We start from the raw sequence: 505071 nt of genomic DNA, 5'->3' as shown, positions 1-505071 counted from the left end.
TGTTGGGCCACATGCAGTACAAAGCTGCCAGGACATTACATGAGGTGAAGGGCTGAAACAAGGGATTCATGTAGCTCTTTTTGCTCTCTGTTCCCCTGGATTGGTTGGAGACAAAATTAAATTAGATTCTCATTATCACAAAACTTTGAAAAACCCTGGAAGTTTGTCTACACCTGTCACATAGCTAAACTAACGCAGGGGGTAATGTCATCTGCAAGACTGGGGAAGCGGAGATGTATAAGAGATGTGGAGCATCTTGTTAGGATATTTGAAATTCACCAAATGGCAAAGATCCTGTTACAGTAGTTTGTCTCTCCTACAGCCGAGACACTTGATCTGTTAAGTCACGGAAATCACAAACCCTGCAGTTGCAGTGCATTGGGAGGATTGTATTAAACTCAGTCAGCAATTACTGGTAATATTGGATAAAAATCTTTACTCTGAAAGTAAGCTTTAAAAGGTCAGAAAGCAATCGCTGTCACTGATGGTTGCTGGAGTGGCTGTAAGCCTGATTGCACAGCAACAGAGGAGAAATGCAGATGCATAAGTTGAATGCAAACCCTAAAATGCTATTTCTGTCATGGTTTTATTGGCAAAATTATAGACACAGCACACATCAGCTTTCACAACACTTGCTAGCCTTAATAAATTTACCTTTATTCTTTCCCAAATTTCCTCTGCATTGTTGTTCTGTGAATGCTCATTAGCAGCGAGCACAGAAATGCCAAATGAAACAGGGAAAGTGGGATCTGTGCCAAGGAGTCAGTGGGAGATTCAGACAAGTTTTCAAGTCCCTTTGCATTAGTCACAGAAAATTAATACCCAGCCTAAAGCTGCATTGCCAGATTAGAGCTGGAGCTGGGCATTGTGGCACCTTCCACTGCAGTGAGATGTGGAAAGGCAATGTCTGGAGACCAGTTTGGGTGTTTGGGATTTGCACCCCGACTGGTGCTAGAAGCTGCCAGCTTACACCGGTGCTGGCAGCCCCCAGCTCCCTCACACCCACAAACTCCACAGCAAAGGCATTTCCTGGAGCCACTTCTCCATCCTGAGGGCACTCCCTGCTTGGACACATCTGCCATTCTCTTCCAAGGGAGCCTCCAGTCCCCCTCATCAAAACAATCAGTGTAACAGGTTTTGGCTCTCCCTTGCCTGCTTTCAGAATCCTTATTTTCTGCAGCTCATTCACAGGCAGCAGGCAGCAGAGTTAATCCCATTCCACTTTTAAGGAGGTGCAGGTAAACTTTGTTAGATTCTCGTGTAGGTGCTCTCATATAGAACTGGAAAGGTCTTAGAGTGATTCAGTGCTCAGATGCCAAATATTAAGGTAAGACTTTATTGCATGCCAGCTCCTGCATAAATATCATTGTGTGCTTTCTGCCCTAGCAGTGCTGTAGCTTGAATGATTTCACAGTTGCTGTATATTAAGAATCATTGACAATTAGTGCAGGTCCCTCATACATAATAATTTGTGATCTAAGAGCTTGCTGCCTCTACCACACCACTTAGTTTATATCACTTTGAAAATAATTTCTGCTTAATTGAGTTAAGGTCAACTCTTATGGAGAGTTTTGGCACAGTGACTAAGTGCAGTTCAGCTTATTTATCCTTAACTCATATTTTAACATTCCTGAGTGCTAATGTACAAGAAGCAGATTTTCCACAGAGTTAACAAGTAAATAGGAATATCCTGAGCAATGCAGCCATTTAGCTTCACTCTACTTTGTGATGCCAATCCTCTGACAATGTCCAAACTCTCTGAAACTAAAATGGTTTCCTCTTCCTGTGAAATTGACTTCTTATTGTAAAATCATTCAATAAGTTGCTTCTAATAGTGGCTTTACAAATGTCTCATGTGCTGCCTGAATGGCTTTAATTTGCCTAATAAAAGGACAATTTTTAGTTAATCAAAGTCTTCTCAGTGGATTCTGAAGTAACAGTTGGCTTGCTGACAGGTAAAATTAATTAGACTTTATTTTTTCTTTTTTTTTTTCTCCTACTAAAAGAGTAAAGTAATCTCTTGCACATTTGTGACAGAAGCCACCAGGAGACATCTTCAGCACTTACTTTCTGAAATGCTATAATATCAAACTTTGTCAAAAAAAAAAAAAAAAGTCATTAGTACCACAATGTGTGTACAGATATCTTTGCCATTAAACAGATTTTAAACAAAAAGAGTTTCCAGCCATAAAGCTGGTGCTCCTTCTGTGTTTCATCTTAGTCTTAAAAACCATCACAACCTACATGGCCATAGGAAGGGCTGGCAGGCCATGTTACTGTCATCTTCCCACAGCACCATGCCTGCCTTGCACAAACTTGCAAGCACTCTTTTCTTCATTAAAATAATAATAATAATAATAATAATAATAATAATAATAATAATAATGATGATGATTATGATGCAGGGATCACTGCATGTGTCTGAAGTGGGCATCAACACAGTACATCTGCAGTACCAGAACCCAAATGCCACAAATTTCTGAGTAGCCCTCATTCCTGCAGCATCCAAGCAAGGCTCAATATCTCTGCGGAACAAGCTGGGGCTTGCAGCAAAGTGCAACCTCTCAGACAAAACCCCAGCTGATTAATGTAACCACCGATGCTCTACGGAAAGATGAGACAATTCCTGTATTGAACCAAATATAAAGCAAGCCAGCATCGAAGGTGACCTTCAGCTGTGGAAGAGCAGAAGTTGCAGAGCGGCATACGGCACATCAAAACATTAAATACACAGTGCTGCCTCTCAGCTCTCTTCCCTCCAGGCACCGGCACAGGTCAGCCCAAATCTCTCTCATTGCCCCGTGACCCTCAAGCTGCCCACAGCCCTCACACAGCCTCAGGCACCCTTTCTGCCACCACAGGACCAGCCCCTTGTGGGGCCAGAAGCCCCTTCTCTCCTGTCTTGCTCTCCCTACCCCTGTTGCTCACCAGCCGTGGGCACCTGCACCCCTATCACCCTGCACAATCACACAGGTAGCGCTGCTCCAAGCCAGCTGCTCATGGTTCATTACTACTGACACATGAGGGATGGGTACCAGGGGGTTGGGAATGCGTGCCCTACCTCCCCACATGAAATAGTGCTCATCCTGTGGCACAGATCACAAGTCCCTTTGTATTATGACAAAGCCTCCCAAGCTGAAACATTGAATCACAGAATGGTTTGGGTTGGAAGGGACCTCAAAGAACATTCAGTTCCAACCCCCTGCCATGGGCAGGGACACCTCCCACCAGACCAGGTTGCCCAAAGCCCCATTAAGCCTAGCCTTGAGCACCTCCAAGGATGGGGCATCCACAGCTTCTCTGGGCAATCTGTTCCAGGGCCTCACCACCCTCTGAGTGAAGAATTTCCTCCTAACATCTAATCTAAATCTCCCCTCTTTTAATTTAAAACCATTTTCCCTTGTCCTATCATTATCTGCCTGAGTAAAAGTGTTTCTTTAGGCATTTTTTATCATCTGTCCAAAGTGAAATAGGAAATGGTCAAATGAGCTCTAGAAGCTTCTTGTTAGTAAGTGCAACTCGCAACTAAATATAATTCAATGTAAGAAACAATTCCTAAGGCCAACATAAAATGTATAAACTGAAAGTAACTTTTTAGAGGTATCTGTACATATCTGCTGTGGCTTTCTAATGAGGTTTGTCTACTGTGGCTATCTATACGTCTACTTGTCATTCCTTACTAAGAGCTTTTGGACTGACCAATTTTTTCTGACCAATTTCAAGGAGGTTTGACAGAGCATCAGGAGAATCAAGTGTGTTCAGTTTGAGTATGATTCATGGAAAGAGGAAATGAAGCAGAGAAAGGACTGCCATGCAAGCTGAACCAGTGTCCGCATGGTGGCTCAACCTCAGGACACAAATCTGCAGGGAATCAAAGCGTAAGACTGGCTCCACTGCTCACTGAGCTGCTCCACCACCACCCTGAAATCCATCAAAAACATCTGCTGGAAGCTTCGCTGTAAATGGAGCAGGCACCTTGGTTCCTGAGCCAAACAATTTGTGGGCAGCTAGCAAATCAGATATAAATCCTAATGTGATGGTCAGTCAGCTCCTATGTTTTTATTCACATATGCAATGAATAATACTTACCCTATAAGTGAAAGGGAAAAACAAGCCAGGTTCCATAGCACTGCCAGAGTTCATCATACCAACAGTGACCTCAACAAGTGTTAGATCAATTCATTTAAAACATTAATTTTCAGCTTAAAAAACAAACCAAATAATGTGGAACATTGAAGTCACTTCAGCATCTTAAGAGGACTTGTCCTGAAAAGTGTAAGCACTGCAAAACAGGAGTCAATAACAACTTATTTGATGGCATTTTAACATGTGACATGAATGTTCATGGAAAGAGCCTACTGCATCCTCTGTGCCTTCACCTCCCTGCCTGTCATTCACTGAGCTTCAAAACACAGTGGAGTTGATCTCTTCTGGTAGGGTATCCACATGATTGTAAAAGAAAATTGTATTTGTACCAATAGCTTATTAGCTTTCTCATTAGGGCTTACTATTTTCAGCCATTAGTTACCATTTGAATGGACTTGTATGTTGTGTTATGGAGGGAGGCTGGAAGCATGCCATATGTGCAAGTACAAATGCATACTTCAAGATTTATTCTAGCTGTGATTAAACTGATAACAACCATCTAAACAGAGACTATTGTGATAAGAAGGGGACACTGTTCACTGTCAGAGAAAATCCACTCTTCTGTCATCTGATGCCTTTCTTTATCTAATTAACATCTTTTAAAATTTCGCATTTTGCTCTTAATAGTGGCAGGAGAAGTGTAATTACGCTTGTGAGAAGCAGCCATTGTTTCCGCTCTCTCATTCCTTTTCCCATTCCTTCCTATGGTAAATTTTTAAAATAAAGAAAACAGTCTTTATGGCAGCAAAATTAATTTCCTTCTTCCTAAATGCAGCTTCTTTTACACTTTGTGAAATGGCCACCAGCAAAGAGTGACACTGGGTCTGGGGTCTGCCTGTGGGGCAGCCCTCAAACCACCCACACCCACCAGCCTCACCAGAGGGATTTGTCAACAGGGTAAATTATCCCAGATCTGAACTGGGACCTATCTCTGCCCTACTGGGCTGCATCTAGGAAAGAAGGTTGTGATCTGTGCCCTTGCAATGCCTGGGGTACCTGGTTATGGGGGGCCCTCAGCAAACCGCTGGGGTTTACAGCAGTTTACAGTTCCTGGGATGGTCTCTGCTACCCCGGTGGAAAAAGACACACTCTGTGTGATTTCCCAAACCAGGAAAGCATAGGATGCCTTACAAGCAAAGAGGCAGGGGCACACATCCAAGTGCATCTGCCAAGCCTGAGTACATGATCTTGACTCAGAGGAATACCCTGGATAACAGAAAATTTTTCAATTCTCCCCATTCCCTTGAGTACCAGCACAAAAGAAACAGTAAAATTGTTGTGCAGTTAACACAAAAACTCACAGCTGAAAGACCAAGAGTTTGGCTGACTATACAGAAACACATTAACCAGCATACCGCCCTCCAGAAACATGCAGAACACTTTCCCCTTCCCACCCCAAACACAGAAATTGCTCCCCATAAAATGCCTTTTAATCCACAAAGGTCAGGGGAATAAAGAACAGCCCAGTTTTGCCCCCCACCTCAGTTCCCAGCAGAGATAAGGGAAGCTTGATCAGGTCAAAGGAAATTGGAGGTCAGTAAGTGCAGTGAAATAACAGGGTTTCACCTGACAGTTGCTGTATCTGAAAACTGTCCTTTCCACTTAAAACGTCTGATCGTTAATGTACCTGTATTATTGATTGCAAAGGACATCTGAATATGCTTGTGTATCATTAGGCAGTTCTAAAGATTTTGCTGGGGTCTGGTGTGTGTACGATGATCAAAAGAGACACCCCCAATTAGTATTGAAATTCAGCCAGGATTGCTCATCTTATCAAAAATTTAAACCGAGACAAAATTTGACTTTGTCACTACATTAGTCTAAAATGCTGTCAGCGCCTTTTGCTTTGTGCCAACCCTTCCCTCACCCCTCCAAATCCATTCTCCTTACTGCACTTTTAGCAGATGGATGTTCTGGTCTGCAGCTTCAAAAGTTACAGCACCTAGGTGGAAACAAGTACTTTGTAGTTTGTCATGCTGGAGGGGACTTTTGGCCCTTTCCGAGAAGAAAGACTTTCCTACAGCCCTGTAAAAAATTAGATGTGTACTAGAACATGAGTTAGCCTGGAGTCGTCTTCTCTGCCTGCTCTTTCAAGAACTGTATCTAGCTTGATTTTCTTCACCCAATTGCTCTTGAAAACCTCCTCTGCACCACTTCACGTGATGCTGTGGCTGTCCCCTGTGACCCTCTGCTGGTGCCAATGGCCCCAGAGGGACACAAGGAGCAGACCTACAGCTTGCTCACACCACGAATCTACTGCACAGACAGAGGGCGGCTACCAAATTAATCATCATTACTCACTGACAAAAGTGCTCCTCTTCCCCTTCATCTGCGACAATGCTGATGTCCCAGGGAATGCAAAGGGTTTGCTTTCTCCCACCACCAAAATCCCTCTCCATCATGGGGGCAGGAGTAAATCACCGACCCTGCCCTTCCCAGGAGCAAGGAGCTCATGAAGCCTCTCTGTGCCCTTCGGCTGGGCAAGGATGGAGCAAGCTGGGCTTGGAGCAGCTCTGGGAAGGGACAGCGCATGTGAGAAAGGGGGGAGAGTAGCAGCGGGTGCTTGGAGTCCAATCACCTTTCATCGTTTCGCGAGTCAGAAACAAGATACCTCTAAGAGGTCATGTGCCCTGAGTGATTTACAAACACGATGGCCCTATGGGAAGCCGCAGGAGGTTTTCTTTTCAGCAGAAGCACCGCTTTTTATTGATATTTTGTCCAACATCCAGGCTTAGAGATTGCCCATCACATATAAGGAAGAGTGTCGAAGCACTTAAAATATATTAAAACAGTTTCAAAACCCACACGGCTGGAGGGAGCCTCCAACCACCCAGCAGAAATGTAGGATTTAGCACTTTCTGTAGCACTCTGAAAACCTCTCCACAGCAATAAGTGGAGCCTTGGATCCTGAGCCTAACACTCACACTCGATAAGGAAAAAAAGCCTCCTTTTCTGAGCCAGGCCAATTTACTACAGGGATGGGGAAGATGGCACAGTGCGTGTGGCTGTGTGTGTATCCTCATTCCCCTCACAAGTGAAAAATGCGGAAAGCAGCAGCAGCCTTCTGCTCTGTGTTGGATGAGGATGCTAGCAGGGCAGTCTTACACAACATGGTAAATAAAGCGTACACATTTCCTGATATATCTCTGTCTGGCAGAGGCTAACAATATAATGCTTGTAGAAACAAGGAGAGGTTTTTGCTTGCAGGAGCGTACGGCAGACTCACGTTCCAGGTGTTGGATGTCCACCTAAAGGGGACTTTAAAGGTAGCACAATCAGAGAGGAAGAGAAAGCTGTCAGATACTTAGATAACAATAACCAAAAATAAAAATAAAAATGGAAAGAAAGCGAGGCACTGAGCACACAGGAACAGGGCTGAATGTCTTTGCAGTTCTTACCTCCAATTATGGATGACACTGAATCATTTAAAGGGATATTGTAAATTCAAATGCAGGGCTTTAAATAATTTATAGTTAGAATTTAAGTCCCCTGAACAGTCTATCCCTACATTGGTTTGGCTTCTTTCATCTGCTTATTATATTTCACACCTCTCCTATAGCACAATCTGAATTTAAAGAGGCTAGAGATTTTCTTTGGTGGAAAATGCAGGGAACATTTTGCACACAAAAATGGCTTCTTGTCAGAGGAAGCTCTTAAAACTTTGCAGCAGGCTCAGTACCTCCTGGGACTGAAGGCCACTCCGTGGTGTGAAGGACTCTCAGCTCTTGGCTGAAGGAGGAAAACATGCAGGATCCTTGTGTGCCAGTCCCATTGCACAGGCAAAACACTGCTAGACAAATCTGCGATGCTGCAACAGCATCTCATGCTTGGACCATCAAAACTGATTCACGTGCTCTATGACTAATGAGGTAGGTCTACACAGCATCCTAGGTAGAAAAAACAGAAGGGCAGTAGAGGTGGGAAGGAGGCAGAGTTGCTGGGAGAGGATGCTGATGGCATCCACCTTTTGGCCACAGCCATGGCTCAGAGATGTCTGGGGAGCTGGAGTCTGGGAATGGGAGCTCACCAGTGCCCTGTTTGCCACTTCTGCAAGGTGACCAGGCCTTTTGCTTTTGTTTCTAAGTGGTCTGTGCTGGCAAGCACCATCAGCCTTCTCAGGCACCCAGCACACATTGATGCCTTCACAGGGTAAATACCCCAGTGTGGTGGGCTCCCCACTGCTCTCAGACTGTGGAGGGGGTTACAAAGACTGGCCCAACTGGGAATGGCCCACTTCTGTGTGTCTGCCTCCTCCAGGCTCTCTCTTTGTATACACATAAGAAAACCACTAAAAAAGTGACTTTCTATTTTTTGGGAGTACCACCATTTGGTACTGTGAGTTCATGGCTCACGGCCAAGGCTGGCTCATGCAACCACAGCATGGGTGGCAAAGATAAGAGGCAGCAGGGTCTGCACCAGGGTGCTGCAGACATTTGGGGTCAATACAGTGCCATGTAACACAGCAGCTCCTGGTCTGCCACAGAGTACCATGGAATCAGTTCTTATTCTGAGCCCCAAAACACAGACGTGAACTCAAGATATAAATTTGCATCTTCCCTCTATTTCCCCTGCCCTGAGCTAAGACCCGAAGGTACTTCTGGCATTGCAGAAGATCTCAGACAGCATCATTTTAATCTGATGGCATTTCTATTTCCTTCTATAGCTGGACTGTGCTTGGTGTTCCCTCTTTCTCCCACAACTAAAATAAAGACACTGCAGCTGTTTTGACAAATTTCATTTTGAAAATCCAAATGGTTGTGAGCACATTACAGAAAACACTTTAAGGGACTGTGGCTCTTCAATTATTTACAACAATATTATACTCCCAGATTTGCCTCAGCATAAATAGTATCAAACAGGAGCAGAAAGGGAATAAAACATTGGAGCCTATTTTTAAGACACCCAACATGCCGTGCAGCTCTACACCTGCCCCTGAGGGCTGCTCCTCACAGTCACCGCTGCAGCAGAAGGTGCCAGGGGCAAGAGAAACGTCACCCAAGGTCCTTAGAAATTATTGCCGGCAATATCACATCTATTGCTTGTTTCACTTAATGAAAACTCTGAATGCTTTTTACTTCATGGCTAATTTCTAGTCTGGAAAGCCTGGCATGGCTGGCACTGATGCAAATGTCACTTGTCCCATTAGGGCACAGATGAATTTCAAGGTGGTCAGTGGGAGAGCAGATGGCCTCTCTGAGCCCTGAGCGTGCAGCCTCCCTGTTCCCAGTTCAGACATTCTCCCCGACTTGTTACTTGGCTGTTTCATTTTTCATGTATCCAAAACAGCCATCAGTGGGGATTTAGGAGCACTTTGTTGCATAAAGCACACACTGAACTGGTATTTAGAGTATTTAGCAGTTGACTAGTGAGTCAACCCCAGAGTCTGGATAATAGATCTGCTCTTGCCTGCATGTATTACAGTGTTAGGAGACCCAAGAAGAAACTCAAACCTCCCTCCACTGCTGGGAGACCCACCACTCACTGCTAGGAGCACTGTGGCTTTGAGCAATTTACTGCAGGTAAGACTGCAGCAGTGGGGAAGCAGACTGAATTGTACTCTCTCCTTTGAGACTTATTCTACAAAAGTAAATGTCAGTCCAGAAGTATAATAATGTTCTCTATCCCAGAAAGCCAGTTTATACTGACACAGGGAGTACCTTGCCTTTATAGGTCCCCTGCTGGGATGGTTCCTGCCTTCTTCAGACACAGCCACAGTCCTGCACTGCCTCTAAGGAAGCAGAAGTGGCTTCATCCCTCTCACTGACACTGTCCAGGAATGCAGGTGATCTCTTTCAGATGGTTTAGGGGAAGATATTCACAAGTGAAAGGAGCAAAATTTACCTTATTTCACCTTAGGCATCTGAAAATATCCCCTTGCTTAGGAATATGGCCGAGTTGTAGTATTTTCATAAAATGGTCATGGCAACAAAGGAAAGCTAAGCACAGCTCAGGGGGATATGTTCATATCCTTAATTTGGCTTCCAAGAGCAATTCCATGTGAACTCATGGGACTGCTCATATAAACAGAGTTACAAAGATATGCAGGCTTTTGTGGAACTGGGTTGGTCTGTATTCCCGTGATTCTTCACAATCCTACCTCTTTGCCTGATCAGCGATCTTTGGAAATCTCTCCTGCAGCTGCATTTGTAAGCAGGAGTGTGGTGCACAACGGAGTCATGCAGTCTGTCCGTGTGTGCTGATGAGCCATATGCTCACAGCCACTCATCAAAAAATTATATGCAAGTCTCATTATCTTAAACCCAGGTGACAGTTAAAGAAAAGAAAGGTAAATAAAGAAAGGAGGGAAAAGCAAAAATACAAACCAGACAGTTTGGCTATTATTGTGAGCCTTTACAAAAATACATCAGAAAAAAAAAATCCAGTTAATTATTCCTTTTATATTTGAAACATTAAAAAACAAATGGAAGGAAGGAAGGAAGGAAGGAAGGAAGGAAGGAAGGAAGGAAGGAAGGAAGGAAGGAAGGAAGGAAGGAAGGAAGGAAGGAAGGGAAGGAAGGAAGGAAGGAAGGAAGGAAGGAAGGAAAGAAAGAAAGAAAGAAAGAAAGAAAGAAAGAAAGAAAGAAAGAAAGAAAGAAAGAAAGAAAGAAAGAAAGAAAGAAAGAAAGAAAGAAAGAAAGAAAGAAAGAAAGAAGGAAAGAAAGAAAGAAAAGAGGAAAGGAAGGGAGAGAAGCTTCCGTCTCAAAGGCTTTTAAAATGCTTCACCTGCCCTGAGCATACTCTCGTATGCTCTCCCCTTCCTACAGCTTGGGGAAATAAAAAGCCTTGAAGAACAGCTAGAAGCAGACTCTCTGTTGCTCAGACACTCTCCTACTCAGGGGCCTCTGCTGATTGCAAACAACCTGTGCAGCACAGGTAGGAGAATTCCTGGGGGAAGCAATATTCCTACCCTTTCTGTAGCCTGATCCTACCCTTTCCCAACCAGATCCATCACCTGACAGACTGAAAACCATGAGCACACAATTTGCTGTGCACTTAGGGACACCTGCCATACATTCCTTTTCCCCTGCTTCTATATTCACTAAAAGCACAAAGAGAGAAGCCAAAGCGAGGTTTCATTCTCACCAAAGCTGGAGCACAAGTGAGGGAGCAGTATCAACAGAAGTAATGCAGTGGGCTATCGTACAGAGATCACCCATTAGCCACAGGCAATACCAGCCTAAATGAGTTGGTGGTCTCACATCATGTCCTTTCCAACCTCAGAGACCCCTGAGAAAGAGAAAGTCACATAAGGAAATAAAGACTGCATATTAAATTCTACATGATATTTACATATTCCTCCTAATTTACATATTAGGAAACATTCAAACATAAGGGAAAGGAGACAAGAATGGCAAATAATAAATCAATCTATATGCATTGGATATTTCTTTTTAATTTTAATAAAAATAATGTTTAATAAAAATAATATTTGTGCCTGTGCATGCGGTCTTCAGAAGAACAAAACTGAAATTACAATATCCACTATCTTCTTTCTCATCTATGTTTCCATTATCTTTTGTGGGTAGAAAAAGATTGTGAACAAGAAAAGGAGACAAAAGGTGTCATGTATCAGGTACATCAGCATAACTTTGCTAGTTTTCATAGTATGTAACAAGGTAGAAAAAAATATAAAAAGAAACCTTATCTTTTCTCACAGATAAAGAATGAAATATCTTTGTAATTAGTCGAATTGGTTTTTAAAACTGTCTTTTCTAGAACAGAAGTCAAATGAGAAATGTTTCTAAAGAAGTTGTTTGCATGCAGTGCAAGGCTTTTCAAAGGATGTTCAGGCTCTCGAAGGTCACCACAAACTTAATGAGCTTTTCATTCACAGATGGCCTTCAAAAATATATTTTAATTGATGTAAGAAACTTAAACAAGAAGTTGTTTTGTTCCTGGCTTTTTAAGAGAGGGATGCTACAACAACTTTTTGTTCTTTTTACATTGGATGGATAAATACGTGTGAGATGGCGCATGCTAGAGCTCAGGACCATCAGCGTGTGATGTTCCCCGAGGCACCAGCACAGGGCCCACCTGCAGCGGGCAGGCAGTGGTCTCACGGGGATGAGAGCTGCAGGGCACTGTGCATGTAGCCAGGTATTCCTGGGGGCACAGTGCCTCCTGCAGGAGGGACTCTGGGATCCGTGCCATTCTCACTGGTTGGCAGGCTCCCCTGGATGTCACTTTTTGGTCAGGTACCTACTGACTGCAAGCGTGTGTAGTTACTAAAAAAGGGTCACCAGGGCAATGGTAAACTCTAATACCTGTCCAGAAGACTTCAGTGCAGCTCCTGCAGTGCACAGGATCACATTTCTAACCCTTTTAGCCCAGTCAGTAAAAGGAGAAAATTGGTCAAGGCTTAATGAATTTATTTCTTTTAGTGCTTGAATTGCAATGCTGGACTTGAGATTCCCCCAAGATAAGTACTGTACAACAGTAAGAGGTAGCCAATAGCCACAAAAGACTGCACTCTGGATAGATGGGAGCTGGAAAGAAAAATGACATAGGGAAAGAAAAAATGAATTGTCCAGAAAATTATCTAAAATTGTCCAAAGACAAGCAATAGCAAGTGAGCAAGTCAGCATCCCATGGACAGAGCTGGATTTTACTTTTCTGTCAGAAACATACTTCCAATTTTGGTAATTTATATCACTTTACTTCCAACTTCAAAAGATACCTCTATATAAAAGCAAAAAATACTCCTTCTTGAAATATTTTCTGAGTTCCACATTGTTTCTGGTAAGAGAAGCTGAATTCAAACAAGCCAGGAATCAATGAGTAATTGTTAGTATTGTTGCTTTTATTATTAACATAACTGCACTTCAGCTCCCCACAACTTTCACATACATCTGTAATGAAGCTGAGCTTTTATTTCTTTCATAGATCTATGTGGGTGAAATTATATCAGGTCTCATTACTGCTTTTTATTCCTTCCCTAGCTTTGACTCTTGTTAGCTGGAGAAGAGGAAAGAGAAAATGCTGTTGACTTTCATCATTGAAACAACACCTGTCAGTAAGCACAGGCTGACAGTGAAAGTGGTGACCCCTGCAGCTCCAGGGATGTTGCTTTTCCCTTCCCCTCTGTCAGGTCTATCCCCCACGTGGGCACTGAGTCTGTAAGGTGGCTGTGCTGGCAGAGAGGAAGATTTGCACAGAGAAATCCTGTCTTTTCCCTGTCCTTTATGCCAAAAGAGTCATGGCATATGGTCACCACATGGTCACTGTGGTGTGCCTCTGACTCCCCTGCAAAGTCAGTGAAATGAGGATAACTGCATGCCCTCCTGTCAGCTCAGTGCCTCCCACCAAGAGGATACCAACACAATTTGGGTCTGAAAGATTTCTAGGAAACCTAACCATACCTATTCTGTAAAACAGTGGCCTCTTGGCAAGACATTGCCTCATTAGATTGGCTTTTTTTTTTTTCTTATCTTTGAAAAATAGAGAGCCCCTTCTTGTGCTGAATGGTAACAAGACAGCAACAGATGAGATTACACTGTGATGTCCATCAACACACCTAATTTTATGTACCTCTTTGTACACCAGTCATAAATGTGACATTTTCTTCAGAATGAGGTGGTTGTTCCAGAGTTTATCAGGCACCTGCTCTTCACACAATTATGTATTTTGCTGCTGAGACAATAATTCTGCCACATACAAGGCTGACTCCAAGTGAGTGAAGAGGAGAGTAATCTGTAAACAATAAAATTATTGTTTTCATAATAGCACCCTTACTAAGGACAGATTTGGCTACCTTATTCATTTGGAGTAATCTTTTCCTCTTCTCAGTGGCTGCGTGAGTGCAGCTGCTGGAAGGTGGGCAGAATTTGGCAGGTGGAAAACAACTCTCTTTTCTCCTCTAAGCCTTCTCCTCCTCCAAGCCAAAGAGAAGTATTTGGAGCTGGAGGCCTAAACAAAGTTTTCTCAGAGAGCTGTTTTATCAGGCATCACAGGTTCTTTCAAGCAGTTCATCAGTTCATGATGAAATGATCTCAAAGATGAGGTGAGCAGAACAAGTCAGTCTGATCAACAGAAAATAAAGAGATGCAAAAAAGGAGGTAATAAACACATTTCATCTTCTAATTAATCTATCAAAAGCTCTATATTCCTTTTAGTCTAAAATAAAAGAGAAATTAATAAGTTTTTTTTTTTCAAAGAGTAGTTGTATGATTGTTGTACTTTTAATGACATTGATTTTTAACCTTTCCTTATGAAAGGGATTTTTAAAACCCTGTATGTAAGGAACACTTATTAAAAAGCTTTTTTTTTTTTTTTTTTTTTTTTTTTGTAACATTCATATGTGTGAAAGGCAGACAAATTAGTACTAAAGTGTTGAACAAACCTTAAAACACATTGCATCTGACAGTGCTAATAAAAAGATGGAGGACACAGCTGTTTAACCCACAATTTCCCAAACTGTTTGTCTCCTCGTATATGCATCTGACTTTGTTGTAGCAGAATAGATATTAAAAGTACCTAAACCATGTTGTACTCTGGATATATTATACAAATAATACAATAATAAAAAGTATTAAATTTAAAAAGTAAACCCACACAGACGTGCTAGTTGTCCTGATCCACGGCCCACCCACCCCTTGGGGTTGAAGAAGGGACCCTTTCATACAAACTATTTGCTCTTCTGTTTGCTCTCTCCTCTGCACACACAATGTTTTGGTCCTCTGGTCAAGCAACAGGAAACCCCAGCCTGGATAGGATTGCTAAATGTTTTGGCAATGTAAAAAAAAAAAAAAAAAAAAAAAAAACTAATAACACAGCTTGTTCTCATACAATGAGTGCACAGAAATTCAGAGAGACATTGCTGTGGAACACTGTTTGATTGGACTGTAAGATCTCATTGCATCTTGGAAACAGCACAATCAATAAGAGCTACACTGCTTAAAAATGGAAGTCATTTAGAAACAATAACAGCTGACAAAAACAATTTAACCCACTGCTGTGCTAAAGGCCCTGCTGCTACTTTGCATCCTGCATCAGGTGAACTTTTTCGTTTTGGCTCAGCTCTGTCAAACCCAATAATAACAGGTACCCCGCGCTGTGAAGAGGGCTGCAAACCTGCACTGTACATTAAATATAAGGATTTAAATTTAAATAACTCTATTTTCAAGACATAACAACAACAGTTATTACTGTCAGCAACATAAAAAGAATGAATCTGAAGCCTGTTCCCAAGTCAAACTGGACTCTTTATGTGAAAGCCAAGATGTTATTAAAAGGGTAGCTGTTATTAAGTAGACAGCTAATCAATCAGCCACCAAGACACTCAGCTTCACACTGAATCTGGTGCCATGTGTAAGACACGCTGAGATCCTTGACTGGAATGAGATGTAATAGAAATGCAAGAAATGATTGTGGGCAATCACACTGCAGAGACGAAGTGCCAAGGAAATGTCAATAGTAGTCAAATGGTAATTTTTCTGATTACTACATATGGTCCAGGCTCTCCCTCTCTCAGGGCTGATGCAAGGTTTTACATCAACTGTTTCAGACAGCTAAGTCACAATCCATGACTGGGTTAAAAAGCACATACTGGAGTCTCAGCTCACACCTTGGTAGTGTTGTCTTCAGTGGAACATAATCACATCCCTAGTTTTACAGATGTGTTTTGGTAGCCTCCTGATGGGAATGTGCTGTTAATGAGGCTTATTACAGTAATTTGTATTGGAATAGCTTACAGGCCAGTGGCCCAGTGTGTTTGGCACTGTGCAAAAATTGGAACACAAGTTTCTCTACTCTTTAAATTCTACAAAGTACAAGAGAGAGAAACAACTTACTGATGGGGGGAAAAAGATGGGAAGTAGAGAAGAAGCAGCAGGAACATACACAGCAGCATTATGGTGAGAAAACAATGAGGTAATCAGTGGTCACAGCACATGGAGAGTTGGTTTGGTTTCATCTCATCTCATTTTAGGTCTTACAGTGTAAATTTGTGTGAGTTGGTAGCCCAGCACTCACTACATCTGACCCATTTATCTGACTTGCCATTTAATGCTAAAGACAAACCATACTGTAACATAACTCATCTCCAAGCAATGCAATGGAGCACAGTGACTGACTGACTCAGATGCAGCCATTGTATCAAGCCACTGCCCATAACAATCCATAAAAGAGTAAGGATGAGTAATTATGATGATAATACTGCCCCCCCCCAAAAAAAAAAAAAAAAAAAAAATTAGGTGAATGGATGACATCTACAGTATGAAATTAAGAAAAGAAGTCTGGAATTCTAGTTCAGAGAGAAGGAAATACATTGAGATCAGACAGATATGTTTGCATGTCAGTAATGTGAAGAAGGGAGCTCCTGTTCTCTCTGAATGAATTAAAGAATGTCCATAGGGGAAGACTGAGAGAAAGTTGACACCTGTAGATTTTTCCTTAATTTTTCACTTATGTTATATTGTAAGCTTTATAACCCTTCAGGTCCAAGCTGATGCTGAGGCCTTAACTCTTCCTCTATTTGCAAGATTCAGTTGCAAGTTAGACAGGAGCTCCTGGGAAACCATGGGGCTTGGTCAGAGAGTGTTACTGCAGTCTTCTTGACACCATAGGTGAAAAATTTGGTCTAGGGTATGTGTTGCTGCTGACCACATGTTTACCAACTGACTCTGTACATGTACGCATTAGTGCATATGTGTGCATATGATCCACATCTGAAAGCGACATTTTTAAATTTTTTTATCAGTCAGGGGGCATTCATTTCTCCTAACCATGTCCTCTTCCTACTCTTCCAACACATAGACCTTCTCACTCCTTGACACTGTCTTGGCTGGACAAGGGTGCCCAGTTCCAGCTTGACTACCAGTATCCTCCAAGAGTGGCCAGTGTCATGACCCAAAGAAAAGACAGAATCATAGAATATATGTTGGAAGGGACCCAGAAGGATCATTTAGCCCAGCTCATGGCTTCACACACACAATTTCTGACTTTTGCTTGCTTTCTGGGCTGTGCTCCACCAAGCAGCCTATAACTTAAAGGTCTGGAACCTGCTTTTGCCAGGTACTGCAAAAAGGAAAATCATAAAGCTAGGCCTTAGGTTCAAAAGTTTTCATAATAAAACAGAGCAAATGGAAACACAGACAAGAATTGACAACTGTAACAGTCTCACACTCTCATTATGATTGTTTTGCACTTTCCTTTGTACCCTTAGTCTACCAAGACATTGCTGAAGAAGGCATTAGTTTTGCTATGAAGAATGATTTTTTTTCTAAAGCACAGAGAAAATTATGTCACATGCTTTAAAAAAAATAATAATGCAATTAATAATGCAATATTCAGTAAGCCACACTACAAATAGGTTTATAAAACATCAACAATTTCTAACTAATTGCCAACTGCACCCGTGCAAATGAAATGCTGGTAGAAACAGCTATGTTCTATTGTTCTCTAGATGCATTCCCTGTTTTGGATAATCTTTCATAGTGCTGCAAAAGGGGTTTCGTATTCATTAGCTGGCTCTTGTTGGTTGGGAGCCATTGATTTACTAAATATCTTGCTTATTAGTGTGGAGGCATAGAACAGAAGGCAATACTTCACGACTGCATTTTAATAAACAACGTTGAATATTTTTAGTAAGTAGCTGGCAGGAGGTAGGCTACCAGTTTGTTTGTTGTTGTGTTTTTTTTGTTGTTGTTGTTGTTTTTTTATGAAATGATTCAGTTGATAGATTCTGATGTTTCCTTTAAGTTGACTGTGTCCTTTTCTGTCATCTTCCTACAAATGCAGCTCTGCCAACCATTCAGGCCAAGAATCTTGTTTGTGATAGCTTAGTAGATTAAATACTCGGTTGAGATCCCAACAGATAACATGGCACCCATTACTGACTCATTTTATAACCTTGAGCTAATCGTGTAATCTACTCTTGTAGGAAGTGTGCAAAATCGATCCACTGTAAGCACATACTGCATTTTGAAGAAGCATTAATTGAATAAGTAACACCTTTTGCTGTTGGGCAGTGGCTGGGGACAAGAATCAGCTTTAAAGTTAATGTACCAACTACCTCAAATCCCAAACAGTGTGAAGATCACCATCTTTGAGCATCTCTAATGAGCCATGCTTCACTCTAAAGCTTAGAGCTTATAAAAAAGGGGTGTTATTTATGAGAAAAACAACAGAACTTCAGTTTGAGGAATTAGAGAAATATATCAAAACAATAAGCAGAACACTCACCCCTGACAATTTTGGCCATAACTAGCCAATACTATTCTTCATTCATCAGTATAAACATCAGAATACCAGCTGTGTATTTAAAGTGTCTCTTCTTTCTTCTGACAATAAATCCTGCCCCTGTCAGGAGACTACACATTTCTACACCCTCCTCTTATATGGGAGAGGCATACTACATATCTATGCTACTCCAGCCCCACCTTAACATCCCTGCCAGATTTCAGCATGTTCAGGATTTTGCCCCAGGATGTGTATGTACATCTGTGTATGTGGCAGAAGGCATAGGAAAGGGATTATTTTTCACAATTGACAGCATGAGGGATTTGAGCACTGATGTCAGAAACAGTGCGTCTCCTCGCCAAAGTAAAATGAAATCTGCTCTAAAAAAGCAGTGGAATGGCAGAGACTGTCTCAAACGCATGCTTTGAGACCATCACTAAGGTCACACAATAAGCAGTGCTCAACAGAAAGGAACCGTGCTTTTTCTTATTAGTCCAACCAGTGATCAGAGAAACACAGCTACATTCTGAGACTAATCACTAACCTTTTAGTCATCCCTGTCTTTTCTACACATCACAAGATGAAAAAGAACGAAAGATAGGCTCACTTACAACTCTTGCCATTATGATTCTTAAACATAAAATGGATTTTAGGAGAGAATGAGACATGGGAAAGGCAAAATGGGATTTGAACATGAGAGAGTTTTCTCCATGTGCAGCCAAATTAATCCTGATCTTCAGGACATTCCTCATTCACAGTACCTGGGGACAACTGGAGGGCTTCATGGACTCCACAGCTTTTTTCGATTGCACCCTAAATGCCCAGGTTACAATCAGAATTTCCTGAAATCTGAATCGGCTTTGTCTAGAAAATGTTACAATACAGTGAGCACTGTCAGGTTATTTCTGCCCGCACTTATGATTTGCTCCAATACGCTTGATTTGATTTTAAATTTATTCTTTTTTTTCTGACGTGAAAAGATTGCTGAGATTTCAACACTATTGTGACTTTGCGCTGCCAAGCATTCCTGGATTATGACAACATTTGCTATACTTTGCTAACCTTTATGTTAGTGGATGGGAAGCAGGAAATTAAAATAATTGATAAGCTTTCCCTGTTTGATCCAAACAAAGCACAAGGCATTAAAATATGTGTTTCAAAACCAGAAAATGTAACATGCGTTATCCACAGTTTTTACTGTATTACTGAGAAATAAGCGGTCATAATTTTTAAATAAGGTTTTTAATCTCAAAGTGACCATATGGTCCATTTGCAAGCATAAACAAAAGACTACAAAAACACACACAGAGATATATCACAAAGCTCAGTCAAACAATAGAGACAGCTCTTGTGGCACCCTGTGCTAACCAAACTAAAGACATCCCCAGATGTGCCTGTGTGGATTTCCAGGGAGAACTCACAGTGCAAATGAGAGCTGGGCCAAGAAACTGTCTTGGCAGCCCTAATCTTGTCTCCAAATAAAATCAATTGTGAGATGAACTGTAGCAATCCAAAGGTATCCAATCTGCCCAGATTGCTATACACCGGGCAAGCATCACATCCAAAACTTTGCCTCCACTGATAGCCAGCACATGTTCCAAGGATCTTTCCAAAGGATGGAGTGTGAAAGCTGTGCGACTAATCTCAATAGCAGCTACTGCTGGGGAAGCCACTGGTCCAGAATAATCTGCAGTAAGCCTTGGCACACGTAGCAAGTCACCAGGAGGTGCCAGCCTCCACGACAGTTCTGCTCCACAGCACTGCTCCAAGCGGACGCTCACAGATTTTGAGGAACATGCTGTTCTTTCCTCCATGACTCTGCATGTTCCCAACCTATTTGTATGCCTTTGAAATGCATGTATTGCCTTCTCAAGGCTGTGGTTATTAAATGCTGGTGTTTGCTACTATTTTTCTCTCCAGAGGATGGGTAAGAAACAGAAATTAAATTGCTATATTAGCACAGAAACAGGAGAAGCTACAACAGGTTCCCCAAAAGACAGATGATTCATATATTTCATAAAAATTGTACCATAAATGTTAGCTATCATTCTGAGATAACATTATTGTTGTAGGCATTGTTGTACTTAAGTACTTCATTTATCTAAATTGAAGCTTTACACTTCTGCTCACTCTGCAGGTCTCAGCCCTGATATGATGGAGCTACTCTAGTAATGCATTACAGTGTCGAACCAACTCACATTTTGTATTTTTAACAAATGAAGGGCAAAATAACAACAAAAAAAAAAAAAAATCAAAGAAAGGAACTGATATCATCTGAAGTTGCAAGTAAGTAGCAGCTTAGCTCCTCTACTATTTTGAGGATGGTGTCAGAGTTCCTTCCGAAGTGTGGACTAATATTTTGGAAGGCAAGTTATGATTTTGAGAATCTCTATTCTCAGATGAGCACGATGATATTCTTTACACAGGACTGATGTTTAAAAAAAGGGTACTCAGCACTTCTGACAAATGGGCCAGTGCAGGTCTTTCATTTAGATATTCTAAAACTAGAGCATGAAGAACCACTTGTTTCTTTTGTAAAATTTGCAATTTTTTAATGTCATTTTTAAAGCAGAATATTTTACCCCATCATTTTTTTTTTTGATTTCCATTGAAGTGAAATCATGATTTTTTTTTTCTAGAAATTGAGTTCATACTTATTGTTATGATTTAATGTCATTATTGAAAACCTGTAAAAGCTGAGATAAAAGATGCATCTTTTATGAAATCCATTATTTCCACAAAATAAACACCATTAACTTCTTCTAGTATTTCTCTGGCACTACATATTCAATGGCTTCCCAATCACAGCACATTTCCCTTTGTCATTTTGGGGAGTTTGCCTTGTCATCCCAGTGCAATTAGTGTATCTTTTAATTTACCCGTCTTCCTCATGAATAGGGTTGGCTTTTCCTTCCCCTCTAATGGGTACCTGCCCACTTTAAGAGCGATGGGAACCCAGTCAGCATCTGTGGGAAGATCCTTTCCTTCTCTAACCACTTGTCCCCTCAGTCTGCTCATATAAGACTTGTGAAGGTGGTACTCTCTCTTTGATAGACTGAAGCTCTAACATCAACCTGCTTGAGCCCTAGGGTTGAGTCTGCATCATTCTTAAAGTGCAAACAAGGAGTAGGAACATGGGATTACTCATCTCACAATTCAGGTACCAGGCAGGCAGCTAAAACTAGATTCAGGAAATCAAACATTTTTAGTGAACACCCACGTGTACAAATGTATTTGGCAATGGTAAGAAGTCACCTATTCACTTATTCCAAGAACAGTCCATCCAAATAAAAACTGTGTTTCTTGGTTGTTGAGAATTTATCTATAAAGCACTGACTTTTGAAATGTGAAAAAGAATCAAACAGACTACAAAGGAAACAAAATACCCTCTCTTTCTAAAAAACAGAAGTATTATCTTAATTTAATGGTGAAAAAACTTTCTAGTTTTTATTTTCCAGTTGTTTGTTCTCTCAGGTATAGGAAATATATAAATAAGGAGGAATGACAACAAGATGCAAAAGGCATAGGAAGTTATGTAAATATGTCTAAAACAAAGAGCTTCTGTTGCCTTGAGACATGTCAGAGTGCATACATTAACTTAATTTAACTTACAAATACAACTGTCTTTCTTGCAGGTATGATAAACTTGAGTCAATGCTTCATTTCATTTTATATAAACTCAAGTATGCCACGACAATATTTGAAGCATTCAAATATAAAAGTCCAGAGATCTCAAGGCAGGAGCCTCTCTGAAGCACCTTAGGAGAAAACAAACAAACAAATCAAACACATTCATGTGGTGCTGAGAGCAATTTTGCAGTAAGAGGAAGGTCACTCCCAAGCCCACTGCCACAATACTTAAAGTAAGGGCAAAGTGGGCATCAAATAGCTGTACCCTCTTTCCCTTTCAGTTGTAGTTTTGGTTCGTGACTTTGGTTCTGACTTTTCACGTAACAGACCAATCAACTCCCATTTTTCAAATAATTTCTTGGGGTCTTGAATATCTTGTGTTGATAGATCACTTTCAAGTAAGACTGTTGGAGTTTGTCTCTTTTTACTGCATTTGTTTTTACTGGAAAGTAGAACCCCATAACTGCCATTAGGGCAAAATTTTTCCCACAGTGTTTTGTGAAACAAAAAATTATTGGGAAGTTGTTACTTCAACAGTGATGACCCTTTCTGATGCACCTCTACATTCAGCAATGTTTCCAAAAGCAAATGTCTAAAGATCAAGCCCATGGATGCCAGGCTGCTCGTTCTTCTGGCAACGTTTATGCTGCTTGTGTGCAACTGCAGAGCCCCAGCTGGGAGTATCACTGAAGGAAGCACAGACAGTGATTCCTCCCACGTTTAAATTCCTTGCAAATTTGGACCACTTACCCTTTGCAATCTTCAGATTTGTCTTAGATCAAACCAATGAACCAAATTTAAAAAAAAAAATCAAGCACACAAAACTGTATTTATATCGTTATTTTAGGAACATTCCTGTGGTGGCATTCAAGATTGCTCTAGCTTACTCAGCTGAGTCACTCAATGTATTTGTGATACCAAACAAGCATTATACCCTCAAATATAGCACTTGAAACTGAAAATGAAGCTTGAAAAGATTTGAGCTTAGAAATAAATACGTTTTCAAAGATAAAATTACTTCTCTTCCAGTTATCTAGCACTTCTTGGAGACCTCATCCTTAGAGTTCAGAACCAGAAATATCAAAATACCTCATGCTCAGAACGCTTCAGCACAGCTGGAGATCATCTAGCTAATAAAACAAAGATACTCTCCAAAATTCCTAGACTGAAGATAAATACTTCTGTGACCCTGAGCTTTCAGACACTGACAGAGTCAGAAACCTTTTGCAAAATTTCCCTTCCTCCCAGGTTTCAGCTGAAGAAAGGACAAAGCCATCGTCGTTTGCTGGAGTTTCTGCAGTGGGATGAATAACCACTCCTCAGTTGAGCTGACTCCACATTTGCTCTCAGTTCTCAGCAGGCGTGAGGTAAGAAATTTTAGGTTGTGTTTCAGTGAATGAAGCTTAACAAGGGAAAGTGGAAGACCAATAATTTATGGAGCGGAAAATGGTGGTAATTAACAAGCATGATAATTATCACCATCTAGCTATTTTGACAGGACATCTGGGACTACACTTAATCCAAAAGAGAGGTGGTAGAAGCATGCCAGAGAGCCTTTATGCCGCTGAAACCAAATGATGAGGATGACTGCATTCTCATCTTACAATTTCTTCTACAAACTTTTCATGCTACCATTCTGATAACCCAAGAAACTTGCAAGAAGTTTTGGCAAGAAGAATAGATAATTCTTCTGAAACAAGAAGAGCATATGCTTCTACATCAGGGTGCTTGCCATTGTGACTCTAAAAATACAGAGAGCTGTATTATTATTTTTTTTTTTTTAGACTGAGATCAATTAAAATAGTCATGCACTTAGACTGAAAGATAGCCAGGAACTTAATAAATAAATAAAAATAAATTTTAAAAAAGCCCTGTAGCAACATGATACAGTAGTTATGGCAAGACGATCATGTTGGCATGAATGCATCATTTAAAAACAGTGCAACATGTCTCTGAAGAATATAGATTAACTGAGATTTATTATGCACTCACTGCTCACTACCCCCAACTGCTATTTTAGAAGAAAAAGCCAATATGTTGAGAAAACATTTTAGAAAGCATGAAGAACATTTCAAAGTTCCAGTAAAATAATTGGAACCTTCTAAAGTTTGCTTAATTATGCATTTCAGTTAACCCCTAAGTCAGTGATTTAAAATTTGGACTGAATATCTGAGAAAAGCCTAGCATTTGACTGGAAATAAGATTTATTTTTTTCCCCATAGTAAGCATTTGAATTAAGTATTTTTGTTTTATGGGAAGACTCCGATATGTTATAAAACTACGTTGACCTGCCAAGTTAAGACACTTTAATTAAATTTAAAGCAGGCAGACTTGCTACAATCACCAGAGAAAAACAAAATATGAAAAATGAAGCTGCAACAGAGAAATCGTCCTCGAGTCATTTTATCAAACCAGTGATTTTGAAGTCTATTAACAACCATAGGCCCAAAAGGGATGTGAAATTGTTCAGACTGACAGATCCAGAAGACCTTTGTCACTAGAGGAGAAACTAAAAGTTCAACAGCAGATCGGCCATTATACTGAAAAACCATATTGACTACAGTCAGCCACTGGACAAGCCTTTTCTATAATATGTTATGGAAATAAAAACATTCCAAAATGTAGAATAAAATGTTTATGAGATGTTTGCAGGAATAAGGTTCAGCATGCGGCAGAAGTAAGCCTCACCAAGTAGATACACAGTCTACTTTTATGATATGAAAATAAAAATTTTAAGGATCAAAATGTCGGTTTAAGATGCTAAATTACACTTTCCCATTTTGGGAACCTTAATCCTTCATGGATTTAAGCCAATAGCAAGTGTGAGAAGAAAGGTGAACACAAGGCTCTCCAGACCAAGCCACCAGACTTCCTTTCCCCTCCACAAGCTGCTTTCACTGCTCTGCAGATGACCCATTATTTATTTGTAAAGATGTTTTCATTCTTTGAACAACATTGCTTTGACTGTTTGTCAGTTACAACAAAAACGAGTCCTTCCTAATTAACTGTCCAATTTCATATGGCAGCTCTGGTGATTGCCCATAGCCAGACATTATCTTGCATTAAAATGCATGCCGTAGGCCCTTACCAACTGAAGTCTTTATAGGATGATGATGACCTCAGGGTATGAACAGCTTCACTTAGCAGCCTTTCTTCAGTATTTCCACCAAAATATTTTCCAAGTTTCTGATACCTGCACCTGTCTTTACAGATACACTGGTGAACATGGAAGCACATAAAACTTGACAAGATTTCTCTTAAAACAAACACACACATACACGTTATTCCACCAGAGCAGCAAACAAAGACATACAGAAAAGCAGATAAAGTAGCATCTGAATCACTGCCTCCATATTTCTACCACTTTTCTTGGAGTTGTTCAGTGTCTACAGAGACTCCAATATTTTTCTGAAGTTTCATCTCTTCTTGTCCCTGCAACTTACTTGTGTCTCTCTTTTTTTTCTGGCTAGCAAAGAAGGATTACGTATTAAATAAATAAATGACATTATTTTAAAACTACCATTCTCCTTCATCAAGCAGAACACTTTGATAGCCAAAACTCTGGTCATCTATTTCTTGGCTACCTGCTCATCTGATATAGTATTATTTGCTTGTCCTTTATCCAAGAACAACAAACCCATACAGTTTTGTAGCCCTCTGTTAAACTCAACAGTTTTCCCAACCTGCCTTAGGTGTGCCAAATCAAAACAAGCTGGTTGTGTTGCATACATGAAAGCATACATCAGATGTGGGCAGAGATAAATTCAGTCTCACACCAACCTGTCACATCACTGGCAGATGGAAAGTCAACAAGTTTTACAGCAAAATAATTTTGTCAGAGCTTTTAGTAAAGGGAAAGTCATTGGCAAAACAAAACACCAGCCAAACCTTATTATTTTAAAATACATGCAATGACAAAACCAGGAATAACAGATGCAAAGAGTTTTGCTTTATTTTCAAGAGAGAATAAAAACAAAATACTGAAATCTATATGCAGTGAAACAAAATGGTTACGGATGCCTCTCCCTCAGGTATGTGAGACCAAAGACTACTGTTAAAAAATGATATAAACTGTTTGCCCCCAGTTACACGATGTGAAGCACTATTATGTAAGATTGTTCTTGCCTCCTGGTGAAATCAGTGTCTATGGACTTGTGTGAATACATTTACATTTTTAGCGTTCCCTTAATCCACAAAAGAATCTGATAGTTATCAAAGTTGCATCTTGCCCTTGAATGTTTTTGTGTGTGTGTGTGTTCTGGTTTATTTTGTGGTTTATCTGTTGTCCCTGCTTTCTTTGTAATCTCTTGATACCATCTGTGAATTCAACTGATGTGCAAGTTTTCTTCTGTTATTATTTTAGGTCATTTACAGAGAAGCGAGTATTAGTCTCAACATTAAATCCTAGTGAGCTCTGCTTCAATATTTTACCACTCAATTGTTTCCGTTTCTTATTGTTCAGCCAGTTTTGTATTAAAATCACGATTCATATTTTTTGTTGTTGTTGTTGGTTGGTTGTTTTTTTTTTTTTTTTTCTTGTTTAAAAAATGTTTGAATTAGATTTCCTCGATGAAATCCCTCAATTTTATTTTATTTTTCAGAAATCTAGCTATGTTTAGTCCTTTATCTACTGCAATTACAAATGAATCAAAGAAAGCAATCAAGCGTGTCTGGCTTCCCTTAGACCCATGTGGCCTGCAGCATCTGTAGTTAAACTCATATGTAACTGCTCACACAATTATGTTAGTACTTACTGTACAGGCAGAATATATATTATATACTTCTATACATACCATTGTTCTGCACATACTGTAGGGATGCTGGGATATGGAATTTGTCCACAGCATAACAAAAGTTTACTTCTGACTGACTATAATGACACTTGCTTACTCTTGCATATTTGAAGATACAAATGTTGAGGGTTTTTACTATTCCTTTAATTCCTATTTCTTATCTCTCAATCCATGTTAAATGGAAAAAGAACTCTCTCGATATTTATGTTTGCTTATAAATCTTTTCTTAATACGAGGGTTCAAAAACGAGGGGTAACAAATTCTAGAATATATATATATATATATGTTTCTAGCCAAACTTTAAGCATTAATTTAAGAAGAATTCCAGTATTTTTAAGTACCACATAAAGAGGTCTGATGCTGGTCAGATACAATTTATTCCTCTCAAATATCACTTCATTACTATAACACGGTTTCCACCACGAAGCATGGAGAACAAAAAGTGCTGGACTATCCAAGATCAACTGGACTCCTTACTGCTCTTGATCTTGTGCCTTGTTCAGTGTTATCAATACAGGACAGTACAGATTTGTTCTACTCTAACCACTTGATGATCTATATTAACCCCAGTATTTAGGGCAGCATGCACGTCTTTCTACTTCTATATGGCTTTAGCACTCATGCAGACGTACTTACATTTTTCAAGCTATTTATCAGAGACAAAGGTGCTGACTTCACTTTGTTCTAGCACATTATAGCTAAAGCACAATAAAAGTCACAAAATGACTGGAAAAATACCTAACATAACCCTGCATTCAAGAAAATGGTGTTGTCAGACTGGGGAAGATAAAAGTTTTAGAAAATATTTTGACTGATTTGCTCTTCTGCTTTCATGTCTGCCACTCATAGCTCCACAAGACTTGTCAAATTCATTTTCCTAAGTGGAAGATGTGAATTTTCTTTCTGTTTTGCTCGAGACAAAAATCAAGGAAGAAGGAGGCATCCACAAGAGTGTTCTGTGGTCTTTCCATACCCTAAATATTTCTCCCACTGCACTTGGAAGTACAATTAAGAAGTCTTCATTCAGAGTTTGAATCTTTAATCATGGTTTTCCTAATAAAATCCTCTCTGGTTTGAACTTTACATTAGTTCTTTTCAAGTGAACCCCAGACTGATTACTTAACAGACAGCGTTATCTAATTAATTATTTAGAGAAACAACTACCAAATTACACACAGAGATTGAACAACATATGGCAATTCAGTTTTAATCCCCTACTTCAGAGTCTAAAGGTGGGGAGCTACGCTCTTCTTTTAACAGCACCATACAGATCGTGCTGCCACCTCATACAGCAGATGTTCTCCCAAATCCAGATGACCTCCATACATCTGCTCCAACCTCAGCCATCCTGTGAAATTCAAACACAGCCCCCCAGTAAAACGGCTCCACTGGCCACTGCCCCACAGGCACTTCCCTCGCAGTCAGGCAGAGATACACATCAGCAGCCTCTCAGCCAGTTGGTCTGTGTGCTGCTCCCCAAGGGTGTCATTAACTACTGAAGTCCCCATAGGTGACATCCTAGGCAACCTGCTCTTGAGTAGTAGTCCCTGCTTGAGTAGGGCGGGTTGGACCAGATGACCTCCAGATGTCCCTTCCAACATCAGTTGTGCTGTGATTCCATTGCAGGAGGCAAAGCCACAATATGAATTTTGCTCCTTGCTTTTCGTTTGTTTCCAACCACATATTGCATACTCATTAACCTGTTATTTGCTTATTGTCTCCTTCCAGTTAACTTTTGCTCTTCACATGTCCTGTGCAATTTTTTTTATTTTTTCTTCAAGCATCCATCTTTTGTGTCACTGTTTTCTGAATGCTCTTGTAATGTAAGTAGGTAGTGTAGTAGCATAGTATTTTATAATGGGCTCAGAACAAGGGTGACATATTTACAAAAATCCTCTAAATAAAGGAGAGCAAAAGTATTAACTAAAATTTCTAGAATGCCCCAAATTAGTTTCAATGTACACAGACAGTACAGGGAGGGATCATCTCACCTAAGTGTATGTACACGTAAGAGTGTTGAGGTCTTTGCTCTAAAATCTCTAAGCAGCAATGGCAAAGTTGAAGCTCAATAGCCTCTTTTACACACCCAATATACCAAGATCAATCACACCATAAAAGTACTACTTCTTCCCAAAGACTATGAAGTACCACTTTAGTCCACTCAGGAAGCTCACAATATGGGCTCGGTATTCCTCATGTAATTTACTGCAGTATCTCCTAGCAGGCTGGTGACAAAGAAAAAAAATAAACGAACCCAAGAGCTACAGGGAGAATTAGAAGAAGCATGAGGAGATATTTTTCAATAAGGGAAAGGCTTTATTCTCCGGGGGGGGAAAGCCTCCACCTTCCAGGTCTGTGGCTCTCAGTCATTTCTGCACAGTAAGACCGTGTTAGAAGCTGTGTGGAGGGTGGCCTCACACACCATGGTCTGTTGAGTGCAGAGTAAAGCATCGCTGTCAGGGTGAGTACATATCAAATGCAGATCTCTGAAGAAACGTAGGCATCTACAACCGTACAGATTGCCATACTTTACTTGGAAAGTGAAAGGTTTGATGGATTGCTCCCTTTAGCTTGCACAGATCTGACCTCAGCATACATTGCTTGAGACACCCACTGTCTTTGACAGATATGGGCCTAGGGGAGGAGCGACAATGTGTTGTCTCTTGTGCTGCAACCAGACAGACAAATAATTTAACAACACGCAGGTTTAACAACACAAACAAGCTATTATTCTTGCACATACAGCACAGAAGCTGAGGAATTCACATCTCGCTTCCCGTTTTCTTCCGATGCACGACTCCATCAGCTTCATCATCATGCACGGGGCAGTTCTGTTACTATGGTAAGCAATTTATCTCTCACTTTATTAATAGTCATTCCAAACAAGTAAAAAAAATTGAATCTACAAATTTAGATTTATGCCTTTGGCAAAGACAGACTGTTTGTTAGATTAGCAGATATAACCGCCCTACCCAGAAAACCTTGCTATCTCAGGCTTGTGTTATGCTCTCACAGATGTTCACAAATAAATTCAGCCTCTGATTATTTTCAGATTAATGGCATCCTGCTCTATTAGAGCACTGCCAAATCATCATTTTATTGCCAGTCTTGCAAGGTTTTGTGCCTTTTTTTTTTTTTCCCTCCCTAGAACTCCCAACTCTAAAAGATGTGATTAACCAGAAAACTCAGTTTTCCTTTCTAAAGTCTCGAGCAATTCTTGTTGCAAGCTTGACTCACATTACCCTAGGGGCTCAAAGAACAGGAGACAATCTTCACATTTTCTTAATCACTCTCAAGACTTTTAGCGGTCTGACTCATGATTTTAATGCCTACAGTTGGCAATACCGCATATACATTACATGTGTCATATAATCCATCTGCCAGTAAGCAAAATCTTTACGAAATGTCCAATTAGCTACTACTCATAGTGTTTCTAATAGATTTCTTTTTAGAAAAACACATAAATCTGATGCCAAAGAAGTTATATCACTGCACGAGTCACAGCAACAGAAAAATTCCTCATTATTCTGACTAAAAACAATTAGTAAAATCTACCTCCTACTCAGTCATGCAAGTGAAACCTAAACACAACCGAACTACTTCGGATCTCTTAAGTCAGCAGCCTACAAAACAGAAGGCTGTAAGAGTGAGAAGTCTCGCTAAATATCAGCTATGCTTCCATCCTCTTTATCCCTACCATTAAAATACAAGGCGCAACGTGCGAAGGTTTGTTCCACTTGAAGCGTCTCCCACAGCACGTTCCCTGACGCCCCCAGCCCAGCAGCTGAACACCGTGAGCACCTCCTGCTCAGGCTGAAGACGTTGCCAAGAGCTACAGGTTGCCTTGGCTCTTCCCCCCAGGCAGCCACCTTTGCCAGGTCAGCCACGTGGCAGCAGATTTGTCATACGCTGCATTTCTAAGAAGCCCCTGTAAAGAGAACAAAAAAGCAGAATGTCTCTTCCCTTCGTAACACAGGATGGTAACGTTTCATGTGTTTAAAACTGATGGCAAAATTTGATGTTTTGATTACTCGTGCTGACATTTAATCAATTTTACACTTTGGAGAAAGGCCCTAATCTACTGTACTTGCCATCAACTGACCGAGACAAATCAGAGCCACATTTAAAATAGAAAACACTCATACACTAGAACTACTTTCAACTATATTAAAATTATCCTAAAAAGCATAACTGTATATTCACACCATACAATTTACCTCGCTAATTTTAGCTTTACTTTTGAACCTACCAATAAAATCCAAATTATATTTAAAACATATTTGATGATTATACCTTAAAAAGAATCAGAAACGTCTAGATATTTAAGAAAACTATTTGCACCTTGCTTAGCCTGAGTCAGAACCATTCCCATCCCCTCCATGAATCTCATAAGCACGGTTTTGTTATTTTTTAGAGTATTACAAAAGCATAAGGAAAGAAGAAAGGAGTAAAGTCAAAAAGCACTTGGGAGATGTCTTTATTTCAAGAAGTTTAAGGATTAATAAATTAAAATACTAGATTTGTAATTATTAATAATTATAATTAAACACTACAAAACCTTTAATAAATTAAACATCTACTCAACATTCACAGATATTAGAGGCACAAGTACACTACTGCTTTGATGGAAGTGTCTGCTGCTCACTTTGCCAGAAACACAACCCATTCATCTATTTCTTGCTATACAGATGTTTCATAAACTTTGTTCTCCAGCATTGCAATGAAATATCCACATATTGTACGACTCAGAGCTTTAATTCCTGGGTTGTTTTCCCCAGATCCAGTATCTTGCATTAGAAAGTTATTCTCAAATCAAAACCTTCAGTCATTTCTAGCATCAAAATGGCAGAGAACTTACCCCACTCCTCAGCAGATACTTTTAAAGGCCTGCATTCATGGCAAGATTTATCCATTTGCATCTCATGAATTTGTTCATTTCCCTTTTAATGATGTTATCCACTTCACATGATGCGATCAACCAGCTGACATCCAGGAGGAACAACATGCACTTTTTTGTTTTTTGAAAACAGATTTCTCCTTTTCATCTTTGGATATGTGTTTATACTCCACTGATTTTATTCAGCTTGCAATAATCCTTAGCCTTAATGCAAAAAAGTCAGCTGCTATATGAATTAGAAAGGCGAAAATACATAATGCATGCAATAGAGAGGATGCATTGAGTTAGATCTTAGTAAGCATCTACATCTGCCACATATTAGCAATTGCATTGCTAATAGCATTTTCCCAAGGCAATATATATTCCAAACTTTTTTTTTTAAGCACCAAAATTGAAATATAAACTGCATTGGTAGTGTTTCTATAGTATACTTCTCTATCTGTTTTAGTACCTGTATTCACTAATTTCATACAGAAGAATGGTGGAGCCATACCAGAAGTTGACAATCCCTCCAAATTCATCGTGTCATAAACAAGTGGGAAAAAATGACTGTGTAAACAGATCCAGACTGTGCTGATTATGGTCAAACACATCGAGAAAGTAACATACTATCAAGAACCATTGTTCCAAGGAAGCTCATTACACTGAGACGCATTTACATAGAAAAATAAGTAATTAACTCAGCTTGTCAACGCAATTAATTGCGACCACCTCACACCACAAAAGAGACTTTACAGTACACAGGAACACCGCACAAAAATACACTTCGTGATGCATTTGGGCTAAGCATACTTACACATCGTGACTATCTGACATTTTCCCATCGAATTTAGAAAGTACGATTTATGTACTCAAGTGAAAGCTTGCCATTTAGCTCTGCTAATAGGTCAAGGAGTTAAAAGTGATCAAACACACGAGGCCAGAAGTTAAGTTCCAGGCAGCTGCCCAAGTTTTGTGCGGCTAACTACCACAATAAAGGTTTGACTTGAGACTAAGCTAACGATAAATGCACATTGCTGCCTTTCCCCCACCTTGAAAAGCTGGTGTTTCCACTCCTGTGCACATGCTTTTGAGAATGCATTTATGACTTTAGAGGACATTTATGACTCCAAAGAAACAACAGATATTTTTTCAAGAACTTCGTATCTTACGCATCCATATATATTTTAACTCCAATTACCAGGTCCCTGGTGCATTTCCTAAATACATTGATAACGCTTACGATTCAGACATGAAAAAAAACAGTAATGGCTTTTTATTTCCAATCAGCTTTCTACTTCCTCTTGTGACTGCGGACACTCTCTTCAACATAACGAAGAGCAAGGTTGTGTGCTGCAGCACTGCATGACAAGTTCACACCAAACATTCAGGACTCGAGGAAATAGCCACAAGTTGCACCTGGGGAGATTTAGATTAGATATCAGGAAAAATTTTTTCTCTCAAAGAGTGGTCAGGCACTGGAATGGCCTGCCCAGGGAGGTGGTGGAGTCACCATCTCTGGCAGTGTTCAAAAAGCGCTTGGACAAGGTGCTATGAGGTATGATTTAGTAGCTTAGTGGTGATAGGAGGGCAGTTGGACTAGATTATCTTGTAGCTCCTTTCCAACCTCTATGATTCTATTTCAGACAGAACAGCTGAGCACACACATGCCATTAGCCCACCCCAAATGCAGAGTGAAACCCTAACATCTGCTTAAGCTTTCTTCCAGAACGGGACATAAAGCAAGCTTTAAAATAGCACTTGGTCACAAGGGCCTTGGTCGCCTTGGCAGAATAGGACGCTAGGCAAAAGCCTGAGCTTTGGAGCAGAGCTGTCTATTCCATAGAGTTTGAAAAACACAGCACTGTAGCACCAAGATGAAAGGCACTGCAGCAACTCTAAATTGTGAACATGAAAGAACGTTTTTTGTTTTTGTTTTTTTTTTTGAAGGACAATTGGATGAAAATAAAATCTAAAATTAGGAATAAGCACAAAAAAAAAATAAAGTTATATTCTGATAAGTTTTTTGGCAATCTGAAAAGACTTTCTGTATTTCATTTCATACTTCTGTGACCCAGCATCAAGTTACCCAGACACCCTGATGCCAACTAAGTCAGACCAAGTACTGGAATTAGTATTCGTGCAGACCAAGCACCTCAGGTACTTACACAGGCAATGTGCTTCTAGGTGCCACATCAGCTGCATTACCTGCTTTTGTTCCTAGGGTGTTATTATTCTATTCTTCCCCCAGGAACAGTCAGCTAGCTGCACTCACAGCCCTACGCCATATTTCAAGTTGATGCAGCCTACTCTTGAAGGCAAGTGCAAGGGCTTGCCTTCACTGAAGAGATTTACCAGTGGAATTATGCCCTGTAATTACACTGCTGTAACTTCCTTGAATTACACAAGCAAAATATCCTATCTGGAACCAGGGCACGTGAGTTAAGCAAAACAGCTACAGCAGTGTAAACCATTGCAGTTCGTCAACCTGCTTTCTCAGCTCAGCTCCTGAAGCTGCTCCTGAGACTGCCACTGAAGCCTGCTGGCAGACTTGCTCAAGTGAACCCTCCCGAGCCTGCTTCAGTCAGGTTCTCACATTTCTTCAGCACACTTAAGCCATTTTGACTGAATCGGGTTAGAAAGCATTGATATGAGTAGCTCTACGAGCAGAGAACACTGAATGGCAAACAGCTAAGTGCAAAAACCTCTTTCATCTGTTCAGATGGATATGAATCCCATCAAAAAAAAATCCGATCAATCAAGGACATTCAAAGAGGTAGAGAAGAACACCAGCAGTACAGCTATACTATGAAGCTTCCCCATGACACTTAAGACTTCGGATGCTTCAACATCAATTTTATGGGGATACTTGCAAGTTTCTATATAATTGAAGACTAACAAAAACTACCTTCTTTCCCAATCTGATTCAAATTTTTGCAAGTGTCTTTCACTGCCTCCAGCTTAAGAACAGGTATAAAAATAAGAAATAAGTGAAAGAACAGTAACAATTGAGAAGGGGGCTGTCAAAGATGCATATTATTGTAATTGAATATATTAACCTAAACTTGTTTTTAAATTCAGAGATACTGTCCTGGGAGGTCAGGACAACTGAAAGTGGGAAGAAGTGCAAAAGGGTGCTACTTTTAAGCAAAAAATGGCTGTTATGAGAGCAAACCAATTTGTAGAAACATATCCAGTAGCAGCTCCAAGAGAATTTTACCATAAAGTTTGTTTTACCATAAAGTTTGTTCACAACAAGAATACGCTAACTAGACCTTCAGGATTTTCTGCCCCCCTCAAGTCTTTCGATCGTCATCATGGGCTATACCAATGAGTCCATCATAACAGTACTAGTAACCACTGCATGCAGAAGCCGTCTTTCTAACAGTTAAACATAGTCACACAATTACATTTAAACTCTTCGTAACTTGCCTTGTACTCAGATACCAACAGTGGAACAAAAATACATTTGCCATATTATACACACTGACATTCCTGCAACAGAACAGATTAAGGATGCAGTTTCAGGCAGTATTCCAAGACTGATGTCTTATTAGATTGTCACTGGTATTTTGTTGAATCATCTTTATAAAAGACTGAGGTCTAAGCCTGGAATTAAACATTTTCAAGAAGTGATTTTGATATACTCTGACTCTGCTAGATTCAAAACTTCTGAAATTTGAGAAAGACTAAAGCCTACAAATTTTTCTGGTACTACAAATATGCAATTAAAAAGGAGTACTACTAAACACTAATCTTTAGAAATAACAATCACCAGATCTGCTTGCATCCATGCCAAACATTTGTTTAGCAACCATTACGTTCAACATACTCTTTACATAAGCTCTTCTAAAGTGCAGAGCCTAAATTGCTAAAACTGAAGTAATCCCTAGCTTCTCAGTTCAAAAGCTTTAATGTACACCCTGAAAAGCAAGTGAAATTGAGTGTCAACAGCAGGTTTCAGATTTGCTTTGACCTCTTAGACTACGTTTGCCATTTACATTTCAAAAGATGATTCCTCACAACTGCTGGTTTCTGCAAATCAAGAAGGAATATTTTGTCTTTGACATTATAATAAGTGTTCTAAAACAAGTCTTCTGAACAAGGAAGAATAACAGTGATTAACACACTGGTCTATGAGCTTAGAGTCCAGTTTTCTGGCCAGTGCCTGACTTGACAAAGAAGAAAATGCTGAAACCAGAATCCTGTGTTGTGGACAAGGTATTGATAACATTCAAGACAAGGTTATTTCAATTAAGTTCTACTGAATGTGTTGTCAGAATGATAGGAAATTGGTTCTGGGTCAATTCTTCTTTAACACTTTAGTTATGGAAATAATGCCTCCTTAGACAGTTTCAAAGTCTGTAGAAGAAAAGTCAGTGATACAGAAAGGGCTTCCCCCTCCCTGTTGTCAATACTCCCACCTCATTCTATGCATAATCTCAAAATTATTAACCAAGCCCAAACAAGACATTTTAGACAGTCAAAACCACACATTTAAACAGCAGCCACTGTATACTTTATTAAGAAAAGAAGTGTTTGCCAGTTAAACTGCCATCACTTTATTGACTTCTCCACTTACTTGTAGAAAATCTGTTCTTTCATAATGGCCCTGGAATCATTTATAGCCAGGTAAATGTTGAAGCACTGGCAAGGGTCTCCTTGGAACTGTGACAGCCTTACCATGGCAAGAATTAGAAATATCTTTGCAAAACGCAAAGTAAGCAACACATCTTTCATTCAAGCAAAGTCATTCTTGAGACAGATGTCACACAAGCCAAACAGCAGAAAAAAATCCTTTAACTTAAGCAATCTTTTCTATTGTGACAGTTTCACAAAACGAAGTGCAATTTGTAAGATAAAAATCCATAAGATAGCAGTTATGCATTCTCTTCACGTAACTGTGTAGCCAAGTCTTACTACTCAGGCTGGGGAGGGTGGAGCTAAAATGAAACAGCATGATGTTCTATCTTCATGAAAATGTCCTGTTGCTAATGCATCTGCTTTTGCCTCCCTTCTTTTTTAGCAGTTCTATGCAGTCCTATGCATTAGAAGTCAGAGTTGGGCTTCTTGGTTCGTTGGGAGTTGGGTTTATATTCAGTCCTCTAAGCAATTCAGAAGACAGTCTATACACATCTGAAAATAAGTTCCTCGTTTAAGTAATCCAACTATCAGAGAAGATATCCCCCTATTACTTCACCTCTGAAAGTTGTTTCAATTCTTTTTTTCCCATCTTCATCTTGTAGCCACGTGGCAGAACAGCATTGTCATGGGCTACATATAGTAGTATTTAATCTTTACTAATAGCTTCAGTAGATTGCCCGGGGATTTTTAGTACTGTAGTAGGCTTCACATGCAGCTACATAAGCAGATTCTGGGAAGAAATCATCATGGTATTCTGCTAAAAACCTAAGAAAGTACACACAAAAGGAGAACATGAAACATATAAGAGAAGCAATTTTCAAATCAATTTTTAAGCTCAGCAAAACCATAAACTGCAAATTACACATTATTAGTTTGAAATCTGTCATACAAAAAGGGTTGTCCTATATCTATTTATTTACAAGTTTTGCAGAGTGAGAAATCATTCTCAAATCCAAGTGAATGAAAAAATTTTGGTCAAGCTCCATAAAGGAAACCCATACTTTGTATTCTTTTCTGAGCATAGCTTTTAAGAATTGTGAGACAAAAAAGTGGGAAGATGATTCTGCAACAGTTCTGTCAGTCACCTGTTCAACATAGTATTCTCAGTTACTTCAAAAAGACGTGAATTTCAGTTATCACTACATCATTATATTATGCAAATGGCCATTAACTATTAAGCCAAACCATACCTTTTACGGTAAGTAGAACTACGATTTGTTCTTCCACATGTGCATGTAGGGTCTCCATCCTTCTAGTGTGTCTGATTTAAATGATCTCTCAAACAAATAGTACCTTGTGTAAATCCAGTTCCCTCATTTCAAATTTCTCCAACCTGCCCTTCAAACATTATTCCCACAGCAACACACAATATTTTAACACGTTCTGTTCTTCTAAGATACAACTCCTTCTCTGGTTAAGTATAGAAAATGAAAAACACTGTTGCTACTAACAGCAGCAGAACAGCTGAAATGACTATAACCACCCTATACAGAGATGTGCTATATAAGTGGGGGTGAAAGGCCAAAACAGCACCGAAACCCTGAAGTACCTGATCAAACTTGACTTCAGGAAAAGAGAGACCTTCAAAAATACCTGGATATTAAAGATCAGCTTCAGTAAAAATAGGAAAGTGTTAGCTACATGTTCTCTGAGTTAGTGTAGGACACAATGGAAACAGGGAACAATGTAATCTCCAAAATCTGCTTTCTTTCAAGAACCACTGGCTGGGGAGGTAGCTTACCCATCAGAAGCTAAAAATCCTAGCTTTGCATAACCAGCTCTGGACCTAAGTCCAAATTAAAAAACAACTGTAAAGGTGAGTACAATTAAAACCAGTGTTTCTCCAACCTCATTTGCTGTTAAGACTGTCTAAACTAGGCATGCCTTTTGATCTTCAGGAAACCACAGCATCAAAGAACACTGACAAGACTCTCTATAAAAAGGCAAGCAAAATTTAAAGCAGAAATAAATTAATTGTGGAGAACTCATACAGAAAGCAGAAAAAGTGATCAACTCCAATAAACACACACCCCAGTCCTTGTACTTAAACACGGCCATCAAACAACTGCAAAAGCAGAGGGACACCTGATTATATCCTACTAATTCTAGGTAAAATAATGAGAAACACAAGCTTTTTAGAACAAGGCAATTATTTGATGTGCCACCTTTTGTTAAGAAAGCACTTTGTCAACGCCCCCCATACTTGTTTGCTTCCTAAGAGTTCCATAATTAACTCCACAGAGGGACCTAGGCTGGTTTCTGATGTGAAACATTTCAGGCTTAAAGACATGCAAGTATATTGATTGTCCAGCAGTTCATTTCCAGAAGATCAAATGGCAGCCTGTTTTTGTTTTTTAACCATCACCCAAGGAATTAATCAGAAAAGGCTCCATTACATGACCCATAACAGCATCTAACCAAGAACCTGATTTCTGGCAATATTCAGTTGGTGTAGGTACTGCCAAAGAGGGAGAAAGATCTCTCTTGTACCTAAAACAAGGATTCAACTCCCTCTGCCACAAACTGACACCACATAGACTATCATAATAAACGAGTAAGAGCTAAGTTAAAGTTACACACAATCTTCATTCATGCGATCCTACATGTGTTAAATAGTTCGGCATTTTTAAGCATTCATACTGTGCTAGTTTCTCATTGGTTCCAATAGCAGCTTTGACTTTATTTTAATAGCACATGCAAAAAGGATTACATAATTCAGTTTGGGGAGATCATTTTGAAAAAAAAAATACACAAGATATTCTGCTAAACCAAAAAAATATCTTTAATATTACAGCAGTGTTACAGCTGCATTATTCTAACTTCCTATTCACAGAAGTAAAGGCATTAAATAGATGAAAAAGCAGCAATGAAGTATTTTTCCCCTGAAGGAACAAGAGAGAGTCAACCAACGCAGTGAATGAACTAAGCACTGAATCAAAAATTGTTAAACTTTGGCAAGACAGTAGGCCAGAAAAAAATAATAACTTTACGCTTTCCTGGAACTTAAAAAATAAAAAACAAATGTAGATTAGAGCCAGCAATATTTGATTAACACACTGAAGCGTACTAAGCGATTTTCTAACCCAAGTCATTCAAAGCATTTACCACCTTCTCTTCCAGGCTTACCAGGCCATAAATTGCTCTAATACTTGGTAAAAAGGATTCTTTCATGAGATGCAGAGGTATTCCTTAGAAAGCGATCCATAAACACACAAAAACAATTCACACAATCAGATCCTCCTTCTAATCACAGAAGCACATTGTTGGTTGTTTGCACCACACAAACACACATTCCTTACTCTAGGAAAACAACCAAGCTGGTGGCTTTCTATTGGTGAAGTGACTGATGACCAATCAACGTCATCTACCTGGATCTGTAACGTGGTCCCACACGAACATAGTCGTCTCCAAATTGGAGAGAGATGGATTTGATGGGTGGACTATGCAGTGGATAAGAGACTTGCAACCCTCACGCCATTTCAAGTGCAAGGTGCTGCACCTGGGCCAAGGCAATCCCAAACAGCAGTACAGACCAGGTGAAGAACTCACGGAGACCAGCCCTGCAGAGGAAGGCTTGGGAGTTCTTGTGGATGAAAACCTTGGCATGAGCTGCCAGAGTGTGATTACAGCCCAGGAGACCAAATGTGTCCTGGGCTGCACTAAAAGAGGAGTGGCCAGCAGGGCAAGGGAGGGGATTGTTCCCCTCTGCTCTGCCCTTGTGAGGCCCCTCTTGGAGTGCTGTGTCCAGGTCTGGGGCTCCCAGCACAAAAAAGATGTGGGGCTGTTAGAGCGGGTGCAGAGGAGGGCCACAAAGATAATCAAGAGGCTGGAGCACCTCTCCTATGAAGACAGGCTGAGAGAGCTGGGGTGTTCAGCCTACAGAAGAGAAAGCTCCAGGGTGACCTCACTGCAACCTTTCAGTATTTGAAGGGAACTTATTAAAAAAAAAAAAAAAAAAAAAGATGGAAAGAAACTCTTTGCTCAATCAGATATGGACAGGACAAGAGGGAATGGCTTTCAACTAAAAGAGCAGAGATTTAGACTAGAAATTAGGAGGAAATTCTTCACTCAGAGGGGGGTGAGGTGCTGGAACAGGTTGTTCAGAGAAGCTGTGGATGCCCCATCCCTAGGATGTTCAAGGCCAGATTGGGATGGAGCCTTGGGCAACCTGATCTAGTGGGTGGCATTCCTACGCAGGGGACTGGAACTAGGTGATCCCTGAGGTCCCTTCCAACCCCAACCATTCTGTGAGTACTACAAAAGGGTACTGAAATTACAGTAATTTAGGAGTTCATAAAATACTCGATTCATTAACTGCTGTGATCTCTGATTGTAACTAGCTACAAATCACTTCCTAGTTTTTTGGGGGGTTGAGTTGAAGCAAGTGTGATAAGGCTTGAATCTAACTTTTAACATACTGAGACTGCACAAGACTAAGATAAGCAACAAATGGAACTGAATTATTAATTCTTCATTAACACACGTTCTGACTTTGAGAGAGAAGCAATGACTGCAAACTACCAAGGCTGATCAAATTTCTGGTGTCATTGTGCAATGTTCTCTAAAACATAATACCAGAAAGTGCTAGATTTTATGAGGGACTACTTTAAGTGTAGGTAATGGGAAACAGGTTCATTCTCTCAAAAAAAAATTACTGATATTTGCTTAAGATCAGTCATACATGGCAGCTTGGTGCAAGATAAAGGTGAGAGGTTTTAGCTGAGATGCTTGTGGCATACCTACAACTCAAGGAAAGAAAAAAAAAAAAGCAGGCAGAACACACGCAGTCTAATGATGTATACCTCACTGTTCTTAATATAATAGCTGTGAAAAGCAAAATACCCCAGGGCTAGCAGATACAAATTACTTTCTGTAGAGAAATGGTACAAAACAGGCAAGAGAACACAAGGTCAGCTTCTGTCCCTATCCCTTGACTACCTGCATAAAAAAAGCAGTCAAAAAAGCCCTTCTGAAGCTGCTTTCTATTCATGCTGCATCACAGCGCAGAAAGCTGGCACAGAAATATTAGGAGTCTCAAAACTCTTAACTACTGGATATTTCATTAATGCCTTGCTCTTGAAAAAGCTGAAACAGCACAAAGATCAATTACACTGGCACCTGCAAGCCGCAAGCCAAGATTTCAAAACAGAGGGAGCTATACCAACTTAGCAAGCAGTCAATGTTCTGGTACAGATCTGAACACACACTACTATTTAGCTATTCAGAAATTGTTTATTTGTCCCTTTACAAATCTGACAAAAAATTCAGTCACCAGTTGCATCATTATTGCCTTTTATGTTTATATACTTTTTAAAGAGCTTGTATGCTTACACCTGAGCAGTGAAACTGCTTACTAGTGACAGTTTGGAAACACACAGTGCACACAAGCTTCCTCGTATTTAAGACCACATGCTTTTCTCTTGACAAGCATCCACAGTTAACCCTCATGCTCAGGACACAGAGGGAACATGGCATAGTGCTGCTATGCCCCTCTCTACCACAGATTCCTAGAAAAGGAACACTTCAGAAAGGACTTGAGGAGATGGAGGTAAGAAAAAGAGGCACACAGGCAACCTTATGTTCTGGACTTCAAATGCAGCAGTGTACACATAGCAAGCTTACCTCAGGTGACTCTAAAGCAAAAACGCCTCACAAATGTACTGCCATCTGGGCTGTGAGTTATGCAGACAGAACCACCACAAAAAGATATAGAACTAGCATCATCCACATTAAATAGCCACTTGGCATGTATGTCAGGAACGATTCTCAGCAAGGTCACTGAATTAATATGAGTTTTAAGAGCATCATCTGGTAGCAAAAACGTCCTTCTCTTGGCAACCTCAATATAACTTACTGCTTCAAGTTTCTGCATGAAGAAAATGACTTCTGGATATCAGCTGTCACCCCATGAACAAACTAAGGAACTGCCTGAAAAGTATGAACATCCTCAGGAAAGGAAAACCTTAAAGGACAACCTCAGCTGTAAAGGTATGATGTACACATACATGACACACAACACAGAGCTGAAAGGAAGTATTTTCAAGAAGGTAACATCTTGCACACTTTTCTACAGCTCTGGCTTTTAGAAGGTAAGCAGAAGCTCCAATAAGGAGTCTGAGCTAGATACTGTTTGAAAGACAACTGAAAGGCAATTGTAATGATCTATCCAAATGAATTTGCTGAAAGAGCATGATGGGTCCTAAAACTGAGTCACCTCTTCAAAAGAAATGTCATTTTCAGATTACAAAACCTATCTCCTCTCCATGACTACTACTGAAAGGCAGGATTTTAAGCCTAAAGGCTTACTTTCAAAGGTGTATGCCACCACCTGTCTCCCTACCCCCTCCAACTGCTAGGCATATCTCCATCTGGAAGGCTGCTCAGGCAAGTTTTGGATGTTAATTCTGACATCCAGTGTTTCAGAAAACCATCGGGTTTGTTTTGTTGACTGGAGTCTTGTCACTCATCCACATACAATATTCCTTTTTTTTCTTCCGTTCTCAGGAAGTCGCAAATAACCTTTCATTAATTGCACATTAGCACAGACTAGTGGTCATAATTCACCACTGCAATTAAGTGTAAGATCACTATACTCAAAAAACGTTTAGATATCAACACCAGAGATCTACTTTCTAAGGTTACTTCAAACAACTTGCAATCTTTCTAACACATTTTATCACTGCAGTCCTCTATAATTTGGTCAGTTTTTGATTTGGCTCCCTCCTCATAAAATACTCAATACTGAAGGTACTTTATCCATGGAACAGATTTGCACAATAGGTAAAAGCTGTAAAGCATCAGAAATAAAAATGAAAGCTGAAATGAAAGAGTCAACTTACAAGATACACTGAGTTTGAAAGATCAGTGGATTTCAACAAAACCAAAGTATTTAACTATTAAGGATGTACTTTTCAATCATCTAAAAAAATACATATTAGTCTCACCTTGACAACTACATTAGAAATGTTAAAAGCATTTTAAGAATGTAATTGTTCATTTACTCCTTGTTCTTTATTTCAGGAAACTAGAAATATCTATGCCTTTCCAAACCCTTAGCTACATTGCCTGATATTACCTCAAAGAAAATTGGTCTTGCTGTTCTACAAAGAATAGACAAGTTACATTCTCCTAGCTTCTAAGCACATACCGTTGGTCAATAGTCCCGAGACGACAGTTTTCCAAGTCAAGGCTGTATTCGAATCAATGGAAAGAGGAAAGCAAGAAGTGGCATATTCTTGCCTGTTGTTACTCATCACTTAAGCAGCTCCCGAAGGCATGCTAGGCACCTCAAAATAAGGATAGGCCATACATAATACAGTACCTATAATGCTTTTTTAAAAACATGGCTGAAACTATGGAATTGGTTAAGAGGCAATGCTTTTATCTCAAAAATTAAGATCTTGCAGGAAGATTTAACCAGGTACCCTTTGCTAGGGAAATTACCGGTTAGTAGGCACCAATTATTGTGCCAGCTTCCACTGTTTGTTCCTGAAGCCTAAATTGAAAGTAGAAGTGAAATTTCCTGAAACCAACTGGTAAGTCAGTTGCTAAACTCTATTTCAGACTAGTGTTCTTCTGCAGATATTATGAATTATTTCAGGACTACACAGTTTGACATGAAGACTAAGAGGTTTTCACTTAATTTGAAAAACTAGTTTTCCTTCTGCAAACTGTGCAAATTCCGCAATTGAGAAATAAATGTTCATGTTCTCCATGAAGAAGTTTTTGATTATGTATGCTTGTAGAATGCTGCACAAAGGGTACAGCTTCTATTTAATATGAAACTCAAAGATATATTTAATACATTCCTTTAAAAAAAAAAAAAGCTGTCTGGAAAACTGAGATCAATCTTGTCTAGCAGCAATTTGAGGCATGACTGGAAAATATTACCCATGTAGCATTTCAAAGTGAATTTAATACATCTATCAAGTACTGAGTAAACTCAATAAAACAAGCTTCCAGACAAAATGGTATATTAAACAAGTCTCAGTTTCTAAGCCCGCAACAGATTAATAGTGTAAATGTTAAATGAAACTGTAAATTTCAGCCATATAATCATAATTCAAAATTCAAAATTAAATCAGTAGCTATGCCAAAACTAAATCAAGTTGTGTATCATATTAAAGTTTTAAAAGTGAATAAACTACTTTTGTCAGAGTACTCTACCTAGAACTCAAAGATGGTTCAGGAATAGTTTTATTAATTTTAACAGACAGGTTCAATCCCTCTTCTGCTATAAGAAAAATAAATAAAAGCAGAGTGCTTCAGCTTGTCACTTCAGAGCAATTCACCATAAGAAATTAGGTAGCCTGAAGTAAACTATCTAATGCATACAGACTGTGTAAAATAGTTCTTAGGTTTCAAAAAGTAATCCAGAACAGAACTGATACAAAATACTCTTAATAAACATCAATTTATCCTTTCATTCCCAAAAAGGAAAAAGACAGAATGTGAAATTTGAGGGAAAAAAAATTTACAAGATACCACCCTCAGCCTCAAGTTTTCACTTGTGATGAGAAACAGGTAATGCATAAGTATTTCTGCTATAAAAGTCTGAATGAGTTTCCAGAAGATTTAGTTATTTGAGCACTTTCAGACAGATATGGGACAGAAAAACAAATGCCCAAATGAAATACATTCTAAAGCACCACAAAAACATGTAAAAAAAATAATTTACCTACATAAGATTGAATGCTTCCTACAGCTTCCTACTGTAATTTGCAATTTCTTTCACGAAATGTTCTGAATTTGACAATTTCTGATAAAGCTACAGAAATAATAATTATAGGAAAACAAGAAGAGCATCAGCAAAACATCCATTACATTGGCCTTAGAAAGCACGATGAAAACATATATAACCTCAAATATTTTGTTGTACCAGATAATAGCCACACTATGCTTGCTTGGGGAGGAGCTGTAGGGGGGCCATTTTGGTTTAGTTGTAGTCTGGTCTTAAGCAATGAATGCCCCACAGTACTAGAGCACAATTTCAGTTAAATGCTTTCCAAAAAGGAATCCAGCTTGTGTACTGAGACCACTCTGCAATGCAACATAAGGCATAGCAAGCAGAACTACTGGGAGTTTTGCTTCAAAAGCAGTCTTACCTAACCTAAAAATGCTAATGTGGAAACACCATTTTTTTTTCCACATTTATAGGTAATTAGGCATTTCAACAAAATGGTCACATAGAAGAATAAAACACATATGGACACCAACCCCTATGATCCTGTTATTCCGTGACACTACTAATAGAAATTTTAGTTTAATCACTACCCTACTTGGACACAGTTGTTTCCTCCCTTCATCCCCATTCCACCTCAGCTTATCCATATAATGGTTATAAAGAAAACACATTTAAGACATTAAAGAGTTAAGATCTGCTCTGATACAACAGAATCAGAACAGGAGGATGTCTGAAAAACTGATTTGATCCACAGCAAGTTAGACATCCTAAACCATATTCACTTCAAGCAAAAATACCTAGTACCTGCTTTCCAAAAGTGCTAATGCTGTCCCACTTAGTATAAAAACATTTTGAATACTAGTAAGGATCTGACAGAATAGAAATATAAGAACAAATCGGTAAAACTTTAAAATGAAGTCATTCAGAAGCAAATGTCTGTATTGTAGAAATTTTGACATTTGAGATATCTTTAATTTTCAATACGCAATTAAAATAAAAGCACTTTAAAGTTTTTGTATGGACAATCAGCCCTCCTTGATCTAATAAAACTTTTGATATGCTAATAAAATATTAGATTACTTTTCAGTATGTAGCCGTTTTGAGGTATCTGACCAAGGTTAAGTTAGAAGTTCCACATTTGTTGGAACCATTTTGTGTTTAACATTTACAACACTTTTTTTTTTTTTTTTTTTTTTTTTTTTTACAAGTTTTGTCTTTTTTTTTTTTGCTGTGTTGATGCTGCAGTATGCAGTGCCACATTAGACATATGAACTACAATTACAGTGCAGAGATACTAACTAGAGTACTGACAAAGCGGATCATGATACAGATATGACTGTACTATCTCCAGCTGTAGAGCTACTGTGGTTAGAAGAGTTTAGGTACCCCTACAAGCCACTGCACTGCGTAACAGAGAAACCCTTTGGTTTAAAAGCTGGACTAGGGCAGCCTTTTCTGGAGAAAAAAAACACATGCAGCAACCACCACCACACTACCATCATGTGTAACAGGTTTTAAAACACAAGGTTTTCTCCCTGCTAACAGTGATGCAACACCAAAACACTCAGGTTATGCTCTTAAGAACAATGCAGGGTTTGAATTTCTTCATAAAACATGCTTCTTAGCATTCTCAGCAAAATCAGACTTGTCACTCTATACTTTCTATCACACAAGCTTTTCTACTTCAGTTTTCTACCAATGTTTAGTAAAGTTTTAAGTAGAGAGTTTGGATCCCCTTCAATTTGAATTCCAGAAGTAAAAATTTAATTTTATCATACTCATTTCTGTAACCACAAGAATATCTTCTAAAAATCCCTTATAATTCCAGAGCACTTAAATCTACATAACAATGCAATCACTACTGTGGTAGATTGTGTCGCATTACCTCAGAAACATTTCGAAGTGTTTTACTAAAGCCTTTAGGTTTTTTTCAGGAAAGCACATCTTCCCGAGTATTTCTGGTAGCTTTACTGTAAAAGAGAAAAATAATGTTTACAAATTTTACCTGCTATAAAGAAAAGAAGAAAGCAAGAATATCTTTTCACTGCAGCCTCCATTACTCTTTACAAGATGCTCAGTGATTTTCCAGAAACATTACTATAACAAGCAAGCTCATAAATTGAATGTTGCCTGCTTTAATAATGTTTGATAGTGTAGCGGAAGCAACGCTTATTTACAGGTTTTTGTTTCTGTAAATCAAATAAAAGATAACCGAATTTATGAACAACCTTTTAAGAATTTTAAAGAGATTACAGAGTACATTTCTCCAAAAATAAAGCTGTGATAAAGCAAATACAAAATCACATTGATACTGCCACTGAAAACAAATCAGACATTTTGATTCCAGAGCAGTTTACCAAACATCCGTAGCAAATGTTGAGATCCATAGATATATGATGGAGGTGGTGGTTGATCACTTGGTGGATAATTCTCTGGCATCAGTTTCCAGGACAAAACCTGAACATTAAAAAAAAAAAATGAAAATACTGGTTATGAAATCAGTATAGCATCATAATTAATTCAGTCTATACAGAACTTCAAAATATTAGATGAAATAAATAATCTAAACACCTTTTCTCGTGTAGGCCTACTCTGAGGGCCACAATATCTTTAACCATTGAAAGGACAATAGCATGAAGTTCTCTTACCTCATTCAATTCATTGTTTCTTCTTCCTTCAAAGCCAGTAAATACCGCACTCCCCTCTTTGCTAGGAGTTAAAGTTATAGGTGAAGATGATCCACTATGGACAGGGGTTTCTTCAAAAACAGAAGGAAAAAAAAATTATTAAATAATCTGTTTTGTGGAAATACAAGATACTAAAAGGCAACTAAGGCCTGCTGATAAAACATTTAAAGTCTTAAAATACTGTAATTCAGTAAATGCTATTCTAAAGTAGACTGACAGATATCCTGTGAGTAGACTCAAGTAGCTCCTTGAATTCCATTGGGAAATACAGCAAAGTATTGTATTTCTCCCTCTGGTATACAACTTCAGAGAGAAATAATTGATACGATAAGTAATGAATTCCCACTTTGATCATTCAGTTCCCAGTCCATACCACATTAAGAAAAAGCTTGTTTAGAGTAACAACTTTAATAGCAAAACCTACTTTTTTCCAGGTGCAAGAAGAGCTTTGGCATGGAAGCTGGGGTGTCAAGATGCCGCCGCTTCGGCTGTGGGGAAGCACTGCTTTCTGACAACCTGTCACAGTTAGAGGTATGGCGTGTAGAACGTCTCAGGGACTGCAGAATTTCAGGTTCAGCTTTTCGCCTTTTTGGTGTGGCTGGCTCCCCTGCTGGAGGCTGGCTGTCTGTTGACTGAGGTGTTGGTGGGTTCAGTAGAGGAGGACTTGGGGAAAGCTCCTCCTGATTTCTAGGAAGTAAAGGCAGCTTGACATAAATGAAGAGGTCAGATGTTCTTTCCTTAAAACAGCAAGTTTCACAAATCCTCTTAAATTCTTACACAATTTAGTATTCCCTTAAGAACAAGCAAAGTCATGCAACCTTCTTTTAAGTGTTGTTTTCTCTAAGAACATTCATTTGCAAATGTAAAGGTTAGTGAACATAAACTTACATTTTGATGCAATTTTATTTCACAAAGTTGCAGAACAGCTCCACACCAGTCAGCAGAAACACCTCTTTGGAGTTAATCAGATTGAAATTCAGAAATCATATTCTGAATTCAGGCAAGCAGTTCACACAGAAGTCGAATGTTTTATCAAAACAATTTTTAAGTCAAAGCATACAAGAAGCCACAGTATTCTAAACGTATAACCACTTACTATTGCATTTTCCTCAGATAAGCAGTATTAGACTATACCCAACCTACCTGTTAGTATTTGTTGAGTTTTCTTTGATTGGAAGAAAGAATTTTGATGAAGTCACCTTCTTAAACTGAGCTTGCTCATAAGGATAGAGCAAAATTAATGGAAGTGTGAAGTCAAAGGTTATTCTCAGCCCATCAACCATCTCTTTACATAGCTCAACACTACAGGGAAAGAAAGATTATGAATTTCAATTTTCAATTTCATTTGCATGCCAAAATGTTCAGTGTAGTTTTTAGGAAATTCCCCTTAAATACAGATCACTAACATCTTAACTATGATACATTCATTTATTCGCTATGTAATAATCCCTTAAAAGCATACTTGAAAAGACAGTGATTCCAGTTTGTAACTTCATTCATACAAGTCCAAACTTTAGACAGTCTGTATAATTTTGAGTTCATTAAGCAATCGTTCTATTACTATTTACTGGATTAATAAAACCCACTTTACAGTAAAGTCAGTCAGATGTTTTCCACATAAGCAGTGTTTTTTTTCCCCAAGTTCACTGTGCTCAACTAGAAGAGTCAGCTGTCAGAAAAATGCTTAGGATTTAGTAGACTGAGTGTCTGAGCAAAAGCCATATGCAGAATTTGACCTATAGCAGCTAACTAAGATACAGTTAAGGCTGTGCTTAAAACATACCCAGGGAATCAACAGAAATGGATACATTTATATTGGAGATCAGCTTCCAGTGCCCTGCTCCTGCTAACCGAAGCACTGCATTTAGAGACTACTAGGAATTTCTGGTTTAGGCTTATATAAAACATTCACAGTGCTAGGTGCTGGGCAGATGCAGTGGTACAAGAAACTAGAAATGGGTGCAGTCCACCTCCAACACCTCTAACCTCTATGAAGGTAATCACTTTTCAGGTCTCAAGTGCATACATGTGTATGGCAGCATCAAATAATGTTATCAAAGCCACACACATTATGAAGCCTATACCCCCCCGTTACACCCTCTTATTTTTATTTTATTTTATTTTATTTTATTTTTTTAAGGCAAAAGAAAACACTATATTGGGTCAGGGTAGCACCATGCGCATAAATTCCATCACATTTTAAAAGGTCAGTTACCTTCTATGCAGAAAGGGCAACACAATAAAGTTGTCAGCTCAATCTCTCCTACTTAATGGATCACTGAAATTACAACCATTTTCCCTATTAAAGCATCTTCTTTATTGAGGAAGTCGCAAAAGCATACACCTTTAAAAATCATCACATACACACAACCTTTTGGTCATGTTTCTCATGTCTCGTCTAACTTCTCATCTGGGAGATTAATTGCACTTTCCTTCTTTCTAATATAATCTGTTAAGTAATGAATGACATCCATATAAAGTGAAACACTCACTTCGGGCAAAATACTGCAGGGAATGGCATAATTATGCAGTGCTGAAATAAATCTTGATTTTATGTTCTATTTTTGGAAATTTAAATAAAATGAAAAATTTCACCCCAGTATAGACTTACGTAAAAGAACAATGTCAACTAACATTGAGAACCTTTACCACAAAAAACACCATACAACACCCCCCACAACACTACAAATATGCCAGGTCAACATTGCATTTGTACCTTGGTAGGAGACTATACAGCTCAGCTAAGAAAACATACTAAGATTTAATCAATTTTAATAAACAGGATTGGTGCTACTACACAGTGAGTTTCCTTGCATTTTGACTCTAGGATTTAAGATATGTCATTAAAATAAATCACCTCCATTTGGAGTTCTCTACTATGTTTGCATAAAACATTTATAAAATTTGAACCTGTTCAGTTTTATTTCAACAGGGAATTCTTATATCAGATATTCTCCCACTGCTCAAAAAAAAAAAAAAAAATCAAAAAGGGATATTACAAAAGGGGATATTGATGCTTTTGTATCAGGACTCCTTCACTGATAAACAAATTGTCAATGCTACTGTTCTTTAGATATTCATCAAATATTTTAATCCCAATGAAGGGACATACATGACAGTATAAACTCACAAAAATGAACAGCCTTCAGACTGAGCATGCAATGCAAGTTCATTCTTCTTGTGACAACAGCACTGGGCTAAAGATTACTTACTTCTTCTCTGGTGGCACATAATGAATATTCATATTAGCATGTGGAGTCATCTGATGATGTCGAGACCTTTCATTGGCTGAAAAAGCAGCATTAATAGCAAAATGTTTCACATATGACTCCAGGATGGTTATTATATTTGTCTGGCAAGGAAGCTTCACCAGCTGAAAAAATAAAAATAAACTGATGTCTTATAGAAATAATTAGTAAATGTAACAATCTAAAACAGGAGTTAATGAGTTTAATGAAGCATGAAGTTACTTCAGGAGTTACCCATTTCAACCTGTAAACTACATTTTTGATCAATCCATTATAAATATTTGGAGAAAACGAGGTAAACAAGTGTACTCTATTTAATTTTCAGCTTTAAAGAGCAACTTACACTCCAAAACACAACCAGGTACTGCAATGTTACAACCTTAAATACAATAACTCACTGCTTTAGCTATAGAGAAGGCTGCTCCTCAAAACTTTTTATTCTTCCTTATGTTGTCTAAACTAACCCTTGCAATAAAGCTCAGAACAGGGGTTGTTGTATGCAAGAAGTATTTTTGAACCACCCCACGCATATTCATTTCATACCCGTTTTCTTCTATTAATATAGTAACAGTCTTCCTCAAGCTTCTTTTTCAAGACTTCAGGAATTTCAATGTTTATTGCTCTTTCTTCCATGTCCCTTTTTGTATGAGTGTCTTGATCTTCTTTCTACAACAGACCAGTGCAAGAAATTATATATTGCTTGTGTTATTAAGAAGAAATACAATAACCAGGATACAATATAAAAATGAAGTTTTGTTATGCAAAAATAAGAGCATTTTAATTAAAGTATTATTTTTGTATGTACAGTACAATATAAAAATATTATTTTTGTATGTACAGTATCTATTTAAGTGTATACTAGTCTTACTGTAATGTAAGCAATTTAACAATACTGTTTTCATGTCATCTACAAATTCAGTTTTTAAAATTTGTTTTTAATTTAGCATTCACTTAAGCATTTAATAGAAAAGAACAAACAGGAACTTGTTAGGTTTTGCTACTTCAGATCACCTCCATTGTACTAGTTTGATTCTACAGACCTTCAGAACAACTATTTACCCTGTACTTTTTGTTAACGTAGAGAAAGATGTTTTTTTTTTTTTCCTTGAAGTCAGCCTTCTACATTTAAGACCAGAGTTGATAGGCCCATCTCACAGTAAAATACAAAAACCATAAAGACCCTACTGCTATGTCCAACCTGAGTAGACCAGTAAGATTTTATAGCACCTATACACATGGGTAACCTAGTTTGCTAAGTTTTCTTCACATAAGCCTTACATGTCAACAGACAGGAAAAGAAGCAAATGTGTATTGTTTGATTAATGACTTATTCTTGTAGAATTTTGGTATTTTCTTTAACTTTCAAGAACTCAACTACAGTAGGCACTGGGAGTGAGAAAATATACATTTTAATTCTGGCTAAATAAGCAACTGTGGCCTATATTTACTCTATTTAAACTTTTCCAGTGTTTTATATACTGATTTTTAAATTCTATTAACTTAAGGAAGCCATGAATATACCATTTCTGTCCTATCTTCTATGTCACTGTCTTCACTTTTTATTTCTTCATCTGTTCCTTCATCACTGTCATCAGAAGAACTACTTATAGCTGTGTAAAAGAGATTTCAGATATTTATCTCACACTATCACATTGCACAGAGGTTCAGGCCAAACAATTTCAGGCCTAAATTAAAAAAAATAACAACTCGTTATATGTAATTCGACTAGAATTATTCATTCTTATTAAACACATAAGTAGTATTTACAGCACAGTATCAACTTTTTGAATACGGAAGACAGTAAGTTTAAAGGAAGTATTCTAGTATCTCTTCAATTGATGTACACTCACAGATAATTTCTATTTTTATTGTACTTTAGTACTGAACAAGGGGTTAATGCATTAACTATTCAATTGAGAGCTCTGGATATGTGCAGCAACTGTTACACTCCATACATCAGTTAAGTGCAAAAGGTCCTGCTAGCTTTCAAGCTACAAAGAGAAGTGCCATGAAATCAAAAGAGGTGGTTTAAGAGTGAAATAGGTCAGTCAGACTGGGAGGGGAAAAAAATCCCCCCAACAGATATATAGAAACATTAGAAAGGAAAGCAGCTTGTTTGCTAACACCAAACAAGGAAACTGCGGGCTTCTTGCACCTAGTACTACTACAGTAAACAAAGCAGCACTGAACTCTGGTATCACGAAGTGACATGAGGAAAAGCCTCTAGAAAACCAATTAAAAAGAAAAAAGCAATAGATTAAGAGATACTTAACATGAAACATTACACTCATTCTTCACACAACTGCTTTGGTATAGTTTCAATCAGGCCATGACACTCATGTCATCCTACCAGCACGTTAAGCACTCACTGTACCCCTAGCACAAAGTTAAAGCATCACACCAGTTACTAAAGAACGAAAACAAGCTCACAGTTTTCGCTACTCTCGTCATTTTCCTCAGCAGGAAGGCTTTTTAATACAGAGTCAACACCAGGCAATCTGCAACGTCTCTTCTTTCTTCCTTTTCTTCTCCTATAGAGGATAAAATGGTTCACTTAAACTTGGCTGATTTCATTTAATTTGTTTATCCTACCTAATGACATTACATAGAAATGCACAGGAAATGTATGTTTGGGTTATTTCCATTAATTAACATTGAAATAATTTGGATAATGTTTATTTTAGAGTGGATACCTTAATGTCTGCACATTACCTCATATTTGTGTTCCCAGGCAGATCCTCAAGCCATGTCCAACCTATATTAGGTTATTGCCTTTGGCTGAAAAATACCTCAGGCTTTCCTAAATTATTGTTCAAGTACATTTCTTTTGGAAGATGTAAGTTAAGCCTGTACACAGGCATTTCACAGCAACACTTCTGAGTAACATACAGTTACTAAATGTGTTAGCCATTTAGAGTGTTGTTTAATGATAATGCGTCTACCTTAGTATGGATGTACTGACTGTATTAAGTATTTACCACCAACAGTGTGAACTTAGAGACCAAACTCACTTGTAGACACCTAAATGTAGCTGTTTGAATATGAATCTCTTATTTATCTTGAGACCAAAAAGATTTCTTACATGCGAGCCACAGCCTTCCGCGCCAATTTACGTTGTAATCTGCGATTTTCGTCCGTATCACGAAGAACATGATCCTCAGCTGCCCATCTATCCCAGCTAAGGATTGGTAAAAGGAGAAACATTAATGGCTCAAAATACATTCCATTCATGATTATTACCGAATTAATATACATTAAACCTAAAACATCGTATTTCAATAACATTCAGATCAACTTTGAGTTGCATGCTTCTGTATTCACATGGCTTCAACTCTCACGTTGCTCTTTAAATGCTCTCAAACCTTGACATAACACGACAGCATTTGTAGCACCAACGCATGCTATAAATCATAGTCAGAGACTGCACTCATGTACTGACCTTGATAAGCAAACAGTCTAGGCCTAGATCTAACAATACACAAAATCCTTTTTTTAATGAAAAACCTAGGTGCCACAGGTACATGCCAAAGACAGATATCCCATAAAATTTAAACTCAAGACCATCAGACTGATCCATTGATATTTATAGATATAAGGCAATGAAACATGAGAAAGCGTATTAAAGGCATTCACAAACCAAACATACTCACATTAAGTCCTTTGATATTCTGGGTAACATCTTTCTTTGCAAAATAAAATGGAAGAAATGGAAGAACTAAAATTGTGCATATGGGTTCTTACCTTCTATTCCAACCATTAAAATGGATCAGATATTCTGGAATCTTTCTGCCTTTCTCATCTTTTCCGACAATAATATCAACAATCTGAAACAAACAGTGAATAGCATGTATTAAAAGGCTTGACAAAAAGTGAACTTTCTAGCGTTTAGGGATTTATGCACATAGAAAAAAAAAAGTGTTAATTTACATAAATTAAATACACCTAGAATGTTGCCATTAAGTATTTATACGAGCAGAAGATATGGATTATACTCAAGGTGAGAAAACAAGCTTTTTTCCAGAGCTCTTCTCAAACAAAGGACTGCCGTCTTTATTGTGTCCTCAATACATTCAAAACAAAGATGCAAAACAATACAGTATCACAATAGGAATGTGCAGATACGGTCATGTGGGCAAATAACGTTTTCTCCTGAGTGCTCTCTCTTCAGGTCCTCAAAGCAGGAGAAAACAGTGCTATATGTAAATCTCAAACACTGTTCTCTTGAACGCATCATCCAGCCAACAAATATTAAAATGTCTTGTAAATATCTGAGCCTTTGTTTCTTCTTCTATCACCCCTGTAACATTGTCCTCTTTAGCACATGCACAAAGAAGTTTATTTTGACCAAATCATGATGAGGGTAAGCGGAACCAAAAACCACCGCTCTTGCTAATGGCATTTTCTGATCAACTGTTTGTGCAGGAGCTCTTCCTTGATCATTTTCCAAGTGAAAAAAAAATGCAGATGCACTACTCTTGCTCTCCCTCTTCCCAGGAAAGAGATTCAACATTTAAGAAAATGCATGAAGACCTAGTCTGAAAGTGCCTGCACCTCAAAAGAAAAAGGTATTTCGCAATGGATCATTAAGAAGACCATCAGGACCGGTAAAAACAAAGCTATCAGTGGGTGCACCGCTTATCTCCAGGCACAGCCAGCAGCTAGGCCACGGGAACGTTTAACCTGAGAGCCGACAACTTGAGAATTGTTGAGCCAGATGGGGCCGAGGGCAGCTTTGCTGGAGCTCCGTATATTTAAAAGCAAAGAAAAGGCACTAATGATTTGGGGCCAGCCAAAGCATAGGCCTGCATGTGGAAACAAAAGGGCAGTTGGAAATATCGCAGGAAGGCGGAGACCCTGATCAAACGTGTTTAAAAAATAAATAAATAAATAAATATGTACGTCACTAAAACAAATTGAAGCAGAAGTATGACTTCGGACTGGAACCCAGTCGAAATCTATGTTTTTGTCCCTCAGAGGAGCGAAAACGCGACCCAAACCAGCCAACAGCGCCGTGTTTACAGGCTCCGCACGGATCCCTTCGGCGTGTCAGAGCGAGCCCGCGTCCCCGCGGCACCCAACGCCGCACAAGGCTCCCGCCAGCGCTGTTACCGGGCACAGCAGGCCGGCAGGAGGCAGCGCCCGCAGAAAAGCGTCGCCAGGGGACAAGGCCCGGCGGCGGACAGGGCAGCAGCACCCGCCCACCCACCGCCCGCGGGGCCGGGCGGCGCCTCCCTGTGCCAGCGGGCGGCGGCCGCTCCCTTCCTTCCCCTCACCCCGCACCGGTGGCGGTGGTGGCGGCGGGGCCGCCAGGTCAACCCCCTCCCTTCCCTCCCGCTCCTCCCCCGGCCCCCGAGCGGGCGCGCACCCGGCACGGCGCGGCGGCGGGGGAGCGTTAACGGCCGCCAACGGCCCCGCCTCCCCGCGGCGGGGGCGGGGGCAGCAGGGAGGGAGGGTAGGAGGGCGCGGCGCGGCGGGGTCACCTTGGCATCATAGAGCACTTTGGCCTTGGTGGGGTCGGGCTCGAAGCAGAGAACTCTCTCCCCCCGGTGGAACTTAAATTTCATTCCCCGCGAGGTCATTTGTTCATCATGGCGCAAAGGAGCGGCGCCCCGCCCCGCCCGGCGGGGAGGTGCCGCTGACGGGACCGCCTCTGCCTCTGCCTCTGCCTCTGCCTCCCCCTCTCCTCCCTTCCCTCCCCTCAGGCGCTGGCCGTGGCCCCGAGCCCGGCTCCCTCAAGCAAGCAGCCGCCCCTCAGCCTTCCTGCGAGAAAACATAAACAAATAGGATCGGGGGCTAGGAGCTCGGTTCGCCAGAGCTCGGTTTAATCTTTTCAATGTTCAATTTCAAATTGACGGAGTCTCGAGCAGGACGCAAATCGTGAAAATAAAATCAATTCACGTTTTTTCCAGCTCACCGACGTCCTGCTGATCGATGCTTGGAAGGGTCTGGGGCTCAGGCAGGAGAGCTGTGTAATTTCCCACACAGTGTTGCTCGATGCTCCCTCAGGCCCTTGCAGCTTTGACGCTAATTCTGCATTTCTGATTTACGCGAGGCCACAGCAGAGCCAGGAGACCCAGCTAACGCAGCCTTCGTGGGAAGACCGATTAATTTGTGATCGTTTAGCATTTCTGAAGCTCCTTTTCTGTAAAAGCCGATCAGAAGGAGCATGACTCTAAACAGAGAAAGATCTGTCCCACTGAGCATATGCTAGTCCAACCACTCACTGGCTAGCACTAGTGCAACAGAGATTTAAATCCTCTTTTCTTCCAGTGCCTGAGGCTGATAACAAAGCTGGGGGCTGGCAGAAATGCCAACGGGGAGCAGCTAGTGTATTACCAGCCAGTTTCCAAAGGAAAAGGGTGATAGAGGATATCCATAACGAGATGCTGTGAGGATTACTGCTCCCTCATGGAAGCAGTGCTAAATTTCTTACGATTCAAAATTTAGATATTTTCCACACTGGGGAAAAAAAATAGGAACTTGTTGGTAAGATAGAGTGGAGTGAAAGGAGTGCAAAGAAATTCAGGGAGTATTCTTGAAAGTGCTCAGAGTTCACTGCTGCTCAGGTTAAGAAACAGGCTGCAAAAATGTGTGGACGCAATGTCAGTTGCAGAAAGTATTATCGAACTTCCTTTAAAAAATAAAAAATAAAAAAAAAGGAAATGGTGCTGAGTATCTGTAGAACAGTTGCTTTCTTAAAAGAAGCAAGAGCAGCAGAAGAAAGAGAAAACAAACTTCTGCTTGTGTCCTGGCCTCCAAGCTGGTCTGCCAGTTGACAGAACTCACACAAGGGGATCGATCCTTCAACCATTTCTGCCCAAAACAGCCTTATACATTTCTATGCTGTCTCCTAGATTCCCCCTTTCCCTGGCTCCCCACTGATCTGTTTCCAGAGTCTGCTTCTCGTTCATCTCATCATAGCCTCTCCTCATTTGCCCTAGCCCAATTTAATGGCTTTCACCCAGGCAACTTTTCCTTTTGACTCACATTTCTTCTCGTTCAGGTTTCCTCAGAGATAAATGGCATCTGCCCATATCTCCCTACGCCACCTGACCGTGCATCACCCCTGCCAGCAGATCTCTCCAGACCTTTCCAGATCTGTCACCGGCGCTACTGCAGGATTTTTAAAAACCTGGACACGGGGTGCACTTAACAAAAACCCATCCAGAGGGAGCTCCGAGAGCAGAAAGGTAGGCACGTTTGAGAAACATCGGCTCTGTGATGGTGTTACGCAGGAAATGCCTAGATCTAGCAGAGCATTAAATACAAACAAAACGTCAGTTTTCAAAGGTACCAAGTTCTGCACAGGCGTGGAGTGAGCAGTGGAAAATAAATAATAAAAAAATAAAAATAGTGGTAGTCACCACTGAAAACAGGAAAATAGGCTCTGTGCACATGCATATACATATGTCTGTGATGAGTCTGTCATTCGGCGCATTCCCAGGATCTCTGGCAGGGAAGAAACGCGGCTTTACAGCCCCGCCGGGACACGGCGCAGCCTGGCAGAGGAGCCCCTCGCCCTCCCTCTGGGCAGCGCTGCCCAAGGGCGCCCCGCGGCTCACGCAGGGTTCGCTGCTGACGCGCTTGGGCTGGGAGCACGCAGCCCACACGGCTCCGACTGCAACAGCGCAACCGCCGCTGCTCCTCCCGCCGCCGCACAAGATGGCGGCGGGCGCACGGCATGCTGGGAGATGTAGTCCGGACCGGGGGAGACCTGTGGCCGCCGCGGCAGGAGTGGGGGCTGCCAGAGAGTTTGGGAAGAAGAGTTTCCAGCGAGGGTCTTAAACACCAGTTCCCATTTCTTTATGAACTCACCTACACTGCGCGCTAAAATCAGCGATCATCACTCACAGGATGGCAGCTGTTGGTTTTTAGCCATACGAATGATCACATGCTTCTCATTTGTTTTCGCTGTGACAGGATGTACAACTGTACTTTATTCATTATCTTTTCTAATTAGGCATCTGGTTTTACTGCTATTTGTTTCCACACCTGCAGGGGAAAATAAAAAATAAAAAATAAATAAATAAAGTGACTGTTTTAGAACACCTCTTAAATATCTATCTGTGCTTGTGTCCTTGGAATCACAGAGATTGATTTGCGGTCAGTCAGTATTAAAAGATTAAAATATTCCACCAAGCTCATTTGGGTTTCCACTAAAGAATTTTCAGAGAGCCTGCTGTTCAAGCCAACTGTTTAAACAGTATACTGAAGGTCTTGTATACCTAGAACACAAATTGCAAAAATGAATTTCCAGAAGGAACAGTAGAGACACACACACTTTGCTTATAGTTAATAGTAAATTATGCAGTAATTGTAGGTTGGTGTAAATCACATTAAACTGTGGGATAGAGCTCTAAGAAACAATATGACTGACTCTCAAACACCAACAGACCATCAAGCAAAATACACATATTTGCAAGGTATATATTGGCTCAGTGATTCACTACATATTTCATCAGTGTTTTCTTCTTGTCTGGAGGAAAGAGTACTACATAAGACATGAGTAAGCCCTATGAATACAATTACATCTTGAAAGAAGTCTAGGGGAAGCCTTTCCAGCAAAATCTTTGCTGAAAAGGATGCCTAAAGCAGTTATCAAAAACACAGCCTTCTGCTGTGTTTGAGATGTTGTGTGTAATAAACAAACAGCTTTGCCTCCAAGGGGAACCAGTTTCATCAACAGCTTCTCCTAATGTGAGCAAACTGCATTTTCCTATATATTGGGTAAATGCTTGGAACAAGAATAGGCAAGTAGAAGTCTGTCACGTATGGATATCCCTGAGTTTCATTATTTTGCCTGGGATTGATGTTAGGTTGGCAGGTGCGTAGTTACCTAGGTCATTCTGGTTGGTCCACTACTTGACCCACATGCAGTTCAGGGCAGTGGAGGTGGGTGGTGTACCTAACAGTGAACTCCAGCATCTACAGTGTTAGTATGCTTCTTATAAATGCTGGTGAAACATCAGCTCCTTTACACTTGAGCACTGATTTTTTTTAAAAAAATATATATTTTTTTTTAAATAAAAAATAAAAACTATGAGTTTTTCTTTAAAGCTCCTCCGCTGTTCTTTCAGGCCAGGAAACTGCAGGCAGAAATTTTTAAGTGTTCTAAGAGTGTTTTGGCTGCATGATTCTCTCATCACATTGCTTAGACTGAAATCCCTTAAGATTGAGTAATTTTTTTCCTATACCTTCATTTAACAGGGGACATCGGCAGAGTTTGTTTGTTTGAAAGCAGAATTATTTGTTTTGGGGTTGACCAAGGGAAGAGAATACATTGTTTTTGGCGGAGTGACATTCCTCCTTTTTGCCCACTCAGTCTTTCGCATGTAATTACGACAACTGGTTTTAGTATTAGCATCATATAAGTTTTCCCATTAATATTACAGGGCACTCAAAGGACATCTGCAGCATGCAGAGGAAGCAGTTAGAATCAAAGCACAGTTCATGAGAAAAAGACCAACCTACACGCTTCAAAAGTTTCTTATTGCATAGAAATCTTGCAGGACTGTGTTGCACAGAGGATATGTTATCTGCACCTTGATGAAGTAATAGCCCAGTTGTGCTCTCCTTGAAGTTAATAAAAATTAACTTGAACGCCAACATTACGCTATCCCAGATTCTTGATATAATCCTCAAAAAAGCTCCAGTGGTAAATGTTTAATAAAGGGAACACAAGTATTCAGGATCTCTGTGAACTAAGTGCTTCATTTCATCAAGGCAACCCCTGTTCCTTTCAAATCTCCTGAAGTTAAGTCCTGGTAGTTAGTCTCATTTCAGCTGTTTACATTGGCTTTGTAAACCTTCAGCCTAAATAGAGAAAAAGAAGGAAAATTTCTTCCCATGAAACAGCTCTGGAGAGGAATCCTAACATCAGTTAAATGAAGCGTACTTCCTGCTTCAACATAATTCAATTGTGAGGTATTAAAAACACACACACACACACAAAAAAAAAAAAAAAAAAAAAAAAAAAACCAACTAATTTACTGTGAAGCTACAGGCATCTCTGGCAAAGGGTTTTGCTTCTGTAAGCTACCAATGGGGCAGTTATCATTACCTATGAAGGATATCCCTCCTGATGTTCTCGTTTGGTATCTGTTTCAAAGTGAGAAGTTTCAGCCAAAACTGTTGGTTGCTTCCAGGGACAGAGCTCACATTTGTTCTGCTGAAGGGAAGCCAAACAAAACCAGTCTTTGTCAGTTCTGATGCCCTCATGTTAGAGCGAGGATTTCAGCAGGATGGTGGGCTTAGCATCATAAATTTGCCGTCTGCCATCCCTGTGAAGCCAAAGGGGCTGTGTTTGTAACACTGAATAAAGCCAGGAAAGGACTGTCCTCCGGCCAGGTGCCAGAACCAGGCCACATCCACATTACAAAGTTTCCCTCCTGTGGTCTGAAGAAGTAATTATTATTTTGTTTGTGCTATTGTATTGGCTGTTTCTTTTAAGTTCTTGCAATAAATGCTTAACAGAGTCATGTTTTTTTAGTACAAAGCTGAGAATATTCACGATGTGCCCTAGGAGCGTGGGGGTGGCAAAAAACAGATAGGGCAAGGGAGAGGGAAGGGAGGGAGGCTTCTGTGGCTCTTCCCTGATTCATGGTGCCTGCTGGACTGGGCCACAGCATATGCCCTCTCCTGATCAGGGTACTGTCTGGGACAGGGCTAGCTGACATGAGTTGAAAACCTTTCCAGGACACATGCTTACAATTAAGCATAATGGGCAATTAGCAGCCCAGTGCTTAAGCTCATTTTCAGACCATGCTTTTTCTAGTGTTGTAGACATGGCTTCAGAGACCTTTGGGCAAAAAACATTATACTGCATGTGATCAGTGGAGACTTCTTTAATTTTAGATGGTCTCTGACCGGGGTTCCATAAAGTAGCTTAAGAAGTTTCTGGTTTGGGCTCTTTTTTCCCCTTACCACTGCCAGCTGACTAGAGGGAATGGCCTCAAGTTGCACCATGAGAGGTTCAGGTTGGCGATCAGGAGACATTTCTTCTCAGAAAGAGCAGTCAGGCACTGGGATGGGTTGCCCAGGGAGGTGGTGGGTCACCGTCCCTGGTGGTGTTCAAGGAAAGTTTGGATGCGGTGCTTAGGGACATGGTGTTGTGGGTGATATTGGGGGGTGGGGTGATTGGACCAGGTGATCTTGGAGGGCTCTTCCAAGCTTAATGATTCTGTGATTTTATGGTTCTATGAAAATAAAGACACTAGCAAGCCAAATGTTTGAACTATAGAAGTATAGTCTTAAGCAGAAAAAAATTAGGGCAGCTTATGCTCAGGTGCAGTGGTTTTGTAAGTAAGAGCAGACTATCCCAAGACCAATTTGCCTGCCTTACACCAGTCCACAACTGCAGCTACTTTAGCATCCTTCTGGTTTAAGCAGACCATGCAGCAGTTGTGGAGTGTGAAGTCGTGAAGGCACAGAGGCGTGAAGCCTGCAGGCATCAAGGCAGCAGGCTGTACAGTCCTTTGGCCTTCAGTTTTCTGATTTGCCCTCTGATGGCCCAAGACTCTTACGAAACTGCGAGCACACTTTTTCTGAGACAAGCTTGACCACAGTAGCAGAGTGGGGTCAATGAGGCTACAGAAGGAACTGGGAAAAAAAAAAAAAAAAAAAGTGAAATATTCATAATAGAAAGTAACTAAATGGCTGTTCACTGAGTCTTTACACATGTGCAGCCCTGCCCAGATAGGATAAATAAATGGAAAGCATACAAAATTTTGCTGTTTTCCTGTAGGAGTCTGTCATTATTTTGCATGACTATGGAGGGCAAATATTACAGGGGAAGAAAGAGAAATAAGGTATTTATACATACCACATACCATGGAAATGAGTTGTCAGTATACAGTATAAAATGCAGTCTTTCTGGGTGGTAGTATCGTGCATGTTTTGCTTGGGGAAAAAAAAAAAAAAAAAAGCTTTCTTGGAACGTGAGCCTGCATTACTCCTGGCCTTCACACTGAGGCATCATAAATAATGCAGAGAGCTGCTGCCCTGAAGTCAGGAGCTTGGAACGGAAAAAGAAAATATGACTCCTATGGCTGCCTCGGTGTCCAGAGGAGTGCTGAGCAAAGCAGTGTGTACGAGGGCATGTGCGGTTCGAGTGGGGAGGGAACAACTCAGGTCACTGCAGGAGAGCTAGGTGGATTAGCATCTTGTAGCAGAGTCGAGCAGCTCGCTGAAACTGAAGTCCAAAGCAGTACTTTCTGGATCTATGGAGCTCAGCAGGGCCATGGGCCAGGGAGCATCCCAAGCTGTTGGAGTGGGTTGCCCAGGGTGTGAAGGGACTGCCTTAGGACTCAGCCTTACCCATTCTCCAGCACCACCAACAAAGAAGAATGATTGTTTGTCACTTGATTATTTTTTTTTTATTTCACTCTGTGGGTATTGATGCTTGCAGAGAGGCAGTCCCTTGATGTGGTCTGCAGAAAAGTCTTGAGTTCAACCAGCTGCAAAGACGAAGGTGACATCCTTGACATTTGGAGGGGACCTTGGCATGCACAAATGGCTCTTGTTTTCCTCTTTCCTGTGAGTTCTGCAACCCCAGCAAGCCTTCTTTTCCCTATTCCCCCATTTCCTATTTAACATTTTTGACACTTTGCCATCTTGCATTGCATCTTTTTTTTTTTTTTTTTTTTTTTTTTTTTTTTTTTTTTTTGTCACCCACAATCGTTTGTTTTTCCTCAGGCCTTTTTCCCACCCACCTCCCAGTTTTGTGGGGTAGGGAGAGATGACATTTTGTTTTATAAATAAGTGGGCTGGTGTCCTTCCCTGTCATGGCAAATCAGTGAGAAATTGTGCATCTGCATTTTCACCTAAGCTGCTTCTTGCTCTGCTTTCCAAATAAGAAGCTTGAGAGCATTGCTCTGAGGCTTTCTAGCAGTGCTCATAAAAGACTTCCAACAACACAAACTCGATGTAAGATACTTCCACCCTGCCTGTGCCACAGTTTCTAGTTTCCCCTCATAGCCTTCAACTCCCCACACCTCCTGTTTCCTTTCTTGGAGCACAAGTTCTTAGAAATACTCTTTGGATGTTTTTTTGCATGACTCAGATAGGGGCAAGGGGAAGCCCATGCACAGGGTCAAGATTTTTCCTCATGTAGCTGTAAGAGTATAAATTGGCAATTCATTAAAGTGTCTGATACTAAAATTTGACCCTGTGCACTTGTTCAAAGAGTGCAGTATGCTAGGCAAACTGCACTTTTCCTCTTGAACTATGAAATTTTGTTTTGCAAAGACAGGCATGTCCTTACACTGCCAAACAAACTACGTATCTTTAGTTTATATGCTGATGTAGTAAAATCCTTCCTTTCATAAGTCCATTCTTTTTCTAAGCTCTGTTCTTTGTGGTTATCTGATTTCAGCGTAGAAAGGGGGAGAGAGACATTCAAAAAATCTGTTTTAAAAATACTTCAGATAACAAGATACAACATGCCTTTTTATTCTGTAAGGTCATGCAGGCAACACCTGCTGTTCCTCCCTTCGCTTCTGTACCTGTACATTGAATGAGTCAGCCAAAGCGAAGTGCCAAATATCAAGAAACAGAGTGCCACTGAAAATGATTCAGCATTCTCTAAAGGTTTAGCTTTCTCTAGTGCAACAAGATCTTGACTATGCAATTTACGGTATATCAATGCAAAAAAAAGCTAGCAAGGTAACCTATGGGAAACACAAATTCCAAGACCTAGAATAATATAGAATACACTCCTTGGGGCATTCTTAAAAGTTTTCCATTTTACTTGAAAATGGTATTTTTTTTTTTTTTTAATTATTTCTGAAGAAATTGACATGGAAAAAATCCATACTGAAGATGTTATTTCTTAACTTAATCTACTTTTATTCTTTTAATTAAAGAAGTAACAGCATAGGTAACGCTGGTTTTAAAGTTTTAAATTCACACTTCCATGTGTTAATAATTTTTCCTGTAGCTTGTTATTTTTCATCTTTTATTTGACCCATAGGCTTTTAAGATACTTTTTTTTTTTTTTTTTCATCACTCACAAAGGTCTTTTAGGCATCTCCTGAGTTATTTAGATCCTGAACAAAAACTTCTGTAGTTAAAGCATTTTGAGGACGTGAGTTTTCTTTTCCTGCTTGCTTGGATAACCCCAAAATAACTTTAGTTTGAACCTTGGCATGTAGTTACTTTGGAACAGAATGTAATTTTTCCAAGTGCTCAGAAAAAAAAAAATAATAAAAATCTCTCTCAAACAATAAAGCCCTCCACTCTGTTCCCCACACAATGCATATTTGCTAAGGAGTCTGGTAGTTTGGGGTGGCAGTCCTGGCTTCATGGGAAATAACCAGGAACGGCCTTTGTTGTCCTCAGAGCAAGGATCTGACTAATGGGTTTTGGAAAAATAAGTGTAGGAAGGGGTGGAGCTCTGGGAGCAGTTACATGTCTTCCCACATTATATTCTGCTCGTCCCAAATTGGTGGATTAAGCTGAGACAAATTGCTGTGGGCAGACAATCTGTATCCCTGCTTATGAATACAAAATGTGGGATATTTGGCATGAGGTAGAGGTTAGAGGTGAGCTTATGAGTCAAGGACCACGAGTGGTGAGCAGCAGATGGTGTGGGAAAGAATTCGCAGATCCATGCAGATCTCTGTGCAGTGAGGAACTCCACCCGTCAGCCCTTCTTTTACTTCCAAGACGTGAGTGGTTTGGAAACCAGTTCAGAAACATAGTGCACATGTTCCCCATCCCTTCTGCCCACTCAGTCCATCCTAATTAAGTTATAAGGAAGGCTAGGCAAACCAATCTGAAAGTGGGAGTGAAAAAATAAAGCTTTTATTTTTCCCACACCCTCATTGTCATAGACTTTCTCCCATTTCCCACATCCAGTGCTTCTGGTGTCCTTCAGGCTTCTGTGAATGTTTGACTGTGTCTAACAGTACTACTGTGGAAACACTGAAGTGATCAGGAATGACTTTGCAGGATGGTGGCTGGGGCATGCTCTCGGGAGGTAGGACCTGGATCTAAACCTGCCCTGGTCAATGTTTAATTAATCACAAGGAATGAAAAGTGTCAAGAGAAAAAAAACTTATTCTAACCAAGTCTAGCAGCCTGTGGCTGCAGCATTTCTTCAGCTTTGGAGAGAGATCAGTTTAGATTTCTAACGTAGAGAAAATACCACAGCCCCAGACTATCCCATCTTAAGGGAGCGCTGTTCAATGAACTAGGAGTAAGACCTCTTACTCTGATAGTTCTGTGATTTTTTTTTCCAATCAAACCTGCCTAATGACTTAATATTTAAATTAATTTCAATACAGAAAAAAAAATAGTTTCCCGATTAATTGTATTTTTTTGTTTGTTTGTTTTCTTCTTTTTTGTGCAATTCCAGGTCTAAGCTTTGCTATTATTTTAATATAATAGCAAAGTGCTTTTTAATATAATAGCAAAGTGCTTCCCACCGTGCTTTTTTAATAAAAGTCAGGGGACTGTATACACTTAATTAAAAATACACAACCACCACCACCAATTTCATCTTTTCTATTACTCAGGCTGCTATCATTGTTACACAGCGAATTAAAATTGTCTTTTCATATTCTGTCAAGCCTTGAGTTATTCCTTTCTCAGTGTATTTATTTTGTGCTAAATGAGTGTATCTTTGTTCCTTCTTGTCTCTTCTGCCTTCTGTTATTAGCGTGCCCTTGACTAACCAGCCTTTCCCAGGGAAGAATGGTTCATCTAAAGAATGCACAGTGCAATTTGTTTACCATTTGCAAATACAACTGTCAAATGTAATACGCCTCAAAAGAAAGCAGAAAAGCTTCCCTGCTGGTGGGTTCGTCTATGTTCTTTGGTTGTTTTGCTGGAGGCCCAAAAAGTCATCAAAATACATAAGCCCATGTATGAAATTCCCTATTTTGTTGGAAATGAAGCACAAACTAAACTCAGTTCCTCTTCAGCAAAGTATATTGAGAAGTGGTGAAATATTAGTATCTATTTAAATGTCAGTTTTATACTGTGCCTAAATCTAAAAGATTAAGACAAAATCGTCTTTTAGAAAGAGAAAACTTCTTAGCTGTTCTTCTTGTCATTATATTTGTGTGTATAATTTAGGGGAATTTAGAGGCAATCTGGGAAATGCATATGCCCTGGTTAATCTAGATTTACAGGAACACTTTGATGTAGTTCCATTTAAACTAGTTAAACTAAAGGCAGCAGGGGATCCTGCTTCAACCATGGGAAAGAATAAAAATCTTGGCTATAAGACAAAACAAAATACGGAGGGGAAAAATGGATTTTCACCTAATATGGAGAAAAAGGAAGCACTGAATGATTTTCCTGTAAACCCTGTTGTTACTACCTGTCTTTTTAATAACGTTTAGATCTTGAGAGACACAAGCAAGTTACAGTCATTAAATTCGGATTGATTTAGAGCCCCTTGTTGTTGCAGGGAAGTGAACGGGTCAGCATAAGCTGCCACTGTCAGGCCTGTAAAATTTTGAGGCAATGTTACTTTACATTATGTCTTTTATCTGTAGGTAAGGCTTTCCCTCTTGACTTTAAAATGGTGCAGATACTTAAATGCCCAACTTAAATGCCCCAAATGCTATTGTGGGCCTGGAGCATGTTCTACTGTGGGACCCTCCTCACCTGGGCCAAGGTGGGCCTGGGCCTCTTCACCACCCTGGGCCTCTTGGCTCAATCTGCTTCAGCTCAAGCAGAGGCACGGGACCCTTATGGGTTCTGGGAAGAAGCATCTGTGAAAGGGACTGTGGCTGTGTGTCTGAGAAGCTGTAACACCCAGCTTGTGTGTCTGACACTGCATCACCATGGCTGCTGTAGGAATTAAGGGACTCAGGGATTGACGCAGACCTAAACAGAAACTGAGGAAAATAATGGAGGCTGTAGGGCCACCAGTGTGACAACACTGAAGGCACCTGCTTTATCACATCCAAAACCAGGAGATGAACATCATCCCTAAATACTCCGTGGTTCCTCCTGGGAGCCTCAGGGCCTCCCACTGGTTTGCAGGGCAGCAGAATAGAAATGGGGATGATGCCCATACTGTAGGGGACAGGGTAGTGATGGTGATGTGGAAGGTTGTTGGTGTTCTGCTGCCTTCAGGCACAGGCAGACACCTAGGGTTCAGAACAAACAACCACGTTAACAGGCCCAGAAAGCAGCTTGATAGGTCTTTTTCTCATTTTGTCTGTCTGTTTGTTTTGTGGGTGCTAGATCTTGGGTGCTTTGCCAAGAGGAAATCTGGTGTCACATGCCACACCTTGTGCTGTCCCATCAGCCTGCCTGTGTGATTCAGTCTGTCCCACTTTGGTGTAGTCCAGGCACAGGCACACAAATCTACACCTTCCTCACCTGCCCCACTGTACTGGCCGTGTCTGGCACCTTCAGCAATTCATCACCCACCTCACATGGCAGAAATTTAACAAAAAATGCAGACACAAAATAAGCAGTAATTTTTTTTGGTTAGGTGCATGAGTCTGCATTAGTTTTCTTAATTCCTGGTTCCAAAAACAATTTGCTGTAGTGAAGTGAAACTGGAAAGGGCCCAATTGTTCTCTCTGGCAAGTAATTATCAGACCTTCTTTGATCCATATACAGTGTGCTGTGTTTATAAAACTGAACTGAAGGTATTCAAGGTATCAGCCCCTGACATCTACCATGGTCCTGCATAGGTTACTTTTGCCTGTGCAGAACTTCAGGTACGCATGGGTACCCTGTGCTTTAACAGTGTTAAGGCACACTGGTCGAGTTACCCCTGGACTTGGGTAAGACACAGTTTCACCAGGAATTAAGGGACAAATTAAAGTCTTAATTTAGTCAATCATGAAGAGCTTATCCCTTCTATAAAGCTGTGTTTAACAGATGCTTTATTAATTAAAGGGGAAAAGGGGAAGTACAGTGGATCAGTAGCCACTGTGGGGGGAACCTAAGGCCAGGGTGGAACTCGTAGACAGTGTACTCAGGACTGGGAAAAATGTGGAAATCTTTGATGGTAACTGAATTTGACAGCTTGTTAGAAAGACAAAAAGAGGAATAGACAAGACATCAGATGCCAAGTATATAAGATGTGTTGTGTTTGTTTTCCTGACATGTGTCAGGAAAAAATTACTAAAGGTGTCTGGCCTTCTAGTGCCCAGAGGAGTACAGGTCCTGACTCCTGGTCCAGGTCTGTTCTTGTGATGCCTGACATCTCAGTACCTAGAGGTCATGGGGCGTTTGTAGGACTCTTCATCAGGCATCGAACACAGGCTGCCCTGGCAGCTGGCGACAAAACCTGCAAATTCAGGAGAGCTAGAGTTGGCTGGAATCTCTTTGGTGGGCAATAGGGACTAAAATGGATCTTGGGGTCTTCTCAGATTGTGAGGAGAGCTGGAAAAGGCTGAATAACCTATGAAGTGGATCGTTTCCAATTGCCTTGAAGATTGGTCTTTTCGATACTGGCATTAGACAGGCAGAATGCTGGGATTATAGAGATGCTAGCTGGAGTAAGTGGCTCATTCCTATCCCATATTTATACAGTATTTGGCATCCAAAGGATGACATTTTTCACTTAGGTTCCTGTGTAAACTAAATCACTTTACATGACACTGCTGTTTTCATATTTCTACTTAATTTATTTATTGAAGCCAAATGTTTATATCAGACTACTTGTGTAAAGTCCAAACTTCTTCTGATCATGTATACTAAGCTGTTAAGCAGAATAGCCTTGGCTATTGAAAGCAGCATAAATTTATATCTTGTGCATATCTGAGAATGCCAAGGACTAGAAAAAAGTCCTGAGAAATTGTTAAAATACCTTTTGAAAAGGAGATATGAGAAAACTGACTTACACCTATAGAGCATAACACAGAGAGGGCATGATTTATAAGAAAACTTGGTGTTTTTATAAAGCATAAACTCAAAAATGAAGACTGAAGGACGTTTTACTGATGAAGCCCCAGAAAGACTAACAGATGGGAAAAGATATGGGTTACTTAAAGGCTGAGAAATGAACAGAAATGCTATCAGACTCCAACGATATTTCAGTGTATAAACAAATCTAATCCTTCCATCACAATCACATTGCATCATTCTAATGCTAAACATGGTCAGAGGTAAGAAAAAGGCTTCATCTGATTATATCTCCCATCTCCCACATTCCAGTGATAACATTTAAGTGAAAGAATGTGAATGTGTGAACAAGAGAAGAATAAAATTCATCCTATTCACAATTTAAAAGAGGCTATGATTGGTTATGGGAAAATTTATTGACCATTTCCTGCAAAACAAACTTTCCAGGGAGTTCTGAAGCCTATTCACCTGCCCAGAAGTAACCCATTGAGAGTCTGGGTTTGGGACATCCTCTCTTCCTCAGGATTTCTTTTCTGTTCAAGAACATTTAAGTATCTATTAAGTATTTCTGTTCAAGAACATTTAAGTATGATATCTGCGAGGCTTAAATCACTGCCACCGATTTCTTCTTGTTCTGATATCAAACGAGTGTGGAAGTTAATCAAACTTTTTGTAACATACTAATTATCTCTCTCAATTAACAGCGCTGAATACAGCCAGAAATATCATTTTGAAAGTATTCAGCCTCAGCCCAACACGGATCTGTGTAGCTTCAGGTGTCATTTAAGCATGCGATAATATTCCCAGGAACCCTTTACAGAACCATTTACAGATGATGTTGCTGAGAAGAGGACAGCATTTTTCAACTAGGTGATTTCTGGTGCAAGTGATTTGCAAAGGCATCCTTGATCCCTTTTCATGGAGGCATTTGCAAAAATTCTTCCTGGTACTTGACTTCTGTTAAAGAGCCAAGCAAGGGAATGAATAGCACTTCGTATTTTAACAACAGAACACTCTTCCAGAACATGCCCTTTTCATATTTTCAGGTACTAAGTGCAACTCTGGTACTGCTGAGAACCTCTGGACCTGTCGGTGCATGAACCTCTTGAGAAACTGTGCTACCCAGATCGTGCAAACATGTAGTAACACCAGTGCTTGGGTATCAACGTACAGAAAGGTCCATCTTGCTTCATATTTCCACCCAAGGGTGGAAAGATTTCCTTCTGACCTGGGATGATTTCTGGGGTATTAGCTAAACATTCCCAGGTTTGTGGACAAAGAGAAATCTGTAACGGATTACTGCCACTTTTGTGCAACTTTTTAGTTAATTACTTAATTCTGAGTACACAAGGCGTTCCCCTGGCCACGTGTATGTTTTCAGAGGAGACTTACGCTATGTGCCTGTGCTTGTAAGATTGAAAATTTGTACAAAATAGCTTGTTATATTACGTGCTTAGGCTGTGGTTTGACAAGACAATTTAGGGTGTCTCATACCATATCTAACAGGCACAGATTACAAAGTGCTAGACAAACTCACTCTGCTGGTTGATACTGGTTCAAAATATGTAAGTGGGAGGTATGTCTTGTCCTAGAGACTTGCACAGTCTGTCTGAATTGTTATTACATAAGCTATAGATAAGGTATTATATAAAGCATCGTAACACTTTATTTTGGCTGAGGTATTGTTTATCCTCCTGCAGCTGGCATAAAAACTACATACATAACATATGTAGCACTCTGAGTCAGAATAATGCAGAGGTGTTCACATCTAGCAGCATCAGATCCGTACTTCCAGGTGATCCCGTAGTATGGACTCTGTATTTATTACCATGCCTAATATTGCTTTTACAGGAGTACCTAATCTAAAAATCAGCAAAACTCCCAGTGCAGTCAGTGGGCTTTGGATCAATTTTGTCTCTCATTTGCTTTGCTTTCCCCAGGTTGACAGAGATGGGCTAGCGTAACTGGTTTTAAAAGAAAACTTAATTTCTTAAGAAAACTGCTTTAACTTAATCTCATTCTGGAAAACGTTGTAATAGTGACTTTCCCACAAATAAAGTGTAGTACATTAGCTTTTAAGAAAAAAATAATGATTGTATTTAACAATGCCATATTGTAACTAAGTTTTAAACTGATGTATCTCTGTTTTTTTTTTAGCAAGAATTCTTATGAGCGGTTATTCTTTTGTTTGTGCTTACCGTGGGAAGAGCAGGGAAGGAACATGCAGTGTGGTGTGGTGTGGTGTGGTACCTGGTATGAGATCAGTCCCTGGCTTGAAGATGATCCCAGCCTCCCAAAACAAGGGAGTGTTTCGATCTGCTTTTGTTTTTCATCTGGCTGGATTACAGTGACATGTTAGCTCACCCTGCTGCTGTTTTTTCTTCCTGGTAGCAAACCTGAATGCACACATAATTCTCTTGACAACGATCCTGTTCCTGAACTCATCCACAATAAAGCATGCAACTGAAGGGAAAGACAAAAGCTTCTCACGAAGCTGTCTCAGACCTTGTTTGAAGCATGTTTTGGTTCTTGAGGTACGTTTCTCTAAGATGTCTTTCAGAAGGTGGGCACCTGCCTTATCAAGATGGCCCTGGAGGCTGGGAGGTTTCGTGTCGCAGGTGCAACAGCATTGCCTCACCTTTCCAGATAATCATTCTCCTGCCTGCACACATGCTGCTGGCAGCAGACCTGTGACACAAGATGTGTTGGAATCACAAAAAAGGCTGGAGGTATCTGTGGGGATGGTTGATGTTGGGAAAGCACCAAGCAGGTGCCTGCAGCACCGTGTATGGGTGCTCCTTCTCTGTGACTCAGTGCAGCCCCTGAGCCCTGCATTACTAGATGGCAAATGGGAGTGGAGGTGGAACAAGCTGGTTTGTGCTTTTGCAGTCCTACATGTATATCTGCTCCTGCAATGAGGCCATAGCACACATTGTGAATTCCTATGTGCTAGAACATAAATTAATAACTAATAACTAAGAATAACTAATAACTAAGCAGGAACCGTTGTACTGAGGTGACAAGGACTGAGGACTAGCTGGATCAGCCAGGTTAATGCCAACATTTATTTTTCCTCTGTATAGGCCATGCCGCAGTAGCACAGAGCTACTTGGAGTTCAGCATTTCTTCAAGTCACTCTTAGACAGTGTTTTTATTACACTGTGCTTGGTGAACATGCATTTTGGGGGGGGCAGCAGTAGTTGGAAGCGAACTTGAGAGCAACAGCAAAACAGCACTCATCTCCTGGGGAGAGACACTGCATCTAATGGACATCCAGGCATGTGAAACAAAAAGGGGATTTACAACTTGCCCAAGAGAGATTATGACAACAGAGCAAAAGCAACAGGTTCAAGGAAGAGCTCTGGTTTGGTTTCTTGACCACAGGGGCCATGGAGCCATGGCCTGAGGGCTGGAAAGTCAAAGGATAAAGTTAAACCAGATTAGGTAGTATTACAGCCATATGGGACTCACTGTAAAAGGAGATTACTGAACGATGGTAGTACTGATTAACAAAAGCTGTGTGCAAAACTGTGTGTAATTTCTTAGAATCATAAAATCACAGAATGGTTTGGGTTGGAATGGGCCTTAAAGACCTTCTTGTTCCAACCCCCTGCCATGGGCGGGGACACCTCCCACCAGACCAGGCTGCCCAAAGCCCCATCCAGCCTCGCCTCAAACACCTCCAGGGATGGGACAGCCACAGCTTCTCTGGGCAACTTGTGTCAGGGTCTCACCACCCTGAGTGAAGGATTTCTTCTGAATATCTAATCTAAATCTACCCTCTTTTAGTTTAAAGACATTCCCCCTTGTCCTATCACTACCCTCCCTGACAAAGAGTCCCTCCCCAGCTTTCCTGCAGGCCCCGTTTAGGCACTGGAAGGCCATTGTAAGGTCTCCCCAGATCCTTCCCTTCTCCAGGCTGAACAACCCCAACTCCCTGAGTTCATAGGAGAGGTGCTCCAGCCCTCTGATCATCCTCGTGGCCCTCCTCTGGACCCACTCTAATAGGTTGATGTCTTTCTTGTGCTGGGGGCCTCAGAGCTGAACACAGCACTCCAGGTGGGGTCTCACAAGAGCAGAGCAGGGGGGAACAATCACCTCTGTCTGCCTGCTGGCCATGCTTCTTTAGAGGCAGGCCAGGATTTGCTTCATCTGCCCTCCTTAGTCCCACAGTGCATCATCTTACCTTTGATATTTCCAGTAGGCCAGGAGTATTTTCACATTTTCTTTGCTGGCTCGAGCCATGGTATTCATGACAGATCCATTTATTTATTTATGAAAAAAAAAAAATCTCCACCCACCCAACCTGTTATTAACTGGGCCCTAAGCTGCTTAGTTAGGCGTGCCAGTGAGTAGAAAGGAAAACACAGCAGCAGCAGAAGCAGGAAGGAGCCTCTTAGTTTGAGGGTGAGCTGGGATAGCAGCCCTGGAGTAGAGCAGAGGTGGGTGGCAGGACTGTGGGGTCGGGTCCGGGATGGGGGCATGGGGAGCACAGTACAGCGGGGCTGAGCATGAGGGACAACAGAGGAAGAGGACAAACTCATCACATTCCAATGTACAAGGAGAAAAGAGAAAGTACAGAGTGGGAATATACAGAGCTGTGGGCACAGGGAGAAAAGGAGAGGATGCTGAAATGGGGAGCTGGGGTGCAGCACGGCTGTGGTGCATGGGGAGAGGCAGCACTTGCAGGACACCGAGCGCATGCTACGGGCTGCAGCCATAAAGCAAGGGAGAAGCATTCGCAGGGGTGTTTTGTTTAGACTGAGCTGAGCTGACTCATAGCAAGAGGAATTTTTAAAAACTAAAGCAACAATAAACAGCAGAGGAGGAAAGAAACAAACAGGGTAGGAACTACATGTAAAAGACAGAAAGCTCACAAGAAACTTCAGAAGACGAATGCTTCAGATTTAACAACCGATTCTGTACTGTAGGCCTGTACTGACAAGGAGCATATGGTGTCCTGGAAAGGTGCCTTCTCTAATGTCGTGTCTCCCTTAACAGATAGAAACAGTGCTGGGTCTATTAACCCCCTCCAACTCTGCCTAATAATGTTTCATTTAATCTGGAAAAAATAAATAATAATAATAATAATAATAATAATAATAATAATAAAAGCAAAATTTAAGAAGAACAGAAATTCAGCTCAAGCAGACCAAGCATGTTTGTTTCTTTTCAACTTTTGGTTTGCTACAAAGAGATGAAAAATCAGTTTGAGACTCAGCCCAAGCAGCTACAGGTACCCTGCACGCTGTAAGCGTCCACCCTTCCCCAGGGCACACTGTGGCACATCTCCTTGCATGGGGCAGAGCAGGCGCTCGCACAACTCCTGACTGTCACAGCCTGCAAGAGTGCCCCAGGCCTTATTTGCACTGCTTAGCCAGGGATTTGCTTGGCACATCCCAGAGACTGACAGAGTGGCTTCGTGCCAATGTGCTGCTCCAAGGCTGGCCCAAGGGCTGCTCCCAGTCACGCTGGATGGCCGTAGGGACCCCGGTGCCAAGTGACATATTTCAGCGGTGTGCTAACTGCGAGCTCTCGCCTTCAGCAGGCACTTCGCACCGATGGCAGGAGGCCAGGCATTGGGCCAGCTCTGCTGACTCATGTGAGCCAGGCAGCCTCCCTCACCGGTGAAATCCTCGTCTGACCTGTGAGCATCGCTAAGGGGGATGGATCCTAAATGTCTCCACTTCATTTTTACAGTATTAATTGGTATCTTACCAGTTATCGATGGGTGCATAAGGTTGAAACCAAACAGCAGAGCTGGCACGTTTGTAAGGTTTCAATTTAAGAGCAAAATCAATATCTAAATGTAATGGGAATAAGAAGGATTAGAATTAACAATATATAGAATTAACCATTTCAATCTATTGTCCATTGCTTGGCCAGGACTTGCTAACAATATTTAGTGGGGTTGGGCATACAGGCAGTTATTGGAAAAAATGGGCAGATTGTTCTCTATTGATTTAAGATGTCAAACAACAACACATGCATGAAAAGAAATACACTTGGATTCTGCTTTCCACTTCAGACAGCTACTAACTCACCATTTCCATTCCAAATGTTTATTTATTTTGTTTATCTCTTCCCATCTTTTTCCCAGGACACATGGTTGTTCTCGGAATGAATTCACCCCCTTAAAACTGCAATATGTCAGTGCTCATTTCTCCAGCCAGAAGGACAAGATGTGTAATAATTTCTGCATTATGAAAACATACCATCTACTAAATGTTTCTAAAAATCGAAGCATTCATTTGTTATCCGCTCTGTATTCTGCTGGGAGATCTAAAAGCAATAAATGAAAAGACTGTTAGTGCCTCAGGAGGATAATGAGAACTTCTATTGCCTAGGAAAGAAAAGTTTATAGTGAAGCTTAGTGGATGCCAACTCTGTGCAGGTGAAGATGCATTCTGTTTAAAAACATGACATATTTTTCTGACAGTGGGAAATATTCCTGGGATACAGAATGATGCGCACCGAGAGAGCAATTGGAAAACACTATGTCTTACAAACTGCTTGTGGTCTATTTTTCTGTCCTCACTCCATGTACCTAGATTGGTCCAGATGTCCTGAGTTTGCAGGGCTGAAGCTGTCGAGATATCAGCTGCCCCCATGAAGTTCAGACTGGGGCCACTGCTGCAGCTTGTCCGTGCAGCACCTCTGCAGCTACCAGCAGCGCAGCACGCGAGGTGGCTGGCTGTCTTGCAGACAGATTCCCTCTTTGCCTGAGGAACGGGAAAAGCCTGGGGACTCCAGGAGACATTTCTCAACTGCATAGCTGCAAATGTATTTTCAAATGAAACAGACACACATGGACATTTATTCATTTATTTATGCTTAGACCATTAGCATACATCTAAGGCTTGAAAGTGAAATTAGCTTTTTATTTTTTTTTTAAATGTACTTATGTAAGCTTAGCTTTATATATTGGGGGAAAAGAGGAATAAATGTAGACAAGCATGTTAAATTTAGCCACACACAGGTCTGACCACTGCTGCTGTTAGGACTGGTGTGACTTGGATCCAATGCTCCTGCATGCCCAAGCTGCTTTATGAGTCAAGTCCTGGCTCTAGCTCATGCCAGAGGTGCACATCTGCCTTGTCCAAAAGGGACAGACAAGCAGCTGCTATCCTGGTGCATGCTGCTGTCTTGCTAGGGGCAGTTTGTAGCAAATTGATACTGCAAGTCCTACAGGATTTGGACTCGCCAGACCTACACAGCCAGGATGCTGCCAGGACTCTGTGGTGCCTAATCCTGAAATTAGCTCCACTGCCTCTGCACAGCACATCTCCCTTCCCCTGTGCTGAGAGTGAAGCTGCATGGATCTCTCCATCCCCACGCTATGGTCTGGCACATGCCACGGGGTCAGCTTTCTTTGCTTGGCTTCTTGGCTGCACTTGCTGGGATTCTTCAGGTGCTTTTTCTTCATGGTGGTATTGGGAAAGCTTAGTATTATTCTTCTTCCAAGTCCGGATCAGATAATTTCACTGCAACATTACCAAGGCACAATACAGCCTAGCTACTCCAAATGCCTCTTGAGAGGCATCGTGAGACATTTGGTGCAATTTGTATCCTGGGAAGAGTCAGGACATTGTCCGACAAAAGAATCCAACCATCTGGAATCACTTGTATGAGAGACCCTCATTTCTAAATCCCTAAGCACTAGATCCCACAGTCTGTGCACACCCAAAAAATCCCATTAATATTGGCCAGAGAAATGGCTGCAAACAATCATGAAATGAGAATTTCTTCATGTTAAAGACAGATGAAATTCCAAGTTTAAAGTGGCAATCAAGCTTTTAAATTGCTTCTTTCAGCTGTGGTTTTGTAAGAAGTAGAAAATAATTGCACAAGCACTGGTTAATTTAGAAAAGCCTATTCTGAGGGGAGATTTTGCAAAATGTTAGGAATAATATAAGAGCCATTTTTAAATTGTGCCAGAAAAACTCCAAGTTAACAAAAAAGGTCTGGCTCCAAGCTGGACCACCAAAATAGAAACTAAAGACAGTGCTACGGATTGGTTCATGTCAGTTTGGCTACCTTGTAAATGGAGTGAGGAATAGCTTAAAGTTTCTGATATAAAAATGTTTTGAAAAATCCCACTTGCATTGTAGGCTATCGCTGTTAATGGAGAAGCCAAGACTCATTTTTTGTTAGCACACACACCTTTATGCATTAAAAGGCTGCACGTAATTATGGCAAGACAGCCATGATGTGCTTCCAAGGCCTTGAAGTAAAATGAAAAATTTCTGTGCAAATTCCAAGATTTCTAGATTCATCTATTCTTCTTTCAGATATTAAAAAGGAGTAAAAGTATCTTCAGGTAAAGTAATTTAGACATCTTTTGTCCCATGGAAATTGCTGTTTTCAAACAAATAATAAAAAAAAAGCAACAACAAAAAACAAGCAACCAAACAACCTTTCTCACACTGCAGTTTGTTAAAATAAACCTTCAGCAATGAAAACACTCCACTGGAAATACTTTTTAAAGTAAATAAACATACACAGGTGTGATGCTGAACATACGGGGCCCATCTGTTGAGAGAGCTTGGGATAATTATTACCTAATCGCTGGAGGAGCAGCGTCACTTTAAACAAAATGGGTTTAGACGTATTTTTTGGCAGAATGCTGAAGCCAAGGTCACGTGGCAAAGCTTTGTTTCAGGAACACGATAAGCAGAAGCTCATACTGTAAAGAACAGCACACTGTCTCGGAGGACAAGAGACCTAAGAGGAACAAAACAAGCTAGAGGATACGGAGGTTGAGCTTCACATACACGCTAGCTAGCAAAAGGATTTCGAGATGAACAGCAGATTAAAACAGAACAACAGTAGATAAAATCAAGCATAAATAAAAGCGAAGTAGCACACACGGAAGGGAGACCGTGAGTATGGCTCAGAGGGCTCTGAACAATTTCTACTCAGGGCACCGCCACTGCCTGCCTCCTGGGAACTTCTGCTCCAAAACAATCCCAACCCAACCCGACCACAGACGAAATTCCAGGACAAAGACTGGAGTAGAAACCGCAGCAGGAAATACAGTGAAGAGCTATTTACACGGCACACTTGACAATTTGCCCCGTGTAAAACATCTTTATCATCTCTGAGCTGCGTCTCAGTGTCGATCACCTTAAGCACGACATGCAGCAAAAGCTGACAGACTCTGCCGTGTCCTCACTGCCTGAAAAAGGCACCTGAGCAAGGAGTAGGCCGATTTCCTGCAGGTTAACATTGACTGTGTTTTCTCAGGCATGTTCTGCAGTCACAATCTGTAAAACCAAACCTTCCTAGGCATCAACAAAATTCCTGCTACTGCCACCGGCTCCCGGAGCATGGCCAGCTCAGGCGGCCTCCCTACAGCCATGGCCCCACATCACCCTGCCGGTCTCCAGCCGTGGTCGACTGCCCACAGCCCACAGCACAACTCCCAGCTGCTCTGCCCAGGTACCCACAGGGAACAGCAAACAGACAACTCTCTGCTCTCAAATCCTCAACAGCAGGCACCACAAAGTGCCAAGAAGGAAAAGCAAGAAATCTACAGCCATCCCCAAACCTCTTCTCTAGAGGGCTGTGTGGCCTACTAGCGCGTGGTGTGTGCACACATTGGCATGCCTGTTTCCTGCTTCCCCAAATTCTTACATCACAGTGAAAGTCATCTAACTAAACATTAAGACAGGTCTCCTGTCCTCAGCTGTCTAAAATGGCTTTTCTTCACTGGCCTACCAGGTACTTCTAGCTCTTTGACACTCTGGTCCGGCCTATTTTCACACAGTACAGCTACAAGGGGAGGATCAGGTAAACTCAAGCCTATGAAATTTCCTGTATAGCTCTAGCCTGTGTGGTGATATCTGAAATCACTCTCCTTTTAACAATGACATTTCTCATACAGGAAAAAAATAAACAGAAAAAGAGGTCCTTTGAATAGGTTCATTAAATTAATGCAATTGCTGGAAACCCATGGTGGATTTCCACAGGCATTAAAACAGCAATAACAGAAGTTCATTGGATTACCAGTAGTTTTGAGCAGAACACACTAATGAGCGAAGCTGTCGAGAGCTAACACTTCAGTGCTTTCAAGGTCTTGTTTGACCAGGCTCAACATTTGCAACTTTATTTTTAAAAGGCTCACTACATCAAACAGGCACATGTGCTCAAGGTAACAGCCTGAACTCAAAGAAGTCCCTTCTGCATTCTGAAGAAGAGGTAAAATACATTTTACTACCCTGTGGTTTACAAGGTTAAGCCACCAAGTCATGCATCTCACCGGGACACATTTTGTCAAAGTTTTCTCCTTCTACCACAGCTACATCATCCCACGCCAGTTTGTGCTGACACACAGGGTGTATTGTCACAAACTGCAAGGCAACACAAGCCGTAGCAATAAGCACATTTATCTTGTCTGGGCCTCCACATATGTGAGATACAAACCAAACTATAAGCAATATTTCCTGTGGTAAGCTTAGTAGCATTCACTGCACTTCCCTTACAACAGTGAGGAGACATCTCTACCAATGCTCTACACCTTACTCTTTGTTGGATCCAATAAGTCCCTCTCCCAGCAGCTTCACAGAACAAGGTCTCAAGACTGGAGCTGCAGAAATACTGAGGTGGGGAGGTGGGGGGAACAAAAGAGATGAGTTTCTTGGTTTCCATGCTCTGTGGAATTTGCTCATTTCTATGGGCTGGAGAGATTAAGAGAAGCAAAAAAATACCGTGCATCTCTAAGCCCAACAAATCCACTGGGGCTCCAGCAGGGCACCATGTGGCCCAAGGTCTCGTTCTCAGCTTCTTAACTTGGGGAACAACTCCGTATTAGCACATCCCTCACATGAGAAGTGGGCAAAGGATGTTCTTATCCAATCCTCTCCCTTCTGAAGGGGAGCAACTGAGATTGCATATACCTCTGTGCAATACAGAGCCACAAGCAACTTGCCTCGCTCTCACCAGTGCAACAGTGTTGTAACATGCTAAAAGTTTGCTTTCAGTGTTTTCAGCACTGATAAAAGAATACATGTTTTTAAATGCCTGTTAAAGCCACAAAATATTTTAAGTATGTTTAATACACTGGTAAATGTACCATTCTCTACCTTGCTTACAGATTCATTTCAATTCCTGTTCATTTGCATGCAATCAAAATGTTTAAAATAAAAAATGCATGTTTTCAGAAATGATGCATACCAGTTACCCACCCACTCTCCTCTCCCAAAACCATTTGCAACTGTAGCTTATACGTTATTGTTATTTGTTGCACATTGCAGTCATACAAGCCAAGCACTTTCTCTTTTTTTTCCCTAAAGTATGCTAAGAGGCAACACAAAGAGCGATCTTCCAAGCTCCCTGCTTGAGCTCCACAACCAGTTCCTTGAAGTGCCCTCATGCTTAGTGGGTTGGCATCACCGACAGCCTGTTCACCTCCACTTGCAGGCCAGGGCTCCTTTTACTGCTCATGTATTGGCCTGCAAGGCATATTTGCCTTCTGGTACTAAACCTCCTCAAGGTACTCTACAGATAGCTTTTCCACCGGCCTATACCATAATTAAGCGGTGTGGCTGAATCTGCTTATCCTGAATGGGGAAGCAGAGAACAGATTGGGCCCCTGAAGTCACATTTTTTTCCCTTCAATACCACCAAATGCATTGTGCTTCTACAGGAAAATCTCTGTTCTTGGAGGTATAAGGAGTTTTGCATTTCTTTTAGCAATCCAATTTAATAGACTGTTATCCTGGTGGATACCTGATAACAGAGCCACTCATCTGGCTTGGGAGACTGCCGGTGAGGGAGAGAGAAAGAAAAATGACAAGAAAATGACACAGAAAGAAGGAAAATGAAATGCTTCTCTCAATCCAGATCACTTTGAGAGGCCTATTGCTTCAAATCTCTTTCTCATTACCTGCATAGACACGCCAAGTGCAGCAAGATACACACCTGTACTCCCTGAGCAGAACCCCCAACCTTAAACTGACTTTTATTTCATTTCCAGGAACTCAGGACTGCAAATGTTTCTAACCCCAGAACCTCCGGTAAGTAGTTGTACAAACCTCATTCCCCAGCTTTAAGGGCAAAAACCTCTTTTTGCTTCGCACTGTATGGAAGAGATGTATGTGCTAGGGAACCATTTGCGGGTACTAGCAGTATTCCTTCCTTCCGACCATCAGCATGAGTGATGTTGGATGGTCACGTAGCGGGGAAAGAAAAACAACAGAGGAGCTACAGTGGAAAATAATGGCCAGAAAGTCGAAGGGGAGAGTGACAGTCTCAGCATGGCAGGTTAAAATTCTGGGTCTGCATTACACATTTCAAGGAGCTGTCTTGCCCCATGTATAGAGGAAAACACATATTGTCTTGCAGCTTACTGATGACAGCCCCGTCACTTACAACCAGCACACCCAGCCCTTTAACTGTGGTTGCCTTTGAAGAGCAAGCCACTCACAATAACGGGTTAAGCCTTCATATGCAAATAAACTTATCAGTCTATCCCAAACACTGCATTATTTATGGACGCTATGAACCACATAACCGAGGCAGAAGGTGCTTGTAATACCTAAAGCAAATGTAAACCATATTTCTGTTTTTAAACAGCCATTTCTGACTTTAGATCATTAAGACTGTCATTTTAAGTGGTGAGTGACATTTCTGGCATCCACTGACGAAGGTGCAAATTGCACTAAATGCAATTTGAGTTTTAGACTCTGCACAGAATCTACAGAATTAAGCTAAATACTGACAGAGTTAAGTGGAAAGGATTTTATTGGCTACAAATGTTCACAATTTAAAAAAAAAATCAAAGAAAAATGATTTTGTTTGGATGTAAACATTCCCTGCTGCCCTGGAAATACTAACACAGAAACACTGCACTGAGATGCTGGGAAGAAGAAAATGTTCTCTAAAGTAAAGAAAGAACAACCACCACCAAAAAAGGTAAAAGTACTTCTTGAAATATTTCAAGTTTATGAATATTATAAAGATATGGTGTGTATTTCTACTTCTTAAATCTCATATGGCATATAGCTGATTGACCAGTGAACTGCCATAATACGAAGATGCCAACTGGTTTTGGTGAGAATTCCCAGTCATAAAAACCTGAACAAACAGTAAGTGTGCTTGGACAAGATTACATGCATAAAAATGTACGTGCTGTATCAGGCTGGACTAACACATACTGAACCCTGGAATAGCATGATAGTCAAACCTGAGGGCCAAAATGAGAGGGGAAGAAGTAAGATCTAGCTTTGTAAAATTTCTCAGCAAGTTTTCAGGGACAAAAAGTCTGTAAGAATTGCCAAAAGCTCTCCCTTAGACACTGTCAGTTGTTGCAGCCCCGACTAAGCAGATGGCCCCAAAAAAGTTTGATAACTTCACTAGGCAACACATCCACAAACACTCAGGCTGTTAGTACTGCCTCACATCCCTCTTCTCACTGGTTACAACAGTCTCTGGGCTTTTGGTTTTGATTTTACTGTGAGAGTTGTCAGAGGGACCTGTAGCCAGCTGCGCTGGTTTCTCAAAAACACGTGAACCTTGCAGGCAGCCTGGAAGTCTCCCACATGCACTCCATTCAGACAGTTAGATTCAAGCTAATTTAGATGCTTGCAAAACTTCATGCTAGACTACAGTAACTTGGCAAAACGACGCACACGAGTGTGAAAGGCTCTGTGCATGCAGACACTGCCTGATCCTAAGGCTAAGAACACATTTGCTATGTTCACCAGATTTTTATAAAAGAGAAAGCCACAGCTGATGGGGTAACAGGAGAAAGAGCGAGACGGGAAAGCAACAGTTGAGGCTTAAATTGAAAGTCACATTGAAAAACTGACAGGATCTCATCAGAGCTCAGAAGTAGTAATTTTGCTCAACTGCTCACAAGCAAAATGTGCTATCAATCATCTCACTTTTAAGATCCATCATTACACCAGTAAAAGGGCAGAAGAGTAGTAAAAGGCTCATTTTTCAGGCTCATTTCTCCAAGTATCTCAAAGCTAACAGCTGCACACAGGTGGAAGTTTGAAACACCACTGATCTGGCTCTAGCTTTGCTGAAGCTTGACTCTTTCCAGCCGTGTCAGTTTGCCCAGCTTTACGCAGTGTTGTCTCACTCCTTCCCAAGTTGCAAGACATTTTGGGCTGTCAAATCACTGCACTGCTTTTTTTGCCCTTTGTAACAAGACCATGTATCAATCCAGCCTATAAAAAGCACACCTGTGAAAACAGGTACCCATCTTGCTGGAAATCTTACAAATAAACTTATCTGCAATTACCCCAGAAGTACGTGCCAGAATTCTAGTCAACTAAAAGAAAACTAGTTTTCTGTAACATGCTGGTCCTCCCAAAGAAATCAGTTGCCACACATTTTAGAAGTATTCCCACCCAGAAATTCCATCAGTCTTCCACTGTCACTGCAATTTTGTACAAACGCTTGAGGTGCTTGAGAGGAACTGTGGATGCCCCATCCCTGGAGTTGTTCAAGGCCTGGATGCGGCCTCGGCCAACCTATCTAGAGGGAGGCATCCCTGCCCATGGCAGGGGGGTTGGAGTTAGATGATCTCGAAGGTCCAACCCAAGCCATTCTGTGATTTTATAATTTATTTTGAGCAAAGCATAAGAAATACAGAAACATTGAAGAGAGAACATCTTCCCATCCTATCTAAGTAATGGGACTTACAAAAACAGTATTATAAAACGTGTATTCGTGATTTCTGCTGCAGATCACAGTTAGTGTACGGGTAATAAAATCATGATTCATTTCTCCTCCAAGCCTCTCACCTACTGCATGCAGTATCTTCACTCGTCACTCAGTTAAATGGTTATCTTCAACATCTGCTTTCAGACAGCAGACATCAGCGCCTCCATGCTGTCTGACGTATCCTGTAAGTGACAGCAAGCTTCGCCTGCAATCACCAGAAGAAATCTACTCATGAATCAATGATGAACAGAAGATCCGTGGTCCTGCGCCACCCCTTCAGCACAGCCAGCACGCTGACTCAACAAGGACACGACAACCTCAGGAGCTGTAAGGGCAGGATTCACTCAGTGCCAATGCCATACGCACATCCATGCAGTAGTGAGTTGCTGGGAACCGAAGAAACCTGTTGAAGCCAAATACTTCTAATGAGAAACTAAGGGAGAAGGAATTTTCATGCAGAAGCTTACAGCACAGCAATGAGCAGGGCAGCACATGTGCAAAAATTAACACCAGAGCAAGCACATGCAGTACAATTACAGGGGGCTCAAAGACAGTGATGAAGGCCAAGTTTATGGAGGATTAAAACAAGGTGGGGGGTGTTGCAGGGAGATCCCACATGTCTGAAAAACACCACTGCTAATACTTTGCATGGCAAGTACCCTTAAAAGCAGGCAGCAATTTTAAAGCAGCCACTAACACTGGAGAGCAAGGCAGAGCCCTGACAACATCTCCAGCACACAGAAGACAGGGTGGTCCGGTCCAGCATCAGTGGCAACCAGGAAACTGGGAGGTGACAGAGTGCCAGGAAGGGCACCAGACTGTAGGAAGACTGGAGAGAGTAACAGACAAAACCAACAAATTCTTGGCAGAAGGACTCAGCAACAAGCACTAGGAAGTGCTTTAGACTCCAGCTGGGTATGCTGCTCCCAAGCAGGACAGGAAAAACACGACTGTCGCTGCTTTGCTGCTCTGAGTCAGGAGGTTAAGACGCACGCTTGTGCAACTCATCACTGGGACAGAAGGGACCAATGTCTGCTCATCCTTCCTTGCTTCTCCTGCCACCCAGTGCCCTTCCGCCCCCGCTTGCTCCCCAGATCCTGCCACTATTACTGAACTTCCTCAGAAGATGCCTGCAGCGATTAGCATGTAGCAACGATGGTGAAGAGATGTAGCACAGACTAGTGAGTAACAAAACTCAGATTTCCTGGGAAAACAGGACAAGGGTGAAATGATGCAAGTGATCTGCTGACTGAGCTAAAGCACCTTCTCAAAAATTAAAGACTTTTACAGTCTGTAATTATATCTGTAAGATTGTTTCATATTCTACTGTATAGAACACAAATTTCAGCACTCAGTGGACCAGATTCCCATTCTAATACCACTAAAATACTGGTATTCCAATACAGCAGCTGTTACATTTTCAGATAGACTACGGCCTGATTCCTACCGTTGCCTCAACAACTGGCAAATAAAACTACAACAACTACAGTTAGAACATTATCAAGTCTTTATAAAACAAAACATGGCAAGCCAACTTCAAAGGCCAATTTGTTTCTTGTCAATAGTTAAGATTCTGTTGTGCTTTCTTAAGTGGAAAACCAAAAATTCTGTAAAAGGTCAGGTGATGGAAACCGTGATTGCAAAAGGGGAAGTGATGATATAAGAGCAAGGGGGGAAAAAAAGACTAAGATTAAGAACAGTATTTAAATATAAAAATTTATTTAGGTGAAGTCACAAACATTTGTTTTAAATCAATTTACAAACACTTCATGTTATGCATATTACTGAAACTATCAAGGAAAGGTAAAGGAGAGCAGATAACGGCAGTTTTTTTTTTTTTTTCCTGAAACAACTAAAGGCATACCCTTACCATCATGCGCCTTACTGGATCATAATATTACCTTGATCATACTCCCTAGTATGCAAGGGGAAAGGAAAAGAAAACAAAATACTGAGATGTAAAATAATTTAACCATGAACCAGTGAATATGATTTTCATGAACGCCAGACCACAAGAGTGAAGTCTGATGCTCAGGATCCTAAGCATTCTATGAGGATAAAAATAGAATAATAATTTAGGTCAATTGTTCTATCTGATCAAGAATTTTGTAATGCACAATTGGGCTATAAATTACTTCTGGCAATGACAGCAACAGTTAATCCATTTCTCAGAGATGAAAGAAGAGGCGGTATTGAGCCTCACAGAATTATTTTGTCAACAACCTGGGTTATACCAAATGTAGGATACTGTTTCAAGTCAAATATACATTTATGTTGCAGATATTCTCAATGAAATGGTAAAATTAACAGCTGTAACAAGACAAGTTATGATTTATTTTTTAAGCAAATATAGTACACAGATTATTTTACTTTTTTTTTTTTTTCTTTTCTTTTTGAAGTGTCCGGTTGTGATCTGCAAAGATCCAGGATTGCACACAGGTTTGCTCAAATGAGAAGGGTTAATCTGCGCATTAAATTGGCTTATATTTTCAATGTAGTATTTTAGGGCAGGGTTCTCCTCCGGGAGACTGTTCCTGACCTCATTCAACCAATGTTCAATTTATTCACCTTCCTGAATCTTTGCCCTCTTTGGATAGTCTGTGACAAGTGCTGCGCTGCAGGAATTCCTGTTTTCCAGCAAACTGGCTTGCTCTGCAGGTTTGTAGTCCATTGTTACAATTGCTGATTGGGTAAAATGAATTTCCTACGTCTTCTCTAGCACAGCTTGCAACGCAACAGAAGCAGAGGTAAAAGAATGCACTAGAATACCAGAGCTCCACTTAAACACCAACGGAGTCAGGCTGTTGGCACCAATAAGAAATTCTGTATTTAACAAATCTGTAAATATTTAAAATCCAAAGTTAGTCAGTTTTATACATAAACTCACCCACTTAGTCTGACTGCCATTCCAACTGGCCTTCTGTTTTCATGGAGTCTGAAATAAAAAAAAAATAAACTGAGAATTGTCCAAAGTTAACTCACATACAGGAACGAATCTCAGCTATGCCAGTTACTGCATTCAAACAAAGCTAGGGTTTCTCACTTCCCTAAGCTAAAGCAAGCTTATACCTCTCTACTGTCTCCGCAGAAAGGAGGGTTAGCCTCAAACACGTCCCTTTGTTGCCTTTGTTTTTACTGGTTAACCTTCTGTGCAGAACTGGAGAGATACAGGCACTGCAACAAACTGACATGTACGAATCTACTGAAAGGGGAAATGAAATAGTCAGGCTGCCCAATGCTGTCCTCTGAAATGAAAACAAACATCATTTCAAGCAAACAATCTGGGAGAAAAGGTCTCTGTAAAACTTCTCAATAGTACGAAGGTGAAAAAGCTCAGGTTCTGGTCAAAGCCTGTTGTCTATCAAGGCCTATTCTCTCCCATTTGAATTCTCTATTTTTTTTTGCCCAAATGCAAAGCCACAACCTTTTACTTCTCTGAAGCAGTTTTACAGTTGGAGCTTGTCAGGAGCTGAGACTGGGTGAGGGGGAAACCCTCAGGTCAACACTTCCCTGCTGCTGCCTTGCCAATGATAAGCTCATGCTTTATCCTAAGCGTCATCTACATTTAACAGCTGCTCACATGATTGTTTCAGTTAAGGATGTTCTTCTTCCTTGAGCAGTTATAAATTAGTATGTGCTACCAATTAAGGAGTGCTCTAATAACAGACAGGTAGCTGAATCCACACTTAATGGTTATACAGCTTTTACTTCCCATCACGCTGTTATTAGCACTGCAGTTTCTATGTTCAAACAAACCATTAAGCTAATTTGGGCGTTTTATAAACTATTTAGCTAAAATAAACACGTTGAATTTTTCTTTCCACAGCTTCTGATTGGTTCTTCAGATGAGAGGAAAAGTCAATGTCAGTACTAAAATCAGCTGGAAAATTTCCACACAATCAAAGGGGATCGAGACCTCTGGTGTCTAAGCAGCCAGCAGTCCACAGCTCTGCACTGTCACAACAGTTATCATGAAAGTTACAAGTCTGGGTAACGTTACAGGCTGAAGATCCGTCTCGGATGAGATGAAATATATGAGATATTTTCCATCTGGTGCTCACATAAGATCTGTAGTAAAATAAAAACTGAGCTGCTGTTCTTGAGAATGGAGAAATCTAAACAGAGATATCAGAACAAGTTACGTAAATCTAAAACATCAACCACAGAAAGCACCAAGGCCACACAGCTGGCACTGGGACCTACTACAGTACTTGTTCCTTACACTGTCTTTGTTTCCATTCTTTGTCTGCAGGTTGACCCAGAGATTCTGATAGGTAGAGAAATCAGGGTTTGGTGATGCACCGAATACTTGGGGATCCCCTGAAAAAGGTCCTCCCTTTCCAGGTCAGACTAAGAGTCCAACAGTTTAGCCACTCCTCTCTGCTGAAGGTAACTGAGAAGTGCAATGTCTGATGACAGCTAGCAAAACCCCTTCAGGAATGGAAAGATTCTTCCTATGGTCCTACTTTTTTTTTTTTTTTTAAAGAAATAAATATGGACAATGTAACAGAACCCTTTAACCACCGTTCAGCTGGCATGAAACTCAACATTTAGTACCCAGCATTTTCTGCTCTGGGGATCTGACAGATTACAGCCACCAGTATTAAAAACAAAACCCCCAAAAAATAAAACAAACAAAACCCAGTACAACCCTAAATATAGACAGGCAGCTGTCTTTGTACCACTGGAGCTTGCTGTCACAGCTCAAGCAGTGGAAATAGTACATTTGCCTGTGTACGTTCGAGGTTATGCCAACTCAGTGACACTTGATGTCTGTAATAAAAGCAAATCCTTAATGTGAACAAAATCTTCCCTGCCTCCCCTAATCATATTCATCCTGCAAAACAGGCCAGAACTCGTGAATTAAATCTACTGAGGCCCAAAATAAATTAAATCTCCAAATCACAGTAAGCTTGCAAGCCGCGGCTGTTCAAATTGAAGTTTGTCATTACTTACATCAATTTTCCTGGCCTCCCACACAGCCTGCAACTACCCAGTGTTCCTACAGCAACAGCAGAGTCTGTACTCTGTGTCCTGGTACAGCTGACAAAGTTAATTTAAAATCTAAAAGTTAAATCTTTTAGAGACAACACAAAGTAAAAGAAATGCCCTTCTTCTGATAGCTTTAGAGAAACACAATCTATCCTCAGGGATACACTGCATCCTCAGGAGGCAATTACTGGGGTTCCTAACTCCCGATATCTGGAGCAACAGACATTACACAAGCAACTGTTTGCCCAGGGAGCATTTTTCCCCAGCAATCCAGCAATTCCCCAGCACACCTCCCACAGCAGCTGGCTGGGCACCTTGTGTGGCCCAAGCAGGTGTGGCCCATGCCTTGCAAACTGATGCTTGGTGGGCACGAGCTCAGTGTTGGAGCCGTGAAGTGGGAGCCAGCAGACATCCCAATTGCCCATCCACTTTCCTTGCCCCTTCTCCTCTTCCCCTCGGCAGGGGCACCACTGGGGCCACGGGATCGCACCGCCGCGGCCTCCGGCCTGTCACACCTGGCTTTTCTCCTCCTGCTTGGGGCTCTGGGACGACGACGAGGATGGTGGCGGCGGCGGTGGCGGCGCGGCCTGCGGCTCGCTCTCGGCACGGTGGTGCCTGCTGACGAGCGACTTGAGGGGCGCCATCCACTTCATCCAGAGGTCCAGGTCGACGTCACCCCAGGGCAGGTTGGGGTCCTTGGCCGCCCGCCGCCGAAAGTCCTCGTCGTAGCTCATCCACGAGGTGCCCCCGTAGGTGGCGTGCAGCTTGCGGATGGTGTCCAGGTACTTGAACATGGCCCCGCAGCGCGCCGGGTGCTTCTCGCACACCACGCTGGCGTACACCAGGAAGGCGGAGACCCACTGGTCCAGCGTGTCCCCCGGCCGCGGGCCGTGCTCGGGGGCCAGCTCTGTGTGGAGCAAGGAAAACAGGTCAATGAACTCCCCCCGCCAGATGCGCTCCTTGGTGGCCTTGGCCAGCTGGTAGCCCAGGGGCCGCCGCAGCCCCACGTAGGGGGTGGCCGCCGCCTCCGCCGCCGGGGCCGGGGCTGGAGCTGGGGCCGGGGCCGGAGCTGGGGCCGGGGCCGGGGCCGGGGCCGGGGCCGCTGCCGGGGCCGCCTCGCCCTGCGCCGCCGCCGCCGCCGCCGCCGGGCCCCCGGCCGCGCCGCTCGCCGCCGCCTCGGCGCAGGGGCTGGCGGCCGCCGCGGCCGCCCCGAGCGCCGCCTGCCGCTCCAGCCAGCGCGGGTTCACGTACACCGTCCGCAGCCGCGGCGCGGCCCCGGCCCCGGCCCCGGCCCCAGCCCCGGCCGCGGCCGCCCTCGCCGCGCCGTCGGCGCCGGGCTGCAGGCGCAGCAGGGCCAGGGCGGCGGCGGGCGCGCAGGCGGGCAGGTCGCTGCCCTCCCGCCGCGGGGCCGGCTGCGCCGCCGGCGGCACCGGCAGCAGCGCGGGCGCCGCCCAGGGCGGGGAGCCGCCCCTAGGCCCCGCCGCCGCCGCCAGCGCCTCTAGGCCCGGGAGGCCGAGCCGCGAGCCGGGCGCCACGGCGCCGAGCACCCATCGGGTCTCGGCCACCCCGCCGCGGTCCCGGGGGCTCCGCGACCTCCCCTCCTCGCGGCGGCCGGCGAGCGCCGTGCCCAGCGGCAGGGGGGCCGCGGTTCCGGCCCGGCGCCGACGGCGGCTCCGCCGCCTCCCACGTGGCATCGGCGCGGAGGCTCCGGGCAGGGCCGCGGCGGGGGCGGGGGCTGCGCCCGGCGGGGCGGGGACGGGGCGGGGACGGGGATGGGGACGGGCGGCGGAGGGGGACGGGGAGCGGGGCGGCCCGGAGCCGGCCCCGGGGCCTCCGGGCATATATATATATATATATATCTATATGTGTATATCTATCTATATATAAAAATAAAATAACCCGCTGATCACCGTCACGGGCAAAACGGACTTCTGTTGGGGAAGGTTAACTGAACGTGCCGCCAATTAATAGTGCAGCAGGGCAACGAGAACTCACACCCAAATCACCTTCTCCAAATCCACCCTCTTCTATGTCCCCCTCCCCCGAGCAGCACAGGGGAACAGGGAATGGGGGCTGCGGTCAGTCCCTGAGACTTCACCTCCAGCACTCCGTCACAGTCGCTCTGCCCCTGCTCCATGTGGGGTCCCTCCCACGCAATGCCATCCTTCCTGAACTGAAACTGCAAGGGGTGCCCACAGGCAGCAGCTCTCCAAGCACTGCTCCCACACGGCTCCGTACCACGGGGTCCATCCATCCCCCAGGAGCAAACTGCTCCAGCACGGGTCCCCCACGGGTGGGCGGCAGCTCCCCCCAGGCCCCCTGCTCCTGCGTGGGCTCCTCTCCACGGGCTGCAGCTCCGGCCCGGGGCCTGCTCCTGCGGGGGCTCTCCATGGGCCGCAGCCTCCTCCAGGCCACATCCACCTGCTCCACCGGGGGCTCCCCCACCCATGGGGGGGCTGCAGCGTGGAGATCTGCTCCATGTGGGACCCATGGGCTGCAGGGGGACAGCCTGCTCCACCAGGGGCCTCTCCACAGGCCGCAGGGGAACTGCTGCTGCCTGCCTGGAGCACCTCCTGTCCTCCTGCTGCACTGACCTGGGGGCTGCAGGGCTGCTTCTCTCACATGTTCTCACTCTCCTGAGGTGTCTTACTGAGGGTGTCTCAGTGACTGACCTGCAGAGTCCTGTGCCAGGGAAGAAATAGGAGAACATGATGATTTTAATGGGAGACATAGCCCTACAGGCAATTTCCTTTCTAGTTATGTCAAAGCACGTGTTGTTAGCATGGCACAGCCATACACGTCTTACCAAGGTCACTAGCAAAACACACAGTGGCCACTGCAGAGACAGGACCAGGCTGTAGTTGGTTACCGTCCTTGTAAAGGTCAAACACAAGGAGAGCCAAAGCTGCTGACTGGGTGCTGGCTTCTTGCAAGGACTTAAATCAAACTTCAACTCCGTCTGCTTCTGTAAACACTTTTGAAGACCTCTCCTCTGGAAGAGTAGCTTTGAATGTGATGCTAAAATGCGCATAGATCAGTTACACTGTAGTGTAGCCTTAAGTTCTGTAAATAACAACTCTTCTGTCTTCACATGAAAACTAGAAGAGTTTTAGAGGAGCTAAACTTTAGACATGCCTTTTTGTCAAACATCAAATCCCAGGAACTAAAGTTTTAAGAATTCTCTTGTAAGAAAAATAATAAGGTTAAAAAACAACTTCACTTTTTTATGCCTATAAGTTTTGAAGAAATAATGAGTAGCAAAATGCTCCAATTTTCTAATTCATCTTTATTTTTAGAGATTTTGTTCAGAAGTCGAAACAGAATGCAGTCTTCCTTAGTTACTGAGATGAATACATTTGTATTTTGATAAACAGTTATTTTTAAAAGTGCTACCAAAACATGTGTAATGATAATGAGATTTACACATTCTGATTTTAAGTTCTGTCCAGAATCTCCTTCTAATTCCAGATTACTTCCCGTGGAAGTAGTTGTGTCACCACCCCTAGCTGTATTTAAAAGATGTGTAGGTATAGATGTGGTGCTTTGGGACATAGTTTAGCGGTAGACTTGGCAGTGCTAGGTTAACCATTGGACTTAATGATGTCAGAGGCCTTTTCCAACCTAAATGATTATGTAATTATATGATTAAAAACACTGGAGACTGTACAGTAACATAATTCCTCTAAGGCCTGTCCATGCAGCAAGCTTGCTAGTAAAACAGGTGATACACATCTTTAGAAAATCTCTAAAAAATTTTAAAAGTTTTTTTTTTTTTTTTCTTTAATCCAAAATTCAGGCTCAGTTTGAAACCATAGTGTTATTCAAGTTGGAAGGGACCTCAGGTTGTCACTGGTCCCACTTCCTGCTCAAAGCAGGGTCCAAACTGAATTCAGACAAGGGTGGTCAGTGCCTTTTCCAGGCGGGTCTCGAAAACCACCAGTGATGGGGATTCCACAACCTCTCAGTGACCTGATCCAGTACTTAATAACTCTCAGTGTTGTTTTTTGTTTGTTTGTTTGTTTTCACTGTTGATCCAGCCCTGTTTCATTTTATGACCCCCACCTGTTATCCTCTCGCTCTGTACATCAGTGCAGAGCCTAGCTCTACTTTCTTGATAATCCAAGAAGAGACTCTGAGGCGCATTCTGGAAGGCTGCTATTGGGTTCCCCAAGCTGAACTAGTTCGGCTTTTCCAGCATCTCCCCAGCAGTCAAATTCTCCAACTCCCAGCTGTCCTGGTGGGCCACCTCAGGATTTGCTGAAGTTTATTGGCATCCTCCTTGTATCAGGAGCACCCAAACTAGACATGGTCTGCTGAATGCTGTGTAAAAGGCAGCAATGACTTCCCTTGCTCTACTGACTGTGGTTCTGTTGATGCAGCCCAGGATGCTGTCAGCCTTCTTCATGTCCAGGGCTCACTACTGGCTGATGTTTGGCCTATTGGCCACCAGGCACCTGGGTCTATCCCAGCAGAGCTGCACCCTGGCCTGTCAGTGCCTAGCCCATAAAAACACGGGGTTAGCCCGCACCAAGTGCCTACTTGGTGACTTTCACAAGAAAGCCCGCACCAAGTGCCTCTGTCCTTGCTGACTTTCACAAGATTGCTGTTTTAGCCTTGTCTAAGTCCATCTGAATGGCAGTCCTGTTGGCTATATGCCCTGATTCAATGTTGTCCATGTACTGGATGAGAGTGCACTCTCTCTCCTCCAGGCTATTGATACAGATATTAAACAGGACAGGTCCCAAGACAGGCTTTTGAAGATCTACACTTTAGCTCCAAGGTAGAGTATAAACCACTCATAAATATGATCCAAACATTTTTTTTCTCTTATCTAATTGTTCCAACAAGGAAGCTGTGGGAGGTCACCAGTCTGTGGCCTCTTGGATTGTCCTTGCTCTTTTTCAACATGGGTGCAATACTTAGCTTTTTCTCACCACTGGGTACCTCTCCAAATCTCCATGACCTTTCAAAGATGATAACAAGTGGTCTTGCAATGACATCAGCCAGCTCTCTGAGCACCCTCAGATGCATCCCAGCAGGGCCCCCAGACTTGCATGGGCTGGGGTTCCTCAAGAGATCCCTGACTCAGTTCTTTTCTGCTTCTTCCAGATCCTCTTCTCTGTGAGGCACAAAGGGCTATAAGACTTTGCTGGGGAAAATCAAGGCAAAGAAGGGATGAAATACTTCAGCCTTGGCTGTGTCAGTTGTCAGTAGGTCACCTGTTCCTTTTCAGCAGAGGTCTTACCTCTTCCTCTTTATTCTTTCAGTGATACTGTAAAGAAAAGAAGCTGCTCTGCTTGCCCTTGACATCCTCTGCCAGTTCCAACAACTGCAGAGCTTTGGCTTCCCAAACAACCATGCCCATATGCCTGGGGAATGTTTCTGTATTCTTACTCTGTGTACTGAATATTTTTCAGAATAAAACTGATGACTTGGAAAGTCGTAATTACGAAATGCATTCATCCCTCAAAATGTTTATGAATTCTTATTGCATTATTAATCCATATTACTACTGCTGCCTTTCATAAATACAGACTTGAAAAGCTGAAGAGAGATTTCAAATTCTGGTAAGTCAGCAGACTACTGCATAAAGGCAGTGAGAGGCAGCGAGACAGAACAAGGAATAAACTTTCTCACTGGATTTAAGCTTTCACTGAAAAAAATATGGGAATGCAAACTGTTAGCAAAGCCTTTCTGGCTCCAGAAGTCAGCCCACGCCATTATCTACTCACAGCTCCATGAAAGACTGTAAAATTTCTTGGTATCTACTGCAACCTTGTGAGGAGCAGCTGCAGCTTCGCTGGTATAGCTTCAGAAGGGAAGGGCTGATGACCAATATGGGATCGACCAGTATTGTCTCACCATTTCTCAGCATACATGGCCACACAGCTGATGTCTTTCATATGGTGATTAGAGCTAGGGTCTGGGGACTAGGACAGTCTTTTTGTCTGGAGTTTGTATGGTGCCTGGTGCCCAGCTGTGGAGCCCAGCTGCATGGGTGGTGCTGCCAGACCTCACAATAATGCAGTTTATAGTGATAATCATAGAATCAGAATGATTCAGGCTGGAAAAGACCTGTAAGATCATCTAGTTCAGCCTTTAACCTAGCATTGAAGTACACCACTAAACCGTGCTACCAAGTTCTACATCTCCACGTTTCTTGAAGACCTCCAGGGATGGTAAACAGCAACGTTAAAAAATATTTAGTGTTGATATTGCTGTTGCCTCAGAAAGATACAGATGACAGCAAAGATGGGTAGTAAAATTGCATACATGAAGCTTTGAATCTCCATGCATATGTTGGCTCTAGTAACTGAATGTCAGCTGTGATTCTTCGGGTCTCTGTCTCTTGAAACATCCTCAGTTCTTTTTTTGTGAGAGCTCTCATTTTTTTGTTTGTTTGTTTTTGTGAGAGCTCTCATGGAGAAAACCAGCTGGGTAATAACAGTACCTGGGCTGAGATAGTGGAAATGAGATTGGTTTGCACCCACTTAAGTTGGAGTGGGTACTTGTAAGCTGGCTGATGCTAGTAACATTGCATTTGTCTGATTGCTTCTGTCTCCTTTCACAGGTTGTATGTGTGTTTTGCAAGGATCCAAGTTTGCACTTGGAGTTTTGCTCACTGGAAACTGGTTGTGTCCCAAAGTCTCAGCTCTTCAAAATAAGCAATGCGTCTTACTGAAGATGGCAGGAAACATTTCCAGCGCATTTGGGGGGTGGGCATGGTTATTATATCTGCTACTCATACTCCTCACAGCTCTGAATTTCTCCCTCTGCCGGCTTCCTCACATCTTCCTGGCCCTGTATGTTCCACAGATACATTTGTAGAGGAGAAAAGTTAATGCCTGGAGCCACATATCTGTAAAGCTGTATTGTGGATGTGCCTTTCTCAACCACATTGCTAGCATGGGCACAGGGGGTGTAGAAACAAACTTGGATCATTGCTTCATGCTTCAGACCTTTTTAGTCTCAGGCATGAGACCCTATTGAAGGCATTAATGAGGAGGGAAAATGAAGCTTTAAACAAAAACAGCTGCAACCTTAGCTGTGGAGGATCTAGCAGAGTTTGGAATTAAGCAATAGACTGGTTTATTAAAATAAGGGGGAAAAGTTCCTTTCCAGAAAAAAAAAATTACTGAGAGCTCCCTCTCATATGGAAACATCACACAAAACCTGAACACCCACCTCCCTTTAGAGGTGGATGGGCTGGCACGCTGCTGGTGGTCAAGAACTGTAAGTAATGCCACTCCGGAAAGAACAGCCTGCTCCCTCTGTTGATGAAACTAGAAAATGCTGCCGCGGAGCGCTTACCTGCACAGGCTCCAGGATGAGCCAGGGTTGGAGGAGAAAGTGCAGCATGAGCGGGAGATAACTCGAGTGCCGTGCTCAAGGGCTTTTTTCAAACCATCCCATCTTTTTCTAAGGAATTTTAAGAGCTCCCCGCAATAATTGTGGGGGGACTGTGGAGATGGTGGTTTCTCGGGTCAGAGGAAGGAAGCTTAAGCCCCAAAGAACCAGTAGTCTGCTGGTGATTTCACCTGGTGCAAGGAGATTTAAAACTTTCACTAGAACTCTTAGCTAGCCTTCCCCTACATGTCTTCTATTCCCCCCATAAATTAAGTATAGGTCTGGAAGCAAAACAGGATTCTTGTCTGTGTATTTTTCTTTTCACCCTCCAAAATTTAAGGGTTGTGCTCCTCACTGACAACAGAGCAGCAGGTCTGAACTCACCCATGAAGCTAACGGCTAAGTGCAGCTTAATAAAGCTGAAGCACTAATTAAATGATGGCATGGGGCCTCCAGAAAGAGCCCTACAACCGACGCTGTTATTTCCAGTGGGGGGAGGGCTTTACATTCCCGGCTGGGGCTGGGGGCAGGAGTCAGATCCTGTGGTGAGGGACCGCTTCCTCCGCTCCAGGTGGGCAGGGGCTGGCTGGCTGCCACCCGGCCGGGGCTGTGCAGTGTTCTTCCTTTGCCGATGCTCTGCTCCCACGCTTCCTCGTGTTTTTGACTCTCCTACGCTCGCCCCTTTCTCCTGATAAAGGTTTCCTTGTCTGCACTTGGGGAGCGAGCAGAGAAAGTCTCTAGAATGGATCATCTGGTGACACGAACGTCCACATCCCTTTGTGTGGAGTTGTTCAACTCGGGCTGTCAGAAGCGGCCGAGTGCATGCTCAAAACGCGTGTTGGCTGCGGCGGAGATGGACAGACCACCTCAGGCTGGCAGAGGATGGAAAGCACAGGCCTGAAGGTGCTGGCTGGCCGAGGCCTGCTGCTGGCAGCCCCACAGATGTGTGCCAGAGGCTGGCAGCGCTCTGCAGCCCACACCATGCCGGCCATGGGGGTCCTCTGGAGAACACCGGGTGGGAGAAGAGGGGGACCCTGGCCACCTGCCCTGCAGGGTCCCACCCTCCAGCACAGGCTGCAGGATGGACCTGCGTCCCTGCTCGTGGCATGGGGCACACTGGGGCTTTCCCAGGACCCGAGGGAACCCCCAAAAAGCCCCGGAAGCCCCTTGGGACACGGTCCCTGCCCCGAACGCCACCGGGCAGCGCCAGGACGGCCGCGGGGAGCAGCTCCCGGCCGGGGCCGCCGCCGCCCCGACGACGTCCCCGGGAGCTGCCCGGCACGGCTCAGCTCGGCCCGGCACGGCTCGGCTCGCCCCGGGAGGGGTCCCATCGGTCCCGGTCGCCCGTGGACCCGTGGGTCCGTGTGCGGCGAGCTGCCCGGTGCGCATCGCGGCCGCGGGGGGAGTGCCTCTGGCAGGCTGCGGCGCGCTGAGATAAAAGCTCGGCGGCTGCCTCCTTCCCTCCCCTTTTCTCTCGCAACTTTTTTTTTTTTTTTTTTTTCCCTTTTCCCTCCCTCCCCTCCCAGCAAAGTGACCGCGGCGGCAGCAGCCCCAAGCGGGACGCGGGCCGCCGCCATGAGCCCCCCGGTGCCGCCGTCGAGCCGCGCCGCCGGGGGCTGAGCCCGGGCGCTGGGCGGGGGGCACGGGGCTGGGGGGGGGGGGCCGCGGCCGGGACCGGAGACCGGGAGAGAGCCGGGACCCCCCCGGCCACCCCCCCGGGGCCAGCGGCCGCCGCGATGTCGGCGCAGAGCCTGCTGAGCAGCGTCTTCTCCTGCTCCTCCCCGGCCGCCCCCGCCGCCAGGAGCCTCTCCAAGCGGAGGCTCCGCCAGACGCGCAGCCTCGACCCCGCCATCATCGGCGGCGGCCGGGACGAGGGCGAGGGCCGGGGGCGGGCGGCCGGCAGCCCCCCGGGGGAGCGCCGCGGTGCCCGGGGCGCCCCTCCGCCGCCCCGCGGCTTCTCGTCGTCCACCCCCAGCACCCCGCTGGAGCGCTCGCCGCCGGGCAGCGGCCTCTTCGAGCCGGACAGCCCCCGGGGCAAGCGCAGCCCCGGCCGGGAGCTGCCCTTCCTGGCGCGCACGCCGTCGGCCAACAGCATCTTCTCGTCGCCCCGCCGCTGGCTGCAGCAGAGGAAGGGGCAGCCCTCGCCGCCCGGGCCGCGCCCCGCCGCCTACGTCGTGTGGAGATCCGAGGTAGGGTCGCCGGCATCCGCGATCCCCCCGTCGGGGCCGGGGGAAGGCTGCGGGCACGGCCCCAGCCGCTGTCACGCCTCGCAACCTCCCCTTCCCACCTCGCAACCTCCCCGCCTTCACACCTCGGCCACCTGCCCTCGGCGAGGCTCCTCGCAAGCCCGGCGAGGTGTTTTTAAGAGATGTTGCTCAGAGTTAGCCGGGATTCATCGCCGTGCTTGACTCTGGAGTTAGTTAAAAGTTTGTGATTTCAGAGAGGCTTTGTGGGACACCTGCGGTGTCAGTGATAAGAAGCCATGAGATGGTGCCTAATGGCTTTGGTCTTGAGATGCTCATGGTCGTTAAGGCTGAGACGGCAGCTTATCCACGTAGGGTTTGATGAGGAACCTCCAAAAGTGTAAGCCACGTAAGATTTGCTGGGCAGGGTTTCCTGATGCCAAGGCTCTGAGCACCATCTCAAGTCTGCAAGTGGAAGTGAGTCTCTACACTGACTCCATGTGAAGGTGTCAGATGCTCAGGGCACGTAAGGGTTAGCTTTCCTGGCATTTTCCACAGGTCTATGTGTTGTCACTCCACGTAGCATCACACACCTTCAAAAATACGTTTTTTCCCTCTAATTTGGTGTGTATCTAGCACATTTAAACAGTCGAATTTGAGGGGAGTTACATTGCTGATAATGTGATTGCGTTACATCGCGATGTAATTTGTAGCTTAATGTGAATGCAGGGCAGTTCGATGGGATGTTACAGTTTGGTTCTCTGAGAAACTGCTTTTTGCTCACATGGACCTGGGAAAGTGTCTTTCATCCCTTTAACAAATGGATGCTCACAGTAATGAAGAGTGGTGTTGTATTTTGAGGGCATCTGTCATACTGGAAAGGCCTAATTTTTATAGTAACCGGTACCTATGTGTAAGTGCAGTTAAAAAAAATGGCCTTTATGTCAGATGAAAAATGCAGGCAGTTCTGCCGTAGGAGAACAGTTCTGAGCCCTGTGCAGTGAGGAGCAGCGAGTGCTCGTGCTCGTGCTGAGTCCCTGTGTCCGTGCTGGCTGTGAGACCCGTGCCCTGCAGGAGCATCTCTGTTGTAGCCATCGGCCCGGCCATGGTGGCATTGGATGTCCTTGTGGGACCTCGTGCCTGTCGGGTGTTGAGTTTCTGCTTTTGAATGGTTATGCAAGTATTAGTTTGATCATAACTCTTAGCAACACCAGGTGTAAGTGATTTTAATCTCTATTTGAAAAGAAACTTCACCTAAACTTTTTGACTGCTTTGACTCTCTCATTGTTGGCTTGCATCCTAATGTTGGCCGTTCAATTTGGTTTCATTGTACAGTGGCATTGTTCATAAAGGATTTAGTTGATCCTCTTTAGACTTCACTAAAAAAGGACCTGCTCAGTTTTCTGGAAGTAAAATGTTCTCTGTTTCTGGGGCTTCACCCTCACTGTGGCAAAGCAAGTGTGCTTGGGAAGGTGAAAATTTTAAAGATTGTAAAGGTTTTACTGGGTGAAAAGGAGATAATTACTTATAATATTGTAACTTTAAAAGGTCTAATTATTCAAATTGTTGCATCCTCGGTAGGGTTAGTAGTTCAGGTTTCCTGGAGCTTGAGAAATGAAGCACAGCATGGCAATGATGATACTCAGCTGCAGAAGATAACTGTACAGAAGACAGCAAGCCAAAAAGGAACATGGAAGTTTTTGGTCTGAGAACTTAAAAAATCCCATCCTATTAGCTAGGGAATAAAAGAGGTATTCATTACAAAACCTGTTTTTGCTACCTGCTTTCCAACATCACCAGTATAATTGTACTTTTTGGGAAAACATTTCCTTAAAGCCACTGTGCAAGCAACAATTCTTTTCTTCCCGCTACCTTAATCTCTAAGGTAGTAAAGAGAAGTACGAATGTAATGGAGATTTTATCTTCAGAACCCACCAAAACAATAAGTTTTGAGCAGGTCATCCTTCACCCACATCTGTGCTGTGATATATCAGATGACGTGGTGGGGATGCAGCTTGCAGCAATGGTTTCTGTGCGAGAGCCCTCAGCACAGCCCCTCTGCTCAGCACGTATTACCAGCTGGTCAGGGGATCCTGCGTACGAGGCCAAAACGGCTGCAATAGCATTGATGAGATGCCAAGAGAAGGATGGATTGTTTGTTTTACCTTTTTTATTTTAGTCATTTGATTTCAGTATTTTATACCCTTTCTGCTGGCTGAGAAATGGAAAGGTTACTGCTCGGGTTAAGTGGCTGGGCATAAGTGACTTTTAATGAGTTGTCAGAAAGCACTGAAGATTTCAGCAGGTCACACCTAGAGGCTTTCCACGAAGAAAGGTATTAAGCTCAAATTCTCCATCCACAGATGTTTGGATGTGAAGCATCATGTGACAGAGACGTCTCTAACTCGCTGGTTATCTGTCTCTTCTTTATCAGCATTTAATTTTATTCTCAAGAACACTTTATGGTTGTAAAGAATATTTTTAGTGGACTTTACTTCACTAACAGGAATTCTTTCCCTGTTCTATTATCTGCTCATGCATAAGCTGCTTAAAAAGAAAACTGTTCCTGGTGATCTCAGAGATGACAATTTCCAGTGGTTTCAGTAAATCATAAGGCAAAGCTGTGGGGGATTTCTAACAGAAGGAAAGAAGCATTTATCCTCAATTCCTATCAGATTTCAGCTGTCTTTTTAAGTCCTATTATTTTTTTCACTTACAAAATTAAGTCTATTAAGATTATTATGCCTTTTTTTTTTTTTTTTTAAATATGGCTATGTGACTAGATATCATGGAAAAAGGTAGTAAAAATATGAAGAGATATCTTAAAGCCTTGATTCTGCCAACATTTAATTGTATATCTATGCTTGACTATGTGGGTAGTCCTATACAAGTTAAGGACACAGGTGTGAGGGGGTTATGTTCACCAGGTGAGAAGTCCAGGAGGGCTGGATATTGATAGATCTGGGTGAAGTTTTGAGTGTGTTACGTGTTCTGCTTATTTTTCTAAATGAAAGGGGAAGAGAAGATGGGAATGGAAAGCCACAACATGTGTATAGGAAATACAGCAAATTATGTAAATATATCTGAGTAATCTCTTTGTTATGGACATGAAACTGTTGGAAAGTGTCCAGAGGAGGGCTACGAAGATGGTGAAAGGCCTTGAGGGGAAGACGTATGAGGAACGGCTGAGGTCACTGGGCCTGTTCAGCCTGGAGAAGAGGAGGCTGAGGGGAGACCTCATCACAGTCTACAACTTCCTCGTAAGGGGTTGTCAAGAGGCAGGAGACCTTTTCTCCATTAACACTAGTGACAGGACCCGCGGGAACGGGGTTAAGCTGAGGCAGGGGAAATTTAGGCTGGACGTCAGGAGGGGGTTCTTCACAGAGAGGGTGGTTGCACACTGGAACAGGCTCCCCAGGGAAGTGGTCACTGCACCGAGCCTGTCTGAATTTAAGAAGAGATTGGACTGTGAACTTAGGCACATGGTCTGAACTTTTGGGTAGACCTGTGCGGTGTCAAGAGTTGGACTTGATGATCCTTAAGGGTCCCTTCCAACTCAGGATATTCTATGATTCTATGATTCTATGATTCTATGATTATGATAAACCAAATCTACACTTAGCTTATATGGCCTGATTATTTTGCTGTCATACTCTGGGTGTTACTGAATGATGAAACATTAGCATCTCCAGCTTTTGTGGGGTTTACTGCTTTTAAAGGAATGGCAGCATGAAATCAGAAGCCTTCTGCTGGCTTGCCAGGCTGCTGGGAGGCAGGAGGACCTGCCACAAGGAGGGGAGAAGTTGCGAGCCTCCCTGGTGGTGTCTCCGGGCCAACTGCAGGGGTATTGGTGTTACTTGCCAGCAAAACTGGAACAGCAGCTAAGGCTTGCCTATTTTATAACTTCTGGTCGAGCGTTATGGAGTGGGAATTTAGAGCATGGCTGTCAGAAGTAGTGAATGCTCACAAAACCACTTTCAGCTAATTGTTGCTTTGGGAGGTCAGCTCCCTTAAATTCACTTGATATTGAGAGAAAGTTTAAATCCATTGGGAAGGCAGATACTCAGATTCTCTATCTTCTCACTTACCAAAGTTTCCCCCAAGCATCATGGCTTTTTGCAAACTAATTCTAAACCCATTTTCCAAGTTACTACAAGTGGCTAGCTTAGTTCTTTTCCTTTGCTTCTTTCTGCTTTTTCACATCCAGCACTTGCATCTAAACTCTGCTGGTGGAAGGATATACATGAAAAATGCTTTTGCAGAGAAAGTGCAAAGCAAAATTCCTCAGAGAGTCTTGAGCTCACTACTCAAGCTGACAAATCAAGAGGTCATGTTCTCATACGGGTGTATATCTTTGGGTGCTTCCAGTGAATATTTTTCTTTGAAGGCAGTGGGGCAAGTTGTTTTGCAGAAAGAAAGGACTGATTGCATCATCAAGGATGAAGGAAGAGAACCCATTCGTTGTAAATTCAGAGGAAGGAGAGCTTTTATGTATCTTTCCTTCCCCTTTCAAGTCATGAGCAATGGTTTGGATCTATTCTGAAATATCTAGACTGCCTACAGCAACGAGAGAAAGAAGTCAGTCTTCTACTGTTCGTTAGGAGGCATGAACATGAAATAGAAGTATGTATGCTGCATCACTTTCAAAATATCTAAGATGAGCTCTGTAAGCCAAGGCATCTGTGTTCACAAGGCATTGATTGCACTTACTGTGACGTTGAAGTCACAGCGTGGTTGTCAAACCAGGGGTTAAGCCGAGCCCTTGCAGGTGTAAAAGCCAAGCGGATGGGGATACTGCTGCTTGGAACTGGGGATAAGGCTCTGCCTCTGAAGGCTGCAGTAGTTCACATTGTCTAGAGGTCAGCATGCCCCGATAAACTAATTTAACAATATGCATAGAAATATTTTAGTGGAACACCTCCTCAACATTTAGTCTCTTGTGACAACTCATATTTATTGCTGTCCAGTTGCCATAGTCTTACAGGCTTTACCTTCAGCATGCTGTTGGTCTCATGCTTTTGACTTTATTGTTTATGCATTTGCCTGTGTGTATTGTGTGGCTTGTTTTGGTGAAATGCTCCAGAATCATTTCCCCATCAGTTGGAAGTTTTGTTTGTCATAAAATCACAGAATCACAGAAAGGTTTGGGTTGGAAGGGTCCTTCAAGACCACCCAGTTCCAACCCCCCTGCCATGGGCAGGGACACCTCCCAGCAGACCAGGTTGCCCAAAGCCCCATCCAACCTGGCCTTGAGCACCTCCAGGGATGGGGCACCCACAGCTTCTCTGGGCAGCCTGTGCCAGGGCCTCACCACCCTCTGAGTAAAGAATTTCCTCCTAACATCTAATCTAAGTCTCCCTTCTTTTAGTTTAAAGCCATTCTCCCTTGTCCTATCACTACCCTCCCTGACAAAGAGTCCCTCCCCGGCTTTCCTGTAGGCGCCCTTTAGGCACTGGAAGACCACTGTAAGGTCTCTCCAGAGCCTTCTCTTCTCCAGGCTAAACAACCCCAGCTCCCTCAGATGTGTCCCCTGAGAGGTGAAGGAGAAGTGCTTCAGCCCTATGACCATCCTTGTGGCCCTTCTCTGGACCCGCTCTAACACGTCTTGTGCTGGGGGCCCCAGAGCTGAAGGCAGGGCTCCAGGTGGGGTCTCAAAAGGGCAGAACAGAGGGGAAGAATCACCCCCTTGACCTGCTGGCCATGCTGCTTTAGATGCAGCCTAGGATACGGTTGTCCTTGGAAAGCAATCCCAGGCAATGTATTAAATTGCTATCATCACTGGTTGATCTTTTTGCCCTAATAATCTCCAAACAGTGATGTGTAGCTGAAGTAAAGGACAGCTCAGTGTTTCATATACGTAGCCTTAGACACCTTCCTACCTGATTCAGATGCTTTTCTATATGGATGGATAAGAGGTTTCAGCTAATCCCTGTGCAGAGCCCCCATTAACTGTCCAGGGAGCAAAATGGGGATCTGGCATTTTGAAAGGACTTTTTGACACCTTGTTTTATTGGTTTTCCTTCAAACATTTAAAAACCCAGACAGTCCCCCACTCACAAAACTGGTAACTTGGATTTTTCCTTTGGTGTGTCTGTTGGGGAGGGATGGGTTCTTTAATGACTTATGTGAGAACTGTATTTTGAAGGGCTTTTTTTTTCTTAAAGTAAAAAATTTCATGTTCTGACATTTGCCACTGAACTCTTTGCTTTGTTTTTCTTCCATAAGACACCCTAAAACATTAAATGCACAGATTAGTTTCAGCCTGAGTCCCTCCCATTCAGTGTTGTCAGAGTTTTACAGCTGTAAAACTCAGTGGGCAGACATATTGTGGGTCTCGTATGAAGAAGAATGCCATTCAAAGTAACTAAATATATTCAACATTTTTGAATTGGCAAATGCACTCTTTCCATTCCTGACTAAATTACGTCTGAGGACATTTGGTGAAAATGTGGGAACTGACAGCTAGGACAGATGGAATTGCGGCAATGATAGAAATGAGACTGAAAAGTAATTTTGAGCAGTCTCTAAAATATCAACAACCCAGACCACTGTCTGGCTTCGTGATGGAGTTGCTGTGCAGTGGCAGTTTGCAGGCGCAGAGCTTTGCAGCAGTCGTTCTTCACTCCTCTGTGGTGTTGTGGCGGGATAAGGATGGAGGTGTCAAGCATGTGGTTTTCTCCTTCCAGATGTAAATATTGTAATGGAAACCAGCAGGGAAGTCTGAGCCAGTAGGGCTGAACTCTCGTGCAGAAGGAACTAGATCCTGTCAGCGTTGTAGCCACAGTATAGACACATAAATGTAAACAGGTAATGAAAATTCAGACTATAACATCAATTCTATCTTATTAAATATGATGGTGCTCCTATTTGATTTTCTGGGTTTGTGGCATAGTGTTTGAGAGCATGAGGGTCACTGGAATTAAGCCGATGTTCCTGAAAGTAGCTTTGTACATCCTGGGCTCCCCTGGTTTCTAACTGAACCAGGTGGCTGGGTGGTGGAAGAAGAGGCCATTCTGCTTCTGGAAAATTAAAGGGGGGGGGGGGGGGGGGGGCATATATGAGGCAAGGGCAAGATTCAGACTTCATTGGAAACTGATCCTGAGATTCACTGTCCAATTTTGCAAAGTATTCAGCACTTGGACTTCAGTCAAGTGTGTGCTTTACTTTAGATGAGTAAATGATACTAATCAATACAGTATCAGGTGGGAATCAAAGGCTTTAATTACCATTCAGTCATAGGAATTTTACTTGTTTCACCTCTCTTTTAAACTTTCCTGTCTATTGTTTTGTACATATTTTTAAGCTGTGTCTGTTCAAAATAATTTCTATTGTTTTTATCTATTCTCACTCTGTAGGAATAATACAAGTATCTATGGAAATGTGTTCCCAGGCTTTTTGATTGCGTTTCGGCTTCTCCTAGATGTGCACAGATTGGCTGTTTCAAGTTCCATGTCTGTTCTACTATGTTTGTCAGCAAGGAGATATTAAATCCTTGGGAGGGTTAAGAGTGTTTTTGAAGGATTTGATGAGCTTCCAGTTCTTGATGCTCATCACATCGTTGTTCTGGAACCAGATGTGGGGTACCACATGTCCTTGCTTTAGGAGCTAAGCAAGTTAGGTGCTGTGTCTTTGGACCGTAAATACAAACTCCAGTTACCCACTATGAAGCTGCCATCCCTGGGTCATCATCCTCAAAGTCCTGGCAATGGGAACAGCTTGCATCAACCTCTCAAAGCATGAAATCAGAACTGGATTTTCTGCACCTTTCTACTTGCTTCTGTTCCCTCTGTATCCTCGCAAAGCAACAATTTGTGTTATTCTTCTACGAGGGTTTTTTGACAGTTTAAGGTCAAAAAGAGACTTTTGAGCATTGAACATAGCAAGGTTATGCGACAGCCTCAGTCCCCTGCAGAAACTCTCCTTGCAATGTGGGCACTGAGCACCTGAAGCTGACTTGGATACATCTTGTATTTCTTTTTTGTCCCAGACTCATTTATGATTTCTTGTTCTGTGTGCACTGACCTATTCAGATTGGCTTTACCTTCTATCCATGTCTCGCTGTCCTCGTTATGTGTCTTTTATTTTGTTTTCGTCACCCGAAGTCTGTATGAAAAAAAAAAAAAAAAAAAGCTGTTTTCCTGTAGCTCTAGCATATTATTTGGATTGGCCAAGTCAAACGTTAACAAGTCCTTATGTTCTCATAAATGGTTTGCCTCATAAATGCGTAAAATGGTTTTCAGCAAAGTACAAATACTTTGATAACCAGTGAAAGATTCAGATTATAGTGGATAATTTGAGAATGCACACTGCAAATACGCAAACTCATTTTTTATAATGCGATAAAAAATTATTTTTGCACAGAGTCATTCTTCTCCAAAGGACTGGCTTCCTGGATTTGATTTTCAATGAAGGACTGTGCCTCCAGTGAATATCTATAACTGATTTTTTGAGACAAAGACTAATATAACCTTTCCCTTTCTATTTTCAGGCTTTATATGCTTTATCCCTTTGTTTTCTGCCACTGTTGTATTATGGCAAGATGGTTTTTGAGTACCGTCTTTTTCTTTTTTTCTCTCTGAAGGGTAATTTCAGTTGAGTTGCACCCTACTGAGAGTAATTTGGTGGGAAACCAGTTGGCAGTATTCTGTTAAGTTTTCATTTGCCTCTCTCTAAAAGTCTAAAAATATTCCTCCTACAGGAAATGTTTTTCATTCTGTTATGTCTTTTGCTTCCCGTAGGAGGTATTACTTTTAATTTATTGAATAAACCTTTCTGAATTTTATTCCCATAAGACTTTAGGCACAATAGAGCCTTTGGGTAAGCTGTCCAAGAGATCTCACCATCTTCTGTTTTTAGAAGATAGGCTATCGTTTCTTTATACAGTGATATCAAGCTCTGGGAAAAGCTAACACTTATGTGAAATGGGAGATTTTGATGCTAAAGAATGCAGTAACTTCTCAAATTTTATTGTGTTGATCATGCATATCGTGTTTGTCCTTTCTTAAATCATAAAGTAATGCCAGTTTTCTTTTCCGTTCCCTTGATTTTAAGAGGTTTCATAACAATATTTTGATTTCAATCTCATTACCATGATTCCTTTTCTAAGTGTATGTGTATATGGGAAGGCTAGATCCTCGTAACATCCTGCTTGGAAGTCAACTTTGTTTAGCTGTTAATTTAATGTGGATGACAGGGCAGAGACTGTTATTTAAAAGGGGCGGAGAGGGGGAAAGGACTGGGACAGATTACATTTTCATGGTCCAAAATTAGACCCTATCTTCTCTACCCTAAATGAGAACAATATGCTTGAGTTTTCTTGTGGCTATTTCATAACATTCCTGCTGACAAACTCTGGTGTGCCTTTTGCTCGTTGCTTCACTACTGTTTCCCAAGCATGTGTTCGTGTGTCTGCATCTCCTGACAGCTCTTGCGGCAGTACATATGGGGGCATGGCTCTTACTATAAGCAAAGTGGGCTGCGCCAGACAGTGGGTACCAAACCATAGCCATCTGGGAGAATGAGGGCGGCCAAATTACATAAATAAACACAATTAGGAGTTTGCTTTTCTCAGGAATAGTGTTCCTTACTTCTGCATTCATTGAGTGAATAGGGTGTAATTAGCAGTCAACCTGCGTGGAGAGTTGTAAAGCAACTTTAAATAAAATAATTAGCAAGATTTATGTTTATACATGCATATATTTGAAAATTATGTGGTTCACTGTATAAAATGTAGGCTTCTTCCTCCTTTTTTCCACTTGCAGTCTCAGGCCTCAGATAAAGACTTTTGTTTTATAATCCTCTCCTCGACAGAGGCAGAATGGATGTGAGAGATGAGCATATTTTTGTCTTTGTTGGTGTGAACTATGTAACAGAGCTTCCCCCTTGTATTTTAGCCCAAGTGCAGCTGAACTGCAAGATCTAACATGGGTCAGATGAAGACCATCCAGGTAAGTTAGTGAGCACAAGGAAAAAGAAATGAAAAAAATCCCCACCAATCCACCTTCTCAAATGCAAGCGTTTTGCAGAGATGTCTCTAGCAGGACTTCATCAGGGATTTGGTGTGATCTTGACTGGTGGGAAAGTTTCTGTACTGACTGCCAGGCACCTTTGCTGCCATCTCATTTAACCAAGCTTGCCTGCATATACCAGCATTGGGACGCCTAGGGCTCACCAGGTGTGTGACTTCTGGACAGTGTGTCACCTGGACAGACCTGCTCTGAAGTGGAGCTCCATCCATTTTTGTGGGTTATTTCACTTTGGATTTAAAAATACTGAAATTTTGGCAAGTGTGCTCATGACAGGCCATATGATGTGCTGCCTAAAACATTTCAGTTGAATGCATTTAGTAAAATTCTGGTACAGCAGCACCCCTGTCAACTTAACTTTCCTAGCTTTCCTTTTTATCATCTTCCTGAATGTAAAAATAATCCGGGAGAGAAACATCAGAAGAACGAAAAAAACTGAAGAGCTCTGTGAGGAGGAAAGGAAATCTCCTGCTGAGTTTTGGACTGGCGATTCCACCAGACACAAAGGGAAGTAGGTGTGGCAGCAGGACGATACGTGCCTTGCCTATATTGTCCTGCACAGCAACAGCTGAACCTGATCCTGAGCTAACAACTTAGGAGCTTAATGGCACACTTATGTAACTGGGATCAGTCAAAGCTAAACTGGAGTAGGCAGATGGGGCCACACAGCCCAGAAAAAGCTAGTACCAAATTGGCTTGCTGAACTAAATGCTTCCATGGTGCTATTTAAAAGGAGCACAGGACAGTTTGCTGCTGTTTACGATGCAGCGGTGGGCTTTTTTGAGCTTCTGGAGCATGTTGGTCTACATCTGATCTCCTCTGTCTCCTCTCCTTGTCCTTGGGAAACGATTTTGGCAAGCCTGCATTGAGCTGGCAGAGGTTTTGTGAAGCAGGTGTGCCTTCTGAGATCGGGTATGAAATTGGGCTGACAGAAGGAACTCGTCCAGACTAAAACATAGCCTCAATGGCTCGGAGTCGTGACATTTTCCCGTCTCCATGAGTACTTTTTTCCTTCAATGGACAAGAAAGCGAGAAGAGAAAAATGGGGACTGTGGATTACGGCCACGTGGCTGAAATAGAAGGAAATAAGGATGTCGACAAGAATGAAACAGCATAGGAAACAAACAGCTAAGTAAAACAACATTAAGACTGGCAAACGGGGTTGCCACGGAAGTGCCACTGCAGCAGGGAAGAGCAGAGCTCCGGCTCCCACCTGTCTGCACCTCCCTGCATGAAGTTCTGGCCTGAGGCTACCCCATTCCACATTTTGCTGTGCTGAGGTGTCCCCAGGGCACAAGTATACCTGCTGGGTGGCCTGGACATCAGGGAGCTCCTGCCCACTGGAGGGATGAGAGGTGGGTGTTTGGCCCTGTGGTGCTCAGTCCTGGCTGGCTGCCACCTTGTGTTGCACTCTGTATGGTTCTCACCATTGTCTGTAGGGGCAAGATGTTTGGGACCTCCCAAGTCACTTTGGAAGATGGACCTCAAGCTCCTAGATTGTTTAGATAGCTTTTGAAATCTTATTCTAGGTCTTTTATGTCCTTACTTTTTTGCTATATTAGTCAGAACTAACTAACTAACTAACTTCCTTCCTTCCTTCCTTCCTTCCTTCCTTCCTTCCTTCCTTCCTTCCTGAAAATGTTGTTACTGATGAGGTCTTCCACACAACCAAATACCATTTTTTATCAGTAAAGGGGTCTTGTGCCTTGCCCATATATCTTTTGAGCTGTTTCTGATTTTGCTAGTGCTTTCAACTTGTCTCTGAAATATTATTCATGTTTTCTTTGTGCTGGCTTTGTGGTGGTTACTGTGTGTTTTAGCACAACTTGCAACATTGTTTTTGCTTTCTACTATCATTTGTTATTTTCAGCTTGTGACAGAGGATCTCCTTGAGTTTTAGAAATGGCTTGAGATGGTACCAATGCATTATTAAGGTCCAAATGTATGTGCTTTGTTTCTTTAGTCCAGTAGCATCCTGCTTATACATTCTGACAGTAAATGGAAATTCTGATTGCCATAGATCTGGTTTAGTTGACGAGATTAAAAAGAGAAGATCTGCCGTTCTTCTGTAAGTTGTTCTGTTCTGGGATAGCTCATGTAGAGGATGCGCTCTGTGAGTTGTGCGGTATTTTTCAAATTGCGCTTCCTCCCCAGCAGTCTTTTGAAAACAAAGCTCCCTGGTGTTTAGGTACTGGATTTGAAGGCTTTGTTGTTGGAGCTCTCTGGCAAACTGGCTGGAAGCTGGATATTGTTTTGCTTTCTATGGAGGAAATCCTTCCTGTACCCCCAAGACTGTAGAAGGATGCAGCGGCAGCAGAGCCAGCAAGGTGCCATTAGAGAAGCGGTCAGAGATAAGGGCGGTGATGCTCCATGATAGACATTGCCAGCACCCCACAAGTGTGGAAGAGTAGTGTAGAAGACTGGTAGCAGGGAGCTGCTTGGTGTGTTCCTTGGGGCCAGCGATAAAGGGCCAGGGGAGCAAGGGAAGAGGGCTCCTTCCAGGGCTGAGGCTAGGGATGATGGTGCAGCAGAGGCAACTGCTCAGCTGCAAAGGACACAGAACAAGCAGCATGCAGGGAGAGTAATGGGACCTCCCGTCAAGTCCAAAGGTTAATATTTTGAGAAGCCCTGCTGGGAAGGGCAGGACAGATTTGGGAAGGAAGGACTGGGATGGCTGAAAGAGATCCAGTGACCATTGAGCACAGATGGAGATGTAAACGAGAGAGCTGCTGTGTTGATCCACTCCGTTTGGGCTCAGAGTACCATGTAGGTTGTGGGATAAGTGCCTTGCTGCAGCTCATCTTATTAGCAGCCTTTATTTTGTGCAGTGGTGAAGTGCTCTAATTTGCTTTACAAACCTTAACGAAGCCTGAAATTGAACCTCTGAGGAGGGAATTTGTGAATTGCATCTTTACATTATGGTACCTTCGGTGAGGGGTGGTTGCCCAGGAGAGCAGGACTGCATGTAGCTAATGGGAGGAAGGGGAAGAGTTTAGAAACATGATAAAGAAAATGGAAACCAAGATGCTCTGGGATGGTTAGTGTTATGAACTGCAGGGGAATTAGCTAATTTTTGTGACAAGATGTTTTGCCTGTAAAATATACATGTAATACTTCTGTTTTTCTTTCTTTGTAGACTAACAAACAAGGTTTGATATGTTATTCTTTGCATGGAAAACGTTCTTTATTTCTGGATCATTTTCTTTCATGAGGATTGCCACATGGAAAAAATGCCAGTTTAACCTTTTCACAACCATCAAAATAAATCCAAGTTACTAAAAAGTAACCAAGTCCAAGTTTCTAAAAAGCTGCATGTTGGTTACACAAAATTTCAATGTACAATGCCCAGGAAAAGAAAAAACACATACAATTTTACCTTTTCTTACAAAGGTAAAGTATTATTGAGAGGTACATCTCTCAGAAGCAAGTCACCATTTTATTGTCCATCTCTTCCTTCGTTCTGCCAGGAAACATCTCCTGGCTACGAGATGTGGTTTCCTGAAAACCAGACTCTCCAAAGCAGGGTGGGTAAAATCCACAGTGGGCAAAGCTGAGGCTCCTCAGACATGTGTTTGAATTCTCAGCGCGGTGAGTCAGTGGAACATTGCTTTGTACTCCAGCACAACCACATCTGTGACCGCACTGAACAGGCACTGATGGCACTAGGTGTCCTCACCAAACTCACCCAGGTGCTGTTCACCGAAGAAGGCAGCCTGCAAGCAGTTGTGAGATCAAATAGTTGGAGGTCGGTTGCCTCCAGAGAGAACTGGAGGGCTGTGCCTTTACTTCAGGGTGGGGAATTGGTGATTTATGTATTCTTTGCTCAACTGGCACAACATCAATGTGTAGAAAAGGATTTAACATACCGAATTTAGAAGAAATGAATAAATATTCTTTTATTTCTTTTCCCATGTTTTGTATTAGGATAACTCTGGAAATATTCTGTGTCTGGTTTTGCTTTTGTTCTTCCCAGCTTTTTAGGAAATATTTGAACTAAAAGAATTGAGTCAGTGTTCAATACCATTGAGAGAGAACTGAATTTTCCCAGCTTGGAAAAGGATCAGCTGCAGATTTTACTGCAGGGAGTAAGAAAGCTTTTGTCTGTTTCTTCTTCCTCCCCTGGTGTTATGGGTCGGGGATGCCTCTGCCTCTGTAAGCATATGTTTTATTTACAGTATGTATAGTTTACATGCTTCTTGGAGCATCTTTTGTCTTCCTCCCAAAGAGCAGTGGTTGGCAGGTGACAGCTCGGTCATTGGGATCTGTATCAGGTTGCTGCATCAGCAAGGGGCAAGGCTCAAAAAATCAAAGCTGCAGATGAGCCTGTGGATTTGACAGCTAATCCAGGCAGGAGCATGGGAAGTGTCTGTGGTGAAGACTAGGTCTCTGTGCCACATGGCCCTGCTGAGTAGGGCAGTGGGGTTGGCGTGATTTGGTGAGTGCTGCTGGGTGTTTCCCTGATGGGGAGAGAGGATGTGGCATTAGTTATTTCTGGCAACTGCACAGCCCACAGAAATTATATTTAGCTGTTAGATAACTGGTTTAAACTGGGATTATGCCCAAATTAGAGAAGAGAAGGTAAAGCTGAGTGATTAGAGTATCTGTTTTTTCTTCCCTGACTGTAGTGGGTTTAGGGACAGAAATGGGCATCTGACAGCATGAAAAGCCTTACAGAATCTGGGGAGGGCATGGAATTTGTGTGGGCATCCCTGTACTGCTGCTGGCCTCGCATCACAGATGTGATTTTAACATTACCGTAGTGTTGTGGCACCCTATTTAAGGGCCAGAACACATGCAAATTGTTGTATAAACACAAAATACTTTTTTTTTTTTTTCTTCTTTCCAGGAATTCTGAAGAAGAAATAACAGAAAGACACAGTCATACCAGGAACTATATACAGACTTTGTTGTGATATTTAGTGCCCTCAGAAAACTAATGTTTTGCCCTTACTGAGTTGTAGAGAGTCTTAAGCCATGGGGATAGTAGGTTAGTGATACAGATCTTTAGGGGGTATTTATTCAAAATATGAGGGGAGGAATGACGTTCCCAGGGCACAGAACCAGGTAGGGGAGACTTGACATGGTGGAATGAATTACTGAGGTTGATAAGGAGGATGAGACTAGTTAGGGAGGGGATATGTTTAATGTTTGATGTAATAACTGGCTGAGATTCAGTGGAAAGTTATGTAGAAAAAGGTGACATTGCCAAAGCCAAGCAGTCTTTGCAGATCATTCTGGATGGATGTAAGTACAGCAGTGTTGTGTTGGAAAGGTGAGGAACGACAGTGCCACAGCCCTTGAGAGGATAGAATCTGAATATGATTTCTAGCTGGGTTTTGTATTTAAAAGACAGTAGGTTGGTGATTTGAATACCTTGAATATCTTCAAGTATCTTTCTTTTTCTAGCTCTTTGCTAGGGGCAGGGGACAGGAGGACTACTGCATATGCTGGCCTGTGTTGTCTTCCAGCCTCCCTATCCTCCAGAGGTGTGGATTTTCCCTTGTCCCCGAGGGTATGTCTAGAGTCCCAGCACACTGTGGTGTGAAGACCTCTTGTCCGAGCAGTGAAGTTGATGGGGCACAGAGCAGGCTGCTGCAAAGCACCTGCTTACATCCCAAAGTAGGGCAGCCACAGTCCCGTAGTAACTGAGCCAAGAAACCTGATGACACAAAGTAATGCCTTGAGGAGAGGGTGCCTGGCACTGGGGAGCTGTCTGAATACTAAATGGAAAGTAAATCAATTTAAGCATCAGTCTCCTTTTGTCTCTGCAGTATTGATTGTTTCACTAGCACTTGCTAAACCTCACTGGGGTGATGGATCATGCTTACACAGTACCAGGAGTCTGACACCCTTTACAAGTGAGATTACCTGGGGATGAAGCATGAGGACATTGAGTACAGAAGTTGCAACTCTAGGCAGCAACACCATTTTTATTTTTATTTTTATTTTTATTTTTATTTTTATTTTTATTTTTATTTTTATTTTTATTTTTATTTTTATTTTTATTTTTATTTTTATTTTTATTTTTATTTTTATTTTTATTTTTATTTTAAGAGCAGCAAAAGGATAGTCATGATGATCACTGCCAATAGGCTCAGTAATTCCTTTTGTATGAAAGCTATTCGTCTTATTCCAGGCACTTTTTGCAGTTTTCTTTGCACGTTAAATGTCTTAATGGAGAGCTGGCATCTTGCTGTGAATTATTAACAATTACCTAACAGGTGTTTACATATGTTTGCCTTGAAACGTAGCTCTGTAATGCCATCTGAAAACACTGTGTTTTTGGGCCTGTGATTTAACAAAGGTGCAGGTCAGGTGGGACAAGGTGGCTCCCACTTATTTACGCATGGCAGCCGTGCTGAGCCTCCTCCAGTGTTGCCAAACAGACACGCCTGAGTTTCTTCCCTGTTTGTTACTTAACTAATTTACCAGCAAGGCTGAGATACCTGCGGTAACTGTAAAACCTCTCCCCTAAATGGTTTCTTTGTAATTCCTCTGCCAGAAGAGCTCAGCAGCCTTCAGCCGGGTGCCGGAGAGCATCACGGCCTGCAGCCCCGCTCATGCCTGAGCCTGGAGCAGGACGGCGGCAGCCTGGTAACACGGACCACGGCATGGCTGTCATTGTCTTCAGCCCCTGTCAAGGAGAGGGGCACCCAAAATATGGCGCTTTCTTTTGGATGGGTATCCTTGTGTACTCAGCTTGGTACCTTTCTGGAGACAGACTGTATAATCGTTAATAATTTCCGACAAGCAAGTTGCTAGTTATTACAGCCAAGGTTGCGTTATGCAGCTCTTGATCTTGATCCTGCTGCCCTCCGTAACTGCATCGTCCTTCCCCTTCCAAGGACTCCTTCTGTGAGAATTTGCTTTGATGGAAGGCAGGCTTATTTCAGTCATATATGTTCTTTTGCAGCAGCCATCTTTTAGTACTGGGAGAAAGAGAGTAAAAAGCAAAACACAACAAAAGCAGTAGAAGCTGAAGATCCATTCTCCATTTAAGAAGCTGAATACCTCACTTGGAAATGCAAGTACAGAGTGGTGACTTTAATTACAGGTGACTTTATCACACAAGAAGATTAATTAGATTGTACCTTTTGCCCTGGAAAATGGTTGTTTCTGTGTCTTGATTTGATGAGTGTGTGAGAAGCTGAGAGTGGGATAGCCAACCTCTCACTCAGGGTCCCATACTGTAGCCCTGCTGCGGCACCGATGGCTTTTGCAGCAGTCCTTGCCCTGGTAGTTAGCCATTACCAAGAGGGGTCTAATGATTTACCTTTACCTGAACAAACACCTCATAAAGAATCAAGTGGCAGATGCAGTCACTTCTACTGTGACAGCTGGAAATTTGTGGCACTGGAGGGGAGCACATCTCTCCGCACAGCAGTTGCAGCTCTGAGCTCCCAGATGTGTTGGTCACCCAATGGTCTCTTGAGGTCCCTTCCAACCCCTGCAATTCTGACATGGGACTGCTTTGCAGTGCTGGTGGCACTGCCAGGGCAGCTGCGTGCTCGTGGCCATGCAGGGACTTCTGTGGCCCCTTCTCTCAGATGTGCATGATCCCATACACAGGAACAATGCCGCACCTCACTGAGTATTTAACCTGTAAGGTTTTAGATCTTTCCTTCATCTGAAATGGCAGTAAATCAAGGTGAATCTTAGAATTGTCCAAACCATGTATTTCATCTCAATTGATGACTCTCTTTACTTGAAAAAATAATTTCAGTTTTCACAGAATACAGTTGGCTCTCCTTAAAGGGCATGTATATCAACTTTCTGTTGGTTTTTGATCCTGAGAGGAAGGCTCCAAATCTGCTCATAGACATAGTGGAAAAGAACTATTCAAGTGAAGAATTAATTAATATTTATGCTGCTTCTATCTTACTAGAATGTGCCAGACTTTAAAGTGCCATGCCATGATTTATTTTGCAAGAATGCAAGACACTATTGTGTAGGAGAAATATTTCTAGCCCCTAAAAACAGAGACATTTGTAGCAAGTTCTGCTATTTAAAAATCCACAGCCAATGACTAGACCACCTAACATGAAGCTTTGTCAAGCAGAATGCTGATATTGATGTATTGATATTGATGGTTTCTTTATCAAAGATGGTTTTATTTAAAATGTGTCCTAACATCTTATGGAATCAATTAGATATTACTTTGCAAATGGTATGGTGTTTCAACAGATGTGTAAACACCATGCTCTTCCTACCAGGAAAAGGTCACAGATATGTCAGTCTTAAAACTCAGGCTGGTCATGAAGAAAATACTGTCTTTTACACTGAAATAATAGAGGGTACCCTGGTTCTTATTTTGGGAATGACGCAATATAATTTTTCATCAGCGGCAATCACAACACATGGTTCATTTCTAATATACATGTTTACTTTAATAACATGAAAACTAATATTCAATCAAAAAAACTTATAGTGCAGTGCTGTCAGTCAGGACTTTGCTGTGGTCTCCATTTGACAATATTTATTTCTGTCTCTGATTGGGATTTGTTTTTTTCGGTCAATTTGCCTTCCCGTAGTAGGGAGGACGGTATTTATTAGATCTTACTATGTCTAATCTAACACGAACACCTGCTGGGAAGCTATAATACAATGTCAACTGTGGCAGTGAGATAGGGGCCCCATTTGTTTTTGCTTGACACTGTTTCATATTTACTGTATTTCTTTAAAAATCTTTTTGGAAATTTTTGTTTGGTGTGAATATTTTTCTGAGCTTCCCCGTCAGTCATTGCTATGTTTTACTTCCACATACAAGGCATTGTGTAACTCCAGTATGTCCCTGTACAATTCTCTTGATAATCTTATGTGTAAGACACTTTGCTTCCTTCCAGACTTCCTATGGGCACAGTCTTAATTATGACACTTCTATCACTTCATTGTTCTTCTTTGTTCTTTAGATGACTCAACACTGAGCGGCTTAACCAGATCATCCCAGAACTACTCATTCATATTATGAGAGGAATAAAGATAATTCATTTAGAAAGTGTGTTGATTCTGCAACATAAATGTTCTGAATGAGAGAGAAGTGCAAAGCATGTATGATTATTATATATCTATTATGCTGTTTGCATCCACCAAATTAACAGATGAATGCAGCTATAATGTAGCATTCAGGACTAATCATTTTAAATCATTTTTATATGGGGTTTGGAATTTCTTTGCTTAGATGCCCACACCTTGGAAGCTGACAGGTGTTGTCATTCATGTTAGAAGTAGCATTCAACAGGATATGAATTATTTTGTCTTTATGTGTAATGGTAGTATTACATTCTGTCATCCTCTGCTTCTGAAAGGCTAAAAACCAGATAAAATTGTTTTTAAAAGCATCTGTGCTATGTGTAGCTGAATGACAGAATGAATCAGTGACCTGAGAATCCATAGTGTAGCACAAATGCACATGAATTTATCTCTAAGTTTGGTGCATTTATTTGGAAGCTATATAATCAGATCTATGTGGATGCATGGTTTGAAGCGTCCCTTGAATTGAAGGACATCACTCATTTTGATGTTTTGCTATAAATATAATTTCATTTACATTTGATGCTGACATCAGAAACAAACGTGCAGCTAAAAAGATAAGATTTAAAAGAACTACCCCAATGCAACATTGTGATTTTTTTTGCATATGCATATGTTCCCATATAGTTTCGTGCATGAATAATTTGTGTATGTTCCAAATGAAGGACAAAATGTTTCCCACATTTGACTTTGGCAGGCAGAATGGTACGTGTGAAAGTGGAACAAAAATAAAGATTCATTATTGGCCTCACATCTGAGGAAGCTCTAGAGCATAATATTTTCCTCCAAAGTTGTCTTTAAACTTGTGTTTAGTAAATTAGCTTCAGATCTTCCCATCCAGCACTGTTCTAGCATATGAAAAAGAGCTTTGGCCACCATTTGCTCTTCTCCAAATACTGACCAGCAAACTGCAACGTGTCCATGGTGCGTCTTGACATAATTTATGGACAGGGCTATGCTGCGGAGCTAATCCTGCAGAAATGTTCATATATTTAGAGTTAGAAAAAATCAACACGTAGAGCATCATGCTAGAAAAATTCTGGTTGACTGTGTAATGACTGCTTCCCACTTGAGTTTAGAGTCAAAGTTATACAAGCAACTTTATCATCAAAAATTTGGAGTTTTGAGTATTTATGTTCGTGTTTTTTTTTTTTTTTTTTTTTTTTTTTTTTTAAGGTGGCCTGTCATATGGGATTGTGGTTATAAACTGCCAAAATGCTAAGGCCAAAAGAGAAGGCTTCTGTTTTTTTCTGCTTTTTTTTTGTTTTAGTTGGTCCATCCACATACTAAAATTCTGGGAATGCTCAGAATATAAGTTACTTCAGTATAGTTCTATACATGTGTTGAAATGTGGGGTTGTTGTAGTTGATTTTTTTTTCTGTTGTTTTGTTTGGCTTTGTCAATGACAAGTTGCAAATGGAATAATTGAAATTCTGTCCCCTTCAGCAGAACCTGCGCAAACATGGGCCCTCACAAGGCCATTAGTTTTAATCTAAAAAAATGTTCAGTCTACATTTAATGTCTTCTGTGTATCTCATTTCCATGGTGTTCGGATTATTGGCGTCAACTCCAGTGAGATAATTCAAAATGCCTTGTGCTTCCCTAGCTAATTACAACAGTAGGTGAGGTGTATTTGGCTCTTCCCCATCCACAGTTTTCCTGGGGTCCCCAGATGGATTTTAGAGCCTTGTCTATCTTTGTGAAAATGCTTTCACCCATGACTCTAAAGAATGGTTTTTGCATCTTTGGTGTAATATAACTCTGGGTTGAAAATAGCTCTCTGGAGTGATGAATGGACCACCAGAAAAAAACACTAGCTGACAGATTTGAGGCCTCTCAGCAAAAATTTTCTTGTCTGTAATGAGTATGTAAACATCCAAACTTTGCTTCATCGTGTTGCTAAAATACACATGGCTGCGGGCACGTGCTGTGAGTATTCAGACAAGCAAAATTCCCTTTAGCCATGGAAAAGAGAAGAAAAGAGGTCACCGGGAAAATTGCCAAGCCTATATAATTTATCTGGAAAATACAAAGGTGTGAATAGCAGCCAACATTTCAGTGAGAGTAAATTACAGTAAACCAGAGAGAACTAAGGCATTCTGTTGTGGTTTGTGCTTGGATGCTTTCGGCATTCGAAAGTTTGTTGTTTATTTGGGGGAAATTCTCTAGGTGCTGTGGATGTCCTACGTTGTCTGTAGCTTCTTGTGTGAGTCTTCAATTATATTTTTCTTAGTAGCCCTTTAAATCTGTGTTTGGGTCTTCAGTTCAGACTTGTTAAGTAAAGTGATTTTAATCCCTGATTTTAAACCTGTACTTAATTAGTAAGCAAGGCACTTGATTGTTTTGGTTATTATTTCATTGTTAGGGAGATCAATTTGTATTGATTGATAGCTATTTCATGTGTTGAGTGTCAATGGCAGTATAATCTTTAATTTGATGCTTCTTTTACGATTCAGACTGACAAACTGCATACACACTCTCTGCTAGAGATGGTGAGTGATGTGTTTGTTTAGCATGTGGTCATATTTTACTTGTGGTGATGTCTTTTTGGAATTCAGTTCAAGATGCAGAATTCTCATCAGTGTTATAAAGTTGCTTAAACAACACCGCATTACATGTATGAGAAGCACCGAAAAGTGAGTGAAACCATGTTTTGCTCTTAAAACGAAGGGAATTATCAGACAATCAATTAGCGCAGTATGTGCATTAAAATTAATTTGGATCAGGAGTTTGCCTTTGGAAACAACTCTGTTGATGGTCTGCACTTGCTGAGCTTCACTTCACATCCTGGAGCAGTCTTGGAGCACGTGAACTGAATTTATTTCAGATGAAATTGAATGGCAAAATGTGCTGCTGCGTGTTCAGCCTGCATTAGGTATGCTGGAGGTTTTAAAAGGCAAGCTGTGTTTTGCATCTACAGCTAAGGGAATGATTAACTTGTTAGAAATCCTGAACACTGCCTTTAGGTAGGACTGTGTAGGTGTCTGATTGGACTGTCGTTACCACTTTTGGTTTGTAGAGCTATGAGGTATCAGCCTCTTCTGCCAAGTTTTTATGGATTTGGAGGAAAAAGGGTCTTTCTTCCAGTCAGTTCCTCAGCCTTTAAATGAACTGGTTCTTGCTCTGGGCCAAACTGAAAAAAATATTCTTTATTATCAGCAAAATAGCTTGTAGTCAAGCAAGCCACTTTGGTGGTTTATCACTGTGATACATCCTACAGGTCCTTAAGCAGTTAATTCTCCTGTTTAGTGGTTCAACTTTCTTGTAAACTTAATCAGCAGATGTCTAGTGGTTAATTTTAATTCCAGTTCTTTTAATACAGTGTGAAACCTTACATTGTAATAAATAAGATTTTTCACATTTGGATAGATCTGTTTAGAAATAAAATAAGTAGAAGTTGTAGTTATCTGTATTGTCAGTCACGCCAACATATTTAAGAACTCTTGCATGCATATCTGGCCCTCTATTTCTGTTTCTCATCTTCAGCTATCAACAGTATGTTTCTGGAAAGAGTAAGTATGTCTGTTACTTTGCTAACATCCTTTTGCTATAAAGATGTAATGCAGAAGACGTACAGAAATCATGCAGCTTTGTGTTTCCTTGCCCAACCTGGCGGCTGGCCTTGGGCTGGGGAGTGCATGGCTCACTGCTGTGTCCCCAAAATAAAGCAAAGGAACTGTGCAGCTGGGAAGCTGGGAAGCCTTAGCTGCTCCTGAAACATTGCCTGTGGCTCACTGCCTGTTCTCAGTGTGTTTCTGAAATTGGTATTGCGGGCTAGCTGGGACTGGAGGGGAAAGGGGGGCTCTGCCTTGGGTTTGTGGCTTAATCCTGTGCACCTTAGAGTGTAAGACCCAGGTTAGAGCTAGCCAAGAAGGCAGCACGGACACAACTTCTAAGTATCCTGTGCAATTGCACTCTGCATGTGCAGGACGATGCACGTCAATGGACGTGATGTTCCTGTGCTCACCTAGCAAGAGGTCCTGAAAATGAAGGAAAAATTTTCCTTGTTGCTTTTGCACTGTCTATGGCCAAGGTAAGCACTGATACTGAAAAATAAAAAAGTTTTTTTTTTTCTTTTTTCTTTTTTAAAGTAGAATCTTAGCACAGTTTGTGCTTTGAGCTATTAAGGAAAGAGTACTCATTTTAGTATTTCATCTTTTAGATAATGATTGTACTTGAACAATGTGTTAAGCATCTCAGCCCTTCTGAGCAGGCAGCATTGTAAACTCTTGGTTATTTTGTAATGTAGCGTGGTCCCCAGTTTGGCTACAGCAGCACAATTTCACAGTATGTGCCTGCAGTTTTATATCCATTTTCGACAAAGTTTTTCTTTGGCATATTACGTGCTGTCATTTGATACTACAATTTTATATTCTTCCCTTCCCCTTCTTCTCCTGCTGTGGTTGTGATATCTGTCAAAGTTGTACTGCTGCTTGCAGTTACCTGCCTTTTTCACAACTCTTCTTCAGCATGGTGTATAAAACGTACAACTTCCAGACTCTTGCATTTTGCCTGCAGTACATTAATCTCTACATTCCCTTCCCAGGGAGGTCGTGGAGGATCAGACCTCAGAGGTCTCATGGAATTTTCTTTAACAGAGTCCAAGGTCGTGAGGCTGAATGCATTGTTTGAATATTCATCCAGCAGGACCTTTGGATATGCAGCAACTGAACTCAGCGGAGCACTGCTGCTTACAGCAGTCATGATCGGTCTTTGTTTATTTAACCCAGGCTGTACTTTAAAGAGGTTTTGGTTACAGGCATATTTTGAGTCCTATACAGATGGCAGCAGCACTGACCTCCTTATATTATCTCTGAGTATCTTTATTGCTGCTGAGCAAAAAGGGAGGCTCTATTCTTTTCACATAGTTGTATAATTAATGAGTTATTCTAATGGCTTTCAGATCTTATTATTTGGAGAAATTTTGTGTGAAGTTACACAAGGTCAGCATTTGAAAAAAAAGTGAGACTACATTTTATAGTTTAGGGAATAAGATGCATTCTTTACCAGTTCTGGTAGAATTTCAGTTTAGATAAAAGCGTCTCTAGTTCTTTGGATTTCACAGAGTTCTCTCCCAGATGTGCAGGGCTAAAAACTGCTTTCCAGATTCTTCTGTTAGACAACTCAAGGACCTGCCAGCACATGAACTTTGCCAAGCTTCAAACAAGTGATTCTGATAATGCTGCGGACAGTTTCCCCATGGCTATTTTGATCCTTGTGACAGAAAGGAAAATGGTAAAAATCATGTGTTTCCACTTAATTGCTTCTGAGAAGATGTGAACAGTTATAAAAGCTAGTTCTCCAGTATTCACAGCAAAGGAGGAAAAAGAAGCAATAAAAAAATGGGGTGGAGTATTCGAGGCACAGGGTTAGGAAAGCTTCATCCTAAGACCCTGAATGGATTCTGGTGTGGAAGTTGGGGTCCATCTAATAGGAGGTAGGAAAGTGAAGCTTCGATATCTCCACAGAGATTTATTAAAGATGTCTTCCTACCTTTCATACACATTAAAACGTTGTTTCTTGAAAAACTTGACATACGTGGAAGAAATCTGCCAGATCTGCAGTGTTTGGCACTGCAGTCTCTCAGGGGCTTTTGAGTAGCAGATGCTCAGAGCGGGCTTGGTGCATGTCTGTTGGTCTGTGGGTGCAGGGTCTTTGGGTGTAAAGCTGGGATGCTTTGGGATGTCAGACAAATAAGTAGGGTGTGGTGGCTCACTTGAGGTCATGTTGTCCTTCAGCTTGCCTGGCTGGAGCAGCTGCCATCCCAGCATCTCATGGGCTGGTGTGGCATTGCTCCAGCGGCCAGCAGACCTGTATTTTGTTACATCTCCATTGGCCAGTTTATTTTTTAGTATTGCCCTCTTAACAGGACTCCTTCTGCCTGAAAGGTATAGGATTATTCCCAGAGCAGCCCAGCCAGCAGCGCAGAGCAGGCGTTAATCTCCAGTGAAGGGGAGATGACAGGCTGCCAGGGGCAGAGCAGGGGTAACAGCCTCTGCAGCCGGCACAGCTGGCGCTGCAGAATGACAAGTGGCCAAGTGCTTCGGCATCAGAAAGGCATTTAATGCCCACTGTGCTCTTATTTCATGTTGTCGTCTTAAGGGATGAAACTCATGGTAATGCTGCTCAGCCTCGCAATATCCGTAAATTCTGCACGGAATGCAAAAGCAATTCGCAGTGTTTAGTTTCACTGTGTAGCAATAGTTGGAATATAACTGAAGGCTCCACTGCAGCCATTTGAGGAACTCTGACTGGTTATGGTAAAAAACACTGAGAAATGCAGCACTTGACTGTCACTAAGAGGTAACGCAGGTGACTTGAGAAGTTCCACACCAGTCAGACTTTGTGCCATGTAGTTTGTCATTCTGCCTCCAGCTGTGGCTAATGCTAAACGCTGCAGAAGAAGATGAAAAAATCATAAAGGGAGCATGTGCGTCTGTGTGAGTACAATTAAAGAAGAAATTAGCATGCAGTAACTTCAAGGAGAACTCTCCAGCAAGCAGAAAATCACAGTTCTGCCCATGTGCTTTGTCCCAAGGCACATATGTGTTGCCTTACAGGGCGTAGTTTGTCTCCTTCAGAGTGTGCAGCATAAATGATGCAACCACGATTCTAGATACTCAGCTAGCTGTGACACACGGCCCTGAGAAATGCTCATTATTCTTTGGCTTCGCTGTTCTTTTTACTTTTTATTTATTCAAACAGATTACATTCCCATTTGGATGGGATTAGCTGTGGTTAGAAAGCATTGCTGCGGTTTGTCCTGTGAAAATGAGTGGAGTATTAAGCTGCGAGATGTCTGTTTCATGACCTGAAACATTGGATAGAGCATGCAAGAGAGTCAGCATTTGTATCTAACTAGATTTCCTGTCCTATAAAGACATGAGGCACGTTTGGGGACTTCTCATGAACTTACTGCTCCTTTTCTCTGGGGAAAACACAGAATTTAGGGGTTTATTCAAAGCTTTTCTAGGAAACAGATGTGTTTATTTCTCCCTTGCTATTGAGCTTCTGATTAGCATTAATGAATGTATCCAAAACAGGCTAAAACAGTAGTGCCCAGCATTTTGCTGTGGCCTGCCTGCGCTCTGTGTCCCCGTTGCGCTCCCATCCTGTGCCCAAGGAAACACACGCACGGTTGTTTTTTCAGAAGCCAGCAGAGTGACTCGGACTTCAAACTGCTCAACTTTGCATTTTTCAGGATTTAAAATCACCAAATAAGTGCAGTAGAAGTGATTTGCATTTAATGCTTATTTGTGCCATTTAGGATGGCGAATCAGAAATTCCTCAGAGCGATCAGATTATGCACTTGGGGCTCCAAGTTCATTTTCCAAAATGTGAAACGGGGCATGTAAGCCACTGTCAATAGTTATGTTGCTGCTATGAACATGAAGTATTTTTCCTAATTTCATTTAACAGCTTTATTTTGGATACAAGTAATTCTGTTAGTGTTGGAAACCCATGCACAGAAACACGGCTCTGATGTTTAAGAATTGTGACTTTAATCGACTAGCCCTGGCTCTGTGAAAGCAGAGGGCAATGTAAACAAGAAAACACAAACCATAAATGGTGAAAAGCTAACTTCTGAATTTTTACCTCCTGAGCTACACTACCGAAATTTTGTACTGGGAACCAACCTCAGCGTGAATACACACACATTTATTTTAGTAGAAAACGCATTTCTTTCCCTCCGTGGCAGATAGCTGTTAAAACGTTGTGTAGCCGCTTTATGCTATGTATGCATTTCTTAGCACATATTAAATTGTTCCCTGGCTCAAACTGACGAGAAATAAAAATCTGCCTATATTCAGATGGAGAGAGTTAAGGAGTAGAGCAGAAACCAAACTAACCCCTGAGACAAGCTTCTTCTGGCTCATTCACCCCCTGGCAATTACCGTTCCACCTCCCGGGGTGTGACCTGTGCCCACCTCTGGCCTCTTCCTTGCCAAGGAGGAGCAGCTCTACTGCAGGTGGCACCTGGGAGCATCAGGCAGGAGAGCAGCATACTGAATTATATATATATATATATATTCTTTTTTATATGTAACTAGCACAGAATTCAGCAGCAGGCACATGGAAGTGCTGGTCTGGTGTCTGTGCTTTGTATTTCTCTGCACCCCTGCCTTCCTGTCAGTGGCAGAATATCCTTCGCTACCTTCAGGATCTTGCTTGTGACTGAGACTGCTCCCATTAGCTCTGTCCCTCTGGTCACGTAGTTACTGCTCTACTAATGAAAGCCACTTTGCACGGTCCTCCAGGCCTGACATAAGGGAGAGATGCTGGCTTCAGTGAACTTTGTGTCAAACCCTTTCTCAGGAGCTGGATGCACACCAAAGAACCCATTCCCACAAGAAAGGAGCGTGATCTCAGCATTCTCTGTCTTCTGAGAGGGCTCTTGCTCCCATGGTATAGTTTATTTCATCCATGAATCAGTGGTAAACACAGAATGAAAGCTTACTACTTTTTCAAGCTGGACCTACAGAGGAGAATTTGTTCTTTTTGCTATTTTGAGGCTTTCTATTTTTGTACTGCAAGCAAAAGAGCTACCTAAGTATTTAACAAGAACCTCTGATAGCTAAGCATGGTTGACTGTCAGGACTTAGGGACTGGAGATTGTTTCCTCGTCTTGATTTTTCCAAGACTTTTCCCACCCCTTTTGAGCCAGTAATAAATTGTCCCTGATTTGTCTTGCCTATAATGTGCCTTCATTTTATTCCACAGCTGAAGCGATTCTCCTGAGAGAACAGGAAACAGTTTTCTCAAACTTGTGTTTGTAGCATTCTGTTGATAAGGATGGACTTCTGAACTCTTCCTGGTTATCTATATATAGATGTTCTAACAACTGGAATTAGATAAAACTTGTCCGTGTTTTATCCATCTGTTACTCCTTGACAACATTCAGATACAACATGACCAAGGTGGTAAAACTGATTTTTATGAGAATTCAGCACTGAAAGAAGACTTTGTTCACTTTGAGATGCTAAAATAGGGGACTTTAAGCAATTTAGATGTGCAAAATGGGTAGCTTTTTGGATTGCAAATTGCTACATAAAGGCATTTGAAGCCTCCTATACTGATCAGGATTCCTCAGCTGGATCCAGGAATATCATGCAGAGCTGCAGAAAGCCCTGTATGGTTGCTTACTATCTGGCAACACAGTCTTCAGCAGGGCTCTTTGATCCATTCCAAGAACACTTCACATTTTAAGCTACACTCACGTCTTTTAAAATACACTCTGAAGATATGTTAACGTTTTGAGAGAGTCAGCAGGGTTCCGAGGTGCAGAATATAATAGCCAGGTAGAGCTGAGGCTGCCGCCTGATAGGCACACACACAATACTATGTATATATTGTATATAAGAGCATTGCTGGCCACACTGATCAATGCAGACCGAGGACACACAGCACTCCCACAAAGATGACCTTACAGCCCGTGGCAGATTGCTGGGAGGCTTTCGTGAAGTCTTTGAGCTGTTCAGTGGGAAACAAAGAGAGCGGCCAGTTCACCCTGGAAAGATGGATTCGGTACCCTGGAAAGAAGGAGGCCTTGGTGTGTGTCATATTACTCTGAGTCAGCTTTATCACTGGGAAGATTTAATGATAAAAGCATGTTTCCTAAAAACACAGATTTACAGGAATGGAATGAAGTCGCTAAAAAAGTTAAAATCACAAAAACATATCACTAAGGGCACACTTAGAGCAAATTCTTCTTTCCTGCTCCAGCATTTCAGGTAGCTTTTAAGGCAAATTAGTTCTTTTACAGCCTGTTCTGTAAATTTGTTAGGCAGAAATGATGAATTACAGGGGTCTGGCTGCTGGGTGGTTACTGGAGTTTGGTGGCTTTGGGTGTTCCCCTCCATTGCTGGCTCAGGAGGGAACCTGCCTCTCTCCTGCTGCCCCTGTCCCTGTTCCCCATGGTGGGCCATGGGCAGCCCATAGTGGTGCTGGGCCAAAGTCACGCCGTGGCCCGATGAGCTTCTCCACATACCACTGCTTTTAAACACCCTGCACCCTCAGGCACTAAGCTACTTTTGTCAGGTGTTGGTGCTCTTAGCATGACATGCAACTTTTATGCAAGTTTTGTGTAATGAAAAATAAGAATAGATTATTTTTCCCTGTGCTCGTTGTACTTGAGAACTTGTGCAGAGAAACTAACACAGATACATAAAAACAAACAAAAAAAAAAGGAACAGAGCACCTGGATGCTGTGATCTTTTACTACTTAATAGGCTTAGGGGAACATCTAGGACCCTGCCAGAGTCTGGTTTCTTACTGAGTTTGTTTAATTTTGCTGCACTGGAAGTGGTCTCTTATGGAATTAAAATATTTGAGAGGGAAAGCTTCAAGAAAGAGCATTAAGCTTATTAGAAATTTGGAGTTTATGATCTATTTTTAGAACGTGGAAGTATTCAACACTTGGTTCAAATTAAAGCACAAGCCCGTAGGCTGAATCTGTGACTTAAAATGGAGGAAAGGATAAAAGGTAGAGTAGCTTTCAGATGCTAAATGCTCTTTTTGCAATTAGGGGGAAATTAGGAAAGCCTTCTGTCCAAAATGAGCTGAAATTAGTTGGCCCAAGGTGTCCTTTTCAGTTCATTGCACCCGTTGGTTATGCTGTACGATGAAACAGCTCTGAGCCAGAACTGGGGGGATAAAGTCACCAGAAAGGCGTGCTGGTTCATGCTGAGTAAGGTTGTCCTGAGCTGGGAGCTGTTGAGCCATGTGAATGAAAAATATCAACATTTAGCCTAAAACAGTGAACTAGTCTTGAAATTAGAAGAGTTTTCATTGCATAATGACCATAGTGCTTGCTGATACGCAAAATCCCAACCATCTGTTGCACCAGCATGAACTGTAGTTCTCATATTTGACCCACCTAAATACTTCCTGCAAACAAAATGTGTGAGACCAGGATTGGTTGCTTGATTCATGGTAGCTGCCAATGCACACGATCTTGCTCCATGGAAGTAAAACAATTCAGGTGGCTTATTGCACCTGGTGGCTCCTGGTATAGGTCAGTGTTAGCTGAAAACAATGTACTGGCACCAGAAGAGTCACTGCTGGAGAAAGGAGAATCAGTCTCATGGCTTGAGTGCTTGTTTGGCTGGCTTATTCTCCTTTTTTTTTTTTTTTTTTTTTTTTTTGTCTTTATCTTTGAGAACCATTTTATATGGATCTCAGCTGAACTGTCAAAAGCTCTCATATCCTTGGAGAGACTGTCAGCTCTATTCAGTTTTGTTTTTTTACAATGCAAGATTTCCCAGCGACTTGTGCATTGATATCATTTCTTGAAAACCCTGTAAGGATTTATTTATTTTCTACCACAGAAAACACTGGATTGAAATGAAGAAGCTTTTTTTAAAGGACAGGTATTGATTTTGTTCCTATCGATAGATGGGCTTTTTTGAGTTGGGAATCGATAGTTACATAAGGACCTTTTGAAAGTTTCTGGGATGTTACACCAGCTGCAGAGCAATTAACCATTTCAAGCAGCAGTACTTGCTTAATCTGCTTTGGTGGCATCTAGAGAGGCATATGGATGTTCTCCTGGGCAACGATGAGGCTCCACGGATCTTTCAAATCTGGTGGGACTCCAAAAACGAGTAAAAATTCTGTTTTGTAAATTAAGATCAGAAACTATTATTAGCTTTTGTTTGTAGCTCAAGCATGATGTCATATTTGGCAGAGCACTCCAGTAAAACTCCCAGCTCAGGGCTCAGATCTGTTCTTTCTCAACTGGGTGTCTTCGATGTCTGCTCTTGAGGCTGCCTGTCCCTCCTAACGAGGGATGGCTCTTGCGATACCGGCTTTTTAAGGGCTGGCTCAGTGTTATCGCCCTCATGGGAAGAGGGATGGGAGGCCTTTCTTGGAGCTGGTCATGACCGCCTGATTTCCAGCCACCTTATCTGTACATAAAGCTGAATTAAACAGCTTTAACTTTTTATGCTGGCATAAAGTCCTCTAAGGCCATTCCAGCTAGACAGTCATGGGCTTTGTGGGAGAGGCACACAGCACTTGCTCCGGCATTTTTTGACTTTTATTCCCATCCTTCTATTTATACTTCTAAATAACCATAATAATTTAGGGTTAAAAAGGAATTGAGGAAGTATAATATCCCAACAAAAACATATGTTTGGAACCGTAAAGCACTGCAGGAAACGATGTTCTTCCAAGTTTCACAAAGTTACAGTACGTTAACTGCTCTTTATTTAAAGTCCTTTCCAGTCTTGGCTTTTTGTGCAATTAGGGCAGGAGTTGCTGAATTTTGGAGTAACTGCATCGAGTAAAAACAACTATAATTGTGGAGGAATAATTTGATCTTTAATAAATCTTCTTTTCAGGTATTCGAAGTTTTCCTGAATATTTATTCGAATAAAGTTTGAAAGCTTTCTCCTGCATATTGTGATTACCTACATATAATTTACTATTGCTACAATCAAATATAAATAAAATCTATTCATTGGAAATACAAGTATAAGGAAAGGGGAATATCATATTTCATACAGTTAGGAAAGCATCCTTTCAAACCAGAGACATCAATTCCTGAGGGCAATCGTACAAGTTTAAAAAATTATTTCCCTTGTTTCTGAGTACATTGGCCAAATATGCATAAATATTTATCAAGAATACCATAAGATTTGCAGCTAAAGGTAAAATGCATATTCCTGTCAGGTGACTTTTTTTTTTTTTTTTAAACGTTCTGTTCGCTTGCTGAAACATCTTCCTTATCCTTTGTAGAAAAATCTTCTTCCCAATATGGAGTTTTATTCCCTTTCAAGGTTGAAAACGATGCAGTAGCCTGAGGGGCAGAACAGCCAATATACAATACTGTAATAATGGCAGATTTAAAGCCTGGTAACTTGAAAATTGGTAGGACTGTAAAAGAAAGGCACATAGTACTAGAATGCAAGCATTTCCCCATTCCCAAGGGAATGTACGAGGTGTTTATAGATGATATATCTCGAGAGATGGCATATCACACCATTATTGTATAATGCAGTGCAGAAGAAATATTAAAGAGGTAGATACTGAACACATAAATAGAAGGTAAATATTACAGAAAGGTAATTTATACTTACAAGAGTCTAATCTCTACTGTGAAGATATATTTCATGAACAAAGATGGGTAGATTAAAGGCAAATGAACAGCAAATGCAGCCTGATAAATTGTCCCCTTACCTTCATTATAGGAGTGAAGGGCCAGGTTATTGTCAATACAAAGGAAATATGGCAGATATTGTTCTCTCACACCTGAGACGGCTCCTGCAACACCAAGCCAGACATCCCTCACACATGGTCTGCGGTATTTCCATTTTGAGGAGCACTGTGCCGAGAACATGGACCAAAGCTTTGGGGCAGCAGAGGTTAAGTGTGGACTTCTTGCTAGTGCCCGCTACAGATCAGGTATTCTCCTCACTGGAGATCTGCCGACAGGTTGATCCAAAACTTCCCTGCAGAGTGTGTCTTACAGAAAACACAGAACAGCCTAGTTTTGTGGAAGGTTATTACTGATACTCACTTAAGATAAACAACATCATTCCTTTGTGCTTTTGCAACTCGTAAGTAATGACATGATGTTGGACTGCTCTGTTTTAAGCATTTAGACCATAATGGCAGTGCATTTTTGTGTAAGCAATATTTTGTATGAATTTGTCATAACTCTAGCAGGTGTCTTAAAGTCAGTAACACTTCCAAAACATTTTTGCCCTTGTTAGGAATCATTACTGTATTGTAATGTGCCATAAATAGTGGAAGTGAAGCAAATGTTTGTCTCCTGAGTGCTTGTAAAATTATTGCCTAGAATATTCAATTTTTTTCTGGGAAATCATCCTTATGTGACCGATCTCTTTTGTTATGTTTTATACTTTTTTGTATAAAACATGGAGCGGAGCACATGGTTAACTCTTTCTGTCACATCTAATCTGATATTAAAATGACCAGTTTTCAGGGTTGTGCAGAAAAGAACTGCACACAAAGTTATTCCATTCCCATTTTCAGCATCCAAAACTTGAGCTTGGATGGTAAGCATCTTGCAATGTTGCAAGGAAAGGGATCAAAACAAAGTGACACCAAGACAGCTAACAAATGTCACCACCTCACGTACACAAATATCTTTTGTAAATAAATAGGCTGTTTTAAAGAGTACACTGGTTGTTACTTTTAAAAAAGTTTTCCAATGAAAACTTTTATAGCTACATGCTAGGAGAGGTGAAGTATGTTCTCTGTAAAATTGTAATCATGCTAACATGGTGTTTTAGAGATGTCATTCCAAATACAACAGCTGTTTTTTGTGTAGATGGTCTTGGTTTCTAAATAATGTGGATGCTTACAGCAGAGGAATGAAACTTGAAAATTGTAATATAAATATTTTTAATCTCAGAAGCTTGCTGTCCTGCTAATATGCATACATATGTGTGTGTGTTTTTTTATATATGTGTATATATATATATGAATTTCTGAATGTGCTCTTAAGTGCTACAGGCTGATGTTACCTGAGACTTCGTAGGAGTGAGACAGAGGAGCTGACAGCTTTCTGAGCATGTTCAGTGCTCTGCTCCATATCTTCCCAGATGAGAAGGCACCAGGATTAAGTTTGCTCTGCCTGTTGCAGAGGGCTAAAAACCTAAACAGGCAGCGAAGGGAAAAAGTGAAAGCACTGAAGTACACTAGTATAATGGTTCATGTAACTTTCTGCAGTAATTAATCTGTCCTCCAGGGATCCATCACTTTTCTGAATATTAAATAAACCCTGACATTTACAGTTATGTTAAGAGACTGTTTGTCTTATGACCCCGAAATAATTTTTTGTGGTTCTCTGACAAAATAGGCAATAAGGGAATCAAGAAATTATGTTCTAGATCTTTGCTTTCTGTGTAATCACATTGCTCTTCATAATATCTGGAAGCAGCTTTGTGTGTTACTGACAAATGCTTAGTTCAAACTAATTGTGAACATAAGTAGACTTTAGAGAATATTACCAGCTTTCAAAACTTCCTCCATGCCCCAGCTTTAACACCCACACAAGGTGTTCAGTGAAATTTGCTGTCTGAGCAAAATGTGCAGGTGTAGCTTAGGGACATGGCTTGATGGTGGGCTTGGCAGTGCTAGGTTAAAGGTTAGACTAGATGATCTCAGAGGTCTTTTCTAACCTAAGTGATTATGTAATTCTGTAATTATTGCATCATGTAGAAAGCACATTTGACTTCTTAAAATCCAGAGTGGATTTAACTGAACTTGAGATTTCTTTGGTTACTTGAATGGTGGAGGAAGCCTTTAGTGGTTATTGCATTATGGATGCCAGGGAACAATGTTGGTATTTACATTAGATGAGAACAGATAATTTGATGAAATCCAAATCCCATTGCCACCCAACTCTCACCATGTTTGCTAAATCTTAGCACTTACCCAAGTGTTATAATTCTGCTGCTCTGCATCCTTCAGCATTGAAATTGGGATGGCAGGAAATCCAGCACTGTTATTTTCGTTCATTGCACAGATTTTATATTTCAGAAATAAATATAGTTATTTTTACAAAAGGGCAACAATGCATGTGAACATAACATAGAAAAATCACAGTGGAGACATCCAATCCTTATACATTAAATAATCTGCTTTACAAATTAAAAGAGTCACGCCAATTCCCATCCTATCTGGGACATTTGCAAAGAGACTTTTGAATACTAAAGTCTGTTTTGACACAGACTGGCAACAGTCAGCAGTATACATACATATGTACTTTTACTTTTTTTCAAATGTAGATGCATGAACAAAATTTCCTTGCATGTTCTTCAGATTCACTTCTGGATTATTCCAAAATAAAGTAATTGACCTTACGATGACAGCAGAACGTGATGATCCCAGCTGACCTTCTGTGAGGTCAACTGTATCAACCCCAACATCTTATAGCTAAAATAAAACAATCTGTGATTTATTTATTTTTTTAACTACAAAATGATGTACTTTAAAAGCAAATGAGCAATTACACTAATTTTTATTAGATATGTGGGCTCTAGGTCTCAGATATATAACCTGTTTGAAAATTTGTTCCCTTTTATTCCCTTGGCTTCCTATATTTCATCCTGAATAAAAAACGTTATTATGGACTGGATGAAACCTTACCAAATGTTTGATTATACCAGTCTTCTCTTATTCAGAGAAAATGTGAGAAGGGCATTATCAGGCTGAAAGCCTGAGAGCCTCAACTCCCCCAAATCCTGTCCTTTGGCTCGTGTGGAGGTTTAGCTTTGAGGCAGAGGAGGTGTCCCCTGTAATCTGAAAACTATTCCTGGGACAGGAAGGTGGTACGTTGATAAAACTGGTGGTCAAGAGAAGAGCATTAGGAAATCAGCACAAAATCAGAACAAGTACTGGGAACAAAATCTGTGGAGAAAAAGCATGGCAGAGGGGGTGCAGATTGTTGGCAGGATAGGGCTGGGAAACTGTTACCAAAGAAACTATCTTTTCTTTGATTGTACTGTGCAGCAGGGAAAAGGACGTTGCATGCTTTTTGTAAGAGAGTTGGGTTTTATCAGAGAAATACGTGACTCCATTGTGTTTTCTTTTTCTGACAGAAGTAATTTGCAGAAGCAGAATTTTGGCTCTGTGGGTCAGAAATGAATAAATGCTTATATGCATGCCTGTGAGCACACGTTTAATTTACGTTTGTGACAAGACAAATTAACTAAACAGAATAAGTAGTGAAGGTCAAAATCTAATAAGTTTATCTGTTTCAGCATAACATACTTCATGTCAGTGCTAAAATGGTAAAGCACAGCTAGGCATCTAAGCCAATACACATAAAAATGTAATGAATACATTTTGTACTGATTGGCCAAGTTCATCTTGCTCAAACTCCCTTGACTCCTAAAATAACTATTGACCTAGTTCTCAAACTGTACAGGATCAGGTAATATCTTAATTCTGATTTCTTTTGTTCAAGCTTCAGAGCTCTATCACTTGTAGCTGGCAAATACGCACTGGCAGGGAGCAGTGCCATAGCGAAATACTGCAGACCGAGGAAAATCACCTGCTTGTCCTGGGATTAGTTCCATCTCTGTCTGCCGGAAACGTCAGGCTGGTCTTTCAGCCTCACAATTGGATGCAGATGTTTCTGAAGTGAGAGCAATTTACCTATAGGACATAGGGATGAGGCAGCAAGAAGTGACACTTGTATTTTGCATATGACTTCTTGTAGCAGAACATAGGGCTGTTTAATTTATTTTATTTTTTTTTTTGCTTTTCTCTAAAGGCAGACCCAAAATCTGGTAAATATTAGAAGAAGATTGCTCATGTACTGGAAGAGATTCAGGACAGCTGTTTATTTTTGGCCGATTCAATTTTTAAATAAATACTCCTAACAAAATAATAGAAAAATATATGTAGCATATTGTACCTTTGTTTGGCATTTATGGTACAGTGCTCTATGTTCTCATTAAAGTTATCACCCTAATTTTTATATAGCAGTTGGGCATCTGGTCAAAACAATGTGCACTCACCAATAGCTAGGGCTGTGCCAGGAATGCTCAAGCAGTGTGTTTATTACATTGGCTTTCCTTATTGCCCTTGCTTCACTGCATTTTTTTATTTTATTATTTTTTTGTTGTTGTTGCTGGGCATCAGTTTCGTTAGCAATGAGTCCAGTATTTGAGTGCAGTTACTGGATTACTTCTTTCCCTCTTATTCCCCCCCCAAGTCCTTTCTGTGCAGTCTTCTGATATTTGTATTGAAACGGGACTGCAGTAATTTTTCCAGTGTGGTCTACTGAAATGGGAAATTGAGCAGATTGGTGCTTTTCCATTTTTAGTCTTTACATCCTGTTGGATCAAAGATGAGAGAACAAAAGCACCAGCAGATCAGCTCATAATAAAGATGGCCCTCACAACAGAAAGCTCCCTGAAGATCAGAGGTAGTGGTGTTTAACCTGTTGCCATCTCTAAATCTCTTCCCTGTTTCATCAGACTGCTACCAATAGCCAATCTGTTCTGTCCTTTGTGCTAGATGCTTTTTATTCCCTCTGCTGACAACCATTTCCTACCCTTCATGGGTATAAGGGGGTTTATGGGCCCTGCCCTGTCACCTTGCCTCCCCTTTGAACCTGAATCTATGGATGAAATCTGGACCTTCTTGTAGACCTCATTCCTTGCATATTTGTTTAATTCCATGCTGAATCGACTGTCTTCCTGCTCCAGGATTTGCTTAATGTTACTACATTTTCTTTCTATTATTTAAAGTTGCAAAAAAACTATTTCCTGTTTCCTGGTAATTCCTTAATTTAGTACTTTTTAATGTATCTGTCCATGTTTCTTTCCTGTGTATATAATATCAAATAGAGAAGAAAATCCAGGATGGTATAAAGAAGAGCTTTATCAGCATTAGCTTGGGGATAGCTCTGTTATTTCTGGGCAAAGGCCACCAATGAGTTATTTAAGACATGATGAAGGAAGGGGAGACTATTGTTGGATACTTCTCTATCATGCATAACCCACATAAATCACTGCGTAAAAGTGGAGGAATACTTTAAAGAATTTTGAAGTCTTGTGTGGCTAGAATGGATCTAAAATAATGATGATGGTTTATTAGAAAACTTGATGGATAGAACAAGTTTTTCAGAGCAGTTTAGGCATGGTGAATTCTTAACAATGCAAGGCAAGACCTGATGGATGCTTGACTAGATGAAATTGTTGGCTGACTCCTTTAAGCACCACATCTCCATCTCTGGTGCCATTTGTCTGCCATGGAGCCAGATCTCTCAGGCCTGAGGTGGGACGTGCCCTCAGATCAGGGTTTTCTGGCCCTTTTCTCATCTGTCTTCTCGTTTCCCACCCTAGTCTCAGCACCTTTAATGCATCCTGATGAGGCACACTGTCATTGCATCTATAGCAGCAGTGTTTATGTTGCTGAGGAGACGCAAGAGGAATGAAAAAGCTTACGTATTTTTGGCAGAGCAACATTTCTAAGCCAGGGATGATTTATAACTTCCTTTATGTGGGTCCAGTTTGGTCAAGAAACCAAATAAGTGCATTTGAAGCAAGCAGGCAAGCCCCACAAAGTACAGGTGAGCAAAAATCACACATGATTTTTGTCACCTCTGACTGGAACTCTTCATATTGGTCAACCTGGATGACCAGCGTGCCTTGTCCCTTTGCTCCAGGGTCCCCAGCAGCTGTGAACACCCCAAACACATTGTGTCTGCCTGGAAGGCCACTCTTTCCCAAGATTAGATTATTTATCTTGGTTGAAGTTAAGCTTGGAAAACTTGTCCATCAGCATAAAGGACCTTTCAGTCCCATGGGGATGCCAGCAGTCAGACTTAATTTTGTGATGACCTCGTTCATAAGGGAGCAGTTGCTCACAGTGTCTTCCTGCTTTTCACAGCACTGAGTCTGGTTTGTCTGGTGCCTCCAACCATAAAATCTTTATTCCGTGAGGTGGAGGAAAATAACATCTTCCTGTGAGACACTTATTTAAAGTATGTAGCTCATCTGAAGCTCCCTGGTGATCTGGAATGTTGAAAGAAAATCTGATGGAGAGATTAATTCTGTTTTTTTGGGATGGGATATATTTGACCATAATTGTGACCTGATCCTTAAAAAGAGAAAAAGCTGGGCACAGAGAGGAAAACAATTTTGACTTTTAATGTTTAATTTTACACTGCTGATAGTGGGTGTTGGTAATATCTGGCACTTTAGATCTTGATCTCTTAGTTGTAGACCTAGGTCTCTTAGTTCTTGGGGTCATACCAGGTACTTCTGTGCAAACACAGTTCAGTAGCTGTCAAAGATGCTCATAGATTTCTAGGCATTGTAGAAAAAGAAATTAAAAAAAAAAAAAATCCTGAAATGGAGCTTGATCTACCTTTGCCTCCTTTTCTTTGGTTTGCCCAGGGGAGCAGTCTCAGGGCCCACAGGCTGGATTCATTTTAGGGGAAGCTCTCTGAGAAGACACACTTCAGAAGCACTTGTGGCAACTGGGGAAGAACTGGGGACCTGGTGCTGGGCCAGGCTACCCCTTTGGCCTGTTATGGTTGTGTGAAGGATACCACGATCTTATATGAATGAGCGCACCTCTGTCCTGGAGACTGGCTTCACTGATATTAAGGAAGGTTTGGGAATGGGATCCCCTGGCCAGGCTGTGCTCTGACTATCTGTCCTTGAAATATTCCCTCTGTAACCTTTTCATCTCAGAGGGCTTCTTCTGCCTCCTGGTGATGCTCTGTCTTAATTTGATTTACATAACATAATGTGAATAATGACATAGGTAATTGCAGCCATCTGCTTGTAAACCCTAACAGTTTTTTCTACCACACCTCGCAACAGCAGCTGAAATCTGGCTACCCGAAACCTGTCCAACAGCAAGCACCTAGCTCAGATCCTCTGAAAAACTCTCTAGCAGCCCCCACCTCTCCCCACCAGCTCCACATCTGCTACTTACGCTCCTGCCTTCTGGTGATCTGCTCACATCAGTCTGAACTAGCCTGGGGTGGATGGAGCCTATACACCACATGTTTTCTGGGGCACAACTTCATCCAAAATGCCCTAATGGCAATCCTTGGGGACAGTATTTAATGGGAGCACTTCTAGTTGCCTGCCATTTCTTGATGCAGGACAGCCATTCAGTTTTAGCCACCTTTTTGGTGCAATGCCCAAAACACCAGCCGTGGGGCTGAAGGATGGTGTTGGCAGCAGTGAGTGTGGAGGAGGATGGGTGCAGGTGCTCAGGATATTCTGGGGAGCCCTGATTGCTCCGGTAATCACAGAAGCAGTGGACATTTTAAAAGAGCATGCTGGGCAGAAATAGAGGAAGACTTAAGAGAGGATTTTAGCTGCATGCTTCTAACTTAGACAGTCATTCTTTCTCCTCCAGGTATCCTAACAAATTACCTTCAGTGGCCCTGCCTACATGAGCGGTGAGGTTTCTGCAGGTTCTGGTCCTATTTTCTCCAGGCCATATGCTCTGCTACACCAGTACATCGAACCTGTTTTTTCATACATATATATGTTTTTAATTTCCAGATGAGTGTCAAAGATTAGCAGCTAATATGTGTATGTCTGTGAAGAAGGAATGATGCCAGCTGGGTGGTGAGCTGCCACTTCACTTCTCTCTCTCTCTCACTTCTTCTCTCTCCCATCACTTTTCTCCTTTACGTTCAGGATTTGGCTGTCATCCCTGGAGCCAGCTGATGTCAGACTGTGGAAGATCTTCTTCTGATGCCAGCGGCAGCATCTGGATGCCCGGCACAACTCTTTGAACTGTTGTCTTGATTTCTAATGTGGTCAGCATGTGGCTGGAATTTTTTATCTTCCCTGGATGCCTTTTCTCTTTGGCTCACCTTGAATTATTTGGAATTTATTTTTCCATCCCATGGGGGAAACAAGACTCTTTGCAGTTGCTTCTCAGTACTTGTATGGAGGCTATTTGCAGCTCGAATAGGGAGAATTCCTTTCTGCCTTTGTATGTGGATATATTTCTTGGAGGAGACTGCACTCTAAAGCTTGCTGTCACCCTGAAGTTGCTGCACACTCGCTGAGCATATGCTGGGACTATGAGTGCAAATGGAAGAGTGTTTGCAGAGCTGGTTGCAAACTTCTTTACAGTATATTTTCTACCAAAAATTACTTAATATATTAAGCTTCAGCAGGGATCTTTCTTGGGTGTAAGGTAGAACTCCTGCCTGCAAGCATAGATATGAAAGCAAAAAAAGCAAAAAAATGAATAGCTAGTAATGCACCTCTCCCTGCCTTCACCTGGGTGTGAGGGAGACAGGTAAAGGTTCCTTCTCTGCCCATTTTAGTGCTGTGACAACCTGTCTGCAGGGCTGGGGTGTCTCCCATTGCAGCCTTTTACTCAGCCAGCTGAAGAACTGAAGCTGAGGCCAGGGCTTCCCTGGAATCAAGGGGTGAGTCTGGGAGAATAGGAGGAAGTTTCTGTCCCCAGAATGTTAGAAAGAACTGCACTTTGTCACGTTGTGGGGCAAAACTAGGTATCAATGATACATTTCCTATTACATGGTCTTGACTGTGGTCCAGGCCATACCTAACTGCTCATCCTCTTTCCAGACTTGCTTACTCTTTTGCAGTGTGTGGGTCCTAGACGTCTGGGGTGCAGGTTTCATCATCCTAGAAATATGCCTCGACTGCCCCTTGCTGTGTCCAGACGATTCTTCTTCACCTGGCAGTAGTTTCCTCAGGCTGCCAGCACACCCCACAGCATGAGAAGCCAGAGGATTCCTACCAAATTAGGAGTTGGGGTTGCTGAGTAGGTCAGCAAAGATACTGTGGAAATGTAAAAGACAGCTTTCAGATCCACCAGCTGCTCCGAGGAAGCCTGAAGTAGTTTCGGGAGCAGCAGCTATTTTCAGGGATGCAATAAAAGTGAGCACATATTTTGGTGTTGGCCAGGGCTTCCTTTACTTAGGGCTTGGTAATCATCACTTTTGGCCTCATGGGATAACTTTGAGAGGAGAAACTGCATTTCATTGTGCTTATAAAGTGGTCCCCAAGAGCATCACCAGGAGAGTCCTCCTTGGGAGAGCACAAGGCAACGTGTGGGCACTTGTGGGTCAGCCCCTGCCCAGGTCGCCTGCTGCCCTGCTGTGCTGGCTGCCAGGGAGGAAGAGAGGTGTCTCAGCCTCCTTGAATTCCTGCTTCTTTATGGACGTGGCCAAAAGAGCCATGTGGAGCCATTCTTGCCCAGAATAGCCTTTTGCAGAGGATGGCTTTGCTGGCCTGCCACCCTGAGCTGATCATGGCAGAAGAAGGAAAGGAAAAGTGGAGTTGCCCTGCCTGCCCATGGCTGTGCTCCTGGCCGCTGGGGGGAAGAAGTGGGAGACAGCTGGGCCTTTCCATCTGATTGTGGGGTACAGGGCAAAATAAAGCAGAAGTCTTGTTGGACAGGTATTTGTTACAGCTCTGATCTCTTTAACACAACAGGCTTTATTTGTCTTTTTAACCAAAAAGTTTAAGATGCCATTAGTGCTAATAGTAGGTCAGCAGTGCAATCCTTAGGACTTTCTGTGTTTTTTCCTACCTGCACCAGCTTGATATTTCCCCTGCTTGGCAGATAAATAAACTCAAATAATACGGGAAGATGTGACTACAGTTACACATGGTGCTTGGCAAGGACTTTTTGTCCTGTACGTTAGCCACATATTTATCCCTCTGCTATTTATACCATCAGTTTTTCATTTCCTCTCTTTTTTTCTTTATTCCAATTTCCCTTCTTTTTTCTTCATTATCTTTGTCTTTGCCCAGCCTTGTTTCTCCTTGTAGCTCAGTGGCTCCTGTCGTTCACTTTATCTCTCTCCCTTAGTGTCCATGAGAGAGGAGAGCATGCACATGCCACCCATACAAACATCTCCCAAACACACATGCGCATCGAGAGCTGTGCCCACTTGTGCACATGCCCAAGTATGTCCCTGGTTGGTTTTACACTTGTAATTTAACCTTAGCTAACTAGCTTTTGTTAAACCCACAGTTGTCAAACAGGCCATAGGCAAGAACCACAAACCATATGTTTCTTCTGCGTTACCACATGCAGTGACCAGCTGAGCTGTCCTGAGGGCATCGTAAAAATAATACGCATATGTCCCTGGTGAAGCTGTGACAAGGTATGACATTTACTAGAAGGTGGTCTTTGGATTTGTAGTTTCAGCTGAACATACTGCATAAAAATCTGCGTATCTGTTCTACACAATTCAAATATCATTATAAAAGGCTTTTTTTTTTTTTTTTTTTTTTAGCAGGGGAAGTGTAGTTTGTGAGGAATTTGTACTACATAGCTCGTAACTTAAAGTCAGGGTATCCTAAACATTTAGCTGTGTTCTAATTCGAGCTCCATCCTAGAAAATACACACTTAGACAGAGAAGGGGGATTTAGACTACTGGATTTTATCCAGAGTTCAGTCCAATGACACTCTAAACGCGGGCAGAAAGTAGTATTTTCAATCCTTTTCCTCTCTTTTTAGCAGGCTCAGAAAATACAGCAGGTTCTCCCTTATTTCTGTGGACAACTAGCTTTGCACAACAGTGAAGTGGCTGTGCTGAAGATGCATAGCCAATGTAAAAAACCCTTAATTTATAAACTGTTGACATTGGAGAATGTCCTTCTCCAAAACTGTGTTGCTATTTTTAGCTTTGTTAGCGTTGGTATATAGAGTATGACAAAAGAGGACTGAATGTTAGCAACAATCTCAGGCTGCTGCAATCAGTGGTAACTCCTACCTGAAACATCCTTAAAAACACACTATTCGGGGATTTAGTAACACATTAATAGAGGTGTGTTAAGGAACAGTATGCCCCACTGTGATTTTTCCCGAGAAGGGGGATCAGACTGGAACAAACAACAGACTGAGCTGTTCTAACCTTATCATGTGGGATTTAGCAAGTGTAGTCAGGATGAGTTGCAGGAAACACAGTATGTTGAACATCGTTGTAGCTTTGTGCAGGGCTAGACCACCTGCAGCACGCTTTTCTCTTTTTAAGCAGGTTGCCATTACAGGATTTTTTTTTTCTCCTACTAAATTCAAAGGCCATCACTGTAATCGGGAACACTCTTAACACCAAGCCTATTTATTGGAGTCGATAGAAGCAGCCTGTTTTCTGCTCAAAATATGCTATAGACTGCTGCAATTTGATTTGCTTTGCAGAGTGGAATGTTGGACTAAAAGAAAACAGCTTTACCTTCACAAGACACTCCATCCCCATTTGAGATGCTGCCAAGGGGGCTGCTGTTTGCTGATAAAATCTGGTCCTGATGGTCAGATCCAAGTGCTGTGGCCACAGGCAACAAAGTACTCATCCACTGCTGACCCGTCTGCTCTTTCAGATTTTGCAGGTTAGCTTGGTGCCAACAAGTTCTTTTGTGAGTCAGATATTGCTCTGGCCTTCTTCAGCCTGCATAAAAATGTAAGGATTTGGCTCACTTAAGAAAAATGTAACTGTGTGTCTGTTCCTAAGGTGGATAAAATTTCTAATGCTGGCTTATCTAGCAGTGCGCAGGTTGGTGTCATGGAGCATGGAGCTACAACCAAAGGCTCTTCCTGGGTATATTTGATAGTCCTTTTCATGACGGGATCATACTGCAAAGTAGATTTTCATTGGTGAATTTTAAGGTATATCTGTTAGTGCCTGTAGTGTTCGCACTTGTGCTTTAAGCTGGCAGGCAGCTAAGCACCACACAGCCATTCACTTACTCAGTGGGATGGGGGAGAGAATCAAAAAAAAGGTGAAATTCATGGCTTGAGATAAAGGCAATTTAATAGGACAGAAAAGAAAGGGAAATTATGGAATACACAAGTGATACAGAGCTGCTCACCACCAGCTGACTGATGCCCAGCCAGTCTCTGAGCAGAGGTCCCCCAGCAGCCAGCTCCCCCCAGTTTTACATGTATTGTTCTACACATGCCACATGGCATGGGACACCCATTTGGCCAGCCTGGGACAGCTGTCCTGGTTCTGTCCCCTCCCCAGCCTCCTCGCTGGTAGGGCAGCACGAGAAGCTGAAAAGTCCTTGGCTCTGTGAAAGCACTGCTCTGCAACAACTAAAACATCAGTGTGTTATCAGCATTATTTTTCTCCTAAATCAAAAACATAGCACCATACCAGCCTCTATCAAGAAAATTAACTCTATCTCAGCCGAAACAGGGATAACACTTCTCTGAGCTACTGAACATGCAGGCTTAGGCAGGCAGCACTGCATCTCTGAGACTTCAGCCATAAGAGCCAGCATCTTTGCCTCTGCTTGGCCTGGGAAGTGTTGACTTTTCATGCCACGTGAGCTGACTGCATGCTGCGCTTCTGTGTGTGACAGATACTATCAGCTACCATAAACTGAATTTAAGTGTCTAACAGAAAATACTGATGACCTTAGTGTATCGTCTCACTTTATTGCAAGTGAGAAATGGAAAAGTAATATGTTTCCTTCATAATAATTTAGGCATACTTTTTGTACCACCGTGTTACTACTTGCTCATGAATAAGATGAGAACACTAGCAGTTTTTAAAATACTTGTCTTGCTTTATCACTTTAGCCCAAATTAGAGAACTGACCAATATTGTATTTTAAACTCCAACATTTTAGCTTTCACTAGTGCTGTGTAATTGAGCTATCTGCCAGTCTACCTCATTTTATTTCCTTCATAATTTTGCCAGTGTTTCTACAGAAGCAGCACAAAAAATTCCTTTTCCCTACTGTGATAAAGATTTATCATCTCATGATGATTTAGTTTTTCTTTCTGTTTCCACTGTCATGGTAAAGCAATGATTGATGAAAATCGAGTCCTTCTCTACCAGTGAAAAATGTTTTAGTTGACAAAAAGAATCAGTCCTGAAAAAGAAGACAGCTCTGCCTTAACATCTGTTTCTTTGAGGGAAGGAATAATTTCATTTGGGATGGAAAATATGTATTTATGGATATGAAATTGTTCTTTTGTGGTGCTTTGGTGCATTTCCTACATTCCAGCGCTGGATTTTATGTTAGTAAAAGCAGTTTAATGCCATAAAAGATCTGCTTTTGCTGGTTGGTGGATGATGTATTTCATACCCTCAAGAGTTTCTCCCTAGTATATTGCCACACGAATCCTTTTGTTAATTGTCTAAAATGGATGGAGAGAATATTGCTTTAAGCATTACATTCAAGGAGATAAGCTCTGGAAGGGTGAAATGGTCAGATAATGTTTGTCTGGGCTGTGGGAAGTTCTGACAAGCAATTTCAGAGACTTTTGTTGGAGTTATTGAATTGTAACAGCCACAAACCAATCTTCTCAAGAGTAGAGATGTCCAGGAAACTAGCTGAGGACTAATTTGGAGAGGAGAAGACTGTTTGTGGTTGGACCACCGTGGACACTTGAGAGCACTGGTAATTGCACATGGCAAGTTTGGTGGACATAATCTTCACAGAATTTACTGGCAGCATTGCCATGGGCCTAAGCATGTGTTTCTGCCCAAGGGTTTGCTCCCTCTGTGAGATAGGTGTTGGTCAGAACAGGCTGGATAATGAAACAGGGGCATAAAATCAGACACTGCCACCTGTTTGCCTGGTGAGCTACCAGCTTACACCTAGTGTCCTGTTGGGAGCAGGACAACTGGACAAAACCTGGAGTGTTTTGTCATGAGTGATGGTTCTGAGGACTGATCTCTTTTGGGTGGCGTTTTGCAATCCATAAGAAAAAAACAGCCTCAGATTAATATGGCAGATGAATGTATTTTCAGGCCCTATGCGGTAGCTGGGCCTGGCTTTGTTGAGGAATCATGGCCACGGCTGGTATACGTGTTGGGCCTGTGAGGGCTGCGGAGCAGAGGAGCCATGTTGGCAGCTCCAGTGATGGGCTTTAAGACCTTCAGGTGAAGCATGTAACCCTTCCAGGAGCTGTCCATTATCTGTGGGAGAATGAAATGCATGTGTTTATTTAGAAGACCTGGCTGCTCAATTTTTAATGCATTGACCTTTTTTCTACTTTCTGCTTTTACCATTCATCTAATAATAGTTTTCTGGGTGGTAAAGCCTGTCAAAGTAACTCTCAAGCTGTGAGAATTACCAATAATGTGGCAGCCAGGGAGGGATTTATGGTATTCTTATTGAAATTATTGTAGCTGAAATGCAGCAAACTCTGGACATAAGCAGATGAACAGAAAAGGAAAATTTATTACATTTGGCTGCATTTGTTGTTGTAGTGAGTGGGTGTGAGAGAAATATTTTCATGATTAGGCTCAGATTTGGGGCACAGCATTAGATCAGATGGTTAGTAATAATGTCTATCTTGTTGCTTACAAGACTACAATTGACTACAATTAATAACTTGTTCCAGAGCACAAAACCCCATTGTTTCCACTTCCATTTTGTTTGAAGACCTCGCTTCACCGCAATCATGTCACTTGTGGCAGACCTTCAAGAAGGAGCTGGGACCATGTTTCCATGCTCTCTGGGTCTCCTCTGTGGAAACCTTCTGAAGTATTTAGGCCCTTTGGATGGTGAAAGTTGACATGAAGGCATTATGTTACAGGAAGGAAAACGTGGCTCTGTTTTGCTTTGGTGTGATACTCCGGGATTCACCAAGAATCCCATCTATTTTCAGGTGGAGGTTGTGACACTTCTTGTATGCAAAAGGAGAAAATCCTCTGCTAAGCAAAGTGAGAAAATCCTCCCTGAGGGAAAAAGCCTGAGGGAAGCTCTAATGATGTAGTAGGCTCTAGTAGACTTTTTTTTTTTTTCTTTTTTTTGCTCTGCATTTTTTTTTCACAGAGATTAGTGAAACAAAAATACATTTATAAGAAGATAACTGTGGGATTTTGTAGCATTCTCCTGTAAAGCTCAGGAAGATGGTAATACTATGCAGCACACATATATCATCCACTGCTGAAATGACTGAAAAAAATCTCGGTATTACTGGAATGATAGAAACTTAATGCCCTGACTCTATCAAGTGAAGCTATGTGGAGAAAGACTATTCAAGAGATTATGGGAATTCATCAAGCACAAACAGCTGTGACGTCTGTCTTAGATTTTGAGATTAATGGAATTTTTGTAATACAGAACATTTTAATTGCTTAATTTAAATGTCGGTGTGTTTCTATCAGCAAGTTGACTTTTTGCACTGGTGTCACAGTGTTGGAAAACACTGCATCATATATGGAAGTAGAAGCTCCCCATGCACTTCCTCTATAAAATGCCCTTGAAGGACTAGAACATTTCAGTTGTTTATCACATAAAACAGCAGTATGACAGGCTGGCTAAATACAGTAAAACAAGAGAAGAAAAATGTGGGTCCATAGCTTTCATTTTTCGGAATTACATAACTGCTTCATAAAACTAATCTCTTTAAAGACAGAGGATCAAATTCTCATCTCTCAATTTAGCTGGAGTCACCCCAGCAAATTTGGAATGCCTCAGTCCCTCAAACCCTTCATCTTTGCGTAAGCCTACATAGCATGAGCCACCTGCTCTCATGGAAGCTGTTGGGCTGTGGGGATAGGAATGGTGAACAGGACTGCCTCCTCCAGAAGAGCCTCACTGAAACTCCCTGAAAGGAAGAAGTGCTGAGTGGCTGTCGCACACTGTGAGCCCAGCTGGTGGGTGAAGCAGGCAGAAAGACCACAAAAACTGCCAGAGTAGCAAAAACAATTGGGATCAAAGTGAATCAACTTACCTGTCTTGTTAGATCCACTTTTCTTTTTAATTTTATTGTTTTTATCCATTCCCTCATTTAATTGGATATATATTATAAATTATACATTGCAACATATATGTGTCCCAGCAGTGAACCTCATAAAATATTTATATCAAGCTGAACAGAGTAACTATTGCAGATTGCATCAATTTTGACTAAACTACATGGCAAAATATTTGATAAGGAAATCGTATGTGTTGATAAGCAGCATCAGCAACAAACAAAACCAAGAAGTGAATAGATAATGTGAACCACAGACATCAGAAAGGAAGATCTCTCCTCCAGCAGAACCACTGTACCTGCTTTGTCCTTGACCTCTTTCCACAGGGATGACCAGCACTTGTCTTGCAAGCAAGATGCACAGGCACTGAGGAAACTGGGCACCCAGTACAAAACCCACCAAAAATCACCTCCATCTGCAAGCAGCCTTGATTGTGCTTGCAGAGTGCAGGATCAAGGTGCTTGTGCTCATCATCCCTTTAAAACCCTTTTCTGAATAACATTTGTGTGGTGCTGGAGCAGGAGGGAGGTGGCACCTGGCACAGCTGGACCAGGTGCTGTGAGGTGCTTGGCTCTAGTTCATGAGATGTGACACATCAGAAAAGCTCTGGGCATGACTTCAGTCTGGTGCCAGTTAGACACATTGGCCAATTGACTTGCCTAATCTCAGTCTGACTGCCATCTAGCTTGCCTGATAGTTTGCTCTGTGATGTGCTTGTAAATTACTCTCAACTAATCAGCTAATTCCATCCTAAACGTGACCCTTTTCCTTGGATAGAGAGACCCTGATAAGCTTGTATAAGAAGTTTATTTTACTGGAGTGGTATTGATCTGCCTCATCCTCCTTAGGTGACATCCTTGAAACATACTTTTCTTTCAAAGGAAGGAAGCAAGCAGTGTTATTTTAAATTTTGCCCAAGCTCATCATGCTTTTTATGAGCATGTGGGTCATCTGCACTGTAATTACTTTATTCCAGTAATATTCCTTTTGTTATGTGCAGATGAATTTTTATAATGGAATTGATTTTCACATAGCTTTTAGTAATGCTCTTTTATGAAATTTCTACCTGCATTGAAGTCAAATTATGTAAATCTTATTACAGTATTCCTATAAATGACTTATTAACTGAAGAAAATTTACAATGGAAAAATATTTTACTATTGGAACTTTTCTCAGCAGGAAGTTTTCAATAATATTTTTCTTGCCCCACAAAATAGCAGCACTGAACACTGATTCTTGAGGCTTTTTTCTGTTTGTGCTAATGCTGAAAATATATTTAAGGTCATGGAAGCCATTATCACTGGCTGTTTTAAAACATATCAAAAAATGAACCAGATTTTCTAATTTCAGATAGATTTTTCTCTTCATTTGGCTACCCCAGTGTTGATTTTGCATCTTCTGTTACTACTAAAGAAAAAATACAAACTTCTGCTGCCACTCTTGATAAAAATAGCTGCTTTTGAGATATGAAAAAAAAATCTTTGCTTCATTTCACTGATGTGTATTACAGCTGTTTGCTTTGTAACTTGCCCTTGATTCAGTACAGTAACTTCAATGTGATTATTAATTAGATAGTAAGACTTGACTAAAAAAGTGTCCTTGAAATAGAGCTTATAGTAAACAACATATTTTTCCATTCCTTATCTATGTAATAACAATGCCTTGAAAAAACACCAGTGGTTTTCTAGGCTTGTTACAGCATTTCAGCTTTCATCTATTTTGCAAATCAAGACAAAGTGGGTTTTAATGTAGGCTCAGCAGTGTGCTCTTTGTGGGCTACCGCTGGGGAAAAAACATAGCCAGCTCCATCCAGTGTGGAGCCACCCTTGCTCTGCACATTTGGGGTGCTTTAGGGTTTACTGGAACACATGCTGATTGCAGTGCAATCTTCTATAGGGGGAGTAAATTAATCAGTAAAGAGAAGATGCAACACTGAAGTCAAGGCTGAATCAAATGTACAGGGATTACACTGCTAACCTGCATAACTTATGTGGTTAATATACCATCAGCCAGACCTATGGAGCTTTTTGAAAGTCTTGGTAATGTTGCTGCATTGTCATCCTTTCACCTGATATTTGATTGCAACTTTGAGATTGCAGTTCAGTTGCAGCTGGAGAATCCAACAAACTGGATTTTGTCTGTTGCTTCTGTTCTTCAGGCCATGATTCAGCAATTGCCCTACTCCCCAGGCCACTGGTATATGAAGTAGTTTCTCCAAATACATATTTTAACTTCTTTCCCACTTCCGAATGACTGTACCAGGGGAAATAGCAATTGTTGTTACTGACCTCCCTTTAGTAGTTAAAAATTCTTTCCAGTTTACTCTTGATTTTTTTTTTTTTTTAAAAAGTACTTTTTCAGTGGAAATTAAAATGTATCTCTTACATTTCTGTTCTTAAATTACTGATAATACGTATCTTAATTAGTTTCTTAACATAATTTTAATTCTAGTTTTACATAGCATTTAGCTATAAAACTTACTGTGTCATCTTCCAGAAATAGTACAGGTTTAGGCAATTCAAACATATTAATAGCTTTTATTGTGTCATGGAAAAAGGAGAAGAAAGCAACAAATATGAATGTGCCTGAGTCACTCTGACTGTATTTTCTATCCTATGGAATATCCTTTTAATTGAAAAGGAAAAAAAAAAATTAAAAATCCCAGCCCCTGTGAAGCAACTCTTTTTCTTTCAAGCTTCCTGTCTAGACTTCTAGTCAGAAAAAACCTCCAGGAACTGCTTCTTCTGCCGCTGTCTCCAGCACAGGAGCCCTCTTGCTGGGGCCGCATGGGATGTGTGGTCTGTCCAGTGCATCCAGGAGCCTGTCCTTTCTGTACTTAAGGACTCCTTGGAGACATCACTGCTTTAAAGCACAAGTCCACAGGATCCCAGGGGAAAAGAGATGGTTTCCTATCTCTGAAGATGACACTATAGCGTTTACGTGGCTGAAGAAGAAAAGTAGGAGGCTGCAGTTGGTCTTATTGAAGGCGCTGAAATGGTATGTGGGTTCCTCATAGCCTCTGTGTAAGGATCCCCAAAGGGCCTTACGTTATGCTGGTGGGTGGTTTTGGTTTTGGTAGCCAGCTCTCTTGCAGCACCACTCAGCCCCACTTCATAGCAGCTCGTGCCCCACGCGGGCTGGGCTGGTGCCTGCTCCAGCAGATGGCTGGGTCTGGCGCAAGGGAATGCAGAGCTGGCAAGAGGCATGCTGTGCCGCTAGCTAGGGAGAGCTGTGTGAACTTCGTGGCGTGGTGAGCAGGATGTATGCTAGAAGGGCTGTTATCTTGCAAGTGAAGGAAGACCCGGGAAAGCCAAAAGGCTTGGAGCAGGGGTTGCAGCTCCTGCCAGTGCTTCCAGATTGTTTAGCTCTCCCGTATCTGATGATCACTGTTTAAACAGTGAGGGTCAGGGCAGAGTACTGGCAAAACCCGTAAATAACATGTATCCTCACCTTTGAAAGAACTCATCCATTCATTTTACATTTTAATTTCCTTTGTACGTGTACTTCAGGAAATACCAAAAATTACTACTGTCATTCTCTGCTGCATGGAGATTGTTCCCGGGACCACCATCTAACCCTGGGAGTCCTTGCTTGTTTGAGCTCCTCTACTGATCTGTAGCCTCAGACCTAACTGGAAACATGACCCTGGTCCCTCTGCAGCTCCTGAGGGAGGCTGTGGCATTTGGCATTGTCAGGGAGGTGCAGATGCTCCCCCAGCTCTCTTCTGGGCAGCCTGAGGTACGCTTGAGAGCAACTTTGGATTTGCAGGCAACATTAGTGCATAGGGAGGCTGAGGTTTTCATTTCTGATTTTGTGGAACTCAGCCAACTTGTGTGGATGTTGCTGGGTTGTTCTGACACCGTGGCAGAGCAAGAAAGCACAAGAAAGTTGATTTCATTTTTCCCATGCCCAAGCGCTGGGAACAAAATATCCAAAGTTTGCAGTAGTCGGAATAGGGCAGGCTTTTATACATTTCAGATGTGCGACTCAGACACCATGTCAGGCGACAACGTGCAGCGTGGTTTCATCCAGATGTAAGACTATTGGGTCTGGAGGGGAGCAGGCAGGGCTCCTGCTTCTCAGGCCAGCCAGTTTCTTGCATCCCCAAACAGATTTTAGGGTGTATTAGCCTGTGTTGTAATAGTTTGGTATTTCATTAATTCTTTGCAGACACAGCATGAAGGAACACTATGCTTGTATGGTACTCAGGCAGGATGTGGCAGGAGGTGCGGTGTTTATGGAGGCCATACCCGTGCCGGAGCCCTAGGAAGAAGCCGTAACAAATCAGACAATGGGCAGATGTTTAAAGAAGTTAATTTGTAAGTTGAGATCTGAGACAGCTCAGGGAGGCCAAACAGGTAGGAAATAATTAGGCGTTCCTGAGCCCCTTGGGATAACCACAGAACAGAAGACAGGAGAGAAAGAGAGCTAAAAAAAAAAAAAAAAAAAAAAAAAAAAAAAGAGAGCTAAAAAAAAAAAAAAAAGGTTATTGGAGTGCTATGAGGAAATGAAAAAGCCCAACGGGGAGAAAGTGAGCTCGTGTCCAAATGTGTGTATGCAATGATTTTTTCCTTCATGTGTTTTGCTCCAGATCATTTATTTGTGCACCATGTTCTTGTCCTTAATAGCCTATCATACTTTTGGAAGGGGATGAAGGGGGAATTGGTCAGCAACAGCTGACAGTTGTTTTTAAACTCTAGTTGAGCTCACATGTGACAGGGCACACTGGAAATTAGAGGCTGTTGAGAAGGGGAGGATTATAACTGTGTCCTGGTGTAGAGCATTAATGCTGAGCCAGATGACTATGAAGTTTGCAGATTTGGTGGTTATGGTATTAAAGTATTCCAGGCTTGAATTTCCTATCAAGACCAACTGTAGATGAAAATTCTTCCAGATGTCTTGTAAAATGCGAATTTGTTACTTTTCATAATAATGCTGTTGTAGTGAGATCACAGAAAATCATGTCAAAGCTAGAGATTCAGGAAAAAATGGCTTTCAAGCAGACTTCTAACTGAGAGAAACTGCATGCTCTTGTCGCTCTTGTGTGTGGCTCCCATTGTAGCAGTATCTTGCATAAGTCTTGCACAAACTTGTTTCATTTTGTTCTAAAGCATTTATTTTCCCCCAAGTTCCTTTTGGCTATTTTCACATCGGGCTTTGCTTCTGACTGGAGGCTGCTACAGCCCAAGTCCTGTTGCAACAGCGTTTGCCATGGAGATGTATTTCTAGGAATCTGGAGGCCTCCTGACTCCAGAAGGCTGCAGGATACAGAAAAGGCAAAATGTTTAGTCCTGCTTAATACAGTTGTGTGTCGGGAATGTCTGTATTTGGCCCAACATCCTATGCCATGCTATGTTGCCTTTCTTTACATTTCTGAAGAAGGAAGCACTGGGTTTGTCCACTGGTTCCTGGGAGCTGGCCAAATCAGGAGGCAGTGTTACAGGTGGGATGGAGGCAAAGGGAGAAGCCTTCCTTGGTAAGGCCGGGTAATCCATACAGTTCATTTTCTGAAAATACGTGTCCCAAAGAGAAGGGCAACAGAAAGAAGGCTGAGAAGTGTTTATAGGAAAAGGGCTAAATTGGAGAGTCTCGCTTTTTTGAAAGCTGAAGGATATTGAGGTTGCAAGCTCGCACATGATCCCAGGGAGGACTTAAGATGTTGTTTTTCCTACTTGTGAGGTCTTGAATGGTCATTATGAAGAGGAAATATAAAATTCTTCAGTTTAAAAAAAAAAGAAAAAAAAGTAATTCTGGGTCTTCCTGGGAAGTTGATCTAATTATTTTAGTGGGTCCTAATTGGAAGCACTGGAAGTGCTGCAGAGAAGGACATAAGAGCTCACACAGCTGCCTAAAGCCTGAACTGTATGTATTATTTCAGACTGAAGTGGAATGAGGTCCAGCAATTTCCAGAGTTGTCTTCACTTCCTGAGTGAGACAGGGGCTTGGAACAGTGCCCTGATTTAGCTTGGGGTGGGAAACCTTGTCTGTCTACATGGTGGACGTGGTGGTTTCCTCTTGTCCTCCAGCATGTTCATTGGGTACTGATTGTGCAGATGGAAATATGGGCAGTGTGCTTGTAGCTGCACCGTGCTGTGTTTTTTGTTTTGTTATATTTTTACTTTGTATTTTTACTTTTTATTTTTATTTTCATTTTTATTTTTTTTTTTCATCAGGAATGTGATGGGCACCAGCAGAGGTCTGGACGAGGGAAGCCAGGCTGGTCCCAGCTTGCTGCACCAGAGCATGGTGTGTGGCTGCCCCAAGGAAACTGGTGCCCCGTGCTGCTGGGATGTGTGTGTGTGCTGCCAGGAAGTATGTGATGCAGGGATGCGTATACACTGCTGTCAGCATGTCCCAGCAGGGCTGGACCCGGCCACTGTAGGGGCAGGTCCCAGAGGGGCATCCTGCACAGTTGGGGATGAGTATTGTGGAGCTACTGACATGTAGTCTTGCTGCCTGTCTGTGGTGCTTCCTCCTTCCCATCCCTTGTACGTAAAACGCAGCCACAGCTGCTGAACGGTGCCCCAGTAGGCTTCATCTCCGACTTTGTGCTTTTCAGATGCGTAATTACATTTTTCAAATGGTGGTGGGATGTTTGCTGTTTCCTCCACTGTGCAGCCCAGCTTTTCTCTACACTGTTGTTGAAGGTGTGGGTTTTGGGCCAGGCAGCACAGTTCGTAATTTCCCATCTCCTGTGGCTTTTCTTTAACTTCAGGCATTTTATCTTGTAGGACATTGAGGTCGGCATTACTATTATTAGAACATTTTCCAAACTCTCATTTAATTGTCTGTCAAAATTCGACAAATAAAGGATATATAATGAGTCAATGTGGCCATCTCAAGAGCCTTGGCAATTGGGCAGCAGCTCAGTATAATCAGACAGGAATTCAAGAAAATGCTACCCATCTTCATAGATGTATTTCCAGATAATGTTTCAAAAAAAGTGTTTTTTCCCTCATGTATTTCTTTATTTTTTATTTGTTTAATTTTTGTTTTGTTTTGTTTTAGTTTCAGGTCCAGGAGTTTTCTGAGTTGAAATCTGCTCAAAATCCATAAAAATACTTGCAAACACATGTAATGAACTTGTCTCTGCTTTCAGTCTTCCATTTTGTTTATATTTCGTAATTATTTGTGGTCCAGCTGTTACTGTCCTGTATAAATAAGAAACCAGTGAAATATTATGGAGTTTCTCATCAGATACCCTCCAGAATGTGTTTGGTTATTCTTGCCCGTGCCATCTGGTTTTAAGAAGAAGGGCTTGGATTAATCAACTGTAACAACTGGTTTAGCAATATTATATTTTCTAAATAGATTGGTATGATAAGTATGATTATATTTGGCATTGAAAGCTGGTAGATCTTATTCCTGTGTACATAGTAAATTTTTTTTTTCAAGGGGGAGCAATATTTTTCCTCTGAAGAATGTCACTGTCACTGGATAAATGGACAGCAGAGGTAAACTGTGTTTCAGCAAGCCTTATAAAAATCACAGACTCCCTGTCAAGGGGATTCCTTGCAATTCCTGAAAGAGTTTCTAAAGCAGACATAATTTAAGTCCTATACCATAAAATTAGACTACAAATTATCACATAATTGTTTCCATATCTTTAAAGATTTTAGTTGGACATTGCCCTTTCCCAGTATTTCATGTTTTATTATTGCTTCCCCTTAGCTTTCAAAGATGATGTTAATTTATTTACACTCTTCCTAAACTCAGCTTGAAGCATATCAGACCCATATGTAAGCTAATAATTCTAAATATGGGCCTTGTAGATCTGAATGCCTGTTTCTCTTTTTACATTCTCATGTGAGCCCACACTGAGAATTTTGCGTGATATTAAAGAAAATAAGTAGTTCACTAAGAAGTAGCTCATTTGTGATAGAGAATTTGGTTGAACGTGAAATAAAAATGATGTATGCCTTCAATGAATAATTCCAGCTGGAAAAACAATGAGACATATTATTGAAAAGTTAAAGCATTTAACACCTTAGAAATTTATTTTATTTTATTTTATTTTATTTTATTTTATTTTATTTTATTTTATTTTATTTTATTTATTTTATTTTTGTGCTGCAAAATAACACTCAACACTGAATATAAACATGCTTTCATGAAAAAAAAAAAAAAAAAAAAGTAGCAATCTAACCTCCTAGAGGACAGAATAGGATCTATGAATTGATGAATTATTTGTTTTAATTTACAGTAACACTGATGCTGGGCATTCATTTCAGGGAGAAAACCCTGTTTCCATACAACAAAATTGCATTCTCTACACCTTTTTGGTTTTCACATTGATTTAGAAAAATCAGTTTATGGCATGGTACAACAGTATATGTTGACTCTCAGTGCCACAGGGTAACAGAATCGTATTATTCTTACCACTGTAAGTAAATCATATGTATGTGAACACAAGCTGGTTTCATGTGCTGAATACTTAGGCTTTTCTATTGTTCCATGCAACAGAGTCTGTTTCTCCTATGAGTTAGGACACAACCCCCCAGAGGCTTGTTTGCATCCAAAGAGACATAAAGAGACACTTCTGCTTCTTGTGGGCACGTCTGTAAGACCTGATAGTGATGGAATACACATTTTTTTTATACATCCACTATACATTCTAGGTATTTACACTGCTGTTCCTGCTTGTGATTTCCAGGGACTGTAGAGGCTTGTGAGGTTGTTTTGATTTGTAAACACAATTGAAAGTTTGAATATAATATTACATCAGATATTGAGATTATTATGGAAACAAGTGTGTTTAAATTTGGAGAAATACATGTATGCTAAGAGAGATTACGATCTGACAGAATTTTATAGTATAATACTCATTATTATGGTTAGTTCTGGTGCCATTTCAGATGTGAAGTACACCATAAATATATTGTCAGCTGGGACTGTTTTTGGGTTTGAGGTCCTGTTCGAATCTAGTCAGGGTGTGGTAGTTTTACTGTACACGTAAGATGGAAAGCATATGTGTTCAGACTGCAGTGATCTGCAAAAAATGACTCCTTGCAATCAGAACGGCTTCACGTATGCACTGTTTTGCAGGATAACCTCCACGTACTGAAATATGGAAGTGCTGGGAAAAATGTGTTTACACAGAACAGAAATAGAAAAGTCATGTATTCATAGCTTCTGCTGGAAAAAGAAAACAAACCATTTTTATACTGGTGAAAGGACTAACTCATATGGTTCACATTTTGGAGGGAAAGGAACCAGATAACAAACAGTAATTCCTGTTTTAAATCTCATTGCATTCAAAGTGCACCCGGGTTAATTTTCAGTGAACTTTAACACACAGTGTCAGCATGATTTTTTTTTTTAAGGAAGAGAAAACGTGGCCCTCATCTTACCACAGCAAATCACCGTACTATATATGCATAAGCCCTCCTCCCACATACATAGATAGATATACATACTTAACCTCACAAAATATTGGAAATCCCATCAAATTTAATGCTGCTGACTGCTGAGGTAGCCTAGAAATAGAATTTTTCTGATATTTCATTATTTGAGAAACAGTATTTGATTATTCAAAATTTGCCTGCAGACTCCTACTAAAAGTGAACATGGGAACATAAGAGAGAATAAGCAACTGCTTCTCACTTACTATTTCCTCCTTTGAGTGCTTTATTTTGCAATGTTAACTTCCCCTAATTTTTTTTATTTTATTTTTTTAAGGCAGAAATAAAACCATGTTTTAAAACAAATTATTTAATCCACATGGAAAGATTTAACTTAAATCCAAGTGATAAAATTCAGAGCCTCTGTACTATGTTTTAATGCTTTGGTATTTCCGACAAACTGTGAAGAAATGAAACTCCTGCCTTTTCATGTTGCACATTATTAAAAGCTTTCGCATGTTATAATTGCTCAGTCAGTATTTTGAAAACAGCAAATCACACGCAGTACAAAGAGGAAGGTTTTCACCTTTTTCCTTTTCTCTTTCTTGCTAGGGCTTTTCAAAGATAGAACAGCCAAAATCAGCTTGCAAGAGGGGTCATATTTATCTTCAGATCAGCCATTTCTGAGACACGACCAACTGTTCCCCCTCTCCAGACTCAAAGGCAGCCATGCTGGGGCAAACTGAAGCAGCCATTTCTTGGCCTAAGGTTTCCTTTTGCTCATGACAACTCGCCTCTGGGTGATGGGGGTTTCTTGGTGACGTTTCTGTCTCAGCCACAGCACGGTTGGTCTGCTTGTGTCCCTGCCAGCCCCTGCCCAGGGCACCACGGCTCTTGGATGGAAGAAGTGGCAATTGATGGTGCTCAGCTGGTCGCTTCTCTGGGCGTTGTTGCACTAAGCTGTTGGTGAGATCACTTTTTCTGTGCATAAATCACAGAATCACAGAATCATCTAGGTTGGAAGAGACCTCCAAGATCACCGAGTCCAACCTCTAACCTCTGACACTAACCTCTAACACTAACCTCTAACACTATCAACCTCTAACACTACCAAGTCCTCCACTAAACTGTATCACTAAGCTCTACATCTAAATGTCTTTTAAAGACCTCCAGGGATGGTGACTCCACTACTATCCTGGGCAGCCCATTCCAATGCCTAACAACCCTTTCAGTAAAGAATTTCTTTCTAATATCCGACCTAAATATCGCATATCCTGGTGCAATTTTAGCCCATTCCCCCTCGTCCTATCACCAGGCACGTGGGAGACCAATCCCCACCATACAAGGGAAACCAGCTAAAAAATAAAAATGCAAGTTGTGTTTCTCCATAGGAGCCTGCATGCAGGAAAAAAAAAAAAAAAAGAAAAAAGGAGCTTTTCAAAGTTATTCATTCCCTCCTTTTCCCTAGGCTCCTGCATGTATGAATTTGCATGTTAATTTTCTACTTTGTCACTGATTATACTCTATTTTTTGTTCCTACTTGTCTTTTTAATGTCAGTTCTTGCCCTTAAGCATGACTGACAGATGATAATTCATTTTCAAAGAGAAGTTCTCTTTGCTGTCCAGAAAGGAAGTCTGGTGGACATGCAGTGCGGGAGGTTTCATGGGTGAATAGTTGTGATGATCCTCACATCTCTGGCAATCTTTAGAGCAAATTGAATGTTTCTTGAAGATGGTGCTATTTTTGTTTAGTGTCAGGGATCTGCCAGTTAACACCATGCTCTGTTTAGTAACTCAGAGCCTGTTGTCTTTCCCTCTCTCTACAAAAGCAACTTCCCTTCTGTCTCTTTCCACCATTACTACTGTCTCTGTGATGGAAACGAACTTCAGAGAGCCTGCGAACGCTAAATAGATGAACATGTATACCACCCAGAGAGAAAACACAGAGCAAGCAGCCTGTTTCTTCTGTCCTGATGGCGTCTGGAGGTGGAGGAGAAAGGCTAGCAGCACCAACAGCTCCACACACCACCTCTGCGCCTCTCGCCAGGGAAGCAGCCTCTTCCACCTCTGCAGGTGCTCATTCAGCCACTAATGACACCTCAGTGTGTTTATGGGGCTGGAACAGGCTGGAACAGGAATTAATGTATGGGTACAGGAACAGGAGATGTTAATGAGGCTGCAGGCTTGCTGCCTGAGTGTAAAACATGACCCACGGGTCTCTGCCGGGCCTCCGGCCCACGCTTAGCACCAGCAGGCCCTAACACATGCCCAAGGCGGTGTTTTGTGTGTTGTGACCTGCTCTAGGGAAAAAGTGAAAACATCTCGACTCCAGCACCTTCTGCAGTAAAATGTTTAAACCTCTGAAGACATTCTTCACATCAGTCAAGACATGAAGTCATTCTTCAAGTCATTCAGCCACTATTTCCTGGGTAGAGAAGCGTGCCTGCCTGGTGTCGCACATTGACTCCCATTATCAGCTGCGTGGCACTGAAGTCAGTGGCATGTCAGAAGATGACGCTTTTCTGCTACATCTTTGTGGGATTCAGGCTGTCTCTGGACCACTGAGCTGCGTGTAGGCCAGCTTCCTCACCCAGAGACATGTGCGCCACACATGTCCTCATGGTTGGCAAGGCAGGCCCATGTGGCAGAAAGTGCTGCAGTGTTACCAGCCCAGATTAGTATTGTTCTTCTGTAAAAACCGACTGCCTTGACATTAGGGGCTGTAGTTGAGTACAGATGCCTGCACTGTGTTACACTCCGTCTCCAGATGTGCTGTGTTGTAATGACACTCTAAATGGCAATATTTTACATTGGAATAAGGTTGCAGAAAGATGTTTTTTAAAGGGTGTTTCAAGTTCTGAAGGCAGTGCTCCCATAGGACGAATTTTAAGTAATTCTTACAGTAGCATATATCAAGTTTAAAATAGAAATCAGTGGGGCTCCTTATGCTGTCATGAGATCTGGAGCCTGCTTTTCAGTCTCCCATGTGCACAGCTGGCCCGCCAGCCTCGGAGCTGCCAAGGGAGTGAGAGCTGCTGGGGAAACAGGCTGGGTTCTTCTGGGTGTGGGTTTGTCTCTGTCTGTGTCTGCGTCTGTGTGTCTGTGTGTGGTTTAAGCACCCTGACCATTATTTCAATCTTGCAGCTCTTCTTGGACAGTTTTATTTATTAAAAAAAAAAATTGTTTGTTGTTTTCGTATCTACATATGGGTTAGCAAAATGCAGTTGAAAGCACAGCTAAGAATAAACAGTGCCATTGCTTTGTTGTGCTGTTCCTCTTTTCGCTCTGTTTCTCTGGCAGTGTTCAAAGACTGCAACACTCTAGGTATCCCGCATTGTAGTTTCTTCCCCGCTAAGCGAAAGAGTTAAGTTTAGGGCTAGGTTATGTTTGTGGGCTGTGCAAAGTACCTGCAATGCCCTTGTGAAATTGGCCAACAGGGTTAATGTTGCCTGCATACCACAGTGACGGATGTGCCAGAATAACCTGGCCAGACACACTTGTGTGCCAGGGGCACCTGCCCTTGCAGTTAGACTTCATGAAGATGGGCAACTTGTTTTATGGTGCATTTATTCAGTTGCTTTTTCATCATCAATGACTGCTTTAGTTTCCTCTTTGAAGTTTTATAAAGTCCTGTGAAGGAGGCAAGTTAGGGAAATATGGCTTGATCCAGGGGAAAGATGTTGAACAGATGATTGACATTACTGAACCATGGCATTGCCCATGTCTACCGCTTCCTGCTTTCTTGTGCTCGAGCAGTGACAAATTCAGACAGACACCATCCAGTCCTCTGTGGTATTTCAGTGTTGCTGTGATCCTGCTGCATCCATTCCCTGAGTGGTTTTTCAAAACTGCTTCAAGCTCATGTTTCTATAGGTGTGTCCCAGCACTCTGTTCACTTTTCTGCTGTTGTGCATACTGAACGGTGACCTTCACACTGTCATGCATCATTTTCATTGCACTAAGTGCACCAAAGCGAAGCCATTTACTTTCGCATTCAGGTTTTCCCAAATGTGCTGTTTATGAGAAAAATAAACAGCTCCACAACTGAGAAAAAAAGATAATAATTTTCATCCACATTGAACAACACAATGCTATTTGTTATTTAAATACAATTTTTGACTACTGTCTTAACACAACATAATAGCAAACATCTGAGGAAATAGTACATTGATCAGAAAGTATTCAGGCAGTACATCAGTCAGTCTGCCAGTCTGTATTTATAGTTTCTAGGTTTGGCTAATAAAGACTTATTATTGCTTTAGCATTTACACTGAAATTATTGCTTTGTCACATTAATGTATTCCATACTGCTTTCATGGTATATATTAGCCATATTTAAATCTGTATATAGCTTATTTTTGCTTAGTTTTGTTCTCTGTGTGCAAACTTTCTCTTTTCCAAGCCGGACAAAACCAGGGGCTCCACATGCCTTGGCGGATTCTGTGAGAATTCTCTCCTTATCGCTCTGCAAGAGAAAGCTTTGGGACTTTAATTTATTCATAAATATTTCAAAGGTCTTTGCTCTCCTCATTATCATTTTTGGTTTACACAGATAAAATGTCGATGGTTAAACATTTTGTTTCTGCAAGAACACGGCTCATTTGAAAACCCTCTGGAGAGGGTTTAGCTTCCCATCGGCGTGGAAATGGCTGCCGGCTCCTGGCAGCCCCCAGGGCCATGGGGCGCTACCTTGGCCAGGGGTGTGGCTACAAGTAAAAGCCCCCAAATGGGTGATCAGAGTGAAGAAGGAAAAAATATTTGGGTTCTTGGATTGTCTTCCCTCCTCAGCATCATCCTCCATCCCAGCTGCTGATGGGGTAGGTGAGCAGAGTGTCCTGCAGGTCCTGGCCCCATGGCCTGCCTGGCATGAGTACAGTGAGGGACAGATTAGTGGGTCGAATGGATATGTGCTGGCCTCACTTTGTGGTTTTCCCTCCCTAGACACTGCTCTGTAGGCTTCTGCTGGGACTTCACAGAATTTGTGGAGCACTTCCTCTGTAGCACCTCTCTTCTGTCAGATTTGGCTGATGATAGCCAGATGCTGTCAGGCAGGAAGAAGCGAGGTAGCCTTGTTTCCTTAGAAAGTGGGCCTAAAAAGGGAAAAAAAATGTCTTGAGCCCCCTTTTCCCAGTCTTTTGCATGAAACTTTCCTTACTTAGAGCTGTAAATACCTCAGGGCCAAGAGCTCTCCATGTGTGAAAAGCTGAGAAGCATCTGGGGTTGCTGTCACATCAGTGGTGCTAGCAACACTGGCAACAGCTATGCGAATAGTAGGCCAGGTTGATTTTCTGTAGGATGGTTTTAAAGACAAACTGATAGCTAGTAGTGTTGGAGTTTAGAAGTTTTTGTGACATTGATGGATTAAAACATTTAAAATAGCCATTCCAGCTGGTTAAATGGAGTTTTTTTTTTAAGCCAGCAGGAAAGACCTAGCAGCAAACACTGGCCAACACAATCTGTGCCAGTACTGCACAAGTTTCGTAGCAAGTTTTACTATAGAATAACACTCATGCTTTCCTTTTTTAAACCTTTAAATATTGTTCACTTTCAAGCATGCCAGTGTGCTTGAAAGTGAACAATTTTGATGAAAATCTATATAGAAAGATTTTTTTTTCCAATTGCTTTTCAATTCTTGGCGCAGCCTGTGAAGGAAGTGAAACCAATCATGTTTGTTTGATTTGGGGAGGGAGCAGAGGTGGAAGAGAAAGCTTGGGTCATAAGTAGTATGTTTTGCCATGTAAATCATTCAGGATTTTGTTGCTTGAAAATGAAGCATTCCTGATGTTATTCTAAACAGAGTATTTTAAACACACCCTGTGGTAGGCACAAATGGATGTATTTATGTGCATCTATCAAACATATGTATTATGTGACCTCGCATCAGGAGAAGACTTTGTTGCTTCTTTGTGCTGAAGGAAAGATTTTTTGGAACCGCAACCTAAAAATTGTCAAGTGCTAAAGATCTGAATGCAATTCTGTGGTTTTGTTCACAGAACTTATTTTTAGATTGGCCTGTCTTTGCCTCACTGAAGAAATAAATCACAAATCATTTATGAACAGCAGATAATGAACTGCAAAACTTCAGGCTGCATGCCCTTATCACAGGCTGGTGGACTTCTCCTGGAAGCGTTATGAGCTGATTTCCACTGATGAGAGAAGTTGGCTTCAATTGCAAATGCATTGGACTCAACTTCACTCACAGACTCTCCCTTTTTTTTTTTTTTTTTTTTTTTTCCTTTGCCTTTTCAAGTATTTCTTCTTTATTATGTTTTCATTTTTGGGGGTAGGCGAAGAGGCTTGGGTACCTCTCCATTCCTATAGAGTTGGACCTGGAGCTGTGTAAAGCAGATGTCACTGGTACTGGCAGCATCAGCCTTGTGCAAGTTGGGGGGTTGTGCTGAGGTCCAGAGAGACGATGTGGAGATGGGACCTCCTCTGCTGGAAGAAGGCCTTTCCACATGAGGGGCTACACTGTCTCCTCTCATCCACCTTCATTGCCACCTGTTGTAAAGTTACAAGGACTCTGCTTAATTTCCTGTTATTGTTTTTTTGTTTGTTTCTTTTTCCCCAAATTACTAAAAATATGTTTTGGAGTATTTAGGTTCGTCAGCAGTGCACTTACTGAGGGAGGTGCCCCAAACACACCCTGTCTGGTGTCCCCAGCCAGGTGTCCCTGCCAGCGGCACAAGGCATGAGGGACGTGAGGGGCTCTGCCTTTCCTCGGGTGCACAGAAGGTTATTCCCTGTTTCTAGCAGCTGGGAGCTTATCAGAAACTAGATACAACAGTTGCCTCAGTTTGTCCGTGTCTCTTTCTGGATCCTGTTTTCAAACTGGGAGGAGTCATTAAACCATAAGTTTAACCTCAAAATTAAGTTATACAATGAAAAAAAACAACAAACCACCATTTCCCCCCATCTCCCCATCTTCCTCCCCCTCCACTGATTATCCTCATTAAGGGATGTCACTTTATTGTGACTGTACTGTAAATCAAGTAACATCCAGGACAATCACAGAATGGATCCAGTTAATAAGCAGGCATTTGCCATTGCTAGGCTGGCTTTTGCATGCTTTGTAAATTTTACCGAATATATTCAGCAACTCCAATTGTTTCTGCTAAGTACCATTGGCAGTCCTTGTACGTGTAGCTGCGCTTTTTAAAAAATATTTTAGCATTCTAGCTCACACTGGCAGCAGTACAATTTGGTAGTATTGAATGTGAGACTGTGATGTTTGTCAGCATTTCAAGAAATTCATCAAAAATTCCTGTGGGGTCAAGTCCTCCAAAATATGACAATGAATCCTGGGTGATAATTAACAAATATATTTATTTTCAGGCTTACTGAGAAGCTTAATTTCAAATTTATTTTTTTATTTTTTTTATTTTTTTATTTTTTTTATTTTTTTAAAGTCTTTGAAGTATTTTTGCACCTTTGCAAAGAACATTTTTGAAACTAAAGCGTGGTGAAATGGAAAAGCTCACCATTTTATTTGGAAAAATCTGCAGCCCATCAGCTTTGTTGAAACTGCTTGTGTATTGACACAAGTATTTGAGTGGTACAACAACAGAGGAGCAAAGCATTTTGATGTCCTGACTACATTTGTGTGCACATCACATGCACCAGAAGGTCTTGATGGAGTAGTTGGCCCTTGGTGTCCCTGAGCCTGGCTACACCAGTGGAAAGGTCCAGTCCTGGGGGCCCCCAGGTGTGCAGCTGCTGCCTCAGGGGTGCTGAGGGGTGGAGAAGGCCCCAGGCAACAGGGGGGGCCACAAGGACGCCCCCACAAGGATGGGATTGCATGGAGAGTGACACTGCTGCTACGTGTGACTTGGACGAGTGGCATGGGTCCTCCCAAACAAGCCCAGTTGAGAATTAAAGATAGCCTTGGCATCCTTGGCACCAGGTGAATCTGTTGGATGCCAAGAAGGTTTCCTGGGGAGAAACGTCCTGACCCAGGGTGAGTATTTTGGCAAATGCTGTGAACATGGTATGACCAGGGTGAGGACTAAAGTCCAGCAAAGCGAGCAAGAGCCAAGGCTGCTTGCTGATGCTCTCTGGAAATGGCAGCATGGCAACTGCTCAGTTTCCTGTACAGCTGTCCATTTCACTTATTGGATTTTTTTTTTTTTTTTAATTCCTCAGATTGCTTCCTTTGCTGTCTTAATCACGCTGAAAAAGGTCATTTTGAATGTTGTTTTAAAAAGAATTTAATCTGACACAGGCCAGGACTGAGTAAATAAAATTTCTTTTTGAAAATGGCTGCTAATGCTGTTTCCTGTTGGCTTCATTTTATCCCCTATTACTTACCATTAGAAAACACAGCATACGATGCATTTCCTAGAGAATCCAACTAACGTGTTTGCTTTGTTATTCATCATTATATGCAAATCTCTTTATTGTTTTACTCCGCATGCTTGCTTTCTTTGAAAGCTACCACTGGCACTGCATCACTCTGACACCCTCCTGTAGCTCATACTTACTTACACAGGCTTGTGCCAGTAGGTGCCATGCAGAGATGGCACTTCGAGGAGATGACCTGCAGGTCAGCTGGGGGGTTATGTTAAACCTGGGTATCCATAAATCTTAGCTTAGAGTTTAATTGTTAACAGCAGCACCGGCGCCCAGTTAATGGGCTCAGCAGCACACCAGCAGAGCAAGCTGCAGTGAATTTTGCCTTCCAGATAGACCAGGAGCAGCAGCAGCAGTACTTGCCCCTTGGAGGAAGCCTATCCATTAGGATGCCAGGACTTCCCTTCCCTTTTATTTATTTATTTATTTATTTATTTATTTATTTATTTAGCAGCTTCAAAATTCAAAGATGATTATAGGTAAACTTTAATTCATAAGGTATTTCCCTACCAGCTGCTGTTTGCTGAAAGGGTGCAGGCTTAAACCTGCCATGGGTGGCTTTTTGTTCCGACTCCGTGTTGTTGCCATTTGTTCTTAAAATGTCCTTTCCAGTTTGCTAGAGAAAAATGCATATTCAACTACTGGGAACTCAAATTCATTTCATGGGTGAACCTGGCATCAAGAGGGACAATTGGGGTGCATAGGTCATTTGAGATGACCCAGGCTGTCCCACTTGTTGCCAGTCCCACCAGGACAGGTATAGCACGCGTGTCATTCTGTTAGCTCCCTGGTAAACCTCAGATATCCTAAAGTGCATTTAACATATGACTAGATGGTTATGCTTAGAACCCTGTTTTCCTCCCAGAGTCTATGCACATTCCCTGATGAGCTGAGTGCTTCGGTGCCTCTTTTTTCCCTCTGAGATCACCCAGTTACTAGGGAGGAAGAAGACAGATGTAATAGGCTTATTCTAGAAAACTTAGGTTATTGATTGCAAAATCAGAAGCATACTCACTACACAAGTAAATAGAATTCAGTTCTGGGTGTTATTTGACTGTGAAGATAATCTGCAATTGCTAGAGGACTGCACCACTTCATCCCAGAGACCTTTGTGAAACTACCACATCTCTGTTCTTTTGGTAAAGATGCCAGCTCCTTCCCAGAGATACTTTACTTAACTCTGGATCAGGATGAAAGCAGCTTCTCATCACATGTCTTTTCCTGCCTACTCGTGGATTCATGGTCCCTGTTGCTTGGAGCTGGTTCCAGAGCCACAAGACAATATAGGTAACACCACCTGTCTTTGCTCTCTTGAAGCAGTATCTGTCCTTAGGAAGTGCTCTGAATTCATATTTCCATTGCATTCTTTATTATATTCTTTCAAGCTGGAGGATATATTGCAAGTCACAGGATCTTCATGATGGCAAAATTTTATGTATTTTTTTTATCATGAGGATAATTTGTAGTGCATACTATGTATCAGGCGTCTATTTAAAAGAACATTTCAGACCTGTGACATTTATTAAAGGCTCTCTATATTCCCTCACTTGTCCCTGTGAGCTTTCATCAGTTTGGGAATGCTGGATATCATAAAGGATCTCACAAAGCAATTGAAGAAACTTGGTTGTATGTAAATAGCCTCTTCCTTTGCACATTTTTAATGTTGTGTCTGACTTGCTGCGTAGTGAGTGCCATGGGCAAGGACAACTGCTTGGGCTTCAGTCTACAGTGAAGATGGCAGACTTCTCTTAGTCTTAAGAACACTTAGGAAAAACTGCCATATCTGTGACATTCCCTGATTCAAGATTGTCCGCTTTAGGTTATACCTTCAGTATAAGTAATACGTAGGTCTGAGGCCCTGCTTTCTGTGAAAAAAGCTTTGCATTGCCTGTATTAAAGTTAAAAATACCTATTGATACCTACTGATAGCTATTGATATTCCACTATATTGATAAGACACTGCAGGGGAGATTCTCCTGATAAACAGAGATGTGGGTTGATGTGCAGAAAGCACACTTACATGGGCTTCAGGGGGAGTGGTGCACCCCAGATCAGGCCCAGCAGGTGGGGGACAGTCCTGTGGGGCGGATGAGGAGGTTGGTGTGGATGGGCTGAGTCACAGGTCTCCTGCCTGGCCCCCTGCACCATCCTCCCGCTGGACACAGAGTGATTTTAGCTGCAAAGCACTGTTTTTGTCTGGTAAGGGGAGCGCTTGCAAGGAAGGTGGATCAAAGGACCTTAGTAGCTCCAGATGAATTGCCACACACCTCGTTAATCAGCTAATAAAATGCAATGAATATCCTGCACTTGGAAAGCCAACTGAGAGGCCTCGCAGTTCTTTATGCCGTGAATTTCCCACTTCGTCCTCATTTAACCTTGATGTGCAGTGTTTTTTATTTTTTTTTGTTATATTATTTACGGAAACAAATCTTACTGTAATCCTTTCTTCTTCAGCAGTTGGTAGCATCCTCAGAAATAACAATCAAGTGCAAATCAAAAAACAGAGACACGTATATTTTTGGAGTTTATTTTACAAACCTGTTTGTAATGGCCAAAGAAAAAACACAATTAATAAGGAAGCAGGGAGTGGAAGCAGCGTTCTTTTATCTGAATATTTGTTTTGGCAGTGATCTGGAGTTCTCTGAAACACTGGCTTAATTGTCTCTTGAGTTTGCCAACTGTAATTTTCTCTCCTATTATTAGAAATAAGGGCATTTTTTGGTTCACTTGAAGAGATTTATTTTCGTAGCAAATGCATTATGTGGATACTGTTAATGTAAAAATCCAACATGTTTCTGTTAACATCCTGCATATAAATATATTTTATGGATCCAAGCCCTGAGATTTAACTCCTAAGGAACATTAATGCATCCTGAGCCAGACCATTTGTGAGGGGCTGTTTCCTGCCAAGAGATCCCCTCTGCGGACCCATACATAGCCCTGCAAGCATCTAGGGTTTTAAAGGGAGGGAAGTGTATTCAAACCCTTCTGAGCCTTCAGAGCATGAAAACTTCCCTCTGGTGGAGGAAGAGTTATGTCTCGTACACGGGTAACCTGTGTATCAAACCATAAGCTCCTGACTGGAAGTGTGTGACTGCTTGGTCTTAATTTCTCAGCAGCCCTGGGCACTTTATAGTTATGTATTAGACTCTTAAAAGCAAAATCTGAAAGCAAGAAAGGGAACCATTTTTAAAATTTTTATTTTATTTTATTTTATTTTATTATTTTTTTTTTTTTTTACATTTGATACGGAACCGATTGAGTTTCTCTTCTTGTTTTCTCTTGGGTAGCTGTCACAGAACTTTTTCCATAATGGAATATTCAGACTACTGCAGATATTAAGAGTATAACCAATTAAGACTAAAACACCATCTATTGCCTGAGTTGTGATAAAATTATGAATGCTGGCAAGATGATTTCCTTTGCAGAAAGATTATCTGGGAGTAATATCTCTGATGATGATTGTCAGCGTGATGTGAATGAGTGCAGAAGGTGAAATAAGAAATCCAGAGCGTCTGCCAGAGAGGACAGCTCTGCTGTGTAACTTTGAATCTTGGGAAGCTGAAGGAGTCGTTTGAACAGACAGACTTAGCAAAGTATTTTTGCTAGTGCATAAATATTCACAAATATTTCATGACAAATACTTCATGAACAAATGAAGTAACGTCCACGGGTGCTTTACCCAGACTTTCCCGAGATTCTTCAAAAAAGAAGACTTCCCCTGGACCTCAGGACACGTTCTGCTTTTGACTGACATGCTTCAGTGTCTGAGGGCTATTTCTTACAATTGTTCCATGTCATCAGAAAAGAAAACATTCAATTTTATAATGGGGGAGAGAATGCAGTCTTTAAAACCACCTTTCAGCTTACACTGTTTGTTTTTCTGGCAGTTACCTATGACCATTTTGCTTTAACAATTTCAGCATGTTCCCCTTTCTTGTTCCTTCCATCTTTTCCTGTATTGTTTCTTGCTTAGAAGCAAGATTTAAGCCCTCAGTGTTGTTGTTGTTATTTTTTCCACATTGAGGCATTTGCCAGACTGAACTTAGAGTAGCTGGTATCTTTTGCAAGACTAGCAATCTCCCTAAAAATAGACTATGAATCAAATTAGCATTTAGCAGCTTTTGTCATTATCTGGTTGGTGTAAGTTTCAAACAGCTCTTTGTAATGAGATTTCTGTATTTATAGTCATCTTGCTAACTGAAAATGTTCCTAGGGACTTTGTAATTTTATGCTTTGTAACATTACACTCTCTTTCTTAATAGCGAAGGACAAATTTTGTTAAGCTGCAGTTAAATTTTGTAGTATGTATCAGTAAAACAGTGGCGGAAGAGAAATAAATTACGTGACCATTATAGCTTTTAAATGTAGCATTTACTGCCCAGAAAAGCAATTAAAACTTAATGAAACTATGAGTTTGGGAGTATTGCAATGGATAGGTTGGATGTGAGTTGCATTATTGTATTGCTACTGCTTAGTAGTTTACTGTGTTTGAGTAAACCAGCTGTCTGTAACACTCTGTGCACATGTTCCTCGCCTATGGCAAATGCAAAGTAATTCAATTTAGTTTAGATTGCAGTGAAAGTACAATAACTCAAGTCATATTACTTTGCATTTATCTAGGTCTAAAAATATGTATGAAGAGGTTACCACAGCTGGCACACAGTGGCTTGTTAACTCTTGTTAAACAATAAACCATGAGCCTGAGCCCTTAATTCTGCCTCAGAAGGGAATCCCTAAAAAATTATCTAAAACTTTAAATATCATAAAATCCCTGGTCATTTTATTTCATCTTAGCAGGGAGTACAATAATACCTTCCATATAACCTGAAAGTAGTTTTTGTGGACTTTAACATTCTTTGTGGATCCGCATAAACCATCAAAAATGTACTTTCAGTTTATGCAGTGCTTTGAATCCAGCCATTGCAAATTTTCATTAAGAACAGAACCTGGAAATAGGTTCCCAAAAAAAAAAAAATAGGTTGCCAAAAAAAAAAAATAGGTTGCCAAAAAAAAAAAAAGTGGTTTCTGTCATCCTGAAACTATTTGGAAATTTGGGATGATTTCCTGACTAGGTTTGGATGGAAAAAGCTTTCAGGCTAAAGTGGTAATTGTTATGCTTTGACCAATTACCTTGTCATTAGGGTGCTCACAGATGATAATGGAGGATGGGCTTAAGGCCAAGAGGACTTGAAGCCCCATCAATCATCTCTTGAGAGAGTAATGCAATCTGCAAAATAAAGGATTTGGGGGGCTATCTCACTCCTTATCTCTCCTTTTGATTATATCCCATTAAAATAATGAAATAAAATACTTAAATATTCGCTGAGCCAGAGAAATAAAGGGCGAGAGTGCCAGCGTGCTAGTGCTTAGGGCACTTGCCTGGGATCCAGACCTGGTTCAGATGGTTCTTTGTGGTGTAGAGCAGCTGGCAGTTTGTGACAGCATAGCACCTTATACTGCCACGGCTGCTGCTCTGTTCCCTGGGCTTTCTGAAAACAAGTCCAGGGCACAGCCATTTCAGTGCAAATGCAACATTTAGTTCTTCTTGCAGTAAAACTATGGGTTGCTTTCCTTTTTAGCTTCAGTGAGAAAAGTTTGAAGATTTTATTAATCTATTTTTAGTTATTTATTTATCTAGTTATATTATTTATCTATTTTTTTTTTCAGTGTAACTTTCATTTTCCTCCTGATAAATCACTAAGGTAAAAAAACAAGTAAGCAGTTATTCACAAATAAGCAATTCAGATCCGTTATGACACTCAAATAGGTATCCTCAGATGGGATTTATTCTGTGCAGTTTTGACTCAAGTGAGGCTGTTTTGTTCATCTGAACTGTGTGGCGAGCTTTCCAACTCTCACGTGCCACCCTTTGCTGCTCAGCCTGGCTAAAGAGGCTTTTTACACTGCGTAGCAAACCTGGCATTGTGATAAGCTTTTGAGATGTAATTATGAAATCAATTTTAAAGAGTTGTGTTAATACAGCTGAAATTTTTATGGCAAAATGGATACAGTCTTATCTGTCCATTTAATACCTCTGATAAGATTATAGCGGGTGCTGCAAACTGACTCTGCTCTGTCTGTCTACTGACTGAACCCACTGCTGTGATCACATTTTCATAGAATCATAGAATCATTAGGGTTGGAAAAGACCTCCAAGATCATCTGGTCCAACCACTAATATCACACACTAAACCATGTCCCTAAGCACCAGGTCCAACCTTTCCTTGAACACCCCCAGGGACAGTGACTTCGCCACTTCCCTGGGCAACCCATTCCAATGCCTGACTGCTCTTTCTGAGAAAAAATGCCTCCTAATTTCCAACCTGAAAACCCACAACCATTTTGCATGTAATTGGAGAGATCTCTGGTAGATATTGATTTTTTAACTTCTCTGAAAAACAAAACAAAACAAACATAATAAGCTCATTTGCTAGAAGCTGGAAAACTTTATACTAGAGGCAGGGAGCAAATTTTCTGTGAGGATGTACAAATTTTTGTATCCCATGAAAGTATGTGGTGGGATTCCTGTAACTTGATGTGTTTAAAGTAAGGTTGGCTTTCTAGCTGCCATATATTTGAATTCTTTTTTTTTTTTTTTTTTTTTTTTTTTTTAGCACTTCCTTTCTCTTCCTTTCTTTTAATTGCTATGAAAAGTTAAAATACATAATTTCAAGGGAAATGATGTTTTAACCATGTTTTATTTTGATTAAATTAAACCAGTTTAATACAATCATGTCATACTAATTTTTAAGTTTTTACTTAATTACTGTATAATTGTGGAGCATTATTATTTATCAGAAAATCTCTTTCTAGTGGAGAAGCTTTCCAATGGAAATATGTTATCCGCTCATGAAAACCCATAGCCCAGAAATAGGGTAGATGAATGTTGTGAAACTATTAGAATTCAAAACCTCTGATTTTTTTTTTCAAATAATTTATTTTTGTAGAACTAAGTTTGCAAAGTTCGAGTTCCAGAAGGATACAATGATTTTCATTGTTCACTGTTGGTATATGGCATTATAAGAATGCATGACATTTTAAAGAGAACAACAGCTTCCTTTTAAAACTAGCATTTAGTTCAGGAGTAACACTGCCCAGTGAAAGATCACAAGAACAGTAGCAAGGCGCATACTAATACTGGCTTGAATTTATAGACTGTATATTCTGTCCTCCTTCCTAGTAAAGGCAGGGGGGACTGAGAAGAGGTATCAGTTGTGCTGTAATTCTTGTAGACTCTGAGAGTACAACCCACCACAGACATTTTGTTTAAAAAAAAAGAATATCCCACTAAGGTCAGGGGATATTTGAGCAACCTGTAGCAGCTCATGCCCATGCCTGTCACTAGCATGAAGCGTGGCTCTCTGGCAGAGACATGTCCACATGTAGGACAGAGGCTTGTGTTTAAAAGCACACGTGAGCGTCCTGTGGTGGTGAAGCCCTTAGGAGAAAGGAGGCAAGGGAAAGGCTTTTCAGCTTCATTTTTTTTTGTGTCATACAGTATATATGTTTCTGTGTTGTGCTGTTTCCCAGTCCCAGGTTTTGCTTTTATTTTTGTCTGTGCTAGCAAAGGGGGAGATGTTAGAGCCATTCCGGGAGCAGTGCTTCAGCTGGGGGAGCATCACAGCCTGGGGAAACAACGGAGAAATCTGTTCATGTCTGTCAAAAACAAAAACACCTTGGGAAATAATGAAGTGCATATTTTAAAGCATCATTCAGGTTAAACATCACCTTTTTCCCAGCCTGCGTGGTATCTGAACCATCTTTAGTTTTGTCCTTTCTTGGAGAAAAAAATGTGACGCTGCCTCTTACCATGTGTTATATGGGGGAGAATGAGTTTTGTGTGGTGGCAGGGAAGCAGTCACCTTGTCCAGCCATGCTCCGAGATGCCCCCTCCAGGGAAAAGGAGGCATCAGGGACCCTTGCAGTTACCGAGAACCTTCTGATGAATGCTGCAGGGCACTTTCTGATGAATGCTGCAGGGCACTGGGAAAAGTTAGCAAGAAAATGGTGGTATTTTTCAGGAAAAATGAGACTTCTGTGAGCTTTTCCATTTACCAAACCTATGCTTCAGGGCTGATGCAACTCATCTTTTGGAGGCTTTGTTCTGTTGTTTTTTTCCGTGTGGTGTGAAAATAGCTAATCCAGCTCTGGTGATCACAACTTAGTTCCATTATGGACGCCAGGTGTCTAGCTTTCCAGCAACCCGAGCTGCAAAAGTTCATGGTGTTTTTTTTTGTTGTTGTTGCTGGTTTTTGTTTATTTGTTTGTTTTGTTTTGATTTGTTGTTTGTTTGTTTGCTTTCTCTCTATTTGCAGACCAGCATAGCAAAGACAGTAGGGCAAAAGTAGGGAAAGTAGGAAAGAGCCCTGCGTGGTCAGTTTGGGGAGGGCAATTTTGGCAGGGCTGCAGAATCAGGGGAAGGTTGCAGAGCACCAAGGTGCGGTGTGGTCTGTACCTCATTGGTGAGGGGGTTACAAGTATCTAAATTCTGCAGATAGGGCAAGTAGCTCAATTTGTAGTATTATGCCCGGAAAAATCACCTTAGAGTGCGTCAGCTAATGTGTCCAGTGCAATCCCAGAGAGCAAGGACATGATGAGCTTAGTGGGATGAAAAGAAGAGCCACAGCTCAGCTGCAAACTAGAGACAACTTTGGTGGGCTGGGATTCAGTTTGGTCTTGGGGAAGGTCTCTCCCTCCCATTTTTTTTTTTATAACTTGCATGTTTTGGAGTTTGGCTTTTGTAAATGCCACCACGAAAGCCCAACTCTACAAGCCTATGTGTTACTAAAAGAGGTACCAGCCTTCAGTATGTCAGAAGGTTTCTGTGACAGAGGGAGAACAGAAGGAGGATCTCCCAGCCAGCACTGGGACCTGAAAAAAAACCCACAGGCTACACCTTTGACAGGAGTTGCTGTGGCAGAGCTGTCCTTTCACCCTCTACATCGACTTTCCAGCTGGAAATGATGCTGACCACAAAACACATCTGGGCATGGCAAAAGTTGGACTTCCCTCTGCAAGCAAACAAGCAGCATCGCTGTGCAGAAGGCTCTGCATCTGCTGCTGTTCCAGATGTTGACACAGCTCTTGGGGCCGGCAGCGACGTGTGCGGGTGAGGCCATCCCGTGCTGAGCGAGCCCTTTGAACACAGGTTCCTCTGCAGCAGAGCACACTCCGAGGTGCCTTTCCTGCACAGCCAGGGCTGGTATCAATTAAATGATTTTGCTGAGCATTTAAAGCAGTTAAAAATAAATGAGCTGTAAAAATAATAAATGCAATTACAAAAGGACACAATTACAAAGACCTTCCCTCACCTTGTTCCTTTCCTGTTCAAGGACTAGTGGGTTATCTGTTTTGATGGGATGGAAGTAAAGTAAGGACAAGGAACAAATGAAATGAGTTTCTCCTGAGTTCAAGACTTGAAGAAACCTAAACATCTTAGACCATCCTCTTTTCCAGTGTCTTTCTTTGCAGAAAAACACCAGAACTATTTAAAAAGGTGCTGTCAACAACAAGGAGCAGAGCAAGGGAAATTTCTTGTGACATATTTTTCATCAGAAAATGTTTCTGCTTTTTCAAAATGTCTGCAGAGTTGAAGATCTTTTTTCATTTTTTTAGGAAGTTACTTCTTACTGGCCTTACAAGTGGTTTTGTCTCTATTTCAGTTTTGCTTTGTTTCATTACCCTTCTGTCCCAAATTTCTTGGTAAATTTAGGGCTTTTGCATTTTCCTCTCTGTATGTATGTGTGTGTGTGAATATGCATGTGTGTGTATGTGTATATGTATTTCAGCTAGATATTATGTTTTGTCAACTCTTAAATTAAGTTTGTAGTGTCTTTGTGCTCATAGAAATATGGGACTAAGCATTGCTGTTTTAAATGGGGCATTATACAATTTTGCTCACTCTAATTCAATTACTGAAATCCTCTCTGGAACTAAGCCAGCTGTGGAGCACATGTACCAAGAACCTCAGGTAGATGTGTGTACATGACAGTCTTACCATCGGTTTTGAAGGAAAAAGCTAGGAATACGAATAAATACTTGCCTACCTGATCAGAGCCATTCACTAAAAGTAAATGACAGCTCTGGATTTCTTGAGACTTCTAACTGCTTAGGCCATCATTTTTATCCTGAGAATTAAAAGCTAAAATTATGCAAAGCTTCTCACTTGCAGCTTTTAAACAGCAGAGCTGTTTAAAGATCAGTATGATACAGTGCCTCTCTTCAGATTCACTGCCCAGAGTTGCCCGTGTTGCTGCCCCAGGAAGCAGATGCTGGTTCAACCCATGCCTGCTGTGTCTGCAGCATCGAGTCCATGGCCACCAGCTCGTCTCAGGCCTGGGCACCGTGTGGAGTGGAGCAGTACTAGGAAGGATCCAGCGGGTCCAGAGGAGAGCCATGAAAATGGCCAGAGGGCTGGAACGCCCCTCCTGTGGAGACAGGCTCAGGGAGCTGGGGCTGCTCAGCCTGGAGAAGAGAAGGCTCTGGGGAGACCTCATTGCAGCCTTGTACACAAAGGGGGCTTGTAAGGAAGATGGAGAAGGACTTAGATCAGATCTTAGGAGTAAATTCTTTACTGTGAGGGTGGTGAGGCACTGGCACAGACTGCCCGGAGAAGCTGTGGATGCCCCATCCCTGGAGGTGTTCAAGGCCAGGCTGGATGGGGCTTTGGGCAGCCTGGTCTGGTGGGAGGTGTCCCTGCCCATGGCACAGGGTTGGAACTGAATGGTCTTGAAGGTCCCATCCAACCCAAACCATTCTGTGATTCTGTGAGACCTCAGACAGGAAAATTGTTAGCGGACTGTCAGTATCAGTCTTACAAATGGTAATGTTTATGATTTTAGTGCAGTATAGCGGCAATAAATGCTGCAAAGTTAAATAAAACTAATCCTTCCAAGTGTTAGATTTGCATTGGGAGAACTCTAGACTTAGCACCCTTCTTCATATTTTGATACAGATTTTTTTATTTTTTTTTCTCTTGGGTTCAGAAGAATTATGTTATACTGAGCATGACAGAAGAAAAGCCTGGGCAGGCTCTCTGAAGAGTGCCAGAGGAAACTTCACAACGCTGCAGAGACTGCTAAAACAGGTTGAATTACAGTTGCAAGCAGTTCCAGTCCATGGGTAGTGTGTGAATTTTGTCTTGAGCAATAAGCTCAAGTCTCCTGTAGAGGAAGGAATGCGATGCTTTCAGGTGGACCTCTAATGTGAAGTCTGACCTCACTGTGATAAACCCACAAGGATCCTGCTTCAGGGAGGTACTTACTTCAGTAGACTTTCATAACTTGCTGCAACACAATAATGAGGAAACATTTTCTTTGACTTGAACATCAGCATAGAGGATTGTAGGGAGATTACCTCACCTTGATCAATACCTAGAGTATTTCTGTATATCGAGATATATGACTTTAATGCATATTACACTGTTATAAGGTTGTTAAGACACTTGCCAAATGTTGAATGCATTAGGAAAAGGGTCTTGTATCTTGTATTATGCTGTAATATTACTTGTTAAGAATGGAAAAATATGTTCTTGCTAACACACTTGTAGATTAGCCATGGCAATTTGCTACAAAAAAATAAAAAAATTTAAAAAAAAATTGCGTTTTTTTTGCATAATGATGCAGAATCCTGCACTGATTCTTGTTAAAAAGGCACCCTACAGCTTCACCTTCTTATGCCTTATGAACTTTCCTCCATTTGTAGTTACAGCAGTGTCACCTGTATAGGATAATAGAAAATAATCTTGCTTTGCATTGTTTCATACATTAAATAGCAGAAGTTACTGAGAAGGTTCAGAATTTGGCTAGCAATGACATTAAAATTCAGCCTTTTTACTTCCCACATGCTCTTGATAACCAAGGTGAGTCACTGGTCTCAGTTTTATTACATCCCATTTATGGATCCCATCAACACTAATGTTGAACATGAGGATAAACTTGATGTGTCATCTTATTAGTGCTTATAAATTTTAAATGACTATCATCAACTTGCTGAAGCACACAATAAAATAATTCTCATGTGCATAACTTTTTAATAACAGGAAGAAGGAAGGATGAGCTTGAGTTTAGCTGTTATGTATTGCTGAATGCTTTGCTTTAGCTGCTTGCAGTTGCAGAGGCCCTTTGTTTAATTCTATAGTAGCCGTGAAAACTTCTGAGTGCTGCATCTTTATTTATTTATTTGTTTGTTTGTTTATTTATTTATTTCCCCAAAGGACAGAGGGGTCCTGTTTTAGCAGCATATAACACATTCCTTTAGGATTCTGTGCTCATAAAGATGCTGAACAATCTTAGATCAGTATCTCTCTTTAAAGATTACAAATTTGTATTAAAGACTTTTTGTATTAAAAATAAATAAATAATGGAAATATTCCACTGCAGTTAAAGATAACTGAAATCAGTGAAAGTCTTGAGATGGAAAAAAAATTGAGTGTCCAGATAAGCTTTTCTGGCTAAAATGCATTAAGAGCAAACCAGATAAATTGAAGTTTTCACCACCCAGATGCAGAAAGGACCAGAGCACATTTATTATTGGTAAAGGAAGCATAGCACATTAATAATAGTCATTTCTGGTCCTGTAAGAGCAACTGAAGTCAAGAAAGCTTTCACGGAAGTGATAGATATTTAGAATCTATGAAATAAGCTTTTTTCATTATAGGGTTCATGTGCCAGATCATCACACTGATCTGATCTTTGTCTTATAGAGCAGGGACTGTCTTCTCCCTTAACACTTGTTAAATACTGTTCAGGATTCATTTTAATTATTTTATTATTAATTTATTTATTTTTGGTAGGGGGGCAGGAACAGATATCTTTGACATCAAAGCTTCTGCTGTTTGTTGCTGCCAACCTGCAGAGGTCACCTTCCACTGAGGACAGGTTGGCAATAGTTCTCCCCTTAATTCTGAAGCTCTTTGAGAAGTCCTGAAAATCTAAGTGCAGACCTTTTCAGTCAGCTTGAAGCCAAATAATCACTCGCCTGACAGGACAAATTCCAGGAGAGGGAGGCTAGAAAGTGAAGGTTAGTGACAACTGCTCAGTGATACTTGTAGCAACCTCTTTTGCAGTGCAGATGTAGAACTGGATAGAGAACAGGAAAATACTCTGTGGAAGCATTTGCACATTAAAAAAAAAAAATTAAAAAAATTAAAATAAAAATCACACTTTTAGACTTTTAAGCCAAATGAACCTTGTGATTTGAGTATTTTTGACCAACTCATGCAGATATGGAGAAATCTGCTGTCAACAATAGCCTGTGTTTATACCTTGCATCCTCAGGATTTCATCCAGCATCTGTGCTCAACTCTCTTTCCGTTAACAGGCTCAATTTTTTGTTCCCAAGAGAGTTTATTATCACTGTGTCTCCAGAATTGAATAGTGATTTTTTTTTATTTTTTTTAAGAGCTGGTTAATCTTAGGTATCACTATAAAGCTACTTCGCCAGTTAAAATTACCCACTAACACTTGGTGTTTGAGCATATTGCTGAAGCAGGGCAGTCAAAGTCAAAGCTGCATGCTGCGTCAGAGGCGACATACATATTAATGTTGGATGCAGCCTCTCCTTATTCTTGCCTGCGCTGGCATAGTGGAGGTGAAAAGAAGGGCAGCAGAGAGGTCTGCTTATAAGGACTTGGAGCGTGTCTTCAGCTTAAGATTTCTCTGCCAGCAGCTTGCCTGAAGGATCTTCCCAGGTAGGTGGCACTGAGGATGGTGCTGGATGGGGTCAGCACCTGTTGGTGTGGCCTTGCCTTTGTCAGTCTCTTCAGGGGGAATTCCTCATGCACTTGTGCTTCCCCAGGAATAGCTTAATGGAACGGGGAAATATCTGTCTGCCTTCCTAGTGGTGGCAGCCTTTTGGGCACAGATGTATGGAAATGCAGTTCTCCATGCTCTGATTCTGCAGTGAGCCAAGCTTGTTGGCTGTGATCAGTGCGTCTCTGCCTGGCTGGGACTCTCAGCTTTGCAGTGACATGCAGGAGGTTCTTGCTGATGTGTTTATTGGATTCTGGTTGCAGTCTATTTCTGAAAACCAAAATCTTTATATTGTCTCTTGCATTTTATATGTTGTGGTTCAACTCCATTTCACTGATACTCGTTAACTTCAATATCTTTACATCACATGCTCTTAAATCACCTCTCCTGCCTCTGGTCCCTTCACTTTTCAGACACGTAGTATTAGAAATCCCTAAAATATCATCAAAATATTTTAGGGGGTTCTTTTATGTTAACAGAGTTTGGGTCAACTGCAGTAATAAGTAACCGTCTGATTAAAGTGAATTCATCTTTCCCTGCATATTCATATTCTCTTCATAAGAATGACCTTTCTAAATTCTCTATATAAAATGCACAGCTTGAAGTTAAGAACTGGCAAGAACTTTGGCCTCAGACATTATGGGAAAATGCTGATCCTCCCAGGGAGATGCTGATGTTACATTTTATTCTTCTGCTTCCCTTTTTTTCCTGTCATGTGAGAAATCCTGTTTGTACTGAACTTAAAATCCCTTTCAGCTTCCAACAGAAACTTAATGATGTTGATTTGTTTGGCTTCTCAGGCCGTTTTTAGGAAAACAAAATATTTGGACCCAGGTAACAGATAAGCAGTAACCCTCTGTTTTTAAAACACCGCATATTCAGGATGGGGTAATGGGGCAATTCTAAGACCTTTGGCAGGACAGAGGTGATAAGAGCTTTTTTTAAATGGCATGTGCTAATATTTTCCCATAGCTACTTGTAACAGTAAGGACAATCGAGCCTTGTGCTTGTCTTAAATTTCGAATTGTTTTCATTGCTGTCCAGCGGGAGGGAGATGCATCGCAGTTTTCTGGATTGTATCAGGGTAGGTACTGGCGTTTTCACAGCTGAACTGAGCTGCCCTGGAGTGAGTTGTAGTAGAGTAAGAAAGAAGTCAGGCTGCAGAGCTTGTCTCCTTGCCAGTTTTTGTGTTTACTTTTCATTATGATTAAATGCCTGCAAAAATAAGTTGGTGATTGAATCCAGTCCTTAATGTGAAGGGACAAAATGGAACTGGGAGTAGGAAATGTCACGCCTGAATCCCTTAGCCATTAAATATCAAAGCTTTTGGTGGTGTCCCCTGCTGAACCCTTTCTCCTCACTGGAGGCCTGTGTCTTTGAGATAAGGTTTTAGGGAGTAACCCGCTTGGAGGGTCAGAGCAAAATCTTTGGTTTCCATGGAAGAAGGCAAAGTGTTCTGCCACATGGGAGGGGACAGTCAATGTTTGGGCTCTTGTTGGGAATGAAGTGCTAATTTTAGCAGTGTCAGACCAAAACAGGACCGCTCTTCTGTCATGGGTTGGAGATGGCTACCGTGGTGGTGTGTCTGCTTCTCCGGTCCCAGCAGAATGTACTGGCTTCATTGCAGGACCTGTCATCCAAATATCACAGAATCACAGAATTGTAGGGGTTGGAAGGGACCTCGAAAGATCATCGGGTCAGACCCCCCTGCCAAAGCAGGTTCCTTAGAGCAGGCTGCCCAGGTAGGCGTCCAGACAGGCCTGAAATATCTCCAGAGAAGGAGACTCCACAATCTCCCGGGGCAGCCTGTTTCAGTGCTCTGTCACTCTCACTGTGAAGAAATTATTTTGCGTGTTGGTGTGGAACTTCCTGTGCTTTATCTTGTGGCCATTACCCCTTGTCCTGTCCCCACAAACCACTGAAAAGAGGTTGGCCAAATCCCTCTGTCTCCCACACCTCAGGTATTTATACACATTGATGAGATCCCCTCTCAGTCTTCTTTTCTTCAGGCTGAAGAGACCCAGATCTCTCAGCCTTTCTTCGTAAGGAAGATGCTCCAGGTCCCGTATCATCTTTGTGGCCCTCCGCTGGACTCTTTCCAGGAAATCCCTGCCTTTTTTTGTACCGGGGAGCCCAGAACTGGACACAGTACTCCAGGTGAGGCCTGACCAGGGCAGAGTAGAGGGGGAGGATCACCTCCCTTGACCTGCTGGCCACATTCCTTTTAATGCACGCCAGGATCCCATTGGCCCTCTTGGCCATGAGGGCACACTGCTGGCTCATGCTGGCTCATGGTCAACCTGTTGTCCACCAGGACTCCAGGTCCTTCTCCTCAGAGCTCCTCTCTGGCAGGTCATCCCTCAGCCTGTACTGATACATGCGGTTGTTCCTTCCCAGGTGCAGGACTCTACACTTGCTCTTGTTAAACCTCATTTGGTTTCTTCCTGCCCATCTCTCCAGCCGGTCCAGGTCTCACTGAATGGCAGCACAGCCTTCTGGCGTGTCAGCCACTTTTCCCAGCTTTATGTCTTCAGCATACTTGCTGAGGGCAGACGCTATTCCCTCATCAAGGTCATCGATGAAGATGTTGAACAAGACTGGACCCAGCACCGACCCCTGGGGAACACCGCTAGTCACAGGTCTCCAGCAGGACTCTGCGCCACCGATCACCACCCTCTGAGCTTGGCCAGTCTGCCAGTTCTCAACCCACCTTACTGTCCACTCCTCTATCCCACACTTTCTCAGCTTTGCTATCAGGATGTCATGGGAGACATTATCGAAAGCCTTGCTAAAGTCAAGGTAGATGGCATCCACTGCTCTCCCCTCATCTACCCACCTGGTGATGCCATCATAGAAGGCAATGACATTGGTCGAGCACAACTTCCCCTTGGTGAATCCATGCTGACTACAAATATGCCCCTCTGAAAACAGCTCATCCCTGGGGCTCGATCTGTATCATGCTCTGTTGCTACCCTTCTTGTCTCAAGCCCTTTCCCTATTCCTTGTGGTAGGCAAGGGTAGGTTCATCTAGTCTAACTCCAAATGTTTCAATGTCTATGTCTATGTGGGAATTATCCACCCTGATGCCTCTTTGCTGTCAGCCCAATGGAGAGAACAAGAATTTCATCTACCTGTTAAAGGATGAAACAAGTAGTACCCTGGAAATACCATTTTTGCCATAAAACACATCTACATCACCAGCTCAGGCTTCCTAAGGTCAGTCCTACCCATGTGTTATTCCCATGAGCCAACCTCTTAAAAATGGCACTAAATCCAAATGAATGGTTTGGGCTTGGCTTTTTCGTTTGGATATGTGTTTCAGTAATACTTTGTGTAAATAACACATATCTCCCATTTGATAATTCCTAGTACTAGATTTTCTGAAGTGGATGGATGTGATAAAGGCCCACTGCCTAAAATATGCCAGGAAGCCCCCGTACTTTCTGTAATTCCTAGGAAAGGGCTTATGGTTTCCATTTCAGGGACTGTCTTTAGCTGCCTTGTAGTCTAGGAAAAGATCACACTTTGCCTTCAAGTAGGCAAGTATTATGGTTCTGCTTTAGTCTTTAATTCAGAAATCTATTGTGCCTTTTTGTTGCCCTAACTGAGGATGTACTTCTAAGTAAATTAGAAGCTCTGTATAGATGCTATCAGTGACACTGATATTAAAGACCTAATTACAGATCTGTGAGATCTGTTTTGGCTGTCACTTGTTCAGCAGCCCACATCCCATCATCACCTGTTACAGTGTCTGTGCTTTTGGCCACAACATGGGTTGTGCTGCCAATCTGTTTTTCCCATGAAGGAATTTAATCCGTAGTCCCAGATCTTTATAAAGGGACATGAGTTGTGGTGCTATCCTCTGGTTTTGTCTGGGGCTATATCCCCAGAAGCATCAGGACACCTGGCAGGAAAGGAGTTAATGCATTAGAAAGGCATCGCTGCAGACTGCTGGTGGTTTGGGGGGTGGGGGTAGGGGGTGTTTGTTTTTTTCCTTTAATCTTTGGTATTGCACAAAACTCTTTCCTTGATTTAGAAACTTTAAGCTAGTCCCCTGGCTTTGGGATAATAAAACAAACTCTTCCTGTAGAGTGGCAAAAATAAATAAAGCATGTCCCTTGCTTTTGGAATATGTGCAGAACAGTCACTTTTCTTCAAGAAAATATCAACACATCTAGTCCACAGTCTGGCCAGGATTAATACTAATAATCCATTTCACCTCTGGCAGGGTTGTGCTGTGGTCTTTGTATTTAGGCCTGGTGCTTTAAAACTTCTCCACGCTGCTCCAGAGAGACACTGGTCCTTTTTTTCTGGTGACTGTTGTGGTGATACTTATCTGGTGATACTTGTCTGGTTTTCTCAGGGATCCCACTCTGAGGGTCCTTTTCCCAGGTAGAGCCCAGTAGGAAGCTGGTGCAAAGGCAAGGCACCAACGTCTTTTCCTCTTTTCAGGAAAAAAAGATAGGACCCTGAATCTATCTTGGTGTTTGGCAGTGGTGCTTCAGCTCCACTAGAAACAACATTCAATGAGCACAGAATGATGGGGAAGCACGAACACTACAACAACACCATTATCTTTGAGGAACCTTTGAGGAGCTTTCTCTGTAACAAATTTTCTTAAAACAAACAAAAACCAAACCCCAACCAACCAACCAGAAAAAAAGGGGGTATCAGGTCCCTGTCCTTGCATTTTTAGGAAGCAAAAAATTGTGTGGCTTAAGAGCAGCTCTTTCATCATTTTATAACTTAGAAGTTCGGTCACTTAGTAGAAGAACTTCTGCATTATTAAACAGATATTGATGTTAATGATGGCAGGATGCTGGCAAGAAAATTACCAAACGTTAAACTCGTGGGCTAAATGTGATTAAATCTCCTTGATCCATGGAGGAAGTCTAGTTTAGATTGCTGCTAAGTACTTTTACTCATTAGTATGGAAGTAGATCTTTCGTGTGTATGTGTGGGTGTTTTTGTTAAATTGAGACACAGAAAGGATAAGAGAGGGACACAGCTGGATTTTTTCCAGCCTTAGACTCACCCTTTTCTTTTTGCAGACATTATGGATGAGACTTGAAAGCACACATTTATCATATAATCAGAGTGGAAAATAATTCAAGACCTCTTGCTATCACCCCTTTTCTTTACCATGTTAATTTCCAGAATCTATTCTCAAGAATATCTGATGCTAATATTAACTCTGAGTTCTGATGACAAACAAGTCAGCGCTAAAATTGTACTCTTTGTTGCAGATTTCTGGTACCCCTTATGTTTACAGGTGAGCTATCATGACAGTCTCTAAGTTTCTGAAACCAAGGAAAACTTTTTCTCGCACAGAATTTATCACATTTTAAAATCTCACAGCTTCCACTGCCGTCAAGAAGAGAGAGAGGAAGCTTGAATGTAAACACTGATTTGCTCATGGAAAATATAAAAGCATGTGAGGTCATTTGGGAGAAGAATTATCTCCAAAATGATCTCATACTAGAAGGACCCGTTTATTAAGTTCAAGCTTGGTTTCATGCTGGAAACATTGCATAAGAAACAGATGCACTTTTTTAGCAGATTATCTATCATAGTTTCCATAGTGCGTATGATTCCAGTGGGAACTGTGAGCCAAACATCAAAGGATAAATTGCTTAAGAGTTTATTGCCCCCATAAATCTTCTTTGAATATGAGATGTGTATACCAAAGAACCATTAGCTGTTGTGGTGATGAGTAGTTTCTCCCTGGTGTGAGGGTCCCAGAGTTTTATTTGGGGCATGGACTGTGCCTGTAAGGGTTGGCCTCCAAGTGGTCTGTTTCTTCCAAAAAGGTCCCCTCTTCGGTTAGTTGATGTGACATCTCTCACCCCATTCTTGTAAGAATCAAATGCCATGCTTAGAGGCAATGTGGTGCACTGCATCTTTAAGCATTTAATCTCTTTAACCTTACCACAAGCTGGCTTTTTGTGTTATTTTCAAAATACCTATGGAGTTTGCATAGGAATAGGAAGTCTTCAAAGGAGTGCTCTCTTCAGCAAACGCTGGACAGGGTAGCTCCTGGCTAAAACAGCATCATTTGGATTTATTGCAGTCATTCTGCCCAGAGAGGGGGAAGCCACAATGGTCCATCGTATTTGATGGAAAGTATCTTGTCTGCAACCTAATCTGAAACCTTGAGGTCTTGTTTTGCATGCTGACAAGACCAGGGTTTTGCTAGATGAGGGGACCATTGTTTCTCTCAGATCAGTACATCCTGTCCTATGAAGACAGTCTGATTCCTATGAAGACAGGCTGAGGGAGTTGGGGTTGTTCAGCCTTGACAAGAGAAGGCTCCAGGGAGACCTTACAGTGGCCTGCCAGTACCTAAAAGGGGTCTGCAGGAAAGCTGGGGAGGGTCTCTGTCAGGGAGTGCAGTGATAGGACAAGGGGTAATGGCTTTAAAATAAAAGAGGCTAGATTTAGATTAGATATAAGGAAGATATTCTTTACTGTGAGGGTGGTGAGGCACTGGCACAGGTTGCCCAGAGAAGCTGTGGATGCCCTATCTCTGGAGGTGTTCAAGGCCGGAACAGATGGGGCTTTGGGCAACCTGGTCTGGTGGGAGGTGTCCCTGCCCATGGCAGGGAGGTTAGACCTAGATGGTCTTGAAGGTCCCCTCCAACTGAAACCATTCCATAATTGTATGTTTCTGTGATTCTAACAAAGGATTTTGTAAGTAATTTCATCTGTGGCGTCCATAGCAAATGTATCTGTAGGGGACTTACTGTTCAGAGAACAAGGTGCAGCACCATATCTACTACTCAGTGGAGGCAGGCAGGAACATAAAATACCTCTAATATGTTCTTAAGACTTCAGTTTCTGGTGCTGATCAATGAAACATTTTAATTGGCTTGTCTGAACAGCATAAACGTATTTCTGAGTATTTGCAACCTCCAAGAGCAACTCTGTAGTAAAACACAAATGTGATGGGAGATTGAATCAGGTCGTTACATCAGCACTGCTGAGTGCTTTGTTTCAAATAGCTGTTGAGGTTGTTCCCAGGTAAAGTATGGTTTCCTGCATTCCTGCTGCAGTCTCACGTGGCTTCAGAAGGTAACTGAGGAGGGAAGGTGGCTTCAACTATATAGGCTAAGCTAAGAGGTCCATTAGCCCAAGAAACTCAAGCAGAATCTGATTTTGGCCGTCTTACTTGTTAGTTAAAGGTTGTATTTGAGGTGAGATCATAAGACCTTCCTCTATGCAATGGTCTTCCATCGATGTGTCCACATTTGGGATGACTGTGAAAGCAGAAAATATTTAACGAAATGAGTGAGGGAGAAGGTGAACTGCAGTAAGAAAAGGGAGTCAATGAATATACTGCTAGTCAGAGCAAGATATTTATATATGCTCTTGCTGTTCAGAACAGAGGTACTAAATTTTAGATATCTAAGAAGAAAACTTCCAATGTTACAGGTCAAAAGACATGATAAGGAAGTTTGCTATATATAGATAACATTAGCAGGTAACATTGAGCAGTTCTACCTTAATTTAGAAAAGTGCAAAGAGGAAAATCTTGCTTTGAAAGAACTGCAAAATGCATCTTTATAAATGATGACCAGAACTGGTGTTTGAGTAGGAAATGAACATTTTCTTGAAACAGAGATACTTTATAAGATAAAAGCTTCATAAAAAGGGCATTTTGTGCTGAAGAATTGCAGATCTCTGGGGTACTTCTCCATGTTTTGTTATCTGTTTCACAAAATGACAAGCTGATGGGGTTGAAAAGTCAAGACTGTTTATATAGATAGAGTCCTTGAAAATCATCACAGGTGGGTAATTTCTAAAAATAGCATTGCAAGGCACTGAAATGCTACATCACTTCAACAAAAAGAGGCTTGAAAAAGGAAAGATGATTCTTAAAGTCATTGCAGACTCATCCTTTATAATGCCTGAATCTTTGAGAGATGTACTTCATTTTTAAGTAATAATATCCTAAAATGATTGTTATTTACAAAGGATCCTGCTGGTGATGGACAGACTATGAGTGCTCTCACTGTCTTCATTCTCTGGGTCAGACCTTTGTAAATCCAGAGTCTCCAGCCGCTGTAATTTTTCTTAGCACATGATATGACCTAATGCTTGTTTTCTGCCCCCCAGACAGTTGGCTCCTATGTGAGCTGTCAGAGAAAATCCTTTTGGAGTCTGAAGCAATTTGCTTTTCATACAGCTGTGTTTCAAAGCCGTCCTCCTGTTGGGACCCTTTGGGTAGGACACTGGCTTTGGTATGTGTATAGGGGGACATACTTTTTGGAGAGATTGTAGCCTGAGCAGCACAGAAGATCAGATTGATTTGGCCATTGGCACAGGGTGTCCCTCCAGCACACCCAGTGGATTTACGCACTGACCCACGTTGCTGTTCCCTGCTGGTGTGCTGGCTGTGGGCTGCTGTAGGTGCAGGATGTGGGAGCTGGGAGCTTTTCCTGCTGCTGGAGAATGCCACAGAAATGCTTCTTCTGCCTTCGCTTGAGATTCGGCTTCTCCACGTGATTTTTTCTCACTTAGAAAATGAGGACATCATTAGCCAGAAAGGTGAGAGAGGTCAGCTGCCATCCTGAATGAATACTGCTGCTTTATGCTTTCTATCAGAGATGTTCAGAAGTTACTTGTGGGGCAAAAGATGTTCTGAGGGTAAAAGAGCCAATATTAATACTAATTTCTCCTTTGCTTTTGGAATTCTGGTGGTGGGGCACAGTCTTATTTTCTGGACTGTGTCCGAGCAGGGTAAGAGGGCAGAAAGCTGATTACATGGGTCTTGAAGGAAAAATGTTTGTATGTGTTTTGGTGGAGGAACTGGCACTATTTCAAACTGAGGAGAAATGCTGTAGTCAAATAATGAACTTTTTGAGGGTTGAGGGGGTTAGAAGCAAGTAGTGAGTTTTCTACAAAGAACAGGAAAAGGAAGAACAAAATGACCTTTAAAGAAATTTGTAAAACTCAGAGAAAACAAACAATATATAAAAAAAAAAAAAAAAAGTCCAGCTTAGTAAAACAAGTGAATGCATTTGCTCTGCAGTGGTGGCAGACCACAGAATCAAAATGATCAAATGAAAAATGTTTTTCAGCTTTCAGTGACGTCCATTGAGGGAAAGAGAACTAATGGAAATGAGGCTTGGAAGAGGAAAATAGCACAACAACAGGAGGGCAGCTCAACTGAGTGACTCAGAGGGTGTTTCTCTGATTATTACCTTGTTCTTTTATAGTACATGGAGCTGTAGATCTGGCAAAAAGGATTTTTAATGAAATTCAAGACAGTCAAATTAGTGAATATCCCTAAAACAACACAAGGCAGGAAATGTAGCACCCAAATTTGATAACAGTTAGAACAATATGGTCTAGGCAATATGGATTCATCAGCTGAGTTTCTGTATGATCGAAAGACTTTGAACTTGTACTGAAGGAAAGACGAATTAAAAACATAGAAGGAGATGGAAAATAATCTAATGCTTTTATTTGAAAAGAGCTAATTTTCTACAAAGGGGAAAATGAATAGATTTAGTCTTTATTTCCATATTGCCTTGAAAATCCTAGGAACTGTAGGAGGTTGTTATGCTGTATCTCCATAACCACAGTAGGCTGCATGTCTGTCTGTACAGGCATTAATGGGAATTATATGCTGGGCAAGAGGTCAATCTTATATACTAAGCCAGGCGTCTGTCATGGTCCAAAATTAATTAACATTTTTTATTAATGACTTGGAAAGTGGAGTAGAGACTAAGTTTATTCACTGTGCAGCCATTGCCAAAATGAGATAGGAATAGCTTTGTAAACATTGAAGGATGGGATTAAAATTAATTTGTTTTGAACAGATAGGTCTGAAATAAGATATAAGTCAAGTGCAAAATACTGTATTTGGTTATCAGCTAATCCCCATGATAGGGGTAGGTTGTTATACAGCAGTTCTGCAGAGGAAGATGGAGTGATTATTTTTTCACTCGGATTTAATCCTTGATTCAGTGTTTCGTGTGTTATATGGGAAGCAAACACCATACCAGTGTGTATAAACAGGGGTGCTGCATACGAGACTTGCAAAGTACTCGCCTGCTCTACTTAGCTCTGTGGAGTCTTTAGGAAAAGCACTGTGTCCGTTTTTGGGCAATTCAGGAAAACATCAACAATGATCAACCAGAAGTTCACAGACTGCAATGTATAAAAAAAAATGTCTGAAAGAACTGGGATTGTTTAATTTACAGAAAAGAAGATGCAGGAGAGATGCTCCAAATTTGTTAAGTATGTCCACAAGCAAAGAGTTAATATAATACTCTGTGTTCACAGCAAAGACTGAAAAAAAAAAAAAAAAAAAAAAAAGAGTGAAAAGGAGACAGGTTACACATCAGGATTTCTTTGACAATAAAGATAATGAAGCAGTGAAGTAGATTGCCTAGTCTGTATTTACCTTCCAGGGACAGCAATCTCTCAGCTTTGTTAAGTAGCCATCCCTGGAAGAGCACAGCTGTCGCTGATCCTGGCTGTCAGGATTTTCTGCCTGTGCCTTGTGTGATTTGTAAGCTCTGCTACAGCTGGGCACAAGGGCTCACACATTGGATAAGGAATGAGTGGAGAAAGTGGCTGTGAGTTGTTCTGGAAGGAGGAATAGCATGGAGATGGAGAATTGCTGGAGAGTCTGGTAGTGATGTATTTTGCTACTAAGTGGGATACATCTCCTGTATATTCTAACTGACCCAAAAAGATGTGATGGAATTTGCTATAAACTGTCGGGAGAAAGAATCAAAAAAATGTATGGAGTCCTCTGTTGCCTGTCTACTTTACATACAAGATGCTCAGAAAATACAGTGATTAATAGCAATGCAAATTCTCTGGTGTGTACACAGCCCATGTATCTGGAGACGCAAGGGGACTGCAGGATTATTTGCAAATCCCTCATGTGAGGAAAAAGGCAACTCTGACTGGACTGAGTGCTTCTTAAATCCAGCCTTTCTTGGAGATGACAAGAAGTATGCTTCTTGGACAAAACCGCGCAGTTGCAACTGCAGATGAATTACTTCAACAAGACGTTTTCTTTCCTGCTAGCTAATTCGTACATCATGTGGCCCATGGAGCTGAAAATTGCTCATTCTGTACACTCATTAAAATAACGAGCAACATCTTTGCAAGCGTGGTGGGTAGAGTTGTTCGCTTCGGTGTGATGAGGAGCTTGCTCTGGCAGCCGTGGTGCAGCGCAGCCTGGCCGTGGGGTCTAGCCCATGCTGATGGGAGGAAGACGTGGGGAGGAAAAACCTTGGCATTGACTGTTAGGCATAGGGACCAGTCCTTCAGCTGGCATTGCTTCTTTGTTGTGGTTGTCTGACGTGGTAAGAAGCAGGAAGATGTATGTTGGCCAAACAAACACCTAAATATGTGGACAGAAATGAACCTATGCACTTAGAAAGTACCTTCATATGGTCTGATGGAAAACCCAGTTAAGTTACAGAGGCTCATTTGGCATACATAGCTGACATTTACCCTTTTCCACCTGTTCTCTTTTTCCAGGTCTCTAAAATAAGCTTTTTTAAATGGACTGCAAAAAGTGTGTATGTCCAGAACAATTCGATTTTCCTTCCTTCATTTCTCTCTTTCTCTTTTTGCTTTAGTCTGTATTACTTGATAATGCTGCGTTAAGATAGGACCGGATGAATGGTTAAATCAGCAAAGCCAAGAAGTGGTAGCTTTAGGTGGGAGGGGGTGAATGAACTACTGCAAATATAGTAGAAGGGTAAACTGGATTTGGCAATAATAGAGAAATTTCTGTATCCTTATGATCACTTTTGAATAACCATTAGTCACATTACGAAAATAACTTTGTCCTGGTGGCATAAGGAAAAACTGTAACTCGCTGGTATTGAAAGAAACTTCATTATTAAAGAAATTTCATTCCTCCTATTTCAGCCTCCTCTTAGAGGACAAAGACCACAACTTATAGAAAGTAGTCCACAGTAGAATAGAAAAAATATCCCTAAGTCTGTGCAAATGACAAAAATAAGTTTGATGTGGCTGCTAAATGGCAATGAAAGGAGAAGAAATGATTTTACTCTTGCTTCTGTGGCGAGGCTTTAAATACAAGTGTGGGGGAAAGACAAATTTGTGTCCTTGATCAAGTTCTTCCCTGAAATGTATGCGCTTGTAGAGAGAATACCAGAGTGCAGGAAGCCGTGGGTAGACAGCTTCGTACCATGAACTCATTCTGCAGAGAAAACTCTCTTTTTCTAAATGTTTACATTCATTCAGCAGTGTAGAAATCCACTGTGCATTGTGTCTTGAGCTAACATGTGCACATGCATACGGCAGCATGTGGGCAGCCCTGCACTTCATGCATGCGGATGGGGGGCCGGGCAGGAATGTGCGGCTACACATCATTGTGTGGGAGCCAGCTTGGGCACACTCAGGCCTGTCGGTCTCAGCTAGAAACTCTTTCAAATGTTTTTTTTCTGGAGTAAATGCACAAGAAACAAGGTACTATGCAACATAAGAAGCACTAGCCAAAGGAAGGAAGGAGGGATGGAGATTTTACTCTCATTACTTGAAGAGGGCACTACTGAAGACATGGTATGGTTGCTACCCCAAGGATATTTTATTTTGGGCAGGGAGGGAAATAGGGAAGTTTGGGCTTTGTTTTTGTTTTCTAGAAAGCTCAGTCTGGGCAGACTCCTCGGTGCAAATATACTCGTGGTTGTGAAGACAATTAAGCCCAGTGTAAGACCTGAAGCAAAAAGCAAAAATAACACAATGGAACTTTGCAATAAAATACTTGTGATATGACCGAAGTGCAAGTTTCTTTCCTATCATAAGTGTGTGCGAGGTCTTCAAGGATGAAAGCCTGATGTGAGTTAGGTCTACTATGTGCACATGAAGACATGTTTAAGGGATTAACGTTTCTGGGTGAAAGGAGTGGAGAAAGACAGAGTGATGGCATTGAGAAAGATGGGATAACAAAAGAAACAGAAAGGGGTCATGACCTAAGCATTATGATCAAACGGAGTTAATCAGAACTCATGTCAGTGAGTTATCTAACCCTCTACCTGTGAATATTTATATATATGTTAATGCATGATGATTCTAGATTCACTTTATTTCTTATCTCCCACTTTTTAACATTCTAAAGGGTGAAAAAAGAGAGACTGTTGAATATCACTTCTGTTCCCTGCACATTTCCTAGTGGTGATGAGTTGCTGTCTGAACTGTGACAGCAAGTATTTCTCACCATCTGTGTGGGCATACCAACTACATCCTTTCAGTCAACTGAAATATAACTTGGGCTTGTGTCTTCTTTCCTCACTCCCTGCACTTTGGCTTTGCTGGAAGGAAATGGGGAGATTCATGGTACATGGTACTTGGTACATGGATGGGAAAGGAAGTCGCAATTTGGTGGTGGGATTAGTGGGATGGTCTGCAGAGCCCAGGTGTCCTGTTAGTGTGCAGCAAAGACCAAGTAACTTCTCCCTCTCCTGCATCCTCTCTCTCTCTCTCTCTCTTTCATTTTTTTTTTATTTGTTTGTTTGTTTGTTTGTTTTCCTGGTGACACTTCATTTAGGTAGTAAGCATTTGTTTCACTTCATTGGGACTGCTTGGGGGTTTGAACACCCTAATATTTACTAGAGCTCAAATGTTCTTTCAGACCTAGAAGTTATTTTATACCTAATTTTATTCTGTATTTCCCTCTGCTTCAAAGATAGCGATCATGTGCTTTTAATACATTAATGTTTCTTTAATACTTACTCTTTGCAAAGATTCAGCATTGCCAAAATCAATAGTTTGAATTAAATTAAGCTGTAAACTAGTAATTTTACAACAGTCTTCATTCTGACACTATCAGAGGAGACGATTATCTAGCAAAAAAAGTGGCAGTTTTGCATGTCAGCAGATTTGTTTGGATTTTTGTGTCGGGAAACAAGTTTAATTCTATAGATTCTGATCGATAAAGTATGTGAGACGTTTACTTCAGTGACAATTTTCATGTAGACCAATGCTGCAGCTCTAGGTAGTAATGCCACCCAGTGGAGGAGTGGTGAATGTGAAGCTAACAACAAAAAAAAAAAATAGTAAAGTAAAAACACTAATTTTTCTGAAGAAATTAAGATTTTACTAATTTTCCTTATTTAGTAATTGTCTTTCTGTTTTCTTATTTAAAAAAAAACAGTATCTGAAATTTTATTGTTTTCTTCTCAAGTCATTTTGCTCTCTTGCTGTTAATAAACTAATAGCTGTATATTAATATCACATAAAAATTTTACAGACAATGCAGTTCATATCATGTATGAGATTCCATGATTTCAAACATAATTTTATCTTTGGATAGAGTAACAATTAATGCATCTCAATCTTTTATGAATCAGATGTTTGAAAAAAAAAATAAGAGCAATCAAAATGTTTTTTCTTATATTGAAATGTTCTTAATATACTTAATAATTCCTGATATGCAAAAGAGAAAATGAGTTGTGTTGAAAATTTAAAATTCAATTTTACTATTAATGATATATTTTTCCCAGGAGAAAAAGCTCAGTTCACAAGTTCCTATGTACTTAAACTCCAGAAAATAATGTTTTCTGGAGGAAAACTAGAAAAACGTGAGTTTTTTTTTTTTTTTTTCCTGGTGAGTTCTAAATGCACATTTTTGGGATCTTGAGATCTAATCAGTAGTGAATTTGTCCTGAAATCACTGATAAAATATAATTATGAATTTACAGTCAGATATGTTTCTTTAGGAACAGTCACATAGTAGACCACCCGCCCTGAAATTCTTGGGAAGCTCTTGGGTTAACATCGTTAACAAGGGAAGAATTTTGGCAAGTTGCATATTTCTTTGAATATATTTGTGCTGGTATTTCAGCCTACAGAGATGCGCATCACACTGCTTGTTACCTGCTAACTTGGTGTTACTTGAGCATTACTGGGATAGTACTGAGCATTATTTGGCATTGCAAAGGCTGCTCAGGCTGCTGGGGCATGGTGGGGTTTGCTGTGTGCTGGTTGCTGGAGGCAATGAAGGCACCTGAGAAGGAGCATGGGTGTGTGGAAGGAAGCACCTGGATTTAATAACTTCAGTTCATCCTTCACCATTTCCTCTGTCTGTAATGGTCTGGTTGGATTGTACCAGCTGGGTGGGAACTGAAGCAGAGCAATGACTGGTGCTCCAATTTCGATGTCGAAATGCTGCTTGTGCCCACTGTCAGGTCTCATGGTGAGAGTTTGTTAGATCTGCTCACGAGCTGCTGAAAAACAAGTTAATTTCTCAAGTAATTGATTGCTTGGCAGGTGGAAAGAGATCAAATTACTTGCACTTACGTTACTTGGCAATCTTACTGTTTCTGTTGTGTTGCGAGGGCGACAGCATCCATCATGGTTCACAGCCACACTGCGGTTAGTCACAGGCTGGCCTGCATCAATGCTGCCCAGATTTTGGGCAGCAAAAAAAAAAAGAAAAAAAAAAAAAAAGAAAAAAAAAGAAAAAAAGAAAACTAAATCCTCCCAGGCAAGCTGAAGCCTTTGCCACCCCAGCCAACTGATGCTGAAGGGCCACTACTTGATGCCTGTGCATATTGGACTTATTTGGAGCTATAGCTGCAGGCATGTGAAATACCACCTGACAGTGTATGAGTGTTTCGCCAAGTCCCTCTGCTACAGTTTGGATTTTCCCATCGCTGTTTTCCCCTGCCTCCAGTTTGATGTCTTCATCCCCACCCAAGGTCTGCAGTCCCACCTGGCGTGGGTGGTGGGGAACAGTTTGGGGACATTGAGAGGCTGCCCCACCATGGGCAGCAGGAACAAGAATGGATAGAAGAAAGCCAGCATAGGCTTCAGTGGATCTCCTTGCTTTGTAGCTGCTGTTTCAGCTAGAAAACCTGTTTGTGACCAAAACCTCAGCCCAACGATTTTTTGGGGGGTCCGCTAATCAAAAGATTTTTCATCTTTTTTGAGCTCCTCGTGTTCCATTCCTTTTTAAAAAAAAAAAAAAAACAAAAAACAAAAAAAAAAAAAACAAAAAACAAAAAACAAAACAAAACAAAACAAAAAAAAAAACCAAAAAATCAAAAAACACAGATAAATCATTATATGTTGTATTTTACATATAGGAATAGGGAGAGAAGTGATTGATTGGGAGTTAGAAAAGTACACTGTTTTCCTGAGCAGGTTGTCAGGCCTCCATACTGATTGCTTTTTGTGGTAGAAGAATGACTAATATATATATATTTTTGAAATGATTCATTTAAAAGAGCTCTGCTGGGTGATTTTCTTTATTTCCTGTGTGTTCGTACATGGCATTTCGTTGTGACTCTGAAAGGAACAGCAAGACATGATTAGAGCATGTACTGATGGAGATGTATTGATGTTAAACAAGCAAAAAGCTGAGGTCTGTGAGTCAGGAAGTGAGTCTTTTGCAGCCTGTTTGCTGCAAAACATGCAGCATCAGTTTTGAAACGTTTGTTTCATCAGTGTGGAAGCTGGATTCCTCAGAAAGTCAATGATATACGTATTAACCTTACCAGTCTCAGATTAATAGAGTATGTGTATGCAGCTACGTAAAATAAAAGGAAACGTCATTCTTGTTTGTTTATGTACAAGTATATACAAGTTTATGCGTATTTAACCATAGCAGAGCTACCCTGGTTGCTGCACGGGACATCTGTGATGCAACAAGTGTCAGTGATTCACTGATACAGAACATGAGGACGCGTGTGATGACTCATTTCTTCCCTCCCGCTTTCTTATTCCACTAATCTGAAGAAAAGCTTAACAACTTGTACCAGAATTTAATGAACCATAAATACAAGCCCTAACAGTATGACAGTGAGATGTATTTGATTGTGGATTGTTTCCCGTAAAATTCCTTTAAGAGAAATAAGATTACATTTATTTTCCTCCAGATAAAGAAGAATGAACTAGACAAAACACTGGAGAATTGCTGCAGAGATGAAGAATTCAGCAGTGTCAATTTCTGATACCCAACTACAGCAAAGCTTGATAGTTTTGGGGAAAAAGATAAATGGAAAATGAAAAGAAAGCTGTGCTCTTCAAAACTTTGAAAAAAAAAAAAAGCCTTCTAAAATTTCTCCCATTTACAAACAGAAATTTTCACTTGACCACTTCTGACTTTTCCCACAAATCTGGAAATAAATAAAAAAATAAATTTGGAGAAAAAAAAAAAAAAGTAAAAATATCGGATTTTTTCCTCTGAGAAGGAAAAAGCTGGGCACCTGCTGCGCTGGTTAATATGGTATCTGCTTTAGTAAAAGGTTTAGACGGACTAGTGCCTCTATAAAGGTTTAGATTTTTCTGTTGGATTTTTCCCTTCCCCTTTGGTGTCTCTGACTCAAAATGATTGATTTTTGCTTAGCTTGCCATTTGATGTCAGTTGTGATTCAGCTTTTCAGGAGGGAAGAACTGTATTTCAAAGACCACACGAGGGAGTTCTGTGCTGTGTATCTATCTGCAGGCAGATCTCTTGCTAATATGGGACACTTCAGCTTCATGGTTTTACCTTGTAGAAGGCAAACACTTTCTTCAGCAGTTCTCAACTTTTTCCAGACCGAAGGAGTCTCTCATTAGCTCAAGGCTGTTTTCAGTGGATACTATTTGGAATTTATTGCTTAATAATGGCAGATGCTGAGTTCTGGCACACAGGCATCCCACCCTGTGCCCCGTACACCCTTGAAGTGTGTGTGTTGTGGGAAGGCAAGTGAGGAGAAAGCAGGTGTGGTTGTTTTATTTACTTTCTGCTTTCCTCTTTTCCCACCTGTGTAAGTGCAAGTGTGGTTAGATCTTACCTGAAAAGAGCCATTATATCACACTAACTCTAGTTCATGTTACAGTGTCTTCTCTGTCAGAAGTGTTTGACAAACCCTGTTTATTTGGCATTTTAGATTTCTGTCAGTAATCTCAGAGTATCACCCTATCTGCTTTACAGGAGATGCTTTGCTTTAAGGCTTGCATATACAAATTCCTTGCAGGTGCATGGATAGGCAGCTGCTGCACACTGCTAGGGATCCTCTGAAGGCCCGTACTATTCAAGCGTTAAAATGAGTTCTCTGGGGTGGATGCTGCCAGAGCTAGACTTTCAGCAATTCATCCACTACCTACTGTTCCCTTGAGGAACTGGAGCCTATTTTTTTTGGAGGAAATAATACCACACATTTAAAGAGCAATTTGAAGAGCCCTGCAGAGAGCATGGCAGTCACTTACCGGTCACTCCAGAGAGGAAAATTACATGTTTGAGAGGATGTTACAGGAGACTTGCAAGGAGTAACCCACTGTTTGGGGAGCAATGTCATCTCTCCCTGAAGTGTGATTCAACAGGCGTATTTCAGCTACTTTTCCTAGCTACAGATGGCTTAGCACTATGCTGGGTAGAGCAAAGTACATCTATAGTATGTCTTTAAGCCCCCTACTGCCAGCTTTTCCCATTTTCCCAAGTGGCATCTATGCCAAAGATGGAAATATTTTATATGTATATATATATATAATTTCCCCTACAGTATCTCGTCTGTGCATTCACTCCTCTTTCATGAAACTCCAGAGGTCGTAATTCAAAGGCTGCAAGGAGTTGAAAACACTGACATGTTTAAGGCAGTACGATGTGTGGTGATCGTACAGAGCTCTGTCAGCTAGCCAACGCACTTTAGTTTGGTCAGTGAGAGTAATTGAAAAAGAGTTAAGGTGAAGAAAGCATGCTGTCTGACGAGAGAAGTAAATGATCAAGCAACCCCCTCAGCACTCCCTAAATAGCTTCAAATAGTTCCAGGAAACCTTTGTTTCATCCGAACGGAGAGATGTGAAATTAGACTTGAGAAGAATTAGCTTCTTGGAGCAGTCTCAGTGGAGCAAACGATAGAATGTGTTTTTGTATGGTGATAGGATTAAAACATACAAGGAACGCAGCTGCTGGGTCGCACCTCTCATTATAAGAGCACTACACTCCGGTGCCCTGTAAAACATGGTAAACACTCCACATTGGAATATCCATTGCAGTCAGCCAACGTGCAGATTGTTTCCACCATACGCAGCCCCAGAGGAGATAGTCTTCCATGCTGTGACTTGCATCTCTTCTTCCGAAGTTTAAAAATTTCCATTTTTTTATGGAGCGAATGCTTGTGTTTTGTGGAATTGGCAAGTGCGTTTTTAGCTATATGCCCAAACAACTTTTTATAGTTTTGGTCAATCTGCAAATGACAATATGCCAGCTTTCTCCATTTCTTACAGCTCACTTACCCTTTTCCATTTTTCTTTTTTTCTCCACCCCCACAAAATATTTCCTCTCTTACAAAGTGTTTCCTAGCCACAACCACCCTTGCCATTCAAGTGGCAATACTAACTTGGGGGTTGAACCAGATGATTTTTAATGTCCCTTCCAACCCAAACCATTCAGTGATGCTAATGTATCAATAACCTCTGTGCTTGACAAATTGCACATTTTCCTCCCAGAGCTAGCCTCTATAACTGCCCAAAATTTCTGGAGCCTTTTCAGTTTCTGCTCACACATATTGTCCAGGATTTTGTTTGTTAGATGTTGGGCAAATTGCTGCAGACACTTCCCCTCTAAGAAACAGAAAGGTGGGAAGCATGGCTCTGCCATCTATCTAACTGATGATCTTCCCAAACCACACAGATATACAACTTCTCTGGATTCAGTGACATCTTTCCATTAGCCAAGCTTTCAGCAGAAGGCACCATAACTTGGAAGGCTGAGTGTTAAGTTAGGCCTCTGGGTACAACAAGGATTTTAACCTTCTGCCAAGCTTTTCCACAAGATACAGCAGTTACTGCCTTGTAACAAGTCAAATACACCTGACAGTGCTGCTGATGAATTTATCAATACAACCTGAGGAGCTGCTGGCTGCAAGGATAAATCCCTTGCAGCTGGGGCTTGCATGGTACTTCTTGTGCTGAGTGGTGCTCCCAGCTTAGATTTCTGTCACAGATCATTGTTTTGAGTACCAGGACAACTTGTAGGAATATTGTCTTTGTCATCCTCCAGTGCTGCTGTTTCTGCTGCTTTTCACAGTTTTCCATCACTGTGCAATCCTGCTGGTCACTCTACTGAGTTAAGGGCCACCTTAGCCATGTTTTGCCACAGTCCTGGGTGGGTTCCTCCTTCTGGTTGTCACAAATCATATCACAGCAGTAGCAACATTCCCAAGAAATGCTGCATGTGTGTCCATATAGCTATGGAAATTTTTGAATGAATCTTATAATGATACCTGATAAGGATATAATGAATGTTGCTTTACAGTAATTTCTGTTTATTTCCGCCGTTTCCAGGAGGATGTCTTTGTCTTACATTGGGTAAGATATTGGGTTAAAAATACTGTTCTGATGCTACCTGGGAGGTGCGGGAATATTGGGCAGAAGAATTTATTGTGAATGAAAAAAGAATGCTGTTTTTGTTGTTGTTGTGTGAGTTCTTTTGGCATACACAATTCAATTCCTGCAGGATATTAGAAGGTCAGGAGTTTAAATAAGTTAAAAAAAAAAAAAAAAAAGATTAGATTAAAACCAAAATGCTTTCAATGTAGTTTGTGAAAGTCCTTACACTTTGCATTGCTGGAACTGAGTGGGAAAGCCAGAGAAAGGAGAACATCATCATTCCCCATTGCTTATGTGATCTTGTTGAACGTGTAGTACTTAGGGAGAGGACCTGCGACACACCAGTTCTCAGAGAGGTCTGTTCATAGGATAACAAAGTTAATTTTTAATGCTGTGGTCCTCCTAAAGGTGTCTTTAGGTTTTCAGGTATTGGTGCATTTACGTGCCCTCCTCAACTCCACAGCTACTCCAAAAGAGTTTTAGCACAGAAAAAAATGTAGAGATTTCTGACACATTGGGGGATGAGTTGCTTTTCTACAGGGAAAATCTGGAAAATTGATTAAAAATGGAAACTACTTTTAAATTTCATTGTAAATGTGCAAATAGTTGTCCATGATTGCTCGCTTCTCATAGTACTGAGTCTATCAGTACTGTTGTTTCATACCTCTGTCCTTATGAGCACATTAGGCATCAACATGACATCAGTATCTTGGAAACACCCAGAGATGTGTATGTAGGTCTCGTGTTAGAAGTGAAAGGAAAATTGTTTTATACTTAAGCATTATGACAATCGTCTTTATTGTTTTGGGGAAATGTTAGCTAAAACTCATCCAGATGTCGTTAAGCACTTCCTTTCCTTGAGTTCTTTTAAGTTAGCTGATCATACTTTCTTCTATTCAGTTGGGCATGAAATATTATGAAAACACCATTTTCCTTTTCAGGAAAGTGAATAAAGAATGGGAAATAATTGGTTTTGTATGTAACCGTGACATTTGGTTTTCTCATGGTATGGTTAAGGGTTCTCAGAAGGAAATATAAGATATAAAGGAGCATAACAGGACGGCACAGACATGATGATTTCTTAGTTCTGGGGAGAGCAGTAAGCCTGAAATTTTTTTAGAAAAAATTGACCAAAAATGGATTTTTATACACTAATGACCAGTGACAGTTATAGTTTGAATTTGATTTACTGGGAGGCCTGCACCTAGAAATCCAATACTTGTATACTGCAGTATCAGATACACTTACAATCATACCACGGAGATTGGTTAACGGAATTTTCTTCCCAGCACTGAGTTGAAGGCAGGAATGGTCTTCAATAAATGTAAGAATAAGGCTCAATCCTATCAGTGACTTGCAACAGAAGCTCTAGAATGCTTTTGCTCATAAATATTGTATACTTTGTTGCATTGTGATGAGGGTTAGTTTTGGAAATACCTTATAATCTTTGGAGAAGTATTAATTTACATATATATATATAGTTATTGAATAATGATAAAAAAAAAAAAGAGAGTAACTCCATTGTACAAAGCATGACAAAGTCTTCACGTGCAATTTTGGCCAACCATATGCAAGTACAATGACCTAGGGCTGGAGTAGGTCCAAGTAAGCACTGCTAAAATCAGGGAGGAGGAAGATCAAAAGATTGTAGATTGCTTAGGCTCACAAAAGAAGGACATTGAGAAGGCGGTAGGATTATCCTTTCTTAGAAGAGACCAAATACTAGGGATGAAATGGGAGAGCACAGCTATTTAAGCTGAAGATTTAAAAGGCTATAATGTGTCACTGCATAACCTTAGGACAGAAATTAGGAGATGGTTTCCAGCCATGGAAGCAGCAAAACTCTGAAACTTTTCAGAATGAAAATAATGGGAGTAAATGCAGCAGGTTTAATAAGGGACTTGTCTGGCAAGAAAGCTTATGACTGTGACCACCAAATATTGCAGTAGTTGGCAATGCCCAGGACACAGTTCTGAGCTGCCTTCTAGTTCCTGTGCTGCAGGTTTTGCACCTACAGTCAAAGCCTGTTTTACTTTCAGGCATACTTTCTTTTTATTTCCATATGACAGCAGAAATAGCTACCCAGAAGAGCTACCAGCCACAAACATCATGCACCCAAAATATGTGCTTTAAGCTAGCTGAAAGGATTTCCAGATCTGTGATGTTACTTCAGAGGCTGGAACATCATCATAGCATGCTCAGTAGCAGCACCTCCAGGTGCAAGATCCTGCTTTTGAGTGTCTTGACCATGAAATATGATTGTATAGAGGGCAGAGACAGCTGACTGTGTGGCAGGCTTAAGGACATGGCTTGCAAGATCCTTGAGCAGATGATTACTGAAGCATTGAACTCTGCTTTAGAATAGTGCTCTTCCAAAGTGACTATGTATGTGGTCAGTGTGCTTTCAGAGGCGTGAAGAAGGAGCAACTTACCTAAGGAAGGCGTTGAGTCTGGCTCACATCAACTTGGAGAAAAATGGTGTGTAGAGTTACCTGGCAATGTCAAGAATGGTATAAAATCAACAAACGATTATTCTGTTGTCTTTTTTTTTTTTTTTTTTTTTTTTTTTTTCCCCACAGCTTCCTCTTCTTCATTTTTGACTCCGATTCTTGAAAAATACTTGTGTAGGAAGTTAATGGTTTTGGTAGAAAGGTAGTGCATTATTGTGACTGTGAAATACTGTTTTCAGACGATTAACTAACACTGAACAAAGAAACAAAAGAGGCAAGTGAACAACACATCAAATGTAGCCCTAGAGAGCGTCAGAGATTGTAAGAAGGCTCTCACAAACCAGTCTCCATGGTACACCGTGTACATTTTCATGGCCTTGTTTATACAAAGAAGAATTGAGTAGGCAGCTTAGCTGTTCTCCTTCCTCTCTCTAGGCAGTCTTACATTAGAGGATTTTAATAATGCAATTACCATTGTAGCTGTTTAGCACACCTACAGATTACCTTGCATTCCCCCACCTCTTCCCTAACAGAGGAGGTGCAAAGCAGAGTGATGCTTGAGCAGATGAGGGACTGCTGTTCAAAGATTTTCCCTTCTTCCTGCTCCTCACAGCAAGAATAAGCCTGGCTCCATTTTAGGGGAGAGGAGCTGCTTGAAGGAGAGGAAGAGGAATGGCAAGGCTGTTTGCAGAATAGGCATGGTCTTGCAGGAGAGACAAAGGCAGTCCCAGGAAAGCAGTGGGAGTGGAAAGGCCTCCTCACCCTCACTGCTCCCACTGACTCCTCTTGATTGTGCTTTCCAACAGGCATTCAAGTGACCCCAGGGTGGACAGAGGGGGTAAGTGATGTAGCTGAACTTAGCCATCCTCCTTCTGTATGGCTTGATGGCACTTCTGCATATGTTAGGGGGAGAGTTGTGACAGGCCAGCGCACTGACTGGCACATTGTGTTTCACCACCTGTAGCTGAGGGTCAGCCTGAGAATGTGCCAGGTCTTCCCAGCAGCTCTGGGTTGCCCCATTCCTTCATCCACTGTCATGGTCCACCCAGCAAGAAACAGTAGGTACTGGTTAGACCCAAACTTGAATATGGATGGCTTTTAAAATACCTATCTGTTTGGGAAAGGGGAAAAGGTTGTTACAGGACTGCTGAAAGTACAAATCAACAGCATGTCACACAGATGTGGCAGCATTTCAGTGTGGGATTGTCACCACAGGCTGGACAGCTATTGCAACTGCGGTCTTGTCAAGCTGGTGGGACCAAAGACAGATGTGAAGGTAAAGCCCTTCTTCCACAGAAATGAGGGAATATGTATCAAAGGCTGTGCCAGGAATGAGTAAAGATGCCTAATCCAAAAGCCTTCAAGTGTTTGGGAGAAGGGTCACGTGAATCTGAAAGCTGGTGGCACATATCCTGCCTATGGGAGTCACACTTGCTGAGACGTGTTTACATAGATGACAGTTGTTTGTCCAGATGGCACTCACAGAGCTTTGCTCACCATTTCCTTGTTACAGTGAAAGCACTGCACATGGATCACATTCAGGAAGTTGGCCCTCTTTATTTCTAAAGAGCCCAAATGTTTACGTTTTCTTTCTGGGTGAAAGAAAACCAGGTGAAATTGCATGAAAGACCATCTATCAAGAGGAATTAAATGAGATGACTCATCAGTCTCCTGCTGATGGAGAGGACAGCTCTGTGGTTAAGCACTGAGGCTGAGGCCAGCTCTGTGCTCCAGACTTGTGCCAACACAGCTGGGTCACAGCTGCGGTGTGAGGACGTGCACGCATCGATATGCATGGCTTTGCTGGGCAGAAGCACCTCCTGTGTAGGTAGTTCTTCTGGCAAAGCTGTGTGTAGTGTGCTACTTGTTTCTCTGGTGGTGGATGTTTCAGGTGCATAAAAACGAAGTGCTGCAGGAATTGGGGTGTCCCAGCCAGAGGCAGGTTTAACAGATTAACAGATCAACTTTCCTATGTAAGATGCTTGGAAGCCTCAGGGCAGGGAGGTTTAGAAATCTGACTTGGTAGATTCCACATGTATTCATGAGTAAGTTGTAGCAGAGCAGTCAAGTGTATACGATAGCTTTCCCATTAGCTTGCTCTTACACACCCCTGAACCCCTGATACTCCATTGCTGCATAAGTGGGCTGCAGCACTCATGAACTCTGTCAATGCAAAATTACATTTGTTTTCAAGTGTCTGGAGTCATTAAAGAGTAGTCATAGGTGATTCTGTTTGCCCAGCTTGAAGAACCTTAACAAATATTTTGATTGGTTCATGTTTCCCAGACAAGGTGGTCTGCAGCAATTCACCCTGTTAAAAGTCCTTTCAGGTTTTCAATTTTCAACATCTGCTTTAGGCCAGCAATCTGAAGACAGAAAGCACTATAAAAATGCCAACACTTTTGATGTTGTTGACTACTGGACTGGATACACTAGGGTTTATATGCTGTGGCAGGTGAAGCAGAATTATCATTTTATAGTGTTAAACCATGGCTCTTTTGAATGTGGTTATTCTGTATGTCTCCTTCTTCCTGCCTCCAACAAAAATATTGTAAAGTGTGGTTTGTGAGGGCAGGGAAGACTAAAATTGCTATGAATGTGTTTTCACACTGTTTGAAAGAGAATTGGCTTGAAGACTTAAGCCACAGAACAGTTGATTGCCAAATGCTGGTTAAAGTGCTGTAGGTTTAGTGTTAGGGGAATGCATCTTTGAAATACTTTTGTGAGGTAAAGGAGAATGCAAGATGATGGTAAAGACCACTGTGAATTCAAAACTGAACGAACTTAGGAAACCAAATTTTAAATCAAGAAATTATATGTAGTATTAAAGTTAAACACATGGCAGAGAAATGCTATGTGTTAATAATGTACTGAAAAATGTTTTGCCTGTGAATCGGAAAGGTATGGGACAAACCAAAATATAAATATAATATATTGGTTTAAAATAATGACCAACATAATAGTAGGTTTATATATATATATATATATTTTTTTCCCCCTGATTTCAACTGTTTGGGCTTTTTTGTTTGTTTGTTTGTTTGTTTTTGGTATTACTTGTTTTCTAATTCCTTCTGGAATACATGTAAGAGTATTCCATTTTTCTGCTTGTACATTTAAGAAAATGCCTCTGAAATGCATTGGATGCACCCTACAAATTGTTGTAAAATGCCTAACACTTCTCACCATCAGTTCCTTACTTACTGCACCTCTTTCCTCAAATATTTCCTCTATTTCTTTTCTTGCTACTGTCTTCCCACAGTAACATGTAGTTTCCATCCCTGAGTCCTCTCTCTCCTGTCTCATGCTGCCTTGTTGTCGAGGGGTCTGCACAGCTCCCCATTTGGTTGCAGTGTGAAATGAAGGGTAAGACTTCCTCCAGAGATCTCTCTCCAGCTAAATTCACAGCATGTTGCTCATCATCTCCTCTAGCTTTAGGACAAGAAGGCTGTCGTATTTTGCTTCCACCAGCTGGGCAAGCAGAGATGTCACAAAAAATAAGCGTACAGATGGAAAACAGTCCAGTTTCAGCTGCGCTGTTTCCCAGTAGATCAACAGGGGTATTCTGACTAAGCTAAAATATTGCGTGGTCATGATTCTCTCATGAGATTTACCATCATGCATAAAATTATAGGCCTTACATAAATACAGTGAATAATATCTTTTTTGAGCCTACCATAACGACAAAATAGTTGTGGCTAATAAGTACCAGGATGCTTAATAAATTATAGTAGAGCTTAAAAATAATACCCTTTGCATTCCAGTAACAATCTTAAGTACTGTTAGAAAAGATTGTGAATTATAAAACTTATTTATTTATTTATTTATTTATTTATTTATTTATTTATTTATTTATTTTGTTAATCTGATCTTTAATTCACTCAGGAAGCATCCTTTCTGCTTCAAAATCACTGGGAGTCCCATACTTATTTTGCATCTTCTTGTGTCATAGCTACTGCATTTTGGCCAAGGAGGACCAGCTTCTGAGTTCATAATTATACCTCTTTATGCAGTAAGAGGTATGAGAAAGGGGGACTAGTGAATTAATGTGGGCAGTCTTAACACTTCTGGAAAAAAAAAAAAAATTCTTATTAGGTGACAGGCCATCCTGATGACATTATCTCTCACTACTCAAGCACTGGATGTTCTTCCATGTTTCATTGTTCCATAACCTTTTTGTGTGGAAGAGTAGCATTAAATGGTTCCTAGTGGAGTTAATAAAACAAAATGTGGAGCTGAAGAGCTTGGCTCCAATATGGTCTTTCCTAATCACAGAATCATCTAGGTTGGAAGAGGCCTCCAAGATCACCGGAACTAAGGGAACAAGTCCAGTAGTGAACTGTGAAGGATGCGCTGTTTAGAACAGTAATACTCTCTCCAGGACTGGGAACTCTAAACTGATTTTTTTTTTTGGATACTCATGAAGACAAACGTGTACATTACTGGAAAGGAGGCCTTTAAACATGATTTTTTTTTTTCCAGTTTAGATAAACCACACATCACTGCCCAAAGACTGTATAACAATTTTCTGTTTTCACTGCTCTATTTCTTCTTAAGGCTTTTTTGTTGCAATTAGGAGTTTGCAATCTTTGCTTGCTTGTCTCCTTTCTCCTTGATCACAAGTACTTCCAAAGGAGTTGAAACAAGCTAATTTAGGTCCTGGTCTTTCATGCATTTATGTACCCCTAAATTTAATGCATGTGGATAATTGCAGTGAGATCAATTTAAATTAGCTCTGTATTTAGAAGTCAACATATGCATGTATACATTTCTTGGAAAAATTGTTGGATAACATTTCTGAATACAATAGTTGTGCATGCCAAAAAGTTTTTTGTTTGTTTGTTTGAAATATACAATGGAAAATGACAGCTACAGTATAACCTCCAGTTGGAGTTCAGTGTGCTCCAATAGTTTTCTGGTTGTTGTTCTCAAGCAGACTTAATGATAGTTGAAAGCATATCGGTATGAAAATGGCACTGAATTGATAGCACTTATCATAGTCATTTTCTGGAAACAGTTTCTTCCAATTTCTTGCCAGAGATTAGGATCATATGAGGAAAGGAGAGTTATTACTCTGCTTGTCAAATTCACACAGAAATGCACTTGCCATGATGCAACAGTGAATTACTTTTAAGCTTGGCACAAGTGAATAAAACAAAGGCTCAGGGAAAGCAGCATTTTAAATGTGAGCATATGTGGGACCACAAAAATCTTTAACTGAGGACTGATCTTGGCTCACAGTGTTATTAAGTGTGTCAGATGGACAGTGCTCACCTCTGCCAGAAGGGCAGTCTCACTCTTTCCTCACTTGATCCTCCTTCCCTGACCTAGTTGCATTGTCTTCAGTATATACAACATAATAATATATATATTGATAAATATATATATATATATATCTAACCTGATTTATTCCTCTAGCATTTTCGAAAGCAGCAGGTGGAAGAAATAGACTTGACTAGAAAATTGTTATTTTGCCTGTGAGGAATTTCATTTGTCTCAGGCCATGACATGAAATTGTAGTATTCAAGCTTGTTCTACTTACAAGCTAGAGTGAGTAGCTGTCTCTGGATGAGGCACAAGTATTTCTCATAAGTGGGTGCTTCTGCTAATTGTTTTACTTACAGGGTTTATGCTATCTGATATAGTCTTAGTTTTAGGATGTTTGTAATGCAACTGCCATTTTCCCATCAGTCAATCTTGTCCGCATTAGACAAACATGAAACTTTGCGTCAGGTAGAATTGAGTGGCTAGATTTAACACCAGAAGCTGAATGTTAATAATTGTGTCTGCCATGCCCTACAGGATTTGGCATTTAGTAAGTCAACAGTGAACCTCACAGAAAACCATTTCTAAATGTACAAATAATAAAAAATCAAATGAAACTTATAAAAATGTCAGGGGCAGACATTCCCTCAGGTAAAAATATGGTGATATCAAAGTAATTGATGATGCAAAAAAGCAAAACATCTTCAAAGAGGTTCAGACCCTTTGCTTTTCACACATCATCGACCTTGGTGTCTCCAAGGGGTGTTTGTATCATGACTTTCAGATAACAATAACTTTTTAGTCCACTGCTATTAATATAACATGACACAGATGCTTTTAATTAATTTAGTTCTGAAGGGAGCCTGTAGACTGTGTTTGCACCACGATGATCAAAATGGTGTAGTGTCCCTGCTACCCTGCAGGTGAATGTTATGGTGCCATTACATTAACTGGCCTGATATTTTGAGCTTGGTTTTTTTTTTTTTTTTTTTTTTTTTCCCCCTCCCCCCCCCAGGTTAGTTTGCAGCAAGTAATTTCCTTTATTACACAGCACAGTCATATGATTTTTAGCATTGCATTGAGGTAGAGACTGGGAATGTGAAGACAGAAGTGTTGGAAAGGTGTGACCATCACATTAGGATACTTTAGTTATGCTAGAATGGTCTTAAATCAGGTAAACATCTTCATTACTATCTGGCATAGCTGTGGCTCTCAGTGGAGAACAGGCAAACCTGTGCACAGATGTATCCTTTCCTGTATTCCAGCAGACATGCCTGTGTAGGCAACATCTTGTGAGGGGATTGCATTTTGTACACTGATCTCATACTACTCTGGGAAGGCAAAGTGCTTGAGAATTACTGTCTCCAAGTATGCAGTTGGAGAGGTGAAACAACAGAGTGCTAAGAGCACTCAGTGATATGCTTCTGGTGACTGCTCTCCTAGCAGTGCATTCCTGGCATATAATTTCTGTTGCATGATTTGCCAAAGGACTTGCCAGTAGCATTTTAGTTGGCAGGACAGTTAGCAAAGGGTTAACGAAGCATCAAAGCTCGTGCTTTAAGCAGCCAAGAGAGGAACCTTTCTCCTGTGTTCCTCATATGCCCTCACTGTTTTCACTCCACTTCTAAGCACTGGAGTTGGCAGATGAACTTGGGGACTTAATAGCAATAGGGAAAGAACAGTGAAGTATGTTAGTTAGCTTAAATCACAGTGCTGCAAACAACATTATTATTATTCCCAGTATCATCTTGTGTTGAAGAATGACTGAGCCCTTGGTCACTGCTAGTTCTGTCTCCCTTTTTGCAGATGTCTGAGTTTTCTGTGATCTCTATTTCAGATTTGTATTTTGGCATGTGAGGCATTCCTGGACACCAGAGATCAGGCAGGAATACATCTGCAACAAGGATCGAGTAATGGTGTTGGAGATCACATGGCAGATGAGGGCAGGGAATGCTCACCCATATTCAAGGAAGGACTTCTCAAGGGCTTCACTAGCAACATGCATCCCTGTTTCAGCACAGCAGCATGGTCTCTGCACTGGGAGGAGTTGCCTAGTGCTATTTGCTTTCAGCCATATGCACCAAGCACTGGAGCTGACATGTGCCATAGTAGGATTACACTGTGTTGCTCATGCATGAAATACAGTCACAGGGGTGAGGGAGAAGGACATCAAAATGAAATGTAAATATTGTGTTCAGTGGTCCATATCCATCATTATGTGCCAGCATCAGCCAGTGGCAGGATTTCAAAGTCTGATGGCAGTAGTGGAGAAATATCTGGTTATTTGAGTGTGTTGAGGAGCCAATTCTAAAACAGCAGTAGAATGTAGCTCCCGTTCAGTTACCAGGAGGTGGTGCGACATGCTCTTTGGAGAATGGAGGCAATATGGTTGTTTATATTCTGGGGGTGGACTCTGAGCCTAGTAAAACAATGGATAAAAGTAAACAGAGTTCTGCATGTTTGCCCTTGCTGCTGTAGAACAGGCACTGATGCCATCATTTCCTTGTAATTTTACAAGTTTCATTTCATATTAATTATTAATTTTGCCATAAATCTACCAAAACTATCACCAAAAACACTGTTGTTTCCCCCTTGAATCATCAGCTTTTAAACTTTTTCTCTTTAATAATCTGATACCTTTCTTCTTCAGTATATTCATCTATTCTGGACTGTACTTTTCAGGAAACATCTCATTCCAAATTCCTTTTTTTTTTTTTTTTTTTTGAACATTCTTGTTGCAAATGTGCTATGATATAAATGCAATTGCATGAGCAAATGCTTATTTTTTCATTGCTAAACTACTTCAGGATTTTGGTAGGTTGCTTTCTCAGCCAGATGCTTGCAAACTGATGAACCATTCTTTCTGGAGAATGGTTAGGATGTTGAGGCTCACCTTTTAGGACAACACTCACTCAAGTGAACAGTTGTTCCTGAGTGTTAATACTCAGCAGCAGGGGAAAAAGCAGGGTAAGGATGCCTTCAACAAGGCAGCAAGCACTTGCTTGGGAGGAGAAACCTAATTTCTAGTGCCAGGTTTGTTCCTGTGTCTTCTCAATGACTTTTTGGTACAAAATCTGGTGGCAGTCTGAGCCTCCTTGTCTCAATATTGCCTCTATACTGTATTCCCTTACATCATAGTTGTTTAGTCTCTCCATTTGTTGGATTTAGTTGCCTGTGGTACACACTCACTGTCATAACTTTGTTTTCCAAACCTCATGTTCTTACCAACCCTATGTTTTTGTTTAAGGAGAAAAAAAAAAAAAAAAAGAATCAGTCGTTTGCCCTTAAATGAAGGACTTTCCAGGAGCTCATTTAGCATAGAGAACATCAGTATTAATTACCACTGATCTCTTGGATAAGAGCATTTAGCCATTAGCTGGATAGGAGTTTACTTGTGTGGCTGTTGGCATCTTGCCTTACAACTTCTGTTTTCAAAGAGATAATATTTTTTATGCAGTGTTGGGAATTTCATATTTCCGATAAACTTGCAAAGATGGAGAAACTACGTTAACAAGGCAGAGGTTCATAGCAAAGAATACATGACACAAATGACAGCACCATTGCTTAGTTTTATGTGGTGGTGCTTTAATGTCTCTGTGGTTGTCCTGGCACATTGCTAATAAGCAGTGAGCATTTATTGGTGTTTAGAAGTCAATCCCTTCCTTTCTCTGGTCTGCAGGTGGTTTCAGTCTTTTGCAGCATTTTGGATACTTGGAAACAAGCATGTCTATAGATTTAGACTGCCAGGAACCAAGCTTCAAAAGTCTAAAAATACAGATGTATCCAGAAGTTGAAATTCCTTTTTTTTTTTTTTTTTTTTTTTCTTCTAAACGAATAACCTCGGATGAAAATCTCAGCTATTTTGTAGGATTTCATCATCCACCAGTCTTTGAAAATAAATTGTCATAAAACCGGGATTTTATTAAACCTAATCAGGACTGAGGCATGTAGAAACAGAAAAGTAAATCTTGCATAAAATTGGAAGTTGATTACATTTATTTGACATTCTCATCAGTCTTGAGTTCTCTTTACATTTTTTAAATTAGTTAAGCTTGCTTTAATTTCACTTCATTGGTTTCTCTGTTACTGCTCGTTAGCTGGACTATGATGCAATAATATTTTTATTTCACTTTGTTTAAGCTTATCTTTCAACTGGAGTTCTTTTGCGCCTTACTGTTATGGACAAAGTGCTGAAATTTGAACTTTAAATACCATGAAGCACAAGTCTGAAAGTTACCAGTACATCTCCCTACCAGGATATTTTCCAGCTGAAATCATTCTTGGCGGAGCTGGATGGTCTAGAACATAAAAGATGCTATGTTGTATAAAACAAAACTGGTTTCTATACAGCAGCATCTTCTTCTTCTTTTTTTTTTTTTTTCTTCAGTTGTCCCCAGTGTAAATTAGAGAAACTTAATTGAGATCAGCTTTTACTTAGAAATCATTTACCATGGTAAATTATAATATGTAGATTATAAATATTTACACACATTTAGTATTTATTATGTTTATACCAAAATAAAGCCAATGAATTAATAGCAAAAATTAATTAATTGGTAGGGAAACCTAATGAAAGATAAATGAGGCAAGTTCAGGGACCAGCAGCTCAGCTTTTTTGGGAATATTTTGCGTTTTGTAGTCTGGGATGGAGTTAGTTGAAAGCAAAATAAAGGTGGTGACCTCCCCATTTGATTGACCCAGGTGATTTTCTCTTACTTTAGAGGAGCATGATTCATTTCAGAAGATAAACAGGTTTGCATATGAGCAGGATTTACAGTATTGAATATTATTTGGACATGGGTTTGGAAATACTTTAAAAGGAGCTTCCTGATTATGTGTCAAGAATGAACACTAAGTACATAAACATGACCTCCTCCACCTTCGCCCTTTTTTGTGATAACAATAAAGCTCTTTCAACAATGTGTGCTGAGAGATTATTGCACTTCTTAGATATCTTGAGTCATTGAACCAAATATGTAGAATAAGTGATATGGCAAGACTACCTAATGTTGCTGACAGCATTCACCCTTTTGTCACAAGAAATCTTTAGAAGGAAGCATACACATTAAAAATGCTAGCATATCTTATTTAAAGGGACGTTGTATGAGAAGAACTCGCTATCGGCTGTGAACTGATTGCCTAGCATAGTTGTGTGCTTTTAAAGTTCTCTGAAGAAGCAGGAAATATTTTCATTCCTAATATAGATTTTTTCATTCTGAAGGTTCAAAGGTTTCAGTCTCCCAGAGCATTTTAATATTTTTGTTGCAGGATCTTAGACAACACAAGGCCATGTGCAAGGAAGTTCTGTCCCTGTATTGCAGCTCTTTCCCACAGGTAATGAATTACTGATGGCGCTCATTATCTCTGAACTGTTAGGAAACCAACTAGTGTATCTGGGTGAGATTATTCAGATTCACTAATGATAAATTCAAGGAATTCAGAAATTTTCTTCTTAAGTATAATCATGTTATTAACTATTATTTCAATCTCTGCAGTTTTTTCAGTTTTGTGAGGCATTGAGAAGCATGAAGTACCAAAAAAGCGGTAACAAACACCATGATATTTTTTTTCAGCAATCTTATTCTCTATGATTTACAACCCAAGTTTTTTAAGATTTATGCAAGTATCTAAGGATGCTTGCTTTCAACTGGTTTCACTGAAGACTCATGTTTTTCTTATTGCCACATACAAAATGAAAAATGCATTCCTCTGACAAAATAATAAAAAATAAATAAAAAACAATTATGTAGTACATACCTTTGTTAGAATTAGATGCAAGAGTTAAATGGATTTATAAGTAAAGCTCATCCAAGATATCTTTCCAGTCTTTCTCCTAAGGAAATAATAGCTACATTTATAAACATCCTAACCCAGATCCTTCAGTGGACATCCCTTTCTTCATTTCACTGGCAAAACTTTGGCCATTGCCCAGAGTAGGCACAGCAGATTTGGATGCTGCTGCTTAACCACTCCTTCTCCTGCCACACCATTTGAGCAGAGGCATATCCCATTTTGTTGTTATTATTACAGGGAGAAGGGACAAGAGGCAGAAGGACAAGACTGTTAGCTGGGGATAGGAGCACCCAAATGTGATCTGAGATCACAGGCTCTATCTGCACACACACATAAAATAGATACATGTCCTGTGTTTAAATATGGTTTTAAATTGGTTTTGTAGACAGCTCAACTGGATGAGGGGGTATTCTTATTTCAGGTAAACTTTAAACTTCTTTGCTTGCATTGGCACTGGTATTCAAGGTAAACTAGTTGAGAAAGGCAAACCACTTTTTGAAGAAAAATGAAGCAATAGTTTTCCATCTGTGTGAATTCTTTGTATCAGACATGTTAGCTCAAGCAGGAGCTGGTGCTAGCAGTGATGGGCTGAATAGGAGAGCACTACTTTTGGAGGCACTTCAGCATTAGCTTTAACTTGGAGTTACATCCTCAGCTGCTCAGCTTCAATTATTCACTGTCTTCTGAGGTAGGTAGATCAGCTTAAAATACAAGGTTTAGTATGTTGCAAAACATGTTCTGGCAAACCCTGCTCCCGCAGCATTTTAAGAAGTTACTGGTCCCTCCCTCCCACCCCACTCCACCTCCCAGCTGGAGATGGATGCTCTCACTGCAGCATGAGCAGAAGAAAGCTCAGTCAGTTGGGTAGAAACTTTCAAGTGTTGGCATAAAAATACCAATTTAAGCTCAGAAGCTAGCACTTCCAAATCGGTTTGGCACAAGTGTTCCTATAATGGAAATAACCACAGATGAGGTTAAAGCTATGCTCATACCACTTTCTGTGCTCAAACTGGGAGGAGGTGAGCATAGAGGGAAAAGGAAACCAAGTAGTTCCCACTGGAGGACAGATTGGTTAGTAGAGACTTTGTTATGGCTTCGGTTGGAAGATGACTTAATTAAATATTTGCTTGAACTTTTCCTTGAATAGGGTATTTTTTCTATATAGTTCTTTAATTGGCCTCAGTGTTTTATTAAATAGAGACTTGTTGTATAAAACAAGCTGGATTAGAAGAAAAAATCTGAGATGAGTAAGGAATTGGCTAATGGGGATATGACAATAATTAGTGCTGAAAGAGGAAGTATTAGGTGGAGGGAAATTACTAGTGAAATTCCTCTTGGTCTTGGGACCAATTTAGTAAAGTACACATTTGGAATACGAGAAGAACCGTACTAATGAAATATGCTGATGACTCAAAGCTTAGAGTTGTAATCAACAAAAAGGGGGATTAAGATATTCCTTTCTTAAGGGGAAGGAAAGACCAGATTATTTTGTGAATCAGACAAATGGAAGTGGTGTGATAGGAGAAACAGGATGCCTCTCTAAGGAGGTGAGATTCAGTTTGGTTGTTTGGTTTAGAATAAAACAAAGCCTGGGATGATTTGATTGCTACCTGAGGATATATGTTTCCAAAAGCTTAAGACTGTTTCAGTTAAAGGATGGTATTAGCATATGAACAGATGACCTGAAGGAGTGCATGCTTAGACTTGAAATTAGAAAAAACAACAACAACAAAAAAAGACGCTAACCATGAGGAGAACAAAATTCTGCAACACCTCCTCAGTAAGAGAAGTTGGAACTCTTACCTAGCACTGCATGTGCACTTAGATAACTTACAGAAGGTTTTGTAGGATGTGGATGTTTATGACAGTTGGAGACTGGGCTCGAGATGCAGAATTCAACATTCTTTTTCCTGGCTAGGAAAATCTGGAAAAAATACCATTGACGTTATCATAAGTTCTGTTCATAAGCTACTCAAGCTGCTTGTTTCAGAGAGTGATCTTCCCTCTTACTTCTGGTAATTTCATTAGGTTGCTAACAAAGCTGACGTTCGTTTATCATTGGCTTTCAAAATCCACAGCCCACTGCTCTGAGCTGCGAAAGGTCACACCTCTCTCAGCTGTTGTCTCAGGTTGTTGGCAGTGCTAGATCAAACACCCTGCCACTGATACACGGTGAGTCACTGCTTTACAAGTGCTCTTTGCAGTTCAAAGAGCTAGGGATTTACCAAAGTTTCTATCAATAATCATGTACTTACGAGATAAAGATTCCCATTGCAGGAAGGTGGCTGAGCATTGTGAACTAACCGTGTGGCCACCTGGGCTCGGCAGGAGCAGGGTGACATTGTCCCACTTGAGACGTGCTGACCCCACTTCTGTAGGGGTCAGCACGTCTCATCAAAGAGAGGTCTTCGATGCAGCCAGGTGCTGCCGATTGCAATGACAGTAGAGAACAGGCAGTTAAAATGGCATGTGCATTAGGTCAAATTGCATTTAGATCAGTCAAACAATGTGTTTGTTCTGCATGATTCCTGAGGCTGCTCATCAGAGAAATTGCAAGTCCCTGGGTCTACCTGGGAGCACAATTGCTTCAGGAGGGGATAACAGAGTTTTGCTTATTTAGGAGAGGTTTCTATTAGTCTTCTGAATTGACCTTTACAATTTAATGGCAAAATCATGTGATCCCTTTAGCTGCAGATGTAACCATATTTCTGGGAACTCTGTTGAGTCGCTGGCTTCCTGTGTGGTCCTTACCTGACCATTCTGTGTGTGTGTCACTCCTGATGCCTAGCAAAAAATATCTACAAGGGTGAGGTTAGTGTTTTGTTTTCCCCCCAAGTCTTTCCAGTATTTTGAGTAGAAGCTCTGACAGTATTTTCATTGTAAAGATATTCCCCTTGACTTTCCCTTTTGACAATCATTTCCCCGCACCTCATGCAGGTAATTTCAAAAAGATTTTGCATGCTCTGATAACTGCACACTCTCACCTGTGCTGAGCAATGTCTCTGTGTGTGCATACTGTACTTGTATATGCCCACAGTAAGAGAGATTTTGGTCAGAGAAATCTTATATATTGGGATGTATTTCTGTTGTAATTCTTGATGGAGGTGAAGCCTGCTTTTCCCCCTACCCATCCAGTACAGTAGGTGAGCTATGAACAAGGCAGGCTGCTTGATATGCTGAGTGACAGCTATCCAGAAAGGTGTCTTGACAGCCTATTATTTCTCAAAAAAAGTCTATTCAGAGGAATATGTCACATTTTCAGCCTTTCACTCCATTTTAAAATGGAAAAAAAGATAGAAACACTGACTTTCCCACAAGATGGATGTTTACAGTTTATGCACGCCTCTAATTCCTGGGAGTTTTGTAAGAAATATAACATGAACGTTAAGTACTGTATTAGAAAAGTTTTGTTGACTGAAGAAAGTGAAACATTTTTAATACTTAAACAGCTCTGTTACCGACTGTCTATCCAGCTCTGTATCTGAATGCCTATCCATCCACCTGAATGATGATGTTGAAATTACACACAGTGATGAGCTTAAATGACAATAAATAAAATGAAGTACCTTTCAAGTGGTTTAATTAAATGGACAATTATTTCTCTTTTTTGTAATTGATTTGGAACTCTAAATTAATGAATTTTCAAATTAAATTGCCTGCAGAAAGGAAGAACTATCATGTTGACAAATTTGATAATTTTTGTTAGAAGTCTATATTTAAGATAATTTCTTATGGGATGGCATTTAAACAAACAAACAAACAAAAAAACACCACACACACACAAAAAAAACAAACAAACAAACAAAAAACATTGATTTTCAAGCTGTTTTGTTTCTTGTGTTACTGTGGCTACCTGCAGACCTGAGCAAGGCCTAATTCAGACATTCCTACTGATGCTCAAGATCGTTCTACTTCTAGTTTTCTGTAGGTGTGTACTGTTTCTTGCCTGGGAATTTTGTTAGAGTAACAGTTGTGGATTTTATTTATTCATTTATTTGTAATTCTTTAAAGTGTGTCACAGCCTGAACTGAACTGTCACATGATTGTGTAGCACCCTATTCAGTTAAATCTATTGCTTCCCTTGAGCCTTTGTGACTGCACCACAGTTGTGGGGAGATGAAGATAAACTCCATGTATACACTTTGTTCACTGACTCACTGACAGCTTCATATACTGGTGGCTTTACAAAGTTTTTAGATCTACTACTCCAGAACTTGCTGGGCAAGGCCACATAGGCCCAGTGGGTCTGATGCTTACAGGAAATGCATCTGCTCTAAGCAGTGAGTATACACATAGATCTAGAAAATCCTGGATTGGGCAATAACTTTCTTTATGATTGTTTTGTGGTAGCAGTGGACTAATTTTGGGTAGGACTGTGTTTTGCAGTGAGATGTTCTTGGAAACTCTTAAAACATTCTCAGGAACTTCACCACGTGGTTGTTATATTGGATAAGTTGCATTATCAAGGTAAAACCAAAATGTTGTATCCAGTCTGTTACTAAAGCAGTCATCAGTCAGGTTTGGCATGCACTTCCAGGTGCATAATAATCATTACTGTTGCCCCTTCATCTGGGCTATTAAGGAACAGTGATCTTACTCATTCCCCCCTCTGATGTGTTAAGTAAATGAAACAGCAGCAAAGTGTACACAGAAGGGGAAATATAAGCTAAGATGACTTTAATTTCAGCATTTTAGCAGTCATCACTGACATCAGCACTGCTGTAGTGTTTTTTGTGTATGTGCACATGATGTAGCAATCCTAGTGATTAGTGGGTTATTAGCAATGAAGGATTTTGCTTCAAATGCTCCCATGAGCATAGGTGTGAATGTATCTCTGCTCAAAGCAAAGAAAGAAAGGCTCTGATGAGGCTGACTGAGCTTTGCCATGCAACCTTAACAGCTGTTTTATAGCTTGTAACTTCATTAAGTTGCTCTGAATTTCTCAGTTTTTCCTCTGTAGCTTGTAAGCCCTTCTGATAATCGACAGTTTGTAATGCTCTCTTGGAATAACTGGAATCATCTGGCTGTAGAAATGGACTTACTTGCTGTGGGATAGGCAGAGAGACTCTGTTGCAACAGAACTGTGTAGGACCCAGTTCACCATGACCTTGGCGCTGCTCAGCAGTGCTCTGTGCTGCTGGTATATGAATGATTAATTAATGCTTATTAAAAAAAAAAAAAAAAAAAAAAAAAGGCATGCATTGTAAGAAACAGCCCTGAAGTTGTTGTTACAGCTTCACAAAGCCACCAAGTATGAAGTTTATTCTGCATGCAGATAGGTGCCTGAAACATCACGGCAGCTGTCACTCTTCATTCCTGCTCTGACAGCTTTATGTTCAAGATCTGCGTGAAGGGGAGGAAGATTAAAGGAAGATTACAGGGAGTTTGGGGATCCATGACTGGCTTACTGTGAGGAGGAACACAGGATTAGACCAGATCTATCCAGCAGCACAGAGAGACCCTATGGTGCTGTCAGACCTCTTGGCAGGCAGGTGTGGGTTAATGCTTTGTACTGTACCCATATGGCCAGTGACAGATCTTGGCGCTAACCCTAAAGCATTAGATGGAATATTGCTTCCATTTTTTTAATTATAGTTTATGTTAACACTGCATACATGTGTTGTGTGCCCAGTCTTCTTTCTTATTTTATTGTTTGACTTAACAGGTTAGTATGGAAATGGGCTATAGAGTCTAGGTAATTAGGTACAGCATTTTTCTTTCCAATTCACACATTTAATTTTGTAATCCAATGCAGCTCAGAGAAAAAACAAACAAACAAACAAACAAAAAAAACCATATACAGTTATTGCAATTCTAACAATGACACCAAGATCCTATACAATACTTTACCCCTGAGCACCTCTGTATGAAATAATGTTGCAGCATTGAACCAACAATATAGCAAAATTCAATGAAACACCTTAGGGACCTTGCTTATTTCAAAATGAATCCAGTTTCACTTACTCTCCCTGTCACACTCACTAGCACCAAGGTTCAGGTAGTCCATCTAGCATTGAGGCATGAAGATGTGTGCATCCAGGTGGCCTGTCCAGGTCTCCTTGCTATGACACACAGGTCTCCTGAGTTCTTCATAGTCTGGTGACCACAGCTGGTTTTGGTAATTTCTTATATGTTATGGGACATAGGACATGGTTGCACTTCTCCAGATGCTGTTGCATGACTAGAGGGTCTGTGAAACATGACATGAAACTGATTCTTTTTCCTCAAAAAAAGGATTAGGTTCCCTTATGCACAGTGTGGCATCTGGAGAGCTTATTCATAGTGCACAAAACTAATCTGCATTTCTTTTAGCATATATAACAGCTACGCGCGTACCTTATACCTGGAGAACAACATCTGGATGATGCCCAATGAAACAAAGCCTAGCTAATGCAGTGGAGCTCTGTCAGAGGGGAAAGTAATTGTAGTGTAAAACAAAACTGTCATACCCACATACTCACAAGCACGAAAACCATGCCTGTTTTTTTTTTTTTTGGCACTCAGTTACCAGTCCAAGTGATCTGGCGAGGATTACGAATGTTAAGGGATATAGGTAAATCCTCATCACCTGTCTTGGGTCCTCTACATTTGTGACCATCCTCTGCTTTTGGATATGTTGTTTGTAAGCTGACAGGTCTTGTGGGCTTCCCTCTCTCCATCCTACCCCACCTCCATGAGTCATCAGTAGCTCTGTGGAGGTACTCACTGTCTTTTGTCTCCACTGTGTGGGTGTCTTATATCTGCAGCTCTGGTCTGTCACCCCACTCAGTGGCCTCAAGGGCACTATTTGCTTGAAAGAGGGCAGCCAAAACCATGATAGAAGCTGCTTAAAGGGTAAAAGTTTGGTCATTTAATGGTTCTCTATTTGTAATTATGTATACATAATTTACATAATTTTTAGTAATACCTAGAAATACCAATTAAATATTCTTTGAAATGGTAGGACTAATAGTGCCTTAATGAGGTCCAGATATTATTTACCTTGTTTTATAGAAAAGGAAGCGAAATCATTATCCCTAATTAGGGGTAGGGCTCTGACAGGTTTCATACACATTTTTTATGAGAAGCAGCCTAACAGGACACCTGAAAATAGAGTGGGGGTTTCTTGCTCAAGAAATAGCATCACAAACATAATGGAAACATTTGTAATGTCTCTTACTTCAGTGGGATTAGGGAGTCAAGTATTGCTTGCATATTTTAGTCATGTTAACAGGCCAAAAATTGTAGACTAATGGGTAGAAATATCTCATGACTTTACATCAAAGGGGTTAAACGGAAAAAATATTTTTCTTAAGGTAAAAACAAAACTGGTAGTTAATTAAATGATTAGAAGAATTATTAAAAAATTCTTTTTTTTTTTTTTTTTTTTTTTGTGTGTGTGTGTGAAACATATATAGTGAAAACATTTCTGATTCTTAGTCTCAAATTCACTACACCAAAGTGCATGTTGGTATTATAATAAAGCTTTTTTTCAATCAGGAAATAACACATTTGCAGTGCGCATCCATCCTGGGATGCAGCTCTGGAGAAACATGCTGGGTACTGTAACTTATACACAGGTCCCCAGGAAGCACAGAGGTAATTTCAAGTCATCCTTGACCATTTAACCTCCTTTCTCTGGTGGCAGCTTTGGGTCGTTCTGCAGTATTTATTATTTTCTCTTGGTCAAGTGGTTGATTTCTGTTTGTAGAAATACATTTTATGGTGCAACACGGAATTGCACTGAAAAAGCCTAGGCCAAAGTCACAGTGTGGTTTTAAAACTAAGCACTCTGAAGCTGGGCAGCTGATGATGTTACTGCCCACAGCCAAATCCAGAGAGTCCTCTTGAAATGCACTCGCAGCCTTATGCCTGGTTCCCCCGGTACCTGTTTTTACTGGACATTACAGATTTAGAAAATGTATTTTGAGTGTTGCCACAGCTGGTGGGATTGCACGAATATCTAAGTTCTAGAAACAGCCACATCTGTCCAGAAACAGAGCTTGCAGGTCAGGCCTCAGATCGTATCTTTCCAATTGTAGTTTGGAGCAGTGGTGTGCTGTGTGAGTGCTTTCAGTATTTTTTTCCTAAGCACTGAGTGCACAGTGTTTTTGAGACAATTATGACTGTGTTATCGCTATGGAAATGTCAGACTGATAGCTAACTGCAATGTTTAGAGAGTAAAGAGCTATTTCAATTTGCTAATGATAAAGCTATCACTTTCCCTGAAGAGAGAGAGTCGTGTCCTCTGTGAAAGCACAGGTGCTGGTTCCTCTGACCCCTTTCTCCTCAGCATCCCGATTTAGTCCTCTCCTGCCTCTGATCACAAGGACCCAGTTTCACACCACTTCATCCATTGCATCCTGTGAATAGCAGTTCACCTTTGGGGGCCAGGTCCCTCTGTGAGCCCACACAGTGATGTCAGGAACTCATTTGGACTTTCCACTGGGCATTAAGTTGCTGAGGCTGCTCCTGGGCTTGCTTTCAGCTGTGTTTATTAGCAGATACTTTTGGATTTCTTTTTAAAGAGCAACAAAATATGACACAATGGTCAACTGTAAACTTGTACAATATCCTTAACAAACTGTGGTTACGCTGTGATCTTTGGAGAAATTCACTGTAAATCCTCTCACTTTGTGCAAGGCCTTTTCTTTCTGTGCATGTGGATGTCACTGGGATAGACACAGCCTGTCCCCAGGTTACCTTCTGTGCACCCCTGCACCTGCTCCTCTAGGTCAGAGTCACTAGGCAGGGGGAACAGAACATTATTGGCAGGGTCTGAAATGTTTTAGTTAAATTCTCTCTGCTGGTTGTTGGCTGAATGTGGATCAAAGTCGTGTTTTGAAAAGATTGGAAAAATCTCTGCCCTCTGACTGTTCCTAGGGGGCGAAGTTAAATCTACTTAACCTCTGTGTAGGACTTTCTGTGGAAGATTCACTGATCTGACTGATTCACTGTGATCTGATTGATGTGCTTTACAGGTATAACTTTAGCTAATGTTAGCCTGTATTTATGAAGCAATTGAAAGTGGTATGTGTTTGTTGAAGTAACCAGCACAAATCTCCTCCCGAGGAATCAAGTGTACTGAGCAAAAGCTTCATATGACAGGCCAAGTATGTAGTCCGGATCCCAAGACTGTGCAGTATTAGAAATCCTCCTTTTCGTTTTGTTAGGTTTCCAATTTTTGTTTAGTCAGTGTGAATTTGGAAACCACTGCAGGAGAGCTAGTGGAACAAGAAGGCAATATGGTGAGCTGCTCAGCAAAAACCACTGCTCTGGAAACTTTTTTCCACTGCATCTCTAAGCACTGCTTGCTTTGGAAAGGTAGCTGTGTACAAATTATGTTTTCCTGCTTAGCAGTTCTGCTTTCTGTGTGTTGTGCTTACTCGTGGCAATTTTGCAATGATTACCTCTTGCCTGCTTTAAGCTCCAAAGCACGTCCTTGCTGCTGTTACATCTCTTTGTCCATGGACCCAGCAGAGCCACCGGGATGTGTGCTGCACTGTCAGGCATGCTCAGCAGAGCTCAGCTCTGAGTTTTAAGTGCAGAGATATTGGAGGATGCTCTCCTTTCAGGGAATATGCAGCCCCAGAAGATGGAGTGGCAGCAAAACATGGCTTGAGAAGAAAAAAGCCTATAGTTTCCAATCCCAGGTTTAATTTGGGAGCTGGCAGTTAACGAAAGCACCCATTAGCTTGGAAACTGAACAAATGTGCTATGATAATTAGTGAGAAACAAAGAATATGGGGCCCCTGGATACCATTTTAATTAAAATTATTTTTCAGAGGAGAACAGCACTTTAAAAGCATGCTATCTTGGCAGCCCGGAGAGGGGTATTAGCAGCAATATGAACTGGAAACTCTGACAGTCACCTTTGGAGAAAGAACAGCTCAAATTGGTGGGCACAGTCAGATATGCCCTTTCCAGACCCATTTGGAGCTGTAATGAAGTTACATCCCTGCTACTGGAAGCTACTGATTTCTCAGTTGAGTAATTGAATATGCAAGCACTTATACTTCACTGTGATAAAATGGGGTTGCTTAAATCGCCCCGCTGAGGGGGTGGTGATTTCCGACTGAGGTATGGTAGCTAGTAGCTGTGGTCAGTAGCTGTTAAACAGCTTTCACTTGATTGCTTATAATTGCCTAATTATAGTTTGAGTATATTAAAAAAATATACTTCTACTTAAACTAGCATTTACTCATGTTAGAGTTGGGTCTGCTGCTTTCTGAAATAAGCAACTTTTTTTTTTTTTTTTTTAAATAACAAAGAATTGCTTGCCTTTTATTCTCAAACACTGCTGTTTCTATAAATTGCTATATTGAACATGAAGGAAGAGCAAAACCTACTAAAATGTAGAAAATACTGGTGATCAGAATCAAGATCCTAGGGCAGTTTCCCTTTCATTTATTTCATCAAAAAATTGGCAAGTGTATCAAAGAAACTATTTATCTTTGTTGTTTGTAATTCCAAGGGCCCCCTTGTCTACTCCTCCAGACTTTTTTCTTCATTTTTGCTGTCAGTCACCAGGGCTGTGGCTTTATGAGCCTCTGCCGGCTGCCTAGTCACTGGCGTTGTTTTGCTTCTCCTTTCTGGGGGCCCCTGACTCCTGAGCCTCCAGCTTTGAAGTGGCAGTGCTGGTAGGAAGCCTCAACTTAAACATCATCAGTTTTGTCCTGTCTTTGTCCACAGCCGCCCTGACAGCTCAGAGGCTTCTCTTCTTATTCACTATGTACTGACCTGCCCAAAGACACAGATGTTGGGATTATGCCAGCATTGGTAAAATTAATACATGCGTGTTTATCCAATGCAATTTGGTTATACTTTAAAAATAGCGACTGCTTTCCCAGTGTCCTCAAGACTGTTGATACTGTGGAAAGTGACAGATACGCCATGGATAGCTGCTAAGAATTAGACTGTCAGAAAGCCCCACGAATGTATAAAACCTGTCATTTGTGTACTTCATATCCATCACCTTTTGTTAGCCCAAGGCTTAGGTTATGCAGTGATACCTTTCCAAGAATATCCATACGTACATACTTACGTATATAAACCCATCCTTTTGACTCACAGTGTGCGCTGAGATGACAACAGCTATGAGGGTTTGGAAACCACAAAAGCCATAGCATTCAGCTCTTTCGTAATCACGAATTCAATACAAATACACAAATACCCAGGTCTGTTTAGGTCAGTATTTTACCTCTGTGATAAAAAGAGGAAGGTGGAGATTGCCCCGGTGCTGCATCTGCTGAATACAACATATACATTTCTATGCTGCATTCCACAATGCATATGCTTCAAGTAATGTTTGTCAAACAGGGTAGTAATCTAGGGAAAATTACCATTTTCTGAGGATTTAACAGATGTGACATTTGTTAATATGCAATGAGCAATGATGGCATAGCAAATACAGTTCAATGCAAAACTGAGTGAATCACTGTAACCACTAATGGGTTTCCTAGGAATCTCCTGCATGCCTGATAAGAACCTTTCTTTTATTAGTTTGAGACCATCAGAACGGTTTATGTGCCCTCTGGGGGTTATTAACATATGCCAAGAACGTTAAGATAATATCAGGAACACAGAATGAGAAATAATAAGTTAGGGATTGAAATGTACTGACCTCAGGGGAACTTGTGGACTGGTGATTGGATAGAGTGGTAAACCAAATATTACTGGGGATTTTCCTTCCAGCTAAGCCATAGGTGGCTTTATGGCCAAGATCCCCATTTAACATCCCTGTGCATGAGTATAAAATGAAAGTATTCGTGTTTGCCTATCTTCAACATGTGCCAAATCTCTGCTAGTGAAAGGCTCAGGGCTGTTACAAGGAAAGATATTGAAGATATGTAAGGCTTATAATATCTTAGACACAAATATCTCCACACACAAACACCAGGCATGGGGTTGACCCACTTTTCCGAAGGAAGCAGTGCTTGCTTTCTTTTCCACTTTTTTTTTTTTTTTAATCACATCCCTTCTTTCATTCAGAAAGATTTTTCCTTACCAGAAGAGAGCTTTTATAAAATGAGTGTTTATGAATGATTGTCTTAAATAATATTTATTCCATTCCACCAACCTCAAAGTAAAATGAGGATCTGAGGATCTGGCAGAAAAACCTGTGGTTATTTCTTCAGTCTATGTCATTCACTTGGACTACCGGATTTTTGCAGTAGGGAATAACCCTGACTGTGTGTACACCAGGTATCTTAATTGAATTCTTCATGTGGTACTTTAGGATAGTAACCATGTGGAAGATGAAAACAAAGGGATTACAGGAGGAGAGGGGTTTGAGGGTTGATGTCATATCTATTCACATACATAAAACGAACATTACTGCTCATTTCTGGGGGCTATTTTTACAGGTAAATCATGGGCTGTATGCAAGCAAATTGGGTAGTAATGTTTCTAACAACAACAAAAGAAGTGAGTGCAGATGTGGTGTACCTGCAGTGGATTGATACTCGTCAGCTTCCTTTAGACTATACCAGAAGAAAGCCATCTGTGAAGAGCAGTTAAGAAAACGGAGTAATTTGAATACATAGAAATAATAATAATAGCAATAATAACAATAATAAAGACTAATCTCTTTGCACTTGAAGATTTTTGTTTATTCATTTATTTTTAACAAGGACAATGGAAACATTTAGTGAAAGAGCATAGTATTAGCATAATTGTAAGTGTAATGACTGGGATAGGTTAGTTACATGGTTGTTACTAAATTCATGTTTAAGAGCTTGTTTTATCAATTAGCTGTGAGAAAACAGTGAAGGGAAGGAAATCATGTCTGGACCTTCTTCTGAAGGTGGGTGTCTGGGTTTTCCTTCTATGCATGAAGCCCAAAGTTTGTATTCTTACAACTGTCATTTAAGAGAGAGAAAAAATAAAATAATCCATGGAGTTTTGGAAGCCACTACAAAACAACAACAACAACAAAAAAAGAATTTAAAATGTCCTTTTTCTGGTATGCTTGAGCACGGAAAATGTGGAAGTGAGACCCATTTTTGCTACCACATTGACATCAAAAGTAACCCAGTGTTTCAATAAGAGATCACAAGAGTAAGAAATTGTTGTTAGAGAGGCCAGACATAGTTCTTGAGCAGAACTTGGGATGCTTTCAAAATTCTCATTTGAAAGCTGAGTGTTGATTTACTCTTATGCTGTCCCAACAGAAAGCACAACAAACCTCCAAACGCACTAACCAGCTGAAAAATGAGAACATATATTTATTCTGTAGATATGCCTTCTTAATTCCCTCATTTGTTATTCCCTGACGTTATAACAGCAGTGCTATTTCTGACCTGAATTTTTGGGATATGCTGTTAAAGCTAGTATGACAGAGTTCAGCTAAGCATATATGAATGCCTAATAGAAGTGAAGAGCTAAATAATCTTTATTTAACTATCTGTCACCTCTACAAATCAGAATATTTATTTGCCAAGCTTTTTATTTCAGCAGGAATTCAAAGCTTTTAGAAAGGGGTATGTTGTTAGCCAAATAAAGTATGGGGTTAGCTAAGCCGAGATGCCTTCACAGCTGTTGTTTCCTCTCCTGGTCCCTAACAGTGTCCACCTGGTGCTGAAAACCAGAGCTTTTAGTTTCTGAGTTGTATTTTTGCTCCTCTCTACTCTACCCGGTCAGTTTAGAAATGTAATTTAATGTGATGAGTCACAAGCTCAGTTTTATCACATGAAGATCAGGCGAAAACAGCCATCAGTTGCGCCAAGGAATTTTGTCCCACTCATCTCTCCAGCTCCCTAGCTTGTTTCCCCCTTTCTGTCAGAGTAAATCAACTTACACAGGAGATCTGGAAGAAACCTTTGGGCATGACTGTAATTCATGTGTTCTCTTCAGAATAGGCCTGCTTGGTGCCAGTGGTTAAATAAATTTGCAGATGCTTGCTCTGGTGCTGCTGTTTAACAACACCTGAGTGGCAGCGGCTTGAGCAGCATTCCTGAGCTGGGAGCGAGGCCTTTCCAGAGGCTCTTCTGCTGTAAATCTCCTGCTGGGCAAGAAGCGTGGTCCTGCTCCCTGTCAAAGAGAGGGTCCCAAAGCTTTATTGCAGGTGGCCCTGCGGAGAGAAGGTTTTGGTATATACTGTTGGGAGTCAGCGTGATAAAAATAGCAAAGTGGGGGCATTATGGAATGCCTGTGGGACTTGCAGACATCTTGTTTTCATTACACATTCCAGAAACACAAATTAATAACTGTTTTGGTTTAGTTTGGTTTGGTTTTGCATTGCTTAAGAGGCAAATGATACAACCTTTCTCCACAATTGTAAATCTTCAAGCGTAGCCTAGGTTGCACAAGCTAAATGGCCTTCTTAAGGTCTGTGTCCTTGACAATGTACTTGCAGTGCTATTGTTGATTTATGCTCTTGTGTTTGTCCTGTTTTACAAATGCAAATATTGCCTCAGGTATTTAAAAAACAGATCCCTGTTATGTGTAAAAAAAAAATAAAAATAAAAAAAAATAAATCTGAATACTCCCTTACCCCTTTAATTATACAGAATAAATCCTCTAAAATAGTTTCAGCTTGAACAGAGCAGCAAATAATAAATCAATCACGTACACAGTTGTATATCTAGCAAAGAATTTTTTAGTTGAGTAAATATATCCATAACATTTTTACAGATCATTGCCACAACAAACCTCTCACATGTACTCTGACTCTACTGTCTCCAGCTTCCCACAAATTTTAATACAACATTAAATAGTCTTGAGCTAAAGACCAGAATTCTGTGTATCTGGGAAATGACACTGAAAAAATTAATGGACACCAAAAAAGGGTTCACCAGAGCATGTGAGTCTGATTGCAAGTCCCTGGTTTCTGGAAGGTGTCTAGCATGGGACAGGTTCCTAAGCAGGAGCACACAGTAACATCGATCTCCCCTGGCACACCAAGTGGTTAGCGCAAACAAGTGCCGTATTGTCCGGATGCAATGATGGAGGAGGTATTCAAGCCACATAACAGACTGCCTGGATGCCTTTCAATTGCTGCAATTAAGATGAACAAGCCAAATCAACATAACATATTGTATGGAGATGGCTGTCGTGCCTCTCCGAAAATAAGATCTGTAGCTTTTAAGTATAAATTATTCTGTGCAATGTGAATTGTACATGCCAGGTCTTATTAAAAGGCACAGCCTGAAAGCACAACAGCAGGAGAGAAATGAGAATGTCCTCATTCATCTTAGCTTTGAAGTCTAAACAACAATTTAAATATCTATTACTGATTTGTTGCAGAAACATAGGAACATCCAGCAAATTGTTTTGTTCTACTGTAGCTAGAAATGCTGATATTTGCCCCGTTGACTGATTGTTCCATGTGTGCATAAATCTATGTCAGGGGTATGTGTGAAAAATAATAACAAAGCCATAAAATAAATCTAGCGCAACACTGATCATGTTCTGTTTCACTTTTCATGAGTTTGCTACCTAAATATTTCACCTTTAAAGTTTGCTTAAAAAAAAAAAAAAGCCACATATATCATTTTTATGTAAAAAAATACATTCTCTAATTATCTTTAGCACCCCTGAGTTCTCCCTCCTCTTTATGTCACAGCTATCTGAACAAGGATGTAGGTGCTGTGTTTGTATCATCTAGGAAATGGGGAGCAGAGATGATGTTGCCCATGTTACCTGCAGATGCAGCTTGGGTATGGTGCTTTGGGATAAGGCTGGGCTGCCTTGACAGTGCAGGCTAGGATTTCTACACCATCTGCCATTGCATCATATAAATGTACCTGCTTGGATCTGCCCTGGTTTGTGTGCAAACACTGTGTTGTGCAGCAGCTCACAGGTGAGGGAGGTAGATGGAGAGGAATCCCTTGGCCTCCTACATAGTTTGATCCTTTGCTCCTTGTCTTCATTCCTCCTCTTCCATGTTGACACATACAGAAGTGAGGAAAAAAAAAAAAAGGCAAATGATGGAATGGAACAGGACAAGTTATCTATACTACTTCAGTTTCTCCCACCTCCTGTGACTGGTGAACACAGGACTAGTGAGGTGAGGAGAAAGGGTGATGGGGAGGAGGCATTTTTCCCCACCCCTTCCTTTTTACTGCTCCATTTTTGCTTTTCATAGCGGGAAGGCAGCCCTGGAGGGAGATGCTTGTGGCATGCAAGGGGCTGCCAGGACACTTGACCAGCTCTCAGCCTGCCAGCTGAAAATATTTGCTGTGTTTAGTGCCTCGTCAGACATGGTGCTTTGGGCCCCTTTCAGCAGTGGTGGGGTGCAGGTGTGTGTGTAGAGGGCCTGCCACATTCTGGTGACACCTCTGGTGTCAGCGTGCTGCAGGCATCCTCCCCAGTGCCAGGGATGGGATGCCTGCATCCCGCTAACAAAAGCTAGGGGCCCTTCAGGAATTCCTGTATAAAAAGCAGATACCTACAGCTGGTAGCTCATGAGTCTAAATTAACTCTGGCAAGATGCTATTGTTATGAGAGTCATTCTCCTGGAGGCAGACAGGGGTGGCTCTTCTAGAAAGAAGCCCAGCTTGAGCTGTGGTGCTGTGACCCGGTGCCAGCCCTGTCTGATAAACAGATCAGCTCCTGACAAGGGAATGGAAGAGGGAGCATGTTTTGAGTCACAGACTAGTTTTAACAAAATGCACCTTTTCTTCATACTCCTACTCTTTGTACTCTCTGTACCATGGTATTGTCATTATATGGAATGGGATTTTTGACCTATTAAATGATACGCTTGCCATTTCTGTACTCAACGGAAAGGAACAAATGAAGTGAATGTGACCACAGCTTCTGTGCAGCTGAGGCTGAATGTGATGTGGTTAGGAGGCTTTGGTATCTGTGCCCGGAAAGAACAAAATTTAGCAAAGCGTTTTAGGGTGTTAGTGCAAATCTGCAGTTACAGTACAGCATTCTTCAAGTCAGACTCTTGAAAAATCAATAGCAAGGTATGTACTCATTTTTTACAGAGAAGGTTACAATTTTCTTACAGCAACAAAATTAGCATTAAGAGCTGGCTTCATGCAGACATTTATATTCTAGCATGAGTCATGAACTTGAAAAGGAGTCTGCCTAGGTAATTAATTTTCTCTGCGTTATTGCAGATCTTGTTATTTGCTCGTGTATTTTCTTAAAGGATCCATTTGAAATTTAATCATAAGATTTTTGGATGATTTTAATTTTAGTGGTACTCTTATACACAGCTTCCAGTACAGGAGGTGGTGGAAATTCAGTTTTAAATTCATGAGTCTTAAGCTTTAAGTAATTGTCTATGATTTTGTGTCGTGCTGTCACACAACCCATGTGTGTGGTCTTTTGCCAGTTGTTCCCTTCTTCAGCTGCCATCTTTGAAGTGGATCTAATTATATTCATTATGTAAATGTCCTCGGAGTTTAAAGTGTTTGCGAAGAATCTCAATTTATTGACGATGGAGATTCTCGGGGTAGTGATGTTAAGCATCTTGTGTCGCAAGGTACCTTTGAAATGCCCTTATGTTCATGTGGAGAAAGCTGAGTCATTTACCTCATTCTTCTCAGCCTGTGGCAGTGAGCAAAACAACTGATATTAGCACTAACTCTCATAGCAACCACGCACTTGCTTCAGACCGATTTCCCTCTAGAAATCTCAGCTAGGGACACTCCTTAAAGTGCTGGGAGATGGCCCAAGTCTAAGACAGCACTGCAGAGCCCTTTCCTTTCCACCCTCATTATTGCGTCTCTTGCGGATACTGACGTGTAAGTGAGATGAGGTTCGAGACATGGGCAGAATTAATTGGACCTCATAAGTGCCACCTCATCAGGCAGTCTCCTGATGTGTTGAAGGTCAGCTGCATGCTGCTGGCACACTGCTACATAAACAGGATCAGTGCACAAGGCAAATGCTAGTCTGCATCCCTGCAAATCTCTCTTTTTCACCTGTATTTTGATGCAGCCTAGATAGCCACCTAATTGTGCTGGCATCAAGCTTCTGAAAGCTTTCAGTGGCACTGCCTTACGACTACAGGTGCAAGACCTCATTCATAAATAGGTAGCAGATTCAGAAATGTTCTCTGTGCTGCTGAACGCGTTGCTGATGTATTTAACATGTTGAACCTCAAGAGTACAATACTGAATTTTGGGGATATAAGAAACACAGCACGCTAGATTTATTGATTCTAGTGCAAATGGCAATGCCAGGGAATAAAAATAAAAAAACACCTGGAATAAAAATCCTTATATTAGCACATCCAACCTTACCAAAATATATGCTTTAGGTCCTAAGAGTTGCTGACAGGAGGATATTATCATTTAAAATATTTCTAATGCTTGGATGCATTTTTAATTACATATTTTGGATACAAAGCATTTCTCTTTGGGGGAAAAAAGGTTGTGGGTTTTGTTGTTAATGTGTTTTTAGCTTACTGATCTCTGGAGTAAGCAATTGGTTGGGATCTGTAGATAGATGCATTTTAAAATTGTGATTAATACAATTTACAAATGTTACTGTGAGAGTCAGTTTGGAACAGCCTGAATACTTAATGTCATAAGAAACCGTGATCAGTTGCATGAAAATGTAATGTTTTTCTCAACTTGGTGCCATCTAATCTTTTCCTTCAGGAAAAAACAAAACAAAACAAAACAAAACAAAAAAAACACAGGTAGTTTTTGTATGATTCTCTGGCAGTAAGAAGAAATCAAACTAATCACACTTTTTGCTTTCTGTTGGATTTGGTCCTGCCAAGCCCCATGTCACACAAAGGAAAGAAAAACAAATTGTTTTGGGAGAGATTTCTGGAAAAGTCTAATAGACAGAAGTGTTGGATCTGCGTCAAAAGTCAGCAGTACTTCTGCTTCTGTACGGGGCATGTGCTTCTCCCACCTGACCTTGGTTTGGGATAGTACTTAGAGAACACACCTCCTCTATTTCACTGTGTATTGTGGACATCAAAAGCACAGGAGTCCTCTAGCTCCCTGGCAAGCACGCCAAAAACAAATTTGCTTTCCAGTCATGTATGCTTCCGAAGGCATTGCTGCTGTAAAAAGGCTCCTGGGAGAGTGGTCTTGGTGTGTCAAGGAGCACCATCTTGTGAGTAATCTGCTCAGAAAAGGCCTGGAAAAAAACTATCCCAGCCAATATATGGCTCAGATAGCAAAGTATGCAGGAAAATAAACTCTATAATCTGTTTCTACTACTGATTGATAGCTGCTCAGTATGTATCTTGATTTTGACCTGTTCATTGGGTTTACCATGTTCCATTCTTGAAACCCCATTTTTTCAACATCTTCTTTCTTCATCTGAAAAGTAATAGGTATGAAAAGAGAAGTTCCTTACTTTCATGGTTGTCTAGTTTTTGAACAAATGCAGACCTGAGAAACCATTCAGTGAATCTTCCTGAGTAAAAGGTGCAGTTCCCAAGTTATGCCTGGCCTCACCTGAGTTTTCTGTTGAGCCTCCTCACAGGCATAACATAAGACTATGAGCTCTGTCCTCTCCATGCTATCTTAAATACTGGATAAACATGTAGGAAAACAGCAGAACAGTTAATGTTCCCAGCACTGTGTTGCCAGAAGGTTGACTTCGATAAAGTCCACCTCTGTTCTTCCACCAGTACTCCTGTGAGGAAAATGTTTTGTGGTCTCTATGTGCAAAGGCTAAATGCTGAACTGGAGGATCTGCTTGCAATCGCAAATCCTCGTTCATCTCAGAAATGAAACTGGCAGCATTGTGTGTTTCTTTTCTTTTCCTTTAAGGGTGGAGCCTCTTTTTCCAAAGCCAAGGATGAAAACAGGCATGTGCTGAATGCTGAGAAAAAATCCCGCTGTTTAAAACAATGCTTAAACGTTCTTTCAGGACAGAAGAAATGAACTGTACTTTGTTAAAACATCTTAAATCTGGTGGGAGTATAGTCTCAGATTCCTGGCAAACGTGTTTCTCTCCCAAGCTATCATTTTTAGAGGCTCACCCTTTTTCTGAAATACTTTCTAGGATAGACACTAATTCCTCTTCTGACTTCTATTTATCTGTCTCACTTATTTGTTTTTTTTCTTTTGCTCTGGAGGAAGGGAGTGTCCATTGATTGCTTTTTCAGTAAACTATAAGTTTATGGTGTTTGTGCAGCACCTGGCAGAGAGAGATCTTAGTTCACTTCTAGGACTCTCCGATATTGCTAACGTACTGCTAACGAAATCACGCTAGTCTGGGAGTGTTGCCAGCGCAGTAAGTTCAGGGTGGCTGCTGGCCATGCATTTTCAGGTCTCTCAGACATCCAGGCAACTTGGCTTTTTTAATTTTAAAACCCTTCTCTGTCAAAAGGCGGGAGGAGGAGGTGTGGAGAGGGAAGAGCGATGATCCCATCCCATGTGAGGACTGGGATGAGGTGGGAGTGGGCTGTAGGGAAGCACCACGTATGGATGCTGTTTTCTGGGGGAACCAGCATCTGTACGGAGATCTCCCACCACATTTGTGCTCACAGTCCCTTTTACCTCAAACAAAATTGATGTTCAGGAAGCTGTACCTTTGTATACAGCCACTGCTATGTCAGCTTCCTTGGTAAATTGGTTTGGGATGGCTTGAATATGAAAAATGTGGAGAGAATTCCTTTTATTATATTGTATTTTAGGGCAAGCCAGAGTGATTTCCAAATGTAGTCAGGCAGTTTTTAAACTTACCAGTTTAAAAAAAAAAAAGTCATTTTCAGCTTTGAGGGGAAAATTGCGTTACCCTGTCTCCTTTCTATTTATTATATGTACGTACATATGGAAATGGTTGGCTTCTGTGATAAAAAGATTTTGTTTGTTCAGCACACTTTGGTGTCTAACCAACACCTTTTATTTTAACAACTGAGTCACTCTAAGAAGTGCAACGAAGTTTTAGTCATTTTTGATCAGCTATACAAATTACAGTCTCAGTTATTCACACTGTAGAAAGACAAGCTGTTGTCCTACCTCCCAAATGTGTCTAGAACCATTCATGGCATCTGTTTGGCACGAAGAAGTTTTGTCTGAGGAGCAGTTTTGAAATATCTGAGCCTTTTGCATCTGAGCATTTTTTTTTCTCTGGTAGCAGCAGTTTATACCACAGCTCCAAAGCATATCCATCCTTCTCAGTGAGTACTAGCTAGAGAATAAAGAGTAAATATTTCAGTTTAATACTGGTTTGCTGAGTGACATTTGATGCACTGATGAATGGAGAGGACAGAAATAAAATGTAGTGAATGATGTGGCCAAGGTTTGGTTAACTCTGAGTTAGATCTTGGGTTGTTTGGTCTCATTTCTCAACTCTGCACTTCTCTTCTTTGCAAACTATATTAAAATACTTTCACCTTTCTGTGCTTGCTTTCTCCTCAGAAGGCTGCGTGAAGAACTCTGCATGATGCCAAAAGCAATATTAGTTTTTGGAATCAGCTGTCAGGATGTGCTGAAAGTTGTGTAATCAGCACCTTACCTCTCAGAAAGACTGGGTGCTTTCCTCTTGTACATCTCACAGATGTGCAGGGCCTGGGAAAGTTGTTTTTTTCAGAAACTCAAGAGACCTGACTAGAAAATTATATGGTCTGGAAATATATCAAAAGTTTCTCCACCCTGGGTTCAAAGCTAGGCCCATCTTGACATTGTGTAAACTCACCAGAGGCTTTCTCCAGGCTACAACAATATTTTGGGGAAGAAGAAAATGAGTGGAATGAAACTTTAAAAAATCACAACTAGAAGAATAGAATAGAAAATGCTAATTAAGCTTGTGATTCCTGTTAAAACATAAGACAAAAGCAGTAATAGTACAGCGATAAGCACAGAAAAAGGCATGTGTGCACACAGGGGAGTTAGATGTTGAGAATACTCTGTAGTCCAAAGGAGAGCTGTGATTCATAATTGGGGTTCCTATGGAATTCGACTTGATGTGTTTAATCCTTAGCTTCAAAACCACGTTCCTTCCACGTGCATTCAGAAAACCTCTTGCTGTGAGGTAGTCATGTTTTCACCTGCACTTGGTGAATCGAAACATCAGTGATTGACCATGATGTCCTGCCCGAAATTGTCTGGTGGTGCAATTTCAATTTACTTTGAAATATGGGGCAGAAACTGTGGTGGTCCAGAAGTTGCTTCAGATCTTGTTCAGCTTTCCTTGCTGAAGGTGCTGCACCCTGCATCTATCAGCAAGTGGACGGAGGATGTCAGTGCCCATTTCATCACCTTGATGCCTGTGAACTGGAGCTCTGATGCTTGGAGATGTGGTTACTTCTCAGATGGTTTAAATAATATTTGGTTTTAGATAGTTTAGATATTTATGAAGCATCCTGAAGTTCACATAAGACAGGTCATTCAGGACTATGCATATGTAAGCAACTTGTCTCTCCTTTTGAGCAGCTGCCTAAGCAAGTTTTGTCATTAAACGTTGTATTTTTTGGACAGCAGCTCCACAGCACAAGGGTTTGGCAGCAGCACTGGATTAACAAGTTCCTGCCCCTGGCACTGCCCACAGCTGCAGAATCAGGGCATTTAGGGTGGTATACTTGTGGTGTAGAAATGGGATTGCTTTGCCCTACCTTGGGCATCCTTAACCCTGGTATTGCCACTAGCCCACCAGCCCTACCAATTGCCGAAGACATTTTACAGGGTGAGAAAGGTAACAGTCTAATTCCTAAGCTGCCAAACATTGACTTGCGAAGAGCTTTTTGTTCAGTGAAGAAGCCTCTTCCCATTGTGTGGTCATGCAGAAAACACTGGTGGGGTGAGGGTGGTCATCCACTCTCCTGTGTGAATAGCCTGGGGCTTGGTGGGACAAGCAAGGAATGAGTGCTGGTGTTTAGGGACACCCAGCTGCAACCATTCCCTGCTCCAGCCCTGGAGCACAGATCATGCCAATGTTTGCACAGTGTTTTCATGAGGAAAAGCAGTGTATTGCTTGTTATTCATAATAACAAACTCCTGAGTCTCCAGATAAGCAAAACACTTTAAAATAAGCTAGACCTGAAGATTTGGACTTGAGCATCCTGAGGGGAAAAGCAGAGCTATTCAGATGATGTGATAAGAGGAAATACCAGCATGTATTTCTGCTGAGATCTCTTCTTCATAAACAGCTAAGCAAACAACCCAGGGAGCTGCTGGCCAGTTAGTCTCACTTCAATATCTGCCATAAAAAAAAAAGCAAATAAAGAGATTATTCTGTAAATGTTCAAATGATAACAGGTTGATATACTGTGGGGAACGTTGATTTTCAGAAGACAGAGCAAGCTTTGTGAAGCTTTTGTATTGCTGAAACAATCTTAATAAGGTAGATGATATGAAATTCAGGGCTGATATCAAATTGAAAGTGAGTTTGGGAATTAATGAAGCCATTTATGCAAGTACCTTTCTTATCAAAGGTAAATCTGTATTTTGCTTTCATGAATAATCTGGAATTTTAAATGAGATGATTATTGCAATTTGTGGAAGGTTGTAGCTTTGGAGCACTGAACCGGCCAAGGGACATGGAGAGTTCTAGCAAAGTGTACAATTTCCAAGAGGAAATACAATGTCATAAAGTTATGGCAGTGATACAGAGGAAAAAAATCCTAAGCCAAACTATTATCAGTCAAAACCCAGAGAAAAAAATGCTTATATAGTAACAGTAGGGATCAGGATCTGGGCGTTAATAGATAACAAGTTAAACACACCACAGTGTAATTTGCTGAAATTCAAAGACTGGGCAAGGTTCCTAATGTTTCTGCTACTTTTGATCCAGGATTACCTCAAGTTCTTCCCTATTGGGGCTTAGTTTTGTATTCTCCTCTGTCTTTTACATAAAGCTTGCAGAATCATAAATCAGAGTTTAAAGATAGTGTATGTTAAAGTAATTTCATGTTTTTGTTTAAAGCTGTATGCAGTAGGGGATTTTGTGTGTGTATGCGTGTGCCTTAGACATAAGTTTGGATTCTTACAGGTCACGGCGATGGTTCTGCATTTATTCTTTGTATTCCTTTAAAGTCCTCAGAGTGATGATTTCTTGCTGAACAACATAGGCAAGACCAAGAATACTCTATGGAAAAATAATAATAATTAAAAAAAAAAAAAAAAAAGAACAAATCCAAAGATTGTTCATTGGACAAAGGACATAGATAGCCCAAAAAGTTATGAAAATGACATTTAGGCTTAAGGCCAGTTTTAATGAGAGGGTAGGTAGAGATGGAAATACACAGTGTAGAGGAGGGCCAGGAATACTTTGAAAATAGTTTAAAAGATAACATTGGTACTTCTGGTATATTGGTAGTAACAGGGAGGAAAAAAAAAAAAAAAAAAAAAAAAAAGAATTACTTCAAGTGACCAATGACCAAAGAAATAAGCCAACAAAAAAGGGTAAATCAAACTATGTTTTAGGGAAAATATGTAAGACCGGGCAGAAAAAAGGAAGGATTTACATCACTCCTGGAGTTTGTTGTGCTCAAAAATGAGCTTAGCACTCAGGGTGGGTCTGGTGAAACTGGCTGCTATGGAAAAATTGGGCTTTATTACAACACAGCATTGTCCCAGTATATAGTTGCCTTCCTCAAAAAACAAACAAACAACAAATATCTATCTATCTATATCTATATCTATATCTATATCTATTTATATATTTAAATATATATATTATATATTTAAATATATATATTTATATATATATATTTATATCTATATATATAATATATAGATATTATTTATATATATATTTATATCTATCTATCTATATATATATATAATATATATATTTAAATATATAGATATAGATATAGATATCTCCTGACAAATACATATTATATATAAATATAAATATCATAATATAAATAATAATTATTACATATTATAAATATATATTCCGTATATAATAATATAATATAATATAAATAATTAATAATATATAATATATTATAAATATATATGCTTATATATAAATATATATTATATATAGAATATATATATGTAATATATATATATTTGTCAGGAGTTTTCATTATATTAAGAAAATTACTAAATGCTGAGAGTTTCTACTGATAATTGACATTAGGGGCAGAAAGAAATGCAAAATTTTGGGTGAAAGTGAAGAATTTTCCAAGCAGCTCCATGCCTTGTTTCACTCAGGTGAGTGAAATGTGCCTGTGTGTGAGTGAGGAGCATGGCTGAGGTGGAGATCACAGCAGTGCCATCAGCCCACAGATCCAACACACAGGCAGGCAGGATTCACCTGCCCTGCCATGGCTGCCTTGAGTGGTTAGGACTGAGCAGAGGTGTCTGAGTGATTCAGGTTTCAGCCAGTCATTCTGTAAAGTTGCTTTTTCACCCTCTGAGCGTTCATCATCCTCATGGCAGGGACAAAGAGCAAAGCTAAAGCCTGCCCAGCCATGGCAGCAGGAGGGAACAGAACAACTAGCCCTCCTCCTTGCTTTTCCTCCAAAAAGTGCCTTTCTTCCTTCCAGCTCCAACGTGCCTAAAGCTCTCCTAAATCACTCCCAGCAGAAAAGGGAAACTTCTGCCTTTTTCTGTCTTTCCCTTCACCTCACTGCTGTGGGCTCTTGGGAAGGGTGGAGGAAAAATGTGTCAGTGGAAAATATGGGATAAAGCTGCGATGTGCACTGCATGGCTTTTCTGAATCTGTAGCATTTAGGCAGAGCAAAAATAGCTTTAAAGAGGAACAGGCCGACTAGTTCAGGCCCAGGCCTTCAGCAGACTGAGTGACTGCATGACTTACAAGCTCTGCAATGCGATGGGTTAAGGAAATGCCCTTTTGCTTCTGGAGGCTTCAAGTCCAAATGCAGCTTAAAGTGAAACAAGTCTGAATAATCAAGATGTGGTGCTTCATTCTAAAATCACCAAACCATTAGGCTTCCTTCCAGGTCCATGCTCACAAAAGGCATCGGGGGGCCTGCTCCTGGAGGGCGAGCAATGGTTCCCCCGAGAACTTGGCCTGGGCAGGCGAGGGAGCAGAGCAGGTGGTGACAGTGCCGGTATGCGGGGACTGCCAGCAGTCTCCCCAGAGGGACTGGATGAGGGTTTTGCTTTGTTTTAGCCTTTCGAAGCAGTGAGCTTTTCTTGAGAGAGCCTATCTGTCTCTTGGCTAAATATAGGGCTGCCTTTCTCCTTCCCTCTTGATACATGCACTGTGTCGGCTGCGGGTGCCAAATCTGTGGCAGGGCCTGTGCCTTGTTTTCCTCCTGACCCTGTCACAGTGTCACCGTGCATGGTGCTCCCTGGAGGGAAGGTGTCCTGGGGAGGCCAGGGTCGGGGCTTTGCAGGGACTTGGGGCACCTGGTGATGCTTTGGGAGGGTGGAGGTGTCAAGTGGTGCTTCACCATGCCTTGCCTCTCCTTGTCATGGGTAAATTTGAACAAAACTTAGAGGAGCCATCTTGCAGGGGTTCTTCTCTCAGCGGTTTTCTGCCCACTAGGGACCATGTTTCCTGTTCATGCATTGAACATGTCTTTCTGAGATAGGTCCATGCTAATCACCTGGCCCCAAGTTCAGGAAGCATCCCTCTTCAAAAGGACTCTTGAGCACCTCGTTTAAGTTGCAGATGTATTATTTACAATGTTCTAGTTCCTAGAGCTAAATTCAGGTTAATCCTCTGTTAAATTGGGGCTCTGGTGAACAGCAGTACCGAGACCTGCGATTACATCCCTTCTGTCTCAGTGGCACCTAAAAGCCTCCTCTGCAAAGAAACTGTATCTGTCAAAATCTGAGTCTTCACACAAAAGTTTAAGCTAGTAGATTGGGTGGAGTTTAAATCAAATAATTAAAAACATTGTCTCTTAAATATTTATTTCTATTTATTTTTGAGTAAAAAATGACATCTCTACTTATTTCATTTTTTCTCTTTGGCCCAAAAGCAGATGTCTTATCAGTCAACGTATTTTTCCTTCTCTGTACTTCTGTTTGAAAGCATTCTGCTTCATAGATGTCTTTTTTCCTCCCCTTTTCAATCTTCATTTTGTGAGCAAATGTTTCTAGAGGAGTTCAGAATCTGTAGACGTTTGCTAGTGATGATAATGCTAATGATAGCACTGTGTTTTCCTTCCTTCGAGGGTCTCACTGGTTATAGATAAGGTGGCAAACTCCTGGGAGATAACATGTATAGCGAATATAAGCAGTCACATACTGGATGAGATCAAGAGGATCCCCAACACTGTAATGCTGTTTTCTGTGCTAGGCAGGAACAGTCATTAAAGAAACAGTAGAAGAATTAAGTGTGAGATCCACGTTATGTTTTCCCATTCCTGCTGGTTAGTGATTTAAAGTCTTCTTGAACTTGACAATAGCTGAAGCAATTTTGTTTGATAGCCAGTGATGTCTGGGAACTTGTCTGTTTGTTTTTTTGAACCTATTTTCACTCCTGGCTGTCACAGCTGTGACAGGGAATTCCACAGTGGAGTTATTTGCTGCACAGAAAAGCACTTGCTAGTGCTGATAGGAGCTGTCCTCTTGTGCAAAGGAAAAACAACAACTTATATAGCCTCTTTTAGGAGTCACAAGGTCTGAATGTACAGGGTTTTAGGAGGATGAATTGAGTTGCACAAGGCATTTAATTTATTCAGTTTAATTGTAGGCAGCTTTTGAGAGGCATCCCGCAATCAACAATTCCTCCCACTTCCCCTGCATCAGGTATAACTGCTGAGTGACCTCAGGGTGAGTAGATCTGAAAGAAAATTGATTCAACTTTTAATTTTCTACTATTTTGATAATTGATTCACTATTAATTTTCCTTCCAATTATCAGCTTTACCACACAGTCACTGAAACAGGAGCATGTGGATGGACATGAGGGCAGCAGAGGGATGCAGAACCACTCCTTTTGGTGGCATCTCACCGCTGGATGTGTTAAGCATACCGTGAGTCTGCACAGGTTCTCAGCAGCAGCAGTATTTGAGAAGTGTAGAGCAGCAGGGCAGTGTATGGCATGTGCTGTTTGTCCAACTTATCGCATAGTTACAATAGGTTTTCAGGGCTTGCTCATTAAGTGAGAAACTTGTTTGTTTTCTGTAATCCACTAAGATAAATTCAATCCTGGGTGACATGGGGACAATAGCCACCTGACTTTGAATAGAACATAGTTTATCAACTGCACTGAGAACAACAGGCTTGTCTCTATTGTGCTTGTGTAGGAGGAGCCTCGTAAATGTAGTTATCCAATGTGTTTCCCTGACCTCACTTGGAAAAATATCCCACCAACTATGCTACAAATGGTAGCTACATTTTTCCTCCCCTCTATCATTGCTCTCCAGATCTTAAATCTAGATTTTCCATTACAACATGAGGCTTCAATGCACTGCTGTTTTATATAATGCACTGTGCTTATCCGCATATTGGCAGCGTCTTTATGTTCCAGTGCCGTAGGAAAGAAGTAAAAATTCACTTGCAGACAAAGTGACAGCTTCTGTCAAATTTACTTAGGTATTTGGATTTAACTTCTGAATTTAAATTAAAAGAAAACTGTTTCAGTCTATTTCCTTTCCTTTGTAGATATATCATATTATTTAATTAAAACACTACCAATTTTGCCATCATGATAATGCTCATTTAGTAATATTAAAAACTAAAAGTGACAGTTAAAACACAAAAAGATCTTGAGTCAGCTAAAAAAGCCCCAAAGCTCAGACCTTACAGAACCTTAAAAGCAGCTTCTAATAGAGGTTTCTCTTATATATAGTCACAAAATTTGCTCTGATTTTTTAAAATGGAGGGGAACGGCTGAGTCTCTCTTTCCCCACTTAAAAAGGCTGCAAAGCTTAGTTAAGAAAATAAATAGAAAAGACTTTGAGTAATGTGTGTGCTCCTAAGGAATGCTACGGTCCAGCTGCAGTCGAGGCTGAGGACATCAGTGGCTCTAGCTGTTTGTTTGCTGTACACACAGAGTCCTCTCCTCCCTTCTGCTGAGAGTCCCCCTGTATTTGTTTTGGTTGGATTCCCACGGAAGATTGTAAGGTGGAGGTCTGCGTGTCTTGACAGCTCTCAAGCAGCGGAACTGCTATGTTCTTGTGGCATGTTGTGATGCCCACCATCAAGTGGACACCATGTTTTCTGCCCTGGTACCTCCTGCAGCATTTGGTATGCTACAGCAACAGGGGATTACACCCTTCACAATACAGAGTGAAACACTTTGCTCTTTGGATGGTATTTAAGAGGTGAACCCAGAAGAATTGATAAACAGTGGGAAAGGGAAGGCAAAATGGAAACTTTTCTTGCATGAAGTTCTGCCAAAGCTTTCCAACAAGTTGAAATAATGTTTCTGAGAGATGGCTTCTCCATCCAAGACCCTTAGCTGGACCTGAGATCATCCTAGAGGCAGCAGATAGGTAGAACTTGGAGAACTCGGAGGTCTGTAGCCTTCTCTGCCCTTGGTTCAGGAGTAGTTTTCCACCAAAGAGCAGGACGAATCTTAGAGTTACCATTCCCAGGGGTTACCTCTGGATTCACCACACTGCCATAATGCTTTGTAAACAATCACAGAAAGAAAAAAAAATCAAATTGACTTAGATTTAGACAGAGATTGAAGTATGTACCGAGCTTCAAGAGGGCAAACAGTTTTTGGATTACAAATATACTCAAAGTTATGTGAGTACTTAGCTGCCACCTTGAATCACAGCCATTGTCAGCAGCCTATGATTAAATACTCTGTGAGTATGAGAGAGGTTTCTATTGCACTTTGGAGGTTTTACAATTATTTTGAACTAAAGTAAGACAATACCAAGCACATTCATTCACAATTTGGTAGGATACTACACCAGTCTAGGATCATCTCTTTTGTCACAATAATCCATATGGTAGACAGACATATACAGGCATCATCTTCTGGATCCCTCTAGGCTGATGGAACGGGTCATAGCAACCATCTGTTGATGACTGCATCATTGTGCTGGTAGGTCTCAGACGTACCAACAGAGCAGGGTGTGTGAATGCTGGCTGCTTATGTTTCAAGCAAGACATCAAACAAATCTGCAACTAAAGCCAACTTCCCCAGTGTAAACCATTCAAACTGGCCAAGATGCTTTTGTTTAAAATGAAATAAGGGGCAGCGCAAACATTTTTTTTTCAATGGACCCATGGGATCCGTAACTTCTGTTAGGACAGTGATGATTCACCCACGATCACAAGCGAACTGCTTGTGCTGGTACAGCTGGATCCAGCAGAGGAGCCTGTCATGGGCAGATAGTTTTCAGCTATGACTTTGTTGATTCATGTCCGTTGTTGGAGTGCTCATCTGTAGAACAACACTGAGGCCTGGGCACCAACAGCAGCAGCAAAATACTGCTGCCTGCCTCCTCACAAGTACCAGCAAAAAGTGAAAACCTACCTTTCCATCTCAGAAAACCTTCCTGGGTCTCTCCTCACAAACATTGCTGTGTTTGTCTTTGGAGTCTTGTGGGCTTGTAGCCAATCTCTTCAGTCCTCATGGGGCAGTTCAAGTGCCATTGTTTCATGGTACGGCTGGCAGTGAAGTTGTGCTATCACAACTGGTTGGCATCCTTGGCTGTGAGCAGAGCTAAACCAGCAGGGATTGCTCAGGTGGTGGTCAGCTGGGTCCCCCCACTGTCTGCAGTGTAGGGGTGTCTCACAGAGAAGCAGCGGGAGCTCCTGGCATTGCCACTTCATCCCCAAGGCATGCCACCTCAGGTTTCATGGCTCTGGGTCACATGAAGGTGTTCATTTCCAGTTAATGTTCAAGAAATCTGATCATCCCTACTGTATTGCCATATCCATTTCTTCTTCCTTATTTGCCTGTGCTATGTTTTTTTCACACTCTCTGTCATAGGAAGATTTCTTTCCCATTTATGGGTTCACATCTTTGTTGTAATATACAGCAAATTTAGTAACAAATCTTTACCTGTAGTAGGTATACTGTATCATCATTAAATGGAAAAAATTGCTTTGCAAATTTCGTCTTAGACACCAATGCTATCTAAGGTGGAGAGGTGGAGGGAAAATGGAGAGATGATATAGATGAAAATGAGGTAGTGTCATTTTCCCATCTTGCTACCAGGCATGTATGTACCTAAAGGGGAAGGTACAGATCCTTTGATTTCTGGCTTTCATAAGTACATAAGTCTAAGTTTTATGGGTAAATTTTTGTACGACATTTCATTGAAATGTCATCAGTAAATGGAAATCTTAAATGAAGAAGCATTCAGTGGGCTATTGAGTTTACAATGGACATCTTTACAATGGACATCCTGAATATTTTGGAACCCTGTTATTACAGCTACAGTGATAATTCTTATAAAGCTATTGTAGATGGTCATAGCAATTTTGAATGGAAAAAGAAATAAAATGTATCCAATCAATCCCTTTAATTGCATCCACACCAGGACTTCAGCTACAGGAGTGAAAACTCATGTTTCTAAGAGGACTTTGCAATACAGGTCCAACCTTATGTGAGTCTTAGATTAAAGCAGGTATGTAGGAAAGGGAAGGCATGAGGGCTACTGGTGGGGAAGAAGGGGAATGAAATACCTGAACCCTGTGTTTCCTTTCCTCCAGCTGTGCCATCCAGCTGTTTCTAGCTCAGAGAACAGAGAGTATTTGAAGCAGAGCATGGTAAAAGAAATGTAAGAGTTAAAGCGGCAGGGGCAGTGTAGGTCTGTGGAAGGAAAAATGCTTCCCAAAATGGATCAAAAACAACAAATACAAAATGTACTGAATGAACTTTTGTCTTTACTTAAGATTAGCTTAATTTTTTCTAGAAGAGAAAAAAACACTTTCTCTAACAACGCGAACCCTGTGTGTATTTACCTGGGGCTTATAGAAATAGCTCATATGACAAGTCTGGCTCCATAAACTCCACCTAAGAAGCCTGGATCAGCAAAATTCAATCTGGAAGCTGTCTATAAATGTATGAAACCTGTCTGAGGTTTCCAAGTTAACTAGTAAAGTTATCTTTTGTTTGTAAAAAGATATAACATTTTTATAAATTAATACTGAAAACCGTGGAAATCAATTTTCAGTTTTAGCTGAAATCAGTTTGGTGCTTTAGCTAACTTCTGTTTTAATTTTGCTGATAAAGAAACACTAGCTCGAGACTGATCACATAAAGAGAGGTCTATTTGGTAATAAGTTTAATTACTTTTTGGAGATATTTTTGTCTCTTTTTGCTCACTGGAGACTTTCAGCAGTTTCATGCTTTGAATAAGTCCTAAGGAAGAAGTTAAAGCCAGCAGTCAGCTGCTCTAAGGCTGATCAAATAGTGCTTTTCTGCATGTTTTACTAAGAGATGAACAAGTGATCCCATTTACAGAGCATACTACATGTTGACAGAGCACATTACTTCATTTTGCCGTATTGGCAATTTGAGATCTTAACAAAACAATGCTGAGGTTGCTCTCATTCTGCATTGCTATCCTTGGAATGCCTCTTGGATTTTCATTAACTCTGTCACTGCAAGATACCACAGATGGAGGCAGACTTTATGGGGGGAGTAATAAACATCAGAGACCAGAGAGTTGTAAACAGCTTAAATTCTCTGTCCTATGTGGATGAATTCCTTTTTCTTAGGACTCTGTGGCGTTTTCAACTTCTGTAGCTACTTGGTCTAGCTGGAGGTGAAGGGGTGGGTACTCACAAGAGTTCTGATACCTCCCAGCTGCCATGTGGGTTGAAGTGGTCTTAAACTCCTGCAGCCAGCATCAATACAAAGAGTAAGTCTCAAGATTCAGCCTGACACTTGGCTCATGGCTTTCTGGCTCTGCTCAGGGACACAAATCACATGCAGAGCCACTTACACGATTTCTGTTCCCTTGAACTTTTCTATCAAGGCAGAAGGGAGACAAGGGGAAAAAAGAGCACAGCTCTGATTCACTGCTGCATTACTCCAGCTTTCCCCTGTGTCAGCTTCGTCTTCATCAGTATTACAATAGATTCAAGATAAAGTAAAGCTGCAGTGGATCAGCAGGAAGCCTTCCAAGGCTTTCCAAGAGGGAGTTCCACCAGGACAGTTAAAGCAGACCAAGTCACCGGAGAAGAATTTAACTACAAAGGAGCTAGGCGTCCTGGCTGCCCAATGACAGCAGGCTCGTGTGGGATTCCTTAGGAATAGCTGTGGTGCTTTCAATTCATAGTTTACCTTTTTCCAAAACAATTGCTTGAGAACAGGCCAGCTCTTTTATACAACCCAGCGTTTCCCAAGCTATTTCGCCCAGGGGAGTCTTCCCCTCCCAGATTAGCAGAAAGTGTCATTGCTCAGTGCTGCGGCTATGCTACCTGCAGACCCAGGAGCCTGCAGGCTGTGTCCTGTTTTCACCTTCCTCCCATCCCTGCAAAGGGAAAAACCCCAGTTTGGGATATACAAGAATAACTACATCCAAGCCAGGAGGGATTCAGTGTTCTTACAGCAGTAAAGGATCACGCAGTTTAAAACAGTACGGCTCTGGAAGTAAAGAAACTGTGCTTAGATGATGGTGTATTTCTTATATGAATCATGCTTTCGTGTTTCTGTTCGCTTTTAAAAATCACTTTCTCAACAGTGTGTGCGCTCAGGGTTCTAGTTTCCAGGTAACAGTGAGAATCAGACACCCAAGTCCTTGGTGATTTAGCCTTTCACTGAATACAAATGGGAGGCAGTTGTTAGCACTAAGGTACTGTAACACCTCAGTTTGCATAGCTTTTGGCCTGAGTTTTAATTCCTGGGAATGCCATGCCATAGTGTTCACGTCTGATGCAATGGCCATCACAACTGATGCAGGAGAGAGTAGAACTGCAATAAATGCACCTTCTGCAGCGTATTTACTGCTCTGTGTTTTCAGCAATGTGCACTGCACAGTACTGGATTGGTACATGAGTTCTCTAGGGTAGGGAATTAATCCCTTTTCCCTGGCCATGTAAGAGGGGCCTTCTTGCAAGCATCTCTTCCCCAAGCTCCAACCCACATGCATTTTGGTTTGCATTTTGGGAACACATGGCCATTGAAACAAGCTACCCAGTCGCTGAAGAAAAGGTATTTAAGGTAGTCATTCTTTACCTTGGGTAGCTCAGAGACCTGTTGTAGGGGTCTGCACATGCACATACCTATAGTGGTAGCTTGTAGAAGGCACGTGTAGTCTGCCAATGTAGTTGTGTCTAGAATTTTATTCAAGGGATCAAACGTGGGGTCTGCTTTAGAATGACACGCCTCTAGCTCTTTTAACTCTCCTGTCTATATAGACTAAGCCTTTAGTGACTGTAAGGGGACCAAGGCAACTAATTCATGCATAGACACCTATATATAGGTATCTGAATCTGAAGGTGAATCCCAGCTGGGACCCTTATACATTTGTTTTGTTTTGTTTGCTTGTTTGTGTTTTGTTTGTTTGCTTGTTCTTTTTTTTTTTTTTTTTCTTTTTTTTTTTTTTGTTTTGTTTTTCTTACCTGCTTTACAGGGTTTTTACAGTGAGGGTAAGAGCCACCCAAAGTGTTTAAGATTCTGTGTTTTCCCATCTGTCCTTGGAGTGCTGAAGTCAGTTCCCTCACGTTCTCTCTCACTTGTCATGGCAGGTCAGGGGAATGCCTGAATCATTAGGTGATTGAAGCTTCTTACCAGAAGGTAAATCTGCTTTGATGCTTCTGCAGCTGCAAGGTAAAAACAAGGATGGACTTATAGCCAGGAAGAACGATGCTCAATTAAAACTACTTGCTGATTGAAGTCCTAAGAAATCAATATATTGAAATTGCAACCATACCTGTTCTTCAGAGCAAAACTAGACAGTGAATGTGATTGCTAGAGCACATGATAAAATTATTCATTGTTGATGTGGTGGACAACCATATATACGAGTGCAAAAGACTTCACGAGGAGCTCACAGTGTGAGGCTATTGCATGTGATTCCATTTCATAAATACAAAAGAGCAGATGTTTCAAAAGCCATTAATTGCAATAATGGATAGAAATTTGCTGCAGTGGAAAGAGACTATTTGCTGGCCTTCAAATATTTCATTTGTAACTCCTTGAATCCACTTCTCATGAATCCGAGAAAACTGACCCTGTGTTACAAGCAGGCTGAGCAGTGTCTCTGGGTTTACGACTGTGAGAAAATCCTTCTGGGCTGTCCCACAGCAGAAGGCCTGGGGCTGACTCGGGGTGCATATCTTTGGATAAGTCTGTCCGGTGATCTAGACCAAGACCCAGTGATCCCCAAAATCGCATTTTCCCATTCCTAATGCAGGCTGCCTGGTATTACTCCGCTCCAGGCTCCCGGACTGTAGGTCAGGCTGTGGGACAGGCTGCCTGCCAGGGCTTGGCACGGCCAGAGATGGCCCTGCCGTGCTGTGTGCCAGTGCCAAGACCTCAGGGCTTCACCGGGCTGTGGCATGTCCTAATTCCTCAGTGGTTCCCAGGCTGGCTCGCTGGCTTCCCAGGCTCCCTGCCCTGGCACTGGGATGTCCTGGGGTGCGTCCCGGGGGCTGTCACTCCAGAGTGGTTTGTGTGGCAGCTCCCTAAGGGCTCATAGAAAAGCGGGGGGTTTCTCAGGCTCAGTGAGAACAGCTGCAGTGGTAGTACCCAAGCAGAGTACTTCGCGATTTGTCATTTTCTGGCTCAAAAAAAGCGTAAGAATTTACGCAGTTCACAAGAAATTTTAAGATGTTGGCTTTAGTCTCAATCAGATGAAAGTCAGATTTTGAAAAGCAACGTTCCTTATCAGCTGGAAAATTAGCTCCTTCAGCCAGCTCCTGTGAATGCTATGAATAATACCCTGCCTATGATTTACAGCTGAAATCCAGAACTCAAAGACGCCAAGTCCATCTGCTTACATGATCCCCAAATTATTGACTATTGCAAAAACTTGACATTTGTAACCACTTCACATATAGCCTGAAACCTATTAAACAATGACTTCATTTGAAGAGGTTTGTTAACATTATGAATGTTATTGTTGTTGGTCACAAGAGGTTTGGTCTTATTTCAATCTTGAAATAATTACTTTTACACAGTAAAAGTGATTTATGAATTATGACATTAAAACAAACCGTACAGTAGTTGCGTTACTTCTTGGGAAAGTTTGTTCTCTAATTATTACTCTGCACGCCAAATGGATTTTACCAATACTGTAATGTCCACAAAATAATACTGAGTAAACTTTAGGTGTGTGAAAGAACCGTTCCCCTTCCCAAACTCCTGTTAAATATCCATATGGCAAATTTAGCTAGAAGCCCATGCTTCTGTCATTTGCTGATAAGCATTTCTATTTCTAGTCAGAGAGCTAATCATGTATCTGAAGCCGATTTGTTTCAAGTTAGTGTTTTCTATTTTTCTTGTGTAGCTGCAATTTCTGCAAAAGTCGTATGTAATGGAACAAAATTGTGCTTTTCTCCCTCTGCAGTTCTCAAAACACATTTTAGGTAGAAGGGTAATTGAGAGTGAGTGCTCAGCCCAGTGGTGCAGTTTATGGTGAATGTGAGTCGCAAGGAGATAAACAAGGAAGGAAACACATGGAGATCTGCCCACTTTCAGCAAGCAGAGAAATCTCCCAGCTTGCTGTTTTACCAGATGTGTATCATCTACAGAGGTGAGACTTTACTGAGATTTTTGGTTTGTATGTTTAAGGTCTGTAAGCTGTTTTGAAGTTCTAAACCGGGGAGTCACATTTGCTTCCATTTAGCATTTTGTCCTGCCATCCCTCCCCCCTTTATTTTTTTCACCATATTCCTGTCTGCCTTTTTAGCTTGTTCCATAATCAGGGAAAACCAAGAAATAAAAAAATATTAGGTCTGAAACTCTGTCATTAATCTTCACATGAAGCAGTGAGTGGTCCCATTTATTTAAATTGCAGCCTTTGAGGGAAGAAAAAAAGATGATGGAGGGATAACTGTTAGTTTCTTCTGCAGCTTTAAAAACTGAATGAATTACAGCAACCTGCTGAGAGTAAATTCTAATCTTTGTTGAAAAACTATTTTATGCTATGTGATAGGGTCATAGATTTGATTTACAAGTTGCTAGTTTGGAGTTTTAATTTAAAGATGTTATCATGAATTTTCACTGACGCTAGAGGTGGAGAACAATGTGCAAACATAAGGAATGTAATTTATCCTTCTTCTGAGATGTGAATCTTAGATTAAATCTCTCTGCCAAACTGCTGGTAACTGATGGTGCAGTGATGTGCAGTATCACATACGAAATATCCTTCTGTGACTTAGAAATTAAAGAGTAGAGTGAATTATTAGATGAAAAAATTATGAATGTAGCAACTAGAATGAAATGCCTGAGTGAAATTCTGGTGGCAGTGCCATCAGTGCTAACTGATAGTGTCCTGGATAGCACACTTCTGTCAGGGAAAGGATTTTGCTTGGGATTTCTTGGTGAGTTGTCCATCTCTTATGCTGAACGCTTACCAGAAAATTTGTTTCTGATCCTGCGGCAAGTTATTTTGAGTGTCACCCTCCCCGGGGGCTGTTCTGTGCATTGCTGCTGCTGCTTCCCAGAAGGTGCCATCGGGCGACTGTAGCAGCTTCAAGAACAGAGTGTGGGGAAGCATGGAGGGAGGGCAGGGTCTTCCTAAAACACTTAGTGTTGCCATTCCTAAAAAAAATGCTGCTCCTGCCCCTCTGCACAGCACAGCCTGCAGGTTTGAATTAGCAATCTGGAGCCTGGTTTCCTCTCTCGGGCTTTACAGACTCGGAGAGTGCAGGAGCATGATGTGGGTGTGCACAGGGTACAGTTCCTCTCTGCTTGTACCACCTGGTGCAAGCACAAGCTGAGGGTTTGTGTTTGGGGAACACAAGCTGCTTTGTATCGACTCCCTAGGAATAAAGCTCCAGCTTCCTCTCTGCTGGTACGAGCAACACTTGGACAACTGTAGGACTTAGGAACTCTAACGGTGTCATGCTCTTCTAGGGCATTAGATCTCATATAACAGGGTTTCAGACATCTAGAAAATTACAGTGATTGAGTTCTTTTTAAATAGGATTTCCTTTGTCTAAGAAGATACATGTCACCGCTGTGAAAAAGCATCTAGAGTGAGATGGTACTTCATTCTTCCCAGACATTAAGTACTGTTTCCCCTGGCTCTGTTACAAACTGGTGAGAAACTATCAACATATTTTGATAGGTAGCAAATAAGTACTTTTTCAAAACAACAAAAAAAGTTAGTTCTGAACAATGGATTTCTGCAGTGTATTGTCTCTAAATTTTGATTCCTTAGTCTCTAGTTTTTGTTAATGGATGATTATGCATTTGATTTACTTGTCTGTCATCCTTCCTCTCTCTTCTTTTTGGGAAATAGACTTAGACTGTAACTGACCGAAAGAATATTTGGCCAGAATAAGGGAAGTGCTAATTCCCTAAGGAAGAAGTGTGCTGCCAGTATCACTCTTGGCGCTTGCTCAGCAGCCACAGAGGCAAGTCTTTTCCAGATTTGGAGCTAGTTCTGTGTGGAAACTGCATTCACATGCTATTAGAAAGGTCAAACAGAACAAGACCTTTATGCATGTTTGAAGCTTTCTCACCTGAAGAAGTGGACTGTTTTTTCACCAGGTAAGTGCTGTCACCCCTGCTTTCTGGAATAAAAACAATCAAGGTGGTGAGACTGTTAAGACCTTTTCTGAAAGCCCCAAGCGAGATTTAAGGGCTGACCCCATCCCTTGCGTGGGCTTCCTCTCACTGGATGCCTGAAGGGCAAACATCTGCACTACTTGTCATGGGCTCCCAGCCGAGTGCAGCAGGCGCTTCTAGGGAGCAATTTATCAGATCAGTTTTCGATGCCTGCTTGGAATGATGTAAACTGTCCATCAGATGTCTCTGCTTCTTCCCATGGAGTAGGAAAGACTTGGGTGATAACTTGAGGTGCACACTGTAGATGTTTAAATACAGGTGAGACGAATCCATTTCTGCCGTAAGGACTAAGCTGGCTTCCTTCCTGTAACAGGGTGGATTTGGAAACTTTTCCGTACCTCATCTGATGTGACATCAGACAGCTTGAGTCATTAGTTCCAGGAGTCCTTTTGGAGAAGTCACTTCTTCTCAGTTTCATTCTTGTGTGCTGTCTGACACTGTACAGCTGGTTTATTTTGTTTTAGAGCAAGTAGAGTGGAGAAAGCACTTGGTCTGCAGAGCAATACTGAAAAAACAAAAATTGGCATCATCAGTGATCAGCACACCAATATTCAATTACCTACTCATTTACCAGATGGAAGCAACTAAATTGTATTTGAAACACTGTACATGTATATTCGTCTTTTTCTGTTGTCAACAATAAGTGATAAATAGGAAAGAAAGAGTGAAGTTTTTACTGTAATCTAGGTGTAAAGCATACACTATAGGTTCTTAAAGCAGTGTAAGAAACATCCACAGTGTAGTCATGGAAAACTAATGGGGAAAGAAAAAAAAAACAGTAGCACAGTATCACAGTATTTCATACAATAGAAAAAGATTTAAAATTATTTACTATTTTTTTTCTGGCTTATATATTTTTTTCTTGATTGAGTATCCTTGGAGTGAGTGTACAGGAATATGTTTTATAAAGACCTATTAAGAGAAGCTGAACTGGAAAGTTTACACTTTCCAAAGTGAGTTGCATGCATTCATTGGGTACCCATTATCAGAGGAGGAAGGCAGTTTGGAAGGAACACCGGGGATGGACTATATACCAGTGTGAAAAAGGAAGGAATGTGAAAAGGGAAAAGTTAGCTCAAACTGCTGTGAAAGATCAGCGTGTTAATCCTAGTAACTAAATGGCTTAAAATGGGGACAGATGATAGCAAGCTGCCGAGTAGCACAGCACAGCTTGTTACTCCTCATTGCAGATCAGGGCTGCGCTCTAAATCCTGTGAAATTTGAAGTCAGGTAGACTCCTTGGCCATGATAAATACAATATAAGCTAACTTGATACTCACCACCACATCTTGCTTTGAAAATACAGGAAGATTTTGTTTTAAGGTCTGGCCTTTGAAAACACCTTCTGCAATTAGCTTTAAAATTTGTTACTAGCTGCAGAAGAATGTTGAACTGCGCTTTTACATTTCTGATACCTGCAATATACCAAATCCTATATGATACTCTGAATGGAAATACTTAAGAAATCATTTTCTCCCTGTTTTTTTGTATTGTGGTAACAGAAAGCCTACATCTCGTAAACTCGCACCTTTCTGGGTTGACAGCCCTCTGTGGAACTGCTAAGTTCTGTCCCACAACTCTTTGCTTGTCATTGTATGAAGTTCTACTTATTTCTTCTGTTTGCATACTTGTTATTTTCAGTCCTAGCTACGCTGCTGTAAAAGCCTGTCAGAGTTGAAAATGCACTTCCATGCACACTCCTCTTCTGCTCCCAGTATCCTGCTCCCAATGAGACAAGCTCGTGCTTTCCTTTGTGCCAGCTCTGGCTCTCATCTCCTCCCTCGGTGAGCTGATTCAGCCTGCTGCACGGGAGGAACGTGCAGTTTGCAGCATTAGTTTGCAACGAGCCCTGAAGCTGAGGGAGGGGAGGCAGTGGCAGGACACAGCCGGGTGTGGGGGGATGGAGAGGGTCACGGAGCCAGGCTCTCCTTCCTGGTGACAGTAAATTGCCTGGGCAGACGAGTTCAGCCTGCAAAACCTCTCCTCTAGTTGGCCTCTTCTGGGACAGTCTTAATTTTCCTGCTGTTAGTTTTTTTACCTTTTCCTAAACTGCACTGTTTCTTCTAAATTCTGCATCTCTGCCTTTGCTAGTATTTTATTTTATTTTATTTTATTTTATTTTATTTTATTTTATTTTATTTTATTTTATTTTATTTTATTTTATTTTATTTTATTTTATTTTATTTATTTTATTTTATTTTTATTTTTATTTTTTTTCTTCTATACCTGCTAGTCATGGATTTCTGGTCTCTTCTCCATATGCTATTATTATTATTATTTTTTTTTTTTTTTTCACTTTGGGGTGTTTATTGAAATATATCCCCCGTGTTTTAATCCTAACATTTTCTGATGTTTAGCATTTCCTTTTGTGTTGACCATTGTCGGGAGGTATGGCTAAAAAGGTGGTGATGCTATAGAGCTTGAGGGTAGAAAAACTATTTGCCTCTCCCTAACCTTGTTCGTCTGCTTTCTGCTGCTTCCTGTGGATAAATGCCATGGCTGCAGAGCAGAGCGAAAAGAACACTAGGAGTCAGAGCATAGGGCGTGTGTCAGGATGAAACCATCTCCCCGAAATAAATAAAAAGCAGAACTTCAGAAGGGGAAAGCAAACTCTCAGCTCTTTTTTTTTTTTTTCTTTTTCTTTTTTTTTTTTTTTTTTGCCTGCCTGCTTGGAGATCCTGTTGATTTGAAATGTTCGATATGTGACATTTATTTCTGTTGGGTACTGCTTTCTGATGCATTCCCTGCAATTGTTCAAATACCTACCCAGCCTCATTTTCCTGGAAGGGCAGTAGCACAGCTTGAGAGACAAAAATGGATTTTATGGGTAAACGCAGATACTCTGTGCTTTGCCTGAGTCAAAGTTAGCTGAGAATTACCTCCCTAACTATGGGAACCCTTAAGGATGTTTTCCTCTGCAATAGGAATTAAAATCCATAGAAGATCCATAACTGGAAGTACATAATCAGTAGAGCACAGAAACGTTGGCTCAGCTGATCTGTGTTTTGTCCAGTGTGTATTCTGAGCTGTTTTGCTAAAATATTCACTCACAAACTTTTTTGTTTGTTTGTTTTTGTTTTCCTCAAGAATGATATTACTTTTGTTTATAGGTACTGCAATGCACTGGTAATGTTTGCCTAGATGATAAGTCAAACCCAGTAAAGCTTGTTAATTTCACATACATCATTTCTTTAGGGAAGAACTCACGGTAACTGGGGGAGTTACTGGTAAAACAAATTTCTGCAAAGTGTTAGAAAAACCGGTTCAAAAGATGGAAGAGGCCTCAGGAAAGTATCTAGCCCATCTCTTAGGATGGGTCTTCCTGCTTTGGTCACTTCTGAGTGAGTTTTTTAACGCTGCCATTGCTGGAGATGCCACAGCCTCCCGAGGCGAGCAGGGCAGAACACGATTTGTACCGTGTACAGGACTGGGTTCCCCTTCCCCAGTCGGTGCAAACACACGCGTGTAAACGGACGAACGCACCACGAAACAGGGCTCCGCTTTTCAAGGCAGGGTGGTGAGCCAGCCCTCCCCAGCCACACCTCACAGCATACATCTAGAGGGAGGGCGGGCAGCCCACACCACACCACCCCACAGACACCACCAGCCGGCAGCGTTATCCCCAGCCCTCGGGGTGAGCCCGGCCGCCCGCCGGGACGCTTTGGGGCGGGTGGCGGCGGGGCAGCCCCGCAGGTGCGGCCGGGCGGGGCGGCGGGAGGGCCGAAAGCACCGCTCCTCCTCCTCCTCCTCTTCCTCCTCCTCCTCAACCTCCTCCTCCTCCGAGGGGCTGCCGGCTCCCGCGGCGGGGCGGAGCGGGGCGGGCGCTGCCGGAGCCCCGAGGGGAGCGGAGCGGAGCCCCGAGGACAGAGCAGCCCCCCCCGGGTCGTCCCCATCGCCCCCCGGCCCCATGGGGGACTCGGTGTTCGGCGAGAAGCCGGCGCTGCGCTACGCGGTGAGTGCCGGGCAGGGGGGATTTGGGGAGGATTGGGGGGTTTGTAGGGGGGCTGGAGGCTGCTGGCCCCTGCGCGGAGCGGAGCTTCTCGCCCCCCTGGTGTGGGGGATCCGGGGGGGTCCGGGGTGCGAGCAGCCGGTGCTGTTATTTCCTTCGCTGGGGCTTGTGCTGCTGAGAAGCCACTTCCTTTCTGCTGGCCTTATTAGGAGCATTTTCTCGGTTGCTCGGGCAGAGGGGGGAGGAAAAAAAAAAAAAGGCAAAAAGAAAGCTGCCTGCAAACACCCGTCTGCCTCCTCTGCCCGCCTCGTGAATACCCGGCGGCGGCGGCGGGCAAAGGCGTGCGGGCTGTGCGGCCACCCCGCTGCTCGCCCCGGGGCGTGTGGCGAGTGCCTGGGGGGGCCGGGGAGCCCCCAGCAGCCCCCCGTCGGGTCCCGGCTTCTCCGGGTCGCCCCGAGCACTGTGCTCCCCTGGTGCCCTAAACGGGGCTCTCCCCTTGACTCTGTCGTCCCTTAAACCTCGTGTCTGCAGCCCAGTCCTAGCGGGTTGTGGGTTTTCTGCCTTTTTTTTTCGTTTTTGTAACGTCTTGCTTTTGGGATGCCGGCACACCCGCACATCGCTCAGCCCCCCGGGTAGCGCTGCAGCTCCCAGAGGTGGCGGTGGGCTGTCCAAGGCGGTCATCTGCAGGCAAATAACTTTTGCATCCCGTGTGAGTAGCGGCAGTGATTTTGCTGGGAAACTCCTTATCCAATTATTAGGAATCTTCTTGTAGGAGCGTAACGGCCCCGTTTGTATTTAGGCACGTGGTAAACCCGTAACAGCCCCGTCATATGCTAGCTCTGAAACTTTTATTGCTTCCTGTGGATGCGCTTGTTCCTCTACCGTCATCTGCTAGCTGCAAATGCATCGTTGCTGCTGGCCGTTGGGTATCAGTCCCTTTTCTTGCCAGCAGTCATGCAAAGCAAGAAGCAGGATGGCTAGCTGCCTCGGGTGACTGTCACCAGCATTGCAAAAAGCACTGCTGTACAGCAATCCAAGAACATTTCCTATTACAGCAGGAAAATGCTCCTAAGAACCCTTTGAATATTTTAAACTACTACTATTTTACAATCAAGTATGTTTACTTTTTAAAAATATGCTAATATTTTAATAATAACATGATTCATAGCACTTAAGAGGACAGCGAATTTTGCAGGCGATGTTACTGCTTTGTTTAGAGAGCACGGACCTAGATGCTATGCATAATCCACACACGTGTTTGGTGTTGTCTGTGAGCAGCCTAATTGAAATCAACTGCCTGTTGACCTGAAGATAAGCTAAGAATTTAGAGCTTTGTTGGATTGAGGCCTTTGTAATTGCTGCTTAACTGTAACTTACTGCCGTTCTTGTTAACTTTGGGTAATTACACGGTCTAGCTGCAAATCACGTTCTTGGATTGTTTTGATAACTGTGAAATAAAAATTATGCAGTGTTATAGTATTTAATAGCAATTAATTTATTGACAGAACAAATTATAGTGATTAATGTGGAGGGCTGTTCTGCTTTTTAGGACTGATAATTAAAATTTCATGATTTCCATAAAGGTATGTAAAGAAGCATCTGCCTTAGTATTTCAGTTCTATGTAGTATTTTTATGAATGCTTGTAGAAAGTTTAAATAATATCTCACTCTTGCTGTATGTTGCCTACATAAGCCATACTTGATAGTTTTTAGGCCCGGATTCGTTCTACCTCCTGATTAATCATCCACTGTTCTCTGCTGAATTCAGTCTGATTTTTTTTATCGGAATTGTGATATCTGACTGATATTAAGATCTCCAAATGTTCTGGGAACATTTTTCAACTGACTTCATGAAGCGAAGAGTGATGGCCACCTTCCTGACACGAGATGCCTTCCTATTAGTTTCTAAATTCATATTTTTTTTCTTTAGTCTTAGAAGCGGCTACAGGGAAAACTGCTTTGCATATTTTGGCTAAAACATCAGAAAGCAATATTATACTTAGAGAGATCCGCTGGTAATTCAAAATGTAGTTTTTCACACAAGTGACTAAAAATAGCACTGGGGTTGCACAAGAAACCTCTTGGTGGGCCGAAGCAGGAAGCTTCAAGAATGGTCTAGTTTGGATATAGCTACCTGAATCTTGATATAGCATCTTTTAATCATGTTTTGTCTTCCAGTATTTACCAGAAGGGATTTCCCTCAAGGGAGGGGATGTTTGCTCTGGCAGGGGAACTCTGTCCATCTTTCGCCAGAGAAGAAAGGGGAGAGGAGCAGGGCTTTGGAGTGACTGCTGTGTCCCACAGGGTATGGCAGGGCTTCATCTGGAGTCGAGGCAAGGCTCGACCTTGGAGAGGGAGACCAGGACTTCTGCCAGCTCGAGCTCTGCCACTTGCTGGAGAGAGGGGACATCTGGGTCCCTGAAGGGCATGAGTATGAGGTGGCTTAAGGTCACCTCCATGGATGTCATCCCATAGAGTGCTTTGGGAAGAGAAGAATTTTTCCCTGCCTTTGGTAGTATTCAGGGTATTGGCTTGTCTCATTGTGTGCAGTTGTCCCTTTGCTGGTAAGCTGGGCAGATATCCTGCTTGTTTTTACCACCTGAAATCTCTCAGTCTGGATGGAAGGATGCAGAAAACAGAAGAAACAAGTTTGCAATGGCAACTATGACAGCGGTGAAACACAGAATGCTTTCTGGAGCATAGAGGAGAGTAAAAAGAAGGTAATAGACGTGTTCCTCCCATAGTCTAGTTGTAGTGATGGTGGTAGTTATTTATAACAAAATTAGTTTACAAAATAATTCTAAGTTCAATACTGAGATTGACAGTGATGCTTTGAAACCATGAGCTAGAACTGGAGAGCTCCCTTTGTGAGGAGGACCCGAGTGCTGACATCCTCCTGTGGATTTGGTTGCTTTTTGCAAAAATCTGCTTTAAAAGAGTTGCTTGCCTTTCTGATTTCAAGACACGTTGCCTGATGACTTGAGCTTTCAGCCACTCCGATTTTAACACCAATTATGTGCCACAAGCAAACCACATTTATTACAGCGGTGACAGTAAATCCTTCAAGAAGTTAATCTTGCAGGACTAATTACATCAACTTCTTTATTTTTCTTTAAAGCAACATACTCAGCTGCCCCAAGGCTGAATGAAACTTGCCAGGATCACTTGTCTGGCCTGATCCTGGCCTGTCCTTTTGCTTGGGTCCTTGGGGATCTGGCTTGAGACTGCACAAGTTGTCCTCATGGTTGCAGACTGTTCCCAGCTGTTTTCTTTCTTTGGAGCATCCCGGATTCTCTCCCACCACTGGCGTTACGAGAAGAAGCTGGGTGGCCCTTCCAGAAAAGGGCTGCTGTGAGCGGGATCCCATCACCAGAGCCATTTGCCTGATTCCCTCTGTTCCCCACAGGTCCCCCAAGGGAAGCTGTGCAAGAACAAGCAGGCCAGGAGGCCAACAGTGCCTGTGCAGGCCAACTGCTCCGTACTCATGTGGTTGGTCTTGGTGAGGCTGTGGGACTCGGCCTGTGCTCGACATCAAAGTAGGACCCATCAAACTTGAAATGAGTCTGGTGGGCAAGAACCCACCAGAAGCTAAATGTCTCTGCTTCGTAGGAGGCAGCTGCATTATTTTCTAATACTCAAGTACTCAAAGGCAGTGGTAACTGGTTCAAAAAAAAAATAAAAATTAAATTGCTCTGTAGGTGTTTTTCAAATTAGGGAACTGTGAAGAATGCTTCCATCTTGACCAGATAAGCAAGTTAAAGAAGAGGCAGTTTGCAGGAGAGGAATGATTAAATGTTCAAATTTCTGGCATCCCACTCTCAGATTTAATTTGTCAGGGACTGATACTGACTATGTTTGTGTGGGGCTTTTTGCTGGAGAAATATTATTTGTGATCACTGTCGAGCCTAATCCTTTGCTCTTCAGTTGGGTGAAATTCTCATTGACAGTGATGATTCACGTAAAAGTGTAAGCATTTGTAAGTGCTTTATTGCTAATCTTTAAAGAACATATATAAACATAGGAAACGAGTGCTATTTGTCGCTCAGCAGAGAACACCAAGGCCAAGCTTTGACTGGGATTGATGGACTCTGAAGTACCTCCAGCCAGCTTCTATAAACCGTGCAAAGTGGAGAGAGTTAACACCAAGCAGTCGGGATGAGAGGAGAAGACACAGAACTTCCTAAAAGCCTGTGATGCACATAAGAGCTCTAAAAAGTAAACTTCAATTCAGGTTCTGATACAGTATATGTATTTTTACAGTTTTTGAACTCTTAATGTATTCCCAGGGCTCTCCGTGCATACTTGTATATAAATTGCCTTTCTGTTGTGTATGTGGGTGAACAGATGGGGACCAATGCAGGTTGCATTTGCCAAGCTGTTAGGCATTAGGTCAGATGCAGAGCTGTGCTGATGTGGCCCTGTTAGTCTGTCCCCACGTACAGGGGACAGAGGTGTCCTGAAGCACAGAGAAAGTGTCTGTCCCTAGTACTGCAGACAGTGAAGCTGCCCTTTCATTTGATTTCTCTGCCTGTTCTTATCGAGTATCATCCATCACTGCAGCACAGTTACAGATCTTGCAATAGCACTTACAAAGATGCTGTTTAATAGAAGTATGTGAGACTTGAGCTTTGGGGTTTTTATTCAGAGGCGCAGGGTCCTTTGGCTTTGATATGGCTGTGCACTTCCCTGGTGTAATTTACACCAATTACACCTCTCTCCAAGGGGATATAACCAACCAGTAGTAGTCCTTCAGAAAGCTGCATGAATGAGATTTCATCCTCATGACACCGAGGGAGTCTGTGAGAGCAGCAAGGTCACCTGTGGCCAAACCCAGCAACTTGTGCCATTGTGGAAGGAGGGACAGCCGTGCAGATGAAGTGCAAGAGGACGACTGAGAATTTCAGTCTCTGTCATGTCCTTTTTTGGTGATTTTGAACGGGGCACTTTTACATGGTAAGGCTTCTCTTCCTAAAAGAGCTGGTGTGTGGAAACTCGTGCTTATCTTTAGGAGACACTCAGATGTGAAGGTGGTCTGATACAGAACTACCCTTAAAGTAAAAACTTTAGACTCTGAGGGGTCGATATTTCCCTCCCAGACTGGTGTTTTGTATTTCAGTTCTTTTTCCCAGAACCTTTAGGAAATTTACACATGGCTTTTTACATTTCTTTCAGCCCAAAGAGTGAAACTGTATAAATGGAAGATGACTGAGGTCACACTTTTTTTTTTTAATAGTTGGTTTTCCTTTTATTTATCTTCTTTTGTCCATCAGTTACTTCTTATACCCTATTGTCTTTGTATAGCACTGTGAAGAAGGAGGGGACTTGCTAATAATGTTCATCTCCAGTGACATAAAAATAGTAAAGTATTTGTGACAGCCACAGCTCTTCATAACATCATTTATTTAGAATGTAAATTTCAAAAAATATGTATAACCTAAGAAACAACCTGTTTCATGGAGTCTTTTGGACACCTTTGAGCTTCTTTTCCTCATGTTCCAGTTACTTCTGTTCCTCACTGAATTGTCGAGCTGTGAGGGTACTGGCCTCTGCTCTCATTCTAAGGTGATGATGACTGCTTCTGCAGTAGTAATGCAGCTGAACTCACACTGGCTTGGAAAAGAGATATTCAGAGTTTGAATTTCATACTATTACTGCCTGTTTATGATATTTGAGAATGCAAAAAGCCATTTCACTCCATGAAGTGAAATGTCTTTTTCTTGTCTCGGGAATAAAGGAGGTGTGCATGCATTGTATTACTCACAAAAAGAACCTGAAAACCTTTCTGCAGCAAGCCCTAGCTGATGAGGCTACGTGGTTCACATTTACTTTCTCTAAGGGGGTGTCAAATCTGAATGCTCCCTTGGGAGATGCCTGGGTCTTGTCGGGAATGGCTGACTCAAAAAGAAAAATAAGTCATGTTTTTCTTTCTAATGATTACTATCTGAGACGTTATTGACAGTGCACAGTTGAAAGGATTTCCTGAATATATCCCCTACTAAATCAAAAAGTGTTAGGAACTGCTAATGAGAAATCGAGTATTACAATGGTATTTAAATAGACTGCAGTACAGTGTTCAGTTGCTGAAGGCAACATAAGTAAAGTTTGGGTCTGTCCAGGTGATAGTGACCTCAGGTATATGGGGAGAGCAAGTGCTAATTATAACTACCAGCACAATGGTCTGCTTTTATTTCGTAGTTGACTGCTTTACATTTTTGAAGCAGTTGAACGAATCTTTGAAAGTGATGCTGTAATCTGTTTGGTATTTCATCAGTTAGTTACTTTTAAATAACATTCTATTTTTTTTTGCATATTGATTTTCCTGAATCTGATTATCAATCATCTTTGCTGTGCTGCCATGAAGGTAGATGATCGTGTGATTTTTATGACAGTATTGTAGAGTGGATTTCCCCTGGATTATAGCCAGTCTTTAGTGTCTGTTTACTGTATGTGAACAGTATTTTATTTTTCTTATATTTTTTAAAAAATATTTTTTATATCAAGTATCCTGCAGGGCTGAGAATGCCAATAGGCACAGATCTGTAGCATCCAAACTTTGGCCTGAGTGTCTGTATCTCCTGAAACTTACAGTTAATTTTTTTCTTGGTGCTGATAAGTGTATAATATTTGCAAAGATTTACATATTTAGAAAGATTTGTGTTGTCTAGGTTGTCAGATTTGATTTAGAGGCATAAATTAGGTGGCATTTAATGTTGATTATTTTCTCCCTTTACCCAACAGTTTGTAAGAGCTCCTGTTACACTCATCTGTACATGACTTGGCATACAGATGCAGTATCATTGCAGGCTGAAATTCTTCTCATTTGAGTCGATTATGGTATTTTTTCCAGTCTGATCCTATTAATAAAAATCCTGAGCCTTGCAAAGCACTTTGGTGTTTTAACACAAGCTGTGGAAAAGCATCTGAGGATGATTGCTTGATAGACGGATATTAAGCCTGCTTAAAAACTTGAAAATATCTTTAAGCAGTCCGGGTGGGGTCTTGAATGAACAGGGTACATAGTGCTGTCTGTGAGAACGAAGACAAAGCGAACTCCAGCTTGTGCAGGAGGGAAACCGTGGGTACTAGCAGCCCAGTCCTTGCCTTGCTGAAATGTGTCATGGGTCCTGAACCAGATGTTGGTCCTGAACCAGAAGCCACACCCGCTGCTTCCCTTGGCAAATTGTCTTGCATTCCAGTGACCCTCTGGGTAAAACATCCTTTTATTGGTCCTCTGCCCTTAGATGTTTCCTTTTTTCCTCTGCACTAAGCTGTTCATATCATTTCAGTCTGTCGTTTATATTTGCATACCATGATTATGTATCACTTTAATGTCAGCTGCACATACTGTGTTTTGGAAATAGTCCCCATCCCTGGGAAATATATATATATATTAATGTTTTAGCGCAGAGCATGGTACTGAGGAACTTGTGGCAGAATGCAGGAGATGTTGATCTGCGAGCAGAGATCTCTCTGAGCGATTGGGAACCCCACGATGAGCTGGCCACTTCCTCTCCCAGACGCCTGTTGGAGTGCTTGCCTTGGGTGTGCTTTCAGCCTCGTGTATGTGCCCTGTTCCAGCATCTGAGCACACGTGGATGAATGGGTGCAAACAGGTGGTTGACTCGGTTTCTTACTGTGGGATGGAGGTCTCCTGGGGTGCAGCAGCTGGATTCCATACTTCCTTCCGCTAGGAGCTCAGGAAGAAGAGATACTCTTCCTAGCTGGGCCCCCAACACTCAGTGTGGAGCTGCGTGGATGCTGCCTGCCAGGGTAACTGCTGGAGGGGCAGCAGAGGCTGCAGCACAGCCCCATGTGATGGCTGGGAATCGCCCCACTCGCTGCCAGGGATCACAGAATCACAGAGTTGTCTAGGCTGGAAGAGACCTCAAGATCATCGAGTCCAACCTCTGACCTAACACTAACAAGTCCTCCACTAAGCCACATCACTAAGTTCAACATCTAAATGTCTTTTGAAGACCTCCAGGGATGGTGACTCCACCACTTCCCTGGGCAGCCCATTCCAATGCTTCACAACCCACTCAGTAAAGAAGTTCTTCCTAATATCCAACCTAAAACACCCCTGGTGCAACCAAGTATAGAAGCCTGAGCTACCCAGGAGCAAACAGCAACAGATTTCACCTGCTGCCATGCAGGGTCATGTGGCCCCATGAGTCATTATAAATGTGTATGCAGTTTTTCTGCATGTCCTTGTCCTGAAGTGTATTCAAGAGGTCTGATTTTAAATACACATAAATCTGAAATTCAGGCTGCAAGCACAGGAAAACAGACTGAGATGCAAAGCTGACAACTTGATTGCCACCTTTCCTACCTTCTTGCAGAATGTATCTGTGTTTTAGTCATCGTTTTCCACACGTGATCACACAGTCCGTGTGAAGCAGTATCAAATTCTGTGTTTATGGGGAATTTAAGATGATAAAAATGTTGCAATGAGGAGAGTTAATCTCCATCAGAATCACAGAAGAGAAAAAGGCTAAAGAAAAGCAAACTATGCAGTCCTCTGTAACTGCATATTAGCTTGTCAAATGCTTTTGTTACTGAATTTACCAAGAAGAGTGTGAGTTGGTTACGTTTACTTACAGAAAAGGTGCTGTTATCCTTTCTGATTGCTGATCAGATGGCAATTACTTTCTGGCTGATTATTTTCTTGGGGGAAATTTTCCCTGTTGTGAGTTTACTAAGGGCAAATAATCATCCAAGTAAAGGTGGTTCATGGCATCGGAAGTGGTCCTTGCAATATTCTAATTATCTGATGGCTCTGTGATCTTTTGAAAGCCTTCCTTGATAGGGGAAATTTGGGAATCTCCATTTATTGAGTCTTTTTGCACAAACCTGGAGACTGGTGCTTGTGATGAACAGAACCATATACTGCGCTTCTGGAGAGGACTATAGTAGCTATCTAGTAGCTATAGGACTATATAGTAGCTGGAGGGTATTTAAATCCTTCAGTGCTGGGATGGTACTTCTGATTATAAATTAAAGATGTCACAGTGTACCTGATAGACTGTAAATGAGACTGAGCTGGTGTCAAGACTGCAGCCCTTCCTGCATGGGGTTGAACTTGGGCCATTCCCATACTGCGTCACACCATTTTGCATCAGTTTTCATTTATGCGTTGCCATTAGGCCTTCAAATGATCTAATTATGTATTTGTATTGGTGCAGGCTTTCTCAAGTCCAGGTGTGCAGGACCCATCTTTGTTACTTTAAATATGGCACAGCGGTGTTCAAACGTGTTCTTCTGTAAAGTGATGGCATAAAATGGCACTTGGTATTCTCAATTTTATTTTCAGTGGCTCCTAGGTCTGCACAGCTGGATTTCAAAAGAGGCCTTTTCCAGTATCTGGTCCTGTAAATTTAGCCAGCCAAAGCCCGAGGCTGTGTTCCTTTTGCCAGTACAAAATACCCGGTAATTGTAACTGCAGAGAAATTCTTGCATATGTTGTTGCAACTCCTTTTTCTCTCTGCAGGGCTGAAAAAGGTAAAGGGCAATATTTCTCTTCATAGAGTAAATAGAGAGTAATTGAAATAAACACAGAGAGAACATCTGATGAGTAGCAAGCATTTTTTTTGTTTTCTGTCCCTATGCGTAACCCCAAAGTGTTTGACAAGAAATAATACTGCCAGGAAGCCCTTGCAGTTTATCTCTGTCTGTAAATATGGTACCTTTTACCTTAATCCATATGTAACATTAAGCAGAGTTTACATATATCTTTCTTTTGGCCTATTTTGTGCCAGTTGTTTAAATCATTGTAGAATTCATGCCTGAAAAAGGAATTCCATCTGCAGAAACATCGTTGAATTCCTTTCCTTTAGTAACATCTTTCTGAGGATGGCTTTTTGTTTATAGCTTTTTTTTTTTTTTTTTTAAAGGTCTCTTCAGTTCTCTCTAGCAAGAAAATGAGAAAATGAACCATTGTGAAATATAGATCTGTTGTAGGCCATCCACAGCCATTTCATAAAAACTGTGCGGAACACATCATCAGCCCAACCGATCCTATGTTATTTCTGATGAAGTATTTTACTTTTCATCAGTTTTCTAGTCTGCACTACATCTTCATTAAAATAAATACAGCACAATAATTATTTACTTTGTGAGGTTTTGAAAATTATAGCATGCATTTTGCCAAAAGAACTTTTTTTTTTTTGCTGGTGTTATTTTGCAAGTTGGGGCTCTGTTTTGAACCCTTCAAATTCACTGGTGATGGATGGCTTCAGCTGCAAAGATGTAGAAGAGTGATTCCCTCTCCCTGCCTTTTCCTTTTTTCCCTTGCCTTGTATGGATTGGCATTGCATGGTGTTGATCACTCTCATGTGAGTGAGATGTTTGGTGTTTGATCTGCCACTGTTCTTTTCCTCAGGGCACCAGGCTGGTCTGTGTCAAGTTTTCCTGTTACAAGGATTAATGTGTTGTTTACAGTTTATATTATAAATGCTCTGATTGAAATTTTCTCAAATGCTGTAAGTTTGCTCATAGTACACTGGAGTAAAACACGCTTCATCTTTAGTGGGAGCAGATTTAAGTCATTGCTTCTGAAAATCCAGGCATTCACGTGGCTGTTTAACAAGGGCGAGAATGGTTTCAGTATTTTTAGGATTACTCATGTGGTCTTTGTTTAAAGTAGGTTTTCATTCATTTCCTCTTTCCATTTCCATTTATATGTGTTCTCTCTAATGTTGCATCATTCTCTCCTGTGTGCCCCTGTGTGCACCCCCAGCTCCAGTACAAGAAGTCGGATGTGGTATATCTTCCACGCAGACATCTGAATCATCTGCTAGAAGTTATTGGGTTAACTTGTACTGCTGTACTGCTGAGGTTTGTTTTAGATTTTGTGCAGTCAGGTCAATTTTGAATCTTTTTTTTTTTTTTTTTTTTTGTGAGGGTGATGGGAGGCAACGTTTTTGCAAGCATCTCAGCCAGTAACTTATGTCTTGATGAAAACTCAAATTGTAAAGTTATTAGTCTTTTTTTCCTACCTTAGAGTGCCTTTTACACTGTTATGTCCCATATAATTATTACAACTGAAAAATGTGTTTTTATCAAATGCCTTTTATCTATATGTTTTAGAATAATTCAGTAATCCTCTTAGGATGCATTTTTTTGATCATGTTTCCCTTCTTGATTGTATTTAAACAGTATGTCCTATAAGTTTCCTTTAAAATCATTGACAATCTATATTGCAAAACTGGAGTTATTTTTGTATGAACTGATACCTTGGTGTATTATATACTACAGAGAACAGCATTAAAGTGTGTTGTGTTACTTGTTTTAAAAAGCAAATCAATACTTTCAGGTAGTCAGCGCGCAGGTGGAGTTGAACACTAGAGCAAACTGTTGATCTGAAACATACCCTGTCATTTTAGAGCTATTTTGGTTAACTAAAAATCAGAAACAATGTGTCCTGCTTAACCAAGCAGATAAGTTTCTCAGAGTAACCTTTATGCTGCCCCTCCTCCTTTTTTTTTTTTTTTTTTTTTTTTTTCCGAGCACATCATTTCCATGGTTTTTAATAAAAACCAAACTTATGATCTGTTGAAGCAGAACTTGTACTTAGCTTTCTTTGTAGTGCTTAATGTGTTTTGGTACATTCAGAGGTAACAGCATTGGAAGTGTGTATGTCCTTGGTTCTAGCAAGTCATCTTGTTTTGGTGACTCATCTTGCTGTTTTCTGTCGTGAAACTTTCTTTTTCAGCTAGTGGTAATACTATTCACATTTCTGTTAAATGAGTAGGATTGATGGTGATCTATTAAGCACGCAAAAGCAAGGGACAGAAGAGGAGGTCACATTAATTCCATTAACTGCAGGTACTTATCCCAGAATAATGAGGAATTAATGTCTTGCTATTCGTACTCGCTTTCTGATTCCACCTGAACTCGCCTCTAGCTATCTTTGTGGATCCATTTTAAAGTACGTGTGAGTGCAACTTAAGCAGGGTGACCAGAGGAAGGCAACAACAAATACTGTGACTCATCACAGTATGTTTTTAGGTATTTAGACAAATGTTGAACTGCAAAGAGCGATTTCTCAACTGGGCTCCAAATAAGCAGATAAGAAACAGCCATTTTTGATCGTGTTGATCAGACAAAGTTAATTTTATGCAAGCTTTCTCTTTACGTCCTCAGAGTGTCTCTGGTTGAAGCAAAAGTAGGAAAACAAATGTCTGTTTTTGCCTGTCACCCTGTTACAGTTATGCAAGCTGCTGCAGGACCACCAGCTAATGCCTTAGAGCTCATTGTAGAGAAATTGTGCTGAGACAAAAAAAAAAAAAAAAAAAAAAAAGGCTGAAGGAGATCCATTCCACTTATAAGTAGTTGGTGAATCCAGAGTCCTTTCAACAGACGTCTCAACTAATGACCAGGGGCTTTGTTTTCATTAGTCCTGGAGGCTGCTAGCTCCCAGCTTCAGCTGCAGCTTTGTTCCCTCAATGTAACTGAAGAGCAGCGCTCAGAGATTGAGTTAGAAATTCACATAAATCTTCCTGGCCTATAAACAAGCCTGCTGACGCAGCCACGTGAGTGAAGGCCAAGCCAGAAGGCAGACCTACCTTCCCACTGCCTTAGCCAGGAGCTGTGCTTGGAAGAAGAAATTGATTTAGGAAAAGAGAATCTCATAATCACAAGTGTCTCTGTCTTATGTCTTTTGTGTGTGTGTGTGTGTATATATACACATATATATTACAACGTATTGGTTACATATTTGTGTGCATTTTAGTACTGTGTTTGCATATGCTGTTCTGTTATTTCTCCATTGGTAGTGTTTCACTTGAGGTTGTCAACAAGATGACCAGGCACCCCATTCTTGTTGGTCTTTAAATGTCAGCGGCATAGCCACCACTTAGGACAGAGGGGGGATCAATCACGTGTTTTTCTCTTGAGAATGTAACAGAAAGCTTGTCTCTTTTGCTAGAAGATACTTAAGTTAACTTGCTGAAATCGCATTTGGCTATCTGTTTGGAAACTTTCTCTTTATGAGTGGGGATTTCTTGTGTTTTGTAAACATGAGAGCTCCTTGCTGCATTCTAATGCAAGGTTGGATTCCCTGACATAGTGGTGACTTCTGTCTGTGGCAGAATTTTCAGTGTTAACTGGCAGCTCACCTGCGAGTCTTGGCCAATTCCATCCCTAAAATACTGTTCCTTAAAACACTTCTCTTTTTAGTGGTAACTTTTGTCTTTCAATAAAAATGATGAAAATTTGGACTTTTGATAGCAGGATAAGTAGTTGCATGAGTTCTGTGAATGAAAAATATACCTTTGTGGATTAAAAAAAATCAAAAGCTAAGATATAAGTATAAATAAAGCAAGTAACTTATGGTAATAGCATTGACGCACTTTTGCTCACAGCTATGCTTGCAGAAGGATGCCCCTTTTACAGCATGTAGGCTGGATCTGATGCATGAAAATGATTTATCCAGAAGGTTTCAGGTCCTGTAATTATTTTGACAGCCTGTTTTCTAGTGTCTTCTTCTAATGCTTTTGTGCCTCTTCCCTGTTACAAGACCAAAACTCTGCCTGCCACTTGATGTTGTGATGGGGAGAGCCAGCCACGATTCTACAGGCTGCTTCTTAGGCCCCATGTTTTTATATGTATTGGGAGTGTTTGGTGGTTTCTGGCTCACAAACAGTTCTCATTGGGTTATACCCTCATAAATGTATGTAAGTTACTTCTTAAATGACCACAGAAACATGTACTTCCAATCTTAATAACTTGAGCATCAAGGGTAACAGTACAGGAGTAGGGAAGAGAATAGCTTTTTCTTGCGTTTCTTTTAACGTTTGCATGTCACCCATTGCTTCGGTGCACATCTTCCTCCTGTTTGCAGCAGACTTGCATTCTTTTTAGTGCTCGCACTTTGCTCTATTTCCTGGAGACTTAGGCTGTTTAGCACTGCGGAGGGACCAGAGGAAATGATCTCTTGGCTGAGTCTATTAATTATTGCTCCCCTGAGAATCTGGTTCGTCCTCAGAAAGGATGGCAATAGCAAACAGTAAAAGGGCTCTGGAAGCAAGTGAGTGCAATTATTACTCATGTTTGGCAAGTTAGAGGCCTGATCCTTTTCCCAAAGGTTTCAAAGAAGCCTATTCATTCTGTTTTGATGTAATAGTGTCTTATATAAAGAGCATTGGTCTTTGAGGCTGAAATTCTTCGTATTTACTCAAAGCCTGAAAGTGATTTCTATGGAAGGAAAATATTTGGAAAGTTTAGCAAAATTACATTTGACCAATATCTAGGAATGTGAGACTGGGGGGAGGGGACTCCTGGGCCATGGATTTCTGCCCCTTACTGATGCAAAGAGCAGTGCATAATCCCTTAAATAAACATGTTGAGCTCTGCCTCAGAAGTAGCTTGTCTTCAATGTACTCCTTCCAGAACTCCATGACTGATAGTTATCTTTTCTATCAGCCTGAATATATTCTTGGGGCAACATGATCTTTTAGCTTAAGCTACACTTTTGCTGCCCTGATGTTTAACTCAAGTTTTCCCGCATCAATTTGTTTTGGCTGAGGACATGAAGCTTGCTCTTTGCCACGATGGACATCTTTATTCTGTGCCTCTGCCTCCTTCCTGTGGCTTTATTCAGGTGTGGGCTTCACGTGCCGTGGAAACAAATGACTGCCTGGGAGAGCAGGGTGGCGGGAGCTTGTATCGTGGCCTGAAGTCAATGAAGAGATGTCCTCAGTCCCACTCTCTCCCTGACCTAGCTATAAATGGAGCCTAAGCCTAGCAGGAAAAACGAAAGGAAAAGGGCGAAGTGTTGATCAGAGAGAATGATGGGTGCTGCAGAGGAGACCCTGCTGCTGTTATGTCTGCAGGGAGCTGCAGCCTGAGCACCCTCCTGCCCCGCAGCACCTCCCTGCCCCTGCACCAGTCCCACTGGCAGGGGCCAGAGGCTGTGAAACTCCTGGCGTGAGCAGCTTGTATACAGGAAATAACGCAAACTTCAGTCCTCTCCCTAATTCATGTGCTTCACTGGTGCTATGCCTTCTGTTTTGTCACACTTGATAAAAGGAAAAAAATTAGGATTAAAGAGGCACAGAACAGTACATTCTATTTAAAGAAAATCTGTTGCAAACTGAGTTAATTCAAAAATTGCATACATTATCCATTTGTATTGGCTTTATTGCTCTCTTACATGGCTGCAGTTGAGACTTTAAATCATTATCTTTGTGCTATGCCATTGCCCTTCGTGCTGTGTGCACTCACTGGGGATATGTTGCATTTTCTGTGGGAAATGGAATTTATACTTGTAAAATTTTAAGGATGCTGTTACGTTAAGTAAAAGGTTGTTTTGCTGGTGGTTTTCACATTTCATGAATCTGAATGGGGAAGAAGAGGAACAGATCTTTGTATGCCTCATTGTTGAAAGTGTAAGTGTTCCGGCTCTCTCCTACATCTTTTTCCCCAAGGCTTTAAAGTTTTAGGAGCACTTAGCAAAATGTTCAAAGGAAATGAATGGCAATATGGTTTTAAGTAGAGCATAAGGCATTTTGAAATAGTGACTCATGCGAAGTGTTAATAAATATAACTGTACTGAGATTCCTTACAACTGCGTTTGTTACACTACAAAGGTAAGAGGTGCTTCTGAAATGCCAAAGAAAGATTAAGACTTCAGACTTTGTCCATCTGTATGTATCTGTCTTCAGTAGATAAGAATCATCTGTTTGATTATTATAATTATCTGACAATCTTGTCAGGGAGATTCACAAACTGAAGAAGTCTGTGAAAGGCTTGGTGAAGTTGCTGAAGTTTTCAAGTTTTCTGTCATTAGGGAGTATTCTAAAAATGGATTCTGAATGAGTTCTGCATGACCTAAAACAACAATTTTCACTGTGCTTCCCAACTTGTTCACAAGGTAACCAAATGGCATGGAGGTGGTGAGATTACGCCACTTCCCAGGGGCCTGGAAGTAGATCATGTGGAGAAAAGACCCGTGTACTCTCTAGTGTTCTACATTATAATTCCAGGACAGGTTTAATTTTTAGGTAGTCCTGTGTGGTGCCAATTGGTTTGATGATCCTTGTTGGGTCCCTTCCAACTCATGATATTCTGTGATAGTAAGGTATCAGGTGCAGTGGGATGGCGTTGAAGTCCTAATGCCAAGTTCAGACTTGGCATTAGAACATAGAACTAGGGAAGGAAATACTACTGGGAGATGCATGTTGATGGGAAACTTTTATTTCTTGGAGAAGATACTATTAATAATGGTAGATATTTCTGGATGTAATAGTCTACATATTTCTTCCCCTAATAGTTATTGAATGGAAAGATTACTCTGTTTCAGGCTTAGCTTTTGTATGTAGGAGTGACCTTGTAGAAGAGCTGTCTGTAAAAACAGTTCTGGAATAAATGTTCACCATTTAATTCATTTCAAATTGAAGAGTGAACAAAACTCTTAGCAGAAGTTAAGGGAATAATTAATTAAATTAGCTAAGCTAAAGAGGTAAGGGAGTGAAACATGGGGGAGAGTTTAATAAATAAATAAAGCAAAGTCCCCAAACTGTCTGAACCATACAGAAAATGTCTTATTGGAGATGTAAATGTAGGATTAACCCTTTAAGAATAAAGGGTAAGTAGAGATGCTGCAAAACAAGTTCTGGCTTGAAGGTTAAAGGCTTCTGTAACAGTTATCAAAAGTCGGGCTGAGTTCTTTACAGAGGAAACTGATACAAATAAAAGAGGCTCCTCATATTTAAAAATAAAATAAAGTAAGCAAAGACTGAAATGAAGTCACAGTGCTATGAAGGTGTAGACATGTTTTCTACCTCCACTCTCAATACAAGTAGTTACGTTGGAGGTGCTATATTAAAACCAAGATCACTTGTATAAGTTAGTGCCTGGAAAAATAGAATCTCTGATTTATAATAAAACTTAAGTGTATGATCTTCCTTGATCTTGAGAACTATGATATCCATCCCTACATCACCATAGAATACCATGAAGTCAGAAGTTCTGTGTATGAATTCTTTCCCTTGAGTATATTGATTATTCTTGTAAAATATATTATTTATTTCTGAAAATATTGTTTGGCTGTGTCATTATACATCATCTCAAAATACAGTAAGGGGCTGACACACAACTTAAAATCTAATCTCAATGCTGTTTGATAGATCAGTCGCTGTTTGATATGCTCACATATGACTGAAGAATACCAAATACAATTCTTAGTGTTGAGAAGAAGCAAAGTGTGTCTCAGGCATCTGTAGATCGTTCTGACATCAGTTGTGTGAAAGGCTTTTGAAGAAGAAAGTTGTTATTAAAGAAAATGAATAATGAAGAATGGAAGACGAGAGAAAAATGAAGCACGATTTTACCATGGCCATGTAGTACCAGAATGGTTGATGGTTGTATTTAATGGTTGTTGCATTTCTCAGAAGTGTGTGTATTTTGTTCTTTTCTCAACACAGGCCTTGGAGGATAAATCAGGTGTCAGATTTTCAGTAGAGGAAAGGAAATGTTTATACCATTGCTTAGGGCACTGCTACAGTGTCATGGGGGATCTGAGAACGTTTCTAAAGCCCCATGTTCAGAAAGATAAATTCATGTCTGGAGGAACTGTAAGAAAACATTTACAGAAATAGGGGTACTATGATCTTGAGGACTGGAAAGGAATAACTTCGTTTAGCCTAGCAAAAGGAAAGATGAGGAGGGTGTGATTATTGCCAGTGAGCACATCAAGGAAGTAAACAGAAAAGAAAGAAAAAGAAAGAACTCTTTTTTTTTTTTTTTTCAGTCAAAGCAAGCAATGGCAATGAATGAATCATAAACTAGGCATAGATACGTTCAGGGTAGAAGTTAGGAGGCTTCTGCTCTGGAAGCAGGCTAGCCTTCTGGATAGCCTCTCTGTCAGACTGTGCTCCTTGTCCTGTTCTGCATGAGTCGTTCTCATATTCTCTCATCACAAGTGTTGTCTGTAATAAAAAAAAAAAAAAAAAAAAAAAATATGTATTCCAGCCAAAATTGGTGGGGTTCACAAAAAGCATTGGTTTTCACAGAATAATTTTAGATTTAAAAGACTTGCACTGTGGTTTCTGCATGTAAGGACTATTAGCATTGTGTATATCTATCTGTTCAAAGGCTCCTATTTCTCTCTGAGTAAATAAAAAAAAAAAATAGAGCCTCATGTATCCATGGAGACAAAATGTGCTGGAGGACATAAAAACTGGAGAAAAAAATATATTTTAATCTCTGTATTTTTCTATTGAGTAGAATGTATTTACAATGTGTGCAGATCACTTTGAGACGTAAAATCCTATGTAGCAATTGGTCTCCTGGGCTTTAAAGTATATCAGTGTTATGAGGGCAGGAAATGTGGAACTTAAGCAAACAAAGTTTTGTAGTTAAGTGCATTAAATAAAATGAATGAGCTTTAGTGTCACTGGGACAAAAAATAGCTTGTAGTTTTAGTGTAATCACTAGTCCAATTCTATTTTCCCCACATTTTTTTTTTCCCCCATGCACCATTTATAAAGCACTTTTAAAAAAAATATAAGTTTCTGCGGAGTGGAAGAAATGTCCCCCCAGTCATCCCTTCCCCTCTAGTGAGGAGTGGGATGGGATTTTGTCCCCATGTGTATGAGTGCAGAACGTAGTTTGATTCTCATACAGGGACAGAGAAGAGCCCTGGGAAGTGCTAGCAACCCAGTCCAGCAAATCTGAGTGTGTTTTTTTTTTTTTTTTTTTTTAAAGGCAGAAGCTATGCAGCCTTAAAAGGACTTGTTTAAATTTTTGTGTGTGTGTGCTGAATATGTCAAGTTTGTAAGGAGCTAGTGATTCTTGCATCCTTTTAAAGTGAAAATTATAGAATACTTCACATAATGCTTCTCACCAAAATGCGGATTCTCTCACTTGCTGCAAGCAATATCATAAAACTGAATTTAGTGAGAAAGAGCATGTGGACTGTTTTCATAATTTGGCACTTAAAAATGGATTGGGAGATCAGGAACTGCTGGCTTCTAACAACCTTGACATAGTGCATTCAGAAGGAACCCCCTCACCCTGCAAACCCAAACAAGTCCTTTTAAGGCTATATATGAGAAGCATAGCTCATAGCTAAGGATATAGGTGCTGTATAAGTCATTAAATAAGTGAATTAAATGATAGGTGAAGCACTGGAGTGAAAAAGAAACCAGAAATGGCAGCAGAAGTGCAATGCTCCATGGAAATTAGCCAGAGTTTTGATGAATTTCACAGCTTCTTTGCCTTAAAATTGGTTCAAAATGTTGGGGAGTATGTCGTGTAATCCTATTGTACAGCCATAGGCGAGCCAGGCTGTCAGAGAAGGATCTGAAGAGGGTTTTAAAAACACTCAATTATTGGCTTCCAAATCATGCCTCACTTCCCTTCCAGCAGGCACTGCGCTTGGCTGGCTGGCACTGGGGCCAGCACTAGTCCTGATCCATGGATGGTATAAAATGTGTGTTGGGTTGATGGACAAGAGTTGTGTGGCTTTGTGAACTGATACAACAGTCTTGTTTTCTTTTTTTTTTTTTTTTCCTATTCTAAACTTTATTAATTTAGGCTTTATTGTGGTTTTACTGCAGTATCACTTAAATTAGCAAAACATTAGTATCTCTTAATGCATCTTCTCATCTGTGAAACTCCTCTGGAATGGCCTTGGCTTAGCTGAGGCTGCTTTGCAGCAGAGGTATCAGTCTGTGAGCTGTGATCTGGCTATGAGTGAATGTAATGCAGTAAATTCTATCCTGATAAAATTTTTGGCATTGCTCCTGTTACATGTGGAACTTTTAAAACATACTTGGTTTCTGTGTGGCTCGGAGTGTATGTCTGTCTGCAAAGCTCTGATCCTAATCCCTTTAACACAAATGGGAGTTGTTTCTTCTCTCACTGGCATCAGCTGAAGAAGTCTTCAGATTTTTTTACCCTCTCTCCAGACATTGCTGGGCTGTCAGATGCTTCAGCACCACTTAAGCATTCTCAGGTGTCTCTCATTTGACCTCTGGGAATGGCTTTATTGCTAGACTTTGAATGCTGTCTGACTGTGCATTGACTTCATTTGTAACCATCATGACACAGAGGGTAGGACAACCTTAGCTATTTTATAGGACTCCACAGTGTTTTATTAGTAACAGTTATTAACATGACACCACTGTGCAGACAGTACAGGCTGCAACTAAATCCAGCTTTGGATAAATGCTTTCCAAACTTGAGTTCATCTTCTTTACCTCTGTTACAAAGGCTGTTTGAAGACACAGATTCATGCCATCTTCTCATGTTGTCCTCTCTTTGACAATGAATAAGCCTCCTTTAACTCAACAGGTGATGCTGTTCTGGCATGAGTGAAAGTATCATACGACATGAAGTTGAGTAGACAGTTCATAATTTCAGCAAATTTAAAAGCCTTTCTGCAGAATAATGTAGTCAGGAGACCTTGAGTTGTAATTAAAACTTTCATACAAATGTATCCTGGTAAGAAGGCAAGGCCAGAGACTTGATTATGGCAGTGCTGTTCCCAGTTGAGTTTTGGGGTTAGGTAGATGCCAATATTTGTGGGTTTCAAATGGGGTTGCCCCTCAACTGCAAAGGAAAATTGCCACTCTACTCTGGAGGAATTTTGAGGCAGTGAGATTAGCATAAGCTACTCATAGAAAGCAATGGTCTTGGTTATCTTTATTGTTTTGTGATTTCAGAAAATGTCAGTTTTTATTTTGAGAACTGCTTTCTTTGATTTGCAGTAAAAGACCAGAACTGATTCCTTGGATTCCTTCCCTAGCCACAGTTTCAGGCAACTTCACATTCAGATGTGAATTAAAATTCTTTTGAGTCAGCCCCAACATTGGCATAAAATAGTAAAATAAAACCTAAATTTGATGGACTTATTTTAAATTGAAATTAGCTTATTAATTTCGTGGATAGTTTGCTAATGAGTTACTCAGGCAAATGTTTTTATTACATTCCTTTTTCTTTTTTTTTTTTTTGGTACCCTAAAGGAGATCTCTTGCTTTTGGCAGTGGTTTTCATTGGCCACATTTAGATGAAGTATGAGCTTGCAGCCAGCACACTTTAAGTTGCATAACAAAAAAGTGTGTGCTATCAGTTTGCATTATAAATAAATTTGTTTCCATAATAACTTTGAATATTCTATTGGGTATAGTTTTTATCTTGATAGGTACTTTTTATTTCAACAATGTTCTAATTAGCATGCTAATACCCTCTAAAATCCAAGAATGGTGGTACAGGCTTAGGGAAAATAGCATGATATACTAATTTGTGTTCTAAATGATATTTTGCCACTTAGATTTTTTCTCAGCAGGATGGTAAGCTACTGTAGATAAAAGTTGCTGTTTATCTGACAGCAGAAGTTTTATGGTTTTAAAATAGTTTTTCCTTCCTCTGGAAAGGGTGGAGAATGAAAGTAATAACTTACTCAAGTCTACTGATAAGCTTCAATGAATGGCACTATCATCTTAATAATCACATTTCTTTATGTGCATTCCTGCCAGTTTTAAATGTACTGTCTAATATGACTTATACCAGAAAAACATTGGGAGATAACTCTTTTTAAAATTTATTTATTTTATTTATTTTTTTAAGGCACCTCTGGAGATTGCATAGTCCAGTCTCCTGTTCAGAGCAGGGTAAGATGCAGCAGGTTGCTGAGTGCTGTTTCTGGTTGGGTTTTGGATATCTCCAGTGGTGGAAACTCCATAGTCCTTCTGGGCAACCTGTTCCAGTGTTTGATAACCCTCAGTTAAAAATAAATAAATAAATCTTTAAGTGAAATTTCAGGTGTTTCAGTCTGTGCCCATTGCCTCTTGTCTTGTCACTGGACACCAGTGAGAAGAGTTTGGTTCTATCTGTACTTCCCTGCACCAGATATTTCTGCATGTTGATAATATCCACTGAGCCTTCTCTTCCCCCCGTCTCTCAGCCTGTCCTTGTATGAGATACTTCAGTCCCTTAATCATCTTCATGGCCCTTTGCCAGACTAGTTCTGGTCTCTCTTGTATAGGGGAGCCCATAACTGGCCCCATCACAACAGATGTGTCTCACCCAGGCTGAGTAGAGGGGAAGGACTTTTGTGTGAAGGTCCTAAGGACAGCATAGGCAATCTGCATAACCTATTAATTTATGTACCATTTGGCATCTGTGGCTGGCTTGTAGGCCTCGTGTTGATTGACTGATGTAACTGCAGCGATCTGCTAGAAAGTATAGGGGGCTTCATTCCCAGGGTTGAAGTTGGTACAGTGGACTGAGTTTGTGCACGTGATGTGGATAAGAATAAGCCTTGTCCTGAACTGAGCTGTCGTTATCCTGGCTGGATTCACACCTTACCAGATAGCAAAAAGTGAGCTGGTATCCAAACTGTTTAAACACAGATAATGAGTCTCACTATAAAAATTCAATGTATGGGTTTATAGGTGCAAGTGTGTTCTCTTGAAAGTGTGGATCTTTCACTCGTAATAAGGAAACAGAAAAAAATAATTATAAAATCTTGCTTGTAAAACAACAAAACTGAGTAAGATTTGGGAGCAGACTCAATAGCTGTATCTACTCCTAGCTCCCTTTTTAAATTGTGCTAGATTTCAGCCCAACACACTGTGTTTCATGTTATGAAATAAAGGAAGCTGAAAAACTTTATGCGTGTTTCAAGGCCAAAGAATCCTGTATGCAGACGTAAATGACATCTTGTGAAATCTTTATCAAACCGGATTAATGTTCTGAAACAAAAGCAAGGAAATCAAAGGTTGTTTCCAACATTTTCTTTGCAAGTTTCCATCACAAAACTATCACGAGACTATCAAAATAATACTCCTGTTATTTCAGTCAGTGCTTTTCTTCTTCTCAAAGGAAAACTTATATTATCCATATAATGCTAATATATTAAATAATGAATTGGTTTAATAAGTGGATGCTAAAAGTACTGAAGCCTTGAAACTCAAGCTTGAAGTGAAAGTAAGATGTCAAGAAAAATTCAATCATTTTTTTTTCAGTCGCACAACCTTTTATCAATTATTAAAACAGCTAATATTACTACACTATTTGGAGCCTAAGTAAGTAAATACACAAGTCCTGTGTATTTTTTTTTCCCTTCTAATTTGCTTCCAGCAGATACTTTTATCTCATAGCAGCACTTAAACAGCGTTTAAAAGATTTATTCATTTTTAGGCTTATAACGGTACTGTAGTCCTGAAAAATGCATGTTGTCCTGAGTTTGGTCAATGCAAAGACCCAAACAATTTCTTGTTCTGCTTCAAATGTTCAACAGAATAGTGAGGAGTTAAACTTGACTCTTGCTATTTGTCAATAGGTGGACAAACACAGTAGCAACTGGATAAGGAATTGAAAAAAGAAATTCCTGAGTTTATGCACTTAAAAGTTATTAAATATTTATAATTCTGGAAACTAACAGATTTAACTCCACATGCTTTTTGGACCAAAATGAGATTTGTAAAGTGTTTATATTGGTAGTAAGACCACAAGGAAAACTGGTAGTGTCTTCTAACCACAGACTACTGTGATGAGTTATGTGTCCCTCAAGTAGCTGGGATAAAAACCAATTGGACCAACCACTGCCATTCAGTGAAAGGGAAGAAGGAGCAGAGTGTTGAGCTTTTCAGCAGAAAGGGGGAAAGAGTCTTTTTTCTTCCTTTTTTTTCCCCCTCTCATCTTGGATGATGATCCTCTCTGTTTTTTAGGCTGAGGTGCTTTATCATCTCTTTGTAGCCCTGTTCTGGGCTGTGAATGTATGCCTTTGGAAATGCACAAGAGAAAGGAATGTGTCAGTGCTGCATATGCTGATGTAGAAATGATTAATGATTTAGGGGACTCTGTTTCCCAACAGTGGCAGTGTCTCCTTAGGCTGAACAGTATTAGGCTTATGTAACGTTCACGAAGTTGTTGGACTGAACTCCTAGCACTCATTAGTCCTCTACAGAGGAGTCTGTATGAGAACTGGACTAAGCTAAGTACCTGTGTTTGAAGCCTGGTCATATATAGATACATGAAATGAGATAAGGACATTTTGGAAGAGAATAATTTCATTCTTGTTCCCCTTTTAAAATTTCTGTTCCTACTGTAAGGTTTTCCCTATTGCTGTCCAGTGTGTGAGGGAGGGTTGTTTTTGATGAGCAGGCTTCACATTTCTTGTTACTTTTAAAATATTAGGTCCTTGGATACCTCACTTTACTCCTCTTTTACAGTCTTCTGGCCCCTTACCTCTTCTGGAGTTCAGGACAGCTCTTGACATCTCTGGCTCCTTGCAAGATCCCTTGGAAGAGCACAGAGATGTTCTTCATACTTAAGCCTCAGTAGCTTAAATATTTACTTAGCATTTGTCTGCGTTTGTTTCTGTCACTTAGTGCTCACCGAATGTGCAGAATACCTTTCAGGAAGTTGTCTTCACTCATAGGATGGAGAACTCTGCTCATGTGGTTCTCTCTACACATTAACCTGATCTCTTATTTAATCTTAAGAGCTAGTACTTAATGATGATCTTTCCACTTGGGAAAGAAGGAGTTTCTAGTCAGCTATCAGTAGTTAGCCTTGTCGCATTGTTAATGTTTGGGGAGGCTTTAGTATTTTGCTATATAATTAAATGTTCACTACTAAATGCAAGTATCCTGCTGTATATGCAGAAGTTCACTGAGGCTGATTTGTTGCAGTACTGCTGCCCTTTTTGAATTTGCAATGAGGAGGATCCATGGCCTGTCCCTTGTGGCACTGCTGCCTGGAGCCAGTGGCTGTGTTCTAGAGCCCACCTTTTCACCAGAAGAATGAAATTGATATTAATGGTGACCTATCAACTCCACAATTGTCTCCCTACAGAAGACTTTATAACTCTCTTTTCCCAGCTGTTCCCTCAGTGTCTCAGTCAAGGTGACCAAGGCTGATTTGCCACAGGCACAAAAGCCTCTTTACTCTGGCAAAGTATGTGATTATTCTTACGTTGGATGTATTTATAACTAACAGGACTGGACTCAATGTATCAGTATGTGAAAGAAAGGCTATTCTAATATATGTCAATTAAATCATCTAGATGGCAGGAGCTGCTACTTTTTTTTTTTTTTTTTTTTAAATCAAGATGCTTGTTTAAGAATTGCTTCTTCCCTGGTAATGTTGAGAATTATGTGATAAATGCACAAATACATGCCACTCTACTTGCATATTGCTTGCCCATGATAAGGATTGCAGGAGTAATTTCTTGATGATAAATTTTTGAGGCTGGACCCAGCACAGTAGGAGCCCATTGTGAGTGTACTATGGCAATATACATTTTTTGTTAGGGTAACAAACTGCAGGGTTGTTCTGAAAAGGAAGAATTTTTTCTGTTTTTGACGTATTTGTGACCCTGGGTACAGAGATTATCTTAAATGACGATAGAGACTATCACTATGTGTGATGTATTTTCTGTCAGGCAGTATTACAATATCTGCTTCTGACTCTCCATTGCTCACAATATTCTTAGAAGCTGCAAAACAACTTTACCTATCTCACACATCCATGGTTTCTATAGTAAAGTTGTTCGAGCCCACCCTTTGTCCACTTTACATGGGACTTTGAGAAGATACCACTGAGAACAGTCATGTCAGGAAAGAAAATGAGTTCAGATCTTAGAACAACTTATCTGAAGGATCGTTGCTGTACTGAGTTTTTATGTGTAATAAGAAATGTTTCTGTGCATATTGACCTGGCTGAGCACCATGGCAGTGTCCAGCAAGAATTTGCCTGGGGTGAGCTGCATGTGCCTGACCTGCCTGTGGGCCAGGAAGATTATTTTCCCTCAGTAGGAAGAGGAGGCTGTGTGACAGCTCAGTGTCTCACAAAAGAGAAACTCATGCAGGAAGTGTGCATGGGCTCCCAAGATATGTAGGGCTGTTGATGTAATTGGTTTATGCTGAGAGAAAAACTTTTATTAGAGTGTAGTAGGACAGTAAACCACAATCAAAACAGTTACATTTGTACACAATGTTAAGAAGCTCATTTAATCCTCAGGCAAGTTTCAGAGGTCAGGTCCTTTCATCCCATTCCTTTGTGTTGGCAGAGGCCCAGCACCAAGAGTAAGCTCTGTCCTCGCTGTTTAATCCTCCTCCAGACAGCCTCCCAAACCAGAAGTTGTTCTGTATTAGCCTTATTATCTCCGTGGGCCTGGTGAATGCACACACAGGGAAGCTATGTGGATTGGGTTTAGTGCTGGAAATATGCATTGCTTAACCATCTTGCAGAGGAACTGTTGATGACCCATTCCACAGTCTCCTCCCACCTGGCCCGATGTGAAAGCTAGGGCATGCAGTCTGCTACACTTGGCAAGATGTGAGGGGAGATGTTTTAGAAGAGGCAGTCAGGGGCATCCTACAAAAGCAAGAGGCTAGAGGGCTGTTTTCCTGGTGTTCTGGATTTAAAGGAAAGATGAGACTTGGTAGGTGGAGAAAATGGCAGCTTGTGGTACATAAGGGCAAATGGGAAGTGGGGACTGAGCTGAGAGACAAGAGGGAGAAGGACTCAGTCTGAAAGCTGTTTCTCTTGCTAAAAAGAAATTCAGCCGACTTCCTTTGATACTGGTTGAGGAGAGCTGAGAGATGACCACAAGCTTATTTAGGCCAGCAGTGTCAGAAGTGCTTTGTAAATTGTTTGTCTTCTGCCTGACTTTAAAGATGTTCTCCATGCTTGTTGCTCAGCGACTTGAGAAATGAGAGAACAATTGTGAAAATTTGGCTACATATTAGTCATGGAGTTTTCATGGACAGAGAAGAAGAAAGCATTTACTTTAATAAAATTTGCCTCTCTTCAGAAGAACTTTAATTACGATCATGCACCCAACTGCCCAGTTATGTTCCTTGTGAATGCGACATTCAAAATATTTACTTGAGCTGCTACCTCGGAATTTTCTCATGGACCTTCTGGACTATGGGGACTAGCAGCTGCTGTGGTATCTGAGGGCGAAGTCATCTCTCTGGCAGGTGGAGTGGTTGTGGGGAGTCTTCATGTTGTCCTGAACTTTGTGTTCCAAGGAGTTTATTTAACTCTTGTCAATTATTTATGATAGTCAAGCCAGCTGTTATTGTAATGTTAATGTTAAGTCACATTACTCTGTGTGTACAGCTGAAAAGATACCAAGAAGTGTGCAGATTGAAAAGGTAAAGATTTATTCAAAGAAAAGACACTACTTTAATTTCCCAGAATACACACAGAGGGATAGCGTTTTTTTTTGTTTTTTTTTTTTTTTAACTGACATGCCGTATAACTTCTGAAGCCTTAAATTAAGGGAGAACCCCAGGAGAAAAGGGATTAAACTTTTAGTTGCTCTGAACTACTTACAGTGCATCTCTGTTACATTGTTTATAATGAGACAAAATTATTTAATTTTTAGTCTCCTTCATTTTTTTTAAAAAAGCTATCAGACAAAGATTGCACAAGGTTTAAAAAACAAAAAAAAAAAAAACAAACACAAGGCTCTTTGAGAGGTTTTGTGGACTCTGTCTCAGAAGATTTTGTTATGTAATATCATGGATATGTTCTCCTGCATTTTCCATTACATATAATGTAAAAATTGTGGTTATCACTTACCATATCATTCCTTTATGTTTCTCTGGCTATGTAAAGCAGCTAAGGGTGATAGAAAATTTGACTATGAAGATCCCTGGTATGTAAGTGACAGTGAGAAAAACTGCTTTTCCTGAAGAATTTACATTTTTGAAATGTGAGAAAGTTGCAGTGAAACAAACCCAAATGTTAGTTTGCTGCAAATCAGCTATTAAGTAGTTACCATCCATTAGAAATACTCTTCCTCCATGATATGTGAAAAATCAAGGGTGAACTGTTTCATATTCACTGTGGGGTTGCAGTGTGAACATAAGCTTCTCAGCTGCGGTCTTACCGCAGAGCTTACCCTGTGGCAATGCTGCAGTAGCTGTCCTGTCTACACTTATTTCAAGCTAAGAAGAAATCAGACAACAATTAATGAATGCTATTTTGTAAGAAGAGTAGAATTGGGGAAAGCAATGTACTTGGGGGGTTAGTTGAGAGGTTAATGTATGTGATTTCAAAGTTGTTATTCTTTTCTGTTAATATATTGCTAGAATCTAGTATGAGTGTAGAGGAGGTGAGGAATAAAAAGGAATGCATGTCAGAGAGAATCAAGAAGACTAAGAGGAAGAAATGAGGAGAGTATAGAGCCCATCCATGCAGATTAGGTGGATGAGAAGAGAAGTTTTTCAAGGAATGGGACAAGATCAACGAGGAGCAGGTCAGATGATGCCCGAGAAGATCCCTGAATAAGCAGTGGAGCAAATGGGTCATGTTTTCATAGATGACCATGAGATTTTGTAGATCAAGGAGTCTATCTTGATTGAATGGAAAAAGTGCATAATGGTTCGTTATGGTGATAAAGGTTGTGGCTTATATTGTGCATCTTTATCTACTGTGGAAGTAGTTACATAAGCGGTTTTGGACTATCAGCATTAAAGATTAAGATAAAATTCTGTGGGACTGAACTCAGTGTGTGTAGTACCACAGACTTCACTAGAGTATTTGTAGTCTTAAGTTTTCAGTATCTTGCTAACCAAACCTATAGAATGAAATATACCTAAAAACCTCTTTTAAAAAGCTTTGCTGTAATATCTGCAGCCTTATAAGGATTGCTTATGTGACATTTAAAATTAGAAACATTCTAGTTTATTGTTTAAAATATGGATCCAAAAAATAACAATTGTTAACTTTCTGTAAAGAATTATGACAAATCTTAATTTTCAATTGTCTGAACTCACCATACATGGGACTTCTTTAAGCTAAGGTGGACTCTCCCATCCCAAGGGTAATGTAACGTATAAGGAGAATTGGATATTCTTCCTTTTCTTTTACTGTCTGGCTTTTTGTAGCACACTACTTCACTTTTCAGTAGTTTGTTTCCTTTTTTCTAACTGAGTGAAGAATGTCTGGCATCAGTTTATTTTCTTCAGTTATTAAAGATCAACAGCCTTCTTTATTATTGTTTTGCTAGATGATGCATGCAAGTGACTTTGAGAGGTGATAAGGCTGGGATTCTCTAAATCATTAGAACAGCAGTCACTTCAAGCTAAACAAAGAGCTACCATTTCTGCCCTCCTGGGTGAAGGTTAGCTAAGTTTAAGAATCCTGTTGCTGGATATTTTCTTCCATTAATAGTGAAGCTGTCAGATGTTAGTGAAATGAGTACATATCTTTATGAATCCTTCCTCAAGTTCACATCAATGTGCCATATATTTATGAGTAGTGCTTATATTAGTACATATTCATATTAGCTTGTATGCAGAGTGAAAGAAAAAAATGCAGACAAAATGAATTGATGTGGATACCTATGTGGCCCTTTATTTTTTTTTTTTTTTTTTTTTTGTGGAGTTACTGAGCACCAGGTAATAGGAGGGAAATGAAGTTATTGGAGTTCATAACTTTGTTAGAAGAACATGAGAGAAACCTTCCTGGGCTGTATTCTCTCTTGAAATAGCTACAGTAGTCTTTTATATATTTTTTGTAATAGACATGTTTTACAAAGGCATTCATTTTTAAAATATTCTTGGAAACTCATCAGTCCAATTAAGATAGTTAATATATTATTCTTTCTCCTTACACTCTTTCATCCCGTTTTCTTGGTAATCTTTTGACAGGTTAAGATAAGCACTTAGCTAGTGTTTATTAAAAAAAAAAAAAAAAAAAAGTAAAACTTTTATTTTTTTTCATATAAGTGTCTGTATTTTCCAGACAAGTTGCTTTTTTTAAAGTTATTTTACTTGTTTTCTTTGAAAGCTTCTAATAGGTCATGGCTTGGAGACACTTTATCCTTGTCTGTGCCAAATTCAACAGCAATCAAAAAGAAAAAACGGAGACATGATTAAGGATTTTGTAAGCCACAGTGAGATACTGGAGATTGATGGGAAAATTTGTTAATAAATGAAATTCCATCTGTTTGTATCACTTACCGTTGTGGTAAGTGGAAAAACTTGTTTATTTGAAATTGCAAAGTATTGCATATTCTATGGTAGTGTTCTTTTAACTTATTTTTCCTCTACTTTTTTTTTTTTTATATTGCAGCTTTTCAGCTGAACTGTGAAGTGGGGTGAGTGATGTAATATGCAAGATATGGAGAGAGAAGGAAAACACTTAAGAGAATATTTTATATCTTTGTACAACACTTCTGTTCCAGTTGAAAATAGTAAAACATTTAATAAAGAAAAGTGGAAGAAAGTTGGAAATAAGTTAATAGGGGGACTTGACTTTAAAAACTTGAAATATTTGCACTTAAGAATTTATCTTCCTTGGTTGCCAATACAATTATATTCAATAATTCCAGTCCTTTCTGAATACATTATGTTGTGAAAAAGCAATTAGTTGAAAGACCTAAACTGGTACAGAAAAGCTATTCAGCTTAAACTGGTAAGTGTCATCCACACATACAGTGAAAAAGCACATTTGAATTGTAAATGGTTCCCATGTGTATAAATAAAAAGAGGAAAAATTGCTCTTAATTCAAATTTCATGTCACATTAATAAAAAATAAAAAATAAAAAATCAGCTGAGTAACTGCATTGGGAAGTACTTTTAAGATGAATAAATTGCAATCTGTTGCTTACCATAAGTGTTCTGTTTTATTTAATTGTTTCATTTTGATTCCTTTTTATTTTAGTGAGTGGTTAAGGTTAGGTGGTGTTTTTTTTTTTTTTTTTTTTTTTTTAAAAAAAAAAAAAAAAGAAACCTGCATTGTGGTTAAGGGTTTTTTAACTTGCTTTGTGGTTTTTATTACTGGCATTTTTGGATCTTCTGCTGTCCCTTATGAGTTTTATGAAGACGCTAAATGCTATGTCAGTGCTTAGTTGCTTGCCTTGAAACCTTCTGAAGTCTACTGTGGAATGAATCCGTGACTGTGAATAAACCAGCCATCCTCAGATGTTTGTCATGGGTTTAGGATGCATCCCAGTGGTTTGGGCAGACTCCACCTGTTTCTGATGTCCCACTTGTCTCAGCAGCACTCACACTGTTGCTCCCACCCTTCTGGAGGTACAGCAGGTAAACTTCATGGGAGAAGGGCACTCAGGTTTCTCCTCATCCTTCTGGTCCAGAAGGTCAGGAGCTATTTGGTACTGTCATGGGGCAGGACTAGGAGCTCGTGGCTGTATAGGAGTTACAGCGGCAGCTGGGAGAGCAGGGTGGGATGTTGTGCATGACCGTGATGCTGAGGAGCACCTTGCCTCCTGGGCAAGCACCCTGAGCACATAGCGCTCTGCAGCCAGCCTCCTGCTTGCTTGCCCAAATTTCGCAATTTCCGTCTTGGCGCTTGTATCCTGATAAGGGCCACAGGCAGAGAGCTGGCATGATACGAGCGTCTTCTCAACGATTTTAGTCATTTAGCTCTGTGAAATAACGTGGGTTAGGACACTCACAGCTGATGGCTTTCACAATCATCAGCGTGCTGAGCAAGCAGCTGCTGAAACCAGCCAGCAAGCACCAGCAGCAGATGTAACTCCCCTGATTTCTTGTACTTCCCGGTGGGATGCCGTAGGTTCGCTTGCGAAAGTTGAGTACTTAAGAGTGAAACACCAGAACTGTCTGTCCTTTTTGAAAACCTGACACTTGAAAGTTATTTTTTCCCAGTTGCTGAATATGTTGGCTTTTACTGAAGTTAATGAGTATTGCATGCACTCAGGTTTCCTAAAAGAATTGCACTTTAATTTAAAAAGAAGCTGCTTGGCTTGGACACAAGCAGCTATCAAAGTTCACTTGCTGCAGGTGGCTTTCTGAGCTTGCTTTCTCCTCCAGCTTACCCAGGTATTTCCTACACTTCATTGTTGAATGGATTTTTTTTATGCTTGTCACCACATTAAGTATGCATATCTTAAGTGTATTAACATGTATTGCTATGGAAATACTAGTTTTTCTCTTAAATTGCTGCTGCTCATGGTTCTAAGATGCTTTTATGAAGGATTACTATAATAAATAAGTCACTAGGAAATTGTTTATGAATGCTCTGACTTATGCTAATTAAATATGTGAAGGTTAGTTTCCATTTTATTTGTAAATGGAAACTATTTTTCTTTGCCATTGGAGACTGAGCAGCCGAAGGAACTGCGAACAGACTCCTTGGGATGAAAGTAGTAAAAACAGTGCTGCTTGGGCTTTTCTCCATGGTTCCGTGTGGGAAACATGACGTCCTTCTCATCAGATAGTGGGAATGTTTTCTTCTGCCGGTCTGAGTCACTTGCAGGGAATGTCAAGATTAATGCACGAGATGGATTTTCTCACTGCTTTCCTTTCTATTGCAAAAATGGAAATTTGCTTGCCTTTGAACTCTTCTCTTGTTTCCAGCAAAACTTTAGGTACCCAGAGCATTTTGCCTCAGATTCAAACCCATTTGGTGCATTGCTTTCAGACTTGGCTTTTTTAGAACACAGCAATTAATCTCTCTCTGTTTGCTTTGGTGCATTTGGAGAACTGCTACAATATACAGGAAAACATTCTGTTCTCACAGAGCTGTGAATAGGTATGTTTAATTTGTCAGAGATCCATGGACATACGGTATCGATGTAATTCAGTTTTGTTCATCTTCAGAATAATATTAATTATCTGTAATATGTAACAACAGCTGTTCTGAAATGACATTTATATTTAATGCTGGATGATCTGTACAGATTACACCTACTTTCTTCTTTCCTAGTTAAACATTAAGGATTGTTGAAATAATTATTCATAACTATTAAAATTAAAGAAAGGGGGGGGAAAGGGAGGAAAAGGATGCCTTCTCAGGTTAGTCCTGGTAAGCACCAGTGTCTCCAGCTTGAATCTTTTCAAAGGCTCAGTGCTGGCAGCAGGCCAGTTTTTGATGCACTTGATTTCTCTGTGATCCCACTGAATTTGAGCTAAAAGACTGAAGACCCTTCCTGAAAGGAATAACTAGCTGTTGAGATACCTTTAGTAAAATCAGTAAGACAGAAATGAGTAACTGTTCCTATGGTCAATATGCCTTCTTTTATATCTTCTTAAGATAAGATTTAGCACACATCATTCAAAGCATAAGCAACGGGGGTACTGGGGGCTTTTCTTCTGTAGCCTGCAGGGAGCAGTCAGAGCATCCCTCCCATGCTGTGCCTGAAGGAGCAGAGTGCCAGGCATCTTTCTTTGCACATTGGTCCAGGCCCTAGCAGTGGCAGTTCTGTCCTGCTAAAACCATCCCTGCCGCTTACAAGGATACGAGGGAAGTGCTTGGATTTCCTCCTAACCTTACCATACCCACACTCTTTCTCTCAAAGAGGGAGAGAAAGTGGTGCTCAGGTGACAACGCTGACACTGGCCCAACCGTGTTTGCATTTGAATAATAGGAAATCCGTCCAGTAAAGCTAGTAGGAAGAAACAGATGTTACAAATAAGTACGCACAGAACTTGTGCATGTAGCAGGTAGCGCTGGTGTGCATCATGTGGCTGTGTGCCTGCTAATGCCTGCTGATTGCGTTCTCCTCGATTCTCATGTAGGTGGAGAAGCAATTATTCCAATCAAGGATATCAGGAATTAATAAAGATAATTTCCATTTTAGATTTGGTTATTTTCTCAGAGATGCTTATTTGCTGTGAACTCATGTAAAATTCTACTCCATTGCTGTCACTGAACTGTCACTGAAATTTCCACCGTTTTCTTTTTAAACTAAAGATAGAAGTTGGATCAGGGTTCCTGTAATGTTAAGGAACAGAGATGATTTTAGAGCAAATGTCCCATTCTGGGGATGATTTTTCATTTGTGATGAGCAGATCATGAGGGGAAAAAACAAGTAACATCAAAACTCTTGAAAGTATGTAATGTCATTGAATCAGTGAGAAGGTCTAATTAGTAATTGAAAAGATAATTAAAATTTGACATGCTTCTAAGTTTTGTGTGTTATGTTCTTTTTTTCAATAGTACCTTTTTTTTTTTTTTTTTAATTATTCATTACTCTTTGTGCTCTCTTTGACTCCCCCCACCCCTTCTGCCTGCCTTCATCTGATCACTCATTTCAGCACATCTCATTTTCTGATGCCTTGAGTTTTTGTTGTTGCCTGTTTCTTTCTCTGGTCTCTTTGTTTACATTTTCTTCTTTTTCTTCATAGCCATTGTACTCTGACTTTGCTTTCCTACCCAATATCATATTGGGTACTCATTAGCTGCCTGTGAATTGTTCCTTTCAGGCTTCAGCACACACTTCTACGGTTCTTCATGATCCTTCTTTTGCTTCTTTCATGTTTTACTAGAACCAAGACTGGTCATTATTCCTATTTATCAACATAATTTTCTGAGACTCTGCTATAGTTAAGCAGACACAAAGCCAAGCATATGTTTCAGTGTGCATAACAAGGACAAAAATGAATTATAAATGTGAAAGATAGAATCTTACTGAATTTGCCAACATTTCTCTTGTCTCTGAGTCAATTTGAGTTTTCTATTTAGATGACCTTGTTATTCCTGATTATTTGTATTCGTGTTTAGATCATCCCTTTCTGGTTTTGCTCATATTAATACGTTACCAATTTTATTTGTTCTCTGAGTGATGAGAAAGTCTTTTTAGCCTAAATGGGAGGGAAATTAGTCTCTGTAGGACTAATAGAAAAGATCTGAAGTAACATACAACTTCAGACAAGCCAACATATTAGATTAAGTTCAGGAGGAAACAGAGTGAACCACAAACTGCAAAGGGCTTCCTGAGCATTTGAGTCCTTCTTCAAAGGCATCTGTTTTATTTATAACGTGCATTACCTAAGTATGAGTCTAAGCAAACAAGGAAAAGGAATCAGAGTCACAGGAGTATAGAAACATACTTGCAATCTAGCATGAAAACCTTCACACAGATTTCAACCCATGTCATAAAAGTTGCTGTAAGACATTTGGAGAAGACAAAGGAAAAAGCCCTGAGTTTTGAATTGTGCACTCGGTCAGTGAGTGGGCTCCACAAGAGGTTGGTGATGGACTTCTACTCCTGCCTCTGCAAGTGGTTCCCTTTTGACCTTTGGGACTAAATTGTAATAGGGAGGGAGGCATCAAACTGCAAAGCCATAACAGCCTTTTCAAATACTTGGCATTTTCTGGAGGGCAATATGTAGCCTTGACTATGTGCCTAACCTCAGAGTGCAATGGAAAGGAAGAAGCAGGGGCCTGCCAGCATGCCAGCCAGAGCCACTTGAGACCCAGAAAACTCAGGTTCACCATTCTCCAGTGCGACCTGGCAGGCTCTTCAAACTCCAGTTTCTTGGAAAAGCTACAAGACACTAGATTAAAAAACACTCTGAGACAGGAGACCTCCTCATCTGTCTTAAACCTACACAAACACACCCCAAATGTATTCCTACATCAGTTGTGGCCATCAGGCTCTTCTATAAAGGAGAGGCCTATTTCCATGTTCCTGAATTACAGCATACATACCTCTCTATCCTGTAAGCATATGGCCTTTTGGAAACCCTGTGTAGGCTTAAGTGGCCTGAATATAAAAGCCTATAATCAGCCCCTTTTAGGCATTTAACCAAAACTCTTTGCCTTTGCCTTCCCATGTGCAAATTGGAGCAATTGCTGAGAGCTAGGGACTTCACAGGAACATGGCTAGATTCCCTCTGCTCTCCGTAGATTCAATATGCTACATATGTTGCCACAAACTAGTCATAGCTGGTTTGTCTTAACTAGTCACATCTCAAATGTTGCAATTCCCATTTGATTTCTAATATTTAGCACAGAAAAGAGCAGAGAAGTTCATTTTTAAAATAAAATCAAGCCTATTCATTCTTTATGCTCTCAAATTGAGCAAGAAGGTTTACCTTCTTCTGATTTTCTTTTTACAGGATCTGCTTTAACAACCACACTGATATTTCTTCGTCTAAACTTTTTTCACACCATTAATGTGACTTTTTCGAGGTCTTGCATCCTTTTATTCATTGAATTATGGCAACATGGCATTAAGCCCATCAATAGCAATTACCCCTCTATTACCAGTCTTCCTTGTTTTTTACTATGCAAAATCTTTATCCAAAGAAAGTATACTTATTCTTCAGTGAAAACAGCAACTCCAGCACTTTCTATGGCGTGCTTAATTTTAAATATGTAAAACAAAAAACAAAAACTAATTACTGCAGAAAAAGTCAAGTGACCAAAAATCAGAATGTGTTTGTGGCTTTACTAAGTAGTGATTGCACCTGCAAAATAAATACCTTCAAGAACAATATGAGAAAATAGATAAGTGTGAAGGTAAAACAAATGACTATGGTATTGCACCTGCTAACTATCTACTGAAGTGTTGATGTGAGCTTCCTGTAGACAAGGTTGTCTTCCCGTGTATATACAACAGGGAGAGAAGCTTATGGGGTGCTGCTTCCTCTACTAGGGTGCTGTATCAACCACATCCTACTGAGTATCTTCCACTTGTTCACTTTTTTCATTTATTTTTGTTGTTGTTTGTTAGTTTTTTTCTTACCTATTTAATTTGTCTTACTGACTAGGGACCGTTTAAATGTGGCATCAAAGTCATTTTGGGGATTCAGCTTTCTGGATTATCATCTTGAATGATGTAAAGGCAGAGCCAAGTTTCTCAGCAGTGTGTATTGGTTTTGGGTACCTCAATTTTGGGATGACCAACTGAGGCCACTGTTTGTGGTTTGGTTTGGTTTTGAGGGATGGGACCTCATCAGCAACCCAGCTCAAAGAGCTTCACCAAGTGGATGTTTGTAAGACAATTTTGAGGCAGAATATTTATATGAAAATACATATTTCATGTCAGCTGCCATAGAGAGCAAGATTATTATTTTGCTCATTCGTGGAGTCTTACTTACTGTTAAGATTTGGGAAGAGGACCACCAGAAGCAGCTCACGCTGTGTCTCCAAAGCGGCAAGCTCTTTTGTTGAATGAGGAACTAGAGCAGTCTGATGTTTTGAAGTCACATAAGCATTTCCTTTAGAGACGTAGAAATGCATTAAGTATAGCAAACAGCAATTTTGTCCAGGTCTCTGATACTAAAACACTTACACAGAAGGAAATTTGACTGTTCTGCTCTTATGTTTGCGAAACTGAAGTAGGATGCATTTAAGTGTTTTTATTATTTATAATGGTATTTTTTTCTGGGTTGTGTAAACTAATAGTAAGGAACTAAATTTACATCCACAGCCATTTTTCCGTGTTACACATTGCTGCATATTAAAGCTATTTGTCAGATGAGTGTTGATTTGAACAGGCTAAGTCTCTTACTCAGAGTAGCCCTGCTTATGCTAAAGCTGTGCCTTAACTTCAGGAAACATGCTATAATTAAATGTCAATAGAAATCATTAACTCAGCAGTAGCTCAAGTGCTGTATTGCAGTGAGACCTTGGTTTCTTCTATGCTGAGATTTGAGCTAGTTCAAGCAATGCTAAACTTATCCTGAATTTACAAGAATGTGACAGATCATAATCTAATTGTTGTGCATTGGAATACTACCTTGAAAAATAAGAATATTGTTCACTTGTTTATAATTATGCTGTTTTTATAGCTAATAGAATATGCTTCATGTGTAGTTCTGAGTGTAGTCCTGTGAGAGCTAGAAGGTTAATATCAGGTGAAGTTAAAAACATCAGCAAAAACAGCAGAAAGGCAAAAGTATGTGTCCAGTTTATGAAGAATGTACATTATTGCATGCATAGTACAAATGGGAAAAATCCCTGTTTTGTAGATTCAATAGGGTGTGTATATTCCCCAAATTACTTTTTTTTTCTCTTAGTAAGAAAACAAATCCTCTCATTCTCAAGCTACATTTCAAGAGACAATAGTAAAATCATTTTATTTTTCCCCTTTTCTTTAATCCTCTTATCCTCAACATTTAACTGTAGGAATAATCTTGAATCTAAACAGTACCCTTTAAAGTTTTGTACTTGGATTTAGTATTATTGAATTACAAAAAATAATGCATGGTATTCCCAGTCAGTAACAAACAGAAGCTGCCGTATTTCAAGCTGCAGTGTAACTTGTTTGCTGAAGATTCTGTTACGCATCTGCTTGGTTAGTCAATAAGGATATTTATTCTAATGCATAAAACAGGTGGTAAGTGAAGTAAGCATCTTATATAGAAAATCTTTGCATTGTTATTTATTTCAGAATAACGGGAGCTGCATGTTACTCACTGTTTGTTCTTCTGAAAGATTCAGAACCACTCTCTAAGAGTTCAATACTAGAAACAATAAATTCATATTCATCAGCTCCATTGTGCAAAATTGTACAGATATGGCAGTTAAAATAATATGATAGTGCTGAGCAATTTGCTTCTAATTTGCTTAACTGAGAACGGGATTCAGTCTTCATGTTCTGAGTGCCTTTCAATCTGGTGTATATATGATTAATGTTGGTGAGTCACTTTTGATGGGAATTTTCTCTTTCCTAACACGACGAGATAGGGAGATTTTTCTGCCCCTCCCACCACCAGTTTAAAAGCACTGTGAAAGACAGAAGGAGGTAATTCTTCAGTTTTTCAGGGTTGAACCCTGTTAGAGGAAGTGAGGAGATAACCAATTCATTGGCAATTGCTGCGTGAATACCTGCAAACCAACTAGGACAGCTGAGACTGGGATAGAAGTGTAAGTAATTTATTATTCACTTGGGAAACCAACCATTCTCACTGCTTATTTAAAATCTGAATTTAGCGGGGAAGACTAGTTCAGAAGAGGAAGAAGATTCGGGAAGGAAATAATCTTGAGTGTGCAGGAAGGCAAGTGATTCCTGTATGGATATGTTGTTAGAATTAGTGGAGTTCTGGAGACCTGTTTATCCTTGTAAGAAGCTAGATGGGGGGAGTGTAATGCTTTATGTACATAGGTTAGCTCAAAAACTTGCTATAACTGAGTCTGAAGTAATGCACCCATGTCTATGTAACTTTGCCAGTAATTTAGAAAATGTTTTTCCTAATGCAGAATGAAACATACATATACAGAGAATATAACAGGTAGTTTGATTATAATCAGAGATTATAAGATTTATCTTCCTTAAAATCCATCCAATGGAGCAGAATGGCTTAGAAAATATTTCTTTGGTGTTATGAAAGTATCATCTAAAACTGACCAAAAGTATTCAGGAAGTCCAAAGGGCTTCAGTTCACGTGTATCTGGAGGCCAGGTATTCTGGGCACATAAACGTGCGGTAAATTCTCAGTGGTGTTTTACAGTGTTTAAACAGGCTGCTGAGCTAGTAACCACTGATTTGACAAGGCTATAAGCACCTTGCTGGCTTCTGTTTTAGAAAGCCGTGCTATACCTCTGTGTGCAGCTTTAGACTCACCTAAAATCTAAAAAGTCTGCCCCACATCACTTCTGACACTGAGTGTGGACCTCCTGAGTTAATAACTGGGTGCTTTGCATTTTTGAGTTTCTGGGTTCATATCACCTGCAGCTTGAAGAATAGGATAGGGCAAGAGAAGTTGAGGCTATCCTCTGGTAACGTAGGCAACAGTATCAGATGACTTTTTTTCATTACTGTGGTGATATTCACTATGAATAACATTTCAGGCTATTCAGTGACATCTAGTTGTGTATCTTCTGTCTAATACCTTTTTGACTGGATGGTATTTCAAAACTGACTCAGCAGAAAGCATATGAGTGAACATTGGGTATCATGACACTACTGGTAATGGTGCTTCTGCTTTGGCTTTATGTTACTGTTAGAGATGTATGAGTGATTCATTGTATTATGGAGAAAAAGGACATTCAATTTGTATTACTGCCAGGTTGGGGAAAAAAAAAAAAAATAAAGAAAAAAAGGTGTTATCTAAAGTACAGAGTGCCAGCACTTGAAAAGGTGACTTCCATGGAAAGAATAAAAATTTGGGGATGGTTCTGTAATTTATTAATAAGAGATTTACTTCATCCCTCCTGCCTCTGCTCTTCACAGCTCTTTAGAGCTCTGTTTGTTTTTCAGAAGTACAACAGCATGTTCACTGTGGCTGAAAAAGTATGTTTCCTGCCTGGGTTAGAGCAGAAAAAGAATGAAAGCCTTGGTACTGTACAGCTACTGTGCTGATTTGAACACCAAGGGAGAAAAATATTTAGGTCAAAAGATTTTTATAACCTACTTGTTAGTTGTAATGTTTGTTTTCAATAGTCTCTGTCGTCATTTTTTTTTTATTTCCTGAAGACATTTATAGCTTCACAGGTTACTTAGCCTTGTTGGTTTTCAGAATACATTTCTTACTGAAAGTCCCATACTGCAGGCAGAAGATGTCCAGGTCAGATTCCTGGCTGCCACTGAATGCACACTAAATACTAAGCACACATGCTGGTCAGTGCTTGCATTTATCCATTGAGCAAGCAGAAACCGCCAGCAACCCTGCAAAGAATTGCAAAACGTTCTGTAAGGCTGCCATTGCCAAATTCATACAGTACAAACAGCATGGCTCTTTGAATAGCTTTTTGAAAGGCAAGACCAGAGAAAAGGTTAGGAGTGGGTAAAGAAAAACAGAGCTGTGTATGTGTGGGCAAGGAACAGAGAGGGTTTTTCTCCAGTGCTCTGGTTTGCCTCTTCCCCTCTTCTGCATTGTCCTTTCCCCATTTCCCATGGCTGTCCCTGTTGCACAGGGTTCAAAGTGCCCCTTCTGCTGCTTGCTTTGGCATGCTGCAGATCAGTGCATGGATCAGGAGGGATCAGCTGGCAATGCCACCAGGGACTGGCCATTGGTGGACTAGATTTGCACCACGGGCTACCTACGGTATTTGAATCTATAAATCTCATTGTGTGGGCTGCTGAGGCCATCCAGCTGCTCCCTAATGGCTTCTTAAGCTCGAGACCCTCACTGTGCCTGCTTGCATTTGTTCTAGCAGGCATGTGGAAAAATACACTGCTTTTTCATGACGTACTCTGAGTGTAACACCTACAAATGACAGTGACAGCTACTTTCTGAATACCCTGAGTGGAACATAATGTTTTTGTTATTCTTCTGAAAAGTAATCGGAAAAATGACTTAGTACATTGCCTCCTCCGAATTCCCATTTTTCTGTAGAGTAGTTTGAGGCTGTGCATGGATGCCTTTGTTTTTATAGTTTACCTTTTCAAATCGTTATATCATCTGAAAACACAAAAGAAATTTCTCTGCTTTTTTTTTTTTTATATTGTTCTAACAACTAGATGATGAGAGAAATTACCAAAAGGAGGCTGAATAGCAGATCCTGTTAGACCCAACTCTGTTTTCATGAGGGCTGTTATTTCCCATGTGATGCTGAATAGGCATGAAGAGCTTTTTTAGCATTCACCATCTTTGTCGAGTTCCAATTTGTTGAATGGGCAGCTCTCCTACTGGTATTTCAAAATACTTTGTGAATTTGTGCCTGACGGAGTGATGTGGCTCTAGCATAGATCCCAGTGGGAAGAGATGAGGAAAGGAATCTATAAATTACCACTAAGTTGTAGTCACTTCTGTCAGATTTCTTAAAGCCAGACATTACTTTATGTGATCTTGTGAAGATACAAGTGGCTTCAGCTGATGGCGTGTAGGAGGCTTACTGAGGGGCTCAGAAATACCCAGGGAACTGAAGAAAGGCAGCCACAGCTGTGGTAAACAATGGCTGCTTTAAGATGCTTGCATGAAACTAACTACAGATCAAGGCAACCAGATAGGTGAAACAGAGTTTTTCAGCCTGGAGAAGAGAAGGCTCCAGGGAGACCTTTCAGTACCTAAAGGGGCCTACAGGAAAGCTGAGGAGGGACTCTGTCAGGGAGTGTAGGACAAGGGGGAATGGCTTTAAACTAGAAGAGGGTTGGTTTAGATTAGATATTAGGAAGAAATCCTTTACTCAGAGGGTGGTGAGGCACCAGCACCAGTTGCCCAGAGAAGCTGTGGATACCCTATCCCTGGAGGTGTTCAAGGCCAGGTTGGATGGGAATTGGACAACCTGGTCTGATAGGAGGTGTCCCTGCCTAGGGCAAAGGGGTTGAAAGTCTTTAAGGCTTTAAGGACTTTAAGGCCCCTTCCAACCCAAACCATTCTATGACTTTATGAGAAAATAGTGACATTTTGGGTTTTGGTATGTCTATGCTGTCCGTAGAGTTCCACTTATGAATCTTTGAAAATAGATTACGCTTTATAGTAAATGGTCAGTGTACAACAATTAAAGATAACTAAGTGATGCCATCTGCTGTCTCATAATCTTATTTAATACTACTTTTCATGACAGAATTGTTACCGCAAGAAGAAATGGAAACAGCCTAGGCTGATTAAAATGCCAGAACTGTGACAGTATCTGATCTGTATCAAAGTTATACAGTATAAACATTGGTTGTGATTAAATACAGTGGGCTATAGCATGTCATAAGGAAACACAGTGCTAGGGTCAATCCAAAATAACTCCTCAGTGACCCTATTATCTAAAGTTTTTTGTTAGGCTTCCTTTTTTGTTTGTTTGTTCTATTATTTTTTTTTTTTTGGTCTTTTTGGAATCTTGAGAGGAAGATTAAGAATCCTGTGGAACAGACGGTGGGTTGGAAGAACATGGCACACCATCCCATTAAAGTGTGTGTTTAGCCAAAATTTATTTGTTACGTAGTGAAATTCTTCACATTACAACTGTATTTAGTACAACTTGTTATCCACAATGACTTTACTTTTAGGTGCTTTATGGAAAGAGTTAACCTGACCATGGACCTCAAAGAAGCTGAGAACCACATTTGTGTAAGACGTATTATTCAAAGAGAGTTCACCCGTCATCTCAAAAAGGTAGAACAGATCATAACATTTAACTGTTGAATTTATACAGTGAAGTAAATTCTAAATTAAGTTGACTAAACTAAAACGCTCAGCTTTGAAGCAGTAGTTTATTTAGAGAATGTCAAATGCTTTCTTGTGTATATATGGATTATTAGGTTGGTTGGGTTTTTAATAGCAAAAGTTTTAGATTTATTTTCTTCAGATGCAGCTACACCAAATTGCAGTTCACAGGTTGCTCCTTGATGAAACAGTGAAATGCTGTAGATGATCTGAAGGTCCTGCAGTCAGCAGTGCTTAGTAGGTACAAATTGGTGCAGAATTGAAGAGGCAGATTTTGTGTTTCATGTTTAACTCTTTCTCTCTCTGTTCTTCGTTTCTGTTTATAATGGTCTGCAATGAACTGAATTACTGTGATCTGTATTTCTGGTTGTATGTTAAGAGAGAGACCATCGGTGTTTTCTTATGCTTTTATATGGTTTAATTTTCATGGTGAAACTCATCTGGTCTGTAAATACCTATTTGCTGATGTAGTACATTAGAAGTCTCCCATTTGAACATTACCATAACAGAAGCCTTGTAGCCTCTTGCTCCCTCAGTACTTGGGAGACTATCCTCAAGGTGCACAAATGGCCAAACAAGCACAGAGTGAATTCCATAACTAACGATTCCTAAGGAAAGTCTTACCCAACCTCCTTGCAAATCAACAGCTCTGCAGATGAGTGTAGCACAGTCCACGCTGACAAGAGAGGGGAAGCTGTGGACATGTTGACATCCTCATAGCTTGCCATAGCTCTTTGTTTTAAATTTCTGTAAGGTTTCTTCCTCTGCAGACAGATTTTCTAATCTGGGGCATGAGACATATTGAGGAATACTGAGATAGATTAAAAATATATTTATACATAAATTTAGTGGTTCTTTTGATCTTTGTTTTCTAAACATTCACATATTTACAAACTTGCTCTGCACAGCTCTAAACTTTATTTAAAGTTTTCTGCCTTACTTTAAAAGCCAAAATGAAATGCAAAATTCACATTTCCATATAATAATGGGTTGTTCTAGAAAACACAGGAGCTTGAAAAAAGTCTGAGTTCACTTGAAAATGGTGAAGTGTCCATCAACCAGAAGATGTGAGAGTATAAAATGGGGGTACATTTACTTATATGCAAATCTGCTGTTATTAATTTAGCCCTGAGTAGGTAGGAACTGTTACAGAACAAGTTAGGCCTTGAGGTTATCTCCAAACAAGTGGGGGGGGGAGGGGGAAATAGGGGTAATATAATCTGTGAGTTTGTATTATATTTCCAGGACAAATGCTACTCTGTTGTAATTAGAGCATCGATAAAAACGTGAGGAATTCTTGTGCCTTTGGCCAGAGAAAACCTTACCTGAAAGCAGCAGTGGATTTAAAGCTCTTGTTGGAGGATGTAGAAGGAGATTTTATTCCTCGTGAAAACTCAAGTTGCTCTTGAGATGGTGTTTTAAAGAAGTTGCAAAAATGTTCCAGTGTTCAAATTAGCACGTCCTTCTCAGAGAATGGTGACTGGCTGTTAGCAAAATTTTTCTGGAAATATCTAGGCTTTTAGAGAACATGTCTTCTTACACTTCAGGCTGGCTGTGTATGAAATTGAATAATTTTGTATCTGCAGGGTAACGCCTTATGAGGTTGGGCAGACTCTTAGTGATTTTGTAAGGTGATGGAGAAAGTGGAGTGTGGATTGAAGATGTGACTGATAGGAAGAAATGACCAAGAGGTGGTGAAGATAGAACGAAAGAATAAAAGGAAAACCAGGCTGTCAAAATTGGCTTCTTTTCAGTCTGTCTAGCATGATTTTTTTTTATGCTACGTTAATCTTGCCGATACCTGAGTGCTTCATAAATTCAAAGTGTAACCACAAAGGATTTCTCTTGCTCTCCCCAGTGCGTTTTTTACCTCTATGACTCTTGTTCTTTTCCAACCGAGTGCGATTTCTAGGGAAGCCAAATCATGCATTTTGAAAGTGAGCAGTGCTTCAGGGAACTCTCAGATCATCTGACGAAAACAACACAAAGACATAAGTGAATTAGTGAGAGACCTAGTAATGCAAGGAACAACGCGTATGATGAGTATTCATCTTCATCACAGCTATTACTGTTAGAGGAACAGAAGTGGCTCTGTGCCTCATTTGCTTTTTTGTTTAAATGCTAAAAGGATGGTTGCTGAAGTGCCAAAGGCTTCTGATTCTGTGTTTAAACTCAAAATCATAAGAAGTTCCTCTTAGATTTTGAAGTGCTGTTCTGTACCCCGCATCGTGCAAGGATCCTTGTTGGCATTGCTACATCTCGTGTCTGTCTGAATTTACAGTGCCGACTCCTACATTTTAACATTGCAATATAACTAACACCTACCAGGAAGACAATTGAATTGTACATACAAATATGCAAATAATATTGCAAGTAATGCTTTTTTTTAATCATTAAGTGGTAATGCTCCTAGTGGAATTTTGATCTCTGAAACAAAAAAGATCATCTCTTATGGCCCTGTGTGCTAGGTGCCAAAATTCATTTTATCTGGTAATTAGCAACACAAGGGCAGTAGTAGTATTGGGGTTGCTTAAAATACATACTTGGATAAAAATGAAACTGGTCAAGACCACAGGGAAGGTCGCTGGGTCAAAAAAAGTTTTTCTCTTTTCATAGTCATAAGCTATGTCCTTGGTTAGTATGATACAAGGATGTTTGATTCTACACACAGTATTTCTCTGCAACCTGAGATGTGGATGCTAAATTCAAGGAACCTTTTTAAGGGAAGTTCAGTGCTTGTGGGATGGGTTGCAAATCTGGGGTAGGAATTGATTGTCTAGATTTTCTAGGGTCTTTTCAGCATTGCCCTGTTTTACTACCTCAGCTTATTTTTGGGGTTCTATGAGTCACTTCTCAAAAATTTTTGTATTGGATTTTCTTATATGACTTAAGTAAATATGGTGGTGTCATAGATCAGATCAAAATTAGGATTCAATCTATACCTGAGATGATTCACAATTTAAAAAATCAAGTTCTGTATGTAGCTTGTTGTCAGTTTAGAAAATAATGCTGAGTTACTTCCACTCACTAGGCCAGGCACATAGAAGTATTAGGCCAACATGAGCCTACTTCTGCTTGCTTATTTATTTATTTATTTATTTATTTATTTATTTATTTTTAAGTGTAGGTCTTGCATTAAGATAACTTCTGCTTGTTGGAGCAGAACTCAGGCAGCTGATTTTTTTATTTTTTTATTTTTTTTTTTAAATAAAGGTGGATATTCTTCTGAAGAACAAGAACACTTTTTCCAGTTCAAAACTTTTTGCTTTTCCTTTTGCTTCTTTCTGGAATTTCATCACATACGATAAAAGCACTAGCTTCTTTGAATTAAGCAAATATATTTATAGCTGTAGGAACTCTACTTTCTCATTCTCTTAAAGTGGGTGTAGCAAAAAGAGGAAGATTTGCCAAGTGCACTGTTCTTTTTTCCTGTCCTTCCAGAAGTGTGCAAACTATATCAACAGTTTAGCGTGGGTACTTCCATGGGAGGAAAAATCAGTTGGCTGCAGCATTTTCTTAATGTTCAATGCCTTATAGAAACCATTAACAGTAGCTCTTTGGGGAGTATTAATTACAAGAAATTGGCTATTGATAAAACTTCACAGAATACCCCTTGATTCATGTGCATTTTAAGGTATTTATTAATGTCTTTGTCACTGCTGTTATTGCTACATTTCCAAGCATTTAGTTGTAGTTCGTATAGTCAGATCTTGATGCCATCCCACTCTTATTTCCTATTTGTAATGCCTTTCAGTTTACAGACTTGAATGCATGCTGTTGGAAATCCAGGCTGGAGGTTGATGCTGGCTGTGGTGGTGCACACTGGGGAAGAATTTAGAGCTGATTTATACTATAAACTTAAAAACAAAAAAAACAACAACAACAAAAAAAAAAGCTGAAAAATTGCTTTGTTAAATTTAGACTCATTTCTCTATGGCTAGTTACAGTGGTGTTTTCACGCATAATCTATTTTTTGTTTCCTTACAATGTCTTTTGTTCATTATTTTTCAACTTGTCAAATTTACAACACGCTGGAAGACTGACAGAGAGGCAAATAAAAAGCATGCTGGCTATGACAGGAGAAGCAACAGATAGATCCAGCGTGACAGTGGTTCAGCAGTTTTGCCTTGCGTATCTGCCTTCATATCTACAGTAACATAACTTAAAACTTTGAGAGGAGAAGATAGTAAGAGCAGAAGAGAGTTAGTTTTTACAGACCTTAAGACTTTTGGTAGTGTTGAGCACGTGGTAATTTATAATTTAACACTATAAATTGGAAGTGGCTCTCACTATGATATGGTCTGATGGCAACAGCACCATGGTATAGTGTGTGTACAGACTGTCTGCATGTTCTGCTTGAAGCACCACAGTGTCTGTAAAGTCCCAGGCTATTGCCTGATAAATCTTCCCAGAGCGTCGCAGTTACGTCAGGTTTGTGAAGGCTCGCTGATGGAATGGAGTTCAGGATTGTTGCTGACCCAAGGGTCTTACAGGAAGTTTTGAGTCCCCAAATGTGGCAATAGAACCTGCAAGACTCTTTAAACTTGGCCGCAGAGAAAAAGTGACCACATCCATTAAAACACGAGATAATGTATCTCCCACACACTGAAAAAACAAAAAAGCAAAACCAGACTATGTAAAAGCATTATCTAGCTAGGATGTCTAAAAACGGCGCTGTATGTGTTTCTATTTTAAGATTATTTAACATAAATTGATGTTATCTAACCCCACATGCCTCCGCTGAGGGAATGTTGTTCTGAGCGCACAGAACATGCATGCTGATTTGAAAGGATAAACACTTCTTTGCTTTTTTCTCTGAAAAGTGAATGCAAGGAAGAGAGAACATGATTTCCCTTGTTGCCTTTTACCTCTTTCCTGGATCAAGCATGTGTCATAAGGAAACAAGCAAAAATGTTTTTTTATAAGAACAAACTGGGTTGTGGGGAAGAGGGTGATCTAAAGCCCTGAAGACATCTCAGCTTCTGAAACCTTTTGCCACTTTGCATCACAAATTCTTAGTGCTCAGGATTTGGGCTCTGTGAAATCCACCTGGAAACCTGATAATGTTCTTTCTCAGTTAAGCCTTGTACTGTGATGGCCGCCTTTGGGGGCTGCCTGGGAATGAGTCTCCTTGCTGGAGTCCAGGAGGCTGAGGCTGGATGAAGAATACAGTCAACCCTGGTTTTGGTAAATGCCATGATTCCTACTTTTCAAGTTACCCTGGCACCTGGTTAGGGCAGAGAGGCTACTCTGGGACAAATAGACAATTCTTCTAAGAAGAATCTTCTTCTGGTTACTGGTCATCAGTTAACATTTGTAAGTTTGTTCACATGCTGAGCCTACAGAAATGTTTTATTAAGCACATCTAGGGAGCTGTTGTAAGAGCACATCTCCTTGAGCTCTTTGTGTTTCTAAAACTGACTGGCATGTAGTTTAATCAGTCCAGAAAGCTCACTACTGTAGTAAATTTTCACCTGATGTGTTGTATCAAGGTAAAGTCCCTCCTTCTCCCCTTCCTCTCCCCCAACTGCCCTTCCCCCAATTTAGCTTTAAAAAAAGCTTATACATGGACACGGCGACACAATACAAATGTACATTTGGGTCACTAAAAGTTCACATTTTCCAATAACAGTAGTAAGCTTTCCAGGAAGTGCTGTCTTCCTGACCTCCTAGGTGAGGCCCTTCGTGGTCTATAACAGACGTGTGGTGGGGCAGGCAGCTGGGTGCCCGCCAGCTCCAAGACCTCACCAGAAGGATGAGCTGCTTCCCCTCTTGGTTACACACCCTCCTGGCTGGTCCTTCTTCCTCCTGTTGTCTCTGCAATCTTGTTACGGCTTCTCTTCCTTCCAAAGATGTATTTCCCTTTTGGTGACTTTGTTTCCCTTTTCTGGGTGAGAAGAAAGAAGAAGGGGAAAAAAGAAAAAAAGAAAAAAAAAAAAAGTGTGCGTGTAGGTTTAGGAGTGTTCCTGATTTATGTGTGTATGTATGTGTTCATCCCTTCAGCATTGTGAAAGGTGAGTTATGAAATGCAATAGCTATTTAGACAATCTGGTACAGTAAAAGAGAGAACCCTTCTCACAAATTTTACCCTTTGATAACCAGAGAGCATCAAAGCTTTTTATTAAATGGGCCTGCTTATCTAAGCTAAGTGAGGTTGGAAGTCACTGAAGATTGTCACTTTCTGGGTACTGACTTTGTGCTAGCATGAAAAACCAAACTAAAATGACAGTAATCATCCAATTTTGAGTGGGATTGGAAAGCAATGGTAGGTGATATTGGCTGGGCATATGAGTAAAACACTTTTCTTTTTTTCCCTGCAAGCTTTGCTTGTCATGCTGACCGCTCCAGCCTCACTCTTTTCCCGTACCTTCCCATCTGCTCAGCTGTCTCCAGCTGTTGTTTCCTTTCTTGTACTTAAGTGTGCTCATACTCTATGGGGTGTTTACAGACAGGCCAGACTCCGTTGCAGGCGCTCTGCTGGTATCTATGCCTGAGAGAATTGGTCATGTTTAGACAGGAAATTTAGCTCAACTATATTGCTAGGCTAATGTGACACTGAACCTGCCTGCTTCATGCCTTGTGGGATTAGTGTGCTGTGCATGGGAACTTGTGTGTCTCCATCCAGATGTGAAAAATGCTTTAAAATCTTATTCCTTACAGCAGAAACTGTTTTTATTGTTATTACTATTATTGCTAAGTGTTTGTACGACCCACTTGTAATGACCCTTATCCATGACAGTAATGCAAATGGTGACTATAACTTTAATAACAATTGAAACATGAAAGAGCAGTAGATGCCAAGAACAGCTAAGACTCCGGAGGGAAACAGGGAATGACAAGAAAAATATTATTCCTTTAAACATTCACAGATGTATTTTGTACAGCATGATATATATAAATGCATGTAGGTACATATGTGTATACATACACAACCATAGTTTCACAAAGAAACAAGTTTTTGTAATGATCATATTAACTGTGAGTTAATCCAATGTCAATTTGGGGAGACTTGATTACAGACAAGCAACTAAAATAATAACAGCTTTGCTTAAGTTTTTAAAATAATATTATTTATGGAAAAATGCTTGTTGCTCATTTCTCACAAGCAGCTGTTTTTCTGGTGCTCTGGTGCTTATCTGCATGTGTGTGTGTTGGCGAGATAGAACAATATACATGTATCTGACTAGTAAGATTTCATTGAATGTTATTTACAATATATTCCTTCTGACGTTTATTTTTAAGAAAAGTCAGGGCTTATTATGTATCAGCATTTCACAGTGAATTTAAGACTGCTTTTATTATTAAGGGCATTTAATGAAGTCATGTCCTCTCTGAACTCCGCAAGATTCCTTCCCAGCATCAAGCTTAGTGTGTGTTGTGTTTGTGAGTGCATAAATGAGTAGGAGTCCACAGTGACATCATAGCCTGATACTAATTAGTGTTACCTTTGTCTTTTCAGATGCTTTTAGGGGGTTTTCTGCTGTATGAACAGTAGGTTTCCATGACAGTTACAAAATGCAGGCAGTTCTTTATGGGTAAATACCTAGAGATGGGGGGAGGGTGGGGGGAGGGAGCACCACCATTTTGCTCATGGGATGGGAATATGTTTAGCTGTAGGACAGGACAGATGCTGAGACAACCTTGTATTTTGTGTCCCAGTGCTCAGGTGTGCTCTCATACACTGACTTGGCCAGATGTGCACTTCTGACTTGATGGGGACAGCTGGCATTTTGCAGCATAGCAGGTGGACTTCATCTGCATCATTGCGAAGGGACTATGAAGCCTTCAGTAAATAGAGTGGCAGAAAAAAAAAAAAAGGCAAATAATCTAGACAAATAGTTAGGCAGGCCAGATTCAAGCTGTTGTAGCTTGAGCCTCTCTGTTCATAAATGTGGTGTTGCAAACATGGGCAGATCCATAAATAGATGTCATGGTATAACTGAAGCTGTAGTCAGCCCTCTTTCTCCCCACAGTACAAAACTAAATTTAACTGGGGAAATTCTCTGTTGATTAAGACTGGTATTTTGGGAACTGATGCTATACTTGCATTATGGCCATAGCTCCGAGTTGGATTCCTTGCTCCAAAGAGAAGGAAATGACTTATATCACTGTTACTGTTCTTGAGTTCTTAAAAAAATATCCAAGATCTTGGAATCTCATGCAAGTTTCTTTCATCATGTTGGATAAAAATGGGATTATAAAGATAAATAGGAAATAAAGGTTATTTTAATACTGGGAGTTACAGTACACACTATTGATACACATTCCTAGTTCTTAACAGCATTTGATATCTGCAGCAGAATGTCTGTCAATTTTCATATACATTCTACTCTGCTTGCAACAATAGAAATGCTTTCTTTGGATTAAAGTTATCTTTGTTACTTTAACTATTATCAGTCTAGTGAAGTTTTTTTTTTGTTCATATGTTGTTAATGAACTACCTCTGAAGGAGATGAAGTAGGAGCTGTTTGTGCAATTGCAATGCATCACCTTTAAGAAGCAGCAGTTCTTCATAAAAACTGAGAGAATGCAAATCCGAAGAACAAAATAAAGAAAAAAATATTTCTTTCTCAAGAAGTTGACTTTCCTTGCTGTTTTGGTAGGATCGTAGGTAGTCACGTACTAAGCTTTCTTTTAATTTCCTTCCTTTACCTGAAGCTGTTTACTCCTCTACTCTTCTTTAGGACTGAACAATGTTGCAAAATGTTGTTGGTTAGAAATTAAAAAAAGAAAAAAAAAAAGCCTAAGGGCTTGTGTGATACCACATGCATGACTCATTATGCTTTTTCTGGGGACAAGGAACTTCTATATCCTGGTACTAATTCAGAAGTAGCCACCCTACAAGTGTTAGACTGTTGTTTTTTCTCCTCCTATCAGGCCATATGCACTCATGCTTCCTGTCTAAGGAAACGGGTATAAACTTTCTCTCCCCCTTAATCCCTGAATTCTTTTTGTTTTTGTTTTCTTTTGGTTTAGGTGTTTTTGTTTGTTTGTCTGTGTTTTTGTTGTAGTTGTTGCTGTTGTTTTTTTCACATGGAAAAGGAGCTGAGTTCCTAGTAATCAGTTGCAGGAGAAGCATATATGGGGAAAAGGAAGATTATCTGGTTTGTAGTTAAAGCAGAACTCAGAATAAAATGTTGTCAGATACCTGTGTGTTCAAAAAAACAGGTTAACTTTATGATTTATGGGCAAACAGGTAATGTCTCACAAATTAAAAATCCAAAGTTATAAAAAACATTAAAGAAGTATTTTAGTAGCTCTCTCTGTAACTAGGTTAGTTCCTCTTCCATGTTTTGTAATTTCTGTCTTTAAAATGTCACCTTATATATGTGTGTGGTAAAACTTTGCTTTAACACATGTCCCTTTGCAAAAAATTTTATTAAAATACTGTAATATTTGATGAAACAGAACTACTTGTTTCAAAATAGTGATATTGTATGACAAAACACAAAAATTCTGACTGAATAAGTGATACAAAGGTGAGATGACCTTACAAGAGGAAATATTAATGGCGCAGCAAAAACTACACAACTATACAACTCAATTCAGTGCAATACAAGTGAGTTGGGGAGGGAGGGACTCTTTGTCAGGGAGTGTAGTGATAGTAGAAGGCGTAATGGTTTTGAACTAAACTAAGGTAGATTTAGACTGGATATTAGGATGAAGTTCTTCACTGTAAGGGTGGTGAGGCACTGGCACAGGTTGCCCAGAGAAGCTGTGGATGTCCCGTCCCTGGAGGTGTTGAAGGCCAGGCTGGATGGGGCTTTGGGCAGCCTGGTTTAGTGGAAGGTGTCCCTGTCCATGGCAGGGGGTTGGAACAGGGTGATCTTTTAAGGCCCCTTCCAACCCAAAATGTTCCATGATTTTATGATAAAATCCTCCTGGAGCTGCAGGAGAACTGAATCTTGAGCATATGTGCAAGCAGCCCCTGAGCAGCACTCTGCTGACAGTTTTTTCTCCCAAACACGTGCAAGCTGAGTCAAAGACAAGTCAAGGTGGAAATTGAATATGAAAGCAGAAGGGATCCAGGTGGTACCAGCCCATATATCATCATTGCGAATCCTGCTGGAGCAGCTTAATAGCTGCCTACAGTTCTGTGTGACCTACGCCTCATGGCTGCCATAGAGAAACACCATAGTGCACAGTGTGGTGCTGCCATTTCTCCTTTAATGTAGATGAACGAGATGACTCGAATCAGTTGAAGGACACAGCATGGATGTTAAATAATGGATAGCTCAACAATGATTTGCCACCTGTAAAGCAGTGATGAATTTCATGGGTCAATACTTTCTTAATGCAGTCTGCCAACATTGTGAAAACATGCCTACATATGGTGTCACGGGTGTTTTTCATGTTTAGGATGGAGATCCTCAGCGAGATACTCAGCTGATCTCAACTGGCAAATTGACGCAATGGAATTGCTTAGCTTTGCTTTGCTGTTAAGCATGGTGCATGTTAAGAAGGTTGTGATCTGCTACATCTTTTCTGGCTGCAAGTCCCACAGTGCGAGTTTGGGAGCCTTTGGGCAACTTTTAGCAGCTCTTACCTATAACTCTGGAGGTTGTTTTTTTTAGTCCTAAGTCTGACAGTCAGTATTTTAATGTGGCTATGGACTACTGTGTATTTCTTCATTCTGTGCAGATCTGTAGATGCTATGTGGTAGTAAAAAGCAAATTGTATCCCACACTTCCTTTGGGAGCATTCATTAGCATAGCAGCCTGATTCCTTTTCATGTAAGTACATGGATCTGGGTCAATTATGGGGTACCATAGAAATAAGGGATGTGATGAAAGAGAGCCAGTGCCTGTAGAAACATGAATGGAAGACCAGACACAGGGAAACAAATCAGATTTGAGAAGTCTGCTCAGCCACAAGATGCAGAAGAGAGAGACCAGAAGAAGAAATAGGATACGGGAATAGGCCAACAATCTGCAAAAGCCAGCAAAAAAAGTGGCAGCTGGTTTGCAATTTCTGACAGAAAGATCAGCCACCAAATACCTGCTTTTGGATATTGCTCTTGAGGGCAGAACTGGGAATGAATTATGACCTCCCTCAGGGCTCTTAACCTAACTGTAGCAAATAATCATTTTTAACTTGTGGAACAGGTGAATTTGAACACTTGCAGTTCAAACTGGTGGTGGTGTGCCCCTGGTCCAAAGAGTCAAGTGACCTTGTTTGTGCTGTGTAGCTGGACCACTAAGCAGCTGTTTCCACTGTAAACACTTGAATAAAACTGGTTTGAGGGTATGCTTGTGCATATCACTCCATTATTAACTTTGTATGAACACACACGCTAAACCTCCTCCATGGGTGCCTAAATGCTTTCTGCTAGTGGAGGCAGAACAAACACATTGTACATGTATTTTCTCTGTTCGTTTTTGCACTGCCAGAGGGAAAGGGTGGTTGGCAGAAAGGCGTGAAGGTGGTACCCCCATAACAGAGTGAATGAACTGCAGGGAGAAGTGGCTGGGTAGCTGGGACCCTTCCAGCAGAACCAGCAGCAACTTTGTGAGCAACCATTAACCCCCCAACCTACAACATACTTCATGGTAAAATTAAGATGATAAAACTACTGTGATAGGAAGAGACAAGCACATCTAAGTCTGATTCTTTTAAAGGAGTTGAGTTTGTACATATTCTTGAATACAATCTGTGCAGTATTATGTTGCTCCCTTTCCTAGACGGCAATTAAAAATAATCATCCCATTAGTTAAGGGAACAGATTTGTTTGATTTGTGTTTCTGGTTTTAGAAGTATTAGCCAGCAAAATGGTTTTAAGAGTCAATTTCTGGTTAGAAACAGAATGGAGCTGCCAGGGATAGATGGAGGGCAGGAAAGACCTCTCTTTTACTGTGCAAACATCCCACATTGGCTAGTGGCCTTGAGCATGTAAGAGCTGCCAAGGGTCTTTGATTATCATTAATACTGGCAAGCTGCATGAAGGGAGGAATATATTTTCACTTTCTCATGACATATTCTTCAATAGTGTGTGCCTTGTTCTGTTTATGACAGAGTTTTCTCAAGGGCTCTTTTTGTGCCAGTGATTTCCCATCTTTTGTTGGTTTGTAGCCTACTCAAATGTGTCCAGTGGAGAAGAATCTCAGCCTGCTGACAGGCTTGTTCTTCCTCACTGCAGTCCTGGGATCCCCCAGGGGTAGCTGAGCAGTAGTGGTTGTGGAGAGCAGTTGTTACTTTTGGTGTTGCAGGAAAAAAAAAAAAGTTTTTAAAAAAGAAATGTAAGTGAATGAAGGTGTCAGAAAAGATTATGTTGAGTTCAACTCATAAACCTGCAGGCATCCAGCTTGGGTTTACCAGGGTGCAGTGGGAGCAGGGTGCCAAACACAGGGAGGTTCACAGCTCAAAGTACAGCTATACGCAATGCTGCATGGGTTTACCAGATGGGGTAAACACAGCAGTGTAGAGTCATGTTGGGATTTCAGGTAATTCTCTCCACCTGAAGCTTACATTGGCATGATAGCCCCATGAAAGATGTGTCAGCTTGTCAGAGAGCAGCTTTCTTTTTAAGCAATGTGGAAGCACCAGACATGGTGTCCTTCAAGCAGGCAAGAGCTGTGTTACACATGTGTTTTAGAGCGGTTCTGTGTCTTGGAGGAAGAGGAGCATGGTTTGACAGTTGCTAGAGCAACTAATGCTTTTTTAATGGACAGCAAGGATAAGCGATGGTATAAAGACCACGTAACTGGTGCACCTTCCCCTGTCTCCTGCCAATTTTCCAGTATATTAAAACAGTAATAATTTATGCGTTCAGCTGAAAAATGGCTCTTCGTTTGCCTAGCTCAGCCACATTTGTGAGACTGTGTGATCTTTATGGAGACAGCAAAGAAGAAACTATTTACACACCAGACAGCAAGGATTCAAGCCTCTCTGACAAGTATACTTTGCAACGGAAAAACGCATTCCTTGCTCTGCCTCCAGAAATGCTCTTGGGTGTGGAAGTTGCTGGGCCAAGCCTCATTTATCTCTTAGGTTGATGTCTTCTGTTTGTCTCCTTTCCCTTCTCCCACTAGTATTTTATTTATTTATTTATTTATTTATTTATTTTTTTTACAAATTTACCAAACTGTTTTTGCTTACTGTGGAATTACTGTTTGTGTTGTAAGGCGGGTGTATGGCGATGAAGCCTAGTGCAGGACAGGCGTTCTGCTTGCCCATGGCAGTGCTGCAGAGCCAGCTGCCTGGAAGTCGGCATGGAGATGTCCTCACATAACTGGTCTCAAGAAAGATAACTCAACTCTCATAGTATCTGAGACCCAGCCGGCTGCAGACTTCAGTGAGGAACGATACCAGAGCAGAAAGGACATATCACATCCCACTGTATACAGACTTGCTTTAAGGTATAGGGAGGTAGATTAACTGGAGTTTTCAGCCACCTTAAGGCTACATATACCTTAAGGCTACGTATATGAATTTAGTGGTGGTTTCTGTTATTAGTGAAATCTGTAGGCATTTTACAGCTGAATTCCAGGGGAAGACGGTTTGGCTAATACTGGGTACTTTTTGAAATCTCCCTGAAGTTTTAGAATGCAAAGGTTTGAGTCTATGGGACTTTGCCTTCTCTGGAGTTCTCTGTAAAATCAGCATTAATTGCTTCAAGGTTGAGCTAAGGTTACTGATTTTGATTAAAGATTAAGTATTAAACCATTAAGCATGTTTATAAAATGAAACATAAACAATTGCAGAAATCTTAAATACAAGGTTACGCAATTTTCACACCACTCTTAAAGCTCTGTTTTCACAAATCAAACATTCTTACCTAGCTCTTTAAAAGTAAGTTTTATGTTGCAGCTCCTGGTTTTGTAGGTTTGAATCTTGCCTTTCATTTTGCAGTTCAAAAAAAAAAAAAAAAAAAATTACCTTAGGCACAATGCATGACAATTTTAAACTGTGCACTTACTAAAAATTATGACTGAAATAAGATCAGGTTTTCCAGTGAATGACACTGAGGTATTTAACTGGAATAAGTTCACTGCTCTTGAGTAGAGAAGCAGAGCATGAAGCGTACACTTTTTTTTCCTTTTTGCACAGATGAGAAAGTAATAAATGTTTGCAACAATTTTCTGCTGTTTAAAACTCAGTAGATGACTACTTCCTACCTTCTTGCCATTTAGCAAGCCATTTTCTGGGCTCATGTGATTTCTGAAGAGGAAGAAGTGAAAACCTTTCTCAGATACCCTAAGCAGAGAGAATGGAAATATTTGTAGGAAAGGGAATATTGGCAGAAAGCCATCTCTTTAGATTCTTGTGTGTTAGTGACCAGTATTTATTCCAAAAGAAATTTACAACATTTGGCATGTGCAACATGAACCTCTTCTTCCCCCATAGCTTCATGCCCATTTTTCCTTTCTTTCCACAGCCCTCTCCTCCTGCATCCTTTCCCAGTTGCTAACTTATCTCATCTTTCTTTCTATAACTCAAACACATGCCCAGTGACACAACCCCACCTCCAAAAATCTTATGCTTGCTCCTCCAGGCTGTCTGTGTGTCACCCTCCTGAAAGATGCTCCTTTACATCTCACCTCTTTTCCTCAGTAATACAGACCTGCTGTCGTCTCTGTTACGTTACAAAATAAAAATAATTTAAAAAAATGATGCACTCTTGATTCTGTGTGTTACTGCAACTGCTGCCCACCTCCCTTTTTATTTTCATGTTGAATTTATTGATTCAGCTACCCGGTGTTATTTTTCTTCAGTTCTGTCTGGACGTCTTCCAGGCTGGCTGTCATCCCTGCCACTGCATCTTAAATGCTCTAAACCAGCGTCCCATGACTGCCAAATAGCATTGCGGTATTAGAGGGACACCAGGAGAACTTCTTGTTCTTGATCAGTGTGCATTGTTTCTGTTCTTTAAATCACATAAAATGGAAATATTTCAGTGCCACTGAATTCTTTGTTTGTAGATGAAAGGAAGATACTTGATTTCCTAGGAAACAGATATGGGTACTTGTGACACGAAGAACTCTCTATATGTCAATAAACGTGGCATATAAAATATATTGCAATTGTTGAGATAATGCAATGGTCAGGGAGTAATTACATACCCAGTATGCAAACCTCAGATGCCTTTGAAGGTATGGTATCTCTTATAGTTACCTATGTTTCGTGTAAGCCTCCTGCTTACTACTGCAGATTGTGCTCTGCCGTGGGAAAGCAAGCAGGGATATAGGTGATTTTTTTTTTTTTTTTTTTTTTTTTTTTCAAAACTGGATGCACTGTTGCTCTTTGATACAATTCTTGGGCTTCTGATTCTTGGGCATTCACTTTTGATACGTTAACACTGAAGGAGGCTGTAGCCATGCAGTACACATTTGTAAATGACCTGAACAGCTGAACTTTTTGAGATTTACTGAGTTATTGGAATGTTATAGTGTCTTGCCTAGCCAGCAACTTTTGACTTTTCTTTAGGTAGATATGACGAAGTTTCTCACCTGAAGAAATATTGGTATCATTTGAAAGCAAGAGGGAGATGCTTGTAGCTCATCATACTCATCAGTCACCACTGGCATCAGTAAGAAATGTAGGAAGGTTGACACAAAACTGTATGTGAGGATATGCAGGTTGATCTTATCCAGCTTAACTTAGTGATCTAAGCTAAAGCTAATTAAAAGTATTTTGGCCATGGATATTTCATATGCATTTTGTCTTAGGAAACATGAAGGAAAAGTATTATTCTCCTTTTTTTTTTTTTTTTTTCCTGATCAAATAAGACAGGAAGTTATTTGCAGTTGTCTTGGACATGAATTCATACTAAATGGCTAGAAATTGAAAATACTTCATAGTAGCTAAGTAACCCTAAACCAAAGATTTTTCTGTTTTCATGCTAATACAATTACAGTCCAAAGGAGTTGAAATGTAGCTCAGTTTGTGAATAGTATTTTGTCAAAATCAGCACTCCTGTCTTCAATATTTTTAAAGATAGAAAACTGTCCTTTTGGAAATATAACGGCAGGTGATGGGCCCTATTTTCTGGAGATCTGGTTCTTCAATGAAAACTGGTGTAACAATAGAAGGTTTCATATGCAAAATTCTCCGTACACAGGGTGGTTATATTAAAAAAAAAAAAAAAAAAAAAAAAAAGAAAGAGAGAGAAGAGAGAAGAAAAAAAAGAAAAGGAGAAAGAAGAAAAAGAAAAAGCCCTTATTTATCTGGGTCTTTTACCTAGGGAGTGAGCTTATCTCGAGGCAAGGCTGCAGCAAGGAGGACATGCCTTCCTTGAGGGCATTCCCTGCAGCTTCCCTGCTGCTTGGGGCTGCTGCCGGAGATGTCTGGGCAGTGCCTGGTACATGGGAATTTCGTGTGGGATGCAGGAGCACAGAGCTGTATCACCTCTGTATCGCCCCTGGAGGAAGCTCTTATGTAGCGTGTGAAGCCTGGCAAGTCAATGAGCAAGCTGTAGTCTGACGTAAGGGTGCAGTCACGGAGTGAGCTGCAGATAAGGGGTGACTGAGATACGTTGACTTTTGTTATCAAGTAATTGATGCTCTGTGAGAAGGAGTTGTTTCTGAATTTGTTGAATCAGCTGTGGTCATGGCCTGAGAGTGAATCGTTGGAAAGCTCCAGCCCTGTTTGGACCAGCTGAAGTAATGCTTGTTATCCAGGACATAGTCCAGTATAGGGAGAGCTGTGGAGTGTTATCTCTGTTGCCTAATGTCTGCCTGTGATAACTATTGGTGATGTGAGACATCCAAAAAAAGAAGTCGTGGTAGTCTTCTAAGAAAGGCACTCAGCTCTTTAAAGTAACAAGCTCTCTTTGATATGTGATACCCCTGAGCGTGAAATGCAAGTCCAACCTTGCAATTCAAAGGTCTGCCAAATTTCTTAACCCAAATACATTTGGAGAGCATTCAGTGAGGCCCAGCCTTCTTTTCACAGGCTTTATATGATCTATATTGCCAGGAATACTGAGAGTCCCATGTGATATCCCAAGGGGGTGTATTTAATGTAACGACAGTACTTGCATAGGGGCTATTACTTCTTTACAGTAGTGCCTGTTTACATTTACAGGTCTGACACGTTTTTCATCCTGATTTGTGTTTGTTCTGCTTCTCACGTGTCACAGATAAGCAGTGGGTTTCCTCGCTCACTGCTGCAGCAGGGGCCGGACAGCGGCTGTCTAGTGTGTGCACATGAAGGCAGCGAAGAAACCTTCTGCACTTCTCAGAAAATGTGCAGCCAAGTTAGTGCCCTGTTTACCCACCCCTATGTTTGTGCGTATGTAAAATCTCTGTTGGAAAAATCATGTGTTTACCCTCATTCCGTGGAAATTAATCTACTAACAAAACCAGATAGACCACAGTAGGAAGGAGAGGAGCATCAACAACTGTGCTTTTAGAGCTCATAGATAAAAACAAACCCACCTTCTGCCACCTCCTAATGCAAGTTAGAGAAAAGTAACAGCATTTTTTTTCACCCAGTCCTGTAAGTGTTTGCCAAGGAGCATCTATATTAGCAAAACCAAATTGTGATGCTTTTTCATGATATTCATTTTTCAAAAAATAATTATTATTACTGTATCACTACTGTGGACTTGTGATTGATGCAGGTGATAATTTCCTCCAAGGTAAAAATCAGACAGTAAGAGAGCACAGGAGCTCTTAACTTCTGGGGGTTTCTGGACTGCCAGAGCGTTATTGTTTGCTGCCTGTCTGCAGAATGACAGGAGGCTAAAGAAAAGCTTTTGCCTCTTGCAGTGAGGTTTGTCCTCGCAGAGGTGTGGGCCAAAGCTGAATCGAGGCTGCCCTGTTTCTGAAGCTGAGCAGTTGGGTTGTTGAAAGCACAAATTCCCTCATCAAAAAGCTGTCATCCTTGTCTGGGGGAAGGGGTCTGGGAGATACAAAGTTTTCTGTGCCTGGGATGTACAACACAGAGCACCTCCACATGGAAATAAAAGCAGTTTTGTAACGTTGTACCAAAATGCCTGCATCTGTGTATTTGTTGTATTTTCGAACGATAATAGTATGTGCTTCGTGGTGATGCCAAACCCAGCTAATTTCTTTGGCTTATTTTTAAGCCAAATTAAATTGTACCATTTGTTGATGGTTAAACTCTGCTAATATGTATATATGAGATCAATTTATTGCAGAATCTGGAGTGTTTTTCTGGTTGTTAAGTTTCCAGCAGCTTTCACCTACTAAGATTTTACAGCTAGATAAGAACCATGTGCCAGTCACTTTGCCATTACATTTCAGCTGTCTGTTGAGACCACATCTCAGAAACAGCCAGCCAAGCTGCAGCTGGAAATGAGATGAATGTGGAAATCCATGCTGTAGAAAGTCAAACTGAAAAACAGAAGTTCGAAACACGGAATCATTGAAGCTGGAAAGTACCTCCAAGATTATCAAGTCTAACTACCAACCTAACCTACCAAGTCTCATCGCTGCACCATGTCCCTCAGTGCCATGTCCATGCATCTCCTAAATACCTCTAGGAATGGGGACTCCACCACTGCCCTGTACAGCCCATTCCAGCAGTCGACCAGTGTGGTCAGGTGTGGAGGCAGGCTGAGCTGTGATTATGAAGAAAATCTTGATTTTGTATGGACGTTGGCAATCTAGAGGCACATCAACAAGGTCCTAGAACACAAGAGTATGAGAATGTTGCTTCAGGGACCCCATGGCAAGTCTTTGTGCCCCATGGTCTTACTGGCTTAAGAATTCAGTCACTTGTGGATTGTCCATCTCATGCTGTAGCTGTGCTCACAGGGATGTACTAACAGAAGTTGTTTACCCATAGAGATGCAGTGCTATAATGCCTGTATCTGTTATCTTTTAGTATTAGCTAGGTTATCAGATTTGCAAACTGATTGACAGGTTGACTGTAGTGGTAGCAGGGGTAATAGGTTTTCTTGAATGATACCCTGAACATGCAGAATCGTGGATGGCTTCGTAGGGCATACTCAGGTGTGTTGGTCTTGACTGTTCCTTTGGGTGCTTTCAACAGACTCTAGTACAAAACAAATATTAAGTCCCATCATCACGGAGTTGCCCTACACCTGTTTTGTGTCCCAGAGTTTACTTTTTGAGTTCAGTATGCAAGAGATTTCCCTTGAAATGTCAGTCACCTCAGGTTTTGTCCTGCGTAAGTTGTGAAGTGTTCTCCTTTTTTTGCCTGGACCGAGAAGCACAGAGGTTCTGGGCCCCTTCCAAACTTTTTGAAGTGGCTTTTTCCACTGTCAGGCAGGGTCTGGCTCAGAGTCAACTGCAGTTTCCTGGTTCTCACCCTTCCCTTTCAGGCAGACAGATGACCTGCCTTAAGGGATCAACCTTTCTTGGAAGGTGAAATTAAGCACGTCAATTAAAGGCTGACCGTAAACATCAGCTGCCTACGTACCTATGAATTTATTAATCCCATGTTAGTACTCCCTGGCGTAGTGTTTATTGATCAGTTAATTAGTATTTGCACAGTGCTTTGAAGAGGACAGTGATGTGTACATTTCTGTTATCATTATAGATTAGTATATTACACCAAGCCAGAAACATTGCAGAGATAATTTATCTGTATTCTATTGAGAGAGGTGTATGTTTATTAAGAGAGCTCAATGAGGCATTGAATGCATCTATTATGGTTCAGAAGGGGAAAAAATTGATAACCATGTGGGAGTTTTAGTAGACACATTTTTCCCTGATCTTAGGAGGATTGAAGATACTAATTTACTTGTCTCCCTCTATACGTGGGTTGTAATATCAGCTAACTTTTCCTTCTCCTCTTCTCAAAAAGACTCATCTCTCATGTTGCTTCGTGAGTGTTTGAGTGCCACAGATTTTATCTTACCTGAGTATTCATGAAACAGGATGAAGGAAGACAGCCTTTAAGTAGTTGGATCCATCCTGGCCTGTTCAGAAAATAAATTGGTATCTTATCTGCAAAATATAATCAAGGGGAGCTTGGCACGTACTACTTAAGCATTCATTGGAGCTGGAGGAGCAAATTAGCTCTTTTTTTCTGGACTTTGCTTTTTTATGTTTCCAGTCTTTTCTGCCCATTTCATTTAGTTGTCTTTATCATTTTTGTTCTCTTGGTGTCATGCATAACTTGCATATGTCTGAGATCATATTTTGCATAATTAGATGTGAGAAAAATGTGAACTGCTAATAACAGCATGTTTTTTCATTGTGGTATGTACATATCCATTAACTTAAAGAGAAACTGACTTGGGCCTAATATAACACTTGTTACACAGACATGAAATTAAAAGACTATTTTATTGAAATTAATTAATTTCAAGTGAAATTAATTAATTTCAAGTGAAAACAGAAGTCTGTGTGTAGAAATCTTCATGGTCCTGGCCTTAACAGTGGTTCTAATCAGAGGGATGTTGCCTTCTGTGGACCATCACTGTTTTCTGGGCTTCCCACAAAGGTGGAGAAGGTTTGTGAGGGGAGCCTGTACGACTGGAGGAACCAGAAGGGTAATGAACCTTGCAGTCAAGGTCTATTAATAGATGTTTCCAAAGGAGTGAGTCCAACTTGGGTCCTAGTGTTTGCTGTAGCTCCGGGCTGCCCCCCTTTTCTCAGCTCCAGGGGAGTGATTCATTCCTTAAAGGCCTTCATAATTCTTCTTCTCCTTTCATTAATCAAGGACCTAATCAGTTCACGGGGATCTAAGTGGATTTTAGGCCATAGATTTTTAGTTTCTTTGAAATTTTTCACTTTTTAACACACAGATTCATTTAAGTAAATGTCACAATACTTCAATCAGGAGATCATCTTCTGATTCCTGCAGTTAACGTTACTTATGGACAACTAGTATCTGGTAGGATCCCTTCATTCGCATTCAGTGAAGAGACGAAGGCTCCCAGGGTGGCTGCATTCCACAAACAGCTCTGATTTGCTGGGAATCTGTGCGGGGCCAAACAAAATTCTTGAATCGGTTATTTTTTCAGAGGATGTTGTTTTGCATTGCTTTGATGGGAGAATAGAAGTGATGGAAAAAATACCTGAGCCGCTTCATGCTGTTCTTTTTTGACATATTATGATATTTGAAATAGACCGATTTGGTTGATTTTAGCTGTCAGGAAGAGAAATTTCCCATGGATGCTTTAGACTTGAGAATACTTGTACTTTACTTTGCTGGAATTTTTAGGCAACAATAATAAATAGTCTTTGCATGTGAACTTGTATCAAGAGAAACAGAGATATTAATCCCTTAGGGGAAATCATAACTGTTTTGCTTTCTAGATGAATTTCATTTAATTTCATACGGTCTCACAATGATCTTCATCGTCTTTTTATAAGCTTTCCTTCTCTGTTTTATTGTTTGCTTTGCATCAGTGTCCCTTTGTTTTCTCTAAAGTTTCATCTGGCTGTTTCTCTTGTCTCCAGTGGGATGTGTAGTACTTTTCGTTCTGCTCAATCTTCTTTGATTCTGTATCTGATGAAACTCCCCCATTTTCTTTCAGGTTCCTGGATGTATGATGCCCTCCACAATCTGCTGGAGGTTTCCCCTGATTCTACTTAGCTCATTCTCTCCCCTCTGCTTTCTTTCCCAGTCTGCCCCTTTCAGTCTCTTACAGGATTTTTTTTTTCCAGTTAAGTCTCCCGAAAAAGCCAATTGGCTGTGGCTAGAGAAAATAAGGTCTTTTCAGGCACTGCTTATCTCTGCCGTGATTTCCAGCAGTGTCCTGTGCCAAATACACTGTGTATTTATAGAGGTTACCTTTTTCTCCAGCGGTAAGTTGGTAGCCCTGGGATGAAGAAGAAGCTCAGCAAGATGCAGGTGATTCCCTTAATATTCTCTAGTTTTCTGCTCCATACAAATATATTATGTCTGTATGCTCTATGAGTGGCCGTATGGGAAAGGTAGTGGTGAGGCAATAGGACTCAAATCCAGGTATGTCATTTTATGTCTGAGAAAACAATGCAAAGCTAGGAGGTAAGCTTTCTTGATGGTAAGTTGACCTTGTATTTTGTTTTTCCTTTGTGACAAGTAGCATCAGAATAGCAGGCTACATTTTTATAAAAGTGGACTATATGTGAAGGAAAAAGACTGTTTGCACTCCTTGTTTTGTAAATCGCTACTTCACATCTTTTGTCAGGGTAATGATACAAATAGGGAATTCTGAAATCATAAATAGCAGTTATAAATCATTCCAAGGTGGTGACATATGGGCATCTGTCCAATAGCTGATTTGCTCTTACAAAATCTCCACCTTAGGGGATAGGTTTTTGGAAATGTTACTAGGGTCGCGCATTATTTGTGCTTGAATGGTTAATGTGCCTGCGTACTTTTTGGTTGGCTATAGCTCTGAATTTCCATTTGTGGACTTAAAGATCATCTCCTAGTGAGGCGAGCGGATGTAGAGATCACTTAACATGTTGATATGCCTTCAGTTTGATTTGCCTTTTTTATGTTTCAGTTTGCCCTGCAGGTTCACTGGCCTACATGCAGAGGACTGTTGCCTCCGTCTTTCTCCTACTCTCATTAAAAAGAACTAGTTTGATATCTTCCTTTTTTTGGTGCTGGTTCCTGATTCTCATTTCCCTAAAAGTCTCACTTCAGTTCTCAGATGCAAATGAGGGCAATTAGCCTGATCTGAATTTGCAAATCGTTAAGCCTTTTAGAACAAATTATGCTGAATGTTTTCCACTTGAATTCAGTGTACTTGCTTCCACTTGTGTTTTAAGGTTAGTAGCTTTTTGATCAGTATTCAAAGTTCTGTCTGTACAATACTGCATGTTGATCCCTTTCTTGTTGTCTTCTATTTTTTATTTTACTTTGTGTTTTTACTGCTCTGCTCAGTTTCCTGCACTTCATGGGACTCCCCATGAAGCCAGATTTCCCTTGGGGCAGTCTGGTGTACCCCCTCCCTGCAGAGGAGGCCTCCAGGGCTGCTCCACAAGGAACCCAGTGTTGTTCATCTTGCAGGACTTGAGCTGGCATCTCAGCATAGCATCGCGCTGGGCTACAGAGAGTCTCTCAATGGCTTTGGACAAGGCATAGAAGAAGCCCAAGTAATCTCTTGGGGAAAGGACTTAGGTTCCTCTGTTGCTGCAGCATTTTTGCTCGTGTGCACTGTGTCTTATGTTTTATATGTAGACATTCACTTCTGAAAGCTATTCTTTGAGTGCCCAGGGCAGACATAGGACCAGTTTAAGGGAGGTGAGTGGAGGTTTGAAGGCTTGTGTCTGTGTCATGTTATGTGGTGGGGTACTCTTGCATGGTGGAGTGGCGGAAGGAGATGATCAACATGGAGAGATGATACACATAATCTTCAGGGCTGCAAATAGCTCCTTTCCAGTTCTCGGTGTTTCCTGTCTGTGGGACGCGGAGACAGTTGTATGTAGCTTCAAGTGCATACTAAAGAGTTACCTAATAATCTGGCTCTACAAAAAGTCAAGTGTAGCAAATAAATTCCTTGAAAGTAACAGCATTTGATGTACAGTTATTTTGAAATGTTCAATACCATTTACTCTTTTCCATTGCAAGCATCTGTGAAGAAGGAAATTTTCAGTATGCAGAAGAAAACTCTGTTTGGGCAGCATAATGTAAAGTTTTGGCTTGGTTTTGATCAGGAAAGAAAATGATTGGCTCGTTTGGAGTCAACTGAATTTTATTTTTTCTTCTCTTTTTGGTTGATTATTGTTACTCTTAAACTACTTTGGCTTTTCAAACATAAAAAAGGGTAAAAGGGTTTGCTTTGGCCACGTGTTCTAAAAATCTATCTTTTGGTGAAAAGACAAATGGGTTAGATAGAGCTCCCACCTTCTGTTGGCATCGGGAGATGCTGCCTCGACTGCCAAGTTGATAAGAGCTAGCATTTATTAGGTCTTGCATCATGCTTAAGGTAGATGAGAACAGAAAAATTATGCCTTGGAGAGAAGTTTTGTCAGCAGCACAAGAGAAGAGCACCAGAGCCTGATCCCTAGGCCCAGAGCCAAGTGTCATTCATGGGCAGCTCACATTAATGCTAGCGGAAAGCACCTTCTACTGCAGGCTGGCTGTAGAGGCAGCTGGTTCAAGTGGACCCTTCTGGGATGGCTGTAAGAGGCTTGAAGTGTACAGCCTCTGTAGGTGACAGAGGATCATCCCTCCGGCAGCAGAGTCACGGGTAGCTGGTGCTGAGAGCGGTTTGGGTTTTTTCCAGTGGGGCAGTGCTCCCCACTCCAGGTTGAATTGCTTCTCTGCCAGCTCCCCAGCACATCAGGTCAGCAATGATGCTCACTATGTTGGTAGCAAGTAAGGTCTCTCCTACCTTTTGCGTTCAAATGGCTGTCAAGGATGTTAGTGCAGGCTGGGATCTGGCACTGTGTGTTTAATACAGGTAACTTACGGTATAAGCCTATCAAATTTAATTTAATAATATTATAGCTAATAACTCCCCATGTGAGCTTGCCTCTTTACAGGAATACAAACGTTTCAGACTCCTTTGTGACATGGAGTGAGGAAAGCCAGTATTTTTTGACTCAGCTCTCAGTTGTCTCAGAAAAAATGGATCCTTTCTGGTCTCATGAGTAACAGGAGGAACAAGATATAGACTTGTGCTCTCAGATCATTTGTAAAAACAGACCTAGAGACAGTCCATGGAGATTTAATTCTGCATGTTGTTTTTACTAGAAATGCATCACACTTTGTGGCAGTGTTTTATTCTAAATACAGTGTCTAAACTCGTGGTCTAAATTCATAGTGGGTGTTAGGTATTTTAGGTATTTTCTTTGCAGATTAAAGTTCTAAATTGTCTTTATAATTCGATACATCGTAACTTCTCAAGCCACGAAGTGACAATTTTTCAGGTTAATATGTTTATTCTGCTCAATCACTGTGCTGCTTTCAGTACAAGGTGTAAGACCTCAAGCTCATCTTTTAAATTCCAAGCTCAGCAAAACACATTGATTTTTTTTTTTACTTTTTTATTTTTTAGGTATTCTTCTTTTCTGCTAGTTACACACTTCTGTTTTTCCAGTTGGAGTACTCACTAAGAAGCGGGGTTAATGGAGACATGCGCCACTGACTACAGGAGAATGATTGATTTTTGAAAGCAAGTGAAAATGCCTAAAATACTTCTGCTTTTTTTCTGATTTCTTGGTCTTTTGAATCCTGAAAGAAAAGGAAAATAACAAAATTAAAACCAGCCTTAAAAAGAGCTCTTATATGGTGACTAGGGGTTGTGTTTTGTCTCTTTTCCACTGATGATAAGGAATGAGTTGTAAGATACAGGAAGAATGAGATTATACGTCTTTTTCCCAACTGAAAGCATTAATGAGCTTTAAAATAGGGGGGAAAGCAGCAAGCTAAAAATTTTGGAAGTTTCTTTTACTGTTAGAATAAGATATTATAATCTTCCTGCTTCTGAAACACATGCTAAGCACGTACTGTATTGCATGCTTGGTTCCTTTTAAACATAAAAGGACATGTTATTAATGCTATCTGTTGCAAAGGTCATGATGCTAGTATGTTTATATTTTCCTGGAGGATGCAGGGTCATGCAAAGTAGAGTCTTCCCTTTGTGCAGCATTGCACAGCTCATTGAGTAGATTTCTTCCTCTGAAATTCTTTTTAACTTCACAAAGCTGTGCCAGGACAGATTCAAGGCCGTATCGATATGATAGATCTACAGGAACAGATCTGATCTGACAGTCATCTGCCCGTTTTAATTACAATGCTACTTAAAATCTGACCTGCTGCTGCAGTCTGACAGAAGCTAAACTGATACTAGCGCATGTTAACCCACCAAGTGTGTGACTGCACAGAGAGATACCTTGATTTAACTGACAGGCTCTCTGGCTGTAACAACTTAAGAGGGAGGAAAACCAGAACTTTATTACTGTTTCCTCTAGCTTTGTCTTGTCTGACTGCTGTGGCTGCAGAGGCACATCTGGCATGGGCACCTGGGCAGGTGAGGACTCCCCTGTCACTGGGGCTGCATCGGTCAGGTTGGGGTTTGCAGGATGCTGAGGATGCTTGGGCAGGTTTGGTTGTTCACCTGCTTGAGGTTGTGCAGTTTGAGCTGGCATTGGCAGGCTTGGTTGGTGCAGTACTGCTGGTAAAACTGGGCACAGCCTAGGAATTTGCATCAGCCGGTGCTGGAGTGCCACCAAGGGTGTGGGTTGGAGTGGTGGTGGGCTCTGCATTTGTAGATGTTGATAGTAACAGGGGTTGATATTGTAGCCAGCTCCCTTGTAATCATAACCACAGGATAGATACTAAGGAGGAGGAGAAAACCATCCCCTATATTGAATTCTCACTCATATTTAACATGTAGGTGCCATTGTCATGGCACCTAGGCACTCTAAGGCTGGCCCCTGCTATGCTGCCCAGGCTATGCAATAAAAGTCCGTGGACCAAAGTTGGTCTTCTTTGGTTTGGTTTGCATCTGTTCAAACTGTAAAAGAAGAATAGAATGGAAGGGCAAGGGAAGAAATATGTATAATACTTAATTATGTAGGACAATTATGGGAAAAATCTCTCTATACTGCAAGACAGTGACATATATGTCCACACAGAGTATTGCCCCATGGGTTTTCTTCCCTTGTGTTCCTTCCCTGCTAGCTATGGGGCATGCAAGGAAGAGTTCCTATGGCTTTCAGTCCCTATGAGGGTAGTTAAGTGTTTCACTTCTCAGGTGCTGTGACACAGCACTTGTAAACGCTTGGCATTTGGATGTTTTTGTAACAGACTGCAGGAGTTATATGCCTCTCTCTATATCTGTATATAGTCATAGGGAGGCAATATCTATGTCAGCCTGTCAGTGATGGAAATTTTGAGGAATGTGTGTAAGGAAGAAAGCAGAAAAAAAATTGAAATGTGATACCTGGGGTCTCCTCGGTCTCTGGTAACATTTCAAAGGTGTTGAATACCTTCCAAAGGGAAGAAAAGGAAAAAATGGTATTAACCAAGGTATGCTAGCTTAGCATATTTCCTTGTCCAAGAACAGATAGCAAAGCCAAGCATTGTGTTGATCAGGCTGTCACATTGCAAGTCAATCCTAATACCTGTTAAGGATATCATTTTCTAGAGAGGGTTTTCAATAACTTGATGTGGGTTATAAAAGCAGAGGGTCTACTGGGGTGTCTTTAAGGTAAGCCAAGACTCTGGAAGCCCTGAAGTCTAGAGTTGCCTAAGTGGAGACACTGTCCCAAGGTCACAAATTCTGAGTCCTGAATCTTCCAAGTGAAATTAAATTTATTTTCAGACTGAGGCATTCTAATACATGTTTACCATATTTTTCCTCAACCCCAAATGTCCCACTGTAACACATTTTGAAGTTTTGCTGTGGACCTGATGTGACTGAAACAGAACATTAGAAGCATTGCAATTTCTTGAGAATTAAAACCTTTGTGTTTCCAGTTCTCTTCCAACCATTATGCTGCATTCTGCAAGGTTAAAACTTAAAGCCATCTGGCCTTAGAGGAATGGGAAATATTTTTGTACTAGCTAAAAAAAATAAAGCAGGAAAAATAGCTGATATCATACTTTCCAAAATCTGTGATTCTCTTTTCCTAAAGTAATGATCAAATTTTCTTTTACGCAGATATCATTTTCCAAATATTAAACACTTCTGAACTTTCTGGTTAAGTACAAGCAAAAAGCACACCATAAAACTGGGAAAGCTTTTTGTTTTCTGCTTGTTGCTTTCATTTAAAGAATACCGTGGGCTTTTACAGCTCTAGAGTTGCCTGAACACAAATGTATGAGCATCTCCAATCTTTAGGCAAATTCCTTTGACTTTAATTATAGCAAAACCAGTATTTACTGCATGAAAATCCGTGTTGTTCAAAACAACTTTCTAGATGGATAAAACAAGACTGGTACTTGAAGGTATGCCTTACAGCTGATCCAGGTTAATCTGGAGAACCTGCTGTGAAATGAATCCTCTCTGTCATCCTCAGATTTTACAATACTGGGAGCTGGCTGAAACTGATGCAACTCGGTAAGAAATCAGTTTCTTCCTGCTACCAGGTATGTTAAAGTGAATTAATATGTCAAGAAGATGAGAATATTTTACCTCAGCTGAAGTTGATAAAACCAAGGGATGTGTGGATGGTGCGTAGGAAAGGGCTGGTTAGAAAAGAAAATTGGAAGATACGTGTATTTTGTTTTCTTTGGTGTTATAAAGTAAAGTTACTCTGAAGTAGTGTAACACTTGGCCTGGGTGTTCCTGACAGTCTTTGAGTTTATGTAATGAGCATAGCAGTGACAGCTTTGTCTTGCTGTGTAAAGCCAATATGGGTAGGATTTTTGAAGCATGAGCTTTCACATCTACAAGTTAAACATATAAGGCAATTGTCTAGTACCTCCCTGTAGTTGGTAGAAGGAGATAGCACCTCTTTAGGTCAAAGCATTCCTCTCTGGGATTCTGGGGTGGCTGGAATGAGTTGCTAAATAGCTCAAGTTAGGCTGTACAAAACACAGTTTACATCTATGATTCAGCAAAATACTTGCACTCAATAGATAGCAAAAAATATTAAATTAAGCATATACTTAAATCTTTTGCTGACTGGCAGATTTGCCTTTTGCCTGAAGTCATTAGGAGCTTATTTCCACATGAAGCACTAGCAGTCAAAACAGTGCTGCTATCTCTGCCTCATTCCTACATAAAGATTAAATAATAAGATTGAAGGAGTTTGGAAAAGAAATCCAGCCCTTTGGCTGGGAGAGGCTGCCAGTTCCAGCACATGGCTCCATGGCACACCAAGTGGTATCTGAGGTCTCAAGAGAGTGAGTGTTCATCTATGAAACTAATCTTTTCCTTTGCTATTCATGAAAGCAGGATAATCTTCTGAAAGCAGTAATCACACAGAGCTGTCAAATCTTGTGGGCTAGCTCTGAGACTGAGACTCGTTCCTAACACAGGTCTGCACATCCATGATGCATTCCTGCAGCGCTGCACTGCTGTTTTGCTCCTGCTCCCTGATCTTGGCATCTGCTGACCTTATGGACTTGAACCACATGGAGCAGGGCTCCCATGTGCAGTGAGGTGCATGGTTTAGGTGGGTCCTCGTGCTGAAGGGGACCTTGTTGGAGGACAGCCCCACCACACTGTCTCATAGATCAGACAGGGGACCAGAGTAGTAAAATTAAACTTCATTGCAGCGTTCGATATACAGGCCAGCTGAGCCTTCGTTCCCTACTTTGTAATTTTCACTTTATAGTCCTGTGTATGTATGATTATGTTGATGCTCCATTGCAAAGTAAAAAGAGTGTTTGCTGTCAAGTTTAGCAAAATTAAGTACGGAATTGCCATTCCAGTTGCAATGTGACTGTAATACTTGCTGGCGTAGCAAATGGTGCACCCGGGAGACAAGTAAGTGGTCTCTTAAATTACAGTATCTGAAGTAAGAGGGGAAAATACTGCTTTGGTTGCCATTATAGCAGAAAAGAGCAATGCTTATGTACTAGCATCTGGACTGGAATTAAAATATCTGTAGATGTCAAAGGCAAGTCTTCTGCAGTCTATTTGGAAAGTTAAGTCATTCATTAAATATTTGGTGGCAACAGCAAATTCCTTCGATAAAATTCTTTGATAAAAAAAGATAAAATTCCTTCAGATTTTGGAATTTATCTTGATACATTACAAATCTTTGAATTCTTTTGTTTCCATTGTTTCTGCACCCTTTGAGGGCAATTTACTTTAACTTTCTAGTCCTGTTCATGACTACAAAGAGCAAAAGGACTAAATGTCATTTAAAAGTAATTTAGCAAAACTCACCAGCAGCACAGCCTTAGTAGAATTTGGGAGGAATGTGGGAGCAGTAATAGTCTGAAAAAAAAAAGTAGGTTTTAGCAACTGGAGAATCTGCAAAAACATTTGAGAGCTGAACATGATCCCTCCTTGCAGTGTTGAATTTTTGCTCCCATCTTTTTTTTTTTTTTTTTTTTTTTTTTTTTGGAAACCTCATAGGAGATTTTTCAAGAAAAAATTGATAAAAATATTTACTTAAGAACTGCCTTGAAGACCACTCCCTCTCTAGAGTTATCATAGTTATCATTTTCTTTTCTGCTTTTCCTGGCTGTTTTATCTACTTTAAAGTAATTTTTTTTCACAGAGAATAGAATCCTATGCCAAATTTATAATTCACATATCATTTATGATTACAGTGATGTGGTTCATTTGTCTTGCTAAAAGAATTATCTGGAGTGACCTTTGTAAAAAAGTGCCTGTCAGAGTTAAAGAGGTCATGCTTCCAAAGTGTTTCCATGAGCAGATTTGTACTGGGAGGGGTTGATGTTTCCACTGCAAGAACCTGTCCTATTCTCATTGCATTAAGAAATAAATAATTGATTTTCAATGAAAAGATTTCTCAGATTCCAAAATTAGTGTTGGAGGAGGATTAATATATATTTGCACACAGTTTTAAGCAATAACAGAACTGTCACCTTTGTCTTATCCAAAGAGTGAACACCCAGATGTCCACAGAGAGAGCTTCCTCACTCACCTCAGTAAAAAGGAGAGGAATGAGCAGATGAATTCCTTCATTTGGATTACATTCTGATTTATTATTATTATTATTATTAATTTCCCAGCACTTAATTATTTCTATTTCTATTTTCTGTTTAGTTATTTACTTAATGATTTCATGCCTTTAAAAATACAGCCCTGATTTACACTCCTGTCAGGTTCATAAGCTAGCGCTTTTTTCTCTTTTTGCTGTGGTACAACCAAACGAGGCAGCACCTCAGCAGCCAGGCCTGGGCTCAGGCTGTGTGTGCACTGCCCTTGGGGCATGGTCTGGGTGCAGAGAAGCCCCCTCCCTACCAGGAGACCCAGCTGGGATGGGAGCCTTGGAGAGACCCTGCCGCTTCCTCAGCAGCACTGCCTGGGGGAACCAGGGGCCATGGTGTGTCCCCTGAAGTGTAGGAACAGCCACAGTGGTCATGTGTGGCAGGCACATGTTGCTTTCTGAATAATATTTGTAAAGTAGAAGCATCCCTCGCTTGGGTACATGAAGTCATGCTTGTTCTTCAGTCGGTACTGGCACCTGCTTTGGGGACAGTGGGGTCTGTCTCCACAGCACTTACAAAGCTTCCTAAAATCTTAGGAGAACGATACCATACACATGAGAACAGCAGGGGATATGCATTATTACAGTGGTGTTGGCTATCAGCCTGCTGGAGAAGATCATGTCATTTTATCCTACATCACTCTGTTCTTTGCCCAGGCCTGGTTGCCACCTTCCTATGGAGACTTTTTAAATACATAGGAGGTTAAAACAGGTACTAACTGTTTACATGGTGTTACAAATGTAATAGTTTTCTTTATTATTACTGTTTATTTAGTTAGTTTTGTTTGCTAATTCATAAACAGGGTGCACTGGGAACTTTGTGGGCTGTCCCCAAGCACACATAGGTTCAGAGAGTAACTCAGTGTGAGTCTCAAATGGCATTATAGGGGGAAGTTACAAGGTCTCCATCCTTATAATAGCTGTTTTTCTTACTGCTCAACCTGTAACAGTGGTGTGTTCTCATTCTATTAATATTATTTTGATAATGCACTATTCTAAACATATATTTTCCATTTAAGCTGCTGCTGCATTGCAGATAGGAATAGGAGTTCAAACACACACATGTGCCTGCTTCAGAATTTGATGTTGATATCCCCACTGGCAAAAAAAAAATAAAATCCTGAATAGGCAGACAGATTCTTCAGGGTCTACTGTATCTGTGTGCCACACTGATTTCTGTTGAGTTGTACAGATTCCAGGATTTATAAAACAGATCAAGATCCAACACAGTATAAACCCACACGATAGCTCAGATGAATGTTTCTTGGCTTGTGGAGTTTGAAAATCTATGGTGGCTGTCAGAAGAGCCAATAAATTCTCTGTTCTTGGCTTTAGGTTATAACAAAATGCTATTGGCCAGGTACATGTCTGTTTTCTGGAGTCTATCTTTTGTACAAAGGGTATGTATCAATACAGAAGATGTCTTCTATAAAGAAGAAAGGTCTGTGAGAGTGTCTGCAGTGTAGTTGGGAGTGAAGGAGCAGATCTGGCTGTTTACATGGGGACAAACACTAAGTGATTTAATAGCCTTATCGAATTCAAACTGGAATGAGCAAATGGGAGAGAGTTCAAATCCAGTGGTAAGGTCAGGAGGAAACAAACATTCCATGCTACTTTTTGCACTCAAAATGCGGGTCCTAATTTATGAAGCAAGATGCTTAAATAAAAACATGCAATAACATTCTGATTATTAATGTGTTTTCTTCAACAGCAGCATACTGCAAGCTGACCTCTCAAGCATCTTGTTATAATTTTTTATTCTGTTTCTGTATGTATTTCAAGCATATCCACGCTGATTTTATGCCAACATAATGTAAGTCTAAGCAGCTGAAGGTACACAGATCAGTAGGCTATTGAAAGCTTTTTGTGCAGTTTGTGTTAGTAAGGGCAAAGAAGATATTTTTTTTTCTATTTTGAGGGTTGCAAAGGCAATCTGTTGTCTCAAACAGGTCTGTATGGCCAATCCTGGGCTGCATTATACAGCAGCATAGTTTCTATGACAGAAAACTACAAGGACAGCTGTGCCTTGGGGTCTCGGCCTGGCTGGTGGGCGCTGCTGGGATGGCCAAAAGCCATTCACCGCCCTCTGGTGACTGCCTGGGTGCAAAGGGAGCTGGTGGAGTTCGGTGGCACGGTCACCTTTAATGTCATACTGCAGCTGAAATATGGCGTCTGCTGTGACACAGAAGATGAATAAAAGTCCTTTTCCTCCTATTCCCTTCAATTTATTGTTATATTCTTTTGTGGTGCTAATAGGTGTTTAGTTCCTCATTTTCCTTTGTACAGCAGTTGTTCTCCATTTGTGTGATTCTTTTGGGGCTGAAGAGGGAGCAGTTACCACGAAGCTGTGGGACTAGAGAAAAACATTGAAGAGAAATAGGAAAATATATGACGCTTGTGAACGCAGTTAGAAACCTAAAGCTGATGACAGCTGAGGCAGACTGCGTTCCTGCACAGCTTTTCCCCTTGACGCACTCCTGAGTCCTGAGGATGGAGAGCATCAACAAGGGACGTGAAAAACACGAGACTTGTTCAGAGGCAAGCTAAACTGAGTCATTTCCTTATTCCCGCAGAGTTACTGTGCCTCAGGTTCTCTAGTGAATATAAAACATGGGTACAGGGCTAAGTTAGCTGTTTTGGTCACAAAGATAGCACATAGTCATCTAGAGAGCTCTCTAGTATACACAGCCTGTACCTTAACCAACTCAAGCAGTCGAAACGATACTATGCACATGATTTATGCTAAGACCAAGGTGTGAACAGGCATTTTACACCTCCACTCGTGCACCTGGATTTTGTAGGCTGAGGGCCCTCTGTGTGAGGGAGGCCTTAGGAGCTGTAGCAGTGCCTTGGTTGAGAGCTGGGTGAAGTGGGGCAGCACACATGGGAAGAAACTGCTGTTCCTTTAAGGGAAGAGACATTCCACCGAACTAAAGGCTTTGGCTGGAAATACAACCTTTGTCGACTCTCCTCATCCAGCAGGCAGAGTTGTTTGTGTCTTTGCGATGCCAGCCCGTTAAAGGGGCAGCAGCAGCGCGGTGCGATGCTTCGCTTGTCACTGAGGGTGGCGAGGTTTCCCCTCTGTCCTTCCAGATCACCAAAAGCAGTGTGAATCTAAATCGGTCATGTGCGATGGCGTGGTTGAAGCAGTTAGCTAATCTGGAAAGTATCCCGCTTCTTTTCCTGGGTGAGGTAAATGGGTTGGGCCAGTGCCTCTTCCTAACGGGTCCCCTTCCTTCTGCCCCCTCCTGCCCTCTCTCCTATAGAGTTTTTTTTGTTAGGGTAGCCTGAAGTTTTAAAAAAACTTTAAAAAAAAAAAAAAAAGACAAAAAACACTTTTTAAAAAGTCTGAAATGCTTCTTATCCTCTCACCCATGGTACAGTGAAAAAACAAGTAGGCACGTTTTGTAAAGACACCATTAGCAGGAGATGTGATGGATGGTTCTTACAGTTATTTATGGAGTTACCAGAAGATTTGAAAATAAATAAGACCCTGAGACATGTAGGCATGCTCTAATTTATCAACACTTGGCATCTTAGTCATTTACCCTAGAGTTTAGGGTTTAGGCACAGGAGTTTACTCTTCTTTTTGTTGTGCAACTGTTTGTATAAAACAGATAATCCAAGCAGAACCTGTTGATTCTCATTAGGAGCAATACTAGAAAACAATATGAAAAACCCTAAGGCTTTTTAGTTTGATAGCAGCTCTTTATTAGTTTGGAGTACTGCATGCTACACTTTGTGCTGACAGACATTTCAGATACAGAAATTACAGTTCTAATGTGCTTCAAAAGACTGCATATTGTTTTATTGTGTGCTTCTCTGCTCATTCATAAGAGAGTATATGGGAAGGAAAGAGTGAAATGAATTTCCAGAGAGAAGTGTTTCAGGATACTGGGCATTTTTCCACTGAACATCTCTGTGGAAATCTGGAAAAAGTGTTATTTCAGTTCTCTACAAGAAAATAATGCTCTAACTGTACTTCTCTTTCCCACCATCTATAAACTTGAGAAAATTCTTCTGTAATTATTAACCAGGAGAAAAAAATTGAGCTTGTTTTGGAAAGAGCAGCTTTAGGAGTTTATTTGCTTTTAAATAGAAGTTTAAATTGGAAGTGTGAACTGTGGATGGTATTTGTACTATTGTCCTCTGTTTTGCTTTCATATAGAAGACAGTTTTAATGTTTTGGAAAAGACTTGGAAGAGGACAATTTTAACTATATCATTGCAACCTATAATTCTTTACTTTTTGCCATTGCATTCTTCTCTGCACAGCCTGCTGTAGCCTGAATACCTTCTGTATGGATCGGACTGATGGACTTAAAAGATCTCTGTCTCTTTTCCTGTTTTGGGTTATGAATGTTTTTTGAGAGAGGCAGGAAAGTTTAAGTTACTAAGAAAATTAAGCTACTATTAATTTATATTGGTTTCTGATGCTTATTGATAGCTGTATAACAACACCACATCATCAATGGAAGTTTAACACCACCGTTCACGATGACTATTTTATTGTTGCATCTGGCATTTTATACTCTGTACTGCTGAAAAAAAGAGCATGATCCTACTTTCAGTGAGGTTACTGCAAATCTGTCATTCGTTTTTGTGGGAGTTCATGCCCTCAGTAGGAGGACTCATTGGGACTATTTTCAGGGTGGATTTTTGTAGTGCTGGAAACTCCTCTTGTAGAGGTTGGCACCAAATTAGTTGAAAAACAGTAGTAGTGTAATTAAAAAATGAGACTGACTGTAGTTTATTTCATAATAGCACAGTGTGTGCCCAGTTCCTAGGGGAAAATACTCTTGCAGCAGTTGAAGAATGCGATCCGTGATCTCCTTCTTCCCAGGGACAGATTCGGTGGCTCCACCCTGTGCCCCATTGCTATAAATGGCAATTGGACTTAAGGGAATTAGAGCAGGCAATGAACTAAGCAAAGGCAGGTTCATCCACAGCTAACGTTGTCCTTGCTGGGCATGAAGTTCATAAAATGGGTGACCTTGAGCTGTTTTCTGTTGCTTCATTTGGGACACAGGGAGGGCTTGACACAGCGGAGGTGGTGGTGGCCTGGCTGGGCTGGAGCTGCTTGGTTCAGGGGACCAGAGGAGGGACTGCAGCTGAACAAACACTCCGCCTTGGGAAACGTGTTGGCAAGTTTGCTGCAAAACCTGGTATTTCATCAGGCAGCTGTGGAGGTGGCTGCTGATAAGTGTGTTCATCATCTCCCTGGTGCCTTTCTGGAAAAGGTTAGAGCTCAGAGAAAAGCTTTAGCTTTTTCAGCAGCCACAGAAAATGGTATTTAAGGGTGGAATTCATCTCATCTCATTCAATGTCTACAATTTAGTTGCACTGTAGACTTGTGCCTTTGAGCTAGCCTGGCCACCATACGGTCCCTGCCTGTATATGAGGGAGCATGAGGGGAAAATACATTTCTGGGGTTTCATTCTTCTCTCTGCAAACCAAAGGGATTGCTCCCCCACAAGTTCCTGTTTCTCACCGCAGATTGGAACTAGTACTTACAGTGCCTCGCTTAGTGCCTGCAGTGCCTGCATTTTGAAGGGTGTCCCACTGTCGGTCTGATCTGCCCCTGAGCTGAACTGTCAGCATCTGAAACATCCATCATTACTGCACACTTCTGCAGCTGGTGGCTTTAGTTACTCTGCCAAATGGAAAGGGTAAAACTTCCTGAAGTCTACAGGATTCCTGAAGGAAAAGCTAATTCATTTCTGTAACAAATGATGCATAGGTAATATTAATAATAATGTTAACAGCAGTAATACATTGTTCATCAGTTCTGTGCTGTGTGAGAAGTCATAGTGGAAAAGCCTTAGCAGTTTGTTTAATTTTTATCCAGTGGAAGGTTTGAATGTAGGAGTGTAATGAAAATAACATTCTGTGGAGTAAAACATAAAAATACATTTAACTGATGCTTCATTATTTTCTCAATTTCCATCTGCAAGCATTATTGGGTGTTGGTATCCATCTTTACCAAAACATCTCTTGTATGTAATTAATTCAGCCAGGGTCATGTATTTCACTCATTGTATTGACCCTGCGATATGCTGAACGCTTCTGTGTGACCCAGAGCTGTATGAGGAGGAAATGCTCCTAAGGCAAATTTCAGTTTGTGTTGCATGGATAACTGTAGGGACTCCAACAGAGGAGCGCAGACCCAGCAGGAGCAGCCGGGAGGTGTTACTCCAGGGGTCTGCAGGGCTCCTTGGCCAGAGGCAATGAGCAGACATGCTGTCTGTCCAGGCACTACTGCAGCACGTTGCTCCAGACAGTGGCAGCAGCAGGAGCATGCCTCTGCCCTGCCGCAGCCGCTCACCTCGGGCAAGGAGCTGATCGCTGTCTGTGTCACTCCAGTAGTTCCAGCATCACACTTCACAGGAAGAATCGCCCTGGGCCTGAGTAAAGCAGAATAATAAAAATGTCTTGAAAATCATAAAGGGAAATTAAAAATCATATTTGAGTTTCTTTTCTTAGACTTCCATATAACAGAATTTCACAGAGGACATCTGGAGACATGTCTGAAGGCTGGAGCTTTGTGTGTTTCTTGAATACTGAGATTGACCTGTCCTCACCTATCTTCTGGAGATAAAACTCCAGGAAAAGGAAAACACCAAATGTCACAAAGCTCACTTGTAAAAATTGGTGAAAAGTGGCATTGTTAGAGATGCCTTTAAAATCAGTGTCTTTTAGAAATGTACTGAGTTTTCAGCTTGGCCCCTTGAAAGTAGTTCTCATAGCTGAGCACATTCAGTTCAATTTCTTGAATGGGATGCAGCTGTTGAATTCTTCAGATCTGAATAAAGGCTTTAAGGGCTTTATTTATGTTGTGATTTTTTTTTTTTTCTGTCCTTCTCTGGTTCTGAACAAATAACCACAAGTTAATGGAAACTGTCCTACTGCACAAAGCTTATAAAGTCGTCCAGCTTTGCCACACTGACTTTTCTGAAGAACTGCACTCTTATGTGAGAATTTGTGATTATATTGAAGCACATCAGTGCAAAAGAGAAGGGCAAATGACAGTATTCTCCCAGTGCAAACAGCTCTTGTAGCTGGTCCCCAGAGATTTAAAGAACAAAGAGTACATCTAAGGAAATCAACTAAAATTCATCCACAGTCCGTTAGGAGCACATTGCAATGATACTGAATTGCAGGAAGCTCAATAATCCTTCCTATTTCAAAGTTCAGGCTCATGACCTGATGAGTTTCCTGTGAATAAAGCTTGCTATTATTAATGAGATGTATGAAATAATCTCCTTTAGGTCATTAGCAGGCATAATGTGGATAAGAGCTCTTTAGATCTCATAAAGCTCAGAATGAATTTGTTCTGTAAACCTTTATATTAACAGAAATTTTTGACAATAGGCTGTAGATATTTTGATATTAGCATAGCTGGATAAAAGTTCAAAAGCAATATGCTGTGCTGTCCTGTGTATGTGGGATGGGAAACTCTTGTATTGCAATAATATGTGACCCATCAGCAAATCTAATTTTTCAAGCAATTGTTGATTTTACAAGGATATTGCAGTGAAAGCTCTTTAACTCCGTGTTTGCATGCCTTTTTTAGCAGGAGCTTCATGCTGTCTCTTAAAAACCATAATGGTGACTCCTTTTTTGTTTTTTTTTTTTTTTTTTCCTAACCACTCCCTGATATCTATAACAAAAAGCAAAACTTGGAAGAGGTTTGTGTGGATCTTTCAGTTGACTGATGTATATTTTAATTGCAGTATTAATAAGCTTGATAAGAGGAGCTGAACAGCTGCTGTGGCCACTCAATGCAGGCAGATTAAAATAATTGGGTGGGGGACGTCTGTTAGATTGCCATAAAAAATTTAAATAGGAGCAAAGAGCGTTTGGCAGTCACCAACAAAAGCTTATGGGGGAGAGATGAGAAGAGAGTGGGTAAGGAGAGATGTTGGAAAGCTCTCATGCTGTTCATTCATCTAAAAATAGCCTTGGTCTGTCTCTGAGTTTGTTTGTTTGTCTTTCATTTGGAGACTGCGGATGGAGACTTGTCCTTTCACATGCCTGAGGAGCAGGACCTTGGTTACAAGCTTCATTGATGCCCAGGGTCACAGTTTTCAGAAAAAGCACTTGGAGCCTTGTACATGTTCATGTGGTGTTGTGCACAGGCAGGTGCTGACAGCTCCTCCCCGGTGACTTTACGTGTTGTGAGAGCTGAGCAAGGCTCTTGCTGCCCCCTCTTCTCACCAAGTGCTCCTTCAATATCCAGTGCATAATTTTCCAAAACATCGTTTGAATCCGTAACTCTGTGTGTGCGCTGCTTTCGCTGGTGGGAGATGTAAACATGCTCAAAGATGGGCGTTTTTGCCATTGTGATTCAACCACGATCAATGTATGGGCTGGAACTGCACCTCCACTTAACACCGCCGCACACAGCACATGGAGAGTAAAACCTTTATAAAGGGAAAAAGCACCGTGCAGCTTTTATAAAAGCAAAGTGGTGAAGTGGGTACATTTTTCAGGATATCCCAGTGACTCAGAGTATGTTTGACAGGTTTTAAAGTTCTCAAACAGAGGAAAAAAAAGAGTGTGCTCTTGTGCTCTTCACCTGTTCCTTAGAGATGACAGCAGCACTAGCACATCCAAGCAAAGCCTGTTTCAGGACTGGGAGCACTCCTTTTTCCAAATTTCTACCCATGTCCCCACAACTCCTCACAAGGCCTTCCTTTTCTAGAAACAGGGATTCTGCTGCTACAAATTCTGTCTTTTAATTTATCTCACAATATAGGTTTTTATTAGATCCTAATACAACTTGTCAGAGTACATGTGTTAGCTCTTTTGGAGGCATCAGTTTCTGCTAACAGCACTTAAAAGTATGAGATAAAAAGTGTGAGCTAAATATGTTTAATTGCTATTTACTTGCTTCCTGCGTTTTATCAGAAAATGCATCTCTGAGACACATGCGGACAGCCTCTATGTGGGGTGTCTTGTGGCTACTGGGGCAGACAGTGCAGGTATAATTACAAGTGTCTCTTCTGCATATGCAACTTGCTACCACTTCTGTATTTTCACAGGTCTTAGGAACACATCAAGCGTAAAGCTAAGTGAGGTGTTTGTACTTCTGTTACTTATTTTTGTTTTTGAATGAACTGTGTCACCAGAGCTTAACATCTATGTCTTTGCACGACTCTGGATGCCCAGTTTCTCTCTGGGGCTCCCCAGTCCAATTCAGAGGGATACAAGAAAGACTAAAGTAGCATGTTTTCAGTTACTTTTTTTTTTTTTTTTTTTTTTTTTAAATACAAAGATGGAAAGTGCTTTTATTTAAAATACCACTACCACTTCCCCTGGAAGCAATCCTGCAGATTTTTAATGCCCCAGGTTCTTTCCAATGAGCCTTAAGGGATGTTCATCTCTGACAGCATGCCACTGTCCCTCGAGGTAGAGGAAGGGGTCTGTCACGAGAGCCCCTGCTCAGGGTGGGAAAGGTAGCCAGGCATGCCAGGCCCTTGAATTACAGCTCCCATGAGGCACACCAGTGGGGTTTTGAGTGAAAACATCTTCTTTCTTAGCTGCAAACTTCTTTGAACTTTTTGACCAAGCCATACATTTTTCCACAGAAAGCATATTTTTTCATGACTGTTTTTTAAGACAGAACCCTGATTTTCCACTGAAAAAAAAAAAAAAAAGATTTTTAGGTCAATTATATTTCTGAAGCTATTTTTAACAGTCCCTTGGGGCTTTTGTGGCCAGCTTTAGTCACTGTTGTAACAAGAGAGCAGCCAGAGGAATTCTCGGCTGCGTGCTAATTCGGTTCGCTTAATCTTGCACCCCTCTGGGGTGAGAGTCAGGTCCTTGGAATTTTGCATAATTAAGAAGCGAATTAAAAGTCACATAGTGCTTATCAGTGAATGATGAAGTTACAATATCAGAATCCATTGATCAGTTTCCCAATGAGAGTTTACCCCAGGCTCAGTTGTAAGTTTTAAAAGGAATATTTTTGAGTGCTCTGGGAAGAAATTAAGAAAGAGTAAATAACAGAATAACTTTATTTTTCTCCATTTTTTAGTGATAGGTTTTATTTTCTGTAGCCTCTCCATATACTGTGAACTTTTTCTATTAATAATGTAAGATTCTGTCCTGGGTAGTATTTTATTTTTTTTTATATACAAAGCTGTGTATTACTGAAAAAAGTACTTTGAGATCGGAAAAAAGAAATCCCTAGATATGCTGGCAGCTAACACAAACGTATTAACGATGTAAAACTAAGATAGTCTATGTGTAGCCAGTGTACCCCAAAGGACCCTTAGTATTTTGGTGAAGAGCACTGTTACTGACTGAATAATCTGAAAAACCCTGATTTAAAGCAGAACTCAGCACGTACCGTTGTACTGCTCAGTTTCTGAGAAGGAAACCCTCGCTGTCAACAACTAGTTCCAATAAATATTATTATATTTATTTATTTTTAATGATGGTAAAGGAACATAGCCTTGTCTGGAGCTCATAAATACAAAGGGGACAGGCTAAACTGGATTCTTGGCAGCCTCTCTATTTTGTCTTCCTGCAGGCCACTAGAAAAGGTTGGGGATTTTGATTGCTTGTTTCTAGAGCCTGGAAATGGCAGTTCATTCTTCACAGGGCTCGAGTGAGTGAGTTTCTGAATGAATATATCCCCACTTCCAAATATGCAAATAACAGAGTTTTGTTCATTAGAGGAAATTCAAAAAATAATAACACAGGAGTTATGTGGGCTGAAGAAACTTGTTTTTAAAGAAAGATGTCAAGTACCACAAACATACAGCTGATTAACAAAGATAGATGATTAGCAGGATGCTGATCTCTGGCTACAGCACTTTGAAGAGGAGAGATAAATTTAGCTTCAGCATTCCTCCTTGGTTTATGTTGGGATGTAAGCGCAGTCAATGACAGTACTTGTCTGAGAAGGTAATTCACTAGGACAGTTTTTCTTTGGAAATCTCGTTAACTGCCCTGTTTGGTGGTGACACCCTGGCTGTTTTTAGCACCACTCTGCCGTGGGTAGTCTAAAAAGACTGAAAACGAAGATGAGGAGCTACATGGTTTGAGGATGTGATGATGCCTAATGTAAGAGACACTGAAAACCCTGAGACCTGTCCATTGACTTCTGTGGGCTTTGGGTAGGGCTTTGAGATTAGAGATGTCTGGGGTTCACATATAGTGATACTGTGCAGGACTGGTGGCCACTATGTCCAGCCAGAGACCTGTAGCAAATGCTTTGGACCCCTGCGTGCTGCCTCTGGCAGGTCAGTGGCTGCTCAGCCCACCTAGATGTGGTGGTGATCAAAGAACCTGGGTAGATCTATGGGAAAAAAATTACACGGTGTCCCTTGCTGTCACCATGACTTGTAGCTGGTGGCTTCTCTTCAGTGAGTGGTCTGATGGAGTGCTAAGTGGCATCGGCTGAGAAACACAGTTGTCACTCTGCACAGTTATTTGTTGAAATGCCATGCAGCACAGAGCTGCAGTCGAAGTCATCGGTGATTCAGTGTTTGTTTTTCACAAAGCGCCTACGCTGCCTGCCCACGCACTATAGATGACAGCATTCTATATGGGGACTGCAAACGTGACAGACATTATTTACGAAGCAGTGCCTTTATCAAGTTTTGGCATTTTGTTGTTTTTTCTTTCCTAGCAAATTGTGCAAAATAGCCTCTGTGTTGCTCGTGTTGAAGCCACGTTATAAATACAGCTGGTTTGCTTGTTTGAGCAGAAAGTTTTTAAAGGTGTTTAAAAAAGCTGCAAGCTAACCGTGTGAGAAGGTCAGGCAGAGCACACCAAATGCTGCTCGCTGGGCTCCAAGGAGCAGCAGCAGCTGCTTCCAGCATTCCTGCAGCTCTTCCTAATAGGGAAAGCTTGCGGAGTTACAGCCAGTTTTAAGTTTGCACAGCCATGTGGAAGAGGGATTTTTGAGGGGAGACATGCCCCTTCCTAACCACTCCTTGTGCTCGCTCCGAACAATTCCTCTGCAACAAGAAGCGGGGAGGTCGGTCGCAGCTTGTCTGCCTCTGTCGCACAGGCGCTGTGTGACACGGCTCTCGGCTGCGCTGGACTCCCAGCCTGCTTCCAGCCAGAGAAAGGAAAGAGCAGATTTTCCCCCTAAGATTCATGACAGTAGAAGGCTCTGGCAGCCGAAGGTATCCGGGGAGTCGTAGCTGCTCCAGCTGGGCTCTTTCTCATACACTCACTACACTTTTTCAGGACAACTGCATTGTTCTTACCTTCATCTTATTTTACAAAAAGTCGTGGTTGGATTCAAACTCGTAATTCAGATCTGGTTTGGTCAAGTGCTGAAGGACACTGAAGACTCAAGAGAACTTAGTTAATGGGTAAGGAAACTGAATAATCTTATACAGGGTGTGGTAGAGGTAAGTGGGAAGGAGAGGATGTGCTGAATGTGGTGGTGTTGATCATTTGTGTTTTAATTTTTTTGTGTGCTTTAACAAGGTTCAAAGGAAAGAGAACAGCTTGACTCTGGGGAAAAGACTGGCACCACCTACCACTTGCCAGGCTCTGGAGATCCAGCAACAAATGGAGAGCCCTCAGATACTGTTTATTTTGATACTAGTTTCCTTTCATGTTTCCATAGTTAAACTAAGAGGAAAGAAACTATGAAACGAGAAGTGGCATTGCATTTTTAAACCAAACTGCATAATTATGCTAATTTTGATTTGAGTGGCTTCGTCAGGTGGTGGCTTGCTTCGAAATCTGTGGTGCTATGTTTGTTGTGTTCTGTATTCCGCGTGTGTGAAGACCCTAAACCAGGCAGCTGTGAGCAAAATATCCTGGTCAGAAAGGCTTCCTGAAAGCTGATGGCAAGACAGTTACAGCTGCATAGGTTCAGTCTGGCAAACGAGTTTGTTTAAGCATCAGGTTTTGTGGACCTGGCTGTGGTGTTGCTGGATTTCTAAGTTTTGGTTAGCTGCACAGAACTGAGCAGAGAATAAGAGCTGTTCATCTTCTGGCTCAGCCCACGAGGAGCTTGTAACTCTAGCAATTGTTTCTGTTTTTCATAACAGTGGGAACTTTATGGGCTATTTTTCCCTCTCTCTGTCCAAAATAAATGTGCTGCTTAAAAACAAAGAAAGAAATCACAGACTCTCTGGCAGGCACACAGTTTGAACTTGGGGTACCTCAGGCTGGAGGGGCAGTTTACAAAATGCACCTTTCTGCTGAGAATTGATGTTGCAGCACAGTGACTTTATTTACATGGATCTGTTTTACATTTCTGGCTTTGGAATACCACATTTTTAATGAGCCTCCACATTAATAGACAGTGAAGAGAGCAACAACGTGCTCTTTAATGGTCTTTCCAGGTATATACACTGATCCATCAACCTGACTTATAGCTATATATATTCAGTCAGACCAGTTTGTATAGTTCCAGTTCAGCTGAGGTGGTTTCTTAAAGCATTTAAGATTCTAACTTGGCATTTAATTCAATGGCAGATCAGCAGATGCATATGTGAAAACATGGTATTTTTTTATATATTAAAAAAATGTGCTTCTCAAGAAGCTGAGGTAATGATCTTTGCTGTGCATTGCATGAAGAGAAATACATAGAAAACGAAAAGTAATTATATTGATTAAAATTGCTAGTGATTGCAGAGCCACCTCTTTGTACTTATAATAGTTTCCTAATTATTAGACTTTTTGAATTTTCTGCACCTTCTGAACTTTTCAGTGGAGAATTATGTGTGCAGGGTCTTTGAGAGAGCAATAAAAACGCTAAAACAGCTGCTGATGTGAGTAGGAATATGGTATCCCAGACCATAACAAACAAGCAAAAACAAAACCAAAAAACACCTCCTCCTCACAAACCACAGTCCCAGTGGATGGGTGTGGATTGCCAGAGCATTGCAGCTGGTTTACTGGTGCAGATTGGTGCCTGGGTGCCTGACATGTGCGTGTAGGACAGGGTAGTGTTTGCATATGTAAACGTAGTGGGAGAGATGAAATCAAAGTGAAAGTGTGGAGTGATTATGTAGCAAATGAAGCATAACCTACTAATCCCTAACAGCTAACAGTTTACTTTCTACATGTTCAAAATACTCATGTCCTTGCCTCCAAGTGGTTCTCTGCATGCTCTGTGTCACTAGCACCTGAAATGGTGTTGATGATACAAACTCATGACTTGAAGAAAACTGCCTTAAATAAGAAAAGAGCTTATATAACACCTTTATTTCAGCACAGGTTAGAAGCTGTAACTAATCACAGAACACAGTAACTAATCATGGCACAATAACCTGAGTAACAAACTATTTTTGAAGTGGAAATGGGTAGTTCACTTGGACCTGGAGACAAACTTCAGTGAAATAATATATTCTCTGTGAGCAGCAGGATGGGTGAGAGAGAGTGGTGATCATCGGACATGCCCACATTAGCTCTGAGAGTAGCCATTCATTCACCTGAAGAGCTTAGCCATTCGTTCACGTGAAGAGCTTTGCAAATCATTCTGGAGGGACCCAGCAGCCTCTGCCAGGGGTATGTACCGTAGTGGGAGCAAATGCCGGAGCACTCCATAGCCTCCTGATGATGACACAGGCCAGGGATGGGGTGAAGCCTTGTTCCAACTCCTGCGCCAGCTGGATTAGAGCATGCTTGGTCCTGAGCTCTGTGTTGTACCTCAATAACCAAGAGCTCTCGCTCTCATGCTTCAAAATATAAATATTTGGAGATAGGTTGTATTTTGTTCCTATTGACTAAATCAACCCCCACCCCCCCAGGCAAATAGCATGACTTTCCAACTAAACCTGGTACGTAGGTAAGCTGAGTGTCTTTTTTCCACGTGTTCAGCAAATCTCATTTTCCCTAGACCAAAAAATCCTTTCTTTAAGTAATGTCAGAGTTTATAGGAAAAAACAAAAACAAAACAAAACAAAAAACAACCAACCAAACAAAAAAAAAAACACCAAACAACTGATTTGGACCACTTGAAACAATACAAATAGGGTTTCATATTGAATTAAAGGCTTTACTACTGTTAGTCAAATCCCAGTCCTTGGAGTCCTGAAATTAATTATTTCATTTTACTTTATAATGAGATTTGAGCTGTACGCTCAAGTCAGATAATGCAATTTCTTTGTATCTTGAAAGCTCAAAATCCAGAAGGTAAACTGAATGCTAACATATATGTTTTTAAATCTTGTATGCAATACTCAGGTTGATATGATTTTTGAATGTTTGGAAATGACTGTGCATGCTCTCTCATGCGTGTTCGTTCTTCAAAATAGTAGGTCATTCACTTCTCTCTAAATTGTTAAAATTTTTTTATACCAGATATAATAGAAATAGATACCGTTCCTAGTCTGTTCAAAGCATTTGCTGCAGTCAAATTAATACGTATTACTGGATGCAGAAATTGTTAACTTCTTTGCTGTACTAGCAGAGATCCCATCAATTTTCCTTTATCCCTTTTTAAAACAAGCCAGAAAGCAGAAGGTGCTTTGTTCCTTGTTGTTTCACAGGGGCATTACCATAGTACTCTAGGATGAAAAAAGCTACAGATGGATTATACAAATATAAGCATAAATCCTAAGTTGTTTAAATGCATTTCTCATTTAGTTTAGGCCTTACATTTACATATGCTTAATGTCAACCTTGTTAGACTGAGGAGAAAGAGCATGTATTTCATATTCAAAATCTAGTTTGAGGTCTTCCTGTTTAATAAGAGCTTAACAGAGAACTGGGCAAGCATTGGAACAGGCTGCCCGGGGAAGCAGTGGAGTCCCGATCTCTGGAGGTATTTAAGAGACGTGGATGTGGCACCAAGGGACATGGTGTAGTGGTGGGACTAGCAAGTTCACTTTGATGGTTGGATTTGATGATCTTGAAGATTTTTTTCCAACCCGAGTGATTCTATGGGTGCTTCTATGAGTATGGTATGAATGGAAGTTCTGTAGTGCATCAATGTCTGTTGCATCAAGCAAAGATTGCCATCAGGACTGAGCCCACCTACTTAGGGATTTGGGACAGTGGAAAACATGGACAGAGCCTAGGGCTTGTTGCTCAGCTTCACAAGCACGGGAACACTGAGCAGGAACGTGTTTGTGTTGTAGCAGAAGCTGGAGCAGGGTCTATTTAAGGCAACTTTGCCACTAAAATAATAATAATGGAGCTATTGTACCTGATATTGGGTCAGCTGCCATTAGCTTACAGAGTTCACATTATTCCTGGTCAAGCAGGAAACTTTTTCTTATACTGGAAAAAAACATTGCACCAATCTCTCAAAATATAATGCATGAACTCATGAAAGGAATAAGCTTTATTCTCTTAATCAACCAAGGCTATCCCAAAGCTATCTCTTGTGCTGAGATTGCTGAAAACCCTGTGTTGTCGTTTTTTTTTTTTTCTTTTTTTTCTTTTTTTTTTTTTTTTGGTAGCATAGACCATTACTTTGGTCTCAGTAGGTATAATTACTTCGGTGTAGCTTGTTACTGCACGCATGTGACAACTGTGCATGTATTCTCAACCAGCAACAAAAATCAGACTATTGCAATATGGCTTAATTCTTTTTCACTGACAAAAATACACAAAAATCTTTTCACTTGAAGTCCAGAAAAACTTCAGCTACGGTTGGACGTAGGCTTTTTAAGGTGTTCTGTCTTCATTTTGGCACCTCCACGAAAGTATTGAGCCTCTTTTGGCTTTAATTGTGATTCTTCTGGGTTAGTTCCTCCAAAAATACTGATACCATTGAAGTAACGCATTCTGAAAATCTGATCTTTTTTTTTTTGATGCATTTTAAAGTAGGTTAGTTTTCTGGATGTGTAAAAAGTTCAGTACAGAGTGGTATGTTAGGGATGAATGTTTTGCTAGGCAATACCTTTTTTACATCAGCAATACTTGTTAATGTCAGAAAAGGAATGAAATACATCTCCATTGTATGCAGTGTTTTTTCTTTCCTTTTTTTTTTTTTTTTTTTTTTTTTTTTTTAATAAGGGAATGCTTTTAACGATTCAAAACATGAAATAGTATCCTGAGGCATTTGGAAAACTTGGAGAGGTTGATCACAGAAGGACAGGAAATATTTTCTCCTTTATTTTAACAATTTTAATACTGCTGTGAAAAAACGCTCATTCTTCCGCTCCCTGTTTATCCTTAGACTAAAGTTAGAAGGGCTTTTCTTCCTCCCCCGATAAATGGAAATTGCCATTGTAGTATTCTGAAATGTGTTTCCTTACCTGGCCACAGGCTAATGCAGTCTTGCTAGATGAAGTATTTCTGCTGGGGGTGTGCACAGGGTCTGCCCTGTGGGGAACACCAGCCTGCCAGCACCCAAGGGGCTGGCTTGCTGTGTGGAGCACAGATCCCAAGTACCCAGATTTCCAGCTGACAATCTGCAGCCTTGGGAACAAGGCAGGATGCTGGTAGGAGTGAGAAAGTGTTTGTGTAGCAATAACACGATTATATTAACTGCCATTAAATAGCTTTGACACCTAAAGCGTTGCTTTGTGAGGTGTGATGCTTTGCCAAAACTAACAGCTGTACATACATTAACACGCATAAGTACAATAGAGCTTAAGATAAGCTAACTTTAATGCAAGACTCCGAATATCTTCACAAGATCATCAGACTGTACTTATTCTTTTTCTGGTGGAGGCATTGTATTAATTTTTCCACTGATGTCAAAGGGAACAGGATGTAACCCTAGATAATGATGCTAATGAAGTCAGACTTTCTTAATGAAGATTAATTGTTGGGGCCCCATGCTTTGTGCATCCGTGTTCAGATCCTTCTCCTGACTGCTTCAGCGTCATGCAGTAAGTCCTCTGCTCCTTTGTATTTAGTTATGGAGATGCCATTTTGGTGATCTGAAAGGCTTGTCTCCTTCTGTCATACCAGCAGTCCCTTGGAAGTAGCTGTTTTGACACCCGATGTGTTTGGAGAAGCCAGACTAGTCTAGGTTGCATTAGTTTGTAACAGGATCTGGAAACCAAATACCCTGTCTGCCGCTCCAGCTGTGCAGGTTTAGGAGAAGCATCTGGAGATAGGGGGGCAGAAAGAGTCAGGCCACAGCATGCACACACCATCCAGTTGTTTCCTAACTCTTGGTTAATCCAAGATAACTATTGAGGATGTCTTTAGTAAAGGACTAGACATTTGGTCCTTAATTGCATGTAATGATGGATATTTACTGGAGTTTATTCCCCGTTCTCTTTACGTCTTGTCCTGCCGGGAGCGCTGCCCTGGCTTCAGATGAAGGTGAACAGCCATGCAGCAATGAAAGGCAGTCATGTCCAAGTAGGGCTTGCTTCACACTGACAGCAAGCATGGGGAGGTGAGGAAGACAGGGATTATGTGTACACACATCCAGATAGTGCTGCGGGAATATGAATTGTCAAAATCTGAGGGGTTATGGCTGAGGAGGAGCCTGGAAGTAGCTTTAGAAAGAGTTGAAATAAATTACCAGTATAAGTGAAAGGTTTATGAAGTAGTAATTACACGCATTTTCATGAAGTTTAAAGAAGTAATTAAGCAAACAGAATTAAGACATTATAGTGCTATATTTGCCATTCTATTTGCAATATAACCTTTTCGTGTGGAAAAATGCTGAACTCTTTTTTGTTGGAGCCATATCTGGCTGCAAGCACGTGGCTAAGTGTTGCTAGGGTAGGAGAAAAACAAGTAGGTATAATTGGTTTTGATCTTAGTGGTTTCAAATGGATTTCAGCAAAAGACTAATGAAAAGCAGACGACTAATCTGATAATGGCATTTACCTAAATGAGTACAGACTAAAGTCATCAGCATTAACAATAATGCAGTAAGATAAAAATTGCTCTCTGCATCTTATGTTAAAATACTGTATTATTGAAAACTGCCATATGTGGGGTTCTTACTTCCCATAATTCACATGGCTCATGAAGGCTTAAAACTCCACAGTGAGCAACAGAGGTAATGCCCAGTGGATTTATATCCACATTGAGGATTCCTTACAGTATTTGTCAACCAGTGTTTGTATTGTACGAAGGATAGAAGAATGGGACTTTGCTAACAGACAACTGAAAGGCTGCGTGTTGGAGGCTCAGGGGAAAGAGGTCAAGTACACAAGAATAGCCTACACATGCTTAAGAGTAATTTAAGCGCATAGTGTTACTTAAGTCAGGATGTACCACTTGGGTTGTTTTTTTTTTTTTTCAGAGCCACTGGACACCCAACCCCTAAAGAAAACATTTGTTTGAAAGAATATCAGTAAAGCTGCAGTCTGTGTCTTGTTAAAATGTGCTTATGACGGTGGACAAGAAATATGGGAAAAGTGGACGCATTTTTCAAAGGCACAAGATGCAGTTAATCATTCATCTCCTCTGCTGAGTCATTTGCTCTGGTATTTTAGTTACTTACCCGATAAGTGAACTCCTCGGTTCAGTGGAGGAAAGATGCTGGATGTTAGTGGGAGGGCCAGAGAGAAGAATGCAATTGAAGCTGCAGACTTGTGAGGGAAAAGAAGTGACTGGTTGGCAGAAGAAACTGGAGAAGGCTTTTAGTCTGGTCAAGGTTTTGTAAAAGTCAATTATGAAAGCACCCTTGCAATTAGCAGTTTGTGTCCTATCAGGCTGATCACTTTATCCCAGAGCAATATTTCTGTTTATATTCTTTTCTGTTGTTTATTTTTTTTCTTGGTGATGAAAGGACCATTCACAGATCATGTTTTAACTAGTCCTACAGTCTAAATAGTAGAGAAAAATACTGTAGCTGTGTATGTATGTTTGAACACATATGCAGGGCATGGACTTCAAAAACAAGTCACCCTGACTTGATGCTCTAAAATCTTCTCTTAAGCTTCTGCAAGGAGATACGTCAAGCTATTAGTTGAAGGAGGCTGATGAAATGTGCCTCCTCATATGAAGAGAGAAATGGAAAGTGTTCTCTGGGTTTGTCTTACCCTGTTCCTCCCATACAGCAGAGAAAAGCTTTAGGCAGATGGGATTCATGTAAATGCACTAGTTCCCCTTCTGAAAGGGATCTTGACTTTTCTGGACCTCTCCCAAGCCTGGTTGATTTTACAGTAATTTACAGGCTGCATGTAAAAGTTCCACAGTGCATTAGAAGGAAGAGGACGCTTTCAAGTTACCTTGTGTCCCACAAAGCCTAGGAATCTATGAATAGATTAAAACGTAAAATATTGTGTTTTGGCTCATAGAAGACTGATATTTATTTGCCAAATAAAACAGAGTTTTTCAAGGCAACATTTCTTGAGTGTCTTCTTTAGCAGATAAGGAGATTCTACTGGTCCTAACACATGATCTTCCAAAAATATTTCAGTTAATTACTTGTGTTCCATTAGCATAGTAAAAACCTATGTTAATGTGACCTAGCAGAGATTTTATCAAACACATCAAGTGTAAAAGAAGAATGCCTTCTGAAATGCACAGAAACTGGGCAGAGTGATTCCAAACAGCAATAAAGCTGTTTAACAATCTGTCGTGGCGTTCAAGGATGCAGAGTTTGCATCCGACCATTTTTAGCCAACGAGAGACGAGCTGGTGAGTGCTGGGGGATGTTCTGGGAACTTGAAGACTGCCAGAATAAAAATCGTGGTTGACCTCATAACCTTGTCAGGGGCTTTTTTCGTTTGCTGGGTTGTAAACACTTGACCAGTTTTTTTTTAAATATATATATATATTAATTGCACCCATATTAAGGCAAAATTAGCCTGGGTAAGTTTCCTGAGACAGTGCTGAGTTGGCTGATCTGCTTGAATAAAGCAGCACAGCTCTGCAGAGAGGTTTATGGGGGTCCCAAACACAGAATCTTCATTCTGTGCTGTCCTGGAGCTAGCAAGCACTGTCATTCAGGGTTAAACTCCTGTGGCTAGGGTCTAACAACTGAGCTGCGGCATTGTGAACTGTGGCAGCTTTCTGCTTGCCATTACAAAGTGACCTCTGAGATGAGGCAGAGAATGCAGTTTCTTCCAGAGTTTGATTTGCCCATGGTAATTTTTATTTTTTAAAGAGCATTAGTTTGGGTGTCCATACAAAATCCCATTTAAAGAATATTTATGTAACTTGTGGTAGTTCCTAAAAGCCCCATCTACCCCCTTAGTTCTTGTGCTCTACAGGAAATAGGACATGCCCTAAATCATTTGCAGTCTTCATAAGCTGTTACCTCATCATTTTCTAACGGGTATCGTTCATACCTCCAATTCCTATTTGAATATTAAAATATCCCAGTTATGTCTACCATAAAAATGTCTATCACTGATACTTTTGTTTATGAAAATGCTCGTCTCAGAGAAACAGATAAGATAAAAATCTTGCAAGCTCTACCCTAAAAACCTGTGATTCTCTCTTTGTACCAGCTTGACTGTAGAACATTCTGTACATGATATGTTCATGAGGATTGAATTGCATACTTCTGTAGTTGTAAAGTTTTCTTTCTCCTGCATTATCAGGATTGGAAAGGAATTAGTTTCTTAGCATACATTGTCTGGTGGTGAATTCTGTTCTTGATCACTTTTAACTATAAATGACAACAGCTTTTTAAAAAATGTAAACATTTACTTGCAGTTTTGCAAATTAGGCTTACATGAATCTTGCTGCTTTGGTTTCACTTGATTTAATCTAGTCAGCTTGGTTTGTGTTGTCTTGTAAACTTTTAGGTTGAGACTACTAAATCTAGCTTCTAAGGCCATAGAAAAGGAAGAAGTGAAGAAGCAAAAAATAAAGAAAAAATTCAAAGTAATCAATTCCTGTACTAGTGCAAAAGTTTGCATATGTGGTCCATGTAAATATTGATATCATTCAATGAGTGTACAGATATACAGTTGTTCAGATCAAAGAAACAGCTTCATTTGTTGCAATTACCAAGTGTCTTGAAAAAAATATTATGAAATAAAGCTCCTTGATGAACTCAAATATATTTCACACATCATAAGAAAATGTTTCCAATGTGTCATTCCTTTGATCTATATTCCTAGATGATGCTGCATATTTGTGAATGATGTCTCTCGTATATGTGAATACACACACATCATAGGTGCATATAAATAGGTACATACATGTTTACAGTATCATATGGAAAGGCTTGCACAAAGGTATTTCCATACATTAGGATGCATGGATGCAATGAGTTGTTACTAATCCTTCAGCCAATGTCTTTAAAAGTCAGGGGGCATCCTTTGACTCTAGATGTGTGTGTAGAATAGATTAATTATAAGTGATGATGAAAAATGAGCATGCAGTGAAGGTACAGATGTTGAAGTTTAAACTAAAAATAGGCATTTAAAATGAAAGTGAAGTTTGTTAATTGCGAGCCTGCTGTGCTGTGATGAAGGGCGGGCTGGTGGATTTGTCTTTACACCTCAGCTGATACAAATCAGAGTTCTTTCACTATCTACACCTACATCAAGTTATGCCTACTGACAGGTTTGATGTTTATTTTTTTGTACAGTTAGAATGAAAAACAAAATATTTCTCTCCTTGCAGAAATGTGCAGTTTGATGATGCTTTGATGAATACTGAAATTCTTGCTTGAAGTTAATTGTCAGTCTTTAAGCTTCCCTATGTGCTTGCGCTTATGTTTGAATGGTGATTACTTCTCTCACCTGAGCTAAATACTAGCTAAGAGAATAGCTTTTTGTATATGTCATCACAGGTGGGAGATAAAACATCTAAAGCTTTTGATTTGATTTCCAAACATAATTGGTACCTTACAGAGATGTAGCATATCTCATGTTGTTTTATTGTATAAACTGTAACACATACATTATAATGGCTGTTCAAAAATGTGAAACACCTTATCCTTTAGTCAATCTTGATCTAAACACAGTCACATCATAAGGAGGGGAGTGGGATTAGTAGGCTGGGAGAGATAAGATGTGTGTTGTCCATGGACCTGTAAAGGTCTATATACCTGCATGCTCAGGGAGGAGAGTGAAGTGACGACCAAGTCACTTCATGCAGCAAAACCAAACTGGGAAAAGCAGACAAGATTTTTTGTTTTGTTTTGTTTTGTGCTCTCCTGCTTTGTGCTTTTGGTTACTGGAATCCTAGTGTTTCTGCAACAATGCTTGCTTAAATGTTTTCAGGCAGAATTGACTTTTTGTTTTGCATGTCTGTACTCCTTTTAAGGAATGCTGGTCTTAGAAAAACAAAGATATTTGAAAGGTTAGAGATGTCCAAGAAAATGGCCTTTTAGAAAAAGAGGACTTGTGTTTTTCCTCGCAGTAGAAGAGATGGTTGTGTTTATTAAACTGTGCATACCATATGATGCTTCATATTTTCCCATTTGATTTCCTGTAGGGTGATTTCACTTGGAACAGCATGTCAGGGCGCAGTGTTCGGCTGAAGTCAGTTCCCGTTCAAAGCCTCTCTGAGCTGGAGCGTGCTCGGCTGCAGGAAGTGGCTTTTTATCAGCTGCAGCAGGACTATGACCTGGGCTGTCAGATTGCTATCCCCAAAGGTAAGGGCTCGATAAACCATTTCTATTTAGCTTGCTAAGCCTCTTCTTCGTAAGCCATTGACTTCATACCACAGTAATAAATGGGAGAAAACACTACATTGTTTATTCCACAGACATTGTCTTCTGTTTCGTTTCTGTTTAAACACAGTAACTGTGCAAAAATGACTGGTAATGTTGTTTGTCTGTTATGTCCAGCTCAGGCCACCTGGGGTGGGATCATCTGATCAAGGACAGATGCCTACAGAGAAGATAATCTAAATCAGACTTATTTGTTCTGGGATCCCTTGATACTCAGTTAAAAGAAAAAGGCTTTTTTGCACTTCCTCACATCCAAACGTAAGCATCTATGTAGGCCAGATAGGTCATGCCCTAGAAGTGATTTTTCAGTTCTGTATTGGCTCTGAAGGAAGCCAAGCATCACTAGTTAAGGCATCTTCATCAAATAAAGTGAATCCCAGTCAAGTTTTCCTCAAGACAGTGGTGATTATTTCCTAGGAAAAAAAAAAAAATCCAGTATATAACACTGAACACTTAAAGAACAGGAGATTACCTGAAAAGCAGAAGCTCAGATGTCAGAATCCTGATGCAGGATAACCACATATAGACCTATACGTAGGTTACTGTGGCAGAGATCTAAACCTCACTAGAAGTAATGGGAAAGTTTCCCTTGTTTGCTATGGGCTGTAGATCAAGCCTAGCAAAGACAGCTGGTCATCTGCAAATCTCTTTCCTGTTTTCACTATTTTGTTTGTTTGTTTCCACTTGTGTACTAATTTGTGGGATAGGAAGGGACCACTGAATTCTAACCTTCAGATAACCTGAGGTATTGCGGGCCGGCACGTACATAGTGATGCCAGAGGACCAGTTTTTGAAGGAATCAAAGTTAAGCAGAAAAATATTTTCTGATCATTTAAAATAATGGTGTGGAAAGGAACAAATGTGACATACATCAGCCTGGGTGTTCTTCAGCTTTTTAGGATCTGCAGAAAACTCCTTCCAAAAACAACATAGTCCAGCTTACCATATACAGGAGAGCATCAGCTTGTAGTGAGAAGGATACAATCAATTTCTTCAAGCCCTTCCACAACTCCCCAGTCCCTCAAAAATATTCCATCAATGTGAAAACAGTTTTACAGAACATTCAAATGAGGAACTGGACTACTAAAGGTACCGCAATATTTTTTGGTGGTCTAAACTGCCACTGGCAGTCTTGTGGTAGATGAATATATGTGTTGCGTTTCCATGGTCAGGTTTTGGTAGGAGAGAGGGGCTGTAGGGTGTCCTCTGTGAGCAGAGCCCAGCAGCTGCCCCATGTCAGACCAGAGCCACCTCTAGCTGGCTCCAAAAGGGACCCGCTGCTGGGACTCCTAGCTTTTCCTGCTGGGAGTGTCACAAAAGAGCAACCAACTGTGAAAGCAAGTATCTCAGCCTAGCCAACCTAGCCTTCCTTTGCACAACCCTTTGGAGTCACAGGCAACTTAGCACAGTGGCTTACAGATGAGGACCCACTGAATCTTTCAGTTTCAGATCACACACAAGAACAGTTTTCGTTTAGAGTAGAGTAGAATAGTTCAGCTGAAAGGGACTTTTAAAAATCACCTAGTCCAACTGCCTAACTAATCCATGGCTAAACAAAAGTTAAAGCACATTACTGAGTGCATTGTCCAAACGTCTCTTGAACACTGACAGGCAGGAGGCACCAAGCACCACACTAGGAAGCCTGTTCCAGTGTTTGACCACCCTCACAGTAATGAATATTTTTCCTAATATTTGATCTCAACCTCCCTGGTGCAGCTTTGTACCATGCCATCGGTTCCCAGGAGCAGAGGCCAATGCCTCTCTCTGTGCTTCCCCTTCTCAGGACATTGCAGACAGTGAGGTCCCCTCTTGGCCTCAGTTTCTCCAGAATGATGCCATGAGGGACGGTATCAAAGGCCTTACTAAAATTCAGAAAGATTCCCTTGGATTCCTTTCATCCACCGAACAGGCAACCTTATCAGAGGAGAGCAGATTACTAAGGCGTGACTTTCCCTTCATGAATCTATGTTGACTATGCCTTATAATAGCTTTGTTCTTTAACTGACTGACATATATGTGTTTTCATAACATGTATGTATGTGGGTGAATTTGTAATGTGTAGTTAATTTTAGATATACTGTGTCTGAAAAGTGCAATTTCAAGCATAAAAACTAAATAAGAATAATACAATAATGCTCTGGTGAAGCATCAGAAGATAATAATAAAAAGCACTTCACAAACTCAGGAACCTGGGTTCCAGTTTCGTCTTCCATTATTTCATGTACCTTTTGCTTCAGTTTAGATGAGAAATAAATTAGCTATTCAGTTTTGTCAGATTACATTTACTAGCAAGATTATTGAATGGCAGATTATTTCACATCTGTGTATTTACTGCGAATTAAAAAATTGTGGATTTTTCTTTGTTCTAAGGTATTCAGAGTGAGTGAATAGCAGAAGTAATTCACTTGTAAAATGTAGTACGACCTGTTGAAGGAAGTGAAGGCAGTAGCTAGAATTAGGGTACAACTAGTATTTACCTGTCCCTCCTGTTTAAAAATCTGGCACTAATTTTGGCATATCACAATATGTATAAATAATAATCATTCTGTCACTCCATCATCCTACATGTGTGCCTGCACTTTGGTAGGAGAATAAGAATCTACTGTATTCTTAAATTACTACTCTTTAGTTTAGACCATTTGCAGAGACACTTCAGAAGTCCTCTTGATGTTCTCATCACTCCTGAATGGCATGGAATGCCAAAGTATGGTAAGAGGGTAGCAGTAATTGCTTAGTCGATTCGTTAACATCACAGGACTGTTTAAATGCAGAATTTCAAGTTTAAGCAGTGTAAAATTTGCTCAGGCACTCTGTACAATAACATAAAACTTGGTCATAACCATTTGTGCCCTAAGTTAAAAATAGACTGAAGTCTATTAAACATTTTCTGTATTAAAAAAAAAAAAAAAAAAAGCACGCAAAAACAAAACTATCAACAGAAAAAAAGGTGATGTGTTTGGCCAACTTACAGGAAGAACTAATACTGTATGTTTGAGAGAGCTGCCTAGGACTGGAGAAATCCCTACATAGAAAGATGTGCTCTACAGTTCTTTTCTACTTAAGAGAATGTTACCTAAAAACATGCAGGAGCAGAGGTTAGTGGAATGGTCTATATATTAGAAAATGCAGAAAGCTGTTTTAAAAGTTGGGATTGTTTGAGGTTCTTTGACTGTTTTTCAGAAGTTGCAAATGAATGACACTAAAACGTGCTTGTGCCTGCTGGGCATTTGCTTCCTGCAAGTATTTGAGTAATCACATTTACTGGCATAAGTATTGTGGAAAGTAAAAACCCATTGTTCTTGGGTAACAAGTGTTTGTGCCAAGCATGCTTGCATGGAGGTTAAGTCTGAGTACAGAAGCATCTGCCCTATCTTTTGCAGTCAAAATAACATCACAGTCATGTCACTATTGGTAGCTTCTTCGTAATGTTTCAGTTCACCCATGCTCAAAAGCCCCCTTTGTCACAGCAAGTGCAGTTAGCCTTTTAGGGCACATCTGACAGTTCCCACACTTGCAGAGGAATGCAGAGAATGTTATACCTGGTATGTAAGCCCTCTCCTCCACTTGTATTGCAGTCATTAGCCTTAATGAAACACACTACTGACATTTATTAGTTAAATATCCTGTGATCACAGAGAGGGACCACCTCCCACAGTAATTTTAACCAGCATGTCATTTAAAGTATGCTAAGGTTAGACTTCAATAGGCAATTAGAATTATTTTAAATTCATCAAGATTCATTATTTTTATATGTATGACAGAGGTACTTCAGGTTTTTTGTTTGTTTGTTTGTGTTTTTTTTTTTTTTCTCTCTCTTGTTTTTCTGCCTTATCTTTCATTTTCTGTAATCAACAACTCTCTCAGTTCCCTGTCACTCCCCCATCTGCCACCAATAACTATACCAAGAATCATTTATACTTTCTCTAAGTGAACATAGTAAGTTGCAGGAGGCAGTCAGTTCCAAGCAGAGCTTTCCACAGTTTCTCTATCAATGCAGTTACTCTGTGGAAGATTTTAAATTTGTTGTCTGATGTTCTGAATGACAGAACAGTACCATTTTGGTGAAACTTCTTTGCAGTTGCTGTTTAGAACATACTATACTTATTTCAAGGAAGTCAAATCTCTTTATAATAGAAGAGACAACCTACCATGAAATTCACTTGGGTGTGTGCTTTATCTTTGACTTTCCAATTGTGTATGTCCTTTTATGTAAATAGTGAGAAAAACGAACCCTTTACAACACATCTACACACACGCGCACACACAAAAACAAAAACAAACAAACAAACAAACAAAAAACTTGGTTACCAAGTATGATTGAGTACATCGGACTGCAGACTGACCAAAGACTTGTAAACAATGGGTCATGCTAGATGGCAGGACATGGCAGTGAAAATCAGAGTCAAACTGTACTTTGCAAATATTTGTAAGTTTATAATTTTGTCTGTTTGCTCTTTTTTTCTTTGACCTACCAAATTGGACAGATTGAACTATCAGGCCTGGATTTCTCATATACAAATTTATCGTTTCTTCTTTGAAAACTCATGTTTTGGAAGGGAAGAAAAATGCAGGGACTTAGGTGCAGGATGAATGGATCTGTGGATCTGTGCATCTTTAGGGCCCAGGTCCCTATGTGGCCTGGAGTTACCATGTGCTGCAGAGCCAACCCTGATGTGACAGCAAGTTTTCTACTTCTGAGGCAATCAATACATCTCTTTGTAAAGAAATGGCCACAATCAATTCACAGTATGTCAACAATGTTCTGTATTTTGTGGATTTTCTTATTTGTCATTGCTTTGTCCTTTGCAACAGCACGTGCAGGAAGTGCTTTCTTCATAATATCAACAAAGAATAATGAAAAACAATTGGTGTTTTCACAAGAATACATCTCTGACAGTTCCAAAAGTTGCTCAGTTATATTTCTCACTGGTAATACTGTCAATATGGCCTATACCCACACAGGCAACATTGCTGCACAGTAAGCATCCTAGTATAATTAGGTAAATTGCATTATTCCTGTGATAACAGTCCAGCTGATTGCATTGTGCTGGGATGCAAAATGAGCATGCAATGTATGTGTGTGTGTGTACAGCAAAATAGAAAACTTGTGTGTTGTTGTTACACAAAGTGTAGTCTTCACAAACCCTGGAGAAGGACTGTGGGTAAAACAAGGCTGAAAGAGTTATAAGAACATAGAAGTTGTGTGTACTAGGAATTTCCCCTAGGGAGTTTCCATCCTTCTTCCTCATGCCTCTTCCATAGCTAAATACAGAGGGGCTTCTTGATAAAGGAGAAGCACCGATGCCTGAAGTTGAGTCCAGTAAAACAATTTATCAAGTGCTGTTGACTACTCAAATTGTATATGATACTGCATTTCTGTGAAAGCATAAAGAAAAATCTGGGGGGATTTCTGGACAACCACCAGAAAACAGCTGTATTCCTACTCATGCCTGTTTAATGCTGCTTTTATAAAGCAGAGGTGCCAGCAATAGTGCTTGAAAGAACAGCACTGCCTAAGGTCATGTTTAGAAGAAAACATTCCTCTTATTCTTGCCCAAGCTTGGCTGCTATGGCTCGGGAAGGAATCCCTTGGGAACAGGGGCTGAGACTTTGGTCCAGTGAGGAAGAAAGGAATCTTAATAAATGACAGGGAAGGAATAGATAAGTTTTTTTGTTTGTTTGTTTGTTTTTGTGTTGCTGTTGTTTTTTTTTTTTTTTTTCTTTTACACAGTATGTTTAAACCTGTTAAGAGCCTTTATACTTGTATTATAAAAGCCTGATACATGTTACCTGCCGCTTGAGATAGTTTATTTTCCTCTTTGTGGATACATGATCATTTGTTATTGATTCATAAACTGTCTCTCTCTTTGGGAGCACAGGCTGCCTGCCTCAATCTTAACTGTAGCAGTAAGAAAAACATAGTGGACAGGTATTCGTTGGCATGTTTCTCTCACACAGTTATTGTGCAAAGGTTCAAGCATAGTAACCAAGAGTGCACAGACCAAACTACTCCCTTTTTCTCTCCCCACCTTTTTAATTGCAATGTAACAATTGTACTTCTGAGAGTTACTAGGCTAAATTATCAAGATGTTGTAAAGGCAACATGCCTTTAGTATCAGCCTGGATATTGTTTTAAAGCTGCAGGTAAATATTGCAGTTATATGTAATATTGCAGTTATACTTTTCTTTTCTTATAATTAATAATCATGAATCCTAGTATTACCCTGTGTTTCAGAGAGTACTACTATGTTATCAAACTTCATTTTTGTGGGAAGACTTAGCTCAAGAGTCCAGGCCCATACCCTCAAAACGACTTGGTAAAATATCTTTGCTCCATTATCATCTTCAGAATTCAAGATTGATGTGTCCAGGATTGAATTTTGATCTTATATCTTCACCCAGGATTGTTAATGGATCAGATGCAGTAGACTGCAATACATGCAGTAGGTTGGGCTGAGGCCAGAACATCCATCTCTGATGAATTATCTTGCTTTTGTTGGCTTGGGTCACAACCCTAATGTTAGGTTGATGCAGTGTTTTTGTTTTAACACACACCACACTCCAAGGTATATTTATGCCTTAGTACAAGTGCGGCATACGTTTATTTTGTACCTTCGGGTTTATTTTAATGTTTCCCAAATGTTTTGTAGTGAAAATCTGAAGGTGAGCCACAGAATTGTCTTCACTTTCCAGAAATGAAAATAAACACACTCTCCAGCTATTTTAGCAAGTGTACCAAACGTAATAAAAGAAATTAACTGCCTTTGCTAAGAAGACTGTTTACTGTATTGTTGCCACCTATGACAAGAATGTATATACACATAATTACTTACTGTTAACAGCAACTAAGTCATACACAGTAGTTTCAGTAATTACAGCAAGTGTTCCACTTTCTGAGGGAATTTCTTTTTAGACTTACTGGGACAGCTGGGGAGAGAGAAGGTAATCCTTAATTTTAGTGTTTAGCTAGAGTCTGCCAAATCTAGTTCTCAGTTCATTTAGTTAGCTATAATTATAATGAATATGATCTCATGTTGGGTTTAGAAACCTAAATACAGTCCCAATCATTTAATGGAAGGTTGTTGCTTATGCTGTTTTAACATGTGCACTTGAACATTTTTGTATGCAAGTTCTGTAGCCAATTTCACCAGGTGTGTGATGCTGCGCATCTGCTCATATGAAGTTAGTCTCTTGTAAGACTTCCTTTGGTAAGGTAAATTGGAAGTATATAATTACAGACTGAGTGTTGGGACAACTCCCTCTTTGAAATGGAACAAAACATACATAGCTGTGCTTTCTGAATTTTTATTGTTCATTGGTGCACTTTGTCCCCAATATGTTCCAGCTAAGGTCTGAATAAAAATGGGAATTCAGAATTATGTGTTCTTCGCTTCTTGTTTATTTTGGCAGGGAGTAGATTTTTGGATCTGTTTTTTGCTTACATTACTTGTCATTGTATTTCATTATCCATTTTTCCTTAACACTGAGAGTGACTATGATTTTTATCTGGACTTGCATTTTTGTAAGGGCTCCAAGCTGCTCATTGTTTTTAATCACTGACCATGTTACATACTTCGTAGACTGTTATACCAGGAGAAAGCATCTAAGTAAACTGTAGCCTACACTTCATGGAGCTTTAAGATTAGATGCTTTTGTCCTGGCATACAGTATACCTTTTAAGTAGAGATGGAGGCTTACTAGCACTTCTCTTAATGCTATCCACTGCCAATGCCTCTCATATAATACTGTCTCTAGCAGTGACACTATGAATGATTGAGTGAGTCCATGGAGCATTTGCAAGATTTTTTTTTCACTATAGCAGTGTTTGTGAAAATTATATTAACAACAACAAAGACTGTGAGCCAAACTCTGCTCTTTTACAGTACACTAGTAAATCTTGCATCTATTGTATCACCCTTGCTGTATCAGACCTGCTCAGAGCACTAGAAGTAAACTGTATATCTTGCTGATTAGATGGAAGTTTTTGGGAGTTTTTTTTTTTTCTTTTTCCTTTTTATTCCCCACCCCCTCCAAAAATCCTGATTTTCCATGGAAATGTTATTTTTTCTGAGGACTTTTTCTTTCCTCCCAGGAAAATAAAAACAGTATCTCTCAGTCTGTAAAGAGAAAATAAAATTGACTTAATATTTTAAGCTGGGAGAAGTCCCAGCTGCAAGACAGAGGTGGTTGGAGCACTCAGCATTGTGGTCTGCTACACAGGAGTTTGTCAAAGTGAAGGTGACAGAAGCTTTTCCACGCAGGGAGATAAGCAAGCCAAAAAAAGTTTCTTTTTTCTTCTTCACAGGAGGAAATTTGCAGAAACTTCTTTTTTTATTTTTTTTTTATTTTTTTTTCAGATTTTACTTTTAGCCACTATTGAGACAAGGAAAACTTTGAAATATATGAAACTTGCCAGAACAAAATTTTTCTGGTGGTAGAAAATGGGGAAGTAATAACATTTCTTGAAAACTTAAGAAAGTTTTTAGTCATCTGTGCCTCTTTTAAACTTTGTTGTTAGGCAGCTCTTTTATAAAAGTCTCTATGTAATGCTCAGCAAATTCATTTCCAAGATTTTCTTCTATCAAATGCTAGGATTAAAATGTTTATGTCAGGAACACTTTATTCAGCATATTTACCCTATCAGTTAGAAACGGGCCAATAATAATTTTAAAAGCAGATGTTTCATTGCTTAGCACAAGGAGAAAAAAAGTTTTTCTTTTTAATTACTAGTGTGCATTTTGTTAAATAAGTAGGAGTTTTGATCAAGAAATAGAATGCATTTTGATCAATGCTATAGGAATATGGAACAGAAGTACAAAATGTCAGGATTTTTGGTGAAATCAATGGCACTGTGAACACACAAATATAAATGTCTGCCACAAGAGAGTTAACATCTTTAGAAGAAAGAATTGTCTAACTTTTGAGAAACTACCCGTTGTGTATTGTTTTGTGAAGGTGGAGGAGGGGAAAGAGGACAGGGGTGGAAATCAAAGGCATGCTGAATTGACAGGGCAGAAGTGCTCCTGTCTTTTCATTGGGCATTGTGGTGAAGGGAAGAGGTCTTGCTGGAGCTCCAAAGACAGATAGGGAAATGTTATGATCAACATTTCCAAGTACAAATGTCATGAAGTAGTTATTGGAGACAGAATTGTGACCAGATGTTTTCATTATTACAGCAAAGTAACCCTAAGAGCTTGCGTTGTTTTTTTGATACTGACTTGTAAGGGTAGTGCTCTTATAAATCCAGTCAGAGACTGTTACATGCGTACGTTTGAATTATGTGAAGTCTCACTGAGTTTAGAAATTACTTCTGAGACATCAAATAATTCCTACCTAATGCAGTTGCTTTAATAGTACATTCAAAATAGCTATTGGCTATAAGTATGTACTCTAAGTACTCAAGTATAAATTCATTTATCATTTTGTCTGTATTATTATTCCACATGGAAATCTGAGTTTCTATTTTAAAATGATACCTATGAACATACTGAAAAAGTTGGCCTAAAGGAAACAGTTTTAGGAACTAGAATGCATATATAAAGACTCTAAAACACAATGTTTGGAAAATCAGGTGTATTTAATTCTTTGTTTCTTTCCTAAATCATTGCAAGAACAACTAGTGTAATGGAGGTATTATTGATTGTCTTCTGCCTTTAGTAATTGCTGTTGTCCTGGCCCTTTGTCTTTCAACACTTGACTACGCTGTCCTGTACTTCACAAATAATCCACATGAGGATATTGTGATTCTGGTGAAGCTTTATTAAGAATACTGACGTTGCAACCTATTGATTCTCAGGTTCTGCTTGACTTTGGCAGAGGTTTGCTTTACTATGTGTATTCTTCTGGTATAAATCTACTAAACATTTCAGTTGAATATCAGATTTATTTCTGTTATCATATGCATATTGCTCTTTTCAAAAGTGCATTAGGGAAGTATTTCTGATGAGGATTTCTTCTTGCCTTAGTTTCTAAAGTTTATTTAAATGCATGGTTTCAGTGGAATTGTGGTTGGTGCCAGAAGTCTAAGCTATGTCTCTACATACTGATTAGGAAAAATAAGATGAGTATTGATAGATTTATTTAATCGGAGCTGTGAAACAATGTATATATTTGCATTTTTTTCTTTTTCTTTTCCACTTTCCTTTTTTCTTTTATCAATGCTTACATTTTAGTTATGCTTTCAGCATTATGATGGTAATAAGAAATTACTGACTGTGTGGCTTTGTAGATTCTAAATTGTATAGATTTGTTAGGCTTTTATGCTCAAAAGGCTACCTGGAGATTTAATGGAGACCTAATCTCCTGCTGAAGGTTTTTAAGACGAGATTAGAAAAATGGCTGTGTGACTGACTATTTCTGTGCAGGAAGTCAACCAAAGTGGTCTCTGCAGATTTCATCATGCCTTTTATTCTTGTGGTTTACATTGTCAACACCTGTCACTGTTAAAAAACAAAAAACAAACAAACAAAAAACACTAAGCAAGATGATTAATACTACAGATACAGAGAGCAGGTAATGATTATAATAAAACATGGCTGGAAAGAAGATGCACTGGTAACTTTTCAAATAGGTAGCATCTCAAATATTGGGGCCCACCAACCTGTCTATTGAGAGACCTTCTGCACCTTGATTTCACTTAATTGCACTAAAGGCTACTCTCATTTCATTTCTTTATTTCTATGGGTATGCAAGCCAGCTTATCAATGCACACACACACAAAAAAAATTAATGCCTGCTAGTGTCAGTTTCATGTCTGTTTTGCTTCTAGCCCACCCGGTACTTTGGGGATGAAAGGTAATTCTCCTTCGTATCAAATCAAGATAATTTTGACTAGGAAAGGTGTGAAAGTACTTTTTTCCTCCCTTATATTATAAAATGACTTTTTATTTAGATAGCTAATGCCAAGAAACAGTCAATATTCTCCCACCTCCAGTGGATTGAAGAAAGTTTTAGAGCTTTTTTTTTTTTTTTTTTTTTTTTTTATCAAGGCTCCTGTTTCTTTTTTTATTCCTTTCCTTTTTCCAGTACAGCTAAAATATTTTCTTTTCTGTCATTTGTTTTGATGTAGTAGTACAGTCAGTTTTAGACCCATTTTACCATCAGTTGTGAAAGCACTCCAAGTGACGGATGTCTTTCCCAAAGCTTTCAAACCTCTGCTCATCGTCGTGGTCTCTGAGTGCCTTCCATGTAAAGTGGGTGGCAGCAGCAAAGCCCCCAAGCTCTGCTCCTGCTCACCTATTAAACCTGCAGCTTCCTGCACAGTGGGACTACAGTGGCTTGGGCAGGACTGGAAACGTGCTTCTTCCCAGCTCTTCTTCTTGCACAGGCGACCTGTGGTGACAGCACTTTCAGGCTGTGGATTCTGCAGCCCAGACTGTGCTCCAGTGCCTGAGTTCCTTATCACACCTGTGCCAACGCTCACTGTCAGTTAGCGAAGTCCCTCATAACTGAGAATCATGGAAGAACATATTTTAATCACATAGGGTTACTTGTAAACTATCATTTGATTAATAACACTCGGGTTCCTGTAGGGCTTCAACCTTCTTTTGAAATCAGTGACAATTCTAGCAGTTTCATGTTCCAGACAGTTTCTCTGGCAATTTATGGATGTTTTCTGTAAAGTCATATCATTCATATGCCACTAGAGCTTCTTGCTGTTACACGGTAAGGAAATTGTTTATAATGCAAGATTTAATCTTCAATCAGTTGCAACATTTAAACCTGCATGTTGACAAATTATAATTCCTCTTTGTTTCATTGTGATCAGTAATGCAGTAACCCAAAGGACTGCTATACATATAAATACAATATTGTATATATAAATCTATATCTGAGAAGGTACACTAACCACAGGCTACCAAAGAGTCTAGTGGATTGAGGAAGAAGAAAAGCATGCTTTTATCTGGTGATTTAAAGTTTCTTTGGTTAGCTGCAGGTTGTCAAGCACAAAGGAAGGCTAATCTAAAACAAAGTGAACTAAAGAGAGTAACCAATAAAACAGAAATAGTATGAGAAATGGGGAGGTAGTCCAGGAGTTATGAAGCCATGTAATATTTTGCATTGCTAAGGGAGTGTGTGTGTGTACTGCCAAGGACAGGTTACAGGGAGAAAGAGGGCAATGGGAAATACCTGGGGGCTCAACCCTTCCGTTTTCATAGCTTGTGATGTGCCAAAGCCTTTAGCTCCTCATCCTCTGGTTGAAATGTTTACCTTCCACCTGTGCTGCAGCTGGCAGCGCTCTGGAAGTTACTGTGTGGAGACAAGAGCATTTCAACAACATGTTAATCTAAGTAAGTATTTCAAGATGGACATTTATAGTGACAGGAATGGCTAAGTAAAACCAGCACCCTGCTCTTCAGTAGAGCAGCTCCAAGTATGCATCCAGAAGGAAATTTACTTTGCATAGTGCCTGAAGAAGTGATTGCAACCACAAACACAGTGCAATGAGGAAAGAATGAAACACAATCTATTCTTCCTTGTGCTCTGTCAACAGCATTTAGCAGTATTTTCTACTTGCAAACTCTATTACTTGCAGCACCGCAGAGGCAAGAGTTGAATGTAGCTTGACATTTGGTTCGCAGGCTGAGTGCAGGAAGCTGGCACTTGGGAAATGAATCATTCTTAGTGAGTGGAGTGGACAGAGAGGTCAGACTTGGTGCGTTGGGATGCCACTCGTCATGGTTTTCAAGGCAGAGTGGATTACACTTTTAAAAAGTACATTCTGTTATGATATAATTACATGCAAGGAAAAAAATACTAATACCAATTAAAGGAAAATGACCATGAATATAGATAGCTACTATGAAGAATTATTTTAGAACTATTACAATATCAGGATTTTCATCCATTTCTGTTCCCATAACTGAGCTATGGGTATGATGTTTATCTTTCACATAAGTCTTCTCCTTATACTTTGTGAAAATGACCCTTAATTGTAGAACATGACTTTTCCCTAAATGGACAAGAAGCATAATTCTTATACACAATGGAAGTTGCCAATAATGGTTGGGGGGGGCACTGTGTGTTCTTCTCTCAGTAACCCCATAAACAACAGATTTCTTTTGTAAAAAACTCGGTGATTTAAATTAGCTTACAGTCTCTGTATGGATTTATGAATTATGTTTTTGATTAAACAAAAAATACTGTTCTTGCATGTAGATAATGTAAAAGAAACATTCATTCATATAGATAATCCATAAACTTTACAGGTTTTATTATTTATAAGCTTTATTTATCTGTAAGGTTTATAAGCCCATACATAAGAAAACAAAGTGTTGAAGAACTCTATTTCTGTTACAGGTTCACTTCAAGCTTATTGCTAGGACACTTTCCATAATTTAAAATCTAATACTATAATAGTGTCAGAAAAATGACTTGGAAAGCTGTAGTACTTCTTTCTACATATTATTTTGATTTAAAATAAATTAAAAAAAATAAAATTTCATTAGGACTTCACAATATAATGGCTATTAAGTTCACAATATGGAAGTAGTGGCCAAGAGTTCCTGAATGTTAACTCCAGGTGTGCCACTACCTGTATCACCTTGAACAAATTCCCTATACCTAATATGTGATTCTTTTGCTCATGTGAGCAACATCTTATTACCTGATTTATTTTTTTATTTTTATTTTATTTGTATTATTTTATTACCTGACTCACATACACTGAAATTTTGACCTTGAAGTGGACCGTACAAAATCTTGAGAGTGTAACTGAAAATTAAAGGATGTTAGTATTGACACTGTGCATGAATTTCAACCTTGCATCAAAAACTTTAAAAACTAATAATCTCAGAAGTCATGTTCCTCAATTCTTCAATTCTTGTCCAAAGTCAGTGTATCAGTGCAAATACTCCAGTGTTTTGTAGGCTTTGGTTCACTCATAGAGTCCTAAATAGATGACCTAATTTTTCAAATAGAAAAGTCTCTTTGGCATTAACTGAACCTGGAAGTGCTCGCTACTTTGCAAAAACAGGTCACATAGCAATTTAATATGCACTCAGGAGTTTCATTCCAGGCTTGTTTTTTTTTTAAATATTCATCATGTTAGTCGTAATATATACATGCCAAGAGAGTGATGTATGCATTGCAGCGTAAAATGCAGTCAACATATAAATTAGTAAGTATTGAACAAACCAAGTTCATTTCTGAAACAACTGATCTGCAGAGCTGCCTGGGCAGATGTTTTCCAGAAAAGTCAGATATGGTTAAAAAATAGAGGAAAAAAAATATCTTCCTTCAGTTTGACATCTATCTTTTGACATGAAGACTTTTGAATTTTCTTGTCTTGCTAATATTTTTGAGTGGAATCTATTAGACAGCAATATATTGCTGATCTATAGAAAGAAGACATCAAGGGATAATAATGTACACAGAAGACTGGATAAAGTGACTGGATGAATGGCTTTTACCAATTTGTGGTTTAGACACTTTCAAACCACAAATGAGAATAGCAGGCCATCTTTAATAGCACTTTGGACTGATATGGTATTACTTTGCATGAATAGTTATTAATCAATTTGAAAACGTACAGTAGGTATTATGCGCGGGTAATAATGCTTTGCCTGTTTTCAGGAATGCTTTGGATATTAATTATATTCTCCAAACACAGTGCAGATAGTAACTGCTAAGTGTTATTATTATGAATTGTGTTTGTTTAAGATTTAAAACTGCTGGAGTTGCGCACGTCCCTCAGTACATTATGAATATTTCAGCAGTGCTTATGCCTGACAAAACCTAAATCAACAATCATTTCAAAACGTATTTGCTTTTACACAATATAGGTAGTAATTAATTACATCTTTTGCTGGGGGCAGAAGAAGAACTGGAACTGACCTCAGACCTCCTGGCAGATCCCCTAAGCTTTAGCTTTTTGCTGAGATTCCTATCGGTCTTACTCTCATATGCAACTCTTTTTCTCTTGGAAACCATATATGTTAATGGTTTCCACTGCCTTCGGTGGAAGCACATCCCTTTGCGTCTCCTCTATCATTCTGCTGCGTCATTCTCTGCTTCAGGAGTGCACTCCTTCAGAGAGTAGACTCTTTTCAACATTTTCTGTCCTGTCCATCTCCAGAACTGTTTCCTGTTTCTTATATTTTTCTGGGCCAGATCACCGCTATGCAAAAATCAAAGAGTTGTCAAGACAAATGCACAAATATTCTCTTAACCTGTCAATTACTGATTAAGTACTTCACAGTTGTAGTTGAAGGAATCACCCATTAAGAACAAGGTTTTTTAAAAGCATAGTTCGTCCCTAGAAGTGATTAACCTGTTTTCCACATGAATATTAATATGTCATTTGTTCCCCTATTCTCTATTGAATAGCATTCGGTTTTTTTCTGGTATTTCTGTTATATTTGAGTATGCAGCACTAAAACATTCCAGAAGTTGCAGTTACATAACTGTAATAGAAAAACAATATATATTATATGCAGTTTCAACTTTTGTTCTCATTTTTACATCTAAGTAGACTTCAGTGGAATGTCAGAATATCAATAAATAGGTCTTTGGAGCGTAAAGGCTCTAAGACTCCAAAGAAATGTAAGCCATTTATCAAAAGGCTACTGCAAAGCAGTAATTTGAATTTATAAGATGAAAAATAATTTTAAAATAATAGTGTATATATATAAAGCCAGAACACAATGGCAGTATGCAACCCTATAAAAACAAGCAGTATTGTTACTTTTATGTAAACAGGCTACTGACTATTCATATTGCCAAGAGGTAAAAGAATTTTTGTAATAAACTCAGTATTATGAACTGGGAATGTTAGAAGGTGTGAAAAGACTGGGCATATTAATCAATCAAAGTATGACTTTGAGTTATGAACTTGTCATATGGATATGAAAAAGGAAAATCTAATCATAGACCATATCAGGCAATGAATTACCACTGTTATATTGCTGAAATCTCATCTGGAATACCATATCAACTTCAGTCAGCCTTATTTCAGAGAGATGAATTCTCACTGGAGCAGGTACAGAAAAAGGGGTATTAACATAACCAGCAAATGTGAATCTACCTCTATGTCAAGAGGCAGAAACTGTGTAACATAGTTAAGCAACTGCTAGGAGGTAATATGCTTGCTGTCCCCATATAAATGCAGAATACAAACATAGAAGGGGATTGGATCGAACAGAAGTTGCACAAGGCAAAAGTAAATTTTAATTTTAAAGAAAAGGATGTGAACTGGCTATGAAACAGTCAGAATTTGTCCATCTGTCTGTTGAATAATACTCTAGGCATGTCTTTCAATAGGAGTTGAAGGAAAACTATGAGGAAATTACTTGTATTTTCTTATGGGCAATTGTAAAAATGAGAGTTAATCCACAGAGATCCAATTCATTCCTTTGTTGTCTTTTCCCTAGTGCAAAAGACCACTTAAGACATTGGTTTACATAACCAGAAAAACATGTTGAGGCAGATTATTTGGCATCCTTCTTGCTGTAAAAGTGAAACACACATATTGCGTGTTTATTAATTAATTAATTAATTAATTATTTTTTTCTGCATTACAAAACCCAAAACCAGTAAAGCAAAAGTATGTATCCATTAATCTTTAGCTTTAACGGTGCCTATGTTAGTATTAGTATTAAATCCTATATTAGATCTTTTATACTGCTTTGGAGCTAAAAAAAATAATAAAAAATAAAAGGTACGAGTTAAAGCAGGTCTCTGTCTTAATCTCTTGTATTTGTTGAGATCTAACAAAATGTGTTTGTGTTGACTTTTCATTATAAAAGATGCTGAAGGAAATAATGATAGCCAACCTTTTGACATAATTCTTTCAAGAAGGGACCTGCCTATGCTGCTACTTAAAATCATCAGACCTTAATACCTTAGTGAAAACTTGTATGATATATACAGTGTCAGAGCAGTAATTTCACTTAGACTAATCCAGCTGAACCAATCTGAACATGCTGTACACAAACTGTAAGCTCCCTGTTTGAGTTCAGACCAGATGGGTCATGTGAGGGTAGACAGTTATCACCCAACTAGTCCAATTGGTATGCTGAATTTATCCTGGAGGTCGGTCATGCTTCCTCTCTGAATACTACCTGTGACTCCACAACCTGGCTCTCCAAATTCTACCTCTAGCTCCACAGCCAAGTCACAGTCCTGTGCCTATGGATGAGGGCTGATCAGAACTTAGGGATTTATACTACCTGCTATCACATCTCAATTGTTAAGTCTTCAAAACTATCTTTCCTTTCTGCTACATGGGCTGCATGACCACGCATGCTGTGCCCAGCAGCATGGAGTGGGATACACTTGGTCTTCCAGTGCACTCGTTAGGGCTGAAAGGCTGTGACAGTTCCTAACCTAACCTTTGTGAAATACACCCCACATCCTTCCTGACTTCAAATGCCATGGCCATCTCATGTTCGTACAGCTTATGCAACAGTTTGTTCAGCATTCTTTCTTTTCACATATTTCCTATTTCTTCTCTTACAGATGGGCAAAAGAGGAAGAAATCATTAAGAAAGAAACTGGACTCGTTAGGGAAGGAGAAAAACAGAGACAAAGGTAAAATTTTATGAATATAAACAATATAAATAATAATATAAATATAATTCACTAATTGGGTCTTAGTTTTGCATATGAGATTTCTTTAGTCTTAAATTTATACTTTCTGGAATAGGAAAATGTTACCAAAAATACGTCATATCCCTTTGTATTTGTCATTAGTATAATCCAGATCTTGTGAACTGAAAGTTTCTTTCTTGGAAGAAAAGGAGGAGTTAAAGGACTGAATATTTTCTTCCTTGTTCTTTCTCCCCATTTTCACCAGCCAGTGCAGGGTGCAGGAGTGCAGTTAGGATAATATGACCCAGTTGTTTACCTGCATATACACTCTACACTCTCCCTTGCAATTCACAAAGCATGTAAACCCAGCCCTGCCTAAGCCAGTCAGATGGGGTTCTTTTCTTCCTTCCTCTTTTTTTTTTTTTTTTTTTTTTTTAAACCTTAGGAAAACAGCCATTGTTTAAAATGCTTCAACGGTACCGATCACTTGGGTCTTAATAGACTCAATGTGATATGGATTTACAGATACAGTTGGACTTTTTTGTTTGGACACTAAGCAGCTTTATGGGCTGGGTCCTAATCCACCAGACTTGACCTGTAGTTTGCAGCCATTTGAACACTGAGTGTTGAAACCAATCTCTGAAATTGTAGTTTTCAGCATATAATTATGCATCTAATTTTATGTTCACTTCTAGAGAAATAGTTCTAGAAAAGTAGTAGTAAAACTTGTTTTTTGCACAACTGTACTGGTCGAGCACTTGTAAATAATGTTATTTTCTGCTATTATATTTCTGCTCTTTTTTTTTCTTTTTCTCTACCTGTATGGTGGCACTCAGTTACTTCTGAGATCTGCATTCTGTTTTTGTTCAGATAGTTTTTCTGGACATTTTGGACTTAGTAGTTGCCCACAGGAAAGATCAGCACTTTGTGCTTATTCATCCTTGTATATATTTATCTGTTTCCTGTTTTTCAGCATTGCTGTGGAAAAAAAAAAAAAAAGAAAGTTCTAGTTGACTTTAGCCAAGCATTTTTAAAAATCACTATGCTGATTCTTTTAACTTGTAATTCCTTTTTTCTTCATTTAGCTTCAGGCTGTTTCAAATTTTCCTCCCATCTTCCACTGCCTTATTCTCATTTTATAGGTTGAATTCCAAGATGTCTTTTGCTTTCTAAGATGTCCAAGCTCTCTCCATGTATAAAATATTACAGGAGCATCCCCTGAGGGCAAAATACTTCAGCACTACTTGAATGGCAGAATCTGTTTCTCTCTTTCCTTCAGGATTTCTGCATTGACAGTGGTGTTGAGTTGGTCAATAAGAGTGCAAAGGGCCAGGAAACCTGAAGGAATCAGGTTCCCAAGCAGATTCTGTCAACAGAGTGAAAAGAAAACAATGTTAACTTTGCTGTTGTTGTTGCTATCAGCAAACATTAAGCAAAGATAGCCAAGATAGCAGCATATAGCACCCCACTTCTCAGTGTTTCTGTCCATGATTGTTTCCAGTGTGCTTCCCTCTGCCCTACCAGGTTATTGAATATCATCTGTCTCACAGTTATTTGCTGAGCAGACAGTTAATCCATCACTGCAGAGAGGATAAGCCACCATGAAGGTGGACATTTGTGCCATGTAGGTAGTTAGCCTGGTGAAGGACAAAGGGGAGGCAGCAGCATCTGCATCTCCTGCCCTGCTATGTGTGTTGAGATATGCGTGTGCCTGCCAGGAGCTGGGCTTCACATGGAGGCAGCATTTAGGCAGAGTTGGAAGGCTTAGCATGATGGGCTGGGACGTGAGGCCCAGGAATTCAAAGGGACAGAGTTGTAGAGCTTTCAGGCTGACGAGCTGACCTTTGCAAGGAAAATGTAAGGCCTCGTGTCTTGGTACTACTCATCTTCACATCTTGGCAGAGCCACACCTGCTGCCCTAAGGAATGGTCCCTATGTTGCTGAATTTCGAGGCAGAGGTAACCTCTCTCCTTTCGTGAGCTGAAAGTATTAGCCTGATCTGTTCCACAGATTTTTATTTATTTATTTTTTTTTAAACAAGCATTTCTACCGTTTATTTTATAAAGAGAATATCTTCCATTACTGGGCAACCGGTCCAAAACAAACACTCTGCAATGTGGCCATGGGTGTACGCACACAAAAGGCCAAGAACATGCACTTTTTCACCCTTGCATGTCCCTGGTCCTGTAAGGAATGTCTGCCTTCTGTTTCCTTTTTTTCTTGGTGACAGCGCACCATCCTTAGAGGCAAGCAGTGAGAACAGGAAGAAGGACACCAAAGTGGCATCAGGGAAGCTGATTTCCGGAACGCTTTTTATAGACGAGTGATGGCTGCCTTAATGCAAAGAGCAGTCCCCTCACTTGAGCATCACATATATAAGCACAGTTTGCATACATGAATAATTCCAAATATATTGAGTTCCCTATATCCCAGCCTCAGAGACCCCACATATCAGAATGAGTAGTAGCCAAGGGGTCCTGTAGTTAGGTCTTACCTGGAGTATGTGTCACGTGAAAATTCTTTTTTTGAATGAATAGCCTTCTGAAAGTTAATCCTCACAGTCATTGGCCTGTCACCCACTGTGTGATCCTGTGTTTGGCTTGCAGCCAAAGCTCGCTGAGATGAAGCCACAGAGGTGGAAAAAAGGCTGCAGTTCTGATCACCAGGGATGCACAATGAGGCCTTGCTTTAGGGAGCACGAGGAGTGAGCCTCACATACAATTTATTCTGTTTGCAATCAGCTTTGTGTCTTCAGGTATGGACAGTTCCTGAAAAAATGTAGGGAGGCTTTGTATACTTAGTTTTGCCTGATACTCCCTCTACGTTAGCACTGTCATACAGTGAACCACCCTGGGGTACAGACTTGTGGAGTTACTCCGTCTGTGGAGATGCAACATCCCTCTGCTTGGTGCCTGAGACTGTTCTTCCCCCATTCCACCCCAACAGATGGCTGTGCTTAAAAACATTACTGAAGGGATATGGTACTCATTTCTTCTAGGACTGTTCTGAGAATTAATCACCTATATTTTAGGATTTATTCCAATCTGTGGAGTTTTTACTCTCCTAGCATCACATTTTATTTAGACAGATCAGTTGATCTGCTAAAGTGAGAGTCTCAGCAAACTGTTATTCTTTTGAAGGCCAAGAAAGGCAAAAAGTAGAATTGAATGCACTTTAAATAAGATTGGTATCTTTATTTTGTCTTTTTTTTGACAGGTACATCTGTCAAAAATTAAGTAAAAGGGGAAAAAAATCTAAAACAAGTGTTTTCATTTGTTTTTACAGTTCTGAGTGACTCACCAGAACAGGATATAGCAAAACTTGCTGGATGTAAACGAATGAAACAGGAGAGCAGCAGTCCACCCAGTTATTTAGGCAATGTTTTCAGCTGCTATCATTCAATGTCTTTGCTTTTCTCTGCCCTGCCTCCTTGTTATTTATGGCCATTGTGATTCTCCATCGTTTTGTCTACATGTGTCTCCAAACACTTGCTTTAGCTGCTGACAAACAGTACTCTGGCTGGAGGAGCAGTAGAATGTCAGTGCTGCTCAGAATACGAAATTCTCTGGATGCTCTGCATGCTGGTGGCCGGGTACTGTTCCCTTGCAAATTCACTGCTAATTTTGATGACAGCAGAAGTGGAACGTTTCATCTGTCTGCTGCCAGCCATACATGGGTCAGCGTAAGCATGCCTCCTTGGAAAGTAAACACAAACATTCCTGAAGGAGATGCCTCTCAGAAAGGATTTCTCATAGAAGATGTTATCAGTAAGCCAGCTCCATATTTCTTTGGTTCCAGTAAACTCCACAGGTGAACTGAGAGACCTCCTTAGAAATAGCAATCACTTGTTGCATGATTTGTTGAGCAACCTTTTCCTAATGTTTCTGTGTGGAATGTAAATTCTTGACACATTCATCTGTGGGGCCTTGGCAGAGGTGCTACGTATGCTGTACTTGCTGAAAAAAAAAAAAAGTAAGGCTATGGGATATGTGGTTTCTGGAAAAGATGTTTGATTTTTCTTTAGTTATAGTTTGAAATTCTCAAACTTCTTTCATGTTTACTTCTCAACCATTCTCATTAAATTTAGACATATTTCTTAATGTTTGCATTTTTTCTTCAGTAATTCAACCTATGATGATGTCAGCATGTCTTGGCATATTCTAAGGAGTGAACTGAATATATGGAGCTTCTTTTTTATTATAGTTTATTAGAAATGCGTGTGTTTTTTTTTCAAGCTTTTTAGTGCCCCACTGTGCTATTTTCAGAATGTGTGTTATGCTCTCAAGGCAAATGAAAGTTATGTTAAGTGACATTGTGTCATATTTTGCATTGAAGTCAACTAAATAGCTGAAGAACCTCTTATTTAAAGCAAAAACAATAAAAATCAAAAACCTCTCCACAGAAAAGTCAAAGTAACTGGGAAGGCCTTGTATCACTCCTTTAAGGTCAGTGAGCTTGGACTAGCTGGAGAAGGGAGTTCTGTCACAGAGCTGGTGCTGGGCACATGGTCTTATCTTCAGTCTTCTGTCAACATAGTATTATGTTGAGATGGAGGGACTTCTGCCTTGATTTAAAGAACCCTCCCCATTTAAATATCCCTTTTAAAAGGGATATTTTTTTTAGTATCTCAGCTGTCTCCCACTCTGTTTCTATCATTTAATTGTGATTAGTAGGAGTGTCTCTGTTGATCGAAGTCACAAGGTTTCATCAGCTCCAAAACAGCATTTAAGCTGTACTAAAGGAAAAAAATAAAGGCTAAGGAGACTACCAAAGTTGCTGTATTTTATACTGTTCACATTATTAGCATTAAAAACCTCATTACTGTCTAAAATGTAGACCTCACAGGTTCTTAATAGATTGTCATTGTTTTGGGGATGGAAGCCACAAGTTTCAACAGCAGAATCTTCAGATAAGCCTTTGAAGCTATACTTGGGCTGGATTGCACAAGGCCAAGTAAGCTAACTGCATGGGTCAACATCCTGGGTATCATCTTTTGATGAGCAAAGAAAAGGATTTCTGGTCACTGAAACTCTTATTTGGTCTGGATGTGACTTTTTCTGTGAAATGTTCTTCTTTTAATTAGAAAATGCTGATTTACTACCACAGAAAGATTTAGGAATGTTGCGGTTTCGATCAAAATTTTGTAGAGAAACTTTCCTCAGCTGCAAGATGGACTTTCTTGTCCATCTTTCAGAGAAATGAAGCACTTCTCCAGAATAGCAAACTGTCTCTTGTGCCAGTAAACACTCAAAACAAAATAGATCAAAAGTCATGACATTATATGCTTCTGTTCAGCATCAACATGTGGGTCTGCATTTCCAAGATGATTGCCTGATCTGCCAGGTTGTTTCCATTTTTTACACACTGTTGTCTCCAAAATTTCTTTTTCAGCAGCCCACTCCCCTAATTGAAAAAGTGATCGACTTTCATTGGGGTTTCAGAGAGTAACTTACTTAGTAGCTTTCTGACCATAGCAATCACATAGTAATACAACAGACTAAAATTTGAGCCTCTGCTCTAAAGAGCATTTCTTCATACAAATGAAACACCTTCAACAGTAAAGATCCCCACCCTACAGCAGCAAATAGGCAGTTGTTACTTTTACCTGGATCTTGAGGCTAGAACCTCAAACCTACACATCTTACTTCTGAGTCACTGCCCCATCACACTCCCTCAGGGGTTTGCATGGTTTTGTACCACTGCAATTCCTCTTTTTTCTAACAAATCTGAAACTTCAAAAGGGCTGGCATTCACTCTAATGGACATGTCATTACCTGTCCAACAAGGAAGTTCTTGGAATTGAATACTTCTGAGGAGACTGGAGAGGGGGGAGTATAAAACATACTCCCCTCCACCATATACCACACACACACACAAAAGTTTTGCTGGGAACTTGAGGCTGTAGCTGGTCTGTGGTGGGTGCAGCCCATTCTCTTGATTTCAACAAATGAACAAAAAGTTACTGATTTTGCCAATTTTGTAACGTAATTACCACTGCCAGCCAGCATCACTTCCATCTGTATTTAGTCTGAAAATCAGCCAGTTGGTTTTAATCCAGTTCCCCATCTCTGCCAGACATTGAGAAACTGGGAAAGTGGTTCATGTCCTCTGAGAAGGGTGCCTACAGCAAAGCTCTGTGTCCTTTCACGGCTCTACAGGCATGTTGAACAAGAGCAATTAAAAACCTGGCATTCCACACCTGAGGGTTTGTGAGGAGGAACAACACTTACCCTCAAAATAGCAGCCTTTACATAACAAAGTTGGGGAGTAGGGCTATCGTAATGAAATCCATTTAATGAAGCAGTGCTGAAATCTCATCCCCTGCTAATCTCATCCCAGTTGATCCCAGTATTGTAGGATCAGTGGCATCAGCGTGATGTTGGGTATCACTGGGCTGTGTACTGCTGTCCCATCCCAATTTGAAGTATAAATGACTCTGAGACAAAAACAGGTAAATAAGTCTTGTTTAGGATTTCATTTGGCTCAGTGGCCTTTGTCAGGAAATGTTGTAGAGGGACATGTATGGGGACTGCTAGCGTTAGGTCAGAGGTTGGACTCGATGATCTTGAGGTCTCTTCCAACCTAGAAATTCTGTGATTCTGTGACATTTGAAAGGGATACTGGAGGCATAATGAAGTACCTGGTTATACTGTCAGAAGGGGAGTAATGTTGCAGATGTGTGTTTCAGGTGAATTTTCAAAGTAAGCACATGGTCTTAAATGTTCACTGAGAAAATAATTCAAAATACTAAACATATATATATATATATATATATATATTATATATATATATAATCCTAATAATCTTGTCATTTTACAGTCATACTCCACAGGGTGTAGGGGGGATGGGCTTAACTCTGGACTCCTTGAACTAGCCATCTCTGCATTGCTTGATACTTATATGGTGATGTACTTTCTTGTCCTAAATTAAATGCAGACAGTTTTAGATGTCATTCTACTCACTGGTCACCTTCAGACTTGCTTGGTATGTGGAACTTCCTGATTTAGTTTTATCTGGTCACCAAAGTTAGTTCATGTCTTAACATTTCATGCTTCTAAAGAGCAGTAATGTTTCTCAGCAAAGCAGAACAGGCCCTTGTTTCTTTCATATGATGAGATAGTAGTACCCTCACTCAAGATTCAAAAAAATATACTCTTATTTCCAATGTCTTACGTCAATTTAATAATAATTTAAACATAGACAACATTTTAAAATGTCATCAAAGACACAATCACACTGAATTCTGGGAGGAACTTTGGCCTTTATTCATTCAGAAGGTTGTAACAGAAGAAAGGATGAATATGTAAGGATCTTTTGTTTGCTTTTTTTTTGTTTGTTACTTTTTAATATATAATATATATGAATATATATATATATAATATATATATTTATATATATGTAAAAGCTTTTAACCTCTAGTGCCTTGTTTATTCCTGATACTGGCAGCTCTGAATTTGGAACCTAGTAGAAGCTGCACCCATTTTCACCATGATGAATAGGCTCAGCAGCAATTCTTTTTCATTCCATTTGAATACAAACCAGTTCTGATTTGCAGTCTGGCCCAGTAGTTTTGATTCTGCTAATCTTTGGTAGGAAAAAATAAGAAACTTAATGGTGAGAATTTCAGTGTTAGATGTTGGCTGATTCACTGTGAAGCACTTTTCTGTTCTTTAAAACATTTGACCACTCTTAAATTTAAGACCTAAGTATATGCTGATTTTGTAAATTGCAGTTATATCGATGTATGTATATACTCTACAGTTATATTGATGTGAAGTGGGTGTATACTACTGCGAAAAGGGTATAGTTCTTGTATATAGTTAAAACGTTATCCTTGAAGGCTTAGTCTGAGTAGTGGATGCAATTACAAACGCCCTGTACAGGTAGGTGCACGCCTTCCTGACCTGTGATGAGACCCACACACGTGCCCATACTCCTTGACTCCAGTGCCCTGCAGCATTTGTGAGAAACAATCTGGTGAAAGGGTCATGAGAGCTGCGGCACGTTTAAGCCAGGCTCCCCAGTCTTAAGGTTTGGTTTCCAGAGCCCCCACTGGCCATCTGCACTATCTAGATATGGCCAAAGGTGCCTGACTTCCAGTTGCTTTCAGTGGAAGTTAAGATCTGAATTAGTTCTGTTCCCAATTGATTTTCCAAGATTCTGTGTGGTATATCATTTACGATCCAACTGGAAACAGGAGTCAGATACCATGAACTACAATTACCTGGCATTTGTCCACTATTATTTTATTGTTTGAATGTTGTTATTGTTGTGCAGTCCTGTACCTCCTTGGAATTATTATATATTTAAAGAGACTTCAGATTGTTTTTCTTTTTAACAGCTTAATACTGACTTCTTTCTGTACTAAATAAATATCAGATGTTCAGTAAATATTAACTTTTTTGTTGCAGAATTTATTCCCCAGGCTTTTGGAATGCCCTTGTCCCAAGTGATTGCTAATGACCGGGCCTACAAACTCAAGCAAGACTCTCAGAGAGAAGAGCAAAAAGATGTTTCAGATTTTGTGGCCTTTCTCTTACCGTTTGGAACAAAAAGGCAGAACAAAGAGCTTTCCAGCAGTAACTCATCTCTCAGCTCCACCTCAGAAACACCAAATGAATCCACTTCTCCTAACACACCAGAGCCAGCACCACGAGCAAGGAGGCGTGTAAGTACACCCATAACATCATCGTACGTGCCTGTTGCTCTGTGGAGGGTATAGGCAATGCAGAAAAAAAAACACTTTTATTTGTGGATTGTGGAATATTTTTTGCATCATGTTGGAACCATGATCTTTTAAGTGGAGGCCAGCCTGATGAATACCAGAAAACCCTTACTGTAGTGATCTTTTTCTGGTGCTGATGGGAAAAGATCATACGAATGGTGCGAGTCTGTTGCAGATCTCAGTGATAGAGATTATTTAGAACTCCTCCTGCTCACTCCCTATATCTACCTCCTTATGTTTAGGTCTTTTAGATTTAATAAATTCCATCCATCTTCCACCTGATTTTTTCATCTTGAGAAGACTAAACCTGTGCAATTGATATTTATATAGATGCTTCTGTTAATTTAGCTCCATAAACTCAGAAATAAATTAACTATTAATCTCTGTAGTAATGTTAATAGAGGTCCTTATGGCCTAATTCAAATCCTGTCCTCAGTGGTAAATAAGTTATTGGAATACATTTGTACCAGGCCCTTAAAATAATTTTTGCATACATGCTAAGAAAATGCCTTTGGCAGCAGAACACAGTGCAGTGTTTTAGGTTGAATGTTAATCCTGCACGCAAGAAAGGTATCTGGTAGACCATTTGTTTGCAGGGTTCTGTTTCTTGCAAATAAATTTTATGCTCTGAACTCGTAGAGATTTCCAGTTTTCCAATGCTGCAGCTAGTAGCAGTATTATAAATGTTTTGTTTTGTTTTCTTTTTTTTCCTTTTTTTTTTTTTTTTTTTTTAGTGGAGTTGTCCATGGGATAGAGGCTCTAAAATTATTGCTTTTTTTATTTCATATTGTAGTGGAGATAAAAGTGCACAGTAAAATACTTTAGATAAAACCCCCTGTTAAGTAATCTGTGAAGGAATTCAGGATACGTGAACAGACACTGGAAAATAAAACATTTTCCTAAGATCCTAGCCTTCTTTTCCCAAGGAGAAAACCTGCTTCAGAGAAATGTGATATAGGGCTCTGCAAGATGCATTGTTAAGAGGGGTAGAAGGGTGGATCTGGAGTACTGGAGTAAATTGCAGATTAAGAGAAGGTTCAAGAGCCCTACAGCCTGCCTTCTTTCCCTCTAGCTGTCAGCTGAAGGTTATACTTGAAGTGTCAACAGTCTGTCTGCAAAGAGCTGAGGGCATGATATTTGAAGATGTTTGCATTATTATAAACATGTAGTGCACATCCATTGGCTTCTCCAGACCATATGAACAGGCAATTGTTCTCACACACACACAAGTGCAAAGTACACTTGAATATGTGTGTGAAGAGAAATCTGCCAACTTCTTTCAGCATTTGGCATAAGCACTGACAAAAAGTAGAAATTCACTGTATAAACCCATTGGCATCAAAACCTGTTTTCATCTGTTTTCATCAGATGATTCGTGTTTCTAGATATGGTCATTTGTTGTTCTTTTCACAAAGTGTGATACGATCTCTAACTTGTATTTGACCAGCCAGCAAGCATTAGGAACCTGGATCCTTTGTTACCTAAAAGGAATAGAGGTCCATCAGAACCAAGTTACTAGAAGCTTTTTATGGAGCTTTGGTTTAATGCCAAGATTGCAGCTTTCAAGGTGTTGAACTTGACCCATTGGTCCATCCGTAGTCATGACACTGCAGTAGCACAAGGTTCACTTACAGAGAAGTAAGAGTATGCTCAGGTGGAGAGTAGGATGTGGAGGGAGCTACCATTTTCTCTCTGGAGTGTTCTCAGTTGCACTACTTTATCAATGCAAATGTTTATTTAAAAAAAAAAAAAAAAAGTTGATTCATGCAATTGATGAAAACAGTTTCTCATACAAATGCTGCATGGAGTGCAGTCCTGCCCATAAAACCCATTCTAAACCCATTTTAAACTTAAATTGGAGATGTGGTTTGTAAATGTGCCATTCAGCTCCTTGTAATTGTGCCATTCACTTGCCCAGTTTATTCAGATTCTGAGCTCAGCATGGTGGAGCAGGCCTGCACTTGGTATGGCCAGGTAGTGTTGTACTTTGGCTACTGAACTCAAGGTCATTCTTCCTAAAGCCAGCTCAGTGTCGCAGTTAATCCACAATTTTGATAAAGTGCCCAAGGATAATGGAGAACTGACTGTATTTGCATCTATTTTAGGGATCTGAAATCCGACTTAAGTGACTCTGTGATAATAATGATTCATGAGGTAAGGATGTTTTGCAGGCAGGGAAGGACCAGCAAGTGCAAGGTATAAAGGTGGGCAACTGTCATACAGGAGCTGCCTGGGAACTGCAGTGGTGAGGATTGTGTTAGGATTTGCAGTGCCAGTCAACTGATTTTGATGTCTGAAACCCCAAATCTTTAAAAAGGAAAGAGGAAAATAGTTCAGCTTGAAATCCTACAGGAACGGATCACAGCCTGAGAATGTCCGTGGTTTTTGTTTGTTTGTTTTCTTTCTTTTGTTGTTTGTTTCTTTCTTTCTTTTTGACAGGAAATGTTAAGGGGAATCAAATAAATGTTTTTTCTGAGAAACACTAGAAATCATGATTGAAGTTGCATTCCAAAGTGTCTAGTAATTGCTTAGAGATGTGGGTCACAAAAAATTATCTAAAAACTTCACTGTGTTTTTTCCTAAGTCTTCCATGAGTTATGAGAAACAGGACTAACCCTGATAAGTTAGATGTTATGAACTGAAATGTTTTAAATTCATTTGAAATCTCAGTGGATTTCATTTGAGTTGCCTACAAGATGGAAATTTTTATAAAGCTCAGTTTTCTACACTGATGGAAGACAATAGTTCTAGAGCTTGGTAATTCCCTAACAGGTCCCATTTAACAGACATAACGATCTTGCCTACAGTCTATGAAATGCCTGTCAGCAGCAGAAGAGCTTGCTTTGAAGAAATTAGAGTTCTCAGAAAAGTTTTGAATGGAAATTCTACACTTTTTCATTCTGTGTTAAAATAGCATGCTGGTTACCTGTTCAGCATTTTAGGTTATGGTATCTGTTGTGTTTGTTTTTTTTGTTTTTTTTTCCAGAAGGAAAGGAAATATTAAACAATATATATATTTTATTGAGAAATAAAAAATATCTTTTTAATTATTTTTATTATTATTCATAAGCCTAAAATACTTTTGCTTTGTAAGTTTAATAACAATTGATCAACTATGAGGGAAATGGTTGTTTTGAAATAACAGTAATGTTGTGGTTTGAAACAAAAATCTTCATTTTCGAATGTGAACATTGAAAAATGCCATAAACCTCATGCTGCTTTGTCCTTTACTGGCTGCTTGAGTCTTTGTGCTTCCCTGTAATCTAAAGATAACGTTCATAGCTTTCATTGGAATATTAATGATTTTAAGATGCATAAAGTAGAATTACTGAAAAAATATCATCTCTGTACCTCCTCTGGTGAGTCTTTGTCTGTCATAATGCATTTTTATTTCAATCTCTACAGCAAATCAATTGGTAGCCAACTACTAATAATTAGCCAACTATATGTGATGTTTGTGTAATTTTCACTGATACAATTGCCCAAAATATGGAAGAAATAGGGAATCAGGTTTAAAAATATATATATATACCTTCATGCACATAAACACCGTATGGCTGAATTGTATGTGCAAACCCTGACTCATCCTTGTCCTGGAGTATAGCCAGTCTTCTACAATAACAAAAAAGTGTGCCAAATGAATGTAAAGCATTTATTTTTTTTAGTGTCTAATTTGTATTTCTTGTGGTTTGGTAATAATAGCATTGTTACTGTCCTGATTTTTCCATCCATTACAGTGGTATTAGAACTTGACTATTTTATGAAAGCAGCATAACAAAGTGTATATTTATATTAGTTCATTTAAAATAGGGAGACATTTTTTTTTCTTTGTCAGATGAAGTAATGTGGCCTTTAGGTTTCTCCAGCCATATTGATTGTCCATGCATGTGTATTTTACAGGGTGCAATGTCTGTGGACTCTATTACTGATCTTGATGACAACCAGTCACGGTTGTTAGAAGCTCTCCAGCTCTCTTTGCCAGCAGAAGCCCAGAGCAAGAAAGAAAAAGCAAGAGATAAGAAACTAAGCCTGAACCCAATTTACAGGCAGGTTCCCCGGCTTGTAGATAGTTGCTGCCAGCACTTGGAAAAACATGGTAAGAATATCTCATTTTCCCATGAGTGGCAGATGTATTTTTACTATAGTATAAATAAACTTGTATTTTGAGAAACAAGTGTATACTTAAAATTGCAAGGACATCTTTGAAAGTCAGACACTTTCCCTCTTATTTTGCCTCTTGCTAAAGATCCTGTCTCACAAGTAATTACTTAGAAGACAATTTCCTCCCAAACAGAAGACCTGTGTTATAAGTTTGCAAACTGGCCTGTTCAGCATGAAGGAAAAAACTTTCTTGGAAGTCATTCATCCAGTAATGGAGTGCTCAGCTCTGCAAGAATGAATCTTTACACCCCACAGATTTACTCATACAGTGAGAATGAAAGCCTGAAATGTGCAATCCAGTCATTCTTACCAGCCAGTGGATCTGAAGATACAAAAGCTACATGAACAGTTTATGCTACAGTGCAAGACTTAGCTAGAAACAACATTTGAAAATAGAGGTTTAGAGAAATAAAATAATCCCACACTAAATTATATTAAGCTCCAAGAAGCATTTTCCTGTTCACTACAAGGCTTTCAGGCTGCCTACTCTGTCCCTGGCTTGAGTCCTACTGATCAGCCTCAGGCTCAGTCCTGCTCTCTCTGAAGGGAATTATAAAATTGTGCCAATATTCTTCTTGTGTCTTCATGATCATTCAGATGCAAACCTCCCACCAGCTTTCTGTAATGCAGAAACAATAGTTAATCAAGGTATATGTTCAACATCTTTCCCAATGTATCTTTGTCTTGTTAAGATTTTTCATGAGAATTGAAATAACTTGGCCACAGGAAGACAGACTTATCACATGACCAGATGATAAACAAACCATTAAGTACTGGTGACTGCAACACCAAATGATGCATTTGATGCCTAATGTGACCAGAAAGAAGTCATTTACTGACTCTGAATGAAAAGCTTTTGCAGATGAGGGACTGCAATTTAGACAACAATACTAAGCTTTTACAGTACATAATTGAAAACCATGTTGCTTACAAATATATAAAGGAAAATGATGAAAGCAAGTCATTGTTAGCCTTTTACAGAGAGGAAATATCATGGTTGACAAATACAGGGATCATTAAGTTTAAGATGAATGACTTTCATGCCTTTTAGTAAGGTTAGCTGAGTTCAGAGAACATTAAACTGTCTGACTCAGCAAAAAGAGACATCCAGCTGAGGTTCCTTTGGATACTGTGATTTAATGTCACTTAAACGTTAGTGATGAAGTGCTTAATCCTCTTAACCCACTGAAATAACGAAGATACTTTCCTATGCAACACTTTTTTACTAAAATGCTTGCTTTATATTAAAAGTTCCTTTTAAATAAAACTTAGGACGTTTCTTTGTGCATTTTCTAAGAGTACACTGTGGTACCCAATAACACAATAATCAGAGATAATTTGGAGCAAATACTGGTGTTCTTCAATTTTCAGTTTAATCCACATAAGTATCTGTGGATTACAGAAATATATGATTTTAAAAAATAAAAGATTAGTTTTCTTTAGCCATAAAGGCCCTTGGCCTAGTTCTTCTTCCCTGCTGTCCCTGGGATCAGGTCCCAGAGTCATAAAGGTTTGACTTCCTTCAGGCCCTTGAGTAAAACAAATGCTGCATGTTTGTGCAGGAACAAGCTTCCAGTTTTTGCTCAATATGAGTATCTCCATCTCAGATGATTCCCTGCCATGGGAACCATCACTCCCAGATGGTTCCAGGGTTTACTAAATTCGTTCTGTGTTGTTCTATCAATTCAACTTTCTGTTAACTGAAGACAGAAGAATATTTGAAGAGGGGTGCCATGTTAAGACTAAAAGCTAAAAGGCAGAATCCAACCTGATTTTTTTTCTGATGAGAATCTGCAACTCCACATACTGTGGAGCTACACATCTCCAGCAAGTAGTGTAGCCTCATGGCTGTTATGGGGGGGGGGGGGGAGGGGACGACAACATTTGCTTTACAAGGCTATTTTACATTTCCTGTATGTCAGTAAAGAAGATGAATATTTCTGAGTAGCCTTTGTTAGACCATACATTTTTCAAAGCTTTAGACGATCTCATCCTTTTTGAAAATGATGTCTAGCTCTATAAAATGATCCTATATACACAGCTGTTCGAGCCTCTAAGATTTCCACTTACACTCTAATTGCTAAAGACTGTGGCACCTCTAAGATGATTTTTAATCTCAAGTATTTCAGTTGCTGTTACTTGATGATATGTATCCATTCATCAACCACATATTATTTATTTGATATTCCAGTAGTATCTACAAGGATAGAAGAAGGTTTGAACTGATTTCTCTTGGAATAGCAGGCAACAACTTATTTACATCTCTTTGAAGGAAAACTTCGTTTTGGTAGGCACTATACAGCCAGCTGGTAAAACCAAACACCATCTGCTTCCCAAATCCAAAGACACAGTTCAGTGTTCAAGTATTTAGATATTTTATTGCCCGTTTCCTTCGATGGCAGTCCTGGAAGGGCCGGCTCTAAACACTGAGCCATGTCTTACTGTCAGCATTACCTCTGTCCCTCACACAATAGTAGTGGCACTAAGAAGATGGCATCAAGAGAAATGTCACAGAGATGCCATTTGCAAGCTTGGTAAACTACACTGTATCGCTACTTGTTCCAGGGATTTTGTCTCAGTGTGGTAAGTGTAACCTTGTAAAGAAATAAGTTGTGGGTTTTTTATCCTCTTTTTTTCTTACTCTTTTAAGAACACACATAACCCAGATTGCTTTGACTCAATGCAATTTTCAGCAGAAAATCATACAATAAAACAGTTGTCTGATGTGCTCTACTTGCAGGTCTCCAGACAGTAGGAATATTCAGAGTTGGAAGTTCAAAAAAGAGAGTAAGACAGGTGAGTAGATATGGATATTCTTTTCCCTCATCAGGTATGGTACAAATAACCTTACTGCTTTCCATTAGGTGATTTCTTCCCAGTCCTTCACCCAGTGAACTTCAGACTTCCTGTGTTAGTGACTTTATTATATTTCTTGATAGCTCATAACAGGCCATTTTTAGTCTTCTTTAACACTTGGTGAAATCCTTCTCAGGATCTCAACAGATAAACAATCACTGTATGTTTTGCTCCATTGAAGTAGCAAAGGGTTGGATATCCAAATAGCCTACCGTGATGAAATTTTCCAAAGGTTTCATTGTCAGGAAAAAGAAATCTTGGCTGCTTGTTCATCTCAGAAACAGCAGCAGCTCCCAAAGTAAACCAAAACTATAAATCTTTTTCAGAAAACTTACAGTATGAAGAAATATGAAAGTACAGAACAATCTCTTTGACCCTCAGATTGCTGTTCCCAAACATCACCTTTCTTTTACCCGTTCCACTTTAAGGTCAGAGCAGACCCATCCAATTCCTAGTCTCAGCCAAATGTTGAAAAAACAAAGATGGTGTACGGTTAGGTTCCATAGACAAAGTCAGAAGTGGGTGTTTCCTCAGCCTAGCTCTTGCATTGTTATTCCCAGAAGCTGGGAATACATGTTGAATTAGAACTGTGGACAATAGTGCTTAATGGTTGTATGATGCTTAGAGAGAAGACAAAAAGTTGTGGTAAAATACCCCTGCTAGGAACTTTAAGACCAAAAAGACAAAATAGAAAAGAGCAAAAGAAAGCTTGGCTGCATCTAATCCCAGGAATAATGGTTCTGTGATGCAAAAATATACGACATAATGATTGGATTTCTTTGGAGAGTTATGATGAATAGATAAACTGTCTTGATTCTGGCTGGCAGAACAGTATAACCTGCTGATTAGTAGTTTACCCTCTACCAGTTAATACTGCTGTGTGGATGATATACCACGAAGCTGAAAACACTCATGGTCTGCAGACACAGTTGTTTCAAAAATATTGAAAAGTAAGCTGCCTCTAATATGCCTTACAAGTTTTGATGTCAAAACATTTATTATTCAGGGATGAGTACAATTGCATCACACCTCTGGGAGAAAGCAGGGAGCTTATATCATTTGCTTGTAACCTAAGCCTTACTTCAAACATAACTAACCTTCACCAGTTTTTCTTTTACTCTGTTTTCAAAAGCTAAGGAAACCAAGAGATTTGGGTATTTATGTATTCTATTACAGAGACTAATTTATTGAATTAGATGAACTAATTTATTTTATTAAACAACATGGATGCATCAGCTTGGCCCTTGCAGCTACAATAATAAATGCTGTCAACATGAACACATGGGAAAGTCTGGATTCAGTTAAAATTCCATTCATTTTCTGAACCATGGAAAGCCAAACCCAATACTCAGATTTTGGTGTGCTTTCGCAGCTGTTCATTAGTTTTTCTTGTACAGAAAGCAGGCATAGTTTTGTTTCCCTTCCTCCTCCAGTTAGAAAATGTCCTATTTCAACTGTAGTCTGTTGCCATAAATACATAAATAAATGAGTGCATGTGCCAGCAGATTTTTTTATTGGTGAGCAGGAAGGGAAAATCTAGAACGTGTCTATTACAAACCACCTTAGAGCTTTTTCACATTTAGTGGAGTGTAGGACCGAGGCTCCTGAGCTGGTGCTGAATCAAAGTCTGGTATACCCGGGTGCCAGGTATTAGTTTGTGCCCGGAAACCATACAGTTACATGGGCAGAGCATAACTGCTGAGCTTAGGGAGGGCAGGCCTCTACACTAGTCTGGGTGCCTGGAGGACAGCTCTGCTGGTGAAGCTGCCAGACCCCAAGGCTGAAGAGCGGCATGGCTGGAGCTGTGCTTTCCTGTCCCACTCCCAGCAGGGATGTCCCCAGTTCTCACGTGTCCAGTGGATACAGTAGCTCACTGGGTGTACTTTCCAAAAGTCTGCAAATATTCACTGTGAAGGAAGTCTGAGAGACCTACGGTTGACATGGAAACGTACTGCTTTTTAACCATTGTGATACCTGGGCCTGAAACGTGGCTGTGTTCCACCAATGATTATTTGATATTGTGCTAATTAGGAAAATCCATTTAGGCCTCTAAAGATAATGGATCAGAAGTGCTCTATATTCAAGGCTATACTAGCAATTCGTGATTCAGACAGCTATTTGGGAAGTTCAAATTCTTGGTGCAGTGCTGATTGATTTCCTCAGTTGCCTTGGGGCAGTATCTGTGGGGATAATCTTCTGGATAGAAGTAATTTGTGGTGCTCCACAGTGATGTTCCATGTTTGCCATCAGTCTGAAGAGCAGACATGATCTGAGAATTAAATCCCCAAGTCAGTACTGGAAAATATTTGGCTACAAAACAGTGGGCAAAAACATAATGATGAATAAAGAAAAAATTCTGGTCTTCATACTGTTATTATTCATATTAATAAAGACTAATTTAATAACAATAATAACCTTAATAAATTAGAAAGGAGGCTCTATTTTTTATAGAATGCCTTTCATGCTCATTATGATGGCACAAATTATGTAGAAATACGGGGATTTTCTACCTTCTCTACCTATTCTACATATACACACAACATAGATTTGCCTGTAATCAAGATTTTCCTCAGATTATCACACATAGTTTGCTTGTGATGTACCTTCTTTCTTCCTTTTTGAAGTGCATTTAATAATCCTGGTAAGGCAAGCTGATATCTCAAATTTCCTTGTGTTTAGTAAGATTTATAATTATTCCCTGAAAGAATATATTATGACACCTCATAGTATTAGCAAAGATATGAAGTATTCCCAGGAAATAGTTTTAAAAGATCTTGACTCTTCAAAAAGAACAAAAGAGTAAAGGATGGAGCTCTCAATCTGAAGAAAGTATTCTGCTATGGGTGGTGGGAAGTCTCTTCAGAAAGTCAGGCATCTATATTTTCGAAAGGCATATTGGATGTGGGAGAGGGATTTCTTCTGCCTCTGGGAAGTTTGATGCCTTTGACTTACACACAGTTTTGTCTGGGGACTGTAGCTAGAAAAAAAAAAAAAAAAAAGCAATACCTCATAAAGGTATTAGCGTGGTGTTTGTTATCTCCCTAATAATGATCACTTAGAAGTGAATTATATATTCAGCCTTACCAAAAAACATTTCTGCAATCTGGAAAATGAAAATGGTCACATCTTAAAAGATCTTCTATGCTGGAATATGCTAGTTAAGTGACTAAGATTTTGTGTCATTATTTTTTTCAGTTACGTGAAGAGTTTGACCGAGGCATAGATGTCGTGCTGGACGAAGAGCACAGCATTCATGATGTTGCTGCTTTATTAAAGGAATTTCTGCGTGATATGCCTGACCCGCTTCTCACTAGAGAACTTTATACACCTTTCATCAACACACTCTGTGAGCTCTGAAGCATCTTGATTTACTGATTTTTGATAAGCTTGTTTGAATTCTATAATCTCTACTAACTGTATTTTGTTTTCTGTGCATTTAATACTCTAACCTTGATTTACTTCAAATATTTATATATATATTTATATTTATAATTTTCTGGTGACTTTCCTTGGTTTTCATGCTGTATTAATCCAGAGAACTAGAACACAGATTTCACATATATCTATTAATACCTATTTTTACGTTGGTATATATGATAGAATTAATGTTCCTGGTATCTCAGCACTGTGAATGCTCTTAGCTTTTGTTGCTATTCACTGATCAAAATTATGGTCTGGCTTCAAAAGCCTAGCTTCAAAAGTTCAAGTTTCATGGTAGTTAATGGCTCTCAGAACATTGTCACAAATGTATTGGCTTATGCTAAAACCTGGGTCCAGTCTCTCAAAGAGTTGGGAAAATGTAAAGTTTGACCATTCAGGCTTGAACTGCTGCTTGGTATGTTCTTCAGCTTCTTTCTAGCCCTCATGTCTGAGATCCTGACTTTATCTCACCTTTGTCTCTGGCTACCATTGCATTTTAGGTGGTTGAAGTGTAGAATGTCCTTAACATTTCTATCTGCTTTTCCAGTTTCCCAGACTCTGTAAGATGTGAAATTGTGAAAAAAAAAGAAAAAAAAATTATAATGGCCAAAGCATAAACTTTACTGGAACGCTTCCAAAGGGTGCCCTGTAAACCCATAACTATACCAAAATGAATGTAATAAGTAGAAAATTACACATAATTTTTGTGTTGAGTGGCAGTGATGGAGTACGCAGCATGGATTTTGCTCTCATAGGCTGGGAGAAGAGCCTATGAACCTATAAGCAAAATGTTGACCAACCAAAGCAAAAATCCCATAAGAATATTGTTATGCTTTTGGTATTTCCTTGAAGTGTTTTCTCTTTTTCTTCTGATGTTACAAGGAAAATTATCATTAAACAAAGCTATTCTTATGCCTTCCTTTGGGCTGGGAACAGTATATTTGTTCTGATTTTAGGTTAGTTGGAGTACTTTTCTTAGAATGTATTTTTTCCCCTCTTAGTATTAGAGCCAGATGAACAGCTAAGCACCTTACAGCTTCTCATTTATCTCCTACCTCCCTGTAACTGCGATACCCTACACCGACTGCTGCAGTTCCTCTCCACAGTGGCTGGCCACGCAGAAGACACCACAAACAAAGATGGCCAAGAGGTAAGTTCCAAACACTCATGTCCTTTGACTTTGCTTAATTACGGGTCTCAAAAGAGATCTTTAAGGCTGTGAAATAACCATGTGACGTACCCCTGAAAGATGAGGGAGATTTTTTATTCTTGTCCACACATTTGACATTTAGTTTTTTACTACATTCTTAGGGCTGCATGAGTTTAATTTTTATATGACTTAATCAGTAGGGCATCTAGCACTTTCTCTGGGAGATGCACAACATTATAGGCCTTGTTGTTAAGAATATTTAATGTTGTCCATCCTTTTTCCACCTTTGTTTTTTCCTGTTACATTCTATGGAAAAAATACTGCCCTCTTCTCCATAGAAAAGTGTCAGGCATTCAAGAGTGTGCTTTTTCATTCTTTTTTCATTCTCTGCTTTTTGCTTTCTTATATGACCTTTGAACATAGTTAAATTCTTTTTCCTCTTAGTTTCCTTGTGTGAATTGTGTAGTGAAGAATAAAAAAATGAAGGACGGGTGCACTTCTAACTGTTAGACCTAATCACCAGTTGGAGTCAAGGTCCATCGTTGCCTGTTCTCATAATGGCCTCCCTACTGTTGCATTCTGGAACAAATTCAGTAGAGAGACTGTACTGCACCCAACCCCAGTGACAAGAATACCCATAGCTGCATTGCTTAGGTGTACTTCTGAGCGTTGACGTGTGCATCTAAGACAGTCACACTACAGAAGATCTGAAAATCCAGGTTTCCCATTTTCTCCCGGGAAAATGTTTGAACTAGTGGACTGCTCTGCAAAAGGCAGCAACTCTGTTTTTTTTGATTGAGAAGGATGCAGTCAGACACTTCTTGACAAAATTGTCCCAGTTTTTCTGTGGGAGGGACTTCCTTGTCCTGTGATCTGTAGCAGAGAGGTTCTGAGGTTACTTCTGAGATGCTGCTGAAACACCTGGAGAAGAGTCTTCCAAATGGAAAACTGCTGACTTTTTTGGACTCTTTTTGGACTTGGTTGCTATTCAAGGATAGGCACTCTGAGTTTTGCTGAATTTCTGCCTGAAGCCCTAACTTCAAATGTGCTACATGTGACTTCAGGACCTTTTTCAGTTTAAATCCCTTTCAAATGCTGTTATTTTTGTCTTCAGCAATAAGCTGATAAACAACTAAACCACTATAATGAAAGGCATTGGAAAAGAGCAGCCTGTAACAGTTTTACTGTACTTAAAAACATAGTGCATATAAGCTGGCTAAGGTCTTGGTCCCTTTGGTCCAGCAAAGAGTTCTCTCTCAGTTGAGGAACGTACCTGAGAGGATCTTATTGCAGGACTGATGCTGCTTAAGAGAGTGGGCTTGGCAAAACAGTTGTAGTGAAGGAATTTTCATTCCCCTTAAGAGTACATCAGCTCTGCTACAGGTATTGCAAGGCAAATTTATGAAAGTCACCTTGGCAGTATTGTAAGCATCAAGAATATTACATGCAATTGGATATCTTTTATAGACAATAGAGTATTTTATTCATAATTACTTAAGCTATTCATTAATAGTTAAGTGAATAAAGACATACAGGGCAAAAGATTGTATTTTGCTATCAGTGGAAAGAAGACGTGTGAGCTTTGGCACACAGGCTCTTCTCCATGATGTCTTTCGAAAGCCCTTCTCTCATGAAGATGAAGACAGATGATGAACTTTATTAAAATGACTCATCCAGCTTATTTCAGTTGATATGTTTACATCACTTTTTAAGGGATGTCCCGAGACTGCCCTTTAGAGAAGACTCACTGTTTGTACAGACAGCCTGCACATGCTGATCCAGGCAGAGCCAGAGGCTACCCCTGGCTCTCTCAAGACACCATGTGCCCACGCATCCTTGGTGGATCACTACTCTGATCACCCAAAAAACAGCTGGGTGCATGGTGGTGTGCAATAGGGGGTGTTTAAGCACAGTCATGCTGGAAAAATTACTAACATGTTTGTTATGACTGTCCACCATGCACCTACTTGGTGCAGATGTCTTTGCAAGATTAAGTAGTGATAAAAGGAAAAGGTTTTATTTTATTTTTTATTTATTTTTAACTATCAGCTCTGTGCTAAAGCTGAGCTTTAGTTGTTTCATTTTGCTTAAAAAAAAAAAAGGTATAGTGAGTAGACAGTTGTAAATTCAACTGGAATGTTCAGTAGATGCCATATTATAAAAAAATAAAAATATTGCTTTGAAAGGATTAATTTTGTCCCACTCATTTCTTGAAATGCTATTTTCTGCCTCTTTTTGTGCCTCATTCTGACCTTTTTAAAATTAATTTGTTCAGATATAGCTGAAAAAAAATAACTCATATGATATTGTTTGTTCTTTGAAAAAAGCCTCATGATTTACTGGTTCAGCTATCAAAATTCACTCGCAGTCTTATATAGTCAAACTGCTGGCATCATCTTCTGCATTCCCAGAATGGCAACCAAGTGGAGATACAGAGAGAAAGCACATGACCCCTGTCTTTTGCTCTGTTATATGAATAGAATGGGAAAAAAGTAGTCTACTCGCAAATCTGCCATGAAAATATTGATTTAATAACCTCTATGACATGTTTTTCATATAGTTGCTGTCTACTGTAGTACTTGTTCCTAGCTTTCTACTTCCTCCAAAACCAGGTTACTCTTGCTTCTTTAGACACAGAGTTGTAGATGCAGAAGAAAGTAAAAAACAAAACCAGAAAAAAGTAAATATTCAGTGTGTTCTCAGAAACAAGCAAAAAATCAGGAAAATAGTAATAAAAATAATGAGCATGTTTCTCAAGTACCCAAACTGTTTAACTTTTTAAACTTGGAAAAGTTGGCTTTTCTTCACTGTATCTGTTTCATATCATGATTGCCAGTTGAAAAAACTAACAATTCGTAGTATTGGGTCTTAAGAGACAGTAACAAGGTAAGAAAGTGAAGCAGGAGGCAGTATCTCCAAGTTCAGATGAAGTACACCACTGCTGACCTGCCAGGGAATTAAAGCAGGCAGCACTTTCACCTTCTTCTCCAGTCCATTTGAAAATTTGTCAGGAAAATCCACAGTGCTTGTTGTGGAGATGTCCAAACAAAGTGTTTCCACATTTCTGAAAATGGTTAAATTTTTGACTAGTACTTGCTTTTGGTTTTGATGAATGAACCATCTGTCAAATGTTTTGTCTGCATGTATTTGTGTATATACATAAATCTCTGGATACATTAGATCCTGGGAGACCCCACCTCCTTTCTATTCTGTTTTCTAGATTACTGGGAACAAAATGACATCACTTAACCTGGCTACGATCTTTGGCCCTAACCTGTTGCACAAGCAGAAATCTACAGACAAAGAATTCACAGTTCAGAGTTCAGCTCGAGCTGAAGAGAGTACTGCTATCATAGCTGTTGTACAAAAGATGATTGAAAACTACGAAGCCCTTTTTATGGTAGGTGGATGTTTCCTTCTGTGACTTCTAGGCATTTTTAAGTTAAATGAGGAAATACCTGGTTGGCATTAAAATAGACAAGGATTAAATAAACTGTGGAAATAACATTCAATTAAGCTCGACTAGTATTAGTAAACAAAATAGTCTTCCATCAAGGCAAATGCTTTGCAGAAAGCAATAATACTGAAAATTTGTACTTATACCTTTCCAGGAACTGTTTCTATGTCAGTGAGAATATTATCTTACTTAATTATCTTCCTCTGTATGTAAATGAAATGATGGAATTGTTTATTCAATCGTATGCTAAATAATACATTATTATTGCTCATTAGTTTTCAAGACAAGACTGAAAATGACCTTTCATCTCACAGGTTTAGAAGTCAGGGAGCTAATTTTTCTGCAGGGATAAGAGATCCTTGGTTAATTTAAGGAACAACTTCCCTTACCAAAGATTTTCTTGTTGGTCACATGGAGAGGAAGGACAAAGCTTTTTTATTTGTCAGTGGGATAAGAGGAGTAATGCATAAATGTGTGCTGTTCTTGAGTACTTCTCTGTTCACTTGCTGAAGCAAGGAGGTTCTTCATAGAAGGGATGGTGACCTTGGACTTCAACATGTTTTGGCCAAATAATTCCTACATACTGTTGCCTACTGAAGATTCAGCTTGGTTAAATTACACTGGTAAAGCCTAGCAGCGACCTGGTCAGTTCATTCTCTGACCTTATCTTTTTTTCTGTCTATGAAATCATAGTTCAGTTTTGCGTGATTTGTGCCTGAGGCAGAGCCCTAGTTCAGGATATCGGAAGCCAGTCAGACCTAGTGGTGGGCACCACCCTGTCTTCACTTTAGTAGACATAAATATCTTAACAAAAAAAGATTACTTGGAAAGTTGAAAACAGTTTTGTTTGTTGTGTCTTGAAACTAAGCAGCGCTGTATATACTGAGGAGATTTGTTTCCAGCACAGGAGGAGGAATACTCTGGAAGACTTCCTTTAGTGTTTCAGCAAAGCTGGGTGCTAGATACAGCATTGGTGGGAGATGATGGACAAGACTGGATTGTGGGAATGTGGGAGTGGTGGACACATGGTACTGTAAGGAGAAGGTGTCTACCAGATTTCAACAGGGATGAAAGCATGACAAAGCGATGATGAGCACCGTCTATTGATCTTATCCTGAGATTAATTTCTTTGTGGTTTTCTCATCTTTTCTTTAACACTGTATTGCCTTTCATTACATCCTTTGCTTTATTTTTATTCTTGTTCTAGTTAGGTGCTCTCTCTCTCTCTTCCTCTGTCTCCTCTTTCCACCACTTCAACCCCCTACCCAGTTTGGGGAAACTTTAGGTGCTAGTTTTACTTCCACAGCACAAAAAGAAAGTGACAGAACTGCACTCTTGTGAGCAGTTCTGCTGGCCCAGAGCGTGGATGGCACTAACAAGGTTAAAATAATATTTGAATAAGAATACTTGCAATACTAGAAACATACATGTACTTACTGTTATTTCTCTTTAAGAACACTTTACAGCACAGTGACATCTCAGCACATCGTACTTCAAGCTCATGTCCAGACTTTCAGTGTGGAAAGAGTGGGGTCTAGGATAAGACTAACCTACATATGGTCTCCTTTCATTTTGACAAATTTATTCCCTTACCTCATCAATGCTTGCATTTTTCGCTGAAGATTAAACGCAATGATGGAAAAAAAAGAGAAGTTCTCTTTCGTTTTCTAGAGCAGTTTTTCAGATTGTGGAGAGAGATTAAAACCAGATTTAAAAATAAAAGGCTATCTGCATGTGAGAGAGAGGCAAACCTGTCTCAGATGCTCTCCTGAAAGCTGAAATACACTGATGTGAAATTACAGAAGTGCCTAACAGATGAGCATCTCTGAGTGCTTTTACTCTTCCCATTACCATAGTTTAACAAACAACCTGGCAAGTTCTGCCTGTTTTCTGGACTAATGTCTAGACTTCCATGTGATATTTGATTTGTAGGATTGTGTCAAATTGCTCATGGTTGCATTTTTATAAAACTTCTATGAGAGTTTGCTGTCAACTTTTCATGTTAGCATGAAAAAATTGGGCAGCACAGGGAGACTTTTTGCATTCTGAAGATTAAGCCCAGAGCATCCTTTGGTAATTGATGCATGGAAAGGAAAAAGACCTGTACATTACATTGTACTGGGACTCCAATCATTTGAAATCAGGCAGCAAGCAGTTCATCTTCCAAACCCACAGGAGTGGAGCCAAACCAGGAGTGTTGTTTATACCTGACATTTGTGCTACTTAAAAAGAGAAACATCTGGACTTGAGGATCCAGCTACAGCCATAACATATAGCATATTGATGCCAAGGTGGTTTTGTGCTTTTTTTTTTTTTTTTTTTCTTCTTTCTGTTGTATATGGGGAAGTTATAAAACTCCAGTTGACTTCAGCATTAAAACTGAAGCACCATTTGTGAAAGAAAACATAGGAATACAGCACATGCTATGTAGTTCATATCAGAATGACTCTGACTTTCAGTGAAATGCTCTGTTTTTCAGAACAACTTGGGATTATCAAGGTCTGTTTTTATTCCTAAAGCAATTACCATTAACATCACTAATATGCAAACGTGAATTCAGCATAAAAGATGCTGACCTTGCTGTTAAGTCCGTGATGTTAAGGTCCTTAATATCCAATTCCTATCAATTTCAGTGAGTCTCAGGGATGCATAAGTCCATATTGTGGAACTGCTTTTTGCTAGTCTCTGAACAATGCCCAGAAATTGGATTCAGGGAGACTGAACACGACCACACTTTGCCTTATTGGCTTTAGCTGGGCATGAAGGATGAATTTATGCATTTAGCAGCTCAGTCATGCATTTATATCATCCAGTACCCAAATCCATCTCTGCTGCAAAGAAAAGTGTCTAACATAGTGTCTGAAATTTATTGTTTTTATTGTTAGAGGCTACTATGGCCTCCCCACTGAGGAGGCAGTCATATAGCCTCTCTGTGCCAACTCAGTAGACAGGGATGGCATGGCACAAAGCAAAGACTACAAAGGTTCCTTCACCCTTCTGTGCCTCAGTAGCTGTGATACCCAACCTTAGAATCTCAGAATATCTCTGATTGTACAGGACATCTGAGAGCGCCCAAGCCCACTGATCAGTCCAGGTATGTGATCAGCAGGTGCAAAAACTGTTATTTCAGCAGAGCCTTGTTTTCCCATGTGTACTTACCCTTGTCCATGAATTTCAGGTTCTCATCCATCTACTCAGACATAATTGCCAGTTAAGCAGTTATTTCAATAAAAATTATTTCAGCTCTGTAACATCTTCTGAAGATACCTATTTAGTAATTCTCTACAAATTTAAATTAACACTTACATGCATATCATTTCTACACTTGCAAGTCAGTTAACCAAATAGATTTAAGTTGCTTCACAGGAGGAAACCCAAAACCAAACAACTAGCAAAGGAGACCATCGGTACAAATCCAGTTAAAGGATCATAGATTGGTGTGCCCCCATTCACACAGATAAAAGTCCTATAACTTGATTAAGTGTTAAGTTTGGGTTTTGTACATTCTTTCAGTGTGTTGGAACTTTTTTCAGTTTTATTTTTATGAAATGAAAGACTGCTTGTAAGTCATGGAAAATATATTTCTATTTTTTCTGACAAAGTCAGTAAATTATTACATGTATGGCAACTTGATACTAAGGTGAATAGTAACTTTGCCCCCAGATTTTATCTGGAGTGAAATCTACTGTATGGAAATGCTATCTGAACAGACAAGTCACAGGGCACCAGGTTTCCAAAAATGTGTTCCTATAAAAAGAACATAATGTATTTAAAGACCATAATACCAATGGCCATCAGTAAGAAATTTCTCTATCTTAGAGGTCAAACATATCTTTTTTTTAAAGAAATAGTCATAGTCACACAAATTTTTCATAGATGTTTTGGATCAATTTGACGTAAAGGATGCATATCTTCATTTATTTTCAAATTATTATTTTTTTTAAAGTAATTTGCCTTCTTTGTAATGTAATTCCCTAAATACCTCCCAAGCCAAGGCATTCCCCCGGGGAATCTATTACTAATTCTATTCCTATTTTCCAGTAAATGTCGGGGAGAATAAATGGCCCATGCGGTGTGACCTGAAGGTCAAAAGATAAAGGCTCTGACAAATTGCATCCAGAAGCAGATTGCACAAGTGATGACCCCTTGCTGAGATTGTCTTACCTCCAGTTCCATCCGTCATGAGTGAACCTGAGCTGTTCGCTCAGGTTTCTCAGATGGTTTCATCCATTTGAGTGTTGTGATGGGTGAGCTAAATGTTCGACTGTGATGTGGACAAATTCTCTCAAAGATTGATTGCATTATAAAATGCAACTGGAAGTACAAAGTTTACTTGGGAAGATTTTGGAGTGCCACCTCCCCAGGAGATGTTATATCCTTCAACAGCTGAAGGTTTCAAATGTTTTGAAGGTTTGTCTTCATATAAAGTGCACTAGAGGGAGTTTGCAAATAAGAAAGCCAAACTCCAGAGGAAGATGGCACAGCTTCTGGCTGAGTGTTGCTATTATCCAAAGTCCAGAGTGGCTGGAGATCCAACAGGACCTACTTGTTAACCTGAGTAGTGAACAGATAAACTTTGTAATTTAAGCAATTTTACATCAGACAGGCAGATTCATTATAACTATCCATACTGTATTTCCCAAGTACAGAATAGCTATGATAGTTTCTACGTATAACTGTAGTAGTATGGTATAAGAGGGATAGACGCTCTCATTTTCCTGTGACATAAGTACCACTAAAGATCTATCAGTGGAATGAAAATGCATGAACTGCTCAAGTTCCAATAGGCCCTAAGCAGATTTTAAATGTGTCTCGATCCCAGGATTTGGCCATACAGATATCTGAACATTACATGTTTTTAAGACTTAATTTAGAAAAATGTTGACCTTAAGCAGCTGTCTCTGAAATAAAACAATGGAAGAACTTCAGAGACAGAGCAGTCACCGTGAAATTTCCATATTACAGGGGCATAGATAAGCCAAATACCATGGAATATATGAAGAAACATTCTCCTTCCTCTGTAATTACATCTCATGTTGTTTCTAGAACAAGAGAAGTATAGTTGCTTGGAATTTAAATGTATGAATATCCCTAGATTTTTGAATGGAGTTAGAAGATAAGGACCTTGAATTGGGGTTTTTGAGATTACAATACATAAGTAATTGCACTCTTGTTATCAGATGTAATACCCAACTGGGTACTAGTAGGATTTTCAACAGTAATCAGCATTTGACTTCGTACAAAGCGATCTTCAGTCCTACTGCATCTGTTACATGAAACTTCTCATTTAAGTGGAAGTGTCTGAATATTTATTTTAATATACTCTCTGTAAATGTAACTGTACTTGATCTTTTAGTTTCAGCATAGTACAAAAATTAATGTATTTAAAAGTTATTAATCTCCAATTAAGTATTTTTGTTGTCTTCATAGGTTTCCCCTGACCTACAAAATGAAGTTCTTATTAGCCTATTAGAGACTGACCCAGATGTTGTGGACTATTTGTTGAGGAGGAAAGCTTCCCAGTCATCGTGAGTAATCTGTTTTTTCATCATCCCTGTTTCTGCTGGGAATTTCTATCTCCCACTGGAAGCATTCAAAAGGTTGTAGTTTTCCACAGCTTTTATGCACTGTCTACAGTGGAGTAGAAATATCTTCCCCATTAAACAGACTCTGCCAAAGAAATTATGACTCTTGTACAATGTTTTCTAAAGACAAACCTTGTTTCGCGATTCAAAGCAAAGATTGCATTTTTAACTATTAACTGACACTATTAACTGACAGGATGTATACTAGTAATCAGCTGGTTCATGTCTTGGGTTTGTTGTAGTCTTCAGTAACAGGAGGCTTGTATTACGGTATCCTTGAAACACACCCTAGAGTGCCTTAACACGGTCACGGCTAGCCGTTTGGCCAGTTTGTTGTTCTTTTCCTATTGTATACACTTGTGACCTAGGTAGAGCATTGGTAAACAAGTCAACTGCTGCAGCAGTGGATGTATGGAAACTCTTTGAGTATGATTTAATTGTATGCTTTGTGAAACATGAAGAGAAAAAAATCATACCAGTCACTATGATTATGTTGCAGTTATGTTACATAACATCTTCTAACTTTGTGTATGGTTTATGTATGCCTACACCCGTGTGCCTTAATGCTGTGACTTTGTACATTTGGATTAACAGGACTCCTGGCTTTCTCAAGGGACACACATTCATTGCCTTTATTCTAGTGAATCCCAATATGCCAGACCCTAAAATTACAAAATTTGACCAGCTTGTTTTAAGTAACTTTTAAGAGGTTTCCTAGACTCTAAGCTCTCTGGGACAGATTGAGCTTTGTCTTCCTGTGTGTGTGTGTGTGGAAAGTGCCTAGTGCATTCAGAATATAGTTAAAATTGAATTTGTACAGTCAGCTATGATTTTTTTTTTCTCTCCCTCTGAACATTGTACTGTTGGAGGTAATAGTGTGCTTAGCTTTGAAGGAGAATGTATTGAAAGAAATAGTACAATTAATACATGAGGGAAAAAGGCTTCTTTATAACATGCAGAATATATTGTGTTGTGAAGGATGTTAGTTTAGCCACATGAATACATAACATGCAGTAGCAAATTATCACATAGCATCTGATCTGTGATAATTGTCTGTGTGTGTTTCCTTAGTGTACTACAGTTAAGAAATAATTTCAGTTAGTTTGTCTGACTGACATCAACTAACCATGTATATATTTGATTCACAAGAAATGCCAGATAATTAGTTATTAATTGTCTTTTACACTTGTTTCACACTTGCCATGGTCTAAGGCAACAGTTAGGAGAGGCACTGAAAATCATGTCACATATGGTAATAATATGGTACTCTCTAGAGACTTTTCTTTAAGCTCTTAGTTTGAAATGATCATATTTGTGACACAAGCCTATAAAAAAATTAATGATGGATTTCACTGTCTGTAATAGAAAGACATAAAATTGTATCTCACGTGGATTCACAAGCTAATTGAGCATAAATTTACATCACAAATCATTGTGGATAAAACAGGTTATTGTTAGATCCAGTTTCCTTTAAGTTAATTGACCTTTCCATTAGCTTCCTTACTTTTCAGTCAATATGCACACCTACAGGAGAAAATAGATCTTTTGTGCAAAGCTGGTCACAACTGACAAAAGGGTTTTGTAAGAAAAGGTTACTAAACCAAATAGGAGCATTATGGCTACACTAGTACTAATTTATTGTGTTTTCAGTAATTGGCAGATGAGGCATGAGATAGGAAAAGCTTGCTATCTCTCATTTGTCTTCTACTCTGGTATCATGTAAGCTATTTATTCTTAATGTTAATGAAATATGTTTTCACTGTGATTGCAACTTCTTGGTTAAGATATTCCAGGCTATTAGAGTGAATGTTGCTTAGTGTTATCGCTTGAAGTGTGATGCTCTTAAGAGATTAATCTTTTTCAGGATGTAATATCAGTTTTGAGGATACATATTTGCTAGTTATTTTTCCTGTAAGAAGTGTGAGAAAGCAGAAAACAAGGAGATATTTGTCTTGATTTCATAACAATGAGCTTCCAAAATATGTCCGTACAACTCCTGAAATTTCCTTGACTATATACTCAAGAGCACATTCCAAATTTGGACCCATGGAACAGAAAACTTTAGATATTCTTGAGAGAATCTTCATCATAAAAGCTGGTTGGCTGCATAACACAGTGTGTGGAATCAATTTCAAGACTTTAATGTTATATTTCTTGCACTGAAGGTCCTGCTTCTGCAAATGCCCTTGCATCTCTGCTTTTGATGTTACTGCAAATGCTTTCTTGGTTCTAATCTAATAGAAAACAATCTCTTTTCCTCCTCAAGGAGGACAAATCAGTTGTTCCTCATATTTCAGTTCTCTTAAGAGTTGAGCATCATGAATTGATGTGTCAGGGAGTTTATGGAAGTTGGTCGTGGTAAAGCACTAATTACCAGTGGCTGCAATTATGAAGTCTGCTTTTGTGGATGACTTTCCCAACGTTTTTGTATGTTGGCTTGATGACAATGGAATTTGAAGTTTCCAGCTGTAAGATGAAGCATCTTTAAACTAACACAAAAATAAAATGTTTCTTATGACTATTTATTGCTTATCATGGTTAATAGATAGAATAAATGTGTTTTAGAGTTATTTTAGGTACAGAGTGATACAGAGTAGTTTTAGAGTAAATGTGTTTTAAATTTGTGCAATTTTCGAGTGCTTTTTATAGCAACGATAGGTTTGGGTTGCTCACCCAAACTTGTGGCACCCAAGATGAGGCCATACAGTAGTTTTTAATTTTCATATTATTATTTTTTTTTAAATTTCCATACTAGTTTCTATAATAGTTTTTAATTTTCCAGTATGTTTAAACACAGAGGCTTCCTGAATCATTGAGTACTCTATCCTGTTACAGTAGCAACCACATCATAATCCTGCAATAATCTGTTTTGTTGGTGGCACTTCCAATATATATGGAAATGGCTACTTCATGCTGCCAAGCCATCAAACTGTGTATGATTTGCCTCTTATAAGAAATAATTGTTTTTCTTCTCAGAAACTTTAAGTTGTAGCAGAAAAGTATTTCTGCCAAAACTAAAATGGGATTTCTGGTTTTGATGGCCTTGATGCCAATGGAAAAGTAGGAATGTCCTCAGTAGAAGTAATTATTGTTATTAACATTTTTGCAAGTCACCCATGCTTGTAGACTCTGGTGGATGACAAATTCAGAAGGATGCCAGTTAAAAACTCCTTAACAGCATAGTCAATTTTTGTTTTGGAATCTGAAATAGTAGTTTTGAACCAGTGCTGTGTAAGTTCTTTCTGCAGCTTTCAAACCTTTTAGTCAGATGCATGCACCTAACCACTTATTAAATCTTTTCCATAATGTAGTTCAAAACCTGTAGAAAATATTTCACTTGCCTTCCCATTTCTCACCTTTAGTAACACACAATTTTCTATTATTCTTAATGGGACTCATAATCTGCCCTTATTCATAGGCTGCATATAGGTATGTATCCTAAGCAGTATTTACATTTGCCTCTATATTTATTTTTTCCCCAACATATAGGTAGACAGTCTCACAATTATCTAGGAGAAGACTAATTAATATCTCTTTGATAATTAACTGAAACTGTAAACAAATCAGATGCAAAATTTTTGTTTTAAGGAACATATGGAGATTTATGTTTTATTTGGAAAGCTGCAAGCCAAAGACTTTTGTTCCTAAATATCATCTTAAGGTTATGTATGTAAAGCAAATGTATGAGATCAATTTCCAGCTGTATAGTATTTAATCCATTTTGATGGTTTCTTAGAGTAAGATTAGCAGAGTCTACAGGAATTTTCTTTAAGACTTTTTTTCTAAAGAAATTTGAAAATTATATTAGATGTAAATAATTGCATGGATTTACTAGCAGAAATAGTAAATGAGGTTAGAAACTTGAATGTTCGGATGTTTCCAAAAACTTGACAGTTTCCATTTAAGTAAATTTTTATCAGGAGCTCTGTCTTGAGACAAGCTAGACTATAAGAGATCATTCAAGGTAAGACATTTAATCAGTGTTTCACAAAGATCAAGTTTTTGTTCCCACATTCTTTCATTTGCATTTCTTTCCCCTCCTTCCTTGTGTTACCTTGCCATGGCTAAATGGTCCAATACCTCCTTTGCCCTGTGCAACATAGTTAGGTTCTGGTCCTGTAAAGATTTACATGAGATAAGCCTCACTGGTGCCAGTGTAAGTGTTAAGCAAATCTGTATGGTAATAGGATGAGGTTTAGATCACACTCAGTCTAGAAAGCTGGAAAGAAAGACTTTTGGTCACAGGAAATCTGCAGATACCAACAGTTTTCCCCTTTCCTCTCAGATCTTTCTGACTCTCTTAAAATTCCTTGAGACATTGCTTAAATGCATGTCATTTTACCTCACACTCACTGCTTAAGTGTTTTGTTGTTGTGTTGGTTTTGTTGGTTTTGGTTGTGTGGTTTTGTTTTGTTTTGTTTTGTTTTTTAAGAACTTAAGGAAAAGGGAAAAAGAAAGAAAGAAAGAAAGAAAGAAGTGTTTTAGTTTGTTATAACATTTTACAAATTTAAAATCCAGTTTAAATACTGTGGCTTCAGTTTGTGACTGTAGATTAATTCACCCTGTGCTCGTCTTCATCTGGGAAGCTGAGATGGGAAGTTACATAACTGAGGCATGATTTACAATTAGTTTTAATGACTCTCCAACATTACCATGCCAGCCATGCTGTTCCCAGGGGACAGTGCCTGGGACAGTGCTGCTTAGCTAAATGGCAACTCTGGTTTTGTGAGTTGGCCCCAGTTACGGTTCAGGATCAGTTCAGTGGTGGTTTTCTTGCTGGGAGATAACTAGGAGACAACATTATTAATTCAATCCTAATGTTTTATGGTTCCTTTTACACTGAAGGGGAAAAAAAAATATATTGAAAAACAGAACAGAATAATCATGATGTTGAGTGTATATATTTTATGTTGTGGGACACAGCACTTGTAAGTCAATAAGGGGAAAAAAAAAACACTGCTTCAAAGTGGTATTAAGTTTTGTCAGTATCTGTGTATTAATCTTTAGTCTGCTGTGGCTAGCCTGTCTTACCACTGTGTGTTTTCTTTATTTTCCTTCCTCAGTTTTACTTCATTTGTCTGGAAAGAGGGTTATTGTTCCATAACAAATAATGTGCTTTGGCTGCTCACTGAGTTCAAGCTGTCTTTGGATTTGACTCTGAGAAGGGCTGGCCGTTTTCAGTATACAAGAAAGACCCTCTGTATTAACACATGCAATCAGACCAGATATTAATGTGAGGTCACTGATAAAAAGTGTTTTGTTCAAGAGAACAGCAAGCATAAGATAAGCATCTAAGAAACAAAGATCAAGGTTCAGAGAAATGAAAAAAAAAAAGGAATAATAAAAATATAAATTATGGGCATACAACAGGGGAAAAAAAAAAAAAAAGAAAAAAAAGTATGTTTGTTTACAGAGTATTTCTACATATGCTACATATGCTTTGGGAGGTTCCATAGCTTACAGATTGCCTCGTCTACATAATAAACAGTAACAGTTCAAGAAATCTCCCTCAGTGTCCCCAACACACTTTCAAAAAAGAGGGGTTTCTTTCTGAGCCTGGGATGTACGTTTTGGTGGGTGTTTCGTGTACTTTTTTCTTTTTTTCTTTTTTTGGTTGAAATTAAATGCAGTCTATGCTGAAATGGTGAAAGAAGTTCTAGAAGTTATTGCCAGAGCCAATTGTTTGCTGCCTCCATCAGAAATACGATAGATATATCTGGTAGTACTTTGTAGAATATTTACCTTCTGGTGCCTCTAGAGGAGGATCCTTCTCACAGTGTTAGAGATGAGCTAAGTATTTGATTTCAGTGGCTGTGTATTACTTTAGAATGGAAGAAGTGATTTTAGCATCCTGCTTATCATCAAACTAATCTTCCCCATCATGCCCTCAGATTTATTGTTGCAACAAGCAGAATTGTCAAGGTAACATAAGGAATTGATTCACTGTTTAATTTCCTGTGGTGAAGTGTATGATTGTGTGGTTTTCGTTGTTTTTTTCATGATAGCAACATCTTTTGATTTTTAGTGGCCTCTGCTGGCCACTTCATGGCAGAAGTTTTACTCATGGAAAATTCACCTCTATACTGCTTCTGAAGTGTTTTCATTTCAGCACCTGTGATCATACTTTTGCATTTAATTTTATCTGTATGATGTCAAACTGCACCTGTAGCTGTGAAAATAAAGCATTTTTCATTAACAGTAGTTTGTTTAACAATATTTCCCAGAAGTCCTGAGATGCTGCGGTCAGAAGGTTCCTACTCCACAGGAGAAAGACACTCTTCCACAGACTCCAACAAAGCTTCGAGCGGAGATGTCTCCCCGTATGACAACAACTCCCCAGTACTTTCTGAACGCTCACTGATGGCAACGCAAGAAGAAGTTGCCCGCAGTCCAGATAAGCTGTACAGGGTGCCTGAACAGTACACCCTGGTTGGTCATTTGCAGCCTAAGACAAAGGAGAATTCTTCTGCATCACAGGCTGGAAAAGGTATATCCTGCTCCTGTTCCACTTTCTAAGTGACCAACATAGGCTTCTGAAGTATCTGTAAAGCGTCTGCTCTATATTGTCAGCTATCAAGACTTGAGGTTATTGTAGTGTAACAATCTCACAAGAAATGATTTTTTTTAATTTTTTTTTCCTGTTGAGCTTTAAGTGTTTGCTCAGTCCTCCTCTTTAGCTTAGACAGCTGCTAGGGATGCTCCTAGTGTGGCATTTGTCAAAACTTGGAGCTTTTGTTTAGTAAAGCAGAACTCTGTATGTCCTGCTCTTCAGCCTTGTAAAGACTTTTTTTCTAGTGCTGCTTGGCAGGACTGTAATACCTACAAGCTTATGCTCTAGACTTTGGAAAAATCTGAGTTTAAGACATCATGCTGTAAATTTTCTCCAATTGAAAAGAACGACCTCAGCTCCATTGCATCGTAGAACATAGCTGAGCTGCACAGCTTTACATCTGTTACCAATAACACATCTAGCAATACTAGAGGAGGGATCCATAATTTCCATACATGTCTAGGGAGTGCACACCTGAATGATTTCTTCTGTAAAGAACTGTTGTTAAAGCTGATGGCTCACCTGCACTCTCAGATGATTTTCATTTTAAAATGTAAAACAATATTAATAACTACTTTCATGAAATACATGTGTAATAAGCCAAACTTTAAGGAATTTCAGTGCTTAGTGGTACAGATAACTGTTTGGTGGCATTTTAAAAAACATTTGGTTTCAGAAGCAGTGGTTAGGTCATTAAATTCCCTTTTGGAATTAATGGGATTTAGACTATTATCTCAATTGTATACTTTATAAATGCCACTGGGTATTATTTAGATGTATTCAGCATCTAAATCTCTGAATAGGCTTCAAAATGTGGTTAGGTTTCTAGTTAGTTATCAACAGGAAATCACATGAAACTTTATCGTATTAACCATCTTTTGGACTGTAATATGCATCACAAAGTTGACCATGATGAATTAGGAAATTTCTTTTCTGCCAGATGAAATCCAAAAATGGCACAAAATGGTTAGAATCCAGCACAAGTGACATGTGCATTTGATTAAATCTCTGTTATGTGACAGCACTTTCTTGTAAGACCCAAGATGCAGGTTGCTAGAGCATGCCTTACAGTGGCTGGTGGGGCTGTTTGAGGGAGCATTCTTTTCCTTAAAAAAGTACATGAACTAACTTTTCTTGACCAAACCTTCCTGTTTTGTACAAATTTCCCATTCACACAAATACAGACTGGGCAGAGAATGCACTGAGAACAGCCCTGAGGAGGAGGACTTGGGGCTGTTGTTTGATGAGAAACTAAACACGAACCAGCAATGCACTTTTGCAGCCCAGAAAGCCAACCATATCCTGGGCTACATCAAAAGAAGCATGGCCAGCAGGTCGAGGGAGGCGGTTCTCCCCCTCTACTCTACTCTTTTGAAACCCCATCTGAAGTGCTGCATTCAGCTCTGGGTCCCCCAACACAGGAAGGACATGGATATATTAGAATGAGTCCATAGGAGGTCCATGAGAATGATCAGAGGGCTGGGGCACCTCTCCTATGAAGACAGGCTGAGGGAATTGGGCTGTTCAGCCTGGAGAAGAGAAGGCTCCAGGGAGACCTTATAGCAGCCTTCCAGTACCTAAAGGTGGCTACAGGAAAGCTGAGGAGGAACTCTTTGTCACAGAGTGTACAGATAGGACAAGGAGTAATGGCTTAAAACTAAAAGAGGATAGTTTTAGATTAGATATTAAGAAAAAATTGTTTACTCAGAGAGTGGTGAGGCACCAGAACAGGTTAGTTGCCCGGAGAAGCTGTGGATGACCCATCCCTGGAGGTGTTCAAGGTCAGGTTGAATGAGGCCCTGGGCAACCTGATCTACTGGGAGGTGTCCCTGCTCATGGCAGGGGGGGTCAAATTAGGTGATCTTTAAGGTCCCTTCCAACCCAAACCATTCTGTGATTCTACAACTTCATTAAGGCAGAAGACAATGGAAATTTCACTCTCTCAGCAAGCTCAGATGTCCTATCCATAAGACAGTGCACTAAATTCATTACACGATCTGAGCCTGAAACAGCAAGTAATTGCAGACAATACATTTGTTCTGTTTGTGTTAGTAAGCCAGTTGCATATGTTATCAACTCTGATATTTTACATAAAATTTTATGTCAATTCAACTTAATATTCTATTTATGTGTTTTTAAATAATGGTTTTAAAAGTACTGATTCACCATCTTCTTCCTGCTCTTCTTCCTATTCAGATGTTTCAGAAGATCATTTTGATATCTGGGGCACCTGGCACTCAACACTGAAAAGTGGCTGCAAAGATACAGGAATTACAGGTCAGAAATTTCTCAGAAGTTTTAAACACAAAGCTAATAAAAGCATAAATGTTCCATGTTTTGAGAAATCACAGTGAAACAAATAGGAGAACTCATGTTGCTGAGAGTTAAATTTGTACATAAGCCACTTACCAGATCTTGGACTTTTAAAGGGTTGTTCAATAAAATACAGAGAAGCACAATGATTTTACAAATGTGAAAGTATTTCAAGCTGCTAGAAGATAATTTAAAGAGTCATCTTCAAATTACTTCAGAAAACAGTTTTATGTAGTTCTAAAACTCACTAGAAGCTGGACACCTGGTGGAGACTTGAAAGTAGCTGCAGTAGTGGCATAAGCACAGCCTGTGAGGCTGGAAGCTCTGGCTCTGCCTGGGAATAGCATGGTCTTGACAAGTTATTGACCCGTTCTGCCTTTTGTTTTTCCTGCAATCTGCACCCACCTCACAAAGAAACTGTAAGACTGAAACACTTTCTGCATCGAAAGATGCTGTGTGCTGTAAGGCTTTATGTTAGAGCAAAGTCCTTGAGTCACCCAGAAATGCAATAGACACAGTTTAGATCAGAAACATTAGAGGTTCACACAATAACAGAATGGCTGAGGTTGGAAGGAACCTCAGGAACTCATCTGATCCAAGCCCTGCCCAAGGAGGGCCAGACAGGCTGGGTTGCCCAGGCCTATGTCCAAGTGGCTTTTGAGTGTCTCTAGGGAAGGAGTCTCCACAGCCTCACGGGCAGCCTGTGCCAGTGCTCCATCACCCACACAGCACAGAAGTGCTGCCTGGTGCTCAGAGGGAGCCTCCTGTGCTCCAGTTTGTGCCCAGCACCTCTTGTCCTGGCACCGGGCACCACTGAAAAGAGCCTAGCTCTACCCTCCATCTGGTAGCCTGAAAAATGCAAGGCTGTTGCTCTATGTCCCCAGGTTCAAAGGTTCAGCCAGTGGGGGAGGGGGCTGATAAACTTTTAATTGTGTAGCCTAATGATAAAAGCCCCTATCATTCTTCTGTGGTATTACACAGGGAAAAAGCAGAAACTTGTAAAATGTCATGTAAAGGACTGTGCAGACTGACATTGTCTTTCTTACTCTGGACCCCAGGTTCTTATGGAAACATTTATGAAAGTAGCTTGCTGCGACCTGGACAGTGCTCTCTTTCCCAGGGGAACCTATCCATATATTCTCCTCGATGGCAAGGCAGCTCCTCCGAATTGGACAGCAGCAGACAAGTCATGCGAAGGAGTCAGACAACTGCTGCCATTCCCGAGTGTCAGCTCCATCCTGCAGTGTCTCGGGTGTGCAGTAACCCACATATTGAAGCCAGCGGTAGGAGTTTGGACCAGTCACGTTCAAAGTCGGAGCGGCACTTGACTTTAAGCAGTGTGGAGGACCTCACTGAGTATGACTTACACGCGGGTTGTTCTCAGAGCACGGCCAAGCCCTCCTACAGAAAAGAGAGGCCACCTCCCCCGTACCCTGGCCCAGCAAAAACAAGCTCTGTGTTGTCTCAGCGATCAGGCGTTTCTTCAACGTTGCACTCGTTGTGGAGACTTCAACGACAGGAAAAAAGTTCAGGGACCAGAGCAGCTGGAGGACCAGCAGCCAAAGCCCCTGAGCAGGCCATCTCCAGGCAGGAGCGATCGGCCCCGCACACTCAAGTGGGTAATATCTATTCGACGGCAGCTCACAATCAGAACAGTAAAAATGTTTCAGAGCCAGACTGGCACGATTGGCAAAGAGAGAGATGGCAAATTTGGGAGCTTTTATCAGCTGATAACCCTGATGCCCTCCCAGAAACCCTTGTATGATCAAACTCGACAGAACTGCCACTTATAACTCTGCCTCCCTCTCATAGGAAAACAACAGTCATGTTGGAAAACTGGGGGCTCGTGTGTTTTCTACCAACTAAGTTACATATAATTTTTTTAAACCTTGTTCACTTTAATTTCTTAACAGCACTGTCAAGCAATCCATTTACAAATACAGTATGTTCCTGTTTTTCAGCAAGCTTTTGAGAAAAAAAGATGAAAATTTTAGTCTAATAACTCTGTATGCATACACTGTGTATAAGATAAAACTGTTGCTTCAATGTGGCTAAAAATGTATTTATATATCTGCAGTTTTGATGATTGTATATTCTGTAATGGGTATTGTATGATAATCATATATTATGTTTTCATATACAGATGTCAATCAGTCATGACTGCTTTTTTTTAAATCACTGCACTTACATTACCGTGATATGCATTGGAATTCTATAGAAAGTGCACAAGCTGGTTTCTGTGCTTATATATAAAAAAAAAATGTTAAGGGGGGGAAGTTGTCCTTCATTTCACTGCCTATTGAAAAACACTAAGAGAGGAACATGAAAAGCCATATATTTTATAAAGGTAATAGTGAGCGAGGGGGGGGGGGAATACCTTTTTATTTTTTATTTTTCTTATAAATATATTTTCAAACAAAATTAAAATTTGATACAAGTTAGATTGTAAAAATATTTTTTTTAGATTCTGGTAGGAAGCAGTTCAGAAGATCAAGAGCAAGGCCATGCATAAACCAACTAAAGATGTAGTGCAAAGGTCTGCCCTCCCATTCTAGAGGAAAAACAATGTTATGTATACAGGATATAATATATATATTTATAAATGTATCATTTTATGTATTGTTCTAAAACAATAAACTGGAATCCAAATTTTAGAAAACCAAACCCGATAAATTGAGGTGTGTAATGACTGAGAAAGAATATGGCTTTTCCTTTAAAATAGCAAAGCTTCAGCATTAAGTAAGTTAGACAAAGTGAAAAGAAAAATAAAGACAGAGATGCTAGCAAAAGGGAGTCACAGAATTTCGGAAATGAACATGCCATTTGGAGAAGTTCACAGCTGTGTTTCTATAAATATTGTGCCAAAGCCTGGGTCGATAGTACTTCAATAACTGTATGCTGCATTGTTAAATATTGATGTTTTATACGCCTTCTGGTGTTTTTAAATTGCAAAAACGTTTGTGGCCAGCAGGTGGCAATGTACTTCAGTATTGTAGAGAAAATTATGTTATCACTTGATAAGGGAAAGTATCATATCAAAAGAATTTTATAAAACATTTTATAAAATTTTAATGAAGTTGAAAACTTATTCAGTGATGTTGTGTTTAAGTTCTATCTTGTGCCATAATGATGGAATAAAAGGCTAAGCAAAACAATGAGCATATTTTTGCTCTCTCTCTTTTTTTTTTTTTTTTTTTTTTTTTTTTTTTTTTTTAGTAAGGTTTATGTAAAAACTGATGTGTTTTTATCATGTTCCTGAGTATCTCTGTTAAAAACATCTAAGAGGCTTAGGGCCCTAAAGACCACTTTTAGATATGACTTAAATATACAAGATCCCAGGTTTTGCTTGTGTCTAAGGCTTAAAAGCCATCATAAAAGGAGCCTGCTTATCTCCAATTTGCCAAGTAAAGTAATAAGATAAAAGTACCAACCCAAGTAGAAAAGGACAGTATTTGGCCTTTGGCTGTTGAACACTGTCAGGTTGGCCAGCTCTTTTTATCAATATTGCATTTAGAATAAATTTCAATTCTGTCCCTTGATACTAGACTTGATACAAAAGATTCTTGCATGTAGCATGTTGCAGCAACCGTCAATTTATTATGAAAAGAAAAACAAACAAAGCCAAACTCACCTAAATTTAAAAGATACTGGAATATAAGAAAGGATTAAAAAAGAGCTCTCACAAGCAATCTTTATTTGATCTTGCTTCAGTATCATCCCAGGCTTGATGCAGATTTGCTATAGCAAAGTCTGTAGCAGTCCTAAAAAACAGGCATGATAGAAATCCTGCTGCAGAAGATGCTCTGTTCACTAGACAACTGTCTCCTCATTTTAAGTCCTTTTCTAAATATAGAAATATCTGTACATTTCTAACATTTTTAGTGAAAGATGTCTAACAACTACTTAGCCTGATAAAGAGATTCCTTTTCGCCAGTACCTCTCTCTGTATATATGTGTATATATGTGTATATTACCATGAATATGGTGTTTATGCAAAAATGGAAAAAAAAAAAAAAAAAACACAAAAAAAAACACACTCAGAGGACAATGTGTCTGCACACATTTCAATATACAATTGCTTGGAAGAAAACATATAGAATAAATCCTGATGAATTAAAAATAACATTGTCCAGGACTGAATCATTTCTCTCTGCTATTTTCATTTGAACAGGACAGAGCAAAATTATCGTAAGCAAGATAGGTATTAAGTAGCTTTAAGTTGTACCTCTTAGATACATACATAAGATCTAACACTTCACTGTTACAACAGTAAGTTTAGTCTGGTTTCCTAAATTTTGATAGCTTTGGGGGAAGTTTACACTTTGCTACAATATGCAAGGGGTAGAGCTGGGCTAGACCAAAAGCTTTTTTTGATTTAGCTAGAAATTTGGAAAACTATTAAACTTAGTAAAATACTTAGAGGAGGAAAAAATAAAAATAAAAAAAATTTTGAAAAGCATATCAAATTATCTGGCAGGTATGCATCTCTCTCCTTCGACTCCTGGTCTTCCAACCCCAAAAATGTCAAAGAACAAAACAAACAAAAACAGGTGTTTGAAACTTCTTGTGAAGGAAATGTTTACTATAACAGGAAGCAGCTGGAACTGCTGGAAGACAAATAGATAGACATGGAAAATAGTGGTCCTAGGTACCAAAGTTTGGAGCTTATGTGGACAGGGTAAGTCCCTCTCTGTTAGCAGGACCAAAGGCTGGGGGAGTGTTAGAGTCTGAAATAAGATTTTTATTGCCACCGTGTAGGACAGAGAGACTGGAGAGAACCTCAGTATAGTTTCTGTCAGAAGGCTGCCATGCTATGTAAACACACATCAACACTCTGAATGCAGAATAGTTGGTAATGAAGTCTATATTGCACAGTAAATCTAACCTTTGCAAAACACGGAGTTTCTTTAAAATCACTATTTTTTATTTGATAAAAAACAAGTCAAAGTAGAAAACCACTGACCAGTGATCAGAGGTTATTGGCCAGTTTTAGGACAAAGAACATCCATAGTCCAAGGTATAAATGTCTAATTCAGTGCTCCAATGATTTATCACCAAATATTTTAGCTATTTAGGGACTCACTTTAGACAAGTTTCTCTTTGATTCACTTGGAAGAAAGGGCTCATGGTCAGTGGTGCTGTGAGACAAAGTGAGACGCCCACATCATGGCAGAAGGAAGGCACGTGTTCGTCAGAGGACCTGCCACCTCCCCAGCTCAGCTCCCACCTGGGCCCCCCTACTGCTTCTGAACTCCCACCACAACCTGTTCATTCCCTGTTCATGGTATGTGCCTGGTGGTCATGTCCACCTCAGTGATGGTGTCTTCAGCTAGAGAAAGAAAGAAAAAGTGATGGGAGGGCAAAGCAATGAATGTTTGGGTAATCTGGGAGGATGAGCAGTTGTTTTGGGTGATGTGATATTAGCAAGGACACTCTGCTAAGGAGTTAGACATTTGTCATTCCAAGCTGAAATTGGTGACGTGATTGATTTTGATGTCTGTCTTGTACTTCAAAAGAGGTTTATGTAGCCCTGAATCATTACTTCTAGCTTTACATGTATGTCAGCCAACATGTCTGTGTGTACTATCCCATTTTAGAACCGTGCAACATTTTTCTTCCTCTGTTGTATATTTATAATATTCATCTTATGAAGAAAGTCCATAGCATGGAGATATCAAAGCCTTTTCTCAGACTGTTTCCCTCAGGAGCAGGATTCTTTCCATAGCAAACGTGTCATGGGTTTCTGCTTCAGCAGACAGCACACTAGAGAAGGTCTCCAGAAGCCACAAGGCCTCAGGGCAAACTCCTGCAGTTCAGCTCTTTCCCTTTGCTTTTTACTACACTACACTGGTTCATGCTTAGGACTTAAAAATCCCTCTTTACACAGCAGTCTGCATTACCGCCTCCCAGAGAAGTGAGACGTGGATGGTGTGAGCATGGGCTGCCAGCAGTGCAGGGGTTCCTCTTCTCTCTTCCATCGTGGATACAACAAAATGGGAGCAATCAATGAACCTCTAGATACAACCCAAATGTGGTGGGGATCCTCTGAACCTGGGGAAAAATGAAAAGAGCAGATTTAGAATAGTATTTTACTTTTGCTTCTGTCTTTGGAAATGCGATGTGACCAAGACCATATTCTGCTGTTGGTCAGAAAGTTGCACCTTCTCCTTCCCCATCCCTCCCCTCTCTTTACACCAGCTCTTGAAGTTGTGGGAGGAATCCCAGGGCTTGTTGCTCTGACTGAAAATTGCTCTGTACAATGTAGAGATTAAATTCAGGTAGCTCAGTGGCTTTCACAAGTGATAGGCATAAGGGAAGGGACAGACAGGTTCAGAGATGGTTAAGAAGGAGGATGGGACTGGCTGTCCCCTCTGGCAGCAGCCTTCAGTTAGCCATGTTTAAATTACTCATGAAACTGCAAAGCTTGCTGCTTAGATTTGTAGGCAAGAGCCTGACTAAGCACTTGAGAGAGGCTTTGTGTTATAAACTTACACAAACTCAACTGCTGTCTTGGGTGCTTGAAATCTCTCAATAGCTCTGCTGTCTACATCAGAAGACCAGTCTGCTAACATGGCACAGTTTAATACCACTTAAAACTCTTGTGCTATTGAAGTGACACAGTAAAATGGGCTAGAATGTATAGTTGTATGGTCTGTTTCCCCCACTTCCCCCCTGTTTTTGTTGTTTCACAGGAAACAGCTGAGGTCAAAAACTCCAATTCCAGCCTTTCTGAAGCACCATCTTATTCTGTGCTCGTGCTGGTATACTGGAGGGTCAGGAACTTCTTCCTCTTCTCAGAATTACACAGGACATAAGTCTCACCATGCTCTCTCTGTCTCTCTCTCTTATTTTTTTTTTCCTTTTTGTTTGAATTCATTTCCAAAAAAAAAAAAAAAAAAAAGAATAACTTCATTGTGCGATGCCATAACCTCAGAGATCTGCAAAGCAGTGGAAATGGTTCTTAGTTGCATTCAAGAGTATCTTGACATCAGTAAGCTCTTTCACATCACTGAGAAAAATGAACTACTGCTGTGCTACAGTTGCTTTAGGGGAAGCCATCTCAGCATCCAGACAGTGCTGTAGAGACCGCAGAGCTATTCAAGGCATGTAGACACCCAGAGTGCTCGGTCATAAAATGCGCTGTCTCTGAGAATAGCATTCATCTAATTTTTCTGAAGTTTAAAGCCTCTCCAGAGATGATCTGGACAAGTCCCTCATCGGTTCCCTTTTCATTCAGTGTAGAGAGACAGGTATTTCTGTGCCACGAGCCATACGGCTTCCTTGGATCTTTCTTTGAAGGATAATCCATTTTGAAGGGATGGTTGCTAGAAGAGCCCATTTCTTTCTATAGCCTACAAAGGAAGGCTAAATAAGTTGCTCAAATAGAGACCACTTTACAGTAGCCCTCCAGATCTGGCTGAATGAATCACACTCAAAGGGCCTGGTAAAACAGAAGCCAGATGATGATCCTGGCAGCAGTAATAAAGCCATTGCCTAACACCAGCAAGTAATTACAGACAGGGAAGGCAAGAGGCTTAGCACACCTTCACAGCTCCTGGGGGAAGTGAAGCCCACCTGGAGGCCTCGGTGATGTTGTGCTCTTCCCTGGGCTGCCGGGTGAAGCTGGGCTTGGGGCTGCTGGTGGAAGCCTTGCTCCTCTCATGGGCCTGGGGTATTGAAGCCAGGAGACAGGGACTTCATGCTTAGCTCTTCTGGATGCTGTACAAACCCCAGGGTTTGCGGTTTTTTTGAATGTGTGGAAGAGACGCTGCCAGGTCTGGAATTGCTTGTTTTGTTGTTTGTTTGTTTTAAAATGGGATCTGTTTATTCACTGGAAACTCAGTTTCCAGCTGATCTGAAAGTATTCATGTACTGGACCAGTTAATTAATTAGTTCAGCCAATGCAAAATGAATAGGGAATTCATGAAAGCATCTGGCCTGGGCATTTTAGAAGTACAGAAGTGAATTTGTGCTGAATCCCAAGCAGCACTGGGAAATGGTCAAACAAAATCTTCCTCGCAAAAGACAGATTTTAATCCTCTTACTCCTTCTGAGTAAGCAGATGTGTTAGCCACTGGACTTTTAGGGGCACAGAGGCAGAAAGGAAGAGCAGAGCTGTCATTATCCACTTATATCCAGGACTACATTTAGGAAGGAGAGGAAAAGCGTGTCAGAGCAGGCGAGAGTAGCATTGCCAGCCACATGGTTACCAGACTCTGGACCCTCTTCCGATGACTGTTTAAACTTCTACATAAAACTGAACAATATTAAACAATGTTTTTGTTAAACAAGTAGGACACCTCAGATCACCATTTCTTTCTGGTGGGTGTCTTCATTTTCCAACCTGTGTCCAACCTGTGGGGACTTCGCACTCGTGCCCAAGGAGGAGAAAAAGGCACTGGTGGACGTGCATATGGTCATGCACAACACTGGGCAAGGTACCAAGGCTGGCCTGGGGGAGTGTGGGGATGTCTGTGTTTGGAGATTATAAAACTGAAAATTTGGCCTACTTTGAGAAAGGACTACCTGAAAATCAAAAGCTTCCTTTAGAGTTTTAAAACTCCTAGATAATGAAAAAAGATGTCACCTGCACCCCAGTTACTATTTTCAAACTGACAGAGGTAAGTAGATAAGTCTCCATACAAAATTGGAGAAGGAAAGAAAGAAAAAGGTTTGGACTGAAAAGCACTTTCTCATGCAGAAAATAATAAATGTGTGTGGTAGCCTGCCAAGTGGGGTTACTGAAGTAGAAACACACTGTTCACTTGAGGACAAGAATCATACAATCACTTTGGGGATACTGAGTGTTGAATATAGAAGAGGAATCTGGCTTTTCTCCTAAAAAAAAAAAAAAGGTTTAAAAGGGTGAGATGATGAAAAAACACTTTGTTACACCCACAGGCTATTTCTGTAGCTAAAGGTTACCAGATTTACTCTTGACCAGGGTGGTATCTTCAATATATAGCTGTGGCCTGCGTTCTTATAGCAAGGAAAATTGGAGCCCTGAAGGAGCTCAGAGCTGCAAGGAGGTTCTTCTGAAATCTTCCCCAAAACCAAAATGTCCCCATATGATAGCACTAAGGTGCTCTGTGAAAAGATCAGTGTGTTTAAAAAAAAATAAAATAGGGAGTGCTCTGAAATAGCAGCTTCATCCCACTGGGAATTTTCTGTGGGTGAAAATTATTTTAGAAGAACCCGTTGTTGATCATTCTGTGAGCTGACAGTGGTAAATGAGTGGTGGGACCTGGGGAGATGGCAGACTCCCCTGTAAATGGAACAATGCCTCTAATAAAAAAAAATAAATAAAAAGGAAGAAAGATTGTTTACAATGGATAATGTGTGCTTTTTTCCCCATGACAGCTATTGACAGATCAGTTGCTGAACCTTCAGGCACTCCCACCCTTGAGAGACTAAGATTTGCAGTTAGAAACATTTATACAATGGAATAGAGGGTAATGTGGATGTGGGATCACCAGAAGGAATGATGGGGAGGCAGGATGGAGCAGTATGGGGCCATAGAAACAAGACTGGCAGGCCAGGTAGCACAGCCATACCCAGCCTCTCAGCACACCCAGACCAGGAAAACAAGGGAGACCCAAAAGAAGAGAAGGGGCTGAAGCCATGAATTGTTGGGGGTGGGATGAGCTGGAGAGAAAAATGTATAAGCAAATGAGCAGGGCTGCTAGTGACCTGGAAGTAGGTCAGGACAACACCTCGCTGTCCCTATCTGGTCTACGGGATCCAAGAGCAGCACATGGTCACCAGGCTATGGAGAAACCTGGAGACATGGCGAGGCCTGCTAGCCAGCATGTCTTGTCCTGTGTCACAGAAAGTAATTTTGTCTGATCCCTGGTGCTGGTGAGAAGGCAGTTACGAGAATATGTGTAAGCAAAGGCAGTTCTGGGTCAGAACAAAATCACTGCCTCGTCCCATATTGTCTGGTGTTGAGCTTTGCTACCACAGTGTTGCTACACAAGTTCTGGGACAGAGTAATACTGTCCTTTATTCTGCTTTTCTTCTAGCCTTAGGGTTCCTGTATTCTTCCTTGTGTAATAAACAAGACTCAAGAAGTGACCTTCAAAACATCCCGCCTTCTTCATAGTGTTTTACTGTTATCTAGCAATTTGAACACTACTCTTGGGAAATACCGGGCTTATATAAGCTCAGAGGGTCTATTATCTAGTTCTCCTTTTCCCCTGTGTTGGTGAAGGGGTCCAATAGCAACACAGCAGTTCCACACCAGATAACCATGGACTACCACAGTCCATTGTTACTACTAACCTCAGCCCTCTGCCTTTTATCCATCCAGCTGGGAAGGGGATGATCAGACTGGATCACGTAGTAGAGGACACCTGTGCTGACAGACTATATCTGCCCCAGGAATGATGAGGTTAGTTATGAGGCTGTGTTGCTGGTAATGCTTTTCCTCCAGCTGCAGTGTCTGGGTTAAATGCTGAACCTGTTGGGGTAGGTGTTTGCACCTGTGTGGGGCTTGGAGCTCAGGGCCAGCAGGAGTCCTGGCTAGGCACAATATGGGTGGTTGCGGGGAGGGGAGGTGGGCATTTCCTTCCTGCAGGCCTGGAAAGATAGGGTCACTTGAAAAGCTGGTCCTATTCCCCAAGGATAAGGAGGTGCTGCCCAGTGCTCAGAATCTATGCTGAAGAATCCTTACCCAGGGGCTGCTGGTAGTTTGTACATTGCTGGACACTATGTTCCCTAAGCTAATTTTGCTTTTGTTGTGCAGAAAAGCCAAACACCCAAGGGTCAGGAGGTGTGGGTAGGGCCCATGATGGTTTAAGGCACATAGAGAGCTGCAGGTGCACAGGGCCAACAACTTATGTGCTGGGAGTGAATAGGAAGCCTCAGGCTCTGGGGTTGTCTGTTTGGCTCTTTCAAACTCACCTCAGGCACCAAACAAGGGTTCTCCCTGACAGCCCAGCAACTTGCATGAGGAGTACCCTGCACACTAGGCAGCTTGGGTGGAAACACCAGCTTGGAGCCTCTAGGTCCCAAGCAATTTTGGCTTAAATAAAGCATGTTCCTAGCCTTGTTCTGCTTCACAAGTCTCGAAGAAGTGGATGGCAAAGTTTAAACCCAGGCTGGTACATGGATAATTATCAGGGAAGGAAGAACTGTGTCTTAAAATCACCAGGGGCATGTTATTAGGTGAAGGGAGAAGGTAGGGTATTGCAGCAGTCACTTAGCTGGTGGCTCTGGGCTCCACCTTTTGGAAGAGTCCCCTTGGGAAGGCAGCAGCATAGGCCCCTTCCAGTTGGTAGCAGAAGTTGTTACTTAACTGCTACCACAGAAGTAATTTGAATGTGCCATGAAGACAAAGGAAAGGGGCTGAAATAAAATACAATAATTCCAGGGGGAAAAAAATAAATCTGTTAGTAAGAGAAGTTCCTTGTTCCTGCAGCTGCCATTGAGCCGACATCAGATCCTCACTGCAGGTAAGCAATGAGCAACTGAATTACTACCAAGACATGCTGCAACAGGGCAGTGCAGATATCATCTCCTTGTCACCTAAGCTCTGGCTAAGGTGCATGTTCTAGTTGCATTTGTTGTAGGCAGACTTGGTTTCATTTCATTTTTCTGTGCTCTTTCCCTCAGTCCCTGCAATCTTCTTACACTGTTGGACTACTAGATCTGCATTGTGTACAGGAGAGAGAGAGTAGGAGCCTGATTGTTCCTGTGAAGAGAGATGTTCTGCAGATTTTCAGTTTAATATTTATATTAGCCTCAGGCAATTTTCTACTCCATGTTTTAGGGGAGTGAGCAGGGAGAACATGTAGATGTTCTTCTCTCTGATAACAAGGGATTAGCTTAAGCACACAGATAAGGAACATCAGGGATGCAGATGGCAATAGAAGAACAAAAGTAACCAGACAAGACCGTGAAGAGAGAAAGCCTCTCCTCTATCCCTTTTCATAGAAAAGATTTAAAAAAAAAAAAAAAAAAAAAAAAAAAGGATAAAAATCTTCCATGACCTTTCTTCCTTCAAACAAGTGAGCAATACCCAGTGTCAAGTCTGATCAGTCCCAACAGAGTGGATTAGGACAGAGCTGAGTGCACTACAAGGCAAGGAAGGAAACTTGGGCACTGGAGACAATAAAACCACATTATTAATTTAGTGCAGCTTTGTGGTCAGAATTTTTTTGCCATGTTCTGCTGTACTGGAGCTCATTTCATTATTGTAAAATGTAGATAACTTCTCCCATGTTTTCTGAGGTATGTCACAACATACACAGTGAAACACTGGGCACAACTCAAAGCCAATAACAGCTAGATAAGATCAGAGTTTTCAGGACATGTTTTATATTTACAGCTTAGTAATGGGTTCCATCCTGTCCATCTCCTTCCCCCCCCCCCTTTTTTTTTTTTTTTTGAAATAGCTAGTGTTACTATAAACATGTCTAGGCACAGCAAGAAGTGCTTCTACAATTTCTCTTCTACATTTCTCTTCTTCTTTTTCTTTTTCTGCAACAGTTCATTTTGAAAATGGACAGGAAAGTCTACTGCGTATCCAGTGTATAGCTAGGCTTGGTCTTGTCATTTAAAGCCAAAAGCTGACTCATGCTGACCCTTGGGTTTGCATTCACGTCTGAACAAATCTTAACAGGTTTATTTGGCAGGAGGGAGAGAGGTGAAAAACTAGTACCAAAATCAGGATGCTTTTGCCACTTGGCAAATTTTTACTTCACGTCTTTGTAGACAGCCTGGTGGATTTGCTGCAAGCTCCTCAACAGCCATAGAGATGACTCCCCAGCAGCAACTCCTCATGACTGTAACTGCTACTGTGAGGAGCAGACCTGACTTCTGTCCTGGTGGCAGCTGTTGATACAGGCCTCATGCAGATCTGTGTGACTGCAGCAAAAGAAATGCTAGCCCTCCCTCAGAGCACTGGGACTCCATGCTACCTCCGTGTCCTCCATGTCCATTCCTTCACAGCTCTGATACCCCTCTGCAGTACACCCCCAGGTGCCTGCAAGTTTTGCAAAGGAGAGAGGCCTGTACAAGGAGCACCGAGCTCGTGGGGAGGCAGGTGGGCAGGTTATGAGCCCCTGGTGTTTCCCATCCTCAGTCTAGCTTCAGGCAAGATCTCAAGTGGCCACACAGCCAGCTCCCCCTGCCAACCCACAGACTTTGCTGTGTGACCAGCTCAGCCTTCTCCAATTTGGAGAAGCCATTGTGGAGCAGAGTTGAGATTATACTGTAAGGATTAGCATCGTATGACCAGAACTTCTTACACTTGTTTCCAATCACCCAGCAGGCGATGTTGTTTATTTGGCAGGAATAAGCAAACACACTAGCACGGCAACTGAAGCAGATCTTTCCACTTAGAAAGTTTCTGCTCACTGCACAATTGCGTTAATGTAAATCCTTTATAATTGGATCAACAAGAGCTGTGCTGAATGCCTTGATTCTTCCACTGAGCGACCAGGTTGCTGGGCTGAGTTCCTCATGGCCAGAACCCAAACCCTGCCAACCTTCTCCCTAGCCAAAATAGATGTTCAGTGAGGGGGGAGAAAGGGAAAAAGAGCTTTTCTTAAATATATCCATATGGGCCTCACCTTTCAGCATCTTTGTCTAGCTGCATATCTTTTTATTCAGTAAACTAAGACACAGGTCACATAGGTAGGCCAGATGAAAACTCCAATACCTGTTGCATGTCAGAGCTTGTGAAAGTTTTCTTTAAAGTATGAGAGTTTTGGGCTGTGTTCCCACAAAGGGATTAACCAGAGAAAAAGCCTCATCACCCATCTCTCTCAACAAGTCTGGGTGCTAAGCTTCTTTTTATGTTTTCTGAACATTATATGCTTGTAGATACACCTGGACTAAAATAAAAGTAGTTTTGTGTGGGGGGCCTTTTCTAAGGGAATTAAGCTCTGTTTCAGTTTTTTTGCTGGTTGTTGTCACATGTCTAAGAGCAATGCCACTCTGAAGTGAGCACTAAATTTTGGGTCTGCCTAAGTCACTTAGTCCTTTTAGAGACTCACGCTAACAGTAGGGCATTGCAAGCCAGATCAGAGTTGTATAATATTGACCTTTTTTTTTTTGTTGTTGTTTTCATGAATGTAAAAAGCTGCTGTTTGAAGAAGTGAGGTTGGAGCTGTCAGAAGGAAATACATAAAGAGTATATAAAGTGTATATGCTGTGAGACCAAGACCTTTGTGTGCTCTTCAGACAGTGTCTGAACACTTGGTTGCTTTATAAGTATAACGTCCCAAGAAGTGCCTTCATAGCTCACATGTAAGGTAAACTGCGTTTTTCCTTTACTTTAAGCATCAGTTTCTGGAGATTTTAGGGGGCACATAAAAATAATACACATGTGAATAGAAAGCAAAGCTTTGCATGATCACAGGTGTGACTGGGATGTTTTCCCTGTATTGGAGGAGAATAAGCAGGGAAAGGCAGCACCAGAGCCCTCCTTTCACCTCATCTCTCATCCCAAGTACAATGTGAGTCCTATTCTAATGCCTGTTTGCAGAGGCAGGAACAATAGAAAACTGTTTCTCAGTATTTGCCTTAGTATTGAATGATAGATGCTCAAAGGAGTGAATGAGCTATGCACAGATAAAGTATTTTAGCAAGGGCTTCTTATGCCATAGAGTTTCAGGTAGCTCAGAACAGAAATTCACAAAATCCCACGTGAAAATTATTAACTGACATCACTATGCTAGCTAGCTGCTCTCTATATTTTTTAACCTGATTTGTCTCGCAAGGCAAACATTTGTAAACTGAATCTCCAGCTTTGGTAGCATCCCCATTTTGCTGCTGTTCCTAAACACAGCATGATCTCTCAGGCATCACCTGGGGTAGTCCAGTTGCACACAAGCAATTTGGTCTCTTATGGTCTGGGGAGGCTGCTCTGCCTGGAGCATTGGGATGAGGGAGGCTTCCACATAGTTCCCCAGATCTCTCCTTTAGGGAAGGCTCTGGATGGAAAGGAAGGCTTTGTTGCTGTTCTTCATCAGTGGCTCCTGAGACCTCCATTACTGTGGGAGGCAAGAGGGCAAAAGCACATCTGGGAGTGCACGTGGGAGAGCAGAAGGTTCAGCAGAGGCTTTGAACAAGTGATCCCATAAACTTCTGTCTTACCGAAGTAGGGTGCTGCCCCATTTTGTCATGTAAAACGTTAAGATGAATATTCCTAGGCAGCTCATTACTATGTCAGGAAGCTGCTGGATTTTAAAGAGGATGATGTGCTATGGCTTTCAATCGGGCTGTAATTTCACCCAGGTTTTGTATTGGCCAGCAAAACCACATCAAAAGGAGTGAAGCCTTGAAGGCTTTCAAGTGATCTGTTAGTACTGCTTAGAGAGAATCCAGCAGAATATGTGAATATTAATCACAGCTAGGTTTCAGTGGGGATAAAAGAAGGAAACAAGATTGCCTGTAAGCAGCTCAAATCCCAGCATTTTCAAGGGGAATTCCTAGGCAATGTTCAGTCTTCTGAGCCTAAGGAGGGTTGAACAGATCTAAAGGTTTCTTTGGTGATGGCCGAGGTATGGCTAAGCTAGGCACAGGCTCTGCTGTTTCAGCTGTGCCTTGGGTGCAAGCAGGAGTTGTAGGACTTCTACTTGTACATCATCAGTTGAGCACATGTGTAAGTCTCCTCAAAGAGTTGTTGTGGTCTGTCCACACACAACTGCCACAGGCCTCTGACAGCTAGGTGACCGTGATGGTTTTGTTGTGATGAGAAAGAGAGTCAAATGGACAAAAAGTATCACGTGACCTTGAGTGAGTGCTGGGAAGAAATGAGGGTAGGGAGTTACCTTGAGTTTTACAAAACATGGTGCCTGAAGCAGAGGACATAGCTTCAGACCTTAATTTTGTGAAGACCCATAAGGGTCTGTACCACTCATGGATGGTGCTTGAGATTCAATAAACCAAGCTTTGCCTCTCACAGACTGACCAGGAGTCAAGTGCTAAAATATTACAACTGGATGAGAGGCCAGTGTGTAACTGGGGGTGTAATGAACTGTCATGTATTACTGGGGATCAGCTGTACACACTAAGGACAGAGCGGAGAGAAGAAAGCACACTCACAGCACAGTTTGGTGTCAAGGGATCTACAGAGGTCATCTGTTTCAGGTCCCTGCTCAAAGCAAGGACAGCTAACAGTTAGAGCACCTTGCTCAGGGCTGCGTCCCATCAAGTTATGGAACAGAGATTTTAAAACCTCTAAGGGCACTCTGTTCCAGTGCTTGACCACTGTATTGATGGAAAAGTTGTTTCCTTGTATCTTGCCATGATTTCCTTCGAGACAGCTTGTGGGCGTTCTCATATCATTGCTGTTCGTCTCTGAGAAGAGTCCTGCTTTGAGGGAGCATCCAGATTCCTGGTGTGCCAGGGAATATACATGTAAGAGAATCCCAGCTGAACAGTCCCCCTCTACCTGCACTGTGTTGTGGCTGGGGAAATGCTGTCTCCTGAAGGGGTTTTGTTAGTGCATGGAAGGAACACTGCAGAAATGAAGGTAGGTGCAAAATCCAGAAATTGTACATCGTGAGCTAGCACTGCTTTATCAGGTCTTTGTAACTGTGTGCACAAAGCTGAACAGTCTTCTTTCTGCCTGCAGATGCCCAATATCAATCCTCATACTGAACAGACTATACATATATATATATATATATGTATATATATATATGTACACAATATTTGTCTCCACGGTTCTCTCAGGAGAACATGACTCCTGTTGTGCTCACCAAATATCATATGTGTGAAACACATCCTGCTTGGACCGAAGTGGCAAGCAGTTGCCTCCCTCCCTCCAACCCCATCACGTCATAAAAAGGACATTTGCTGCAGCATTTACCTAGCATTTCCATCCATCTGTTCTTCTCACTTAAAAAAAAAAAAAAAAAAAAAAAAAAGGTTTCTGAATCATTTCTTGTTTTCTCTGTTCTGTATGTTCTGTATGTTTTTATTTTCCTGGTTTGTACTGTTGTATATTTCATGCTTTCCACACCTCTAAATTTTTTGGCTGTGAACTCCCCAGAAGCTTTCACGGTACTCAGAGTGGAGTCCTCTGGGGCCATCCTGTGCTCAGTGGTGTGAAATCAGGATGGTGAGATGGAAGGTAAGGGTTTTATTGAAGACAGGTGCTACAGTGTATGTATGTGTCAGTGCTGTGAAGGTCAGGAATGGAATATGAATATCCTTTCTGCTCGGGGACCAGTCAGGGGCTGCTGTGCCAGAGAGGGCAGTTTTCCCCCCATCCTTTAACTCCCTTCTGCCTCTTGCTCTCTAGAACTGCTCACCCTGAGCCCATTCTGAGAAATCCTACCCTGAGGGCCTATATGATCTTCCTTACACTCCAAGCCAAACTAGATTGACTTGGCAAGATCAGTAATGTTCTCAGTCCCAGGATATTAGTTGCAGGTTTATTTTCTGGAAATGTATCAAAAGTTCTTGTTAAAGATATTAGCTATGAATTGTTGCTCTTTATTAGGAGCAAGAAATATTTTATTTACTAGATGGGAAACCACTCTGACTCAAGAGATAAATGCTCTTTTGGAGTGCTGCTTTTGTATAGGCAAGCCTGGAGGGATGGGCTGGCAGATTCCTGTTAATCCCTTTGGAAGCAGGATAGCGGAGAGGGTTTATTTTCTTGAAGGAAAAATGCAGATTTGGCATCCTAAAGCTGTTTGTCTGAACTTGCTGGGTAGCGTGAATTTTGCTGTTTTATGCTAGATGAATAAAAAGGAGTCAAACATTTCTGTGACTTACTCAATAGCCAGTCCAACAAGAATGTGGAAGACCCAGTTCTGAAAACCACCTCTTCCAGACCAGGGTTTTCACATCTTCTGTCCTGTACCTCCACCCTGCTAAGGATAGGGCATGAACTATGAGCCTAAAGGATATGTACAGGTAGATCATCCTCAGAGTGACAGGGTTGTGTTATGTCATGCATTATTAATGTGCAAGTTTTCATTGGAAAAAAAGACATGCATAGAGAGCTGAGATGTGCTGGGAGTGGGAGATGTAATCCAATTCCTCCTCGAGACAACAGCTGAATGCTTTTCACAAAGCTCTGCAGTGTGAACAAGGAAAGTCGAGGGAACTGTGTCTGACCAACACTTGTAGCGTGACAAGCAAGGCATGTAGAAGGCAAATTATAAGAATGAAATGCCCTTACACAGTGAATGGCACCGAACCTAATTTTTCCATGCCTCAGGTAAATGTCCTCACGTCCTCACCATGCTAAAGGAAGAGGCTGTATTCAGGGAAGCACCAATACCGACTGAAATGTTTGGTTTAGGTCCTGCCAAATGTTTTGTTTGATTTGGAAATGATATGTGGGATTATTTCCAAGAAAACAAAAACAATTTTTTCAGGGATCTGTTCTTTATTTATTTAATCCTGCTCTTGAACTGAAAACATCCATTCTGGGACACACAAAGCTGCCTAAGAGAGAAGTACTCCTCAGATGCAAGATGGACAAAAGCAATGGCACAGGTCTTTAGGTTGCCCTGAAGTATCTTCAGGGAGACAGAGATGCTCTTTTTTCCCTGCATATGAAATCAGTTCTTGCAAGTAAAGAAAAAATATCTTCTATTTCTTTTCCTCATCTCCAATGTTTTGGACGATGCTGAAGTAGTGTTTGTTGCTATAGGCATAGCTGTCTATTCCAGTGAATTTTGAATTGGTTTCTTGTTAAATAATCTAACAGAATTCAAGAAAGCAGAAAAGCATGACTATAGGCGCAGGAAGAACCTGTATTCCCATTGCTCATTCTCATAGTCACTTGCTGCAAACAACAATTCAAAATATACATCGTTTACTTTGTATGCTTGGCTTATTCCACTTATTTTGATGTCTGAAGGTTTATAAATAATATGTAAGAATTTCAGAGGACAATGAAATGGTTTGCTTCTTTGGAGTGGAAACAACTGAACCCCCTCTAGGATTTTTGAATCAAGGCCACATGAAACACTAGGCTTCTATTTGCAGAGTTGGCCCCACAGATTTGTGCTGAAAACTGAAACTTTCTCCTGTGCATGGCTGTAACCTGTCTTTCTCCTGTAACATTAAAGTCGACCCCTCACAAACTTCTTCCTTAATAGCAGCAAAGCAATCATTAAGAAATCTATACTCACTAAAAATACACAAGGCAGTCTCCAACTATATTCAGTCCTTGCAGTGAACTCATCCGTCCTCAGGGATGGCATGCTCTGTGAACACTGTGAGTGCAGCTGAGGGCACTTGCACATATATGGAAGTGATATTAAAATTGCTAGTGGTCCTTGAAAATAGTTGCTTTGTATATTTCAACTTGAGCAGAAAAAAAAAATCCATCAAGAAGTGAAGTCAATTTGCAAGAGAACGGCTTTCAAATAGGATTAATGGGATTGTAGTTTAGAGTATGTATGCATGTAGGTAGGTAAAGACCGTCCTAGGTGGGAAGAGGTTGTCAAAGTGTCAGCTCTTTCACTTGAAGAGATTTTGTCTTATCCTGTAGCTGTTTCAGGTGGTTTAAGCACTAATGTCTTGGTTTTAAAGCCCTTGGAAAGAGGTGTGTGTGTGTTTCTGGAAGCCTTGCTAAACATCCTCTGTGACATCAAGTTTAAATGTCCAACCTCAGTCCTTGTCTGCACAAAACGAATGCTAAACATATTTAATATATATATATATTAATATATGTATATTAACATGTATATTTTAAAATATATTAAATATATTTCATATATTTTAAGATTGGGGAATTTTGCCTTGGTATTTTAGCCAGAACTTCTCCTTGCTTACCCCCACGAGCATAGTTCATGTGCAGCTCAAACCACTTTTCTCCAGAAGAGCTAAGTTTCAGGTGTTCTTTTGTGAAACCTTTCTGCACACATGTACACTCACCCACTGGGGGGAAAAAAAAAAAAAAAGAGATGCTCCTTTTCAACTTTAACAAAATAATCATTTTCAACTGTTTAACTATGTGGAAAAAAGAAAGCTAGAAGAGCTGGTTGCCCAGCTTGCCCAGGATCCTTGTGTCTGCACAAAGCAGTGGAGAAGGGCATCTGTCAGCCAGGAGTTTTAATCTCTATGTGTTTTTGGCTTGGGGAAACCTTTTTTCTTCTTTTTCCTAAGCTCATGCTGAAGGTATGGCTAGTTAGGCTGAACACTGTCTGGCTTTGTCTTATGAGACACCTGAGGCTTAAACAACTGTCTATTTTACAGTGCATCTCCCATGACATATATTGTTTTATGATCTGCTTACACTTCCTAGCAAATAAATACGTACATTACATAATTTATAGAATGAATTTAAAGAGATGAAGTGTTTTTTCTTAGAATACTGTCACAGTCAGGATTAGGTCCTTTCTCTCAATGGACTTAAAATCCTTTTAATTTACTATTATATTTTTTTTTCCTCTCATAGGCAGTTAGGTATATTCTGCAAGCATTTTGTTTTGCTAGGAGATAAATATAGGAATAATCCAATTTCCCTCTCTTCAGTAATTGACTGGATTTCTAAACTTCAGTGACTGGAAATGTCCTAGCAAATAAGGATTTGTTCAGTGAACTAGGAAAACACTGAACTTTGGGAATACATATGTTTAGTGAAGGATCTATTAATTTATCCTCATTCTTTCCTGCAATGTGGGTTTTGGCAGAATGGGCAGTATTTTGCTCAGCAAGTGCTTAGTGTAGTTCCTCAGGGTTGACCTCTCTGATACCCACAGTAGCTGTGAGTTACTGCTGCCTTTATGGCACATGCACAAAATGTGCTGTCTCCTCTCCCCCATCCTTCATCTGTGTGCCCATACCCCAGAGTCACTGACTGCAGCCCCTGGCCTCTTGCTGCTCTCTGCCCCAGAGCTGCCTGTCCCCTGGGGCAGCTGGTGGCTAATTTGGAACCTTGTAGGGCTGGAACAGCACTTTGTGGACAGCTTGTTTAGAGGATATATGTGCAGTGTTCACTTCAGACTGTTAGGAGCTTGTGATTTTTAGGTCTCAAGTAGTCATAGAGGAGAGATGAAGTCCAGGGATGACCAGAGGAAACGCAGAGCTATTCCTATCCGCTGCTCAGTGCCATGGGGATGGGGCTCTGATTGCTCTTGGGTAACACTGCATTGCTGCCCTCTTATCTTACTCCCTTATCTGAGACTTTTCAGACTCATACAAGAAACACAAAGACCTTGGACACAGCTGACCTCATTTTCCAGTGCGCTCAGAACAAAGATGCCTGTCCTGAGGTGTGCTTGACCCCTGCAGAAAGCTCCCCTCTCTGAAGACTCTGAAGACTGGTGCCATACAGGGGTATAAGGTTAGGAGAAAAAAGAAAAAAAAAAAAAAAAAAAAAAAAAAAGGAAGCAAGGTCTACCAACCTGTGTGCTCTGCCCATGTGGAAACTGTTTGCAATAAAAGACAAACTCCATTATATACCTCTGAACTGATTTTAGGAGGTATTAAAGTCATAGAATCACTGAATTGTTTGGGTTGGAAAGGACCTTAAAGCCCACTGATTTTTCAACCCCTTTGCCACAGGCAGGGACACCTCCCACTGCATCAGGTGCTCAAAGCCTCAAAGCCCTGTCCAGCCTGGCCTTGAATGCTTCCAGAGTTAAGACTGGGTTTTCAAGTTAGGAGAAAAAAAAAAAAAAAAAGGTAAAAAAAAAAAAAAAAAAAAAGGTAAAAAAAAAAAAGTTGTGTAATGAAAATAATATTTAGATGAAAGAAACATGCTGAGAATCTATATCCATTGCATTTTTTTTCCCCCATGGGGAAACCTTTGCTCCAAGAATGAATTAAATTAAACAAAAATAAAAAATAAAGGCACAAAATGACTTCTCTGGGTAGTGGGGGACACTCACTGGTGTGTGTCCTCGTTTCTCATGGCTGTGATCAGAAATGCTGAGTTAGCGCTCCTAGATTTATCGCGTGCTATCTCCTAGCAGGGTAGAGGAATTTTTCAGATGTGCTTACTCTTTGTTTTGTTTTGTTTTAGTTTTTCCCTGCACGCCTCCCCCTGCGCCGCCCCCAGCTCCCGGCGCGGCGGACGCCAGGCGGCAGCCGCCGCTCACGGAGCGACCCCGGCCCAGGGGGAAGGGGAGGGAAGTTGAGGGCAGAAATTTTGGTCCCGGAGCGAGCTGGCTGCTTGCTCCAGCACTGTCGTGTCGGCTACGAGCGGCGGTGGCAGAGGTGGTTTGGCAGCGGGTGCATCAGGGCTGAATGGGATTTTTAGGCGGCTCGATAGGGGTTGAGCCCTTCGGGTGTCCGGGAGGGATGGAGGAACTTCTCCCTTGGGTGGGCATCCTGCCCCAGGGACCGCGGCCCTGCCCCAGTGCCCTGCATGCCTTGCAGTGGTAACCTCACACTGGTGAACTGCTGAGTTTCCTGCTGAAGATGCACTCTGCTGCAGTCGTGTGCATCTAGCCCCCAAACAGAGACTTCCTACAAACCTTGTCGTGTTTTTTTTTTTTTTTTTTTTTTCGTTTATCAAGATGAGGGAATAGGACAAACCCCTGTGCTGGTTTGCATGGTGCACACAGCCATTGAATTTAGCATCTTTGCACCTGGTCCAACTACTGAAGAGTCTGACTTTTTCTAAACCTTAGTATTTAGGGGCAGAAATACTTGCAGAGAGCCTGTACTAAACAACGAAATGCACCCACACATGGCTTAGTTTGTGCCTGAGGTCTTTCTGTAGCAGTGGGCAGGAGCTTTTAGCAGACTGAGGGGACAACAAACATCAGTGCCTGTCAGGATTTTCAGAAGTGCCTCTGGTTCTCACAGAAATCAGTAGTGGAATTTCAGAGAGGTGTGATCCTATTTATTCCTGCTTTTCCCCTTGCTTTGACTGTTAATACTTCGTGATTCAGAGAGTTTTGGATTAGTTCTTAGTTTTTTTTTTTTTTTTTTTTTTTTTTTCGTTGTTGTTTTTTCTTTGTTTGTTTGTTTGTTTTGTTTTTGTTTTTGTTTCCCCCCCCTAAGCAGAGTGACTCTCCTTCATACTGTACGCTTGACTTGGAAAAGATTTCTGCCTTTTTCTTCCATCCACTGTTTGTTTGTTTCTTTAAGGACATACCCAGCATTATGTCAGTTGGGCTGCTGGCCAACAGCAACAAATACATAGGGAATAAACTACATTATTATATGTCACAGCAAGAATAGGAGTGTTGCTGTGATGCACAGCACTGAGGAAAACTTTTGGCTCTGTGCTGAGATAATTGAATGAACCCCGACATAATCCTATTAAGAAATTGATTATGAAAACCTGAACAGAAATTGGAAACAAGACTCTGTATGACATATCTCGTCCCATCCAGATTAAGGACCATCTGAATCCTACAACCAATTTAGAGAAAAGCAATTGCAAAGCCCTGCAGAAGATAACTGCATATTCTATTTGCAGTTTAAATTAAAGATGGAGACCTAGTCATGCAGACAGGCATAAGCGAATTCTTGATTTGAGTTATTCTGTTGAATTACTTTATCCAGAGGATTATATACATTATTTATTCTATGGATTTTTACACTAGTTTGGCTCTACTACAATAACAAAGACTTGACTGTTTAATTTTCATTGAAGTATCTATATTTCATTTGTTAAGCAAACACAGCATAGCTGCTGCTTTGTAACCCTGTGTGGTTTTATGTTTCTACATACACACAGAAAACTCCAGAAGCCAAACTTACCTTTGGCATCCCTGTGTGAGGGAACTTCAGTATTTTATTCACTAAATGCATGAGATCCATGAGGTCTGAGATCCATTTTATTTCTCTCCCTTTCTTTTATAGACCATTTTCAAACGGTGGTTATGCTAAGTCCTTCCTCCCAGAAATATGTTCTTGGACAGTCAATCAAGCTGAACTTTTGGATGGCTTGAAATCATGATGCAAGTGGTCTGTGTGAGCTTAATTTACATATTGAGGCTTTAGGAGGAATAAAGTGGTACAAAAAATACTCAAATAAGGCTTCAAAAGGGGTGTGTAATTAAACATTTTTTATTTCTGTATTTTTTTCCTATGGTTAGCAAATTTTGTATGTAGCACCATTTATCCCCTGCTACGTCTTGGAGATTCTAAAATATATATTTTCATTTCGTCAAGGAGATTTGAGGCAGAATCTGTTTTGTTGTTCTCATTCACTAAAGCATTGAACTAGGTCTCATCATGGACAGGTTTGTTCAGCAGAAAAAGCAGAAAATAAAGTTTTGGCTTCATTCATACTTCTGTATGGCAGGAGTCACACAGAGGCCTTTGCAGCTTTTGTTCATGTCTTAAGGGTTCACAGTTATCCAGCCTGAAGAAGTCAGGGAAGACTGAGTACACAGGACAAGGTCTGTGGAAGGGCTAAGGGGCTCCTGAGGTGCCAGGACAATCTCTCTGAAGAGTGAGACAGTTTGCTTGTGGTTATGCAGTTGGTTGGAGTAGGGCTCTGCTTGCCTTGCCCTTGCCCTTGTCTAGGTGGTGTTTGGTGGTAACTTGTGACTGAGTGGTTTATGTTTGGTGCAAGGCCTGTGGTTTGTATTTGGGCAAGGTTTATATTTGGGCAAGGTCTGGGGTACCGACTTTCAGGGGACTCGTGTAAGAGGCAGTGGTGTGGTGCCCTGATGTGACAAATCCTAATATTCTGCAGGGAAAGTATTAGTGCAGTCTTTGTCTGACTGTTTCCTCTGTCCTGAGGGATGTTATTGCCCCTCGTGGCAAAGGACCATGTTATACTACTCAGAACCTCTACCAGGCACACATCTCCTTTCTCCAAACAGGACAAAAAAGCAAGAGACATCTTTTTTTAGTATCCTGACAGTAGTATTGCCAGCCTTTAAGTGAAACCAAAGTAAATTCCTGAGGCCAATTCTTTCAGAGAAGCACACATCTTCTACAACAAGCTCAACCTCAGAATTTAAGCAATGCTTAGAACAACGTGGAAGCCTTAAACAATCCAGCTAAGACATGATGCACTATATTTGCAACGGTAAAAAATGTCCACTTTTCTGAACTTTCATGTTTGGACCAAAACTTTCAGAGCAAATCTTAGAAGGAGAAGTTTTTGGAATGGCACATTAGAACTGCTCATAATGCAAAATCATTTGCACGTAACTGTTGCTGAAGTGCTTTTATGACTGGATTTCTGTTATGCTTTTATTGCAGTGCAATAACAAATTCTTAAGATTTCTATAAAATGGAGTCAGTCTCCTCAGGCTTCAAGAAACCCTTTTGTTCTTTGAATAGACAAATTCAGCATTAGCTGAAGTCTTCAAAACACAGGTATTGTTTCTAGGATGTGTACACTGGTAACGATAGAGCAAATGTTATTAAAAGTACAGGCAATCTTTGTGTGGCAATCAAACCTCTGAAGTGCCAGTTTGTACTGCATAGACAGGTGAATGGGTTAGGTAAAATGAAAGCAGCCTCCGTTTTAAAACAAGGTAAAACATCAACCAGACAGTGTTAATGATTAAAAGTGATAAAAATGTGCACTTCATTTCTTCTTTGATGTTAAGGAAGCTTAAAATCTCAGGAGAGTCTGATTTTGTTAATTTTTTTAGGCCACATAATCTGAATGGTTTTTATTCCAGATGTGGATTACAGATTTCATAAACTCACCAAACATGTTAGGTTTTAGCTAGTCCTAAAAACTTGTGAACAGTTTGAGGTCACTTGTGAGCGTGTTCCTCCCTTTTGACATTCGCTAGGCATAGTGCCAGAGAGGAAATGGACACTTGGTTACTTCTGTTAGGATAGAGAGTTCCTGGGAAGAAAAGGATGGCCCACCTGCACAAGCCAGAGAAGTCAGGGGCAAGGCTTTTGACCTGAAAGCTGTGCCCTGAGAGGCTTTTTAGGTTAACTGGTGTTCCTCATACCTACCAGTCTAAGAAAGCACCAGAAGTTTTAGCAAACTTCAGCATTCTTGACTTTCAGCATTCTGAGTTTTATTTATACTCTTAGCAAGATCAGAGGACGTTAACATAAAACATCTTTGGCCAAATACGGATAAAATTTTCTCTAGTCTCGATAGGAAAATATTGATTGTATTGAAATATGATGCAATTTTGAGCAAAAGTGGTTGCTATTTTAACGTGTAGACATGTGGACATTATCCCCACTCAGTAAACTTGAGCCACTTGATTTTCAGCTACCAATAAAAAGTGCAAGTCCAAGTAGTAGTATAACTAACAAAATTAGTGTGTGCAGGCTGTCACCTATGCGAGGTCTGTGCTTGTAGCCTTTCTGTTACAGCATACCAGCTGTTGGAAGGAGGAGTACTAAAGACAATAGCCACAGCTCTTGCCAAAAATACTTTTGATAGAATGTGATCTTTTTAGAGTGTTAAGTGGGCTTTGAAGCCTGTGGGTTGATTATATTTTAAGAGCATTTTGCTAGAAATAGAACTTGAGGAAAAAATACCTTTACTGAGCCACTCCCCTTAGAGTTGTGAGTGAATTCAGTTCTTTGACTTAATAAATGCTACTTTTACTCATTGTTTTTGGTAAAGCAGCCTGGAAGTGGAGAGAGAGAGAAGGAGGGATCATTGTTTGCTTCTGAGTCCTAGTGTCTGCTAAAAATTACTAATGTTTGTTTCACAATGGGGTGTGAATTACTTGGTTGCAGTCAACCATTGTTTGGAAATATATTTTGGAATGTCTCCTTTATGAAAGGTTTTTATTTGCTTAGGATTCATGATTCTGTATTTCTTTCAGCTGGTCACGTATTCTCTTGCTACAGTATTGCTCACTTTTATAGTAATGGGTTCAGCTCATAACCAAACAGTTATTTCAAACTACATCCTGAAGCATGGTGAAAATCTAACTCCTGAAAGCTGTATTAAAACAGGATCTCATACATTGTGCATTCAGCTAACAGTGGCCCTGGGATTTAACTTTTAATAGGAATCTTCCATTATTTCCTGGAAATAATTAAATAAAAGGTGGTCCTAAATTTTTGCAAGTGTGGTGAACATACTTTCAAACTTGATGATTAGGATTGAAATGTTTCAAATCTTTCTAATATGTTGGAAGATAGCAGTTGTTTTTTCCATTTTGTCTGACCATAGTTGAATAGCTATATAAAATGTATCTGAGTTCATTAGTGCTGCTTGATCTGGGAGACTAAAGCTTACTTTTGGGCTTGGAGGGAAAAATTGGGTTTTCTTTTAATACTGTTGATTAGGACTAGAAAGCTTCCAGATGGATCAGATTATTCCAGATATTACCCACTACCCCCACCACCAAATTTGTCAGAGGGAGGAATGTGTCTGTGGGAAGAATATGAAGGTGGTTAGATACAGAGGTGGTTAGACTAGTGCAAGCCTTTCTTACAGACTGCCAAGATTTGAACACCTAAATTCAAACTCAGGCTTCTGACTGACTTAGAGTGCTGGGCACCCAAAAGCTACTGCTAATGGGAATGTGCTTATGGTTTGATAAGCACTTCTGAAGACAGATTTTCCCCTTGGGATTAAATTAATTCTGGTATTCTGGGTAACTGTCACCAGGGATGAAAATCAAACCATTTGTTAACCATTTGACTACTTTTGATCAAAAGATCTGATGTTTCAGTTCTGTGCCAGCCTCTTTCTGGTTTGCGGGAACTGACCAACTTTATCTCCTGCTGTATCTACTTTACTTACATGCAAGTGAACTGGTCACCTCAGCAGAAAAATATGGGAGGTGGTGATGTGTGGCCTTTGTGTCATAGTTGCCGGCTTTCGTTGTATTCATTACATGGAAACTTACAGGAAAAGACCTCCTGAAGCCAGTCAAAACCTAGTCCAGTCCACTGCTAACCTCAACAGCCATATAATCTAAATCTGAGAAATCTGTCTTCACAGACTTGAGTTTTAGTCCCACTGTGCTTTGAAAGACTGCTCCATAACTTTGCTTTTTAGATGATTTGATACCTTCCTTCAAATAAATGTGAAAAACCTCAGTGAAAATTTACCTTGCAATTGTTTTACAGCTTCTGTAGCTTCTTACACGTGTGCAGAAGAGGCTACTTTTCTGATCTGACAGCTTTTTATGCCCTTCAGCTGCAGTGTTAGTATGTGCTCCATACAAGTGCAGCTGCAAGATGGCACCTGGATTTGCTTCTTTCTTTTCACTGTTTTTCAGCCAAATAGTTTCTGTGTTCTCCCTATAAAAAAAAAAAAAAAAAAAAAAAAAAAAAAAAAGTTAAGGCTGAAGTGTGCCAGGAAGCTATTCCCATAGAAGAGGTTGGTGGTTTTTGTGTGTTTGTTTGTTTTTTCCCTTGGTGTTTCTTAATCACAAATTATTTGTCCTAAATTTATTTTTCATCTTGCTTTTCCCTATGTTTATCTGTTCTGCTTGTTTAGGATTTTGGGAGGTAAATGTACCCCTTCTTGTCTGCATTCTCTGTGAACGTTGTAGTACACAGAGTGCTCTGACAGGGGTCTGTGCTCCATCCCTTGCTTGTATCATGCTTTGCAGACTGGAAATCTTGCTCTCTTTTCTCCCACCTCTCCACACTCTCAGGCAGAGTAGACGAATCAGGAAATAAGCGGGATTGTTATATTCCTCTGACTAGTCTGTTATTTTAACCACACGGAGCGTTTCCTTTAGCAAATACCATCTTATTTTTGTTGCAAGTCATTCTGTTAATCATATCATATGAAATTCAGTGTAGAAGACAAATATAGGCAGTCCCGAAATCCTATATATTCCCCAGACACTTGGCTCATCTTTCAGGGCTCCTGCATGTTCAGCAGTAGCATGGCTCACTTTTCCTTCAGTTGCCTGCTTAAGGAAGTTGGCCTGAGATGCTCGTTTCCTGTCCAAAGCAATCCACCTTTAAACTATTTTGCATCTCCTGTATGGGATTTTGTCACTTTGCTTCATATTCTAGCTTCTGATGCATGTGGGATGTTCAGCGATCAAACAGTAGTTGCCTGTCATATGCACAATGTCAATGGTTTCCTGCCTTATGTGATGATAATTTCTAATAAAAAGAATTTTAACTGGTGGTCTCACAGTGTCACAGTAGCAATGGCTTCTCATTAGAGATTAGATTGAATTCAGAGTTTATAGTTACACTTCCAGTTTCTGTTTAAAGGAAACCCTTCAAAAACAACTTCTATTTTGTAAGAAAAAGACATTCTTGGTAATACTTTGTTTTCTGATTCTGGCACATTTTGCGCTGCATATAATTTAAGACTGTTTTCATATATGTAAGTTTTCCAGATCTCAGTTGAAAATGATATTTTAGAAGCGTGGGGAGAGCTGGCAGCATCAGATGCTACAAATCTTACATTGAGTTTTCCTCAATGGAGAGTGAGCCAAACATTGCTTTGCTGCCTGGTGATACTGCAGTTTTATACCAGTAACCACTGTGAAATAAATACAGTTACACTTATTCCCATGAGTTTCAGGGAGTGTATATTTGATAGGTTGTTTTCTGAAAGACACAATTCTGTTACTTTTTAAGTCAGTCAGGATTTCAGAAACACATCTTTTGTACCTGAATACACAGCATGGTTAACTAGTCTGTCAGTGAGTTACTTTCTACTAAACCAAGGTGCAGGCTTGATTAAAAAAATATTTTTCCCTGGTTGGACATTATCTATTCCAGTTTTTCCTGACAATGTAACATAAGTGGACTTTTTTTAATTTTTATTTATTTATTTTTTTTTTTCTGAGTTCTTCCAGAACTGGTTTAAAATGAAATTAGAAGTTGACACCATGAGTGGTAAGAAAAGCAGAGCTAATCAGCACTATCCATACTGAGCTCCTATCTTGCTCAGTATTGCTATTTTTTTTTTTTTGCCAGGCTTTTGGGAGCCTCAGGGTGTATCAGATATAAGCCTAGTTTCTATTTCTCCCCTCCTCCCCTCCCCCCCCCATTTTTTTTTTTTTGCCTGTTTATCATCATTTAGCAAAGTAATTCTTACTAGCCACCTATAGCAATGGGGGATGGAACCAACAGCTGATTATGGTCCCATGATTTTACTGTGTTGGTACAGATTACAGAGTTCCTAAGGGTGTATTAATTAATTGGGATCATTTCCTAACAGTGTCCCTGAGGGCAAATGGAGCTTGCTGTGCTCTGAAACCACTCCCTTCCCAACCCCCTCACCACAGCTAATAGCTGGAAAGAAAGGGAATCGATCTGATGGGCACTGGAGCTATTTCCCATTAGGGGGCAAACTTAAACAGCAAGATATTGGAATTAACTGTGTGTTATTTGGACTCAAAGCTGTTAAACAGGAGAGAGAAACATCCAGTTGAGATTTCCTCATTTTTATATGGTTGGATCAGTTTGCAGAGCAAAGAATGGATGTGAGTGCCTAACAATGTGATCACTGGATATAAGCACTGGCAGGACTCAATGGATGATAATAAGATGTGCAGATGAGAGGGAAGTGCCCATCTCAATAAACAGCAACATTATGTCTTAGTTTTCCCTTTCTCTTTTTCATAAAAACAAAATTTAGGTGGATTCAGTTTGTAAATTTGGGCACCCACATTTAAATATATATGTATAGGTGTCCTGATATGAACTAAGTGTGATCATTAGAAATCAGAGGGTTGTTGAAGAGATCAGCTACAGCTTAACTTTAGATGAAGAGATCTGAGCACTGAAGCACTAAGCTCATGTGTAGGTGACTTGAGCTAGATCCTACCCTTTACATCTAATGTCTGCTTCACTGGGATTTTTCATTGAGGGCAGCTGTATTTACATTAGAATCGTAGAATGGTTTGGGTTGGAAAGGCCCTTAAAGACTATCTAATTCCAACCTCCCCACCATGGGCAGGGATGCCACCCACTAGATCAGGTTGCTCAAAGCCCCATCCAGCCTGGCCTTGAGCACTTCCAGGGATGGGGCATCCACAACTTCCCTGGGCAACCTGTTCCAGTGCCTCACCATCCTCATCATGAAGAATTTCTTCCCTATATCCAGTATAATTCTACTTTCTTTTAAAACCCTTACTCCTTGTCCTGTCACTACAACCCCCTGACAGAGTCTCTCCCCAGCTTTCCCGTAGGCCCCCTTTAGATACCGGAAGGATGCTATAAAGTCTCCATGGAGCCCTCTCTCCTCTAGGCTAAATAACCCCAATTCTCCCATCAGAAGTCAAAGAGAATCCCAACAATGTAGTGAGGGCTTGTAATAAATTCTTGCTGCATGCAGGTACTGTCCACCTTCCTTTTGCCTTCCTGGCAAAGGCAGATGGACTTCCCATGTTCCTCAGTGAACCTGGCTAGTGATGCAAACTGGTGGTGGTGGGAGGAGAGCAAAGGCTGTGTGTCAGCTGCTTGCAAAAGGAAAGAGGAAGGGTAGCTGACACCATCTCTCTAAAGAGCCTGACATCCACACACCTTTGTGAAGATAAGCCACTTCCTGTGTTTCTAATTACTCTTCTAATAACTGCTAGTAACTGCTTCTAATAACATTCTTTGTCCAGCAAGGTATTATCTTGAAAAAAAATCCTGTCATCTGCATATCTGACATTAATGAACATGCAAGTTTTGGCACAGTGCTGGTGTTGGCCAAGAGAGATGAATCGAATCAATATCTGTACCAGTGGAATGAAGCCAGTAACATTTACGTCAGATATTTTCTCCTTCTCTCCCTGTTGCATTCAGACCATGTTTCACCAGTGTACTGTACTTGGCACCTGAATAAACACTTGCAAATATTTATAATTCCCCACCTTCTCATAGGGAGTGTTCTGAGATCTTTCCCACAACTCTCCCATGTAAAACAGTTGAATCCCTCTTCTTTCTTAATATAAACATGGAGGTAATGCGCCCCTTGTCACAACAGACATCTGTTATATGTACAGTAGTTATTCCATAGCTCACAGATTAATCATTGTGTTCCATCTCATTTTGCGTTGCAATCTGCAAATTACAATGGTTCCTTGAAGAGACAGAAAACAGGTTTGTTCTTTGTATTATTAATAAACTCTAAATCACTCCCATATTCGTAAGTGTTTTTATGTGATTTGTTCTATTCTCCAGATGACAAGTATTGGCTGCTAAAGACACTTTACTAAGATGAGCTTTGCTAATTACTATGAATGAGGCTTGAATTTAACATTAATTAACTGTTTCTGTAAAGGGCTCATCACAGCAAAACCTTCTGCACTTGTGTAAACTTATATCTAACATCCCATGACAAATGCATGCCTTTCAACAATTGGTTTGCAGCTCTTGACAAATGTTTCAATTACATTTTGTAAGTTATGAGTTCAGTCATTGAATCAAAAATAGCCTTGGTTTAGATTTACATTAAGACAAATTACTCTTGAAGTGCATTTCCAGTCCTCTGGGAATCAGCATGTTTTCTTTAAAATGAGGATCTTCCTCCCATTTTTCCTGAATTTATATACTTTTATATAACAAGAGAATTAAAAAAATCCATGAGGGCACTGCAATAATTCATATGTGAGGAAGTGATGGAGTACTGGAATTTGTTCCAAACCAGTGTCTCGCTCTCTGTGCTTTTTTTGGATTATGCTTAAATTTTCCATCACTGGAAATAATTGGTTACACTTGGGATCCATTCTTTAACTGCCCCCCTCTAAAGCCCTTTGATACGTGTTTGCGCTTGGGGTGTGTGAAGAATGTCGGATCAGCCTTTTGTGATCATCTCCATCAGCCATTTTATTCTTCAGGATGGAAATTAGGTGTACCCAATGTAATCCTAACTGGATTTATTTTAGGCAATATTTCATGATGGTGTATACCATCATGTGTATATCAGAATGAAAAGTTAATCTGGTCCCTTGGACTTCCTCTTTTCCCCAACACTACCAATATCAAATCTTGCAAACAGTGATGCTCTTAGGAGACTCAGGTGAGGATAGCAGCAGCCTACAGTCTTCATAGCTGTTCTCTGTTGGTGCTCTGAAAAGTGAGCTGGCTCCTGCAGTTGCTTGGATAATACTACAAAGACTGCTTCTCTATTGCTGAACATACCGTACGATCTCCTACTATATGTTGGGATTTTAGTTTCCATATATACAAACAAGTGGTTCCTTCTGCAAATATTTGAAAACTTAGCTGAAAGATGTGGTGAACACTCCACCCTCTTTCTGGTATGTAGTGAAAAGATGTTTTAGGTTATTTTGTTGTTGAATAAATGCTAGGAGGACAATGCACCCATCTAAGAATAGAATTACAACTGCCCATGGAATCTAATATTATGGGTGAGTTCCTTGTTTGCTTTTCATAGTGTAGCTTTTCTAAAGTCTTAACTTCAGAACAAAACAGCTTAGCCTGGAAGGAGGAGTTCAAATATGATTTCCAGGAGATACCTCTAGAGTATTTCTTTAAATATATATATGTATGTTTATTTCTCTATATACATATATGTATTATATTTTTTTCTACTGGCTTTTGTCTGACACTTAATTTCCCTATGCATTTGGTTTGTGTTATGGGATGTGTTCAATCAATGTGTTCAAGCAATTGTTCTTGGAAATGTGTTGTGCAAATATATATCAATTTAATCTATTTGTGCTAATAAATGATTCTCTGTTATTTTCTTAGCCCTGTTGAGTTTATGCCATGTACATCCACTTTACTTTGCTCTTTCCAGTATTGTCTATGGTTTATCTTCATTAGACTCTTCATGAGTTTTGTCCTCATTCTTCATCCTTCATATGGCTTGAATTTTGTGCAGAGCTTGGGACATTGGGAACGAGCTTGGAATTCAGAAGAAGCAGGGTTGCTTTTCTTCTCCATTATTCTGAGCGTTCATGACTCCAGGCAAATCCTTCAGTGCCTCTGATTCCTTCTTCAGTTTTGTCTGGTTAGAATCTGAGGGCGAGCTCTTCAGGGACTCTGTGCTGACAGGGTGACTTGAAAAATCCATCTATGAGTGTCTAGGTGCCACCATGGTTCCCAAAAGGCATATGCCTCAGAAGAAATGTTTTCATTTGAAATACAATAGATTTTAGTGCGTTTTCATGACCTGCTAAGTTCCCCAAGTAACAAGCTTTATTGTGTAGCCACAATTTATTTTATTTTATTTATTTATTTATTATTATTTTTTGAGCTACACAAAGGGAGAGATGCATGCTTCTTCCTGGAATGATGTCCTGCACAGATTTTACTTCTACTCAGAAGTTTGTATGCTCCCTTCCCTTCAGGGCTGTCTCATTTATAGTCTCTGCTTTGTGTTTGTATATCTGAATCTTGCTTTATAGACTCAGGGACTCTGACTCCTTTGTTCTGATGGAGTAAACCACAGCCAGCACGTTCTGCCTTGGGGTCTGCAGAGGGTCAGGTTTGGGTCAGTCAGCACTGTCTTCAGTGGCTGGATCTTTAAAGACAAGCTCGTACTGCCCACTTCTTGAAACAACTCAGCAACTGGTAGTTAATCCTGTAGATTATACTCTCATTATCATTAGACTGTTTAACCCAACACTCTTAACCTTTCACGTTAGGCTGACTGAAACTAATGACTGGTCCCCAGCTGAGCTTAGCTGTGGTGTGATGAAAATGTGGGTAAAATTGGTTACTCCTGTTTGTGCTCTGAAATGATGCATCTCCTCATTAGGAAAAGGTCTTGGGTGCTGTTCTTGTTTGGGTGTCTAAGAAAGCTGCCTCAAATATAAAGTGGCTCGTAAACATGGACTGGTAGATGCATTCAGTTAAAATCTAATTCCAGGCTTGTGGTTTACTGTTGAAATGCTTTCTTCCATCTAGCAGCACCACTGAGCTCTCATCCAAAGTGAAGCTGAGCCAGCTGTCTGTCTTCCAGGTACTTATCTGCTGAATTGTTATGGGTTTCACTGCTTCTTTGTCAAGGGAACCCCAGTAGAAGCAAATGACTTGGGGGGAGCTTGACTTTCTGATATTCCCAGGCACAGCAATGAGACAAGTTCATGGAACAAAACTCCACCTAGGCCTATGAAACGTTAAGGTGCTGATGCAACCATTGGCTTAGAAAATCCCTAGATTGTACAGTGCCAGGAACTGGTAGAATATATTAGGGAAATATCTCTGTCTGCTTGCCCTGGTCTCTTACTCTTTTCCCAAATGTTCACCACTTTGAAACAGTTTACTGAACTAAATGGGTCTTCGGTGTGGTCTTGTAGAGTTGGACTTCTCTTCTTAACCTTTTATTGTATTTCTCATGCATTTGAAAACATTGTGTGGTCTCCACAGAAAGTTGGCAAGTGACCCGGATCACAAGCTTGACAAAATGTATGCATAGTATGACATTTAATATGAGTGTTTTACTAATCTCTAGTGGACAAAAGAAGTAATCCGGCCTGGGTGGAGGCAGTCAGCCAGCAGGGCTGAATAAGGAGAGTAGGAGAGAGGCTTTAAACACATAAATTGACCAGCCCCCTCAGAGTTCATATTTAGATCACACGTTCCTGGATGGCTTTGTACAAAGTGGGGATGGAGAAATTCTGCTGAACAATCAGAAAACTTGAGCTAGACAGATTGTCGAGGGCCACTTGAATCAGCAGGAAAATCTGACTCCAGAAAACAGGAGGCAGCTGGGGAGGTGGGGACAACTCTGAATTCAAGCTCCAAGGTTCTACAGCAAGGAGAATCAAGCAAGGAGTTCTCAGGAAGCAGACATGAAACAGCAAGCCAGGAAGATTTTAAAATACGACTGAGAACTTTCTTTGAGATATGATTTATTAATTTGTCTTTGTCTGTCTTTGTATCTGAAATCCTGTCTTTAAATCTAACAAAGTGGACAGTCCTGCTAAAAATGTCTATACATTTATCATTGAACCTGGGTTGAAATGAATGAAGGTGGTGCTGCAAAGATTAGGGCGCACTGATCCCATATAGGTGGTAGGTCAGAGTAAAGATATGTGCAGGTAATGTAAAGGGTTTGTTAAAAGAAATTCAGGAATTATAGTCTATTTCCACTATATCAGCAAAATATGGGCTTAGTTGTGAAAGATACTCCTCCTTCCTTCAAGAAGGGAAGTAGTGAAGGAACTCTAATACCATCCCAAATTAAGAGTTTTGCACTGAGGAGAGGAGGTATCATTATCATCTTGCATCTGACAGGAATTTCCATATATTCTGGATCATGCCGAGCCTTGAAATACAGCACAAGTTACAAAGATGGGGCAAATCACTTTGTTCTTGGCCAATCCTTATATGTGACAGGGGCAAAATTATGCTGTAAACCAAAGGCAAGCTAGAAAGATAAATATACTAAAATAAAGTTGTCTTGTCAGAGAAGAATAGAAAAGGAAAAGACAAGGACGGTAGAATTATTTAGCTAGTTACTGAGGTAAAAGCAAAACTAAGATGAAGTTTCATCCTGCTCTTTGTCTCTGAGACAGAACTCAGTCCTGCCTCACTTCTGTCGTCTGAGGAGCTTTAGGCCACACAGACCAACCAGCTGTAGTTCATGGCTGTCAGAACAAGTCAAATCAATGGTTTATAAAACAAAACAAAAATTAGAGTTATTGTCCTATTCATTATAGCTTACTTGCTGCTCTTTCCGAAATTAAAAAAGAACATAGATATTAAGCTTAGTAACAATATTATCTGTTGAGTGTATAGTGTACGCACTATACTACACTATACTTAGTAATCGTACATAATAATATATTGTAGTAATAAAGGGAGCGTTTTCAAGAGTAACATATATTGGGTAGTCTAGATGAGTGCATGGACATTAATTGTTGAATAAGTTACCATTAGATGTGAACAGCAGTCAGTGGCAGATTCTGCCTGAGGCACTTGAGAATTTTCCTTAAGTGGTTGATATTACTGAATGCTTGACAGTTTCACTATATGATAGTCTTCATGAATTTCCTGCCTTTGAAAGTCTAAATGGGCCAATTCATTCTTGATAGAAATATTAATTTTGCATCTGCTTTTTTTCCCCATGAACTGAGATTTTTAATTAACACCAAATAAATAATCTTTACAAAGTGTTTTAAACAATAGACATGAAATCTGGTGAGTAGTTGGTTTGAACCTCAGTTGTCCATTTCCGTTTTGCATCACTGGGGACAATCCTATCTCTGTTTTATTGCATATCATCTCTTCTTCCATTCCCTCTTATACATACCTCTCTCCTCTCACTTGGACCATTACGATTCCAATCAAATAGCAGTCTATTAGGTCCCAGTTTTTCAAAGCATACAGTAATTTTCCATCAACATCAAAGCAAATTACTCTGATTTAATTTCACTTTAGAAAATGAAGATTTCCTTTTTTTTTTTTTTAACACTGGAACTCATTCATCCTTGCTAGCTGTTGCTGCATATATCATTCCTTATTTACTTCTTTTTTTTTTTTTCTTTCTTTTTTTTTTTTTTTTTCTGGAGGGTAGTGAGTTTCAGACAGGCAATTGTATTTGTCATTTTAAAGGAATGTATTATGTCAGAGCAGCTCTTGCTGTTGTACTGTTCTAATGTAATTGGAATAAATTAATTTGGCCACACACGAGATAGTTTTACAAATTATCTTTGAAAAATTGGAAGGGCCATGACAGAGCAAACAAATAAATTTTTCATATTTTGTGGCATTTAGGTCTGGCTTTCATATAGCTTTCAAAACATATAGCTTCCAGAATATTCATCTCATAGCTTTAAGTTAATCTCTGTTTTTGCATGCTTCAGTTGAACTTCTTCAGGGCAAAATATTTCCCTTCATGCATTGCTAGACATCAACTTACAGTTGAATTTAAAATACCAGGAAATAATACTGGAAATTAATATTTGGCATCTTTTTCACAGAAAGAAAGAAGTTTGAAAAAAAAAATAAATAAGAAACCCTATCTCCCTCCAGACTTGAGTTAAAAAGTGGATTTTGTAGAAATTTCTAAAATTTCATTCTGAGATTTCTAGTCTAATCTTAAAATAGGAGAGGATGGGGGCAAAAAATATGAAAAGGAATTGTCAAATCCTTCAGAAACCACTGACAATTAAAACAAAAAATCATTCATATAATTAGACATTTTCATCTCTTTTTTCTGCTTCTTACTCAAAACTGGCTTATTTTCATGCTTTCAAGACCTATTTAAATATGCTTCCTGTCTGGGTTTGGAGAGAAGAGATTTAAGAATGAAAAATGGTTGCTGATTTGATATTAGCCAGCAGCAGCAGCGTCAGCAGCACTTGTTAATCTCAATTTCATAGGCCATTATGTCTAATTGCTGATGTTACCCAGTTTGACTGAAAACCTAATTCAACTGTCCTCTTTCATTGTGTGATGCTAATTTGGTAGATTATTGATGTAAAATGTGAGCTCAAAGCACAGGTCTAGATGTAAATTGATAATTTCCAAATGGTATGGCGTTAAGATTTCCTAAGGAGCTAAGAGCAAGACACAGTGTGGGAACTTGGTCTTGCTCCGGCTACAGGTGGAGACTTACCTGGACCTGCAGTCTTCACTTGGGCCCATGTCCAGCAAGGATGGGAATGGAAGACCATGGATGTAACTTTAACCTACTTCTTCAAAAACTTAAGAAAAACTAAATTCATATGTGTCTCTTGGTTTGGCCTTCAGTGATTCTGGCAGATTTTTGTATAAAATTTAGTGTTATATTTCAGTTTTAACTTCCAGATCCTTTCAATAAAATTTATGTGCTAGCGTATTCGGTGTGGTTTGTTTGTACCTGGTTTTAATGAGTAACAGTGAAAGCTGGGGTGTGTGTGGAGAGGATTTGGTTAGTTTTTTCATCATATCTGATGTTGCACTACGAACATAAAACTATGAAGAGAGAATTCAAGCTTCCAGCATTTTTTGCAGTGTTATGACTGATTCTTTATTCTTAAAGGTAAATACAGTGTTGGCATTTTTTTCTATTTCATTTATCGGCCAAATATTTCAACATAAGTAGAATTTCTACAGAGTTGAATTAATTAAGAAGAATAATAGTAAACTGTCTCTCAGCTTCATCATTTTATAATAAAATCTAAAAGTAACACATTCAGTGGTAATTAGTGAAAAACAATATTTATTTATTTTTTTTATAGACAGGAATAATATAATGCATGGTGAAAAATGAAATCACAGTTCACCTAGATTTTTTATTTTTGTATTTTTAACTAACTTGTCAGGATGTATGGAGCTCTCATCCATTCCCTCGTCTGTGCAGCAGCCAGTGTAGGGATTTTCCTGGCTGTCCCCAGGTGCACATAGACAGGCATGTAGCAGCTCAGGCTAAATATTAAAAGGGACATTTATGAGAAAGTTACAAAGTCCTTTGTAGATAATGGCTTTTTTTTTCTAATTTTCAACATACAACTAGAGTCTGGTTTTGTTTTTATTGATCTTGAAAATGAGTGCTCGTTACTGGATTGAAACGTGAAAAGCAAGAAACAGTGATGCCATTCCAAAAGTGTTTCTTACTGTTACCACTCCAAGAGTTTAAAAAAAAAAAAAGGGGGGGGGGGAGGAGGAGGGGGAACCAGGAGCTGGAGGTGTTGGGATTTTGTGGTATAGCTGTTATGTGATTTGGGGTATATCTTTTAATCTCACTGCTCTACAGGAAAAGACTAGATAATCTGATCAAGCAGGGAACCAGAAGGGCATAGAGCAAACCTTCTCTGTCACTGCCTTTCCTTCTGTCACTCTCTCAAGGACATAAGGTTGTGGAACCATGTGCCAGCTTGCAAAGAAGGTGTACCAAAGAAGGTGCCTGGGTTTAGATGATCCTGGCCATGTCTTTTCTCCCATGATCCTGGGGGGCAGTCTTCTTGCCTAAGAACAAAAGTGCTGATATGGAGTATCCACCCCTGTGCTTTTTTTTGCCTTCATAGCAACATACATTTATGCCATAATTTAGTAAAAGGGAATTAATAACACGATTATCTATTTCCTCAGTCTTCCCAAAGGGTAGATACCCTCTGAAAAGGACTTGAAGATTTGTGGGTCGAATAAGACTCTGCTCATGCCTTGCTGTGCTGGACAGGGTTAGACAGCTGGCCCTGGTACCCAGTGCCAGGGCACTGGGACTGCTGAAGTTTATTATGGCAGCATTTGTGGGCATGCCTGTGTATTGTGACCATCCAAAGTCAGCTGCCTCTGCTCTTACAGTAGGAACAAATGAGTTATCCTGAGGGCAAGGACTTGGAGAGACCGATTTATTATATGACCAGATGGAGCTACTGTGATAATCTGGTATGAGCTTCCAGATAATTTAATAAGAATTGGCAGGAGCAGGATGTCAGTTCCTTGATGGCTTTTTGATGAGGGGAGAGAGTGTTGAGATGTTAATTAAGAGGGAATTAACCCTCGTTAGCTCTGGATATACATGCCTAATGATGTGTTTTTCTTTCTTTGTTCTAGACACAGACCATAGTGTCCTAGCGAATCCTGCTGGTGTTTAATTTGATAAATACTCCTGAACCTGAAAGCTGGAGGAGAAAAGCAGGTGCCTGGGTATCTGTGGTAGTTTTGCAGGCAGACTGCCTAGATTTGCTTACTGGAAAACTCAGTTCTGCTGCCTGACGCCTTGGTGGTAGTGGAATAACAGCTCAACACCACAGGGTGCTAAGGCGTTAGTGTTAGAAAGGCTGGTGTCTTCTATTTTGGGTTCTGGTAAAGCTGATAAATTTTAAATATGGAGCCACAGCAGAAGTGTCTGTGGCACATTAGGGTTTACTTTTTTTAAATAGATCTCCACAGCTGACACACAGGGCTAGCCTCTCTTAAATCTCTTTCTAGGTCTGAATCATACCCATGACATGTGTTCCTCCTTCAGCCAGGGACCAAATATAAGCAGAGGGTGTTGCAGTGATGAGTGCTCGGGCTGCAGGAAGTGCAGGCAGCAAAGGTCATCAAGGGCTTGGTGGAAAAGAGTGGATTCCTTCATAAGGAAGAGGAGCACTTTGAGAATTTGCTTCCTTTTAGTGAAGTTCTTTCTTCAGTGGTGTATGCGTGTCTGTGAGACTGTCATTTCTCTGTAGAGCACTTCTCTAGATGAACAGCTGAATATTTGCTTGCTCACTCAGCGCTAGCACTCTGAAAGCACGCTGGAAGTGCTAAGTGCTTTTCTTTTTAACCACTGAGCCAGTTTAAGCTAGTAAAACTCTTCAATATATTTTTGTTTGCTAAAAAGGTGGTCATATAAAATTACCAAAATTACAATAATTAGCAAATTGCAGAGAAAGGTCTTTAGGACTTATGACTCCAAAGTGTAAGCAATAGAACTGTAATTTATAGGCTGACACACCAGTCCAGCTCTAGGCAACTCCAGCAGTTGCTTTGCTTCTCACTAAAGTAAGTGCACAGCTATCAGACTAATTATAGCAGAAAGCTATGCAGAAAACTGAAGCCAGACAGTGAGACAGGATGCCTTCTGACAGAAGTAGATCTACAGCCCATTACAGCCTTGAAATCCTTCTGCATTGTAATCCTCTGCCTCCCTAGACATGTTTGCGATGATTTTTATTTTGCACAGGTTCCTTTTGCTCTCTCTCTTTTGCCTCAAGTCCCCCAGAGGTATTAGTGTATTTCAAACAAAGAGTTACCAAAGGTGGTTGGGATGCAGCAGCTGCTGCTTTTGTTTTTGGCTCTTGGAAAATGAAAAGAAGTCCTGGAGACTCTACACCTTTGTTATTAGAGCACAGATTTCAGTTGCTGTCTAACTGTGTAAAGGCAAAAAAAAAAACCCAAGTATTAGTAATTTCATATTTTCTCCCTCCTTCCCTATTATAAATGGAAAGACTGGATCCCAGTTTGGAAATATTTGCTACTGTGTTAAAATATTAAGTAGTGCCATGGTTGTGTGGCAAACTATTTTATATTAATATATTACTCAGGCAACCCTGATATCTTCATGAAAATGTCACTTTTTGTGAAAGGTTACCAACTTCTGACTTTTCTTGCAGGTCTGTGACTTAATTTGCATGCATGTGCCTGTAAATAGAAGTCAGATGCTATTGCTTATTTTAACTATATACATAAATAAAACAGCCAACAGTTTTGTCTCAATACCCTTTTCACTTAATGAGGCTTAACTAAATTTGGGGGGAAATTGTTGTCTTATGGCAGTCACCACGTGGCAGGAAGTCTTGGTGGGCCCTGGTCTGAAGGCATCCTTAACTGCAACAGTGGCGTGAACAAGTCACTCCACTCTTCTTCAGTGCACATTGTACATAATCTGTGTTCAGAGACATTTCTTCTGAGAAAAGAAGCAAGCTGGACTTCAGCTTCCATATATATGGATGGACTGTGAACATTTGCTAGTATGTACTAGCATCTTGGCTTTTAGCCTAGTATCATACAAGCATCCTCACGTCAAGTTGCAAGCTAGGCTTGCTAAATGTTGGAGTCCTAATCTGAACTTCACTGCCTTCAGCTATGTCTTAATCATACTTGATTTGTGTGTTTTATTAGAGAAGACACTCTAGAAGATAAAACAGATTTGGCAGCAAAAGAGAAGAGGAAAAAAAAAAAAAAAAAGAGAGAGTGAGAGAGAGAGAAAAGCCCTAAGATTGTGCATTTGGAAACAGGTTCCTAATTCATCTTGACACATCTGTTGCTTGAGAAGAAAAAAGTCTCCTGGCTGCACTGAGGCCCTGCAGCTATATGTGTTGGGGGCCTGGCTGTATAATTTGTGGAGCACAATAATACTATAATTATAATGCTAATTGTATGCTACCACTTTTTTTTTTTTTTTTTTTTTTTTTTTTTTTTTATAATAACAGAGTGAAGTGATTTATAACTTAACAGTTTTACAGGAGCTTAGACAGACTGTTAACTGAAAATGAGCACTTGCAATATAGGTCCTAATAACTGCTATTGTTAAGGACAAGTTATCAAGCTGCGTGAAAGCCTTGCTGGAAGGTGTAGCCTTGCAGAAATATTTCAGACTCAGAATCTCAACAGTATTAAAGCCTAATAAAAGCTTAATAAAGCCTTGCTTTTGCAGTCTTGCTTGTAGGTATATAAAAATAACAGGAGGGAGGCTGAAAGAAAGGTTGAAAGTAAGGGGAAACTAAGTCTAAAAAATACCCACAAAGAACTCCAAAAGACTGCAAATAACAGGAAGACTGAATTTCAAGGCAGGCAATGTATTTGTAATGAAAAGCAGAAGAACTGGATTTTGGGAGAGACTGAAGTACTTTCCAGCTCAGTAATGATGAAGAATTGGCAGTTTGGGTTAATCTAGAAACTAGAAATTGTATTGCAGAGCAATGGTTGTATCTAATTTTAATTGATGCTTTGGATTGTTACTTTTCCCAAGCTGAATTTTTGTCTGGGGAGCTATGGTTCCTTTCTCTGTCCCTGGTTGAAGTTTCTGTGGGTGCTTCCAGGGCTACGTTTGCTTCCCAAGGTTCCTTTGCCTTAGGTGAAGAGAAAGGAGTAGCTATGCTGAATCATTCAGGCAGCAAATGGTATAGGTAAAAGCCAGTATTTAAAGGCTTTTATTTTTCCTTCCAAATGTTATGACATGCAAGGTCATTTTGCAGGAATAAAAGAGTAAGTGAAGAAAATAAATAAATAAATATATGACTTCTATGTGTAATTACGTAGAAAGTCTATGTGAAATGAAGCACAGATTGGACATTCCCCCCACTTCACCCCCAGTCGAATTTTCTATCTAAGCTCTAGGTGTGAAAAACAAAATGCATCCTAGATTCTTCCCTCTGTCCTGCAAGTGTATTTGTATTGTAATGGTTCATTCAGGATTTCAGCTTTTGGAGATGACTATTTAATACTTTTGGCTTAGATTTTTACTGCTTGTAAAGCTCAGTGTATAGGCTTACCATTTCAGAAATAACATGACCTAGGTTATGAGATCATTGCAAAAGCTTCTTCATTAAGCATCATACAACATTCATAGAATTATTTTATTTCAGGGGATTTTTTCCCTCATTTCTCCCTAAAGAAATTTTCAAGCCAGTTGGTTCTGATATGATATAAAATATGTACAATACTCATTTTGTACTCAAAGTTGCTTGACATAAAGATCAGTAGATTAGATTGCACATGCTTTTTGGGGAGAAACATTTTAGTTTGGAAACCATATTAAAGTGAATATATTTAAAAAAATAAATCATAGCATGTGTGTGATTAGATGTGTAATTTAAGTGTGCTGAAAAATATTATACCAGACAGATTATCTAACTTGATCTTCATGAGTCATTTTGGCATGTTCAGAATTTGCCTAATAGGCTGAAGACAATAGCTAAGAATAACTTGTTCAGCATGTCCAGACAAAATAATTATAAAAGAAAGAGAAGAAAAATTAGAGCAATGGAAATATTTCAGGTGAAGGGAAAGGAAACTGGAATATGAGAAGTGAGGTAGAACATGTGAATATAACAAGAAGTTATAGATCAGTTATTTATTATTTTTTATTGTTCTAATTAAAACTGTTCAGGTCTGCATTTGCTTCTCTCAAAATCTGTGGCAAGGTCTCTGTTTTCAGTAGTAGGATATGAACATACAGCTTCTAGCATACATTTGGCCTACATTATTTATTCTTTTTCACTATGATGAGGCTATTGGCTTTGTCTGGGCCAAATTGCATAGTCTATGCAATTAAGGAAATCAGGAAAAAAAATCAGGAAAATTGCATAGTCTATGATGAACACGTGCCACTACTATTACTAAGGAAACATGTAAAAATCTTTTGGTAGGACGGTAACAGATGTTTTTTGGTTAAGTGTGGAGGTTGGTTTTGTCATTTCACTCACTGGTGAAAATACTAAGGTAGGGGCAGCCTTTCAGAGCTCTTGTTAAATGCGCTACATTAATTCACAGTGTTTGCCTTAGTTCCTCATAATGTTATCCTGTTCATAATCAAAGCTTCCTTTAAAGCTTATCTCCTGCTGTGTTCTCTTGCAGTTTAACGTAGAGCTTCCTTTCATAATCTTCACTGTTTGCACTGTTTAATCTGAATTAATATTCGACTTTACTGTACACTGTTACATAGCCTTTACAGCTACAAATTGAAGTACACATCCAAGATGAAAGCCTGGGGAAAGGAAATAGAAAAACTAAGTATCTGGGTTGATGTTCCTTCTTCCTGAATATGCCTTTCTCCATCTGTGAAATAGATATCATACTACCTGCTTTGAATCTCTGGGTGATTTTTTTATGTGAAAAACTACCACTATTGGCTTTTACTCCATATTTTTGGTCATGGCTTTGCTTTTACTTTGAGGTTACAAGTTACTTTAGAGGTCTCTGGAGATCATTTTTGGTACACATCTTTTCAAGCATTTTAAGAAATTATTACAACGTTTTCTGAGATAAATAGGTACAGACAATTGATCAGCATTCAACATTTATTTGGTGCAATATAAAATGTTATTAGGGTATAGATGTGTAAAATACACATCTCATGCTACTAGAGCTATCTATTCCTGTTATGTCTTTTTGTTTCAGGAGTGAATGTGGGCTTTTGCTAGTCAAAAAGAGTTTTGTAAAGACAGACATAAATTGTAAACATTCTTATTTGTGTGTTTTGTTTGTTTGTTTTTAAACGCATACTGAAAATTCATTAATAGGTTCCAATCTTAGAATACATAGATTTGGTATGGGCATTCAAAAGAGACTTGATAGCATAAATAATATCTCCAAGATTATAAAAGCAGTAACAAGCTTTTTTACTGCCCAGCTACCCAAAGAGGAGAATTCTACAAAAAGACAGAAATACATTTATAAATATTAAATAGCACTGCTAGCCCATCTACAACACTGTTCCCCTTTAGTCTTCCCACAGATTCACACAGAATGTGGGCATGTATGGTCCTGCATAAGCACCATGCAACAAGACATAAGGATTTTTTTTTTGCAAAGACCACCTTTTACGTAAGAAGGCTCATGGCAGCAACTCTTCCTCAGCGTGATTCAAGGACATAAAGATAGGCACCTGTTGTGAACAAATTAACAGTTGGACTTGATGATTTTAGAGTTCTTTTCCAATCTAAAAATTCTGCGATTATGTGATTCTACATGTTTTTCTTCTGTACCTGTACTTACAGTCAGCACAGGGATGCAGAACCAAAAGTTAGCTTTGAGGAATAATTCCCTTAATTTAGGCTGGATTGTGCTTCATCCATAATATCAGAGTCTTAAACTTGAAGAGTCTGGGTGAAAACTGACTGATCAGTTTAACCTCATTGTATCAGTGGCTAGCCTTTCTAGTGGATGAATCTTTCAAGCATGTATTAGGCATCTTCCAGATTTTACCTCACACCACCCTCAAAAAGAGATGGTTAATGATCCATAGATGACTGGTAGAAGTGTACCCTATTTTGTAATGTTTTATATTAAAAGTCTAAGGATAAGCTTGTGGGGAGACTGATGAAATTTGGTGAAAACTGCCAGGGTTTTATGGTCTCAGAGGCTCAGAAGCTTCATAGATCACATTGGTAAGTAGAGCAAGACTGGACTTTCTGTAGGCAGTACATTCAGTATTGTTTGTGCCTGTATGTGAGCAGCACTATGCATGTGTGTGGTGTGTGGTCCTGTCTTCCTATGTACATTATTTAGACTTTACTGAATCTACACATTTGTGGCAACTCAGGGATCCTTTGGAAAAAAATATATTAAAAGTAATTTTGCATCAGTATGCTGAAAATACATTTTCATTAGACTCAAAAACACTTCATGTGGATACCAACCTTGATAATGTCAATGTAGAGGACTAGAGTTTCTGAAATAACATCAATTTATTTTCAAAATATAACCCTTCTGTAGTGCACAGACCCTCTAAAATCTTCTCTCAGCTAACCTGTAGTTGTAAGACATGAGGGCCATGGAAATCTAACAACTCACCAGGATTAACTCCTGTCTTTTTCATTAGTCAAACTTGTAATACTGGTTAAAATGTACTTTTTGCACCTTAGTAATGTTAAATGGGAAAATATGGACACAAAACTGGACACCAAATAAATATAGTCCTTTGAACATGCTCTCTGCACCTTAACAAAATACATCACAGTGAGTTAATAATTGCTATTTTTATACTGTGTTATTTTATGGAAAGTATCTCTCACCAGCAGGAAAGTACAAGGACTTCTACGAATCACTAGGGTATAATGAAAGTTGCCAAAAACGTAAACTAATACAGATTTTCTTATGAACCATGAAAATATTATGTTTAAACTAAAACTGTAACCTTTAGCCTTTGTATGAGAACAGCAAAAATATGAACAGGGTTTAAAAAAAAAAGAAAATGTAGGTATATAGACATCTGAGGTCTCAGGACTTTTTTTTTTTTTTTTTAGTTATTAGTATTATTAAATAAATAGGGCCTGAGACCTCAGATGTCTCAAAAATACCAGCCAACTAAATTAACATCAGAAGATCAATGAATGATCTGTAAGTGGAAAAATTCTAGTCTGATTAGATCTGCACAAAGAATCTGAGCAGTGGAGACCCCTCTTTTTGCTTCTCAAGTGCCTTGGTGTGCATTTAATTGCACTGAGATACCTTTTCACCTCTATTAGGACATTTTTCTGAGATTTTTCCATTCTGCTCTTACTTCCTCCACTCAGGAAGTCAACAGACTGTAGCCAACATACCAGCAATGCTCTTAGGAGAACAGCGATCTACCCTGGATGCAGCATCCAGCAACACAATATCAGGATAAAAGAAGTATTCCTCTCAAAGAGACAAAAATAATAAGCTCTCAGGATGCTACTTGCTAGTGTTGAAAGGGGCAAAGTCATTTGAACTTTCTAGACTGAAAATCAAGTATGGAGGCATGCAGTCAAACCAGGAAACTTATGAAGAATGAAGATGATAAAAGCAGAGATGGATTTTTTCTGTGTTTTTTTTTTTTTTTTTTCTTGATATGCTTGATAAAATTCAGTTATAGAATCGAGCTGAAACTATTTACTGAACTAATCCATATTAATGATAAGTTTAGGGAACAACATGAGAGCCAAGATTAATTTTCTTTTTTTGAAGTTTAAACAAAAGTCACATTTTAAGGATTAGACACAAAATCCAGAACACTTTACTGAATGCCTTAAAAATTGAATGGTTTGACATTTCTATTTTCAAACTTGTTTCTGTTTCAGAGTAGAACTTTTTTTTTTTTTTTTCTTCCAAAAGGAAATGAAAGGGTTAAATAACCTGAAGAAAGAAAAGGATGAAATATATGTTCTGCCTGACCCCAATCATTCTTTAAGGTTTTGTTTCAATAACCCAACTAAAATATCCCTTGTTAACACGATTCTAAGTACAAGGTACCTTAACAACAATTCCCAGGAGATGTTGTAACACCTTTGTCAAATTCAGTTTAATGTCAAAGTGGCTGAGAACATGTTCATTCTATGAAAAAAAAAAAAAAAAAAAGAGATATTTTAACATTTCCATCCTAATTTTGGAAGAAAACAAACGTTGAAATATTAGAATTTCCCCCAGGATGAAAATTCTAATATTTTGCTCAGCTCTAGTTTCCAATAACTTTTACACTTTAATTTTGTAATATTTAACTTAATGTTTCCCATGTGAGTATTATAGCACTAGTGGGTAAAACTGTAGTCACCTCACAGATCAGGCATGCAAAGGAAAACAGTTCATATATGTAAAGGGACAGATTTCTGCCTTCACAAGTACCTTCCTCTTGTTTCCCCTGCTGATGAGATGTCAGTTTATTACAGACTTGATGAATGGAGTTTCCTTTCTCAGGAAACAGTAGTCAGGCCTATGGAAGCATTTATGTAAAATACATTCCCTCCATGGAAGTTTCCGTATTATTCCTTCCCTTGACTATTTTGGACTGCAGTCAGGGACAACCCAAAGGGAAAGGGTGAAGTGGGAAACAACACTTAGCAGTCCTGGTCTTAAGAGTTGTGAAGCCACAATCAGCCCCAGCTTGCACCTCCACAGTGTGCACAGTGAGTTAGGGTCTGTGCAGTTAATCCCTACTTTGCTCAGAAAATCTGATATAGCCTGCTTTCCATGCACAGGTAGGGCTACCTTACATACATGTGCACTGAAACTGGTTTCATTGCTTGCATCACATAAAATCTCTCTTTTGGGCCTGTGGCTTCTTCCTACCAGGTCAGGTCTCAGACAACCCAGGTCTACTGTTGCCTTTGGTACTCCACAACTTCAAACCAAAAAAACATCCAACCAACCATACAACCAACCAACGAACCGACCGCATAGAATTAAAATGTGAGTTAGAAACACTTCCCATTTACAGTTGGTGCAAGGTCATATGAGCTCTTCTATGGCATGGGCTTCTCTAGACCTCTAAATACTTCACATTAGCTAGATCTAAGTATCAGTTTTACAGATTGGAAAACTGAAGTATCAAGAGCTGCAGGTACCAAATCATCCAGTGCGTTCTACAGGAGAATCAAGCCTGGAGCTTGTGAAACCAGACTCCAGGTCTTACACTTCAATGTTTGACCATAGTCATCAGCAGGCATTTGACCAGATGTATTATCAGGTATTACGTTACAAAAAGAACTCATTTTAGCAAGTTGTTTTGAAGGTCTCACTAAGCAGAACCATACACATACAAATATATAGGTCTTTTAAAATTCAATGCCGTCTGGTCTCCCTCCTTGTGCTTTGGCCTTAGGAGGGTTTTCTAGTTACTGACCATACATGCGCAATCAATTGATGTGTTAAGTGAAGTGTTCTGGGGGCAGGGAGGAAGGGAAGGTTTTACACGATAGGAAAATGATTGTGATAAGTTATTACTCTCGGTAGTGCAGACAACAGAAAATTTATATAGCGAATCTATGAGTCAAACAACTCTGTGAGAAAATCCCATTAACTTCATAATCAGGTATCAGCATACATTTCCACACAGAATTGGTGTGACACTGTTATAAGACCTGCTTACACTTTAAATCAAGTGAATGAAACTAGTTTTCTTATTTTGACATGAAAATGTGCTTATCCGTGTGTTGAATAGAGTGGCGTACCTGATTCAGTCTCATGTGCAAGTTCAAATAGCAATGGATCTCACCTGAGGAAACTGGCACTACTGGAAAATGTGACGCAGAGCTACCCATATGGCTTGGGATAACTTCAGCAAGTGTATTAGCTGTTTCAGTGCTGCTGACCATGAGACTAATGAGGAGTTGGCTGCCACCATAGCACAGGGAGTGTAGAAGGTCAAAGGCAGCCATCAGGATCATTCAGGTAATGGCTGATGGAGAGGCAGCCATACAGGAGTCCTCAATAAAAAAGGGAAGTGCAAGAGATAGGATTCTATAGCTTTCAGAGCCTCCCTGAGGTGAAACAGTTCACCAAAAAACTGGGATCTGCTGTTCTAGGCTTCTAGCCATGTCTTTGTAGTACTTCTGGTTTTCTTTCTTTCATATAGGATTTTTATGCCTGTATCCTGTTGCTGCTGCTGAAACAGCTCTCCACTGCCACTTGGTTGTCTTTCCTGGTAGGTTCCTACACTGTCATTTATGAAAAATAGTTTGCATTGGTTCAGCTCGGACTTCAAGTTTCCATACTTCAATTTGCTTCCTTTGGGGCTTTCTGACAGAAAGCACAATGCTAGGTCAAAATTCTGCTATAGATCAGATGCAGTCAAGTTTATTAGAGGGTCATGCTGACAAACAGATATGCCAGTTTCTTGTTCTCCCTTTCTCATTAGAGCCAAAGGAAATGCCATATATCACAGACTGGGTTTCAGAATTACTACATCGTTTGTTCTGTCCTTCAGCTGGTCACTTGCCTCTTCATGAGTTCATATAGTTTAAGAGCTCTCTAACCTGGTATCCTTGCTGTGATTGCTACTATGCTGGTAAAAGAGGAGTGTAACACAGACACATTTTATTCACATTTTATACACAAAGTACAAAGTGAGGAGAAACACTTTATTACTATTTTTTCTTCCACCTGTCTGTGGAAAAAGGTGAACAATTAATTTCTTTCCACTCCTCACAGATATCTCCATTTCATGGCTTATGACTAAACTGGCATGAACTGTAATACAGCTTTTAGTCACTAGGATCTATTTTGGATATGTATTGGTACAAATCTTTCTTTTCTTAATTGGTCAGAATATCTGAATGTTATTGAAATACATTTTTGTTTTTATTGTTCTTTTTGACAAAATATACAACCTTTGCTGAAATTTATGAAAGCTGAGCACTTTATATGTTCATCTATTAGTGATCACATGGGAAAGAAGAAAAAAGTGAAGAGAAATATTTTGCAGTGATGTTCTTTGTCTGTTATTGTTCTTTTTGATTGCTTTATTTTCATGTGTGCTATTCCTGGCTTACTGTCTCAGTGACTCATGAGAAGAATCCTTCTCAGGATAATTTCCTGAAAAGTGGCCCCACATATTTATGATATGTTAAGTCTTACTGATCATCTCACTCCTGCTTATTCAAGCCAGCACCTACATGTTCTCAGATAATCTGTATATGCAAACATGCCATAATAAATTGTCAAAGGGAACAAGTAAAGGCAAAAAAAGTAGTTCATGGACTCTGGTACTCACTATTCAACTCATTTAATTGGTTTTCTCTGCACTTTGGGACTGCTTGTGTGCTTTGAACTAGCAAATTATTAGATTAAAATATGTAAACAATTTCTGCAAGTGGGATTGGGATTCAAAACTCCTCTCCATCAATGGTTAATCCACTTGCTTCTGTGCTGCAGAACCATGCTGAGCTCTTTTCTTTGGTGTCCCCTTGCCCGATACATGCCTTTTATCCTTGTCCGCATGAGGGATGGAAAGTGTTTGATCGGTCAGTCTGTCTCTCTCTCCCAGCTGAGGAATGTCTGGTTACAGCTGCTTGGCAAAATGTGAGATGTGTCTTAAAACAGCTCAAATGGAGAAAAGTTCTAACCATGTCCTGCAGTACAAAGGGATAGGCACCACTACTGCTGTCTTTATTACAATGATAACAATATTTTTAAGGAATAAATCTAGATTCTCATGCTCAAAGGCATGTTCTAGGGGAGCTCAATCCCTGTTGGAGGTTCAGACAATATATGAATGGTACTTAAGAAAGTCAGTGTGTCGGCTGTGTGAATATTGTTTCTGAGCATCAGTTTTTCCTCTTTACTTTTGTCTCTAAGTACCTAACTCAGCCTTGGCAGGTGTAGCCCAAGAGACAAAACTTGTAAGGTCTGAGATGGCCTTTGTAGAGATATGGACCTCAGCTTCTACTCAGATCATTCCTGTACTTATAGGAACATCCTCTAGCATCATTCTTAGATTAAATACAGCTTAAAGTAGAGGTAATTAATTTTTTTCTTAAATCTTAAATGTACAGGTTCAGGTACATTTTGGATGAACTCATTACCTACTGGTTATAGAGAAAACTCCCAAAGGTAGGAGTTGAAACATATAACACAGTAGCATGTATATGAAAAAATATATCGTGCATGTTAATATGTGTAGTATATGATAATAATGATGAAATTTAAAAAAAAATCAACAGCAAACCTAGAAATATCTTAAATTTTTTATAACTGAAATGGAAAACTATGTTACTGTCAGTTAAATGCTCCTTAATTTTCAAATTATTTTTCTAGTGCATTATGACTCCTGGAAAATGTAGCCAAAGAGGCAGATCCAAGAAATTCAATTTTCTAATAATGTACTAAATATTGAGTTTTTTATCCATACAGCATTTGGTTCAGCAAACTACTCGTCAGGAAAGTACTCCCAGAATGTACACAGCCACTAAGGGCTCTAAACTGACATTGTTGGTGAAGCAGAGAAGGTTGTTTCCATGCCTTCAATTCACACATCTATTACATGTCTAAATATTTCAGGTTCACTTTATTTTATAGCAGAACTTTCCATCTGTCCTGTTAATACCTATTCAATTCTCACTATTTTAATTTTCACTTTCAAAGCTTTTTGTCTGCAAGTTCATTACCTTTCCACCATTTGTTGTCAGATTTCTGTTTTGTTTCTAGTATGCTTTACCGTAACTCATAATTCATCTATCAAATATGATTCTTGAAATGCCAAATCATTCCCAAGAGCTTCATGCAATTTCAAGTTGTTTGTTTGTTTGTTTATTTTTGTTCTTAATGCAGCTAGGTGGGCTTCTAGTGCAATTCTGTATGAAAATCAAAACATGTCACATTTTGCTTATGTCTTTTTTTTTTTTTTTTTTTTTTAAGAAAAAGTAATTGGAAATAAAGGATTAAAAAAGGAAAATATTTTACTTAATAGCTACTTGATATCAGGCAGTTTAATGAGTGTCTTTTGTAAAATCTGAAAAATATCTTTTGATTCAGTTAAGATGCTACCATTGCACAATTCCCTTAAAGTGTTTTTTGTTTGTTTGTTTGTTTTGTTTTGTTTTGTTTTGTTTTGTTTCCTCAAAGTTTTCTTGTAAAATCTGAATTCTCCATTTCCTTGCTCCATTCTTTGGGACATGTCACATAATCACAGTCAGCTCATGAAGCTGTCAGTAGAAGTCTCTTGATATTTCTTTTATGATGTCAAGATGATGGCAGAGGGAATGGTTGTGCAAGTTCAGCTGCTATAGGTAAAACAAATAAAGCTTTCTTTAAATGATATTTTGTTTGAAACAAACCAACCATAGGAAGGAAATTCTGAGTTAATGCCTCCAGAACCCAACCTAGTCCTGCTTTGCCCATTATGAAGAACTATTGCATCCCATTATTGAATAAGGCACTAGGAGCTGAAACTCCTGAATCTTTGGCTTGCCATAAACTTGTTAAAGGAGATGATTTTTCTGTGTTTTATTTTATTTTATTTTATTTTATTTTATTTTATTTTATTTTATTTTATTTTATTTTATTTTATTTTATTTTATTTTATTTTTTTATTATTATTTTCTGATGTGTCAGCTGAGGTAAGGAAGCTGCATAAATGCAAATAGATACTGTATGTTTCTTAAGTGCTAGGTAGCAAACTGTATGATTAAAAATTAATACACAGACAGCTATGATAACACAGCTCAGTGATCTGAAGTGAACAAAATATTTTTTCCTTCCTGAGCCACAGAAGGCTGAATGAACATACTATATAATCTTGCCAAATTTATCTAACCTGTTCTTGAGAATTACAGTGATGGGGGTCTCTGAGCTTCCTTAGGCAATCTTTCACAAGTGCCTCATGTACCTACTATCTAACCTGAATCTTATTTGCTTCAATTTAAACCCCTTGTTCCATGCACGATAAACTTGCTTTCTGAAGATTTCAAGAAGCCTTTTACAAAAAACATACTTTCATTGTGTAGATTGATTAGAAATGTCAAACATTGCTTATGTTAACTATATATCCACTTTTGTTATTTTGAACAATCTTAAGTAAGACAATCTTTGTTGAATTTTTGTACTTGTTTCCTCTGTATAATTTGATAACAGAGGTTCCAGTTGATTTTTTGTTGTTGTTTGTGTGTGTGTGTGTGTTTTATTGTTATTGTTATTGTTATTTTTTATTTTTATTTTTATTTTTATTTTTTTCTTATTAGGCATAGTATTGCTAGGATGAAGATAAATGTTTGTACCAAAAGATTAGTGATCTATTTTGCTTGGAAGGTGATGTGTGATAATTGACCATTCAATAGAAAAATGCTTGTAATCACAAACCAAATTCCAAAATCCCTCTCGTTGCACTTGAACGCTTCATTTCAAACATTCAGCTTTACACACATCATGAAATATCTCAGTTTTGAAGAGAGAACCTAACTTACTGATATCATTCAAGCTCAGGAATTCAGTATTGATCCAGGCAATGAGTGTGCTGAATTGCTTTACAGTCATGAGCAGAAATTCCATCAGCTCCTTCTTTGCAGTAGGAATGATAATATTCAGAATAAAAATATTCCTGTATTCAGAACTGTACTGCTCTTTTCTTAAAAAAAAAAAAAAAAAAAAAAAAGACAGAGAGAGAGAACCATTTCATTCTCTATTCTAAGGACTTAAGGACTGTAGTCCATGTTTTTTGCTCTCACTCTTTAGATTCCCAATGCAGATTGACAAAGGCTTTCTTTGAATTTTACTGAAGTGGGAGCTGGCTTGTTTACAGTTTAACTCTTCAGGAAGCACATGTAGGGGTAAAGCAAATAGGGCTGCATGGACTGACTTAGACAGGGGTTTCTCTAGACAGGCTTTTTCCTCGGAGATTAAAAAAAAAAAAAAAAAAGAAAAGAGAGAGAGAGAGAGATTGCAGGTCAATAGTAAACTTCCTTAAGGTGAGGCCCATGGTCTAATGACTCTTTTTGTTTTATGGGGCCCAGGATGTGTTTGGGAAGGGAAGCCTTTAAGACAGATGAGGTTTGGTGATATATTGTGTTTGGTGCTCCTATTGGGCAAAGGAATTCCTTGGTTCCTGCTTCCCACTATCCGCTTGGCTGCATTGGATGTCTGTGCTAGGAACTAATTAAAGGACCAGGTGTATTTAAACCCATTTGCAAATAGCTTTGTTGATGTTATGCTGCATCTTATAAGCTGGGTTCCCCCAATAGCACTTTTGACCCAAGTGAGGGAGCTCCAGAGAGGTAGGTGGCTGGGAACTTGGTGAGCTTCTGGGAAAAGGAGTAGTAAGACATGAAGCCACAGTGCTGTGTAACCTATTTGATTGCCTAAAGAGTCAGGATATCTAATGCATTTGTGGAGTAAAGACAGGCAACTGAAGGTACAAAGGCCTGTCTGGCAATAGAGGGAAGAGAGGGCTGTCCCTGTGTTGGAGTAAAGGGGAATATTTTGTTGGATGGGTGGGCTCCCAGACAGGGGAGAGAGACAGAGGTCTCTGTCACCACTATTCACAACTGCTGTTAAACTTCCTTTCATCTCCCTGAAAACCCATTGAGATTGCCCTGGCTCCCATCCCATACAGCCCTACTGATATTTCCCAGACACATTTGTTGATGCATGGGCTTGTGCATGGGCTTCCAGCAGCTCCAGGCCAGTCATTCCCGTGTCTGCCAGGTTCACATGCACGTAGCTTTGCTGAGCAAGTGGAAAATGAAGGAAAGTGTTCACACTTTATGTGAAGGAGCTGTGTATTTCAGTTTGGACTCATCTTGCAGCAGCTTGCTATCTTCATACAGGCCTTTGGAGACTGAGGTGGGCCAGAAGTGGAGCTGGGGGTGGAAACATCATTCTAGAGCCTGGGAGGTGGTGGTACTCCGTGTGCTTCCCTTAGTGGATAGGGGCACAGCAGTCCCTTTCCCACCTCCCCATGACCCCCTTGACCACATCTCCCAAGGCAAGATACCAGCATCCTAACTAACTGCTGTGCTCTGCCAAAAGGTGAAGATGCAGCTGTCAGGCTTGTGCCCTTGCAAATGCATATACTGAGTAAAAAGTGGTTGTGATGAATACAGCCTGCTTGTTATCAGTATCAAACTGCTGGTGTTTTAGATGTAAGATGTAAGATGGTGTTTTGGTGTAAGATGTACAGGAAAGGATACTCATGTATTTTGTATTGATTCTGTGACTTGTATCTCAGCCTGCATTGCACTCTTGCAGTTTTTTTAAGCCTGAGTGATTTGAGAGGGTTTCGTGTTTCAAGAAAATACGTGAGTGATCCATGGTCTGCTCGCTTGAGACAGGTCCGTTCAGCATGAACAGCCTGAAACATCACAAAACATCAAGGCATGGAAACTACCAGCAGCAGAGCTATACAAACAGTTTGCTGGGGTGTAGCTAGCAGATAAAACAAACACTGGTAATGCATGGTAATGCATCTAGACACAGGCTGACCTGTCCAGAGCCTGCTCAAGTGCATCTGGAGAACACTGCATCATGAGGTGAAAGTATCCTTATAGCAGCAGGGAAGAAAGGTGATTTTGAAGAAAGAAGAGGGCTAATAACTGGTAGAACAATATCTTAAAGAAAATGCTGGGTAAGAATGGAGAAATAGTGAGAGAACTGGCAAACAAAGAAGACCTGAGAAGTTGGAAGCAGAAAGTACTGAGAACACAGGTTGACAAGGAGACTGAAATGAAGAAAAGAAGGGAAGTGTCATTCTTTAGATGTGTTAGCAGGTCACGCAGCTTAGACTACTTGAAGCAGAAAAGGAGATATAAATGATTCCTAAACTAACGTGCACATTACTCAGTATCCTGGATTACTGGAATAGTTTGTTGCCCAACTGCTGATGTCTCCTGGGCTCTCTTTGGCCTGTCAGCCCATATTTCTGCACATGCTGCTCATGAACAGGTGGCAGCCGTCATCCTCATACTCCACACAGACTGAAGTGGGTTAAAAGCTATTCCCTTCTTGTAACTTAGAATTTATTCACAGAGGGAACATGAAATGAAACAAGAAATCCAGAACAGACTGCTCTGCAGCTCACAAAACTCTCTTTCAAATGTAGCCGAACATGCAATTTAGATGAGCACTCACTTTCTTATTCCTTTTACCTGAGTGTTCTCTGACAGAGCAAAACAATGCAACATTTTAATTAGGATTGTTGCTTGCTCTCATGTTAGATTTTTGGACAAATGCTTTCAACTCATTCACTGTCATTTAGACAGATACTGCCTATACTAATAAAAAATTTTTACCAAAAGAGATGGTTACTATAAGCACACAGCATGCCTGGCCATCTCAAAAAAAAATTAAATAAAATAAAAAATAAAAAAATGGAATTAAAAATTAGACTAGATGGCCAAAAGATAAATAATGATTCCTGAATGCTGAGAAAGAAATCAAATCCATTAATAACCATGCTTCAGTCTTCTCCAAGTACAAAATGACACACTGTGAATGTATGTTTGTCTAATCTTCTGTAATAATAGTAATATTCAGTTCAGGCATTATCTCCTTTAAGCACATCAGGCTTTTTGTCCCTACTAGAGGGACTGTGTTGTTGTCACAGCACTGGTACAAACACCCAAGACTGAAGTGTATGAGAAAAGCTTGACTGATACCATTGGAGACATTGGTGAGTGCTGTCAATCATGGTTGCTGTTTTTATCTTATTATATAACAGATACTCTTTGTTTTCAAAAATTCTGAATTATTTGGGTTAGAAATGTGTATTTAACTGTAAAGAGTTCTGGTAATTATTACTTGGGGTGAAGGTGCAAATACAGTATGTTCATTTTCTGTAAGCAGACTAATATGTACTTCTCAAAGTATACTTGATCTTGTGGAACTTTGTGAGTTGTTGTAAAGAGCTAGCTAAAACAGCTTTCTTGTTATGAAAGGACAAGGAAATTTATTTATTTTTTCCTTCGTCTTTGTTAGGAGCAAAATAAAGCAGTTCATGTAGTTCACTCAATTATTTTGCTAAAGTTTTACTCTTTTACCTTGCCTAATGATAATTTTTCTCATTTAAATCTAGAAGATAAGTGCTGTTGTTTTGGGTATGTGCAGGACTTATTTTTCTTTTTTTTTTTTCTTTTTTTTTTTTTTTCTGGAAATGTTTGCAGCTTGGGACTTGTCAAGTGGGTTTGTGCAGAGCCTGAGGAAAAGGGCTGAGTGGGTAAAGAAAACATAGCTCAACATTTAGTGTTCTTCATGAGCAAATTAATCACAGTTACATTTAAATATGCAGTGACATTTGCAAAGATGCACAGTTCAGATGCATTGAATCTAATTCATTCTCAGCAGATTTGTTCTACATGAAATGTAAATATTAAAGCAGAATAAGACTTCTTTTTCTTTCCATTGCCACTCAAGATTCCTTGCTAAAGTCTTCCACAACATATGATGGGCCTGATCTTCCTATGTTTATGTGAAATTGATTATTATACCCTCTTAGTATAAAAGGAATTTAAAATGCATGTAAATAACTTATACCAATATTAAGGGATGTTATGATGCCAAAGCAGTGTAAAGAGGCCTCAATGTAAATGAAAATCAGACTCTGTATGTTTATGTGAATTACACATCTGCAAAATATCTATAATATAGAACATAGCAGTTGTTTAATTTTTACCTAATTAGAGAGGCTTGAAAACATCTGGTAGTTGACACCAATCCATTTTTTCCATTGTATCCTTTCTTGGTAAGTTGGGAATGGAATACAATATATCCCCTGAGATGCTCTTTAGTTTATGACAGGTGTGCATTTCCTAGCTGGCCATTGCATGACACTATTTGTTTCCCACAGATACAGCTGGAAATACATTTATTTGGCAGTGAGGAATTAAGAGGGAAAGAAAAACTGGTTTAGGAGGAAATTTACATCAGAGATTTAGATGTATAATGTTTGCATAGAAATCTCAATGTGGCATTTCATAGCTTTCACAGGCATTTGCTTTGTCAACCAAAATAACATAAATTTAATAAAGAAAGTTGGTGCATAATTTCCAACAGTAGTATAAAAAGTAAAAGGAAAATGTGTGCTGTCCTACTATAATAAGCCCCCTAGCATTCATAATAAATTTTATTTAAGCCGTGAGTGAGTAACTCCTGTTGTGATTTCTGCCGCTTGGCGTAAGGGGAGCAGCAAAGTTGGCCAACAGCTGGCCAAGGGTGGTTTGGGCTATGTGTGGGGTCCATGGGCAAGGAACAGGGAATTGAGCTTTCTCCTCCTTCCTCTTCCATCCTACACTTTCCATCCTAGGGGATGCGAGAGCCATGGGGACTCTGCAAGGGACCTCGGGAGAAGTTGAACATAACTCCGCATGCATACTCTTCTCTTCATTAAATGAAAAACAGCTCTTGCAGTGTTGCACACAGCAGGCTTTGCTGCCACAAGAGCACCAGTCTGGCACTTAGTCCAGACTACTAAATGCAGCAGGGCCACACCAGTACCTGGCCCCGAGGCCAATATGTGTGGAGCAGCTCATAGCCACACTATTACACTCTTACCCTCCAAAGCAGAAATGCAGACCACCTATTAATGGTGGACCCATGTTAGCTTCTAAATTGTGCCTGGAAATAGTGTGGGAGTGTTCCCTGTGGTGTAGGTCAAATCTATACCAGAACTGCATGATATACACAGCCAAATTACAGCACCTGGCAGCATCTCCTTGTGCCATTTGTTGGTATAGGTGTACTCCAAATGTTCCTATTTCATTTGTTTTCCTTGACTTGGAGTTTCCCTAGAAAAACATGTAAGGACAAATACAAACCTGTGAAACTTCCAGTCTACACAATCCTCAACAAAAATTCATGTCATAAAAAAGGTGATTTCTTTAGTTCCAGATTTTTTTTTCTTGTACTACATTGTTGTTGTTTTTTTTTGTTTGTTTGTTTTTGTTTTTGTTTTTGGTTGGTTTTGGTTGGTTTTGGTTGGTTTTGTTTTGTTTGTTGTTGTGTTTTTTGTCATTGTTGTTTTCAAACAGGAAGCTTTTATAAAAGCTTCCACAAATCTTTTAGAATGCAAAATGTCATGTAGCTCCTCTCCATATAAGAAGTTGTAGGATGAGTGTGTGTTTTAATCCTGTCAGAGTGTCTCCATGATCACAGGTGGTAGAATCCTATTCTTGTGTAGCCTTGGCTTCCTCCTTGCCCTCAACCAAATGAAACTACTATGTTTAAGATTTTTCCCATCAGATGAATGAAGTATTATGATTGTCTTTCTGTGTAGGATTTGGCATACATAAAGAATAAATAAATAAAATAAAAATCCATCAAAGTTTGGGGAGTTGGGGACATCTTTCTTTCCTTCTTTCCTTCTTTCCTTCTTTCTTTCTTTCTTTCTTTCTTTCTTTCTTTCTTTCTTTCTTTCTTTCTTTCTTTCTTTCTTTCTTTCTTTCTTTCTTTCTTTCTTTCTTTCTTTCCTTCTTTCTTTCTTTCTTTCTTTCTTTCTTTCTTTCTTTCTTTCTTTCTTTCTTTCTTTCTTTCTTTCTTTCTTTCTTTCTTTCTTTCTTTCTTTCTTTCTTTCTTTCTTTCTTTCTTTCTTTCTTTCTTTCTTTCTTTCCTATATGTCATATGGGAGAACCTTCACTCCTGGTGGAAAAAGGCCCAGGTCAAAAGCTGCTGGCTACAGAAAAGTGTGGTTGATATGGGTTATTTATAATTTATTTTATTTTTTTCTAAACAGTTCATGTTTTCTCTCCCTTGAGTTTTTCTTCTTTAAATTTAAGCTTCTGTCATTGTTCCAAAGTTGCTTCTTATCCTGACAAAAAAAAAAAAAAAAAAAAAAAAAAAGAAGCAACCAATGCTTACTCTGATGACGTTGTCAGAATGGATTTATGGATTTGTTTACTAACCAGGATTTAGAATAGGATGAAACAATTTTGCCTCTGGGAATGGGTATGACTGATGTTGTTTTCTGAGAGCTGATTTTTGTGACAATTTTTAAAAATAGATTGGTAATACAAAATGATTTGTAACTAATGGAAATTGAGACTAAAATACAATGTTCTTATATAAGTTCTGAAAATGGCAGCCTGGCATTTCTAAAGTCGAGAGGTGAAAAGTAACAGCTCTGTGAAAAGCATTTTCTCTTTGCTTTTTGGTATGTTTTCACTTATATCCAGGGTGGTCCTGAGGATTTGTGGGCTCCAGGAGAATAGGAAAGATTTCTTGTCAAATACTCCTTTCCCTTACATTTCCTTATTTCTTATTCTCTTTCTCTCTTTCTCTCTCTCTCTCCTCTCTTTCTCTCCTTCTCTTTCTCTCCTTTTCTCTCTCTTTCTTTCTTCCTTCCTTCCTTCCTTCCTCCCTCCCTTCCTTCCTCTTTCTTTCTTTCTTTCTCTCTCTTTCTCTCTTTCTCTCTTTCTCTCTCTCTCTCTCTCTCTCTCTCTCTCTCTCTCTCTCTCTCTCTCTCTTTCTTTCTTTCTTTCTTTCTTTCTTTCTTTCTTTCTTTCTTTCTTTCTTTCTTTCTTTCTTTTTCTTCTGTTAATTTTTACATTGTCATTTTCTCTTGTTATGACCAGGTCTGAAGAGTAGCATCCTTCCACAGCTGCTCCTCTTCTCTTTGCCCCAGGAGAGGGGCACATCATGCACCATGGTGCCCCCTCCCTCTGGGGGCAGGGGCCTGGGGTAGGATGAGGCTTGTTTTCTCTCCAACCTGTTTCTTGCAACCCTTCTGATGGCTGTTTGTGTTTTTCTTTTCTTTTCTTTTCTTTTCTTTTCTTTTCTTTTCTTTTCTTTTCTTTTCTTTTCTTTTCTTTTCTTTTCTTTTCTTTCCTTTCCTTTCCTTTCCTTTCCTTTCCTTTCCTTTCCTTTCCTTTCCTTTCCTTTCCTTTCCTTTCCTTTCCTTTCCTTTCCTTTCCTTTCCTTTCCTTTCCTTTCCTTTCCTTTCCTTTCCTTTCCTTTCCTTTCCTTTCCTTTCCTTTCCTTTCCTTTCCTTTCCTTTCCTTTCCTTTCCTTTCCTTTCCTTTCCTTTCCTTTTTATTTTATTTATTTATTTTTTATAGCTGGCCTATTGGTTTTCAGGACTGCACTTACAACTTTAGTTTTAATGCCATTGCATTTTCAGGTCGCTAACTGAATCTTCTCCTAGCTGCTTTTCTCAATCACTGTAAACTAATATTCCCTGTATTTTACATTGAAAATTTCAGGCCTCGTTTCTTCCAAAATACACATATTAATGGTATTAAAAAACCCAGACCTTAAACCCTTTTCAGTGACTTCAGAAAATGAAGGTTTTTATCCATTGTGGGGGGAAAAAAATCTTACCACTTCCATTTAATAGTATCACAGCCAAAACCAATGATGTGAGAGAACACATTGGCACTGAAATCGCCCTTGCTGAGGAGAAGCACATTCCAGAGGAAATTGATTTTCATGTCACCAACTTACACATATTTTGAAAATTAGCTTCTGAGCCACAGGGTTCACAGCCAATTTATTTGTCTTTATTTCTTTGCTAAATGTGTTCAAATAGATTTTTAGTGAACTAACAAAGTTGCCTCTGAAACAGACTGAGGAAAGGCTTGTGGAAGGGATGTACAGTGCAGGGTGGCACGTATGTAGAGGTCCAGGCAGCCCTGTGAAATGCGTAAGAACTGCTGATGGCAGTGTATGACTGACGTCCAGCATAAAATTCCAGGCTTCATAAAGCTTAAAGCTAGAAGCTGATAATGGGGTCTGCTCTCTGTATTTCACAAGCTGCTACACTTCATCCCTTTATCCATGTTGAACACAGAGCTTCCTGTTTAACTTAAACATCTCTTCCAGAAAGGCATCCTGTTTTGATCTGAAATTAAGCAAGGTTTGCTTTGATAGCTTTTTTTTTTTTTTTTTTTTTTTTTTTGAGGGGGTGATTGACAAAGTCCAAACAAACAATTACTTTTAATTTAACTTTATCTGGCATCAGCTTCTGACCACTGAGGATTATGTGGTCCAATTAATGAGCCTGTTATTTTTTCCCATTTAGTTGTCTGTGCTCAGGCAGTGTCACCTGTCAGTCTTCTCTTTGGTAAGCTAAGTCTTTAAGCCTGCTTCTTGGAGATGTTTTCTAGATGTTTTCTATACCTCAGATGTTTTCTATACCTCAGAGATTTCCTTTGTTTTCCTTTCACTGTTCTTTCAATAGCCTTGTAGAGATGCAAAAGTGTATCTCCTAGTAGTTATGTCAATTAAGAAAATCAGTTCTTTGGCAATAACATGTATTCAGTGAATAATCTCCATATACATTAATATAGGAGTATGAATCCACTCAGTTTAAAGTGAAATTTCCAGCTGGTAACAACTTGCCTCACACACATCAATACACATATGACTGGTACTGGTACTGCATGATTCCCTAACCATTTTAGTCTGCATCAGAAATATATATATATAGTTTTCCTGAAATTGCTACATGCTTTAAATTAAAAATTTCTGTTCATCCCCTACTGGGAAATGTTCTCTTTATGTTCTCATCAGCAATCATAAGGTGTTTAAAATTTTGCTGATTTTCTTTTTGTTTTAAAAAGAAAACAAAAAGTCTAAATTGGTTTTTGTTTGTGTTTTCTTTGATAACAGAAGGAGTGAGAGAAAAGGAAAAAAGCTTAGGAGAAGGTGCAGATAACTCTAACTGGTGCAATTGCTTCCTCTGGGGCTGGAAACTGGTGATAACAAGGGTGTCATTCCCATGCTGATGACCTTCTCTTGGCTCAGATGACTTCAGCCCTGTGGAATCTTCTGTACCTCTTGGCAGCCAAAGGGAAAATACACGCCTCACCATAGAGACCCCTTGCCTTGCCTTGTTTTTCTTAGACAGCACGGCTTCACTTATCATTAATGTTTCACTTAAGAAAGTGTGTATCCATGGGATATAAACTTGGCAATGGTTTTGATAATTACTGTTTGTACTGCACACGGTCAGCACTTTCCCCTGTCATTCCCGGTCTCTTAATTGTGTCTGGAATTCTGCAAATTTGAAGAATTCAGGCTAGACCTGGCCTGGGTTTTTCAGGGCAGCTGCACTTTGACCCTTTTTGGGAGATGATTGAAGGGGACTGCTGGAGCTAATAGTTTTCTTTATCCTCTTAGCCCCCTCCTCCAAGTAAGCCCCCCAAAAACTATTCAGTGCAAGAGGTCTGCTTGCACAGCTGAGTTAGTGCTGGGACAGCATTCCAGTGACTCTATGAATGATGTAGTCATCCCAGTTATTAAATAAATCAGACTTTTTCTGAAAGAAATATTGCAGAAAGAGGTACAATTTGTTAAGTGGTGCACTTTTTCCATGAAGATGAAGAGAAGAGAGACTTTACTACCAGTTCACATCTGGTTCCTCAACCCCACTTGGAAGTTGCTCTTCAAGTTTGTTGGTGTGTTGTACTCTGTAAAAGCTAAATCTCTGTTTCTTTGTCTCTTGCAGGTGAAGTTCAGTCTTCTGGTGAGCTGCGTATCCAACTCTTGCAGGAACAGTTGTAAAAATTATTTGCTCAGTTTTAAGTTCTTTTCTGTGATTGAGGGCATGAACTATGCAAATTTTCATGACATTCATCCATGATGTGCTCAGTGACACTAGCCAGAGGACCACAGGGGCTGTGTGATATGTTTAGAAAGATATGTGCCTGGGAACAGGCAAAATTTGTTCAGGGTATTTGTGTCCCAACCTCCTGGGTCCATTACCTCCTGTGTTGTGTGATTCCTCAGATGGTAAGTTTAGTGTTGATGAAAAAAAATGAAGTTACTATCCCTATCATGTTTAGGAAGAGGTTTCTAGAAATGCACTTGATGTGCCAGAACACATTTCAATGTATTACATTATTTCTGTGTTGCCATTCATACTCTGTTTTAATGCCACTGAACTGAATTGCTGAGGGCTAATGTGTGAAATCACTGAGATTCTGTAGAGTTTGGAGAAACTCAGGAGATGCTCAATGCTCCTGATTGTCATATACATCTGAACAAGCTAGGTAGTTTGTGTTCCCTGTCTTTCACCTCAGGGATTCCAGTGTAAGAAATGTGTTTGCTTAATAAAATCATATGCTAATGTCACTGTAGTTTTCTGCTCTGAAAAGCCTATTGTAACTAAAATGGTTAAATTAGTGCAACCTTGCACTGTCCTCATTTGATATAGCAGTGATCTGAGTGGATTACCTGTAAATGCAGGGTAATCCTTGCCTCAAAGTGTGATAATATACTGGTAATAAACAGTATCATAAAACTGACATCGCTTAGCCAGTGTTTTGTCTTTAGATTTAAATGATGGTTTGTATATACTTCAAAGAGAGAATTCCTCCTATTAGAAAAGCTGGGTGAAAGCACCTGGAAAGTGAGCCTAAGGTAGCGGTTAAATAATTTTAAAAGACAGAGAGAAATAGGGTAGAAAAAATAAATGTGTGCAACTCCTCTGTCTTGTACATTTTGCAAGCAATAGCCAGAGGGATGCCTTTGACCTTAAAGTAAGGTTCACTCACAGCACCATAGATTTCTCTCTCCTGATAGTTAATACTGTTAATATTTATGTAGAGTGGTTTGCTTATCCCAAATGTTTGCTTCCTTTCTAAATAGATCATGGTGTTAAAGAACCAGTCTTTTAACATGTAATGTGGTGGGGTGATGTTGTGGATACAATACAAATGCTTTTTTTTTTTTTTTTTTTTTTTTTTTTTTCCCACAGCTGGAAAGGAAATATGTATTATATGTATTTTCAGTTTGACTCTAAACTACTTCCGTTACAGTAGCATTTGAAATCTCAGGCTGAAACGTCCTATTAGAATGAACCTTTTAACACCAAACATTATTTAAATATTTAATATGGTATTAGTCAAATTCTGGTAGCAAGCTGTTACAGGTGATGTACATAAAGAGCAAAATCATTTGCCCAAAGCCATAAAGTAACAAGATATTGGTAGAACTCAGACCTTTGGGTTTATTTTCTAGTCCCTTGCACCTAGACCCTGTTGCTGGTTGACTGGTGTTATAAATATATGTCTCTATAGGAGAATTGTAATGATTTTTCTCCCTGATAGTCAGACTGTGGTAGCTGAAAGGGTGTTTTTTAGTTACTTGCAAACAAGTGCATAAAGTTTTAAAAATGCAAGCCGTAGAATACATCTCTGGAGTTTCATGTAGGTCAATTAAATACCTGAAAATACCAGCTTTGATACGGCTTATGGTTGTATAGCCTCGGGGTAAAGATCCAGGGACTCTATAGCTGGCTCTAATAGTGTTCCCTTTTAAGATATTGACTAGTTTATTTATAGTAACTTTGCTTTTTGTAACCAGGAAAATGTCACTGACAAATGAATGTTGTAATAAAAAAAAATGTTTTTAGAACTTTTAAAAAATATACTATTATACTCAGTGTTTAATGTTATGGCTAGTAAGCTGATTTCATATGGGGAGAATTTACTTTGCACAAACATTTCTAATGTGGGAATGAAAAATTTAGAATAAATGTCTTTGGATTTGCTTCTGATTTCAAAATACAGAGAGGAAAAATGTAATGAAAAGTAGTAATGAGAGCACAGAAGGAAGATGAAGGAAGGACAGAAGCATGAGAAAGACGGAAAAAACCCTTTTAGGGCAGAAATGCTCACACTTGCGTCAACTGGCCAATTCCATCCATTTATTTATAATCCATTTTGCTGGGGTTGTATAGTCTTTTCCTGGGCACAATATATGTCAGAAAAGAAATATATCATAGGTTATATGAAATAAATTTACAGACCATATCTGGTCAGTATTCCAGTTTTTCTATTCTTGACTTAGATTTAAAAAAAAAAAAAAGTCTGTTAAGAATATCTATGTTTCTTATGAGAGAGAAAGTAAAATTGTCTTGTTCACTGTGTACCATCCATGTGGCAGGCACTCTTCACCTGTGCTTGGCCTTTATGCTGTGGTAGATAGCATGTGTTTCTCTCCCTGGAAAACTAATATTTGTATTGGATAGGACTCAGGACAGGGAACTGTACATGTAGACATTAATTATAGGAACCAGGCTCATAAGCTTTCCCTGTTAGAAAATTAGAAGCACAGGTTTCCATTTTTGTAAAGCTGCTACACACCTATTTTCTTATTGCAAGAGATTTGAACCAATTTTCCATGGATTAATAGATGCCAGTCTACATTTAATAACAATATAATAAGTCAGAACATTTCAGACTTTCTAAAATGTCCTCTAAAATGACTTTTTTCTTTCTTTTTTTTTTTTTTTTTTCCCACACAATTTCAGCAGTTGCTCCTTAAGGTCTCGGAAATGGAACAGAAACAACAATGTCATTCTGGTGTATCGCTGCAAAGTTTACAGATGCATGTTGAACAAAAGCCTGAACATGGAGCCACGGCTGTATGAGGAAGCTTGGTCTGCTGCAGGATAGAGAAGATCAAATGTTGTGTTTGGCCACAGGGTGGGTTATCAGTGCAGTTATCAGTTATCAGACTTGTTCAAGCTTGTGAACTGTTGTTATATGTAAGTTTGTATGGGTGAATAAGGAATAAAAGGAAGCAAACACTTAGGATGAAGTTGGGTAAAATCCTAAGAGAAGAGCTGCTGGCAGCCCATAGTTTACTTTGGACATCCTAACTACTTGGAAAAGACAAGGAACTTTCATTTATTTTTTTAGTGTTTAGTAGAGAGGTGGTTATTTCAGGGATGCATTTCAGCCAGCCATGTTAACTGAAGTACTACAGCATCTTCTATAAATCATGGTGCTCTAGAAGAGTTGCTAAGTGAACTGAGAAAACTTTTTCATTACACTACTCAAGCTAAGCATGTCAGTTCTTGCTTTTATATTGTAAGTGGTATGTCACTGCAAACAAGGAAAGAAAAAATCGAGATGGAAAAAAGACCACTAAAGTGACTCCCTTCCTTCCTACACTGTCTGAATCAATTCTTGTCATACAGATGTGTAATTCATCTTCCTTTTCATCAAGTTCAAATTATAAAATGAAAGCCAAAGTACTAAGCTGAGGTGATTAGGTTCCAATTTGATGTTTTAATTTCCTATCTCAGGAAACTTTTTTTTTTCTTTTTTTTTTTTTTTTCTTTTTTTTTTTTTTTTTTTTTTTCTTTTTTTCTCTTTTAACTTAAGGGGAATACCATAAGAGAGTTGGCTCTATTACCTGTAACATCTGGCTCACTGCCCCTTCTTCCAAGAGGGATGTGGGGTGTTGCAGAGTCCCTGAAGCAACGCCAGCCTGCTGCCTTCCAGTCCCTGGGGAAGGAGGCTGTCGGCCTTGTGGCATCTGAAAAGCTGCTGCGGAGATGGAGACAGCTCTGAGCTTGGCCCCACTGAAATTTGGAGGGAAAGTGGAAACTGCTGATACCTGTCTGGAGAGAAGCACTATTTAAAAGAAGAAGAAGGAAAACCAGTAGAAGGGAGCCTTGTTTCTGAAGTTACTGATAAAGTGCTTGATATACAGTGATTTTCAGACAGTTTAGGCACAGGAAAAAAAAAAATCATGAAATGTGGAATGATACAACAAATTAAGCGCACACGATATACTTTTAAGTAAATATCAAAGCCCTGGAGAACACTGTTTGCACACAATTTAAAATGAAGAGTTGGGCCGCTGCATCTGCAAGAGCTTGATTGAGCCCTGCTATGAAACCAGGTGGAGCTGGAATCAGGATTAGTAGCAGAAGGCTGTGTCTAGGCCAGACAGAAAGTTGGTGTTGATGTTGAGGTATGATACCTGCACTGCATACAGTTTGGAAGTTTTGCTTTGGACTAGCTAGCTGTGGTTTGGGTCTTTGGACTGAACATCCACTGGCATGTTGAGGGTACTTTCAGCTTCATTTCATCTGCAAGGCATCTAGCATGTGCGTTCTGAGACTGCTATTGCCAACCCAATGTGGAAAGTGGGGACACTGGGAGACTGGCATCACTCCACACAGACCACTGGGTATCTCAGGGAGTTAGGGTGGAAAGAGGCAATGCATGTGAAGTGCTAGTTCCAGGCTTCACACCCAAACAACCCAGGCAGAACATGTGGTGAGACAAAACACACCAAGGGGATGCCCTGCAGTTGGGAAAAGAAGCTGAGCCTGTGACAAAATTCTATCCGTTTGCAAGTTTGCTGGCAAAAGTTTTTCTCTTGCAAAGCTGTATTTTCTGCCTATTAGTAATTGGAGTGTCTGGAGAGCATTGCACAAAATGGAAGCTAATCTCAGTCCAATTGCAGAAGAATGGCAGAAACAGTGATATTACCACTAAGTAGCACCAGTCCATTCAATCTTGTTTTCGTCTCCTGTATTTTCACCTCTCTCACCTAAAGCAAAGAGAAGAATAAGTATATAAAGCCAATGGCTTTCACTGAAGTAAAGAAAAGAGAAACTAAAGGACACGCTTTTCAGTAGAATGGAGTGCCCAAACTCCAAAGCAAGAATTTAAGGAAATTTCTTGTGGAAAGGTGAGCTGTATTTAGTCTATTCTTGTGGAAAGGTGAGTGCAATAAATAGTGACACAGGTCAGCTACTAATGGTTTGCTACAATTAGTCCACTTTTAAAATTTAAATTTCTGCTAATGCTAAAAATATATTTTTTTAAAAGGCTAAAAAGAATGGTTCTTCATTCTTGTTAATATAGAAAAAGATGGTAATGCTCAATTTTCCCATAACCCTACCTAAGTAGTTGGCAGAAAGTTAAGTCGCAATTAGTCAAATTATTCTGAAAACTACTCCAAAGTCACACAGTTACACTTCCAAACTGTGCATGGGAAACACAGGCTGTTGTTGACTAACTTCTTTAAAAAAAAATAGAAAAATAAAAAAATATCAAGAATAGCTGCACTGCCTGAAAATTGATGATGGAAGCAATGGGGACTGTGAGTTATTTAGAAATACATGAGTGATTGACATATTCCCTCACCCACGTGTACACACAAGCTAGGTACACCTAGAGCTTGATATGATGTGGTATCTTGTGAGCTGCTGCTCCTGTGTGAAAATGATTTTGTAGATACCTGTGATAGAAGCTAATGCAATAATCAAGGTTGTTGCAGGAGTTGGGGTTCAGATTATGGTGCTATAGGCAACACTTTTCCCAAATCCTTGTTTTCATCTGTTTTGCCTAGCAAGCTCTGAGAGAAGACTGCTGTGCTAAAGTTGTTTCACAGTGTGTGGCTGCACAGAGCCTTACAATGGGCTCAGTACCAATGTCTTCATGAGCCCCCACAACTGGCAGCAGAGTAGTACATCTCCTCAGGACTGTAGGATGCCATGGAAAGGGGCTGGCCTCTGTGCCAGGAGCAAAACAGCTGTATTCACTATGGTGAAATAAGTATAGTGTTTTTAATTTTGGAACAAGCTTGGTTGATTCTGGAACAGGGGATTATGCACCATAACTCCTTGCTTTGTGCACAGACATCCTTCAGTGATCCTTTCAGGATAACTACCAAAACTCCATGCCTAATTCCTCCACTGAATCTGCACTTGAACTGAAGTAGCAGAGCTGAAGTCAAAGGCAGGGCTCTGTGGATCCGAGCTGAAATTCATGGCAAGTGCCAGGGCAGAAGTGAACTTAAAGCATCAGGATTGAACTAATTTAGCTGATGCTGTGGCAGACTTCTGTAAGATTGCTGCTTAATGGGGAAAAAATGGAACACAAGGCCATGTGTGCCAGTTACAAAAGGTCATCGAGTTATATGCTATATTGGGTATCTGTCTCATCATTATCAGAGACCTGTGTGTTATCAGAGACCTGTATGGTGTGGTGTAGATGTACATAGACTTGAAGTATATTGCTGTGTTTGTAAATGAGGGGAGGTAGCCATGCCTGACATAAGACAATTGCTAACTGTGTGCTGCTGTGTGTGCTGAGCAAATAGTTGAGATTCCTTACGGGTTTTAGGAGACAGGAACATTCCCCTGTGTTTTTGTCAACAGCATGCTAACAAAAGGGAAAAAAGAGAAATAAGAGGTTTAAAACTGTTACATACAGGCTTGAAAGTGGCACCTGATGGAGCATTACAGATTTTCCTAGAAGCCTTTCATGGCTTTGTTCAAATTTCATACCAGCCATACTGAATTAGGCTAAAAGGAAATCAAATTTCAAAGGGAGCCATCTTTCAGTAGTATATCCTGAACATTCTTCTGAACTGAAAGAACTTTCTGCTTCTCTTTTTTGGTTTAGTGGGGTAAAAACTAATATTCTTGCAATTAGGTATCAACGTAGCTAGAAATCTTCCAGCAGAACTTTGCAGTGAAACAACTTGCTAAACCAAAGTGTCCAATTTTTATTTATTTATTTATTTTTACTAAAGCTCAGTAAGTTTGCCTTAGATTTCTAAGAAAACTTTGCCTAGATTTCTCTTACATTTATCCTGATACAGGGAATACACTCATCAGTATTTTGGACAGGTATCTTTGAGGTCTTCAACCATTTCTCTGTAAAAATAACTTTTTCAGTGATGTTGTCAGTGCTGTCTCTGACAAAGTCTTTTCTCTTGCTCTGTTATGTGAGCAGCTATAAATCTGATCCATAAAAATTCTTTTGGTCCAAATTAGGTACTGAATAATGGATATTAATGAATAAGGCATATATAGACGAGGGAGTAATTAAAAACACTTTCAGAGGCCTGTCAAAAAAAAAATAAAAAGTCTTTTTCTCATGAATGTGTTACTCTGAAATTGACAGTAACTCTATAACTTGAGATCTAATAGGATTACAATGACAAAGAACATAAGTATAAACAAAGTAAAAGTGAAACAAGACTACCAACAGAAGCTTTGATTTCTAAATTTGTAGACATCATCTTATTTGACATGCATATGAAGTTGCTGCTCTTAAATGGTGATTTTATTGTTTTTTGTGCAGAACTATAATACTTTTTCCTCCTGCCTCTACAACAATTTTTTTTTTTTTTTTTTTTTTTTTTTTCTCTTTTGCTGTTTCCAAGATTGAAAAGAAGTGTAGCAATGTCCAAAATATTTCAGAATAATGAAACAATATTATGATTTGAAAGTTGAAACTCATGTGGCTGTGAATCCAGAAATCCTGGGGACTCAGAATTGCGGTTTGTGAAGTTGTCTTATATGCTGTATGGGGTTATTATGAGAGCAACTATTTTTCTTTAATATTATATTACACTGATTAAGAGATTCCTTCACTTAATATATTAAAGAAGGGGTAAAAGTAAATCAGCTTAACTTACCAACATTAGGGATGTACCTACAATGACACCAGTGGTTCTATTTTTATTTATTTTTTAGTTTCTTTTTAATTGACTGTAATATTAACTTTGAAGAACTGTTCAAATTTATGGACAAATCTTTTTGACTTACTGTGGAGCCCAATTCTGAGAGACTGCTGTGATAAGCTGATATTGGGGAAACAAGCTTTTGACAGGCACTTCAGACATTACAAACTGAACAAGTTTTCTTCAATCAGTCTCCAACTAATCTCTTAAAGCTTCGTCTAGACTTTTCTGCTCGGGCACACAGTGCATGCCCTGGGGTTTGGGTCCATGCATGGCTACAGCTCTTGCTTGACCTGTGCACTTGAGTTTCCTTTCTGTGGAAATTGAGGAATGATGTTGTGTGTTCAGGTTTTGTCCTAATGTGGAATTGACAGAGCCATGAAGCCAAATGCAAAGCAGGGAAACATTCTCACATTCCATGATCAGATACTGCCTGAGACCTCACCTATCAGACTGAGTATTTAACCCATATATACACATTTCTTTGACATGAGCTCATTAATGTTCAGCAGTGGGTTATACTGCCTAGCCTTTCCGTTTGGTTTTGCACTGTTAGAAAACTTGGGATGGCAGTCACTTTAAATTACCCCAAATGCTATGTTTTTCATAGTTAAGCAACTAAGATAAGTGATTATGGCTTTTGAGATGCCAAGTTACTTACCTGAAATTAAATTAAAGCTGCTTTCTTAGCTGCTAAAACATGTGGGGTGTCTAACTCATGCATGCTTTCTTTATTATAAAATTTGAGGTAAATAAGCTAAATGAAGACAGGCAATAGATTTTTTTTTTTTATTTTTATTTTTTTTTTCAAAGTCATGCAAGAGGCCAGAACCCCTGCATGTGTAGAAGACAGTATCATTACTGTTGTTGCAGACATTATAAGAGAACATGGTTTTTGGTAGCACTAACAGCTCTCAGCTCTGTTGCCTTTCCTGTCTTGCTGGGGATCAAAAGGTCAGCTGGGTTCTGTGAGCCTCTTAGACTAGGGTAGCAAAGCTGTGCTGTTTTTTTTTTTTGTTTTGTTTTGCTTTTTTTTGTCTACCAACCGTTACAGTTTACAAAACAGTGTGGTTTACAGAGTAATATCGTGCCAAGGATATAATAGTTGATATAATAGTTGAGACCCCTCCTTTTCTTGCTCCTCACTAGGTATCTTTCAGAAAATATATACTGATCTGCAAGACGTGTCTGTTTCCAATGGAGTACCTTGCCAAACAGTTTTAGTACTTCAATTAAACCAATAATAGAGGTGCTTCTTGTTCTCACTTACCAAACCAAGCTTAAGCTTAGCCTTGCTGGTCAATGGAAACATATTCTATGAAGAATCACCACCCAGCATCTGCCTAACCCACCTTATACTCAAACATGGGATGTACTTTTTCTGTTGCTATCTCCCCCTGAGCAACTCAATTAAATGTCTTATGTCTAATCCTGCTTAAGACCCAGAGAAGAAACTGTGTGGCAGCTGAGAGCCAGCAGGTGTTTTGGAAACATCTCTTGCTACTGCCACATGGGTGGAGCACCACACAAAAATGTGGTTATATCCATCATTTGAATGTTTGGTTGGCAGGGTGGAGAATCTCTGTTTCAGATGGCAGTTAGACTAGACGCACCTGGGGAATGAGGGACCTGTGTTCTGGAGTCCCACGTTTGCTGGGAGGGTACCCTACATACAGAACTTCCTTCCAATGTAAGCTGGCTCTGGGACTACGCAGAAAGTCACGTGGCCAGGCAGGGAAAGCCAGCATACCTCTGCAGGCAATTGGCCAGGGTGACCTGAGGTAGAACAGTCAGTCACAGAATCACACAGAATCACAGAATTGTCTAGGTTGGACGAGACGTCAAGATCATCGAGTCCAACCTCTGACCTAACACTAACAAGTCCTCCACTAGACCATATCGTTTAGTTCAACATCTAAACATCTTTTAAAGACCTCCAGGGATGGTGAGGACTATGCTATTGGTGGCAGAAAGGCTGTTGTGGTACTCTACTTATGTGGCTTGCCTGCTTCTGATATTCAGAAAGATCTTGGCCACTGTGCATGGCAGAGCCTGTAAGGATAAACTTTATGTCTTGGATAAGACTGGTACTACAGAAATACTGTTATATTCATTGCTTTTCCTTGGATGTCTCCTTACTCAAAATGGCCTATTTTTGGCTCATCCTCTGAGGCACCCAGTATCCTTGCTTGCAAGGAAGTCTTTGAGGCAAAGTGAGGTCCTAACTTTATACTTTTGTTTCCTTGCTAGAGATGAAATCAATAAAAGGTTAGGAGTCTGCAGCACCTAACTGGTAGGTGTGAAAGCCAGTTTTCTGGGTTATGTTCTCTCTTGAAGACACTCCATGGCATCTTGATAGTTGCTGGTTACAGCTGAACATGCCGGTGCCTTTGAACTCACTCAGTTTGAAACTCATTTTTTTAGCAGCCCGGGGTGTAGGGCAGGCCCAAATAAACTAATAAGACATATTTCAGTGATGGGGTGGCAAATACCACCTCCTAAAGCCACTCTTAACAAAGTTGCAGCAGAACTACTTCAAAAATACTTCAAACAATATCTTAAATGTAAATATTCCTTTTAAAAAATAAGTGCACCTTGGTTTCTTTTATTTCTGTTTCAAGTGATGGTTAGGTACACAGGATTAATTTGTTTGACTAGTTTTCCAGTTACAATGGTATAATCTAATCCAGGTAAAGATACACAATTGTTCAAAGCTTTTAGCATTTGCTTTTAATGTTAACTTTCCAGCTGTGGTTAGAAAAATAATTCTTTCAGAAATCTGATCTGCACTACTTCCTTTTGTAGTGCTTTTTGGCTTCTTTCAGCTCTGTTCCAAACCTGCAGTAATGGTGCTCCTCTTATTCATATTTGCTTTCACAAATCCTTGCTGAAGAATGCAAGAAGGAAAGAAAGCTCTCTGCTAAGTCAGCAGTGACTTAGATGGGGTAAAAATACGATTCTTCTATATTCTTTTGTGAAGTATTTTAATATAGCTCATGTTAAAGAAGACCATCAAACTTCTGAAACTGCAGTCATGTTGAAAACATAGTTCCCTTTCATTGCATATTATTAGGAATATCATACAGGAACAAAATAAATAAAACCTTTGAAGTGGCATGGTTGGTTTACTTTGTTTAACACCAGAAGATGATGCTTCTAGTATTTTCCTGGTTATCATTATGCAAAGGAAGTATTTTTCAATCAAAATCGATTTTATACTATCTCAAGGCAAACAACCAGTACCAATAACATACTCTTGCACATTATTCCAAAACAAGTTTAAACATGATAGAAAAGTGCATTAAATGCATCACAGCTGTTATATGTAGTCTTGAGTTTTGATTTACTTCTGTTACAATAAAAATTGAGTTGTTTGTTGTTTTTTTTTTTAACCTGATATTTCTTGCTTTTCATTCTAATGTATGGCATACAGTGAGATTCACATTTCTCTTAAATAATGGTTTTGCCACTATGAATCCTTATCACAGCTGTTGAACAGTGACTCTAGAGCAGATAATTTTGGCAAAGACAATATAAAATCTATGACAGCTTTATATTCAAATTGAATCCTTATTCTGGGGCTCCTAAAATAAAAGTACTTCCAAGTTTTCATCATGAAATACAGTACTTAAGAGATCTAAATTCTAGTTACATCCACAACTGATAAATGTCAGTGCAGCAGGGTTTAGGAAGACAAATCCTTAAAATGATGTCACTGTGTATTACTGCTACTTAAAATTAAAAAATAAAAAAGTTAAAATAAAAAAGATGCAACCTGCAAGGCTTGCTATTTCACTCCTTAAAAAAAAAAAAATAAAAAAAAAATCCAATGAATATCTAAATGAAGTCCAATGAAAGTTCAATGAATCCAAATAATATTCATGAGCATAATGTAGGTCTAATTTTTGTTTAGTTTTCTTGTAAAGTGAGTTGTACTCTTTCTCCTATGAATTAAAGCAGAAATGTTCTCTTAATTTTCTAGAAAAAAAAAAAGGCTTGTCAGAAATTAATTACTACTAAATGTATATGCTTAGATATATATATATATTTTCTGAAATAATCTTCCTCATACACTTTCTCCATGCCTTCCTTTTTTTTTTTATACTTGCATGGAAGGCATGATATTGCAGCAGCTAATATCATGAGAAATTATTTTTCATTGGTTCTGAAGCCTTCTATTGTACAACAATCTGTACTTTGTGTGGAAGCCTGGAATTCCAGTACATACTCCAGAAGAAGAGAAAGATCACTTTAAACCCTGTATTTTACAATATATAAAATGTGCAGGTTCCATGCCCTTTTTTGCTTATTTCAGAAACTGAAGTAGCTTATTTTCTGTTCTAGGATATTTGCCAATCTCACACTTTAAATGACTGTGCATTTCTTATGTGTCCCAAGGCTAAGGACTGGATGCAAAATTAGGAAAGAAGCAATGGAGTTGCTTTCAATTTGAAAGAGCAGGATTTGGCACAAGATTTTAAGTCTTGTAGTACTTGTCGCTATTATGGTGAATATCTCACTTGTGTCTGAAATAATATCCCAGTTCAAACTATTGCTGTTATAGTATATGGAACTTTAAAGGGTGAGGGAGTTTGAGACAAGATGAAAATAGAAGTTAAGTCATGTGGGGAAGGTTATTCTGGCAAGTAGCTGAATAATATAACAAAAGAAAAAAAGTTCACGTAGAAACTTTTTTTTAATTAGAAAAGGGCTTTAAACATTGTTTTGTGAAAATATGTACCCGTAACCAAAAATAATGTCTTAGATAGTTGCTTTAAAAATTCAAATATTTTCAAATGTTTTTTTTTGATTGTTTTTCCGCAAGCAGATAAGGTTTGATAAATCACGTTTTGACAAATATTATGAAAACATGAAAAAGATAACTGAAAATTTGTCTGTTTTGAACAAAGAAAAGAACTTTTTAGTTCATGATAATAGCTTTTCACTATTGACTAGATATTTTACTTAGGTCAGGCTTTGCATACAAACAGCAAAAGTTGGGTATAGATCTGACAGTTATAGATACAACTGCGAGGATTTTTCTGTTCAAAACATATAGGAAAAGGTGACAAAATATATAAATAAGTGCACTAAATTAGAAGTGAGTAATAAATCCACTAGTCCCACACTTTCTTATGCCATCGTAAGTATGAAGTAACCCAACAGAATTAAAAGAATCTATTAGTGACTCCTACTGCAGTAAAGATTTTTTCTCTGATTTTTGTTTTTATATTTTTTCCTGCTGCAAATCCTAAAATGTTTGGTCTGGGAGTTAATTTCCGTGCTGTCCATATATAACAAAAAAGACTTCCCATAATAACTATCCTTCTCTGCTATTTCTGGTTACAGGAGGGAAAGAAAGAACCCTATATACAATGCTGAGCTTAAAAATAAACTTTTCTTGTTTGCAAATAAGTGAAAGCACAATGGGATCCAGTGTTTCAATCTTGTATGTGTATTCATCGTGGATGCTTAATTATGAAGCATAGAACTAAAGCTGAACTGTGTACCCCTGGTTACAGGACCCAGGGGATGACTGGATGCACTGCTTGGTAACTTGTTCCTCAGGGGCCAATTAAAAGCATGCCAGGTAAAGTTAAATAAAAATATATGTATATAACTGCTGCTGATTTTACTTATTGCTGGAAACTGGCATCAAGAGAACCTCGGTAAACTGCCCTTTTTATTACCTTTTTACGAAACATTTTGCAATACATATAAATTCCAATTTATATCACCACTTATTATCATAAATACATTTGGTGGAAAAAACCAAACTTTAATACATAGTTCTTCCAGGATCCTTGTGAAGGAAGAAGAGACATGACCTTAGCTGAGAAACTGTCTCTGCACTCTCACAACCCCTACAAAAAAATATTCCACTTCTTTCTCTGCCGATGTTCATGTAGAGCACCATATGAAGGAATTTCAGATTTTGTTTATGTCAGTAATTTAATCTTAAAGTCATAAGAGCATGTTTATTTTTGCTCTGCTGGTGATGAATTTTTTCTGCTTTCAGATAAATCACAGTTAACAGAGTTGTTGAATAATTCATCAATATCATTTTGAACACTTTAGTATATCAGATCTCAGAAAATCTACCTAGAAAATGAACAGGAAAAGCATAAAGCACCCATAATGTATTGCAAATGTATATGCATGAAAAATACGTGCTTTGTCTCTTTTTTCATTTTTATCTACTGTTATTCTGGTGTGGTTGCTTATAATAGTAGTAGCTCCCAGTTTGCAATGGGGCAAATGGGAAAGGAAACAGGAATATGATTTGATATGCATGGATGAAATGGAAAACACAGGAGAAGATATACATATTGCGCTAATGTATTGGTTCATGTTTAAACATAAATGACTGTATCAAGAAGCAAACAACCATTAATAAACAGCTGCTAACCCTGTTGGAGATTTTATCATATGCACGAGTACTTTTTGCTAATGAGAATATGCTTCGTTTATCAAAGTAATGTTGGTTTCATAGAGTCATAATTCCAACTTTCTTGTGTTGTACTGGGAATAAAAAAAGAAGTAAGGAACAAATTAATTGCTATCAGTATACTTGAACAGATTTAAAAAAAAAAAAAAAAGTGAAGAACTCTACACTCGAATAAGGCTGGAAAAGTTTTATCTCACAAACATGCTGTCTGTGGAGGGACTGCTCACAACTTTGTGGAAACAACAAATCTGCAGTTGGGGGAGGGGGACAAAAAGGACCAGGAATGCTGATTATCTGGAGATCTGATTATCTGATTATCTGGAGAGCCTTAATTTACACTTTAGAACAATAAATTTAGTGTGAAGTATTAGGAAGGCTACAGGGAAAATTAAGTATCTCCAGTGGGATGTACTTCCTATTTTGAACATAGATGTTTAATGTAAGTGAGATGAATTGCTGTCTGCAAGTTCCCATGTATCACTGGTGCGTAGGAGAGCTGCAGCTTCCACCAGAATCCCACATTACTGCAGCACACACATATATTTATTATTATTCATTAACACTAAGTCACTAACTGGGTTGCCATACAAAGCACACCCAACTAACAAAAAACGTGAAAGCAGTCACTAAAGTAATAAACAGATATCAAAATGAAATTAATATTAAATTAAATGACCTTCCAGCAGTCCATGTTTGCAACTATCAAGTGGTGTAGGTTGTAGCATATAAGACCCCCACTAATGGCTTTTTTTTCTTCAAGCAGACCATGGCAGCTCCATATCAATATTATTTCCTATTAAGTTCTTATAAATCTGATGCCCTGAGACATCTGGACACTCATGAAAATTCTTGAGCTTATAAACTAGGGAGGTCAGGCTGCAAAGTCATCCCCAGATACTGTGGCAAATTGGAAAACATCAAAGTAAGCAGTTTATTTTTAAAGGGTTGAGGTTTTTTACCTGTTAATCCAGTTTCTTAGCAGAATAGTATGCTGAAAATTTAGAAAACAAATGGAGTTATAGAAGCAATTATAGATGCCTTTGTGTTTAGAGCAAAATTGAGAAATACATATGTGAAGACCTGCAATAATCTTATAGGAGTCAGTACTTGTAATTCCGTAATTTTTTATTATAGCCTGCGGCTGACATTTTGCTATATTTATTATGTTCATTCTTGACTTCTTGAAGTTAGTCAACTTTAAAGCTTTTAAAATGAGTGTTAAGTTTGGAAAGGGTCTTTACTACAAAACAGTCTTAAGGTCTTACAGTAACTTGTACTATCACGAACTAATGAGAGTTGCTCTTTACAAAAATCAGACAAGCTTGGGCTAGAAATAAGGGACAATTATTTTCTCTATCAAATCAAAACAACTGTTGAGAATACCCATAAAACTGTATGTAATTGACAATCTTAAAGTACTTCTATCATGTGTAAAGGAACAACAGGTTTTTTTATGCAGGCTATAAATACAGAGTAAGGAAACCCCTGCTAGAAGTGGCTCATACTCAGAGCAGTGAAGAAAGAATGGGGAATGGGGCAGAGGAGCAGTCTGAGCATAACAGTATTTGATAAACATCATGGAGATTAGAGCATGTTATTTGTTTTATTGGCTATATTCACCTAAAGATTTTAATATTCTTGTAGCAATTCCAAAACTAAGATTTTGAGACCATTCACTACCTGCAAGGTTGTTGGCAACAGCCCACACAGAGAATCATATCAAATATTGACATTCATAGCAACTTTAACATTTCTAATCAAGGGTATAAAAATGCTAGGTAATCCAACAGAAATTATTTAGGCTGACAATTCAGAAATTTGGGGGTGTGCTAGAAGTAATATTTTGACTAGTAGCAGAGCTGCTGTTCTCCTGTTGCAATGGCTTCAAGCAGCATGTGTGTCCTTTGCCAAATGACATCATCTCACTGAAGTAAACATGACAACTCTACCCAGCTGCTGTGGTTCTTTGTGTCCTGATAAGGGATTAGCTGCAGAAAAGGGTAAATGAGTGCAGGTGGGAAAAGGGGCAGCGTCAGAGAATATGCAGCACTGGACTTAAGCGTTTCATCCTTGTACCTTGTATAAATCACTGCCCTTTCTGTTAGACTGCGATATAGCTGTATGTATCTGAAAATAATCAAACATAAATTAACACTTTGGTTCATATTGGTTGCCACATTAGTTAAAAAGCAATGTTACCTGGTATGTGAATTTCAAAAAGGAAAAAAAAAAAAAGCCTTAGTGTTGTATAGCATTGTAGAATATATTATGAGATAAAGAAAGGTTTAAATACAAAATCAAGAAAACAGAAATACATCCTCTTAGGAATGTTAACTTTCTGTCTGAGTTAAGTTAAACATCACTGTCTTGGAAAAAAAAAATGTGGAATATTAGATCAGTTCTGCTAAGTCTTGTTGTATAGTTCCCTATTAGGTGTATAAAGCTAAATTCTCTCTGAAGCAGCTCATGCTGTCCTGTGAATTTAGAACAAAACTGGAATATTGAAGTAGGCTCTTTTTACCAAAGAGAAGACTACTTGCTTTAGGATAATAACTACATTTTACTATGTGAAATCATACATTTTACTAAATGAAATCATTTCTTCCAGTGGTTACAGTGATAAGAGAGGCAGCTGACATGAGATGTAACTTGGGAAACCCTGATTATGAAGATATATGTTTTTATCCTGAGAGTGGTTGGACACTGGAACAGGCTGCCCAGAGAGTCTGTGAAATCTCCATCCTTGTAGGATACTCAAAACTTTGAACAAAGCATTGACAAAGCTGGTCAAGTTGAACGTGCTTCACACAGTGGATTGGGGTGCATGTCCCGACAGAGCTCCCTTCCAACCTGAATTATTTTGTAATTCTGTGAGAATAAGGGTATTTTTCCCACAGGATTGGAATGCACAGAATTTAAAGCACATTTTTTGTTTGTTTTATTTATGAAGTCGGTGAGAAAAAAAAAAATAAAATTAAACATGCAAACAAAAACAGTCTGAACACATAGGATTTAAAACCCAGTCATGGCTATCTGGAAATTCTTACTGTAAGAAGTATCTGAGAAAATGCTACTCATTGCTGGTCTGTCAAAACAGATAAGATCTTGTGGAGTATATTATTAAAAACAAAATTAATCTAAAGACATGAGTTATATTTATCACTACATGAGCTTTCCTGATGAAGACAAATCATTAAGCATTGGGGTAAATCTGGTTTGATATTTTTTTGGAAAACAGGATGATTTTCTGGGATTACATGGTAATGTTGGATTACAAATGATCAATTTTGGCATAATTAACTTGCCTGCACATGGGAGTTCATGGGATGTCATGTCCCCATACTGTAATGTACCAGGAACCTAATGTACACAAATGCATCCATGCCCCTGTGAGGTTAACAAAAACATACAGGATATGTGGAACATCCTGGTCCTTTGGGATAGCATATCCCCCAAAAAGCTTGCATATCCTAGGGTATATCCCCATCACAGGTAACATATAATACTTGGGTGTAACTGAATCAAGCTCTTTTCAGTCTTAATTATGATCCTTGACAGGTAGTGCTGATCAGAAAAAGTACATTGTTGTAAATGTCCATTAGTAAACACAAAATAATGAATATAACACATCTTGGGATTTCAGGGGAAATTGCAGCCTGCCTTCCTGGCAAACAGGCATTGGGTAGAGAACAGCTGCTTTTGCATTATGTGACAGTGACCAACATGGCAAGTCCACAAAGTACACCCGGTTTGGAATCCTGATGGTTCATCTTCCAGTCCTGCTTAAAAGCCCTGAAAATCCGGGCTGTAGACAAGAGAGAGTTTTTGTGGCCCCCATCATAGACTTGTGACTGGGAACCTGGGTATGCTGAAATTGATTTCAGGAAGCTGAAATAGTCCCACTGGTACCATTTTACTGCCAGGAAGCTGCAAATTCTGGCATCTTCAGAGGCTGTTCAGGGAATTTAGATAATTTAGTCATTTTCAGATTTAACAAGAAAGCCAGTTTCACATTGCAGCAGTGCAGAATATTAACGTCTAGGTTGCTTCCGAAATGTCATGTTTCAGTGTTCATGACATGAAAATGTGTGTAAAATTCTGACTCAGGATAAACTTGATTTTTTGTTTTGTTTTGTTTTATTTTCTTTTGGGGTTGATTCAGATGGAAACAAAATTAGTATTTTCAAGGTGGAAACTATTTTCTGATCAGCTCTGTTTCTAGGTAATCTTCAATTTAATTTTATAAAATCATACTTTTTCCCAGTTCCTTTGGGATTGTCCTGAGACATGTGAATTACTTTGCCAGACTACAAAGATCTAATTTTATCTGAAAACAAAACAAAACAAAATAAACAACAACAACAACAACAACAAAAAACCTAAATGTGTATGTCTGAAGGAAGTGTAACAATTTGCTTAAGTCTTCTAGAGTTTCTCCTTTCAGAAGTATCACTGTCTTAAATTGTTTTGTTCCTGTGTTACTAAATGATTGCTTTCTTCAAATATCAAAACATCTAGTTCTGACTGTTGTTCTCAGCTCAGACTGATCTTTGCAGTTCAGTAAATGGATCTGGTTTCGTGTCTCATCTTGGAACAGGCAATGGAAAACAATCTCTCCCTAAACATGATTTCTACTGGGTAAGTCAAGTTTTCATCAGTCTCTGGCCTAGTACAAAATATATAAGACATACAATTTTAGACGCTCCTAGATGTTGGAAAAGTGTCAATTTTTGTGTGGTGGAACCAGTAATATTCAAAAGTGGTAGTGAGAGAAGGTGGAAACTTGTGTGAAGGAAGAAAACCTTTGGAAAAGCAGCACACTGATGGCTACTCTTTGGGACAGTTAAGGACACTTAAGAGGATTAAAATAATCATAGAATCATAGAAAGGTTTAGGTTAGAAGGAACTTTAAAGACCATCTGGTTCCAACCCCCTGAAATGGGCAGCGACACCTCCCACCAGACCAGGTTGCCCAAAGCCCCATCCAGCCTGGCCTTGAGCACTTCCGGGGATGGGACATCCACAACTTCTCTGGGCAGCCTGTGCCAGTGCCTCACTACTGTCTGAGTGAAGAATTTCTTCCTAATATCTAATCTAAACCTACCCTCTTCTAGTTTAAAACCATCACCCCTTGCCCTGTCACCACAATCTCTGATAGAGTCCCTCTCCAGCTTACTTGTAGGCCCCCTTTAGGTAGTGGAAGGCTGCTCTAAGGTCTCCCCAGAGCTTTCTCTACTCCAGGCTGAACAACTCCAACACCCTCAGCCTGTCACCATAGGAGAGGTGCTTCAGCCCACTGATCTTCTTCATGGCCCTCCTCTGGATAAGGCAAATCTTAAAAGTAGTAAGGAACTACCAAGTAAGTGCCTACTGAGTGCATGCTTTGGTTTTTCAAGTTAAGCCCCAGGCTTAATTTGAAAGATCAGCACTGCCCTTATGAATCCGTATAATATCTTTTTAAACATTGTAGCTGCTGTTCAGGCTTGAACAACCTCAGCATTTTATGCTCCAGGAAGGAGCCTCCATAAAGGAAAAATTTGCAGGCTGCAGGTGGAGTCTTCCAGAGGGCCTTATGTGTGGCAGAAGATCCCAGCTCTGCAGCCAGTTTAGCCTGCTTCCATTATTCAGATAAACTGTATACCCTGTACTCTCCATTGTTGTTCTTTCTTCTTATTTCACTCAATCAGAGTATTTTATTTTCTTCTAATAAGAGTTATTGGCAAGCCACAACAGATTATCTGCCAAAGCCTTAGAATCTAGCCTTACTCCTATCCATGGTTTAAAGCTGTATTTCACTTCTTAAGGAAGAATTTATTGAACATCAACATATCACTTGGGTGTTATCTGGAATAAGTGTGGTTGACTTTTCTAATATAAAAGTGAACTAAGTGAAACACAGCAAAAGTGAATGTGAAAGTTAATTAATTAGCAGCATTGTCTCAATATGAAATGTAATCTTTAAAACCAGAACATACTAAACATATGTTTTCCCAAGATGATCTAAATTTGAGCTTCTTGCGGGATTCTAAGCTGTTGCAGAGTTGCTGCCTCTTACATAGTAACACCTGGCTCCAGAAGCTGAATTCTATTGAGCAATGCAAAACTCATTTTTAAGAATATATAACTGCTTTATGCTACCATCAATGTTTTTTACATTGTTAGTTTTGGTGCTATGGTTAGTGATGGACCAGAGACACAGGAACCACATGAAATTGAAGGTATTACTGATGTCACCTTTTAGATGAGCTTTACACTTAAAGAAACTGTTTGTCTTGAAGTCTCTGCTGAAGCCAACAAGCTGAAAAAGGGCTTCAAGCTGAACCAAATTACAGGTATGTTAAAGAAATAGGAGTGGTCTTTTTTTTTTTTTTTTTTTTTTTTTTCTGTTTCCTTTTCCCTTTTTTCCCAAAACAATCACGGAGCAATCACATCTCTCTGTTCTTGTTTCAAGCAAGCTGACGAATGCTGTTTGAAATAGCACAGTATTTCCAACATATGTAGTTGTGATCACGTAGGTCAGCTACTGAATTAAAAAAAGGAAAAGATGCTGTCTGGAAGTCAACAGCATGGATTTCATTTTAGGTTATTTTTCCTGTTGCTCTGCAGCTTCCACATGGCACTGTTTGTGCATTGTTTCAAACTGTGATGCAAAGGCATGCTGTTTTGTTGGCCAGGTCTGAACTGGGATTAGCAAAGACTAACACAAGACTTGCAAGAAAATACCTAGAAATCTTTTGCAATAGTGTGGATTCTTTCCTTCATCAAAATTCAAACATACTGCCAGATGTTAATTTTCAAAATACAGGTTTCTAGATCATATATTTCTGTTTCTGCTCATTAGTAGTCATTATTTAGAGCTCTGAAGTTTTGTTGTTGTTGTTGTTTTGTTTTGTTTTGTTTTGTTTTCTTATGTGGTAAAACCTGTGAAGATTTGGGTTCTGCTTGGTTTGTGGTAGCTTTTGTTGATGTAATATTGCTTGTCTTCCTGCAAAGAAATAACCTTCTTTTTTCCCTAAAAGCAACATCTGTAATTTTATGCACTTACAACAAATTGGGTAAATTTTGAATTGGGTTAATCAAATAGAAATTTAGTGAGAACTATTTATAGCAACTGACTTTTAAAATTCAGCTTGCTCATAGGCCCCTCTAAAATCACAGATAGTTTCAGCACCAGCCTGCTGTGGTGAGGTCTGTCAGCCAGCTCAGTGACCTTTATGAAATGCAACCTTATGACAGGCTTCATTTCTCTTTTTGATCCCTAAGTGGTCCATTCAGAAGTTTCTACTATCTTCATTCCCATTTCTTCACATTGTTTTTCCCCTGCCTATGGTAGCTGAATGCAGATAGCATTCATTCATTGCACTACTGAAACTCGGTCTAAAAAAATATATATACATAAGCATCCAGTTTAAAATAGAAGTGCAGCTCTGCTTTATGCTAAGAAAGACAGGAAATTTGAAGCAGGAGCTGTCTTGTTTCTTGCTAGAGTACAGGTGTTGGTGTTACATGCCAAAAGCTTGTGTGTATGCATGCCTTCAGCTGTGGACATTCACAAGATGATGCTTTCAGGTTGGAAGAGTATCCATTAGAGACTTCAATATAGCATCAGTGATAGCACCAGAACCACACTTACAAAAAACAGCAAAAGGAAAATCACATTCACAGAAACACAATTACTTTTTAATCCAAAGTACATATATAGACTAAATGTTTTCAGATGAATGGCTGAGTTGGAATTCAGCTCACATCACCCAGATCTTGTGCTTTTCTTGCAATAATCCTTATGTAATTACACATTTGACATGTGAAAACTGCCAATGTGGTTTGACACTGCTTAACAATGTGTAATCTTTCATGCTACAATCTGTAATTTTCCTAGCTGTATGAGAGACTATATGCTGTCAGCTCTCTGCACTCAGGGCTCATTGGAACTGACAGGCTGCATATTTGTAAGCTTATTTTTGCTTACTCAACATGGAACTGTATATTGAATTCAGACTTTGATTACGTGAACTAGAAAGGCAATTTTTACAGTTAGAATACTGTTAATTCACTCTCACTGTTGTAAATCTTTGGAATGGATGGAGTGGGATTACTGTTGATACTGTTGTTATATGGAAGATAGCCTACTGGTCTCTGATTTTCAAAAGCAGATTACAGTCTCCAATTTTACATATTTACTCTTCAGATGATTTCCTTATAAGTGATGAAGAAATGTTTTATGTATTATTAAATAATGAGAGCTTTGAACCAGAGACAACTTCAGAAGGTCTAACTCACAGTCTTAATCAAAGAATTATATGGGACCTTCCAAATTCAGAGTCCACTTTGCTATGATTTGTAAATAGTATTATGAATGAGATACTGAGAACAGACATTCAAGACAGGACTTCAGTTTTCTTTAATATTTTTCTCACATATGAAAATGTAATCATCTGACTAAAATAGCAACACAGTCTCTACAACAGTAGAAAGGGGAAATAAGTAAAATCATGCAACATAGTATGATGGATCCATTAAGGAAATTGTTTTCAAGTGCTTTCAGATGGCTCTTTTAGTTAGAAGACAAAAAAGTAGTGCCTTCAGTTAAAATGGATGCACTGCACATGTGGCAAGAATCATTTATTTAAAGACAATAGTATACCTTATTGCTTTCTTCCCATGTTGAGTCATTACAGCTCCCATCTTTCAGAATAAAATGTATTTTTCTGTTTTAATTTTCTGCAACTGTAAGTTCGTCTATAAATAGAAGAGATCATGTGTCATTCACAACTTTGTATGTGTTCTGAACACTCATAATAATTCAATGGATACCCTGAATGTATGTCTTTTAGGCTGCACACCCTAACTGCAGAACAATTTGTTATGATAATGGCTTCTAAAGGCTTTTGCAAAACATCTTCTTCTACTATTTTGTTGTTTTTCTTTTTGTTGTTTCTAATCCCAAGAGTATCGGTGAAATTCTCTTTTATATATTCATTTCGTATTTTTTTCCAGTATCTTGAATATTGCATGGGCAGTGAAACTGTTTTTTTTTTTTTTTTTTTTTTTTTTTTTTTTATGAAACTGTTTGTTTCATAAAACTGAGAAATAATTGTAAATAATCTGTGTCTATGTAGCAAGTAGGTGGTACAGATATTGTTTGATGTATATGTATAATTTTTGTATGAATTGAAATGTTCTCTGCTAATCCATTCAGGTTCAGAATTTATTTTCACATGAAAACTAAGCCTCTTTAGAGACATTAGTATATTATAATATAAATAAAGGCTAGTTGGAAAAGTGTCAAATCATTTGGAGAGTTTTCCTGGAAAAAAAAAAAGTGAAAAAAGTTAAATTAAGAAAATTAAATTAGAAGTAAGTTCCACAAAGGTCCAAGAGTTGCCCATTTCTTAATATTTAAATTCACTTTCTTCCTTCTATTTAATTTCCTACTGCACACTTCATCTTGATTTCTCTTCTCATATTCCCTTGTTTTCAGAAGGTTGAAAGAAAAAGGGAAATAAGTGCTTCAGTTTCATAGAGCATTTAAACTGTTCCTTTGGGAAGACATTTCAGGATGGGATCTGAGTTCTTGAATTTTTTTCTATGCATTGTTTTTAGTTTACTACTTTGTGTTTTCTGTAAACTTTACATTTTATTTGAGCACTGAAATCTTCCTCTAATAGTATATTACTTATATTACTTTTTTTTTTTTTTCTTTCCATCAATTAATTTTATGAATGAGCTATTGCAATCTCATTCCAGATTTATTGAAATTAAGGGATTTTTTTTGGTTCATTCCTGGCTGGATGTAATGACTACAGTGTGAACGCCCTGATGACCAACTATTCACAAGAATAGTTGGTCATCAAACATTTCATTACACTGAAGAAATATTAATGTAGAAATTAATACTGTGGCACAGATAAAGACACTTGGGTTGTGGTATTAGTTGTATCAGATATTTAAGCTTCCTCCCAAGACCTTCAAACTAGAGAAATGATGCTTTAGAACAGACATCAAGTTAGACTACTAACTTGCTTTATTGCCATGTCCCCAGTAAGATGCCAACATCCTTCTTACAGTCCTGGCATCTCTGTATTTGAAAAGCAACAGTTCAATAAAAATAATTAGAGAGGTGGAAGATGATTGAGTGACACCTATACTATATGTACCTACATGCACACATCATTTCCTGTCTCTCTAAGCAGTGGAGAAAAATGTAATGCTCTAACAGTGTGTTGCTATGGCTGGTTGGTTCTTTGCCAAAGACAGATCTAGTTGCATGGATTTCAGACACACTGCCACTTTTAGGTTGGAAATGAAGCTCTAAAAATCAATAATTGGACTTCAATATTAAGTTGTATACAGTAATTTCATTGTGGTTTTATTAGATCAGTAAAATACCCGCTGTGGGACAGTATCACAAGGAACTAATTCATGTACCAAGCTTTAAGTCTAATATATACCTAAGAGTTTAGAGAAAGGGATTTGAGAGAGGTGAAGGAGCTATATAGAGGTTTTAGTGTTTGAAAGAGTTTTCTAATGAGAAAAGTGTAACAAGAAACTAAAGTCTAATAAAGCGGATATTGTAGGGTTTGAAGTTTCAGATTACCTTCATTTGCTTTGTAAATCACTAAGGAAACAAGCTCCTGGGATGCTTTCTCAGACATGCCCCTCATCAGCCTGCCCCTCTTTCCTCCCATCCATGCAGTACATACAGCACTAAACAATTAATTAAGTTGAGAATTCTTATGAATTCTTATTTCAACCACCATGTGATTAAAACATGTTATTGTGTTTGTTTTAAATGTTGTCATATGTCTGCCACCTTTATTCATGCTGAGTAGAGTCTGCCTGTAATTTTGAATTTTTGAACGAGTGGATCTTTATGGTGATTTCTCATCAGTAGTTCAGATGCTGTTCTCATTTTTGTTTGTGTGCAATCTACCAAGCGACTTTCCTCTCTAGCAATGGGATTTGGAATTATCCTGGTGTTTGATCATATACTGGATTTCTATCACTGTGCTTGGAAATCAGAGTTTGAGCCTCAATAAGGAAATGAAACTCTTAGCCAGACATTGTTCCCACAGACCACAGTTCTTTCAGAATAATAATCAAGTTGGTCAAAGATGTATGTTCTGTCAGTGGCATAGCTGGCTTGGCTGAAGTCCCTGATGTAGTCACAGCTATGCCAGCAACACAGTATTTTTTTTTACTGTGTGAGAGAAGGGGAAGATTTGTTTGTACTGCTACAAATTGGAACTTTGCCTTTTAGCATGTCAAAACGTGTATGTATATTGTGTCTGAAAGGAATATTTCTATAGTAATGAAGCTCTTCAAAATAAAAAGAAGCTTTAAAGAAGACATTGCTCCTAATCATTGCAACTTGAAATAGATAGTGCATCAGGGCTTTTATAGTGATAGCAATGATTACACCTGACATGAAACACAAAGTAGAAGGAAGCAGTGTGAATAACAGTGATTTCAGTTTACATCTATCAAACCTTAAAGAAATTTGATTTAAAAATCAGTGAATTATTTGAAAAGTGGCAAAAGGAACTGAAGAATATTCGTAATCACTTTCACGGTCCTGATGTAGTTCAGCACAAACGCTGTTGTTTGTGCAAAGGATTGACTTAAAAATGACATAAGATTAATTACTAATTTTCCACTAAATCTCCTTTTTCTATTACTTTTTTTTTTTTTTTCTTGTGTCCAAAAGGTGGGCACAAAAATTTTGGTGATAGTGAAGTGCAAATTTGTAGCATGACATTTGTGGCTATAGTGCAACAGGTGGGGAGCGTCTTTAACCTCAGAACAGAATGTGGGTATCAGTATTGCAAAAATACTGTTCTTTCATACTTCTTGTTCACTTTCTATGCAGTCACACATCTCAATGCTTCTGTATGTTTTGAACTTCCTATAATAATTGTACATACAGAAAACTAAATAATTGAAGTCAAATATGCAAATAGCTGTTGAAGCACTATCAGCACATTGCAGATACAGTCTTTGATATTTATAATTCATTTTCAATATCTTTCTCTTTGCTAGAAAAATCTGCAGGGCTTGCTTTTGTCTGTGCCAGATGCCTCTCAGATGAGAAGAGATAGTTGCCAAATTGCTCACCATGCAGTAGAAATGGCAACTGATAGTGATTACACCCAGCATATGGTCCAAAGGCAGACATCTGCTAACAAAGATTAGGGATACTGTGGCAGATTCTCACTTGTTATAATGAGCCAAATAATCCTGAACATAAATCCATTAGAACAAATGAGAGTAGCCATCAGAGAATTTTGCATCAAACCTGCTTCCTCCTGTCCTCCCCATATATTCCTATGCTTTGCCAGCTTGGACATGGAGAGGTATCATGGGAAATACCATGTATTTGCCAGAACTATTTTGTAAAACCATATAAATTAGTTAAAAAGTAGTGAGAATAGCATTTCAGAAAAAAGGCAAGTCTCACAGTTTTAATGGGACACGGAAAGAACATGAAGTGGGCACCTGGGGACTGTAAACAATATACTGGAAAGACAAATACAAACCTGTTATTTTTCATATCTGGAGGTTACTTATGTTCTTTGTCTCATTTCAGTTTGGTCATTGGAGAAGTAACACTTTTGTACATATTAGCAATGTCTTAGCAAATTCTTAAGAAAGAAGCAAAGCTCACTTGTAGTTACAGACTTGAGGGCTCAGGGCCACAAATTCTAGGTGGGAAGAGCTCAAATTTAAGCACCTAGTTGACAGATGACTATCTGAGTCTATTATGAGGTCCCTACTGCTTCAAGTTCATTGCACAGACTTATTAAAGGCTGGGAAACCTGACAGTGAAGATACAAGCATTGTGTCATGCAGTACTACAATGCTTCATGGGATGGTGATGGCAAAATATGGGAGCAGGAGTATGGAGCATCTTGAAATGGCATAAGGGAAGGGTGGGGGCTGGTCATCAAGGAGTGTATACTGACAGGTAACTAGGTCTGAGAGTAAATGTGAGGAAGGGGGAAGTAGCATGGAAAGCTGTATGTGCCCTTTGGGGCCAGCAAACTTTAAGCTAAGGGCAAGAGATGCAGGAGATGTGGAGGTAAGAAGTGCTGGGAAAGGGGGAAGGTCAAAAAAAATAAAATGCAGGGTGAAGGTGGTAGTAGTGATAAAGCAAAGTGGTGCTGATTGTATTGATTGCAACAAATGAAGGTCCTAACAGGATAAAATGGGGGCAAGGAATATGGCTAAGTATGCTGTTGGTAGATCTTGATGAACAGTGAAAATATTGCTGTAGGACCTTCACTCCAGTTTCTTCCTAATTGTGCACAGGGAAATTGATATCTTCTTTTGAGACCCTCAGCAAAATTAAGAAGAAACTGGAGTCAGAGATAAAATGAGAAGCCGTGGTATTATCTGTCCTTGAAAAAGGAAGAGTATCAAGAAACATTAGACTTTGTCAGAGTGCACATACACTGAGTCTCTATTTTCTAGGACTGGTGAAAGGATTATCTTATATCCTTTTTCAAGAAGAAGATTGCTTTTACACCAGATCATTTTGATGCTAAGATACTTCATGCTTTTTCCTTTATTTAAGAAGAGCAAATCAAATGGCTAAAGAAGTCTGTGCACCATGTGGAGGCATGAGGAATGGTATTACAACACTAAGTGTTTGTCAGAAAGTGTGTAATATGTATACAAACATGAGTTGTGCTACATATGCATACTAAATGTATATATCTATCTACATCTAGACATAGAAAAAATACAGGTTGTGTGTGCCTCTATCTATAAATGAAATACATAGGGCCTTATTAGACTTCCTCCTGTTTCAAGGAGAATATTCTGAAGTGTCCAAGTGTCCCCAGCTGAACAGCAGAGTTCAGGTCCTCTAGCTTTATTTGAAAGGAGTCTCCATTACGCAACCTGTTTTTGCTGAGTCTCGGGGGTGTTATTTGATACATTTTCAATATAGTTTGTAAAGCATGATGGAAGCCTTCCAGTAAAGAGGTGTAAGATTAAATACAAGATTATTAACATTGTTCCTTTTGGCTATGTGGGTAGGACATGTATGTGCTTTCTAACTTCTGGGGCATTTGAAATTACCTATCTATAACGTTTGAACTAAAGTAATTTAAAATTATGCCTTCGCATAAGTGGGATAGGGGTAAATCCGTGAGTATTTATCAGTCTTCTACATACTTCTTTATGATCTTATAACCTGACAAGGAGGCTAAATACCATAAAATCTGTTCAAATTAAGATGTTTTAATTAGTGGACATTTAAATGAATTAGGAATCTATGAAAAGATGTTTCATAACCCATCTGCTATCCAACAAAAAATTACAGGTGCCTGAGAAAGGATTAAAGTCTTCATGGTTGACTTTTGCAAGACAGAGTTTTCCTTATAGCTGAAAAAATCAACGTGCAAGCTTGTTTAGATATTAACATTTCAGAGGTTGATATGTCACATTATTTCTTCTGATTAAGGATTATTATCCTGTCATCTGTTCTGGAGATAACATTTTGATATAGAATCATAGAATCATAGAATATCCTGAGTTGGAAGGATCATCAAGTCCAACTCCTGGCACCGCACAGGTCTACCCAAAAATTCAGACCATGTGACTAAGTGCACAGTCCAATCGCTCTTTAAATTGAGACTGGCTTGGTGCCGTGACTACGTCCCTGGGGAGCCTGTTCCAGTGTGCGATCATCCTCTCAGTGAAGAACCCCTTCCTGATGTCCAGCCTAAACTTCCCCTGCCTCATCTTAACACCATTCCTGTGGGTCCTATCACTGGTGTTTACAGAGAATAGGTCACCTGCCTCTCCACTTCCCCTTGCGAGGAAGCTGTAGACCACACTGAGGTCCCCCATCAGCCTCCTCTTCTCATGTAAATATTCTCATGTAAATTCCCATGTGAAGTGGTTGCACAACAGAATTCAGATTTCTGTAGAGTCAGAATCACCTATCCTAATTTCAGATTTTCAAGTGTCTCAGTGTATGCCACATTTGTAATTGTAAATTGTTCTCCTGAAATGTATCATGAGTCAATGTCTTAAATTAGGCCTTACTAGAAAAATGGATGAAGATAATTCTTTCCTCCCTTAGCCATGCAAATAAAGTTAAGAAGTACTGTTTTTCAGCCTTCTTTTTCTGTTTACTTTAAGCTGCTAATTAATTGCAGTGATCAGGATACAAAAGGATGTATTCTTTTGACTGTAATAAATGGAATTCCAACAAGGAAGGCTGAAGCTGTCCTAAAAATAAATTGTGCTGTGGTAACTTTCAGCCAGTGTACAGAGTTGTCAAGCTGATCAGAAAGGGATACTACAGACCTTCAGTCTTTTTGATTCATTCTACAGCTAACCTAGGGTATTTTTGGTATCATAACTATAAAAGGTAGAACAGAGGAGTTACATGGGTACAATATGTGCAATAAGTAGAAGGCTTTTAAAAGCCTTGTGATGAAGAATGTGTGACTTTCTGGTGTGAGCAAAAAGTCATAGCTTTATCTCTTCGGAAATTTTGCATCATTTAGATTGCCGAAGAATGTGGTCAAACGTGCCTGGTGACAGGACGAGGGGGAATGGGCTTAAGTTGAGCCAGGGGAGTTTTAGGTTAGATGTTAGGAAGAACTTCTTCACTGAAAGGGTTGTGAGGCACTGGAACAGGCTGCCCAGGTGTCGTGGTTCCGCTCGAGTGGGCAGCCGAGCTCCACCACAGCCGCTCTCTCACTCCCCCTCCTCAAAGAGGAATGGGGAGAAAATATGTGAAAAGGGCTCAAGGATTGAGATAAGGACGAGAAAATCACGCAATAATTATTGTAACGGGCAAAACAGACTCGGCATAAGGAGATAGTAAGATTTATTGCCTACAACTAACAAGCTAGAGAAGTGAGAAAACAAAGGAAAAAAAAAACCAAAAGCACCTTCCCCCCCCCATCCACCCTCTTCCACCTCCTCCCCCCGAGCGGCGCAGGGGAACGGGGAATGGGGGTTATGGTCAGTCTACAGCACTTCTTCTCTGCCGCTCCTTCTCGGTCACTCTCGTCCCCTGTGCTGTGGGGTCCCACCCACGGGATGCAGTCCTTGATGAACTGATCCGGCGTGGGCTTCCCACAGGCAGCAGCTCTTCCAGAACTGCTCCAGATATGGGTCCGTACCACAGGGTCCATCCCTCAGGAGAAAACTGCTCCAACCTGGCTCCCCTACGGGCAGCAGCTCCTGCCAGGTCACCTGCTCCTGCGTGGGCTCCTCTCCACGGGCTACAGGTCCGGCCCGGAATCTGCTCCGGCAGGGGTCTTCCACAGGCGGCAGCCTCCGTCGGTGCAGGGCCACCTGCTCCACCGTGGTCTCCTCCACGGGCTGCAGCATGGAACCCTGCTCCACCGTGGTACTCCATGGGCTGCAGGGGGACATCCTGCTTCACCATGGTCCTCACCACAGGTCGCAGGGGACTTCTGCTCCGGCGCCTGGAGCACCTCTCCCCCTCCTTCTACACTGACCTTGGTGCAAGGCTGTTCTCTCACTCCCTTGACTCTCCCGGCTGCTGTGTGGCGCAGCGTTTTTTCCCTGTCTTAAATATGCTCTCACAGAGGCGCAAAACAACATCGCTTATTGGCTCGGATCTGGAAAACAATGGGGCCCTTCCCAAACATGGGGCAGCTTCTAGATCTTTCTCACAGAAACCACCCCTATGGCTCCCTGCTACCAAAACCTTGCCACGTAAACCCACTACACCAGGGAAGTGGTGGAGTCACCATCCCTGGAAGTCTTCAAAAGACATTTAGATGTAGAGCTTAGGGATATGGTTTAGTGGGGACTGCTAGCGTTAGGTCAGAGGTTGGACTCGATGATCTTGAGGTCTCTTCCAACCTAGAAATTCTGTGATTCTGTGATTCTGTGAAATACTATCTATAGATGCTCCTTTAAAAACCAAACCAAACCAAAACAAAACAAAACAAAAAAACTCCACAAAGTTTGCAGAAGCTGGTGAACTACAAACTTGGAATAATTACTGTTGACATGTTCAAGGACACATCTTACTTTTCTCTGTTAATAAGGCTTGATTTGTACTACATTTTTGCTAATAATGACATGGTTCTACTGAAAACGTCAACAGTGGAAGGAATCCTCAGGACAGATTTAATTAGGAGACTGTTATGTTATGCTAATATTATGGATATCTATATTGAAGTATTCATGGTACAGAAGTCACAGAAGTGTTTTAATAAACTTGGATCTATTAAGACATCTATAAGAAGTCATATAACCACTTATTTCTAGCAAAAGTGTTTCACTTGGTTTACCCAAGTTTCTATTTTCCCTACAGTTTTCATTCATTAAGAGTATTTTTATTTATTTATTTATTTGTTTGTTTGTTTGTTTATTGTCATTCCATGACTTGCTTTTGTATAGTTAACACAAGCATGGCAAAAACTGAGTGAGATTTCTTGTTCAATTCAATCCTTTATAGTCTTCAGATTCTAACGTCAAGGGCATCTGGAAAGAAATGTAATATAGTCCAGTCTGCTGGACTTTCAAAATGCAGACAGATGCTAATCTATCTGTAATGGAGAGCTTATGTTGAGTATTTGCTAATTATATTCTGCAGTCCCAAAACTATAGTTTAGTTCAAGAGGTTCTATAAGAAATTACTGATTATATTACATAAACTATAGGAAATCTTCAATTATAAATTTAGAAATACTACTTCTAATATTCCTGCGATGGATCACCTTTTGTATCATTTGCCAGCAGGCAGGTTTATTTACAGCTCAGAAGGAAGGTTGAATGAGGTACGTAAGGACATTGTTTAGTGGGTAATATCGGTGTTTGGGGGATGGTTGGACCAGATGATCTTTTCCAACCTCAATGATTCTATGATCCTATGACATATTTCACAATCTGAAAAGTACAAACTGCAGTCCTTATAATGGCTCTGCATATGCTGAAGTCATTGTATGTGCACTATTTCCTGAATGCATTATGGTTCCTTAAATTAGCACTCTCAAATGTGTATTGTTACTTGTGACATATTTTCAATATGCCTGATATTTACTATGGAAAATGTTAAAAGTTCAACAAACCTCCATTAATATTGCAGATGCAAGTACCATAGACCTCAACAGATAATAGGGGGCTTTGGCTGAACCAGAACGTGATTGGGACAGACACTTGAACCGTGCTTAAAGACTGTTTGCTGCACTGATCAATGTGATTTAATTTGCCAGTAGCTTTAGATCCTTCATCCTACCTCTGCTGCTCTGGCACAACTACTGAAGTGTGGAGCAACAGACTGAACAGACAGATCAGCTCCAGCCTCAAAACTTCGTTTTTCTTTCTGTCACTAAAGTGATGCTAAGATAACTAGGGACATTTGCAAGCCATGTAAAGCTGAAGTCCCACCTCCATTTTAAGTCTGAACAACTGAAGCACCAGGAGAATGAAGAGTAACATTTTCAATTCATGAGTCACATTGGCACTCTTGAAAAGTGGTGCTTGTCTGTGTTGGAGACAAATGACAGTAGCATATCTACAATAAAGTCCTAACTTGAACGAAGCTGACAGGAACTTTCCTGCCGGCTGAAGTGATTTCAGCAATTCAATTTGCAAGTCACTCTCATAAGGTGTATGGTGAGTGAGTGGCATAGGTCAAGTCATTTGCTAATTTCTAAATCCCTCTTCAAAACATACAGCCCATATTCAGTACAAATTCACAATTGGCATTTATCTTTAGGAGACACTCTGGAAGGTACACATAAGCTTGTGTTCCTGCCTGTAGCACCCTAACACTGAACTTCTCCAGATTCACTTCCAGAGGGTGGTGGCTGTAGAGCTTGGCTAAAAAATAAATGAATAATAATAATAAAAAAAATCCCTCTCCGTTTTCACAAATCTAATTGTTTCAGCTACTCATTCTCCTGGGAATTAGTGGCTCAAATATAGTCAGTCTTCCAATGGCCCAACCTGTAAATCCCTAGTTTTATGTTTTCTGCTCTTTTTGTAGAATACTTTCTCTCACCTCTAGAAGTGACAGGCACCTTTAGCTCTTTAACCCTTTGTTGCAACAAAGACCACAGTTGTATCTTGCTGTATCTGGCCAATCATTGCCTTCTCATCCAAGAAGGTAGTTTCCAGCTCCTGGTATGCAGGTAGACAGGAAGGAAGCTTTGGGCTGAATATCTGGAAGAAACACTGCAAGTAGAATGAGTGGGAGGAAGCAGGACTGTTTATTTCTACAACA

The 505071-nt window shown here is 40.2% G+C and overlaps 3 protein-coding genes across 11 annotated transcripts; 1 reads left to right on the top strand and 2 right to left on the bottom strand.

The window, feature by feature from the left end:
- Positions 1-33693: 33693 nt before the first annotated feature.
- Positions 33694-56497, bottom strand: MSL3 (MSL complex subunit 3). Of its 4 annotated transcripts, none has more exons than XM_082771327.1 (13): positions 56251-56267; positions 54627-54709; positions 53968-54063; positions 53316-53416; positions 52407-52495; positions 51429-51551; positions 50850-51010; positions 48781-48939; positions 48062-48324; positions 47599-47708; positions 47308-47407; positions 46836-46920; positions 33694-37032 (listed from the first exon to the last, which is right to left on the bottom strand). In XM_082771327.1, coding segments are annotated over exons 3-13 (1293 nt in total). In that variant the 5' UTR covers positions 53970-54063; positions 54627-54709; positions 56251-56267; the 3' UTR covers positions 33694-36932. The 4 variants fall into 4 exon arrangements, with proteins under 4 accessions (XP_082627453.1, XP_082627454.1, XP_082627455.1 ...); XM_082771328.1 differs by lacking the exon at positions 56251-56267 and adding an exon at positions 54828-55173; XM_082771326.1 differs by lacking the exon at positions 56251-56267 and adding an exon at positions 56366-56497 and having other exon boundaries at positions 33696-37032.
- Positions 56498-86079: 29582 nt separating this feature from the next.
- LOC309878406 (uncharacterized protein) lies at positions 86080-91063 on the bottom strand (the record flags this gene model as incomplete). The annotated part of the gene is made up of 3 exons (XM_082760836.1): positions 86080-87178; positions 87265-87312; positions 89885-91063. The coding sequence occupies 2 exons, from the start codon at positions 91061-91063 to the stop codon at positions 87304-87306; spliced, it is 1188 nt and encodes a 395-aa protein (XP_082616962.1). The 3' UTR covers positions 86080-87178; positions 87265-87303.
- A 7220-nt stretch (positions 91064-98283) lies between these two features.
- ARHGAP6 (Rho GTPase activating protein 6) lies at positions 98284-410332 on the top strand. Of its 6 annotated transcripts, XM_082775528.1 has the most exons (14): positions 254700-254765; positions 297329-297434; positions 351187-351346; positions 368882-368953; positions 377365-377621; positions 381579-381774; positions 384580-384635; positions 387891-388041; positions 389117-389265; positions 392486-392665; positions 398153-398250; positions 404532-404794; positions 407054-407134; positions 408229-410332. In XM_082775528.1, the coding sequence occupies exons 2-14, from the start codon at positions 297336-297338 to the stop codon at positions 408933-408935; spliced, it is 2469 nt and encodes an 822-aa protein (XP_082631654.1). In that variant the 5' UTR covers positions 254700-254765; positions 297329-297335; the 3' UTR covers positions 408936-410332. The 6 variants fall into 6 exon arrangements, with proteins under 6 accessions (XP_082631653.1, XP_082631652.1, XP_082631656.1 ...); XM_082775527.1 differs by lacking the exons at positions 254700-254765; positions 297329-297434 and adding an exon at positions 98284-98905 and having other exon boundaries at positions 404535-404794; XM_082775526.1 differs by lacking the exons at positions 254700-254765; positions 297329-297434 and adding an exon at positions 98284-98905.
- The last annotated feature ends 94739 nt before the right edge of the window (positions 410333-505071 follow it).

The sequence above is a fragment of the Aythya marila genome (assembly GCF_965140915.1).
Source record: "Aythya marila genome assembly, chromosome: 1".
Classification (NCBI taxonomy): domain Eukaryota; kingdom Metazoa; phylum Chordata; class Aves; order Anseriformes; family Anatidae; genus Aythya; species Aythya marila.
This window is presented reverse-complemented; position numbering and strand designations above follow the sequence as displayed.

What these genes read in the sequence shown, in the direction of transcription:
- MSL3 (XM_082771326.1), bottom strand. Translation starts at nt 56,464, where the DNA reads ATGACCTCGCGGGGAATGAAATTTAAGTTCCACCGGGGGGAGAGAGTT. An exon ending in GAAACAATGAATTGAATGAG is followed by an intron (nt 47,408 to 47,598) that starts GTAAGAGAACTT and finishes TTTAATGTTCAG; the next exon opens with GTTTTGTCCTGGAAACTGAT. An exon ending in CACTTCGAAATGTTTCTGAG is followed by an intron (nt 37,033 to 46,835) that starts GTAATGCGACAC and finishes GTACTTTCTTAG; the next exon opens with GTTTTTAGCAGAATACCATG.
- ARHGAP6 (XM_082775526.1), top strand. Translation starts at nt 98,453, where the DNA reads ATGTCGGCGCAGAGCCTGCTGAGCAGCGTCTTCTCCTGCTCCTCCCCG. An exon ending in ACGTCGTGTGGAGATCCGAG is followed by an intron (nt 98,906 to 351,186) that starts GTAGGGTCGCCG and finishes GATTTCCTGTAG; the next exon opens with GGTGATTTCACTTGGAACAG. An exon ending in TGCATCACAGGCTGGAAAAG is followed by an intron (nt 404,795 to 407,053) that starts GTATATCCTGCT and finishes CTTCCTATTCAG; the next exon opens with ATGTTTCAGAAGATCATTTT.